The sequence below is a fragment of the Pristiophorus japonicus genome, chromosome 7 (genome assembly GCF_044704955.1).
Source record: "Pristiophorus japonicus isolate sPriJap1 chromosome 7, sPriJap1.hap1, whole genome shotgun sequence".
Classification (NCBI taxonomy): domain Eukaryota; kingdom Metazoa; phylum Chordata; class Chondrichthyes; family Pristiophoridae; genus Pristiophorus; species Pristiophorus japonicus.
Window position 1 is genome coordinate 113,549,050 of NC_091983.1, and position 556,371 is coordinate 114,105,420.

Genomic DNA, 556,371 nt, shown 5'->3' on the forward strand with positions numbered 1-556,371 from the left:
AAGTCCTGCTCACCCATCACCCCTGTATTTGCTGATTTACATTGGCTTCCGGTTAAGCCTTGATATCATAATTCTCATCCTTATTTTCACCCCGATGGGCTCGATGGCCTCACCCCTCCCAATCTCTGTCCTCTCCTCCAGCCCCACAACCCCCCGAGATGTCTTTGCTCCTCTAATTCTGCCCTCCAGAGCATCCCTGATTTTAATCGCTCATAGTGGCCGTGCGTTCTATTGTCTAGGCCCCAAGCTCTGGAACTCCCTGCCGAAACCTCTCTGCCTCTCTACCTCTCTTTTCTCCTTCAAGAGGCGCCTTAAAATATAGCTCTTTGACCAAGCTTTTGGTCACTTGTGCTAATTTCTACTTATGCGGCTCATTCTGTGTAGTGCCTTGGGATGTTTCATTACGTTAAAAGTGCTCTATAAATAAAAGTTGTTGTTGCTTGCAGCAGCTCAATGCTGTAGAACACTGACAGCACAAATGTCAAAATTAATTTGCACATGGTCCCTTTAAGGAAACCACTCAAGTGGGGTCATCAGACCTGCTTCCTTTTAATTGGCTGGTACTGTTCTGGGCAGGATTAACAAGCCCAATCAGGGGAAAGTCATATGGAAAGCAAACAGGGCCACTGTACAGCAAAATTCTAAAGGGTCAAAGTGTAATAAAAAGGCAAGCATGGAAGCTCGGTGCCTCAATGCAAGGAGTATTCGGAACCCAGGAGAGGGCTCTGAGCCAGTTAGAGTGGGTGAGAGCTCAGATGAACAGGACCCCAAGGAAGAATGCAAAAGGCAGGAGGCAACAGAGCAGAGTAGCACTGGGGTAAGTGTAAACCACAAGATGATAGGAAGGGACAATATGTATGAATATAAAGGGGCTGCAGGAGGAGTCAAAACTAAAAATCATGCTTTAAAAACTAGTATTAAAACACTCTACCTAAACGCACGCAGCATTCGAAATAAAGTAAATGAGTTGACGGCACAAATCATTACAAATGGGTATGATTTGGTGGCCAATAGAGAAACGTGGTTGCAGAGTGGCCAAGACTGGGAATTAAACATACAGGGGTATCTGACAATTCGGAAAGATAGACAAGAAGGGAAAGGAGGTGGTGTAGCTCTGTTAATAAAGGATTATATCAGGGCAGTTGTGAGAGACGATATTGGCTCTAATGAACAAAATGTTGAATCATTGTGGGTGGAGATTAGAGATAGTAAGGGGAAAAAGTCACTGGTGGGCATAGTTTATAGGCCCCCAAATAATAACTTCACGGTGGGCGGGCAATAATCAAGGGAATAATGGAGGCATGTGAAAAAGGAACAGCAGTAATCATGGGGAATTTTAACCTACATATTGATTGGTCAAACCAAATCGCACGGGGTAGCCTTGAGGAGGAATTCATCAAATGCATACGGGATTGTTTCTTAGAACAGTATGTTACAGAACCTACAAGGGAGCAAGCTATCTTAGATCTGGTCCTGTGTAATGAGACAGGAATAATAAACGATCTCCTAGTAAAAGATCCTCTCGGAATGAGTGATCACAGTATAGTTGAATTTATGATACAGATTGAGGGTGAGGAAGTAGTGTCTCAAACGAGCGTACTATGCTTAAACAAAGGGGACTACAGTGGGATGAGGGCAAAGTTGGCTGAAGTAGACTGGAAACGCAGACTAAACGGTGGCACAATTGAGGAACAGTGGAACACTTTTAAGGAGCTCTTTCATAGTGCTCAACAAAAATATATTCCAGTGAAAAAGAAGGGCGGTAAGAGAAGGGATAACCAGCCGTGGATAACCAAGGAAATAAAGGAGAGTACCAAATTAAAAACCAATGCGTATAAGGTGGCCAAGGTTAGTGGGAAACTAGCAGATTGGGAACATTTTAGACGACAGCAAAGAATGACTAAGAAAGCAATAAAGAAAGGAAAGATAGATTACGAAAGTAAACTTGCGCAAAACATAAAAACGGATAGTAAAAGCTTTTACTGATATATAAAACGGAAAAGAGTGACTAAATTAAATGTTGGTCCCTTAGAAGATGAGAAGGGGGATTTAATAATAGGAAATGTGGAAACAGCTGAGACCTTAAACAATTATTTTGCTTCGGTCTTCACAGTGGAAGACACAAAAACCATACCAAAAATTGCTGGTCACGGGAATGTGGGAAGGGAGGACCTTGAGATAATTACTATCACTAGGGGGGTAGTGCTGGACAGGCTAATGGGACTCAAGGTAGACAAGTCCCGTGGTCCTGATGAAATGCATCCCAGGGTATTAAAAGAGATGGCGGAAGTTATAGCAGATGCATTCGTTATAATCTCTCAAAATTCTCTGGACTCTGGGGCGGTACCAGTGGATTGGAAAGCAGCTAATGTAACGCTTCTGTTTAAAAAAGGGGGCAGACAAAAGGCAGGTAACTATAGGCCGGTTAGTTTAACATCTGTAGTGGGGAAAATGCTTGAAGCTATCATTAAGGAAGAAATAGCGGTACATCTAGATAGGAATAGTGCAATCAAAGCAGACGCAACAAGGATTCATGAAGGGGAAATCATGTTTAACTAATTTACTGGAATTCTTTGAGGACATAACGAGCATGAGATGAGATGAGATGAGCATGGATAGAGGTGTACCGATGGATGTGGTGTATTTAGATTTCCAAAAGACATTCAATAAGGTGCTACACAAAAGGTTACTGCAGAAGATAAAGGTACGCAGAGTCAGAGGAAATGTATTAGCATGGATAGAGAATTGGCTGGCGAGCAGAAAGCAGAGAGTCGGGATAAATGGGTCCTTTTCGGGTTGGAAATCGGTGGTTAGTGGTGTGCCACAGGGATCGGTTCTGGGACCACAACTGTTTACAATATACATAGATGACCTGGAAGAGGGGACAGAGTGTAGTGTAACAAAATTGCAGATGACACAAAGATTAGTGGGAAAATGGGTTGTGTAGAGGACACAGAGAGGCTGCAAAGAGATTTAGATAGGTTAAGCAAATGGGCTAAGGTTTGGCAGATGGAATACAATGTCGGAAAATGTGAGGTCATCCACCTTGGAAAAAAAAACAGTAAAAGGGAATATTATTTGAATGGGGAGAAATTACAACATGCTGCGGTGCAGAGGGACCTGGGGGTCCTTGTGCATGAAACTATTTTGAGTCCTTGTGCATGAATCCCAAAAAGTTAGCTTGCAGGTGCAGCAGGTAATCAGGGAGGCGAATGGAATGTTGGCCTTCATTGCGAGAGGGATGGAGTACAAAAGCAGGGAGGTGCTGCTGCAACTGAATAGGGTATTGGTGGGGCCACACCTGGAGTACTGAGTGCAGTTTTGGTCACCTTTCTTAAGGAAGGACATACTAGCTTTGGAGGGGGTACAGAGACGATTCACTAGGCTGATTCCGGAGATGAGGGGGGTTACCTTATGATGATAGATTGAGTAGACTGTGTCTTTACTCGTTGGAGTTCAGAAGGATGAGGGGTGATCTTACAGAAACATTTAAAATAATGAAAGGGATAGACAAGATAGAGGCAGAGAGGTTGTTTCCACTGGTAGGGGAGACTAGAACAAGGGGCACAGCCTCAAAATACGGGGGAGCCAATTTAAAACCGAGTTGAGAAGGAATTTTTTCTCCCAGAGGGTTGTGAATCTGTGGAATTCTCTGCCCAAGGAAGCAGTTGAGGCTAGCTCATTGAATGTATTCAAATCACAGATAGATAGATTTTTAACCAATAAGGGAATTAAGGGTTATGGGGAGCGGGCGGGTAAGTGGAGCTGAGTCCATGGCCAGATCAGCCATGATCTTGTTGAATGGCAGAGCAGGCTCGAGGGGCTAGATGGCCTACTCCTGTTCCTAATTCTTATGTTCTTATTAGGTTCTTATGTGAGGCTGGGATGGGGACAGCAGTGAGGTTGAGACCCGCCACCGACGTCACCCGTCTCGGTCTCGCTTCAGAAGGCGATATCGCAGCCTTGGTCTTTCTTTCTGCCTTGCCATCAGGAGGAGAATGGGAAGTGGGACAAGCATGAGCTGGCAGTGGCCCACAGGAGTGCTGTGAAGCTGGAACACTCCTGCTTCCCCCCTTCCCCAGCACCAAATAAAGGTAAGTTTAAAAAGATTGTCTTTCCTGTTTGGTGGCAGTCTTCAACAGCCCTTTAAGGCCCGCTGGTTAGACCCCATTACAATCCACAAAACTGAGCAGAATAGGCACGGCATTAGCTCTGCTCAGAACCAATAAGTTTAATGGAAAAGTCTTAGGCCCCTCATTAACATATTCAAGAACCTGACAACTGTTTTAGGCGACCACCAGGCATATCTCAATATTGACTGATCCAATCTTGGGCCAGACGTATTTCAAGCACTCTTGGGACATGGCACGTTTTGCCCCAAAATTGGGCCCTTTTGCCATCCGCCTGGAAAACAGGCGCAATAACGACCAATTTACTCCATAATTTTTCTTTAACTCTTCACTTGCCGAATGGGCATGCAAATGGCAAATTCATTTCAATATAGATAGGATGTAAGGTGGTGCATTTTGGTAGGAAGAATAAGGAAGCCACATCCTCTTTGGATAAGAGTCTTAATGGGGTAGATGAGCAATAGGATCTAGGGGTACAAATCACTAAAAATAGCGACGCATGTTAATAATGCCATAAAAAAGCAAACATTGCACTGGGTTTCATTTCTAAAGGGATAGAGTTGTAAAGCAGAGAAGTTATGTTTTATAGAACCTTGGTTAGCCCACATGTGGGAGTACTGTGAACAGTTCTGGTCTCAATATTAGAAAAGGATACAGAGGCCCTAGATAAGGTGCAAAAATGATTTACTAGAATGATATCAGAACTGAGAGGTTACACACATCAGGAAAGATTGAACAGGCTGGGGCTCTTTCCTCTGCATAAAAGACCGAGGGGTGATCTGATAGAGGTCTTCAAAATAATGAAATGGTTTGCTAGGGTAGACATAGAGATGTTTCAACTTGTGGGGGAGACCAAAACTAGGAGTCTTAAATATAAGGTCATCACTAAAAAATCCAATAGGAAATTCAGGAGAAACTCCTTAACTAGACAGTGGTTAGAATGTGGAACTCGCTACCATCAGGAGTAGTTGAGGCGAATAGCATAGATGCATTAAAGATGAAACTAGATATAATGACAAATTGTATTTATATAGCGCCTTTAAAGTAGTAAAATGCCCCAAGGTGCTTCTAAGGAGTGTTACCAAACAAAATTTGACATCAAGCCACATAAGGAGATATTAGGGCAGATGACCAAAAGCTTAGTCAAATAGGTAGGTTGTAGGTAGCATCTTAAAGGAGGAAAGACAGGCGGAAAGATTTAGGGAGGGAGTTCCAGAACTCAGGGCCTCAGCAGCTGAAGGCAACTCCACCAGTGGTGGAGCGATTAAAATTATAGATGTGCAAGATGCCAGAATTTTTCTTTTTTATTTGTTCATGGGATGTGGGCGTCACTGGCAAGACCAGTATTTATTTCCCAATGCTAATTGCCCTTGAGAAGGTAGTGGTGAACCAACTTATTGAACCTCTGCAGTCCATGCGAAGATACTCCCACAGTGCTTTTAGAAAGACTTGCATTTATATAGCGCCTTTCATGACCACCGAATGTCTCAAAGCATTTTACCGCCAATGAAGTACTTTTGGTGCAATCACTGTTGCAATGTGGGAAACATGGCAGCCAATGTGTGCACAGCAAGCTCCCACAAAAAGCAATGTGACAATGACCAGATAATCTGTTTTCATGATCGAGGGATAAATATTGGCCACGAAACTAGGGATAACTCCCCTGCTCTTCTTCGAAAGAGTGCCACGGGATCTTTTACATCCACCTGAGAGAGAAGTTTAACATCTCATCCAAATGACGGCAACACTGACTGTGCAGCATTCCCTCAGCACTCCACTGGAGTGTCAGCTGAGAAAAAGCAGCAAACCTGAGGACTGGGAGAAATTTAGAATTCAGCAGAGGAGGACAAAGGGTTTAATTAGAAGGGGGGAAATAGAGTATGAGTGGAAGCTTGCTGGGAACATAAAAACTGACTGCAAAAGCTTCTATAGATATGTGAAGAAAAAAAGATTGGTGAAGACAAACGTAGATCCCTTGCAGTCAGAATCAGGTGAATTTATAATGGGGAACAAAGAAATGGCAGACCAATTGAACAAATACTTTGGTTCTGTCTTCACGAAGGAAAACACATATAACCTTCTGGAAATACTAGAGGGCCGAGGGTCTAGCGAGAAGGAGGAACTGAAGGAAATCCTTATTAGTCAGGAAATTGTGTTAGGGAAATTGATGGGATTGAATGCCAATAAATCCCCAGGGCCTGATAGTCTGCATCCCAGAGTACTTAAGGAAGTGGCCCTAGAAATAGTGGATGCATTGATGATCATTTTCCAACAGTCTGTCGACTCTAGATCAGTTCCTATGGACTGGAGAGTAGCTAATGTAACACTGCTTTTTAAAAAAGGAGGGAGAGAAAACGGGTAATTATAGACCGGTTAGCCTGACATCAGTAGTGGGGAAAATGTTGGAATCAATTATTAAAGATGAAATAGCAGCGCATTTGGAAAATAGTGACAGGATCGGTCCAAGTCAGCATGGATATATGAAAGGGAAATCATGCTTGACAAATCTTCTAGAATTTTTTTGAATTTGTAACGAGTAGAGTGGACAAGGGAGAACCAGTGGATGTGTATTTGGACTTTCAAAAGGCTTTTGACAAGGTCGCACCCAAGAGATTAGTGTGAAAAATTGAAGCACATTGTATTGGGGGTAATGTATTGACATGGATAGAGAACTGGTTGGCAGACAGGAAGCAGAGAGTCGGAATAAATGGGTCCTTTTCAGAATGGCAGGCAGTGACTAGTGGGGTGCCGCGGGGCTCAGTGCTGGGACCCTAGCTATTTACAATATACATCAATTATTTAGATGAAGGGATTGAGCGTAATATCTCCAAGTTTTCAGACGACACTAAGCTGGATGGCGGTGTGAGCTGTGAGGAGGATGCTAAGAGGTTGCAGGGTGACTTGGACAGATTAGGTGAGTGGGCAAATGCATGGCTGATGCGGTATAATGTGGATAAATGTGAGGTTATCCATTTTGGTGGCAAAAACATGAAGGCAGAATATTATCTGAACGAGACCTGGATATCATGGTACATCAGTCATTGAAAGTTGGCATGTAGGTACAGCAGGCTGTGAAGAAGGCAAATGGCATGTTGGCCTTCATAGCTAGGGGATTTGAGTATAGGAGCAGGGAGGTCTTAAGGCAGTTGTACAGGGCCTTGGTGAGGCCTCACCTGGAATATTGTGTTCAGTTGTTGTCTCCAAATCTGAGGAAGGACATTCTTGCTATTGAGGGAGTGCAACGAAGATTTACCAGACTGATTCCCAGGATGGCGGTACTGACACATGAGGAGAGACTGGATCGACTGGGCCTGTATTCACTGGAGTTTAGAAGAATGAGAGGGGATCTCTTAGAAACATATAAAATTCTGACAGGACTGGACAGGTTAGATGTAGGAAGAATGTACCCGATGTTGGGGAAGTCCAGAACCAGGGGTCACAGTCTGAGGACAAGGGGTAGGCCATTTAGGACTGAGATGAGGAGAAACTTCTTCACTCAGAGAGTTGTTAACCTGTGGAATTCCCTACCACAGAGAGTTGTTGATGCCAGTTCATTGGATATATTCAAGAGGGAGTTAGATATGGCCCTTATGGCTAAAGGGATCAAGGGGTATGGAGAGAAAGCAGGAAAGGGGTACTGAGGGAATGTTTAGCCATGATCTTATTGAATGGTGGTGCAGGCTCAAAGGGCCGAATGGCCTGCTCCTGCACCTATTTTCTATGTTTCTATGTTTCTATGAGATTCCCTAAGCAAGTGTTCTACTCAAAACTCCAACACGCCAAGTAAGCCCCAGGTGGACAGAGGAAACGTTTCAAGGACACCCTCAAAGCCTCCTTGATAAAGTGCAACATCGTCTGGGAATTTGGGAATCCAAAGACCACCCTAAGTGGAGGAAGAGCATCCGGGAGGGCGCTGAGCACCTCGAGTCTCGTCGCCAAGAGCATGCAGAAACCAAATGCAGACAGCAGAAGGAGCATGCGGCAAACCAGACTCCCCACCCACCCTTTCCTTCAACCACTGTCTGTTCCACCTGTGACAGAAACTGAAATTCCCATATGGGACTGTACAGTCAACTGAGAACTCACTTTTGGAGGGTTCGATTTCGAGGGACTGCCTATGATGATGATGATGATGTTGATGGGCGAACGGGATTTTTTGCGAGTTAGGATATGGGCAGCAGAGTTTTAGATGAGCTTAAGTTTATGGAGGGAGGAAAATGTGAGGCTAGCCAGCACTGCACTGGATTACTCAAGTCTAGAGGTAACAAACGCACGGATAAGGGTTTCAGTAGCAAATGAGCTGAGGCAGGGGTGGAGTCAAGCGATGTTAAGCAGATGAAATTAGGCGGTCTTAGTTATGGCGCGGATGTGTGGTCAGAAGCTCATCTCGGGATCAAATACAACACCAAAGTTGTGAACAGTCTGGTTCGGCCTCAGTCAGTTGCCAGGGAGAAGGATGGAGTTGGTGGCTAGGGAATGGAGCTTTGCTGGGGACCGATGCCAATGAACATAGGAAGAACATAAGAAAATACGAAATAGGAGCTGGAGTAGGCCATATGGCCCCTCGAGCCTGCTCCGCCATTTAATACGATCATGGCTGATCTGATCATGGACTCAGCTCCACCTCCCTGCCCGCTCCCCATAACCCCTTATTCCCTTATCGTTTAAGAAACTGTCTATTTCTGTCTTAAATTTATTCAATGTCCCAGCTTCCACAGCTCTCTGAGGCAGCGAATTCCACAGATTTACAAACCTCTGAGAGAAGAAATGTCTCCTCATCTCAGTTTTAAATGGGCGGCCCCTTATTCTAAGATCATGCCCTCTAGTTCTAGTCTCCCCCATCAGTGGAAACATCCTCTCTACATCCACCTTGTCAAGCCCTCTCATAATCTTATACGTTTCGATAAAATCATCTCTCATTCTTCTGAATTCCAATGAGTAGAGGCCCAACCTACTCAACCTTTCCTCATAAGTCAACTCCTTCATCTCCGGAATCAACCTTGTGAACCTTCTACCACAGAAAGTTGTTGAGGCCAGTTCATTAGATATATTCAAAAGGGAGTTAGTTGTGGCCCTTACGGCTAAAGAGATCAAGGGGTATGGAGAGTAAGCAGGAATGGGGTACTAAATTTGCAAAAATGATCAGCCATGATCATATTGAATGGTGATGCAGGCTCGAAGGGCCGAATGGCCTACTCTTGCACCTATTTTCTCTGTTTCTCTGAACTGCCTCCAAAGCAAGTATATCTTATCGTAAATATGGAAACCAAAACTGCACGCAGTATTCCAGGTGTGGCCTCACAAATACCCTGTATAGCTGTAGCAAGACTTGCTTGCTTTCATACTCCATCCCCTTTGCAATAAAGGCCAAGATTCCATTGGCCTTCCTGTCAATGGCTTCAGTCTTCCCAATATTTAATTGGAGGAAATTTCTGCTCATCCAGTACTGGATGACAGACAAGCAGTGTGACAATTTAGAGACATGGCGGGGTCGAGGGAGGTAGTGGTGAGGCAGAGTTGGGTGTCGTCAGCGTACATGTGGAACCTAACATTGTGCATTCGGCTGATATCGGCGAGAGGTAGCATGTAGATAAGCACATGAGGGAGAAAGGAATAGAAGGTTATGTTGATAGGATTAGATGAAGAGAGGTGGGAGGATAAACACCGGCATAAACTTGTTGGGCCGAATAGCATGTCTCTTTGCTGTAAATTCTATGTAATTATATATAACGTACCAAAGTTTCTAGTTTCCCAAATTGGCTGCTGACTGAAATAAAAACAGAAAATGTAGGAAATACTCAGCAGGTCAGACAGCATCTGTGGAGAGAGAAACAGAGTAAATGTTTCAGTTTTATGATCTTTCATCAGAACTGGAAAAGATTAGAGGTGTAATATGTTTTAAGCAAGTACAGAGGCAGAGAAAGCGGAGAGGGGAGGAAAGATAAAAAGGAAATGTCTGTGATAGGGCAGAAGGCAGGAGAGATTAAATGACAAAAGGGATGTTGGTGCAAGGAGAAAGGAGATGGTAATGGGACAAGTAAGGAAACAACGCATGATCTAGAGGAGGTACAATTGGGAATATCAGAATTATCAGCAACAGCTGCTGTCCAAAAAAATGGGGGCAGAGGTTATGGTCAGAAGTTGTTGAACTCAATGTTGAGTCCAGAAGGCAGTAAGGTGCCTAGTAGAAAGATGAGGTGCTGTTCCTCGAGCTTACGTTGAACTTCATTGGAACAGTGGAGGCCGAGGACAGAGGTCAGAGTGGGAGTGCTCTGGAGAATTAAAATGACAGGCAACCAGAAGCTTGCGGACTGAATGGAGGTGTTCTGCAAAGTGGTCACCCAATCTGCGTTTGGTCTCCCCAATGTAGAGGAGGCCACATCGTGAGCAGCGAATACAGTATATTAAATTGAAAGAAGTACAAGTAAATCGCTGTTTCACCTGGAAGCAGAGTTTGGGGCCCTGGACGGTGGGAAGGGAGGAGGTAAAAAGGCAGGTGTTGCATTTCCTTTGAAATGCTGAAAGAGATGGGGAGGGGAAGGTATTTTTGGTGGTGGGATCATGCTGGAGGTGGCAGAAATGTTGAATGTGGAGGCTGGTAGGTGAACGGTGAGGACAAGGGGAATCCTATTATTGTCCTAGGAGGGAGCAGAAGAGATGAGGGCAGAAGTGCGGGAATGGAACGGATGTGGTCAGGGGCCCTATCAACCATGGTAGAGGGGAATCCTCAGTTGAGGAAAAGGGAAGATATATTGGAAGTGCTGGTATGAAAAGTGGCATCATCAGAACAGATGCGACGGAGACTGAGAAACTGAAAGAATGGAATAGTGTCCTTACAGGAAGTGGTGCAGGAGGAAGTTTAATCCAGGTAGCTGTGGGAATCAGTGGGCTTATAGTGAATGTTTGTCAATAGTCTATCCCCAGAAATGGAGACAGAGAAGTCAATGAAGGGAAAGGAAGAATCGGAGGTGGACCATGTGAAAATGAGGGAATGGTGAAATTTTGGGAGCAAAGTTGAAATTTTCCAGATCAGGGCGAGAGCAGGAAACAGCACCGATATAGTCATCAATGTACAGGAAAGATACGTGAGGGAGGGGACCCGAGTAGGACTGGAACAAAGAATGTTCCACATATCCCACAAATAGACAGCCATAGCAACAGCTTTTATTTGGAGGAAATGTATTGAGTCAATGGTGAAGTTGTTCAATGTGAAAACAAGTTCAGCAAGGCGGAAGAGGGAGGTGGTAGATAGTGACTAGTTGGGCCTCCATTCAAGTAAGAAGCAGAGAGCCCTCAGACTGTTCTGGTGGGGGATGGAGGTGTAGAGGGATTGGATATCCATGATGAAAAGGAGACGGTTCAGGCCAGGAAACTGGAAAATGTTAAAATGACTGAGGGTGTCAGAAGAGTCTTGGATGTAGGTAGGATGAGACTGGACAAGAGGAGAAAAAAGTAGAATCAAGATAGGAAGAAATCAGATTCCATGGGTCAAGAACAGGCTGAAATGATGGGTCTATCAGTACAGTCCTGTTTGTGGATCTTGGGAAGGAGGTAGAAATGGGCTGTGTGGGGTTGGGGGACCATGAGGTTGGAAACATAGAAACATAGAAATTAGGTGCAGGAGCAGGCCATTCGGCCCTTCAAGCCTGCACCGCCATTCAATAAGATCATGGCTGATCATTCAACCTCAGTACCCCTTTCCTGCTTTCTCTCCATACCCCTTGATCCCTTTGGCTACAAGGGCCATATCTAACTCCCTTTTGAATATATCTAATAAACTGGCCTCAACAACTTTCTGCAGTAGAGAATTCCACAGGTTAACCACTCTCTGAGTGAAGAAGTTTCTCCTTATCTTGGAGGCTGTGGCAGGAAGATCTCCAGATGAGAGAGGTCAGTGACGGTTTGGGAAATGATGGCTTGATGTTCAGTAGTGGGGTCATGGTCCAGGGGGAGGTAGGAGGAGGTGTCAGAGAGTTGGCGATCAGCCTCTGCAAGGTAAAGGTTGGTTCGCCAAACAACAGCAGTGCCACCCTTGTCAGCTGGTTTAATGACAAAGTTGGGGTTGGATCTGAGAGAATGGAGTACTGCAAGTTAAAGGGGGAGGTAGGTTAGAGTGAGTGAGGTGAGCAGAGAAATTCAGATGGCCGAGATCACGCTGGCAGTTCCCAATGGAAAGATCTAAATAGAGTAAGAGGCCAGGGGAGGTGTCCAGGTGGAACGAGAATCATGAAGACGGGAGAAAGAGTGTGGGAGGAAGACTCCTGGCCAAAGAAGTGGGCGCGGAGGTGAAAGCGTCGGAAGAAGAACTCAGCATCATGCCAAGCTTGAAATTCATTGACGTGAGGGCATAAAGAGATGAAGCTGAGGCCTTTGCTGAGGACTGATTGTTCGGGGTCAGAGAGGGGATGATCCGAGCGGATAGTGAAAACATGACGAGAGATGAGTTTGGAAGAAGGGATGGAGTCAGAGGAAAGTGAAGGGGAAGGAGGAGCATTGGTATCCAAGAGTTGTTGAAGCTTGTGATCCTTGACACTTGAAAGGAAGAAAAAAATGTTTTTGTTAAAGCGCCGGATGAGGCAAAGGATGAAATGGAACTGCGGACCAGCTGTTGACTGAATTCTTATCTGACAACTTAACAGCTGAAAAAAAACTTCTGCAACCTTTTAACATCATTTTAGGAGTGGCCCTGAGCAAGTCAACATTTCACAACACCCTTTGTCACTCTCAGCAATGGTTGCATGCACTGGCACAGCTATATACACCTCGAAGAATGCAGCTACACATAGTGAGTTTGAGGAGGCAGTGTGGGTGAGCCACAGTGCACGGGTGAGCAGGAGTAAGTAGTGGTCCCAGAGGGGAAGCATTAATCTGTTATCGAAGTGACCTTGTTGTTTCAATCAGTAAACCTCTGTTCTTTGGGAAATCTGGCAGTGTGGTGAGATTGGGCCGTGCCATTGTGTTCCTTTTGCTATTCTGTGGGAAAGGAAATGCAAGTGATGGCTCTGCTTAATAGTGCAACAATCGCTTGGTTGCTACATCTGTTGGCAGCGAATTGGCTGATGATGCAAATGTTCCCTATGCTAGCCTGGAATGATGCAGTGGGCAAAGTTGACCCTGATTGCCACTGACAGTGCTATGAGCATGATGGGGGTTGACACAGCAGTGTCAGCAGGTGACACAGCTCTGCAACTGTTTCCCTGATCAACTTAAACTTGTAAAAGCGAGTCTTCTCTATCATTGCCAGGTAGCTATACCTGGGCCTGTAGATAGGATTGAGGGTTGAAGGCATAGTGAGAAGTGCAGGCAGTCTGGCACTGGTGACATCTTCCTTGGTATCGCACCTTTTGTTCTTCTTGTGATGGAAGATCATTAAAGGCAGATATTTCCAATGGAACTGCAGAAAAAATATAGCAGTGTATATTGCTGACCTGTAATGCCCATTTTAAATGGCCATTTTAAAAAGGTGAGCTTAGTATCGGACAGGAAAACAGGGAAGCCATGTGCTGCCTTATTATACCCGGAATTTAATAAAATTGCACTGCCCAATAAAAGTTCTCATACGTTCTGTGTAAGTGAGAGCACAACTGGTAGGGATCCAGGTCGTGAATCTTGTGTGCCATGTGAAACAGAAGGAGCTGGCCCAGTTCCTGCTGGCTAAAGCATTTCACCAGCAGAGTTTTCTACTATCACATGTCCAAACGATTGCTGATGATTAATAAGATAGAAACATGTAGAACAAAATTCATCTGATACGCACATTTTATTTTGTTCCAAAAATAGCAAAATGTATATTAAGGACATTAATATGGAGTTAATAGCAAAATATCTGGCGAATTGCCGTCCAATATACAGACAAACTTTTTACTGGAAGTACAACCATCTACGTCCCAATTTATAGTTCAATCAATTTTCATTTACATTAAAATTTGAATAACACTTCCTTATTGTAGGTTTAATACCACTTGCACTTTAAACTTAGAAATTCTATCTATCCATCAGGGATTGAGGGATAAATTAAAGGTAAATGCTATTCTGGTGTTGTTATTGTCTGTCTGGACTGAGATTTGAACTCAGTCAATACCTGAGCAGCTGGTTAATGCAGAACTGACAAACACAGCATGAAATATATCTGCAACACTCCAAACCAGCATGAAAAAATCCCATTGATGCAAAGATGCCAGTTAAGATCACAATCTACAAATATTCAATCTGTAATTTGTACTGAAAATAACATCTCTTTAAAATAGACATGCACTTCTCACATAAATACATTTCTTGAAAGTGCCTTAAAATTTACACACATGGTAGGAAAGCAATGCTCCTTCAAAACCTTGTTTCCGAAGCTCCACGCCTTAACTTGTTATCTAAAAACTCATTGTTTTCAAAACTTAGATTATTGTGAGATCTTGAGATCATAAGTAATTTCTCTTTATTTGTATAACTGCCTTTTACAGTAGCCTGTGGTACAGGTAGTGTGTCCATTGGATCTTCTTTATTTTCCAGTTTCACATAACCTTTGCTGTTACTACGGTCAAGCCTTGGCCAGCTTGGGTGCTTTATTTGCTCTGCTTGAACCGTGAGTGTTGAGGGACCTCTCTCCAAGTCCAAAGACTTTGAATGACAGGATAACATGTGAAGGGAAGTGTTTGATCCAAACTCTTTCTTGGGGAAACCTGGTGATAGAAATATTCCCATGGATGCACCAGAAAATGCACTGGGTGAGTTTCCATCTGTTACAGTGGTGTTGCTTCTTAACAAATGTGGATTAGGTGGCTTATAGGAGTCATTAATATCAGTTGACGGCACTGTTAAAGAAGTCATAGATGTGTGTCTAGTCCTACTTTTACTGAGGTCAGAATCCTCTGTGATATTATCAAGTTCAGGCTCATCAATCACACAATTGTTAAGTTTAATAACAGGGAGTGTGAAAGCACTGATAGATGATGAAACAATAGACTTTGTCTCACACTTTTTAGAATAGCTACCTTTCTCGCTTTGAGATTCTGTCTGTAGCCTATAGATGGAGCCAGATAGTGTTGGGGATTTAGGGTTTAAGAGTGTATTAACTTCCTTAGGTAGTCCATCCTCTTCCTCATAAGAGTTCCATTTCTGTGGAGTGATTCTATCATTAGATGACCCAGAAAATGACATTAATACATTAGCAGCCAGCTTAGCAGCACATTGGTTGTCATAACATTTGACATCAGAATCCCCAGAATGGCCAATCCAAGCTCCATTCATATGTCTTTGCTCTTTAATTCTTTGGCTATGGATATCAATGACAGTGGAATAAATATCTTGCATATGTATCACTTTTGTTTCTTTGTCCCTATTTTCATGTAGTATTGCATTAGCACAAATAAATATAAATATCCCAATCCCCATGGTGAAAGGGCCAATCATTTTCATTTTATCAGAATGTAAGTGCTGTTCAAAAAACTCCACTAATACTCCAGCATGGTCTGTTATTACATGAGACCCATTATCTGGGATTCTGGATTTGAAAGCTACAGGATGTTTCTTATCTGCCTCCTGTGGCCAATAACCAAGAACTGCCATTGCGATCCCAACCATCAAAATTAAAATTCCGAGAAAAAGGAAAAATCCTGAAGGAGAATAGAGTTTGATTTTGCCTCTTACTACAACGACATCGGCTTTGGGTTTACGCTTGGGTCTCCTTTTCTCTGGAGCAGAGGATGGAGGAGGAGGATGAAGGTGCTGCGATCTAGCGGAGTCCTGTCTCTTCAGGGCTGCCAGCCCTGTTATTACACCCCCTGTTGCTATCATAGTGCTGTCTTCTTCCTTGAATATAAAGAATAGGATAATACAATTTCAGAATGATACAGCTAAATTTTTATTAATGTACACAAGAGCCATTCTCTGAATAACCACATACAATAACTCAGAGAAATATTATTAATAGGAGGGCTATTGAGCAAGTGTTAAAATAACAAGCATCAATTAATTACACGAGAGATTCACATTGCTTCAAATTTACTATTAACAATGATATTACTAAATCCTTACATCTCCTTTTACACCAAGTTGTTTTAACCATATCAATAATATAATAGTTAAAATTAAAGCTTATTATGGGAAGCACAGGGCCAAAAGAAAACTGGGCCATAAATTTGGCATGATGAAGATTTGTGCCTGTGAATCCCATACAGGTTTAAGCATTTCTCTGGTCGCTATGTGTATTGACATCATATGTCTGTTTGTGAAGATTTCTTCTGTTAGGCATTTCTAATGAAATCAGAAAAATGTTCATGTACAATGTATATATTATTTCATTAAAATATATCAAACAGAAGAAATCTGCATCAATGTAATAACAATTATGCTACACATAGCAACCAGAGGAATTCTTACCTCTTGCTGAGTTCCCATCGCAGGCAAGCCATCATGTAGGTAAAGTACTTTCCCACAGAAAGGAATGGAAAATTGCAGCACAATCATGCTGAGGCACTATCAAATACCTCCTAGGGTCTGGTTGTTAAGCAGAGTTTTCAGGGGCTCAGTGGTCGACTATCTCGCTGCCTTCTTGGCCATGAATGTGGATGGCACAGAGAAGCAGCAACAGGATTGGAAGAGGAAAAAAATAATTAAAAATGTGAAGTTCTTTGGATGTTAAATAGTTAGGACTGGATCGACTGGGTCTGTACTCACTGGAGTTTAGGGGATCTCATAGAAACATAGAAAATTCTGATGGGACTGGACAGGATAGATGTAGGAAGAATATTCCCAATGGGGAAGTCCAGAACCAGGGGACACAGTCTAAGGATAAGGGGTAAGCCATTTAGGACTGAGATGAGGAGAAACTTCTTCACTCAGAGTGTTGTTAACCTGTGGAATTCCCTACTGCAGAGAGTTGTTGATGCCAGTTCACTGGATGTATTCAAGAGGGAGTTAGATATGGCCCTTACGGCTAAAGGGATCAAGGGATATGGAGAGTAAGCAGGAAAGGGGTACTGAGGTAAATGATCAGCCATGGTCTTATTGAATGGTGGTGCAGGCTCGAAGGGCCGAATGGCCTACTCCTGCACCTATTTTCTATGTTTCTATGTTTCTAAAATCGATCATTAACTATGGAGACACTTAAACACAAAAATCTAGGTTGACACTCCAGTGCAGTGCTGAGGGAGCGCTGCACTGTCAAAGGTGCCGTCTTTCGGATGAGACATTAAACTAAGGCCCCGTCTGCTCTTTCAGGTGGACGTAAAAGATCCTTTGGCACTATTTCGAAGAAGAGTAGGAGAGTTCTCCCCAGTGTCCTAGTCAATATTTATCCTTCAATCAACATCACTAAAACAGATTATCTAGTCATTATCACATTGCTATTTATAGGAGCTTGCTGTGTGCAAATTGACTGCCACATTTTCTACATTACAACAGTGACTACACTTCATTGACTGTAAAGCACTTTGCGACATCCAGTGTTTGTGAAAGGTACTATATAAATGCAAGTCTTTCTTTCTTTTCCAGATCCACTCTAGAGATATGAGCTAGGAATTTCATCTTTCCAACAACTTTTAGGAATGAGAAATGATTTACAAATTGTTGAATACAGATCACAGTGAAAAATTGTGCAGTATACAACTGGTATCAAATGTAACTTGTGGAATTTGTAACTTAAGCGATGTGTAAACAGTTATATATTGGTAATAATTTAGCAATCTCACTTTTTAAATTTAGAGAACACTGGAAACGGTCATGATAATGCAGCAGTAAATGAGGCTGGGATTTGGGCATACTGTCACAGTAACATGGGCAGACAATGCATTTGTCTGGTGCTATACTCGAGTTCTTCATACTGTTAGTGGCTGAAAAGTGGAAAAGCATTCCACTTTCATTGAAATATCAAGAAGTTACACCATAGAAACAGACCATTCGGTCTAACCAGTCCATGCCGGTTTTACTCTCCATACCCCCATGAGAGCAAACAGTTCTAATCACATTTATCCACTCTATTCCCATTTCCCTTCTACCCTATTTCCTTCATCCACCTAGTCAATCTAATCTTGAATGTTGACATAGGGCCCGAACTTGGTGGCCTTACCGCCCACTGCCGCTGGCTGCCGGCGAGTTTTTTGGGTGTTCTCCCCTTAATGACAGTTTCCTCTAGGCCTCCCGCTGGCGGGAGGGGAGGACCACAGGAAACCGCCCGCTGACAGCCACCAGAGTGCAAGGCGTATAAGTGACCTCCCGCTTGCTGAGCTGCCATTTTGGTGCGTGCGGGAGTCAGCGGCAACAGGGGGAAGGACCGCTATGTGAAGGCAGATCTAACCCCAACGGTAAGTAAGAAGACCTGCAAAAAAAGGTTAGTGAACTTCTTTTATTTTTTTTTAGCGATTTATGTGGATGGGGTCCCCTGAAGGTGTTCCAGTGGGGGTTTTTTGTGTGTAAACTTTTATTTTTAGCTGTTCCCCCTTCCTGGGCCCGACTCCATCCTCAGCAGCACTTTGGCGAGGATCGCATTTGCCACTGAGATTGGGAGCTCCTGCCCGCTGCCGCCCAGATTCACAGCGTAAGTCGTTTTTTTGCCGCCGGGCGGTACTGGCATATCTTTTAGAGGAATCTTTCTGGCAAAGTACTGCCAGGTCTCTCGGTGGTCCTTTGGGTGGCACTTGGGCAGGCCTTAGCTTTCACCAAGTTTGGGCCCATAGAGTCTGCCTCAATCACTGTCTTTGAAAATAAATTCCACAGAACTCACAACTCTGTGTAAAGACGTTTCTTCTGCCTTCAGTTCTAAATCTCTTACATTTGATCATGTATCTATGGCTCCTCAATTTTGACCCCTCAACGACTGGAAAGAATCTGCTTCTATCTCCCGTAATATCATCCTTTCCTTGAGTACTACATATTCTATATAGGAGTATGAGTGGAAATAAAATGTTAGACATGCCAGCATTGCACTGCTTTCTTTACCTTACACTTCAGTAGAGTAAATGTTATCGATTGTTCTGCTCCAAAATCACATGCTGTTATAAACTGCTTAAATAAGTACAAATTGTGAACCCAGCACATAATAATGATCGCAATAACATAAATATAAGTTATGTGCTGTGGGGAAGGTTTTCATAAGCCTTTTCATGGCAATCTATTTTGTTAGACACTGATTATAGACCATTAGAATAATTATAATGACTGGCCAAAAGTACAAAATACGTTTCAACCGCTAGTCCACTAAGAGCAGAACACTGGAAAAAGAGAAAGAGCAACACAATTGCAATAAACTTAATTGACTGACATATCTGATAACAGATCACATTGTGTAGATATATTAGTGTGATTTTTACTTTGTGTAGAAGGAATAAACAGATGTCCTGGAGCTGAGAATGTTAGACCACTTTTCAAAAAGAAACAAAGCCTAAATGTAACCTAGAAGGTCCAATCTCACAATTCCAAGCTTGTATGGATTACTGTTCATATTAAGAATGCTATAGTCTATTTGGGCAAATGTTAAAAACTGCATTAACTATTGTAATGACTCAGTAACTACAATGCTACAGCATATGATTCTTAATAATAACTTGCATTAATATTGTGCCTTTAACATAGGTGAAAGTCCAAAGGTGCTTCAAAGGAGCATAATTAAATGAAAATGTACACTGACAAGCCAATGAAGGATAAGAGGGTGACTAAAAGCTTGACTAAAAGAGATAGGTTTTAAAGAGGATTTTAAAAGGAGGAGAGGCAGAGAAGTTTAGGGAGGGCAAGGCCATGGAGGGATTTAAACATGATAAGAATTTTAAATTTGAGACATTAATGGACTGGCAGCCAACAATCTGGTTGAGCCTGAGACAGTGGCAGTGGAGGGAGACAGAATTGATGGCAAGGGTATGGGGTTTGTAGCTTGGCCCAAAGATGGCTTTGGTCTTCACAATTGGTGGAAATTGGGGCTCATCCAGGGTTGGATGTTGAACAAGCAGGCTGACAATACAGAAGCAGTGGAAGGGTTGAGAGAGTTAGTGGTGAGATAGAGCTTTGTGTCATCAGCTTACATGTAGAACTTCAAATTATGTCTCTGAGGTGGCAGCATGTATAGGAAGGGGTCAAAGATAGATCCTTGGGGGATTCCAGAGGTAGCTGTGCAAGGGTGGAAAGACAAGCCATTGCAGGAGATTCTCTGGCTAAGACTGGGTAGGAAGGAGGACAACCAGGGAAGGGCAGTCCTACTCAGTTGGATAACGGAGGGGATGCGTTAAAGGAGGATGGCATGTTTGATAAGTAGCCCTGCATCAAACACAAGCACCACTGACTTTACTGTATGCTTTGCCTAGAGTGAGAATGTTGCCAATTGCATTGCGGTCACTGTGGGAGGGAAGTCTTCTCTTGCACCACCATGTGTATTGATAACGGAGTGATGTTAACAGTAAATGCTGGAAATCTCAGCGGGTAAGGCAGCATCTGTGGAGAAAAACAGAGTTAACGTTTCAGGTCTGTGAATCGTCGTCAGATGAGTTCTGACGAGTCATCTACCCGAAACGTTAACTCTGTCTCTCTCCACAGATGCTGCCTGACCCGCTGAGATTTCCAGCATTTTATGTTTTTATTTCAGATTCCAGCATCCGCAATATTTTGCTTTTGTGTTGTGTGATGTTAACAGTGCCCATAGAGATAGCCATTAACTGCACGTTTCTCCCCAGCAGTGGGTGTAGGTGATACTTCAGGGTAGTATTAAATAGGGTGAGAGAAATTCCACATGGACATGGAATTGATTGAAATGGAATAAACTGGAAGAGACTGTATTAGCTATTTGCGTACTTATTATTAGTTTCCAGCAATGGTTCTTAGTTTAAAAAATAACCTCGAGATTACAGTTGTTGGAGTTATTGTTGAAACTTAATGTGTTGTTAGAAGATTGTACTAAGGTAATAATAAACTATCACTCTCTGCTAATGTCACCATAATTTCTAAGCCTAGTCTTAGTCCATTTATTTCATTTCAAATGATATGCTCTTTTTATAGCTGCACTACCGATCATTCTGAATCTTTACATGGTTAAATTGCATATGGATCGAGTTAATTAGTAATAAATAAGAATTGAGCCATGGTTTACTTTCTATCATTATTGCCCAATGTTTCCTTTTCTCCGATTGCATTCCAGTAACATTGTTTCTATAATCACAGAGTATTCATTGATTTTTAATCTGCAAAACTGACCTGAAATTAAAGGTCAATTCTGGAAAAAATATCGATGATTTCAACGCTAAACAAAATATAGTCGATAACAAATACATCTTTATAGCACCAACAGTATCAGAATTGAGACATCCCTCAATTGTGCTCCGCACTTCCATGTTTATTGACTACCGGGCGCTTCATGTCTCTTTTTAAAAAACGAGCCAATTTGATGAAAGGCTATCGATCCTGTCAGTGTAATTCCGTCCAGTTCCAATTGTAACAGAATCAGGGAGAACCGGTGCTGGCTCACATAAGGTAGGCTGGCTCACACAAGGTGCAACCTCAATCACAAAGGGCTCCAAATCGCTAGATTTTTTTGTGTGCCACTATTTAGGTCAGAGCACCTCGCAAACTACATGGAGATCCTCTCATTTCTTCTGATCACCAGTTTGTTATAGTTTGTTATTTACCTTTGCAACAAGTACCAAATCGGAATGGTATTTTACAGTCTGATATCCTTCCCATTCAAACGCTTTGGGGAGCCACCTCATACTTAGCAGCAGCGATCTCAGCAATTTATAAAAAAACAAGAAATTGACAGAGAACTAAAGTGATACATTCACATTTGTATCTCATTTACACTTCACAATACATCCAATAGTCTGGTTTCGCAGTTAGTTTATTACATGGTACACGCTAACTAGTCCGTCTCTCTGGCTGGAGAGACGTTTTGGATTTGTTTACTGACTTCATTTTAAATGTGAAACTCTCACCTGGATGAAAGAGCGAGCTCCTCGAGTATATAATCCTGCCTGTGTGCGTCTCCTTGGTTTCAACAGATCGAAGCTGGAGGAAGGAATCGGTTCACTGGAACGCAATCCTATTTTAGTATTAAATAGACTCTTTTCAGCAGGATGAAAGATCGAGTTCCTCACAGTACCACCTTCATCATTTTATAAACTTTCTCTCTCTCACATTCGGGCTTGTTACATTTCTGCCTTTCTCGGAAGGGCTGGAGACGCGGTTGGGTTTAACTGGACGGACATCGCGTTTTGAAACAGTTCTGACTCCCTTCATTTGGCTTCATCTCGGTCATTTCGGGCAGGACTCGGCTTGTGCCTGCAGCGGTCCCAGGATGGAAGAAGCGGCCAACGCGTTGGAGCCGCTTTCACAAAGGAGCGACCAGATCCGTGTTTGCCCAGACACAGCCTGCAGGGGGGAGGTAGAATGAAATGTCACATACAGCCTGTGCTCACAGTACAGTTCTCAGCCCACATTTCAGCCTAACAGACGATAAAAAGTTAACTTTATCTCATTTCGGATCTGCAAAGCGAGAAAAAATTTAAAACTCTGACAATTACTAAATTACCTCGCACTTAGAACTGCAAGTTATTTTCAGATGGTGAACTCTTAAACAAAGGGGAAGGATTTCTTGTAAATTTGCTTTCTATGGTGATTATCATTTGCCACTTACTTGACCAGATTAAGTTTCCCCTCCCACCCACCGCGGAATGTTATCTCCTTTGGGTTCCTGGATATGATCTTGCTAAGACTAAAGACTGAGGTTGGAGGTATCAGAGCAAAGAACTGGGACTTTTTGTCACCACGTGATATTTCCCTTACAAGGAATGTGACGCACATTGAAGCTGGGAGCCTCTTTCTGTCTTCGGATCACTCTTCATTTCCCGATACCTGCAGCTCTCTTCCATCTCGGATAGGCGTTCATTGGTCAGTTAGATTTCCTGCATCTCATTTGCGTTATTTGAGTATCTTCCTTTTTCCACCTCAATGCTTGAACCCTCCCTCTGTGAGAGTTGGAGAAGGTGTGGATTCCATGCCCTGAATGTGAATTCACTGGATAGCGTTCAGTCCATGTAGTCCAGTGCTCCAAGGACACAGACTGGCTGTTATCATTCTCACTGACACAGGAGATCTCGCCCTAGTAAAGTAACAATATAGTTAGTTTTACCTCTCAAGTATCTGATACAAGCACTTTCTAGTCTTTAATATCCCCTTACCAAATAACAATTAAACTCGGATTGACCTGTTTGTGTTTACAACAATTAGGCTTTGTTGCCTTAAATGGATCTTAGCAGCAGAATAACACAGTGCACACTATATGATATAATGCTCCTGTCCTATAACTTCTGATTTACCACAAACAATACCATGAGAGAGCCATTATTATTTGGACCAGATAAAACATCCAGGCATTCTATGTCTGCAAGTATGTGTCATTAAGATAGATGGGCTCATTCTAACAGATCCTGGACCTGAGGTTAATGAATGGTTTCCCTCTTCCTCTCTACTTACTGTACAATTTGAAATACAGGTCATTAACGAACAACATCACACAAAGGACACAATACTCTGGAATCAAAGTTAAATCTTGAACGATAGATCATCAACATCTTTTAGTTGGTTATGGTTTATTGAATGTATTAAACATTCTTCTCTCCCCCAGCTGCTGTTTCCTGGCAACTCTTTTGGATTTTGAAATGACTTTTATAACAGACTTCCTGTTGTTCAGATCTATTGGATATGTTGATTATTTTTCCATCTACATACATTATTTCAACCAGGGACGCTCATCCCTATAACTGTCATAAAATTATCCAAAACTACAAATGAAACAGTAAATAAGGATTTCTTTGTATCTAGGCAAGGATGGCTATTTTAAAATTTATTTTTTTGCATGTGACTTGACTTGTGATTTATTATCAATTAAAGATAAAACATTGCCTGGAAACCGAAGCAATCCCCTGTCTAGCAACATTTCCCTGTGGATCAATGAGTCATCCAGAATCAGTCACAGTAGCTTATAGTGTAAATGTAAAAAAAAACTAAGCCACATCCTAGCTCGACACCTTGTAACAGCTTAGCCTCATTGCAGCTGAAAGTCAATGCTCATTACTGGGCCATCAGTTATTTCTGGTTATGAATGCTGCAGCTCTGAATTTCCTCGAGAATCGGTGTAAACACGGGTTATTTTCAGGGCAGGACCTAGTTACGCCCTGTTTGTGCAGTGCTGGGGAATCCTGGGGCAGAATATTTACAGAGAGATGGGCTGAGAAGAGGGGGGGGCGGTTCCGGTAGCACACGGGAAACCCAGAAGTTGATGCAGCGCATCTGTCAGTGGCTTTTTAACCCAGCCACTGCAGTTGTATCTGACATCCAAGCTTTCTGACCGATTAATGCGAACTGGCATGACAGCGACATACATGCATCTATTTCAGCTAAGGAACATTGCAAAGATGACAGTTGAAAGATTGTGAAGCAAGATTGGTTGGTGATAAAAATGGATTGTCAACATTCAAAAGCTGCCCCTCACTTTAGTGATGCCTCCCTGGGCCTCATGCTGCAAGGACCCACAGGGAGCTTTTATTCCCTTCTGATGGGAGGAAGAACCCAGCCTCAATGATGAAGAAGCATGATAGCAGAGCAGAACAACAGTTCGAGTGTGGTGGCACACTCCTGGATACAGCACTGGAAGAGATTTAATGACCTCTTGAGGTCAGGAAAAGCGAGTACAATGCCACAGTCTACATCCTGATGTGTGTGTCATCATCAATGACATGCATGAATGAAGAGATAATGGAGGAATCCATCTCAAGCATGACTGGCCATGATGTTGCAGGCTTTAGCTATGATGTGTTCATCAATGGAAAGGGTGGCCACCTGCATGGAGCATATAACCTGGCAGTCAAACTAGTGCATGCCTACCCGCACCAGCAGCTTGCACACTCTGAATGCCACTTTAACTACGATGGATCAAAACCTAGCCTTGGCTGTTCATCACCCCACTGATGTACAGCAACGTACTCTCCATTGCTAGCAGGGAAATGCTGGTGGGCCATGAGAGGGATGATGGTGAAAGTGGTCATAGAAATGGGAACTCTGCTCAAAGCGCTTCCAATTCACACCCATTGCAGCCCCCCCTCCCCCCCACCGCCCCCTCCCACCCCCCAGTCAGTGTCCCACATTCTGCCAATGGCGGAGGCGGAGTCTGCCCCTGCACAGGTGCAGGTGGAGCATTCTTTGGTGGGGGCCCCCACAAGCTCCAAAACCCAGAGGACCTTGGCCAAGAGTATCTGAGCAGTCAAAACAGGGAAGTGAGCAGCCTGCCTCTACCTCCGCTGAAGCTACAGGGGTTGCACCACATAGGGGTTACAGGAATAGAAAGATGAAAGATTATTAGCTGCATAAGGCTATGCACATGGATGCGTTAGACGTGTCACAACAATAAGTTAAGAACATAAGAAATAGGAGCAGGAGTAGGGCATACGGCCCCTCGAGCCTGCTCCATCATTTAATATGATCATGGCTGATCCAATCATGGACTCAGGTCCACTTCCCTGCCCGCTCGCCATAACCCCTTATTCTCTTATCGGTTAAGAAACTGTCTATCTCTGTCTTAAATTTATTCAATGATCCAGCTTCCACAGCTCTCCGAGGCACTGAATTCCATAGATTTACAACCCTCTGAGAGAAGAAATTCTTTTCATCTCAGTTTTAAATGGGCGGCCCCTTATTCTAAGATTATGGACCCTAGTTCTAGTCTCCCTCATCAGTGGAAACATCAGTGTCAAGCCCCCTCATAATCTTATACGTTTCGATAAGATCACCTCTCATTCTTCTGAATTCCAATGAGTAGAGGCCCAACCTTTTCAACCTTTCCTCATAAGTCAACCCCCTCATCTCTGGAATCAACCTAGTGAACCTTCTCTGAACTGCCTCCAAAGCAAGTATATCCTTCCTTAAATATGGAAACCAAAACCGTACGCAGTACTTCAGGTGTGGCCTCACCAATACCCTGTATAACTGTAGCAAGACTTCCTTGCTTTTATACTCCATCTCCTTTGCAATAAAGGCCAAGATTCCATTGGCCTTCCTGATCACTTGCTGTACCTGCATACTGACCTTTTGTGTTTCATGCACAAGTGCCCCAGGTCCCACTGTGCTGCAGCACTTTGCAATCTTTCTCCATTTAAATAATAACTTGCTCTTTGATTTTTTTCTGCCAAAGTGCATAACCTCACACTTCCCAACATTATAATCCATCTGCAAAATTTTTGCCCATTCACTTAGCCTGTCTATGGGCTAGATTTTCCATTATTTTTGCATGCATACCGCTCAATAACGTCCATTTTAACGCTGAAATGAGGTGTAATGTCCATATATCGCCCATTTAGGCACAAAATGGAAACTGATGCCCATTACTCGGTCACTTATTAAGGAGCTTTACTTTCGGTATGTACGTAACGCCTATAAATATAATACCGCCCGCCCACTTTCTTTTGGGTGGAATCATCGGAATGGGCAAACCCAACGCCTACAATATCGCCCAGTGTTACTTTCAGCACGTACTTAATGGCGAGATTCAATAATACCGACCGCCCACTTTTTTTGTCGTAAAGGTCACACTTGCCGAAATTAATGCCCAGTATATCGGCCAGCGTCACTTTCAGCATCTCACACACATATCACCCACAATCTCGCTCGCCGAAAATACCGCTGTGAAAAAGTTGAATTGATCTGAACTAATCACAGCGGTGCGGACGCCATTTTGTAAATCGCAGGTGTTAGCGTTAGTGTTTTCTTAGAAGAATCACTCAACACTCAGGGTCGGTTCCAATGCTGAAGCAGCTTTTATTACGCTCAGCGGGAAGGGAAAACTCAGGACCGTATCCAGGTTTCTCTTCACAGAACAAAGAGTTACATGTACCTTTATATGTTTTACAACAGTTACAAAACAGCTTACTGCAGTTACACAGCTCATCACGGCTGGACACAAGCCAATCATAACGATTATAGATTACATATAGGTTTTTTAATCCAATAGAATTCTCCTAGTAACCAGGGAACCATTGTCAATTTGGGTTGATCGATGACTTTATATGTTCTCTCCCTAGTTCTTTCATCTGGGAGAAATAATTGGTTTGTAGCCTTGTTTACAGCAAATGGTTTCCCTCTTATCTTTCTTCCTGGGGAATTAATTGGTTTATGGCCTTGTTCACAGGAGATGGCTTCCTTCTTATCTCTGCCTTCCCAGGCATTCCTACAGTGGGCCTCACAGGGTTATTGCTCGGTCAGTGAACGTTCAACAGTTCACAGTTTGACTACCTGATTTCCCATAATGCCTGGGCAGCCATTTTATGTGTGTGTCCATTTAAGCTTATGTGAGTTCTAAATATCCAGCAGGTGCCTAATGCCTAAGTCTATATATATCTTTCGACTCTCTACAACAATTCCCCCTTTCGGTAAAGGGACTAGCCCTAGTCCCCTTTTAACCGAAATACTGCCTTTATCTGATATTTGTGCACGGCCCGGTATTCCTTGCCTCAACGTGCTGGCCAGTCACGCGGTTTCAGGAGTTCCGGTTGCTCAAATCAAATTAACAAAGGCTAGCTCCTCCCGTCCCCTTATCAAACAGACTTGTTTAATATCCAGGGAACGGTGATTGGTCCGTTTCTGCCGTTTGTGGCGCCTGCATACCTGGCAGGCCATCACGCCCCATGTTATTGCTAAGATTAATTGTATTCCGACCAGTGTGTGTGAAATAATTCGAATCCATGGGTGGATGTTCACATTTATTCCCCAGTCCCAGACCTTTCTCCACCAACTCTGACTTTGTAAGTCTACCTCGGTATCTTCTTTGATTTTAGTTTGTAGCTGGTGATAGAGTTTTACAGATTGACCCACTCTGAGCCTCAACTCCCGTAATACTTCGGTTAGATGTGGGATAGGGACCTGCTCTGGCTCGTCATAATCCTGCAAATGATCATGGAGCTGATCAGTTACTTCAATAACTTCGGACTTCCGGCGCCTAACCTGGGTGATATGCGCTTGCCCGATCGCGACAGGTCGTAGTGGTGTAAAGCAAAAGTTTGGCTGCGGTATAGGGCACTGCAGGCCATTATACTGGTATGAACGCTCAGTAGTAGAGACGCAGTATCTTCCCCTCCCTCCGTAGCCTGCCCTCGCGAAGTGCATGTGTGCGGGCACTATTTCTAGTACACACCCATTGGTTCGGTTAAACCCGCACTCGTCTAGTTCGCCTCGGCCCACCGGGTGAGGGCATACTGTGATTTCCCCCCTTTGCTTGCAATCTGCTAGGGAAATCCCGGTAAGTATGTTGTTTCGACGAACGGCAGAGGTGGTGGTTAGGTAGTAGCGTATGGAGACATTTTCCCGTATTACTCCGATATTCTCTAGTTGGTATAAGGGGAACGGCCCTGAGTCCGGCGTTGCTATGGGGATCAACAGGACTATCCCTATCCCGGTAGTCCTACCCATCTGGCAATCTGGAATTGCGGGGTATACTCGGGTCAGTCCCTTCAGAGTACAATTATCCAGTGTCCCCCTTTGGTTCGCCAACTGAGCTAAATGTGAACTGTCTATCCAATCGGGTACCTCCCCGCGTTGGATCTGGTTGAGGTTGTGGCGGATCTGTCCCACCATCCACAGACCATAAGCATGACAGAGTTGCCCCTGTCTTTGCTTTATTGTATCTTCTTGTTCTCTATCAATGAGGTGATTGATGGTTTTAGCGTGAGCTTCCAGGACTGAGATGCCATCCAACTGGATTTCGGCCCCCTCCTTTCCTAGGTTGGCCTGGTCTTCCTGGTTTTGCTCCACCCTCTCCAATAACCCCTTCATCACCCCTTTAAGCTGTTCTACCCTCTCATTTAGCCCTTGTATGTCTATCGAGTTCACTACGGAGGTTCCTGTATTGAAAACGGTAGCAACATCATTTACTATTTCCCTCTTCACCCTGGGTGCTAACCCCTGTCCCCGGAACTTACTGGCACCCATGGCATCGGCAGCCTGCTGCATTACGACTTTACTTAATACATTGTACATCTTCCTTGACTGTTCGGTACAATATTCCGGCATCTGGATGCCTGAAATATTGATCAGAACAGGCACAATTTCATGTTTAACATTATCATACAATAATTCCCCTTCGTTGTACATTGCAATCCCATTTTCTGGTCCCTTAGTAGTTATGGGACAAGGCAGTTCTTCGGGCAATGTAGTGATTCTTATGGGGCGCGGTGTCGGAGGGGGTGAGAAACATACATACAATTATATTGCAGCCGCCCCCGCCTCCTCGTAATACCCACACAGCCCCATTCCCTTCTTGCGGATGACTGATTGCTGGGATTGTCCCGGAGGCGCGCAAATTATGCCGAAAGTACATTCATCAGGCCCTTTGACATCCCTCCGTTTAATGCATCTGCTCCTTATACCCGTGGAGCACTGTACACATACTCTTATTCTTATTAGGATTCTTATTAGGATTCACTTGTAACCATGCATTATAATAAGTCCTGTCCTTGCTCCAGTCCTTGGTTGCTGGGATGCACATTCCGTCCGTTAAATTAAACAAGACTCCATAGTTCATATAGTTGTTTATTTCCAGCGTGCTCTGCTGTCCGTCGGTGTTGCCCAGGGTACGTGCATGTCGCAGGGCTATCCATATTACGAGTAGCGCCTTTCGTATTCCCATTCCGGTAAGTATTATCTGTAATTTTAAACAGACGGCCTGGTCGTCACCAGGGGTTAAGTTTTTTTGCTCTACGAGTGTCCCTGTCACCCTGCAAAATCAGAAGGACAAGGTTATAATCGAACCATTTTGAGCTGAATCTGTAGGGCGTGCGCCCGTGTCTTTACCCACTTAAATATTACCCAAACTCCTATTATGACCAAGGCCAAAGCTATTCCTCCAAACATCGCTGTCTGCTTTACCGTTAGGTTGGGTTTGTGGACTACACCTACCCACCGTGGGGTACATTGGCTCTATTGCCAGAGGTGATGGTGCTATGGCTGCGCACTGCACTATCCGTCTAGTCCCGTTATCTCTTCCAGCCTGTTTATCTTAGCTTTTAACTCTTCAATTTGTTTTATTGAATATCTATTTCTTTATTGTATCAGGCAAGTATTATTACATAAGCTAGTTCTGTTTTTATTTTTGTTTCCTCTGTTAGGTGAGTCTTTTTTTTTCCTATTAAGAAATCCAAATTAATAATGTTCAGTATAAAACGGCTGTCAATGGAAAGGGTTAACTCCTTTCCAGGTTTGTAAGAAGACCTGATGTCATTACGTGACTTCACGTAATCATCTGAAAAAAAAGTCTTTGTGCCTTCAAAACTGGCTTCGAAATTAGGAATCCGTTAAACAGCATAAATCATTAGAGTAAACTCCAATGTTTTCTTAACTTCTAATTCAAGTACTTGCCAAAGAATTTTTTTTTTTTAAATTGTTTTAAAACAAGACCACTCATACAATAGCAATTTTGTTTACTGAAATTCAATTCTGTTTTTTTTTATTTCTCTCTTTCTCCTCGTTATCTTCAAAACCCTCCTGCTTGTTTAGACTGTTCGGGACATTTTGGAAATCTTTTCAAACTGCATTGAAACTTTTTCATAATTGAAAATTCGAATCCATGTAGAGTGTTTTTTACTTATTCCAATTTTTTTTTTTTCCTCTTCTAATTAAACCAATATCTTTTTCACAGCAAACATCAACTAGTATTTAGTAAGTTATGTCTTTTTCCATTTAGTCCGTTACATCTTTTTTTTTTCTTTCTTCAAATTAGGTTTTGTATTTTACACGGAGGGTTCGTAACTCCATAAAGTTGTTAATTTGTTTACTTTCAAAGTGGCGTCTTTATCTTTTTCTTTTTCTCCATAACTGGAATGGAGACCAGCTTTGAGAGTTTGAGTGCTGCCTTTCGTTATCTCAAAATGCTCCAGTTTCAAAGCCGTTACTAAAGCTTGCTGTTTTTTAACATTTTCCAAAAGTTCCTTTTACACCTTCGCAGATAGCTCGCCACTTGCCCAGGAGTTTGACCTGATCAGATTTAATTTAATCTTTTTTTTTTTAAATCCACCTCAGTATTTCCTGTGCCTTCTCTGAATATCTCAAAATCCCAATTCAAACTTTGTAATTTCAATCTTTATTTGAAACTTTTTTTTTTAGAAGCTCTTTTTTTTTAAAGCATTCTTTATCTCATTCCGAGACTAAATTTATGTCTTTCAACCCAATCAATCATTGCATGTTTTCTTTCGGCAAGTAAGTGAGCATGTCAAATAAATATTTTGCTCAACAAACCTATTCTTTATTTGTTTATTCTCCTAGCTCCGTAACTTATCATCCGAATAAATCCACACCTGCGTTTCTAACTTAAATGTCTTAAAACTTCCCACATACAGGACAACATTACAAAGGGTTTAAAAAAAAAGACTTTCACTCTGTTTCTAAAATAAACAGACACTTGCATTCCTCTTCCAACCAGGCTTTCGGAACATGAAAACATAAAACAAAAATTCATTCTGCAGTCAAAAATCACACAGACACTTCTCACTCAACGATCAGACATTTACAACAGTCTCTCTTCTTGTTTTGGCCGGCTCTATTTTTGGATCCATGACCTTTCAGGGAATTCGTAGTTTTATCTAAATAATTCCTCACATAACTAATTCCTGAGGATTCCACCCTGCTTTAATCATTTTTTCAATTAGCTTCTTTTGTTTTTCCGCCAGGTGGCGGGTAAGCGACCCTTCTGGTCCCCACTCGAGTTTACTTGTTTTCATGGCCATTCCTGGGTAGGACTGGTATCGTTAGGAATCTACTCTCAGCGGTCCGCTTTCTTTCTAGCGCGACTTGTAGTAAACTGTCTCTTGGCTACTGTCAGGTCACAAGTTCTGCTGTTACACAAACTTATACAATTCTTAAAAACGCGTTTAAGCAATTCCCGCAGTGCTCTACGTATCCTTAACGACTACCTACCACCGCTCAGCCCGTTGGTCCGACCCTGTTCACAGGTTTGGATTCCGGTAGCCGCTGTACACCGCTTGGTTCTATCCCGGGGTATTTCAAATTACACTACTGGGTCCGGAAGATGTCTCTCGGTATCACGATCCCACGGTCTAAGTGTGTTCCCTACGCCTACTTGGTTCCTGGCCGTCACGTGGGACAAAAGTCCTCTTAATTCAGGCTCAGGCTAGGCGTTTGAGATATTAGACCGTCTCCTCATGTCGATCAACCAGCTTCCACCTTCCGCACCCTTTATACTTAAAAATTGTTTTTTATACTCACCCGGGTTTTTTCCAAGGGCGTCCAGCGACTCCGGGAAATCTTGCCGACTACGCCATTGTTAGCGTTAGTGTTTTCTTAGAAGAATCACTCAACACTCAGGGTCGGTTCCAATGCTGAAGCAGCTTTTATTACGCTCAGCGGGAAGGAAAAACTCAGGACCGTATCCAGGTTTCTCTTCACAGAACAAAGAGTTACATGTACCTTTATATGTTTTACAACAGTTACAAAACAGCTTACTGCAGTTACACAGCTCATCACGGCTGGACACAAGCCAATCATAACGATTATAGATTACATATAGGTTTTTTAATCCAATAGAATTCTCCTAGTAACCAGGGAACCATTGTCAATTTGGGTTGATCGATGACTTTATATGTTCTCTCCCTAGTTCTTTCATCTGGGAGAAATAATTGGTTTGTAGCCTTGTTTACAGCAAATGGTTTCCCTCTTATCTTTCTTCCTGGGGAATTAATTGGTTTATGGCCTTGTTCACAGGAGATGGCTTCCTTCTTATCTCTGCCTTCCCAGGCATTCCTACAGTGGGCCTCACAGGGTTATTGCTCGGTCAGTGAACGTTCAACAGTTCACAGTTTGACTACCTGATTTCCCATAATGCCTGGGCAGCCATTTTATGTGTGTGTCCATTTAAGCTTATGTGAGTTCTAAATATCCAGCAGGTGCCTAATGCCTAAGTCTATATATATCTTTCGACTCTCTACAACACAGGTCGCTTCATTAAAAAGTCTGCTTCAACTTCAGGGGTGTTTGGATGTACTCTAGATTTATTTTCAGGTGATGTGACCATCTGAACAGACATCTTAGCATACTGTGGATGATTGGATTTTACTTTAGGTGTCTTAGTGGGGAAATTTATTGCTTGTGAACAATTGGCATTATACTTATAGTTATTTGAAAGGGGCCAACCATTTCTCAGCCGACATTGATTATAATGCAGATGCTGCAGAGTGCAACTGGCACAACATCTAACCCACAGCATTATGTGCCCAATCTAAGACGTGCCAGACTGATGAGGAGGACGAGACCATACACCCCCGCACTTACAGAGAGAAGCTGTCATGTATCCTACACCAGTTCTATACCCACCGATGGCCCGAAGGCCAGGAAATCACGAAGTACGTCGCAGACCTCAGGAGGCTGGCGGCACCGTGCGAGTTCGGAAACCACCTCAACGAAGCGCTGCGGGACATTTTTGTCATTGGAATTGGCCACGAGGGCCTTCTTCATAAGCTACTGTCGGCAGATATCACAGTCACACTGCAGAAGGCCATCTCTGTGAGTCAGTCATTCATGACCTCGATCTGTGGCTCTAGGCAGATGTCTCACCCTCATGACTCAAACCAGGCAGGTACTGTGCACAGAATGGCGCCACTTAGAGACTGGACTGTAGAGCGTGAAACCTCTCAGGGAAGAGAGAACAGGCCCACGAGTCCCTTAACTCAGAGTCCGCCGAGGGAGGTTAATCAAGTAGCACCATGTTGGCGTTGCAGAGGGTATCACAGGGCTCACCAGTGCCGCTTTAAAGACTATGTATGCAAAGGCTGCAGCACAAAGGGCCACCTCCAGCGAACGTGTAAGAGAAATATGACTCACTATGTCGATGAAGAGTCTGCAGATGGCCAGGAATCCAGCGTGGATTATGAATCGATAGGCAGAGAGGCAGCCCAGCCCCACGGGGAGGTACATAGCATGCTTACCTGCACCACCGAGTGATCCCCGCTGAAGATGTAAGTCGATAGAGATGGCATTCCAGTCTTCATGGAAGTGGACACGGGGGCGAGCCAGTCAGTGATGAATCAAGATGCCTTTGAGAGGCTATGGGACAAGCAAGCTGAACGACCCAAATTGGTCTCGGTTCAGACAAAGCTGCGCACCTATACCGATGAAATCATCTCAATCGTTGGTAGCGCGAATGTAAAGGTACTCCATGATGGCGCGGTGCACAAGTTACCTCTGTCGATTGTTGCAGGTGATGGACCAATGCTGCTCGGCAGAAGCTGGATGGAGAAGATCCATTGGAAGTGGGAAGACTTCACCCCTCCAGCGATTGATGTCCTCCGTGCTCAGAGATAAAGCCAGCCCTCACCTGAGGGTGGACCCGGCACCGGAGAGCAGACCAGCACAGCACCCGAGGCACAGACCACTCAGCGTGACTGCGTGGAGATGATCCAGCTGAGATGATCCGAACACACCTTCCTGGCTCCAGTGGCAGGACCCCGGAGGAAGAAAATCGGATCCAGAGGCGACTTCCCAGCTTCGGAGGCAGAACCCAGGGAGAAGAGGATCACTGCAGTCACTGTGGATGGAGGAAAGATGGCGCCCAAACCACGAGGTGAGGCGCTGAAGAAAAAGATGGCCTCGGCCAGACCACAAGGTGCAGCGCTGATGGAGCAACACGTGGCACCAAACCGAGAAGCGGATTGAGGTAAAGAAAGCAAGGCTCTCTTAAAGGAGGCCTGCTACCCACTACAATTAAAGGGACAGTTCCACACACTTAAGCAATGGAATAGTAACTGTAAGTCAGAGACAAAATATGTAATTGATCATGTAAAATGTGTAACTGATAACCTGAATTGTGTACATGCAACCAGCGAAGAAAAGTCACACGATTATGTAAAATGTGTAGTTGATGATCTGAATTGTGCACATGCAACCAGCGAGGAAAAGTTGCGCGATTGCAATCGGACCCACAGAGTGTCCATCATAAATAAGGAAAAGCTGTGCGATGCAGGATTCCCATTGCATGCAGCCAATGCAGTGGGCAGACACCCATCGGGAGCACACAGGTCCAGCGAGCTACCCAATGCTGTAGCCTGCATCTCGGGGACCAGAGTCATGCACCACGAAGTGTGGCCACAAGCAGCCAACATACACGAGCTGCAGAGCAAGTGACCTCAGCAGGGTAATGGCACCGGTATCGATACCATGATGCCCCTGATCGGCTCCATCTCTCAGGCACCCGATGGCACCAACTGCTACGAGCCTGAAGGAGTAGACTGTGCAAAGGTGCAGTCCCTAGATCCCATCGCCACCAAGGCCATACCCGTAAATGAAGGGTCATCTGCCACAGTTCCCCCAAAGGGGACCAGGACCAGCCAGGATCCCAAACCACACAACGCCCAGGCCAGCGAGTCACAGTCCCCTGTGCACTGCTAGGCGACAGCTCCTCAGGAAGCAGCAGCGACCCAGGGCGCAAAGAAAGGACAGGGAGGTCACCGGCATCTATGAATCGGCCCGATGCTAGGCACCATGGCAACAGCCCCAAGAGCAGACAACTCGAGCCAATTGGGTTCCCACTGCCAGCACCGGGCACTGAGCTGCCACCAGACTGCAGGGATAAAACCCAGCAGCTCTGGAACTAGTTTGTCCTCACGCACCGGTCACTGCATCGATAAGGCATCTCACCAGTCTAACGTACTTGTCTCACAACAGAACCACAAATGTAATGCAAACTTGTTTTCCTGAACTTGAATGTACGTGAGTGCTATGAGCCCCTGTAATAATCGATGTGGGGGGAGGGGAGAATGGAGTGGTCAGAGACACACACAAACAGCAACCACCAGCAATCTACTGCACCAACCACTCACCCAAGATTAAAAGGACTGCCAAGGGTCAACCAAACAGAGCCCACATAGAGCTAAGCCCAGAGCACAGTCAATGCAGAGGCAATTTGCACTAAAGGCTCAGGGGAGAGTGATGTCATGTATCCTACATGGCTACTGTTGGTACTATCACAAGGTGTGCCACCAGAGGGCACAGCAGTGGGAGACTTGTAGGTTACCTGTACAGGTGTGCCTGGCCTAGTATAAAAGGCAGGCCACCAGATGTGATATTCGCTCTGAAGTTAACAAATAAAGGTCGAAGGTCACTACAGTTCAAGTACAATGCATTGCCTCGTGGAATCATTACTAGAGCATCTAAGGACACAACAGAAGCAGTCTTACCTCTACTTATCCAAGATCACCTGCCTTCGGAGACTGCGCTTCCATAAAGTGGTTATCAGTGAGATATGCCAGCTCATCAGGTCAGATCTGCAGCCTGCCAGCACCTTCAGGACCTCACTGTCCGTCAAGGTCAAGATCACCGCAGCATTGTTGTTCTACGCGTCCGGTTTCTTTCAGGCCTCCGTGGTCGACATTTGCGCTATATCTCAGCATGCCACACATTGTTGCATTGACAAGTCACTGAAGCCCTGTATGCATGTAGGATGGACTTTATTAGCTTCTTTATGGCCACCGAGGCTCAGGCTGACAGGGCTCTAGGATTCTACTGAATTGCTAACCTCCCCAAGGTGCAGGGAGCAATACACAGTACGCACATGCCATGTGGGCAACTTCTCAGAATGCAGAGGTTTTTCGCAACCAAAAAGGATTTCACTCCCTGAAGATCCAACTCATTGTTAACCATAACCAGATAATTATGGCAGTGATTGCCAAATTTCCAGCCAGCTTCGATGAGGCTCACATCCTGCGTGAGAGCGCTGTATCTGACGTGTTAACCAGTTAGCTACAAGGTCAATGCAGGATGCTTGGTGACAAATGTTATGGCCTAGCCACCTGGCTGATGACCCCTCTGCGTGACACCCACACCGAGGCTGAGAAGCGATACAACCAGAGCCACAGAGCCACATTCAATGTGGTCTAGAAAACCATTGCTGTGCTTAAGCAGCACTTTAGATGCCTGGAGCACTCAGGAGAGGAGCTACAATACAACCCTGATCAGGTAGCTCACTTCATGGTCATGTGCTCCATGCTGCACAACATGGCTATCAGGAGGGGGCAAGAATTGCCAGAAGGGATTGATGGTCAAACCTAAGGAGAGAGAGGAAGAGGAGGACTGAAGGAATGCAAAATTCACAAGAAACACCCCCCCCCTCCCACCTGTGTTTGGGTTCATTCGAAAGGAAATTTAATTTGGACTATCTACTGAAAAGTTTGGAACTCTAAAGTGCTTATGGAAGTAACTACGAACTTTAATAGAATTTTGGATTTTAAATGACAAACTCAAGGCTGTGGGCGGACCTACGGAACTAGCAGAGCCAGTCTAACTAAGTGAAGCTACCTGGGTGTGAGAACTGAGTTAACCTGTCTGGAAGAATGAGTATTTGAAAATCCTTTCCCCACAAGAGACATTAACATCATAAAATCACCCAGAGGTAGCTACCCATCAACATTGGTCTGGACAACCATTTCAGTATATACATCACAAAGAGGCCCAATCCAGCCTGTATGCGAAAGACTAAGCACAAAAGGACATTGCAATTACCAAAGTAATATTTCCATCAGGAAACAGTTTTCGAACATCAACCCACCCAAGACATATCAACTTTTAACGAGCCCGACAAAATATTACAAAGAAGAACTAAGTCCGCCATAATTATACAAAGGATTTTGAACAGATTTGGTGGAAAGGTTAGAACACTGAAATCGTATAACTGACACCTGTTTTCAACAGAGGTTGGGTGGCTGCTAGGTAGCTACAAGGCTGCTACCAACTCAGATGACACTTTGACTGACAGACTAGTACCACACTACGCTGTGTCAGCAAGACAAGGAGAGAAACCAACACGACAGTTGTAAACTAACTTCTCCAGCCTCGAAGTCCTGAAGTCCTGAAGGAAGGAAGAACATCACCATCGCAGCAGCAACCGACCACAGTCAACATGGTATCAAGGGAAAAACAACCGCGATTTACTGTTAGCTATCAAAAGGTTTGGTAAGCATAGTCCCTGCCTGCCCTGGAGTCTAACCTAGCTAGAATTAGGTATTGGGAGGTGGGAGGTATAATTTTACTGTGACCCCCCCTTTGAATGTGTAGTGCATGGTTCTTTATTAGAGTGATTTGTGATTTTAAGTTTGACCTTGTACCTTTCCGTGTATTGTTCTTTATTAGAGTGATTCTAAGTTTGACTTTGTACCTTTCCTTGTATTGTTCTTTATTAGAGTGATTGTAAGTTTGGCCTTGTATTTTCTTACTAAAGTAATAAGCCTGTATTACCTTGACTGTAATGAAAACAAAGTTCTTTGCATCAAACAAGTTTCCTTTGCACTTTTGTCACACCCCCCAAATAAATCCAGAGTAAAGAACCCAAGGGAGTGGGAGCGATTCAAACTACTCAAGTTAATCAGGAGGGAACCTGACCCCCTCATAGAGAACACCCCCTTACAGGACGAGGAGCTGGACACTGACCTCGGGCCAGACAATCAGGCTGACTATGCAACCTTGCCCACGCCCCCCTCCAGACCACAGGAAAGGGCCTGTGGTGGCTGCATTGCTGCAAGACTCTTACGTCAGCAGCTCATAAATGAGCGCTTTGCCTGAAAGAATATTGCTGTTATTGACAAAGCTGACACACTACTGTGTGTGCAGCTCAGACATCAATGGTGGGCATCACCTTGGTGCCAGTTAAAGTTTTTGATTCAAGTTAAGTTTACTTATACCCTTTCATGTTAAGGAATCACCAGTGTGTAACGGTCCAGCTATCTGAGACAATGCGCAACAAGGTTATGTTAAATAAAAAACATTTAATCCGACCATTGGTCTGAAATCATAAGTATAACGGTCAAAAACACCCCACTCCTACCCGACCCCACAACACATTTTAGAACATTGACATCAATCAAATGGTCAACATGTCCAGCAACACAGAACACAAATGCAAACCAACAAATTGCATACACCCAGATTAGGTTTATAACAAAGCCATCACCTGCGCACATGCACCTCACTTTCCTTCCCCCCCCAACCTTCTTCTCCCCATCTCTACTCCTTCCCGATCTCATTCCACACCACCTGGCCAAGGCGCTCCTCAGGCGGTGCCTCATTGGGGGGGATGGAGGCATAGCCGGTGGTTGCATGGATACGGGAGCGCAGGTTGCTGAGGTGGAAACATTCTCGGATCCAGAAGCAGGAACTTGCTCCTGCCTCTCATGTGTCATTGGCAATGTCGGAAAGTGTGAGCTCATCCACCTTGGGGGAAAAAAAACAGTAAAAGGGAATATTATTTGAATGGGGAGAAATTACAACATGCTGAGGTGCAGAGGGACCTGGGGATCCTTGTGCATGAATCCCAAAAAGTTAGTTTGCAGGTGCAGCAGGTAATCAGGAAGGCGAATGGAATGTTGGCCTTCATTGCGAGAGGGATGGAATACAAAAGCAGGGAGGTCCTGCTGCAACTGTATAGGGTATTGGTGAGGCCGCACCTGGAGTACTGCGTGTAGTTTTGGTCACCTTACTTAAGGAAGGATATACTAGCTTTGGAGTGGGTACAGAGACGATTCACTAGGCTGATTCCGGAGATGAGGGGGTTACCTTATGATGATAGATTGAGTAGACTGTGTCTTTACTCGTTGGAGTTCAGAAGGATGAGGGGGGATCTTATAGAAACATTTAAAATAATGAAAGGGATAGACAAGATAGAGGCAGAGAGGTTGTTTCCACTGGTTGGGGAGACTAGAACTAGGGGGCACAGCCTCAAAATACGGGGGAGCCAATTTAAAACCGAGTTGAGAAGGAATTTCTTCTCCCAGAGGGTTGTGAATCTGTGGAATTCTCTGCCCAAGGAAGCAGTTGAGGCTAGCTCATTGAATGTATTCAAGTCACAGATAGATAGATTTTTAACCAATAAGGGAATTAAGGGTTATGGGGAGAGGGCGGGTAAGTGGAGCTGAGTCCACGGCCAGATCAGCCATGATCTTGTTGAATGGCGGAGCAGGCTCGAGGGGCTAGATGGCCTACTCCTGTTCCTAATTCTTATATTCTTATGTTCAAAGTCCACGCTGTCATCTGTTGAGAATGGACCCAGTGGATTGATGGGCAAGAATCGGATCTCCTCAGCACCAGATGTAGGATCGTCCGGAGAGTCGGGCCCCGCGCCCCCACCTTCTGGTCTCTGTGGTCCTGCCTTGGGACGGACTGCTGGCTGAGCAGCAAAACACTAATAAGATTATTAGAGGAGAAGAGGGTGCTAGAGTCACAAGGTGAGTCCAGCGCTACACACAGCATATGCACGACCAAAGCACCACTGCTATCAAAATCATTACAGACATCACATTTAATGACCATCAACACATTCTGCATTGCAATGATTCTCATGAGGCCAGCATTATTTAGAGGACACTTTTAGCAATCATCTATCATATAATATTGTTCGGATATGAGTGGGTATGGCATCTATTGACTTTACATCGCGCAATGGTGTATACTTTACACACGTGGCATCATTTCAGGTTCTGCCGCTGCTTGTGTGGTCGACCCGGGGTGGGTCCCCACGAGTGAGAGAACCCACTCTTCGGTGTCAGTGAGGTCGATGATGACTGGTGGCCGACTCAACCATTCACCTCTGCTTGACCCTATCCCTAGAAAGCTTCGTCTGTAAAAGGTAACAACAGGACGACATGGCATGAGATCATTGCGTGATATCATTGCTAGGTAGTGTCACAGAGACTGATGCAGCATATAATCGACAGATGTAATCATGATTATTATGACAATTATCATTCTTTTCCTAAAGACATACACCGTGACTGCAGACTTTGAGTACAACATCCCCGGTAAAAGTGAAAGACCTCACATTTGATCATGTTCACTCATGACTCTGACAAATCAAATTATTTAAATATATAAGTACATGTAAATAAATGTAATACTTACTCTGGCAGATCTGACAAGGTTATTCCATCGCTTGCGGCATTGGTTGCCCTCACGCACCTCGTTGGTCGCCGATGAGACCACCTCGGCTATCTCGGCCCATATCTTCTGACAGGCCTTTGGGATGGGCTTCCCACGCCCTCCCTGTGTCAATTCACCCCAGTCTGACTCGACCTCCTGCATGAGGGAGGCATTTGCCTCGTCCGAAAACTTCCTCGCTCTCTTTCATCCTCCCATTTGTTCCTCTCCCAGCTCACTGCTCTCACCAGCGTCAGTCTCTGCAGAATGCTGTGTCGCCTCCTCCACTCCCTCCATTATAGGCAGCAAATTGAACAAAATATCTGGCAATTTTGTTATAAAGCTCGAAACTCTTCCTCCTACCTCCCAAAGCAGCCAAACAAGCACCCACACCACACCCACACACGCCTTCACTCCCTCTCTGCTCCCTCTCTCTGTCGCCTCTTATGCACATGTAATGATGACCCCTGACGTCCTGAATCGTGGGAAACGAGCGTTGCCATGCCATTGCTATGGACGGCGACACTTTACGGCAGAAGTTCAGAGATTTAACGCTAATGCCCAATTGAGATCGCTCGTGGTAACGCCTATTTTTTAAAATGGAAACTAAGTGCTTTGAAAATGGGCGGCAATCCAGCGATCTGAAAATCCATATTTACCGCCCGTGCCGGAAATAACGCCCATTTTTGGGCGATCTGCAGAAAAGTGGAAAATCTAGCCCTATGTCCTTTTTCAGGTCTTTTGTGTCCTCCTCACACATTGCTTTTCCTCCCATCTTTGTGACGTCAGCAAACTTGGCTACATTACTCTCGGTCCCTTCATCCAAGTCATTAATATAGATTGTAAATAGTTGGGGTCCCAGTACTGATCCCTGCGGCACCCCACTAGTTACTGATTGCCAACTCGAGAATGAACCATTTATCCCGACTCTCTGTTTTCTGTTAGTTAGCCAATCCTCTATCCAAGCTAATATATTACCCCCAACCCTGTGAACTTTTATCTTGTGCAGTAACTTTTTCTGTGGAACCTTGTCAAATGCCTTCTGAAAGTCCAAATATACCAAAACCACTGGTTCCCCTTTATCCACCCTGCTCGTTACATCCTCAAAGAATTCCAGCAAATTTGTCAAACATGACTTCCCCTTCATAAATCCATGCTGACTCTGCCTGACTGAATTATGCTTTTCCAAATGACCTGCTACTGCTTCTTTAATAATGGACTCCAACATTTTCCCAACCACAGATGTTAGGCTAACTGGTCGATAGTTTCCTGTTTTTTGTCTACCTCCTTTTTTAAATAGGAGTGTTACATTTGCAGTTTTCCAATCTACTAGGATCTACCAGAATCCAGGGAATTTTGGTAAATTACAACCAATGCATCCACTATCCCTGCTGCTACTTCTCTTAAGACCCGAGGATGCAAACCATCAGGTCCAGGGGATGTATCCGCCTTTAGTCCCATTATTCTACTGAGTACCACCTCCTTAGTGATTGTGATTGTGGTAAGTTCCTCCCTCCCTATAGCCCCTTGACTATCCACTGTTGGGGTATTTTTAGTGTCCTCTACCATAAAGACTGATGGTTTTTTAGACTAATATGTTGAGGAACCAATTAGAGGGCTGGCCATCCTACACTGGGGTGATGTGTAATGAGAAAGGACTAATTAGCAATCTTGTTGTGCGAGGCCCCTTGGGGAAGAGTGACCATAGTATGGTAGAATTCGTTATTAAGATGGAGATTGACACAGTTAATTCAGAGCCTAGGGTCCTGAACTTAAGGAAAGGTAACTTCAATGGTATGAGACGTGAATTGGCTAGAATGGACTGTCAAATGATATTTAAAGGGTTGACGGTGGATATGCAATGGCAAACATTTAAAGAATTTACGGATGAACTTCAACAATTGTACATCTCTGTCTGGAGTAAAAATAAAATGGGGAAGATGGCTAAACCGTGGCTAACAAGGGAATTAAGGATAGTGTTAAATCCAAGGAAGAGGCATATAAATTGGCCAGAAAAAGCAGCAAACCTGAGGACTGGGAGAAATTTAGAATTCAGCAGAGAAGGACAAAGGGTTTAATTAGGAGGGGGAAAATAGAGAATGAGAGGAAGCTTGCTGGGAATATAAAAACTGACTGCAAAAGCTTCGATAGATATGTGAAGAGAAAAAGATTAGTGAAGACAAACGTAGGTCCCTTGCAGTCAGATTCAGGTGAATTTGTAATGGGGAACAAAGAAATGGCAGACCAATTGAACAAATACTTTGGTTCTGTCTTCACGAAGGAAGACACATATAACCTTCCGGAAATACTAGGGGACCGAGAGTCTAGTGAGAAGGAGGAACTGAAACAATCCTTATTAGGTGGGAAATTATGTTAGGGAAATTGATGGGATTGAAAGCCGATAAATCCCCAGGGCCTGATAGTCTGCATCCCAGAATACTTAAGGAAGTGGCCCCAGAAATAGTGGATGCATTGGTGATCATTTTCCAACAGTCTATCGACTCTGGATCAGTTCCTATGGACTGGAGGGTAGCTAATGTAACACCACTTTTTTAAAAAGGAGGGAGAGAGAAAACGGGTAATTATAGACCGGGTAGCCTGACATCAGTAGTGGGGAAAATGTTGGAATCAATTATTAAAGATTAAATAGCAGCGCATTTGGAAAGCAGTGACAGGATCGATCCAAGTCAGCATGGATAAATGAAAGGGAAATGATGCTTGACAAATCTTCTAGAATTTTTTGAGGATGTAACTAGTAGAGTGGACAAGGGAGAACCAGTGGATGTGGTGTATTTGGACTTTAAAAAGAAATTTGACAAGGTCCCACATAAGAGATTGTTGTACAAAATGAAAGCAGATGGTATTGGGGGTAATGTACTGACGTGGATAGAGAACTGATTAGTAGACAGGAAGCAGAGAGTCGGGATAAACGGGTCCTTTTCGGAATGGCAGGCAGCGACTAGTGGAGTGCCACAGGGCTCAGTGCTGGGAACCCAGCTATTTACAATATACATTAGTGATTTAGATGAAGGAATTGAGTGTAATATTTCCAAGTTTGCAGATGACTGTCAGTGTGAGCTGTGAGGAGGACGCTAAGAGGCTGCAGGGGGACTTGGACAGGTTAGATAATAGGGAAAATGCATAGCTGATGCAGTATAATGTGGATAAATGTGAGGTTATCCATTTGGGGGCAAAAACACAAAGGCAGAATATTACCTGAATGGCGGCAGATTAGGAAAAGGGGAGGTGCAATGAGACGTGGGTGTCATGGTACATCAGTCATTGAAAGCTGACATGCAGGTACAGCAGGTGGTGAAGAAGGGAAATGGTATGTTGACCTTCATAGCTAGAGGATTTGAGTATAGGAGCAGAGAGGTCTTACTGCAGTTGTACAGGGCCTTGGTGAAGCCTCACCTGGAACATTGTATTCAGTTTTGGTCTCCTAATCTGAGAAAGGTCGTTCTTGCTATTGAGGAAGTGCAGCGAAGATGCACCAGCCTGATTCCCGGGATGGCAGGACTGACATATGAGGAGAGACTGGATCGACTGGGCCTTTATTCACTGGAGTTTAGAAGGATGAGAGGAGATCTCATAGAAACATATAAAGTTCTGACAGGACTGGACAGGTTAGATGCAGGAAGAATGTACCCGATGTTGGTGAAGTCTAGAACCAGAGGCCACAGTCTAAGTATAAGATGTAAGCCACTTAGGACTGAGATGAGGAGAAACTTCTTCACTCTGAGTTGTTAACCTGTGGAATTCCCTACAGCAGAAAGTCGTTGATGCCAGTTCATTGGATATATTCAAGGGGGAGTTAGATATGGCCCTTACGGCTAAGGGGATCAAGGGGTATGGAGAGAAAGCAGCAAAGGGGTACTGGGATGAATGATCAGCCATGATCTTATTGAATGGTTGTGCAGGCTCGAAAGGCCGAATGGCCGACTCCTGCACCTATTTTCTATGTTTCTATGTTTCTAAAATATTTGTTCTGAGTTTCTGCCATCTCAATGTTCCCCATCACTAATTCCCTGATTTCGTCCTCTAAGGGACCAACATTTACTTTAGCCACGCTTTTCTTTTTTATATGCCTGTAGTTTTGATGCACATATAAAATTATTTATTTGAATCATCTCCCAGTTTTGCCCATTTTTGCCCGCATCCTGCCAATTGGATTCTCAGTTCTGATGAATGGTGAGACAAATCTTAAATGTGAGCAATGTGTGACTGTCAAAGGGATGCTTTGTTGATTTCAGGACTGCTTTGTACTGGTGTGGGGTGGGGGCAAGTGTGTTCAGTATGTGGCTGCCAAATGGGTACCAGAAATGCAACCTAACTAAATGTTGCCATGAAGAGTCCATCCCGGGCAGCAATGTGTGATGCTGCTGGTGCTGTTGGTGCTGGTGCTCGTCTGGTCCTCATCTTGGTCCAAGGTGAAGCAACATAAACGGCACCCACCCTGATCTGATACATGATAGATTTAAAGTGGAGATCAGAAGCACAAACCTCCAAAGCAGTGACAGTGACCTCCAATGTAATGAAAGTCTCTCCAAAGTAGTAGAAACCACCTCCAAAGTTGTAGAAATCACTTGCAAAGTAGTGAAAGCAAACTCTCAGAACAAGTGCCCTGAGCAAAAGCCTTTCACTGAGGCAAGGAAGCAGATGTGAGGTCTCTCTTTGCCTGTAATTTGCTCAGGCCCCTCAGTCGCCGTTGTGCTCTCGCCCCTCAGTCGCCGTTGTGCTCTCGCCCCTCAGTCGCCGTTGTGCTCTCGCCCCTCAGTCGCCGTTGTGCTCTCGCCTTGCTTTCACTGGCGAGGTCGAGGAAACTCGGGAAACCTGTGGACCCACAGTGAAAGTTGAAAACCCAGTTAAAAAACCTGTTCCCTACCTCTTAACCAGCTATTAATTGCTTTCAATTGGTAACCCGCCTCTCCCGAGGGGGCTTCTCACATGCTGCTCAATGCGCTCCAGTGAAATGTGGAAGTCGGTGGGTTGGAGCCAGCTTCCCAAAGGGTTGTCAATTTCAACACTTTTTACTACCCACCCATTCCCAAACCCACTCACTGCTGCTAGTAAAAATTCCCCCCTTGGGGAGAGGTTTCTGCGTCTGACCCTTTCAATCTGACGTGACTGAAGGAGGTGGAACTGGTGATGTAAACAAGTGGAAACTCTACCCCCAGGTGCCTTCCCACTAATCCGGCACACTCCCCTCTGGGTCATCGGTGGAGGATACTGACGGAGGCAACTCAGGCATAAGTGCCGGGATTATAATGAAAGGAATTTGGGGCCAAGGATCTACTAATGCAGGAAAGTAGAATTGAAGTAGAAGATCAGTCATGACCTCATTGAATGGCACAGCAGGCTCGAGGGGCTGCATGGCCTACTCTTGCTCCTAATTCCTTTGTTCTTATGTTCTACCTGAAGCCTTTTAATCCAGGGAGACTTATTTTATCTGAGAAATGCTCTGATGTGTAGTGAAGGAAACAGCCTGAACTTATGTTTCTAATGACAATCCGGGGAGATTCTTCTGAGTATATTCTGCACAACCTTTCACTAACATTGCACTGCTCCAGATGCTCCAAATGCAACAACCTGGAGACTGATATTCCAGAGACTCCCTACATTCTGATGCGGAAAACAACCAGCAATTAACAAACTTCCAGATGTGATGACACAGCACTGTCTTTGTAATGAACATACATTGATTCCTACTAACTGAGCCCTTTATCGTGCAGCACAGCTTTTGCCAATGCATCGCCATCAGTAGACATATTGATGCTGCTAATTATCTTTATGTCTTGGATTATTTTTGCCAGGACAGCAATGTAGTTTAAATCCAGGATGTTACCATGTTTCACAAATCAGGTCGGCATTACGGAAATTTGGAAAGTTTCTGTCGCCCAGTTCAGTGGGAATTGCCAATCTGTCACCTTGGGACATTGATTATTGGAGATTGTTTCCACATGAAGACAAATCGCTCTGTGAACATTCGGCCTCTTCTGATTCGTGCAATGACTCTGATCTGCTGAACCCGGCCATACTCCACAAAGTGAGTGTAAGATCTGTATAATGCGAAAACAAATAGAATTGGGCTCACACCTTCCAAAATGCAATTGACAATGTATATCCTCATGAAGTCTTCCCAATCTATATCTATCTCTGTAAAAGTCTTACATGTAGCATTCATGTGCCAAACTACAGATGTAGAACATCTGGGGGCTGAAATTCAGGGTCCCCATAAGATCCGTTTCCACCGTTTTGCGGCTGCCATGTGGCAGAATTGAGTAACGGCTGCGTTGCAGTCTATTGGCCACCCCGACCCAAGTTCAGCTCGTGGATTTTTTGGCCTGTCGCCACTTCTGCCTCGCTGCTGCCAACCGCTGCAAGCGTGTCATCAAAGCATGCACCACCGCTATCCCGCACCTACATTTTAATCTGCCCCAAATTTAGGTAAAAAAATTCATGAACCGCTGGATGGTACCCCCGACAGCATTTTCTGTCAGTGCACCTTCTCCTGCTTGTGTGCAGCCCGGCAGTGCGGCGGCTCTTCAAGCAGAGGGCCCACTGCCGCGGCTGCCATGTTGTTATTTTTGCCGGCTGACTTCCCGATCGGCCGGCAAATTATTGCCCCCGGTCCAGCCAGGCCGCCAACAGGCAGCCTGGCACCCCCTCTTGGGTGCCAGACCGCTGGTCCGGCTGAAACCCTCCCTGATGGCCCAGCGGCCGAAGCTAAAAAATCCCCGATTCTCTCCCCTTTAACGGAAAGGAGAGAGCGTGGTGACGCACACACGCTGTGACGTCACCAATGCTCTGCCACTGAGTGACAATGGCGGAGGCTCAGTCCCACCCCAATGTCCGCCCCTCAGCATGGCTTACCGCCACATTTCCGCCTCCATTATGATCGACTTCGGGTCCGACATCAAAAACATTTCAAAGTGCCTAAAATCGGTCCAAAGTCCACCTCATTGCTCCCAGCGGAAAAACCAGGTAAGAAATCGTTAGTGTGCCAGCTTTCTGGTGTGCCCCTGAATTTCGGCCACCTGATGTCACAATTCAAAGTCTCACATTTACAAAATGAGAAGGAAAGCCAATCATTTCCTGCTTTTTCTCCAGCCTAAATAACCTGACTTCTTCCCAAGAGCAAGAGCAGGGGATTTACAAGCTGCTGTCAATCTACAGAAATGCCCCTCAGCAACGAGGCACAACTTGGCCTCAGGATGTGCCTTTTCAGGCCACTTTCCAACAGCGAGTAGGAGGCCATGTGAAGTACTACTGCAAGCATTACAACCGATGAAGTAGCGTGGCGGCCCCGACCTGCGAGAGACCATCTGCGGCAGGTCGGGCCATAAAAGGAGCGGTGAGCGGTGGCCTGGAGCAGCGTGGCGGCGTATCACTGCAAGGTACAGCACGAACTGGTGCAGGAGGGTGAAGGCAGCGAAGAGGGCGACTGGATTGGACGTCATCAAGGTCCAGGTCCCTGATTGGAACATGGGCAGGTACAGCAAGAGCGGCGAGGTTGGGGCGCAGGAGCGACGAGTGATTGTGGAGCGATGCGATCGGGGCCCAGGAGAGGCGTGAGTTTGGGACCAGAAGAGGCGAGGACCCAGGGGCAGCACGGGCCAGCCCACACTGCGATTGTGTGCGCACTAGATCTGTGCAGCAGAGCTGGTCTCCAGTCGTCTTGGGTAATCCTTGCCACTTGACCAAGACCTAGCTCTGTGAAGCCCGTGTGGTGGCTGGTGAGCAACGGTCACCACACATTAAAAAAATCCACGCACAGGCATCTTCCACCCTTCAGGATGTAGTTCAGGACCTAGAATATCAGGTCCTTCATTGAAACACCTGTGAACTCAGCACTTTTTGGCGTGGAAGCAAATCATCCTCGATACTGTAAGAATAAAAGTGTTTATTATTGATTAAAATTGATTATGTGTATGTATAAATGTTAAAAGTGTAGATTAATGGAAAGGCCCGTTTATGTTGAGATAAAATGGAAGCCCACAGATTGCCAACACGGGCTAAGTTTTGTGAGAAACAAAATGAAAGCCCCCACAGGTTGCCGTGTGGGTTTTGTGTATTGGAAAGACATTTAATCTAATCAAGAGATGGCTGAACCAGGCCAGACAGCCACATGTGTGAGGAGAGCCAATGGGGATCTGCCCTAGAGCCAGGGTCCAATCGTGGGGCTTTTCTGAGGACAATGGCCTTGAGGAATATAAAAAATGCAAGCCACTGAACTTTTCTCTCTTCTCTCCCTGCTGGACACATCACAAAATACCTCCTGTTGAAGACCAGCCAAATCAGCATGCCGTGTGTTCAAAGCAGCCAGCAAAAGGGGCAAAACGTATATCGCTTTTTATTATAACCTCATTGTATCCCTGTTGTATCTAAGGTAGATCTATAGGATATTTGACAACTGCTGTTAAATGCATGTGTGTTTTTAATAAACTGTTAAAATTGTTCTGAAAGTATCGTCTCTATCAAATGTAAGCCCAGAGAGATTCAGAAATCCTACAATACGAGGGACTGCCTATGATGATGAGATGAAATAGCAAAATTGTAATATAGTAAGTCTCAGATACAGCATATGTTATATATGTAAACATTACTAATGTGTAAGACTTGCCACCAGGGGGCACACCTGTGGGAGACCCAAGGGTCACCTGCACACCCTGGGCAAGCAGGTTTAAAAGGCAATCAATCTACCATGCTGCTTCCTGACTCTAGAGTTACATTAAAGAGACCAAGGTCACAACAGTTGGAGCTTACAATATACAGTCTTGTGGAGTTATTTTGAACATAACAATTGGCGACGAGTAACAGATCACGAACTTTCACGCAGTTATGGCTGCCATTGGTATTCTTGAGAGATGTGTTGAGGGTGATGATTGGGAAGCCTTCATTGAGTGTCTTGACTAGTACTTCGTGGCCAATGAGCTGGAAAAGGAAGAAACCGCGGTCAAGCGCAGGGCGATTCTCCTCACCGTTTGCGGGTCCACAACATATAGCCTCGTCAAAAATCTGCTAGCACCAATGAAACCAATGGAGGTGACATATGAAGAGTTGTGCACGCTGGTTTGGGAACACCTCAAGCTGAAGGAGAGCATCTTGATGGCCAGGTATTGCTTTTATACGCACCATCGCTCCGAGGGCCAGGACGTGGTGAGCTATGTTGCCGACCTAAGATGCCTTGTGGGACCATGCGTATTTGCTGCATTTTTGGGGGAAGTGTTGCGGGAATTTTTCCTGCTTGGAATTGGCCACGAGGTCATTCTTCGCAAACTGCTGTCTGCTGAATCCCTAGATCTGAGCAAGGCCAACACGATAGCCCAGGTTTTCAAGTCAACGAACAATAACAGTAAACAGATAACAGAAGCTCACCGGCAAGTACTGTGCATAAAATAATGCCTTCAGCAGGCAGAACTGTACATGGCAGAATCTACACACCTACAAAGGCCAGACCTAGGATGACACCGTGGGGCGTGAATGCGAATCCATTAACACAATGTTGGCGCTGCAGAGGTAATCATCGAGCCCATCAATGTCAATTCAAGCACTACGTGTGCAAGGGCTGTGGAACAATGGGGCACCTCCAGCGAATGTGCAGACATACTGCGACTCACCACACGGCAGAAAATGACTGATCCGGCGCTGATCACGATGAACGAGTAAGAGAGGCGATTCAACCCAAGGCTGAAGAGGAAGTGTATGGGGTACACACCTTCACTACCAAAAGCCCTCCGATAGTGATAAAAGTCAAATTAAATGGCATTCCAGTTTCCATGGAATTGGACACAGGGACGAGTCAGTCAATTATGAGCCAGAAGGCTTTTGAGAAACTGTGGGGCAGTAAGGCACAAAGGCCAAAACTAAGCTCGATCCACACCAAGCTGCACACTTACACCAAAGAGTTCATACCAGTCATTGGCAGTGCGGCAGTGAAGGTATTGTACGATGGAGCTGTGCATGATTTACCACTATGGATTGTACCAGGCGATCCCCCAAAGCTGGCTAGGAAAGATCTGATGGAACTGGGACGACATAAAAGTACTGTCTTCGGTGGATGACACCTCGTGCACCCAAGTGCTAAACAAATTCCTGTCGTTATTCAAGCCAGGCATCGGCAAATTCATAGGCGCCAGAATGCAGATCCATCTAGTCCCTGATGCAGATTCCATTCATCACAAGGCCCGAGCGGTTCCATACATGATGAGAGAGAAAGTCGAGATCGAGCTGGACAGACTTCAACGAGAGGGGATCATATCGCCAGTCAAGTTCAACGAGTGGGCCAGTCCAATCGTTCTAGTGTTGAAAAGCGATGGGACGGTCAGAATCTGCGGGGTCTACAAGGTAACGATCAACCGAGTCTCGTTACAGGATCAGTACCCACTACCCAAAGCAGATGACCTGTTCACAACGCTAGCATGGGGGCAGTTGTTCACCAAGCTGGATCTAACCTTTGCTTACATGACACAGGAGCTGGCTGAACCTTCGAAAAAATTGAAGTGCATCAACACGCACAGAGGACTGTTCATATACCGCAGATGCCCCTTTGGGATTCGTTCGGCTGCGGCCGTCTTCCAGAGGAACATGGAGAGTCTGTTGAAATCGGTTCCGCGCACCGTGATGTTTCAAGACGACATCTTGATCACTGGCCGCAACACCACTGAACACTTGCACAACCTGGAAGAGGTTCTCAAATGACTGGACAGAGTGGGACTCAGGCTGAAATGCTCCAAGTGTGTTTTTCTGGCGCCAGAGGTCAAATTTCTGGGGAAAAAGATTGCGGCGAACAGCATCAGACCCACGGACTCCAAGACGGAGACCATCAAGAATGCACCCAGACTACAGAATGTAATGGAGCTGCGTTCGTTCCTGGGATCCTCAACTATTTTGGTAACTTTCTACCAGGGTTGAGCACTTTGCTAGAACCATTGCATTTATTGCTACGCAAGGGTGACGACTGGGATTGGGGTAAATCTCAAGAGACAGCCTTTAATAAGGCCAGAAACCTGCTATGTTCTAACAAGTTACTTGTATTGTATGACCCGTGTAAACATTTAGTACTAGCTTGTGATGCATCTTCGTACAGGGTCGGTTGTGTGTTACAGAAAGCTAATGTGTCAGGCAAACTGCAACCAGTTGCATATGCATCCAGAAGCTTATCTAAGGCTGAAAGAGCCTACAGTATAGTTGAGAAAGAAGCATTAGCATGCATATACAGGGTTAAGAAAATGCACCAATACCTATTTGGACTTCGGTTTGAGCTCGAAACCGACCACAAGCCGTTCATTTCGCTGTTCTCAGAAAGCAAAGGTATTAACACCAATGCTTCGTCCCGCATCCAAAGATGGGCACTAACATTATCTGCGTATGACTATGTAATCTGCCACAGACCAGGCACTGAGAACTGTGCGGATGTCCTCAGTCGGCTACCATTGCCAACCACCGGGGTGGAAATGGCGCAACCCGCAGACTTGCTTCTTGTAATGGATGCTTTTGAGAGTGAGGGATCGCACGTTTGGTGGCCCTGCATTGACTCGGAATTGCAGTCACGCATACACCAATGTAACACTTGCTCACAGTTGAGCAATGCACCAAGGGAGGCCCCACTGAGTCTGTGGTTATGGCCCTCCAAACCGTGGTCCAGGGTCCACGTAGATTTCGCTGGCCCCTTTCTCGGAAAGATGTTTTTAGTTGAAGTGGACGCTTACTCTAAATGGATTGAATGTATAATCATGTCATCCAACACATCCACTGCCATCATTGAAAGCCTCTGGGCCATGTTCGCCACCCATGGTTTGCCTGACGTCCTTGTTAGTGACAATGGACCATGTTTCACCAGGAATTAAACGAGTTCATGATCCGCAATGGCATCAAGCATGTCAGATCTGCGCCGTTTAAGCCCGCATCCAATGGTCAAGCGGAACGGGCAGTGCAAACCATCAAGCAGAGCTTGAAAAGCTTGACGGACGGTTCCCTGCAGACCCCGTTATCTCGGATTCTGCTCAGCTACCGCACGTGACCCCATCGCTTACCGGGGTTCCCCTGCAGAATTGCTAATGAAGAGAGCACACATAACCAGGCTCTCCTTAGTCTACCCGGATCTCAATGATCATGTAGAAACCCGGCGTCACCGGCATAACATGTACCACGATCGCGCAGCTGTATCACGTGACATTGAGGTTAATGACCCTGTGTTTGTTCTTAATTATGGTCATGGTCCCAAATGGGTTGCTGGCACTGTGTTAGCCAAGGAGGGGAATAGCGTGTTTGTTGTCAAACTTTTGAATGGATAAACATGCAGAAAGCACTTGGATCAGACTAAACTACGGTTCACTGACAACCAAAAACAGTTTGAAGAGGACATTACCATCAATGATCCACCCACACACACCCAACCAGCAATCGACCTCGCAGTCAGCCATGAGGATGAACCCACCATGCCCGACAGTCCAATCAGACCAGTCACACCACAGTGCAGCAATGATCCGACCGACTCACCCATGCCAGGACTTCAACTCAGGCAATCAACCTGGGAATGCAGAGCCCCGGATCACCTCAACTTGTAAATAACTTGTATCTAAGACTTTGAGGGGGAATGATGTTTTGTATGTAAACATTACCAATGTGTAAGACTTGCCACCAGGGGGCGCATCTGTGGGAGACCCAAGGGTCACCTGCACACCCTGGACAAGAAGGTATAAAAGGCAGGCTACCATGCTGCTTCCTGACTCTGGAGTTACATTAAAGAGACCAAGGTCACAACAGTTTGAGCTTACAATATACAGTCTTGTGGAGTTATTCTGAACATAACAGCATGGGTCACATTTTAAATGTAACTTGAACATAAAAAATCTGCCAAATGTTTCTCATATCCTAAGGACCCAAATTTCCCAGGAACCAATCAAAAAACGTCACTGTCTCTGAACATATACATCGCAAAATTATTTCCCAATTTCAGGACTGTTTTCCACTTCTGATTTCTCTTTATTTCAATATATAACAAATCCTGAACTTGTAATGTATTCTGTAAGTTACCATAAGCAATGCCACAGGAAATCCATTAGTCTTTTTTAATGTCCTGAAGGAGTTGAATAACCACAGGCAAAAAGATTAAGCAGCTGGAAAAGTCTCCTTCCTTGGAAGGTAATTCAGTGAAAGCATCAGGGTATCAATCCAATCTTACAATTTACTTTATTCTATTCTAAAAGAATTCATAAATATATATTCTACGATGTACGTTTGTATAATTCTGGCAGGATTAGAACTCTATCTTGATTGAAGTCTATTCTACATATATATTGCTGTATGGAAAATAACCTTTTAAGCTTCAGATATATTGGCACTTCTACATCACGAAGAAATGACTTTGGGTGCACATTAATGCGAAACTGGCAGGTCCTGATCTGCCCCTGAGCAGATTAAAGCAAAGTGTTGTGAGGAACTATCGATCTCATACAGTTTGTACAGGAGAGAATATAACTCCAGTGAGGTGCAGTGCCACATTTGAAAAAAAATGCCGAGGTGCTGCATTGGATCTTGTGGGCATTTAGTCTTCGTAATATTATGGAAATGTGGTCATGGCTACCCTTATTCTCTTAACATTAAAAAATAGCAGCCAGAGTGCAGAGCTCTGTCCCGATGAGCAGGAAGTGAATTGCCGCCGCAGTAGATGTCCCGTCTCACTTCACAGTCTACAGATGTTGGTTTCAGACCATGGTGTAGCATAACTGCAGCCTTATTCTCTTCTCTTATTGAAGACTTCTCAATGTTCTAGTTATATGGCATCTATTTGTATGCTCTGAGTTCAGATTAAATAACTTGCTTATATCTACATAATCCTGGCACTCCGATACCTGCCTTAGATCAGTACCTCTTAACAGCAAGGTGGGACTGACAGACCTGGATTATATTGCCAGTTCTGTGTTGTCTGCCTAGAGGCAATAAATTGTCAAATTGATTCCTTATTAACATTAAAAAAGAAAGTTAAAGAAGTTCCAGGCAGTCCAGGTTCACCTCACATTTATGTGTGTATGAAGCTGAAATCATGTGGGATGATCTGCCCGAGGTGGTAACATACTATTTACCACTGGCCAACAAGGTGAGTACATGTTTCCACAACTTCATAGCTGGCATTGATGCAAAGATAAATTGCATTGAACAAATGCAAACATTACAGTATATCTGCCTATTCTCTGAAAATTAGTTGAGGTCTGTGAATCTTTATTCATAACTTAAAAACCTAAGTACTGGAATCTCTTTGTCACTTTTGTCTGAACCCTTTCCAACACATCAATGTTTTTTTAAAGGTAGTGGTGAAAATGCACATAATATCTTACATATGGCCGAACCAGTAAATTACATAGGATTAAACTAACCTATTTTGGCTTTTAATTAATGTCCCTTAAGACGGATCCTCCAGTATTTGATTAGCATTGTTAACACAACTCACACTGACTGGATACTTTCAGTAAATTGTGAATATTCATACTTTTCCTTCCCATCTTTGCCAGTGGAATTCCAAGCACTGTACATTGGTTCAGGTTACCTGTATCATTGTGCCTTGTCTCACACTGAACGTCTACCTATGTGGTCTGTGTCTTGCAGACTTCTGCATGTGTTATAGATTCAACCACTTGGTTGGATCTGGAATTTTTCCACAGTCATCATTCTTTGTCTAAGTTTGTCTTTGATTAATTGCTGAAGGTGCCTATTAGTGACAGTCGCTTCTCCAGACATCCCACGAGAATGTTGGTGACTAAGGGGGTGAAATTCGGTCGTGCTGTGTTTGGGGCGCTAAGTTTTATATGTTTTAACATTTAGCGCCCGGCGAGATGGGCTGCACAATTGTGGGAAATTAGGCACTTTTCCCTCAGAAATGCAGTGAGACGGTATCTGAGGCGCTGATGGCCTAAGTGGGGCGCTGCAGGGGCGCTATTACTGGGGCTGCACTCAATTTCAGCTGACTTTCATTCACTGATAATCAGCTTGCTGTTCCAGTTCTTAAAAGCAATGTCGTTTCAGGCAGCATCTGGTCATTCTCATCATTTCTGGAGTTGACAGTGAGCTACAAGGAAGGTCTGTGATGGCTGCTCCAAGACCTCATGCAAGGGTCACTCAGTTCAATGACCTGGCACTTGTGGGGGCAGTGGAGAGAAGGAGGGAGGCACTGTTCCCTCCATCTGGGAGAAGGCCAACTGCACAGGTCTTTAGGGCCATGTGGGCAAAGGTGGCTGTAGAGATGTCGGCCAGAACCGCGGTGGATAGAAGCCCTACACAGTGCCGCAAGAAATTTAACAACCTCAGTCGGGTGCTCAAGGTGAGTTCATGTTCCCACAACTCTTACATACCAGTTTCTGTCTGTGCACACTCTGCAAACCTGCACTTAACCCAACAGGCAACCACAAATTATCTATACCTACTAACAGTTACAGCCTCATTTCTCGCCTTGCCTACATTCACAGCTATTTAATCACAGCAAGTAGATCTTCCGCATACATAACTGGAATGAGAGGGGACCTCATAGAAACGTTTAAAATTCTGACGGGTTTAGACAGGCTAGATGCAGGAAGAATGTTCCCAATGTTGGGGAAGTCCAGAACCAGGGGTCACAGTCTAAGGATAAGGGGTAAGCCATTTAGGACTGAGATGAGGAGAAACTCCTTCACCCAGAGAGTAGTGAACCTGTGGAATTCTCTACCACAGAAAGTAGTTGAGGCCAATTCACTAAATATATTCAAAAGGGAGTTAGATGAAGTCCTTACTACTCGGGGGATCAAGGGGTATGGCGAGAAAGCAGGAAGGGGGTACTGAAGTTTCATGTTCAGCCATGAACTCATTGAATGGCGGTGCAGGCTAGAAGGGCTGAATGGCCTGCTCCTGCAACTATTTTCTATGTTTCTATGTTTCTATGAATCTTACTAATATAGATAGGTTCCTTATTTTTGCAGGCCAAGATGGCACACAGCAGGATGCAGCAGAGTGGACTGGAGGGGGCCAGCTTTCTGATCTGCGGCTCATTGGCCCACAGGTGGTGGGCGCCGTGGCCGGCGGAGACATAGAGCCCGCTGGGGGCAACAATGGTACCTTTATCCCCTCTTCTCATCCCACTTCCCCATTAAAGCAGAAGGCCTTATCACTTTCCAGCTCCTCGTACTGTCTGCCTTCTTTGCTCCATTCCTGACCCCCTTGCCTCACCTTAACACATCTCGTGTGCCATTTATGCTTTTAGATAATTAGCCAGCAGATGAGCAGCCTGTGCCTGAGTCCCCCAACCCAGTCACGAGGGAGAAGAAGAGGGGGATGAGGATGAGGATGGGGAGGAGGAGGGGGAGCCAAGCACTTTGGCACTGCTTCTCTCACCCGCAGGCACCAGCTCAGGTACTGACACTACGCGGTCCTTAGAAGTTAGCTTAGGGCAGGGGTCTGCACTGGGTGATGCACTGGGGCTTAGCGGGCTGCAGCACGGTCAAAGGGAAAGGGAAGCTTGGGAGCCATCTCTCCAGCTGGCGAGTTCGCATGTGAGTTCTGCTGCACAGGACACAGATGAGGACCTCAATGGGGAGGCGTTCACATAAAGGGTAATTTCCATGCATTCTGACATGATAGCTGCAGTAACAAGGGTGCCTGAGAGCCTGTCGGAAATGGTAAGTAGCGTGGAGGAGTCCGCCTCCCGCATTGTGCACAGCTCTGCGCACACCATGGAGCCCATCATTGCCAGTGTGCAGACGATTGTGGACTCCCAGACATACCGTGCAGATTCAGACTTCATCATGGCCATGTGGCAGCTTCCATTGTGGCACAGGTGGAAGCAACACAATGTCCTGCTGCTCAAATAAAATCAATGGTTGCTCACATGGATGCTCAGATTGCTCTCATGCAGTCTCAGCATGATGCAACATAATGTCTTGGTGCTGTCATGCAGTCTCAGCTGCATGCCACACATGCTCTGACTGCTGCCATTGCTGCTGGGTCCACCACAGCCGACCGGGGATCACACGGTGTCACAGCAGCCCAGCAATCTGTGCTCCAGCAGATTGATGAGGATGCTGAGGTGCAGCCTTGGAGGAGTGGCAGTGGGTCAGTGGAACAGGAACCTGCTGTCCTCTCTCAGGATGACAGCATTCCTGACCCTACCACTGCCACTCTGCCATTGCACTTGTCGCTGCCTGTCACCCAGCCAGCCCAGACTGCCACCGCCCAGCTTGAGGTGGTGCAGTCTGCAGCTGGGCCTTCCAGGCCCAGAGCTGGTCGAGGGAATCCTGCAAGGCCATCTGTAGTCTCTGGCCATGACACAGCCAGCCTTGCTGCAGCCACAGGGGAGACACTGCAGAGGAGTAGTAGAATAAGTGAACGAAAAAGGGGCTGTAAGGAAATGCACAAGGGTGATGAATAAATACACAGTTCTAAATTTTATTGTTGGTTGTTAAATGGTGATTGTAATGTTCAATGTTTGCTGTTGTCTCTCAGTTCAGTTTTGGGGCTTTGGTATGGAAGGGCAAATTGATGTGGTGATAGAGATGTCCAGAGGACGTGGGATGGGCCTCCTTTGCAGGAGCGCGATGGAGTCGCTGCCTACTCCATTGTGGCAGTTTCTGCTCCTGCTTCTCTTCATCCTCTTATTGTGTTCCTAACACAGATGAGGCTGCACACAGGGAGGTTAAAGTAACAATAACCTCAGTCTTTATTAAGACACCAGAGTGAGGAACAGGCCTTAGGGACCGGCTTATATACAGTGCTCCCAAGGGATGCTGGGATCCCTTGGGACTCCATCCAGGGAATGCACTCCCTGGTGGCGGAACATGGGAGTGCATGCTTTACAGATACACAACATCACTACCCCCCAAAGTCAAAGTGAAAACTATTTACAAGGTGAGGCGGTCGGGAGCCTTTCTTTCCCTGGTGGACCGCCTCGGTACAAATGTCTGTTCTGGTGTGTTGGCTGTGCCCTCGCTGGGCTGGCGTGTTGTTGGCTCTGTAAGGCTGCTGGGTGAGCCTGGCCTTGCTGGGTTGTTGGGCATGATCGGTTCAATTTCCTGGTCCGGGGTGGTGTCGTTGATCCTTTGGGTGTGTGTTGTGGGCTCGAGAAAGGTGGTGTCTGCTGTGGGTTGTTCAGGGCAGTCTGTGAACCGCAGCCTCGTTTGGTCCAGGTGCTTTCTGCAAATTTGTCCATTGTCTAGTTTGACTACAAACACCGTACTCCCTTCTTTAGCGATCACCATGCCCGCGATCCACTTGGGACCATGTACATAGTTTAGCACATACACAGGATCAATTTCCTGTGACACAGTGGCGCGGCCATTGTTTACATTTTGTTGCTGCCGCCTGCTCTCTACCTGATCATGAAGGTTGGGGTGAACCAGCGGAAGTCTGGTTTTAAGTGTCCTTTTCATGAGTAGCTCAGCCGGGGGCACCCCTGTGAGCGAGTGGGGTCTCGTGCGGTAGCTGAGCAGTACTCAGGATAGGCGGGTTTGCAGTGAGCCTTCTGTGACTCGTTTAAGGCTCTGTTTGATTGTTAGTACTGCCCTCTCTGCCTGCCCATTGCAGGCTGGTTTAAACGGGGCCGAGGTGACATGTTTGATCCCATTGCGGGTCATGAATTCTTTAAATTCGGCACTGGTGAAACATGGCCCGTTATCACTGACTAATATGTCAGGCAGGCCGTGGGTGGCAAACATGGCCCTCAGGCTTTCAATGATGGTGGTGGCGGTGCTTCCCGACATTATTTTACATTCAATCCATTTTGAAAAAGCATCCACCACCACCAGGAACATTTTACCGAGAAACGGGCCCGCATAGTCGACATGGATCCTCGACCATGGTCTGGAGGGCCAGGACCACAAACTTAGTGGTGCCTCTCTGGGCGCGTTGCTCAACTGAGCACACACGTGGCATTGCTGTACACAGGACTCTAAGTCAGAGTCGATACCGGGCCACCACACGTGGGATCTGGCTATCACTTTCATCATTACTATACCCGGGTGTGTGCTGTGGAGATCCGAGATGAATGTCTCCCTGACCTTTTTGGGTAGCACTACGCGGTTACCCCACAACAGGCAGTCAGCCTGAATGGACAGCTCATCCTTTCGCCGCTGGAACGGCTTGATTAGCTCTTGCATTTCAACGGGGAGGCTGGCCCAGCTCCCATGCAGTACACAGTTTTTTTACTTGGGTCCAAGTCCTAATCTGGCTGGCCGTGACAGGTGATTTATCATTTTCAAATGCTTCCATGGCCATCAACAAGTCTACGGGCTGCGCCACCATCGACAAGTTTGCAGGCTGCGCCATTTCCACCCACATGGTGGGCAATGGTAGCTGACTGAGAGCATCCGCACAGTTCTCGGTGCCTGGCCTGTGGCGGATGGTGTAGTTATACACTGATAGCGCGACTGCCCACCTTTGTATGCAGGCTGAGGCATGAGTATTTATCCCCTTGTTTTCAGCGAACAGGGATATGAGGGGCTTATGTTCGGTTTCCAGCTCAAATTTGAGGCCAAACAGTTACTGATGCACTTTCTTTACCCCAAACACACACGCTAATGCCTCTTTCTCAATCATGCTGTTGGCCCTCTTGGCCTTAGACAAGCTCCTGGAGGCATAGGCGACAGGTTGCAACTTCCCCGCAACGTTAGCTTGTTGTAATACACACCCGACTCCGTATGACGACGCATCACATGCTAGCACAAGTCTTTTACATGGGTTATACAATACATTAGTTTGTTGGAGCATAAAATGTTTCTGGCTTTCTCAAAAGCAATTACTTGTTTTTTTTCCCATACCCAGTTCTCACCTTTACGTAATAACACATGTAGGGGCTCCAAGAGGGTGCTTAACCCCGGTAGGAAGTTACCAAAATAGTTGAGGAGTCCCAGGAACGACCGCAGCTCCGTGACGTTCTGTGGCCTGGGCACATTCCTGATAACCTCTGTCTTGGCGTCTGTGGGCCGAATGACGTCCGCCGCGATCTTTCTCCCCAAAAACTACACTTATGTTGCCATGAAGACGCATTTCGACCTCTTCAGCCGCAGCCCTACGCGATTCAGTCGCTGGAGGACCTCCCCCAGGTTGTGTAGGTGCTTGAAGGTGTCCCGTCCCGTGACCAATATGTCATCCTGAAAGACCACCGTGTGTGGTACCGACTTGAGTAGGCTCTCCATGTTTCCCTGGAAGATCGCTGCAGCCGACTGAATTCCAAATGGGCATCTGTTGTAGATGAACAGCCCCTTGTGCGTGTTGATGCAGGTGAGGCCCTTCGAAGACTCCTCCAGCTCTTGCGTCATGTAGGCCGAAGTCAGGTCAAGCTTGGTGAATGTCTTGCCTCCTGCCAGCGTCACAAATAGGTTGTCTGCCTTAGGTAGTGGGTATTGGTCCTGTAGCGAGAAACGATTAATAGTTACTTTATAATCGCCACAAATCCTGACCGTGCCATCACTTTTGAGGACTGGAACAATTGGGCTGGCCCACTCGCTGAATTCCACTGGGGAGATGATGTCCTCGCATTGCAGCCTGTCCAGCTCGATTTCCACTCTCTCCCTCATCATGTGAGATGCTGCTCGCGCCTTGTGGTGAATGGGTCATGCCTCTGGGACCAAGTAGATTTGCACCTTCACCCGGAAAAGTTTCCAATGCCTGGCTCAAAAAGGGAAGGAAATTTGTTAAGAACCTGGGTACATGAAGCCTCATCGACATGTGATAGTGCTCGGATGTCATCCCAGTTCCAGCAGATTTTGCCTAGCCAGCTCCTTCCAAGCAGTGTGGGGCCATTGCCCAGGACAATCCAGAGTGGCAGTTCGTGCACCGTGCCCTCGTAGGTGACCTTGACCATGGCACTGCCTAGGACAGTGATGAGCTCTTTGGTGTACGTTCTCAGTTTCGTGTGGGTGGGGCTCAGGGCTGGTCTGAATGCCTTGTTGCACCCCAGTCTCGCAAACATCTTTTTACTCATGATGGATTGGCTAGCGCCAGTGTCCAATTCCATGGCTATGGGTAAGCCATTCAATTTTACATTTAGCAATATAGGTGGACATTTCATTGAAAATGTGTGCACCCCGTGTACTTCAGCATCTGCCTCCTCTCTCTGAGGCTCGAAATTGCTCTGATCCACCATGGACCGATCTTCCTCTGCCACGTGGTGGTTAGCAGGTTTTGCAGAGCTTGCAGCTCGTCTGCAAGCTCATTAGAGGTGCCCCATTGTTCCACAGCTCTTGAAAACACAACGCCAACAAGGTGTGAATTGCTTTGCATTCATCCTTTGTTGCTGACTCAGTCATCTGGGTCACCTGAGGCCTGCTGGCCGTTGCAGACTCATGGTTTCTACCCTGTACATTTCTGCTCACAAACACAGTTCCAGTTAATTTGCGAACATTGCTAGCACTTGTGTGCTGAGAGATTTCTTTGGTGTTATTACTGGTGGACATAAACGCCTGTGCTATCACAATGGCCTTACTGAGGGCCGGTGTCTCTACAGCCAAAAGTTTTCGTGGGATGGTCTCGTGGTCAATGCCCAGTACAAAAAAATCTCTGAGCATCTGCTCCAGGTAGCCGTCAAACTCACATTGTCCTGCAAGTCACCTTAGCTCGGCGACGTAGCTCGCCACTTCCTGACCTTCAGATCGTTGGCACGTGTAGAACTGATACCTCGCCATCAGCACGCTCTCCCTCGGGTTAAGATGCTCCCAGTGTACACAGCTCCTCATATGACTTATCTGTGGGTTTCACCAGAGCCAGAAGATTCTTCATGAGGCTGTAGATTGGTGCCCCGCAGACTGTGAGGAGGACCGCTCTCCTTTTTGCAGTGCTTCCTTCTCCGTCCAGCTCGTTGGCTACAAAGTACTGGTCTAGCCGTTCGACATAGGCTTCCCAGTCCTCACCCTCCGAGAACTTCTCCAGGATGCCCACAGTTTGCTGCATCTTTGCATTGAATTCGTATACTCGTCGCCAGTTATTATGTTCCTAACACAGATGAGATGCAGACAGGGATTAAAATAACAGTGACCTCAGTCTTTATTAAGACACTCCAGAGTGAGGAACAGGCCTTAGGGGCCGGCTTATATACAGTGCTCCCAAGGGATGCTGGGATCAGGGGATGCGCTCCCTGGTGGCAAATTTTATTGTTGTTTGTTAAATAGTGATTGTAATATTCAATGTTTGCTGTTGTCTCTCAGTTCAGTTTTGGGGCTTTGGTATGGAAGGGCAAATTGATGTGGTGAATGGGTTGTCCAGAGAACGTGGGATGGACCTCCTTTGCAGGATCACGATGGAGTTGCTGCCTACTCCATTGTGGCTCCTACTCCTCTTCATCCTCCATTTGGTCCTCCTCCTCCTGAGATAGTGCGGCTATGCCTGGTGGCAATGACTGTGCCCTCATGATGGCCAGGTTGTGCAACATGCAGCAGACGATGACGAATAGGGACAGCCGCTCAGGCAAGTACTGGAGGACTCCTCCTGAGTCGTCAAGGCAGCGGAACCATTGCTTCAGCACTCCGATGGTCTTCTCAATGATGTCCCTGGTGCTGGGCAGGAGTGGTGGGGTTGCTGAGGGGAGTCATGAGCCAATACCCATTGTCTCCGAGCAGCCAGCCGCAAGCTTCATTTGGGGGCTGGAACAGAGAGGCACACCGGTCTGGCACAGGATGAAGGTATCGTCACTGCTGCCAGGACAGCGGGTATTCACGGTCATTATTCTGCGTGTGTGGTCGAACACTAACTGGACATTCAGTGAGTGGTAGCCTTTGTGGTTACGGAAGATCTCTAGATTGTGATGCGGTGCCCTCAAAGCGATGTGGGTGCACCATGGGGAAGCCCACTTTCCTGGCAAAGCCACATGCACGCTTTGCTCAGGGGAAAGAGATGCAGTCCCTCCTTCTTCTGTACAGAGCATCTGTGACCTGGCGGATGGAGCAATATACGGCAAAGTGGGAGATGTTGGAGATGTCCCCTGTTGCTCCCTGGAAAGATCCATTGACGTAGAAATTGAGAGCGATGGTGACGATCACTGCCATTGAGAGAGCCATCCTAACCCTGGCCTGAGGCCCGAGGTCTGGTTGCAACAAATGGCAGAGCACTGTGGCCACATCCTTGGTGAAATGCAGTCTTCGCCCACACTGCTCCTCAGTGAAATTGATGTCATAGAACTGCTGCCGGAATACCCCGGGTGAGTAAGGCCTCCTGTTGCCAGCCCTGTGGTGCTTTTTTCCTCTGGCAATATGTTGATGTGCTTCTCCCTGTGCTGCTGCCTGTGCTTGTCCCTATGCTGCTGCATGTGGTTGTCTGTGCCTGTCCCTTTCTTTCTACCTTTCCCTCTCCCTTTCCCTCTAAATTTTGCCTCTTGGGGCTAATTTAGCCAAATCTGGACACTCGACTCCCCTCCCCCACCCCAAATCTTTTGTTCTTACCTCCGCCCGTGATTGGCCCTAATATGTTTTTATTCGAGTAGCATCAAAGCACAATCAGATTCAAAGAAAGCTCAATCATAAGCAAAGTGCTGACAGCACAGAGAATTACAAAGCATGTACAATTGCAAAGAGTGTTTGGTAATGGTAGCAATACAATTTTGTTCAGTTAGAGCTGTTACAAGTCCTAAAGGTGCCACTAGCAATTCATGGAATATAATATTCATAATCATCTGTAATTGTCTATACGTATTAGTAACATAATGCTGAATTTATAATTATGCTTTTATAATAGGTCAGTTAGACTCCGAAAGTGGAGTTTATAACGTTCAGAAGAAAAGCGCCCTCAATTGCCTATAATAAAGATTGACTGTTGAAATAAAGCTTATGTTTTTTATTGATATCGAATGTTAATAATGTTCTATCTATATCTGTCAAAATCATTGACTGCTACACAAGAAAAGATGATGGTTTTTCACATTTTGAATCCATTTGCATTTTCCTATTATTATTAAAAACTTCATTTTGTCATGGTGCTTTGAGTTATTACCTCTCGTAAGATGCTTCTAATTTTCAATTTTCCTCCCCAAGGCTGCTGCCATGATTGGTTATCATTTTGAGCCCATGAATCTCCCCATCAGATGGAGCATTGTTCCATTTGCAGCAGTATGCATAAACAGTTGATAGATTGGCTCTGCCAAATTTGCAAAATTTTTGGCCATTTCCCCTCATAAAAGATTTGGACAAAAATAATGACTTCTAATGTGTTTTTTTTTAAGTACAGTGTATTCAGACCAGTTAAAAAAAAACAATGTTGGGACTATAGATAGATAAGATGCTAATGAGTTAGCTTTGGTGTTGTTTCCTCATATAAATAATAAGCAATTAGTTATCCTGTCTCCATAATTGAAAATCACCTCGCATCCATTGTATTGGAAAAACAGAGATTATTTTTTGGCTCTAAATAGAGAGATATAAGATAGAGGCTGGAACACAAGTAGGAAGAGAGGCTTTATTAAAGGAAAAATTGTGAAGTTTTTAAAGGAGGAAAAGAGGTTAGAAATTCTCGAGAATAATTAGAAACCATCTTGTTTAAGTCAAGTAAGACAATCCACTGATGTGAGTGGCATTATTTTAATTTTCTACTTTTATCCAAAGGCAGATTGAATGAAGTGAGTCCTATCTTAAATGTTGTTGTATATATTGGGCCAGATATTGCTGAAAAAATAATGGTGTCTGAACAATGCATGCCATTATTAATGCATAAATCGACCAGCAAATAGTAGCGAGGAAGAGATACCTTGCGAATTATAAATCGTCACAAGTTGCTGGTCGATTTGCGCCACTAGCTTCGTGAAAGCAGCTTCTCGCCCTTGATCTCTCCGTAATTTTCATGAAGTTGCTGCATTTGCACATTCATTCCATTAAAGGCACCACAGAAAGTTAAGTCTAGTAATTATTACTTAATTACTCTTTTAACTATGTGATAATTGACTCCCAGAAAATAAACAATTATTAGTATGGAGGCTCATTCCTTCACATTGTGAATTATTTTAGGAGATTTGATAAATACCAAATTTTGAAATTAATTTTTTTTCTTACTTTTCTGTCTTTTTTTTGTTCTCTCTTAATCCAATATTTCTTTCCCTCTCTTTGGGCTCAATTTTCCCCAGTGATTTGTGCTGTTTTTTTTTGCGTGCACTGCTTTTTTTGTCCTAAATTTAAAAATCCAAATTTCTGCAAAGAATGTGCGCCAGCGTAACTCAGTTAGTTACCATTTTTTGAGGTTTGTTTTTTTTGCATCATAGGGGATGTCTGTGCCAGTTTTACTAACAGATTTATGCAAGTATGGCCAACTTACAATTCTCCTTGGACGATGTATGTGACCACTCCCAAAAAACTTTCTGGGCACATCAAAAAATCAACGCAGAAAGTCGCCATTGTTTTTAGGTGAAGTTTTGGAGGGAGTCAAGAACACAATAATATGCAGCATCAAGCTTACATTTTTCCAACAGAAAACGCAGAAAATTGAAGTTTCATGTCATTCTTTAAGTTTTGATTTTTTTTATAAAGTGCCACGCCACCACCGAATGTCTTCAAACCGGACTCGATGGTCGGAGCAGCGGCCGGCATAATCGGTCCCTTGCCCAGACTCAAGAGCTCGAGGCTCGGCATCAAAAAATGCCTGGGGGGGTGGTGGGGCGAGGGGGGGTGGGTGCGGTGGTGGTGTGGAAGCCAAACTGAAGGCATGAGAAGCCTTACACTATTCCACTCTGCAGCAAGCAGCATCAAATGAAGCCCAGGGGGGTGGTGGTGGGGGTGAGGGGGAGGTGTTCCCTGATCTAAGCAAGCCCATTGTGCATGCTCAGACCTGGGTATGGTCCATACTAGGGGGTCAACCTTGGTGACAGAGATAACAAAGAAGCTTGTCCTGCCCTGCCATTTTGAACTTCTTACAAAGGTACAATTTAATCATGGGGGCAATACCGACAATACCATACCTTGTGCAAGCCTTCTGTATGGTGGTGCTGCGGAGGAGACGATTGATTCGACGGCATCGCATGAGGAACCTCAGAGCATCTAAAATGATGGACAGGAGGCCTTACCCATGTCGGGTATATCGAGACATACGTTCATACCTGCACCCGAGTGATGCACACTGTCTCAGAAGGCTACGTTTCTGCAAAGAAGTTGTAACTGAGATCTGTGAGTTAGTAAAAGCAGACTTGCAACCTAGAAGCATCAGGAGCACTGCTTTGAAACATAGAAACATAGAAAGATAGAAAATAGGTGCAGGAGTAGGCCATTCGGCCCTTCTAGCCTGCACCACCATTCAATGAGTTCATGGCTGAACATGCAACTTCAGTAACCAATTCCTGCTTTCTCGCCATACCCCCCGATCCCCCTAGTAGTAAGAACTACATCTAACTCCTTTTTGAATATATTTAGTAAATTGGCCTCAACAACTTTCTTTGGTAGAGAATTCCACAGGTTCACCACTCTCTGGGTGAAGAAGTTTCTCCTCATCTCGGTCCTAAACGGCTTACCCCTTATCCTTAGACTGTGACCCCTGGTTTTGGACTTCCCCAACATTGGGAACATTCTTCCTGCATCTAACCTGTCTAAACCCATCAGAATTTTAAACGTTTCTATTGACAGCCCCTCTCATTCTTCTGAACTCCAGTGAATACAAGCCCAGTTGATCCAGTCTGTCTTGATATGTCAATCCCGCCATCTTGGGAATAAGTCTGGTGAACCTTCGCTGCACTCCCTCAATAGCAAGAATGTCCTTCCTCAAGTTAGGAGACCAAAACTGTACACAATACTCCAGGTGTGACCTCACCAAGGTCCTGTACAACTGTAGTAACACCTCCCTGCCTCTGTACTCAAATCCCCTCGCTATGAAGGCCAAGATGCCACTTGCTTTCTTAACCGCCTGCTGTACCTGCATGCCAACCTTCAATGACTGATGTACCATGACACCCAGGTCTCGTTGCACCTCCTTTTTTCCTAATCTGTCACCATTCAGATAATAGTCTGCCTCTCTGTTTTTACCACCAAAGTGGATAACCTCACATTTATCCACATTATACTTCATCTGCCATGCATTTACCCACTCACCTAACATTTCCAAGATACTCTGCAGCCTCATAGCATCCTCCTCGCAGCTCACACTGCCACCCAACTTAGTGTCATCCGCAAATTTGGAGATACTACATTTAATACCCTCGTCTAAATCATTAATGTACAATGTAAACAGCTGGGGCCCCAGCACAGAACCTTGTGGTACCCCACTAGTCACTGCCTGCCATTCTGAAAAGTACCCATTTACTCCTACTCTTTGCTTCCTGTTTGCCAACTAGTTCTCAATCCATGTCAGCACACTACCCCCAATCCCATGTGCTTTAACTTTGCACACTAATCTCTTGTGTGGGACCTTGTCGAAAGCCTTCTGAAAGTCCAAATATACCACATCAACTGGTTCTCCCTTGTCCACTCGACTGGAAACATCCTCAAAAAATTCCAGAAGATTTGTCAAGCATGATTTCCCTTTCACAAATCCATGCTGACTTGGACTTATCATGTCACCTCTTTCCAAATGCACTGCTATGACATCCTTAATAATTGATTCCATCATTTTACCCACTACCGATGTCAGGCTGACCAGTCTATAATTCCCTGTTTTCTCTCTCCCTCCTTTTTTAAAAAAAGTGGTGTTACATTGGCTACCCTCCACTCCATAGGAACTGATCCAGAGTTTATGGAATGTTGGAAAATGACTGTCAATGCATCCGCTATTTCCAAAGCCACCTCCTTAAGTACTCTGGGATGGAGACCATCAGGCCCTGGGGATTTATCGGCCTTCAATCCCATCAATTTCCCCAACACAATTTCCCGACTAATAAGGATTATGCTCAGTTCCTCCTTCTTACGAGACACTCTGACCCCTTTTATATCCGAAAGGTTGTTTGTGTCCTCCTTAGTGAATACCGAACCAAAGTACTTGTTCAATTGGTCTGCCATTTCCTTGTTCCCAGTTATGACTTCCCCTGATTCTGACTGCAGGGGACCTACATTTGTCTTTCCTAACCTTTTTCTCTTTACATACCTATAGAAGCTTTTGCAGTCCATTTTAATGTTCCCTACAAGCTTCCTCTCGTACTCAGTTGAAGTGAAGGCTACAGCTGCACTTTCATTCTATGCATCTGAATCATTCCATGGCACAACTGGGAATGTGTGCGCCATTTCTCAACATGCAACACATATCTGCATTTGGCAGGTAACTGCTGCACTATATGCCCAGAGGAATGACTACATAAAATTCCCCATGACCGCCCAGGCAATGCGTGAAAGGGCTGTGGGCTTCTCCAGGATTGTTGGCTTCCCAAAGGTACAGGACTGCATTGATTGTATCCACATCGTCTTGCGCGTACCTTTGGAGGATTCCGAGATATACAGGAACAGAAAAGGCTTCCACTCGGTTAATGTGCAACTCCTGTGTGACGACATGCATTGCATCATGTCAGTTGATGTAAGATACCCTGGGAGCACCCATGATGCGTTCATCCTATGCAAAAGCGCTATATCTGCCATGTTTCAGCAGCAGCCAGAAGGGCAGAGCTCGCTACTGGGAAACAAAGGGTATGGCCTAGCCATCTGGCTCATGACGCCCCTACGGGTAACCCGTACGGAAGCTGACTGGGACTATAACATGTCGCACATTGCGATGCGCAGCTTAATAGAGAGGACCACTAGCATCTTGAAACAGCATTTCCGATGCCTGGACCAATCCAGAGGCTACTTGCAATACTCCCCTGAGATTGTCAGTCAGTTCACTGTTGTGTGCTGCATAACTTAGCCATCATGAGGCAGCAGCAGCTGGTAGTAGAAGACCCACCTATGTTGAGAGTGGCTGATGATGAGGAGGAAGATGTAGATGATGATGATGAGGAGGAGGAAGCCATGTAACTACTTGAACCCGGAGCATGTCGGCGGAGGAGGGCGGACCGTCGTGCCCCTTTAACAAATGCTTGAGCCTTACGCTAGTAGCTCATCTGTGCTTTGCTACCCGAAGGCTCAGTGGCAAATATTCCAAATGGACCATGTTTACTGTTTGGACCTGTTCCGTAATGTTGTGTTGTGTTAATGGAACAAATAATGGAAATGATTCTTCTTTACTTCAAAAAGTTGTGTTAATAATGGAGCAAATAATGGAAATGATTCCATTATAATTTAAAATATATTTTATTCAAAAGTTTAACAAACATTTGTTTGTACTTAACTTAACTTTAATACAAATATTCTTGTATCAAACTTTTAAATTTTCAGTTAAGATCACTTACAAACTTTTAACATCACTTACAAACTCTAAGATCACTTAAAAACTTTAAGATCACTTACAAAATTTTAGGGCTAGATTTTCCACTTTTGTGCTTATCGCCCAAAAATGGGTGTTATTTCTGGGGTGGGCTGTAAAAAAGGGTTTTCACATCGCCGGCTTCTCGCCCATTCTCAAAGCACCGAGTCTCCATTTTTGAAATTGGCCGTTACCGCGAGCGATATGAAATGGGCGGTAGCGTTAAATCTCTCTGACCTTCTTTAGCAAAGTGTCGCCATCCTTAGCAACGGTATGGCAACGCTCGATTCCCACAATTCAGGAGGTCAAGGGTCGTCATGACATGTGCAGAAGAGGAGACAGAGTGCAAAGGAGCTGAGAGGGACTGAAAGCGTGTGTGGGTGTGGTATGTGCTTGTTTGGCTGTTGTGGGAGGCATGAGGGAGATTCACCAGCAGCAAAAAGCCTACTAAGCACCAAGAACATAGTTGGCACCGAATATTTGTCCAACAAATAAGATATAACATGGAAGGGATGGTGGAGGGCCTGGAGCCGGTAGCCAAGAACACTGATGCAGAGGGCTCCCAGTGGTACCAGAGCACGGCACTGCACCCCGAGGTACCCCCATTGCCAACCACACATGAGAGCCAGCAGCAACATCTAGCTTCTGGCATGTTCCCACCTTGGGACTGATCTCTCCCATATCCGTCCAAGCAGCGTTTCGGCGTTCATCACTCCCCTCCCCCGCCCCACACAATGAAGCATCACCTGAGGACCTCCTCAGCCAGGCGGCTTGGAGTCAAAAGGGGAAGGGGAAGGGGTAGAGGTGGGAGGAGAAGCGGGGCGGGAGGGGAGAAAGGGTTGGTTTTTACAGCAATATCAGACAAATGTTCGGTTTAAATGTTTTTTATTTAACAAAACCTTGTTGCGCATTGGCTCAGATAGCTGCACCGTTACACGCTGGTGATTCCTTAACATCAAAGGGTATAATGACACTTAGCTTCAATCAATTTAAACTTTAACTGTCACCAAGGTGATGCCCACCATTGATGTATGACCTGCACGCCCACCAGTGTGTCAGCCTTGTAAATAACACCAACGTTCTTTCAGGCAAAGCGATTATTGATGAGCTTCTGACTTAAGGTTCTTGCAGCTATCATGCCACCACAGGCCTTTTCATGTGGTCTACAGGGGCATGCCTTTACCCGGCGTTAAGCACATGGGGAAAGTAACGCTCAGCAATAAGTTTCTGAAAAACGCCCGTCAGTTTCCATTATGCTATTCTACAAGTAGATATAGGGCAGTGCAGCTGAACTTCCATTAATTTAAGATGGCCAGCTCACTTATGACAGATTTGATACACTAAAGCCAAAAAGATATCTACAGCAGATCTAAATTTGCTGCCGGTCTCATTACACAGGGGACTGCAAGTAGGGGTGGGCAGGGTAATGCTTGTGGTCTCTGGTCACTCCATGTTGGCTCGGTGCCAGAGATGCACACATAGTTGCAGAGGCTCCCACCAGCACTGTGCAAATAAGGGGCATTTTTGGAATTATTAGATTTACACACTCTACCTTTATAATAATGGGTTGATACCATGGGAAAAATAGGTCTTTATGTGCATTCTATTCTATTTTGGTCAATTTAGCATAATACAGAACTACAAATTGGCTCTCTCGAACAACAGCCAATTTGAAATTCTCATCCTTGTGTTCAAAAACCCTTCATGGCCTTCGCCCTCCCTGTCTCTATAGCCTTCATGAGCCCGACAATGTTCCGATAGCTCTTCCAATTCTGTTATCACAGGCAGGACAATCCACCCCTAAATTAAAACATTCATTAAATCATTGGTTCTATTGGAAACTGGAGCCAGTATTCCATTTGATTATGGGGCCACGTTTGGGAGCATCATCTTTGTAAAAAGAGAAAGGAAGGAAAGCATCTAGACAATTGCTTTGACAGTAGGTTAGGACTATGGTCACAGTTATTGTAAATGGGATTATCTGATGTCAATTTCTTTCCACGTAGCTTTCTTGTCAGAAATCATTCAAATATATGTTAGGGCATCCCTGTCAAATGCAATTGCTTTTATTTACTTACTGGTTTTAAAATGTAAAAATGATATTGAAAAGTATTGTTTGCTATTCAGTTCATGGTTGCAATAGCACTGCAATGTCTTCACTGTTATCATAAGCATTTAATGAAAGAACACATCTTGAAGCTGGTTGTGTATTTTTGAGCAGCTGCTGCTGATTCAACACTTAAATGGGCACTGCTTTCAAATAGAGAACAGAACAACAGAAATCAGTTTGAAACGTGTTTGAGTCCCTTTCATTTGACATCAATATGCTAAAAATGACGGCTCTTCTTTCTCTTCTCCCTCTTTAAACAAAAAAAAGAGTTTGCTGATCATTAATTAGGAAAACAATATCCTTGAGCAGCAGCGGTTGGTTCCTTTGGCATTCAAATCTCATTTAATAAGACAGAACTGCAATTCATTTTGAAATGAAGCACCAGGGATTTAAGTTTATATTGGAATATCACAAAATAACAGAAAGTAATCATTAATTGAACTAGAGCCAGGCAGTCCCAATACAAGTTTAAAAGATAATTTCTTGAATAAAATACAATTCAAGTACCTAAAAGAGGTCACTTTCTAAGTTTGCCTTCCTGGTGAGGAGTCTCACCCATCTGGAATGCACATTAAAATTTGGGTTCATGCTGCACATAACCTACTACCCTTTTAAATCAGCCATCAGAAATCATCATCATAGGTGGTCCCTCGAACGAGAATGGCTTGCTTCCACATGAGTTCACAGATGTTTCAATGAAGGACCCGATGTTCCAGTCCTGAACTCCAATTGAGGGGGTGGAAGATGCCTGTGCGTGGATTTTTTTTTAACGTGTGGTGACTGTTGCACATCAGCCACCACACGGGCTTGACAAAGCTAGGCCTTTATCCAGTGGCAAGGGTTAACCAGGACAACTGGAGACCTGCTCTGCTGTACGGACCCAGTGCGCACACATATCGCAGTGTGGGCTGGCCCGCGCTGCCCTAGGCCCTTGGCTCTTCTGGGCCCCGTACCCGCATTCACCGCACTTCCGCCATGATCTCTCGCTGCTCCTCCACCACAAACATTCACCGCACCTCTGCCACAAAAACACTCGCCGCTCCTCCACCACAATTCTTTCATGGCACTCCTTAAAAACCTACCTCTTTGACCAAACTGTCCCAATAGAAGCATGACTGTCCCATCAGAAATTCATGTGCAGTGCACACCAACATTTTTAATATGAGCTCCTGGACATAAGGCTCTACTTTTGAAGCATGGAAAATGACTTTACTGGCCCTACTCTTCTGTCGTCACTGCCCTACTTTGTCTCCAATACAATAAAATTCTCTTTTTCATCTTCAGATCCCTCCATGACTTTGTTCCACCCTATGTTCTCAATTTTTCCTACCGGGTCGAGAGAGAGGCTGGTGACGTCCGGGGAGGGCTGAGACCCCGCTCCTGGTTCCGTGTCAGATTCCCCCATGACTTTCCCCTGCTGGGGCTTGCCTTCCCCTACCCTACTCCTGCGCATCCTTACTCACACCAACTTTCCTTGCACCTCCAAGCATTCCTTTCTATCTACATTATCACATCCCCATTTCACTAGCCACTCTCACACACATCCTCATCCTTGTCCAGTCATATCAACTAACAAAACACAAGGGTAGGCACTTGGGTGTTTTCACCAATGTTCGTTTAAAATTTCTGTTAATGTGTTGTCAAACATTGAAATCTTTATTTTCAACACTTTGTCTTCTTGGACAGATCTCTGTGCACCTTTGGAAGTGGCTTAGTGAGTTATATTGAATGGTGAGACATAATGGTAACAGCCTCCCCCCCCCGACCCCCCGCAAATGGTGGTGAGTGTAAATGGAATGGTTTGGGCATTGTAGAGATACGTTATGATGTTGGTGTGGCGTGCTGCCAACCTGGTGCATCCTGTGTCAGCCAGAGTGTACAGCATCAAGTGAAGTGTCCTGTGCAGCATCAGGTGATTGCAGAGAAGGTTGGTGTTGTTGGTGTGCCTGGTGATGTTCGTGTTGGGGCTGATCGTGGTGGGAATCTGAGGACCAAGGTGAGGTTTTTTCAAGGGCACTGATGCTGAGGGAATAGATGACAGGTGAAGTTGAGATGACAAAAGCGATCTGTCAATGATGAGAGAGATTGCTCCAAAGAGGTGACACTGGAGAGATAGTTCACTCCAAACACTTCAAACCTCCATAAAGTTGAAAAGTATATTCCAAATCCTGAAGGCTCCTGCTTCTAAGATTGGAAATTGAACAGCTGTGAAATTAAAGCTTTTCATGTGCAGCAGTCAACTATTCATAGCAATGGAGAGTCATTAAGAATCCAACACCTGTCTCGATCTCCAAGTGTGGGGAATCTTGTAAAAATGCTGGAAAAATGGTAAGTGTTATACATGTATACTTGTATTTACTCTGTACAGCCACCAGAGGGCTCATCCCCTGGAGTCCCAAGGAATCCAATAATCGCTTGGGAGCACAGGTATTTAAGGAGGCTTCCCAGGTTGGAGAGGCATACTGGAGACCTGCAATAAAAGACTAAGGTCACACTTTACTTTGAGCTCACAGTGTTCAGTCTGACTCTTTCTCCATATACAACGATGAGGTACAGATAGTGAACCCAAAGATGCAGAGAACAGTGGGCATCCTGGAGAAATTCTCGGAGGGAGATGATTGGGAAAATTTTGTGGAGCGACTCGACCAATACTTCGTGGCCAACGAGCTAGATGTGGAAGAGAGCGCTGTCAAATGAAGGGCAATCCTCCTCACCGTCTGTGGGGCACCAACGTATGGCCTCATGAAGAATCTTCTCACTCCAGCGAAACCCACAGAGAAATCGTACGACGATTTGTGCACACTGGTCCGAGAGCATGTGAACCCAAAGGAAAGCGTTCTGATGGCGAGGTACTGGTTCTACACATACAAAAGGTCTGAAGGCCAGGAAGTGGCGAGTTATGTCGCTGAGCTAAGAAACCTTGCAGGACATTGCGAATTTGAAGGACATTTGGAGCACATGCTCAGAGACTTTTTCGTACTTGACATTGGCCACAAAACCATACTTCGCAAACTTTTGACTGTAGAGACCCCAACATTAAGTAAGGCCATAGCGATAGCCCAGGCGTTCATTGCCACCAGTGACAATACAAAGCAAATCTCTCAGCACACAAGTGCTGCTACAAGTACTGTGAAGAAAGTGATGTTGTTTTTGAATCGTAATGTACAGGGCAGGTCACATATGCCTGCAGCTGCACGTCCGCAGATGTCTCAGAGTCCACCATCAAGGGTGATGAATGCAAGGCCATTAACACCTTGTTGGCGCTGCGGGAGTGATCTTCATTTCCATTCATGCCAATTCAAGGAGTATGTTTGCAACAGCTGTGGAACAATGGGACACCTCCAACAAGTGTGCAGGCGAGCTGCAAAGCCTGTTAAACCTGCAAACCACCATGTTTGCAGAGGAGGACAGATCCATGGAGGATCACAATGAACCAGAGCCTCAGATCGAGGAGGCAGAGGTACATGGGGTGCACATATTCACCATGAATTGTCCCCCGATAATGCTGAATTTTGAACTAAATGGACTCCCGGTGTCAATGGAGCTGGACACGGGCATGAGCCAGTTCATCATGGGCAAAAAGACTTTCCAAAGGTTGTGGTGCAACAAGGCCTCAAGGCCATTCTTAACTCCAGTTCGCACAAGACTAAGAAATTACACGAAATAACTGATTCCTGTAATCGGCAGTGCTACCGTAAAGGTCTCATCCTTGAGCGGTGCACAAGCTACCACTCTGGGTGGTACCGACCGACAGGAGCTAGCTGGAAAAGATATGCTGGAACTGGGACGACGTCCGAGCGCCATCGCCCGCTGACGACACTTCATGTGGCCAGGTCTTAAACAAATTTCCTTCGCTGTTCAAACCAGGCATTGGGAAATTCCAAGGAGCAAAAGTGCAGATCCACCTAATTCCGGGGGCGTGACCCATCCATCACAAGGTGAGAGCAGTATCGTACATAATGAGAGAAAGGGTAGAGATCGAGCTAGACTGGCTGCAAAGAAAGCGCATCATTTCCCCGATCGAGTTCAACGAGTGGGCCAGTCCTATCATCCCAGTCCTCAAGGGAGATGGCACCGTCAGAATCTGTAGCAATTACAAAGCAACTATTAATTGTTTCTCTCTGCAGGACCAATACCCACTACCAAAGGCTGACGACCGCTTTGCAACGCTGGCGGGAGGAAAGACGTTAATGAAGCTGGATCTGACTCCAGCCTACAAGACGCAGGAACTGGAGGAATCATCGAAGGTCCTCACCTGCATCAACACGTACAAAGGTCTTTTTGTTTATAACAGATGCCCGTTTGGAATTCGATCGCCGGTGGCGATATTCCAGAGAAACATGGAAAGCTTACTGAAGTCAGTCCCGTACACCGTGGTCTTCCAGGATGACATCTTGGTCACAGGTCGGAACACAGTCGAGCATCTGCAGAACCTGGAGGAGGTTCTTATTCGAACCAACCGAATGCGGCTCAGGTTAAAATGCTCAAAGTGCATTTTCCTGGCAACTGAAGTGGAGTTCCTGGGAAGGAGGATTGCGGCGGATGGCATCAGGCCCACCAACGCGAAGAAAGAGGCAATCGAGAATGCACCGAGGCCACAGAACGTGATGGAGCTGCAGTCGTTTCTGGGACTCCTGAACTACTTTGGTAACTTCTTACCAGGTCTCAGCAGCTTGCTAGAACCACTGCATGTGTTACTACGAAAAGGGGACGAATGGGTTTGGGGCAAAAGCCAAGAAAATGCCTTTGTAAAAGCGAGAAAATTGTTCTGCTCAAACAAATTGCTTGTGTTGTATGATCCATGTAAGAGTTTGGTACTAGCATGTGATGCGTTGTCATATGGTATCGGGTGTGTATTTCGGGAAATTGCTACTGGTTGCTTATGCATCCAGGAGTCTGTCTAAGGCTGAGAGAGCCTACAGCATGATTGAGAAAGAAGCGTTAGCGTGTGTCTATGGGGTAAAGAAAATGCATCAATACCTGTTTGGGCTAAAATTCAAATTGGAAACTGACCATTAGCCACTTATATCCCTGTTCTCCGAGAGTAAAGGGATAAATACCAATGCATCCAGAGATGGGTGCTCACGTTGTCCGTATAAAACTACGCCATCCGCCACAGGCCAGGCACAGAAAACTGCGCCGATGCTCTCAGTAGGCAGCCATTTCCCACCACGGCGGTGGAAATCGCACAGCCCGCTGATCTAGCCATGATTATGGAAGCATTTGAGAGTGAGGAAACACCCGTCACTGCCCGGCAGATCAAAACCTGGAGAAGCCAGGACCCCTTATTATCTCTAGTCAAAAGCTGTGTGCTTCACGGGAGCTGGTCCAGCGTCCCAGTGGAAATGCAGGAAGAGATAAAGCCGTTCCAGTGGCACAAAGATGAAATGTCTATACCGGCAAACTGCCTTCTGTGGGGCAATCCAGTAGTGGTCTCCAAGAAGGGCAGAGACACCTTCATCAATGATCTCCACAGTACCCACCCACGCATCGTAATGATGAAAGCGATAGCCAGATCCCACGTGTGGTGGCCCGGTATCGATGCGGACTTAGAGTCCTACGTTCACAAATATAATACATCCTCGCAGTTAAGCAATGTACCCAGGAAGGCGCCACTAAGTTTATGGTCTTGGCCCTCCAAACTGTGGTCTAGGGTAAACGTCGACTATGCAGGCCCATTCTTGGGTAAAATGTTCCTTGTGGTTGTAAATGCGTACGCCAAGTGGATTGAATGTGAGATAATGTTGGCTAGCATGTCCACTGCCTCAACTAAAAACCTGCGGGCCATGTTTGCCACACACGGCCTACCCGATGTCCTGGTGAGCGACAACGGGCCATGTTTTACCAGTGCTGAGTTCAAAGAATTCATGACCCATAACGGGATCAAGCATGTCACATCTGCCCCATTTAAACCAGCGTCCAATGGTCAAGCAGAGAGAGCAGTGCAAACCATCAAGCAAAGCTTGAAAAGGATAACTGAAGGCTCACTGCAGACTCGCCTATCCCGAGTCCTGCTTAGCTACCGCACGAGACCCCACTCACTCACTGGGATCCCACCTGCTGAACTGCTCATGAAAAGAGCACTTAAGACAAGACTCTCGTTAGTTCACCCTGATCTACATGAACAGGTAGAGAGCAGGCGTCTTCAACAAAGTGCATACCATGATAGCGCAAATGTGTCACGCGAGATTGAAATCAATGATCCTGTGTTTGTATTAAATTATGGACAAGGTCCCAAGGGGCTTCCCGGCACTGTCATGGCCAAAGAGGGGAGCAGCGTGTTTCGGGTCAAACTTTCAAATGGACTCATTCACCGGAAACACTTGGACCAAATCAAACTCAGATTCACGGACTATCCTGAACAACCCACCTTGGACCCTACCTTTTTTGATCCCCCAACATACACACCAGTGGCAACCGGCACCCCGGTTGACCATGAAGCAGAACCCATCATCCACAGCAGCCCAGCAGGGCCCAACACACCAGGCAACCCAGCAAGGCCAGCTGCACAGAAGCCCAGTGAGGGCCCAACAAATGATTCAACAACACTAGCTTTTACACCGAGATGATCAACCAGGGCAAGACGGGCCCCAGATCGACTCACATTGTAAATAGTTACACTATTGACTTTTCAGAGGAGTGTTGTTATATATGTATACTTGTATTTACTCTGTACAGCCACCAGAGGGCTCATCCCCTGGAGTCCCAAGGGATCCCATAATCCCTTGGGAGCAAAAGTATTTAAGGAGGCTTTACAGGTTGGAGAGGCACTCTGGAGACCTGCAATAAAAGACTAAGGTCACACTTTACTTTGAGCTCACAGTGTTCAGTCTGACTCTTGCTCCAGACAAAACAGTAAGTACCTGGTAAAATGCTTTTTAAATACCTTTAAACAAGCTGTTAACAATTTGAATTGGCTCCCGCGCCGCTTGGTGTCGGGTTTGTGAAGCGCAGGCAGACCTGGCAATTGGGAAACTGAGATGGAGGCGGGCTGAAAGTGGACTTCCACCCTGCTGTCAATCACTGGCAGTTTGACAGCTGACCCGCCTCCAAATTTGCACTTGCAGTACCGGTAAAATTCCAGCCTATCTTTGCAGCTTCCTTCAACCTTCTGCACTCTATGGTCCTCCAGCTCTGATATTTTGTGCATCCTGCCCATCTATCACCGACGACAGAATCTTTATCCACCTTATCTCTACTCTCCGGAACTCCCTCCCCAAACTGTCTGTCCCGTCTTTTAAAAGCTTTCTGAAAGCCTTTCTTTTTGAACCGTGTTTGCTCATCCTTCCTATTCGCTCCTTCTGTGCCTCTGGATCCTTTCCCTTATTCTCTGTAAAGCTCCGTCAGACATTTTCATGTCAAAGGCATTACATGAGTGCTTGTTGTTTTATTAAGCTTTTGATGTTAAGATTACTATACATACGTATCTTTAGTCTAGCTGTAAAAACACTTGGGGACATTCCTATCTTCGCTCAGTTTAACAGAAAAGTACATGAATGCAAGTGTTGGAATGTTAGATAAAAGATTCAACATACCATTTGTATGAGGCTTAAATTGATTGGCCCATCTTACATATTGCCATGGTAACTTCAATGATGGTGCATCAGAAGAGTTAGGCTTAGAGTGAGTTTGGTCAGCTCTTGTCCTTACCGCTGTAATTCTGAGATGGCTTATTGAGGGCAGAATGTTCACCCATCGCCCAATGAGGCCACCATCATAAGGAGGGGCTGAGACTCACTGAATCAGGAGTTGCTACTTTTCCAACCCTCAGTGGGACCTGGCATAGCATCACAGAGGCACACCTAGTGAAACCAGCTCTACATATTCACTAAACACTGGAAATAGATTCCACCTGGCTCTTCTTCTGGTGGTGATTATATCCTGGATCTCTCAAGAAAATGGTATGTTTTTAATTTTTTTTAAAGTAGTCTACTTACTACTGGGGCCACATTGAAGTTCCCTCTAGGTGTCAGGAGTGGGTGGGAGTCTGACAAGAACCCTTCCCCTCCAACACTATCAACCTCTACTGCCATTTGTGTCTTGTGGCACAGTGGGAAGGACCCTAGCCGCACTCCTAGTGACACTGGTGGCAGCCATTTTCATCCCCCTGAACTTTGGCTGGGGTTGGGAGTGGGAGACCCAGGCAGGTGAATGCCAGCCTTTATGTTAGGCTGCATGCATCCCCTAAGGATATTTGGCTCCTATATGTTTAGTGCTGCTCTGAGAATCCTATCCCTCATTAAGAGTTATAAAAGGTTGGGAAAAGAGAGGGGAAAAGAGCAATTTAAACTCACAAATATTTGTACTGTATAGGCTTAATAAAGAAATGTCTACATTTAATTGATAGACTTAATTAATATAATTCTACTAAAGTAAAGCTGTCTCCCTCCCTAAACCTCTAAGAAATGCTTTGTTGTGACAGCATAAAGAGCCAACTAACCAATAAATAGTAGCCTAGAGATTTTTATGACAATTAATAACAAACATATATCCCATAATATAGTGTACTAATGAGTGTATTATAACAATCAGTGAACAAGAAAAAATTAAATGAAAATGTGTCCAGTTTATATATTGTGCTATTTATCATGCTTCAGTTGTTCTCTCCAGGAGAGAGAATCTGACGAACAGTTTTTAATAATTAATTATCTAATACAGAAGACTACAGACCTCCAATCCTCAAGCTGTATCAGTTAACAAAAATGTAAACTCACAAATCATATTTGTTATACATAAGGATGTCTTCAAAAGAAGAAGAATGTGTCCTGGATGGACCTTGCATCAAATCTTTTCTACAATTTCTATTTGAAATCACAGAGTACAAATCTTCTCGATCCCCTCCTGGAATTTTACTGCTCTGAATGGAAAATGATAAAATGATAAGCTCACATTTGTTCCTTTGCATTTGCAGTGAGGGGTCAGAGGTTACCATGTCTAATGATGTGCTCCAGAGAAAAGCTGACACAGCTTTTCAATTAAAAGCCTCATGTAATGCACAAAACAGAGCAAGCAGAATTTCAAAGAAGGGGATTATTTTGTTTGAAATTTGTGCAGGTTTTGTGCAGTTTGGGAACTATGGCAATACCCTGTATTTTTTATATTCTTGTCTCACTGCGGGAGTGAGGATGAGAGGAAGCAATAATAACAAATATTTCAAACTAATATTAGGCAGTGGTGGAGAGAAGAAAGTTAATCTGGGGTTGTGTGGGAGAGATGGGGTGAGGGGGTCAGAGATGGAAGAAAAGAGGAAGTTCAAAGTCATGGAGACATGGATGATTGGGCAGATTACAGATGCATGGAGAATGAAGGAATCTCAAAGAGATGAAAAACAAAGAGCAGGGGAATATCACAGAGCACAGAGATTGTGGGGAAATCCTGAAATCGTGGAGATAGCAGATGATTTTGCATAGAATTACACAGCAACTACAAAACAGTTGTTGTTTATCCTCCACGTGAGCAGTAGTCCTAATTCCATTTATCCGCCCTGTTTTCATATGCCTGTACCTTCAATCACCTATCTAACCTATTCTAAAATGTTGGCATGGTCTCTGCTTCAATCACTAACTCTCATCATACATTCTACAGCCTCCCAAACCTCTGTGTAAAAAAGTTTCATCTTTTCTATGTCCTAAAATCCTGTCCTATGCCTTTAAATCCCTTCATAACCTTTCACCAAGCTTTGTGGCTTCCTAATCTCCCCTTCTTTGGCACAGCATTGATTCTCATCACATCTTTGTGAAGTTCTTTGGGACATTTTTCTACATCAATGGCACTATATAAATGTAAGTTTCTGTTGTTCCAGGCTGTTTTACTGCTTGTGCTAAGGGCTGCCAGTGTAACATTATAAATATTTAGGAATCCCAATTGCTTTCAACTCTCACCTGGGGGCAATATAAAAATAGTAAAACAACAGCAAAATACTGCAGATGCTGGAAATCTGTATTAGTAATTAGGTCGATGAAAGGTCATCGACCTGAACCGTTAACTCTGTTTCTCTCTCCACAGATGCTGCCTGCCCTGCTGAGTATTTCCAGCATTTTCTGTTTAATTTAATATAAATATCGTGCTTTATTACTGTTTTGTTCAAAAAAATAATTAAGATGTTTTTATCAGTTCAGTTTTATTTTTTCCTAAAAATTCTCCCATAACAAGAGGAATATTATTTAACTGCTATTACCAGTCAAATTATTTTAAGTTTTATGTTATTTTCACAATAATGTCATATTAGAGAGAGATTTGTCGTGTCAAACCATAACAAGAGGCGATGCTGATCTTCATTTCTCACACTAACAGCCAAGAGTATTCCAGGATGCCAAGGCAAGCACTGTAATGTTCTTCTCTCCCTCCATATTCCAAGATATTATTTTTATTCATCTCAAAAGGAATAAAGGCTAAATGAGATTTGAACCTGAGGCTCTGTCCCTGCCATTCAATTATGCAATATGTGAGAAATAATACAAATATTTTCTGAAACTGTATTTGTTCTTTGAGTTCTGATCATACTCCACTCATTGAATAATAGCCACTCATCTCTGCAGACAGATTCAGATTATTCTATGTCGTGATTAGACTTTTCAGGTATACCACAATTTTTTTCCACTGTACTTTACCCAACACATCACTAGATGATGAGCTTAAAAAGAATATCAATACAGCTGGCATAGAAAAAGAGAAAATAATTGACAAACTAGCAAAATTAAAAGAGGATAAAATTGCATCTAAGCATACCATCCCAAACTAGGGAGTATATATATATATATGTCTATATATAATAGAAGACTGGATAGGACTGGCAGACAGCTAATGTTCCTCCATACAAAAAGGGAGATGGAACAATACCTGGGAAATATCAGTGCAAACTAGGGAGTATATACATATATGTCTATATATAATAGAAGACTGGATAGGACTGGCGGACAGCTAATGTTCCTCCATACAAAAAGGGAGATGGAACAATACCTGGGAAATATCAGTGCAATGAAAAATATTGGAATCTATAGTAAAATAAGTGATAGAAGATAGAAGAGCATTTAGAGACATAAAATACAATTAAAAATAATGAGTATGGATGCTTAACTAATCCGATAGAATTATTTTAGAGGTAATTGAAAGAGTACATAAGGGTGTGCAGTAGATGTCATATACTTGAATTTTCAAAAGGTCATTGCTAAGGTACCACACAGTAGGATCATGACAAAGGTTAGGGCATGTGGAGTCAGGAGACAAATAGCTGAATGGATAGCAAATTGACTAAAAAATAGAAAGATTACGCTGCGTGTGCGAACAGCCACGCAGTAACCTGCAAAGTACTGCGCAGGCTGCTCACAAGCTTTTCCATTTGAAATATTTTGCATGCTGTGCACAACAAAGACAATTTAGAGAGAACATTGGTAAAGGGTAGTTATTCATATTGGAGGAAGGTAGAAAGTGGTGTTTGTTATGTTCAGAATAACTCCACAAGACTGTATGTTATAAGCTCAAACTGATGTGACCCTTAGTCTCATTAATCAAACTGTAGAGTGAAGAAGCAGCATGGCAGACAACCTTTTATTGGTTCCTTGCTTGCACGAGGTTTGCAGGTGACCCTTGGGTCTCCAACAGGTACGCCCCCTGGTGGCAAGTCTTACATTATTACAAAGTTTACATACATAACAGTGTTCAACAAGGATCAGTGCTGGGACCACTGTTATTCATAATTTACATTAATGATTTGGACCTAGGAACAAGTAACTATATATAAAACTTTGCAGATGGTGCCAAACTGGCTTGCACTGAGGAAGAATGCAACATAATACAAGTGGACATTAGGAAACTTGCAGACTAGACAGTTAAATGGCAAATTAACTTTAACATAGATAAATGTGAGGTGATACACCTTGGTAGGAAAAATAGAAATGTCACATACACCTTAGAAAATAAGAAACTGAATGGCGAAGAATACCAAAGAGTTTTAGGGATACAGGCGATTAAATCATGAAAAGCAGCATCGCTTGTCAGCAAAGCATGACAAATGCTAACAAAGCACTGGGATTTACTGCACAGGACACAGTTCTGGTCTCCTTTCTATAAAATGGACATTGAAGCACTGGACAAAGTGCAAAAAAGATTTACAAAGATGGTACCGGAACTGAGAGATTATAGCTATTGGGAAAGATTGAACAGGTTGCAGCTTTATTCTTTAGAAAATAAAATACTTTGAGGTTACTGATAGAGATCTTTAAACTTATGAATAGGTTGGATAGAGTAGATGTGGAAAGAATGTTTCCACTTATGGGAGAATCCAAAACTAGGGGCCATAAATGCAAGATTGTTACTGATAAATTCTATAGGGAAATGAGGAGAAATTCTTTACTTTGAATGTGGAACTTGCTACCACAGGAAGTGGTTGAGGAAATAGCTTAGATGCTTTCAAGAGGAAACTAGACACGTACATAGTGAAAAGGAAATAGAAAGATATGCTGAAAGGCTGAGATGAGGTAGATGGAATGTAAGAAACCTCGTGTGGAGTATAAACAGCAGCACAGACTAATTGGGCCTAATGGCATGTTTCTGTGCTGTATATTTTATGTAATCCTCTGGTTTTCCTGGACATTGACTCCAGATGAGGTAAACAGCAAACCAGGCCTTTGCTGAATCAAAAACCCTCATAGAAACAAAAGATGCTGCAATCCGATATACAGAAACACCAGACAGATGAGAAGCAGTTTTCGTAACATAATAGGAGCATTAATTACCTTATGCTCTTTATAGCTATAATTTGTTTTAAATGAGTTAAAATAAATATAAATAAGTGTGTTAAGCATCTGCAATCCAATCTTCTCACTTTGTAATTTAAAGGTAATTGTAACTAACAAAAGAATTGAACAAAATATTAAATTGAGCAAAAATTTAAAAATGAAACACATGAACCAAACTGGATATTTTGTGGCCAGCTAAGAAATATGGGGACTGATAATGAGATCCTGTACAGTGGCAGTAACACTGCCTATCTCTGGGTGTTGTGTTCCTTGTAATGCTGAGGACTGACTTGGCATTTGTATGAAATTGCAGCACAACTGGCCACAGCACTGAGAGCACTGCAGAGTCAAAGAGTTGAGTTATCTGGCGGCAGCAGCCCTTAAAGTGCGACTGGACTTCCTTAAAATTGTTTGTTCCTAAAAAGGGGAGAAAAGGCTATAGCAAAAAGAGAACGACTCAATTTAAATGAAGTAACTTTGAGGATGCTGCTGAAGAATATCCTCTAAAGATGGGGTAGTCTATTTTGCTGCTGGTGAAGAGCAGAACCATAACAGCTTGAATGGAAGTTATTGAAAGGGTGGAGACTGTCATATCTATGTACTAAAACTGAGGGCAATTGAAGAATAAGTATGGTTGTCGTGGGAAGGTTGCAAAGGTAATTTGGGTTCACATATTACTTAATTTTATAATGTTGGTTTACAAATCATCTTAACAATCAGGTTAAGTTTGGGGCAACATCACAAAAGGAAAATACAAAGCATGCTGGTGGCCAATCATGTATAGGTGTTCCCATTTATTCCCAGGGTGCTCTTTACCTCCACATGTCAATGCACTTTTCCTGTGATCCATTAAATGCAGCAAGCAATAAGCATACAGTCAATACAAGGTACCTGTATGTTACTTGTTCTCAGACTCATGTAAGGTAGATGCTGGACTGGGCATTTGGGTGCATACATCTTTTCTCACATTTCTCTTCTTAACCTATGTTTATTTTCTATCTGATTGCAGAAAAAAGTAGCAAATAATAGATGGCAGACATTCAAACCGATGGATGGATGGATCAACAAATGATTCCTGGCTCCTTATCAGGTGATCTGGAAATACTCAGCATGGAGAAAGGAAAATCAAAGGCTTTCCCCAAGCTCATTGTTAATATTGGGGCCGAAATTACCCCTCCCGATAGCGCCTCTGGCCACCTGAAAGCGGCTGTCACAGGGTGCATGGAATGGCGGCCAACTCTCCACGGAGGGGCCGCCATTTTGTAAATTGCCCTTCGTGAGTTTTGGAGCTGTGCCCAGGTCCGCTTTGCCCAGTTTCCCACCATGGCATGCATGCGCCGACCCCTTACCGACCGGCGGGGACCACCTCGAGAAATGGCCCCTTTCCTGGCATTGCCCCGCGGGAGCAGCCCCGCCGCTGGCCGGTGCCCTCGACAGCTTTCTGTGTTGGTGCACTCTCCTTGGCATGGTGGCCCAGCCACCCTTAAAAGGGAGGGCGCACTGCTAGGGCCGCCATGTTATTTTTTTTTTATCTGCCGACTGCATGATCGGGCCGACAATTATGCCCCCGGGTTCGCCTGGGCCACCAACACGCAGCCTGGCACCCCCCTTGGGTGCCAGGCCTCTGGCCCAGCCAATACCTGGCCCAGTGGACCTAACTTAAAAGTATGCAGAGCTCGCAGCGGCTCTCCCCTTTAACTGAAGCACGACGCCGATGACTGGTCGGGGTGGCGGGCCCACTGCAAGGGCACTTCCGTTCCTCAGCTGCCACGGCTTCTGCCCCGAGCCAAAAAAAACTCAAAGTGCTGAATATCGACAACATCTCAGCTGCATGAGTTGCGGCGGAGAAAAACTTTTAAAAATGGAGGGTACGCCCCGTTACGGGTGGAGAGCAATTCCTACCCCATCATCTTTTGTTTTTAATTTATATTTCTTTCTCATTCACTTTCTCACACACTGACACACACTGCAACAGTGCAGCATAGCATAATGGAATGGAGGGAGTAGAGTCCAATTGCAGCCTCAACCAATCACCTCACAGCACCCTATAAAATCCTCTCTTACAGTGACAACCACCATCACAGATATATCCACTCCAGGCCGGGTTAGTAAGTTGCAGGAGGGAACACTCTGTGAAGCATAGAGTATGGGTAAGGAAGTGAAACTACTGGTATAATTAGATGTCGCAGCTTGCCAGTTGAGGAGTCAGTTACTGAGCCCTGGGATTTGGACTCTTAGAACCTGTCTTCAAATGCAGTTTAGTAACTGGCATCTACAGTCTGTGCAATAACTTTGGGAATACCTATGGAGGAGTCCACAACCCACATCAACACAGTGCTGTATAAGCACTTGACTGAGCTGGATAGCATCATGGAGAATATGGCCTGACCTTAAAGAATGCTATGACGGGAACTGTAGAGATCTTAGATGCAGTCTACAGCAGCCTGTCTTCACTGCATTCGACTTATCAGGGAACCAGCTAAGTCAGGGCTTCAACAACTGGGCATTATCAATCCCATGATTTTATACTTCCATTCATCAGGCAGCCCATGCTCAGTCATCATTTTATTGCAGATCAGTTGTTTGGTCACCTTCATATCTAAAAATACAAATCATGTTCAAATAAGTCATATTCTCACAGGCCTTCTATTATTCTATTATCCTAATCACTTTAATTTTACATTATTTTCTATTGTAACATTAATCAACACTGCGATACTTACCAGAAATTGTAACCTTTGTTCAAACTTCTGTAACTATTTCTTCCACATTCAGTTAAAACATAGTAATCTATTGGTCCTATTTTTTAAAGTACAGACCTGACACAGACCAGCCTAATTGTTGCATTGAGAATAGGTTTCTGGAACTGCCAAGTGTATGTATACAGCTGAAATGTGTCTCTGAACTGCAACACTTAATAGAAATGCAGCAAATCTAAATCCTCCTCAGCTGTCAGTCGAATATCCCATTCAATTTTATGAGACAAGGAAAATGTTGGAGATTGGCACTGTCAAAGTATCCCAGGAGTAATCAAGCTGTTTCTGTTCCAGCCTTGGTTGGGCCTTTTTATTCCATCTGCCCTCTAATCTCTTAGACTGTTCAGAAACTGTAAAAAATCATGCTTCCATATTAATAACACCCGAGATTATTCTGTTTTCTCCAGCAATACAATTCTAGTTCTTTTTATTTGGGATTTTGTTTGAGATATTGTTGCCAAAGAAAAAAGGTAAACATTTCAAAGTAGGATTAAACTTTGTGCACTTAAGTATGTATGTCTGCTCATCATCATATCATCATAGGCCCTCGTAAAGGAGGAAGACTTGCTTCCACCCTTAACACGAGTTCTTAGGTGGCTGTACAGTCCAATACGAGAACCACAGTCTCTGTCACAGGTGGGGCAGATAGTCATTGAGGGAAGTGGTGGGTGAGACTGGTTTGCCACACGCTCTTTCCACTGCATGAGCTTGATTTCTGCACTCTCTTGGCGACGAGACTCGAGGTGCTCAGTGCCCTCCCGGATGTGCTTCCTCCACTTAGGCCGGTCTTTGGTCAGGGACTCCCAGGTGTCAGTGGGGATGTTGCACTTTATCAGGGAGGCTTTGAGGGTGTCCTTGTAACGTTTCCTCTGCCTACCTTTGGCTGGTTTGCCATGAAGGAGTTCCGAGTAGAGCGCTTGCTTTGGGAGTCTCGCGTCTAGCATGCAAACTATGTGGCCTGCCCAGCAGAGCTGATCAAGCGTGGTCAGTGCTTCAATGCTGGGGATGTTGGCCTGGTCGAGGACGCTAATGTTAGTGCGTCTGTCCTCCCAAGGGATTTGTAGGATCTTGCAGAGACATCGTTGGTGGTATTTCTCCAGCAACTTGAGGTGTCTACTGTACATGGTCCATGTTTCTGAGCCATACAGGAGGGCGGGTATTACTACAGCCCTGTAGACCATGAGCTTGGTGGCAGTTTTAAGGGCCTGGTCTTCAACCACTCTTTTCCTCAGACGGCCGAAGGCTGCACTGGCACACTGGAGGTAGTGTTGGATCTCATTGTCAATGCCTGCTCTTGTTGATAGGAGGCTCCCGAGATATGAGAAGTGGTCCACATTGTCCAGGGCCACCCCGTGGATCTTGATGACTGGGGAACAGTGCTGTGCGGTGAGGACAGGCTGGTGGAGGACCTTTGTCTTACGGATGTTTAGCGTAAGGCCCATGCTTTCATATGCCTCAATAAATACGTTGACTATGTCCTGGAGTTCAGCCTCTGTATGTGCGCAGATGCAGAGGTTGGGGTAGTTTTGGACTGGCCTGGAGACGGTGTAGGTTGAACAGCTAACCCACTGGTTCTATAGTTTAGTTCCACTCTAGCGGGGAGCTTGTTGACTGTGAGGTGGATCATGACAGTGAGGAAGATTGAGAAGAGGGTTGCGGCGATGACACAGCCCTGTTTGATCCCGGTCCAGACGTAGATTGTGTCTGTAATGGATCGTTGGTAACGATTACGGCCTGCATGTCGTCATGGAGCAGGCGGAGGATGGTGACGAACTTTTGGGGGCATCCGAAATGGACCCTTGCGGTTGACAGTGTCAAAGGCCTTTGTAAGGTCGAAGAAGGCCATGTATAAGGGCTGGTGCTGTTCCCTGTATTTTTCCTGCAGCTGTCGCGCTGCAAAAATCATGTCCGTTGTGCCCCATAGGGGACTAAATCCGCACTGTGACTCCGGGAGGAGTTCCTTAGCCACAGGGAGAAGACGGTTGAGGAGGACTCTCGCGACGACCTTCCCAGTGGCTGATAACAGGGAGATTCCTCTGTAGTTGCAGTAGTTGGACTTGTCCCCTTTTTTAAAGATGGTCATGATCACTGCATCTCTGAGATCTCCCAGCATGCTCTCCTCCCTCCAGATGAGAGAGATAAGGTCATGTATTCGCAGCAGTAGTGACTCTCCGCCATACTTCAGTGCCTCAGCAGGGATTCCATTCGCTCCCGAAGACTTGTTGTTCTTAAGCTGCCTTAAGGCTTTTTCTACCTCGTGCAGTGTTGGGGTTTTACTGAGGTGGTGGTGAGTAGCATGCTGTGGGATGGTCAAGAACACTCGAGTCAAATGCAGAGTCTTGGTTGAGGAGATGTTCAAAGTGCTCCTTCCGGCGGGCCCTGACTGCCTCGATGTCTTTGATGAGTGTTGGCCAGCAGTGTGGTTTAGCCTTGGGTGTTTGAACCATAGGTGGCCTTGACTGTGATGAAGAATCCTCGCACATCATGGCTGTCGGCCAGCTGCTGTATCTCCTGTGCTTTCTCCATCCACCACCTGAGTCTTAAGCAACAACCCAACTCCGGAACAGCAAAGCAGCATTACAGATGGCTCAAGGCTGAGGTCCAACAAAAAACCCGGGACCCAAAGAACAGGGGTCTGCTCATAGGAATATAGGAATAGGTCAATTAGCCCCTCAAGCCTGTTCCGCCATTCAATGAGACCATGGTTGATCTGCGACCTAACTCCTATGCCCGCCTTTGCCCCATATCCCTTAATAACCTTGGTTAATAAAAATCTATCAATCTCATATTTAAATTTAACAATTGATCTAGCATCAATTGTCATTTGCGGAAGAGAGTTCCAACCTCTACCATCCCTTTTGTGTATAGAAGTGTTTCTTAACTTCACTCCTGAAAGGCCTGGCTCTAGATTTTAGACTATGCCCCCTAGTCCTAGACTCCCCCACCAGCAGAAATAGATTATCTGTATATACACTATCAGTTTCCCTTAATAACTTGAAAACTTTGACCAAATCACCTCTTAACCTTCTAGATTCCATTGAATACAACCCTAATTTGTGTAATCTCTCCTTAACAGTCCAGGTATCATTCTGGTAAATCTACACTGCACTCCCTCCAAGGCCAATATATCCTTCCTAAGGTGTGCTGCCCAGAACTGCTCACAGTACTCCAGGTGTGGTCTAACCAAGGCTTTGTATAGCTGTTGCATAACTTCTACCTCCTTGTATACTAGTCCTCTAAATATAAAGGCCATCATTCCATTAAGCCTTTTTGATTATTTTCTGTACCTGTCCATGATATTTTAATGATCTATGTACATGGACCCCTAAGTCTCTTTGGACTTCTACTGTTTCTAGCTTTTCACCATTTAGAAAGTTCTATCTTTTTTAGGTCCAAAGAAGATGACCTCACATTTGCCTACATTGAAATCCATTTGCCACAGTTTTGCCCATTTGCTTAATCTATTAATATCTCTTTGTAATTTTATGCTTCCATCTACACTGCTTACATTGCTGCCTATCTTTGTGTCATCAGCAAATGTGGATATGTGGCTTTCTATCCTATCATCTAAGTTGCTAATAAATAGGGTGATTCGTTGAGGCCCCAAAACAGATCCTTGTGGAACACCACTAGTCACAGCCGGCCAATTAGAATAACTCTCCATTATCCCTAATCACTGTCTCCTGCTGTTCAGCTTATATCCTGAGCAGGTCAATAATTTGCCTTTAATTCCATGAGCTTCATCTTGAAATAATAATCTCTTATGAGGGACTTTATTAAATGCCTCAGGATGTTCATATAAATAAGTGCAGGCTCGAAAGGCCGAATGGCCTACTCCTGCACCTATAGACAGTCTCCTGTTCACTACTTTAGTCACCTCTTCAAACAATTCAATCAGTTCATCAGGAATGACCTATGCTTTACAAATCCATGCTGGCTCTCCTTGATCAGCTGAAAATTTTCCAGATGTTCAGTTACTCTATCCTTAATTATAGACTCTAGCAATTTCCCGACAACAGACATTAGGCTAACTGGTCTATAATTCCCTAGTTTCCCTCTTTCACCATTCTTAAATAGCGGAGTGACATATGCAATTTTCCAATCTAAAGGAACAGTTCCCGAATCGAGAGAACTTTGGAGGATTACAGTTAGAGCATCTATAATGTTCTCACTTACTTCCTTCGTACCCTGGGATGGAAACCATCTTGTCCTGTGGATTTGTCACTCTTTGGTGCCAATATTTTCTTCATTACTGTTATCTTGCTTACGTTAATTTTGGTGAGTACCCGTTCCTGATTCAATATTAGTTCCTTGGGATGTCCGGAATGCTATTCTCTTCCTCTACTTTAATACTGTTGCAAAGTAATTATTCACATGTCCACCTTTTCCTTATTTTCATTTACAATATTACCATTATCAGTTTTCAAGGGGCTCACTTCTGACCACCCTCTTTTCCCTAATATAATTGTAAAAAATGTTTGTGTTGATTTTGATATCGATTGTGAGTTTCTTTTCATACTCCCTTTTTGTAACACTTACTTTCTGTTTGGTCACTTTTTGTTATTCTTTGTATCTCTCCCAGTTACCAGGATCTGTGCTTTGTTGCATTTTTGTATGCCGTTTCTTTTAGTTTTACGTTGTCCCATAACTCTTTAGTCATCCATGGTTTTGTTTTTGGCCACTTAGGGATATAACCTGGTTCTGTAGCACCTTAAATTATTTTTTGAATATCTCCCATTGATCTTCTGACATTTTACCCATTAACAGATTTGGCCAGTTTACTGTGGACAGTCTCTGTCCCATCACATTGAAATCAGCCTTACCTAAATTTAGAATCTTAGTAGCTGATTCGCGTTTCTCCTTTCAAACACTACGTTGAACTCAATCATATTATAATCGCTATTAGATAAATGTTTACAGTCTGACAATAAGTGTGAGGAGCTCATGGACTTCTTTATCTCGAAGGTTGAGACCATCTGTTCAGCCACCTCTGCCTCTTCCCTTCCTTCCCCTAGCCCACTGGGCCAAATTTCCTTTAAGGATCCCCCCCTGCCCTAGCTGTGACCTTACATCTTTCTCCAGTTTCTTTCTGATCTCCCCTCATGACCTTTCAGAGCTCCTCCTGTCCATGAGACCCACTTCCTGCTCCCTTGACCCTATTCCCACCAAACTGCTGACTACCCAACTTCTTTTTCTGGCTCCCATGTTAGCTGACATTGTTAACGGTTCTCTCTCTCCTCAGATACTGTCCCCTTTCCCTTAAATCTGCCGTCATCACCCCTCTCCTCAAAAATACCTTCATTCCTTCCATCCTTGCAAACTATCTTCAACCTCTCTTTCCTCTCCAAAGTTCGTGAACATCTTGTCTTCGAATAGTACTATGGGATCTTTTATAACCCCCTGAAATGGAAGATGGGATCACGGTTTAATGTCTCAACCAAAAAGTGCCACCTGCAACATTGCCGTACTGTACTGAAATGGCAACTTAGATACGGTGATCAAGTAATGGAGTGGGATATGTTACAGGCCTCCAAATTGTGGAAAGGAAATGGAGGGGGAAATCTGGAGTCAAATTAGAGAAATGAGTAGGAATAACAAAATTATTGTTCTGGGAGATTTTAGTTGGTCACTTATCGATGGGGACAAAGAGGGAATAAATGGAGAAATGGGAATGGAGTTCAGAAAATATAGACATGAATCTTTCCACAAGTATTGTGTTAATAGGCCAATAAGGGTTGAAGTAGATCTGGTAATGAGTAATGAGATCGATCAGATAGATGAACTAAATGTGGATGAGGACCGTGGGAGGAGTGACCACAATATTGGAAGGTTTAAGAACCAACTGAAAAGTAAAAAAACTCAGTAAAAAAACTAGAGTGGCAGATTGGATTAGGGCAGATTTTAGAAATGTGAGGGATGAGCTAACTTATGTGAGTTGGAGGAGAAAATGGCACATACAACTGTACAGCAGCAAGGGATGTTTTTTTTTAAAGATTCCAAAGGTACAGAATTAATATTCCATTAGAAAAGAAGGAAACTACTAGTAGTTTCAGGATTGCCATGGATAAATATCTTGGGGGTGATTTTCCCTGGATACTTCAGGTGCTCAATAGCCTCCAAGGTGGCCAAGATGGGGTCTTGAGCTGGAACGCTGGTTTAGCCCACCTTTAGCACATGCCGCCTTATTAGTAAAGGAGTTGAAGTGTGCGCTAGGAATAGCTGCTCCGAGGAGAGTTAAAGCTCTGGTTGACAATTAAATTGCTGACTAGGACTTATTAAAGAGGCTCTGCGGCATTTTGGTGGCTCGCGCTTCAATTAACAATCTTCTCTAACAGCGACCAGGAGTAAATCAGGCATTGCTGAGGATTTTTGAGCGCTACTTAAAGCTATATTCAGCTTTCACTGTTCACATGCTGCTGGAGGTTTGAAGAGGACTTTTGAGACACACTGGGAGACTTTCTGGGATACTTTGTTAAGACTTCACCAACACGCTATTTCTCTGAGGACTTCACCTAAAGAGAGTGAGTGCTGTGGTACTCTACCTTAGTGACACCTTACAAGAGTCACTCGGAGCAAGGAAGCGTTTGGTCCTGGGCATCTTACTTGGGATCCCCCTTGATCAGGAGGAGGAATGGGAGGACAATGTAAGGCCAGACAGAGCAGCACTAGCTGTTGCAGGAGAGAGGGACAGGAGAGATAGGAGGGTGAGATGGACCCCTTCCCCCCTGTGGGTATAGGACATCCCTCCTCCTCTGGACCTCCTCCACCAGGACCTCCAGTGCTGTGTCCGAGAACCTGTGTGCTCTCTCCCTTGATCCCTGAGCCATTCTGAAATTTGTTCTGTCGTGTGTCAGCCAGTGCACTCCACACCTTCAATGGAAGTGGGGGTGAGGAGCCCAAATATACTGCTCCACGGAAGTTGCTTCTAAACAGCAGTGCTAAACCTGCAGGTGTCTGTTTTAGTGCCTCCATGCATGCTTAAATCAAGGTAATCATCAGTTAGCCCCAAATTGCGTGCTAAACCTAGACAGGTGTGTCTTATTAGCACAGCACCCATTTAGTGCCAGTTTTCATCCTTTCACCAAAATAAACCCCTCTTAGAAACATCCAAAGACACTTCACATATAAAGGGTATTTTATAAGTCTGCACTACTGGCTGAGAACCTTATTCACAAGTAGTTTATATTAAATCCAGTGTGTGAAACATTATGTGCTGCGAAAGAGTGAAGGGTTTTAGATGTCCATGCACACAAATCACTAAAAGCTAGTGCACAGCTACAAAAAGTAATCAAAGAGGCTAATATTGGGTTGGCCTTTATCTCAAAGTGGCCTGGAATACAACAGTGAGGAAGAAATGCCTCCGTTGTACAGAACCTTGGTAGACATCATCTGGAGTACTGCATTCCTTTTTGGGCACCGCACCTCAGGAAGGATATATTGGTCTTGGAGGGGTACAGTACAGATTCACAAGAAGGACACCAGGGCTTAAAGGGTTAAACTATGAGGACAGGTTGCATGAATTTAGTTTGTATTCCCTTGAGTTTAGAAGGTTGAGGATTGATTTAATCAAGAGGCTAGACTTTCCATTATTTTTGCATGTCCATTAATGTCCATTTTAACGCTGAAATTGGGTTTAATGCCCAGATATCGCTCATTTAGTCACAAAATGGAAACTAACGCCCATTTCTGGATCACCTATCGGTCAGCGTTACTTTCGGCATGTACTTTACGCCGATAAAAAATTATACCGCCCGCCTACTTTTTTTGGGCGGAAAGATCAGGATGGGCGAACACAATGCCCATAACATCGCCCAGCGTTACTTTCGGCATGTAATTAACACGGAGATTCAATAATACCGACCGCCCACTTTTTTTTGTCGTAAAGATCACATTTGCCGAAACTAATGTCCAAAATATCGCCCATCGTGATTTTCAGCACCTCGCACATATATCGCCCACAATCTCGTTATCAGTGAGATAAGCTAGCTCATCAGGGCATATCTGCAGCCTGCCAGCACCATCAGGATCGCACTGTCCGTCGAGGTCAAGGTGACCGCGGCACTTTCATTCTACGCGTCGGGTTCCTTTCAGGCCTCCGCTGGCGACATTTGCGGTATGTCTCAGCATGCCACACATTGCTGCATTAGACACGTCACTGAAGCCCCATATGCATGTAGGATGGACTTTATCAGCTTCCCTATGGCCACAGAAGCGCAGACTGCGAGGCCTCTAGGATTCTACCGAATTGCTAACTTCCCCTAGGTGTAGGGAGCAGTAGACTGTACGCACATTGCCATGCGGGCACCTTTTCAGGATGCAGAGGTTTTTCGGAACCAAAAAGGATTTCATTCCCTGAAGGTGCAACTCATTGTCGACCACAACCAGATAATTATGGCAGTGAATGCCAAATTTCCGGGCAGCATCCATGATGCTCACATCCTGCGTGAGAGCACTGTATCTGACATGTTTACCAGTCAGCCACAAGGTCAATGCCGGATGATTGGTGACAAAGGGTATGGCCTCACCACCTGGCTGATGAACCCCCTGCATGACACCCACACCGAATCCAAGCAGCAATTAAATGAGAGCCACAGAGCCACACGCAATGTAGTCCAGAAAACCATTGGTGTGCTTAAGCAGCACTTTAGATGCCTGGACCACTCAGGAGGGGAGTTACAATACCACCCTGATCAGGTAGCTCAATTCGTGGTCGTATGCTTTATGCTGCACAACTTGGCTATCAGGAGGGGGCAAGAATTGCCAGAAGGGACTGACGGTCCACCTCAGGAGAAAGAGAGGAAGAGGAGGACTAGGAGGTTGACGCTGACCTCGGCCCAGACAATCAGGCTGACTATGCAACTATGCCCACGCCTCCCTCCAGACCGCAGGAAACGGCCCGTGGTGGCTACATAGCTGCAAGACTCTTACGTCAGCAGCTCATAAATGTGCGCTTTGCCTGAAAGAACGTTGCTGTTATTGACAAAGCTGATACACTGCTGTGTGTACAGCTCAGTCACCAATGGTGGGCATCACCTTGGTGCCAGTTAAAGTTTATGTTGATTCAAGTTAAGTTTAATTATACCCTTTCATATTAAGGAATCACCAGTGTGTAACAGTGCAGCTATCTGAGACAAGGTTATGTTAAATAAAAAACATTTAAGCCGACCATTTGTGTGAAATCATAAGTATAACAGTCAAAAACACCCCATTCCCACCCACAACACATTTCTAACATTGACGTCAATCAAATGGTCAACATGTCCAGCAACACAGAACACAAATACAAACCAACAGGGTGGCCCCCTCCACCCCGTACCCCAGACCTTACAACAAATTTGATATACCAAGATGGAAATATTACAAAGCCATCACCTGCGGACATGCATCTCATTTTCCATCCCCCTCCGCCCCCCGCCTCCTTCTTCTCCCCACCTCTACCCCTTCCCCTCCTGACTACATGCCGCCTGGCCGAGGAGCTCCTCAGGCACTGCGTCATTGGAGGGGATGAAGGCAGGCCCGGTGGTTGCATGGATACAGGAGAGGAGGGTCCCAAGGTGGGAACCCTCTTCGAGCCAGAAGCAAGATGTTCCTCCTGGTTCGCATGTGTCATTGGCAATGGGGGTGTGGCACCTTGGGGTGCAGTGCCGCGCTCCGGGACCACTAGGAGGCCTCTGCCACCAATGTTCCTGGCTATTGCCTCCAGGGCCTCCACCATCCGTCATGGTGCCGGACATGCTGGCCAGCTGTTGGGATATGCCCCCCATTGTCTGGAGAATCTGCTGACCTATGTCAACATTCCTCCTGGACAAGTCTACAATGTCGCCGCTCAGATCTGCCGCTCATGGAGCAGATCTGCCACGTCTAGAAAACCTCCGCGGGGTCGGCGCCGTCCTGGGAACACCTGTGGTGCCCTGTGGTGCGGTGCTTGGGCCCGGTACCTCCACAGTGGAGTTGTGAATGGCCGCAGGAGCACTAGATGGTGTTGGGGTCGCATGTGTTATGGAGCCTGGCGATGATGGCTCCTCAAAGTCTGCACTGTCATCCGTAGAGAAATAACCCAACAGATCCACGGGTTCCTCAGCACCAGCTGGAGGATCGTCCGGCGAGTCCGGTCCCGCACCTTCAGCTTCTGGGCTCAGTGGTCTTGCCTGGGGATGCGCTGCTGGCTGAGCTGCAAAACCCAAATGAGGTTATTAGAGGAGAAGCGGGTGCTAGGATCACAAGGTGATTACAGTGCTACACACAGTATACGCACGACAAAAGCTCCACTGCTATCAAAATCATCACAGACATCACATTTAATGACCATCAACACATTCTGCATTGCAATGATTCTCATGAGGCCAGCATTATTTAGAGAACACTTTTAGCAATCATCTATCATATATTGTTCAGATATGAGTGGGTGTGACATCTATTGACTTTACGTCACGCAATGGTGTATACTTTACTCAGGTGGCATCACTTCAGGTTCTGCAGCTGCGCGCATGGCCGACCGGGGGTGGGCCCCACTAGTGCCAGCACCCGCTCCTCGATATCGGTGATGTCGATGATGGCTGGTGGCCCCCCACCCGTTCGCCTCTGTTCGGCTCTATTCTTTGTAACAGGACGACATGGCATGAGATCATTGCGTGATACCATTTTTCTAGGTACTGCCACAGAGACTGATACAACACATAAGCGACAGATGTAATTTTATTAAGATAATTATCATTCTTTACCTAAAGACGTACACCGTGAATGCAGGCTTGGAGTACAACATTCCCGGTAAAAGTGAAAGACCTCACATTTGATTTTAATCACTCATTATACTTACAAAGCAAATTATTTAAATATATAAGTACATGTAAATAAATGTAATACCCTGTCCTTACTCGTGGATCCGACAAGATCGTTCCATCGCTTTCGGCATTGGTTGAGCTCACGCACTTCGTTGGTCACCGACGAGACCGCCTCGGCTATCTCATCCCATATGTTCTGGTAGGCCTTAGGGGTGGGCTTCCCATGGCCACCCTGTGTCAATTGACCCCAGCGTGACTCGACCTCCTGCATGAGGGAGGCATTTGCCTCATCCGAGAATCTCTTCGCTCTCTTTCGTCCTCCCAATTGTTCCTCTCCCAGCTCACTGCTCTTGCCAGCGTCAGTTTCCACAGCGTGCTGTGTCGCCTCCTCCATTCCCTCCACTGTAGGCAGCAAATTAGTGAAAATATCTCACTGGTAACAGCTACATTTTTGCTCACAATTCTGTATTAAGGTCAAAGTTCTCCCTCCTACCTCCAAAAGCAGCAAAACAAGCACCCACCACATACACCTTCACTCCCTTTCTGCTTCGTCTCTCTCTCTCTCTGTCTCCTCTTATGCGCATGTAATGATGACCCCTGACCTCCTGAACTGCGGGAAACTAGCATTGCCATGCCATTGCTAAGGACGGCGACACTTTACGGCAGCAGGTTGAGAAATTTAACGCTGACGTCCATTTCAGATCAATCATGGTAACGCCCATTTAAAAAAATGCAAAGTAAGGGTTTTGCCAATGGGCGGTAAACCCATATTTACCGCCCACGCTGGAAATAACGCCCATTTTTGAGTGATCTGTGCAAAAGTGAAAAGTCTAGCCCAAAGTGTTTAAAATATTACAGGGATTCAATAGGGTGGATACAGAGAAACTATTTCCTTGGCGTGTCCGACCCTTCCCAAACCATCTCCAAAAAGGAACTAAGAGACTCCTCAAAACATTCCTGCTCCTTTACCAACCCCAGTTTCAATTAATGTCTGCATCTTCATGCAATTTGGAAGGGGCAGTCAATATGCAAGAGGTGGCCCACCTTGAGCCCCTTTCACTGGCACCCGACCATCATATCATCTGTGCTCTGTGTTCCACCGTGATTTCTCTTCATCATCACTACATACAGCGTGTGCACCCGTGCTGTTTGTTGTGATTGTGCATGTGGGTAGTTGCTGTTGTGGCAACTGTGGGTTTTCTCCTTCTATTGGAGGGTGACTATTATCTTCTTAAAGCAAATGGTACATTATAAGTAGATAAGCACACTGATATTTATGGGTCCTGCATTATTATTACATGTCCTCATGCATTATCACTATGTATGGACATGTTGATGTGACACAGGGGTACAAATTGTAGAATATCTGAAGAATATAGTACATGCCATGCATGTCATATGTGCCAGCTTGACTCAGTTGGTAACACTTTTACCTACGACTCAGAAGGTTATTGATTTAAATCAAAAAATTTTAAGATTTAAGCATATAATCTGTCTTAACATTTCAATGCTTTACTAAGGGAATGCTGTATTGTTAAAACACGCTATCCTACAGATAAGATAAAATGTTAAACTGAGGCCTTGTGTCCTGTAGATATTAATGAATCCATGCCAATATTCACAGACCAATAAAGTGTCATAGTCTACATTTCTCCCTCGACCAACATCATTAAAATAAAGATCAATTGGCCATTTATTCTTTTTCTAACTGCAGAACTTTGCAATGTGCAAAATAGCTTCTACATTTCAAGGTCATTCATTGTATGTGAAATGCTTAGAAATGTGATAAGGCATTGACGTTGCAAAATTTTCTTTTCCTCAAATCTTGAGGTACTCCAATCCATCCAAATTCTCTGTTCCATGCAAAGAAGATCAATTGTATTCTCCTTCAATGCTGTTTGGGATTTGTTCAGTGGTGCTCTGCCCTATTGTACTTTGCATACCCTATTGTTTCCCACTTTTGCCATTAAACATTATAGCAGTGCAGATTGAAACAGGCGGGTAATTTGGTGCATAGAAATCAATTCCTACCTTCTACATAAGAACATAAGAAATCGGAACAGGAGTAGGCCATACGGTCCCTCGAGCCTGCTGCGCCATTCAATAAGAACCTGGCTGACCTGATCATGGTCTCAGCTCCACTTCCCTGCCCGCTCCCCATAACCTCTTATCCCTTATCGTTTAAGAAACTGTCTATTTCTGGCTTAAATTTATTCAATGTCCCAGCTTCCACAGCTCTCTGAGGCAGCGAATTCCACAGATTTACAACCCTCTGAGAGAAGAAATTCCTCCTTATCTCAGTTTTAGTTTTTATTCTAAGATCATGCCTTCTAGTTCTAGTCTCCCCCATCAGTGGAAACATCCTCTCTGCATTCACCTTGTCAAGCCCCCACATAATCTTATACGTTTCGATAAGATCACCTCTCATTCTTCTGAATTCCAATGAGTAGAGGCCCAACTACTCAACCTTTCCTCATAAGTCAAGCCCCTCATCCCCAGAATCAACCGAGTGAACCTTCTCTGAACTGCTTTCAAAGTAAGTATATCCTTTCCAAAATATGGAAACCAAAACTGCACGCAGTATTCCAGGTGTGGCCTCACCAATACCTAGCTCTAGCAAGATTTTCCTGCTTTTATACTCCCTCCCCTTTGCAATAAAGGCCAAGATACCATTGGCCTTCCTGATCACTTGCTGTACCTGCATACTATCCTTTCGCGTTTCATGCACAAGTACCCCCAGGTACCGCTGTACTGTGGCACTTTGCAATCTTTCTCCATTTAAATAATAACTTGCTCTTTGATTTTTTTCTGCCAAAGTGCATGACCTCATACTTTCCAACATTATACTCCATCTGCCAAATTTTTGCCTACTCACTTAGCCTGTCTATGTCTTCTTGCAGATTTTTTGTTTCCTCCTCACGCATTGCTTTTCCTCCCATCTTTGTATTGTCAGCAAATTTGGCTACGTTACACTCAGTCCCTTCTTCCAAGTCGTTAATGTAGATTGTAAATAGTTGGGGTCTCAGCATGGATCCCTGTGGCACCCAACTAGTTACTAATTGCCAACCAGAGAATGAACCATTTATCCCAACTCTCTGTTTTCTGTTAGTTAGCCAATCCTCTAGCCATGCTGATATATTACCCCCAACCCCGTGAACTTTTATCTTGTGCAGTAACCTTTTATGTGGCACCTAGTCAAATGCCTTCTGGAAGTCCAAATACACCACATCCACTGGTTTCCCTGGTCATTACATCCTCAAAGAACTCCAGCAAATTTGTCAAACATCACTTCCCCTTAATAAATCCATGCTGACTCTGCCTGACCGAATTTTGCTTTTCCAAATGTCCTGCTACTGCTTCTTTAATAATGGACTCCAACATTTCCCCAACCACAGATGTTAGGCTAACTGATCTATAGTTTCCTGCTTTTTGTCTGCCTTCTTTTTAAATAGAGGCGTTACATTTGCAGTTTTGCAATCTGGTGGGACCTCCCCAGAATCCAGGGAATTTTTGGTAAATTACCATCAATGCATCAACTATCCCTGTCACTACTTCTCTTAAGATCCTAGGATGCAAACCATCAGTTCCAGGGGATTTATCTGCCTTACTGAACACCGCCTCCTGAGTGATTGTGATTGTGTTAAATTCCTCCCCCGCTATAGCCCTTTGGCTATCCACTGTTCCGGAAGGAGCAGCATGGCGGCCTAGCCCAGCAGGCAGAGCAGACCCCGGCCTGCGAGCACCATCGGAGCAGGCCGGGAAGTGGAAAGAGCAGCATGGCGGCATACCATTCCAGGGAGCAGCACGTGTTGAAGCAGGAGAGCAATGGCAGTGAAGAGAGACGTCACCAAGATCCAGGTCACTGACTGGAGTGCGGGCAGATACAGCAGGAGCGGCGAGGTCAGGGCGAAGAAGCAGCGAGAGATTGTAGAGGGATGTGATCGGGACCCAGGAGTGGCATGAGTTTGGGGCCCAGAAGAGGCGAGGGCCCAGGGGCAGCATGGTCCAACTCACACTGCGATATGTGTGTGCACTAGGTCCGTGCAACAGAGCTGGTCTCCAGTCGTCTTGGTCAATCCTTGCTACTGGATCAAGACCTAGGTCTGGCAAGCCAATGTGGTGGCTGGTGTGCAATGCTCACCACATGTTAAAAAAATCCACACACAGGCATCTTTCACCCTTCAACATTTAGTTCAGGACCTGGAATTCTAGGTCCTTCATTGAAACATCTGTGAACTTTTTGACATGAAAGCAAGACATCCTCAATTCAAGGGACTGCCTATGATGATGATGATCCACTGTTGGAATATTGTTAGTGCCCTCTACCGTAAAGACTGATACATAATATTTGTTCAGAGTTTCTGCCATCTCCATGTTCCCCATTATTAATTCCCCATTCTCGTCCTCTAAGGGGCCAACATTTACTTTAGCCACTCTTTTCCTTTTTATATACCTACATTCTGTCTCCCATTATGGTATATTTACATAATTTGGATAACCCTGATGTTCAGACCCTGAAAATCTGTGGGGTGTAGGGCATATTGGTGTAAGTGCTGGGAACTGCGTACTTATGGCCTTTGCTGATGACCCCATTGAAGTTCATGAGTTCAAGGGTAGTATCTGAGAGTAGCAGGCCTTTGGCTGTTTGGAGGCACATCTGGAGTACTCACATGCTGAAAAAGCAAGAAATGGCAGCTGAATCTCGTGAGGCTAGGGAATACTATAGGAGTGGAGAGGTTCCTCCAGCAGTGCTTGTGTCAGGGGCACTTGTAATATATTTTTAAAATTCTGCCCCACATCTTTGACAGTCACGGCCCCAATCCCAGCATGGAATCCAAGGTGCGTCCCACATATGCTTCTACCATTGAGGTATGCCTCCTCTTACCAGACATACCTGTTCTGTCCCGACACCAGGCCTGACTGAGAATGATGGTATGGGAAGTCCTAAATTGGAGAGTTCCCACACCTCTTTACATGATGACCTTGTAGGGTCAGGTTGATGCTCCACCACCACTAACCAATCACAGGAACTTTATCTCATGGCTGGAACCTAGCGTATCCAGGTCCTGGCCAAGTTTGTAGCCGGAGTCCACAGAAATGGCCTTAAAATTTCAGGGCTGTAGTATCATCACTAGCAAACCTAGAACACCAACAAATGCTGTGTATTAGCTTCAAAAAAACTGACAACTCAGTAACAGCCCTGAAAAGCAAAAATAGTTTGTTACATTATTATTTACACCTTAACCGAGAGGTATATACAACAATACATCACTTGAACAGCAGAGAAAAAAACAAGTATATGAAAGCTTGAAAGGGAAATTCAAATCTTGATGGTATAAAATTTGTGGTGCATTTCTAGAGGGTCCAGGGCCAAGCACCCCTGAGGTTAGCCAAAGCTCGGCTGCCCGTGTCCTAACTCGCACCAAGTCCCGTTCACCCATCACCCCAGTGCTTGCTGACCTACATTGGCTCCCGGTTAAATAACGCCTCAATTTCAAATTCTCATCCTTCTTTTTAAATCCCTCCATGGCCTTGCCCCTCCATACCTCTGTAATCTCCTCCAGCCCAACAACCCCCCACCCCACCCCAGAGATATCTGCGCTCCTCTAATTTTAATCGCTCAACCATTGGTGGCCGTGCCTTCAGCTGCCTAGGCCCTAAGTTCTGGAATTCCCTCCCTAAACCTCTTCGCCTCTTTTTCCTCCTTTAAGACGCTCCTTAAAACCTACCTCTTTGACTAAGCTTTTAGTCATCTGCCATAATTTCTCCTTATGTGGTTCGGTGTCAATTTTTTTCCATCTTATAATACTCCTGTGAGGCGCCTTGGGTCATTTTACTACGTTAAAGGCGCTATATAAATACAAGTTGTTGTTTAAATTTTTACATGAAAAATAATGCTTTTGTTCATTTTATGCACTTTTACACTTCACAATTTGTAGAAATTTAATCTAAAAATGGAAAAACAAGGCAACATTTAGATTTCCAACAGACCAACCAGACCATCACTTCTTCAAAGGTTACTCCAACAATCACTGGCTCAATCCAATCCCCATGACCCTAGTTCACAAAAGCACTCTACCCTCGCCAGAACCAGTCCACAGAAACATTAAACCTCATCTAACTCTGCACACCTTAGGGCCGGAATCTTCCCATCCCTGTGTATGCAGATTTGGAGGCAGGCTCGCTGTCAAAATGGCTCTGATTGACAGCGGGTTGAGATCTCGCTCTGAACTCACTTCCGTGTTAGTTTCTCAGCTGTCAGGTCTGCTTGCAGATTGCAGACCCGACACCAAGCGGCAGACCACTTCAGTAAGGTACTAAGCAGGTTGTTTAGTGCTAGTTAAGAGGATTAAAAGCAGGCACTTACAATTTTACCAACTTTTTGATGGATTTTCCATCCCGCGGGTTTCACGCCAGGTAAGTGGAGTCGGCTTCTCGGTGACGCTCCATTGCTTTGGCTAGTTGACAGCTGCAGAAGTGGTACAAAAGCTACCCTATCACAGTTGTTCACTTTCCAATGTCAGAAGCTGAAGCCTTCAGGATTTGGAAGATACTCGAGCTGTATGCAGGTTGGAAGTGTTTGCAGTGAACCCTCTATTCATTGTCACCTCCTTGGAGCAACCTCTCTCACCATTGAGAGATTGCTTCTGCCATTTCAACCTTACTTGCCATCTATTCCAGCAGCATTGGTGTCCTTGAGAAAATTTCACCTTGGTCCTCAGAATCTCATCACCAACACCAACATCACTAAACACACCAGCATCACCAACAACAACACCAACCTTCTCCACAATCACCTGATGCTGCACAGAACAAAGGGCATCAGCACCCGATCACATAGCTGCTCAGGAGGCCAGGGATGGCCTCACCGAGGCCAGATTTACTTCACTTGATGCTGTGCACCCTGGCTGCCACATAATGTGCTAGGTTGGCACCACCCCACACCAGCACCATAAAGCATCCCTGCAATGCCCAAGCCATTCCTTTCATGTTCATCACCATTGTGGAGGGTACCCTTATGCCTGACCAATGACTACAACTCATTAAGCCACTTCCAAAGATGCACACAAATCTGTCCAAGAAAAGAAAGTGTTCAAAATAAAGATTTCAATGTTTGACAACACATTAGCAGAAAGTCTACATGAACATTAGCAAAAACAACCAAACACCTTGAGTTTTGTTAGTTGGTATGATTGGACAAGGATAATAGTGACTGTGAGGGGCGGCTAGTGAGATGGGGAAGGGATAATGTAGATAGAGAGAGAGAGAGAGAGGGATGGAGGTACGAGGTGAATTGATGTGAGTAGGGATGTGCAGGAGTAGGTTAGAGAAGGCAAAGTGATGGGGAAGTACTGAGTGCACAGCAGGATGAGGTTGAGTGTGGCTTTGCAGTACGGTATCATGATCTACTGAGATAATTGAAAGGTTTGTACCACTGCAGCCAGTTCCTTCAGACCACATCTCTGCTTGTGCCCTCCTGTGCAATGTTCAACCAGGCTGTATTAGTGTCCTGGGGAAGTCTCTTCCGTCCATTGGAAGGGAAGAGAACCTCCCTGCGTGCTGTGACTCCCTCCATAAGTCGTGGGAGAGTCTGGGTGCAGCCGTGGACCTCTGTGCAGTATTTGTCAGTGTTTGCAGCAACTCAATGTCAGAAAAAAGTTGGCCATGGTCCCTTTAAGAAAACCGGCTAATGATGCTTCATCAGACCGGCTTCCTGTTAATTGATCGGGAACCCTGCAGAGCGTGTTTAACAATCCCCATCAATGGAAGATTGCTGTTAGAGGGCAAGCTGCAGCCAGGAACACGTTTCCCGCACGCCACCGATGCCACCTGCACCCAACTCGCACCCGTTGGCGAAATCACGACCCTTCAGAGAGAAACTCTCTTCCCATTCAACCATCCTAGTTCATACTGGCACCTGTCTGCCTGACCCTTTCAATTCAACTGGGCACTCTTTTAGCTCGAGAGGTAATGTTGGCCCTCTCCCTCCACACTCCCTCTCAGTTAATGCTGGAACTCTCCTTTCTCCTCTATATTCTATGCATTGCTCTCAGTTTCTGTCTGTTCCCCAACAATTTGGTTACTATCTACTTTCCTCTTTCCTCGACTGCCATCCATTTCTCCTTCTGTTTTTCTGTTGTTTTCTCCTCCCCCTCCGCTTCATTGCCATCCTATCCCCCCTTTGATTTCCATCCATTTCTCCCATTTCATAGCCATCTCCTTCTCTCACTTCTTCCCCTTCTCATTGCCATCCAGTAGTTTTCAGGACTACCTCGCTGCTGCCCCTTAAGTTACATAATTTGTTTCCTCACGTTCTCGCAGGTCATTTTAATTCTTTAGGAGGAGAAATTGACGTAAGTTACAGATCAGCCATGATCTATTTGAATGGTGGCACAGGCTTGATAGGCTGAATGACCTACTCCTATCCCTGGAGACTCCATATACTGCCACACATGCTTAGCTGTGGCCCCATCTCACATTAAATGTGTAATTGCAACACTCCATTACAGCTTTTGTTAGTACTTGGAACACATTGCTGCTGAAATGTGCTTTTTTCATTATTATTCAGCGATCCTTTCCTACAATTGCACGCTGTGCAGCCAAATTAACAGGGTTTGGGAGATTTATACTGGTTAAGTGGCTGTTTGACAAATGTTAAAGGATCACTATCTGAGGTGCAATGTAATGTCCTCATATGTCTTTGTTTTAGTAATAAATCCCCCTCCCCCGCCTGCTAACGAGCTCGGACAGCAACCAAATCATAATTTTATAATTCCTCCGGTAGACAATCAGTGAACTGCAGCAGGATGCGCAGTTGGCTGTCCATCTCGTGGAGACCATGCTAATGAGGTCGGCTTCTCTGCAGACCCAATGGTCCAAATCTACCAATTAATTTTGACTGTATTTAAAGAATAGACTGGCAAATGATACTTAAAGGGTTGATGGTGGATAGGCAATGGCAAACATTTAAAGATCACATGGATGAACTTCAACAATTCTGCATCCCTGTCTGGAATAAAAATAAAACGGGGAAGGTGGCTCAACCGTGGCTAACAAGGGAAATTAAGGATAGTGTTAAATCCAAGGAAGAGGCATATAAATTGGCCAGAAAAAGTAGAAAGCCTGAGGACTGGGAGAAATTTAGAATTCAGCAGAGGAGGACAAAGGGTTTAATTAGGAGGGGAAAATAGAGTACGAGAAGAAGCTTGCCGGGAACATAAAAACTGACTGCAAAAGCCTCTATAGATATGTGAAGAGAAAAAGATTAGTGAAGACAGTCGGATTCAGGTGAATTTATAATGGAAAACAAAGAAATGGCAGACCAATTGAACAAATACTTTGGTCTGTCTTCATGAAGAAAGACACAAATAACCTTCTGGAAGTACTAGGGGACCGAGGTTCTAGTGAGAAGGAGGAACTGAAGGATATCTTTATTAGGCGGGAAATTGCGTTAGGGAAATTGATGGGATTGAAGGCTGATAAATCCCCGGGGCCTGATAGTCTGTATCCCAGAGTACTTAAGGAAGTGGCCCTAGAAATAGTGGATGCATTGGTGATCATTTTCCAACAGTCTATAGACTCTGGATCAGTTACTATGGACTGGAGGGTAGCTAATGTAACACCACTTTTTAAAAAGGGAGGGAGAGAGAAAATGGATAATTATAGACCGGTTAGCCTGACATCGGTAGTGGGGAAAATGTTAGAATCAATTATTAAGGATGAAATAACAGTGCATTTGGAAAGCAGTGACAGGATCAGTCCAAGTTAGCATGGATTTATGAAGGGGAAATCATGCTTGACAAATCTTCTGGAATTCTTTGACGATGTAACTAGTAGAGTGGACAAGGGAGAACCAGTGGATGTGGTGTATTTGGACTTTCAAAAGGCTTTTGACAAGGTCCCACACAAGAGATTGGTGTGCAAAATCAAAGCACATGGTATTGGGAGTAATATACTGATGTGGATAGAGAACTCGTTGACAGACAGGAAGCAGAGAGTTGGGATAAACGGGTCCTTTTCAGAATGGCAGGCAGTGACTAGTGGAGTGCTGCAGGGCTCAGTGCTGGGACCCCAGCTCTTTACAATATACATCAATGATTTGGACGAAAGAATTGAGTGTACTATCTCCAAGTTTGCAGATGACACTAAACTAGGTGGCGGTGTGAGCTGTGAGGGGGACGCTAAGAGGCTGCAGGGTGACTTAGACAGGTTAGATGAGTGGGCAAATGCATGGCAGATGCAGTATGTGTGGATAAATGTGAGGTTATCCACTTTGGGAGCAAAAGCGCGAAGACAGAATATTATCTGAATGGCTGCAGATTAGGAAAAGGGGAGGTGTAACGAGACCTGGGTGTCATGGTTCATCAGTCATTGAAAGTTGGCATACAGGTACAGCAGACGGTGAAGAAGGCAAATGGTATGTTGGCCTTCATAGCTAGGGGATTTGAGTATAGGAGCAGGGAGGTCTTACTGCAGTTGTACAGGGCCTTGGTGTGGCCTCACCTGGAATATTGTGTTCAGTTTTGGTCTCCTAATCTGAGGAAGGACGTTCTTGTTATTGAGGGAGTGCAGCGAAGGTTCACCAGACTGATTCCCGGGATGGTTGGACTGACATATGAGGAGAGACTGGATTAACTGGATCTTTATACATTGGAGTTTAGAAGGATGAGAGGAGATCTCATAGAAACATATAAGATTCTCATGGGACGGGACCGATGAGAAGTGGATAGAATGTTTCCGATGTTGGGGATGTTCAGAACCAGGGGACACAGTCTTAGGATAAGGGATAGGCCATTTAGGACTGAGATGAGGAGAAACTTCTTCACTCAGAGAGTTGTAAACCTGTGGAATTCCCTGCCGCAGAGAGTTGTTGATGCCAGTTCATTGGATATATTCAAGAGGGAGTTAGATATGGCCCTTACGGCTCAGGGGATCAAGGGGTATGGAGTGAAAGCAGGAAAGGGGTACTGAGGGAATGATCAGCCATGATCTTATTGAATGATGGTGCAGGCTTGAAGGGACCTATTTTCTATGTTTCTGTGTTTCTATGTAACCATAGGTCCCACAGATCAAAAGAAATGCTTTAATTCACTGCACAACTAAACTCTCTTTAACAGAATATTTGCGAAATATCATAAGTGCTTTTAACAAACTTGTTGCATAGTTTAGTACATTGCAACATTTTTTGTCAGGTATAATTTTACCCTACTATTTAGGAAAATTATTGCTCTATCCAGTTTAGTACAATTTACGACACTTTACATTGAAATGTAATCTTGTAGTTACTTCTTGTGAACATTTCAGTGGTTGCTAATGTAACCTAAGGGAAGTGACCACCTGTCAGACAAATGTACTAGATTTAGAATGAAAACAGAAAATGCTGGAAATCTCAGTGGGTCAGGCAGCATCTGTGGAGAGAAACAGAATTACTGTTTCAGGTCGATGACCCTTCGTCAGAACTGGCGAATGTTCGAAATGAATAGATTCTTAAGGAGCACTGAAAGGGGAAGGGGAGGAAAGAACAAAAGGGAAGTTCTGTCATAGGGTGGAAGACAGGAGAGATTTGAGAGATAAAAGGAGTGATGGACCAACTTGAGATGGTAATGGCAGAAGTTAGAAAAGATTAGTTTAGATAGGATGTGAATGGCAGAATAATTACCAGCTGCCATGGGAAATGGAGAATTACATTCATAAAATCAATCAAAAATACTGAAATATAAGCCTGAAAGTTCTGGCAGTGAAAATTCTTACATAAGTGGGAATTGTGTATGCCAGGGCTGACAGGGGAAGTAACGATCTGGGGTGGGGGGAGGGAAGGGGGGCGCGGTCTGCAAATCCGCGACCGGAGGTCGGGGAAGTAGGATCACCTCTGTGCCTTCTGGCTCTTAAGGAACCTTTCAAAATGAAAAAAAAACACTTACCCGATTCCTACTCGTACCAGCTTTCTCCGGCACGTTGGAGACTGTGCAGGCCTGCGGTTAAAATGTGTGCATGTCCTGATGACATCATCGCATGCGGCACTGCCATTTAAATTAGGCTCGTGCTCATCTGAGGTAGTTGTCCTTCCATGGTGGATGAGGGTACAGCAGCCAAAGATGTCCATCACCAGCGGGGCTGGATTAAGAGCTTACTGGGATGGATACCTGGCATTAGGCCTGATCGTCCAACTTCCTTCCATTGGTCACTACGTTATGCCTGACAACAAGCGGCTATTTGAATTGACTAGAAAACCATCGCAGCCAAGGCATTATGTGATCGTGCTCCATCAAGGGCTTGAAATTCATTATACTTTTATAAAATTGACAGTAATGCAACAAAAATCTCATCATATACATCAGTTTAAATGCCCTTCTCAAATGTAATGGGGGAAAAAGAAATCTTACACGCAACATAAATAAAATAATATGTGCACAACAGAACACAGATTAATGAACCAATACAAAAATGTGTGCAGGGAAAATTAAATTTATATAAATTGACACTGGATATGTAATAGCCATGGCAATGGCCCTTAAGCAGTGTATTAATTGATCAAATTCTTTCAACATTGAAATTATGATTGCCCAAGAGCTTTCTGAGATCCACTTCTCAAGTTATACTGATAGATTTGAATAAAGAATGGCTGCAGTAGACATTTCATTATATTGCATCGACATTTCATTAATCCATTTCATTTTGAAAGGAATTGGATTGATCTGGAAGACAAGTTAAGGAAAATAGCTGGGAATCTTTCCCATAAGAGTTTTAGATCAAATTTCCAGAGAAACAAGCCAATACCATATGAGGTAAATTGTCAAACTATACATAGAAAATCAGATATCACTAACACCAGTACACCTGTACACAACAGTATGTATGTCTATGTAGAAACATTTCATTATAGACTGCATGCATTGTGATATATTCATTTTATTTAAAGAGGTGAAACCTTTCACATAAATCTACGATTTGTGAAAAGAAAATCCTGAAAGTAATTCACAGGAAGGCAATGAATGATATTGTTTTGCAATGAAATTTTTCCAGATTTGGTAACACACCTATAGCATATTTTTCCACAAATAAATAAAATATTAGTAGCCTTCAGTAACTAATAATTAATCACTGTCCCCTATCCCCTCTAAAAATCTGCAATAATAGGTACTTCCTACAAATATATGTTGCAGTCTTTTTGTGAACTTTGAACTATTGTGAAATGACCTCCATAATAGAACCACATGGAGCAGTGACACAGGGTAACTGTAGAGTACACCCTATGGGCCCAAGTTTCCACACGCGCCTAGAACGGCGCAGTCCCGACCTGGACGCCCATTTTTCGCGCCGCAAAGTGCACCTAAAAAATCCTCCGTATTCTCCACCTCCCTACAGGTCCTCTGGCCCTCGGCGCAGCCAGCACGAGCTGTGGGGGGGCGGAGCCAGGTCCCTGCGCTGAAAACAGTGCCGGGACCTCTGCACATGCGCGCTACAGTGGGCACGCAAGTGCAGTAGCTCCAGGCGCCGAACTGTGTGGGAGGGGCCCGAAGCACGCAGCCCCTAGCCCTGGCCGAATGGCCTCACCGGGGCTGCGTGAATAAGGCTCCTCCCACGGCCAGCTCCTGCTTCCCCCGACCAGACCCGACACTCGCTCCCCGCCACCCCCTGCCTCCGGAACAGACCCGACACCCGCTCCCCGCCCCCCCCTGCCTTCGGACCAGACCCGACATCTGCCCCCCCCCCCCCCCGACTGGACCCGACCCAACCCGCGCTCCTGTTCCCGTTCCCCGCCCCCCCCGACTGGACCCGAACCGACCCGCGCTCCTGTTCCCGCTCCCCGCCTCCCCGACTGGACCCGACCCGACCCGCGCTCCTGTTCCCGCTCCCCGCCTCCCCGACTGGACCCGACCCGACCCGCGCTCCTGTTCCCGCTCCCCGCCCCCCCGACTGGACCCGACCCGACCCGCGCTCCTGTTCCCGCTCCCCGCCTCCCCGACTGGACCCGACCCGACCCGCGCTCCTGTTCCCGCTCCCCGCTCCCTGACTGGACTCGACCCGACCCATGCTCCCGCCCCCCGACCCGACCCGACCCCCCTCCCACTGAACCCGACCCGACCCGACCCGACTCCCGCTCCCTGACATCCCTCTCTCTCCCTGACCTCCCTCTCTCTCCCTCCCCCCTCTCTCTCTCCCTCCCCCGCTCTCTCTCTCCCTCCCCCCTCTCTCTCTCTCTCCCTCCCCTCCCTGTCTCTCTCTCTCCCTCCCCCCCTCTCTCTCTCTCTCTTCCTCCCCCCCTCTCTCTCTCTCTCTCTCCCTCCCCCCCCTCTCTCTCTCTCTCTCCCTCCCTCTCTCTCTCTCTCTCTCCCCCCCTCTCTCTCTCTTCTCTCTCTCCTTCCCCCCCGAACCGAACCTCCCCGACCCGATCCGACCCGACGCCACCTACCTGTAAATCTGGTGCTGGGGACGGGCCCTGCCCGAAGTCTCGGGCCAGCCCGTTCAGCCTTCGGTCCCGAAAGGCCTGCCTGAAGCACTTTCACACAGGTAGGAAGATGGTTTATTTAATCTTTTCTTTGCTTATAGATGTTTATTCAGGTTGGATTTATTTGTATAATATTTGTATAAGTATAAATAAGGATTTATTATAGAATTTAATGACTTCCCTTCCCCCCACCCCCCGCCCCCCCACCTCGTTCTGGACGCCTAATTTGTAACCTGCGCCTGATTTTTTAATGTGTAGAACAGGTTTTTTCAGTTCTACAAAAATCTTCACTTGCTCCATTCTACTTTAGTTTGGAGTACGTTTTCACTGTGGAAACTTTCAAATCAGGCGTCAGTGGCCTGACACGCCCCCTTTTGAAGAAAAAATTCTGTTCCAAAGTAGAACTGTTCTACCTGACTAGAACTGCAGAAAAAAAAATGTGGAGAATTGCGATTTCTAAGATAGTCCGTTCTCCACCAGTTGCTCCTAAAAATCAGGCGCAAATCATGTGGAAACTTGGGCCCTATGAGTCCATAAATCATTTTAGAAAATGTCCTATTCACAGAATTACACAATCACTGGATATGGTTCTGGACAAAAACAAAGATTTGAATCACTACAGGCATCAGAAAGTGGGAACCCAGTCTCAATAACTTGTTTATGAGAAGCCTTTTTAGCCCTAAGCCAGTATGTTGCTGTTAAATCTCTCTCTGTGAGTCATCACAATTCTCACCAACGAGTAATATGGAAAACAATCAATCCAGACTGTTTGACTTTCTTCTGACATTTTCACTTCATCAAGCCTTGAATATGAAGATTTGTGCCTGTTTTCTGCAATTATATAAATACTCTAACTGCACGTAGATGAAATTGGCTACCAGCCTAAAATATCTTGACTGGTCCAATCCCTAAAGCCAGTTAGCTTAACACACTTAATATAAAGCGCAGCTGGACACACCAGGATAAATGCTGGAGTTACCAGCACTTCCAGTTCAAGTAGTACTCTGAAGCAATCCAATAATGACTGGATGCAAGCCAATGGAAAATTCTTACTCCTTTGAGGATTTGGAGAGATTTTTGACAAGAATACAATTATTAGCAAAATAGCACAGTCTCTTGACAATATTAAGCCTTGTAATGTTACAAAATATTGGGCTAGACTTTAGCGGTTATATGTATTTAAGAGTGGGATAACTTTTTGCAAGTGGAGTAGCAAATTATCTACCATATGTTTAGAGATTTCCCTTATCTCTCATTCTGAACTAATGTTCTTCAATATAGTGATTAAAAGACAATGAGGTCTTAGTTAGGAGGACTCTAACTCCCACCAAGTCCCTTTCACCCATCACCCCTGTGCCCGCTGAACTACATTGGCTCATGGTTGAACAACGCCTCAATTTAAAAATTTTCATTGTTGTTTTTAAATCCCTCCATGTGCTTGGCCCATTCCTATCTATGTAACCTCCTCCAGAGGCTTGAGCACAAAAATCTAGGCTGACACTCCAGTGCAGTGCTGAGGGAGCGCTGTACTGTCGGAGGTGGCATCTTTCAGTTGAGACAATAAACCAAGGCGCCATCTGCTCCCTCAGGTGGAAGTAAAATATTCCATGGCACTATTTAGAGGAAGAACAGGGGAGTTATCCCTGGTGTCCTGTCCAATATTGACCCCTCAATCAACATCATTAAAAAGCAGATTATATGGTCATTGTCGCATTGCTGTTTGTGGGAGCTTGCTGCCATATTTCCTACGTTACAACAGTGACTACCCTTCAAAAGTACTTCATTGATTATCGAGTGTTTTGGGACATTCTGCGATAATTAAAGGCGCTACATAAATGCATGTCTTTTTTTTCTTCTAGCTCTACAACCTTCCTAGATATTTCTGCTCCTCCAATTCTGCTTGTGCACCCCGATTTTAATTGCTCCACTGTACCTTCAGCTGCCAAAGCCCTAAGCTCTAGAATTCCCTTCCTAAACCTCTCCATCTCACCTCCTTTAAGATGCTCCTTAAAGCCTATCTCTTTGATCAAGCTTTTGGTTATCTGACCTAATATCTCCTATGTGGCTCGGTGTCACATTTTGGTTGATAATGATCCTGTGACGCGACTTGGACCGTTTTGTTATGTTGAAGGTGCTATATAAATGCAAGTTGTTGTTGTTGGTTAGCAGAAAATTTGCCGGAATTTTTACTTGGAGACCCTGCTGATCGTGGGAAACCTGGACTGTGGAGTTTTAACTCCACAGCGTGTATATGATGTCACGGGCAGGTTCCCTGCCCAGAAGTCAGCCTGATTGACAGGCTGGTTTCCAGTTGGCCGGAAAACACTGGACAAGAGCCTGCAACCCAAGGTAGGTGCGTGCTGGAGGACACAGACAGATTGGTAAAATGAGCAGACACGTGTGGATGAAATTTAACGCAGAGAAGTGTGAAGTGATACATTTTTGTCCGAAGAATGACAAGAGGCAATATGAACAATTTTAAAGGGGTGCAGGAACAGAGAGACCTGGGGATGTATGTACACAAATCTTTGAATGTAGAAGGACCAGTTGAGAAGGCTGTTAAAAAGACATATGGGATCCTTGGCTTTATTAATACAAAAGTAAGGAAGATGTGCTAAAATTTTATAAAACACTGGATAGGCCTCAGCTGGAATTTTAATAGAAGTATTCAAAATCATGAATAGTTTTACCAGAGTAAGGAGAAACTGTTTCCAGTGGCAGAAGGGCTGGTAACCAGAGGACACAGATTTAGGGTGCTTGGCAAAAGAAACATGCAACATTTTTTTATACAGTGAGTTGTTGTAATCCGGAATGCACTGTCTGAAAGGATGGTTGTAGAAGATTCAATCATAACGTTCCAAAGAAAATTGGATAAATACTTGAAGGAACAAAAATTACAGGGCTATGGGGAAAGAACAGGGACCTGGGCTACTCGGATAACTCTTTCAAAGAGCCGGCTTAGGTACTATTGTGTTCCTAACACAGATGAGGCTGCACACAGGGAGGTTAAAGTAACAGTGACCTCAGTCTTTAATAAGACACCCCAGAGTGAGGAACAGGCCTTAGGGGCCGCCTTATATACAGTGCTCCCAAGGGATGCTGGAATCATTTGGGACTTCAGGGGATGAGCTCCCTGGTGGCGGAACATGGGAGTGCATGCTTTACAGATATACAACATCACTCCCCCCACCAAAGTCAAAGTGAAAACTATTTACAAGGTGAGGCGGTCGGGAGCCTTTCTTTCCCTGGTGGACCGCCTCGGTACAAATGTCTGTTCTGGTGTGTTGGCTGTGCCCTCGCTGGGCTGGCTTGTTGTTGGCCCTGCAGGGCTGCTAGGTGAGACTGGCCTTGCTGGGCTGTTGGGCGGGATGGGTTCGATTTCCTGGTCCGGCGTGGTGTCGTTGACCCTATGGGTATGTGTTGTGGGCTCAAAAAAGGTGGCATCTGCTGTGGGTTGTTCAAAACAGTCTGTGAACCGCAGCCTCGTTTGGTCCAGGTGCTTTCTGCAAATTTATCCATTGTCTAGTTTGACGACAAACAACCTATTCCCTTCTTTAGCTATCACCGTGCCCGCGATCCACTTGGGGCCATGTCCATAGTTTAGCACATACACAGGGTCATTCAGATCAATTTCCCGTGACACAGTGGCGCGACCATCGTTTACATTTTGTTGCTGCCGCCTGCTCTCTACCTGATCATGCAGGTTGGGGTGAACCAGCGAGAGTCTGGTTTTAAGTGTCCTTTTCATGAACAGCTCAGCTGGGGGCACCCCTGTGACTGCTCGTGCGGTAGCTGAGCAGTACTCAGGACAGGTGGGTTTGGAGTGAGCCTTCTGTGACTCGTTTAAGGCTCTATTTGATGGTTTGTACTGCCCGTTCTGTCTGCCCATTGGAGGCTGGTTTAAATGGGGCCGAGGTGACATGTTTGATCCCATTGCAGGTCATGAATTCTTTAAATTCGGCACTGGTGAAACATGGCCTGTTGTCACTGACCAGTTTGTCAGGCAGGCCATGGGTGGCAAACAGGGCCCTCAGGCTTTCAATGGTGGTGGTGGCAGAGCTTCCCGACATTATTTCACGTTCAATCCATTTTGAAAAAGCATCCACCACCACCAGGAACATTTTACTGAGAAACGGGTCCACATAGTCGACATGGATCCTCGACCATGGTCTGGAGGGCCAGGACCACAAACTTAGTGGTGCCTCTCTGGGCGCGTTGCTCAACTGAGCACATACGCTGCATTGCTGTACACAGGACTCTACGTCAGAGTTGATACCGGGCCACCACACGTGGGATCTGGCTATTACTTTCATCATTACTATACCCGGGTGTGTGCTGTGGAGATCCGAGATGAACGTCTCCCTGACCTTTTTTGGTAGCACTACGCGGTTACCCCACAACAGGCAGTCAGCCTGAATGGGCAGCTCATTCTTTCGCCGCTGGAATGGCTTGATTAGCTCTTGCATTTCAACAGGGATGCTGGCCCAGCTCCCATGCAGTGCACAGTTTTTTACTAGGGACAGCAGAGGATCTTGGCTGGTCCAAGTCCTAATCTGGCTGGCCGTGACAGGTCATTTATCATTCTCAAAAGCTTCCATGACCATCAACAAGTCTGTGGGCTGCACCTCCATCAACAAATTTGCAGGCTGCGCCATTTCCACCCACATGGTGGGCAATGGTAGCCGACTGAGAGCATCCACACAGTTCTCAGTGCCTGGCCTGTGGCGGATGGTATAGTTATATGCTGATAGCGCAAGTGCCCACCTTTGTATGCGGGCTGAGGCATTAGTATTTATCCCCTTGTTTTTAGCGAACAGGGATGTGAGGGGCTTGTGATCGGTTTCCAGTTCAAATTTGAGGCCAAACAGGTACTGATGCATTTTCTTTACCCCGAACACACACGCTAATGCCTCTTTCTCAATCATGCTGTAGGCCCCCTCGGCCTTAGACAAGCTCCTGGAAGCATAGGCGCCAGGTTGCAACTTCCCTGCAATGTTAGCTTGTTGTAATACACACCCGACTCCATACGACGACGCGTCACATGCTAGCACAAGTCTTTTACACGGGTTATACAATACAAGCAGCTTGTTGGAGCATAAAATGTATCTGGCTTTCTCAAAAGCAATTACTTGGTTTTTTCCCCTTCTCACCTTTGCGCAATAACACATGCAGGGGCTCTAAGAGGGTGCTTAACCCCGGTAGGAAGTTACCAAAATAGTGTGCGTTCTCAGTTTCGTGTGGATTGGGCTCAGGGCCGGTCTGAATGCCTTGTTGCACCACAGTTTCTCAAACATCTTTTCACTCATGATGGATTGGCTAGCGCCAGTGTCCAGTTCCATGGCTACGGGTAAGCCATTCAATTTTACATTTAGCATTATAGGTGGACATTTCATCAAAAACATATGCACCCCGTGTACTTCAGCATCTGCCTCCTCTCTCTGAGGCTCGAAATTGCTTTGATCCACCATGGACCGATCTTCCTCTGCCATGTGGTGTTAGCAGGTTTTGCAGAGCTTGCAGCTCGTTTGCAAGCTCATTGGAGGTGCCCCATTGTTCCACAGCTCTTGCAAATATACCCTTTGTAGCGGCATGAATAGGCTGAATGGAAGCCTCCACAATGCCATCCTTTGTTGGGGACTCTGAGTCATCTGGGTCACCTGAGGCCTGCTGGCAATTGCAGACTCATGGGTTCTGCCCTGTACATTTCTGCTCGCAAAACACAGTTCCAGTTAATTTATGAGCATTGCTACACTTGTGTGCTGAGAGATTTGTTTGGTGTTATCACTGGTGGACATAAATGCCTGTGCTATCGCAATGGCCTTACTGAGGGTCGGTGTCTCTACAGTCAAAGGTTTTCGTAGGATGGTCTCGTGGCCAATGCCCAGTACAAAAAAGTCTCTGAGCATTTGCTCCAGGTAGCCATCAAACTCACATTGTCCTGCAAGTCGCCTTAGCTCGGCAACGTAGCTCGCCACTTCCTGACCTTCAGATCGCTGGCACGTGTAGAACTGATACCTCGCCATCAGCACACTCTCCCTCGTGTTAAGATGCTCCCGAACCAGTGTACACAGCTCCTCATACGACTTATCTGTGGGTTTCACTGGACCTTCATGAGGCTGTAGGTCGGTGCCCCGCAGACCGTGAGGAGGTCCGCTCTCCTTTTTGCAGCACTTCCTTCTCCGTCCAGCTCATTGGCTACAAAGTACTGGTCTAGCCGTTCGCCGTAGGCTTCCCAATCCTCACCCTCCAAGAACTTCTCCAGGATGCCCACAGTTTGCTGCATCTTTGCGTTGGATTCATATTCTCGTAGCCAGTTATTGTGTTCCTAACACAGATGAGACTGCACACATGGAGGTTAAAGTAACAGTGACCTCAGTCTTTAATAAGACACTCCAGAGTGAGGAACAGGCCTTAGGGGCCGGCTTATATACAGTGCTCCCAAGGGATGATGGGATCCCTTGGGACTTCAGGGGATGAGCTCCCTGGTGGCAGAACATGGGAGTGCATGCTTTACAGATACACAACAGATACAATCGGCAAAATGGCTTCCTTCTGTGCTATATAATTCTATAAAGCATAGTATTGGTATTCCCTGTTAATGCCATCCAATTGTACAGGTGAAATCCTTTTAAATGATCCTGAATCATTTCATGAGCGGCTAGTCACGATGTCAGCATTGGCAGGAGAGATGCCAATTTTTGTCAAACTGACTTTTGGACATTTAAGAAAAACTTTTTTTTTGCTGTTTCTTCTGTACGCTTATTTATTTGAGAAAGATTTCTTCGACTGTTTGTGCCAATTTCAATTGGAGCAATTTATATTGGCATAAGGGTTTCCCAATGCGAGCCCTGTTATTTGGAGTCAGCAGAGAAGAAGCAAAGGTAAAGTTGCAGCAGCTGGAGACAGCTTGTACCCACTGTTGAACTCAGATCCCCATGCATGTATCTGGACTTGTTTGAGTGATTCAGTCATCATTGACTCGGACTCAGAGAAGTTATGACACAGTTATGCAATGTGCAGGAACCTCCAGCCGAGTTTCTCCAGGCACAGCAGTGTCATTGGCTGGCAAAGTAATTGCACTATTTAACTTTTGTGCAACAAGAGACAACAGTAACAGCAGTCAATTTACTGTTCACAGAGATTTCAAGCAGGCGACTGATGCTTTGTTTGTAATTACATCACTTCCCCCACTGTCAGCTGAAAACAGCATGAGAAAACATTATTTTCAAAATGGCGGGATTCCCCAAAGCACAGTGCATCTCTTTGCACTTGCTATTCCTATCCTGCTAACGTGTCAGTCACTTCAAGTCACTTCAGTCACATTATACTGGCCACTCACAATTGCACTCCTATGCTTCTTCTGAAATTCAGAACTTTGTTGTGGATGTGCTTTACTTAACTACTAGCACAATGGGTCTGAAAATGCTTGCCGATTCTGTTGTGCAAGCTGTGCGCAGGTGGTCCAATGGAAGCAGAAATTCTGACAAGACTTGGAGAGTTTTACTACAATAAAGGCGCAATATAACTGCAAATTGTTGTTGTTGTTGTCTCCACATAGAAGACTACCAGCTACCAATTTGTGCAGAGGCTTTGAGCGGATTGAACTTCTGTCCACTCCAAACATGACCACTGATGTCAGAGGGTGCGGCCATGGGCAGAGAATTTGCACCTGGTTGTTTCCTTAGCCCCACGCAATCTACCATCCAGCACGAGGATGCCAGGAAGAGCCTGGAGTATAGGTGTCTTCAGTGTTAGAAGTGGGATCCACCTAGGGGTTCTGCCGTGCACCACCACACAACAATGCAGCATGAGTAATGAGGAAAAGGCCCCAAAATGGTGGGGCTGAAATTCAGGGTCATGGGAGGGACCACAGGTTTTTGGTGGCCAATCGGTAAAATCGATTGGCCGACACGTTCTGGTCCATTGGCACCCCCCCCCCACCCCCCCCCCCCCAGCGCATATTCAACGCGGAGGGGTTTTCAGCGGTGAGCACTTCAGGTGAAATCGGCCGACTGAAACCGCAGTAAGGGGCTTGCATCCGTGATGACGTCATCAGGGTGCACACCGCTGCTACGCGGCCACACCACCCATATTGAGGTAGAAAAAGAGAGGGTTTTTTGAACAGTGCCCCCGCCAGCTTTTTGGGTTGGTACACTTAGCCGTGATACTGACACCACTGGAGGAGGACAACGGTGGATTCCTGCGATTGAGGGTATTTTTGCTGCAAACTTTTGTTCTTGGGTTTTTGTATTTGTTTAACCTGTTGGGGAGTGCTCTTTATAATTTTTTGGAGTGTTCTCAGGACTTTGAGCTCTGAGCAGTAGGCCTCATTCTGTGCTCCAGAGGTCTGCTTGTCAGGGTGCAACCTAACCACACAACGGGATCAGGGTTGAAAGGGGAACACCTTGTACACCTTGTCAGATGCAGGGCGGCACGCAGGAGAAGGTGGCGCCATCAGCAACACTGCAAGGAAGGTGCAGCTACGTCTGATAGCTGCTCGATTCACATAATCTCATCAACACATGACCCTTCAGCTCCCACTTTCTATGGCCATCCCAATGAATGCCTTCACACAGAATTTCCCACTCCAAAATAAAAAATCTGGCCAGATATATGTGCAAAAAATAAAGATTTATCAAATGATGCAAGTCAGTGCAAAAACACAACAGAACAAAAATACAACCATAATCTAACACAAATCATCATTTTGTACCCCTGTGCATGTCCTTATAACACCTGTTATGCGTGTCTATCCTAACACTATGCCTATGTGTCTCCCCTGTGGCTGCATCATGGGTCTGGAAGGCTGCTGTGGTTGTTGTGTGGGAGCTATAGATGTCCTTGTCGGACGCCCTTGAACACCTTTGAGCCTGGAAGGGCTGGGTGCAGACTGGCCAGCACCCTCCTGGCTTGGCTCGGGTGAGGCCATGTGTGGAGGCACTAGCGGAGTGCCAGATCTGGGGTCAGGAATGTTGTGATCCTGAGAGAGCACATCATCAAGATCCTGGTCTGAGGCGCCTGAGTCACTCACTGGGGGCAGCAAATTACCACCACCACAAAGCTTAGGAAAGTCAGGTCGGTGGTTTGGCGTGACACCGGAAGGTCCCTGTGATATCTTCAGATACTCACAGAAACACACACAGCCTTAAGATGGCAGAACCTTCCAGAAGTCACCAGTCAGGTGACCTGTTCCCTTTATTATAAACAGCACTGGTTGCAGTGACACAGACGTCCACAGGTGGAGCTATATATATTCCACTTCTCCCTCCTTAATGAAGAAATACTTATAACAATCATCATACATAACTTGCATGGATATACATAACAAAAAATATAGACTTATTTTGCCATATTTACAAATCAATCTTAACCACTTGTTTTCTGTTTCGAAGAGGATACCTTCGCTCTCGAACAGAACCTTCCAAACATGATGTTGAATTTAAACTCATTCGATGCTGATCCTGAGGAAAGTTTTCCTCCAAGAGATGCCCTTGATTTCCATTTGAACTCTCTCTAACTTCAGACTGTTTGTCTGTCTGACTCGGACTCAGACTTAAACTTTGACTTTCTCTTGGATTTGTTTCCAGTACATTGGATGTAGGATATGCTACTGGTGTATCAAAACCATCTGATGAGTCAGAAATAATTGAATCATTCTCACCTTCATCTACTTCCACATCTGTATGTAAAATATGATCAATGTGAACAAACCTAACCTGTCCATGATCAAACATCTTGACCAAATATGTGCAAGGACCACATATCTTCACCACTCTTCCTAGTAACCACTTTAACCATTTATGGTGATGGTTCTTCACTCTCACCTTCTGGTTTAATTTCACATTTCTCTCTTTTACTCTACCTCTATCATGATTCTCTTTCTGTCTTAATTGTGTCTCTTCTACAGACTGTACCAAGTTTGGTTTTAACAACGAGAATCTGGTTTGTGGCTGTCGTTTGAGAAACAACTCTGCTGGTGTTCTACCAGCAGTTGTGTGAGGAGTATTACAATACGTAATTAGGAAATTATGAGTCAGAAATAATTGAATTATTCCAACTTTTAACTCCTTCCACACCTGTAGGTAAAATGTGATCAATGTGAACAAACCTAACCAACTATTTACAGTCTATATTAACGACTTGGAAGAAAGGACCGAGTATAACGTAGCCAAGTTTGCTGACAATACAAAGGTGAGAGGAAAAGCAATATGTCAGAAGGACATAAAAAATCTGCAAAAGGACATAGACAGGCTAAGTGAATGGGCAAAAATTTGGCAGATGGAGTATAATGTTGGAAAGTGTGAGGTCTTGCACTTTGGCAGAAAAAATCAAAGAGCAAGTTATTATTTAAATGGAGAAAGATTGCAAAGCGCAGCGGGACCTGGGGGTACTTGTTCATGAAACACAAAAGGTTAGTATGCAGGTACAGCAAGTGATCAGGAAGGCCAATGGAATCTTGGCCTTTATTGCAAAGGGGATGGAGTATAAAAGCAGGGAAGTCTTGCTACAGTTATACAGGGTATTGGTGAGGCCACACCTAGAATACTGCGTGCAGTTTGGGTTTCCATATTTACAAAAGGATAAACTTGCTTTGGAGGCAGTTCAGAGGAAGTTCACTCGGTTGATTCCAGAGGTGAGGGGGTTGACTTATGAGGAAAAGTTGAGTAGGGTGGGCCTCTACTCATTGGAATTTAGAAGAATGAGAGGTGATCATATCGAACCGTATAAGACTATGAGGGGGCTTGACAAGGTGGATGCAGAGAGGATGTTTCCACTGATGGGGGAGACTAGAACTAGGGGGCATAATCTTCTAATGGACCACCCATTTAAAACTGAGATGAGGAATTTCTTCTCTCAGACGGTTGTAACTCTGTGGAATTCTCTGCCTCAGAGAGTTGTGGAAGCCGGGACATTGAATAAAGTCATGTAAGACAGAGATAGACAGCTTCTTAACTGATAAGCGATGAAGGGGTTATGGGTAGCGGGCAGGGAAGTGGACCTGAGTCCATGATCGGATCAGCCATGATCGTATTAAATAGCGGAGCAGGCTCGAGGGGCCGTATGGCCTACACCTGCTCCTATTTCTTATGTTCTTACGTTGCACAGCATTTCTGCTCATGAACTGTACAAATTCTTCGAGCCTGCACCACCATTCAATATGATCATGGCTGATCATGCAACTTCAGTAGCCCATTCCTGCTTTCTCTCCATACCCCTTGATCCCTTTAGCTATAAGGGCCATATCTAACTCCCTTTTGAATATATCTAATGAACTGGCCTCAACAACTTTCTGTGCTAGAGAATTCCACAGGTTCACAATTCTCTGAGTGAAGAAGTTTCTCCTCATCTCGGTCCTAAATGACTTATCCCTTATCCTTGGACTGTGACCCCTGGTTCTGGACTGCCCCAACATCTGGAACATTCTTCCTGCATCTAACCTGTCCAATCCCATCAGAATGTTATATGTTTCTATGAGATCCCCTCTCATTCTTCTAAATTCCAGTGAACATAAGCCTAGTCAATCCAATCTTTCTTCATATGTCAGTCCTGCCATTCCGGGAATCAGTCTGGTGAACATTCGCTGCACACCCTCAATAGAAAGAATGTCCTTCCTCAGATTAGGAGACCAATACTGTCCAAGGCCCTGTACAACTGCAGTAAGACCTCCCTGCTCCTATACTCAAATCCTCTCGCTATGAAGGCCAACATGCTGGTGCCGTTGGGGAGGAGTTAAACTAATATGGCAGGGGGATGGAAACTTATGCAGGGAGACAGAGGGAAGTAGAATGGGGGTAGAAGCAAAAGATGGAAAGAAGAAAAGTAAAAGTGGAGAGCAGAGAAACCTAAGGCAAAAAGCAAAAAGGGCCACATTACAGCAAAATTCTAAAGGGGCAAAGTGTGTTAGAAAGACAAGCCTGAAGGCTCTGTGCCTCAATGCAAGGAATATTTGGAATAAGGCGGACAAATTAACTGCGCAGATAGCAGTTAACGGGTATGATGTAATTGGCATCACGGAGACATGGCTCCAGGGTGAGCAAGTCTGGGAACTCAACATCCAGGGGTATTCAACATTTAGGAAGGATAGACAGAAAGGAAAAGGAGGCGGGGTGGCATTGCTGGTTAAAGATGAAATGAATGCAATAGTAAGAAAGGACATTAGCTTGGATGATGTGGAATCAGTATGGGTGGAGCTACGGAATACCAAGGGGCAGAAAACACTAGTGGGAGTTGTGTACAGACCACCAAACAGTATTGGAAGGTTGGGACAGTATCAAACAAGAAATTAGGAATGCATGCAATAAAGGTACAGAAGTTATCATGGGTGACTTTAATCTACATATTGATTGGGCTAACCAAACTGGTAGCAATGCGGTCGAGGAGGATTTTCTGGAGTGTATGAGGGATGATTTTCTAGGCCAATATGTCGAGGAACCAACTAGGGAGCAGGCCATCCTAGACTGGGTGATGTGTAATGAGAAGGGACTAATTAGCAATCTTGTTGTGCGAGGCCACTTGGGGAAGATTGACCATAACATGGTAGAATTCTTTATCAAGATGGAGAGTGACACAGTTAATTCAGAAACTAGGGTCCTGAACTTAAGGAAAGGTAACTTCGATGGTTTGAGGCGTGAATTGGCTAGAATAGACTGGCAAATGATACTTAAAGGGTTGACGGTGGATAGGCAATGGCAAGCATTTAAAGATCACATGGATGAACTTCAACAATTGTACATCCCTGTCTGGAGTAAAAATAAAGCGGGAAAGGTGGCTCAACCATAGCTAACAAGGGAAATTAAGGATAGTGTTAAATCCAAGGAAGAGGCATATAACTTGGCCAGAAAAAGCAGAAATCCTGAGGACTGGGAGAAATTTAGAATTCAGCAGAGGAGGACAAAGGATTTAATTAAGAAGGGGAAAATAGAGTATGAGAAGATGATTGCCGGGAACATAAAAACTGACTGCAAAAGCTTCTATAGATATGTGAAGAGAAAAAGATTAGTAAAGACAAAAGTAGGTCCCTTGCAATCAGATTCAGGTGAATTTATAATGGGGAACAAAGAAATGGCAGACCAATTGAACAAATACTTTGGTTCTGTCTTCACAAATGAAGACACAAATAACCTTCCGGAAGTACTAGGGGACCGAGGGCCTAGTGAGAAGGAGGAATTGAAGGATATCCTTATTAGGTGGGAAATTGCGTTAGGGAAATTGATGGGATTGAAGGGCGATAAATCCCCGGGGCCTGATAGTCTGCATCCCAGAGCATTTAAGGAAGTGGCCCTAGAAATAGTGGATGCGTTGGTGATCATTTTCCAACAGTCTATCGACTCTGGATCAGTTCCTATGGACTGGAGAGTAGCTAATGTAACACCACTTTTTAAAAAAGGAGGGAGAGAGAAAGCGGGTAATTATAGATTGGTTAGCCTGACATCAGTAGTGGGAAAAATGTTGGAATCAATTATTAAGGATGAAACATCAGCACATTTGGAAAGCAGTGACAGGATCGGTCCAAGTCAGCATGGATTTATGAAGGGGAAATCATGCTTGACAAATCTTCTGGAATTTTTTGAGGATGTAACACGTAGAGTGGACAAGGGAGAACCAGTGAATGTGGTGTATTTAAACTTTCAAAAGGCTTTTGACAAGGTCCCACACAAGAGATTGGTGTGCATCAAAGCACATGATATTGGGGGTAATATACTGACGTGGATAAAGAACTGGTTGGCAGACAGGAAGCAGAGAGTTGGGATAAACGGGTCCTTTTCAGAATGGCAGACAGTGACTAGTGGTGTGCTGCGGGGCTCAGTGCTGGGACCCCAGCTCTTTACAATATACATCAATGATTTGGATGAAGGAATTGAGTGTAATATCTCCAAGTTTGCAGATGACACTAAACTGGGAGACGGTGTGAGCTGTGAGGGGTATGCTTGGAGGCTGCAGGGTGACTTGGATAGGTGAGGTGAGTAGGCAAATGCATGGCAGATGCAGTATAATGTGGATAAATGTGAGGTTATCCACTTTGGGGGCAAAAACGCGAAGACAGAATATTATCTGAATGGCGGCAGATTAGGAAAAGGGGAGGTGCAACGAGACCTAGGTGTCATGGTTCATCAGTCATTGAAAGTTGGCATACAGGTACAGCAGGCAGTGAAGAAGGCAAATGGTATGTTGACTTTTATAGTTAGGGGATTTGTATAGGAGCAGGGAGCTCTTACTGCAGTTGTACAGGGCATTGGTGAGGCCTCACCTGGAATATTGTGTTCAGTTTTGGTCTCCTAATCTGAGGAAGGACGTTCTTGCTATTGAGGGAGTGCAGCGAAGGTTCACCAGACTGATTCCCGGGATGGCAGGACTGACATATGAGGAGATACTGGATCAACTGGGCCTTTATACATTGGAGTTTAGAAGGATGAGAGGGGATCTCATAGAAACATATAATATTCTGACGAGACGGGACAGGTTAGATGCGGGTAGAATGTTCCCGATGGTGGGGAAGTCCAGAACCAGGGGACACAGTCTTAGAATAAGAGGTAGGCCATTTAGGACTGAGATGAGGAGAAACCTCTTCACTCAGAGAGTTGTTAACCTGTGGAATTCCCTGCCGCAGAGAGTTGTTGATGCCAGTTCATTGGATATATTCAAGAGGGAGTTAGATATGGCCCTTACGGCTAAGGGGATCAAGGGATATGGAGAGAAAGCAGGAAAGGGGTACTGAGGGAATGATCAGCCATGATCTTATTGAATGGTGGTGCAGGCTCGAAGGGCCGAATAGCCTACTCCTGCATCTATTTTCTATGTTTCTATGTTTCTATGTATTTGCCTTCTTCACCGCCTGGTGTACCTGCATGCCAACTTTCAATAACTGATGTACCATGACACCCAGGTCTCGTTGCACCTCCTCTTTTCCTAATCTGTCACCATTCAGATAATATTCTGTCTTCCTGTTTTTGCCACCAAAGTGGATAACCTCACATTTATCCACATTATACTGCATCTGCCATGCATTTGCCCACTCACCTAACCTGTCCAAGTCCCCCCTGCAGCCTCTTAGCATCCTCCTCACGGCTCACACTGCCACCCAGCTTAGTGTCATCTGCAAACTTAGAGATATTACATTCAATTGCTTCGTCTAAATCATTGATGTATATTGTAAATATCTGGGGTCACAGCACTGAACCAGTGGTACCCCACTAGTCACTGCCTGCCATTCTGAAAAGGACCAGTTTATTCCCACTCTTTGCTGTCTGCCAACCAGTTCTCTATCCACGTCAATACATTACCCCCAATACCATGTGCTTTAATTTTGCACACTAATCTCTTGTGTGGGACCTTGTCAAAAGCCTTTTGAAAATCTAAATACACCACATCCACTGGTTCTCCCTTGTCCACTCTAGTTACATTCTCAAAAAATTCTAGAAGATTTATCAAGCATGATTTCCCTTTCATAAATCCATGCTGACTTGGACCGATCCTGTCACTGCTTTCCAAATACGCTGCTATTACATCTTTAATAATTGATTCCAACATTTTCCTCACTACCGATGTCAGGCTAACCGGTCTATAATTCCTTGTTTTCTCTCCCTCCTTTTTAAAAAGTGGTGTTACATTAGCTACCCTCCAATCCATAGGATCAGATCCAGAGTCTATAGAATGTTGGAAAATGATCTCCAATGCATCCACTATTTCTAGGGCCACTTCCTTAAGTACTCTGGGATACATCGGCCTTCAATCCCATCAATTTCCCTAACACAATTCATCACTAATAAGGATTTCCTTCAGTTCCTCCTTCTAACTAGATTCTCTATCCCTCAGTATTCTGGAAGGTTATTTGTGTCTTCCTTAGTGACAAAATTAAAGCCCACCTTTGCATTTGGGCTGCAGCTAATGTTGGAACTGGGGACTTTAGATGGACGATTGCTGTCAGGGGCTTATGGTTCTTAACAATGGTAAACTTACAACCACACAAGTATTTGTGGAACTTCTTGAACCCAAAAATTAATGCCAAAGCTTCCCTTTCAATTTGTGTATAATTACGCTCACTGCACTGAGAGTGCATGAAGCAAAAGCAATTGGTTTCTCCTCCCCACTATGTAGTATATGAGAGATACTTTCCCAAATCCATATGGAGAGGCATCACATGCTAACTTGATCTCCTTAGATACGTCATAGTGCACTAACATGGTGCTCTCTACCAACTGGCTTTTACATTCCTTGAATGCTGCGTCGCATTCTTCTGACCACTTCCAATTGACTTGTTTTTTCAATAGTTCATTCAGTGGATGTAACACTGTAGCCAAATTTGGTTGGAACTTCCCATAATAGTTCAAAAGACCCAAAAATGATCGAAGTTCAGTGACATTCTTGGGAGTGGGTGCATTTCTTATAGCATCCAGCCTTCTCTTGGTTAGATGTAAACCATATTTGTCTACTTTGTGCCCTAAGTACTCCACTGAGTTTTGAAATAACTCACACTTGCTAGCAGTCACTCATACTAGAACATGAGAACATAAGAAATAGGAACAGGAGTAGACCATTTGGTTCCTCGAGCCTGCTCCGCCATTCAATAAGATCATGGCTGATCTGATCATGGACTCAGCTCCACTTCCCTGCCCGCTCCTTATAACCCTTTACTCCCTTATCACTCAAAAATCTGTCTATCTCTGCCTTAAATATATTCAATTGCTGTCAGGGGCTTATGGTTCTTAACAATGGTAAACTTACAACCACACAAGGAGGGCAGAAAATTCCATAGATTTACAATCCTCTGAGAGAAGAAATTCCTCCTCATCTCAGTTTTAAATGGGCAGCTCTTTATTCTGAGACTATGCCCCCTAGTTTTAGTTTCCCCTATGAGTGGATATATCCTCTCTGCATCCACCTTGTCGAGCCCCCTCATTTATCTTATATGTTTCGATAAGATCACCTCTCATTCTTCTGAACTCCAATGAGTATAGACCCAACCTACTCAACCTATCTTCATAAGTCAACCCCCTCATCTCCGGAATCAACCTAGTGAACCTTCTCTGAACAGCCTCCAATGCAAGTATATCCTTCCTTAAATACGGAGACCAAAACTACGCAGTATTCCAGGTGTGGTCTCACCAATACCTGTACAGTTGTAGCAGGACTTATCTGCTTTTATATTCTATCCCCCTGTGCTTCTCTAGCAGTTTGACCACTTCATTCAACATGCTGCCTGTTTGTTGCTGAAATTAGTATATCATCTAAATAACATACTCCCCTTTCAATGCTTTGCAAAATCTAGTTCATCACCCCTTGGAATATGGCAGGGATGGAAGAGACTCCAAATGATAGCCTATTAAATTGATATAGGCATAGATGAGTATTTATGGTCAAGCATGACTTGAACTCTTCATCTAGTTCAAGTTGTAAATAAGCATTTGTAAGATACAACTTTGAGAGGATTTGACCACCTGTCAATGTTGTGAACAAATCTTTTACATTTGTCAATGTATTGAGGAGATTACCCTCTCGAACCCGGTTTGCAGTTACTTTGTACCACACAACCTTATCTTACCATTGGTACATTAAGAGTGGGTGTAGCCCAATTATTTTCGAGATAATGTTCTCAGTCTCTAGTCTTTTGAGTTCTTGCTCAACTTTCTCCTTGAGTGCATATGGTATGGGACATAGCTTGCAGTAAACTGGTCTTGCGTCCTTCTGTACTCTAACACTCGCCTTGAAGCCTTGGATCGGACTACCTGTTTCACAGAACACCTTTGGATAGTTCTTGATGACATCATCCTTTGATGCAAATCTCGTTTCAACACAAAAAATTTCACTCCAATCCAGCGTCAGTGATCCCAACCAATTTCTACCTATGAAGGCAGGCTTGTCTCCTGCCACTACTAAGAGAGGCAAGCTCTGAAATTGATCCTTGTATTTCACCAGTACGGTGATATGACCTACCACAGGAATGTTCTCTCTTGAGTAGCCTTGCAGCTCTACCTTGGATTTCTCCAATGGGAAATCAGCCAATTTGTCGAGGTATAGCGATTCCGATAATATGCCCTCAGATGCACCTGTGCCGATTTCCATGGGTATCTTGGATTCCTGCAACATCTACTTGGATGATGATACTTTTCGAATCGCTGTTAGATACCCTTGTGCTCTTGATGATGTGTATCTCTTCATCCTGTTGCTTTTCTTCCATGCTACGTACTCTCTGGGATTTCTACTTACAGCTTTGAAAGTTGGTTTACTCTTTAGTCAGCATGCCTTCGTAAGATGCCCAGTTTTCCTGCAGAAGAAACACTCTACCTTCATATATGGACAACTTTGAGCAATGTGTTGCCCAAGGCACCGATAGCACGACTTTAATGCTCTGTTAGCATTGCCAGTTGCTGAGGCTTTGGGGCCCAACTGCCTTTTACTTTTAACCTGAAGGTGATTCACCTTGGTTGTCTGATGACTGGAAATGGTGCGAAATTATCGGGAATGTTGGTCGGCCATATCCATTGACATAGTTGTCTGACAAGCTAAATCAAAAGATAAATTAGGCGTTGTCAATAACTTTCTTCTGATCGCATCATTTTTCATCCCACAAAGCGGTCACACAATGCTCGGACCAGGAAGTTGCCAAATTGATGGTGAACAGATAGCTTCTTGAATGCTACAATGTACTCACTGATACACTCATCGGTTAATTGATTTCGTATTCCGAAATGATAACTTTCAGCAATTTCCAGGGGCTCAGGACTGAGTGCTGTTCTAACTATCTCCGTAAGTGATGTATCCTTTGGCTTGACAGGAACAAGTACATTTTTCAAGATTTCATTCACCTCGGTGCCTGCTTCAGTTAGGAACATTGCCCGTATTCTTTCCAACACCAACCAGTTACAGTTTTCATCATCGGGGACTTCAACGATACTATTTGTGGTAAAAAAAACATTTCTAGCCACCCCACGGTTGCGATGGAATTCACCCAAGCACCCTATTATTCCCATAGGCGCAGCCATCTGGACTCTGGCAGTTCAGCCAAGTGTGCTTGTAATTTACCTTGGAGTTTTAGCTGTTCTGCAAACAAAGGACCTCTCTAGTCTCTCTGTTGTTTGGCTGGAATCATTCACCAACAAAAATTTCAGCTAGGGAATCCCATTATCCCATCCTCATCACCAATGTTATATATTCTTTATGACCTCACAAACAAACAGGACTTCACAAGATGGCTCGACCCAGGAACTTGTCAGGTGACCCGTCACCTCATGCTTTTATTCTTGTAAACAGCAATGGCTGCATTACCACAGTAGCCCACTAGGTGGAGCAGTAGTCCATAAGGTAGAACTATATTAAAATGACCAGCTTTGATGTGCTTTACTAAAAGGCAGCAAACATCTGCTGAGCAAATGTGCTGTTAAAAGAAACTGTTGAATCTGCAAGTTGCTTTATGATGGAGGTATTTCAAGAGCTGTGTTTCTGATGACAGGCCTAACAGGTCAAATGGTCATAACTGCAGAGGGTAGTCACAGACATCAGGGATAAACAAACTAATTTTTTTTTCAAGAACGATTTTGCACACTTCGTGTCTACAACAAAAGGTTGCAAAACAACATTTGGTGGCTAAAGGGAGGAGTCAAATCATGGGAGTTCTGAAAAACAGGACGCAAGGTAACACGTGAAATGTGACTGAATGGTTTACTGCCACTTCTGTAAGCTTTTATGAGTGACTGAACAATTTAGCATTTAATAAAGGCAGCTAATGGGTAACCACACAGGATCAATGGGTGTGAAAGATTGCCAGCTCAGACAACTCAAATTAAACATTAAAGGAACAATCCTTGAATGATTGATTTACTGAGAAAAGCAAGAAAAACTGTATTAAAGATAGTGACTGAAAGGTATCAGCACTGCAGTCAGAAGGAGGGCCCTGGCCTGTCACTCACCTACGAGACCTTCTGCAGTTGGGAAGGAGGTGATCTGGCAAGTCATCGCATCTATGAGGACCTACAATCAATGCTGGACTGATCATCTGTGGATGGCTGTATGTATGATTTCTTGTAACAGTATTGGTGTTTTGCTCGAATAGTGGCTGGGGTTTTGAATCTGTCTTAAGAACAATAAAAGGTTAAAGGCAGAACCTGTGTGTCTTGTTTAATTTGTCATTAGTTTCAAGTCAGAACTCTATAACCTGCTGGATGGGGCGAAGGATATTCCACACATCCTACACCTCCTGGATGCAGCCCTGTTGCCCTGTTGTAATTGCCGGTTTTACAAGGTGTGTAAAATCCGACCAGCTACAGTTAAACACAAAATGTAGGTAAAAGAAGAGGCTTCCAGCCTCACTAATATTTAAATTGACGTCCCGCCTCCTGGCTGCCCACCCCTGTCCCGCCATCCGTCCTGCCTCCATTAAAACAGGAAGTGGGCGGATTAGAGGCAAGTTCAGGTCGGCATTCCGATTTCTAACACTTTAACACTTTCCCCCCAACCCCCATTCCCCCTGTCCTAACCCACCCAATGGTTCAAGCAGAGTGTATAATAGGCAGCCGATCTGCTATCGGCAGTTTTCTGCCACCACTGAAAATGAAAATGTGCCCCAAAGTATATTATATTCCATCTGTATTGGTTTCTAGTATGGGTGCATCCAGGACAATCCCAGTTTTCTTTGGCTGTTCTGTTTTTCTCTTTATGAAGAGGAAGATGATAAAAAGGGCGATATGAGGTATGTACCCGCACTAGAGGAGGACTGCCCGTATCCACTGATATCTATACAGCCATGTCTATAGGACCAGGACCAGGTACCTAGGGATGACCATGGCAGGTTCTATTCCCTTACAGCTCAAAAATCTGTCTATCTCCGCCTTAAATATATTCAATAACCCAATCTCCACAGCTCTCTGGGGCAGAGAATTCCACTCAAGTCTAGTTCGACTGGAAGCTGACCTACAGACAATGGAGGTGAAATTCATTATCGCCCCATTTGAGGCTGGTAACTTTTGATAGCCGGGAAACTCAGGGCAAGATGCTACTGCTTCCCAGCTTTCAAAACATTGGCTTTAGCGCTCCAGGAAGGAAGTGGAGCACTGTGCGGTGCTCCATTTATAAGAACACAAGAAATAGGAGCAGGAGTCGACCATTTGACCTCTCGAGCCTGCTCTGCCACATAATAAGATCATGGCTGATCTGATTTTGGGCTCAGCTCCACTTTTGGGGTACCGCAAGGTTCAGTGCTGGGAACCCAGCTATTTACAATATACATTAATGATTTAGACGAAGCAATTGAATGTAATATCTCCAAGTTTGCAGATGACACTAAGCTGGGTGGTAGTGTGAGCTATGAGGAGGATGCTAAGAGGCTGCAGGGTGACTTGGACAGGTTAGGTGAGTGGGCAAATGCATGGCAGATGCAGTATAATGTAGATAAATGTGAGGTTATCCAATTTGGTGGCAAAAACATGAAGGCAGAATATTATCTGAATGGTGACAGAGTAGGAAAAGGGGAGGTACAACGAGACCTGGGTGTCATGGTACATCAGTCATTGAAAGTTGGCATGCAGGTACAGCAGGCGGTGAAGAAGGCAAATGGCATGTTGGCCTTCATAACGAGAGGATTTGAGTATAGGAGCAGGGAGGTCTTACTGCAGTTGTACAGGGCCTTGGTGAGGCCACACCTTGAATAATCTGAGGAAGGACATTCTTGCTATTGAGGGTGTGCAGCAAAGGTTCACCAGACTGATTCCCGGGATGGTAGGACTGACATATAAAGAAAGACTGGATCGACTAGGCTTATATTCACTGGAATTTAGAAGAATGAGGGGGGATCTCATAGAAACATATAACATTCTGACAGAATTGGACAGGTTAGATGCAGGAAGAATGTTCCAGATGTTGGGGAATTCCAGAACCAGGGGTCACAGTCTAAGGATAAGGGGTAAGCCATTTAGGACCGAGATGAGGAGAAACTTCTTCACTCAGAGAATTGTGAACCTGTGGAATTCTCTACCACAGAAAGTTGTTGAGGCCAGTTTGTTAGATATATTCCCAAAGGAGTTAAATGTGGCCCTTATGGCTAAAGGGATCAAGGGGTATGGAGAGAAAGCAGGAATGGGGTACTGAAGTTACATGATCAGCCATGATCAAATTGAATGGTGGTGCAGGCTCGAAGGGCCGAATGGCCTACTCCTGAACCTATTTTCTATGTTTCTATGTTTTCCCTGCCCGCTCCCCATAACCCTTTACTCCCTTACTGCTCAAAAATCTGTCTATCTCCACCTTAATTGTATTCAATGACTCAACCTCTACAGCTCTCTGTGGCAGAGAAATCCACAGATTTACAACCCTACAAAAGAAGAAATTCCTCCTCATCTCAGTTTTAAATGGGTGGCGCCTTATTCTGAGACTATGTCCCATATGAGTGGAAATATCCTCTCTGCATCCACCTTGTCGAGCCCCCTCATTATTTTATATGTTTCGATAAGATCACCTCTCATTCTTCTGAACTCCAATGAGTATAGACCCAAATGACTCAACCTACATTCATAAGTCAACCCCCTCATCTCCAGAATCAACCTGGTGAATCTTCTTTGAACAGCCAACTGTACGCAGTACTCTAGGTGTGGTCCCACAAATACCCTGCACAGTTATAGCAGGACATCTCTGCTTTTATACTCCATCCCCCTCGTAATAGAGGCCAACATTCCATTTGCCTTCCTGAATATTTGCTTTATCTGCATACTAACTTCTGTCGTTGGGAAAATGCTGGAGTCCATTATTAAGGAAGCAATAGCAAGATATTTGGAAAAGCATAATACAGTCAAGCAGAGTCAATATGGTTTTATGAAACAGAACTCATGTTTCACAAATTTGCTGGAGTTCTTTGAGGATGTAACAAGCAGGATGGATAAGGGGAGCCTTTGGATGTGGTGTATTTGGATTTCCAGAAGGCATTCGATAAGGTGTCACATAAAAAGTTATTGCACAAGATAAGAGCTCATGGGATTGGGGGTAATATATTAGCATGGATAGCGGATTGGCTAACTAACAGAAAACAGAGAGTAGGGATAAATGGGTATTTTTCCAGTTGGCAAATGGTAACTAGTGGGGTGCCACAGGGATCGGTGCTGGGGCCTCAACTATTTACAATCTATATTAATGACTTGGATGAAGGGACCGAGTGTAATATAGCTAAGTTTGCTGCTGATACAAAGCTGGGTGAGAAAGTAAGTTGTGAGGACACAAAACATATGCAAAGGGATATAGACAGGCTAAGTGAGTAGGCAAACATTTGACAGATGGAGTATAATGTGGGAAATTGTGAGACTATCCAGGTTGGCAGGAAAAATAAAAAAGGCAAATTATTATCTAAATGGAGAGAAATTACTAAATGCTGCAATACAGAACGACCTGAGGGTCCTTGTGCATGAAACACAAAAAGTTAGTATGCAGGTGCAGCAAGTGATCAGGAAGGCAAATGGAATGTTGGCCTTTATTGCAAGGGGGAGAGAGTATAAAAGCAGAGAAGTCTTGCTACAACTGTACAGGGTATTGGTGAGGCCACACCTGGAGTACTGTGTACAGTTTTGGTCTCCTTATTTAAGGAAGGACTACTAGCATTGGAGACAGTTCAGAGAAGGTTCACTAGGTTGATTCCAGAGATAAAGGGGTTAACTTATGAAGAAAAGTTGAGCAGATTGGGCCGACATTTGTTGGAGTTTAAAGAATTAAAGGTGCTCTTATTGAAACATATAAGATACTGAGGGGGCTCGACCAGGTAGATGCAGAGAAGATGTTTCCCCTCGTGGAGGAATCTAGAACTTGGTGACATAGTTTCAGAATAAGTGGTCGCCCATTTAGAACGGAGATGAGGAGCACTTTCTTCTCTCAGAGTGTCATAAATCTGTGGAATTTTCTACCCCAGAGAGCTGTGGAGGTTGGATCATTGAATATATTTAAGGTGAAGATAGTCAGATTTCTGTGCGATAAGGGAGTGAATGATTATGGGGAGCAGGCAGGGAAGTAGAGCTGAGCCCAAGATCAGATCAGCCATGATCTTATTAAATGGCGGAACAGGCTTGAGGGGCCATATGGCCTACTCCTGCTCCTATTTCTTATGTTCTTATGTCCTGCAGCTGCTGATGTTTTTGCCCAGCGCTGCTGCAGGGGGGAAAAGTGAATTTTGGGTCCGGGGTGTTAACATGGCGATGTGCACGGTGATGATGTCACGATTAATAATGAGATAAGTGCATTTAAAATAGAAAGGGGATATATTAAATTTCCTAATCAAACTCAAAGAAGATAAAACCCCCGGTCCAGATGGATTGGATCCACGCATTTTAAAAGAATCTAGGGAAGAGATAGCAGAGGCATTACTACACATATTTAATAATTTGTTAGAAAAGGTGCAATGCCAGAGGACATAATTCCTATATTTAAGAAGCAGTATAGAACATGTCCAGGGAATTATAGATCAGTCAGCTTAATATCAGTGCTAGGAAAAATAATGGAATCCCTACTAAAGGAGAAAATAGAAGAACATCTCAAAGCCAAAAATATAATAATTAAAATACAGCATGGATTTCAAAAGGGAAAGACTTGCTTGACCAGCCTTATTGGATTCATTGAGGAGGAAAGAGAAAGAGTGGACAATGGTAATGCAGTAGGTATAACTTATCTAGATTTTAAAAAGCCTTTGATAAGGTACCCCATAATAGATTGATGAACAAGGTCAGATAATGCCGTCAAGGGACAAGTAACAGAATGGATGGCTAGCTGGCTTCAAGACAGAAAGCAGAGAGTAGGGGTAAAAGGTAGCTATTCACAGTGGTAGAAGGTGGGTAGTGGTGTTCAACAAGGATCAGTGCTGGTACCACTGCTGTTCACAACTTACATTAACGATTTAGGCTTTGGAATCAAAAACACAATTTCTAACTTTGATGACGCCAAATTGTCAATACTGAGGAGGATTGCAACAAATTACAAAAGGACATTAATAAACTTGCAGAATGGGCATATATTTGGCAAATGAAGTCCAACACAGATAAATGTGAGGTATTACATTTTTGTAGGAAGAATAAGGAAGTCACTTATTAGTTGGAGGGTACGAGGCTAGGTGGTGTAGAGGAACAAAGCGATCTCGGAGTACAAATACACAAATCACTAAAAGTTGCAACACAGATTAGCAAGAACATAAAAAAAGGAAACCAAATACTCGGGTTTATTTCTAGAGGTACGAATTGAAAAGCAGGGAAGTTATGTTAAACCTGTATCGAAACTTGGTTAGAGTACTGCGAACAGTTCTGATCGCCATATTATAAAAAGGATATAGAGGCACTGGAAAGGGTGCAGAGAAGATTTACAAGGATGATATCAGAAATGTGAGGGTACACCTACCAGGAAAGGATGAACAGGCTGGGTCTCTTGTTTCTTGAAAAAAGAAGCTTGAGGGGTGATCGAATAGACGCCTTTAAAATTATGAAAGGTTTTGATAGAATGGATACAGAGAGAATGTTTCCACTTAAGCAGATTTGAAAGTAGATAAGTCCCCAGGTCTGGATGAACTGCATCCAGGCTGTTGAGCGAAGCAAAAGAGGATCTAGCAGAGGTCTTGACAATCATTTTCTAGTCCTCTTTGGATCTGGGCATAGAAACATAGAAACATAGAAAATAGGTGCAGGAGTAGGCCATTCAGCCCTTTGAGCCTGCACCACCATTCAATATGATCATGGTTGATCATGCAACTTCAGTACCCCATTCCTGTTTTCTCTCCATACCCCTTGATCCCTTTAGCCATAAGGGCCACATCTAACTCCCTTTTGAATATGTCTAACGAACTGTCCTCAACAACTTTCTGTGATAGAGAATTCCACAGTTTCACAATTCTCTGAGTGAAGAAGTTTTTCCTCATCTCGGTCCTAAATGGCTTACCCCTTATCGTTAGACTGTGACCCCTGATTCTGGACTTCCCCAACATCGGGAACATTCTTCCTGAATTTCACCTGTCCATTCCCATCAGAATTTTATATGTTTCGATGAGATCCCCTCTCATTCTTCTCAATTCCAGTGAATATAAGCCTAGTCGATCCAGTCTTTCTTCATATGTCAGCCCTGCCATCCCGGGAATCAGTCTGGTGAACCTTCGCTGCACTCCCTCAATAGCAAGAATGTCCTTCCTCAGATTAGGAGACCAAAACTGCACACAATACTAAAGGTATGGCCTCACCAAGGCCCTGTACAATTGCAGTATACTCAAATCCCCTCGCTATGAAGTCCAGCATGCCATTTGCCTTCTTTACTGCCTGATGTACCTGCATGCCTACCTTCAATGACTGATGTACCATGACATCCAGGTCTCGTTGTACCTCTCCTTTTACTAATCTGTCACCATTCAGATGATAATCTGCCTTCCTGTTTTTGCAACCAAAGTGGATAACCTCACAGTTATCCACGTTATACTGCATCTGCCATGCATTTTCCCATTCACCTAACCTGTCCAAGTCCCCCTGCAGTCTCTTAGCATCCTCCTCACAGCTCACACTGCCACCCAGCTTAGTGTCATCTGCAAACTTGGAGATATTACATTCAATTCCTTCATCTAAATCATTAATGTATATTGGAAATAGCTGGGGTCCCAGCACTGAACCCTGCGGCACACCACTAGTCACTGCCTGCCATTCTGAAAAGGACCGTTTATTCCCACTCTTTGCTTCCTGTCTGCCAACCAGTTCTCTATCCACGTCAATACATTACCCCCAATACCATGTGCCTTCATTTTGCACACTAATCTCTTGTGTGGGACCTTGTCAAAAGCCTTTTGAAAATCCAAATACACCACATCCATTGGTTCTCCCTTATCCACTCTACTAGTTACATCCTCAAAAAAATCTAGAAGATTTGTGAAGCATGATTTCCCTTTCATAAATTCATGCTGACTTGGACCAATCCTGTCACTGCTTTCCAAATGTGCTGCTATTATATCTTTAATAATTGATTCCAACATTTTCCCCACTATCAATATCAGGCTAACCGGTCTGTAATTCTCTGTTTTCTCTCTCCCTCCTTTTTTAAAAAATGGGGTTACATTAGCTACCCTCCAATCCATAGGAACTGAACCAGATTCTATAGAATGTTGGAAAATGATCACCAATGCATCCACTATTTCTAGGGCCACTTCTTAAGTACTCTGGGATTCAGACTATCAGGCCCTGGGGATTTATCGGCCTTCAGTCCCTTCAATTACCCTAATACCATTTCCTGACTAATAAGGATTTCTCTCAGTTTTCCCTTCTCACTAGACCCTCGGTCCCCTAGTATTTTCGAGAGGTTATTCATGTCTTCCTTAGTGAAGACAGAACCAAAGAATTTGTTCAATTGATCTGCCATTTCCTTGTTCCCCATTATGAATTCCCCTGATTCTGACTGCAAGAGACCTACATTTGTCATCACTCATCATTTTCTCTTCACATATCTATAGAAGCTTTTGCAGTCAGTTTTTATGTTCCCTGCATGCTTACTCTCATACTCTATTTTTCCCCTCCTAATTAAACCTTTAGTCCTCCTCTGTTGAATTCTAAATTTCTCCCAGTCCTCAGGTTTTCTGCTTTTTCTGGCCAATTTATGTGCCTCTTCCTTCGATTTAACACTTTTCCTAATTTCCCTTCTTAGCCACAGTTGAGCCATCTTCCCTTTTTTATTCTTACGCCACACAAGGATGTACAATTGTTGTAGTTCATCCATGTGATATTTAAATGTCTACCATTGCCTATCCACCGTCAACCCTTTAAGTATCATTCTCCAATCTATCCTTGCCACTTCACGTCTCATACCGTCAACGTTTCCTTTCTTTAAGTTCAGGACCCTAGTCTCTGAATTAACTGTGTCACTCTCCATCTTAATGAAGAATTCTAACATATTATGGTCACTCTTCCCCAAGGGGCCCCGCACGACCAATTGCTAATTAATCATCTCTTGTTACACAAGACCCAGTCGAGGATGGCCTGCTCTCTAGTTGGCTCCTCCAAAGATTGGTCCAGAAAACCATCCCTTATACACGCCAGGAAATAGTGATAGGGGATTCAATTGTGAGGGGAATAGATAGGCGTTTCTGCGGCCGCAACCGAGACTCCAGGATGGCATGTTGCCTCCCTGGTGTAAGGGTCAAGGATGTCTCGGAGCGGGTGCAGGACATTCTAAAAAGGGAGGGAGAACAGCCAGTTGTCGTGGTGCACATTGGTACCAACGACATAGGTAAAAAAAGGGAGGAGGTCCTACGAAACAAATTTAAGGAGCTAGGAGCTAAATTAAAAAGTAGGACCTCAAAAGTAGTAATCTCAGGATTGCTACCAGTGCCACGTGCTAGTCAGAGTAGGAATCGCAGGACAGCGCAGATGAATACGTGATGCAGCAGGGAGGGATTCAAATTCCTGGGGCATTGGAACCGTTCTGGGGAAGGTGGGACCAGTACAAACCGGATGGTATGCACCTGGGCAGGACCGGAACCAATGTCCTAGGGGGAGTGTTTGCAAGTGCTGTTGGGGAGGAATTAAACTAATATGGCAGGGGGATGGGAACCAATGCAGGGAGACAGAGGGAAACAAAAAGGAGACAAAAGCAAAAGACAGAAAGGAGATGAGGAAAAGTGGAGGGCAGAGAAACCCAAGAAAAAGAACAAAAAGGGCCACTATACAGCAAAATTCTAAAAGGACAAAGGGTGTTAAAAAAACAAGCCTGAAGGCTTTGTGTTTTAATGCAAGGAGTATCCGTAATAAGGTGGATGAATTAACTGTGCAAATAGATGTTAACAAATATGATATGATTGGGATTACGGAGACGTGGCTCCAGGATGATCAGGGCTGGGAACTCAACATCCAGGGGTATTCAACATTCAGGAAGGATAGAATAAAAGGAAAAGGAGGTGGGGTAGCATTGCTGGTTAAAGAGGAGATTAATGCAATAGTTAGGAAAGACATTAGCTTGGATGACGTGGAATCTATATGGGTAGAGCTGCAGAACACCAAAGGGCAAAAAACGTTAGTGGGAGCTGCGTACAGACCTCCAAACAGTAGTAGTGATGTCGGGGAGGGCATCAAACAGGAAATTAGGGGTGCATGCAATAAAGGTGCAGCAGTTATAATGGGTGACTTTAATATGCACATAGATTGGGCTAGCCAAACTGGAAGCAACACGGTGGAGGAGGATTTCCTAGAATGCATAAGGGATGGTTTTCTAGACCAATATATCGAGGAAACAACTAGGGCGGAGGCCATCTTAGACTGGGTGTTGTGTAATGAGAGAGGATTAATTAGCAATCTCATTGTGCGAGGCCCCTTGGGGAAGAGTGACCATAATATGGTGGAATTCTGCATTAGGATGGAGAATGAAACAGTTAATTCAGAGACCATGGTCCAGAACTTAAAGAAGGCTAACTTTGAAGGTATGAGGCATGAATTGGCTAGGATAGATTGGCGAATGATACTTAAGGGGTTGACTGTGGATGGGCAATGGCAGACATTTAGAGACCGCATGGATGAACTACAACAATTGTACATTCCTGTCTGGCATAAAAATAAAAAAGGGAAGGTGGCTCAACCGTGGCTATCAAGGGAAATCAGGGATAATATTAAAGCCAAGGAAGTGGCATACAAATTGGCCAAAAATAGCAGCGAACCCGGGGACTGGGAGAAATTTGGAACTCAGCAGAGGAAGACAAAGGGTTTGATTAGGGCAGGGAAAATGGAGCACGAGAAGAAGCTTGCAGGGAACATTAAGACGGATTGCAAAAGTTTCTATAGATATGTAAAGAGAAAAAGGTTAGTAAAGACAAACATAGGTCCCCTGCAGTCAGAATCAGGGGAAGTCATAACTGGGAACAAAGAAATGGCAGACCAATTGAACAAGTACTTTGGTTCAGTATTCACTAAGGAGGACACAAACAACCTTCCGGATATAAAAGGGGTCAGAGGGTCTAGTAATGAGGAGGAACTGAAGGAAATCTTTATTAGTCGGGAAATTGTGTTGGGGAAATTGATGGGATTGAAGGCCGATAAATCTCCAGGGCCTGATGGACTGCATCCCAGAGTACTTAAGGAGGTGGCCTTGGAAATAGCGGATGCATTGACAGTCATTTTCCAACATTCCATTGACACTGGATCAGTTCCTATCGAGTGGAGGGTAGCCAATTTAACCCCACTTTTTAAAAAAGGAGGGAGAGAGAAAACAGGGAATTATAGACCGGTCAGCCTGACCTCAGTAGTGGGTAAAATTATGGAATCAATTATTAAGGATGTCATAGCAGCGCATTTGGAAAGAGGTGACATGATACGTCCAAGTCAGCATGGATTTGTGAAAGGGAAATCATGCTTGACAAATCTTCTCGAATTTTTTGAGGATGTTTCCAGTAGAGTGGACAAGGGAGAACCAGTTGATGTGGTACATTTGGACTTTCAGAAGGCTTTCGACAAGGTCTCACACAAGAGATTAATGTGCAAAGTTAAAGCACATGGGATTGGGGGTAGTGTGCTGACGTGGATTGAGAACTGGTTGGCAGACAGGAAGCAAAGAGTAGGAGTAAATGGATACTTTTCAGAATGGCAGGCAGTGACTAGTGGGGTACCGCAAGGTTCTGTGCTGGGGCCCCAGCTGTTTACACGGTACATTAATGATTTAGACGAGGGGATTAAATGTAGTATCTCCAAATTTGCGGATGACACTAAGTTGGGTGGCAGTGTGAGCTGCGAGGAGGATGCTATGAGGCTGCAGAGTGACTTGGATAGGTTAGGTGAGTGGGCAAATGCATGGCAGATGAAGTATAATGTGGATAAATGTGAGGTTATCCACTTTGGTGGTAAAAACAGAGAGACAGACTATTATCTGAATGGTGACAGATTAGGAAAAGGGGAGGTGCAACGAGACCTGGGTGTCATGGTACTTCAGTCATTGAAGGTTGGCATGCAGGTACAGCAGGCGGTTAAGAAGGCAAATGGCATGTTGGCCTTCATAGCGAGGGGATTTGAGTACAGGGGCAGGGAGGTGTTGCTACAGTTGTACAGGGCCTTGGTGAGGCCACACCTGGAGTATTGTGTACAGTTTTGGTCTCCTAACTTGAGGAAGGACATTCTTGCTATTGAGGGAGTGCAGCGAAGATTCACCAGACTGATTCCCGGGATGGTGGGACTGACCTATCAAGAAAGACTGGATCAACTGGGCTTGTATTCACTGGAGTTCAGAAGAATGAGAGGGGACCTCATAGAAATGTTTAAAATTCTGACGGGTTCAGACAGGTTAGATGCAGGAAGAATGTTCCCAATGTTGGGGAAGTCCAGAACCAGGGGTCACAGTCTAAGGATAAGTGGTAAGCCATTTCGGACCGAGATGAGGAGAAACCTCTTCACCCAGAGAGTGGTGAACCTGTGGAATTCTCTACCACAGAAAGTTGTTGAGGCCAATTCACTAAAAATATTCAAAAGGGAGTTAGATGAAGTCCTTACTGCTAGGGGGATCAAGGGGTAAGGCGAGAAAGCAGGAAGGGCGTACTAAAGTTGCATGTTCAGCCATGAACTCATTGAATAGTGGTGCAGGCTAGAAGGGCCGAATGGCTTACTCCTGCACCTATTTTCTATGTTTCTATGTTTCTATGAAATCCTCCTCCATAGTATTGCTACCAGTTTGATTAGCGCAATCAATATTCAGATTAAAGTCACCCATGATAACTGCTGTACCCTAATTGCATACATCCCTAATTTCCTGTTTGATGCCATCCCCAACCTCCCTACTACTGTTTGATGGTCCTTACACAACTCCCACTAATGTTTTCTGCCCTTTGGTGTTTCGCAGCTCTATCCATATAGATTCCACATCATCCACGCTAATATCCTGCCTTACTATTGCGTTAATCTCCTCTTTAACCAGTAACGCTACACCATCTCCTTTTCCTTCCTGTCTGTCCTTCCTGAATATTGAATACCCCTGGATGTTGAGTTCCCAGCCTTGGTTACCTTGGAGCCATGTCTCCTTAATCCCAATTACATCATATCCGTTAACAGCTATCTGCGCAATCAATTCATCCACCTTATTACGAATGCTCCTCGCATTGAGACTCAGAGCCTTCAGGTTTTTTTTAAAATTATGTCTTTGTCCTTTTAGAATTATGTTATAATGTGGCCCTTTTTGATTTTTGCCCTTGATTTCTCTGCCCTCCACTCTTGCTTTTCTCCTTCCTATCTTTTGCTTCTCCCCCCTTTTTACTTCCCTCTGCCTCCCTGCATAGATTCCCATCCACCTGCCTTTTTAGTTTAACCCTCCCCAACAGCACTAGCAAATACTCCGCCTCGGACATCGGTTCTGATCCTGCCCAGATGCAGACCGGTTTGTACTGGTCCCACCTCTCCCAGAACTGTTTCCAATGTCCCAGATATTTGAATCCCTCCCCCTTGCACCATTCCTCAAGCCACGTATTTAGCTGAGCTATCCTGTAATTCCTATTGCGGCACTGGAGATGTGCATAGATTCACTCTGGAGCATCCGTGATGCTGAGGATAGCAAATTTAGTGAGTTGGTCACACCGCAGGTAAAGGTTACACAGGCAGATAGGGAATGGATGTCCATCAGGAGGACCAGTGAAAGGAAGGTAGTGCAGGGATCCCCTGCGGGCATCTCCCTCCAAAACTGATACACCACCTTGGGTATTGTTGGGGGAGATGACTCATCAGGGGAAGGCAGCAGCAACCAAGTCCATGGCACCAGGGGTGGCTCTGCTACACGTGGCACTGGTAGCAATCCTGAGATGACTACCTTTGAGGTCCTACTTTTTAATTTAACTCCTAGCTCCCTAAATTCAGCTTGTAGGACCTCATCCCATTTTTTACCTATATCGTTGGTACCTATATGTACCATGACAGCTGGCTGTTCACCTAACCCCTCCAGAATGTGCTGCAGCTACTCCAAGACCCTTGCACCAGGGAGGCAACATACCATCCTGGAGTCTCGTTTGCAGCTGCAGAAATGCCTATGTATTCCCATCATAGAATCCCCATCACTATATTCTCCCATTATTTTTCCTGCCCTCCTGTGCAACAGAGCCACCCCTGGTGCCATGGACTTGGTTGCTGCTGCCTTCCCCTGATGAGTCATCTCCCCCAACAATACCCAAGGTGGTGTATCAGTTTTGGAGGAAGATGCCCGCAGGGGATCCCTGCACTACCTTCCTTCCACTGGTCCTCCTGATGGACATCCATTCCCTATCTGCCTGTGTAACCTTTACCTGCGGTGTGACCAACTCACTAAACGTGCTATTCATGACATCTTCAGCATCACGGATGCTCCAGAGTGAATCTATGCACAGCTCCAGTGCCGCAATGCGGTCTGTCAGGAGCTGCAGCTGGGTACACTGGAAGCATCCCTGACTTCCCACATAGCACAGGAGGAGCATGACACGGGTTTGAGCTTTCATGCCATGACTTAACCCTTAAATTACTTAATTTGGCAACAATGTCAAAGGTTTTACTGCTATGAACAAGAAAACAGATAAAGAAAAAGAAAACTACTCACCACTCAACCAGACAATCACTTACCCTCTTGGCTGTGACGTCACCCTTCGATTATTTTTTAATTCTTTCTTATTTTTCACCCTGTTCAGCTAGCTGCTCCCGGACTGCCGCTGGGCCTTTATAGGCCGCCACTGCTCCTCCTCCGGCTGCTGCTCCCGGACTGCTGCTGACCCCGGACTGCCGCTGGGCCTTTATAGGCCGCCGCTGCTCCTCCTCCAGCCGCTGCTCTCGAACTGCCATGGTGCCTTGACCATCATTTTCTAGTACTCTTTGGATCTGGGCATGGTGCCAGAAGATCGGAGGACTGCTGATGTCGTAACCTTGTTTAAGAAGGGAGAAAGGGATAGGCCGAGTAATTATAGGCCTGTTAGCCTAACCTCAGTGGTGGGAAAACTATTGGAAAAAATCCTCAAAGACAGAATAAATCTACATTTGGAAAGGCAACGATTAATTAGGGACAATCAGCACGGATTTGTTAAGGGAAGATTGTGTTTGACTAACCTGATTGAATTTTTTGAGGAGGTAACCAAGAGGGTCGATGAGGATAGTGCATACAATGTAGTATATATGGACTTTAGCAAAGCTTTTGATAAGGTCCCACATGATAAACTGGTCATGAAGGTTAAAGCTCATGGGATACAGGGCAAAGTGGCAAGTTGGATCCAAAATTGGCTTGGAGGTAGGAAGCAAAGGGTAATGGTTGATGGATGTTTTTGTGACTGGAAGGATGTTTCCAGTGGGGTTCCGCGGGGCTCAGTGCTGGGTCCCTTGCTTTTCATGATATATATCAATGATTTAGATTTGAATATAGGGAATATGATTAAGAAGTTTTCAGATGACACTAAAATTGGCTGCGTGGTTGATAATGAAGAGGAAAGTCATAGGCTGCAGGAGGATATCAATCTACTGGTCAGGTGGGCAGGGCAGTGGCAAATGGAATTTAATTCAGAGAAGTGTGAAGTGATGCACTTTGGGAGGGCTAATAAGGAAAGGATATACACATTAAGCGGTAGGCCACTTAATAGTGTAGATGAACAAAGAGACCTTGGAGTGCTTGTCCATAGATCCCTGAAAGTAGCAGACCATGTGGATAAGGTGGTTAAGAAGGCATACCGAATGCTTGCCTTTATTAGCAGAGGCATCGAATATAAGAGCAGGGATGTTATGCTTAAATTGTATAATACTTTGGTTAGGCCACAGCTGGAGTACTGCATGAAGTCCTGGTCACCGTATTATAGGAAGGACACGATTGCACTAGAGAGGGTGCAGAGGAGATTTACTAGGATGCTGCCTGGAATGGAGAATCTTAGTTATGAGGACAGGCTGGGTTTGTTCTCATTGGAACAGAGGAGGTTGAGAGGAGGCCTCATTGGAGTGTACAAAATATTGAGGGCCCTGGACATAGTGGATAGTAAGGGCCTATTTTCATTGGTGGAGTGGTCTATTGCAAGGGGGCATAGTTTTAAGATGGTTGGTGGAAGGCTTAGAGGGGATTTGAGGGCGGGCTTCTTTACGCAGAGGATTGTGGAGATTTGAAACTCGCTGCCTGGAAGAGTGGTGGATGCAGAAACCCTCACCACTTTTAAGAGATGGTTGGATGGACACTTAAAGTGCCATAACCCGCAGGGTTATGGACCTAGAGCTGGTAATTGGGATTAGACTGGATGACCTTATGTTAGACGGCGCAGATATAATGCTAAGTACTGCAGGGAATAGAATATGGCGAGGGTGATCTCCTGGACTAGTTTTGATCGCCTGGATGGGTCGGAGAGGAATTTTTCCAGATTTTTTCTCCCTAAATTGGCCTGGGTTTTTGTCTGGTTTTTGCCTCTCCCAGGAGATCACATAGCTCCGGTTGGGGTGGAGTGTAGAATGCTTCAGTATAAGGGGTGTCGCAGTTGTGTGAGGCGGACTGGTTGAGCTGGGTGCTCTTTGCCTTTCCGTCATTGTTCACAGGTTTATATGTAACCTTTAGGGCTGCTGATCAAGGGCCGTGCGGCTCTTTGACGGCCGGCGCGCACACGATGGGCCGAAATGGCCTCCTTCTGCGCTGTAAATTTCTATGTTTCTTTGTTTCTACTTGTGGGGAAGAGCATAACTAGATGCTATCAATATTGGATAGTCACCAAGAAATCTAATCGGAAATTCAGAAGAAACTTCTTCACCCAAAGAGTGATGAGAATGTGGAACTCGCTACCACAGAGAATGGTTGAAGCGAATAGTACAGATGCATTTAAGTGGCGTCCAGACAAGCCTATGAGGGAGAAGGGAATAGAGGTTTATGCTGATAGATTTAGATGAGGAGGGAGGAGGCTCAAGTGGAGCATAAACGCTGGCATGGACTGGTTGGGCCGAATGACCTGTTTCTGTGCCGTATATCCTATGTGATTCTACGTAATCCTATGCTTGCACAAGGATGAGGGTGAGTGTGAGGAATGACTAATGAGATGGAGCTGTAATAATGTGATAATGATCTCCAGGCGCAGGAGATTGGTGTGCAATGTCATAGCGGCATGTGTGGGGGCACTAACAGGAGGCGGAAATGCACTCAATTTCTTCCCCAAGCTCTATCACAGAGATGGCATTCAAGGTCACCACTTTTCTGAACTTCTTAGTTTGAGACTTGTTTCTAGCTACTGTAGGAAACACCAGAAAGATCAGTTGATGTGCAGTGCTCAGATGCATCAATCAGGCCTGTGAAATATGTTTGTTGGGGCAAACACTTCCATCCCTTTGCTCATGGAAAATCTGCAGCAGCATAAGACATCAGTGAAATGTTTCCACATTGCAAGATTCCCTAAAATCCAGGATATTGTTGATGGTACACAGGTAACTTGTATTCAATACCATGCTGTTCATTAACTGCAAGGTGTTCCATTCCAACAATGTGCAGATGGTCAGTGATCAGTGACACAGGATGATGTCAATGAATGCAGTCATGATTCATTCATTTTAAGCCAATCCTCTGTACTAGGCTACTTGAAGGAGAAAGCAGCTGGAAGGATGATTCCTAGGAGACAAATGCTGCCCTCTTTAGTCTGGCAAATGTGCTATTGTAATAGCCAAGAATACCAGCTGAGTAAAAATATAACAAGGCACTTGTCGCCACTAGAATCATTTTGAGCATACTGCATTTTGAAGCAACACTTTTGTCTGGACAGATGAGGGATATATTATGCACCTCCAAGGCCTCTAGATTATTGCAGTCTGCTGCATGATGTACAATTTTACAGTGCAGAGAGGCCTAATCGTGGAGTAGATGACAGAGGAGAAGGTGGTCTACCCACAACAAAGCAGAGGGAGGCTCTTATAATAACCTTACAACCAGGAATAGTCAGATAGCAGGTTCTCATAGACGAGACGATCACATAAGTGCCTGAACCATATAATACGCAAATAGTTCTATCCATAATGCAGTGGCTCAATAAATCTTAGCAATATGGTCTTCTCCATTAAATCAGTTACCATGAATGCCAATTCTTAAAACTGTTAAAATCTTATTCTACACCTTCAGAAGAAAACTTGTCGGACACAGTTGAAACAAAGAGCAATCACATTTACTAACCTAAAAATTATGTGTGTATGTGCCTAGTGTATTTCAAACTAATACTGCCCCTTGTGTGTGTATGAGATGTGTGCTCTAGAAATCAAACTAAGGTTTCTTCTATGGCAGGAATAAGTTTTGCCAGCCATTTCCTTTGCTCCATACTGTCTTTGGATAAGCTGAAAAATAATTTTGTCCCTACACGCAGTTACTTACCTTTAAGTGACCACATATTTTTAATTCTACCCTACAGCCGACAGACATTATTTTCAGGCCATGCCATTTGATCAGCTGCCATCTGCAGGTACAATCCACTGTAACTTTGGCGGAACATTTACACTGTTTTTCGAAGATTTCTACAGCTCTTCTGCTGAAGTTATGATGGACCTGTGGGAGAACGCCTGCAAAAATTCACACCCTTTTGGCCCAAGTTTCAACTGGATTTACTCCTATTTTTTTCGAGCAACTAGTTTTCTTTGGAGTATCCTAGAAATTGCAATTCTCCACATTTAGTTTGCTCCAGTTTCAGTGAGTTAGTTTAGTTTCATTTTAGTTCAGTTCTTTTTGTAAAAGGGGCCATGTCCAGCCACTTATGCCTGTTTTGCAAGTTTAAACTGCGAAAAGTTACTCCAAACTAACTTAGAACGGAGTAAGTGTCCACTTTTGTATGCCACGAAAAACCTTATGTAGAATTAAGAAATCAGCGCAGCTAGCCAGAGATGGAGGGGGTGGGGGTGGAGGAGGGAAGAGAGAGCACTTAACACCTTCACTTTTAAAAATGAAGAACTATCATCAATAATAAATGATAAATCAATCAATCAATCAATAACTCAATGAATAAAAAATAAAAAATAAAAAAAATTTAAAAATCAATAAATCAATAAATAAGAAATGAAAAGTTCCTACCTTACCTACCCGTTTGGGAGCACCGGGAGCCCTCTAGCAGTGCACACAGCAGCAAGCACACTAGGAATAGGGTCGTGAGTGCAGCCGGGAGGGGAGGAGGAGGAGGGGGGCGGGGGGAAAGAGAGGGGAGGGTGAGAGGGGGCAATGTTAAACAGACGAGCCTGCCCAGGTCCCATCCTACTCACATCTTGCCCCCAATCTCTTTGCTTTCCTGCTACCCCCGGCCCCTCCGAACATCTCCGAGACAGTCCCAAGGAACACTCGATGGCCTCAGTCAGTGAGAGCAATCGATATCTTCCTTCTCGGACAGCTCCTTCTCCCTTTCTTGTTTGCCGTCTCCAGATCCGAACTCAGGATCTCCTTCTCGGTCATCCACTCCAGGTGCCCATTCGGCCAAGGCTAGGGGCGGCGTGCTTCTGGCTCCTCCCACACAGCCTGCAGCACACGCACACAGAATCTAAGGGCCAGGAGCTGCTGCGCATGCGTGTAGACGCCATTGCGCACGCGCGCTGCTGCCAGCAGTCTTTTAGGCGCTAGGCTATAGCTCCACCCCCCGCTGTTGCTGATACATTGCACCAAGGCCACAGGAGGCCTCATGAAAGTTGAGAATAGCAAGGTAGGAAACAGGCGCGCTTTTTATTTCAGGAAATCTGCGGATCTCTCAGAGGTGCGCCATTCTAATCCTCAACTGAAACTTGGGCCCTATGTGAAATTAACACTCATATAGAAAATTATGGCTAGGAATTTCCTCGGAGCTGTTCCCACTCCATACGAAACTGTGGCAGAAACCCTGCTTACATGTGTAAACAAGGTTTCTGGTGGTTACACCGGCGGCAGAGCAGGATATATTATTAAGTTGTCTTGATCTTTCTATCTTTCTCTCTTTCTCCTCCATCATTTTTTAATCCCTCAGGCATTTTTCATCTCTTTCAAAATAGTTCCGAGGCTGACAAGCTGAAGTAATATTTTGTTCTGAGAAAAGTCTCACTGTTTCTTTAGGAATAGTTCCAAAGAGAATTCTCAATGGTCCATCATTTTTATATGACATTGTAGATTAACACATTAGAGCTGAAATAAGACAAGTGTGTCTATGAGGAAAAATATGATTTGTGGACAGAGTCCACATCAAATGACAAACTACAAGATAGAAATGCCATCACTAAGTAAGAAAAATGAGGAGAAAGGATATCAATAGGCCAACACAGCCAATGGTTAAATGTTGGATTGTGCAGAAATAACCTGAAAAATAGTAGCCCGTAAATTCTGACATGCCTGCTTTTGGGTGTGTGGGGGTCACAGAGTTCATTCCCTGTGCCAGACTGGTGAGGCCTGAAGGCTCCCCAGATATTGGGCCTCGGGCAGATTTCCACAAGTGCAATGGCATGGGCTGCCTCAGGGCAAACCTATCTTGGAGAGAGGACTTCAAACAGGTGTAAGACCAATTTGTTTATGTAAAGGGCCCAATGTCTGCTTCAGGCATGGGTAAAGCATGCTTCTTGTCTGTCCTACTGGCGCACCTCCGACCGGAAATGTGCGCATTCTTCCTGCCCACCATATTGGGCCTTAGTTGTCTGTGTAGTGCCATGGAAACTGGCACTGCTCAGAATAATTTCTAGGCCAGCATTTGCAAATGGTTCTAAATATTTTCTAATATGCTGCCTAGAAATTCCTGAACATCTGCCAATCAGGAGGAAACAACACTATGTGAGTGCTGATTTTTATTGCTGCTTACTACTAATACTGCGTTTGGAATGTATTATCTATTCTTTGCACACTCCCACCCACATAGTGAACTGCATAAGGCAGCATTTGCAGTGAATCACAGCTTACAAACTAGAAAAGGTCTGGTGTAGCCAATTAAATGGCTGCATTAGTGCCTGCAAGATAAGGGAAGTGACTTTGACTGCCATAGTCTTCCATAGAGCCTTTTTAACAGCATATGCCCAGATTCACAGATTCTATGCTTGAACATATGCTGAACAAAATGAGGCAAAGATTGTCCTTTTTGGCAATGAAGGGCATCCTCTCCCAAAAGAGTGATTTAACAAGTCTAGCATCATCATCATAGGCAGTCCCTCGTATCGAGGATGACTTGCTTCCACGTCAAAAAGGAATGAGTTCGCAGGTGATTCAATGAAGGACATAATATGAACTACATGTTGAAGGGTGGAAGATGCCTGTGCATGGATTTTTAATGGGTGATGGCCGTTGCACACCAGCCACTACAGGGGCTTGACAGAGCGAGGTCTTGGTCAAGTGGCAAGAATTAACCAAGACGACTGGAGACCAGTTCTGCTGCACGGACCTAGTGTGTACACATATCGCTGTGTGGACTGACCCGTGCTGCCCCTGGGCCCTCGCCTCTTCTGGGCCCCAAACTCACGCCTCTCCTGGGCCCTGATCACATTGCATCACAATCATTCGCCACTCCTGCACCCCAACTTCGCCGCTCCTGCTGTACCTGCCCACGTACAGCATCAGCCATCACATATCCTCTCTGAATCTCCTTGCAGAATGTCCGCTCACTTGCAAATAAGGCCCTTGCCATCCATGAGCTTATCATTGATGATTGCATTGATGGCCCTGACGGAAATTTGGCTGAGGGATGATGACATCTTACCTTTAAACGAAGCCTCCATATGCCGGCATTTGGCACGGCGGCCCCAACCTGCAAGGACCATCAGCAGGTCGGGGCCTTCAAAGGAGCATACCACTTCAAGGTACAGCGTGTGCTGGAGAGCGACGGCTGTGAAGAGGGCAACTGGATTGGACGTCACCAAGGTCCAAGTTGCTAATTGGAGCGTGGGCAGGTACAAGTCTAGTAGGGCATAACTGACAGCCTGAAAACGCCAGTAACACCCAGAAGATGTGGAAGAAGTTGGCAGGCCTGAAGAAAGCTGCCAAGGTCAAGCTACACAACAATTTCATATGTCAAGTAACTGCCCCAATAATGCATGCCACAAAGTATTTCCTCATAACCTGTTACTACTGACTAATCCAGACTACCACCTTACTGTTTATCATGTATAGCCACACAGCAACAGGGCACAAAAACAACTTGCATCTGAAACTAAAGCCGTCCTTAAAGGAGCTTTGCATAACAAATCTTTTGAATATAACTTAGCTGCATGTTGAACGTTCATTTACTGCACACAATGAGTTGCGTGATGGACCTTTGCATGTCATTTTAGAGGTATATGTGCCTGCGATTTTCTGATATGTGCTGCTGGCAGGCAGGATTCATCAGTACCTGCAGGAACTAAGAAAATATCCCCTGTATATGTCCTTCAAACTTGCAACATTTCAAGAATATTTCTCTGCATAAGAACAAGGTGTCACAAGACCCAAATTGGAGGACGGCCTAAAGTATTCAAACTCATGAATCCATTCGAAGAAGAGACACTAGACATCATCGGGTATAACAGCATAGAGGGAGTGGGAGAGGGTGAAACCAGTAGCACCCTCCCAAGCTTAGACTAATACCATCCTGCTCTTGTTGACTATGATCAGTAGAGTATAAGGACTGAGGCCATTTTGCAGAAGCTGTTTGGTGCTCTGGTCAGGCAGCAACTTGAATGCTAGTACAAAAGCAAAATACTGCGGAAATCTGAAATAAAAACAGAAAATGCTGAAAATAGAATGATAGAATAATAGAATCATAGAAATTTATAGCATGGAAGGAGGCCATTTCGGCCCATTGTGTCCAGTCTAATCCCACTTTCCAGCTCTTGGTCTGTAACCCTGTAGGTTAAGGCACTTCAAGTGTAAATCCAAGTACTTTTTAAATGTGGTGAGGGTTTTTGTCTCTACCATTCTTCCAGGCAGTGAGTTCCAGACCCCCATCACCCTCTGGGTGAAGACATTTCCCCTCAAATCTCATCTAAACCTCCTACTAATTACTTTAAATCTATTCCCACTGATTGTTGAACCCTCTTCTAAGCGAAATAGGTTGTTCCTATCCACTCTATCTAGGCCCCTCATAATTTTATACGCCTCAATAACGTCTCCTCTCAGCCTCCTCTGTTCCAAAGAAAACAAACCCCAGCTTATCCAATCTTTCCTCATAGCTAAAATTCTCCACTCCCAGCAACATCCTCGTAAATCTCCTCTGTACCCTCTCCAGTGTATCACGTCCTTCCTGTAATGTGGTGACCAGAACTGCACGCAGTACTCCAGCTAAAGCCTAACTCGTGTTTATACAGTTCAACCATAAGAACATAATAACATAAGAAATAGGAACAGGAGTAGGCCATGCGGCTCCTCGAGCCTGCTCCGCCATTCAATAAGATCATAGCTGATCATCTCCCTGCTCTTGTATTCACAGCCATGGCTAATAAAGGCAAGTATTCCATATGCCTTCTTAACCACCTTATCTACTTGGCTTGCTACCTTCAGGGATCTGTGTACATGCACACCAAGGTCCCTTTGTTCCTCTACACTTCTTAGTGTCCTACTATTTAATGTGTATTCCCTTGCCTAGTTAGCCCTCCCCAAATGAATTACCTCACACTTCGCTGGATTGAATTCCATTTGCCACTGTTTTGCCCATCTGACCAGTTCAATGATATCCTCCTACAGTCCGCAGATTTCTTTTTCATTATCAACCACACAGCTGATTTGAGTATCATCTGCAAACTTCTTGATCATACCTTCTACATTCATTGATATATATTTAACAAAGCAAAAGACTTAGTACTGAGCCCTGCGGAACCCACTGGAAACAGCCTTCCAGTCACAAACACACCCATCGACCATTGCCCTTTGTTTCCTGCTTCTGAGCCAATTTTGGATCTAACTAGTCACTTTGAAAATGGGCGTTACTACGAGCGATATCAAATGGGCGGTAATGTTAAATATTTCTGACCTTCTGCCGTAAAGTGTGGCCGTCCTTAGCAACAGCATGGCAACGCTCGATTCCCGCAATTCAGGAGGTCAAGGTCATCATGACATGTGCAGAAGAGGAGACAGAGAGAGAGGGAGCTCAGAGGCACTGAAAGCGTGTGTGGCTGTGGTGTGTGCTTGTTTGGCTGTTGTGGGAGGAACGACGGAGATTCACCAGCAGCAAAAAGCCCACTAAGCACCAAGAACATAGTTGGCGCCGAGTTTTTGTCCAACAAATAAAATATAAAATGGAAGGGATGGAGGAGGTCCTGGAGCTGGTAGCCAGGAACACTGGTGGCAGAGGGCCCCCAGTGGTCCCTGAGCACTGCACTGCACCCCAAGGTGCCGCACCCCCATTGCCAACCACACGAGAGCCAGCAGCAACATCTTGTTTCTGGCTCCGAGCACGTTCCCACCTCGGGACCGTCCTCTCCCGTATCCGTCCAAGCAGCACTTCGGCCATCACCCACTGCTCCCCCACGCCCGCCCCGCCCCCCCCCCCAATGAAGCATCGCCTGAGAGGGGGTGAGAGGGGATCTCATAGAAGTATATAAAATTCTGATGGGACTGGACAGGTTAGATGCAGAAAAAATGTTCCCGATGTTGGAGAAGTCCAGAACCAGGGGACACAATCTAAGGATAAGGGGTAAGTCATTTAGGACTGAGATGAGGAGAAACTTCTTCACTCAGAGAGTTGTTAACCTGTGGAATTCTCTACCGCAGAGAATTGTTGATGCCAGTTCATTGGTCAAGAGGGAGTTAGATATGGCCCTTATGGCTAAAGGGATCAAGGGGTATGGAGAGATAGCATAAAAGGGGTACTGAGGTGAATGATCAGTCATGATCTTATTGAATGGTGGTGCAGGCTCGAAGGGCCAAATGGTCTACTCCTGCACCTATTTTCAATGTTTCTATGTTTCTGAGGACTTCCTCGGCCAGGCGGCTTGGAGTCAGGAGGGGAAGGGGAGGGGTGAAGGTGGGGAGGAGAAGCGGGGGGAGAGGGGGGAGGGAGGGAAAGGTTGGTTTGTACAGAAATACTGATGATTTCAGGCTAATGTTCGGTTAAATGTTTTTTAGTTAACAAAACCTTGCAGCACATTGGCTCAGATAGCTGCACCATTACACGCTGGTGATTCCTTAATGTCAAAGGATATAATCACACTTAACTTCAATCAACTTAAACTTTAATTGTCACCAAGGTGATGCCCACCATTGATGCATGATCTGCAAACCCAGCAGTGTGTCAGCCTTGTAAATAACACCAACGTTCTTTCAGGCAAAGCGATCATTGATGAGCTCCTGACATAAGACTCTTGCAGATATCATGCCACCATGGGCCCTTTCATGCAGTCTACAGGGGGCAGGGGCATGACTTCAGCATCAGCCTGATTGTCTGGCCCGAGGTCAGCACCCACCTCCTCATCCTCCTCTTCCTCTCTCTCCTGAGGTGGACCGTCAGACCCTTCTGGCAATTCTTGTCCCCTCCTGATAGCCAAGTTGTGCAGCATGGAGCAGACCACCATGAATTGAGCTACCTGCTCAGGGTGGTATTGGAGCTCGCCTCCTGAGTGATCCAGGCATCTAAAGCGCTGCTTCAGCACTCCAATGGTTTGCTCCATGATATTACGAGTGGCCCTGTGGCTCTTGTTGTATCGTCTCTCAGCTTCGGTGTGGGTGTCACGCAGTGGGTGTCATCAGCCAGATGGCGAGGCCATATCCTTTGTCACCAAGCATCCTGCATTGACCTTGTGGCTGATTGTTAAACAAGTCAGATACAGTGCTCTCACGCAGGATGTGCGCATCATGGATGCTGCCCAGGAATTGAGCATTCACTGCCAGTATAATTTGCTGGTGGTCGACAACCAGCTGGACAGTCAGCGAGTGGAATTCCTTGTGGTTCCTGAAAACCTCAGCATCCTGAAAAGGTGCCCGCATCGCGATGTGCGTACAGTCTATTGCTCCCTGCACCTTGGGGAAGTTTGCAATTCTGGAGAATTCTAAAGCCCTCTCACCCTGCCTCCCTGGTCATAGGGAAGCTGATCAAGTCCCTCCTGCGTACGTACAGGGCTTCAGTGACCTGTCTAATGCAGCGATGTGTGGCATGCTGAGAAAGTCTGCAAATGTCGCCAGCTGTGGCCTGAAAAGAACCCGAGGCATAGAACGACAGTGCCGCGGTGACTTTGACTTTGATGCACAGTGCAGTACTGATGGTGCTGGCAGGCTGCAGATCTGCCCTTATCAGCTGGCACACCTCAGTGATAATCTCTTTGTGGAAGCGCAGTCTCCAAAGGCAGGTGGTGTCAGGCAAGTCGAGGTAAGAATGCCTCTCCTTGTACTTGCGGGGGTGTAACGTCTGGTCCTCCTCATTTGTCTGTCACTTCATACATTGGGCACATAATGCAGTGCAGTGTTCCTTCGGCAATGTTGAGTCTGTTGCATGTATTTGGTCACCAAGAGAGGGTGAGAAAGGACAGGCCCCATTGCAGTAGCTCTCTGTTTTCCACCGATTGCTCACAAACAAGGAACGTCCCGACGAACACACCGCTTCAATTCCAATTGAAAATTCTCATCCTTCTGTTCAAATACCTCAATGGCCTCACCCCTCCCCATCTCTGTAACCTTCTCAGCCCTAAGACCTCCGAGATCTCCGTGTTCCTCCAATTTGGGCGTCTTGTGCATCCCCAATTTCCATCGCACCACCATTGGTGGCCATGCCTTCAGCTGCCTAGGCCCTAAGCTCTAGAATGGTAGCATAGTATTTATGTTAATTGGCTAGTAATCCAGAGACTTGGACTAAGGATCTCAAAACATGAATTCAAATCCCACCACGGCTGTGGGAGAATTTAAAATCAATTAAATAAATCTGGAATAGAAAGCTAGTATCAGTAATGATGACCATGAAACTACTGAATTGTCGTAAAAACCCATCTGGTTCACTAATGTCCTTTGGGGAAGGAAATCTGTTGTCCTTACCCCATCTGGCCTATATGTGACTCCAGACCCACAGCAATGTAGTTGACTCTTAACTGCTCTCTGAAATGGCCTAGCAAGCAAGAAAGCAGCTCACCACCAACTTCCCAAGGGTAATTAGTGATGGGCGGTGAATGCTGGTGTTGCCGGCAATGTCCACATCCTATGAACAATTTTTTTTAATCCTTCCCTGAATTGCTCTGCCTCTCTCCTTCTCTCTCTTTAAGATGTTTCTTAAGAGCTAGCTCTTTTACCAAGCTTTTGGTCACCTGTCTAATATCTCCTTATATGGCTCGGTGTCGGTGAGAAAATATATGAATTATTACTGGCAATGTAAGAATGTTGCAACTGTGGTCTGCACAGAGTGGTCTTAAGCGCAGTGCTTCTTTATAAACAGGGTGTCATAGTTGGGAATTTGGAGAGAGTGGGTATTCGGAGCAGGGGGAGAAGGAGGTGCTGCTTTTCGCCTTCAATTCTTGTAGTGCTTTGTGTTACAGGTAAATATTTTATTTCATCTACCTATAACTTAAATTAGTAATGAGCTAAAAATGAAACTATAAGCTAAGGGCTGGAAATTCGGTTAACTAGCGCCTCTATTAGAGCCCCAGAGGGGCAGTAATGCAGGTCAAATTGCTTACCACCCGGCTCACAGCTTGCGGTGCCCTGCTGGGAAATTTGGTGCCTGTTTAGCGGCAGCGCCAGATACTAGCACCTCGCTCATGAAGTCAGTCGTCGTGCAACATCCGCTAACTTATTTAGCGTCGATCCCTAATCACGCCAGAAAAACCAAGCGGTTCCACACTCCGTTGGCACTATCTGCAGTGTATTTAATGTGAGGGAGGAGGATCCTAAATCAGAGGTCACATTGAGTGCAACGTTTCTGCACAGCATGCTGCATGAACCTCTGACTTTAAAGCGTCAGATTTATCTGCCATTACAGGGTCCTTACAACTTGAGTGAAATAAATTAATTGTTGCACTACTAGTTCGCCAGCGTCGCCTATTCCATGCTCTTGTTAGATGGCATCAAGATAGAAGGGTTGTTGGCCATGCCGGGCCACAAATGAGGAGAGGCCATAGACATCTGGACAGGAGGACTTACCCTCCTCATGGGTTTACAGGCAACGCTCATACCTCCAGCTCTCTGAGGAGCAGTGTGTGAGAAGGCTGTGCTTCGGAAAGGAAATGTTGACAGAGATATGCCACTGCCTACAGGCAAACCTGCAGCCTCACATTGGCACCAGGAGTGCGCTGCCTGTCACAGTGAAGGTCACTGTGGCGCTGGCCTTCTATGCCTCCGGCTCCTTCCAGGCTGCCGCAGGGGACATATGCAGCGTCTCTCAATATGCTGCACATCGCTGCATTCGCCACGTCACAAAATCTCTACACCCACAGAATAGACTTCAGAACGTTCCCAATGAGCCGGGAGAGCCAGAATGAGCTGGCATGTGGGTTTGGTAGAATTGCGGGCTTCCCAAGGGTTCAAGCAGCCATTGACTGGGCTTACGTGGCCTTGCGAGAACCATTCAACAACGCAGAGGTATTCAGAAACCGAAAGGGATACCACTCCCTAAACATGTAGCTGGTGTGCGACCATAAGTAGCACATCCTCGCATGAATACCCGCTATCCAGGGAGCGCACATGATGCTTTCATCCTGTGTGAGAGCACTGTGCCACGATTGTTTCGGCCACCACACGAGGGGTGCGGCTGACTGCTCGAGGACAAGGTATATGGCCTAGCCACCTGGCTAATGACCTGCCTCCGCATCCTCACCACACAAGCGAAGCATCGCTACAATGAAAGCCATGCGGCCATCCGCAACATCATCCAGCAGATAATGGGGGTGCTCAAGCACCGTTTCCAATGCTTAGAGGGCTCTGGAGGCAGCCTTCAATACTCCCCTGAACAGATGTCGCAATTCATCCTGGTGTGCTGCATGCTACACAACTTGGCCAAAATGAGGAGCCAGGCATTACCACTGAGGATTGCAGCCCCACCTGAGGAGGAGGATGAGGAACAGGAGCCTGTCGAGGCCCCGAATGGCCAGCCACAACAGGAGGAGCACCATCCACGGTGGAGGCAGCATGGCGATGCTGCCAGTACAAGAGCCGCATGTCTGCAGCTCATAATGCATCAGTTCTTTTGAATGGAGGAAGCTGAGGGATGCAGCTAATACTGACCGCGCTATGTGCCACGATAATGGCACATCTCCGCTAAAGTCCACAATCATACACAAGACGCCAATGCAAAACGGTCAATGTAACATTTTGCTTACGACACCAAAGTAGTTGCCTCAAACAACACAACCAACCCCTGCCCAGCAATTAACAAAACAAAACATACGGGCTGGATTTTCCAGTCCTTTGTGCTCCGTGTTTCGCCCTGGAGCAGCGTGAACGGCGACGGTGAGGTCTCCAGTGGCCCATCGCGATTCTCCAGTCGGGTTTTGTGGCAGCACTGAGCAGGACCGCTGGGAAGAGCTTTGCTGGGTGTGCAACTCACCTGGTTGCGACACCAGCACAAGTTTTGACTCTTGCCCGATCCGTCTGCCCAGAAGTGTGCCTGCAATGACCACCTGGAAAATTAGAGCGATTCAGCCATGCCGGTGGCACAGAAACATAAAAACATAGAAACATAGAAACATAGAAACACAGAGGAAGGTAATGTGCTATAAATGTAAGTGCGAGTGTTGTTTGTTTTTCAGTTTTGTGAGATTTGTGTTGCAGTGGTGTGGGCAATGTTTTAGGAATGTTTTGCTGTGTTTTTTTTCAGGATTTTTTTCCATCCCCTCCAGGCCTCTCTCAGAGCACTCATGGCCCAGGTCTTTAGCTCAGGAGTTTCCCATCCTTGCTCCATGAGAGGTGTACAAAGTCTCCCTCAACCCTGTGCCCCCTGACGCAGGGCCCAGATGCCCAAACTTACTTACTAAAGTGCGAACTATTCCCGGCCGCTGACTTTCCCGCCCCGTCTCCGTTTTCGCCCCGAAAACAGAAAAGTCTAATATCCAACCAGTAATCCTGTAGATAGTAGATAAGGGGGAACCAATGGGTGTAGTATATTTGGATTTCCAAAAGGCATTTGATAAGATGCCACATAATATGTTGCTATGCAAGATAAGGGCTTACGGGGTTGGGGTAGTTTATTCGCATATATTGAGGATTGGTTAAAACAGAGGGGGAGAAATTTGCATCGTTTTCTCCCCCCAGTAGAACCCTGGGCTGCTGCTTTGTCATCGCCATGTGCAGCAACCCCTTTTTGCCTCAGTTACCACCCTCAAGCTGGGCATTACTGAATTTTACCTCCAGAGTGTAGAAATAAATGTGTCCGGTTGGCAGGCTGTAATTAGTGGGGTGCTGCAAGGATCAGTGCTTGGGCCTCAGCTATTTACAATCTATATATTAATGACTTAGATGAAGGGCCCGAATGTGAGGTATCCAAGTTTGCTGACAATAAAAGCTAGGTGAGAAAGTAAGCTGTGAGGAGGACACAAAGTGCCTGCAAAGAGTTATAGACAGGTTAAGTGAGTCAGCAATAAGATGGCAGATACTGTCTGGGGTTTAGAAGAATGAGAGGTGATCTCATTGAAACATAAGATTCTGAGGGGGATTGACAGGGTTGATGCTGAGAGGTTGTTTCCCCTGGCTGGAGAGTTTAGAACTGGGGGACACAGTCTCAGAATAAGGGATCAGCCATTTAAAACTGAGATGAAGAGGAATTTCTTCATTCAGAGAGTTGTGAATCTTTGGAATTCTTTACCCCAAAGGGTTGTGGATGCTGAATGGTTGAATATATTCAAGTTCGGGTGATAGATAGAATTTTGGACTTTCGAAGAATCAAGGGATATGGGGATCGGGTGGAAAAGTGGGGTTGAAGTCGAAGATCAGCCACAATCTTATTGAATAGTGGAGCAGGCCTGAGGGACCATATGGCCTACTCCTGCTTCTAATTCTTATGTTCTTATGTTTGTCATGTATCTCACACTACTGTACATAACTGTATCTTACCATGCTATACATGACTGTAACCAGAGATGACCTGTAACCACAAGCTTACCTTACCACCAGGGGCGCACTTGCAGGAGACACTGGATAACTGTCCCAGACAGGTATATAAGCACAGGTCTCAGGCAAGTGTGGCATTCGAGAGCTGTGTAATAAAGGTGCAGGTCCTGAGTGACCTTGACTTCACTATGTGCCTCGTGTGAATCTGTACTGAGGGGACAGGACTTTACAATGTTATTAATTTATCATTATGAAAATAATCATATTTCACTTGTTGCTGAAATCTAGTCAACATAAGAACATAAGAAATAAGAGCTGGAGTAAGCCATTTGGCCCTTCGAGTCTGCTCTGCCATTCAACAAGATCATAGCTGATCTTCTACCTCAACTCTACCTTCCCACACTATCCCCAGATCCCTTATATAAAAGCGAAATACTGCGAATGGTGGAATCTGAAATAAAAATGAAAAATGCTGGAAATACTCAGCAGTCAGGCATCTGTGGAGAGAGAAACAGAGTTAACGTTTCAGGTCGATGAGCCTTTGTCAGAGCCTTGTGTTAACTCTGTTTCTCTCTCCACAGATGCTGCCTGAACTGCAGAGTATTTCCAGCATTTTCTGTTTTTACCCCATATTCCTTAATTACATGTATCGACCTCTGTCTTGAATATACTCAACAACTGAGCATCCATAGCTCTCTGAGGTAGAGAATTTCAAAGCTTCACAACCCTTTGATTGAAGTAATTTCTCCTCATCACAGTTCACAATGGCCAATGCCTCATTCTAAGACTATGGGCTCAATTTTCCCCAGTGATATGTGCCATTTTTTGGCACGCCACTTTTTTTAGCCTAAGTTAAAAAATACAAGTTTCCCCAATCAATGTGCACCAGGGTAACTCAGTTAGTTACGATTTTTTTAGGTTAGTGTTTTTTTGTGTCATAGGGGACAGAACTTGATACCCGTGCTAATTCTGATCAGTTAAGCAAGTTTGGCCAGCTCCAATTTACTCCAATTCTTCTTAGGATGACATATGTGGCCTCTGTGAAAAAACCCTCTGGTGAGTTAAGAAAATCGCGGAGGTAACTAAATAAGCGCAACAGATGCCCGGACAGCAGCAGCAGAGAGGAGAGAGAGAGTGGGAGAGAGGGAAGGAAGCCTTTTGGGCATAGTTAGGTACTGGGACCGAGAGGCCATTAGGCCAGGGATAGGCGCATGGGACCAGGAGGCCATTTGGCCAGGGATAGGAGCGGGGACCAGAGGGGGGGAGGGGCGGGAGGAGGCCATTTGGCCTGGGATAGGAGCAGGGACCCCCGAAGATAGATTTTTGTCTTTACCTTTTAATAATTTAATGGAAGTAAGTTGCTGCAATGTGTCCTTGATGAGTGTTTCCCAGTTCTTGGCCAGCAGTGGGGTGGGACCTTGGGAATTTGGACCGTAGGTAGCCTTGACTGCGATGAAGAATCCTCGCACATCATGGCTGTCAGCCAGTTGTTGTATCTCCTGTGCTTTCTCCATCCACCTCCTGTTCTTTAGGTCCCAGGTTTTTTGTTGGACCTCAGCCTTGAGCCGTCTGTAATGTTGCTTTGCTGCTCCCGAGTTGGGTTTTTGCTTGAGGCTCAGAAATGCTCTGCGCTTGCGATCTATTAGTTCTTGGATCTCCTGATCATTTTCATCAAGCCAGTCCTGATGTTTTCTGGTTGAGTGACCGAGTGTCCCTTTACAGGCACTGGTTATGGAGACCTGGAGGGCAGACCAAGCACTGTGGGCATGCTGCGTCTCGGGGTCATCAAGGCATGCCAGGTTAGCTGTGAGGTGCTGGCTGTATAGGTTCTCTTAGCTGGGTCTTTAAGTGCCCCGGCAATGACTTTTTTGCAGCACTGCTTCTGCTGTCCCTCTGCTTTGGGGCTATGTTAATGTCGATGATGGATCAGATTATGCGATGGTCCATCCAGCAGTCATCAGCTCCTGTCATGGCGCGGGTGATGCGCACATCCTTATGATCCCTGACTTGGATGATGACATAGTCGAGCAGGTGCCATAGTTTGGAGTGAGTGTGTTGCCACGATGCCTTGTACTTGTCCCTCTGGTGGAACAGGTTGTTGGTGATGAGGAGTTCATGTTCTAGACATTTGGTCAGGAGTAGGGTACCGTTGGAGTTGGCTTTCCCTAGCCCCTCTCTGCCAATCATGCCTCCCCAAAGGGCTGAGTCTTTGCTGATCCTGGCGTTGAAGTCACCTTGGAGGATCAATTTGTCGCCCACGGGGACTTGGGACCGGGATGTTTTGAGGTTAGAATAAAAACCCTCTTTGGTTTCATCCGTTGCATCGAGTGTTGGGGCGTGCGCTCTGATGATGTGGCGCATTGGTTCTGGGATAGGGTGAGTCGGAGAGTCATGAGGCGTTCGTTAACCCCTCAGGGGAAGTCTTTGAGGCAGACGACCAGCTCATTTTTGATGGTGAAGCCAACTCTGTGAAGGCGGCGTTCTTCCTCTGGTTTTCCTTCCCAGAAAAGATGTAACCTCCACCTTGTTCGTTGAGCTGGCCTTCCCCTGCTCGCCGGGTCTTGCTTAGTGCGGCGATGTCGATGTCAAAGCGTCTAAGTTCCCGGGCGACTATGGCAGTGCGGCATTCCAGCCTGTCACTGTTGGAGTTGTCCATGAGGGTCCTGACATTCCAGGTCCCGAACTTCATGTTAATGAAGTGAAAGATGCCTGTGTGTGAGTTCTTTTAATGTGGGGTGGCCGCTGCACACCGGCAACCACATGGGCTTGACAGAGCTAGGACTTGGTCCAGTGGCAAGCGAGTCCACGATGACTGGAGACCTGGCATTGCTATATGAGCCTAATTGCCTACGGTGAGATGTTGACCACAAACTTGGTGCCGAGTAGCGCCCTTGATGGTAGGTGGCCTGAGGCTTGGTTGGGGGCAGGCATTAGCAGGTGAGTTGGCCGCTGGAGTTCTGAGGGATGTTTTAAAAATTTCTTCCAAAGTTTTCCAAAGTTATTTAAAAGTTTCTCGGAGATTTCCCAAGAAAAATTCTCCAGTTGTTTAAAAGTTTAAAAATGTTCCCAAATTGATTAAAAAGTTTCTCAAGTTGATTAAAAGTTTAAAAGTAGATTAAAAGTTAATTAAAAGTTGATTAAAAGTCTAAAATGTAAGTCAGTAGTCTACAGCCCAGTCAGTGTTCATCACTAACGATCTAGGGCAGGTACAGCCCGTCGTTGGGCCGGGCCGGCTGGCTGGCTGGCTGAAGAGACCCGGAGTGCGAGGCTGGGCCGGGCCCTCTGGCCGAAGGGACCCGGAGTGCGTCGTTGTGTCAGGCCCTCTGGCCAAAGGCACCTGGTGTGCGTCGTTGGGTCAGGCCCTCCGGCCAGCCAGCCCAGCCCAACGACGCACTCCGGATAGGCTTGTGAGTGGCCTACGCAGTACCTTGCAGTGCAGAGAGGCAGCTGGTAACTGGTAGAAAAGCTCGTCGGCCAGCCGGCCCAGCCCAACGATGCACTCCGGGTCCCTCCGACCGGAGGGTTTGACCCAACGACGCACTCCAGGTTCCTTTGGTCAGAGGGCCCGGCCCAATGACGCACTCCAGATTCATTCGGCCAGAAGTCCCAGCCCAATGACGCACTCCAGGTTCCTTTGGCCAGAGGGCCTGACCTAACAACACACTCTGGGTCCCTTCAGCCAGCCGGTCTGACCCAGCCTCTCACTTCAGGTCCCTTCGGCCAGCCAGCCCGGCCCAATGACGCACTCCAGGTCCCTTCGGCCAGCCGGTCTGACCCAGCCTCGCACTCCGGGTCCCTTTGGCCAGAGGGCCTGACCCAACGATACACTCCCTCTAAGACAAATATGTCTTTCCTTCGGTAAGGAGACCACCACTGTACACAATATTCCAGGTGTGGTCTCACCAATGCCCTGTATAATTGTAGTAAGACTTATTTACTCTTATATTCTAATCCCTTTGTAACATGAGTGAGAGGTGTGTGACATGTGTGTGCATTATATTTGATTTTGTCCACAGGTAGCTGGGAGGCCAGGGATGCCAAGATACCACTGATCTCCAGCGCTTCCTCCTCTGCAGTGGTATCTGTGCAGGACCACCTTCGGTTCTCTCCCTCTCCATAGTGTTCTGTGCTCTTATCTTCTGCAATGGGGGAAAGAGCAGACCTTTAAGAACAAATTAACTAATTTATTAGTAATATTGCACAGGATGATTTCAACCCTTTAATTTTTAATAGTGTTAAATGCTGTGAATTGCATATTTCAGGAAGCAGAAGCTTCACAGAAAAGTACAACAAACAGTTTACCATCCTACACAATTCTATCATTTGATTAAAAAAATCAGTTAACTTTCCTAAAATTGAAGGTACCCTGTATTACAATAACGTCCCAAAGTTTTCTGACAAATCAGAAAAAAAACACATTGCTCGAGTCAATTTTATGAAATCACACTTCTAGCGGAGCCTTGCCCGATGGGAGTGGACATCAGGAATTAAATTGGATGGCAAATCATGGAGAGCATACGACGAACATACCAATATGTGGTCTCAGCAAGCAAGGGACCTTAGACGTGACTGGTCAAAACAGTCCTTAATATTGCAGGCATGATCATTGTTCGGAGCTTACATAAAATAGAGTGGCTCCTTGTCTGCCAAGGAAATTGTCTCATAACTGATTTGTCTCTGATTGTGTTTTTACTGTTGTTCTGGTGGATTTATGATATAGATGGATTTTTGTGGTATCATTGGCTTCTGCTGCAATCCCCACAACAATTTGTTCTGTCAAATTACATATGAGGATCAACTACCATAAATGCTTGCAGCAAGTAAATATTTACTCATTGCAGAATTTTACCGCATCAAAATAACATGAACTAACAGAATCGGTTTTCAAAAAAAACTGTTGCATCATATTAAAACTGAAATGCTGAAACCAATTATATTGGAGACCATAATTAGCATAGCTAGTCAACAGTAAAACTCTGAATTGCAACATATATACAAAAATATAATCTGAACTATTCTAGTGAGTCTCTTAATTTTTTCAATAATTGTGGCTTCATTTTATTCATTACTTTTAAAATTAAACCTGTCTGTTTTTCAGAAAGGGAGATATTAAACCAGCAGTCATCGAGACTCAGTCTTGGTTGGTGTCTTTGTTCAGCATTTACAAAGCTGTGCAATTATCTTGTTCTCCACATCACCTCTGTGCTTTGCTCCTCTGCCCAGATTTAATGAGACCAGCTGACTAATGCTGTATAAAACAAAGTGCACTCAACAGCATATCGAATTAAGATTTCCTTTACAAAATATATATTACCCCCCCACCATTTTTCTAAGTTTTTTTGCTCCACATGCCACAGATGCCACTCTGTAATGATTCAGTTATTTCCTGTTACTTGTAGGTAGCTTGTACCGGGTTGCTGCTGATGCTGCCACACGTCAGTTGCTAGGAGATGACTGAGACTGGTGGGGGTTGGTTCAACCTTTGACTTTCCCTTCCTCCAGGATTAGCTCAACACCTCCCCAGAAGGGCTCAGTAGAGCTTAAGGTCCCACTATACTGTTACAGGAATTACAGGAATGAATGTGTTTCATGGTGTATCACTTTGGTGCACTAATGCATTGTGCCATTAGAGATAACTGTTTCTCTTTCATATCAACGTGACATTAATCTGTCTCTTAAAATCAATTCTGAGAAGATGAAGTCCCATTTATCAAAAATAATTCTCAGGTATAAAACTGTTTTCATAGAATGCAATGTAAATTTACCATGGTTAAGTTCTGTTCTATAAAATCAAACCAATCTAATGGTAACATATTTGTTCCTCCTCCAAATTTTTGCTTCTTTATTTATGCCTTTACCTGCCCTCCTGAAGCTGGTGATTCCTGTTGCAGTACTGGTCCACGGGTAGTAACAGTTTTCCAGTACCTGCACAAGTGCAATTTGAAAGTCCAGATAACAAATTAACCATGGGGATCAGCACAGTGGACCCTGATCCTGTCTATATCTGACATTCATGCACGCACACTTCCTAGCATAAGTAACAGGAATCCTGGCTGATTTTCCCTTTTGAGTCTAAAAATCTTGGGCCAAAATGTAGCAGCCTCATCACCTATCTAACTGAGATCTGTTAACCCAGAAATGACCACAGCTCAGACGTTAGAATTTCCTCATGCCATTATTTTGGTATATGCTCTGTTAATGTGAAATTCTCTACAGTTTTTCTTATAGCACAGTAACTTACCAACCAAATTGCAGTATAATAATAGCACCTTCCAGGCTTCAAATCATGCCACCAGTTCACAGTGACTTTTATTTAATTTTATAATAAAGCCTGCATCTAGATGTTACAAGCACATTTTGAAACTATTGTGCAGCATTATGCTTAGTTAGTAAATCAGGAACAGCCAGTGGAAATAAATAGGCTCTGTACCAGTATTGTCTTTATTTTAATTATTGTATTGAAAAGTAAATTAGTTAAATTCAACTCACAATAAGGCCTGATTTTAACTCTGCCCTCCTTGGGAGGGTCAGGTGGATGGTTAAAGTGATGGTGGATGCTTCTACAGCATTTTTGACACATTTTAATCCTGGTTGCAGGAAAGTCGTCTGTCATAGGCAAGCGGGGGCCTCATTAATATTTTAACATTGGTGTCCTGTGATGTAATTCGGACTCTAATGTGTTTTATTTTTTCCGGATTGTGCTGCGATGCTTATTGCTGGAGCTACCAGGTTTCAGTGAATAAGAAATGGTTTTATGAGAGCTCCATTATATTAATACGCCAAAAATAATTCGTATATTAAAAAAAAGACCTCTATTCTATTCACCTTTGTGCCCTAATATATATTGCTTTTTATTATAAAATTACATCAATTCACAGTACGTTTCAGCAGTGGAATAAGTGATTCTAAACAAGAAATTCTTCTACTATCTATATCTATTTGTACACGTTTAATCATATTAATATTCACAGACTTTGCTAAGATAACTTCATTCAGCAAGTACATTCTAGGTGTTCTCCAAGATTAAGACAAAATACATGGCCACACACCTGCTCATTTGTTGAAATACAAATGTTAACATATTCTTGGGAAATGAAGAAATAACACATTTAACCATACAAAACCTCCCAGAACCATCAATCTGCTTCTAGCTTGCAACTAACTTTAGCTCTATGATTCTTCAGGGAAAAGCATCTATTAATCTTAATAGAAAATTTAAATAACATGTAACATCTAAAAAAAATGCTGAACTGGAATGCCTCAGGGATCAGCCCAGAAGGAAAATACAATTTCTCTAATAAAATTATATAAAAAAGGAAGAAAAAGAATCCCTGGATACAGAGGTAAACTGTAACAGCTTATTATCTTTTTCACTAGATCAATGTTGTTATAATTGTGCCACCTCATGATCCCTATCTAGTTTTCTGTCATATTCAGTTTGCTTCCTCATTGTTTCAAACCGCTATTCATCTATCAGACATTTAATTGTGTACTGATATGTTAAACCGCAAGAGCTATATGTGTCAAATGGTTGAACTGGGCTCGAACACAGCCTTTACACTGGAATGTACCGATACTCTTGAGATCTTTTTTTTTATTCATTCACGGGATGTGGGCACCGCTGGCAAGGCCAGCATTGACTGCCCATCCCCAGATCTGTCCAACCTGAAATCACAGCCTTAGGGCTGATTGTACTAGCTAATTCGACCGGTGATATGATCCCTTCACGCTGGAGTCTGTCCAGTTCAATTTCGACTTTCTCCCTCATCATATACGGCACTGCCTGAGCTTTATGATGGAAGGGTCTTGCATCTGAGTCCACGTGGATCTGCACCTTGGCTCCTGTGAAGTTGCCAATACCCGGTTCAAACAGCGAGGGGAACTTGCTCAATACTTGGGCACATGTATCTTCCTCTGACGACAATGCCTTTATGTCGTTCCAATCGCATCTGATTTTCTCCAACCAGCTCCTGCCGATTTGCATCGTCGCCCCCCCCTTCATTTTGTTGGCCACGAAGTACTGGTTCAAACTGCTCATAAAGTCTGCCCAATCTTCTCCCTCCAAGAATCGCTCTAAAAATCCAATCATGCTCATTTTGCAAACAAAGGTTCTTGAATTCTCGTCGCCAAATGTTATGTATGCAATAAAGGTTCAAACTGAGTACTGTTTAACTAAGCAAGGTATAACCTTGCTTCTGCTTTATTCAGGCCCAAAGTGCTTGACTCACCAAATGGCTGGCCTTTTATACCAGAGCAGCACCATGTGCGTGCTGCTCAGTGGCCTCCAACAATTACACCATCTGGTGGCTACAAACAGCATGTACATACATGACAGTTATAACTTTGGAAGGATGGATAGTCAAAAGCAGAGGGCTGCACCACGCGTCTCTGATGCATCGCTACATACTCTGATGGAGGCTGGCAGAGCACACAGGTAGGCCCTCTTCTTTGCTGATAGGCAAGGGAAGTGGGGGTGGCCCATGAGGGGGATGACAGTGGGAGGGGACATGGAAGTGGGGGCTTTTCTCAAAGCGTTCCCACTTCTCCATTGCCTCCCCCTCAGTCAAAGCCCCACATATTGCCTCGGATCCCGATAGCCGCGTCTGCCCCTGCGCAGTCGCAGGAGGAGCACACTTTAACGGGGCCTTCACGGGCCCCAAACTCCAGATGACGTCTGCCAAAAGTGTCTGACATAAAAGAAAAATGACACAAAAGTAGATATACATGGGTATGCACATGGATGTATCAAAAAATGTTAGTGCTAAGTTTCAGTTATTTTGATTACACCCATAAATATTTTTCTTTGCACCACTTTCGGGTCTTGTCCATTTTTGACTCAAACATTTGAATGAATGGTGACACATTATTTAACCTTGCGTATTGGGGCTTTGAATGAGTGGAATAGATTAGTCATTGTAGGAATGCTTTATGGTGTTGTTGGGGTGGGGGGGGAGCAGAAATTCGAACAGCATGTGGAAGGCATGTGGCTGTATTAGAGCAAGTTAAGTAAATCTGGCCATGATGAGGCCATCCCGGCCCTCCCGAGCAGTGGTGTGCGTTACTGTTGGTGCCATCCCTACCTCAGATTCCTCCTCCACCTCCTCCTTATCTGCCCCTGCACCTCTTTCTCCTTCTTCTCTGAAGAGTCTGTCCGCCATGCTCCTCATGCAGCTCCAAAATAATGGGACTAAAGTTGGACAAGTCCCCTGGACCTGATGGCCTGCATCCTTGGGTCTTAAAAGAAGTAGCTGCAGAGATAGTGGATGCATTGGTTGTAATCTACCAAAATTCCCTGGATTCTGGAGAGGTCCCAGCAGATTGGAAAACCACAAATGTTACGCTCCTATTTAAAAAAGGAGGCAGACAGATAACAGGAAACTACAGTTAACCTAATATCTGTCATTGTGAAAATGCTGGAGTCCATTATTAAGGATGCATTAGCGGGACATTTAGAAACGCATAATACAGTCAAGCAGAGTCAGCATGGTTTTATGAAAGGGAAATCATGTTTGACAAATTTGCTGGAGATCTTTGAGGATGTAACGAGCAGGGTGGATAAGGGGGATCCAGTGGATATGGTGCATTTGGATTTCCAGAAGGCATTCAATAAGGTGCCACATAAAAGGTTACTGCACAAGGTAAGAGCTCACAGGATTGGAGGTAATATACTAGCATGGATAGGGAATTGGCTATCTAACAGAAAACAGAGAGTCAGGATAACTGGGTCATTTTCTGGTTGGTAAACGGGAACTAGTGGAGTGCCACAGGGATCGGTGCTAGGGCCTCAACTATTTACAATCTATATTAATGACTTGGATGAAGGGACCAAGTATAATGTAACCAAGTTTGCTGATGATACAAAGATGGGTGGGAAAGCAAATTGTGAGGAGGACACAAAAAATCTGCAAAGGGGTATAGACAGGCTAAGTGAATGGTCAAACATTTGGCAGATGGAGTATAATGTGGGAAAGTGTGAGGTTATCCACTTTGGCAGGAAAAATAAAAAAGCAAATTATTATTTAAATGGAGAGAAATTGCAAAGTGCTGCAGTACAGAGGCACCTGGTGGTTCTTGTACATGAAACACAAAAAGTTAGTATGCAAGTACAGCAAGTAATCAGGAAGGCAAATGGAATATTGGCCTTTATTGCAAGGGGGATGGAGTATAAAAGCAGAGAAGTTCTGCTACAACTGTACAGGGTATTGGTGAGGCAACACATAGAGTACTGCATAGAGTTTTGGTCTCCTTATTTAAAGAAGGATACACTTGCATTGGAGGCTGTTCAGAGAAGGTTCACTAGGTTGATTCCTGAGATGAAGGGATTGACTTTTGAAGAAAGGTTGAGCAAATTGGGCCAATGCTCATTGGAGTTTAGAAGAATGAGAGGTGATCTTATCGAAGTATATAAGCTATTGAGGGGGCTCGATAAGGTAGATGCAGAGAGAATGTTTTCCCTCATGAGGTAATCTAGAACTAGGGGGGCGTAGTTTCAGAATAAGGGGTCGCCCATTTAGAACGGCGATGAGGAGGAATTTCTTCTCTCAGAGGGTCGTAACTCTGTGGAATTCTCTGCCCCCTAGAGAATTGGGCAATTGGGGTGGCGTTCACTGGTACCACAGTCAAATGAGCTGATCATGGACAGTCCGGAGAGAAAGGGGCCATATTGGTTGCCTCCTCCACCTCTTCCTCCTCCTCCTCTTCCGGTCGCTATATAGGTGGTGGCAAGGACTGTGCCCTCATGATGGCGAGGCTGTGGAGCATGCAACAGACCACGACGAATCTTGAGACACACTCTGGCGAGTACTGTAAGGCTCCTCCAGAGCGGTTCAGGCAGGAGAAGCATTTATTAAGGACTCCAATGGCTTGCACAATCATTTTTCATGTTATATGCATGCTGCCCACGTGTGGTTGAGTTGCACACTGGAGTCATGAGCCAGGTGGTCAGTGGATAGCCCTTGTTGCCCAGTAGCCACCTTCTGGTTTGTCGTGGTGGTTGGGTCGGTAGACTGCTGCAGAATGAAGGCATCATGGCTGCTGCCAGAATACCGAACATTGACTTGCATGATGCGCTGAGTATGGTCACATACCAGCTAGACATTGAGGAGGTGGAATCCCTTCTGGTTGCGATACATCTCCGAGTTCACATGCGGTGCCCGGAAAGCAATGTGTGTGCAATCAATAGCTCCCTGCACCATGGGGAAGCTCACTATCCTGGCGAAATCGTGTCTTCGCTCCACCTACTTCTCTTTGGCAAGAGAGAATGAAATGTTTTTACCTCCCTTTGCATACAGATTCTGAGTGACCTCCCTTATGCCACGGTGAATGCCGAACTGTGAAATGTTGCAAATGTCGCCTGCTGCAGCCTGAGAGGAACTCGACGCATGAAAATTCATTACCACGCTTACCTTCAGAATGAGAAGGGATCTCATAGAAACATATAAAAATTCTGACAGGATTGGACAGGTTTGATGCAGGAAGAATGTTCCCGATGTTGGGGATGTCCAGAACCAGGGGTCACAGTCTAAGAATAAGGGGTAAGCCATTTAGGACCGAGATGAGGAGAAACTTCTTCACTCAGAGAGTTGTGAACCTATGGAATTCTCTACCACGGAAAGTTGTTGGGGCCAGTTCGTTAGATATGTTCAAAAGGGAGTTAGATGTGGCCCTCACGACTAAAGGGATCAAGGGGTATGGTGAGAAAACAGGAATGGAGTACTGAAATGCATGAGCTGCCATGATCATATTGAATGGTGGTGCAGGCTCGAAGGGCCGAATGGCCTACTCCTGCATCTATTTTCTATGTTTTACAGCCACTGACAATGCTGTCCTCATCCTGCCCTGAGGCTGCAGAGCTACCTGCAACAGGTGGCAGATTTCAGGGAACACCTCCTTAGTGAAGCGGAGATGTTGCATGCCCTGTTCCTCACTGAGGTTGAGGTAGGGACTTGCTCGCACCAGCGAAGACAACGACCAAGACATACCAGGAGCTCGTAACCCTGATCCATGAGCAACTCAAGCCCAAGGAGAGCATCCTCACGGCCAGACACCAGTTCTATACGCACCGACGGCCCGAAGGCCAGGAAATTGCGAAATACGCCACAGACCTGAGGAGGCTGGCAGCACCGTGTGAGTTTGACAACCACCTCAACAAAGCGCTGCAGGACATTTTTGTCATTGGAATTGCCCATGAGGGCCTTCTTCACTACTGTTGGTGGATGCTACAGTCACACTGCAGAAGGCCATCTCCGTGAGCCAGGCATTCATGACCTCGACCTGCGGCTCCAGGCAGATGACTCACCCTCAGGACTCAAACCCGGCAGGTACTGTGCACAGAGTGGCACCGTTTAGAGGTTGGATTGTAGAACGCGAACCCTCTCAGGGGAGAAACAACAGACCCCCGAGTCCCTTAACTCAGAGTCCGCCGAGGGGGGCTAATCGAGTAGCTCCATGCTGGCGTTGTGGAGGGAATTACAGGGCTCACCAGTGCTCATTACAGTGGGCTCATGTGTGTAAAGGCTGCAGCACAAAGGGCCACCTCCAGCGAATGTTTAAGAGAAATATGACTCACTGTGTCGATGAAGAGTCTGCAGATAGTCATGAATCCAGCACGGACAATGAAATGATAGGCAGAGAGGCAGCTCAGCCCCACGATGAGGTATATAGCATGTTTACCTGCACCACTGAGTGTTCCCCATTGAGGATGGAAGTCGAGAGAGATGGCTTTCCAGTCTTATGGAAATGAACACGGGGGCGAGCCAGTCAGTAATGAATCAAGAAGCCTTTGAGAGGCTACGGGACAATCAAGCTGAATGACCCAAGTTGGTCCTGGTTCAGGCAAAACTGCGCACCTACTTATCCTAGTCATTGGTAGTGTGAATGCAAAGGTACTCAATGATGGCGCGGTACACAAGTTACCTCTGTGGATTGTTGCAGGTGATGGACCAACACTGCTCAGCAGAGGGTGGATGGAGAAGATCCATTGGAAGTGGGAAGACTTCAACCCTCCAGCGAGCGACGTCCTCCATGTTTGGAGGCACAGCAAGCCCTCACTTGAGGGTGAACCCGGCACCAGAGAGCAGACCAGCACAGCACCCGAGGCGCAGACCGCTCAGCACGACTGTGTGGAGATGATCCAGCTGAGACGACCCGAACGCACCTTCCAGGCTCCAGTGGCAGGACTCCGGAGGAAGAAAATTGGGTCCAAACGCGACTTCTCAGCTTTGGTGACAGAACCCGGAGAGAAGAGGATCACCGAAGTTGACATCGTGGATGGAGGAAAGATGGTGCCCAAACCATGAGGTGAGGCACTGAAGAAAAAGATGGCTGTAGCCAGACCACGAGGTGCAGCGCTGATAGAGCAACACATGGCACCAAACGGAGAAGAGGATTGGGGTAAAGCAAGCAAGGCTCTCTTAAAGGAGGCCTGCAACCCACTACAATTAAAGGGACAGTTCCACACATTCAAGCAATGTAATAGCAACTGTAAGTTAGAGATAAAATGTGTAACTGATGATCAGAGTTGTGTATATGCAATCAGCGAGGAAAAGTCGCGTGATCGCGATTGGAGCTACCGAGTATCCACAATAAGTAATGAAAAGTTGTGCGATGTAGGATTTCAACTGCACGCAGCCAATGCAGTGGGCACAGACCCATCGGGAGCACACAGGTCCAGCGAGCTACCCAATGCTGTAGCCTGCATCCTGGGGACCAGAGTTATGCATCATGGAGTGTGGCAACAAGCAGCCAATACACACGAGCTGCAGAGTAAGTGATTTCAGCAGGGCAATGGCACCGGTATCGATACCCCGCCCCTGATCGGCTCCACCTCTCAGGCACCCGATGACACCAACCGCCACGAGCCTGAAAGAGCAAACTGTGCTAAGGTGCAGCCCCCAGACCCCATCGCCACCAAGGCCATACCCAGAAACAAAGGTCACCCACTACAGTCCCCCCAAAGGGGACCGGGACCAGCCAGGATCCCAAATCAAACAACGCCCAGGCTAGCGAGTCAGTAGTCCCCTGTGCACTGCTAGACGACAGCTCCTCAGGGAGCAGCAGCGAACCAGGGTGCAAAGAAAGGACGGGGAGGTCACAGGCATCTGTGAACCTGCCCGACGCTAGGAACCACGGCAACAGACCCAGGAGCAGGCAACTTGAGCCAACCGGGTTCCCACTGCCAGCACTGGGCACCACGCCGCCACCAGACTGCAGGGACACCATCCAGCAGTTCTGGAACTAGTTTATCCTTATGCACCGGTCACCGCATCAATAATGTATCTCACCAGTCTAACGTACTTGTCTCACAACGGAACCACAAATGTAATGCAAACTTGTTTTTCTGAACTTGAATGTACGTGAATGCTATGAACCTCCGCCATAATTGATGTGAGGAGGTGGGGGGGGCGGGTGGAGGGAGGGGGAGGGAGAATGGAGTGATCAGGGACACACACACACACACAAACAGCAACCACCAGCACTCTACTGCACCAACCACTCACCCAAGATTGAAACGACCTGCCAAGGGTCAACCAGATAGAGCCCAGCTAGAGCTAAGCCCAGAGCACAGTCAATGTAGAGGCGATTTGCACTAAAGGCTTAGGGGAGAGTGATGGCATGTATCCTACATTGCTACTGTTGGTACTATTACAAGATGTGCCACCAGAGAGCACAGCAGTGGGAGACTTGTAGGTTACCTGTACAGGTGTGCCTGGCCTAGTATAAAAGGCAGGCCACCAGGTGTGATCCTCACTCTGGAGTTAACAAATAAAGGACTAAGGTCACTACAGTTCAAGTACAACACACTGCCTCGTGGAGTCATTATTAGAGCATCCAAGGACACAACATCAGCAACTTCAAATAAGACACCAAACCAAGACACACAATCAGCAACTAACCTGAAAGCAGGTGATGATCCTTGTAAATAGCGCTGGTGGGGGTTTCCTTCCTGCTGCTGAATGCATGTCCAGATGTGGGAGGGTAGGAGAGTGTGTTAGCTCCAGCATTGAGGTTGAAAATGACAGCGTTACTGTCAGATCAGCATTGAACGCTGATTAACGTCATGATCTGCATACTCTGCATACTTCCGGCGCACGCTCCCTGTATTGATGCAAACAACTTCACCAAAATGGTCTCCTTCCACACTAGAAGTGTGCACAAGCAGCGCGGGCACCATTTCGGACACAAAAGGACACATGTAGCACTGAAAAATCAGGTGCTTCACAGCCAAACTTCCAAGCCAATGTATACAAGCTTTAAAGACATGAAAATGAACTGCTTTTAGTGTGCAGTATCTGTTGCTAGTTGGTCTTATAGCAGCACAGACCAACATAGGTCCAAAGAACATAGGACTTCAGCAAAACCTCAGCTTCCAGAATGGTGCATTCTACCAATAAATATATTTGTATGTAATAAAGCAACAGTTTTACTATTTAAGAAATGGATAGATGGCTAAAATTAGAAACATCAGTTTTTAAATTGGGTTCGATCATTAACAAGAAATAACCCACCCACTTTACATTATTTGGTGGATTATTTTTAGGTAAACCATAAAGCATTGGCATACATTTTAATTTCTTTTCAGTTAAGTACACATTGTTCAGGGGATCTACCAAGGAAATTGCTGTCATAGCAACAAGAGAACAACAATCTGTTTGAAGCAGTAACATGTACATGTTCGGAGAGTGCTGTTGCAGAGACTTACATTGGGTGAATCCCACTGCTCTCCAGGCTGGAGAGTAAGATGGCAAGTGAGGATAATTCAGAGACTGATACTCAAAAGAAGGAGGATAGGACAAGTGAAGCAAATTAAGTTGTAGTGTCTGAAGGTGAAAGGGTATAGATGATGGAAGGACAGGATAATGTGGCTAGTGGCCTTGAACATCGAGGTGTTCAGAAATGTTAATTAGGCTGTATATTTCTTTCTGGAGCAGAAGTAAGGGTTAAATAAACAAGAATTGATGAATAAATGAGGGATTTAGGAGTTGAACTAATAGTGATATTATATGTGGGAACATAATGATAACATGAACAGAGCATCTGAGGAACTAGATAAAATATAGCTATAATGAGTAGGCTGAAAATGAATGTTGCCAAGGTCACAGTATCTGTGTTGCTGCTGGTGCTATCCACAGAGCCTGGTTACATTTTTCCTTATTATTCAATATATCTCCTATTTTGGTAACATCTGCAAACTTGGAGATTTCGCTTCTGACGTCTGTCCATCCATCCAGCCAGCCATATCTATGTAGGTATGGAATCCACAAATGAATAAGTGGCAAGTAGATAAGACAATGAAATATATTGAATTGATCACACAGCCCAACAAGTCGATGCCGGTGTTTACTCGCCATGCAAGTAAACAGTTCTAATTACATTTGCCCACCCACAACTCCTTTTCCTTCATCCATCTATCCAATCTAATCTTGAATGTTGATGTCGTTTGATTGATTTCATTGATCTCAATGACTGGAAGCAAATTCCACAGATTCACAACTTTCTGTGTGAAGATGATTCTCCTGCCTTCTGGTCTAAATCTTTTTTAGACCAGAACCAAGGGTCACAGTCTAAGAATAAGGGATAAGCCATTTAGGACAGAGGTGAGGAGAAACTTCTTCACTCAGAGAGTTATTAACCTGTGGAATTTTCTGCCGCAGAAAGTTGTTGAGGCCAGTTTGTTAGATATATTCAAAAGGGAGTTAGATATGGCCCTTGTGGCCAAAGGGATCAAGGGGTATGGAGAGAAAGCAGGAAAGGGGTACTGAGGTTGAATGATCAGCCATGATCTTATTGAATGGTACTGCAGGCTCGAAGGGCTGAATGGCCTACTCCTGCACCTAATTTCTATGTTTCTATGGGTTTTTTTTACATTTAATCCAGCATGGACTGGTTGGGCCGAATGGCCTGTTTCTGTGCCGTATTTTCAATGTAATCTTGTATCTATGGCTTCTCCTTCTTTTCTCATCAACTACTGGAAATAGTCTGCTTCAACCTACCCTGCCACATCCTTTCATATAAAATGATCAGTGAAGAAACAAGCACCAAAAACAACCAGCCAACAAGAGAAGCAAAACTTTTCTGACATAAACCAGCTTGACTTCAGTAACCCAGAAACAAAATACTAAAAATGAAGGGCCAAAAATCCATGGGGCTGACATCCTGGTGTAACTGATAGGATATACCCAGCCGTGACCTCCACTTCCGACCTTGCCACAGCATGTGGGGACAGGGGGAGGTCACCGAATTTAAATATTGTCAGTGACCACCCTCACCAGTATGGGTGCATCTTGGGTACCTGCCAGAGGCCGTAAAATGTGGAAATGGTTACCAGCCAGCTCCCAGACCAAATTTGAAGAAACTCCTAATCTGGGACTCCCCTTGGCTATTGTCCCTTTAATGCTGGGACAGACGGATGGAGGCTCCAGTCCAAACAAGGCCCCAGGGATCTTCACAGCTGAGGCTGCCATAGTTCGTAACTAGGTCCTGGCCTAAATCCCAGGCCTTCTACAGCACTTCCTCCAGACTTACAGCAGAAGTGCGCCAGAAGACCCATGTAAATTCAGGGACGAGGTTTGTAATGAGACAGATAAAAAAATACATAATTCACAACAAAATCATTAAAATAACCAATATTGTTTTCTTTTCTGTATTTGAAAACTCTCCAACAACATATCTATCCAGAAGCCTAAACATCTTTCAGGTGCATGGAACTTGAGATCATGCCGTTGCTAAGGATGGCCACACTTTACGGCAGAAGATCACAGTGTCAGTTATCAGTCATCCTGAATGAACAGGTTCAATGAAGCAGCAGACAACATCACCCAGAATGAACCAGCATCACTCTGTGCAAAAACCCTGTTGACCACAGATCCCAAAAGGCAGATTATAGATGCTTATGAGTCCAATTGACAAATCCACATTTTGAACCTAGGGTAGTTTTTTCATGACTGATAACAAGGAATCATGTATGTGCGAGGACTTGGGGCTAGAACCTCCACTTTTATGCTTATCGCCCAAAAGTGGGCGTTATTTCCAGTGTGGGCAGTAAAAAAGGGTTTTCACATCGCTGGCTTCTCGCCCATTCTCAAAGCACCTAGTCTCCATTCTTGAAAATGGGCGTTACCGCGAGCGATATCAAATGGGCGGTAGCGTAAATTTTTTTTGACCTTCTGCTGTAAAGTGTGGCCATCCTTAGAAACGGCATGGCAACGCTCGAATCCGGTGATTCTGGAGGTTAAGGGTCATCATGACATGCGCAGAAGAGAAGGTACATAGAGAGAGGGAGCTCAGAAGGACTGAAGGCATGTCTGGGTTTGGTGTGGCTGCTTTGGGAGGAAGGAGGGTGACTTTAGAGCTTCACAGCAAGTAGGCAAATAAAAAGTAGCTGTTACCAGCCACATATTTGACTGAATTTGGCCTATAATGGAGAGAGAGAAGGAGGCATCACAGCACGCTGTGGAGACTGACGCTGGAGAGAGCAGTGAGGTGGGAGAGAAGCACATTGGAGGGCACAAAAGAGCCAGGAGGTTCTCGGATGAGGCAAATGCCTCCCTCTTGCAGGAGGTTGAGTTACACTGAGGTGATTTGACCCAGGAGGGGCGAGGGAAGGCCACCCCAAAGGCATATCAGAAGATATGGACCGAGATAGCAGAGGTGGTCTCGTCAGTGAAGTGCGTGAGGGCAACCAATGCCGCAAACGATAGAACAACCTTGTAGGATCCGCAAGAGAAAGTATTACATTGATTTACATGTACTTTTGTATTTATACAATTTGATTTGTAACAGTCATGAGTGGCTATCATCAGATGCGAGGCCTTTCAATTTTACTGGGAATGTTTTACTCAAAGCCTGCGGTCACGGTGTACGTCTTTAGGTCAAGAATGATAATTTTCATAATAATCGTGATTAGATCTGTCGGCTATGTGTTGTATCAGTCTCTGTGACAGTAACTGGCAATGATATCACGCAATGATCTCATGCCATGTCGTCCTGTCACCTTTTAGCTATCGATGATGAGGTCCATGCAGAGGCGAATGGGTGGGGGGCCACCAGTCCCCAGGGACATCACTGACAAGGAGGAGCGTGTGCTCGCGCTCGTGGGGAAGCAACCCCGAACAGCTACGGATGCATCTGCAGACCCTGAAATGATGCCACGTGAGTAAAGCTTACACCATTGCATGATGTGAAGTCAATAGATGCCACAACTACTCATATCCGAATAATCATATATGATAGACGATTTCAAAAATTGTCATAGAAATAAAGCTGGCCTAATGAAAATCATTGGAATGCAAATGTGTTGATGGTCATGAAATGTGATGTCTGCGATGATTTTGAGAGCGGTGGTGCTTTTTTCGTGCATATGCTGTGTGTAGCGCTGAACTCACCTTGTGACCCGAGCACCACCTTCTCCTCTAATAACCTCATGTGTGTTTTTCAGCTCAGCCAGCAGCTTGGCCCAAGGCAAGACGACAGAGGTCAGAAGATGGGGCCGCGGGGCAGGAGTCAACGGACGATCCTATATCTGGTGCTGAGGAGCTCCGATTCTCGCCCATCAATCCGCTGGGTCTGTTCTCCATGGATGAGAGCGCAGATTTCAAGGAACCTGCATTGCCACGTTCCAGAAGCCATTCCACCCCAAGGCCATCTCGTGCTCCTCCGGTTATTCCCGCCTCCACTCTGGAGGTACCGGTCTCAAGCACAGGGCACCCCATTTGTCCCTAGGACGGCGCCGACCCCACAGAGGTCCTGTAGACATGGCAGATCTGTTCCATGAACGCCAGCGGAGAGATGGTACAGTTGTCCAGGAGGACTGTAGGCATTAGTGACCAGCTCATCGAAGCATTGGGGAGCATATCCCGACAGATGGCCACCATGACCGAGTACATTCCACGGACGGCGGAGGCCCTTCATGCGATAGCCAGGAACACTGCTGCCACAGGCCTCCCAGTGGTCCCCGAGTGCGGCACTCCACCCCTAAGTTCCACACCACCACTGCGAATGACAGATGAGAGGAAGGACCAAGATCCTGCTTCTGCATCAGAGAATGTTGCCCCCTTGGCATCCCCCGCTCCCATACCCATCCAACCACCACCTCTGCCTTCATCCCCCCAATGAGGCACCGCCTCAGGAGTTCCTCGGCCAGGCGCCGTGGAGCGAGGAGGGGAAGGGGTAGGTGGGGAGAAGAATGGAAGGGGGGAAGGAAAGTGAGGTGCATGTCCGCAGGTGTGGGCGGTGTCATATCTCCATCTGGGTCGATGCAATTTGTTGCACTGTATGGAGGCTGGGGACCACACTCCTGCTTTGCCTTTGTATTCTGTGTTGCTGGACATGTTGAACATGTGATCGATGTCAATGGTGGAAAAAGTGGGGTGTGGGTGGGGGTTGGGTGTTACTGCCTGTGATACTTATGATTTCAGACCAATGTTGGTAAAAAATGTTGTTATTGAACATAACCTTATTGTGCATTGTCTCAGATAGCTGCACTGTTACACACTGTTGATTCCTTAACATGAAAGGGTTAAATACAACTTAATATCAATCACAAAACTTTAACTGGCACCAAGATGATGGGCACCATTGATGTCTGAACTGCACACACACAGCAGTGTGTCAGCATTGTCACTCACATCAACGCTCTTTCAGGCAAATCGTTCAGATTTCAGCTCCTCACGTAAGAGTGGGATTTCAAAAATGCCAGCCATACCGCTGATGTTCGTTCAGAACAGTTCCATTTTTTGTGGGTATTTTTTTGGGCGAGCAATATTGTGGGCGATATGTGTGCGATGTGGGGAAAGTGACGGTGGGTGATCTCCTGGGTGTTAGTTTCATCAAATGTGCTCTTTACGACAAAAAAAAAGTGGGCAGGGTGGTATTATTGAATTTTGGCGTTAATTCCATGCAGAAAGTAACGCTGGGCAATATTATGGGCATTGATTTCGCCCATTCTGATGATTCTGGCCAAAAAAAGTGGTCGGGCGGTAATATTTTTTCCCGGCGTTAACCACATGGGGAAAGTTACGCTCGGCGATAAGTTTTCTAAAAATTCCCGTCAATTTCCATTTTGTGCCAAAATGGGTGATATATGGGCATTATATGTCATTTCAGCGATAAAATGGGTGTTAAGTGGGCGTTAAACATGCAAAAAAAGTGAAGGTTCTAGCCCTTGGTCTTTGTAAACATCTTTCCTCTGCTCTGATCAGCAACGTTAAAGGATAGACATCACAAAAACTCTGGGAAGTCATTACTAGGACCAGTGAATCCTCTTTCGAGATTACCATGGATTTTTTGTATGAAAATGCTACAAATCTGGAATTAAAATAGAAGATGCTGAAAATACACAGGTTAGTAATACATCTGCAAAGAGAAAAGATAAAGGAATGTTTTAGGTGTTGACCCTTCATCAGAACTTCTCTTTTCTGTGTTTAAAACTAATATACATAAATATTTGTAATATGTAATAATATATATAAAATAAACAATGAGTCACAACAAACATACTGTGGGGGGGAAATTGCGTAACGCCCTGTTTGGGGGCAGTAACAGCCGCGAGGTGGGAGTTCCTGTACTAGGTGCGGAAGTTCCGCCCCACTTGCGATATTGGGGGTTACCACAAAATAACACTCTCCACTTGCTCTGAGGGGCGCCAGTGGGGTGGAAGGACAGGGAGTGCGTTGGGATGTATAGTGCTGCCGTATAGAAGGGGCCGTCCCCTTCATTAAAGGGGAGGGGCAAGTTGCCGACTCTGCGGGTCGCTATCTGTTGTGCAGGGCTCAGCAGACCACGACAATTTTGGTGACCCTGGCTAGTGCATACTGAAGGGCTCCTCCAGAATTGTCAAGGCATCTGAAGTGAATTTTCAGCATGCCTATTGTCTGCTCTAGGACACATCTGGTGGAAATGTGGCTTTCATTATAATATTCCTTAGCCTCATTCCTTGGCTGCCTCAAAGGTGTCATGAGCCATGTTTTCAGTGGCTAGCCCTTGTAGCCAGCCGTGGAGGTGCAAAGAGCTGAGGGAGGGTGGACTGGTGCGGAAGCCCTTGCAATTGACAAGAGCTAATGATGGGATGCCAAAATGGCCACGTGTGTGCAGTCCAAGTAAAGCTTGTACCATTAGAACTTGACCATCTGATTCCTGTTATATAGTAAATTATTATTCAATTTAGATCCTCCTTCTCGATGTCCCCGGTAAGCCAATTCGATTGGATTTTAAAGCCTTATTAAAATTTTGAGTTCCACTTCCTCTCCCTCTCTTCTGAGCTCAGTTTTCTTCCCTTACACTTCATCTCCTGAACATGGCAACTCAACCTTGGATACAATTCAATCTGTGCTGGCATCTTTCCAGTACATCTCACCCAAGTGGCCATTCTTCATATATGAGTTCAGACAGTGTCTGTTGGCAGGTAATTCAACCAAATCAGGACAGATTAAATGTCAACAAATGGCAATGTGATTAAGTAGTGACATGAAAAGTAGTATTTCAAAAAATCTGGCAGGCAGGAGGATTGGATAAGTATGATTTAAAAAAATACAAAAAATTAAAAAATGCAAGAGAAACATTGAAACAATAAAGGATTTCTTCAAATATATGTGCAATAGAAAAGGGTGAAAGTATTGCTTCATTGAAAATTGAAGCTGGAATCCAGGGACAAGGGAAATGCAGATATTATTAAATGATTACTTACATCTGTCTTTATCCAACAAGAGGAGGGAAAGTTGTGTGTCAGATCTCAGATTCCAGGAACATCAGAAGAGCTAAGTAGTATGTAATAGTGATCGATGTGATATAAAAAATGTGTTGTGCTTATGGGAATTGAAATGAGTGACATTTTTATAAGTTGGTTATTTTGGGAGAAATTCCTGAGGCTTGGGAAGTGGCAAACATATCTGCATTGTTTGAAAAACAAACAAGAAACATAATTGGAAACTAGAGATTAATAAGATTAACATCAACTTAGGGAGCACCGTTGAAATAATTGTGAATTGGGTGAACACTTGGAAAAATTTTAGCTGTTAAAAGCTAAGAACTTTCTCAGGGTCAATGCAGGCGAGATCGGAGTGGGGCGGATGGGAAATGTTAAATATCTTGCAGTGGGTCAGGAACCCACTGTCATCCTGCCCCCACGCGCCTTTTCCTCAGGAGTGTTTGCCAGCGTGGCAGCGACCCGAATGGCAGATGCGGGCGAGCTAATTTAAATCAGTATTAGTTACTTGTCAGACATTTAAGAGTCTTTTTAACCCTAACTTTCATATTTCACTGGATGACCACAGGAATCATGCATCTCATGAACCAGATCTGTAAACCTGAAGTGGAAGTTGAGTGGACATTGATCCAACTGATTAGTGCACAGCTTGGAAAGTACAATAAAAACTTCTATCTCACAGCTGATCACTTTCCTCAGGTAGAAGCTATTGTTGACTGCATTGCCAGCACAGATTTAACTTTCTAGAAGTTGCAAGTGCTTTCAGCAAAGTCGGGATCCAGTGTCACCTCATTGGTAGAACCTATGACATCATTGACAGATTGCTTCTGTCATCTCTACTTGACCTGCCATCTATTCCATCAGCATGGGTGCCGTTTATACTGTGTCACCTTAGAAACATAGAAACATAGAAAATAGGTGCAGGAGTAGGCCATTCGGCCCTTCTAGCCTGCACCGCCATTCAATGAGTTCATGGCTGAACATGCAACTTCAGTACCCCCTTCCTGCTTTCTCGCCATACCCCTTGATCCCCCGAGTAGCAAGGACTTCATCTAACTCCCTTTTGAATATATTTAGTGAATTGGCCTCAACAACTTTCTGTGGTAGAGAATTCCACAGGTTCACCACTCTCTGGGTGAAGAAGTTTCTCCTCATCTCGGTCCTAAATGGCTTACCCCTTATCCTTAGACTGTGACCCCTGGTTCTGGACTTCCCCAACATTGGGAACATTCTTCCTGCATCTAACCTGTCTAAACCAGTCAGAATTTTAAACATTTCTATGAGGTCCCCTCTCATTCTTATGAACTCCAGTGAATACAAGCCCAGTTGATCCAGTCTTTCTTGATAGGTCAGTCCCACCATCCCGGGACTCAGTCTGGTGAACCTTCGCTGCACTCCCTCAATAGCAAGAATGTCCTTCCTCAAGTTAGGAGACCAAAACTGTACACAATACTCCAGGTGTGGACACACCAAGGCCCTGTACAACTGTAGCAACACCTGCCTGCCCCTGTACTCAAATCCCCTCGCTATGAAGGCCAAAGTGACATTTGCTTTCTTAACCGCCTGCTGTACCTGCATGCCAACCTTCAATGACTGAAGTACCATGACACCCAGGTCTCGTTGCACCTCCCCTTTTCCTAATTTGTCACCATTCAGATAATAGTCTGTCTCTCTGTTTTTACCACCAAAGTGGATAACCTCACATTTATCCACATTATACTTCATCTGCCATGCATTTGCCCACTCACCTAACCTATCCAAGTCACTCTGCAGCCTCATAGCATCCTCCTCGCAGCTCACACTGCCACCCAACTTAGTGTCATCCGCAAATTTGGAGATACTACATTTAATCCTCTCGTCTAAATCATTAATGTACAGTGTAAACAGCTGGGGCCCCAGCACAGAACCTTGCGGTACCCCACTAGTCACTGCCTGCCATTCTGAAAAGTACCCATTTACTCCTACTCTTTGCTTCCTGTCTGACAACCAGTTCTCAATCCACGTCAGCACACTACCCCCAATCCCATGTGCTTTAACTTTGCACATTAATCTCTTGTGTGGGACCTTGTCGAAAGCCTTCTGAAAGTTCAAATATACCACATCAACTGGTTCTCCCTTGTCCACTCTACTGGAAACATCCTCAAAAAATTCCAGAAGATTTGTCAAGCATGATTTCCCTTTCACAAATCCATGCTTACTTGGACCTATCATGTCACCTTTTTCCAAATGCGCTGCTATGACATCCTTAAAAATTGATTCCATCATTTTACCCACTACTGAGGTCAGGCTGACCGGTTTATAATTCCCTGTTTTCTCTCTCCCTCCTTTTTTAAAAAGTGAGGTTACATTGGCCACCCTCCACTCCATAGGAACTGATGCAGAGTCAATGGAATGTTGGAAAATGACTGTCAATGCATCCGCTATTTCCAAGGCCACCTCCTTAAGTACTCTGGGATGCAGTCCATCAGGCCCTGGAGATTTATTGGCCTTCAATCCCATCAATTTCCCCAACACAATTTCCTGACTAATAAGGATTTCCCTCAGTTCCTCCTCCTTACTAGACCCTCCGACCCCTTTTATATCCGGAAGGTTGTTTGTGTCCTCCTTAGTGAATACCGAACCAAAGTACTTGTTCAATTGGTCTACCATTTCTTTGTTCCCCGTTGTGACTTCCCCTGATTCTGACTGCAGGGGACCTACGTTTGTCTTTACTAACCTTTTTCTCTTTAGATATCTATAGAAACTTTTGCAATCCGTCTTAATGTTCCCTGCAAGTTTCTTCTCGTACTCCATTTTCCCTGCCCTAATCAAACCCTTTGTCCTCCTCTGCTGAGTTCTAAATTTCTCCCAGTCCCCGGGTTCGCTGCTATTTCTGGCCAATTTGTATGCCACTTCCTTGGCTTTAATAGTATCCCTGATTTCCCTTGATAGCCACGGTTGAGCAACCTTCCCTTTTTTATTTTTACGCCAGACAGGAATGTACAATTGTTGTAATTCATCCATGCGGTCTCTAAATGTCTGCCATTGCCCATCCACAGTCAACCCCTTAAGTATCATTCGCCAATCTATCCTAGCCAATTCACGCCTCATACCTTCAAAGTTTCCCTTCTTTAAGTTCTGGACCATGGTCTCTGAATTAACTGTTTCATTCTCCATCCTAATGCAGAATTCCACCATATTATGGTCACTCTTCCCCAAGGGGCCTTGCACAACGAGATTGCTAATTAATCCTCTCTCATTACACAACACCCAGTCTAAGATGGCCTCCCCCCTAGTTGTTTCCTCGACATATTGGTCTAGAAAACCATCCTTTATGCACTCCAGGAAATCCTCCTCCACCGTATTGCTTCCAGTTTGGCTAGCCCAATCTATGTGCATATTAAAGTCACCCATTATAACTGCTGCACCTTTATTGCATGCACCCCTAATTTCCTGTTTGATGCCCTCCCCAACATCACTACTACTGTTTGGAGGTCTGTACACAACTCCCACTAACATTTTTCGCCCTTTGGTGTTCTGCAACTCTACCCATATAGATTCCACATCATCCAAGCTAATGTCTTTCCTAACTATTGCATTAATCTCCTCTTTAACCAGCAATGCTACCCCACCTCCTTTTCCTTTTATTCTATCCTTCCTGACCGTTGAATACCCCTGGATGTTGAGTTCCCAGCCCTGATCATCCTGGAGCCACGTCTCCGTAATCCCAATCACATCATATTTGTTAACATCTATTTGCACAGTTAATTCATCCACCTTATTACGGATACTCCTTGCATTAAGACACAAAGCCTTCAGGCTTGTTTTTTTAACACCCTTTGTCCTTTTAGAATTTTGCTGTACAGTGGCCCTTTTTGTTCTTTTTCTTGGGTTTCTCTGCCCTCCACTTTTCCTCATCTCCTTTCTGTCTTTTGCTTTTGTCTCCTTTTTGTTTCCCTCTGTCTCCCTGCATTGGTCCTCAGAATCGGACCATGATGAGCCCCAAGACCAGCAGCAGCAGGGACAGTAGCAGTACCAATGACAACACCACCAACTTTCTCCTCAACCAACTGATGCTGCACAGGACAGGGGGAACATTATAATGAATGCTACATCTCCAACAGGTGTGTCATAGAGCAGACAATGGGCTTGCACAAAATGCGATCCAAATGCCTTGACAGATCTGGAGGAGCCCTTCAGTACGCACCAGTCATGGTCTCCAGAATCATTGTGGTCTGTTGCACCCTACACAGCATAGCACAGCAGTGAGGATTAGCGCTGCATGAGGAACAAGGCACAGAGCGCACAGCCTCATCAGAGGAGGAGGAGGAGCATCAGGTGGAAGATGAGGAGGTCGACGGCCTGGAGGAGCCGATTGACCAGATGCCACCAGTACGCGAGCACATTGCTGCCTGTGAGGCCAGAGATGGCCTCGTCATGGCCAGATTTACTTAGCTTTACTCAACACAACCATGTGGCTGCCACATGCATTGCCAGGTTGGCTACACCCCACAGCAACACCATAAAGCATCCCCACAATGATCAGTCTATTCTTTTCACAGTCACCACCATTGCTGGAGCTTAAGGTAGCCCTGACTCTTAACTCTGCCACTTACAATTGCACACACAAATTTGTCACGGACCGCAAAGTTTTAAAAACAAATGATTTTATACAAAACATTATTTCAACAGAAACTTAACAATAACATTTAAGAAACACCCAAGTGACTACCCTTGTGACTTTACTTGCGTGGCTTCTTTTGCTTATGTAACTTCAGCAGAGCAGCCTGCTCACTTCCCTGCTGCACCTGCTTAGATGCCTTTGGCGGATGTCCTCTGGGTTTTGGAGGCTGTGAGGGCCCAGCTAAAGTCTGCTCCTTCTGCAACTGTGCAGGGGCAGACTCGGCCATCGCTGCATCTGTGGCTCTGACTGAGGGGTTGGCAAGAGGGGAATGTTAGAAATAGCCAAGCTACAACTATCTCTGGTCACTTTAAATAATCAGATTTGAGTGCATATCAATATGGTGGATATATTGTGTTTAATCAGAGTTTAAGACGGAATTATAACACATAATTTTCCAGCAAAAAAATATGACCGTGACAAGTATTTGATATTGATCCGATCGGACAGACGGTTGACACACGTGAGAAATTCTCTGGCTTGCATCCTCTTTGTCTTCATCTTGAGCTTTCTCCCTTTTCTCTCTCTCTTCCATTTGTGAGTACAAGCTTTCAGGAGGTCACTTTTATTCCATTTTTAGGAGTGCACCTGAACTGGGATATTGACAAGACCTTTTGACCTACAGAAGTTCCCCATAAACCATAATATCCAATGACTTATCATGTTCTTTGTCTTGATTCTTGTGTCCAAGCCCGCCCTAAATATGTCGTATGATTTTGGCCACATGTCCTTTTGTTTATACTTTCTCGAAGATGCTTTCCTTTGGAATTCGTGACTTATCTCTTTCGTCCGTATTCTTCTTTGATCACATGAGGCTCAAGCCAGAAACCTGTTCGCTTCAGAGTGTTAACTCCTTTATGGCATAAAAAACGTTTACGTTAGCTTCCCCAAACTTCCTTCCATTATCTTCGCAACCAGCTTTGTTAAGCTAAATTCAAATTCTACCTTAGCATTATACATAAAATACATAAATATGGTTCAAGTCTTAACTTAAAAAGAACAAATAATTGCTTAGCAACAGGGAGATTTTATATAACCCCCATAGGAAGAAAAAAATGAGGGGGCCGAAATTGCTCATCCCAATAATGGCCTCTGGCTGCATGAAAGCGGTGGCCATGGGGCGGCGCAGAATGGCCGCCGACTCTCCGTGGAGGGGCCGGCATTTTGTAAATTGCCCTGGTTGAGTTTTAGAGTGGTGCTCGGTCTGCTCCGCCAATTTTCCCGCCACAGCGTGCACGCAGCGACCCCCTTGTGAAATTTCCCCTCGGGAAATGGCCATTTCCAAGTTTTGCCCCGCGAGAGCGGCCCAGCTGCCGATCAGTGCCCCCGACAGTCGAGGAACGAACTAGGAGCGAGGCCATCTTAGACTGGGTGTTGTGTAATGAGAGAGGATTAATTAGCAATCTCGTTGTGTGAGGCCCCTTGGGGAAGAGTGACCATAATATAGTGGAATTCTGCATTAGGATGGAGAATGAAACAGTTAATTCAGAGACCATGGTCCAGTACTTAAAGAAGGGTAACTTTGAAGGTATGAGGCGTGAATTGACTAGGATAGATTGGCGAATGATACTTAAGGGGTTGACAGTGGATGGGCAATGGCAGACATTTAGAGACCGCATGGATGAACTACAACAATTGTACATCCCTGTCTGGCGTAAAAATAAAAAAGGGAAGGTGGCTCATCCGTGACTATCAACGGAAATCAGGGATAGTATTAAAGCCAAGGAAGTGGCATACAAATTGAACAGAAATAGCAGCGAACCCGGGGACTGAGAGAAATTTAGAACTCAGCAGAGGAGGACAAAGGGTTTGATTAGGGCAGGGAAAATAGAGTACGAGAGGAAGCTTGCAGGGAACATTAAAATGGACTGCAAAAGCTTCTATAGCTATGTAAAGAAAAAAAGGTTAGTAAAGACAAACATATGTCCCCTGCAGTCAGAATCAGGGGAAGTCATAACGGGGAACAAAGAAATGGCAGACCAATTGAACAAGTACTTTGGTTCGGTATTCACTAAGGAGGACACAAACAACCTTCCGGATATAAAAGGAGTCAGAGGGTCTAGTAAGAAGGAGGAACTGAGGGAAATCCTTATTAGTAGGAAATTGTGTTGGGGAAATTGATGGGATTGAAGGCCGATAAATCCACAGGGCCTGATGGACTGCATCCCAGAGTACTTAAGGAGGTGGCCTTGGAAATAGCGGATGCATTGACAGTCATTTTCCAACATTCCATAGACTCTGGATCAGTTCCTATCGAGTGGAGGGTAGCCAATGTAACCCCACTTTTTAAAAAAGGAGGGAGAGAGAAAACAGGGAATTATAGACCGGTCAGCCTGATATTGGTAGTGGGTAAAATGATGGAATCAATTATTAAGGATGTCATAGCAGCGCATTTGGAAAGAGGTGACATGATAGGTCCAAGTCAACATGGACTTGTGAAAGGGAAATCATGCTTGACAAATCTTCTGGAATTTTTTGAGGATGTTTCCAGTAGAGTGGACAAGGGAGAACCAGTTGATGTGGTATATTTGGACTTTCAGAAGGCTTTCGACAAGGTCCCATACAAGAGATTAATGTGCAAAGTTAAAGCACATGGGATTGGGGGTAGTGTGCTGACGTGGATTGAGAACTGGTTGTCAGACAGGAAGCAAAGAGTAGGAGTAAATGGGTACTTTTCAGAATGGCAGGCAGTGACTAGTGGGGTACCGCAAGGTTCTGTGCTGGGGCCCCAGCTGTTTACATTGTACATTAATGATTTAGACGAGAGGATTAAATGTAGTATCTCCAAATTTGCGGATGACACTAAGTTGGGTGGCAGTGTGAGCTGCGAGGAGGATGCTATGAGGCTGCAGAGTGACTTGGATAGGTTAGGTGAGTGGGCAAATGCATGGCAGATGAAGTATAATGTGGATAAATGTGAGGTTATCCACTTTGGTGGTAAAAACAGAGAGACAGACTATTATCTGAATGGTGACAGATTAGGAAAAGGGGAGGTGCAACGAGATCTGGGTGTCATGGTACATCAGTCATTGAAGGTTGGCATGCAGATACAGCAGGCAGTTAAGAAAGCAAATGGCATGTTGACCTTCATAGCGAGGGGATTTGAGTACAGGGGCAGGGAGGTGTTGCTACAGTTGTACAGGGCCTTGGTGAGGCCACACCTGGAATATTGTGTACAGTTTTGGTCTCCTAACTTGAGGAAGGACATTTTTGCTATTGAGGGAGTGCGGCGAAGGTTCACCAGACTGATTCCTGGGATGGCGGGACTGACATATCAAGAAAGATTGGATCAATTGGGCTTGTATATGGAGTTCAGAAGAATGAGGGGATCTCATAGAAACGTTTAAAATTCTGACGGGTTTAGACAGATTAGATGCAGGAAGAATGTTCCCAATGTTGGGGAAGTCCAGAACCAGGGGACACAGTCTAAGGATAAGGGGTAAGCCATTTGGGACCGAGATGAGGAGAAACTTCTTCACCCAGAGAGTGGTGAACCTGTGGAATTCTCTACCACAGAAAGTTGTTGAGGCCAATTCATTAAATATATTCAAAAATGAGTTAGATGTAGTCCTTACTACTAGGGGGACGCAGGGGTATGGCGAGAAAGCAGGAATGGGGTACTGAAGCTGTATGTTCAGCCATGAACTCATTGAATGGCGGTGCAGGCTCGAAGGGCTGAATGGCCTACTCCTGCACCTAATTTCTATGTTTCTATGTTTCTATGAAACATATAAGATACTGAGGGGACTTGACAATGTAGATGTAGTGAGGATGTTTCCCCTCGTCAGGGAATCTAGAACGAGGGGGCATAGTTTTAAAATAAGGGGTCGCCCATTTAGAATGGCGATGAGGAGGAATTTCTTCTTTCAGAGAGTGGTAAATTCTCTACTCCAGAGAGCTGTGGAGGCTAGGTCATTGAATATATTTAAGGTGGAAATAGACAGATTTTTGAGCGATAAGGGAGTGAAGGGTTATGGGGAGTGGGCAGGGACGTGAAGCTGAGCTCAAGATCAGATCAGCCATGATCTTATTGAATGGCGGAACAGGCTCGAGGTGCCAAATGGCCTATTCCTGCTCTGATTTCTTATGTTCTTATGTTCTTATGATAGATTTTAAGAAGACATAGATAGGCTGGTGGAATGGGCAGACGTGTGGCAGATGAAATGTAACATAGAAAAGTGTAAAGTGATACATGTTTATAGAAAGAATGAGAGGAAATATAAACTACAGGGTACAATCCTAAAGAGGTTGTATGAACATAGAGACCTCGCGGTATATGTGCACAAATCATTGAAGGTGGCAGGGTAGGTTGAGAAAGCAGTTCACCAACTTGATTCAGTTTTTTGATGAGAGAAAATGAATAAACTGCCCATTTGGGAATATCTGCTCACATTTTCATCTGGAGTCACAGCTGAGTCTCCCCACACAGAGAATTCCAAATGTTGTCCAGGTCTTTGGGTTCTCACAGGAAGGAAAGAATAATCAGCAGTCAAGGTATTTACCTCCTCGCCCATGGAGAGTGTTGCTTAGTCAAAATGTGTTACCAGCGGCTTCTTTCCCGAACTCAAGGATCATATATCTTCACAGAGAAGCTCCACAGATTTGCTTCTGTTAATCTAACCTTCAAGGTCCAAATATTCAACTTGCTCCTCATCTTCTCCTGCTTTCTCTTTGATTTATATGACCCGAAAGCTACATTTGCATAAATTTATTCCAAAAGTGGAGATCATGTCCCTAATTAGACAATTACAGAGCACATCCATCAAGCCGACATTTTTAATTTTTGCAAACTGTCACATTTTGAAACATATTTCTTGTACTCTTGTACTGATAATCTATGTAGGCCATCATGACCTATAAGAACTAGGTTAATTTTTTTCAGGTATCTGCTTTCCAATTTCAGATCAATTCCACTGGTTGTTTTCAACAGATGACCTCGTATACAAAGAGTGGTTTAAACATGGGTTTTCTAAACAATGACTTATACTGGAGTTCTATGAAATGACAACATGATTTTGAGTTACATGTAAAATGGATATGCATTCAAAGATGCACTTTTTATTAAATTAGACTGCAGATTAATAGCTTGCTTGCAACGTGTCAATCTACATCTTTCAAATTGTGTAGGCATAAGAGTTTCTCAAGAGAACAGGAAGAGCTGTCAATTACTGGCATTGCATGGTATCACAGTGCATTAAATTCTCTTTCTGTCAGAGTCACTCATCTGTAATTTCGAACTTTTACTGGTAAGTTCTGGATTGCCACTTTTAAAGGTTTTTCAGAAATGCTCCATCATTTCAAAAAATTGCAGGGGCTAAATTAAAACTATAATTCTTGCACAAAATTAAAATAATTTGTGCACGTTTATTTATGAGTTATAAATAATCTGCTTATGAAATAAAATTGAAAGCAACTTTATGACACTAGAATTGCTTGTACTGGACCTTGTATATAGTGAAACTCCATATACAGTGAAAAGTTTCTGATGCCCCAGTTTACTTATTCATGTTATTAAAAAAATGCAATTTTCATTCTATGAAATTACCATGGCTTGAAAATCTAAGCACTACATTTCCATGATTTAGCACGTGAATAGCATTGAACCTGATGGCTCAAGTTATAAGGCGCTTAATTTCTGCCTGAATGACTCTTCAAGTATAAATTTTAAAAGCATTTGTTCTCAGTTACAGGAATAGGCTTGAGGATTCTAATCCCCCTTCCCATGAATTATACATCCAATTTTAGATCAAGCTTTAACCAACCGAAAAAGAAAACGCAGATTCAGGAATGAAAGCTAACTGAAAAGTTCGAGAGAGATTTTCAGAGTTGCAATTTGATAAGATCGCACCATTTCACTGGAATAGAGAGTTTTGAGTTATTGTTAAGAATGCAGCAAGTTCCAGTTAAGATGACTTGTAACTAAACACAAGTTTGCTGCTTTCTGTTTATGTTTCATTGCACAGCCAGATACATAAATCCTAACATGGTAAAATTATGCTAAGGTCAATCATATGATATTAGAACAGGGTTTTATTGTTCATCCAGAAATAATATTCACTGACAGTGAATTGGCAGCGTTCACCATCATTTCGCCTTTGAAACTGATGGCAACTTCAGGTTTTAGCACAGGTGCAGTCTAATGTGGAAATTATAAAGTTGTGGTCTGTCATTCACTGCTCCATCACAGGCTGCACTGTGTCCCTACTGTGCTCACTGCTCAAAAAAAAGATTGAAGTCCTAATTCAAGTCTTAGGGGGAGAAATTGATCTGCTTTGCGCCTCCCATTAGTGTCTCCGGGGGGCACGGCAAGAGTACCGATGCCCGCAAACTTTCCTTGCAAGTTACCGGTGGTGGTAAACCTAAACACCACGATCTCCTGCGTCTATGAAATCGTGACGTCATCCGGTGCGCAGCGCCCCGGCACCGCCCCGGATGCTAACTTCGCTTCTATCCCCTGCAGCAGCGCTGGGCGTCACCGGCTGCTGCAGGAGACGTTGTGAGGTCGGCCGGCTGCTTGTGGAGCAGTAGTTAAAGGGATTGCCGGTGAGGTAGGTGAACATTTTTTTAAATCAACTTTCTGTGCACTATTCTCAATTTTTCTACGACCGTGATTGATCAGTCATACACTCTGTTAGAGGGCTTGGGGCTGATTGTCGCAGGTCACAGGTGCCATCGCCGAGCAATGGATTCATTTTCTCAGCATTGGCCCTTCCCTTTAACGGAGGAAATACGCCCGTGATCCCAGCAGCGTTGCACTGGACATTGTTCCTTGCTCTGCTGTTACCGCCCCTCTTGCATGGTTTCGTGCTCCAGGAACGAAGCGTGTAGCGCTTGATTTAGCACTCCACTTCCCTTCTGGAGCACTAAACAGGAAGTTCGCATCTGGTGGAATTGGGTAGCACGGGTGATGCCTTTGTGCTTCCACAAAAGTGATCGCCCCAAATGGGACGCTATGCAATTTCTAGCCCTTAAAGCCCAAACTCATTGGCGTTAAACTCAAAGAGTGGACCAATATCAGGTGCAGTCTAATCGCAAGTCATGATTGGCACACACTTTTTTTCACTACTTAAAGGAGAGGTTCATTGATGCTGTAGAACCTTATTCTTAGTGTTGTTGGCTGTGCAGCTGCCTCAGCAAGCAGAAGCAGGAAAAGGAGAACAAGCCAGAGGACTGAACCAGGAAGGGTGAGTACAAAGCCACACTCACCTTCGTCCTGCTCTGCCACTCATCACATCTCCATCACTCTGCCTTCCCAGGTCTACTCCTGCACATCATTACTCACACCAACTTACCTTGCATGTCCACCCAGCCACCTTTCTCTACCTACATTAACACATCACCATCTTACTAACCATCCCTCACACTCACGTCATCCTAGTGCAATCATACCAACTAACAACACACAAGGAGGGCTTTTGGTATTGCCACCCCATTCCATCATAGTCATTCTTTCCACATGTAGCCCATTCATTCCTTATACTCATTCCATCACTCTCATAGAAACATAGAAATATAGAAAATAGGTGCAGGAGTAGGCCATTCGGTCCTTTGAACCTGCACCACCATTCGATAAGATCATGGTTGATCATTCCCTCAGTACCCTTTTCTTGCTTTCTTACCATACCCCTTGATCCCCTTAGCCGTAAGGGCCATATCTAACTCCCTCTTAAATATATCCAATGAACCGGCATCAACAACTCCCTGCGGCAAGGAATTCCACAGGTTAACAATTCTCTGAGTGAAGAAGTTTCTCTTCATCTCAGTCCTAAATGGCCTACCCCTTATCCGAAGACTGTGTCCCCTGGTTCTGGACTTCCCCAACATCGGGAACAATCTACCCGCGGCTAACCTGTCCCATCCAATCAGAATCTTATATGTTTCCATGAGATCCCCTCTCATCCTTCTAAACTCCAATGTATAAAGGACCAGTTGATCCAGTCTCTCCTCATATGTCAGTCCAGCCATCCGGGAATCAGTCTGGTGAACCTTCGCTGTCCTCCCTCAATAGCAAGAACATCCTTCCACAGATTAGGAGACCAAAACTGAACACAATATTCCAAGTGAGGCCTCACCAAGGCCCTGTACAACTGCAGTAAGACCTCCCTGCTCCTATATTCAAATCCCCTAGCTATGAAGGACAACATACCATTTGCCTTCTTTACTGCCTGCTGTACCTGTATGTCAACTTTCAATGACTGATGAACCATGACACCCAGGTCCCATTGCACCTCCCCTTTTCCTAATCTGCCACCATTCAGATAGTATTCTGTCTTCGCGTTTTTGCCCCCAAAGTGGATAACCTCACATTTATCCACATTATACTGCATCTGCCATACATTTGCCCACTAACCTAACCTGTCTAAGTCATGCTGCAGCCTCTTAGCGTCCCCCTCACAATTCACACCGCCACCCAGTTTAGTGTCATCTGCAAACCTGGAGATATTACACTCAATTCCTTCATCCAAATCATTGATGTATATTGTAAATAGCTAGGGTCTCAGCACTGAGCCCTGCGGCACTCCACTAGTCACTGCTCGTCATTCTGAAAAGGATCCGTTTATCCCGACTCTCTGCTTCCTGTCTGCCAACCAGTTCTCTATCTGTGTCAGCATATTACCTCCAATATCATGTGATTTGATTTTGTACACCAATCTCTTGTGTGGGACCTTGTCAAAAGCCTTTTGAAAGTCCAAATGCACCACATCCACTGGTTCTCCCTTGTCCACTCTACTAGGTACATCCTCAAAAAATTACAGAAGATTTGTCAAGCATGATTACCCCTTCATAAATCCATGCTGACTTGGACCGATCCTGTCACTGCTTTCCAAATGCGCTGCTATTTCATCCTTAATAATTGATTCCAACATTTTCCCCACCACTGATGTCAGGCTAACCGGTCTATAATTACCCGCTTTCTCTCTCCCTCCTTTTTTAAAAAGTAGTGTTACATGAGCTACCCTCCAGTCCATAGGAACTGATCCCGAGTCGATAGACTGTTGGAAAATGAACACCAATGCATCCACTATTTCTAGGGCCACCTCCTTAAGTACTCTGGGATGCAGATCATCAGGCCCTGAGGATTTATCGGCCTTCAATTCCATCAATTTCCCCAAAACAATTTCCCGACTAATAAGTTTCTTCTTCTTACTAGACGCTCTGACTCTTTTATATCCAGAAGGTTGTTTGTGTCCTCCTTAGTGAATACCGAACCAAAGTACTTGTTCAATTGGTCTGCCATTTCTTTGTTTCCCGTTATGACTTCCCCTGATTCTGACTGCAGGGGACCTACGTTTGTCTTTACTAACCTTTTTCTCTTTACATATCTATAGAAGCTTTTGCAGTCCATCTTAATGTTCCCTGCAAGCTTCCTCTCGTACTCTATTTTCCTTGCCCTAATCAAATTCTTTGTCTTCCTCTGCTGAGTTCTAAATTTCTCCCAGTCCCCGGATTCGCTGCTATTTCTGGTCAATTTGTATGCCACTTCCTTGGCTTTAATACTATCCCTGATTTCCCTTGATAGCCACGGTTGAGCCACCTACCCTTTTTTATTTTTACGCCAGACAGGGATGTACAATTATTGTAGTTCATCCATGCGGTCTCCAAATGTCTGCCATTGCCCATCCACTGTCAACCCCTTAAGTATCATTCGCCAATCTATCCTAGCCAATTCACGCCTCATACCTTCAAAGTTACCCTTCTTTAAGTTCTGGCCCATGGTCTCTTAATTAACTGTTGCATTCTCCATCCTAATGTAGAATTCCACCATATTATGGTCACTCTTCCCGAAGGGGCCTCGCACAATGAGATTGCTAATTAATCCTCTCTCATTACACAACACCCAGTCTAAGATGGCCTCCCCCCTATTTGGTTCCTCGAATTATTGGTCTCAAAAACCATCCCTTATGCACTCCAGGAAATCCTCCTCTACCGTATTGCTTCCAGTTTGGTTAGCCCTATCTATATGCATATTAAAGTCACCCATGATAACTGCTGCACCTTTATTGCATGCACCCCTAATTTCCTGTTTGATGCCCTCCCCAACTTCACTACTACTGTTTGGAGGTCTGTACACAACTCCCACTAACGTTTTTTGGCTTTGGTGTTCTGCAGCTCTACCCATATAGGGCCCAAGTTTCGGCCTCAGTTGCTCCTGATTTTTTGGAGCAACTGCTGTAGAACGGAGTACCATTTCTACTTCTACCGGATCATTTGCACTGTTTCTCCGGACATGTGACCTTTCCTAGATCCATTTCTTTATGGCAAGTACCCCTCATACTGCAAATATTGGGGCCCAAGTTTCGGCCTGAGTTGTTCCTATTTTTTTGGAGCAACTGGTTTAGAATGGAGTATCTTAGAAATTGCAATTCTCAGCATTTAGTTTGCTCCAGTTCTAGTCAGTTAGAACAATTTCATTTTGGAACAGATTTTTTTTTCAAAAGGGGGCGTGTCCGGCCACTTACGCCTGTTTTCAAAGTTTCGGCAGTGAAAATTTACTCCAAACTAACTTAGAATGGAGTAAGTGAAGATTTTTGTAAGCTCGAAAAAACCTTGTCTACACTTTAGAAAATCAGGCGTAGGTTACAAATTAGGCGTTGGGAACGAGGTGGGGGGAGGGGGGGAGGGAAGGGAAGTCATTAAATTCTACAAGCAATCCTTAGTTATACTTATACAAATATTATACAAATAAATCCAACCTGAATAAACATTTATAAGTAAAGAAAAGATTAAATAAACCATGTTTCTACCTGTGTGAAACAGCAGCAGCCTTCGAGCTGCTGTGCTTCAGGCAGGCCTTTCATGTTGGAGACAGGCAGGGGTGTGGCATCAGTGTCTCGATGGCAGTCCCAACAGTGGCAGCAAGCAGCCTTCGAGCTGATGTGCTGCAGGCAGGCCTTCACTCTGTTAGTGGCTGGCCGGCAGCCGAAGGATCAACACCGGAGGCACGCAGCTTTTCAAGGGGGCTGAGGCCATTCGGCCATGGGATAGGAGCGGCGTCAGTGGCTGGCCTGCAGCCGAAGGATCAACACCAGATGCACGCAGCTTTTCAAGGGGGCTGAGGCCATTCGGCCACGCTTAATGGGCGGCGTCAGTGGCTCGATGGCAGCCGAGTCCTTTTAAAAATGGCCGAGTGCCAATGTTTGTTTGACACTGCGCATGCGCGCACGCTCCAACGCACACGCGCAGGATTGCCAGCACCATGTTGGCTCATTTAAATTGGACCCACCCCCCACTACTTACAGAATCGGCGCGAGTGTTTGGCTCCGCCCCCCGCTGTGAAGAGCGCGCCGCGCCAAGCTGAGATCGAGCTCCGAGGAGCCGGAGAATATCGAAAATTTTTTCTAGCGCACTTTTAGGTGCGAAGAACTGACGTCCAGCTCGGAGGTACGCCGTTTTCGGCGCGGGCCAAAACTTGGGGCCATAGATTCCACATCATCCAAGCTAATGTCCTTTCTAACTATTGCATTAATCTCCTCTTTAACCAGCAAAGCTACCCCACCTCATTTTCCTTTTATTCTATCCTTCCTGAATGTTGAATACCCATGGATGTTGAGTTCCCAGCACTGATCATCCTGGAGCCACGTCTCTGTAATCCCAATCACATCATATCTGTTAACATCTATTTGCACAGTTAATTCATCCACCTTATTACGGATACTCCTTGCATTAAGACACAAAGCCTTCAGCCTTGTTTTTTTTAACATCCTTTGTCCTTTTACAATTATGATGTAGTGTGGCCCTTTTTGTTTCTTGCCTTTGTTTACTCGGCCTTCCACTATTGCTTTTTGCCTTTCTACCATCTGTTTCTGACTCCATATTACTTCGCCCTGTCTCGCTGCATAGGTTCCCATCCCCCTGCCATATTAGTTTAAACACTCCCGAACTGCGTTAGCAAATGTTACCCCCAGGACATCAGTTCCAGTCCTGCCCAAGTGCAGACCGTCCCTTTTGTACAGGTCCCACTTCCCCCAGAACTGGTTCCAATGTCCCAGGAATTTGAAGCCCTCCCTCTTGCACCACTGCTCAAGCCACGTATTTATACTAACTATCCTGCTCCCTCTACTCTGAATAGCACGTGGCACTGGTAGCAATCCAGAGATTACTATCTTTGAGGTCCTACTTTTTAATTTAACTCGTAGCTCCCTAAATTCAGCTTGTAGGACCTCTTCCCGCTTCTTACCTGTATCGTTGGTACCTACATGTACCACGACAACTGGCTGTTCACCCTCCCTCTCCAGAATGCTCTGCAGCCGCTCGGAGACATCCTTGACCCTTGCACCAGGGAGGCAATATACCAACCTGGAGTCTCGGTTGCGGCCGCAGAAACTCCTATCTATTCCCCTTACAATAGAGTCCCCTATCACTATTTTTCCCACTCTTTTTCCCACCCTTCTGTGCAGCAGAGCCACACATGGTGCCATGAACCTGGCTGCTGGTGCCTTCCCCTGGTAAGTCATCTCCCCCAACATTATCCAAAACGGTATATCAATACGATCACCTCTCATTCTTCTAAACTCCAATGAGTTTAGACCCAATCTACTGAACCTTTCTTATAAGTCAACCTCTTCATCTCAGGAATCAATCTAGTGAGCCTTCTCTGAACTGCCTCCAATGCAAGTACATCCCTCCTTAAATAAGAAGACCAAAACTGTTCACAGTACTCCAGGTGTGGCCTCACCAATACCTGTACAGTTGTACCAGGACTCCCCTGCTTTTTATATTCCATCCTCTTTGCAATAAAGGCCAACATTCCATTTGCCTTCCAGATTTTCACTTGCTGAACCTGCATATTAACTTTTTCTGTTTCATGCACAAGGACCCCCAAGTCCCTCTGTACTGCAGCATTTTGTAATTTCTCTACTTTTAAATAATAATTTGCTTTTTTATTTTCCCTGCCAAAGTGGATAACCTCACACTTTCCCACATTGTACTCCATCTGCCAAATGTTTGGCCACTCACTTAGTCTGTCGATATTGTTATGTTCAGAATAACTCCACAAGACTGTATGCTGTAAGCTCAAACTGTTGTGACCTTGGTCTCTTTAATGTAACTCCAGAGTGAGGAAGTGGCATGGTGGACTGCCTATTATACCTGCTTGCCCGGGGTGTGCAGGTGACCCTTGGGTCTTCCAAAGGTGCGCCTCCTGGTGGCAAGTCTTACACACTAATAAAGTTTACATACATAACAGATATCCCTTTGCAGATTTTTTGTGTCCTTCTCACAACTTGCTTTCCCACCCATCTTTGTATCAGCAGCAAACTTGGCTACATTACACTCGGTCCCTTCATCCAAGTCATTAATATAGATTGTAAATAGTTGAGGCCCCAGCACTGATCTAGTGGCACCCCACTAGTTACCATTTGCCAACCGCAAAATGATCCATTTATCCCGACTTTCTGTTTTCTGTAGTTAGCCAATCCGCTAGCCATGCTAATATATTATCCCCAATCCCATGAGCTTTTATCTTGTACCTTTTATGTGGCACCTTATTGAATGCCTTCTGGAAATCCAAATACACCACATCCACTGGTTCCTCCTTATCTACCTACATCCTTAAAGAACTCCAGCCAATTTGTCAAACATGATTTCCTTTCATAAAACCATGCTGAATCTGCTTGACTGTATTATGCTTTTCCACATGTCCTGCTACTGCTTCCTTAATAATGGACTCCAGCATTTTCCCAACGACAGATGTTAAGCTAATTGGTCTATTGTTTCCTGCTTTTTGCCTGCCTCCTTTTTTTAATATGGGGCATTCCATTTGCGGTTTTCCAATCCGCTGGAACCTCTCCAGAATCCAGGGAATTTGGTAGATTACAACCAATGCATCCTCTATCTCTGCAGCCACTTCTTTTAAGGCCCTAGGGTGCAAGCCATCAGGTTCAGGGAGTTGTCCATCTTTCGCCTCATTATTTTACCGAGTACTTTTTGTTATGTATGCAACACTATTTAATCAGCATTCTACCACCACCAGAGGGCGTATCTGTTGGAGTCCCAAGGGATCTCAGCATCCCTTGGGAGCACTGTATATAAGCAGGTCTCCCATGCTGTACCAGCACTCTGGAGTTAGAATAAAAAGACTAAGGTCACACTTACTCACGTCTACAGTACTCAGTCACATTGTTTTATTTAAGACATAACAACTGGCGACGTGATAACGAACCATGCAGAGAACTGTTGGTATCCTGGAGAAATTCTCAGAAGGGGATGATTGGGAGGCCTTCGTGGAGCCGACTCAACCAATACTTTGTGGCCAACGAGCTGGAAGAGAGTGTGAACACTGCCAAACGAAGGGCGATCCTTCTCACCGTCTGCGGGGCAACAAATTATGGCCTCATGAAGAATCTTCTTGCGCCAGTGAAACCAACAACCAAATCGTATGAAGAACTGTGTGTGCTGGTCTGGGAGCACCTAAATCCGAAGGAGAACGTTCTGATGGCAAGGTATCGATTTTATACATGCCAACAGTCTGAAGGCCAGGAAGTGACGAGCTACGTCGCTGAACTAAGGCGCCTTACAGGACATTGCGAATTCGATGGATTCCTGGAGCAAATGCTAAGAGACTTTTTTGAGCTTGGCATTGGCCATGAGGTTATCCTTCGCAAACTATTGACTGATGAAACATCAAACCTGAGCAAAGCCATAACGATAGCCCAGGCATTTATGTCCACCAGCGATAACACCAAACAAATTTCGCAGCATAAAGATATTTCAGCAAGTACTGTACACAAAGTAATGTTGTTTGCAGGCAGGAATGCATATGGCAGAACATACACTCCTGCAACTGTACGACCTCAGATGACTCAGAGTCCGCCATCAAGTGTGAATGCGATGCAATTAACAACTTGTTGGCGCTGCGTAGGTGATCATCGGGCCCATCAATGCTGCTTCAAACACTATGCGTGCAAAGGCTGTGGAACAATGGGACACCTCCAGCGTATGTGCAGACGAGCAGCAAACCCTGCAAACCATCACGTTGCAGAGGAAGACCGATCCATGGTGGATCAAACTGAACTAGAGACTCGAACCGAGGTGGCAGAAATGTACGGGGTACACACCTTCACCACGAAATGTCCACCGATCATGTTAAAAGTTGAACTGAACGGAATTCCAGTATCCATGGAATTGAACACGGGTGCGAGTCCGTCTATCATGAGCAAAAAGGCCTTCGACAGGCTGTGGAGCAACAAGGCACACAGGCCCAAGCTGAGCCTATTCATACCAAGCTAAGAATCTACACTAAAGAGCTGATCCCTGTAATTGGCAGCGCTGCAGTAAAAGTCTCCAATGATGGAGCAGTGCAAAAATTACCATTATGGATTGTACCAGGAGATGGCCCCACACTGTTCAGCAGAAGCTGGCTGGGGGAAATCCACTGGAACTGGGACGACATCCGAGCGCTTTCATCCATCGATGAACTGAGGTTCTGAGCAAGTTTCCTTCGTTGTTTGAGCCAGGTATTGGAAGTTTCACGGGGGTGAAGGTGCAGATCCACTTGATTCTCGGTACACGACCCATCCATCACAAGGCACGGGCGGTGCTATATATGATGCGGGTGAAAGTGGAGATCGAGCTAGAAAGGCTGCAACGAGAAGGCATCATCGCGCCGGTGGAGTTCAACAAGTGGGCCAGTCCGATTGTTCCGGTTCTCAAGGGCGGTGGCACGGTCAGAATTTGTGGGGACTATAAAGTAACGATTAACTGTTTTTCGCTGCAGGACCAGTACCTGCAACTCAAGGCAGATGACCTATTTGCGACCCTGGCTAGAGGAAAGACAGTCACCATGTTGGACCTAACCTCAGCCTACAAGACGCAGGAGCTGGCGGAATCTTCGAAAGGCCTCACCTGCATCAACATGCACAAAGGTCTGTTCATCTACAATAGATGCCCATTTGAGATTCGATCGGCTGTGGCTATTTTTCAAAGGAACATGGAGAGTCTGCTAAAGTCGGTTCCGCACACCATGGTTTTCCATATTGATCACAGGTCGGGACACCATCAAACACTTGAAGAACCTGGAAGAGGTTCTAAGTCGGCTAGCTCGTGTGGGACTCAGGTTGAAATGCTCAAAGTGTGTTTTCCTGGTGCCAGAGGTCGAGTGCTTAGGGAGAAGAATCGCGGCAGACGGCATCAGACCCACCGACATCAAGACGGAGGCCATCAAGAACACAACAAGACCACAGAATGTGACGGAGCTGCGGTCATTCCTGGGACTCCAACTATTTTGGTAATTTCCTACCTGGGTTAAGCACCTTGCAAGAACCTCTACACATGTTGCTACGCAAGGGAGATGACTGGGTCTGGGGGAAATCACAAGAGACAGCTTTTGAGAAAGCCCGAAATCTGTTATGTTCCAACAAACTGCATTTCTTGTATGATCCATGTAAACGATTAGTGCTAGCTTGCGATGCATCTTCGTACGGAGTTGGGTGTGTGTTACAACAAGTTAACGAATCGGGAACATTGCAACTGGTCGCTTATGCTTCCAGGAGCTTGTCCAAGGCTGAAAGGGCCTACAGCATGATTGAAAAAGAGGCTCTGGCATGCATATACGGGGTCAAAAAAATGCACCAGTATCTGTTTGGGCTTAAGTTCGAGTTAGAAACTGACCATAAGCTGCTCATATCACTATTCTCAGAGAGCAAAGGTATCAATACCAATGCCTCTGCTTGCATCCAAAGATGGGCGCTCACGCTGTCTGCATATAACTATGTAATTCGCCACAGGCCAGGCACAAAGAACTGCGCTGATGCTCTCAGTCGGCTACCATTGCCCACCACCGGGATGGAAATGGCACAGCCTGCAGACTTGCTCTTGATGATGGATGCATTTGAAAACGAAAAGTCACCTGTTACGGCCCGCCAGATCAGGACCTGGACCAGCCAGGATCCTTTACTGTCCCTTGTAAAAAAACTGTGTCCTCCATGAGAGCTGGTCCAATGTCCCAGCGGAGATGCATAAAGAGATCAAGCCGTTCCAGCGGCATAAAGACGAAATGTCCATACAGGCGGACTGTCTTTTGTGAGGTAATCGTGTGGATTTGCCCAAGAAAGGCAGGGAAACGTTCATACGTGACCTACAAAGCACCCACCCAGGCATAGTAATGATGAAAGCTATAGCCAGATCCCATGTGTGGTGGCCCGGCATCGACTCAGATTTGGAGTCTTGCGTGCGCCAATGCAACACTTGTTCTCAATTGAGCAATGCAACCAGGGAGGCACCGCTAAGTTTGTGGTCATGGCCCTCCAACCCATGGTCTAGGATCCACGTTGACTTCGCTGGGCCATTCCTAGGCAAAATGTTTGATACGTCCTTACCATACAGTATAAATGCACACGAGGCCCATGCTTGAGAGTAGGTCAGTCACCTTTTATATCTGAAGGTCTAGGTGAGGAGTGTCTCCCACAAGTTCACCACCTAGTGGTCAGTGTTCTCACAGTGTACAACTTCGGTCAGATTATACATGGGTTACAATGCTGGTTGAATACATGACATCACCTCCACCCCCAAAGTCTTATTGGGATCACAGGTTGAGTCTCTCTGGTGGTTTACGCTTCCTTGTAGAGCGCCTAAGTTGGGGCTCCGGTTGTTGGGCGCTGGCCTGAGTGTCTGCTGTTTGCGGTGCCTCAGGCCTGTCCGGGCTGCCCACAGTGACTGGGCTCTCCTCCCTTTGGTTCCTGTGTTCGGTCACCTGTGGTGGAGTGAACTCTACATCGTGTTCTTCCTCTGCTTCTTCTATGGGGTTGCTGAACCTCCTTTTTGTTTGATCCACATGTTTGCGGCAGATTTGTCCATTGGTAAGTTTAACTACCAGAATCCTATTTCCCTCTTTGGCAACCACAGTGCCTGTGAGCCATTTGGGCCCTGCAGCGTAGTTGAGGACAAAAACAGGGTCATTTACATCAATACATCGCGCCCTCGCATTCCTGTCATGGTAGTCATATTGTGACTGGCGCCTGCTCTCGACAATTTCTTTCATGGTGGGGTGTATAAGGGATAACCGGGTTTTGAGCGTCCTTTTCATTAGCAGCTCTGCGGGTGGAACCCCTGTGAGCGAGTGTAGTCGGGATCTGTAGGCCAACAGGAGGCGTGATAAGCGGCATTGTAGGGAACCCCCTTGGATTCCGAGCATCCCCTGTTTGATTATCTGCACTGCTCGTTCTGCCTGGCCGTTTGAGGCCGGCTTGAAGGATGCCGTTCTAACATGGTTAATTCCATTGCCTGCCATGAAGTCCTGGAATTCAGTGCTTGTGAAGCACGGGCCATTGTCGCTGACCAAGATGTCCAGTAGACCGTGGGCGGCGAACATTGCCCGTAGACTTTCTACCGTGGCAGAGGATGTGCTTGAATTTAAAATGTCACACTCGATCCATTTGGAGTAGGCGTCTACTACAACCAAAAACATTTTTCCCATGAGAGGACCTGGCAATTGCCTTCATCGTGACAATGCCCAGGTGCCCATTGTGGAGTTCTCTGATGAACACCTCTCTGCCCATCTGGGGCATGACTACACGGTTTCCCCACAGTAGGCAATCGGCCTGAATCGAGAGTTCATCCTTGCGCAGGGTTTAAATTTCTCAGGGCATGCCCTGTACGTGTCTGCCCAGTCCCCATTCAGGACACATTTCTTGACTAGAGACAATAACGGGTCTCTATTTGTCCAGACTTTAATCTGACGGGCTGTCACGGGTAAGCCTTCGCTTCCGAAAGCTTCAACAGCCATGACCATCTCAGCAGCATGCTCGGTAGCCCCCTCAGTGGCGGCTAGTGGGAGCCTGCTGAGTGCATCAGCGCAATTTTCAGTGCCCGGTCTGTGCCGAATTGTGTAGTCATAAGTGGCTAACGTGAGTGCCCACCTCTGTACGCGGGCCGATGCGTTTGCATTTATGGCCTTGTTGTTGGCCAAAAGGGATGTTAGAGGTTTGTGATCTGTCTCCAGCTCAAATTTCCTGCCAAACAGGTACTGGTGCATTTTCTTTACTGCATATACACATGCGAGTGCCTCCTTTTCTACCATCCCAGAGCCCCTTTCTGCCTGGGACAGACTTCTGGAGGCATAAGCTACAGGCTGTAACTGACCCTTGGCATTGACATGCTGCAACACACACCCGACACCATAGGACGACGCATCGCACGTTAACACAAGTTTCTTACATGGGTCAGAAAGCGTTAACAGATTGTTGGAACATAACAAATTGCGTGTTCTATTAAAAGCCCTTTCCTGGCTGTCCCCCCAGACCCATTCGCGACCTTTGCGTAGGAGCACGTGTAGCAGCTCTAGCAGCGTGCTCAATTTGGGAAGAAAGTTACCAAAATAGTTCAGGAGCCCCAGGAATGAACGCAGCTCCGTCGTGTTACGGGGTCTGGGTGCTCTCTGGATCGCTTCCGTCTTGGACGCAGTAGGGCTGATCCCGTCTGCTGCTACCCTCATCCCCAGGAATTCTACCTCTGGAGCTAGGAAGATGCACTTCGTCTTTTTCAGTCGCAGCCGTACCCGGTCCAGTCTGCGTAGCATCTCCTCCAGGTTGTGGAGGTGTTCTTCAGTATCGTAACCCGTAATGAGGATGTCATCCCGAAAAACCACCATCCCTGGAATCGACTTGAGGAGGCTTTCCATATTTCATTGGAAGATCACGGCGGCCGAGCGAATCCCGAACGGACATCTGTTGTACTCAAACAACCCCTTGTGGGTCGTGATGGTGGTCAGCTTCTTCGACTCACTCGCCAGCTCCTGGGTCATGTAAGCTGAGGTCAGGTCCAATTTTGAAAAAGGTTTGCCACCGGACTGCGTCGCAAAGAGGTCCTCCGCTCTCGGTGGCGGGTACTGGTCTTGGAGTGACACCCGATTGATGGTGACCTTGTAATCGCCACATATCCTGACCGACCCATCAGATAAAGAGCTTTTAATTTTGTTTTTTTAGCATTTTTTCCTGCTTTGACCCCATTTTCTGATGTTTATACATTCTGTCCCTTCCTGTCACACTCTGGTTATCATTTCCCCGAATGCTACCATGCTCTATCGCCTTCTCCTTGCTCTTTGACTTTTTAAGTTTCAGCTCACCTGAACCCTCCCCCCCACTACTTAGTTTAAAGCCCTCTCTACAGCTCTAGTTATTCGATTTGCCAGGACCCTAGTCCCAGCACGGTCTAAGTGGAATCTGTCCGAACGGAACAGTTCCCTCTTACCCCAGTACTGGTGCCAGTGTTCCACAAACCAAAACCCATTTCTCCCACACCAGTCTTTGAGCCATGTGTTTAACTCTCTGATCTTATTTATCCGATGCAAATTTGCTCGTGGCTCAGGTAGTAATCCAGAGATTATTACCTTTGCGGTTCTGCTTTTTAATTTAGCCCCTAGCTCTCACACTTCCTCAGCAGAACCTCTCTCTTTGTCCTACCTATGTCGTTGGTACCTATGTGGACGACGACAACTGGATCTTGCCCCTCCCACTCCAAATTCCTCTCCAGCCCAGAGGAGATGTCCTTAATCCTGGCACCGGGCAGACAACACAGCCTTCAGGACTCACGCTCTCAGCTGCAGAGAAGAGTATCTATTCCCCTAACTATACTAGAAACATAGAAACATAGAAAATAGGTGCTTGAGTAGGCCATTCGGCCCTTCGAGCCTGCACCAACATTCAATAAGATCATGGCTGATCATTCCTTCAGTACCCCTTTCCTGCTTTCTCTCCATACCCCTTGATCCCTTTAGCCGTAAGGGCCATATCTAACGCCCTCTTGAATATATCCAATGAACTGGCATCAACAACTCTCTGCGGCAGAGAATTCCACAGGTTAATAACTCTCTGAGTGAAGAAGTTTCTCCTCATCTCAGTCCTATACGGCCTGCCCCTTATCCTAAGACTCTTTCCCCTGGTTCTGGACTTCTTCCTGCATCTAGCCTGTCCAGTCCAGTCAGAATCTTATATGTTTCTATGAAAACCCTCTCATCCTTCTAAACTCCAGTGAATAAAGGCCCAGTTGATCCAGTCTCTCCTCATATGTCAGTCCAGCCATCCCTGAAATCAGTCTGGTGAACCTTCGCTGCACTCCCTCAATAGCCAGAACATCCTTCCTCAGATTAGGAGACCAAAACTGAACACAATATTCCAGGTGGGGCCTCACCAAGGCCCTATACAACTGCAGCAAGACTTCCCTGCTCCTATACTCAAATCCCCTTGCTATGAAGGCCAACATACCATTAGCCTTTTTCACCGCCTGCTGTACCTGCATGCCAACTTTCAATGACTGATGAGCCATGACACCCAGGTCTCGCTGCACCTCCCCTTTTCCTAATCTGCTGCCATTCAATAATATTCTGCCTTCCTGTTTTTGCCCCCAAAGTGGATAACCTCACATTTATCCACATTATACTGCATCTGCTATGTATTTGCCCACTCGCTTAACCAATCCAAGTCACCCTGCAGCCTCTTAGTGTCCTCCTCACAGCTTACACCGCCACCCAGTTTAGTGTCATCTGTAAACTTGGAGATATTACACTCAATTCCTTCATCTAAATCATTAATATATACCGTCTCCTACCATTACAACATTTGTTTTTACTCCCCCCAATTGAATGGCCCCCAATACCACGGTGCTGTGGTCAGTTTGCTCATCCTCCCTGCAGTCCCTGCCCTTGTCCAACTGGGAGGAAGAATCTCGTACCTGTTGGACAAGAGCAAGGGCTGAGGCTCCTCCATCACTACCTCCTGGGCCCCCATACCTACCGCGCTTGTAGTCACACCCTCCTCTTCCTGACCACGGACCAAATTTGAATTAATTAACCTAAGGGGTGTGACTGCCTCCTAGTACACAGCGTCTAGGTAATTCTCCCCCTCCCTGATGTGTCGTAGTGTCTGCAGCTCGGATTCCAGCTCATCAATACGGAGCCGAAGTTCCTCCAGCTGCAGACACTTACTGCAGATGTGGTCACCGTGGACCCCAATGGGGTCAACCAGCTCCCACATGCAACACATCACCTCCCCTGCCATCTCTAATGCATTTAATTAATTAAGTTTTGAAGTTTTGAACATTTAGTTTATAATCCCAGCTCTTAATTTAAATCAATGCCCAAGAAAAGAGAGAAAAACTGACCAACCGATCACTTCCCTGCTCTCCTGTGATGTCACACTTTGAATCTTTTTATTTCTTATCCTCCCAGGTCAGTTGGTGCTGTTTGAGCTGGCTGTTTGTTGTTGTGCCGCACGGGTCGAGTCTCCTGCTGTTCACTATACTTCCAAGTTTTGTGACACCTGCAAATTTTGAAATTGTGCCCTGTGCAACAAGTCATTAATATATATCAAGAAAAACAATGTTCCTGGAACCGACCCTTGGGGAACACCATTGTATACCGTCCTCCAATCCAAAAAACAACCGTTCACCACCACTCTCTGTTCCCTGTCACTTAGCCAATTTCGTATCCATGCTGCCACTGACCCTTTCATTTCATGGGCTTCAACTTTGCTGGCAAGCCTATTATGTGACACTTTGTCGAATGCCTTTTGAAAATCCATTTACACCACGTCAACCACATTGCCCTCATCAACCCTTTCTATTACCTCATCAAAAAATTCGATCAAGTTGGTTAAACACGATTTGCCTTTAACAGATCCATGCTAGCTTTCCTTAATTAATCTACACTTGTCCAAGTGACTGTTAATTTTGTCCCTGATTATTGTTTCTAAAATGCTCACCCACCACTGAGATTAAACTGACTGGCCTTTAGTTGCTGGGTTTATCTTTACTCCTTCTTTAAACAGGGGTGTAACATTTGCAATTCTCCAGTATTCTGGTACCACCCCCATTCCTAAGGAGGTTTGGAAGATTATGACCAGTACCTCCGTGATTTCTTCCTTCACTTCCTTCAGTGTCCATCCCATCTGGTCCTAGTGACTTATCTACTTTAAATACAGCCAGCCTTTCTAGTACCTCCTCTTTATCAATTTTTATCCCATCCAGTATCTCCTCTACCTCCTCTTTCACTATATCGATGGCAGCATCTTCTTCCTTGTTGAAGACAGATGCAAAGTACTCATTTAGCACTTTGCCTCCAAGCATACGTCTCCTTTTTAAGAATGTGAGAACAGGAGCAGGAGTAGGACATACGGCCCCTCGAGCCTGCTCCGCCATTTAATACGATCATGGTTGATCCAATCATGGACTCAGGTCCACTTCCCCGCCCACTCCCCATAACCCCTTAATCCCTTATCGGGTAAGAAACTGTCTCTCTCTGTCTTAAATTTATTCAATGTTCCCAACTTCCACAGCTCTCTGAGGCAGCGAATTCCACAGATTTACAACCCTCTGAGAGAAGAAATTTCTCCTCATCTCAGTTTTAAATAGGCGGCCCCTTATTCTAAGTTTATGCTCCCTAGTTCTAGTCTCCCCTATCAGTGGAAACATCCTCTCTGCATCCACCTTATCAAGCCCCCTCATAATCTTATACGTTTCAAAAAGATCGCCTCTCATTTTTCTGAATTCCAATGGGTTGAGGCCCAACCTACTCAACCTTTCCTCATAAGTCAACCTCCTTATAGAAACATATAGAACATAGAAACATAGAAAATAGGTGCAGGAGTAGGCCACTCAGCCCTTCTAGCCTGCACCGCCATTCAATGAGTTCATGGCTGAACATGCAACTTCAGTACCCCTCCGGAATCAACCTAGTGAACCTTCTCTGAACTGCCTCCAAAGCAAATATATCCTTTCGTAAATATGGAAACCAAAACTGTATGCAGTATTCCAGGTGTGGCCTCACCAGTACCCTGTATAACTGCAGCAAGACTTCCCTGCTTTTATACTCCATCTCCTTTGCAATAAAGTCCAAGATTCCATTGGCCTTCCTGATCACTTACTGTATCTGCATACTAACCTTTTGTGTTACTGCAGCACTTTGCAATCTTTCTCCATTTAAATAATAACTTGCCCTTTGATGTTTTTCTGCCAAAGTGCATGACCTCACACTTTCCAACATTCTACTCCATCTGCCAAATTGTTGCCCACTCACTTATCCTGTCGATGTCCTTTTGCAGATTTTTTATGTCCTCCTCACATATTGCTTTTCTTCCCATCTTTGTATCATCAGCAAACTTGGTTACGTTACACTCGGTCCTTTCTTCCAAGTCGTTAATATAGATTGTAAATAGTTGGGGTCCCAGCACTGATCCCTGCAGCACCCCACTAGTTACTGATTGTCAACCCGAGAATGAACCATTTATCCCTACTCTCTGTTTTTTGTTCGTTAGCCAATTCTCTATCCATGCTAATATATTACCCCCAATCCCGTGAACTGTTATCTTGTGCAGTAATCTTTTATGTGGCACCTTGTCAAATGCCTTCTGGAAGTCCAAATACATCACATCCACTGGTTCCCATTTATCCACCCAGTTGGTTACATCCTCAAAAAATTCCAGAACATTTGTCAAACATGACTTCCCCTTCATAAATCCATGCTGACTCTGCCTGACCGAATTCTGTTTTTCCAAATGTCCTGTTACTGCTTCTTCAATAATGGCCTCCAACATTTTCCCAACCACAGATGTTAGGATAACTGGTTTATAGTTTCCTGATTTTTGTCTGCCTCCTTTTTTAAATAGGGGAACTACATTTGCAGTTTTCCAATCTGCTGGGACCTCACCAGAATCCAGGGAATTTTGGTAAATTACAGCCAATGCATCCACTATCCCTGCCGCTACTTCTCTTAAGACCCTAGGATGCAAGCCATCAGGTCCATTGGATTTATCCAACTTTAGTCCCATTATCTTACTGAGTACCACCTCCTTAGTGATTGTGATTGTGTTAAACATAGAAACATAGAAACATAGAAAATAGGTGCAGGAGTAGGCCATTCGGCCCTTCAATCTTGCACCACATTCAATAAAATCATGGCTGATCATTCCCTCAGTACCCCTTTCCTGCTTTCTCTCCATACCCCTTGATCCCTTTAGCCGTAAGGGCCATATCTAACTCCCTCTTGAATATGTCCAATGAACTGGCATTAACAACTATCTGTGGCAGGGAATTCCACAGGTTAACAACTCTCTGAGTGAAGAAGTTTCTCCACATCTCAGTCCTAAAGGGCCTACCCTTATCCTAAGACTGTGTCCCCTGATTCTGGACTTTCCCAACATTGGGAACATTCTTCCCGCATCTAACCTGTCCAGTCCCGTCAGAATTTTATATGTTTCTCCTCTCATCCTTTTAAACTCCAGTGTATAAAGGCCCAATTGATCTAGTCTCTCCTCATAGGTCAGTCCAGCCATCCCGGGAATCAGTCTGGTGAACCTTCGCTGTACTCCCTCAATAGCAAGAACATCCTTTCTCAGATTAGGAGACCAAAACTGAACTCAATATTCCAGGAGAGGCCTCACCAAGGCCCTGTACAACTGCAGTAAGACCTCCCTGCTCCTATACTCGAATCTCCTATCTATGAAGGCCAACATACCATTTACCTTCTTCACCACCTGCTGTACCTGCATGCCAACTTTCAATGACTGATAAACCATGACACCCAGGTCTCATTGCACCTCCCCTTTTTCTACTCTGCCTCCATTCAGATAATATTCTGCCTTCGTGTTTTTGCCCCCAAAGTGGATAACCTCACATTTATCTACATTATACTGTGTCTGCCATACATTTACCCACTCACCTAACCTGTCTAAGTCACCCTGCAGCCTCTTAGAGTCCTCCTCACAGTTCACACCGCCACCCAGTTTAGTGTCATCTGCAAACTTGGAGATATTACACTCAATTCCTTCATCTAAATCATTAATGTATATTGTAAAGAGCTAGGGTCCCAGCACTGAGCCCTGCGGCACCCCACTAGTCACTGCCTGCCATTCTGAAAAGGACTCGTTTATCCCTACTCTCTGCTTCCTGTCTGCCAACCAGTTCTCTATCGACGTCAGTACATTACCCCCAATACTATGTGCTTTGATTTTGCACACGAATCTCTTGTGTGTGACCTTGTCAAAAGCTTTTTGAAAGTCCAAATACATCACATTCACTGGTTCTCCCTTGTCCACTCTACTAGTTACATCCTCAAAGAATTCCAGAAGATTTGTCAAGCATGATTTCCCTTTCATAAATCCATGCTGACTTGGATCGATCCTATCACTGCTTTCCAAATGCGCCGCTATTTCATCTTTAATAACTGATTCCCCACTACTGATGTCAGGCTAACCGATCTATAATTACCCGCTTTCTCTCTCCCTCCTTTTTTAAAAAGTGGTGTTACATTAGCTACCCTCCAGTCCATAGGAACTGATCCAGAGTCGATAGGCTGTTGGAAAATGATCACCAATGCATCCACTATTTCTATGGCTACTTCCTTAAGTACTCTGGGATGCAGACTATCAGGCCCCAGGGATTTATCGACCTTCAATCCCATCAATTTCCCTAACACAATTTCCCGCCTAATAAGGATATCCTTCAGTTCCTCCTTCTCACGAGACCCTCGGTCCTCTAGTACTTCGGAAGGTTATTTGTGTCTTCGTTTGTGAAGACAGAACCAAAGTATTTGTTCAACTGGTCTGCCATTTCTTTGTTCCCCATTATAAATTCACCTGAATCTGACTGCAAGGGACCTACCTTTGTCTTCACTAATCATTTTCTCTTCACATATCTATAGAAGCTTTTGCAGTCAGTTTTTATTTTCATGGCAAGCTTCCACTCATACTCTATTTTCCCCCTCCTAATTCAACCCTTTGTCCTCCTCTGCTGAATTCTAAATTTCTCCCAGTCCTCAGGTTTGCTGCTTTTTATGACCAATTTATATGCCTCTTCCTTGGATTTAACACTATCCTTAATTTCCCTTGTTAGCCACGGTTGAGCCACCTTCCCCTTTTTATTTTTACTCCAGACAGGGATGTACAATTGTTGAAGTTCATCCATGTGATCTTTAAATGTTTGCCATTGCCTATCCACCGTCACCCCTTTAAGTAACATTTGCCAGTCTATTCTAGCCAGTTCATGCCTCATACCATCGAAGTTACCTTTCATTAAGTTCAGGACCCTAGTCCCTGAATTAACTGTGCCACTGTCCATCTTAATGAAGAATTCTACCATATTATGGTCACTCTTCCCCAAGGGGCTTCGCACAACAAGATTGCTAATTAGTCCTTTCTCATTACACATCACCCAGTCTAGGATGGCCAGCTGTCGAGTTGGTTCCTCGACATATTGGTCTAGAAAACCATCCCTAATACACTCCAGGAAATCCTCCTCCATCGTATTGCTACCTGTTTGGTTAGCCCAATCTATATGTAGATTAAAGTCGCCCATGATAACTGCTGTACCTTTATTGCACGCGTCCCTATTTTCTTGTTTGATGCTGTCCCCAACCTCTCTACCACTGTTTGGTGGTCTCTACACAACTCCCACTAGCTTTTTCTGCCCTTTGGTACTCCACAGCTCCACCCATACAGATTCCACATCATCCAAGCTAATGTCCTTCCTTACTATTGCGTTCATTTCCTCTTTAACCCGCAACACTATCCCACCTCCTTTTCCTTTCTGTTTATCCTTCCTGAATGTTGAATACCCCTGTACATTGAGTTTCCAGCCTTGGTCACCCTGGAGCCATGTCTCCGTGATGCCATTTATATCATATTCATTCATTGCTGCCTGTGCAGTTAATTCCTCCCCCCATAGCTCCTTGACTATCCACTGTTGGGATATTGTTAGTGTCCTCAACCGTAAAGACTGATACAAAATATTTGTTCAGAGTTTCTGCCATCTCCATGTTCCCCATCACTAATTCCCCGGTCTTGTCCTCTAAGGGACCAACATTTACTTTAGCCACTCTTTTCTTTTTTATATACCTATAGAAACTCTTGCTATCTATTTTTATATTTCGTGCGGGTTTACTTTCATAGTCTATCTTTTCTTTCTTAATCATTTTTTTAGTCATTCTTTGCAGACTTTTAAAAGCTTCCCAATCTTCTGTCCTCCCACTAGTTTTGGCCACTTTGTATGCCCTTGTTTTTAATTGGATACTGTCCTTTATTTCTTTAGTTAGCCATGGATGGCTATCTTTTCTTTTACACCCTTTCCTCCTCACTGGAATATATTTTTCTTGAGAGCTGTTGGGGGGCACCGCTCAGTGGCAATAAGATTTTGCTCGCTAAATTTCATGGGAAGTGGGGCTCCTGGCGGTATGCACACTGATGACGCACGCACAGCTGGTCGGCAGTGGCGGGGCGGAAGTGGGGTCTACCAGAAACCCCCCCGAGCTGAATTTAGCTTGCGGCGGCCAGTCATAGAAACATAGAAATATAGCGCAGAAGGAGACCATTTTGGCCCATCGTGTGTGCACCGGTCAACAAAGAACCGCACGGCCCTGGGTTAGCAGCCCTAAAGGTTACACATAAACTGATGAATAATGACGGAAAGGTAAAGAGCACCCAGCCCAACCAGTCCGCCTCACACAACTGCGACACCCCTTATACTGAAACATCTACACTCCACCCCAACTGGAGCCATGTGATCTCCTGGGAGAGACAAAACCAGATAAAAACCCAGGGAGAAAAAATCTGGGAAAATTCCTCTCCGACCCATCCAGGCGATCAACATTAGTCCAGGAGATCACCCTGGCCGTATTCTATTCCCTGCAGTACTTACCATTATATCTGCGCCGTCCAACGAAAGGTCATCCAGTCTAATCCCAATTACCAGCTCTAGGTCTATAACCCTGCAGGTTACTGCACTTTAAGTGCCTATCCAACCATCTCTTAAAAGTGATGAGGGTTTCTGCATCCACCACTCTTCCAGGCAACGAGTTCCAAATCCCCACAACCCTCTGTGTAAAGAAGCCCCCCCTCAAATCCCCTCTAAACCTTTCACTAACCATCTTAAAGCTATGCCCCCTCATAATAAACCCCTCCACCAATGGAAATAGACATTACTATCCACGATGTGCAGGCCCCTCAATATTTTGTAGACCTCGATGAAGTCTCCTCTTCACCTTCTCTGTTCCAATGAGAACAAACTCAGCCTATCCAATCTGTCCTCACAACTAAGATTCTCCATTTCAGGCAGTATCCGAATAAATCTCCTCTGCACCCTCTCTAGTGCAATCACGTCCTTCCTATAATACGCCGACCAGAACTGCACGCAGTACTCCAGCTGTGGCCTAACCAAAGTTTTATAAAATTTAAGCATAACCTCGTTGCTCTTATATTCTATGCCTTGGCCAATAAAGGCAAGCATTCCGTATGCCTTCTTAACCACCTTATCCACCTAGGGATCTGTGGACAAGCACTCCAAGGTCCCTTTGTTCATCTACACTATTAAGTGGCCTACCGCTTCATGTGTATACCCTTTCCTTATTAGCCCTCCCAAAGTGCATCACCTCACGCTTCTCTGAATTAAATTCCATTTGCCACTGCTCTGCCCACCTGACCAGTAGATTGATATCTTCCTGCAGCCCATGACTTTCCTCTTCATTATCAACCACATAGCTAATTTTAGTTTCGTCTGCAAACTTCTTAATCATACTCCCTATTTTCAAATCTAAATTGTTGATATATACCACAAAAAGCAAGGGACCCAGTACTGAGCCCTGAGGAACCCCACTGGAAACATCCTTCCAGTCACAAAAACATCCATCAATCATTATCCTTTGCTTCCGACCTCCAAGCCAGTTTTGGATCCAACTTGCCACTTTGCCCTGGATCCCATGGGCTTTAACCTTCATGACCAGTCTACCATGTGGGACCTTATCAAAAGCCTTGCTAAAGTCCATATATACCACATCGTACGCACTACCATCATTGACCCTCTTAGTTACACCTCCTCAAAAAATTCAATCAGGTTAGTCAGACACGAACTTCCCTTAACAAATCCATGCTGACCAGAAATCGGCAGGCGCTCAACTCCATCGCATGGCCGCCGCAAACTGGCGGTAACGGGCCTTATTGGGGAGCTGAATTTTGGCCTCATGGTCTCTACCTATTTTCGGTCTAAACAAATTTACTTCTCATTAAGTACTATTTGTATATATATTTCAATAGTTTGAAGGGTATGGGAAGTGGGAATTGGATGAACACTGTCCCATAGTGTCTTTATGAGGATCTGTCAGCATAACATAATTGTTATTTCCATCTACAAACCCTAGCTCAATTTGTACAGAATAGCTGAATTCTATTCTGTATGACCAAGTGAGTATCATTTAATATAAATCTCGTCTTCCCCAAAGATTGCGTAAATCAGTAGCCTGGACATCAGATCAAACTGTGCTTGATGCTGAATGTCACCTGACGCAGCCCATCACTAACAAACAGAATCTAGCCATTTAAAATCAATCATTCTGACAGCACTGTGCAAGCAAGAACCCAAGTCCACTACAAAGAAATTTTAGGAAGAGGCCACTGAGGTATATGGCATCCATTCTATTTACTCTGTCCGCTGTCCTCAAAATTATTCCATGAATGTATAAGAAGGAATATAAAAAGGGATGGGGAAAGGCAGGGACATGGGATTAGAATTGATAGCTCCAGTTGAAGAGTTAGCACTAGTACAACCACGATGGGTCAAATGGTCTCTTTCGGTTGTATAATTTCCACGGGGGGGATTTGTAACATAGGTGAGCGCATGGGATTGGGTACAGGTGGGGATCAAATCACGGCTCCAACCCACAGACTTCCGCATTTCACTGCAGCACGTTAGGCTGCGTGCATGCAACCTCCTCGGGAGAGGCAACTTGTCAATTGAGAAATGTTAATCGCTGAATTAGGGTGATATTGACATCAGTTTTGCAGGTTGACTTTGTCTCCACGGGTTTCCCAGGGTTCCTGGAACTTGCCAGTGAAATCAAGGCGCGAACATAGCGGCAACTGAGGGGGCTGAAGCCATGACAGGGAAACATGCCAATAAGTACTCAGTACTCATAGCTGCTTTCTTACTTGTGTGAAAGGGTTTGCTCACAGTACTTGTGCTCAGAGGTTGCTTTACACAATTTGGAGGTTAGTTTACACACTTAAGAGGTGTGTCATCTACACTTGAGGTTTGGAGGTCTGATCTACACTTTGGAGCTATCAGATCAGCATGTGTTACTTTGTACCTCAGATGAGGACCAAGATGACCAGCACCAGATGCAGCACTCTGCTGCTCACAGAGCTGCAGCTCCACAGGAGAGAGGGGATCAGCAGTGAGGTGCAGCTCACAGGAGCCCATAGCCAGCACCCAGGGTTTCAAGGCAGAAGATAAGTTTCCTCGACATGTCGGAACACCAGTGTCTCAGGAGGCTCAGCGTGTCGCGTTAAGTGGTGGCAGACATTTGTAGGCTGCTGGAACAAGATCTGATGCCAGCTGCGCCGGGTGGCCACGCTTTCAAAGGTCAAAGGTCAAAGTCACCACCGCCCTCAACTCTGGATCCTTCCAGGGCTCTGCCAAAGACATTTGCAGAATCTCGCAGTCGGCAGCTCACAAATGCATAACACAGGTGACTGATGTCTTCTTTGCCAGGGCCGGCAATTATGTCAACTTTCCTGCGATGACCCCAGTCAGAATGAGCAGGTGCCGGGTTTGCGGCTCTGGCTGGCTTCCCACAGGTGCAGGGCATCATTGACTGCACACATGTAGCAATTAAGGCACTCATCGATCACCTAGGAGTGTTCATGAACCACAAAGACTTCTGGTGTGTAACCACAAAAAGGTGTTTATACAGGTGTGTGCAAGATTCCCGGGCAGCTGCCATGATGCTTTCGTCCTGTGGCAGTCCACCCTCCCTGATCTCTTCACACCTCGAGGCAGTTATCAGCTGGCTGCTCAGAGATAAGAGATACACACTTAAAATGTGGCTGATGACACTTCTCAGAAACCTGAGGAATGAGACCCAGGAGCTATACAATGAATGGCATATGACCACCAGATGTGCCATCAAACAAGCCGTCAGCATGCTGAAGATGCACTTCAGGTGCTTGGACAGATCTGGAGGCTCCCTTCAGTTTGCAACAGTCAGGGACTTCAGAATGGGCGTGGTGTGCAGGAGGAACAAGGCGCAGAGCCTCTTTGGACAATTCCGAGGAGCAGGAGGCAGAAGGTGCACCACCAGTGACACACATTGCTGTCTGGGATGCCCTCCTTATTGCAAGGTGCACTTGGGTTCCAACAGTGCACCCATCTAACAACTACATGTAAAAGCCACTTTTGCCAACCCCCACAATGCGACTAACCAGTCCTACAAACAACTAAGCTTCCCTTTAAAAGTCTCCATTTTGCTCGGTGGCAATTCATGTCTTGCCATTCATCAACGCACAACTGAAAAGGCAACTTACCAGTCATCAACCAAGAATGGGCAAGTCGGTAAGTGGTGCAAAAGAATAATATTTATCTGGCTCAAATAGAAATCAGAAGCTTACCAGTCTAACAATGTGTAACATAACCAAGTGTATACCCCTGTGCAACTACAAATCTTTACTCTACATTTTCCTAGCACTTTTACATGGTGCAACCTCTGTGTCTTCAGCAGAGGTAGCGGCAGGCTGCTCAGATCTGACTGCTGAGATGCTCTTGACCAGCGTTCTCTGGGTTTTGGAGCTCATGAGGTCTCCACCAACGACTGCTCCGCCTGCACCTAGGCAGAAAGGGATGGGTGCACCTGCAAAGTAAGTTGGAGTGAGGAGTGATGTACTGGAGTAGGCTTGAGAAGGCAGAGTAACGAGGTTATAGTGATATGCACATCAGTATGTAGGTGAATGTGCCACTATACTCACCTTTCCTGACCTGCGTAGGTCATTATACCTCTTTCCATTGAATCCAGGAGAGTGGCGCTTCGTTCCTGCTGCTGACCTCCTGGCAACCTCCAACCACACCTTCTTTGTGTCACCTGCAGGCTTCTTCCTCTCATTAGTAGGGAAGAGTATCTCCCTCCGGGCCCTTACAGCCCTCAATAGCACATCCAAGGAGGCATTGTTGAAGCGGGCCGCAGCCTTTGCCCATCTTGACTCTATACCAGCAGGTCTGTGGCTCTCCATCCCAACTCCAAACACCTTCAACTTGGATGCTTGGAATGTCCCTTTAAATACTGGAGTTGAAATTGTATTATGCGCATTGTTATCACGCCCACTGATGCTAATTGGATAGGAAACCCGGAAGTAAAATTATAATGAGTTAGCACAGTTAAAAAGACGCTGACAGATGCGCTATACTTACTTTCGGGTTTCCCGCCTCCTCCCCCGTTCCTCGTGCATCTGCGTCTTAAAATTCAGCCCTATGACTCTATAAGGAAAATATTCCAATAACATGGGAGGATGGATGTGGAGAAAGCATAGGAAGTAGAAAGTGTGAGCAAGAGATTACTCCTTTTCTCCGGATACGTGCCGAGCCTCCACTCACCTTTTCTTGACAACAGAATTTGCAACTTAATGGAAATGAAAATCGGATGGATTTTATTACAACGCACTGTGTCAGTTTATTGTCCAAGCGTGAAGGCAAAAATGATTTCCAATTATAAATATGTTTACTATATTTCCATGGCCCTGGATCTTGAAATATTAGCATCAAAGGAGAGTGGTGTAGAGGAAACAACTGCCAGCCCAATAGGAATAAAAGCCAGGAGATTCCTTCTCCTGAACAGCAGATTCAAATAAGAATAAGCCAACACTCTGGAGAAATATAGGCCCTCCATCAATTGTCTTCCTACAAAACACTACAGGCGTTTCTGAATCTCTTGGGGCTTTCTCTGATTGAATTCTTGAATCATTAAATTGGTAGGATGGGTTAATGCTCATGGATTATAAAGATAACTTGTCAAACTATAGTAACAGCTCTCAGAAGATTAAACATCGCACTGGTGATGATAATAAATGATTTTAAAGTTACTCTGTAAGTAATGTCTGTCAGAAATGTTTTTAAAGTTCAGCTCCACACTCTGCTTTTGAAAGTCTGAGATTTGAAGTCAGCCATTTATGTGCTGCTGTAAAACCAATTGAGCAGCATCACTCCTGCATGTGGTGACACATGTAGCAGAACAATAAAACTCTGAGCATAAATGGCAGGAAATGGACCAAGATTGAGCAATAAGATGTTACTGATTTTCTAAGAAACTGTGGTAGTAAAACAGAGTAAAAAAATAATACAGGTTTTGATTTTAACAACAGCTAAAGCGTAAGAAAGCATCAAATATTCAAACAAGCAACGTGATCATTCAAAGTAAAAAGAAAATTGTACTGCCAGAATATTGAAGGGAGTGCCAGCTAGATTTGGGGCAGGAGAGAACCTGAATATCTTAATGTTGTCCTTAAATTTTCATTAAGTAGGTGATTTAAGCAGATGGAACTAGAACAGATTTTGGTAAAAGAAAAATAGATTTTTGAAACCAATTTCTGCTCCCAAAGGAAAACGGGGTTTACAAGGTCTCCTGTTGCTCCGTGTCCTCCCCCAAGAAAATAAATTGAAGATTGGAGAGGAGAAATGGAACATTGGCTACCAGTTGCTGCTGGTTGCCAATTCCTCCACAATATCACTTTCATAAAAGTAGATAAATCATATTGACGTACTTCTTACATTATGTTGGAAACTGTAATAAAATTGTTTATTGCTGACAGGATGCATGTCAGTTACCATTCGGCCTGACTGCCCTTTCCTTTATCCTTTATCTCATCATTGCAATAGTTTTCCACTTTCTTCCTAAAAGAAACTGGAGCAAAATTCCCACAGCCATTTCGCTGGACTCCCACTGCTCGGGAAAAGGTCGTAACCCAAATAACCACGGGTATCCTGGGCATTTTCAGGACCTGATAATGTATAACATGTATTTAGAAAACGTGGAAATTTAAAAGAGACTTGTGTTATCAGGAGTGTGATGGAATACCCTCCACTTGCCTGGATGGGTGCAGCTTCATTGTCATCGCTTTTAAAAACATTCATTCGTGGACAAATCCAGAATGGATAGTTTTCAGATGTCGCCAACAAATTGCCCAACATTGCTGATTATACACCTGCTAAATCATAAATGGTGCCATTAAATAATAAAATTGTTATCTTCTTGTTTAAATAGTAAACCTAGTCATCAGTTAATTTGTCAAGATACAGTGACATCATTAAACACTGGTAAACCCTATGTAAACTAGAGGTGATCCAAAACTTGGCTGCTTGTGTCCTAACTCTCACAAAGTCCTGCTTACCCCTGTGCTCGTGACCTACATTGGTTTCCGGTTACGCAATGCCTCGATTTCAAAATTCTTATTTTCAAATCTCTCCATGGCTTCACCCCCTCCCTATCTCTATAATCTCCTCCAGCCCCACAAACCCCCGAAATGTCTGCGTTCCTCTAATTCTGCCCTCTTGAGCATCCTGATAATAATCACTCAGCCATTGGTAGCCGTGCCTTCTGTTGCCTAAGCTGCAAGCTCTGTAACTCCCTGCCTAAACCTCTCTACCTCTCTTTCCTCCTTCAAGATACTCCTTAAAACATACTTCTTTGTCGAAGCTTTTGGTAACCTGCGCTAATTTCTAATTATGCGGCTCAGTGTCAAATTTCTTATCTCATAACACTCCTGTGAAGCGCCTTGGGACGTTTCACTACATTAAAGGCACTATATAAATGCAAGCTGTTGTTGTTGGTACCGCATGTTTGTCAAAAATGGCTAGCAAACTATTTTCATTTGCCAAAATATGGTACTATGTGGAGAAGAATTCATCACATCATTTACCAATCACTGTTGTAGTTCGATCCTCACCAATCTACCTGCCACAGATGCATCTGTCCATGACAATATAGGTAGAAGTGACCACCGTACATCTTCACATGGAGGACACCCTCTATTGTGTTGTATGGCACTACCACTGTGATAAATGGGATAGATTAACAGATCTAGCAGCTCAAAAATGGCTATCCATGTGGTGCTATGGTCCATCAACAGCAGCAGAATTGTTTCCACGGCATATTCCTCACTGTACCATTACCATCAAGTCAAGCACCAACTCGATTCAATGAGGAGTGCAGAAGAGCATAGCAAGAGCAGCACCACGTGTAACTAAAAATGAAGTGCCAACCTGGTGAAACTACAACACAGGACTACATGCAAGCTCAACAGCAGAAACAGCATGTTAAGCTTAGCAGAGCTAAGCGATCCCACAATCAATGGATCAGATCAAAGCTCTGCAGTCCTGCCACATCCAGTTGTGAATGGTGGTGGACCAATAGACAACTAACAGGAGGAGGAGGCTCCATGAATATCCCATCCTCAATGTTGGCGGAGCCCAGCACGTGCAAAAGACAAGGCCGCAACGTTTGCAACCATTTTCAGCCAGAAGTGCCGAGTGGATGATCCATATCGGCCTCCTCCTGAGGCCCCCAGCATCACAGAAGCCAGTCTTCAGCCAATTCGATTCACCCCACATGATATCAAAGAATGACTGAGCACACTGGATACAACAAAGGCTATGGGCCCCGAAAACATCCTGTTGTGCTGAAGACCTGTGCTCCTGAACGAGCCGCACCTCTAGCCAAGCTGTTCCAGTATAGCTGCAACACTGGCATCTACCCGACATTTGGAAAATTATCCAGGTATGTCCTGTCCACAAAAAGCAGGACAAATCTCATCCGACCAATTACCACCCCATCAGCCTACTCACAATCGTCAGCAAAGTGATGGAAGGTATCGTCGACAGTGCTATCAAGTGGCACTTACTCATCAATAACTTGCTCACTGATGCTCAGTTTGGGTTCTGCCAGGACCACTCGGCTCCAGACCGTATTACAGCCTTGGTCCAAACATTGACATAAGAGCTGAATTCCAGAGGTGAGGTGAGAGTGACTGCCCTTGACATCAAGGCAGCATTTGACCAATTGCAGTACCAAGTAACCGGAGTAAAACGGAAGTAAATGTGGATCAGGGGGAAAACTCTCCATTGGCTGGAGTTATCCTAGTACAAAGGAAGATGACTGTGGCTGCTGGAGGCCAATGATCTGAGCCCCAGGACATTACTTTAGGAGTTCCTCAGGGGAGTATCCTGGGCCCAACCACTTTCTGCTCCCTCCATCATAAGGCCAGAAGTGGAGATGTTCACTGATGATTGTACAGTGTTCAGTGCCATTCACAACTCCTCAGATAATGAAGCAGACTGTGCCCGCATACAGCAAGGCCTGGACAACATTCAAGCTTGGGCTAATAATTGGCAAGTAACATTCGTGCCACACAAGTGCCAGACAATGACCATCTCCAACAAGAGAGAGTCTAACCACCACCCCATGAAATTCAACGGCATTGCCATCGCCGAATGGCCCACCATCAACATCCTGGGGGTCACCATTGACAATAAATTTAACTGGACCAGCCACATAACTACCGTGGCTACAAAAGGCTGGGTATTCTATGGCGAGTGACTCACCTCCTAACTCCCCAAAGCCTTTCCACCATCTACAAAGCACAAGTCAGGAGTGTAATGGAATACTGCCCACTTGTTTGGATTAGTGCAACTCCAACAACTCTCATGAACTTCGGCACCATCCACGACAATGCAATCTACGTGATCGGCACTCCATCCACCACCTTAAACATTCACTCCCTCTCCCACCGCTCACTGTGGCTACAGTGTGTACCATTTACAAGATGCATTGTAGCAACTCGCCAAGGCTTCTTCGACAGCACCTCCCCAACTCCTGACCTCTACCACGTAGAAAGACAAGGGCAGCAGGTCGTATGGAAACATCATCACCTCCACATTCCCCTCCAAGTCACGCACTATCCTGACTTGGAAATATATCGCTGTTGCTTCACCGTCGTAGGATCAAAATCCTGGAACTCCCTAACAGCACTGTGGGAGCACTTTCACCAGACGGACTGCAGTGGTTCAAGAAAGCGGCTCACCACCACCTTCTCATGGGCAAATAGGAATGGGCAATAAATGCCAGCCTTGTCAACAGCACACATTGTGTGAATAAATAAAAACATTTTTAAAATGTTTTAAAAGCTACCGTATGGGAAAATCTTGTTAAACCATCTTCTAAAACTGAACCTAATTATATCTCAATTCGAAAAGTCCAGTTTGTTCCTGCAGTGTACCAGTATAGAGTGCTTTAGGACTATATTTTGAAAGTACTTAGCTCATTAAAAGTATGTATGAAATTAGCAAGAGGCAGCACCTCGTTCAGCTCAGCACTTCGCCATTCTTGTACATTGCTTTGGTGATTGTTACGGATATTTTCATTGAAGGTTTTGTGGCAAAAATTCACATAATTGCTTTAAATTGTCTGCACATCATTCCCTTTCAAACTGCAGAACTGTCACCACTGTTTTCATCCATAATATATCAGCAGTACCACTCAGCTTTTTAGTTACTGATTCAATGATTATGAAGCTTGCTTGATTACTAATTCTGTAGCATTGAGGCTATTTACATAATTAAGAGACAAAGAAAATTTCAAACACAGGAACCTTGAAAAATAAACAAATGCTGTGATCACACAGCAAGTCTGTCAGCAGAGGAAATACAGATTAATGTTCTGGGTATGGTAGATTAAGATTTGGACCTGTCTTTTCTCTTTTAAGCTGTTGACTGACTTACTGTACATTTCTATTACATTTTTGTTTTTATTTTGAATAATTAAATCCTGTAATTTCACAAGGGTTTGCTCCAGTCAGTCACAGAACACATTTATTTGATCTGTGTTTAATGAGTGTCATTTATATTTTATTAGAGTTCACAGAGCCAATCTTTGTATCAGTGATACCCATGTACACCAGGTGACAGGGTGTTACCTACTAGGTGGAAGCTTCATAGTGATTTCAGGTGGTTTATTTTGGTAAGAGGAGTAAGAAGGCTATTCATTCCTTGGAAGGTAAGAATCTAAATAGGATAGGCGAACAAAAAGGCCTACTGCTTCATTTTTAGTGTGAAAGGGACAGTAGGGATAGGCGGCATGTTTACCACTATCTTGGCCCTTCACTGTGACCTGTGACTACACTTTGTGCCTATAACTTTTTACTTGTTATCCTAACTTTCTACTCCTATGTGGTGCTACCTCAGTATCAGGAGGTTGTGAAGTCTGTCGTTAGAACAGTAACGATGGAGCCCTCAAAGACTGAGATGGCACTTGGTCAGTGAAGTCAATATACTTGAAGGATCTGCTTCTGGTTTTATGTTGCATGCGCATACTATTCATTCTGGGCCCAGCCTGCTCCTGTTTTGGCTTTGAAGGAGGCTGCATTGATGCTGGCACATGGTTATTGCCATGAGAAGCAACGATGTGAAAATGAGTCAAATAGTCTCAATTAATACCTGAGGACATCTGTGGAAGCAAACACTGCTGTTACTCCAGAAGTAATAATTGCCATTAAGAGTCTCTTTTTGATGGCTGGATGCCACATTGATTTTCTGGACTGCCACATGCACCAGGTTGTTCCTCATGTTATGCTATACCTCCTGCATTGTGTTACAGATGTAGGTTGTGAACTCTTCCAATTTTTCCACCTGCACCACAAGAGGAGACTGTCTCCACTACCTGGACATGAGATCTAAGCTCTTGAATCAGAGATCTATTAAAGCCTGTGCTCTTGTAATCTTGATTCTTGGCCTCCTCAGCTAAGGGAATTCTCATTCCCTTCCAGCTCCTCCTGCTCACTGGTGCTCTATGATTCACCCAGTGATATGTCTCAGTAATGCCCTTGTCCTGAGTAGATGTATCTGGCGGGTACTTAAATCAGTAAGGTGACATCATAGAATGGGTAAATCAGATGAAGGAAAAGCCCTTCTGAAGGTGTCAGGTTGCTCATCAGATGTTTTTTCTGTAAGTGTAGAGGACCTCTGAGGGACACAAAGAACCTGACAGCAGTCATGCAAATTCTCCATCGCCCGCAGGCTGTCCAGGAATAGCAGAATGTCCTACTCACCGCAGGTCATTTGTCTTTGCTTGCGCACATGTGGCTAAAAAATGGAGTGGAGCCAAAAACGGGCACAGGGGTCACAATGCGCAATGAGCCTGCGTCCGTTGAAAGTAGTGCAGGCAGCATGCAACATTCGTGCTGCTTACTAATTAATATTATTGATGCATTCAGCCCAGCAATGAGAGCGCTGCTAAGGGGCAGCACAGGGTCCTAAGTTCGAAGGAGGCTAGCTCTATTTAAAGCTAGCCTCCAGTTTTAAATGCACTCTGCACTTCTAAAAGGGGAGGTGCACTCTGCATTCAGTACCTCATTGTACTTGTCGTCAAGGCAATTGTCAGGCAGTTATGAGTCAACAGGGCAGAGAAAGGGCACCTAGGTCCTCAGATGCAGCACTGGAGGCCTTAGTGGAGGGGGTTGAACAGAGGAGACAGGCCCTCTACCTGCACGGGGCCAGGAGGCCCTCCAGACTCACAGTAGGTAGGCAGTGGGAGCAGATTGCTGATGTGGTCAGTGCCAGCAGTCTTGCCCCGAGGAATTGGATCCAGTGCCAAAAGAAGTTTAATGACCTCACACGAATGGTTAAGGTCAATGTATGCATCCATTAAATGCCATATCCCACCAACTGACCACTAGCTTCACACACTGCTCAATGCGCTACACCCCAATCACTACTTCCCACTACCAACAATCTCTATCAATCAATCACATTCATAGCTTCACCTCATCCTCACACTTATCACTGCTGCAAGCCTCACATCCACATCTCATTCCTTCCCACCAGTGCCACGCTGCCAATGCCCTTGCTGTTACCTATCAGCCAGCCAGCCCAGACTGCTGCTGCCCATATGAGGTGGTGCAGTCTACAGCCAGGTCTTCTGGGCCCAGGGCTGCTCTAGGTCATTCTGCAAGGCCATCTGCCATCTGCCCCACTGAAAGTTAGCAGCCTTCCACCAGCCTTGCTGCAGCTACTGGAGGAGCACTGTGTAGGAACACTTGGACAGGCAAAGGCACACAGAAGACAGGCACTAAGGTAATGCACAAGGGTGATTAGTTTACTTTGTTATGTAATATTGCATTGAATTATTTATAAATTTGGCTTAGAAGGTTTCTTTGGTGGTGGCTTTCATTTCAGCATTGTGGCCAAGAGGACGCTGTGATGTTCCATGACAGAGGGATAGTAAGGTGGGGTAAGTATTGAGCTATAGGGATCTTGGGTTTCATTCAGGAGATCTGGAGTCTGAAGATGCGCTCACGGACAGCCAGATCAGGCTCGCTAGCTCTTTTTCAGCTGGCACTGACATAATGGGTCAAATGGCCTCTTTCTATAAATTGCTATGATTCTATGATTCCTCCTCCGGAAGTAGTCGCAGAATCCGTGGTGGCAAGGGAAGCCAATTTGTGGAGGATGCAGCAGACCACCACGAAGTGGGACACACGCTCCGACAAGTACTGGAAGGCTCCTACCGAGTGGTCAATGCAGGGAAATCATTGCTTCAGCAGTCCGATGGTCTGCTCGATGAGGTTCTGCGTGACAGCATGGCTCTCATTATATAAATGCTAGCCACGAGTGGTGGGGTTGCGGAGAGGTCATCAGTGAGGTGTAACGTGGATAGCCCCTATCGCCCAGCAACCACCCTCGTGTTTGACGTGGTACCTGGACAATTGCTGGCACAGAGAACTGGTACATGACTGCTGCCAGAATACAGGGCATTCACCATCATGATCTGCTGGGCATGGTCACACACCAACTGCACATTAAGTGAGTGGTAGCCTTTGCGGTTACAGAACATCTCACCATTGAGATACGCGCCCACAAAGCCATACGTGTAGTCGATGGCATCCTGCACCATGGGAATGCCCAATACCCTGGCAAAGCCACTTGCCTGCTCCTCCTGCTTCTCTGTTTCGAGAGAAGACAATAAAGCCCCCACTGAGCATACGGAGTCTCTGGTGACCTCCCGGTTGCAGTGATGGAAGTTGAACTGTGAGATGTTTACTATTTCTCCTGTTCCAGCCTAGAAAGATCTGCTGGCTAATTAATTGAGGGCCATGGTGACTTTGAGGGCAACTGGCAGAGCCATCGTTGCCCTGCTCTGAGGCTGCAGGTCTGGTTCCAAGAGGTGGCAAAGTTCTGTGACCACCTCCTTGGTGAGGCAGAGCCAATGAGCACACTGCTCCTGGCTTAAGTGCAGGCAGGAGAAGTGCTCTCTGAAGACCCTAAGGTGGTTGGGGGGGGGGGCAAGGCCTCCTGCTAAGAGCCCTCCTCCCCCTGCAAGCAGCTTCTTATAAGAACGTAAGAAATAGGAGTAGGCCATACGAGCTTGCTCCACCATTCAATAAGACCATGGCTGATCTGATCATGGACTCAGCTCCACTTCCCTGCCTGCTCCTCATAACCCCTTATCGTTGAAGAAACTGTCTACTTCTGGCTTAAATTTATTCAATGTCCCAGCTTCCACAGCTCTCTGAGGCAGCAAATTCCACAGATTTACAACCCTCTGAGAGGAGAAACTTCTCCTCATCTCAGTTTTAAATGGGTTGCCCCTTATTCTAAGATCGTGCCCTCTAGTTCTGGTCTCCCCCATCAGTGGAAACATCCTCTCTGCATCCATCTTGTCAAGCCCCCTCATAATCTTATATGTTTCGATAAGATCACCTCTCATTCTTCTGAATTCCAATGAGTAGAGGCCCAACCTACTCAACCTTTCCTCATAAGTCAACCCCCTCATCCCCGGAATCAACCGAGTGAACCTTCTCTGAACTGCCTCCAAAGCAAGTATATACTTTCATAAATATGGAAACCAAAACTGCACGCAGTATTCCTGGTGTGGCCTCACCAATACCTTATATAGCTGTAGCAAGAATTCCCTGCTTTTATACTCCATCCCCTTTGCAATAAAGGCCAAGATTCCATTGGCCTTCCTGATCACTAGCTGTACCTGCATACTATCCTTTTGTGTTTCATGCACAAGTACGCCCAGGTCCCACTGAACTGCAGCACTTTGCAATCTTTCTCCATTTAAATAATAACTTGCTCTTTGATTTCTTTTCTGCCAAATTGCATGACCTCACACTTTCCAACATTATGCTGCCTTTGCTCCATCTCTCTGTCAAACTACAGCGCAAGGGGGTCTGCAACCAGAGCCCCCATGACTGGGAGCAAGTGGTGTAGTCAAGAGGACTTCTGGTAACAGTCAATGCCTTCCCAAAATCCAGCAGCACTCCCTACACACTTTAACATCGTTTTAAATGTCTTCCAGTCCTCCTACAAACTCTGCAAGAGCCAATAAAAAAGCAATAATCAACTTACCTGCAAGTTGGATGTATCCCTTTAAATAGTGCTGGGGGGGGGGGGATGCGGGGGCCCTCGTGCAGCTGAGCTCATGTTCAGCAGTGCGTGTTTAGGAGGGGGGCGTTAAATAAAGTGGCGACGTCGAAAACAGCAGGTCATGTATCAAATCAGCGTTACATGCTGACTGACATCACAATCTGTACTCTGCATACTGCTGTGGCACGCATGTACCGTCCGCGCCATCACAGAATCAGAGAAATTTACAGCACAGAACGAGGCCATTTTGGCCCATCGTGTCCGTGCTGGCCAACAAGAGACTATCCAGCCTAATCCCACTTTCCAGCTCTAGGTCCGTAACCCTGCAGGTTACAGCACTTCAAATGTACATCCAAGTACTTTTTAAATATGGTGATGTTTTCTGCCTCTAACACCCCTTCAGGCAATGAGGTCCAGACCCCCACAACACTCTGCGTGAAGAAATTTCGCCTCAAATCCCTTCTAAACCTTCTACCAATTACTTTAAATTTATGCCCCTTGGTTGTTGACCCATCTACTAAGGGAAAAGGCCCTTTCTATCCACTATATCTAGGCCCCTCAACATTTTATACACCTCAATGAGTTCGCCCCTCAGCCTCCTCTGTTCCAAGGAAAACAAATCCAGCCTATCCAATTTGTCCTCATAGCTTAGATTCTCCACTCCCAGCAACATCCTCGTAAATCTCCTCTGTACCCTTTCCAGTGCAATCACGTCCTTCCTGTAATGCGGTAACCAGAATGGTACGCAGTACTCCAGCTGTGGCCTAACCAGTGTTTTATACAGTTCAAGCATAACCCCCTGCTCTTATAGTCTATGCTTCGGCTAATAAAGGCAAGCATTCGGTTTGCCTTTTTAACCACCTTATCTACCTGGCCTGCTACCTTCAGGGATCTGTGGACATGCACTCCAAGGTCCCTTTGCTCCTCTACACTTCTCAGTGTTCTACCATTTAATGTTTATTCCGTTTCCTTGTTAGCCCTCCCCAAATGCATTACCTCACACTACTCCGGATTAAATTCCATTTGCCACTGTTAACATAAGAACATAAGAATTAGGAACAGCAGTAGCCCCTCGAGCCTGCTCCGCCATTCAATAAGATCATGGCAGATCTGGCCGTGGACTCAGCTCCACTTACCCGCCCTCTCCCCGTAACCCTTAATTTCCTTATTGGTTAAAAATCTATCTATCTGTGACTTGAATACATTCAATGAGCTAGTCTCAACTGCTTCCTTGGGCAGAGAATTCCACAGATTCACAACCCTCTGGGAGAAGAAATTCCTTCTCAACTCGGTTTTAAATTGGCTCCCCTGTATTTTGAGGCTGTGCCCCCTAGTTCTAGTCTCCCCGACCAGTGGAAACAACCTCTCCGCCTCTATCTTGTCTATCCCTTTCATTATTTTAAATGTTTCCATAAGATCACCCCTCATCCTTCTGAACTCCAACGAGTAAAGACCCAGTCTACTCAATCTATCATTATAAGGTAACCCCCTCATCTCCGGAATCAGTCTAGTGAATCGTCTCTGTACCCCCTCCAAAGCCAGTATATCCTTCCTTAAGTAAGGTGACCAAAACTGCATGCAGTACTCCAGGTGCGGCCTTACCAATACCCTATACAGTTGCAGCAGGACCTCCCTGCTTTTGTACTCCATCCCTCTCGCAATGAAGGCCAACATTCCATTCGCCTTCCTGATTACCTGCTGCACCTGCAAACTAACTTTTTGGGATTCATGCACAAGGAACCCCAGGTCCCTCTGCACCTCAGCATGTTGTAATTTCTCCCCATTCAAATAATATTCCCTTTTACTGTTTTTTTTCCCCAAGGTGGATGACCTCACACTTTGCGACATTGTATTCCATCTGCCAAACCTTAGCCCATTCGCTTAACCTATCTAAATCTCTTTGCAGCCTCTCTGTGTCCTCTACACAACCCGCTTTCCCACTAATCTTTGTGTCATCTGCAAATTTTGTTACACTATACTCTGTCCCCTCTTCCAGGTCATCGATGTATATTGTAAACAGTTGTGGTCCCAGCACCGATCCCTGTGGCACACCACTAACCACCGATTTCCAACCCGAAAAGGACCCATTTATCCCGACTCTCTGCTTTCTGTTCGCCAGCCAATTCTCTATCCATGCTAATACATTTCCTCTGACTCCACATACCTCTATCTTCTGCAGTAACCTTTTGTGTGGCACCTTATCGAATGCCTTTTGGAAATCTAAATACACCACATCCATCGGTACACCTCTATCCACCATGCTCGTTATATCCTCAAAGAATTCCAGTAAATTAGTTAAACATGATTTCCCCTTCATGAATCCATGCTGCGTCTGCTTGATTGCACTATTCCTATCTAGATGTCCCGCTAGTTCTTACTTAATGATAGTTTCAAGCATTTTCCCCACTACAGATGTTAAACTAACCGGCCTATAGTTACCTGCCTTTTGTCTGCCCCCTTTTTTTAAACAGAGGCGTTACATTAGCTGCTTTCCAATCCGCTGGTACCTCCCCAGAGTCTAGAGAATTTTGGTAGATTATAACGAATGCATCTGCTATAACTTCCGCCATCTCTTTTAATACCCTGGAATGCATTTCATCAGGACCAGGGGACTTGTCTACCTTGAGTCCCATTAGCCTGTCCAGCACTACCCCCCTAGTGATAGTGATTATCTCAAGGTCCTCCCTTCCCACATTTCTATAACCAGCATTTTTTGGTATGGTTTTTGTGTCTTCCACTGTGAAGACCGAAGCAAAATAATTGTTTTAAGTCTCAGCCATTTCCACATTTCCCATTATTAAATCCCCCTTCTCATCTTCTAAGGGACCAACATTTACTTTAGTCACTCTTTTCCGTTTTATATATCTGTAAAAGTTTTTGCTATCTGTTTTTATGTTTTTGCGCAAGTTTACCTTCGTAATCTATCTTTCCTTTCTTTATTGCTTTTTTAGTCATTCTTTGCTGATCTGCCCATCTGACCAGTTGATTGATATCTTTCTGCAGTCCACAGCTTTCTTCTTCATTATCATCCATACAGCCGATTTTAGTATCATCTGCAAACTTCTTAATCATATCTCCTATATTCAAGTCTAGATCATTGATGTATACCACAAAAAGCAAGGGTCCCAGTACTGAGCCCTGCAGAACCCCACTGGAAACATACTTCCAGTCACAAAAACACCCATCAACAATTATCTTTTATTTCCTGCCTCTAAGCCAATTTTGGATCCAACTTGCTACTTTTCCCTGGATCCCATAGGCTTTTACTTTTACTATTGCCCTCACCAAGATGGCGAATAGTGCGGGCCGCACTGAATGATTCACCATTGCAAAGAACACAGAGATAGACATGGTATAGACTAATTCACATTGCCATTTCACCTAGATATCTATTGACATGCTTCTGCATATGCTATCAGCTGCAGATAATGCAGTAGTGTCTTCACTTCTCACTGAAGTATTGCAGGAAACATGATATGGGATAGTCGAATGACAAGAGTGGAAATGTACCTATGAGAGGGGAGGTGGGGTCTCCGCCAACATGACCACCACTGCAGCTCCTGAGAATCTTGGAGCCTTGGTAATTCCCCATGATGGTGCTCCTCTTTCTGCCATCGCTTTCCAATGTTCAACTGCAGCTCTAGCTCTCTCTCTCTTCCCCCATTTGAATCACTTGCTGTGATTCTGGCCATTTCAGCTGAAGCAGCCTTTTATTTGCTGCAGCTAGACGGGCGTTCCCTCCCTCCCCTTGAATGAGACCTCGTCAGGATTGGGATTCTGATTGAAATTCCACCTTCTTCATATTAAATGAGCACACACCAAGAAAATACCGTGAGGTGCCAGTGGTGAGTGAAAGTCTTGTCCTGTCCCAGATTTTTCTGACAATCTCAGGAAAATCCAGGCCATAGTGCATGTTTTATAACATCTGACATAGAGATTTGTAAAATCAGGCACACATTTAATTATTTTAACATTCATCTGTTCTTTTATTTGTTTGTTTAAAATTATAGCACAGAGTTTTCTCACAAAAGGTATGGATGAAATCTGCTATGAGGTAATTTATTCAGCATCAAAACCAACTGCTGTAGTACAAAGGCCTTAAGCTGTATCATTTGAATTATCTAATGTGATCAAATCTTATTTGCTTTGAATACTACCTCACAGCAAACCTCCAGGCTTCAAAGAATAATGGAGCATCTTTTCAAGGATGAGTGAACTGTTCAGTCTTAATGTTCTCCCTTAGCAGTGGTGATTCTTGAAATGGAAGTGCCTTTATGTTTGCTTAAAAAGTGCTACTTTCCATTGTTCAGACTTTTTGCCCTTTTTCACCGAAAAGAACAAATTAAAAAATAAGATGTTACTGAAATAGTACTCTTTCTGCTTTGATGAACACATTAAAGAAAAAAATCAATGCTTCAAAGCAACCAGTCCTTTATAAACACCACTAAATATTTGAAATCCTGCTACTGCAAAGTTTTGCTGCAAACTTCCCATTACTAACCTACAACGAGTCTGGTCCCAGTGGAAATTCCATTATTGCACTGTAGGATCAACCTGTGACAAGAATTTAAACTAAAGCAATTAAATTAGAACGAAGTTAGTTACATTTGATCTACGTAGGTACATTAGGACTAAGCTGGTTAAAAGCAAGTCCAGGAAAAATGCCTTCACAAAGGTTTATGAGGATATGGAATGCAGTGTGCCTGTTGGCCACAGATATAGAATCAACTGTGTTGGTTAAAAGAGAGATGAACTTACTTGGAGGATAAGGGTACTAAGACTTATGGAAAGATGGTAGGAGATTGGAATTGAAAAGATAGAGCTGTCATAGCAAACAAAATCACAGAGGAGTCTTGGTGGCGGAATGGCCTACTTCTATTGTTAAGTGAAGAACTTTTTTTCGTCTCTGTTGGGTCAGAGTATCAAGTGTGGAGGTCAGTATACCCGATTTGCAGCCCTCCTAATTTTTTAGTCATTAAAATGACCAAAATTATTGGCATCGTGATTTGGGCCGCTTCCCATCTGATTCTCCAATCCATGCTCCCAATAAGTGACATTGTGCGCAAAGGAACAAGGTCTCAGAAAATATATTGATGTGAGTTTGTAACAAGGTTTGACTGTACCTGCAGTTCATTCATCCTTTATGCAAAACCACTCACCAAATAATTATTGTATCAAGCAGTAATAAACATTTAATAAACCAGAGAACATTTTAATTAAAGCTGGGAATGGCCAATTGTGTTTGTCTTAATTAACTATTTAAGATCTGCCTGAATATTTTGAATATTAAATTATTAAGATGTATACAATCAAATATTAAATTAAGTCCAGCAAGGCTAACTTTTGAAAATATATATCCTTATGTATATTTCATTATTTTGGAAAATGAAATGTTACATTACCAGATATTATTGTAATCTGTCAAACAATTCTATACACAAACACAAAACAAATCATTCCACTGCAAACAAAAGGAGGAAAAAAATGAACACAAATAATTCATTTTAGTGTCCGTTAGATTAAGTGTCCAGTTCTTGGAAGAAACCCTTCAGCACATTTAAATATACAATTCAAGGGTCAATCACAGAGAGACCACACCAGCTATCACTGGGCAGTTATTTGCATAATTAAGTCCTGAGGAAATGGATGGGAGATGAGCTCATGGTTTAGAACTGCTGAAATTGTAAGCACTCTCAATGAGTCTGCCAAGTCAACAGCAAATATTCCAGTAGTTTTCTTTTGGAAATCCATTTTTAGTATATAGAGTTCTTGTGCTTTGAATTAAAGATGCGTTTTAATTGAGAAAGAGGTAACCTACAGCTGCAGCGCTGTACATCAGGCTTTTCAAAGCTCATTCTGCCCATTTTCCTCTGCAGTTTTAAACATGAGGATGGAATTGTAGATTTTCAGAGCCGGTCCTAGTTTAATGCTCATTATTTTCACAATATCTGTCTGTGTCAGTAGTAGAAATGCTTCTCCATCAATTTGCTAAAGAAAAATAAAAGTTATAAAAAGTATTAATATATATTCAACTCAGTATGTAACATTGGCAGTGGTTATTCATGTTATGAACTATATATATATATTTTTTTTAAAGAGGACAATGCTGTAACATTCGGACCTCTGAGTAACAAATCTGAGAATCATAAATTTAATACAACATTTTATAATGTAGTTTCTTTATCTTAAGAAATCAACTTGAATGTTCTTAAAATTATAGCCTGTAATCTGCACATGCACATGTTAGAATTTGCAAAGTATGATTCTGTAATTTTGCTCTCATCATGTCAGAAGTACACTGTAATGCTGCATGTCTGACATTATCATGGATATTTATTAGATTGCAGCTCCTCTCATATGCAGTTTACTTACTATGATAACCATGATAAAAAGCTAATCACGTCTCATAAAAGTAGGAAAGAAAAAGGAACATTATTGCATTTTAAAATATATCTTCTGCATTTTTATATATTTTCCTTCTCTCTTTAGGCCCCCTGCACCAATAACTATATATGAGCCTGCTGTTTGATTTCCCTGTGCTGCCAAAGCTACAGTTCAGAAAATAAAAATATTCTCCAGCTTTTCCTCCCTCCCTCTGAAAACCACCAAGCCTTTGCACTTCTCCCCAGTGGCTCAGCTGAGAACAGAAACTCAGCACATCAAAAAATGCTGCCACAAACCCATAATCTATCACTCTGTAGCCAACCAGACTTACAGCCTGTAACATCCCACCCATGTCCCTGCTGGCTTCACCTCACTCAGGCTTTTACAATCCTTCATAACTGAATGTAAATTATATCTAACAAATTACATATTGGAAACCAATTAACAATTTATTTTGAAGACCTAGGTGAATATAGGAACTCTAGGTCACTAGGGTCCCAATTCGGCTGAACTAATGTGATTATTCTAAGGTTCAATGTAGCAATTAAAATTCATTTTGACAGTTAATTAGTGAAGAAAACGCATCACTTTTAGTTGAGTAAGCAATTCCTTACTCATGACTGCATACAGCCATCAGTGAAATTGATGTTAATATACAATTAAAAAGTAAACAAGTGGTCTGGTTTGGTTCTATTGAAGAACCTCCAGATGACAACCATTTTTTAATTGAGACAAAAAAAATGGGCTGCCGATTTGCCATCACCCATCTTACACTATCACACAAAGTCAAAATTACCCCGCCCCCCCATTGTCTATAAAGACCACCAGGTTACATACATGCAACCCTTTAATTTTCTATTTCACTTTTAGCATTACTTTGCTTTTGGCAGTCTATTCAAATGTGACACTTCCATTATGATTTATTTATCACTGTTACCCAATAATCCTTGTACTCTTCTGTTTTGCGGATTTCGATCTTGGAGAACCCAAATGCCTTCTCCTAATTATTATTATTCTGTGTTTCATTAAAAGCTAAAGTCCCATAAAGGTTATAAGAACATAAGAAATAGGAGCAGGAGTAGGCCATTTGGCCTTACAGCAACTTCACTTTCCTGCCATATCCTCATATCCCTTAATATCCAAAAATCTCGCGATCTCGGTCTTGAATATAATCAACGACTGAGCAGCCACAGCCCTCTGGAGCAGATCATTTTAAAGATTCACAACTCTTTGAGTGAAGAAATTTCTCCTCATCTCAGTCCTAAATGCACAAACCCTTATTGGAGACTGTGACCCCCTAGTTCTAGATTCTGCAGCCTGGGGAAACATCCTCCCAGCATCTAAAGTGTCAAGCTCCTTAAGAATTTTGTGTTTCAATGAGATCACTTCTCATTTTTCTAACTCTAGGGAATGTAGGCCTAGCCTAAACAATCTCTCCTCATAGGGCAATCCTCTCATCTCAGGAATCAGTCTAGTGAACCTTTGTTGCACTCCCTTTAGGGCAAGTATATCCTTCCTTAGGTAATGAGATCAAAACTGTACACAATACTCCAGGTGTGGTCTCACCAAAGCCCTATATAATTGCAGTAAGACTTCTTTTCTCTTGTACTCCAATCCCTTTGTAATAAAGATTAACCTGCAGATCAACGGGTATTTTCCCAAAATAGAAAGACCATTAGATTCATTCTTAAAGATAAACTGTATGTGTTTCATAATGCTTTATAGGGAGTCATACCTTCACTTTGAATAGACTTTTTCACAATTTATTTTTGCGTCTGTGATTTATTTGGGCGTTTCTCTCAAGACTGTTCTTTGTTTAGGGAATTTTCCTCAAACATTATGCCAAGGCTGCAATATGGGTTTCCCAGTGTGGCTAACCAATTTATGATATATATGTTAGAAGAAGAGGAAGAGGCACAACAGAAAATCTGGCAAATCAGGCTCACAAGGCAGCACCACAGACAATTCAGATTCTCCGGTACATAACCAGCCATCAGGAGGTATAGACCCAGAAGATATTTTTTGAAAATATTATTAAGAGTTATGCGTTAGGAGGCTAAGGTTCACCCTAAAAGCACTTGAAGAGCTCTGTTCCATTCTGTAGGGAGATTTGCAAACTCCAAGAACCCGGTGCTTACTGTGGCTCAGAAAGTAATTACTGTTCTTGATCTCCTTGCCACTGGGCAATAGGTGACTGCTGCCGAGTTGGTCAATTTGCTGTCCATTTTTGCATAAGGCAAGTTATAAATGCCCTGTTCGCTAGGGCAGCTGAGATTTGACAACTGACACAGGAGCAAGACAAATGAGTGAACGGGTTATTAATTTTTAAGCAGCTCACTGGGTTTCCACGGGTTCTTGGAACAACAGATTGCACTCATGTGGCTTTGCAAGCCCCTGTTAACACACACCATTCAGTCAACCAAAAGAGATTTCACTCCCTTAATGTCCAATTAGTGTGCAACTATAGGCATGGATTTCTGCACATCACTGCCAAATATGCAGGGAGCTTCCATGATTTATTCATCCTTTGACAGTCAGTAATTCTGCATCCATCTACAATTAAGAGCAAGGCACTGGAATGGTTTCTAAGCAACAAGGCATTTTCAGTATTACCATGGCTGCTAACACCGTTGAGAAGGTCCACCAGTAAAGTGGAGGAACACTGCTAAGACATTCATTCACACTTGAATTCAAATGGAACAGACCACTGCCATGCTGAAGAAAAGATTCACATGTCTAGATAGGTCCAAGGACTCCCATAAGCACACTCCCAATACTGCTTCACAAATTGTGGTTGCATGCTAGCCCCTTCATAATTTTAGTTTTCCGAAAAGACTGATAACTGAGAATCCTGAGGAGAAAGTAGTCAGCAGCAGGGAGAGTTATGAGACAGACTTATCTGAACCAATTTCAGGAATGTATAATCCCATTATTGCCATTCCACCTGTAATAACTACATTGCTCCATTGAATTTCACCATCATTTCAAGACACAGCTGACTTCATTAGAAGCAGGAGTCTTATGAAAGTCCAGATTTAAACATCTTTTCCTGTTCCAGGACCAGGTTATATTTCCTTCAGAACAACCATGAACATCATCAACATCTTTAAAACTCCAACAATTTCGTAGTTTTGGGCTTCAGAACAAAACAATCACCAAGATTCACCACCGTGGACTCCCTTTGTGACTTTTCAATTTTTCTTCTGTCCTTTCTAACAGTTCTAAATGCACCCGAGGGCCTGGGGTTTGAGATTTAGGCCCCAAGTTTCCACATGCGGCAAAACAGGCGCCCCTCTGAGCTGGGCACCCGTTTTTCGCGCCGAAAACAGCGCCTGAAAAAAAACGCGCTATTCTCGAGCGCTTTGCAGCTTGATGTCAGCTTGGCGCGGCGCTCAGGGGGCGGAGCCTACCACTCACGCCGATTTTGTAAGTAGGAGGGGGTGGGTACCATTTAAATGAGTTTTTTTCGTGCCAGCAACCCTGCGCGTGCGTGTTGGAGCGTTCGCGCACGCGCAGTGTGAAGGAAACATTGGCACTCGGCCATTTTTGAAGTTCTTTGTAGCTGTTCATTTTTTAACATTTTTTAATAAAAGCACATTGCCCTTCCATGATCAGCACTGAGGCTTCTTGCAGCACTGAGAAGGCTGCAGGAAGCCTCAGAAGTTGAGGCAGCCGTTTCCCGACGGGCCCGACCGATGGCAGGGGGGCCTCCCCCGCCTGCCGTCGGGAATGGCTGCCTCAACTTCTGAGGCTTCCTGCAGCCTCCTCCCTGCCTCCCCCCCCCCCCCCCCCCCGCTGCGGTCGGTCGGGCCCTCACTGCCTCCCCCCCCCCTGCCGTCGGGAACGGCTGCTGCCATCGGGAACGGCTGCTACCGTCGGTCGGGCCCTTACTGCCTCCCTCCCACTGCCGTTGGGAATGGCTGCATCAACTTGTGAAGCTTCCTGCAGCCTTCTTCCTGTCTGAAGCACTTTCACACAGGTAGGAACATGGTTTATTTAATCTTTTCTTTGCTTATAAATTTTTATTCAGGTTGGAATTATTTGTATAATATTTGTATAAGTATAACTAAGGATTTATTGTAGAATGTAATGACTTCCCTTCCCCCCTCCCCACCCCCACCTCGTTCCGGACGCCTAATTTGTAACCTGCGCCTGATTTTTTAATGTGTAGACAAGTTTTTTTCAAGCCTACAAAAATCTTCACTTGCTCCATTCTAAGTTAGTTTGGAGTATGTTTTCACTGTGGAAACTTTCAAATCAGGCGTCAGTGGACGGACACGCCCCCTTTTGAAAAAAAATTCTGTTGAAAAGTGAAACTGTTCTAACTGACTAGAACTGCAGAAAACTTAAATGTGGAGAATTGCGATTTCTAAGATACTCCGTTCTCCACCAGTTGCTCCTAAAAATCAGGAGCAAATCATGTGGAAACTTGGGGCCATGAACAGGTGCTCCACTAAAGCCTCTTGTAACGTAGATGGCCCTCCTCTTGGGACTGCTAAGTCTGCTACAGACCACTTCTCTGAATTTAGCTTCTCTGCAAGCCTTGTTCTGTTAACTTTCTTCCACCTGTGAAGGCATCTGAGAGGACAAAACAGAGAGAATTCCTGTCCTGTTGTCCTCTGAAAAAGAAGTCTCATTGGAGCGCTCTCCTGCTTTCCCAATATACATGGAGACGTACGGGTGGTAACAGCTGCGAGGTGAGATTTCCTGCACCGGGGCGTTACTGGCAGGAGCGGGGCGCTATCGTTTAGTGGGAGTTGGTAGCGCCCCCGCGCTAGAAGTTGTTTGTGCCTCCTGTTAGTGCCCGGGGCTATTTTCTCCCCCAGGATATTGGTAGCCACTGATCACGAGTATTCCTTTGGCCTGAAGAGAGATATTCTCCAATATCTCTGAGATGCTTCCCTGGACATAACAGAATCCAGCAGAAATCATTCCTGTTTGGTTTGCAAGGCCTGAACTCAACAGTCAATGTATTCATATCGGAACAACTGACCTGTTTGTGGATCTGGGATGTTTGCAGATGTTGCTGCATTCGCCACTCACTCCAATCTGCACTGCATTATTGAAAAGCCCCCTCTGATATTACCACAAAGCATGGTAGTGGAATCTGACCAAAGCCATCTGCTGCACATTTTTGAAGGGTTGGTTCTAATGCTATCATTTTTTATTTATTTATTCATTTAGGGGATGTGGGCGTCGCTAGCAAGGACGGCATTTATTGCCCATCCCTAATTGCCCTTGGAAGGTGGCTGCCTTCTTGGATCGTTACAGTCCGTGTGTTGAAGGTACTCCCACAGACTTTGTTGCAGTGGTTTGTTACAACCTAGTTGCTTTCTCGGCCATTTCAGAGGTCAGTTAAGAGTCAACCACATTGCTATAGGTAAAGGCTGCAGATTTCTTTCCCTGAAGGACATTAGTGAACCAGATGGGTTTTTCCAATAATCCGGTAGTTTCATAGGGCGTAAATTTCCCCAACCCCTTTTTCTGGCGCGCTCACCCAAGGTGCGCCGCTTTTGTCCGCGTCCAAGCGCGCCGAAAATCTTCCTCCCGATTCTGGCCGCTCCCCAGCCTCTCCTCGATGGTGGCGTAGCGTGGCTCAGTGGACTGGGGGCGGAACCAGATCCCAGCACTGAAAACAGTGCCGGGACCTCTGCACATGCGCACTAGAGTCTGCGCGCATGTGCAGTAGCTCCTGGCGGGCCGAATCTGTGAGCGCACGCTGCAGGCTGTGTGGGAGGAGCCCGAAGCACGCCGTCCCTAGCCCTGGCCAAATCGGTGGCCCGCTGCTTTCCCTAAGGTAGGACTTCTATATTTTATTTGTTATTTATTAATTGATTGCTTATTACTTTGGTCTTGGTGCTTTAGGTGCAGGGTTCCTTCTATTTTTTTATTTGTTAATTAATTGCTTATTACTTTTAGTGCTTGGTACAAATGTATCGCTTTGTTTAGTGCTTGGTGCTTTAAATGTATTTATGCTTCTTTAATGTTGTTGTGAATGTGTTTAGTGTTTTGCAAGGTCCCCTTCACCCCCATCTCTGGCTGCCCGCGCTGATTTCGTACGTCACCGCAAGGTTTTTCTGAACGTACAAGAGTGTCCACTTATGCTGGCCTAAGTTAGTTTGGAGTAGCTTTTAGCTGGCTAAACTTGATTAAATGGCCAAAACAGGTGTAAATGGCTGGTAACGCCCCCTTTTGAAAAAAAAACTAAACTTAAAAAAAAATCTAACTAACTCACTTACACTGGCGCAAATTAAATGGCCAGAATTGCAACTAAAAAGATACTCCAGAAAAATCAAGTTGTTCAAAAAAAAACAGAGCAACTCCTGGGGAAATTTGGGCCCATGGTCACCATTAACATAGAAATTTAGAAATTTACAGCATGGAAGGAGGCCATTTCGGCCCATCGTGTCCACGCCGGCCGACAAAGAGCCGCACAGCACTCGGTCAGCAGCCCTGAAGGTTACCTATAAACAATGGCGGAAAGGTAAAGAGCATCTGGCCCTGCCAGTCTGCCTCACTGCTACTAGCTTTTTAATTCTAGATTTATTTAATTAACTGAATTTAAATTCCCCAGCTGCTGTGGTGGGATTTGAACTCATGTCTCAAGATTATTAGTCCAGTAACATAACCACTATGCTATACTCTTCGCATTACAGAGATTATCATCCAAATACTCAACAGCCAGAGGATAATGTCTCCCAAGCCTCCACTCAGGAACCTTATTTGCCACTTCCAATTTCTAATTCTCTAGCTTCTTAGGAGTTGTGCACACTGTGTCAATTACTCTTTTACACCATCTGTATCACCTCAAGAGAATCTACCTGGGCCGGTGAGTGTAAGCAATAGGGTTCATGACAGAGTTGGTGAATTCCTGCAGGCAGTGCCAGATGTTGAAGAACCTGCATTGGTTCCTTCTCTCTCCTTTTGCAAGTTCTCTAAGGTGAAGCAGCTTACTGATACATATCAGGCCTTGCCTCACTAAAATGGCTCTCCATACCCCTACTGAAAGATTGGAGAAGTGCAGAAAGGCATGTGTGAAAGTCGTAATATTCAGTTATGATCACTACGGGGGTACTATTGTTAACCGCTGGGTTATACTATTGTATAATTAATTATTGGGAGTATAGGCACACTCCTGAATGCATTATACATGCATTGTTTATGGAATTGACCAGCACCACAGTGCACAAGAGGCTATCTAAAGAAGATCTGAAACTTGTAACAGGGATCCGCCACAGAAAAGATTGGCAACAGTTGGCTGACAAGGTGAACGCTCTTAACACCCAAAGGAGCTGGCTACGCAAGAAGATATTAGACCTGAAGAAAGTTGCTCAGGTATGGCCACACAACAGCATTCTACATCAAGTGATGTGGTTGCCCCAAAATGTTTCCTCATAATCCATTACTTTTACTGCTACTGCATCCTATGCATTCATATGACCTTAAAGCACTTTGAATGCTTACCATGTATGGCTGCAGTGCATGCCTTTGGATTACTAATCTAGTAACAATCACCAAACTACCATACCCCCTACACAGAAGAACCACAGGCAATCATATTGCTTGCAAGTATTTGGCAGCAAAGAAATGAAGATTGCAGGTTTAAAGAATGTGTTTCTGACATGTGAGGACTTGGCTAGCTTTTAACACTCATTTCAAATAAGCTGGATCAGGGGATTGCATGTGCACTACATGATGCCAAGAAGGTCAATGACTCCCCCATTATGTAGTCAAATGAAGTTCTCGCATATTCAGCGACTTGAAGAACCACTTTTCCCACCAGCGAAGGCAGGATTATTAACTCCATATTTCTTCACCTCCACAACAATATAGGTCCATAGCCTGCTGTCATAACAACAGTGAGGCTAATAGCACTTCCTGTTATTAATGCGCACATGCTACAGCAACTTCAGGCGAGGGGCAAATGCAAGGTTAAAAGAGGATGTCCAAAAGTTGCTGTCCAAGTTTTACCGCTCCGCCATTAGCAAAAACGGCATTGAAATGCTCTTACCAAGGTCATAAACAACATCCTAATTGACTGCGACAAAGGTAAACTAAACCCTCACATCCTTCTGAATCTGCCTTTGACAAAGTTGACCACAAAATTTTGCTCCAACGCCTCTCTACCATTGTCCAGCTGGATGGGACTGCACTCGCCTGGTTTCATTCCCATCTTTCCAGGCATAACCACAGAATCATCTGCAATGACTTCTCTTCCTGATCCTGCATGGTCATCTCTGGAATCCCCCAAGGATCTATCCTTGCCACCGTCCTATTTACCATCTACATGCTGCCCCTCGGTGATATCATCCGGCATCATAACGTGAGCTTTCACGTGTACACTGATGATACTCAGCTCTACCATCCACCCCTCTCATGAACCCTCCACCATCTCTATACTATCAGATTGTTTGTCCAACATCCAGCATTTGATAAGTAGAAATTTCCTCCAATTGAATATTGGAAAGAATGAAGCCATTGTCTTCGGTTCACGCCACAAACTCCGTTCCCTTTCCACTGATTCGATCTCTCTCCCCATCATCTGTTTAAGGCTGATCAAGTGTGTTTTCAAATTTGGTGTCATACTTGATCATTGTTATGTATGTAAACCTGTAAATACCATGTCTAACCACCAGAGGACTTATCCCCTGAAGTTCCAAGGGAACCCACAATCTCTTGGGAGCACCTGTATATAAGGAGGCCTCACAGGCTGAAGAGGCACTCTGAGATCTGTAAGATAAAGGACTACGGTCACACCTTACTTTGAGCTTGCAGTATCTGGTCTGATTATTTATTCAAGACATAACAACTGGCGATGAGATACAAATAACGAACCCAACCGCAACAATGCAGAGAACTGTGGGCATCCTGGGGAAATTTTTGGAGGGAGATGATTGGGAAAGCTTCGTGGAGCGACTCAACCAATATTCTTGGCCAATGAACTGGAAGGAGAAGCGAACACTGCCAAACGAAGGGCGATCCTCCTCACCGTTTGCGGGGCACCAACGTATGGCCTCATGAAAAATCTGCTCATTCCAGCGAGACCACAGACAAGTCATACAATGAGTTGTACACCCTGGTCCGGGAGCATCTAAACCCTAAGGAAAGCGTTCTGATGGCGAGGTATCGGTTCAACATGTACAAGAGGTCTGAAGGCCAGGAAATGGCAAGCTACGTCGCCGAGCTAAGGCGCCTTGCAGGACATTGCGAATTTGAAGGACACTTGGAGCACATGCTCAGGGACTTCTTTATACTTGGCATTGGCCATGAAGTAATATTTCACAAACTTTTGACTGCAGAGACCCCAACCTTGAGTAAAGCCATAGCGATAGCCCAGGCATTTATCGCCACCAGTGATAATACCAAATAAATTTCTCAGCACACGAGTGCTGCTGCAAGTACTGTGAACAAAGTAACGTTGTTTTCGAATCGAAATGTACAGGGTAGGATTTACACGCCTGCAGCTGCACATCCGCAGATGACTCAGAGTTCACCATCAAGGGTGGTGAATACAAGGCCATTAACACCTTGTTGGCGCTGCGGGGGGTGAACATCATTTCGATTCATGCCGCTTCAAAGGATATGTTTGCAAGGGCTGTGGAACAATTGGACACCTCCAACATATGTGCAGGCGAGCTGCAAACCCTGCTAATCCTGCAAACCACCAGGTTGCAGAGGAGGACAGATCCATGGTGGATCATGAAGAACCAGAGCCTCAGACCGAGGAGGCAGAGGTATATGGGGTGCACACATTTACCACAACGTGTCCCCCGATAATGCTGAAGGTTGAATGGAGCTGCACACCGGCGCAAGCCAGTCCATAACGAGCAAAAAGTCTTCGATAAATTGTGGTGCAGCAAGGCCTCAAGGCCAGTCCTGACTCCCATTCGTACTAAACTGAGAATGTACACAAAGGAACTGATTCCCGTAATTGGCAGTACGACCGTAAAGGTCTCCTACGATGAAGCGGTGCACGAGTTACCACTCTGGGTGGTACCGGGCGATGATTCCACGCTGTTCGGCAGGAGCAGGCTGGGAAAGATATGCTGGAACCGGGACGACGTCCGAGCGCTTTCGTTCGTTGACAACACCTCATGTGCGCAGGTCCTAAACAAGTTCCCCTCGCTGTTCGAACCAGGCATCGGGAAGTTCTAAGGAGCAAAAGTGCAGATCCATTTAATTCCTGGGGCGCGATCCATCCATCACCAGGCGAGAGTGGTACCTTCCATGATGAGAGATAGGGTGGAGATCAAACTGGACAGGCTGCAACGAGAAGGCATCATTTCGCCGATTGAATTCAATGAGTGGGCCAGTCCGATTGTTCCAGTCCTCAAGGGAGACGGCACCATCAGAATCTGTGGTGATTATAAAGTAACTATCAATCGTTTCTCACTGCAGGATCAATACCCACTACCCAACGACCGATTTGCGACGCTGGTGGGAGGGAAAACGTTCATGAAGCTGGACTTGACCTCGGCCTACATGACACAGGAGTTGGAGGAATCATCGAAAGGCCTCAGCTGCATCAACATGTACAAAGGTCTCTTCATTTACAATAGATGCCCGTTTGGGATTCGATCGGCCGCGGCGATATTCCAGAGGAACGCTTTCTGAAGTCGGTCCCGCGCACAGTGATCTTCCAGGACGTGGTTACAGATCAGGACATAGAACATAAGAACATAAGAATTAGGAACAGGAGTAGGCCATCTAGCCCCTCGAGCCTGCTCCGCCATTCAACAAGATCATGGCTGATCTAGCTGTGGACTCAGCTCCACTTACCCGCCTGCTCCCCATAACCCTTAATTCCCTTATTGGTTAAAAATCTATCTATCTGTGATTTGAATACATTCAATGAGCTAGCCTCAACTGCTTCCTTGGGCAGAGAATTCCACAGATTCACAACCCTCTGGGAGAAGAAATTCCTTCTCAACTCGGTTTTAAATTGGCTCCCCCGTATTTTGAGGCTGTGCCCCCTAATTCTAGTCTCCCCGACCAGTGGAAACAACCTCTCTGCCTCTATCTTGTCTATCCCTTTCATTATTTTAAATGTTTCTATAAGATCACCCCTCATCCTTCTGAACTCCAACGAGTAAAGACTCAGTCTACTCAATCTATCATCATAAGGTAATCCTCTCATCTCCGGAATCAGCCTAGTGAATCGTCTCTGTACCCCTTCCAAAGCTAGTATATCCCTTCCTTAAGTAAGGTGACAAAAACTGCACGCAGTACTTCAGATGCGGCCTCACCAATACCCTGTACAGTTGCAGCAGGACCTCCCTGCTTCTGTACTCCAACCCTCTCGCAATGAAGGCCAACATTCCATTCGCCTTCCTGATTACCTGCTGCACCTGCAAACTAACTTTTTGGGATTCATGCACAAGGACCCCCAGGTCCCTCTGCACCGCAGCATGTTGTAATTTCTCCCCATTCAAATAATATTCCCTTTTACTGTTTTTTTTCCCCAAGGTGGATGACCTCACATTTTCCGACATTGTATTTCATCTGCCAAACCTTAGCCCATTCGCTTAACCTATCTAAATCTCTTTGCAGCCTCTCTGTGTCCTCTACAAAACCCGTTTTCCCACTAATCTTTGTGTCATCTGCAAATTTTGTTACACTACACTCTGTCCCCTCTTCCAGGTCATCTATGTATATTGTAAACAGTTGTGGTCCCAGCACCGATCCCTGTGGCACACCACTAACCACCGATTTCCAACCCGCAAAGGACCCATTTATCCCGGCTCTCTGCTTTCTGTTAGCCAGCCAATTCTCTATCCATGCTAATACATTTCCTCTGACTCCACGTACCTTTATCTTCTGCAGTAACCTTTTGTGTGGCACCTTATCGAATGCCTTTTGGAAATCTAAATACATCATATCCATCGGTACACCTCTATCCACCATGCTCGTTATATCCTCAAAGAATTCCAGTAAATTAGTTCAATATGATTTCCCCTTCATGAATCCATGTTGCGTCTGCTTGATTGCACTATTCCTATCTAGATGTCCCGCTATTTCTTCCTTAATGATAGCTTCAAGCATTTTCCCCACAACAGATGTTAAACTAACCGGCCTATAGTTACCTGCCTTTTGTCTGCCCCCTTTTTTAAACAGAGGCATTACATTAGCTGCTTTTCATTCCGCTGGTACCTCCCCAGAGTCCAGAGAATTTTGATAGATTATAACGAATGCATCTGCTATAACTTCCGCCATCTCTTTTAATACCCTGGGATGCATTTCATCCGGACCTGGGGACTTGTCTACCTTGAGTCCCATTAGCCTATCCAGCACTACCCCCCTAGTGATAGTGATTATCTCAAGGTCCTCCCTACCCACATTCCCGTGACCAGCAATTTTTGGCATGGTTTTTGTGTCTTCCACTGTGAAGACTGAAGCAAAATAATTGTTTAAGGTCTCAGCCATTTCCACATTTCCCATTATTAAATCCCCTTTCTCATCTTCTAAGGGACTAACATTTACTTTAGTCACTCTTTTCCATTTTATATATCGGTAAAAGCTTTTACTCTGTTTTTATGTTTTCCGCAAGTTTACGTTCGGAATCTATCTTTCCTTTCTTTATTGCTTTCTTCGTCATTCTTTGCTGTCGTTTAAAATTTTCCCAATCTTCTAGTTTCCCACTAACCTTGGCCACCTTATACGCATTGGTTTTTAATTTGATACTCTCCTTTATTTCCTTGGTTATCCACGGCTGGTTATCCTTCTCTTATCGACCTTCTTTTTCACTGGAATATATTTTTGTTGAGCACTATGAAAGAGCTCCTTAAACGTCCTCCACTGTTCCTCAATTGTGCCACCGTTTAGTCTGTGTTTCCAGTCTACTTTAGCCAACTCTGCCCTCATCCCACTTTAGTCCCCTTTGTTAAAGCATAGTACGCTCATTTGAGACACTACTTCCTCACCCTCAATCTGTATTACAAATTCAACCATACTGTGATCACTCATTCCGAGAGGATCTTTTACTTGGAGATCGTTTATTATTCCTGTCTCATTACACAGGACCAGATCTAAGATAACTTGCTCCCTTGTAGGTTCTGTAACATACTATTCTAAGAAACAATCCTGTATGCATTCTATGAATTCCTCCTCCAGGCTACCCCGTGCGATTTGATTTGACCAATCGATATGTAGGTTAAAATCCCCCATGATTACTGCTGTTCCTTTTTCACATGCCTCCATTATTCCCTTGGTTATTGCCCGCCCCACCATGAAGTTATTATTTGGGGGCCTATAAACTACGCCCACCAGTGACTTTTTCCCCTTACTATCTCTAATCTCCACCCACAATGATTCAACATTTTGTTCATTAGAGCCAATATCGTCTCTCACAACTGCCCTGATATCACCTTTATTAACAGAGCTACCCCGCCTCCTTTCCCTTCTGTCTATCTTTCCGAATTGTCAGATACCCCTGTATGTTTAATTCCCAGTCTTGAGAACCACGTTTCTGTAATGGCCACCAAATCATACCCATTTGTAATGATTTTTGCCGTCAACTCATTTACTTTATTTTGAATGCTGCATGCGTTTAGGTAGAGTGTTTTAATACTAGTTTTTAAACCATGATTTTTAGTTTTGACCCCTCCTGCAGCCCCTTTATATTCATACATATTGTCCCTTCCTATCACCTTGTGGTTTACACTTACCCCAGTGCTACTCTGCTCTGTTGCCTCCTGCCTTTTGCATTCTTTCTTGGGGTCCTGTTCATCTGAGTTCTCACCCATTCTAACTAGCTCAGAGCCCTCTCCTGGGTTCCGAATGCTCCTTGCATTGAGGTACCGAGCTTTCATGCTTGCCTTTTTATTACACTTTGACCCTTTAGAATTTTGCTGTACAGTGGCCCTTTTTGTTTTTTGCCTTGGGTTTCTCTGCCCTCCACTTTTACTCATCTCCTTTCTGTCTTTTGCTTTTGTCTCCATTTTGTTTCCCTCTGTCTCCCTGCATTGGTTCCCATCCCCATGCCATATTAGTTTAACTACTCCCCAACAGCACTAGCAAACACTCCGCCGAGGACATTGGTTCCGGTCCTGCCCAGGTGCAGACCGTCCGGTTTGTACTGGTCCCACCTCACCCAGAACCGGTTCCAATGCCCCAGGAATTTGAATCCCTCCCTGCTGCACCACTGCTCAAGCCACGTATTCATCTGAGCTATCCTACGATTCCTACTCTGACTAGCACCGTCGAGCACCTGCAGAACCTAGAGGAGGTTCTTAGTTGGCTTAATCATGTGGGGCTCAGGCTAAAATGCTTGAAATGCATTTTCCTGGTGCCTGAAGTGGAGTTCTTGGGGAGAAGAATCGCGGCGGACAGCATCAGGCCCACCGATTCGAAGACGGAGGCAATCAAAAACACACCAAGACCACAGAACGTGACGGAGCTGTGGTCGTTTCTTGGACTCCAGAACTATTTTGGTAACTTCTTACCGGGTCTTAGCACATTGTTAGAACCCCTGCACTCTTTACTGCATAAAGGAGATGAATGGGTATGGGGTAGAAGCCAAGAAAATACCTTTGAGAAAGCTAGGAAGCTGTTATGTTCAAACAAGTTGTAAACGTTTGGTACTAGCATGTGATGCGTCATCGTACGGGGTCAGGTGTGTATTGCAACAAGCTAATGAATTTGGGAAATTACAACCGGTTACTTATGCATCCAGAAGTCTGTCTAAGGCTGAGAGGGCCTACAGTATAATCGAAAAAGAAGCGCTAGCGTGTGTTTATAGGGTAAAGAAAATGCATCACTATCTGTTCGGGCTCAAATTTGAATTGGAAACCGACCATAAGCCGCTTATATCCTTCTTTTCTGAAAGTAAGGGGATAAATACGAATGCATCGGCCAGCATCCAGAGATGGGCGCTCACGTTGTCCGCATACAACTACGCCATCCGCAACAGGCCAGGCACAGAAAACTGTGCCGATGCTCTCAGTAGGCTGCCATTGCCCACCACAGGGGTGGAGGTGGCACAGCCCGCAGATTTAGTCATGGCAATGGAAGCATTCGAGAGTGAGCAATCACCTGTTACCGCCCGACACATTAGAACCTGGACGAGCCAGGACCCCTTACTGTCCTTAGTAAAAAAACTGTTTGCTCCATGGAAGTTGGTCTAGTATCCTGTTAGAGATGCAGGAGGAAATAAAGCCGTACTAGCGGCGCCAAGATGAAATGTCTATACAGGCAGACTGCCTCCTATGGAGTAATCGGGCAGTGGTGTCAAAAAAGGGCAGGGACACTTTCATCAGTGATCCCCACAGCACCCACCCAGGCATTGTAATGATGAAAGCGATAGCCAGATCCCACGTGTGGTGGCCTGGTATCAATGCAGACTTCGAGTCCTGCGTGCACAAATGTAATACATGTTCACAGTTGAGCAATGCACCCAGGGAGGCACCACTAAGTTTATGGTCCTGGCCCTCCAAACCGTGGTCCAGGGTCCATGTCGACTATGCAGGCCCATTCTTGGGAAAAATGTTCTTAGTGGTTGTAGACGCGTACTCCAAATGGATTGAATGTGTGATAATGTCGGCAAGCACGTCCACTGCCACCATTGAAAGCCTACGGGCCATGTTTGCCATGCTTTACCAGTGCCGAGTTCAAGGAGTTCATGACCCGCAATGGGATTAAACATGTCACATCTGCCCTGTTTAAACCAGCGTCCAACGGTCAGGCAGAACGAGCAGTTCAAACAATCAAGCAGAGCTTGAAAAGGGTAACTGAAGGCTCACTGCAGACTTGCTTATCCCGAGTCCTGCTTAGTTACCACATAAGACCCCACTCGCTCACTGGGGTCCCTCCCGTTGAACTGCTCATGAAAAGGGCACTTAAGACAAGGCACTCGTTAGTACACCATGATCTACACGACAGGTAGCGAGCAGGCGGCTTCAACAGAATACATATCATGATCGCGCAAATGTGTCACACGAAATTGAGATAAATGATCCTGTATTTGTGTTGAACTATGGACAAGGTCCCAAGTGGCTTTCTGGCACTGTTTTGGCCAAAGAGGGGAGTATGGTGTTTGTGGTCAAACTCACAAATGGACTCACCTGCAGGAAACACTTGGACCAAACCAAACTCAGATTTATGGACTATGCAAAACAACCCACAATAGACGCCACCTTTTTCGACCCTCCAATACACACACAAGTGGCAACCGACCCAGCGACTGACCACAAAGCAGAACCCATCACCCGCAGCAGCCCAGCAGGACTCACCACCCCCAACAGCCCAGCGAGGGCCCAACAAATGACTCACCAAAACCAGCATTTGCACCGAGACAATCAACCAGGAAAAGGAAGACCCCAGATCGACTCAAATTATAAATAGTTACACTATTGACTTTGGCTGGGGGGGGGCGGGGGAAGTGTTGTTGTATGTAAACCTGTAAATACCATGTCTAACCACCAGAGGGCTTATCCCCTGGAGTTCCAAGGGATCCCACAATCCCTTGGGAGCACCTGTGTATAAGGAGGCCTCACAGGCTGGAGAGGCACTCTGAGATCTGTAATAAAGGACTACGGTCACACCTTACTTTGAGCTTGCAGTACCTAGTCTGACTCTTTATTCAAGACATAACAATCATGAATTGAACTTCCTAGCTTATATCTGTTCTATTACTAAGGCCACCATTTCCACCTTTGTAATGTTGCCCATCTCCATCCTTACCACAAATTATCTGCTGTCGAAACCCCATAGCTTTATCACCTCCAGACTTTACTATTCCAACTCACTCCTAGCTGGCCTCTCACATTCTACCCTCCATAAAGGTCATCCAAAACTCTGCTGCCCCTGTGCTAGCTCACACCAAGTCCCGTTTATCCATCTCCGCTGTGCTGTCAACTTACATTGGGTCACAATTAAGCAATGCTTCAATTTTTAAAATTCTCATCCTAGCCCCTCCTTATCTCTGTAATCTTCTCCAGCCCTATCTTCCTCCTAGACCTCTGCGCTCAGTCGATTCTGGCCTTTTGATTTTAAATGCTCCACCATTGGTGGTCATGCCTTCAGCTGCCTAGGCCCTAAGCTCTCGAATTCCCTTCCTGAATCTCTCCGCCTCTCCACTTCTCTTTCCTCCTTTTTTAAAAAACTTTTGCCTTATGCCTGTTTTTTTTTCTCTGCCAATCCAATCTTTCTTTCCCGCTCTATAGGATCCAAATCTGGACAGGAGTTGCTCCGTTTTTTTTTGGAGCAACTTGATTTTTCTGGAGCATCTTAAAAATCCCCATTCTGCATATTTAATATGCGCCAGTGTAAGTGAGTTAGTTAGGGTTTTTTTTAAGTTTAGTTTAGTTTTGTTCAAAAGGGGGTGTTACCAGCCACCTATGCCTGTTTCGGCCATTTAAGCCAGTTTGGACAGCTAATAGTTGCTCTAAACTAACTTAGACCAGCGTATGTGGCCACTTGTGGCCGCACAGAAAACCCTTGCGGAGAGTTAAGAAATCAGCGCAGGTAGCCAGAGATGGGCGGGGGGGGAAGAAGGGATGCTCCTGCTCTTACTATTTTCCCATATTTTGATACTTTGATTTCTATCTTTGAAACAACTCTTCATTAGTTCACAGAGGACCTTGAAAGCACTAAACACCTTCACAACAACATTAAAGAAGCATAAGTACATTTAAAGCACCAAGCACTAAACAAAGCTGAGAGGACCAGCACCTAACACCAAGACTTACAAAGCACTAGATTAAAATGGATTGGTAAACTAGCAAATAGATTATAGCAAGTCCTGTAAATAAGAGTTTCAGCGAAATTATTTTACAGAATTCCTTTTGAAAGCAGATGAAGAGTAAACTTGAATGTAAATCAAACAAGAATTTAGGACCACATAATCAATCAATCAATAAATAAATAAATAAACAAATAAAAAATAGAAGTCCTACCTTCAGCAAAGCTTTACTACAGAAAACACTAGCAGCTGGCCGTCGATGAGGGAGCCCATTCGGCCAGGGCTATGGGCGGTAAGATGCACACCGGGAGGCTAGGCTGAATGCGGCATCGGTTAAGGGGGGAAGGGGTGGGGGTGGGGGGGGGGGGAGGCTGAACGCGGCATTGGTAAAGGGGGGGAGGGGGTGGGGGACGCTGTATGCGGCATTGGTAAAGGGGGGGGAGGCTGAAAGCGGCAGGGAAAGCCGACGGGGCCGAGGAGCTACTGCACATGCGCGCACACTCTAGCGCGCATGTGCAGAGGTCCCGGCACTGTTTTCAGCGGCAGGACCTGGCTCCGCCCCCCCACTGCTTGTGCTGTGCGACGCCAAGGTCTGCGACGTTCCAAGGAGCGAGGAGAATACCTAGGTAAGTTTTCGGCGCCATTTTTAGTGTAGAAATCAGCGCACCTCATGGAGGTGCACCGTTTCAACCGGGGCCCGGGGGCGCGGAAACTTGGGCCCATAAAAACTGTCAATAAAAAAAAATAAGAAATAAAACTTAAGTCCTACCCCGAAGGACTGGACTTCATTCCGAGGGACAAATTAGTTGTAACCTAGTACCAGGAAGAGCATCAGTCCTCTAAATCCCTGACATCAGTCACAGATGGTGGGTGTGTATCTTTTGTAATAAAGTCTGTGATCTCCTTTGACCTTGAGACAACACACTGCCAGGGGTGTTTTCACTGAGCATTAGCTTTGGTGCCCCTGTATCGACTTGGGTGCACTTTCTAGTGAGGCTCTGAAACGACTGCAGAAAGTTCCATTGGTTTTCTCTGGTGCATACAATTTTTTAAATTCCAAGCCAAACAGAACGAACAAAGCCTTGAGGCATTGATATTCTCTTACAGCCCTGGTCAAGTTTCAGGCATAAATGCCCACTTCATTAAAATGAGACTGAAGTCACTTTAGCGGAAGCACCTCAGCAGTAGTATCAGTACTAAAGATTATCGGATCGTCCCTTCGGCCAGGAATAGGGGCGGCGAGCATCGGGTCTCGCTCACAGCCTGCAGGATGCGCTGGTAGGGCGAGGAGCTACTGCACATGCGCGCAGCTGCCAGCACTGTATTTGCCGCAGGGCTGTAGCTTCACACCCCCATTCCACGAGAAACACTGCGCCAGGACCCGGGACACACAGAGGAGCGGCCAGAATCGTTATTAAGTTTTTTGGTGCCGTTTTGAGCACACGAAGTCGGCGCATCTCGGGAGAGTGCGCCGAAAAAAGAGGTTGGGGAAATTTGGGCCCTTTATTTCTCTTTCTGTACCTGATTTGACATTGAATTCATCCATTCTAACTTACACTACCGTCTCAATCCTTTTGCTGTTAATTTAAGAATCCTTTAATCTGGTTGGTTAAGGACCCTGTTCACTCAGGTCCCAGATGTCCTGTTTCCCTCAATGCAACGTTATCAGCTCACACATTCAGCAACTTGACACACAAAAATGTTTAAAACTTAAATGTGTAAGGGAAAGTTAGATACCCTGCAACAGCAAATGATGGTCTATTATCTTTAATACCTTTACAGCTAAGTCATACTATTTTATCATGGAATTAAAAAAATCCCCAAATTAATATCTGAAAATGAACCTTAGATGTTAAAATATAAAGAATAGCAAATGTCTGGCAGTGAAATTAAGAGACTAAAGCTTGGGTTTCTGCTGACATTCATTAATCACTCGAACTTTGATCTTGTATTTCATAATCTATTCACAACCTCTAAATACTGCCTTAAATTTCAGAACCAATTGTGATAGTTCTACATTTCAACATTTCTACATTTAACATTTCACTACTCTAACACAAAATATACCATGTATGTGGGCATGCAATGGTTAATGGTGATGGGCTGCCGAATTTGTGTAATTAGCTAACTGTCCCCATTCCTTCGGGAGATAGATTATGTACGCTGTAAAATGAAACTGATTACATAGATGAGAAGTTCACTGTCAAAATATTTGACAAGACAGTAGTACATATTATCTGGAATATATCACTTAGAACAGATAAGAGCAATGTTAATTATTAACTATCTCATCTTCATGTTGATAATTCCCATATTTATATGCAAATTACACTCAAAGATCATTTGCACTTTAAATTTTTCATCTTTAATTATCTTCCATGCCATAGTTCACAGGTAGACTTGGACATGGTTTCTGATGTTTATCATAGCCATTACAGCCTAAATATGACAGTGATCTGCTGTCACTGCAACACATTAAAATATCAAATACCTTACACAAGGTTAAAGTATTTAAGGTTATTGATAATGAAAGTTATGGGGCCTCACAAATATATTATTTATCACTTTACAAAATACAAATAAATTGCTTTTCCCCTCTCTGAAATTTCTGATTCTCATTTATATTATAAACTTTTTGTTGCTATACCATCAGCAGTGAATTTACCATATTTGTTTAAAATACAGGGACTGGAAAGGTCAAATTGTCAGTGTTGACAGGGGCTTTCAGAACATCACATCCCTCCTGCACTCTGTTGTCACACATTGCTGTAGGAGTGGGGAGTTGCAGCCCTAGGACAGTGGCTTTGCCCCCACAGAAGCACTCGCTGTCCTCTCTAGGGAACAACGGGCCTGCTCCCTTGCCACCCACTTTAGAAGTGCCCATGTCAGTGTCACACAAGAACATAAAAAATAGGAGCAGGAGTAGGCTATACGGCTCCCTTGAGCCTGCTCGGCTATTCAATATCATGGCTGATCATCGACCTAACTCCACTTTCCTGCCCAATTGCCATATCCCCTTTAAAAGTGGATAACTCCCCAGCCCCAGATGAAATGTATCTCAGGCTGTTAAGAGAAGCAAGAGAGAAAATAGCAGAGGCTCTGACCATCATTTCCCAATACTTTCTGGCTTCAGGTGTGGTGCCAGAGGACTAGAGGACCACTAACTTTGTACTGTTGTTTAAAAAGGGAGAAAGGGATAGACCGAGTAATTACAGGCCAATCAACATAGCCTCTGGTCAGGTGGGCAGAACAGTGGCAAATAGAATTCAATCTGGAGATGTGTAAGGTAATGCATTTGGGGAGGGCTAATAAGGCAAGGGAATACACAACAAATGGTAGGACACTGAGAAGAGTAGGAACAGAGGGACTTTGGAGTACATGTCCACACATCCCTGAAGGTAGCAGGGCAGGGAGATGAGGTGGTTAGGAAAGCATACAGATTGTTGCCTTGATCAGCCGACGTATAGAATAAAGGAGCAGGGAAGTTATGCTTGAACTGTATAAAACACTAGTTAGGCCATTTTGGTCACCACATTAGAGGAAAGATGTGATTGCATTAGAGAGGATACAGAGGAAATTTACGAGGATGTTGCCTGGACTGGAGAATTATAGCTGTGAGGAAAGATTGGATAGGCTGGGGTTGTTTTCTTTGGAACAGAGGAGGCGGAGAGACCGAATTGAGGTGTATAAAATTATGAGGGGTCTAGATAGAGTGGATAGGAAGGGCCTATTCCCCTTATCAGAGGGGTCAATAACCAGGAGGCATAGATTTAAAGTAAGTAGTAGGAGACTGAGAGAGGATTTGAGCAAAACTTTTTCACCCAGAGGGTGGTGGGGATCTGGAACTCACTGCCTGAAAAGGTGGTAGAGGCAGAAACCCTCATAGCATTTTAAAAAGTACTTGGATATGCACTTGAAGTGCCGTAACCTACAAAGCTACCGACCAAGAGCTGGAAAGTGGGATTAGGCTGGATAGCTCTTTGTCGGCCTCCTTCTGTGCTGTAAATTTCTATGATTCTATGACATAATTGATGAACCATTGATGGTTGTGACTAGGACACTGTCCTGGGGAACTCCTGCAGTCCTTGGGCTATGATTAAATTCCAACCACCACAACCATCTTCCTTTGTGCTAGGTTTGACTCCAGCTAGTGGAAAGTTTCCCCCCATTCCCACTGATTTCAGTTTTACTAGGCCTCCTTGATGCCACATTCGGTCAAATGAAGCCTCGATGTCAACGACAGTCACTCTCACTTCATCTCTGGAATTCAGCTCTTTTGTCCACGTTTGGACCAAGACTGCAATGAGGTCTAGAGCCAAGTGGTCCTGGTCCAGGGAGGAATCAGAAAACCTCGGCCCAGCCTTCTGGCGTTGAGCCTGCATCCTTGGCTATAAATGTTTCAACCTTCACAGTCAAAGTATTGGAACTATATAACAGCAACAGCTACCTCTCACAAACACCTCAGACCCTCCTAAAACAAACTTCAGCCTCCTCTGTTCCAAAGAAAACAACCCCAAACTGTGTTTGCAAGGCTCATTTAAATAGGTGAGCTGAAGGAGAGTCATCCGTGATGTCATCAGACTTGCTAGAGCTAATTGGCCGGGAAACCGCATGACTAATTCAATTGATGTAGTTAAGTTAAACACACGCTGCAGAGATGGAGTTCGGGATATTGAACCCGCTACGTGACCCCCACACACCAACCTGACTCAACAGTAAAAATTCAGCCCTTGGAGCTGGAAATTCTGTACAAATCATTTTGAGGGTTGTTTTTGGCAGGGCGGTAAGTATAGCTCACTCTAAAGATTTGCGTCTCCTACCGAGAAATTTGGTTGAATCGCACCAAAGGGGGAAGGAGGCGCTAAATTAGACATTGCACAACTCTCATTGAGCGCTTCAACCGAAAATCTCAGCACTAAAATGGAAAGTGAAATGCGCATGGTCTGAAGGCTGCTACAGATCCCTGACCCAGCTGATTCTTAAAGGCGGGCATGATAAGTATGCGCATGCGTAGTTCCAACTGTGCATGCTGAGCAGAGCAAGAAAATAGAGGAGTAGGAAGGTCACCAGCATGCAAACCGCCTCTGAGCCACGGCCGCTGAGGCCTTGATAGAGGCAATTGAAAGAAGGTGGCAGATGCTGCAGCTTCGAGAAGGAGGCGTTACGCACCTTTTTGTTCCCTATTTATCTCTCCTCACACTACCCTTTCACTCTTGATATGCGTTTGCAAAACGTCAGCCTGATCCGTAATCCGAGGTGGCTTTTGTTGTGTATCTGTAAAGCATGCACTCCCATGTTCCGCCACCAGGGAGCTCATCCCTTGAAGTCCCAAGGGATCCCAGCATGCCTTGGAAGCACTGTATATAAGCCGGCCCCCAAGTCCTGTTCCTCACTCTGGAGTGTCTTAATAAAGACTGAGGTCACTGTTACTTTAACCTCCCTGTGTGCAGTCTCATCTGTGTTAGGAACACAACAACTGGCAACGAATATACGAATCCAACGCAAAAATGCAGCAAACTGTGGGCATCCTGGAGAAGTTCTCGGAGGGTGAGGACTGGGAAGCCTATGTCGAACGGCTAGACCAGTACTTTGTAGGCAAAGAGCTGGACGGAGAAGGAAGCGCTGCAAAAAGGAGAGCGGTCCTCCTCATGGTATGCGGGGCACCGACCTACAGCCTCATGAAGAATCTTCTGGCTTCGGTGAAACTCACAGCTAAGTCATATGAGGAGCTGTGTACACTGGTTCGGGAGCATCTTAACCCGAGGGAGAACGTGCTGATGGCGAGGTATCGGTTCTACACGTGCCAGCGATCTGAAAGTCAGGAAGTGGCGAGCTACGTCACCGAGCTAAGGCGACTTGCAGGACAATGTGAGTTTGATGGCTACCTGGAGCAGATGCTCAGAGACTTTTTTGTACTGGGCATTGGCCACGAGACCATCCCACAAAAACTTTTGACTGTAGAGACACTGACCCTCAGTAAGATCATTGCGATAGCACAGGCGTTTATGTCCACCAGTGATAACACCAAACAAATCTCTCAGCACACAAGTGCGAGCAATGTTCATAAATGAACTGGAACTGCGTTTGCCAGCAGAAATGTACAGGGCAGAAACCACGAGCCTGCAACTGCCAGCAGGCCTCAGGTGACCCAGATGACTCAGATGCACGGCAATTCACACCTTGTTGGTGTTGTGGGGGCTTCCATTCAGCCTATTCATGCCGCTTCAAAGGGTATGTTTGCAAGAGCTGTAGAACAATTGGGCAGTTCCAACGAGCTTGCAGATTAGCTGATCGGTCCATGGTGGATCAAAGTAATTTCGAGCCTCAGAGAGAGGAAGTAGATGCTGAAGTACATGGGGTGCTCACATTTTCGATGAAATGTCCACCTAAAATGCTAAATGTAAAATTGAATGGCTTACCCGTAGCCATGGAACTGGACACTGGCGCTAGCCAATCTATCATGAGTAAAAAGATGTTTGAGAGACTGTGGTGCAACAAGGCATTCAGATCAGCCCTGAGCCCCATCCACACGAAACTGAGAACGTACAGCAAAGAGCTCATCATTGTTCTGGGCAGCGCCATGGTCAAGGTCACCTATGAGGGCACGGTGCACGAACTGCCATTCTGGATTGTCCCCGGCGATGGCCCCACACTGCTTGGAAGGGGCTGGCTGGGCAAAATCCGCTGGAACTGGGATGACATCCGAGTGCTATCACATGTCAATGAGGCCTCATGTACCCAGGTTCTTAACAAATTTCCTTCCCTTTTTGAGCCAGGCATTGGAAACTTTTCTGGGGCAAAGGTGCGGATCCACTTGGTCCCAGAGGCACGACCCATTCACCACAAGGTGCGAGCGGTATCGCACATGATGAGGAAGAGAGTGGAAATCGAGCTGGACAGGCTGCAACGCGAGGGCATCATCTCCCCAGTGGAATTCAGCGAGTGGGCCAGCCCGATTATTCCAGTACTCAAAAGTGATGGCACGGTCAGGATTTGCGGCGATTATAAAGTAACTATTAATCGTTTTTTGCTACAGGACCAATACCCGCTACCTAAGGCAGACGACCTATTTGCGACGCTGGCAGGAGGCAAGGCGTTCACCAAGCTCGACCTGACTTCGGCCTACATGACGCAGGAGCTGGAGGAGTCTTCGAAGGGCCTCACCTGCATCAACACGCACAAGGGACTGTTCATCTACAACAGATGCCCGTTTGGAACTTGGTCGGCGGCAGCGATCTTCCAGAGAAACAGGGAGAGCCTACTCAAGTCGGTACGGTGGTTTTTCAAGACGACATATTGGTCATAGGTCAGGACACCGTCGAGCATCTACAAAACCTGGAGGAGGTCCTCCAGCGACTGGATCGCGTAGGGCTGCGGCTGAAGAGGTCGAAATGCATCTTCATGGCAACAGAAGTGGAGTTTTTGGGGAGAAAGATCGCGGCAGACAGAATTCGGCCCACAGACGCCAAGACAGAGGCTATCAGGAATGCTCCTAGGCCACAGAACGTCACGGAGCTGCGGTCATTCCTGGGACTCCTCAACTATATTGGTAACTTCCTACCGGGGTTAAGCACCCTCTTATAGCCCCTATATGTGTTATTGCGTAAAGATGAGAACTGGGTATGGGAAAAAAAAAACAAGTAATTGCTTTTGAGAAAGCCAGAAACATTTTATGCTCCAACAAGCTGCCTGTATTGTATAACCCGTGTAAATGACTTGTGCTAGCATGTGACGCGTCGTCGTACGGAGTCGGGTGTGTATTACAACAAGCTAACATTGCGGGGAAGTTGTAACCTGTCGCCTATGCCTCCAGGAGCTTGTCTAAGGCCGAGAAGGCCAACAGCATGATTGAGAAAGAGGCATTAGCATGTGTGTTTGAGGTAAAGAAAATGCATCGGTACCTGTTTGGCCTCAAATTTGAGCTGGAAACCGATCACAAGCCCCTCATATCCCTGTTCGCTGAAAACAAGGGGATAAATACTACTGCCTTAGCCCGCATACAAAGGTGGGCATTCGCACTATCAGTGTATAACTATACCATCTGCCACAGGCCAGGCATCGAGAACTGTGCGAATGCTCTCAGTCGGCTACCATTGCCCACCACAGGGGTGGAAATGGCGCAGCCTGCAAACTTGTTGATGGTGGTGCAGCCCGCAGACTTGTTGATGGTGGTGCAGCCCGCAGACTTGTTGATGGTTATGGAAGCGTTTGAAAATGATAAATCACCTGTCACGGCCCGCCAGATTAGGACTTGGACCAGCCAAGATCCTCTGCTGTCCTTAGTAAAAAAAACTGTGTGCTGCATGGGAGCTGGGCCAGCATTCCCGTTGAAATGCAAGACCTAATCAAGCTATTCCAGCGGCGAAAGGACGAGCTGTCCATTCAGGCAGACTGTCAGTTGTAGGGTAAACGCGTAGTGCTACCCAAAAAGGGCAGGGAGACGTTCATTTTGGATCTCCACAGCACACACCCGGGTATAGTAATGATGAAAGTGATAGCCAGATCCCACGTGTGGTGGCCCGGTATCGACTCTGGCTTCGAGTCCTGTGTACGGCAATGCAGCGTGTGTGCTCAGTTGAGCAACGCGCCCAGAGAGGCACCACGAGGTTTGTGGTCCTGGCCCTCCAGACCATGGTCGACTATGCGGGCCTGTTTCTTGGTAAAATGTTCCTGGTGGTGGTGGATGCTTTTTCAAAATGGATTGAATGTGAAATAATGTCGGGAAGCACCGCCACCACCACCATTGAAAGCCTGAGGGCCATGTTTGCCACCCACGGCCTGCCTGACATACTGGTCAGTGACAACGGGCCATGTTTCACCAGTGCCAAATTTAAAGAATTCATGACCCGCAATAGGATCAAACATGTCACCTCGGGCCCGTTTAAACCAGCCTCCAATGGGCAGGCAGGGCGGGCAGTACAAACAATCAAACAGAACCTTAAACGAGTCACAGAAGGCTCACTCCAAACCCGCCTGTCCCGAGTACTGCTCAGCTACCGCACGAGACCCCACTCGCTCACAGGGGTGCCACTGGCTGAGCTACTCATGAAAAGGACACTTAAAACCAGGCTCTCGCTGGTTCACCCCAACCTGCATGATCAGGTAAAGAGCAGGCGGCAGCAACAAAATGTAAACAATGGTCGCGCCACTGTGTCACGGGAAATTGATTTGAATGACCCTGTGTATTTGCTAAACTATGGACATGGTCCCAAGTGGACTGCGGTCACGGTGATAGCTAAAGAAGGGAGTAGGGTGTTTGTAGTCAAACTAGACAATGGACAAATTTGCAGAAAGCACCTGGACCAAACGAGGCTGTGGTTCACAGACTGCCCTGAACAATCCACAGCAGACACCACCTTTTTCGAGCCCACAACACACGCCCAAAGGATCAATGACACCACCCTGGACCAGGAAATTGAACCCATCACGCCCTGCAGCCCAGCAAGGCCAGGCTCACCCAGCTGCCCTGCAGGGCCAACAACATGCCAGCCCAGTGAGGGCACAGCCAACACACCAGAACACTTTGACTTTGCGGGGGGGGGGGGGGGGGGGAGCGGGGGCGAGTGATGTTGTGTATCTGTAAAGCATGCACTCCCATGTTCCGCCACCAGGGAGCTCATCCCCTGAAGTCCCAAGGGATCCCAGCATCCCTTGGGAGCACTGTATATAAGCCGGCCCCTAAGGCCTGTTCCTCACTCTGGAGTGTCTTAGTAAAGACTGAGGTCACTGTGTGCAGTCTCATCTGTGTTAGGAACACAATAGCTTTGACCTCATCCCACCATTTCCCCCATGCTCTGTGCATGGCTGCGCACATTCTAATTGACATCTGCACACTTGCAGACAGTCGCAGCTACTCCACTATGGACATCGTGGGCCACCCCGACCTGTGTGAGAACACCACCCCACGTCGAGGCTAGAAATAGAGCTGGAGTATGCCACTGCAGCTTCCAGCACGAGTCGTTGCCAGTGTGCGACGGCTTCGAGGTGGACAACTGGGTGACATCATCAGCATCCAGGTCGCTGTTTGGAGTGTGGGCAGGAGCATCGGTTGGGCCCTGGTAAAGCAGAAGAGCATGGAAAGTCATGGCGGACCTGCGACGAGTGATCAGGGCAGAGGAGTGATGAGGGATTGTGGCTGAGATGTGGTGGGTGATCGTGACGGAGGTTCGGCGAATGTTTGGTGCGGAGGGAGATCGTTTTTGTGGTGGAAGAGCGGTGAGGGATCGTGGCGGAGGTGCGGCGAATATTTGTGGTGGAGGAGCGGCGAGAGATCGTGGCGGAGGTGCGGAGAATGAGGGTACGGGGCCCAGAAGAGCCCAGGGCCTGCCCACACTGCAATATGTGTGCGCACTAGGTCCGCACAGCAGAGCAGGTCTCCAGTCGTCCTGGTTTACCCTTGCCATTGGATAAAGGCCTAGCTCTGTCGAGCCCGTGTGTTGGCTGTTTTGCAACGGTCACCACACGTTAAAAATATCCATGCACAGGCATCTTCCACCCACTCAATTGGAGTTCAGGACTGGAACATTGAGTCCTTCACTGAAACATCTGTGAACTCTTGTGGAAACAAGTCATCCTCGTTCGAGGGACCGTCTATGATGATGATGATGATGATGATTTCCCTAGAGTCCAAAAATCTATCTATCTCAGCCTTGAATATACTCAGACTCAGCATCCACAGACCGCTGGGGCAGAGAATTCCCAAGATTCACAACTCTCTGAGTGAAAATATTCTTCCTCATCTCAATTTTACATGGCCGACCCCTTATCCTGAGACTGTGCCCCCTAGTTCTAGACACTCCAGCCAGGGGAAACAACCTCTCAGCATCTACTCTGTCAATCCCCTTCAGAATCTTGTATGTTTCAATGAGATCACCTCTCATTCTTCTAAACTCCAGAGTGTATAGACCCATTCTACACAATCTCTCATCATAGGACAGCCCTCTCATCCCAGGAATCAATCTAGTGAACCTCCGTTGCACCGCCTCCAAGGCAAGTATATCCTTCCTTAGATAAGGAGACCACAACTGTACACAGTACTCCAGGTGTGGTCTCACCAAGGCCCTGTACAATTGTAGCAAGACTTCCTTACTCTTATACTCCAACCTCCTTGCAATAAAGGCCAACATGCCATTTGTCTTCCTTATTGCTTGCTGTACCTGCATGCTAGCTTTGTGTTTCTTGCACGAGGACACCCAAATCTCTCTGAACACCAACTTTTAGAAGTTTCTCACCATTTAAAATATATTCTGCTTTTCTATTCCTCCTACCAAAATGAATAACCTCACATTTCCCTACATTATACTCCTACCCACTTAGTCTACCTATATCCCTTTGCAGACTCTGTGTTCTGCTCCCAGCTCACTGTCCCACCTAACTTTGTATCATCAGCAAACTTGGATACATTACACTTGGTCCCATCATCTAGGTCATTAATATAGATTGTAAATAGCTGAGGACCCAGCACTGATCCCTGCAGCACCCCACCAGTTACAGCCTGCCAATCTGAAAAAGACCCGTTTATCCCTATTCTCTGTTTTCTGTCTGTTAACCAATCCTCTATCCATGCTACTATATTACCCCCAACCCCATGAGCCCTTAACTTCTGTAATAACTTTTTATGTGGCATCTTATCGATTGCCTTTTGGAAATCCAAATATACTACATCCACTGGTTCCCCTTTATTTACCCTGCTAGTTATATCTTGAAAAAACGTGAATAAATTTGTCAAACACTATTTCCCTTTCATAAAACCATATTCACTCTGCCTAATTATGTTATCATTTTCTAAGTGTCCTGATACCACTTTCTTAATAATGGATTCCAGTATTTTCTCGATAACTGATGTCAGGCTAACTAGCCTGTAGTTACCCACTTTCTCTTTCCCCCCTTTCTTGAATAGCGGTGTTTCATTTGCTACCTTCCAATCCGCTGGGACAGTTCTAGAATGTAGGAAATTTTGAAAGATCAAAACCAATGCATCTACTATCTCTGCAGTCACCTCTTTTAGAACCCTAGGATGTAGGCAGTCAGGTCTAGGGGATTTGTTGGCTTTTAGTCCCATTAGTTTCTCCAGTACTTTTTCTCTACTTATATTAATTATGTCACCTACATTAGACCCTTGGTTTCCCACCATTTTAGGTATGCTTTTTGTAACTTCTACTGTGAAGACAGATACAAAATATTTATTTAACGTTTCTGCCATTTCCTTAATCCCCATAATAATTTCTCCTGTCTCAGCCTCTAAGGGACCAACATTTACTTTTGCTACTCTCTTCCTTTTTACTTACTTGTAGAAGCTCTTTACAATCTGTTTTTATATCTCTTGCTAGTTTTCTCTCATATTCTACGTTTTTTTCCTTTTTATCAATTTTTTGGTCATCCTTTGCTGGTTTCTGAAACTCTCCCAATCCTCAGGCTTACTACTATTTTTCGCAACATTATAAGCTTCTTCTTTCAATCTAATGTTATCCTTAACTTCTTTAGTTAGCCATGGATGGATCACTTTTTCCATGTAGTTTTTTAATCTTCAATTGAATTCATTTTTGTAATTAATTAATGTAATTGGCTTTATTTAAGTTCAAGGTTCGTTTCGGAATTAGGCAAGTCACTCTCAAACTTAACGTGAAATTCTATCATATTATGATCACTCTGCCCTGAGGGTCCTTTATTATGAGATTGCTAATTAACCCTGTCTCATTACACAATACAAGATCTAAAATAGTCTGTTCCGTGGTTGGTTCCATGACATATTTCCATACTGCGCACATCGGCTCACGTTGAGACGATGCTCGAGATCACCCACCATGGGCATCTGATGTGTCCTCAACAGAAGCTCAGTAGTCTTCCACCTCTCAAGCTGTACCCACTGGGGAAACACCTCTTAGGAGCACTAGGATAGGTAGATAAACACACATCACAGGACAGGGGGGGGGTCAATGCTGCTACTGGTCTTTCTCCTCCTCCACTTGTTTCTGCCCAGGTAGTGGTAACAACTGGTCCCTCTGGATGGCAAAATTATGCAGACATCACGACAAATTTGGAGACATTGTCAGGGGTGTCCAGCAGTGCTTGTCCAGAATGGTTCAGACAGATCTGTTGTTTGAGCACTGGTCTGCGCAATCAGATTACTGGTGGCAGCATGGCTCTCATTGGAGGCCAGTGCTGTGTCTCTGCCTGGGTTCATATCTGGAGGGAATAGAGGTAGGACAAAGGACTGGTGCAGGATGAATGAATCATGACTTCTCCCGGGAAATCGGACACAGACCCGAATGATGCACTGCCTGTGGTCTCAAATGAGCTGCTCGTTGAGGAAGTTGTATCCATTTCTGTTGAGGAAGATGACAGGCTGGTGATGGGGAGCACATAGGGCAATGTAAGTACCATCAAGGAGATGTAGATATTCTTCCTGTTGCAGCAGTGCACAGCGAACTGGGAAATGTTGCTGATGTCACCTGCTGCATCCTGGAATTACTCCATGGCGTAAAAGTTAAGGGTCAGTTTACATTTGTAGTTGATAAAGGAACAGGAAAACAAAGCAGAAGAGCTGGGAACATTTAATTGATTGCATCTATTGCAAGCGCAGGCATTTCACATCATCTCTTCGAGGAAATCCCAGAACTCTTGGAGTATAAAGGTAGTGAGAGGCCCAGTGTCATAGGTCGCATATTTCCTGTACTTATCAGAAATAAGCATTCTCTGGATTGTTGATTATTTTCATTCCAATCCTTTGTTTCTTTGTCACATTCAATGATTAGCACTGCTACCCAAGTGGGGAAATCATATGCTGCCATCCTGGGGAGTTCCCTGCTCTTCCACCTGAATTAACATATGAGCCTCAATATTTACGGGGACTAGGTGAGGGAGGTCATAGCGGCTGGGAAACACGGAAATCCGGGTAACTCAGAGGTCCTGCCGAATTTAAAGTGGAGACCTCATTTGAACTTTTTTTCTCTGCATCCTTGTCAGCAGCTAGATTGAGAGGTTGGACGGCTGTTGGGCGGGCTGACCGGCACTGGAAGACCACAGTCGGGGAATGAAGAGGCTGCAAAATTCTATGGAAATATCTAAAAAGGGCATACTAATTAACTCTTTTTTGCTTCCTTTCTTTTAACAAATAATTTTCTTTTGCAGTCACTCCAACGAAAATAAACTAGATAAAGATGATCTATGCTTTTTATTTTAAATTGAGCAGTGTAAATCTAGATGTTTTGATTTGCATTTCCTCCCCTCCACCCCAAAATTTAATAACTTTGAAAAATCTTCTTTTCCAACAACTTAACAAATGTCCTGACAAAAAACTAAATTTTTCATAACAATGAATTACTCTGATGTGCCATCACTATTGTTATGTAGCACTAGGCTCACAATACATAACAACAGAAAGCAGTGGCTTTGAGTATTGTACTATTGTTCACACAAATAATGTCAGCTAAGCAACCATTTGATAGAAAATCAAGACAAAATGGTGAGTGTTTGGAAAATAAAGGTATGTCGCCTAATCAAGGGGAAGATTGTTTTAAACATAGAACATAGAAATTTTGAAATGCTTTTCCTTCTACTCAGATGGGGTGGGAGAGATTACATAGAAACATAGAAAATAAGTGCAGGGGCACTTCGAGCCTGCACCACCATTTAATATGATCATGGCTGATTATTCAACTTTAGTACCCCATTCCTGCATATCCCTTTAGCCGTAAGGGCCACATCTAATTCCCTTTTGAATATATCTAACGAACTGGCCTCAACAACTTTCTGTGGCAGAGAATTCCACAGGTTCACAATTCTCTGAGTGAAGAAGTTTCTCCTCATCTCGGTCCTAAATGGCTTACTCCTTATCCTTAGACTGTGATCCCTGGTTCTGGACTTCCCCAACATCGGGAACATTCATCCTGCATCTAACCTGTCCAATCCCGTCAGAATTTTACATGATTCTATGAGTTCCTCTCTCATTCTTCTAAATTCCAGTGAATATAAGCCTAGTCGATCCTGTCTTTCTTCGTATGTCAGTCCTGCCATCCCGGGAATCAGTCTGGTGAACCTTCGCTGCACTCCCTCAATAGCAAGAACGTCCTTCCTCAGATTAGGAAACCAAAACTGCATACAATACTCAAGGTGTGGTCTCACCAAGGCCCTGTACAACTGCAGTAAGACCTCCCTGCTCTTATACTCAAATCTTCTCACTATGAAGGCCAACATGCCATTTGCCTTCTTCACCGCCTACTGGACCTGCATGCCAACTTTCAATGACTGATGTACCATGACACCCAGGTCTCGTTGCACCTCCCTTTTCCTAATCTGTCACCATTCAGATAATATTACATCCCTTTTCATTATATATCCTTCCTTCTTTAAGGAATTTAAGCAATATTGCTCCTCGGTGTCCTGGCCAATGTTTATCTCTCAATCAACATAACAAAAAAAAAGATTATCTGATCATTATCAATTTGCTGTGCGCAAATTGGCTGCCACATTTCCTACATAACAACAGTGACTGCACTCCAAAAAAGTACTTCATTGGCTGTAAAGCGTGTTGAGACGCCTGGTGGTCGTGAAAGGCGCTATAAAAATCCAAGTTTTTCTTTTTTTCTTTTCTATTATCATCTTCTGCTTACCTCATGCCTAAATGCTTTGGCTTGTTCTTCACAACCCGGCAAACTCAGTATAAATTCAGATACCTACAAATAATACCAGACACATTACTTTCACAATAAATAGTAACCAGAGATTACTGAACTTTAACAATTAGGGCATAAATATTCAACTAACTACACAATATTTAGTATTTACCATTCTGACTATTATTATTTACTAGCAGATCTCCCATGTCTCTGGTGGCGAGTCAGAGGATACATGGCTTCATGACACTAGGCTTGTTCTCAGCAAAATATAATGAAGAAAGAGTGATGGCGAAAGTGCAATTGAAAGTAAATCTCACCACCAATAGGAAGCGTACATTATAGACTTAGGGGAAGAAATTCGATTGTTTAGTGCCATCATTAGCACCAGAGATGGGCGCTAAGGGGTCACTAAATGCCAAACTGCCCGAGTGTCGTGCTGTCAGCGCGGCAAACTTCAATGAAGGTTTAGCGACGGTGCTGAAAGTTTGCGCAGTACTTGCTAGCGCCGCCCACTCGGTGATGTCACCGTGTGTACAACATCCCCGTAGTGCCATGTTTACTCTTTCGCCTGCGGTAGTGCCTAGCGCTGACCCTGGCAGGGGAAAGCAGTCGGTACAGCGACGATCCCGGGGCAAGGTAAGTGCTGAAATTTCAGTTTTTAAGCTTGTGTAAGTAGAGGGGAAGTGTGGATGAAGCTTATTGAAATTTTCACCAGAATGTTTTTTTCATTTTCAGGCGCTAGGATGCTGGAAGTGGCCCAGAAATGGAGTTCGTAACAATCCTGCTGAACTCTGAGAAAGAGTTAATGTTAAGCTAGCACTGTGAGGGCTACCAGCTCCCGGGAAATTACCCGGGGGTTAGTGGAGGCACTCCACAGGTAGAGCCCTGAGCCGCCATGCAACCAGCAATGATGTCATCACTGTGCGCGGCGACCCTTTAGCACCACTTGCCGACTCCTTTCCGCCCTGTGGCAGATATTGCTCCGTGCCCCACGAGACTGGCCCGAGCGTATATGGGTGCCAGCCTCACGGGTCATGAACCAGGCCAACAACCGTTCACGAGGCGGATGTTAAAGGGGAGATCGCGAGCGTCCTGCGCCGCCATCTTGGCAGTTTGCCCACTCACCGGTCAGCTGCAATTCTTGTTGCCTAGCATGGTCCGGGTCGCCATTTTAGGTGCCAGGCTGCAGCCCCGGTACCACGCTGCCCTGATAGCAAAGGGAGAGGTGTTGAAATGCTTCAGCGATACAAGGAGCATTCGCGTAGCGCAGCCAATCGCGTCCCATTAGCGCTGCTGGAACCGCCCCAAGAGGAAGTGGAGCACATGAGATTGCGCTCTACTTCCTCTGAGGGGCGGTAAGTCCAATTCAGCGTCCGGGGCGGGACTTACGTCTCCAATCGATCGCAAGGCAATTTCACCCCCTTAATATAGATAGATGGTGTGCAATTTTGTAAAAAAGATTAATTGCTTTCTTTCATACCTCATCAATAGTCCATTTTGCTACTTTTCTGGCAGTGATTCCAGCAACTCCGGGTAATAGCTTGCTGTGTTGTTCCCAACAGAGAGGCAGACTAGGCACTGGAGATGCTGAAGACATAAACACTGACTGGTGCAATGCCTGCTGAAGGTTGAAATCATCATTTTCTGTGGAGAGAGTACATTGTGTGAGAAGGTTAACAGATTCACATTAAAAATCACAGTCAACAAAACATTACAGATGTATGTACAACTCTCCAAATAGTGCTCTTCTAAAAGGGGTATTAATAGTCTATAATCCCACAAAACTGATTTGAGTTTTATTAAATAAATCTAGAATTGAAGACTACTTAAATAGTTCTGATTAGTAATGCTTTATTCTTTCATTGTCCCTCTAAATCTCTCCCTTTCTCTCTCAATGGTGCTGGTTTATATTGGGGTCTGGTGCATTTCACGGCTAATTACCTTTGGTTCATTGCTCAATAAGCCACTCCTCACGTATGAGGCTGTACTGTTAGTGTCAACAGGCTACTTAGCTGTGAAAGACACCACAACCTGTCTTGTTTCCACCGAACATCCACATGTAGGTTAGGTCTGACAAACCTGATTGCATTTTTTGAAAAGATGACTGAAGTAGCGGACAGGGGAATGTCGATGGGTATTATTTATATGGATTACCAGAAGGCATTCGATAAAGAGATTGTTAGCTAAAGTTGAATCTCATGGAATTGAAGGCAAATTATTGACCTGGTTAGGAAATTGGCAGAGCGGTAGGAGACAGAGAGCAGGGATAATGGGCAGCTACTCTCATTGGCAGCATGTGACAAGTGGTGTCCCACAGGGATGTATGTTGGGGCTTCAACTATTCACAGTATTTCAATATAGGCAAGTGATGGAGGTCACCCGCTTTGGACATAAAAAGGCTAGATCAGAGTACTTTCTAAAATGGTGAAAAGCTAGGAACAGTGGAGGTCCAAAGAGACTTGGGGCTAAAAGTTCAGGTGCACCCTGTTTGGGGGTGGTAACACTAGCGATGTGCTAGAATTTGTGCTAGGCACAGAAGTCTCGCCTCTCGCGAGAAACTGGGGTTACCGCCCCAGAAAGGAAATGGAGCACTAAATTAAATGTTCCACTTCCTTTCTGGGGCGGTAGCGGGGCGGATAACTCGGGAGCAGGGCGCACGGCTCTGCAGCGCCAAGCACTGGACCGCATAGCGCTGCCGTGTAGAAGGAGCTCTTCGCTGAATTAAAGGGACGGGCCCAAGCTACATACTCTGAGGAGAAAATGGGTCCCACCTGGACCACCGGGGTGCCATGCCAACAGCCCGGTACTCAAGCAGAGCCCCGGGCTGAGTGATCGCGGCACGGACCCCGCGTCCAAAGTGGCAACTGAGCGCAAAAAAAAAAAAAAATCGGAATTTTTTTTAGGAACAGCTGGCCACCTTCCCTTTAACTTTCGCCCTACTAGCGCTCGGCCACCCAGTACGCGTCCCCTGAAGTTGTCGCTGTCATTGCTTGGCACAGCTTCAGGGGGCGATATCCAATTTAGGATCTGGGGTGTTGTGCACAGTGATGACATCAGCATCGGTGGCGCAGTAGAGCAGAGTGCTATGTATTACCGCCGCCGCTAAACTCCCCCAGAATTTAGCAGGAGTAGTTAGTGGCGCCGTGACTGGTCTCAAAGGCGCTAACGGGAGGCCCTTAGGGTCCATTTACAAAGATCATTACAATGTCATGGACAGGTACAGAAAATCATCAAAAAGGCTAATGGAATGCTGGCCTTTATACCTGGAGAACTAGAATACAAGGGGATAGAAGTTATACTACATCTATACAAAGCCCTAGTTAGACCACACCTGGTGCACTGTGAGCAGTTCTGGGTACCACACATTCGGAAAGATATATTGGCCTTGGAGGGAATAAAAAAGATTTACCAGAACGATACTTGGACTCCAGGGTTAAAATATGACTCGAGATTACACAAACTAGGGTTGTATTCCCTGGAATTTAGAAGATGAAGGGATGATTTGATTGAAGTTTTCAAGATATTAAGGGGAACAGATAGAGAGAAACTATTTCCGTTGGTTGGGGAGTCTTGGATGAGGGGAACATATCCTAAAAGTTAGAGCCAGACATGCAAAGGGTGGTAGAAGTTTGGAACTCTCTTTTGCAAATGACAGTTTGATGCTAGCTGAATTGTTAATTTTAAATCGGAGGTTGATAGATTTTTGTGAACCAAAGGTATTAAGGGATACGGGGCAAAGCCGGGTATATGAGTTAGGTCACAAATCAGCCATAATCTCATTGAACGGCAGATCAGGCTTGAGGGGCTAAGTGGCCTACTCCTGTTCCAATGTTCCTACATACACGTTCAAGCACCTGAGGAACGACAAACGTATATCGAGATGTCCAGGCGAAGGGAGGTGCTCTTCTGCTGTCAAGAGCTTTCTCGGTGAGGTCAGCAGCTATGAAGGCAGAGAATAAATCTATTCACCTAATAGCCACTCACTCCAATAATGAAAGGATTGTTGATTGCTGCACAATGCGAGTACGGTAGTGTAGTGGTTATGGCCCCAAGTTTCCACACGCGGCAAAACAGGCGCCCCTCCGAGCTGGGCGCCCGTTTTTCGCGCCGAAAACGCGCCTGAAAAAAAACGCGCTATTCTCGAGCGCTTTGCAGCTCGATGTCAGCTTGGCGCGGCGCTCAGGGGGCAGAGCCTACCACTCGCGCCAATTTTGTAAGTAGAAGGGGGCGGGTACCATTTAAATGAGTTTTTTTCGTGCCGGCAACCCTGCACGTGCGCGTTGGAGCGTTCACGCACGCGCAGTGTGAAGGAAACATTGGCACTCGGCCATTTTTGTAGTTCTTTGTAGCTGTTCAATTTTTAACATTTTTTAATAAAACCACATTACCCTTCCATGATCAGCACTGAGGCTTCTTGCAGCAGTGAGAAGGCTGCAGGAAGCCTCAGAAGTTGAGGCAGCCGGGAATGGCTGCCTCAACTTCTGAGGCTTCCTGCAGCCTTCTCACTGCCTCCCCCCCCCGCTGCCTCCCCCCCCCCTGCCGTCGGGAACGGCTGCTGCCGTCGGTCGGGCCCTTACTGCCTCCCCCACCGCCGTCGGGAACGGCTGCTGCCGTCGGTCGGGCCCTTACTGCCTCCCCCACCGCCGTCGGGAACGGCTGCTGCCGTCGGTCAGGCCCTTACTGCCTCCCCCACCGCCGTCGGGAATGGCTGCTGCCGTCGGTCGGGCCCTTACTGCCTCCCCCACCGCCGTCGGGAACGGCTGCTGCCGTCGGTCGGGCCCTTACTGCCTCCCCCACCGCCGTCGGGAACGGCTGCTGCCGTCGGTCGGGCCCTTACTGCCTCCCCCCCTGCCGTCGGGAACGGCTGCTGCCGTCGGTCGGGCCCTTACTGCCTCCCCCCCCTGCCGTCGGGAACGGCTGCTGCCGTCGGTCGGGCCCTTACTGCCTCCCCCCCTGCCGTCGGGAACGGCTGCTGCCTTCGGTCGGGCCCTTACTGCCTCCCCCCCTGCCGTCGGGAACGGCTGCTGCCTTCGGTCGGGCCCAGCCTGGCCTATATACAGATTTAAAGTAATTGTCAAAAGATCTAGAGGTGACATGAGGAAAAGAAAATGGTGTTGGTGAGTTGTTATGATCTGGAAATCAATGCCCGAATGTGTGTGGGATGCAACTTCAATAGCAAACTTCAACAGAGAATTGGATAAATCGTTGAAGGGGAAAAATATGTAGGGATCAGGGAAAGAGCAGGGTGTGGGACGAATTGGATAACTCTTCCAAAGAGCACAATGGGCCGAATGGCCTTTTTCTGTGCTATATGGTTCTATGATACACTTAACATTCCAGTGAGAATGGAGTGTATGTAGTGTGACACTGACATCTACTGGTTTGCTAGCATATGACACATAACGATCACATGATAATCTCAGAATTGATAGGTTCGGAGCAAGTCATCTGACATTGTCCAGCCAGGTGTATAACTAAGCTCACTTTCAGTAATTCTTTGGTATTCTATGATGAGAACTTGCCTGGATTAGTATTAGAGTTAATGGCAGACCCCAGGGAATATTCTACTAGTAAGCATATAGATGTATAACGTGCTTGTACTTTATGTCGCTCTGAACAATTGATCTCATATCTGGTGCTCGAATTTATATAATTTGGATTACTGTACTTGGTTATTCTAACAGCTCGAGTCTGCGTAGATAACACGTGTGACTCTGCCCTCAACAATGAAAACTTCAGAGCTGCTTTTGCTGTTGCTGCTGATCATCCAATATTGACAAATGTGTTTAAAACTTTCACATGGAGAAGTGTTAGCGCAACCATTTCAACTTTACAAAAAATTCATTTTGGTTTGTTCAATATGATGTCCCATAATCAGATTCCTTACCCTTGTTTTCATTTTGCCAGTTAACCTTATTTGCAATTTCCTCCTCCTCTTTTATCCTTGGATGCTTCAATGGCCTTCCAGCTCTAGAAGAGAGGAGATAAAGTCAAAATAGCATCATATAAATCTCATCAAAACATTTATAATCATAATAGGATTGAAAAAACAAGCTAAAAGTAAAATCTACCCACCATGTCACAACAGTAGATGCAAAAAATTACAATATTTATTCAGCTGTGGGAACTGGGTTACGTTCTCACTCGGTTCAAAGTCACCACTATTTTTAGAAAAATCATGAACCCATGCTTTTGGAATGCATTTGCAATTTTGCTTGAAATAATGAATATTGGAACTCTCCCAGCTGTGTTTACATTGTAGTTAACACAAGGCAATGCTAGGAAATTCCACCCACCTCCCATCTTGTGACTGATTTTCTTCTAAGTTGCATACAGTAATTTATCAGTTTTTGAAGTAGGAAAAGTGTGGGCTCACAAGGAAAGTGGCAAAGAGAAGAACTGGTTTTTACCCCACTGAGGGAACCCAGTCTTGTTAGGCTGTACATTGGCCTTAAAGACAGAAGCACACAGATACAAATGGTAAAGGTTACCGCGAATAGAGTAATTTTGGAAACATTAATTATTGGGGCAGAATTTTGCGGTGGATATGATGGCATACTCAGAGTACGCCGTCATACCGCCTTTCAAATTGACCACAAGTTTGGGATTTCTATAGCGCTGCGCATGCGTTAACTCATGAACTTGCGATCTGTCGAGGTACGCCTTGACAGGTGATTTGCACTGATGGGGAAATCCTCTGGCATCTGGTATCACTTCACAATAAAATACATCTATCTAGTGGCAACATTTAGAAACATTAAAAATATAAAATATGACAATTAATATTTAAAATTATCAATGTTTTCTGCACTCCAATTGTATGATCAAGAACTGGGCATTCGGCACAAATCATTTCTACTTCCTCCAAATGTATGAAATAAATCTATTTTGTTTTTTTAATTATTTTATATAATGGCCTGGAAATTGCGGTCGGAGGCTTGCCACCCACATACGCCTCCGAATTGAAAGAAAATGATGTACTTACCTTGTGTCTCCGGAGTTTCGGACTCTTGCTGTCCTGGGCCTGAAGGCGTACGCCTGCGTAAAGGCCCACAGATCCCAGGGGTGCATGCGGTTCGTAAGCATTTCTGGGATCATGTGGGCCAGGCCAACCAATGACAAAGGGGGATTCCTATTATGCTATGGGAATTCCATTTACGTACGGAATCTCCATATGCATAATAGAAATCAACTAATTTCACACCACTTAAATAAAAATAAATGATCACAGGTTTAAAATTAATTAAAATACCCTTAATGAATTAAAATACATTCAAAATAAAAATAGATTTTTTAAAAATTCTGGGTAGTAGTTTGCAACAGCGAAAGTGAAGTGACAGCGGATGCAGTGGATCTGTCCAAGCGAAACTTATCAGATTGCAACTTGCGGGTTTTTGCGCATGCGCAGTGCAACGCATACAGAAACCCAGAACTTGTGGGGCCATTCTGAAGGCTTCTGACAGCGTACACTGTGCGTATGCTGTCGGGAGCACCGTAAAATCCAATACATTTGGTGTGCTTTGTGGATGGCATATAGTAAATCAAAGGGATCATTGCCAATGCCTTTTAGTGCTGTTGAATCGCAATGTGTCATAATAACCTTTGACAGGATATTAAATGCTTTAAAAGAATAAAAAACTTATCTGATTTACATAAAATAAATCTGAACACAACCTTAATTTAAAAAGCCAGGATGTATGAAGTACAGCACAGATAATTCTTTGGGCTAGCAAAACACTCCACAACGCTTTACAATGCTCCTTAGTGCAAATAACAAAAAGAACATGTAGTGTGAAATATAAATAATGAGCTTTCGACCACACATCCGCAACATAACTAAGACCGCCTATTTACACCTCTCTAACATCGCCCATCTCCACCCTTGCCTCAGTTCATTCGCTGCTGAAGCCCTCATCCATGCCTTTGTTATCTCTAGACTTCACTATTCCAACACACTCCTGGCTGATCTCCCTCATTCTACCCTACGTAAACTAGAGATGATCCAAAATTCAGCTGCCTGTGACCTAACTCGCACCAAGTGCTACTCACCCATCACCCCTGTGCTCGCTGACCTATACTGATTTCCGGTTAAGCAACGCCTCGATTTCAAAATTCTCAACCTTATTTTTAAATCCTTCCATGGCCTTGCCCCTCCCTATCTCTCTAATCTCCTTCAACCCCCCCACCCCCGCAAGATATCTGTGCTCCTCTAATTCTGCTTTCTTGAGCATCCCTGATTATAATCGCTCAACCATTAGTGGCCAAGCTCTGGAACTCCCTGCCTAACCCCTTCGCCTCTCTACCTCTCTTTCGTCCTTTAAGACGCTCCTTAAAACCTACCTATTTGACTAAGCTTTTGGTCACCTGCGCTAATTTCTACTTATGCGGCTCTGTGTCAAATTTTTTATCTCATAATAATCCTGTGAAGCACCTTGGGACGTTTCACTACATTAAAGACGCTATATAAATCTAAGTTGTTGTTGTTCCAAACACTTCGCAAGTGATAGGTTAAACAGCTAAACAATTTATTTCACTAAAGTAAACGGTCAAAGGATGAGAATCTTTCCATTGACCTCAAATTATCTTTTTTAACCTTCAAGTGGAAAACAGATGCCAAATTATTGTTACTTAATTTTAACAAAGTGCTGATATAAGTCCAAGTACCAGTTTAATTAAAAGTTTAAAACAAAATTTAAAATGTAATTTCAATTTAAGAGACTGAAAGAAGTTTCTGCAGACGTGGCTTAGTTTTGACAGATTTTGTGGGCGTGTCTTCCCTTCATCATCTTAGGCAGTCCCTTGGAGTCGAGGAGCACTTACTTCCACTCTGAAAGTGGGTTCTCAGCTGACGAAGGAGTCCAATGTGGGACCTACAGTCTCTGTTACAGGTGGGACAGACAGTGGTTGAAGGAAAGGGTGGGTGAGGAGCTTGGGTTGACGCATGTTCCTTCCGCCGTCTACGCTTGGTTTCTGCTTGTTCTCGGCGATGGGACTTGAGGTGCTCAGCGTCCTCCCGGATGCCTTTCCTCCACTTTGGGTAGTCACGGGCCAGGGATTCCCAGGTGCTGGTGGGGATGTTGCACTTTATCAAGAAAGCTTTGAGGGTGTCCTTGAAGCGTTTCTTCTGCCCATCTGGGCCTCGCTTGCTGTGTCGAAGCTCCATGTAGAGCACTTGCTTTGGGAGTCTCATGTCGGGCATGTGGACGATGTGGGCCGCCCAACAGAGCTGATCGAGCATGGTCAATGCTTCGATGCTGGGGATGTTAGCCTGAGCGAGAACACTGACATCGGTGTGTCTATCCTGGGCGTGTCTTCCCTTACGCATAGATTATGCACTGTGCTCCTGGCCTTTGTGATGTAATACGCTGCACACAACTCTGCAGCACCAAACAACAAGTCTACATTCTGGGCCTAGCACAAGGTAAGTCCTTGTTGGTCAGCCGACTCTTGGAACGGCCTGACCATGGTGGCCCTAGCTTGGAGCGGGCTGCCATTGTGCAGCTCGGCACTCTGTTTTGGGTGCTGGGCTGCTGGCCTGGTCTCACGCTGCCTTGATGGTCCAGTGGCGGCCAACAATGGGCCATGCAGAGTACGCAGTGGCCATCCCCTTTAATGGAAAGGGAGGGGCGTTATAGCATGTCAGCGCTACATGGAGCATCCGTATAGTGCTGGTGTGCTCCGTTTAGCACTGGACTCTGCGACGGCTGCCGCCACGGGAGCATCTCTCAAAAGTGGAACGCCAGAGTCAGCGCTCTGCTCCCTTTGAGGGGCACACGGCCCAATTTCACGTCGTGGGCGAGTCTTGCGGGTCGGGCGATAAAAGTCCCGTTTGGAAAGTTACCGCCCCCAATCGGGCCGATGGGCAATTTCCTCCCCTCAGTCTTTAAACCTTGTAACATCAATTTCCAGCTTTAAAAGATTTGTGAAAAACAATAATTCTTTAGAAAAAGATCTTTAATTGAAAAATATTGTAGGTACAATTGACCTGCACTGTTCAATAGCCTGTAATAAGATTTTAGACAAGGCAATTTTTGCCTGTCATTAAAAAATAATTGATCATTAATGAGCCAGTTTCTCACAGTAAATTTGTCATAGCTCGTAAGTTAAACAATTTAGCGGAATGTAGTAGTAATGAAAATTTAAATAAAGTTAACAACTGTAAATTAGCCTCCTGACCTCTTAACAAGTGTGACTTATTTTTTGGTGGGAGGAACTGAATCAAATGTAGTTTACCAAATTATACTAACATATAGGGGCATTTCATGGGTTGAGAGTTTCCTGCAGTCAGTAAAGAATTCATTACAAATTATAAGCTCAAAAAAACAGATACCTATACCATATGGGTTCCTAAATGCCTGGATTTAATTAACAGTGGAAGAGAAGTATTACAATTTCGAAATCAGACTGATTCAGACAATTACAGATAATACTTAATGACCTTAGAAGTATTAAGGAAATTATTATTAGTAAGAAAATAGTAATGGAGAAACTAATGGGACTGAAGGCTGATAAATCCCCAGGGCCTGATGATCTGCATCCCAGAGTACTAAAAGAGGTAGTCATGGAAATAGTAGATGCATTGGTTGTCATCTTCCAAAATTCTATAGATTATGGAACAGTTCCTGGAGGGTGGCAAATGTAACCCCACAATTTAAAAAAGGAGGGAGAGAGAAAACAGGGAACTAACATCAGTAGGGAAAATGCTAGAGTCTATTATAAAGGATGTGCATACTTAGATAATAGCAACAGGATTAAACAAAGTCAACATGGATTTATGAAAGGAAAATCATGTTTGACAAACCGACTGGAGTTTTTTGAGGATGTAAGTGATAAGAGTAGATAAGGGAAAACCAGTGGATGTTGTGTATTTGCATTTTAAGAAGGCCTTTGATAAAGTCCCACATAAGAGGTTAGTGTGCAAATTTAAAGCACATAGGATTGGGGGTAATGTATTGGCATGGATTGAAAATTGGTTAACTGATAGAAAACAGAGAGTAGGAATAAATGGGTCTTTTTCGGGGTGGCGGGCAGTGACTAGTGGGGTGTCACAGGGATCAATGCTTGGGCCCCAGCTTTCACAATATATATAAATGATTTGGATGAGGGAACCCAATGTAATATTTCCAAGTTTGCTGATGACACAAAACTAGGTGGGATTGTGAGTTGCGAGGAGGATGCAAAGACACTGCAAGGCGACTTAAGATAGGTTGAGTGAGTGGGCAAACATATGGCAGATGCAGTAAAACGTGGATAAATGTGAAGTTATCCACTTTGGTAGGAAAAGCATAAGGACAAAGTATTATTTAAATGGTGATGGCTTGGGAAGTGTCGATGTACAGAGGGACCTGGGTATCCTTACACACCAGTCATTGAAAGCAAACATGCAGGTGCAGCAAGCAGTTAGGAAAGCAAATGGCATATTGGCCTTCATTGCAAGAGGATTTGAGTACAGGAGCAAGGATGTCTTACTACAGTTATACAGGACCTTGGTGAGACCGCACCTGGAGTATTGTGTGCAGTTTTGGCCTCTTCACCTAAGAACGGATATACTTGCCGTAGACGGAGTGCAGCGAAGGTTCACCAGACCGATTCCTGGGATGGCAGGACTGTCATATGAGGAGAGATTGGGTCGACTAGGCCTGTATTCACTAGACTTTAGAAGAATGAGAGGGGATCTCATTGAAACGCATAATATTCTGACTGGGCTGGATTGACTGGATGCGGGAAGGATGTTTCCCCTGGCTGGGAAGTCTAGAACAAGGGGTCACAGTCTCAGGATACGGGGTAGGAAATTAGGACCGAGATGAGGAGAATTTTTTTCACTCAGAGGGTGGTGAGCCTGTGGAATTCTCTACCACAGACGGCTGTGGAGGCCAAGTCACTGAATATATTTAAGAAGGAGATAGATAGATTTCTAGAAACAAAAGACATCAAGGGGTATGGGGAAAAAGCAGGAATATGGGGCCCAAGTTTCCACATGATAAAAAACGGGCGCCCCTTCGAGCTGGGCGCCCGTTTTTCGCGCCTAAAACGGCGCCGGAAAAAAAACGAGCAATTCTGGAGCGTTCTGCAGCTCCTTGTCTGCTTGGCGCGGCGCCCGGGGGGCGGAGCCTACATTCGCGCCGATTTTGTAAGTGGGAGGGGGCGGGTACTATTTAAATTAGTTTTTTTCCTGCCGGCAACGCTGCACGTGCGCATTGGAGCGTTCGCGCATGCTCAGTATGAAAAAAACATTGGCACTCGGCCATTTTTGTAGTTCTTTGTAGCTGTTTAGTTTTTGAACATTTTTTAACAAAAGTACATTGCCATCAGCACAGAGGCTTCTTGTAGCAGTGAGAAGGGTGCAGGAAGCCTCAGAAAGTTGAGGCAGCCGTTTCCCGACGAGCTCCCCCTTATTGCCATCGGGAAATGGCTCCTCAATTTCTGAGGCTTCCTGCAGCCTTCTCTCTTTCCCGCCAGCCGTCTGGAACGGCTCCATTCCCTCCCCCCCCCCCCCCCCCCCCCGCCTTCGGTCGGCTCCCTTCCTCCCGCCTGCGTTCGGTCAGCTTCCTTCCCTCCCCCACCCCCCCCCTGCGTTCGGTCGGCTCCCTTCCCTCCCCGCCCCCCCCGCCGCGTTCAGTCGGCTCCCTTCCCTCCCCCCGCCCCACCCGCGTTCGGTAGGCTCCCTCCCTCCCGCCCTCCCGCGTTCAGTCGGCTCTCTCCCCCCCGCGTTCGTCGGCTCACTTCCCTTCCCTCCCCACCCCCCCGCGTTCGTCGGCTCCCTTCCCTCCGCCCCCCCTCCCCCGCGTTCGGTAGGCTCCCTCCCTCCCGCCCTCCCGCGTTCGGTCGGCTCCCTCCCCCGCGTTCGGTCGGCTCCCTCCCTCCCCCGCGTTCAGTCGGCTCTCTCCCTCCCGCTTTCATCGGCTCCCTTCCCTTCCCTCCTGCCCCCCCCCCCCCCCCCGTGTTCGTCGGCTCCCTTCCCTCCCCCCGTTCATCGGCTTCCTTCCCTTCCCTCCCCCCCCCGCTCGCGTTCGGTCGGCTCCCTCCTCCTTTCTCCCCCCTCCCGGCCCGCGTTCGGTCGGCTCCCTCCTCCCCCCCGGCTCGCGTTCGGTCGGCTCCCTCCTCCCCCCCACCCCGGCCCACGTTCGGTCGGCTCCCTCCTCCCTCCCCCCCACCCCGGCCCACGTTCGGTCGGCTCCCTCCTCCCCCCCACCCCGGCCCACGTTCGGTCGGCTCCCTCCTCCCTCCCCCCCACCCCGGCCCACGTACGGTCGGCTCCCTCCTCCCTCCCCCCCACCCCGGCCCACGTTCGGTCGGCTCCCTCCTCCCTCCCCCCCACCCCGGCCCACGGTCGGTCGGCTCCCTCCTCCCTCCCCCCCCCCACCGGCCCGCGTTCGGTCGGCTCCCTCCTCCCTCCCCCCCCCCCACCCCGGCCCATGTTCGGTCAGCTCCCTCCCCCCCCCCCGGCCCGCGTTCGGTCAGCTCCCTCCTCCCCCCCCCCGGCCCGCGTTCGGTCGGCTCCCTCCTCCCCCCCGGCCCGCGTTCGGTCGGCTCCCTCGTTTTGTGAGGCTTGCTGCACCATTCTCCCTGGCTGAAGCACTTTCACACAGGTAGGAAGATGGTTTATTTAATCTTTTCTTTGCTTATAAATGTTTATTCAGGTTGGATTTATTTGTATAATATTTGTATAAGTATAAATAAGGATTTATTGTAGAATTTAATGCGTTCCCTTCCCCCCCCACCTCGTTCTGGACGCCTGATTTGTAACCTGCGCCTGATTTTTTAATATGTAGAACAGGTTTTTTCAGTTCTACAAAAATCTTCACTTGCTCCATTCTACTTTAGTTTGGAGTACATTTTCACTGTGGAAACTTTCAAATCATGTGTCAGTGGCCGGACACGCCCCCTTTTGAAGAAAAAATTCTGTTCCAAAGTAGAACTGTTCTACCTGACTAGAACTGCAGAAAAAAAAATGTGGAGAATTGCAAATTCTAAGATAGTCCGTTCTCCACCAGTTGCTCCTAAAAATCAGGCGCAAATCATGTGGAAACTTGGGCCCATGGTGTTGAGATAGAGGACCAGCTATGATCATATTGAATGGCGGTGCAGACTCAAAGGGCCGAATGGCCTACTACTGCTCCTATTTTCTATTTTTCTATGGCAATCCAAAACCGTCTCCAAGCAAAGGGCAAGGATGAAACATAGAAACATCGAAAATAGGTGCAGGAGTAGACCATTCGGCCCTTCGAGCCTGCACCGCCATGCAATGAGTTCATGGCTGAACATGCAACTTCAGTACCCCATTCCTGCTTTCTCGCCATACCCCTTGATCCCCCTAGTAGTAAGGACTACATCTAACTCCTTTTTGAATATATTTAGTGAATTGGCCTCAACAACTTTCTGTGGTAGAGAATTCCACAGGTTCACCACTCTCTGGGTGAAGAAGTTTCTCCTCATCTCGGTCCTAAATGGCTTACCCCTTATCCTTAGACTGTGACCCCTGGTTCTGGACTTCCCCAACATTGGGAACATTCTTCCTGCGTCTAACCTGTCCAAACCCGTCAGAATTTTAAACGTTTCTATGAGATCCCCTCTCATTTTTCTGAACTCCAGTGAATATAAACCCAATTGATCCAGTCTTTCTTGATATGTCAGTCCCGCCATCCCGGGAATCAGTCTGGTGAATCTTCGCTGCACTCCCTCAATAGCAAGAATGTCCTTCCTCAAGTTAGGAGACCAAAACTGTACACAATACTCCAGGTGTGGCCTCACCAAAGCCCTGTACAACTGTAGTAACACCTGCCTGCCCCTGTACTCAAATCCCCTCGCTATGAAGGCCAACATGCCATTTGCTTTCTTAACCGCCTGCTGTACCTGCATGCCAACCTTCAATGACTGATGTACCATGACACCCAGGTCTCATTGCACCTCCCCTTTTCCTAATCTGTCACCATTCAGATAATAGTCTGTCTCTCTGTTTTTACCACCAAAGTGGATAACCTCACATTTATCCACATTATACTTCATCTGCCATGCATTTGCCCACTCGCCTAACCTATCCCAAGTCACTCTGCCCTCATAGCATGTTCCTCGCAGCTCACACTGCCACCCAACTTAGTGTTATCCGCAAATTTGGAGATACTACATTTAATCCCCTCGTCTAAATCACTAATGTACAATGTAAACAGCTGGGGCCCCAGCACAGAACCTTGCGGTACCCCACTAGTCACTGCCTGCCATTCTGAAAAGTCCCCATTTACTCCTACTCTTTGCTTCCTGTCTGACAACCAGTTCTCAATCCATGTCAGCACACTAGCCCCAATCCCATGTGCTTTAACTTTGCACATTAATCTCTTGTGTGGGACCTTGTCGAAAGCCTTCTGAAAGTCCAAATACATCACATCAACTGGTTCTCCCTCGTCCACTCTACTGGAAACATCCTCAAAAATTTTCAGAAGATTTGTCAAGCATGATTTCCCTTTCACAAATCCATGCTGACTTGGACCTATTAGGTCACCTCTTTCCAAATGCGCTGCTATGACATCCTTAATAATTGATTCCATCATTTTACCCACTACCGATGTCAGGCTGACCGGTCGATAATTCCCTGTTTTCTCTCTCCCTCCTTTCTTAAAAAGTGGGATTACATTGGCTACCTTCCACTCGATAGGAATCCAGAGTCAATGGAATGTTGGAAAATGACTGTCAATGCATCCGCTATTTCGAAGGCCACCTCCTTAAGTACTCTGGGATGCAGTTCATCAGGCCCTGGGGATTTATCGGCCTTCAATCCCATCAATTTCCCCAACACAATTTTGCAACTAATAAGGATTTCCCTCAGTTCCTCCTTCTTACTAGACCCTCTGACCCCTTTTATATTCGGAAGGTTGTTTGTGTCCTCCTTACTGAATACTGAACTAAAGTACTTGTTCAATTGGTCTGCCATTTCTTTGTTCCCCGTTATGACGTCCCCTGATTCTGACTGCAGAGGACCTACGTTTGTCTTTACTAACCTTTTTCTCTTTACATATCTATAGAAACTTTTGCAGTCCGTCTTAATGTTCCCTGCAAGCTTCCTCTCGTACTCTATTTTCCCTGCTCTAATCAAACCCTTTGTCCTCCTCTGCTGAGTTCTAAATTTCTCCCAGTCCCCAGGTTCGCTGCTATTTCTGGCCAATTTGTATGCCACTTCCTTGGCTTTAATACTATCCCTTATTTCCCTTGACAGCCACGGTTGAGCCACCTTCCATTTTTTATTTTTACGCCAGACAGGGATGAACAATTGTTGTAGTTCATCCATGCGGTCTCTAAATGTCTGCCATTGCCCATCCACTGTCAACCCCTTAAGTATCATTCGCCAATCTATCCTAGCCAATTCACGCTTCATACCTTCAAAGTTACTCTTCTTTAAGTTCTGGACCATGGTCTCTGAATTAACTGTTTCATCCTCCATCCTAATGTAGAATTCCACCATATTATGGTCACTCTTTCCCAAGGGGCCTCGCACAACGAGATTGCTAATTAATCCTCTCTCATTACACAACACCCAGTATAAGATGGCCTCCCCCCAAGTTGGTTCCTCGACATATTGGTCTAGAAAACCATCCCTTATGCACTCCAGGAAATCCTCCTCCACCGTATCGTTTGGTTAGCCCAATCTATATGCATATTAAAGTCACCCATGATAACTGCTGCACCTTTATTGCATGCACGCCTAATTTCCTGTTTCATGCCCTCCCCAACATCACTACTACTGTTTGGAGGTCTGTACACAACTCCCACTAATGTTTTTTGCCCTTTGGTGTTCTGCAGCTCTACCCATATAGATTCCACGTCATCCAAGCTAATGTTCTTCCTAATTATTGCATTAATCTCCTCTTTAACCAGCAATGCTACCCCACCTCCTTTTCCTTTTATTCTATCCTTCCTGAATGTTGAATAACATTGGATGTTGAGTTCCCAGCCCTGATCATCCTGGAGCCACGTCTCTGTAATCCCAATCACATCATATCTGTTAACATCTATTTGCAGTTAATTCATCCACCTGTGCCATTGAAAGAAAATACCAAATGCTGCAGAAATAAAAATTGCCAAGCTTATCAGACTAGATGACTGTAGCCACCGAGTTGCTGTATGTCACTTTGTTTAAAAAAATGTATATTATACTCCATATAAAAAGGTCAGCTGTGGCTCAGTGGGTAACACCCTTGCCTCGGAGTCAGGAGATTGTAGGTTCAAATCCCACTCCAGCGATTTGAGCACAAAAATCTAAGCTGATACTCCAGTGCTGAGGGAGCGCTGCACAGTCGGAGGTGGCGTCTTTCAGATGAGATGATAAAGTGAGGCCCTGTCTGCCCTCTCAGGTGGACATAAAAGATCCTATGGCACTATTTCAAAGAAGAGCAGGGGAGTGATCCCTGGTGTCCTGGCCAATATTTATCCCTCAATCAACATCACTTAAACAGATTATCTGGTCAATATCGCATTGCTGTGTTTAGGAGTTGCTGTGTGCAAATTGGCTGCCGTGTTTCCTACATTATAACAGCAACTACACTTCATAAAGTATTTCATTGGCTGCAAAGCAGTTTGGGACATCTGGTGGTCATGAAAGGCGCTAAATAGATGCAAGTCTTTCTTTTTTTATATTATGCAGACTAACAAGAATCCTAAAAGCTTGCTATTGAACAGAGTTCCAGATTTAAAAAAATATAATTTTAGGCTCTACAGTTCTTAATTATGTAAAAGCTATTGCCAAATAATGCTGTAAGTTCTAAAACCCCCTGTATCACAAGCAAAAGGCAGAATACAGTCAGGTGGAACCACGACACAGCACTCAAACACAGATACACCCCCACATATTGGGATAGATTTTGAACTTTCACTGCTAGGTGGCTAACGGGTGGTAGAGAATTGGCCACCCCTTATAGATCCCACTGAAGTCAATGGAAAACAAAATCCAGTGCAGTAACGGGTGGCCATTTCATTATTACCAGTTTAACAACTAGTAGTGAAAATTAAAACCTACTCCATAAGATTCAAGCACCAAATGCTAAGAGTGATGAGAAGGAGAGACTTTATGACAAAAAAATTTACATCACTGGCAATGAAAATAATTAAGACATATTTATATAAATCTTGTACAAATATTACTTCAGATCACAAATATATCTTACAGTATTCACTAACATATTCCTTTTAAGTATTTAAAAATATGTATTTCAGCAAAATAAAGTTTAGAAAAGTGATGAGAGCTGTTTGAGTTGGGTTATATACAATTCCATGTACAAATACACCAGTGGATAAAACTAGCTAATACCAGTGTATTTTGATAGGCTCTCAGGTGGTCATATATACTATCTAGTGAACAGAATAATTGTTCCTAAGTTGTCTCCATTAGTCACTTAATGAGAAATTCTGGCAGCAGTGTGCTGAGAAACCACTGTTGTTGCTGATAATATAAGGTGTACAGTTTTAGTTGACTTATCCTGTGATTAATGAAGTCAGAAACAAGGTGAAGCACTATAACCCATACTGTCTTTTTTACCTGTCATTCAGCTTCTTAGTCCAATGTCCTCTTATTTTTTTCTTGCCAATTTTCTTCCCTCTCCTCCCCACAGACTGTTTACTGTGATGCAGTTCGACTGGGATCCTCAAGTACATATAAACATATGGAAAATGACGGACAGGTAAAGACCATCTGGTCCATCGAGCCTGTCCCACACACTTGCGATACCTTGTGTATCACAACATATACACTCCACCCCACCAAACCTGTGATCTCCGAGGAGAGGCAAAAAAAGATAAAAAACCCAGGCCAATTTAGGGAAAAAAAAATCTGGGAAATTTCTCTCCGACCCATCTAGCTGATCGAAACTAGTCCAGGAGATCATGCTGGCCATTAAATTCCCTGCAGGACCTACCTTCTGTAAGAATTCATCTCCGCCGCAGCCAGAAACAAATCCAGCTTTTGTTTGAAAGAATTCAGTGAGTCTGCATCCACCACATGAGAGGGCAGCTTATTCCAGAGATCGCTATTCTTTGTGAAAAGAACCACCTCCTGACATCTAACCTATATCTAGCCTTATACAACTTAAATTTGTGCCCCCTGGTCCTGCCTAACCTGCTTAATTGAAATAAACGGTGAGCTGGAACACTGTCTATTACCTTCATTATCTTATAAATCTCAATCATATACCCCCTAAGTCTACGCTGCTCTAAGGTAAAGAGTCCCAACTCTTTTAACCTATCTTGATAACTAATATGCCTGAGACTTGGAATTAGTCTAGTGGCCCTCTTCTGCACCATTTCCAGAGCCTCAATATCACCCACCATGCGAGGAGACCAAAACTGGACACAGTATTTCAAGTGCGGCCTGACTAAGGTCTTGTACAAGGACAAAACATTGCGCCTCGTCTTATACTCAATTGACCTATGGATACACCCCAACACCCTATTTGCATGGCATTGCTCATGTACCTTTAAGGATATATATATTAGAATGCCCAAATCTCTTTCTATCTCCACCATCTTTATTGCCTTTCCCTGGAGGTTGTATGAATGTTGAGCATTTGCCCTGCCCACATGCATAACACTGCTCAAGTGCCTATTTTTCACATGTGAGCCTAAATAGTGAGTGCTGATAGGCTATTCAAGCAGAGAATGCATCACAACCAAGCCCAATACTGTTTACCCATACATATTTCCAGCAGGGGTATCTGGATGGTTACTAAGAGTAAGAAGCTTGGCTGATTTTCCTCTCCCTAACCCAGGGAGCTAATATAGTGGTTGTATTGCTGTCCAAGTTGAGGTCAGTAAATCACTTCCATACCATATGGCCTAAATTTTCATGATGGTTTTATCCCATTCACTTTAAACATTAATTGGAAAATCTAGCTAATGGCTCTTCGGAAAGACACACTGAATAAATTTGCTGAGCCACTGTGGGAACTCCATCTCCGTGATTCCAGATCCCATCATTAATGTCATTTATTTAAGACAACAGCAGATGGTTGTTTCATCTGCAATGTTCCAGAACAATTAACACTGACAGCTTCAGGAATGTGTCAGCAAATAAAGCAGAAACAAAATGACCAACTTACATTTTATAAGTTTTCTCTGAGTACTGGAAAATTTATTTTTCTAAAATGTATTTATGGTATCATTTGTAGTAGCTATCCAGTCTAGCACAAAATGGTCATGTTATTTTAAAATCAAATACTGTAATACAGTCTCCTACTGACAGACTGAATATGCAGATGATTCTTCTCTGAAAATTCACAAGCCACATTGCAGCAAAGTTGGGTTTAATTTCCATCAAATGCATTGCTATATCCTTATGGACTTCTATATTAAAATAAATAAAATCTGAAATTATTTACTCCTATGCTTTCATGTCCAAGTTTGACTTTTCAGTTAAGGTCAGACAATCAATGTAAATGCCAAGAGCATCAGTGTTACACTGTTAACTGGTTTTCTTCCTCTCATTTTTGCCTACATATTCACATCAGGTGATTTTTACCCCTCGAGTATTTGCTGATCCTTGACATTACAGCTGTATTAGCCCTATGGTAATATTTTCATCGATGAGCAGGCCGGAAATTAAATTTTAAATCTGAGGTTTCTTAAGAGAGTTGCTGTCTGGAAGAATTAGGAGAATATTTCACCTCCAAAGCAAAGTAATTTGTTCCTGACACTGCCATGCTAACAACTAGATGCTTTCTTTCAAGCTTTTACACCTCGCGATAGCCAAAGAAAGAGAGAAAAACTGGATAAACCTTTCAGCTTTGTTGGTTTCTAAAGATGTTATCAAAATTAATGATACATGTTCAAACAGTCCAAACACATTTGTACATAAATCATTTTCTACAGATTGTAAACAATTACTTTTACAAAAATAAATCCTAATCCACCTGTCTAATTAACAGGTGAAGCTGCATCCTCACTTAGAACATTCTTTTTGATTAAAAGAAAATAAAAAGAAATACTGTAGACATGCACCAAAGATGCAGGTTTGGTGATTTAAAACCAAATTCCAATTTGAATGTTTTGTATTTATAGAATCATACAGCACAGAAGTAGACCATTCTGTCCATCGTGCCTGTGCTAGTTCTTTGAAAGAGCTATCCAATTAATCCCACAAATCCCTCTCTTTCCCTGTAGCTTTGCAAATTTTTCCTTTTCAAGTACAGGTACAACATCCGAAATACGGAATTATCAGAATCGAGTCCGTTTCAGTTTTTGGGTATTTCCGGATTTCAGACAAGAAAATCAATAGTCTAAAATCCGGAATCCTCGACTGAATCCATGCCGGATTTTGAGCGGTGAGGTCCGAAATTCGGCAAAACCCGAAATCCGGCACAGATTTGGTTGTGGATTCTGGATTTCAGACGATTTTCTTGTCGGATATCCGGAATCCTCGACCGAATCTGTGCCGGATTTCAGGTTTTGCCTCAAAAATGTTTGTTTTCCAGACAATAATTCCAGGTTCCGGACGACTCCATCACCAAGTAAAATGTCCATTTTTTGGACAATTATGGTTTTTGGAGTTCCGGATTCGGGACGTTGCACCTGTATATTTCCAATTCCCTTTGAAAGTGATTATTGAATCTTCTTTCACCATCCTACAGGCAAGTGCATTTCAGATCATAACTACTCACTGCATAAAAATATTTCTCCCCCATCTCCCCTTTATTGCCAATTATCTTAAATCTGTGTCCTCTGGTTATCAACCCTCCTGCTACTGGAAACAGTCTATCCTTATTTACTCTATCAAAACCCCTCAATTTTGAATACATCCACTAAATCTCCCCTTAACCTTCTTTGCTCAAAGAGCAATCCCAGCTTCTCTAGTCTCTCCACATAACTGAAGTTCCACACCCCGGTATCATTCCAGATGAATTTATTGAATATATTTCTTTAGCTTCTACTAATTTCCGTTCAGTGATTTTCAAAAATATTTGAAGAGAATAACTTTCAAAAACTTTACTCAGGTAAAAGTTTGTTTGAGTGCTTTTCCCTCCATATAAAACAAGAGGCTGTGTGTGTCTGTGAGAGTGAGTGAGTGAGAAAAAAACAAGTGTACTGATTGCACACCTGGTAGCTTCTGTTTTGTATTCTATGAATTTTAGAAGCTCTATTAAAATGAGAGAGGGAGAGACAGCGAAGTGGCTCATGACGAGAAAGAGACTAAGATCAGAACGAGAGAGAGTAGGGCCGATTTGAATTACCTGGGAAGTGTGTCCACTACTTGCCCATTCTTACTGGCATGAGGCCCAAGGCATTTGGAGGTTGGGCCTCATTTACATTCTTGGGTGGGGGGGGGGGGGGGGGGGGAGAGGTTTTGGTCCGTGGCAGGCAGCGGACCAGGAGTTTTTTTTGTGGACCTCCTGTTCCTCATCAAAAAAATTATAGACAATTTCTGCGCCATTTCATGCACATCTTCGACTGGTACTTTTAAGGATGGCTGGTTAGGCCATTCACCGCCTGGTACAAATGAGTAGAGTTTGTACAGTGCATGCTCTGCCCGTTTGTAGCTCAAAATTGTAATCATGGTCCAGTGGAGAATCTCTATTTGCACATTACAAGTAGCTTCCAGCTGAAACAGGCGGGCGCTCCAGCTGCCCATCTCAGGGTCTTACCCAAGATGGCAGTAGCCAGAGTGACAGTGACCCAAAGCCATGTTTGAGCCATTACCACTCCATTTACATGGGAAGGAAGGAGATAAAATTGATCTTTTCTCATGCTAATAGTTCAATTTTCAATAAAAATGACGAGTTGAATTTTGAAGCTAATTATTTATTTCATCTGTTTTGTTGACAATCAGAAAAGGTAAATGACATTTGCTATACACCTAAGCCAGAGATTCAAATTGCTATTAACTATGAGACAGAGAGCATGAGAGAGGAATGCCAAGTGTCTTCCTTCAATTTAATTTAAAAAAAAACAAGTTGAATTTTAAAAGCAAACAAAGTCTCTTTAGGAGAAACAGATATGAGGCAGAAGTGAGGGGGTAGAGTGTGTGTGTCGGGGGGGGGGGGGGCAGGGTGAGGGGAAGGGATAGGGTAGACTGGGGGAAAAAGTTTGAGGGGAAGGGAACATTTGGCCTCTCACCACCTGCCCATGAATGGAGTGATTGGAAGTGGAGAGATTGGCTAAGAGAGAACTAAATGATACTGGAACAAGGGGGAGGGGGGAGAATACAGGCAATATGCAGGTAGTTCTAAGGAAAAGAGGCAGAGGTTGTAAAGAAGGAGAGGGGTAGTGGGAATGTAAAGGAGATGCAAAGAGAGCAAAAAGGTGAGGGCAAGTATGATATATAGGGCAAGGCAAGGAAAGGGAGCTGTTAAGGAACACACTTTCCCCACAACTCCCACCACTAACGCAACCTGTTGCTGCTGGTGACTCCTGCCCTCCATAACACACACCACCTCTCACCCAAAAGGAAATGAAAAAGAAAGAAAAAGGCAGAGAAGAAACAGATGGGGACTGTTGTGTATCTGTAAAGCATGCACTCCCATGTTCCGCCACCAGGGAGCTCATCCCCTGAAGTCCCAAGGGATCCCAGCATCCCTTGGGAGCACTGTATATAAGCTGGCCCCTAAGGCCTGTTCCTCACTCTGGAGTGTCTTATTAAAGACTGAGGTCACTGTTACTTTAACCTCCCTGTGTGCAGCCTCATCTGTGTTAGGAACACAATAACTGGCAACGAGAATACGAATCCAACTCAAAGATGCAGCAAACTGTGGGCATCCTGGAGAAGTTCTCGGAGGGTGCGGACTGGGAAGCCGATATCGAGCGGCTAGACCAGTACTTTGTAGCCAACGAGCTGGACGGAGAAGGAAGCGCTGCAAAAAGGAGAGCGGTCCTCCTCACGGTCTGCGGGGCACCGACCTACAGCCTCATGAAGAATCTTCGGCCTCCGGTGAAACCCACAGATAAGTCGTATGAGGAGCTGTGTACACTGGTTTGGGAGCATCTTAACCCGAGGAAGAGCGTGCTGATGGCAAGGTATCGGTTCTACACGTGCCAGTGATCTGAAGGTCAGGAAGTGGCGAGCTACGTCGCCAAGCTAAGGCGACTTGCAGGACAATGTGAGTTTGATGGCTACCTGGAGCAAATGCTCAGAGCCTCATCTGTGTTAGGAACACAATAACTGGCCACGAGACCATCCTACGAAAACTTGACTGTAGAGACACTGACCCTCAGTAAGACCATTGCGATAGCACAGGCATTTATGTCCACCAGTGATAACACCAAACAAATCTCTCAGCACACAAGTGCTAGCAATGTTCATAAATTAACTGGAACTGTATTTGCGAACAGAAATGTACAGGGCAGAAACATAGAAACATAGAAAATAGGTGCAGAAGTAGGCCATTCGGCCCTTCTAGCCTGCACCGCCATTCAATGAGTTCATGGCTGAACATGCAACTTCAGTACCCCATTCCTGCTTTCTCACCATACCCCTTGATTCCCCCCAGTAGTAAGGACTTCATCTAACTCCTTTTTGAATATATTTAGTGAATTGGCCTCAACAACTTTCTGTGGTAGAGAATTCCACAGGTTCACCACTCTCTGGGTGAAGAAATTCCTCCTCATCTCGGTCCTAAATGGCTTCCCCCTTATCCTTAGACTGTGTCCCCTGGTTCTGGACTTCCCCAACATTGGGAACATTCTTCCTGCATCTAACCTGTCTAACCCCGTCAGAATTTTAAACGTTTCTATGAGGTCCCCTCTCATTCTTCTGAACTCCAGTGAATACAAGCCCAGTTGATCCAGTCTTTCTTGATATGTCAGTCCCGCCATCCCGGGAATCAGTCTGGTGAACCTTCGCTGCACTCCCTCAATAGCAAGAATGTCCTTCCTCAGGTTGGGAGACCAAAACTGCATACAATACTCCAGGTGTGGCCTCACCAAGGCCCTGTACAACTGTAGCAACACCTCCCTGCCACTGTACTCAAAACCCCTCGCTATGAAGGCCAACATGCCATCTGCTTTCTTAACCGCCTGCTGTACCTGCATGCCAACCTTCAATGACTGATGTACCATGACACCCAGGTCTCGTTGCACCTCCCCTTTTCCTAATCTGTCACCATTCAGATAATAGTCTGTCTCTCTGTTTTTACCACCAAAGTGGATAACCTCACATTTATCCACATTATACTTCATCTGCCATGCATTTGCCCACTCACCTAACCTATCCAAGTCGCTCTGCAGCCACATAGCATCCTCCTCGCAGCTCACACTGCCACCCAACTTAGTGTCATCCGCAAATTTGGAGATACTACATTTAATCCCCTCGTCTAAATCATTAATGTACAGTGTAAACAGCTGGGGCCCCAGCACAGAACCTTGTGGTACCCCACTAATCACTGCCTGCCATTCTGAAAAGTCCCCATTTACTCCTACTCTTTGCTTCCTGTCTGACAACCAGTTCTCAATCCATGTCAGCACACTACCCCCAATCCCATGTGCTTTAACTTTGCACATTAATCTCTTGTGTGGGACCTTGTCGAAAGCCTTCTGAAAGTCCAAATATACCACATCAACTGGTTCTCCCTCGTCCACTCTACTGGAAACATCCTCAAAAAATTCCAGAAGATTTGTCAAGCATGATTTCCCTTTCACAAATCCATGCTGACTTGGACCTATCATGTCACCTCTTTCCAAATGCACTGCTATGACATCCTTAATAATTGATTCCATCATTTTACTCACTGCCGATGTCAGGCTGACCGGTCTATAATTCCCTGTTTTCTCTCTCCCTCCTTTTTTAAAAAGTGAGGTTACATTGGCTATCCTCCACTCCATAGCAACTGATCCAGAGTCAATGGAATGTTGGAAAATGACTGTCAATGCATCCGCTATTTCCAAGGCCACCTCCTTAAGTACTCTGGGATGCAGTCCATCAGGTCCTGGGGATTTATCGGCCTTCAATCCCATCAATTTCCCCAACACAATTTCCCGACTAATATGGATTTCCCTCAGTTCCTTCTCATTACTAGACCCTCTGACGCCTTTTAGATTCGGAAGTTTGTTTGTGTCCTCCTTAGTGAATACCGAACCAAAGTTGGTCCGCCATTTCTTTGTTCCCCGTTATGACTTCCCCTGATTCTGACTGCAGGGGACCTACGTTTGTCTTTACTAACCTTTTTCTCTTTACATATCTGTAGAAACTTTTGCAATCCCTCTTAATGTTCCCTGCAAGCTTCTTCTCGTACTCCATTTTCCCTGCCCTAATCAAACCCTTTGTCCTTCTCTGCTGAGTTCTAAATTTCTCCCAGTCCCCGGGTTCGCTGCTATTTCTGGTCAATTTGTATGCCACTTCCTTGGCTTTAATACTATCCCTGATTTCCCTTGATAGCCACGGTTGAGCCACCTTCCCTTTTTTATTTTTACGCCAGACAGGAATGTACAATTTTTGCAGTTCATCCATGCGGTCTCTAAATGTCTGCCATTGTCCATCCACAGTCAACCCCTTAAGTATCATTCGCCAATCTATCCTAGCCAATTCACGCCTCATACCTTCAAAGTTAACCTTCTTTAAGTTCTGGACCATGGTCTCTGAATTAACTGTTTCATTCTCCATCCTAATGCAAAATTCCACCATATTATGGTCACTCTTTCCCAAGGGGCCTCGCACAACGAGATTGCTAATTAATCCTCTCTCATTACACAACACCCAGTCCAAGATGACCTCCCCCCTAGTTGGTTCCTCGACATATTGGTCTAGAAAACCATCCCTTATGCACTCCAGGAAATCCTCCTCCACCGTATTGCTTCCAGTTTGGTTAGCACAATCTATGTGCATATTAAAGTCACCCATTATAACTGCTGAACCTTTATTGCATGCACGCCTAATTTCCTGTTTCATGCCCTCCCCAACATCAGTACTACTGTTTGGAGGTCTGTACACAACTCCCACTAATGTTTTTTGCCCTTTGGTGTTCTGCAGCTCTACCCATATAGATTCCACATCATCCAAGCTAATGTTCTTCCTAACTATTGCATTAATCTCCTCCTTAACCAGCAATGCTAACCCACCTCCTTTTCCTTTTATTCTATCCTTCCTGAATGTTGAATACCCCTGGATGTTGAGTTCCCAGCCCTGATCATCCTGGAGACACGTCTCTGTAATCCCAATCACATCATATTTGTTAACATCTATTTGCAGTTAATTCATCCACCTTATTACGGATACTCCTTGCATTAAGACACAACGCCTTCAGGCTTGTTTTTTTAACACCCTTTGTCCCTTTAGAATTTTGCTGTATAGTGGCCCTTTTTGTTCTTTGCCTTGGTTTTCTCTGCCCTCCACTTTTCCTCATCTCCTTGTTGTCTTTTGCTTTTGTCTCCTTTTTGTTTCCCTCTGTCTCCCTGCATTGGTTCCCATCCCCCTGCCATATTAGTTTAACTCCTCCCCAACAGCACTAGCAAACACTCCCCCTAGGACATTGGTTCCGGTCCTGCCCAGGTGCAGACCGTCCGGTTTGTACTGGTCCCACCTCCCCCAGAACCGGTTCCAATGCCCCAGGAATTTGAATCCCTCCCTGCTGCACCACTGCTCAAGCCACGTATTCATCTGCGCTATCCTGCGATTCCTACTCTGACTAGCACGTGGCACTGGTAGCAATCCCGAGATTACTACTTTTGAGGTCCTACTTTTTAATTTAGCTCCTAGCTCCTTAAATTCATTTCGTAGGACCTCATCCCTTTTTTTTACCTATGTCGTTGGTACCAATGTGATCCACGACAACTGGCTGATCTCCCTCCCTTTTTAGAATGTCCTGCACCCGCTCCGAGACATCCTTGACCCTTGTACCAGGGAGGCAACATACCATCCTGGAGTCTCGGTTGCGGCCGCAGAAACGCCTATCTATTCCCCTTACAATTGAATCCCCTATCACTATCGCTCTCCCACTCTATTTCCTGCCCTCCTGTGCAACAGAGCCAGCCATGGTGCCATGAACTTGGCTGCTGCTGCCCTCCGCTGATGAGTCATCCCCCGCAACAGTACCCAAAGCAGTGTACCTGTTTTTCAGGGGGATAACCACAGGGGACCCCTGCACTACCTTCCTTGCAGTGCTCTTCCTGCTGGTCTTCCATTCCCTATCTGGCTGTGGACCCTTTCCATGTGCTACTCACGTCATTCTCAGCATCGTGGATACTCCAGAGTGAATCCACCCTCAGCTCCAACTCTGCAACGCGGTCCGTCAGGAGCTGGAGGCGGATACACTTCCCGCACACGTAGTCTCTACTTACCGACTGCAGCACCGGGAGCCCTCCAACAGCGTGCTGGGATGCCCCCCCGCCCCAGTGTGTCTCTGTCAGTGTCTCTATCTCTCTGTCTGTCTGTCTTTGTGTGTGTCTCTCACTCTGTGTCTGTAAGTGTCTGTGTTTCTGACAGCAAGGGGAGGGGGAGGAGGGGGGTAGAGGGAGAGAGGGGGGGAGCAGAGGGAGGGAAGGGGGTGGCTTGGGGGAGAAGGGGGAGAGAAGGGGGAGGGGTGGAGAAGGGGAGGGGGGAGTGGTGGAGAAGGGGAGGGGGGAGGTGGGGAACGGGGGAGAAGGGGAAGGGGGAGAAGGGGAAGGGGGGAGGGGGGGAGAAGGGGGAGGGGGGAGAAGGGGGAGGGGGGAGAAGGGGGAGGAGGGGAGAAGGGGGAGGAGGGGGAGGGGGGAGAAGGGAGAAGGGGGAGGGGAGAGAAGGGGGAGGGGGGAGGGGGGAGAAGGGGGAGGGGGGGAGAAGGGGGAGGGGGAGAAGGGGGAGGGGGGGAGAAGGGGGAGGGGGAGAAGGGGGAGGGGAGGAAAAGGGGGGTGGAAGGGGGGAGGAAAAGGGGGGGAAAGGGGGGTGAAAGGAAAAGGGGGGGAAGGAGATGGGGGGAAAGGAGATGGGGGGGAAACGAGATGGGGGGAAAGGAGATGGGGGGAAAGGAGATGGGGGGGAAAGGAGATGGGGGAGAAAGGAGATGGGGGAGAAAGGAGAAGGGGGAGAAATTAGACGGGGGGGGAAAGGAGATGGGGGGGGAAAGGAGATGGGGGGGGCGGGGTGGAAAGGAGAAGGGGGAGGGAGGCTGAATGGGCCGGACCCACCCGGGCCAGAGACTTCGGGCAGGGCCCGTCCCCAGCACCAGATTTACAGGTAGGTGGCATTGGGTCGCGTCGGGATTGCGGGTCGGGTTGGGGGGAGCGCGGGTTGGGGGGGGTGGGGGGAGGGAGGTCGGTTTGGTTCGGGTCGGGGGGTGGGAGGGAGAGGGAGGTCAGGTCGGGGGGGGAGGGAGGTCAGGTCGGGTCCAGTCCGGGGGTGGGGGTGAAGCGGGAGTCGGGTTGGTGTCGGGTCCGGGGGGAAGCAGGAGTCGGGTCGGTTCCAGACTGGGGGGGTCGAGTCGGGTCCAGTCCGGGGGGTCGGATCGGGTCAGGTCTGGGGCGGGGTGGGGGTGGGGGTGGGGAATGTGGGAGTCGGGTTGGTGTCAGGGTCGGGTCCGGTAGAAGTGGGAGTCGGGTCGGTGTTGGGTTCGGTCCGGAGGCGAGAAGTGGGAGTCGAGTCGGGTCGGGAGGAAGCAGGAGCTGGGCGTGGGAGGAGCCTTATTCACGCAGCCCCAGTGAGGCCATTTGGCCAGGGCTAAGGGCTGCGTGCTTCGGCCCCTCCCACACAGTTTTGGGTGCGTGGAGCTACTGCATATGCGCGCCCACTGTAGCGCGCATGTGCAGAGGTCCCGGCACTGTTTTCAGCGCACGGACCTGGCTCCGCCCCCTACAGCTCGTGCTGCGCTGCGCCGAGCTGCAAACGACCTGCAGGGAGCTGGAGAATCTGGAAGTTTTTTTTAGGCGCACTTTGTGGCGCGAAAAACAGACGTCCAGGCCGGGACTGCGCCGTTCTAGGCGCGGCTCGAAACTTGGGCCCTTTATGTGTGGGTTTCAAACCTTCACTGAGAAGAAGAAGGATTAAGTTTACTGGTAACCTAACTCATTAGTTGACAGAACTAAATATTAGAGAGGTTCAAAATTGTTATATATGCTAACTTGTATTTACTCTGTACAGCCACCAGAGGGCTCATTCCCCTGAGTCTCAAGGGATCCCGTAATCCCTTGGGAGTACAGGTATTTAAGAAGACTTCACAGGCTGGAGAGGCACTCTGGAGACCTGCAATAAAAGGCTAAGGTCACAATTTACTTTGAGCTCACAGTGTTCAGTCTGACTCTTTCTCCATACACAACTGGGGATGAGATACAGATAGCGAACCCAAAGATGCAGAGAACAGTGGACATCCTGGAGAAATTCTCAGAGGGAGATGATTGTGAAACTTTTGTGGAACGACACGACCAACACTTCGTGGCCAACGAGCTAGATGGGGAAGAGAGCGCTGCTAAACATAGAGCAATCCTCCTCACCGTCTGTGGGGCACCAACGTATGGCCTCATGAAGAATCTGCTCACTCCAGCGAAACCCACGGAGAAATCGTACGACGATTTGTGCACACTGGTCCGAGAGCATTTGAACCCGAAGGAAAGCGTTCTGATGGCGAGGTACCGGTTCTACATCTACAAAAGGTCTGAAGACCAGGAAGTGGCGAGTTATGTTGCCGAGCTAAGACGCCTTGAAGGACATTGTGAATTTGAAGGACATTTGGAGCACATGCTCAGAGACTTTTTCGTACTTGGCATTGGCCACGCAAGCTTTTGACTGTAGAGACCCCAACCTTGAGTAAGGCCATAGCGATAGCCCAGATGTTCATTGCCACCAGTGACAATACTAAGCAAATCTCTCAGCACACAAGTGCTGCTACAAGTACTGTGAACAAAGTGATGTTGTTTTCGAACTGTAAGGTACAGGGCAGGTTACACATAACTGCAGCTACACGTCCGTCAATGTCTCAAGAGTCCACCATCAAGGGTGATGAATGCAAGGCCATTAACACCTTGTTGATGCTGCAGGGGTGATCATCATTTCCATTCATGCCGATTCAAAGGATACGTTTGCAAGGTCTGTGGAACAATGGGACACCTCCAACGAGCGTGCAGGCGAGCTGCTAAGCCTGTTAAACCTGCAAACCACCACGTTGCAGAGAAGGACAGATCCACGGAGGATCACTACGAACCAGAGCCTCAGATAGAGGAGGCAGAGGTACATGGGGTGCACACATTCACCATGAATTGTACACCGATAATGCTGAATGTTGAACTAAATGGACTCCCTGTGCCAATGGAGCGGGACACGGGCACGAGCCAGTCAATCATGGGCAAAAAGACTTTCGAAAGGTTGTGGTGCAACAAGGCCTCAAGGCCAGTCTTAACTCCAGTTTGCACGAGACTAAGAACTTACACTAAAGAACTGATTCCTGTAATCGGCAGTGCTGCTGTAAAAGTCTCCTACAATGGAGCGGTGCACAAGCTACAACTCTGGGTGGTACTGGGCGATGGTCCCATGCTGCTTGGCAGAAGCTGGCTGGGAAAAATACACTGGAACTGGGACGACGTCCGTGTGCTGACGACACTTCATGTGACCAGGTCTTAAACAAATTTCCTTCGCTGTTCGAACCAGGCATCGGGAAATTCCAAGGAGCAAAAGTGCAGATCCCATCCACCTAATTCCGGGGGCGCGACCCATCCATCACAAGGTGAGAGCAGTACCGTACATGATGAGAGAAAGGGTAGAGATCGAGCTAGACTGGCTGCAACAAGATGGCATTATTTCACCGATCGAGTTCAACGAGTGGGCCAGTCCTATTGTCCCAGTCCTCAAGGGAGACAGCACCGTCAGAATCTGTGGCGATTACAAAGTAACTATCAATCGTTTCTCCCAGCAGGACTAATACCCACTACCAAAGGCCGACTACCTCTTTGCAACGCTGGTGGGAGGAAAGACGTTCACGAAGCTGGATCTGACTTCAGCCTACATGACGCAGGAACTGGAGGAATCATCGAAGGCCCTCACCTGCATCAACACGCACAAAGGTCTTTTTGTTTATAACAGATGCCCGTTTGGAATCCGATCAGCGATGGCGATATTCCAGAGAAACATGGAAAGTTTACTGAAGTCGGTCCCGCACACTGTGGTCTTCCAGGACGACATCTTGGTCACAGGTCGGAACACAGTCGAGCATCTGCAGAACCTGGAGGAGGTTCTTAGTCGACTCAACCGTGTGGGGCTCAGGTTAAAATGCTTGAAGTGCGTTTTCCTGGCACCTGAAGTGGAGTTCCTGGGAAGGAGGATTGTGGCGGACGGCATCAGGCCCACCAACTCGAAGACGGAGGCAATCGAGAATGCACCGAGGTCACAGAACGTGACGGAGCTGCGGTTGTTTCTGGGACTCTTGAATTACTTTGGTAACTCTTGCCTTGTCTCAGCACCCTGCTAGAACCACTACGTATCTTACTACGAAAAGGGGGCGAATGGGTTTGGGGCAAAAGCCAAGATAATGCCTTTGTAATAGCGAGAAAATTGTTATGCTCAAACAAATTGCTTGTGTTGTATGATCCATTTAAGTGTTTGGTACTAGCATGTGATGCGTCGTCATATGGTGTCGGGAGTGTATTACAACAAGCTAATGAATCTGGGAAATTGCAACCAGTTGCTTATGCATCCAGAAGTCTGTCTAAGGCTGAGAGCCTACAGCATGATTGAAAAAAAAGCGTTAGCGTGTGTCTATGGGGTAAAGAAAATGCATCAATATCTATTTGGGCTCAAATTTGAATTGGAAACTGACCATTAGCCACTGATATCCCTCTTTTTGGAAAGCAAGGGGATTAATATGAATGCATCGGTCCGCATCCAGAGATGGGCGCTCACGTTGTCCACATACAACTATACCATCCGTCACAGGCCAGGCACAGAAAACTGCGCCGATGCTCTCAGTAGGCTGCCATTGCCCACCAAGGGGGTGGAAATGGCGCAGCCCACAGATCTAGCCATGGTTATGGAAGCATTTGAGACTGAGCAATCACCCGTCACTGCCCAGCAGATCAAAACCTGGACAAGCCAGGACCACTTATTATCTCGAGTCAAACGCCGTGTGCTTCACGGGAGCTGGTCCAGTGTCCCAGTGGAAATGCAGGAAGAGATAAAGCCGTTCCAGTGGCGCAAATGAAATGTCTATACAGGCAGACTGCCTTCAGTGGGGCAATCGAGTAGTGATCCTCAAGAAGGGCAGAGATATCTTCATCAATGACCTTCACAGTACCCACTCAGGCATTGTAATGATGAAAGCGATAGCCAGATCCCACGTGTGGTGGTCCGGTATCGATGCTGACTTCGGAGTCCTAGGTTCACAGATGTAATACATGCTCGCAGTTAAGCAATGTACCCAGGGAGGCGCCGCTAAGTTTATGGTCTTGGCCCTGCAAACCGTGGTCTAGGGTACACGTCAACTATGCAGGCCCGTTCTTGGGTAAAATGTTCCTTGTGGTTGTAGACGCGTACTCCAAGTGGATTGAATGTGAGATAATATCGGTTAGCATGTCTGCTGCCACCACTGAAAGCCTGTGGGCCGTGTTTGCCACACACGGCTTACCCGATGTCCTGGTGAGCGATAACGGGCCATATTTTACCAGTGCTGAGTTCAAAGAATTCATGACCCGTAACGGGATCAAACTTGTCACATCTGCCCCGTTTAAACCAGCGTCCAATGGTCAGGCAGAGAGAGCAGTGCAAACTATCAAGCAAGGCTTGAAGAGGGTAACTGAAGGGTCACTGCAGACTCGCCTATCCCGAGTCCTGCTTAGCTACTGCACGAGACCCCACTCATTCACTGGGATTCCACCTGCTGAACTGCTCATGAAAAGAGCACTTAAGACAAGGCTCGTGTTAGTTCACCCTGATCGACATGAACAGGTAGAGAGCAGGCGGCTTCAACAAAGTGCGTACCATGATAGCGCAAATGTGCCATGTGAGATTGAAGTCAATGATCCTGTATTTGTATTAAATTATGGACAAGGTCCCAAGTGGCTTCCCGGCCCTGTCATGGCCAAAGAGGGGAGATGGGTGTTTCAGGTCAAACTTTCAAACGGACTCATTCACCGGAAACACTTGGACCAAATCAAACTCTGATTCACAGACTACCCTGAGCAACCCACCTTGGACCCTACCTTTTTTGATCCCCGAACACATACACCAGTGGAAACCGACACTACGGTTGACCACGAAGCAGAACCCATCATCCACAGCAGCCCTGCAGGGCCCAACACACCAGGCAGCCCAGCAAGGCGAGCTGCACAGCAGCCCAGCAAGGGCCCAACAAATGATTCAACAACACCAGCTTTCACACCGAGATGATCAACCAGGACAAGAAGGGCCCCAGATCGACTCACATTGTAAATAGTTACACTATTGACTTTGGGGGGGGAATGTTTTTATATATGTGGACTTGTATTTACTCTGTACATCCACCAGAGGGCTCATTCTTCAGAGTCCCATGGGATCCCATAATCCCATGGGAGCACAGGTATTTAAGAAGGCTTCATAGGTTGGAGAGGCACTCTGGAGACCTGCAATAAATGGCTCAGGTCACACTTTACTTTGAGCTCACAGTGTTCAGTCAGACCCTTTCTCCATTCACAACAAAAATGATGTCTGTGAAAGTGATAGAGGTACAGCATCATCCGGAATCTGGAAAATGTTCCGGAAATCGGACCCGCTGCAATCCCCCCACCCCCTTCACTCCTCCGCCTTGGGCTGCTGCTGACCTCACCTCTGCCTCGGACCACTGCCGACATCGCTCCTGCCTTGGGCTGACCCCCCCTCCCCTCCCCTCCTCGCCTACCTTGGCCCAGGTGTTTCCATCTCGGGACGTCGGAAAGACATCCCAAAGTCCTGAAATACCCGAACCTGGGCTTGGATGTTTCTGGATTCGGGATGTCAGAAAGACGTTCCAAAGTCTGGAAATACACAATGCGGAATGGCTTCGGTCCCGAGGCTTCCGGATTTTCGACGCTGTACATGTACAAGTCAAATCAGGACTAATTGGAACGATTTTATGAACTAACTCAACACAGCATCAAGTACTTTTAACTTTTTATCCATTTCTGCAATCATACAGTTAAGATAATTTGAGGAGCACTGCAGGTGAATCAGAGATGTCTTATATTTTAAGCACTTTTAAAATTTTTGTTTGAGCAGCAAACTTATTCATTAAACTTCATGGAGCAAATAATGGAGAATCATGTGAGTGCCATCCCAGCATCATCAAAACATCTTAAAAGTCCTTTGTTCCTCAATGAAAGGCAGAGGATGCTGGAATGGATGTACATTCATTTATCTGTATACAAAGTCCAGCATATTATGATATTCGTTCACATAATGAAATGTTAATTCTGCCTTTTATCAATGGATTAACTACTTATATGTTTAATACTAGGCTATGGGCACAGAGTACAGTTCACAGTTTCTATATGAATACCACCCCTCTTCCCACCCCGCCTCCCAGTAAGTTTTCCAACCCCATAATTTCAAATGACTTTCAGTTGTTGATACTATGGAACCTATGATAGTGGCACAGTGATGCGTTTTACTTAGAATGTGGAATTGCCACAGAAGTTAATTAATTAAAACAAAATCGAAAACCGCTAATAGGCACGTATCATCACATTTCATCTTTACGATTTTGTTTACAAAGCACTCCATCATAGGCAGTCCCTCGGAATCGAGGAAGACTTGCCTCCATTCTTAGCATGAGTTCTTAGATGGCTGAACAGTCCAATACGAGAACCACAGTCTCGGTCACAGGTGGGACAGATAGTCGTTGAGGGAAAGGGTGGGCAGGGAGCCTGGTTTACTGCACGCTCCTTCTGCTGCCTGCGCTTGATTTCTGCATGCTCTCTGCGATGAGACTCGACGTGCTCAGTGCCCTCCCGAATGCACTTCCTCCACTTAGGGCGATCTATGGCCAGGGACTCCTAGGTGTCAGTGGGGATGTCGCACTTTATCAGGGAGGCTTTGAGGGTGTCCTTGTAATGTTTCCTTTGCCCGCCTTTGGCTCGTTTGCCGTGATGAGTTCAGAGTAGAGCGCTTGCTTTGGGAGTCTCATATCTGACATGCGAACTATGTGACCGGCCCAGCGGAGCTGACCAAGTGTGGTCAGTGCTTCAATGCTAGGGATGTTGGCCTGGACGAGGACTCTAATGCTTGTGCATCTGTCCTCCCAGGGGATTTGCAGGATCTTGCGGAGATATCGCTGGTGGTATTTCTCCAGCGACTTGAGGTGTCTACTGTACATGGTCCACGTCTCAGAGCCATGCAGGAGGGCGGGTATTACTACAGTTCTGTAGACCATGAGCTTGATGACAGTTTTGAGGGACTGGTCTTCAAACACTCTTTTCCTCAGGCGGCCGAAGACTGCACTGGCGCACTGGAGGCAGTGTTGGATCTCATCGTCAATGCCTGCTCTTGTTGATAGGAGGCTCCCGAGATAGGGGAATAGTCGACGTTGTCCAGGGCCATGCTGTGGATCTTGATGTCTGGGGGGCAGTGCTGTGCAGCGAGGTCAGGTTGGTGGAGGACCTTTGTCTTACTAATGTTTAGCATGGCCTATGCTTTCATACGCCTCGGTAAATACGTCGACTATGTCCTGGAGTTCAGCCTCTGTATGTGCACAGACGCAGGCGTCGTCCGCGTACTGTAGCTTGACGACAGAGGTTGGAGTGGTCTTGGACCTGGCCTGGAGACGGCGAAAGTTGAACAGCTTCCCACTGGTTCTGTAGTTTAGCTCCACTCCAGCGGGGAGCTTATCAACTGAGGTGGAGCATGGCAGCGAGGAAGATTGAGAAGAGGGTTGGAGCGATGACGCAGCCCTGCTTGACCCCGGTCCAGACCTGAATTGGGTCTGTGATGGATCCGTTGGTAAGGATCACGGCCTGCATGTCACCGTGGAGCAGGCGGAGTATGGTGACGTACTTTTGGGGGCATCCGAAACAGAGGACGATGCTCCATAGACCTGCGTGGTTGACAATGTTAAAGGCCTTTGTAAAGTTGAAGGCGGCCATGTATAAGGGTTGGCGCTGTTCCCTGCATTTTTCCTGCAGCTGTCGCGCTACAAAAATCATGTCCGTTATGCTCCGGAGGGGACGAAATCCGCACTGCGACTCCGGGAGAAGCTCCTCGGCCACGGGGAGAAGACAGTTGACAGGAGCTGATGACTGCTGGACGGACCACTGCCTAATCCGATCTATCATCGACATCAACATAGCCCCAAAGCGAAGGGGGCAGCAGAAGCAGTGTTGCAAAAAAGTCAATGCCAGGGCACTTAAGGACCCAGCTAAGAGAGCCCTATACAGCCAGCACCTCACAGCTAACCTGGCGTACTTTGATGACCCCGAGATGCAGAATGTCCACAGCACTTGGTCTGCCCTCCAGGCCTCCATAACCAGTGTCTGCAAAGAGACGCTCGGTAACTCAACCAGGAAACACCAGGAATGGTTTGATGAGAATGATCAGGAGATTCAAGAACTAAACAGATTGCAAGCGCAGAACATTTCTGAGCCTTAAACAGCAACCCAACTCGGGAGCAGCAAAGCAGCATTACAGACGGCTAAAGGCTAAGGTCCAACAATAAACCCGGGACCTAAAGAACAGGTGGTGGATGGAGAAAGCACAGGAGATACAGCAGCTGGCCGACAGCCATGATGTGCGAGGATTCTTCACCGCAGTCAAGGCCACATACAGGCCAAACTCCCAAGGCACCACCCCACTCCTGGCCAAGAACAGGGAGACACTCATCAAGGACACCGAGGCAGTCAGGGCCCACTGGAAGGAACACTTCGAAGATCCCCTCAATCGAGACTCTGCCTTTGACTCGACTCTTCTCGACTCCATTCCGCAGCATGCTACCTGCCATCTCAGTGAGACCCCAACACTGCACGAGGTAGAAAAGGCTGTAAGACAGCTAAAAAAACAAGGCTACGGGAGTGGATGGAATCCCTGCTGAGGCACTGAAGTATGGTGGAGAGGCACCACTGGCACGAATAAACAATCTCATCTCTCTCATCTGGAGGGAGGAGAGCATGCCGGGAAATCTTACAGATGCAGGGATCGCGACCATCTTTAAAAAAAGGGACAAGTCCGACTGCGGCAACTACAAAGGAATTTCCCTGCTATCAACCACTAGGAAAGTTGTCGCTACAGTCCTCCTCAACCGTCTTCTCCCCGTGGCCGAGGAGCTCCTCCCGAAGTCGCAGTGCGGAAAGCACTAGGGAGTAAAGGGTTATGGGGAGAGAGCAGGGAAGTGGAGTTGAGTCCATGATCAGATCAGCCATGATCTCATTGAATGACGGAGCAGGCTCGAGAGGCAAATGGCCTACTCCTGCTCCTATTTCTTATGTTCTTATAGACATTAAAATCCAACAAAATCAGCATACAGTCAGCAAAAATCACAGCAGATGCTGTTGTATGCTGCAGGCATGTGTGCTGGAGCGTATTTTAAAGTAGGATAAAGGTCATCCTATATTAAGATTAAATAATAATTAGGTACCATTCAATGCGTACATATTTGAAGGATATATCTAAAAATGTAAGATTACACAGGTGCGTACCCTGTCATGGTCAAAATTTTCACAGGTTACACCAACTCTTGTACTGGAATTAACAACAATCTTGTATTGGCATTTTATACACAAGATATTCATATCACAATTACTATGTGTACAGGATACTAACCTGGGGTATTTTCTTCCTTTTCTGGCACACACAAGAGATTTTTTGCATGCTAGTTCTTCATCAGAGACAGAGTCCTCAGCATTCCTCTTTCCTTGAACAGCAGCTTCTGAGGGCCAATGGTCATGTGAGCATTTCCTGTAGATCAAACAACGCTACATTTAAATTTGAATCAATAAACATTTTTTATTGAATTTTATGCTCATCAAATTGAAGCATGCTAGCGCTGCAGAGTAAAACATTTTCTACTTTAGGCATCTAGCATACCAAATCAGATGTCCATGGTTAGATGAGGAGTAAAGTTCCCGCTGCCCTAATAAATCATAGAATCATAGTAAGGTTACAACGCAGAAGGAGGCCATCCGGCCTGTCCAGCTCATGTCGGCTCTCTGCAGTCAGTCTTGTCCGCCCTTTTCCCGTAGCCCTGCAATTTCTTTTTGTTCAAGTATTTATCCAATTCCCTTTTGAAAGCCATGATTGAATCTGCTTCCACCACCCTATCAGGCAGTGCATTCCACAGCCTAACCATTCACTACAGAAAAATGTTTTCCTTCTCACCTTTGGTTCTTTTGTCAATCACCTTAAATCTATGTCCTCTGGTTCTTGACCCTTACACCAATTGGAACAATTTCTCTCTATCTACTCTGTCTAGACCCTTCATGATTGCCTTAGTCAACATATACACAAGAACACACCCTACTGCACCAGTTAGGCATTTTTCGATTGTCCACATCAAGGACTGGAGTTTGCCGGTGCTCAGAGGGTGGGTTTGGAAGTGGGTCCGCTGTCTAAAATCTAAAAGATTGATAGCAGGGCGGTATTCCGATCCGACCCCGCCTCCACATAAGTTTCCCAAGTGCTGGGTCTGCCTTGATTGCAAGGGGGTTGCAATATAGGAGTAAGGAAGTCCAATTGCAATTATACAGGGCTTTGGTGAAACCACATCTGGAGTACTGTATACAGTTTTGGTCTCCTTACCCAAGGATATACTTGTCTTAGAGGGGGTGCAACATAGGTTCACTAGATTAATCCCTGGGATAAGAGGGCTGTCCTATGAGGAGAGATTGAACAGAATAGGCCTATAGGCTCTGGAGTTTAGAAGAATGAGAGATGATCTCATTGAAACATAAAAGATTCTGAGGAGGCTTGACAGGGTATATGCTGAGAGTCTGTTTGCCATGGCTGGAGAGTCTAGATTAGGGTTCATAGTCTTAGGATAAAAGGTCGGCCATTTAGGACTGAGATGAGGAGAAATCTCTTCACTCAGAGGGTTGTGAATCTTTGGAATTCTCTACCCCAGAGAATTGTGGATGCTCAGTCGTTGTGTATATTCAAGACTGAGATTGATAGATTTTTGTAGTCGAGAGGAACCTTTTATTATTTATATGCCTATAGAAGACTTTTGGATTATCTTTCATGTTGGTTGCCATTTCTCATACACTCTTTTTGCCCCTCTTATTTTTTTTCACTTCTCCTCTGACCTTTCTATACAAGGCATAATTCTCAGATGTATTTGCAACCTGACATTTGTCATAAGCGCTCTTTTTCTGCTTCATCATATTCTCATCCAGGGAGCCCTGACTTTAGTTGCCTTGCCTTTCCCCTTAGTGGGAATGTACCTCAACTGTACCTGAACTAATTCCTCTTTAAAGGCAGCCCATTGTTCATTACAATTTTGCCTGTCAATCTTTGATTCCAGTTTACCCGGGCCAGATCAGTTTTCATCCCACTGAAATTGGCCTTCCCACAGTTGAACATTTTTACTCTAGCTTGCTCTCTGTCCTTTTCCATAGCTAATGTAAACCTTATGATACTATGATCACTGTTCCTTAAATGTTCAACTACTGACACTTGACCTACCTCATTCCCCAGATCCAGCAATGCCTCCTCCCTCATCGGGCCAGAAACATACTGATCAAGAAAGTTCTCCTGAACACACTTCAGAAATTCTTCCCCTCTCTGCCCTTTACACTATTACAATCTCAGTCTATATTAGGATAGTTGAAGTCCCCCATTATTATTACTCTATGGTAATAATGGGGGACTTCAACTATTCCTGGGATGAGAGGGTTGTCCTAAGAGGAGAGATTGAGTAGATTGGGCTTATACTCTCTGGAGCTTAGAAAAATGAGAGGTGAGGTCATTAAAACATACAAGATTCTGAGGGGGATTGACAGGGTAGATGCTGAGAGGATGTTTCCACTGGCTGGAGTGTCTAGAACTAGGGGGCATAGTCTCTGGATAAGGGATCGGTCATTTAAGAGATGAGGAGGTATATCTTTACTGAGAGGGTTGCTTTTCTTTGAAATTCTCTATCTCCAAAGGGCTGTGGATGCTGAGTTGTTGAGTATATTCAAGGCTGAGTTAGATAGATTTTGGGACTCTAGGGGAACCAAGGGATATGGAGATCGGGCAGGAAAGTGGAGTTGAGATCTAAGATCAGCCATGATCTTGTTGATTGGTGGAGTAAGCTCGAGGGGCTGCATGGCCGACTCCTGCTCATAATTCTTATGTTCTTATGTCTACACTGTACTGGAATCAGATCCTCTTTGAAGGTATTCGTTTGTTTTGCCTAGCAACATTTGTTCCAATCCACCTGGGCCAGATCCCTTTTCAACTCACTGAAATCAGCTCTCCTCCAGTTAAGTATTTTTACACTTGATTGTATCATGGTCTTTTCCGTAACTATTGATGTTCTGAACTCAGGGAATTTAGCTATTAAATTGACACAACAGAATTTACTGAACTCCCAAAAAGACAGAATGCCTTTCTCAATCATTATCAAACAGTTTAAACATGGTAAGGGTGTCAATACATTCAATAATAGCATGCCAAATGTCTGCCGCCAGACCACAAGATAAATAATTGCTGATTTATCCTAGGGTTTGATTTGTAGTGAAATCACTAAAAGCCTAAAACTATTTTAAAATGTGCACTAATCAGATCATGGAGCTTATTACTTCCAGATTTCTGCCACAGAGTCCATACCCAGCTCTCTGTAGTCTGTCAGCAGAACAGATTTCCCACATTTCAAACAGGGACTCCATCCTGGCACCAACCACCTCTGCGCAAGTGTAGGCATTTATTACGACATGAGCTTGAACCTACGCCGACCATGACTAATACCTGCCCTGCTTCTGTACTGCTCTTAGGTATATTTGTTCATTCTGGCTCGAATTCTGCAAGGTGTTCTTTTTGGATAAGCTTCTAATAAAATTTTGTAAATCCACTGGCATTTCCCGGGCCTAAATTGAAACTAGTTTTAGAGTAGCAAGTTTTTGCTCCCAAATATTGTTGGCCATGAACATCCAAAACAACATTAGACACTCTGTCAGGCAGGGATTGGCAAATAGCAGAGATTAGGAAATCTGAACTCCATATTTTGGCTATCAACAGGCATTTTTTTCCACATATACCATGTTTTCTTGGGGGTACCAGGATTTGAAGAATCCATCCATTTCTTCCTTGATCCAAGTCTGGAGACGATTACATTTCTCTGACTTCTAACCTATGTCAGCTATGACCACTGCGCTGACTCCACTACAATTCACACAGACTCATACCTCGCCGCCTGTCTACTCTCAGCCCTCCGACACTATGGGCTTGACTACTAGTTGTTTGGTCCAAGATCCTTGTGTTTCTGGGGTATTCTGGGACATTACTTAGGATCCTTCCCAACCAAAAAAGAAAACTTTACCTGCCCAGAGTGAGTCACTGGGCATAACTGGGCACTGCGCACTATCAAACAACGATTTCAATAAGCGGTTTATTCTCGCAACCATCTAAATGAGTCTTTCATCCCATATTTGTTGTATTATTCACTCCCACTAAGTGGAAGCAGAACACCCAGGCACAGAGAACAGAGAGATTATGAAGAATTAGTTTAGAAAAATTCAGTATGGGTTGGATTTTCCTCTGAATTACCACCCATTTTAAGGTAGCAAACCGGATAAAATGGGTTCTTGGCGATACCGCCGCTAAAAACTGCATTTAAAGTTTCATCCCAAAAAAAATCGATGCCCGATTTGCCACATGTAAATAGAATCAAAGGGCCGCTTCAAATCCATTTCCTTCAAATTCCACCTCAAAACATTATTGCCACTATATAAGTGGAGGTAGGTGCTGTAGAAAGTATCCCTGAAATGGATACCACATTGAAGCCATTTTGTTTGTGGCTACTGAAGGTTGGTGTTATGTTGCCTGAATATTGATCCGGTTAGTACTTTGGAAGTTCAATCAGGATGTTTACAATTCATTTTAGTCAGTTCAGCTCAAAGTACTGCTTTGCATTGGTAATGTGGATTTCCCAATGGGAATACCATTATTCTTATGAAGAGGAGGATGAGGATATGGAAAAATCTAGGGTTAGACTTTCCACTAGATGGCTAAGGCCCCAAAAAATGGGCCTTATTCCAGCGATGTGAGATGTATCGCCTGTGCTGATCGCTGCATGAGGCCCATTTTTTTTTGCGATTTTCCACTCGGCCTTACCCCAGCGATGTCAAATGGGCGATCTGATTTCTTAGCGATCTCACGATTGCCCAAAAAAAGAGGAAGTCAAACGGAAGTCCAAAAAAAAAGCTTCCCCAGCAATGCTATTGTGCGCATATGTGGGATTTTTTTGGGGGTCGATTTTTTTTGTCGCATTTGGAGAGTTCATGGGTCATCGCACATGCTCAGAAGGACAGGGAGGGTCGGAGAGAGAGAAGGAGAGAGGCATCGAGGAAGCAGAGAGGAAGTAGTTGCTATTTTGCTAATTTGCTTTAACAATCAACAATGGAAACACCAAAAACAAGGGAGATGGAGAGGCAAAGGGCAAAAGCCTTTAGTGAGGAGGCCAACGAGGCCCTTGTAAACGTCGTTTCTACAAGGTGGGAGGACTTGACATGGGGTGGCAATGGGAAACTCCACCCCGTGCCTATAGACGGATGTGGCTAGAGATTGCCGATGTCGTCACATCGGCATCAAATGAGGTGAGGACGGCTGACCAGTGCCGCAAGAGATGGAACAGCCTGCTGGCAGCTGCCAGAGTAAGCGGTCTTTAAAACATATTTAAAAGTCATATTTAAAAATCACACATATGTATTATTTACTTGATGTTTATAAATTGCAAACAAAATGCTTAATGTTATTTATTTATAATGTGAAGTAATAACATTAATTTAAAAACTACATTAAATTAAAAATAAAATGACATTAACAACTACATTTATTCACCCTAATACTAAGTTGCATATTATAGTATTAAAAATTATTCATATGCGGCTACCAGAGTAAGTTGCATTTTTATATTTAAAAGATATTTAAAAGTCATATTTAAAAGCATACATATGTATTACTTACTTGCTGTTTATAATTAGAATATTAAAAATTATTCATATGCACTACGATGTTATGTAATAATTGAACATTTAAATCAGTCTTCAATGTTTATTGTCAAGTACAGTAGCTTATGCCGTGCAATGCTAAATTATCATTGACAGAAAAAGATCAGTATGAACCGCGCAGAGCAAAGGAGGACGGGTGGCGGCTCTGCGACGGTGCACACACTTAATTCGTACGAGAAGCTTGTGGTGGCCTTGGTGGGGGCCTGAAAGCCGATCGGTCACGACTTGTGGCGTGGCCGAGCCCATCCTTGAGTCTGGTGAGTAATGGGAAATGTGCAATGTATCAAACATTACTAAATACATATGAAAAATATCGTAGTTACGCATTTCATGTTATGCAATTATAATTCAATAATTTAGATGTAGTCTGACCTTCGAATGAGGCCATGTTAATCCTGATGAACCCTTGTGCATATGTGGTTTTGCAAAGTATTGCAACGTTTTGGGTTATTGAAATATTGAAATTGATATTGAAATATATTGATATGTATTGTTATGAGTTGTTTAGAAATTTCATTCAGCTTTCTAAGGTCAAGTATCCGTTGAGCAGTGCTCGGTAGCAGGGACATCTCAAAATGTGATAGACCCCTCCACAATCCCTGCTGCTACTTCTCTTAAGACCCTAGGATGCAAGTTATCAGGTCCGGGGGATTTATCTGCCTTTAGTCCTCTAGGAGAGGCAAATCTCCGAGGTGAAGCAAAAAACAGAAAAATTCCAGGGACGAGAGACAGATAACTCCTAGTTAAGGTAAAGTTTGCGAAATGTTTCCATTTTTGCAAAAATTCTTTTAACTAGTTATGATAAGAATAGTTACTATTAGTTAAAAAAACTAGGTATACTAATGGATACAGTTGAGATACCTGTAAAGTACGCAGAATTGGTGTAAAAGAACAGTATAATTAATGCAAGGAAAATGAAATTTTACAATAAAATAATGCAGTGAAATGATTTTGAGCAAATGCAACAATTTAAGCAAAAAAAAGGAAAATTTAATTAAGAAAACAATTAGCGAGAAGCAAGGAAACAAAATGTTACAAGTATGAAACGGTCAACTGCAAAACAACACTGAAAAAAATCTCAGACCCATGAGATGTGATGTTAGACGAACTAGGGGTTGTATCTATTCCATCTGCTTCCACTTTCTTGCTCTTCAGTATACCAGGAGTAGAGACTGGCATCTCTCCACTCACACGATCATGCAGCACATTTTCTTGGTTTAGGTTGATCTCAGAGTATGGGCAACCTAATGCACTGTAAAGAAAAAAGTATTTCTTACAGCTGGATGAATGAACAGCAAATTCCTTTCTTTGTTATGATCATCTCAAAGAAAGTTGCCTGACTTTTATAATCCTAAAATTATATTCTGCATGTAACTTAATCTCTATAAAGATCCATTCGGTGGCACAGTGAGTGAGAACATTGCTTTTTCACCTTTGAGACTTGGCTTCAAATCCAGCCCAAACTGCTAAGACAAATGATTTTTACTCCCATTGTCTAAAAGGTATTACATAAAATCAGTCTGGGCACTTTTAACTTAGTCCATATGGGCATCAGCATAAAAATGCCCATATTGCTTGAATTCCCTATTTACTCCCATAGGCCCAAGGTTGTCCCTCCGGTTAAAACGGCGCACCTACCGGAGGTGCGCCGACTTTGTAGACAAAAAAAATTGCCGAAAACTTACCTCGGTATTCTCCCCGCTCCTTGGAATGTCGTAGGGCTTGGCGTGGTGCAACATAAGCAGTGGGGGCTGTAAGAGAACGGCCCAAGGTGATCACGAGGGTCTTGGTCTGTCAATCCAAAGTAGCACTGATAAGGTAGTCCAATTAGAGATCTAGGGAGGGCTTACCAGGGAACGGAGGGGTTTTTGAAATGTATAAAAGTTGTATGATTGTGCTGTTTGGGTAGCATCTCCACTCACAGGCGGTTGTGATGAGAGGTGTTCGCAGACGTTCGTAATAAAAATCGTTATACCTTGCCATTCGTCTTTTATAATCCGGGACCTCTGCACATGCGCGCTAGAGTGCGCGCGCATGTGCAGTAGCTCCTCGCCCCCAGAATCTGTGTGCGTGTGCTGCACGCCGCCCCTAGCCCTGGCTGAATGGGCTCCCTCATCGGCGGCCAGAGTGTGCAAAGCTTGCTATAGACTCTGTGCAACAGTACCCAGCTGCTAGTGTTTTTCTGCAGTAAAGCTGTGCTGAAGGTAGGACTTCTATTTTTTATTTGTTTAGTATTTATTTATTGATTGATTATGTGGTCCTAAATTCTTGTTTGATTTACATTCAAGTTTACTCTTCATCTGCTTTCAAAAGGAACTCTGTAAAATAGTTTGGCTGAAACTCTTATTTGCAGGACTTGCTATAATGCATTTGCTAGTTTACCAATCCATTTTTAATCTAGTTGTTTAGTGCTTTGTAAGTCTTGGTGCTAGGTGCAGGTCCTCTCAGCTTCCTTGAATTTTTTATTTGTCATTGAATGCTTATTTTTGTGCTTTGTTTAGTGCTTGGTGCTTTAAATGTACTGCTTTGTTTAGTGTTCCGTAGTTTAAAAGTACTTATGCTTCTTTAATGTTGTTGTGAAGGTGTTTAGTGCTTTCAAGGTCCTCTCACTTCCCTTCCCACCCCCCCCCCCCCCCCCCCCCGCTATCTCTGGCTACCTGCGCTGATTTCTTAACTCACCGCAAGGTTTTTCTGTGCGGCCACATATGCTGACCTAAGTTAGTTTGGAGTAACTTTTCGCTGTCTAACCTTGCTTAAATGGCCAAAACAGGTGTAAATGGCTGGTAACGTCCCCTTTTGAAAAAAAAACTAAACTTAAAAAAAAATCTAACTAACTCATTTACACTGGAGCAAATTGTGATTTTTAAGATACTCCAAAAAAATTTAGTTGCTCCAAAAAAAAAACGGAGCAACTCCTGGGCAAACTTGGGCCAATAATCTCCATTTAAAACAATTACGTCCTCTAGTTTTTGAATTTTTCCTTAGTGAACAATACGGCTGGATCAGCTTTATCTCAACTTTGAAGATCTCTTTTTCTTGCTAAAAAAGTCTTTAACAGAAAATAATCTGAATATACAAAAATATGTTGACAACATTGTAAAAACACTTTCATAACACCTCTGATTTTTTTTGTAACCTAGTTTTTTTTCCCCTCAAGAACTTAAAAGAGTGTTAATTGGTTCATAAAATTCAAATTCACACTGCAGAGTCAATATAATCAGGAGGTTCTGACGAAGGGTCATCGACCTGAAACGTTAACTCTATTTCTCTCTCCACAGATGCTGCCTGATCTAATGAATAGTTCCAGCATTTTCTGTTTTAATCAGGAGCATGTCATTTAGATATGAACTTCTCAAACTCACGTTTAATCAAAGCCTCGCACCAAGCAGAATCGCAGGATCTATAAGAGTGCCTTCTGTACCACAGTTTGTTGGTACGGATCGGAAATATCCAAGTTCAATTTCCATGCATAACTTGAAACGGGCGGCTGATTCGCACAACTGCCAGTTTTTCGCCCGCGCCCAGTGAAAATAACAGCCCTTCCAGTTGGAGATTGTACTGTTCAACTTCACTCACCCAAAGAGCATATCAGATGCACAGTAATAGATGTCAATACCATGAGATGTTAATATACTGATACAGATGTCTGAATGACTGAAGGAAACCAGTAATGACAGTCATTAATATTTTTTCCCAACTAATTAAATCTGTGTTCAAAACATGGCCTTTTGTTACAGTGTAATCTAAGGGCTATTATGTATATACACAGTTAACGCAGTGTAAATCAAATCTGAACTCTAGGGATCCATTTATTGGGAAAAGTAATAAAAAAATATATTCCATTAAAATTTTACTCCTACTAGAAACATTCTGGTGTTCTGTTTCTTCTTAAATATGCTCGATATTATTACCCTGTTGTTCTTGCCAATTGCTCTCAACTGTCTACAGATCTCGACATCATCTCCAATGTTTAGTGGCTTGTAATGTTCACTTCCAAATTCTTAGGTCTATCCATATAGATTCTGTCTTAACACAACCTACTAGCTCATTCTTACTAGCACTGTAATAGAATTCTTCGCTAACAATACAATCCTATCCCTCCCTAGATTATCTAATCATTTATCTCATTGCTATTTATGGAGCTTTTCACAGAATAATAGAATCAGAGAAATTTACAGCGTGGAAGGAGGCCATTTTGATCCATCGCGTCCGCACCAGCTGATCCAGCCTAATCCCACTTTCCAATTCCTGGACTGTAGCCCTGTAGGTTACGGCACTTTAAGTGCACATTCAAATATTTTTAAAATGTGCCAGGGTTAAGGACATCTCCTCTGGGCTGGAGAGGAACATGGAATGGGAGGGGGAAGTTGCCGTGGTCCACGTAGGTACCAACGACATAGATAGGACAAAGAAGGAGGTTCTGCTGAAGGAGCATGAGCAGCTAGAGGCCAAATTAAAAAGCAGAACCACAAAGGTAATAATTTCTGGATTACTACCTGAGTCACGAGCAAATTTGCATAGGGTAAAAAAGATCAGAGACTTAAACATGTGGCGCAAAGACTGGTGTGGGAGAAATGGGTTTTGGTTCATGGGACACTGGCACCAGTACTGGGGTAAGAGGGAGCTGTTCCATTGTGATGGACTCTAACTAGACCATGTTGGGACTAGGGTCCTGGCAAATCAAATAACTAGGGCTGAAAAGAGGGCTTTAAACTAGTTAGGTTGGGGGGAGGGGAGGGGAAGGATTCAGGTGAGCAAAAATGTAAAAAGTCAAAGAATAAGGAGAAGGCAATAGAGCAGGGTAGCACTGAGGGAAATGAAAACCAGAGCGTGCCAGGAAGGGACAGAATGTATAAACATAAAGGTGAATCAGAAAAATGGGTCAACGCAGAAAAAAATGGTAAAAACAAATTTAAAAGCTCTATCTGAATGCACGTAGCATTCGTAACAAAATAGATGCGTTGATGGCACAAATAGATACATGGGTATGATCTGATAGCCATTAGAGAGACGTGGTTGCAAGGTGACCTGGACTGGGAACTAAATATTCAGGGGTATTTGACAATTCAGAAGGACAGACAGAAAGGAAAAGGAGGTGGGGTAGCACTGTTAATAAAGGATGAGATCGTGCATTAATGAGAAACGATATTGGCTCAGAAAATCAAGATGTCGAATCAGTTTGGGTGGAGATAAGGAATATTAAGGGGGAAAAAGTCGCTGGTGGGCATAGTCTATAGGCCCCCTAATAGTAGCTACACTATTGGACGGGGTATAAATCAAGAAATAATGGAGACTTGTAAAAAAGGAAAGGCAATAATCATGGGCGATTTTAACCTTCATATTTGATTGGACGAAGCAAATTGGCCAGGGTAGCCTTGAGGAAGAGTTCATCGAGTGTATCCGGGATAGTTTCCTTGAACGGTATGTTGCAACCAACCAGGGAGCAGGCTATGTTAGATCTTGTACTGTGTAATGAGACAGGATTAATAAATGATCTCCTAGTAAAGGATCCTCTAGAAATGAGTGACCACAACATGTTTGAATTTCAAATTCAGTTGGAGGGTGAGAAAGTTGGATCTCAAACTAGTGTCCTAAGCTTAAATAAAGGAGACTACAAAGGTATGAGGGCAGAGTTAGCTAAAGTGGACTGGGAAAATAGATTAAAGTATGGGACGGTTGATGAACAGTTGCAAACATTAAAGGAGATATTTCATAACTCACGACAAAAATATATCCCAATGAGAAGGAAAGACTGTAAGAGAAGGGATAACAATTCATGGCCAGCTAAGGAAATAAGGGATGGTATCAAATTGCAAACAAGGGCATACAATTGGCCAAGACTAGTGGGAGGCTAGAGGATTGGGAAACTTTCAAAAACCAGCAAAGAACGGCTAAAAAAAATGATAAAGGGGGAAGATAGATTATGAAAGCAAACAAGCACGGAATATAAAAACAGATCGTGAGTTTCTAGAGGTGTATATAAAAAGGAAAAGAATGGCTAAAGTAAATGTTGGTCCCATAGAGGATGAGACTGAGGAATTAATAATGGAGAACAGGGAAATGGCAGAGATGTTGGAACAAATATTTTGTATCGGTCTTCATGGTAAAAGACACTAAAAAAATCCCATTTAATGTGTATTCCCTTGGCTTGTTAGAACTCCCCGGCATGGAGGTCCTGACCTGCGCGAGAACACCAGCGGCAGGTCGGGGCCATAAAAGGAGCGAAGATGCGGCAGTCCGGGAGCAGTGTGGAGGCATACCACTTCAGGGAGCAGCGCGAGCTGGTGCAGCGAAGAGTGGCGTCATCAAGGTCCAGGTTGGTGATTGGTGCGAGGGCAGATACAGCAGGAGCGTTGAGAGACTGTGGAGGGGTGTGATGGGGCCCAGGAGAGGCATGAGTTCAGGGCCAGGGGCAGCACGGGCCTGCAATATGTGTGCGCACTAGGTCCGTGCAGCAGAGCAAGTCTCCAGTCGTCTTGGATAACCCTTGCCACTAGACCAAGACCTAGCTCTGTCAAGTCCGTGTGAAGGCTGGTGTGCAACAGCCACCACACGTTAAAATAATTCATGCACAGGCATCTTCCACCCTTCAGGATGTAGTTCAGAACCTGGAATATTAGTCCTGCATTGAAACAACTGTGAACTCATCCTTTTTTGGCATGGAAGCAAGTCATCCTCATTTCGAGGGACTGCCTATGATGATGATAGACCTCCTCGGATGCATTACCTCACACTTATCCGGATTGACCAGTACATTGATATCTTCCTGTAATCTGCAGCTTTCTTCTTCATTATCAATCACACAGCCTATTTTAGTGTCAGCTGCAAACTTCTTAATCATACCCCCAACATTCAAGTCCAAGTCATTGATATATACCATGAAAAGCAAGGAACCCAACACTGAGTCCTGCGGAACCCCACTGGATACAGCCTTCCAATCACAAAAACACCCATCAACCATTACCCTTTGCTTCCTGTTTCTGAGCAAATTTTGAATCCAACTTGCCACTTTGCCCTGGATCCCGTGGGCTATTACTTTCATGATCAGTCTGCCATGTGGGACCTTATCAAAAGCTAAAATCCATATACTCTATATCATATGCACTGCCCTCATCAACCCTCCTGGTTACCTCCTCGAAAAATTCTATCAAGTTAGTCAGACACGACCTTCCCTTAACAAATCCACGCTGACTGTCCTTGATTAATCCATGTCTTTCCAAATTAAGATTTATCCTGTCCCTCGGGAGTTTTCCAATAATTTTCTCACCACTGAGATTCGGCTGACCGGCCTGTAATTAATTGGTCTATCCATTTGTCCCTTTTTAAACAATGGTACAACATTAGCAGTCCTCCAGTCCTCTGGTACCACAGTGAGAGGACTGGAAAATGTATTTCCTCTTTTGCTTCTCTTAACAGCCTGGGATACATTTCATCTGGGCCTGGGGATTTATCACTTTCAAAGCTGCTAAGCCTCTTAATACTTCCTCTCTCACTATGTTTATCTCGTCTAATATTTCACACTCCTCCTCCCTCATCGCAAAGTTTGCATCGCCCCTATCTTTTGTGAAAACAGATGCAAACTATTCATTAAGAATCATAACTACGTCTTCTGCCTCAACACACAGATTTCCTTTGTGGTCTCTAATAGGCCCCACTCTTTCTCTAGTTATCCTCATGCTCTTAATGTATTTATAAAACATTTGGGTTTTCCCTGATTTTACTTGCCAACATTCTTTCATGCTCTCTCTTTGCTTTCCTGATAATTGTTTTTAATTGCACCCCTGCACGTCTTGTACTCCTCCAGAGTTTCTGCAGTATTGAATTCTCAGTATCTGTCATAAGCTTCCCTTTTTTTCTTTATCTTACCCTGTATATCCCTTGACATCCAGGGGGTCTAGGTTTGTTAGCCCCACCCTTTTTTTTAAAAAAGGGAACATACATGCTCTGTACCCTCAGGATCTCCTCCTTGAATGCCACCCACTGCTCTACCATCAAGTCCACTTTGGCCAAATCCCATCTCAGCTCAGCAAAATTGGCTTTACCCCAATTGAGAACTTTTAATCCTAGTCCATCTTTGTCCCTTTGCATAATTACATTAAACCTTACTGAATTATGATCACTAGCACCAAAATGCTCTCCCACTGATACCCTTTCCACCTGCCCCTCTTCATTCCCCAAAACCAAGTACAGAACCACCCCCTCCCTTTTGGGCTTGTTACATACTGGCTAAATCCCCCACTATTACAACTCTATAGTTTCTGTACTTTGCAGCAATTTGCCTACATATTTGTTCTTCTATCTCCCTCTGACTGCTAGGGGGTCTATAGCACACTCCCAATAGTGAGATCGCCCCTTTTTTGTTCTTCAATTCAGCCCATATGGCCTAGTTTGATGACCCCTCTAAAATATCATCCCTTCTCACAGCTGTAATTGTTTCTTTAATTAATACTGCGACCGCCCCTCCTTTTTTACCCCCTCTCTATACCCTCTGAAAACCCTGTAATTTGGAACATTGAGCTGCCATACCTGCCCTTCTTTCAGGCATGTCTCAGTAATAACTATAATATCGTACTCCCAAGTGTCAAGCTGTGCTCTCAGCTCATCTGCCTTATTTCCTATACTCTTTGCATTGATGTATATACCATTTAGTGGTGCCAAACTCCCCCGTTGTCAATTTTCCAGCCCTTGTTTCTTGTTTTCCAAATTCACTTTCTGCTTTTCAGTTGCCCAATTCCAGCTTTGCTTCTCTCCCCACTGAATCTATTCTCCGGTTCCCATACCCCTGCCAATCTAGTTTAAACCCTCCCCAACAGCACTCGCAAATCCGAGTGCGAGGATACTGGTCCCGGCTCTGTTGAGGTGCAACCTGTCCGGCTTGTACAGGTCCTACCTCCCCCAGAAACGGTCCCAATAACTCAGGAATCTAAAGCCCTCCCACCTGCACCATCTCTCCCGCCACGCATTCATCTTCTCTGTCCTTCTATTTCTGTACTCACTAGCACATGGCACCGGCAGTAATCTGGAGATTACTACCTTTGAGGTGCTAATTTTAAATCTTTCTCCTAGCTCCCTACATTCTGCCTGCAGGACCTCATCCCTCTTTCTACCTATGTCATTGGTACCAATATAGACCACGATCTCTGGCTGTTCACTCTCTCTCACTAGAATGAATTGCAGCCGCTCGGTGACATCCTTGACTCTGGCACCCTATATCTTGCGGCACAGCAAGGACCGGCAGCGGGGTCGTGGCCCAGGAGCGACGCAGCAAGGACCAGCAGCGGGGTCGTGGCCCAGGAGCGATGCAACAAGGACCAGCCGCGGGGTCGTGGCCCAGCAAGGACCAGCCGCCGGGTTGTGGCCCAGCAAGGACCAGCCGCGGGGTCGTGGCCCAGCAAGGACCAGCCGCGGGGTCGTGGCCCAGCAAGGACCAGCCGCGGGATCGTGGCCCAGCAAGGACCAGCAACAAGGTCGTGAGTCCTCCACTGCACTCCATGAAACCCAGGGAGAGAGGTCCTGCGGGAAGGAGAAAGGAGGAGAGTAGGAGTGTCAGTGTTCATATGTGATAGGCCCATACAGCAGAGCTTGGTCTCCAGTTGTCTTGGACTGCCTTGCCACTGGACCAAGACCTCTGCTAAGCTTGTGTGGTAGCCGGTGTGCATCCTGCCTCCACTTGCTCCAGGATGACATGCAAGCCGTGATCCTGACCAACAGATCCTCCACAGACCTAATCCACGTCCGGAATGGGGTCAAACAGGGCTGCGTCATCGCACCAATGTTCTTCTCAATCTTCCTTGCTGCAATGCTCCATCTCACACTTAACAAGCTCCTCGCTGAAGTGAACTAAACTATAGATCCAATGGGAAACTGTTCCAACTTCGTCGCCTCCAGGCTAGATCCAAGGTCGGCCCATCTTCGGTCATCAAACTACAGTACGCGGACGCCGCTTGCGTCTGCGCACACTCAGAGGCTGAACTCCAAGCCATCATCAACAACTTCATAGAGGTCTATGAAAGCATGGGCCTTACACTAAACATCCGCAAGACAAAGGTCCTCTACCAACCTGACCCTGCCACACAGCACTCCCCCGCCGCCCCCACCCCGGTCATCAAAATCCACGGTGCGGCCCTGGACAACATGGACCATTTTCCATACCTTAGGAGCCTACTATCAGCAAGGGCAGACATCGATGACAAGGTCCAACACCGCCTCCAGTGTGCCAGCGCAGCCTTCGGCCGCCTGAGGAGGAGAGTGTTCGAAGATCAGGCCCTCAAATCTGGTACCAAGCTTATGGCCTACAGGGGAGTAGTGATACCCACCTTCCTATATGGCTCAGAGACATGGACGATATACAGCAGACATCCCAAATCGCTGGAGAAGTACCACCAGCGATGCCTGCGCAAGATCCTGCAAATCCACTGGGAGGACAGATGCACCAACGTCAGTGTTCTCGCCCAGACCAACATCCCCAGCATCAAAGCACTGACCACACTCAAAAAGCTCCATTGGGCAGGTCACATTGTCCACATGCCCGACATGAAACTCCCAAAGCAAGTGCTCTACTCGGAACTCCTACACGGCAAGCGAGCCCCAGAGGTGGGCAGAGGAAACGTTTCAAGAATACCCTCAAAACCTCCTTGATAAAGTGCAACATCCCCACCGACACCTGGGAATCCCTGGCCCAAGACCGCCCAAAGTGGGGGAAGAGCAACCGGGAGGGCGCTGAGCACCTCGAGTTTCATCGCCGAGAGCATGCAGAAAACAAGCACAGGCAGTGGAAGAAGCGTGCGGTAAACCAGACTCCCCACCCACCCTCTCCTTCAACCACTGTCTGTCCCACCTGTGACAGAGACTGTAATTCCCATATTGGACCGTTCAGTCACCTGAGAACACTTTAAGAGTGGAAGCAAGTCTCCCTCGATTTTGAGGGACTGCCTATGATGATGACGATATATCTTTTAATAGTTTGTCAGAGCTGTAAATTCACTTTTCGTTTTGCGAATACATCTGATGTTTATTTTTAGTAGTTTTTGTTTGGTTTCATAATTCTACGTTTTTTTCTTTTCATTATGTTCTGTCTTAAAAATCTATCTGGTTCACTAATGTCCTTTAGGGAAGGAAATCTGCTGTCCTGACCTGGTCTGTCCTGCATGTGACTCCAGACCCACAGCAATGTGGTTGACTCTTAACTGTCCTCTGAGATGCCCTTGCAAGCCACCACCCTCTCAAGGGCAATTAGGGATGGGCAGTAAATGCTGGCCTTGCTAGCAACGCCCCCATCCCATGAACAACATTTTTTTTTCAAACTTTAAAAATCATACACAAAATAATAAGAGTTTATTTTGTAACTGTTACATTTGGGACAGGAATATTTACAGTGCAAAGCAATATAATCAATTATTTACAACATTTTATTAGCATTCCAATACCTTTTTGCACAGATATTAGGAAGGAAAAAGAGGTAGATACTTCTAAGGATTTTGTGAAGAATTATGTTAAGGATTCAATGTAACTTGTAGTTTTTGTTGTACTTTCCTATTTAGTCTGTTGTCCTTTCGCAGTATAACAGCAGAAAACGATTGAATAAATGTTGCTAATTTTTTTTGACAGTGAAGCTGAAAAGCTTGTGTCTAGTTGTATATCAATGGTTCTTTTTTCTGCCAAAAAGAATTCCCCAGGTTCTTTCATTTTGCTTCAATGGTTTTAGAAACAGGCACAGACTTGCACAAATAAACAAACTGTGTGCCTTGGTAACCATAAACAATTATGCTTCGTTAAACAATATTCAGCGTCTGCTGCAATTAATTTAATCAAGTATTTACAGAATGCATCAAGAATTAAAATGCTGTTTTAAACGTATGAGATAATGAATCAGGCATTCTGTTTCATATTATACAAGTCTTTCAACCAGTAAGAATATATTTTCCACTTAGTGAATATGAATAGTAATTTTGCAATGCTTCAGAGACTAAACAGAACTAAATACAATTAAGCACATTTGACAATGAGCAGGAGATGTACTTTTCAAATAAAAGCTATGAACTTACATTTAGAAATGCTATAATTGTCAATGAACATAAATGAAATTTAAAAAAATTATATATTTTTTAAACTAAAGAATAAGGACATCATTACCTGAATAATTAGTACTAGCACTCATTGAGCCAGCAAAAAGCCACATAGCTACATTTGCAAAAGCCGTTGACAAGGGATGAGAAATTGCAGCTAGGGGAGACCGAGATCACAGTTGGGGAGCTCAAAAGCAGACCAGGAGCAATCTCTTTGCAGATGGGTGAAAAACTGGCGGTTGCAGATCATCATAACCAGGCAAAATCAGCACCAACAGGTCGGTAACGGTTTCAAAATTGTGTCAGTAGACTTATCATCCCGTTAACGCCGTCAACTGCCTCTTTACTATACGAATTAGAGTTATTTGGATGCCAGTGACCATAATTCAGTCAGATTCAAGTTATTTATGGATAAGGACAAGAATAGGCCTGGAATAAAAGTTCCGAATTGGGGAAAAGTTAATTTTTCTAAGTTAAGGAGTGATTTGGCCATCGTGGACTGGAAACAGCTACTTGTGGGAAAATCGGTGTCGGAACAGTGGGAGGCATTCAAGGAAGAGATCCGAAAGGTTCAGGCCAAACATGTGCCCTTAAAGAAAAAAAGCTGGGAAAAATAATTCTGGAGCCCCCTGGATGTCTAGGGGCTTACAGGGGAGGATTAAGAAAAAAAGGGACGCTTATGTCACATATCAACGGCTGAATACTTTAGAAACATAGAAAATAGGTGCAGGAGTAGGCCATTCGGCCCTTCGAGCCTGCACCACCATTCAATAAGATCATGGCTGATCATTCACCTCAGTACCCCTTTCCTGCTTTCTCTCCATGCCCCTTGATCCATTTAGCTGTAAGGGCCATATCGAACTCCCTATTGAATATATTCAATGAACTGGCATCAACAACTCTCTGCGGTAGAGAATTCCACAGGTTAACAACTCTCTGAGTGAAGAAGTTTCTCCTCATCTCAGTCCTAAATGGCTTACCCCTTATCCTTAGACTGTGTCCCCTGGTTCTGGACTTCCTCAACATCGGGAGCATTCTTCCTGCATCGAACCTGTCCAGTCCCGTCAGAATTTTGTATGTTTCTATGAGATCCCCTCTCATCCTTCTAAACTCCAGTGAATACAGGACCAGTCGATCCAGTCTCTCCTCATATGTCAGTCCAGCCATCCCGGGAATCAGTCTGGTGAACCTTCGCTGCACTCCCTCAACAGCAAGAACGTCATTCCTCAGCTTAAGAGACCAAAACTGAACACAATATTCCAGGTGAGGCCTCACAAAGGCCCTGTACAACGACAGTAAGACCTCCCTGCTCCTATATTCAAATTCCCTAGCTATTGCACCTCCCCTTTTCCTAATCTGCCGCCATTCAGATAATATTCTGCCTTTGTGTTTTTGCCATCAAAGTGGATAACCTCACATTTATCCACATTATACTGCATCTGCCATGCATTTGCCCACTCACCTAATCTGTCCAAGTCACCTTGCAGCCTCTTAGCATCCTCCTCACAGCTCACACCGCCACCCAGCTTAGTGTCATCTGCAAACTTGGAGATATTACATTCAATTCATTCATCTAAATCACTGATGTATATTGTAAATAGCTGGGGTCCCAGTACAGAGCCCTGTGGCACCCCACTAGTCACTGCCTGCCATTCTGAAAAGGACCCATTAATCTCAAGTCTCTCCTTCCTGTCTGCCAACCAGATCTCAATCCACAACAGTACATTACCCCCAATACCATGTGCTTTAATTTTGCACACCAATCTCTTGTGTGGGACCTCGTCAAAAGCCTTTTGAAAGTCCAAATACACCACATCCACTGGTTCTCCCATGTCCATTCTACTAGTTACATCCTCAAAAAATTCTAGAAGATTTGTCAAGCATGATTTCCCTTTCATAAATCCATGCTGACTTGGACTGATCCTGTCACTGCTTTCCAAATGCACTGCTATTTCATCTTTAATAATTGATTTCAACATTTTCTCCACTACTGATGTCAGGCTAACCGGTCTATAATTACCCGTTTTCTTTCTCCCTCCTTTTTTAAAAAGTGGTGTTACATTAGCTATTCTCCAGTCCATAGGAACTGATCCAGAGTCGATAAGACTGTTGGAAAATGATCACCAATGCATCCACTATTCCTTAAGTATTCTGGGATGTAGATTATCAGGCCCTGGGGATTTATCGGCCTTCAATCCCATCAATTTCCCCAACACAATTTCCTGCCTAAAAAGGATTTCCTTCAGTTCCTCCTTCTAACTAGATCCTCGGTCCCCTAGTATTTTCGGAAGGTTATTTGTGTCTTCCTTTGTGAAGACAGAACCAAAGCATTTGTTCAATTGGTCTTCCATTTATTTGTTCCCCATTATAAATTCACCTGAATCTGACTGCAAGGGACCTACGTTTGTCTTCACTAACCTTTTTCGCTTCACATATCTATAGAAGCTTTTGCAGTCAGTTTTTATGTTCCCAGCAAGCTTCCTCTCATACTCTATTTTCCCCCTCCTAATTAAACACTTTGTCCTCCTCTGCTGGATTCTAAATTTCTCCCAGTCCTCAGGTTTGCTGCTTTTTCTGGCCAATTTCATTACCTCTTCCTTGGATTTAACACTATCCTTAACTTCCCTTGTTAGCCACGGTTGAGCCACCTTTCCCGTTTTATTTTTACTCCAGACAGGGATGTACAATTTAGAATCATTGGAGGAATATAGAAAGATAAGAGGTAAAATTAAAAAGGAAATTAGGAATGCTAAGAGGGAGCACAAGAAATTCTTGGCCAGTAAAATTAAGGAAAACCCTAAGATGTTCTATAAATATATTGGCCCCAAGTTTCCACACGATAAAAAACAGGCGCCCCTCCGAGCTGGGCGCCCGTTTTTCGTGCCGAAACGGCGCCGGAAAAAAACGCGCGATTCTGAAGCGCCCTGCAGCTCCATGTCTGCTTGGCGTGGCGCCCAGGGGGCGGAGCCTACCACTCGCGCCGATTTTGTAAGTGGGAGGGGGGCGGGTACCATTTAAATTAGTTTTTTTCCTGCCGGCAACCCTGCGCGTGCGCGTTGGAGCGTTCGCGCACGCGCAGTGTGAAGGAAACATTGGCACTCGACCATTTTTGTAGTTCTTTGTAGCTGTTTAATTTTTGAACATTTTTTAATAAAAGCACATTGCCATCAGCACATCAGCACTGAGGCTTCTTGCAGCAGTGAGAAGGCTGCAGGAAGCCTCAGAAAGTTGAGGCAGTCGTTTCCCGACGGCCTCCCCCCCTGCCGTCGGGGAATGGCTGCTGAACTTGTGAGGCTTCCTGCAGCCTTCTCACTGTCTCCTTCCCTCCCCGCCCGCCGTCTGGAACGGCTTCCTCCCCCCCCGCTGCGTTCGTTCGGTCGGTCGGGCCCACACTCCCACCCTCCCCCCGCCCGCAGTCGGGAACGGCTTCCTCCTCCCCTCACCCCCCGCGGGAACGGCTGCCTCAACTTGTGAGGCTTCCTGCAGCATTGTCCCTGGCTGAAGCACTTTCACACAGGTAGGAAGATGGTTTATTTAATCTTTTCTTTGCTTATAAATTTTTATTCAGGTTGGATTTATTTGTATAATATTTGTATAATATAAATAAGAATTTATTATAGAATTTAATGACTTCCCTTCCCCCCCCCTCCCCCCACCTCGTTCTGGACGCCTAATTTGTAACCTGTGCCTGATTTTTTAATGTGTAGACAAGGTTTTTTCAGTTCTACAAAAATCTTCACTTGCTCCATTCTAAGTTAGTTTGGAGTACGTTTTCACTGTGGAAACTTTCAAATCAGGCGTCAGTGGCCGGACACGCCCCCTTTTGAAGAAAAAATTCTGTTCCAAAGTGAAACTGTTCTAACTGACTAGAACTGCAGAAAAAAAAATGTGGAGAATTGCGATTTCTAAGATAGTCCGTTCTCCACCAGTTGCTCCTAAAAATCAGGCGCAAATCATGTGGAAACTTGGGGCCATTAAGAGTAAGAGGGTAACTAAAGAAAGGGTAGGGCCTATTAGAGATCATGAGGGTAATCTTCGTGAGGAGGTGGAAGATGTTGGTAGGGTTCTTAATGAAAACTTTGCATCTGTTTTCACAAAGGAAAGGGGCAATGCAGATACTGCTATAGAGGAGGAGTGTGATAGTCTGGATGAAATAAATATAGTGAGAGAGGAAGTATTAAGGCGTTTAGCAGCTTTGAAAGTAGATAAGTCCCCAGGCCCGGATGAAATGCATCCCAGGTTGTTGAGCGAAGTAAAAGAGGAAATAGCAGAGACCTTGACCATCATTTTCCAGTCCTCTTTGGATCTGGGCATGCTGCCGGAGGATTGGAGAACTGCTAATGTAGTGTCCTTGTTTAAGAAGAGAAAAAGGGATTGGTCGTGTAATTACAGGCCTGTCAGTCTAAAGTCAGTGGTGGGAAAATTATTGGAAAAAATTCTGAAAGACAGGATAAATTTGCATTTGGATAGGCAAGGATTAATTCGGGACAGTCAGCATGGATTTGTTAAGGGAAGATCATGTTTGACTAACCTGATTGAATTTTTTGAGGAGGTAACCAAGAGGGTCGATGAGGGTAGTGCGTGTGATGTAGTATATATGGACTTTAGCAAGGCTTTTGATAAGGTCCCATGGTAGACTGGTCATGAAGATTAAAGCCCATGGGATCCAAGGCAAAGTGGAAAGTTGGATCCAAAATTGGCTTGGAGGTAGGAAGCAAAAGGTAATGATTGATGGATGTTTTTGTGACTGGAAGGATGTTTCCAGTGGGGTTCTGCAGGGCTCAGTACTGGGACCCTTGTTTTTTGGTATATATCAACGATTTAGATTTGAATATAGGGAGTATGATTAAGAAGTTTGCAGACAACACTAAAATTGGCCCTGTGGTTGATAATGAAGAGGAAAGTCATGGGCTGCAGGAGGATATCAATCTACTGGTCAGGTGGGCAGAGCAGTGGCAAATGGAATTTAATTCAGAGAAGTGTGAGGTGATGCACTTTGGGAGGACTAATAAGGACAGGGTATACACATTAAGTGATAGGCCACTTAATAGTGTAGATGAACAAAGGGACCTTGGAGTGCTTGTCCACAGGTCCCTGAAAGTAGCAGGCCAGGTGGATAAGGTGGTTAAGAAGGCATTTGGAATGCTTGCCTTTATTGGCCAAGGCATAGAATATAAGAGCAGGGAGGTTATGCTTAAATTGTATAATACTTTGGTTAGGCCACAGCTGGAGTACTGCGTGCAGTTCTGGTTGCCGTATTATAGGAAGGACATGATTGCACTAGAGAGGGTGCAGAGGAGATTTACTAGGATGCTGCCTGGAATGGAGAATCTTAGTTATGAGGACAGATTGGATAGGTTGGGTTTGTTCTCATTGGAACAGAGGAGGTTGAGAGGAGACCTCATTGGAGTGTACAAAATATTGAGGGGCCTGGACATAGTGGATAGTAAGGGTCTATTTCCATTGGTGGAGGGGACAATTACGAGGGAGCATAGTTTTAAGGTGGTTGGTGGAAGGTTTAGAGGGGATTTGAGGTGGGGGGGGGGGCTTCTTTACGCAGAGGGTTGTGGGGATCTGGAACTCACTGCCTGGAAGAGTGGTGGATGCAAAAACCCTCACCACTTTTAAGAGATGGTTGGATGGGCACTTAAAGTGCCGTAACCTGCAGGGTTATGGACCTAGAGCTGGTAATTGGGATTAGACTGGATGACCTTTTGTTGGTCAGTGCAGATATAATGGTAAGTACTGCAGGGAATAGAATACGGCCAGGGTGATCTCCTGGACTAGTTTCGATCGCCTGGATGGGTCGGAGAGGAATTTTCCCAGATTTTTTCTCCCTAAATTGGCCTGGGTTTTTAATCTGTTTTTTGCCTCTCCCAGGAGATCACATGGCTCCGGTTGGGGTGAAGTGTATTTGTTTTTAGTAAAAGGGGTGTTGCAGTAGTGTGTGGCGGACTGGTTGGCCTTTCCATCATTGTTCATGGGTTTTTATGTAATCTTTAGGGCTAGTGCAGACACGATGGGCCGAAATGGCCTCCTTCTGCGCTGTAAATTTCTATGTTTCTATATGATGTAAAGACACCATTTGCAATTTTAAGGGACATTTGGGTGAAGCGAGATTCTGTACCCGGATGCTCCAAAACGGTAACAGGAAAGCTTCTGGGCTATATTTTTGTGAAGCCAGGATGACTACACAAGTACCGTGGGTTGTTACCAGCCCAGGTATGCCCCTCACCGTTTCACCTTCTCCTCCACATAGGACCTAGCCGCAGGCCAGCGGGGCCTCCAGGCTGCAGGATATTATGCCGGCCTAAAGTCGGCAAGCTGCAATGAGGTGGCAACTCGGAAATGAGACCTGGGCCTAACAATGCTTCAGTCCTCCTGTCGGCAGAAACAGATGAGTGATGTGCTCTACCCATCGGCCGCTCGCAAGGTAAAACCTACCCCCTTCTGTCTTCTTGATTGGGGAGGATTACATTATTTTTTGTTGCACTCATCAATACATCATAACTTGTGGTCCAGTTTTAATTTAAGAGAGATGTAAAAGATATATAGAATAGTGCTCACTTGCATTAGATGGACCTTAAAAAAGTAAAGATGCAAGATTATTCAATCTTTGAAAAGTGAACATGATAGGAACTGGGGCCTGAAACTCAGACGTTTAGCAAGAATCAGCATTACCATTTAGCCTATCTTCCTACGCAGTAATCTTTGGTAATAATAGTCAGTAACTGAATTTCTGAAGACCAACATTCAGCTGTAACTAAGGAAATTATAATCCTATAAAGATACCTGATGTTCCATGCTTCTTTTATAAACTACCACAATACACCTTTAATGGTTTAGCATTGGACAAAAGAAAGGAAAGCTGACACAGTCTGACCGGACCGGGCTTCCGGTTCGATTCAATGTGTACAGACCAAGTATGTATTTCAAAACAACAGGGATCTTTCATCATCAAAGGTCAATTTTTTTCATTTCTTGTGTCAAATGCAGTTTTCTAAATCATAATAATGTACTAGGCTTTTAACCTATCAAGTCACTGAGGGCAATCCATCATTCGCTAGAGTAATTGCGGTGCTAAATGCACCTACTCAACTGCTATTGAGAGATTTTTTTTTATTGGGAAAGGAAATTACTCTGGTAATGATAGCAGGTGTGAATACTAAGGCTGCCATGACTACCTGAGTATTATGAGCACTGATCATAGAAACATAGAAAATAGGTGCAGGAGTAGGCCATTCGGCCCTTCGAGCCTGCACCACCATTCAATAAGATCATGGTTGATCATTCACCTCAGTACCCCTTTCCCCTTTCCTGCTTTCTCTCCATACCCCTTGATTCCTTTAGTTGTAAGGGCCACATCTAACTCCCTTTTGAATAGATCCAATGAACTGGCATCAACAACTCTCTGCGGTAGGGAATTCCACAGGTTAACAACTCCCTGAGTGAAGAAGTTTCTCCTCATCTCAGTCCTAAATGGCTTACCCCTTATCCTTAGACTGTGTCCCCTGGTTCTGGACTTCCCCAACATCGGGAATATTCTTTCTGCATCTAACCTGTCCAGTCCTGTCAGAACTTTATATGTTTCTATGAGATCCCCTCTCATCCTTTTAAACTCCAGTGAATAAAGGCCCAGTCAATCCAGTCTCTCCTCATATGTCAGTCCAGCCATCCCGGGAATCAGTCTGGTGAACCTTCGCTGCACGCCCTCAATAGCAAGAATGTCCTTCTCAGATTAGGAGACCAAACCTGAACACAATATTCCAGGTGAGGCCTCACCAAGGCCCTGTACAACTGCAGTAAGACCTCTCTGCACCTATACTCAAATCCCCTAGCTATGAAGGCCAACATACCATTTACCTTCTTCATCGCCTGCTGTACCTGCATGCCAACTTTCAATGACTGATGTACCATGACATCCAGGTCTCGTCCTCCCCTTTTCCTAATCTGCCGCCATTCAGATAATATTCTGCCTTTGTGTTTTTGCCCCCAAAGTGGATAACCTCACATTTATCCACATTATACTGCATCTGCCATGCATATGCCCACTTACCTAACTGTCAAGTCACCCTGCAGCCTCTTAGCATCCTCCTCACAGCTCACACCGTCACCCACTTTAGTGTCATCTGCAAACTTGGAGATATTACACTCAATTCCTTCATCTAAATCATTAATGTTTATTGTAAATAGCTGGGGTCCCAGCACTGAGCCCTGCGGCACCCCACTAGTCAATGCCCGCCATTCTGAAAAGGACCCGTTTATCCTGACTCTCTGCTTACTGTCTGCCAACCAGTTCTCTATCGACGTCAGTACATTACCCCCAATGCCATGTGCTTTAATTCTGCACACTAATCTCGTGTGTGGGACCTTGTCAAAAGCTCTCCCTTTATTCTGAATCTTTTGCAGTGTTCATGGAATTAATGCAAAGAATGGGAAACTATCCATTGCAGGCTTTTTCCAGTTGACTGTCAATCCAAGGCTAGGGCTCCAGAACACAAGATGTCTGAGCTATGTATTCCTCTCAGATGTAATACTAGCAATGCATCCCTTGCTGAATGATCCTGCTTTAATACACGAACAGTGGTGTGGATTTTTCCAGTATGCCGTCCTGATTCCGGCCAAATTTCCAACAATGGGGGGAGAACTCTAGTTGTGTAAAATTATGACAACTGGATGTTGCAAGAAATAAATTTAGTCACTGCTGGCTTGATCCTCTCTTTGCTCTGTACATCAGTAGCACTGAAAGTGTTAGGATTTTTGTTTTTCATTCGTGTGTATAACTGATCAAATAACCCATAAATGTATGTAAAGTCTGATCATAATACAGGAACACTTATAAGCCATAAACTATCCCTATTGTTATAAAATATACGTATAATATAACTGCTATATTTTAAAGGATAACACTGAAAAATAAACAAAATTATAGCAAGCAATTCTCCTTGGAAGCTTGCCTCAAAAAATTACCCTTGTATTATGGCAAATGGCTACAACAATAACCCGTATTTATATAGCGCCTTTAATGTAGTGAAATGTCCCTAGGCGCTTCACAGGAGTATTACGAGACGAAAAATTTGCTCTAAAAATACATTTTAATTACCACTGATGCCTCACTGGCTTGTAAATAATGTATATTACCATTAAGACTGGCTAAATCACTCTACAACTATGTTGAATCCCACTTCAAATAGCTTCTACTCCATGACCAAATTAAACTTTGGCACATCATCACTACATAAAATATGCACATCATTGATAAAACACTTTTTCTAGATAATCTCAACAAGGCATATAGATAGCAGATTATAAAGAAAGAACAGAAAGACTTGCATTTATATAGTGCCATTCACAACCTCAGGACATCCCAAAGCGTTTTACAGTCAATTAATAACTTTTTAAATGCAGTCACTGTGTAATGTAGGAAACGCGGCAGCCAATTTACACACAGTAAGCTCCCACAAACAGCAATGTGATCATGACCAGAAAATCTGCTGTAGTGCTGTTGGTTGAAGGATAAATGTTGGCCAGGACACTCAGATAACTCCCCTGCTCGTCATCAAAAAAGTGACATGGGATCTTTTACATCCAGACGAGAGGGCAGATAATGTCTCATCTGAAAGACGCCAATTTCAAAAGTTTCATGCTCCCTCAGTACTACACTAGTGACCGCCTGGATTTTGTGCTCAAGTATTGAGTGCCATACAAAAAGTAAAAAGAACATATCAAAGCATATGCTAAATTTAAAAGTACAATTGTTTTTTTTAAGTACTTAGGTCTTTTACCTGTGGTGGCCCGAATGTTTCACTCCTTTTATGTGACCGATCCCTTTACAACCTGGAGTAGGACATCCTCCTTGTTCTGAAGCTTCCACCAGGTCTAATGGGCCTATTTGCATCAAAAAGCCAACTGTTAAATCTGCAATATGTCAATCAACATTTTTATCGGTGCAATACATGCAACTATCACAAAGGTTTATCACAAACCTTGACTAAGTTAGAAATGAGAAGTATATTAGATAAGTATTTTCTCCTTGTTTGAATGTAATGCAAGCTCTACATATAAAAGAAAATCAAGAACCCCTCTCCTTAGATGACAGTCCATTCTATATTTTCTGTTTCTAGTTTTCACTCTGATCTTCCTCTCTGTAAATCAGAGGCACTGGGCCACAGCTTTCCCACTGCCTGTGAGGCTGGAGGTTAAACCCAAAACCTTCCTGTTCTTTATGGATCAGTTGCTCACTTCATTCATTTGTTGAGCCATTTGGGAAACTGGATGATGGCACATTCAAGTTTTGGACCCCCGGTAGAACGGCGCACCTCGGAGAGGCCCGCCTAATTTGTAGAACTGAAAAAGTGCCAAATACTTAATCTCACGATTCTCCGATATCTGTAGGGCCGTTTGCAGCTCGGCACGGCGCAGCAGGAGCAGCTGGGGGTGGAGCTACATCCCTGCACCAAAAAGAGTGTCGGCAGCTACGCGCATGCGCAGTGGAGGCTGCGCTCATGCGCAGTAGCTCCTGACCTTCCCAGCGCATCCCGTCTCCGGGCGACGACCCTATCCCTGGCCGAAGGGACGTCACCCCTATCCCGGGCTGAGTGGCCTGCCTGCCTGCCCTTACCTCCTCGGCAGCGGGGCCCGCCCGACCAGCAGCTCTTCGGTGGCAGGCCCCGCCCAAACTCCTCCTCGGTGGCAGGCCATGTGAGCAGTTGGCCACAACACTCTGAGACATCAAGCAGGCTTACACACAGTTCGGAGGGAAGCGTCCTTTTGGTGCCTCGCTGCTCTACATGGGATGGTATAAGCACTATGGCTACCAGTTGTATCAGAGTGACCCCAGTGGAAACTACGGAGGGTGAAAGGCCACTTGCATCGGGAATAACAGCGCCGCTGCAGTATCTATGCTGAAAGAAGACTTCAAAGAAGGAGATGTGACTTTGCAGTCAGCACTTGCATTGGCAGTTAAAGTATAAGACCATGGACGTCAGCAAATTATCGGCCGAAAAGGTGGAAATTGCAACGCTAACCAGAGAAAACTGGAAAACGCGCATAAAGGTACTGAAGCAGAAGGAAGTGAAACATAGAAAATAGGTGCAGGAGTAGGCCATTTGGCCCTTCGAGCCTGCACCACCATTCAATAAGATCATGGCTGATCATTCCCTCAGTACCCCTTTCCTGCTTTCTCTCCAAACCCCTTGATCCCCTTAGCCATAAGGGCCATATCTAACTCCCTCTTGAATATATCCAAAGAACTGGCATCAACAACTCTCTGCTTCAAGGAATTCCACAGGTTAACAACTCTTTGAGTGAAGACGTTTCTCCTCATCTCAGTCCTAAATGGACTACCCCTTATCCTAAGACTGTGTCCCCTGGTTCTGGACTTCCTCAACATTGGGAACATTCTTCCTGCATCTAATCTGTTTCGTCCCGTCAGAATCTTATATGTTTCTATGAGATTCCCTCTCATCCTTCTAAACTCCAATATATAAAGGCCCAGTTGATCCCGTCTCTCCTCATATGTCAGTCCTGCCATCTCAGAAATCAGTCTGGTGAACCTTTGCTACACTCCCTCAATAGCAAGAACGTCCTTCCTCAGATTAGGAGACCAAAACTGAACACAATATACAGGGCCTCACCAAGGTCCTGTATAACTGCAGTAAGACCTCCCTGCTCCTATACTCAAATCCCCTCGCTATGAAGGCCAACATACCATTTGCCTTCTTCACCGCCAGTTGTACCTGTATGCCAACTTTCAATGACTGATGAACTGACACCCAGGTTTCGTTGCACCTCTCCTTTTCCTAATCTGCCGCCATTCAGATAATATTCTGTCTTTGCATTTTTGCCCCCAAAGTGGATAACCTCACATTTATCCACATTATACTGCATCTGCCATGCATTTGCCCACTCACCTAACCTGTCCAAGTCACCCTGCAGCCTCCTAGCGTCCCCCTCACAGCTCACACCGCCACCCAGTTTAGTGTCATCTGCAAACTTGAAGATATTACACTCAATTCTTTCATCCAAATCATTGATGTATATTGTTTTGATTAAGCGACATGAGGCAGAAGAAGCAAAATCTGAACATGAGAAAAAGGAGGAGCAAAAAGAGAAGGACAATTAAGCTGCAAATGAATTACTGAAAATCTAGTTGACTGTAGGTTCTCAATTTATAGAATTGGCCGTACCAGATCCAGCCTTCCTTTTCGGCAGGCTGTAGGAGGGCTCCCGGTGCTGCAATAGGTGAGTAGACACTTTTAATTTTTTATTTATTAATTTATTTTTAAATTATTAAAAAAAAATGTTTTTGATTGATTGATTTATTGATTTATTTATAATTTATCTCTCGCTACCTGCGCCTAATTTATTAAGTGTAGGCAAGGTTTTTCTGAGCATACAAAAATCGACACTTACTCCGTTCTAAATTAGTTTGGAGTTAGTTTTCGCTGACGAAACTTGCAAAACAGGCATAAGTGGCTGGTAACGTCCCCTTTTGAAAAAAAAAACTGTACTAAAACAAAACTATTCTAACTAACTTAGAACTGGATGCCGAGAATTGCGATTTCTAAGATACTCCATACTAGTTGCTCCAAAAAACTAGGAGCAACTTGAGCCAAAACTTGGGGCCAAGATTAGGGCACTGTCCTTTTAGGAGCCTCGCACCATACACTAGGCGTTTGGGCACATGGTCTTTCATCCATCCCCATTGTAAAAACTTTGCATTTTGGAAGTATTCGTCAGTTCTTTTGAAAGGAGGCAGCAAGAAAAGAACTGATTTGATTTGATCCACCATGCAAGAAAAAGTAAGCTATGTGTTTGAGTCAGGTAAAATAGAGAATCGTAGGACAGAAAGAACAAAGCTTCGTCACTGCAGGTTGAACTACTTTTAAAGAATGACTAATCTTGATGACCGAATGTTATTCCCCATGCATTCAAACTCCAGGTACAAATGAATGCCAAAGACTTGTAAAATGCAAAGAAATGGGAAGCTCCATAACTTCACATTGATATCAGCTTGTGCTAGAGAACATGTTAGGTTAAGTTGTTAAATTAAGTAAATGATGCTTCATGAAATTATTCCGTGCAGCTGTCTTGTAGATGGTATCAAGAGAAATTATTTCTATTTCTGGCCTAAGAAGCCATGGTTTTAATAGAATATGATTAGATTTTTCCCAGTGAATCATACCAGCTAAAGAATGATTTAAAGGAATGTTTTTGTAGACTGTGATGTCATCAGCCATAGTCAGTGTCTGGGTCATGTTGTTCCTGACTGAACATCAGCCAATGATCCTGAAGAAGAAGCTTACACTGCTACTGCTGGTTCAGTCACCCAGTAACATTTTGCTCCATGCCAGTCAGTACTCTGAAATACTTTGGCGCCACAGTTCTATGGCTTATGAAAGTTATGAAGGAGATGCATAAATTCCAGATGCCCCTGAAGACTTCTTCCAGCTCAAACCATGCAGCCCATCAGCATCATACTGCTAAGCCTCCCACTGTTTGCCTAGTCAATACCACTATGTTCGGTCACTGCCATGCATTGTTATCTGGGGCTGAGTGGGAAGAACCCCACCCAGGCTTCAATGATTGCTATACCCCTACAGAGTCTATTAGTAAGCCATGCTGGCTGGTCTGTCATCAACAGTGCCCTGGAGTACTGCAGACCTGCCTGGTTCAGATGTCTTATTACTAGTGTTTGACAAAGGGTTGATTTAGTTTTGAATTGCCATCACTAAGCATGTCATCTTGGAGCACACCTTGACCTCAAAGAGACTCCGGTTATCTTCTCCCCCAGAAGGATAGTCATTAGCTCATCACAGGTGTATGTTTGAAACCTTGCTTGGCAGGCAACAGGTTCCAAAAGCACAACTCATCATGAAATATGCAAATATATTGCCACCACCTTCTGAACATAATATGGGTACACATTCCAACCATTAAATAATGGTTCCACTAGTGCAGGTGTAGAACTTCTTCAGAACTTGCTAGCTTCACTGCAACCTTCATATATCCAAGCTCTGGAATATGAGGGTTTGTCCTCATTCCTAATTTCCTGGTATGTGCGTTGCAGCAAGTAGTCATCTTCTAAAATCTCAGAACTGCCTCATCAGCTGTACAATGAACATCTGCCTTCAGCGTGGCTGAAGGACACTTGTGCCATGATGCTCCACACTGTTCCAGTCCGGTACCATGTACCAGGCTAACTTGTTATCAATTGTTTATCAATTAGATGTGGCCTTTATGGCTAAGGGGTTCAAGAGGTATGGAGAGAAAGCAGGAATGGGGGACTGAAGATGCATGATCATATTGAATGGTGGTGCAGGCTTGAAGGGCCAAATGGCCGACTTCTGCACCTATTTTCTATGGTTCTATGTTTAATCCAGGTCCTCAAGTAAAAAATTGGCAAAGACGCACTCTTGCCACAAAGCCAAGTCCTCCTGCAATATATTCAGTCACAAGTCAGTACAGGTCTGACCTCTACTTGCCGTCAACCATTTCCCCTTTTTGTCATGGATCTACCTCGCAGGTTGCTCTTTGATCTTGCACGTATGTTGCCTTAACACCATAAAATTGAATTGCTGTTACGTAAACACTGGGACATTCAGAAATCTATAAAAGACTTTTATAGGTAAACACTGGGTGAGTTCTGACATGTATCAATTAAGTGACTTCCTGGCTTAGGTATTCTGTGAGCTGTGGAGATCCTCTACTTGCCAATACATTTCTTCTTTGAAGTGGGACAGAGTTCAGCCATAACAAAAAGCATGATGGAGAAATGTAACTGACAGGAAATGTACATTAGGTACATTATTTTTATAAGCATACCTCAGTTCTTTTGAAAGGAGGCAGCAAGAACTGATTTGATTTGATCCACCATGCAACAAAAATAAGCTATGCGTTTGAGTCAGGTAAAACAGAGAATCGAAGGACAGAAAGAACAAAACGTTGTTACTGCAGGTTGAACTACTTTTAAAGAATGATTAAGCTTGATGACCAAATGTCATCATACAGTGGCTCAGAATCTACTTCAAAGAAATAAATTTATGTTTGATAACAGAGTTGGTGGTTTACTTGTGTGTGGCAAGATTTAAAATATAAAGAGTAACTTGCAAGGTTTGCTATCTATATACTAGCAGCTCCAGACCTCATTACAACCTTAGTCCAAACATGAACAAAAGAGCTGAATTTCAGAGGCGACATGAGAGTGACTGCCCTTGACATCAAGGCAACAGTTGACCAAGTGTGGCATCAAGGAACTCTAGTAAAACTGAAATCAATAGGAATCAGGGAGAAAACTCTCCACTGGCTGGATTCATACCGAGCACAATGGAAGATGGTTGTGATTGTTGGAGACCAATTATCACAGCCCCAGAACATCGCAGCAGGAGTTCCTCAGGGCAGTGTCCTTGGCCCAACTTTCTTTAGCTGCTTCATCAATGATCTTCCCTCTATCATAAGGTCAGAAATGGAGATGTTCACTGATGATTGCACAGTGTTCAGTATCATTCGCAACTCTTCAGATAATGAAGCAGTTCATGCCCGCATGCAGCAAGACCTGCATGACATTCAGGCTTGGGCTGATAAGTGGCAAATAACATTCATGTCACACAAGTGCCAGGGCAATGATCATCTCCAACAAACGAGAGTCTAACCACCGCCACTTGACATTCAACGGCATTACCATCGCTGAATCCCCCACCATCAACATCCTGGGGGTGTTGATGGTGGGGGATTCAGCAGGTGTTGATGGTGGGTGACCAGAAACCTAACTGGACCAGCTACATAAATACTGTGACTGCAAGAGCAGGTCAGAGGCTGGGTATTCTGCGGCGAGTGTCTCACCTCTTGACTCCACAAAGCCTTTCCACCATTTACAAGGCTCAAGTCAGGAGTGTGATGGAATACTCTCCACTTGCCAACAACACTCAAGAAACTTGACACCATCCTGGACAAAGCAACCAATTTGATTGGCACCCTATTCACCACCATAACCATTCACTCACTACACCGTGGCTGCAGTGTTTGCCATCTACAAGATGCACTGCAGCAACTCACCAAGGCTCCTTCAACAGCACCTCCCAAACCCGTGACCTGTATAACCTAGAAGGAAAAGGGCAGCAGGTGCATGGGAACACCATCACCTGCAAGTTCCCCTGCAAGTCACACACCATCCTGATTGCAAATAAAACAACACATATTTATATAGCACCTTTAACGTAGTAAAACAACCCAAGGCACTTCACAAGAGTGTTATAAAACAATATTTGACACCAAGCCACATAAGCAGAAATTAGGAGAGATGACCAAAAGCTTGGTTAAAAATCCTAAAGGAGGAAAAAGAGGTAGAGAGGCAGAGAGGTTTAGGGAGGAGTTCCAGAGCTCAGGGCCTAGGCAGCCGAAGGCACAACCAGCAATGGTTGAGCGATTAAAATCAGGGATGCTCAAGAAGCCAGAATTAGAGGAACGGAACTATCTCAGGGGGTTCTGGGGCTGTAGGAAATTAGAGATAGGAAGGGACGAGGTCATGGAGGGATTTAAAAACAAGGATGTGAATTTTAAAATCGAGGCGCTGTTCAATCGGGAGCACTGGGCAATGGTGAATGGGACTTGGTGCGAGTCAAGACCCGGGCAGCCAAGTTTTGGATGACCCCAAGTTTATGTAGGGTAGAACGTAGGAGGCCAGCCAGGAGTGCATTGGAATAATCAAGTCTAGAGGTAACAAGGCATGGATGAGAGCTTCAACAGTAGCTGAGGCAGGGCAGAGACGGGCGATGTTACAGAGGTGGAAATAGGTGATCTTAGTTAATACGCGGATATGTGCTCGGAAGCTCATTTCAGGGTCAGGTATGACACCAAGGTTGCAAACAGTCTGGTTCAGCCTCAGACAGATGCTAGGGTCAGTGGCTAGGGAAGGGTCATCCCAATATTCAATTGGAAGAAATTTCTGTTCATGCAGTAGTGGATGTTGGACAAGCAGTCTGACAATTTAGAGACAGTGGAGGGGTCGAGAGAAGTGGTGATGTAGAGCTGGGTGTCATCAGCGTACATGTGGAAACTGAGACTGCATTTTTGGGTGATGTCGTCGAGGGGCAGCGGGTAGATGAGAAGTAGGAGGGCGGCAAGGATCATCATCATAGGCAGTCCCTTGAGATTGAGGAAGACTTGCTTCCGCTCTTAGCATGAGTTCTTAGGTGGCTGTACAGTCCAATACAAGAACCACAGTCTCTGTCACAGGTGGGACAGACAGTGGTTGAGGGAAAAGATGGGAAGGGAGCCTGGTTTGCCACACGCTCCTTCCGCTGCCTGCGCTTATTTCTGCATGCTCGCGACAACGATACTCGAGGAGCTCAGCGCCCTCCCAGATGCACTTCCTCCACTTGGCCAGGGACTCCCAGGTGTCAGTGGGGATGTCGCACTTTATCAGGGAGGCTTTGAGGGTGTCCTTGTAATGTTTCCTCTGCCCACCTTTGGCTCGTTTGCCATGGACGAGTTCCGAGTAGAGCGCTTGCTTTGGGAGTCTCGTGTCTGGCATGCGAACTATGTGGCCTGCCCAGCGGAGCTGATCAAATGTGGTCAGTGCTTCAATGCTGGGGATGTTGGCCTGGACGAGGACGCTAATGTATGTGCGCTGTCCTCCCAGGGGATTTGTAGGATCTTGCGGAGACATCGCTGGTGGTATTTCTCCAGCGACTTGAGGTGTCTACTGTACATGGTTCACGTCTCTGAGCCATACAGGAATGCGGGTATTACTATGGCCCTGTAGACCATGAGCTTGGTGACAGTTTTGAAAGACTGGTCTTCAAACACTCTTTTCCTCAGGCGGCTGAAGGCTGCACTGGCGCACTGGAGGCAGTGTTGGATCTCGTTGTCAATACCTGCTCTTGTTGATAGGAGACTCCACATTTTCCAGGGCCGTGCCATGGATCTTGATGTCTGGGGGGGGCAGTGCTGTGCGGCGAGGACAGGCTGGTGGAGGATCTTTGTCTTACTGATGTTTAGCGTAAGGCCCATGCTTTCATACGCCTTGGTAAATACGTCGACTATGTCCTGGAGTTCAGCCTCCGTATGTGCACAGACGCAGGCGTCGTCCGCGTACTGTAGCTCGACGACAGAGTTGGAGTGGTCTTGGACCTGGCCTGGAGACGGCGAAGGTTGAACAGCTTCCCACTGGTTCAGTAGTTTAGTTCCACTCCAGCGGGGAGCTTGTCAACTGTGAGGTGGAGCATGGCAGCGAGGAAGATTGAGAAGAGGGTTAGGGCGATGACACAGCCCTGCTTGACCCCGGTCCGGACGTGAATTGGGTCCATGATGGATTCGTTGGTAAGGATCACGGCCTGCATGTCATCGTGGAGCAGGCGGAGGATGGTGACCTACTTTTGGGGGCATCCGAAACCCAGGAGGAGGCTCCATAGACTCTCGAGGTTGACAGTGTCAAAGGCCTTTGTAAGGTCGAAGAAGGCCATGTATAAGGGCTGGCGCTGTTCCCTGCATTTTTCCTGCAGCTATCGCGCTGCAAAAATCATGTCCGTTGTGTCCCGGAGGGGACGAAATCCGCACTGTGACTCCGGGAAGAGTTCAGAACCTTGGGAAACACCAGAGGTAATGATGCGTAGTGGTTAGGGAAGCAATTGCAGGTGATTCTCTGGCTCCGATTAGATGGATAATAATGGAACCAGGCGAGTGCAGTTGCACCCAGCTAGAAGTCGGTGGAGAGGCATTTGGAGGAGGATGGAGTGGTCAACTGTGTCAAAGGCTACAGACAGGTCGGGAAGGATGAGGAGGGATAGCTTATCTTTGTCACAGTCACATAGGATGTCATTTGTGATTTTGATAAGAGCCATTTCAAAACTGTGACAGGGGTAGAAACCTGATTGAAGGGATTCAAACCTGGACTTTCAGAAAAGATGGGCACAGCAACAACACTTTCAAGGACTTTGGGGAGGTAAGGGAGGTTACAGATGGGGCAATAGTTTACAAGGACGGAAGGGGTCAAGGTTTTTTTTAAAATGAGGAGCGGGGTGATGACGGCAGATTTGAGGGAGAGACAGTGCCTGAAGAGAGAACCACTAACAAGAACATGGGAGCCAGAAAAGGAAGTTGGGTGGTCAGCAGTTTAGTGGGAATAGGTTCGAGGGAGCAGGAAGTGGGTCTCATGGATAAGATGAGCGCAGAGAGGTCATGAGCGGAGATCGAAGAGAAACTGGAGAAAGATGCGAGTTAGTGATTAAGGCAGGGGAAACCTTAGAGGATGTTTGGCCCGGTGGGCTAGGGAAAGAAAGGGAAGTGGTAGAGGCTGCTAATCGGATGGTCTTAATCTTAAAGACAAAGAAGTTCATGAACTTCTCGCACTTGTTGTTGGAGGTGAGGGTGGAGGAGACGGGAAAGGGTTTAAGAAGACGGTTTGCAGTAGAGAAAAGAAGCGAGGGGTTATCTGTGCATTCCAGAATGATCGTGGAATAGTGAGCAATTTTGGCAGATGAGAGCAGGACCCGAGAATGCTTTATATGGTTTAGCCAGATCTGGCAGTGAATAGCTAAACCGGTTGTCCATCCTATCCATTCAAGTCTGCGTCCCTTGGACTTGAGGGAGCGAAAATGAAGTCTGTTTCAGGAGGAACGGCCAGGTTGAGAGGGGGTGAGTTATCGCCGCTCCTTCATATTCGCTGGGTCAAAATCCTGGAACTCCCTCCCTAACAGCACTGTGGGAGTTCCTTCAACACGCGGACTGCAGCAGTAGAAGGCGGTGGCTCACCACTACCTTCTCAAGGGCAATAAATGGTGGCTTTCCCAGCGACGCCCACATCCCAGGAACGAATAAAAAAAACATTGCTAACTCGGAATCAAAGATTATGCTGCAATAACCCACATATATTCTGTATGTGAGAAGACACAACTTAATGGGCCCAAGTTTCCACACGCGCCTAGAACGGCGCAGTCCCGACCTGGACGCCCATTTTTCGCGCCACAAAGTGCGCCTAAAAAAATCCTCCGTATTCTCCACCTCCCTGCAGGTCCTCTGGCCCTCGGCGCAGTGCAGCACGAGCTGTGGGGGGGCGGAGCCAGGTCCCTGCGCTGAAAACAGTGCCGGGACCTCTGCACATGCGCGCTACAGTGGGCACGCAAGTGCAGTAGCTCCAGGCGCCGAACTGTGTGGGAGGGGCCCGAAGCACGCAGCCCCTAGCCCTGGCCGAATGGCCTCACTGGGGCTGCGTGAATAAGGCTCCTCCCACAGCCAGCTCCTGCTTCCCCCCCCCCCCAACAAGACCAGACACCCGCTCCCCACCCCCTGCCTCCGGACCGGACCCGACACCCGCTCCCCCCGCCGCCCCCCAGACTGGACCCGACCCGATTCCCGCTCCCCCACCTGACCCCGCCCCCCCCGACTGGACCCGACCCGATCCGCGCTCCTGCTCCCGCTCCCCCCCCCACCACCCCCCCGACTGGACCCGACCCGACCCGCGCTCCCGCCCCCCGACCCGACCCCCCCCACTGGACCGGACCCGACCCGACTCCTGCTCCGCCCCCCCCCCCCCCCCCGACTCGACCCGACCCGACCCGCGCTCCTGGTCCCGCTCCCGGACTGGATCCGACCTGACCTCCCCCTCCCCCCCTCTCTCCCTCCCTTCCCCCCTCTCCCCCTCTCTCTCCCTCCCTCCCCCTGACCCGAACCGAACCGAGCCTCCCCGACCCGATCCAACGCCACCTACCTGTAAATCTGGTGCTGGGGAAGGGCCCTGCCCGAAGTCTCGGGCCAGCCCGTTCAGCCTTCGGTCCCGAAAGGCCTGCCTGAAGCACTTTCACACAGGTAGGAAGATGGTTTATTTAATCTTTTCTTTGCTTATAAATTTTTATTCAGGTTGGATTTATTTGGATAATATTTGTATAAGTATAAATAAGGATTTATTATAGAATTTAATGATTTCCCTTCCCCTCCCCTCCCCCCTCCACCTCGTTCTGGACGCCTAATTTGTAACCTGCGCCTGATTTTTTAATGTGTAGAACAGGTTTTTTCAGTTCTACAAAAATCTTCACTTGCTCCATTCTAAGTTAGTTTGGAGTACGTTTTCACTGTGGAAACTTTCAAATCAGGCGTCATTGGCCGGACACGCCCCCTTTTGAAGAAAAAATTCTGTTCCAAAGTAGAACTGTTCTACCTGATTAGAACTGCAGAAAAAAAAATGTGGAGAATTGCGATTTCTAAGATAGTCCGTTCTCCACCAGTTGCTCCTAAAAATCAGGCGCAAATCATGTGGAAACTTGGGACCTTGGGGCCCAAGTTTCGGCCTTAGTTGCTCCTGATTTTTTGGAGCAACTGGTGTAGAACGGAGTATCTTAGAAATTCAAATTCTCAGTTTGCTCCAGTTCTAGTCAGTTAGAACAAGTTTCACTTTGGAACCGAATTTTTTTTTCAAAAGGGGGCGCATCCGGCCACTTACGCCTGTTTTCAAAGTTTCGGCAGTGAAAACTTACTCCAAACTAACTTAGAATGGAGTAAGTGATGATTTTTGTACGCTCGAAAAAACCTTGTCTACACTTTAGAAAATCAGGCGTAGGTTACAAATTAGGTGTAGGGAACGAGGTGGGAGGGAGGAGGGGGGGAGAAAGGGGGGGAAGGGAAGTCATTAAATTCGACAATCAATCCTTAGTTATACTTATACAAACATTATACAAATAAATCCAACCTGAATAAAAATTTATAAGCAAAGAAAAGATTAAATAAACCATGTTCCTACCTGTGTGAAACAGCAGCAGCCTTCGAGCTGCTGTGCTTCAGGCAGGCCTTTCATGTTGGAGACAGGCAGGGGTGTGGCGTCAGTGTCTCGATGGCAGTCCCAACAGCGCCAGCAAGCTTCGAGCTGAGCTGCTGTGCTGCAGGCAGGCCTTCATTCTGTTAGTGGCTGGCCGTCAGCCGAAGGATCAACACCGGAGGCACGCAGCTTTTCAAGGGGGCTGAGGCCATTCGGCCATGGGATAGGAGCGGCGTCAGTGGCTGGCCGTCAGCCGAAGGATCAACACTGGACGCACGCAGCTTTTCAAGGGGGCTGAGGCCATTCGGCCACGCTTAAAGGGCGGCGTCAGTGGCTCAACGGCAGCCGAGTCCTTTTAAAAATGGCCGAGTGCCAATGTTTGTTTGACACTGCGCGTGCGCGCACGCTCCAACGCGCACATGCAGGGTTGCCGGCATCACGTTGGCTCATTTAAATTGGACCCGCCCCCCGCTGTGAAGAGCGCGCCGCGCCAAGCTGAGATCGAGCTCCGAGGAGCCGGAGAATATCGAAGTTTTTTTCTAGCGCACTTTTAGGTGCGAAGAACAGGCGTCCAGCTCGGAGGTGCGCCGTTTTCGGCACGGGCCCAAACTTGGGGCCTTGATCTTTAGATAGTAGCATACAAATATTTCCAAAGATCTTGCAGTTTCACAAAATCTGGGAGATTTGCAACTTCAAAAATGTTGCTGGAACTGCTTCACAGTGGTGTCCAGGAGATAGAAAGAAACTGCCAAAAGCCAATACTGTACTATGTTTACAATCCCACAAGTGCACTTAGAATCAGATTTCAAAACTACTAAAATGGGAATGTACATAACTGCTTTATTGATCTATATGTTGCACATACTGAAAGGTGATAAGTGTGTTCACAAACACAGCAGGATTTTGGTAATTTTGTTTGTCCCAAATGCATCAACAAACCTACACAAAATGTACTAGATTGATGGCAAAGGATTACCTGGCAGTATTCCAACTGAGCAGTTCAAATGATGTGAGCACAACCCCAAAACTGGATTACTGCCAACTATCACCTCCCAGACATCCAGACTTGTTTTACATATCAAATACATATGCTCCGATATTAATGGGAAGGCGGGGAGGGTGCGAGCGAGCATGGTAGTGGGGGAAATCCCAGCAAGGCCGGGGATACGGATGTCCTGCCGATCTTAATAGCCTCATTTTAATAATCTGCTGCACACTCTCGCCCGACAGCCAACCAAATTAACAACTCAGCCGGCGGGCAGGCGGGAGTGCAAACAAGAGGCAGGAGGTCGCCACCGAGGACACGTAGGGATAGTTCCCAGCAGTCAGTACAGGATGGAAGCTTTGGGCCATTATTGGCCCATCAGGAGGGGGGAAGAGAATGTAGAGACCGCGATCGGGGCTGGGGGTGGCTGAAAGCATGTGAGGCCTGGGGTGCACTCCCGCTTCTCCTGGTCTACAAGGAGTGCTAAAACGAGCTGATCTGCAGCACTTAGCTTGGCCAGCCGACACTTCCCATCTCGGAACTGCTGTCAGGAATCCCACAGCATAGGTCTCCCCCTCATTCAAGGTTAAATTTAAGTCACGCGCCAATTATGTAATTGGGCCAAATTTAATTAGATCCTCGCCTGCCTTTTGTGGGAGCTTTGTCGATGCACACTGTATTCTGCAGTCCTCTTATTTCCATAATGTTGAGATTCTATTGAAGTTTTAAAGTTATGTCTTAAAAGACAGTACAGGATAAAAGGGACTTTTTGAATACTCTGTTTCCATCCATCCATTTCATGTAGAACTGACAGAATGGCCACTAACGTTGGTTTCATGTGCTTCTCACAAACTATTATAAACAACTGCAATGCGCACAAATAGCAATTGTGCAAATAGCAGTGGAGTAGATTAATAATTATTTATATTTAAAGGAAAGTCACGGCCTGATTGTTTCTCTAAGGTCCTGCCACATATCTTTTAAGAAGAATATGAACTTTACTAGAAGAATGATTTCATAGGTGGAGCTTACTGATAGGTGGTTGAAGAGGGTGTGCAGTTTTAGCACACCAGCCTGCAGGATGGATATCGGCATTATCAGCATCAATCCAGTAATCATAATCATAGTTCCAGCCATCAAAATGTATCTAGATAAACAATATAAGTTTACAGTCAAACCCAAACACAGCAAGTTATTATGGTCACTGAATTTTTTGCTTAACACAGTAAGATAATTATGTTTTTAAAGATCAGTGCTCACGTAAATTCAGCTAATTTATGTAGCAAGGACAAAAAAATCAAATTTACCCATGAAACAATAAGCAACCTTTCAATATTTCTGTATTTTCTAGAGGGTCCCCTGTGTCTTTGGATATGTCAAGTCAGAGAATCTGGTCACTCTTATCCGTCTTTGATGTTTTCATGCTGCTGATTCTCTCTTTCATACACTAACCTTTTTTTTCTCTCTCTTCTCACCTAACTCTTAACCCTCCACCCACTTGCTCTCACATACTTGTTCTTACCGGGCAGGTGGCAAGAAGCCATAGAAACTCTCATTGTCAATCTGTTTTACTCCTCCCCTTCCCATCTGTCTATTTTCCTCTGAAAGGCTTTTAAAAAAAAAGAAATCAAATTTCTCTCCCTCTCCTTTAGTTTCTGTCTCGGGTATCGGTAATTAGAATGTCTTCATTTTTAAAATTGTCACAAAACACAGATGAGATTAATAAAAGCTTTTTGGTTCCTTCAAAATTCAACTTTTTTTTGAAAAATAAAGTAAAATTAGGATAAGGAGAGACCCTCTATAGTAAAATTTTAACTTTCATCACCCCACCCCACCCCCGTGTCCCATTCTTGTGGGAGGTCTTCAGCTAACAGTGCTGCTTTGGGAAAAAGTCTTAAATTCAACCCCAGATTTTTTTTTGAGACCTTCAAAATGTTGATAATAACTTTAAAAAACACAAAAGACAACTCAGTGGATAAATTTAATCATGTTATAGATCATTTCTTATTTTTAACACACTTATTTTGGACATTAGAAATTTTAGCTACTAAGAAAATACGATGAACAATTTTCAGAAAGCATTTTGAACAACTTGAGGGAAAAGATTATATAGCATCACCTAGTGGCAACTACCTGTAATTACATACTGCAAGAGCCGAGTAACACAGGACTTTTCCATTTTAAACAGGAATATGAATTTATAATGAAAAAAAGTTGACACAGAAGTGTGACAAAATTGACAAGTAGTAAAGTCTTGTAGGCAGGAAATGTACTCAACATATGATTTTTAATAAATTATAGATATGCAAGTCAGTGAATTATGAGGGGGTTTAGGATCCTGAGAAATCTTTTTGATCCCCACAATCTGGGATTGCATCAGCTCACCTTGAAGGGTAAAAAAGGACTCCCTGTCTGTCTGATCTGTAGTGCTCGATGTGAAATGAATTGGAACACTCTCAATTCAATTTCTAGTGGGCTTGGCCTCCAACTCACAACTGTGCTTAATTAGACACTAATTGGCAATGTCACTCAAATGGCCCGTTTCAAAATCTGTGTTGAACAGATTTCGCACATGGCATAGAAAGAAAGACTTGTATTTATATAACCCCTTTCATGACCTCAGGATGTCCCATAGTGCTTTATACCCAATGAAGTACTTTTGAAACATAGTCACTGTTTTAATGTAAGGAAAAGCAGCAGACAGTTTGCGCACTGCAATGTCCCACAAACAGCAATGAGATAAAGGACCAGATAATCTGTTTTTCATGATGTTAGTAGAGGGATAATATGTTGACCAGGAAATTGGGAAAACTCTCCTGCTTTTCAAATTTACTGTGGGATCTGTTATGCCAACTTAAGAAGGAAGATAAGGCCCTGGTTTAATGACTGACCTGAAAGATGGCATCTCTGACAGTGCAGCAATCCCACAGTACTGCTTTGAAGTGTCAACCTGACTGGTAATGTGGGTCTCTGTTGCTATTGAGGAACCATGGCATTCTATACAGATTTTGAAGCTGGGCACTCCCATCAACCAGTAGCCCTGGGGTTGGGATGGATCAATATTATTTTAATCAAGGTTGACCTTATTAGGCTAAAATCAAAAATAGCACTGTTTGAAAGGACTGCTTTCAGCTACAATCCAAAACCAAATCAGGCCTAATCTTGCCTTCATTTATTATGCTCTGGGCACTGATCAAAATTAGGATCAGAAACCGTGGCCAATTTTGTTATACCTCAAATGGACACCATCCATCTCTGTCCAGCGTACAACTGGGCTGGAACCTAGATCTTCATGATCTGTATGATTGCACGCCACACCACTCATTTCATTTATCCATTGGAGCAACTGAATCACAATTTTTAAATCACATCCACTTAATAAACCACAAATAAAAAGATCTAAACAACTATATTTCAACCGCAACTACATCAAGGCAGTTTAAATTCCATATGCATCAACCCACCTTTACTCGATGATCATCTGTATCTACAATTGTTGCTACTCTGATAAGCATTGGATTCCGTTTATCAACGACCTCAAATTTCATGTTTGGCAGAAATCCGTGTGCAGGCCGCTGAAACAATACAGGGAAATGTTAACTGGTTTGAGATTTACCTCTCACAGATAGTCTCCACAAAATCTAATGTATAGTAAACTTGTAATTTTAGCTTTGAACTGTAAATATCAAGCAGACATAAAATACAAAATTGGAATTTAACACCAGTGTTTGAAATACACCAGATTTTTATTGTAGGAACAAAACATTCTCTCTGAACTTGCATTGTATGAGACTAGCTTTTGTTCATGCGAGCAATGTCTTTCATTTTTAAATCAGCCACTGACTACACTGAGTCTCAGTTGTTGGGCAGAATATAATCAGAACTTGCTTCGGGAAAAAAAATATTAAAAAATGATTTCATTTGTAATATTTCAATGTGTTTAGATAAATTGTTTCGTTGATACGTTAAAATCTGTCTAAGCAAAATGTATTCTTAGTTACTTACAGATTTAAATGCCCGTGCAGGAGCAGGTAGAGAGTTTGTTTCTTCCAAGTATTTCTCCCATGAAAACCGTTTAGGATCATGATAATCTATATAGATGAAATAAACATTTCACGAATGATCAAAAAACATTTCTCTACATTTTCCAGTTCTACAATTAACCCACACAACACTGGCAGACCCAGGTAATTCCAGTTTTTGGCTGGCTCAATGGCACTGTGACAAACCCTTGCATTATTGTAGTGAAGGTACTCATGTGTCATGATTGATATCAACTGCATTCACCCAATTAAAATTTTTAAAAAATTATCTTAAATTATAAAAATATTTAACACTCACTTCTGCTTGTCTTTTTCTTTTTTTCCCATTTCTTTTCTCAATATTTTCCTTCTGCTACATTGTATTATTTTAACTTTAAGTTGACTTTATTTCCACCTGACATACCTATTCCATCTATTCTATTTCTTTATTTTTTTCTTAAAATAAGTCTTTTCACTTTTATTCACCTTCTCTCTACTTCACATATCCAAATGCCCATTGTGAATGTGTGACCTGAACTGAAACATTTAATTAAAGTGAGGATGAAAACCAGTGTCTAAAACCAATTTTTCAGCATTTTAAGGCCCAGTTATTTAACTAGACACAACATTTAGATGTGTTTTAATATGTTTAAGGCTTACCACAAGATAAGTTATCTTACCTACACCACAAATATCCCAATCACACCCACATGAGATGACTCGCTTACACTGCTGAGGGTTAAGGCAGCAAATTACAAGAGTTATGTTACATAAACTGGTCATTTACAAGATACTGATGGTTAGATAATCCAGTATTGCAGAATTAACTACATTTTCTTCTTTTAACATGCAGTGAAATTTTAAATCAAAATATATGTTAGAATGTGTTAACTTTTTCAGATGTGTTGCTAATTTCCAACATAAAGGTATTTGCTGGAGGGATTGCAAATATACTGATGTGTGTGGCTTATCTACAGCTGAATCAACCACTGGTGCTGACATCAATAGCAATACTTCAACATCACTATCACATAAGCAAAACATGTGGAAGTAACAGCAAGACTATCTACATATAACAGATTTTCCACTCTGTCCCAGAAATGTCATACATTGACATTTTTTCAGTACACTTCGCTTACTGTGCAGTCTGTATTTCAACAGGTAAGCATCATTGTACAATGACGCAATAGAAGCAGTCCAATTTTGGTGCTCCCTTCTTTGCTGATAAGCCAACAGATATATATTCGAAACAAGACTGCATTAGATTTGATGCATTTGTACTCTGCGCACAGATCGTTGTGTGCTGGGATCGCAGACTCGGGCACACAAGTCAGCAAGTCCTGCAAGAATTTCTGCTCATTAAAATTGACGGATGGAAATTCCTGCAAGGCCTGCTGATTTCCACACATGATCCTTGCACGCAAAGCTCCATACCAGGAGGACAAGTTCATAAAACCTACTCTATGTAACGTAACACAACAATCAGGATCTTGAGGGCATTCACCTGGAGGGGTTGTCAGGATTTTCCCATGCTGCAGGCACCATCCAACTGGGTGAATGTAAGGACTAGTGGCATCACACCTGAAAAACAAACAATTCATAGTACACCATAACGTGTATATTGGTATCAATGTAAATACTGCTCCGTCGCCATAATCTTGCTGGAAGTGCTGCAGAAACCTAGTTTACAAATGTAAACAAGACTACCACCACACTTCCAGTGAAGTTACAGTGGCATTGCAGGAGCAGCTGAAGAAATTCCAGACCATTTTGTCAGAATTGCAACTGATAATATTGTTCTGGCTTTATACCATGATTCACAGTTGAAATCTTTTGAAAAAAAGACTTGCCTTTATGTAGCGTCTTTCACGACCAGCAGATGACGCAAAGTGCTTACAGCCAATAAAGTACTTTTGGAGTGTAGTCACTGTTGTAATGTAGGAAACGCGGCAGCCAATATAGGGAATTAATCAGGGGAACAGGGAAATGGCGGAGACTTTGAACAATTATTTTGGATCAGTCTTCATGATAGAAGACACTAAAAACATCCCAATAGTGGATAATCAAGGGACTATAGGGAGGGAGGAACTTAAAACAATTACTATCACTAAAGAAAAAGTACTCGGTAAAATAATGAAACTAAGGGTGGATACGTCCCCTGGCCTGAATGGCCTGCATCCTTGGGTCTTAAAAGAAGTGGCTACAGAAATAGTGGATGCATTGGTTGTAATCTACCAAAATTCCCAGGATTCTGGAGAAGTCCTAGTAGATTGGAAAACTGCACATGTAACACCCCTATTTAAAAATGGAGGCAGACAGAAAGCAGGAAACTATAGACCAGTTAGCCTAACATCTGTCGGAGGAAGCAGTAGCAGGACATTTGGAAAAGCATAATACAGGCAAGCAGAGTCAGCATGGTTTTATGAAAGGGAAATCATGTTTCACAAATTTGCTGGAGCTCTTTGAGGATGTAATGAGCAGGGTGGCTAAGGGAGAACCAGTGGATGTGGTGTATTTGGATTTCCAAAAGGCATTCAATCTGGTGCCACATAAAAGGTTACTGCACAAGATAAAAGCTCACGGGGTTGGGGGAAATATATTAGAGGATTGGCTAACTAACAGAAAACAGAGAGTGGGGATAGAAACATAGAAACAAGAAAATAGGCCATTCGGCCCTTCGATCCTGCACCGCCATTCAATAAGATTATGGCTGATCATACAACTTTAGTACCCCATTCCTGCTTTCTCTCCATACCCCTTTATCCCTTTAGCCATAAGAGCCACATCTAACTCCCTTTTGAATATATCTAATGAACTGGCCTCAACAACATTCTGTGGCAGAGAATTCCATAGGTTCACAACTCTCTGGGTGAAAAAGTTTCTCCTAATCTCGGTCCTATATGGCTTATCCCTTATCTTTAGACTGTGACCCCTGGTTCTGGACTTCCCCAACATTGGGAACATTCTACCTGCATCTAACCTGTCCAGTCCCGTCAGAATGTTGTAAGTTTCTATGAGATCCCCTCTCATTCTTCTAAAATGGGTCATTTTCAGGTTGGCAAATGGTAACTAGTGGGGTGCCATAGGAATCGGTGCTGGGGCCGCAACTATTTACAATCTATATTAATGACTTGGATGAAAGGACCGAGTGTAATGTAGCCAAGTTTGCTGATGATACAAAGATGGGTGGGAAAGCAAGTTGTGAGGAGCACACAAAAAATCTGCAAAGGGATATAGACAGGCTAAGTGAGTGGGCAAACATTTGGCAGATGGAGTATAATGTGGGAAACTGTGAGGTTATCCATTTCGGCAGGAAAAATAAAAAAGCAAATTATTATTTAAATGGAGAGAAACTACAAAGTGCTGCAGTACAAAGGGACCTGGGGGTCCTTGTGCATGAAACACAAAAAGTTAGTATGCAGGTACAGCAAGTAATCAGGAAGGCAAATGGAATGTTGGCCTTTATTGCAAGGGGTATGGAGTATAAAAACAGGGAAGTTCTGCTACAACTGTACTGGGTATTGGTGAGGCCACACCTAGAGTACTGCGTACAGCTCTAGTCTCCTTATTTAAGGAAGGATCATCATCATCATGGGCAATCCCTCGAAATCGAGGAAGACTTGCTTCCACTCTAAAAATGAGTTTTTAGCTGACTGAACAGTCCAATACGGGAACCACAGTCTCTGTCACAGGCGGGACAGATTGTCGTTGAGGGAAAGGGTGGGTGGGGAGTCTGGTTTGCCGCTCACTCCTTCCGCTGCCTGCACCTGTTTTCTTTATGCACTCGGCGACGAGACTAGAGATGTTCAGCGCCCTCCCGGATGCACCTCCTCCATCTAGGGCGGTCTTTGGCCAGGGACTCCCAGGTGTCAGTAGGGATGTTGCATTTTATCAAGGAGGCTTTAAGGGTGTCCTTGAAACGTTTCCTCTGCCCACCTTGGGCTCGCTTGCCATGTAGAAGTTCCGAGTAGAGTGCTTGCTTTGGGAATCTTGTGTCAGGCATGTGAACAATGTGGCCCGCCCAACGAAGCTGGTCGAGTGTGGTCAGTGCTTCAATGTTGGGGATGTACTTGCATTGGAGGCAGTTCAGAGAAGGTTCACTCGGTTGATTCCAGAGATGAGGGGGTTGACTTATGAAGAACGGATGAGTAGGTTAGGCCTATACTCTTTGGAGTTTAGAAGAATGAGAGGTGATCTTATTGAAACATATAAGATACTGAGGGTGCTCGACAAGAGGGGGTGTTTCCACTCGTGGGGGAATCCAGAACTAGGGAGTATAGTTTAAGAATACGGGGTCGCTCATTTAGAACGGAGATGAAGAGGAATTTCTTCTCTCAAAGAGTCGTAAATCTGTGGAATTCTCTGCCCCAGAGAGCAGTGAAGGCTGGGTCATTGAATATATTTAAGGTGGAGATAGACAGATTTCTGATCGATAAGGGAGTGAAGGATTATGGAGAGCGGGCAAGAAAGTGGAACTGAGCCCAAGATCAGATCAGCCATGATCTTATTAAATGGCAGAGCAGACTCGAGGGGCCTAATGGCCTACTCCTGCTCCAAATTCTTATGTTCTTATGCATGCGCCCAGCAAGCTCCCACAAACAGCAATGTGATAATAACCAGATAAACTGTTTTAGTGATTTTGATTGAGGGATACAAATTTGCCAGGACACCGGGGATAACTCCCCTGCTCTTCTTCGAAATACTGTAATGGGATCTTTTACATTCACCTGAGAGAACAGATGGGGCCTCGGTTTAACGTCGCATCCAAAAGATGGCACCTCTGACAGTGCAGCACTCCCTCAGCACTGCACTGGAATGCCAGCCTAGATGTGTTCAAGTCTCTTGTGTGGGACTTGAACCCACAACCATCTTACTCAGTGGTAATGGTCTTACTAACTGAGCCACAGCTGTTGGTCAGTTGTGCAACTTTACTACATTTTCATGATATTATCTTTTAGACGTGCGTATTTGATACGGTGGGCCCGAAAATCCACAGGCCTTTCATTTGGGCATTAATGGGGGAATGTGCCTGCTGGTGTTGATCCTAACTTATAGTAACCGGGAGGGTGCTATCAGTTCAAGGGACACATCGCGGGCAGCTGCCATAGAGGAGAGGCCGCGGAATACTGCAGAGGGTACCCGGTCTCGGAGAACTCCCCCCACAACCACCCCACCCTCAGAAATATTTAAATACAGCGCCCATTGGCCCCTTTTAAAGGTGAGTGAGAAAAGATATACAATTCCAAACTCTTCAGGGGTGTAGACCGTGTCCCAGACTTGGATGGGCCACAAATTTGATGTTCAGAAGGCCCGTACACCTCTGTACCGGTCTGCCAATGTCCTGCTTGGTTGGGTACGAGGAAACTCTTGGTCTGGAGTCCCCGACATTAGCCATGTTACCTCTTACTTTGTGGTTCCACCTGTAACATGCAAGGAGTGATCAACAGTTGGAATGTCTTCAAGATGGCGGCAAAAACCTTAGACTCATTCACGATATAGATAGCGTGATTGGAGGAATCTAAGATTTTTAAAACTCTGATTGGACATGTAAATGCCTTCCCTTGTCTATCCCTTTCTTGTGATCTGGTAAATAATTAAATAAATCATATAAATACATACAAACTGGCATATTAGCGCCCTCTAGTGGTTGGAACATTTTAAATGGAATTTTTGCACTGAGCATATATAAAACATGTATTTAAAAAAGCTGATTTCCTCACCAGTAGTCATAGCTTTCATCCCAGTTGTCAAAATGCACCAAGAAACGATTATCTACCATGTCGGACACTGTTGCCACACAAATAAATTCTGGATTCTTTTTATCAACAGCTTCTAGCTTCATACCCAGTCGGAAGCCTAATGGAGTAATCGTCTAAAACAAAGAGATTTATAAAAATATTTATTGTGTGATACATTGTTGTAGTTATATTTATTTATAAATTATAACAAAGATTGGTTCTAGATCTGCTACTACCATCCAGGAGTCTACCACAAAGCCCCAGAAAACAGCTTGACTTAGGTCGCTGCTCACAACACACTGCTCAGCTTCCTGTCTGCAGTTTCTCTGCAATTGTTCATCAATGGAATGTTTGCCCTAGAATTACATTTAAAATTGCCAAGCTGCATTAACTAAATACAAATTATTAAATGGACACTGGTGTTCCTTAAAAATGTTCATCTTATTTTTAACTAAATAAAATGTGGGGGTGGGGGAATAATAATGAAAAACAAAGTTACTTGCATCAGAAGTGTCACAACACATTCTCAGCTGTAAACAGGGCAACTAATTTGCTGTCAGTCGGATATGCTCAAAAATCACCACTTTCACTGCCTCCAGGATTCCTTTTAAAAAAATTGTGGAATTCAGGCAGCAAATTGTGCCATACATGGCGACTGTAGACGTTGATGGGGTTTGTCAGGGTTCGTCAAGTCACTTGCCCTATAGTTACAAATGGGAGCAGCAATATGCAGCACCACTGAGTAGGGAGGTGCAGAATCAATGACCCCACTGAATTCCCAATCCCAGCTGTATTGCATGGGCAGGTTAGAAGTGGAGGCCAGAGCAAGTAATTTGCTGTCTACAGAGGAAGGAACGTCAATGGTGAGTCATTGCCATGGCATTACTGCATATCTCATAACAAGTCAGCTACAGTGGCTGTGGTTACCGCACTGTCTGATAACAAGGAAGCAGGCGGAGGGACAAAGTCAGCTCTAAAAATTAGAATGTAAGCGGTCATCAAAACAGATGGGGGCTAAAATTCCACACCTCTTCCTGCATACTCCTGCTGTAACTTCACAAGGAGTGCACCATACGGGACAGAATTTAGACACGGACCCAGGTCCTGGCCGTGCGAGGAAACTCCTGTTCACCCTAGTAAGGGGTGGAACCTCTACTTTCCTAACGTCAGCCACATAAGAGGGGATTAGGCCTCCCAGCACTGGAATTTTCCACATCATGGTCCTCACTGGGACCACCCTAGAATAGACAGTGGTGAAGACCAGGGTGAACTGGCTCACTGAAAGACCGAAGTGGGCCCCAGTTGGGTTCTGGGCTAGGATCATAGCTTGGCTGTGAAGAAAAAAGGGCAATTCTTTTAAAGATCACTTAACTGCAGCCCCCTTACAAAAGGGGTTGGGATACTGTAAATCACTTTTGGTGGAGCAGGGCAACATGGCACCCCATGATGCACTGGGATTCCTGTCTTAAGGCAGGCACCCTAGATGCATCCCTAGTGGCATGGCCACCCACTATTACCATGCAAAATATCACCCCCAACTCCATGAACTCTGGCAGTGTCAGTGGCAGAGGTCGGGCTGGTGCAGGAATTGTTCAGGGTTAACCTGAAGCAAAGACTTAAGGAATGCAACATTCATCCAGAAACATGGGAATATTAAACCAGTAATCCCTCTCTAGAAATCTGCTATAAAAGCATGGCGTGTGTAGAGAAAAAAAATTAATCTGAGGGAACCAAATTAATCAATGGGGACCTAATTAAGTGAAGTTAAAAACCATAAGCAAAGCTGAAAGAAAAAAAAGAAAGATGCGGGGGAAAATGGTAAACTAGAACTCTCAGGAAGATACATTACCTTATCACAGAAAAAAAACAGACAGTTGGGAAAAATACACTCCAATGCTAAGTGACATGGGGTGGTAACAGATTACAGAAATAATGGATGATTACAGAAATAATGGATGATTGAGAGCCCGCAGCTGGCTGAGGGCAGATCAACCAAGAGGGGAATAGTTCACAGACCTGAGAATGATGTAGCACGTAACTTATTAGATAAAAGATGCACAGGGGAGATAGCGAAGCTTGCTGTCAATATAATTGCATTAACCAATTAATATTTGTAATCATAGTAGTTAGGCGAAACTTTGTGATGCGGCAGGGAAACAACAAATGGAAAGCTTCCGCGCAGAACTTATGACTTTGTATGTATTTTGACTGTATAAAAACAGTAACCCGACGATTGTTCGAAGAGAACGGCTGGTTTGGATCACCGAGATACTGAACTCGTGTAGAAGCCGGGTCTCTCGATCGATCGAGCAAAATAAACAACTCTTTTCTCCACCTACAGACTTGTGTCGAGTGTTATTTAAATACTCCACAACAATTGGCGCTGCGAGCAGAGTACCTACGGGTGAAAGACAGACGGGCGTATTACAGGGCATCACGAGTGAGTATATTTAAACTACCACTCATAATCCGATGCAAGCTGTTACGAAACGTGTCTGTTGCCCAGGGTACTTGAATCTGTGAAAAGTCTGTTATGGTGCAAAAGACTTGGGGGTAATTTAAATGTGTTGGATATCCGTCACTATATAAGTCAAAGTGAGAAACCGGTAGTGCTTTCAAATTCTAGGTTTAAGGAACCAGATCAGGGAGGCAATCAGTAGTATTAGTCCAGCCGGATGTTAGAGGTGTCCAAGGGCTTGGAGACAGTTCACAGAATCCGGTGAAGGGGTAGACATGCCCAAAAGTTTCGATGGGATTGTAGACTCTAGGGAGGGACAATCAGTATCTAAGAATACAGTTTAAATCGATAGGAAAATATCAGTGGAGCCGTAGACTCTGGGTTTAAGGGAAACCAAGCAGAGGGACGGGTGATATCTGATTCAGTGAAACCGATTAATAATAATTATGTTAAGTGATGGGTGGGATGCTAAAATAGAGCCAGCCAAACAGAAATTATGGTGGGAGAAACAGAAAAATAAGAAAACAGCCAAAGCAGGATTAATGGTCATAAGTCATAGCCTACAATTCTGGAGGTTAACAGTAGAAGTGAGTAATTTGAGAATGATGCCCACCAGACGGTTGGGACAGACACTGACGAAGAAAAACAAGGGAACCAGAAAAAAAAAAGAAAATAAGCTTTGTTGAATGAAAAATCAGTGTGAATATCTGTCTTCAAATGAAAGTGCTTGTGTGGAAGTTTTCTTGACTGCGGATTAGCTCCACCCACTTTTTCAGAAAGAGAGTTGAATGTTTTTAACCCTTTGTAGTGTTGTCCGAGACGTGGGAAGTTTTAAGAAAGTGTGAACCTATGATTGAATTACATTTTAAGTTAGAAACGCAGGTGCGAATTTATTTTGATGATGATTTATGGAGCGATGAAATGCACAAAGGATGGGTTTGTTTAACAAAAGGTAAAACCGTCAGCCTTGCTAAAAAAAATTTTTATAAAGAGAGAAAACAGAACCGACACAGAAGCTTCAGCTCTTGTGCCGAGAAATGTGGATGTTCTAATTGGATTACAGTAAAAAAAATGTGTGGTCCCGACACGCTCACTTACTTGTCAAAAGAAATCACATAATCATTGATTACATTGGGTTGAAAGACAATACATTTAGTCTAGGAATAAGATAAAGAAAGAAGGGAGAGTGTAAAGCCTTTAAAAAAAGCCTGCATAGGTTTCTCGAGGCTACAGGCTGGGAGAAGCTATGTCCCCATTTTCCTTTGTGTAAAATCTTATGTTAAATGATGTTAAAGAGTTTTAAATAAAAGATTGGCAGTACAGTATTTGAATTGGGATCTTGAGATATTTCAGTTGATTCTCCTTGATAAACATTTTGGTTGTATTAGAAAATCTTGGGTTTGGAAACCTTTTTAATAGAAATAATAATTTTCACATTTGTGTAACTTTAGCTCAACTACTACGTCCGAACCTGAAGCTTAAAAAGATATAATTTATGAGGTACTGTATCACAAAATATATCTTGAAGTTACAGAGCAAAAGATTTTCGACATGCTATTCCTACTTGGGTTGGAGTTTATTTTTTAATATTCAGCTTCTAAAACAGAAGTTATGCACATAATTATGAGAATTCCAATATTGAAAAAACAGTATTACTATAATTGACATTTTTAATTCAAAAATAAATACAAATACTACAAAAGGGGAGCAGCAATTAATTTGGGAACAGTAAAGAGTTAATTTTGTTGTAAAGGTTTCAAGTACCACTGGTTAAGAAAAGGCACAACAAAATTGAGCCTCTTTGGAACTATTTTGGTGTTTGAGATTTTTTTTTGTGTTGATCGCTAAATAAAATGTTAAATGTGGGTACTAACCAATGCCAATTTACAGTTCAAGTGTATGCAAATTTGTAAAATCTGATCTCTTTAAAAAAAAAAATAAAACTAAAAAGTTTGGAAACAATCTAAAAATGCCATTTTCTCTGATGAAAGACAGAAATGCTGTTTGGGGGAGATGAGATAAGATATGGAAGTAGCCTTGGAAATGATTTGCGAGAACTTGAATTGCGAGCACTTGTATGTTAAGATAGTTCATAAACTATCAGTTGTTTTTTTAATCCTGGCGAAAATGAGGTTTTGCGCCACACCAAATCGGACGACAGGATTAACCCCCTAAGACTGGATATGTAATGAAGTTACCCGAGGGGATAGTTGCAGGAGGGGCAGAATTAGGACCATTACGAGATAGAATCAGGAAGTACGTGATGGAATTGAGTGGGCATTTGAAAGGTATGCGACAGGAGGTCCGAGAAAGACAGAGAGAGGAGGACGAAGACGATGGGACAAATACCTCAGCTATAATCCCCCGAGGTGGGGGCTAAGGTAATGGTTAAGGAAATAGCAGATAAATCAGGATTCGCACCTAGGTGGAGCGGACCATATGAGGTGGTAATTAGTGGAGATACGTGTGCTTGCGTGAATATGAAAGGTAGGGGCCACTGATCCTAGCTGAGAGAATATAAGAGTACGGGGGATGGTGGAACCGAGGGTACTCCCGGTAATCCACTCCTTAAAATATGCCTTAGAACATAAGGAGTGGAGGTATACATTGATGGATGGACTTTTCAGGGGACTAGGATTAATGGGGTCAAGTTTCGGGCCGTGCCTAGAATGGCACAGCCACGACCTGGACGCCCGTTTGTCGCACCTAAAATTCTCCGGCTCCTTGCTGGTCCCTGGGAGCTCGGCGCAGCGCGCACACAGCAGCGGGGTGTGGAACCACAGAGTCACGCCGATTCTGCAAGTGGAGGGCGGGGGGGGGGGGGGGGGGGGCTAAGTTAAATGAGGCAACGTCGTGCCGGTAGCCCTGCGCGTGTGCGTTGGAGCGAGCGCGCATACGCAGTAGCCCAGAAACATTGGCACTCAGCTATTTTTAAAGGGACTTAAAGAAAAGTGTTGATTTGTCTCGTGGACCCCTGGAAAGGCTTGGGATTGAATTTTGGTGATTTTTTTGTGTCTGAAGGAGTGCTTTTAGCAGCACTGTTGAATAAATCACCTGCTGAAATCAGTGAGTGCTGCTTTTCACCGCTAAACTTCCAGAACAAGTGCTTCATAGGTGCATGCAAATTAAGGACTGTATGTTTTGAAAAATAAGAGTGTCAATTCAATATAGCAATGGAACAAGTCCACCAAGAACAAAGAATTTCTTGCATGAGAAAATGGAGATATTCGTAAGCGTCATTGAGCAGAGATGGCAGGAGCTAGATACCAGCAACAGAGGTTGCATAAAAGTGCCACCTAAAGAAAAGAAACGCTGGAACCAAGTTGCAGAAGATTACTGCACAATGGTGCATACCATGAGATCTGGAAGCCAATGTAAAAAGAAATGGCACGACCTTGGTCAAGTAGTTAGTGTAAGTAATATTTTCCATTTTTAATGTAATCGTAATTGTAATGTGACTATCTGTATGTCCCACCCTGCAGAAAGGCGCAGTCTGTAAAAGGTTATATTTTACTCTTTGCAGAAGAAATTGGCCCACAACAAAAGGGAAGCAACTCGGACAGGAGGAGGCACGCCCAATCTGCATCCACCGACACCCTGGGAACAAAGGGTAGCTGCTATGATGAGTCGTACATGGAGAAAAGCAATCAGTACAGCACAAGCTGGGCCCACACGCGAGGAAGAAGGTAAGTCCTGAAAATGCATCGTGGCCCTTCAAATCAACCTGCTGCCTGGCCTGCTATGTGTGAGAGTACTCATGCCACCCATCCTACCCCTTCCCTTGCTGTTACACATTTGATTGTTCTGATGTATTTTGCAGAACATGATGATGATCATGATGATGCTGCTGCTGCTGCCAACCCTGAGGATCCTGAAGTTACAGAACAAGAACCAGTACAACCAGATGCGGACGATCCAGACTGGATGATGGCGGCGATGACTGAAATGTCTACAGGGGAGAGCTTCCAAAATAATGTTTATGAACCTCCATTAAGGGGCATCAGAGTTTCAACCCCTTGCATAGGTTCTGGTTCCAACTTCCATGGTTTGATTCCGATGTTGCGGGTCCCAGTGGTGCTGCTGGTGTACTCCAGCAGTTTACAGCCAGTGCACCAGCGTCCGAGCCTGCGCCTCCCACTCACATAGGTTCCGGTTCCTCCTTCCATGGTTTTGATTCCGACATTGCGGGTCCCAGTGGTGCTGGTGATATCATGGAGCAGTTTACACCCATTCACCCACCATCCCAGCCCACGGCTCACACTTAAGTGCTGTCATCTGGAACACCGAGCGCCCCACCGTCTCAGCCTGCGCCTCTCTCTCTAGTTCTGTCGTCTGGAACACAGAGCGTCCCACAGTCCCAGCCCGCGCCTCCCAGTGTAGTGGTGCCGCGAGGCAGACCCAGGCAGAGGATAAGGAGATTGGAGACACGCTCTCCTGAGATGCAACGTGCAACAGATGCGGCTCAGGTTGTGGCATTGGGTATGGAGACCAATGAGCTTACCCGATCACTCATTGGTAGCGTCAGTGCAGTGGGTGAAGAGGTGACGGTCCTGACAGGAGAAATAGCAGTAATGACATGGGAACTTAAGGAGGGAATGTCCGAGGGAGTGCAATCGACGACACAGGCCGTCAGGGAGGGCATGCAATCGATGACACGGGCCATCAGGGAGGGTATGCAATCGACGACACAGGCCGTCAGGGAGGGCATGCAAGTGGCAGCACAGGCCATCATGGAGCTAGCTGCTGCAATAAGGGCACACAGCCCCGCCAATCAAATGACACCCCCATGAAGAAGTGAACATTCACTGAGGTGTGGGTGAGAGACGGTTGCAGCCTTTCTTTGCTGCTTTTGTTCTTGTTCTTGATGTAGCTGTAGTAACATTTTTCAATTGAAATTGTTTTGTAGCTTTACAACTGAAGTGACCTTAGGGTTTTTAAGTGATCTTATAGTGTAAATGCTCTCACATTTTGTAACTTATTTAATTTTACATCTAAAAAGTGATCTTGAAGTTTGTGATCTTAAGAGTGTAAAATTTTTCACATTGAAATTGTTTTGTAACTTTACAAGTTTATAAGAAATCTTAAAATTTTTATGTGATCTTCAAGAGTCATATTAAAAAGTTAAGTTTGATACAACAAATATTTTATTACAGTGACGTTAACTTTTCAATAAAATATTTTTTCATTAAAACTGAATCATCTTCCATTAACACAACACAACGTAGGAACAACTCCAAAGAATAAACATGTCCATGCGCAACAGTGGTCGCAGAGCCCTCAGGCATCAGTAATTGAAGCGTTCATGGATGAGCTGCTGGCGCAGGGCTCGAGCAATCGTTAAAGGAGCACGATAGACCGCCCTCCTCGGACCTCGTGCTCCGGCATCAGGCACCTGCATGCTTTTCTGATCATCATCATCATCCACATCCTGCTCTTCCGTCATACTATCATCAGGCACTGGACCCTCACGTGGGTCTTCTGGTTCCACTACCAGGTCCTGCTACCTCATGATGGCTAAGTTATGGAGCATGCAGCACACAACAGTGAAGTGACCGACAATCTGAGGAGAGTATTGGAAGTGGCCTCCAGAATGGTCCAGGCATCGGAAACGCTGTTTCAATATGCCAATGGTCCTCTCAATGATGCTGCACGTCGCAATGCGCGCCATGTTGTATTGATGGTCAGCTTCTGTCCGTGTCACGCGTAGGGGCTTCATGAGCCAGGTGGTCAGGCCGTACCCTTTGTCTCCCAGTAGCCAGCTCTGCCCTTCCAGTTGCTGCTCAAACATGTCAGATGTAACGCTGTCGCGTAGGATGAACGCATCATGAGTGCTGCCAGGGTATCTCGCATCGACTGACATGATGCGCTGTTTGTCGTCACACACGAGCTGCACATAGATGGAGTGGAAACCTTTTCTATTCCTGTACTGCTCGGAATCCTCCACAGGTGCTCGCAAGGCCATGTGGGTACAATCAATGCAGCCCTGTACCTTTGGGAAGCCGGCAATCCTGAAGAAGCCCACAGCCCTGTCATGGATCGCTTGTGCGGTCGTTGGGAAATTGATGAAGTCATTCCTCCGCGCATACAGTGCAGCCGTGACCTGGTGAACGCAGGTATGTATTGCACGTTGAGAGATGGCGCACACATCTCCAGTTGTAGCCCGAAACGATCCCGAGGCATAGAAGGCAAGTGCAGCTGTTACCTTCACTTCAACAGACAAGGCAGTTGGCTTTCTGCTTCTGGGTTGCAAATCTGCTCTCAGCATATTACAGATTTCAGCGACAACTTCTCTGCAGAAACGCAGCCTTTTGACACAATCAGCCTCGCTCACGTCCAGGTCCGAGCGCCTGGCTCGATATTGCCGATGTGGGTAAGGTCTCTTGCCCATCAGCCTACGGGCTATGATGTTCCTGGTGCAATGAGCTCTAATTAATTCTCTCCTATGCAGTGAACTGCTGGCGAACCATTGCATAATCCGTGGTGTTGACAATGCAGCACCCATTCTGCAAATTTAAGTTTCAACCTGGCTATCTGGCTGCCTCTCCCTGTCCCTGGCCGAATGGCCTCAGTCTCCCTCGCAGCTCGAAGGCTGCTTGCTATGTCTTCGGCCGCCGTCAGCCACTGCCGCCGCCCCTATCCCGTGGCCGAATGGCCTCAGCTTCCCTTTCAGCTCGAAGGCTGCTTGCTGTGTCTTCGGCTGCCGTCGAGCCACTGACGCCGCCCCTGTCTCGAACATGGAAGGAAGGCCTGCCTGAAGCACCGCAGCTCGAAGGCTGCTGCTGCTTCACACAGGTAGGAATATTCAATATTTTGTCTTTGCTTTGTTCATAATTTTTTATTCAGGATGGCTCTTTATTTGTATAAGTAAGACTGTTGAATGCTTGTAGGATTTAATTACTTCCCTTTCCGCTCCCACCCCCCTCGTTCCCTACACCTGATTTGTAACCTACACCTGATTTGTAAAGTGCAGGCAAGGTTTTTCTGAGCATAAAAAAATCTACACTTACTCCATTCTAAGTTAGTTTGGAGTAAGTTTTCACTGCCTAAACTTTCAAAACAGGCGTAAGTGGCCAGACACGCCCCCTTTTGAAAAAAAAATCTGTTCCAAAATGAAACTTTCTAACTGACTAGAACTGGAGCAAACTAAATGCTGAGAATTGCAATTTCTAAGATACTCCATTCTAAATCAGTTGCTCCAAAAAAATAGGAACAACTCAGGCCGAAACTTGACCCCAATATTTGCAGTACGAGGGGTACTTGCATAAAGAAATGGATCTGGGAAAGGTCACATGTCCGGAGAAACAGTGCAAATGATCCGGTAGAAGTAGAAATGGTAAGAATCAAACTAAAAACCTGGAATATCCAGGATGTGTTTTATCAACAGAATGTATATAAACGTGATCACCATCGCCCTTATGATTCTACAAGGACAAGCTACAAGGCTGCGTATTAATGTATTAACTGGAATAAGTACAGGGACCTCTCTAGTAGATGCACTAGATATACAGGCGATCCAAGCAGGAGTAGATAGTTTGAGGGGAACGATGGAGGTACTAATGAGGAAACAGGTCGGGATAGGGATAGAATCTTCAGAGTTAGGATCTAAAATATCCAAAATACTACTAGAGGGTATATCTGTATTGGAAGGCCATGCACAAACAATTAACAAGCTAAATAAGCAGGAATGAGAGGACAATGCCGAGGACAGGAAAAGAGACATGTCATGCCTATGATCGGTCAGGTGAGACACAATATGGATCAGATACAAACCGGGCGAGTTCCAGATTGGATAAATAGCACCCAGTTGAAAGAAATAGTACAACATACTGAACCATTACACGCCTGCACCCGGAAAGGAATGACTAGAGTGTATGCGGTTACAGGAGGATGCAAGGGGAAACAAACCCCTATGGTAGGGACAATACTAGTGATCCCCATAATAAACCAAGGCTCATACCTGTATCTTCAATATGAAGTTGAAAACATACAGATGATATGAAAGGAAGAGTACATCCGCCATTACCCGATGGACCAGTATGCGATCAAAAAGAATGGAAAGATAAGGGGAATATCTTTATCCGGGTGCTGGAGAGAAGGAAGCCTAACTGTATGCCCTCACCCAGTGGGAGACAGGGGCAAGGATAGCTGCGGGTTTGACAATACTATGGAAGGATGTGTCATTGGAATAAGCCCTGCCCGAACCGAACCCATACATTACGCCTATCAAGGACGAGGAGAATATTGTGTGGTAACTAGCCTGGGAACTTACGATTACGGAGGCTTGACTTGTAACATTACAATGCCTAACCTTTGCTTTACTCCCAGAGTGTCAGTGGCAGTGGGAAGAGCACGCATGACGTATATACACGCCAGGAAGACAATGACATTAAATATAAGCGATGAGATTAAGCAAAATATTGATGATTATATGGAAGAGCAAGCACCACCAATTCCTCTGTTACTTGAAGATTTAACTGAGCTCAAAGGACCATTAAGAAATAACATTAAAAGATATTGTGAGCTAAAGGTTAAAGGCAAAGAACTGGACAGTGAAATAAAGGATAACCTGAAAAACCCGCCTTGGTGCTTGAGATCATGGAATTGGGGAATGAACGTTGAAATACATCCATGGATAAGGATCCTTTCACATACCCTAGTGGCAGTCCAGATAGTAATATCCTTGAGTTGGTTGGTGATGTTATGTAACAAGTGTAAAATACAGAAGAGGGATACCCAAGCAAAGCTACAAGCTAGGGAACAGGTAAAATTGTCGCAGAATGAATACCTGATATGATTTGCGGGTGCTTCCAACCTATCGCCTGATCACTGAGACCGGGGCGGAGTACACGAGAATCAAACAAAGTGAATTATTGGTCATGGTGGGTATTTGGGGTAACCATGTGACTAAATGGGGGATTGTAGAGAAAAAAAAAATTAATCTGAGGGAACCTAATTAATCAAAGGCGACCTAATTAAGTGAAGTTAAAAACCATAAGCAAGGCTGAAAGAAAAAAAAAAGATGTGTGCTATGAACACAGGGAAAATGCGAAACTAGGACTCTCAGGAAGTTAAATTACCTTATCACAAAAAAAAACAGACAGTTGGGAAAAATACACTCCAATGCTAGGTCACATGGGGTGGTAACAGATTACAGAAACAATAGATGATTGAGAGCCCACAGTTGGCTGAGGGCAGATCAACCAAGAGGGGAATAGTTCACAGACCCGAGGATGATGTAGCACATAACTTATCAGATAAAAGGCGCACAGGGGAGGTAACAAAGCTTGTTATCAATATAATTGTATTAACCAATTAATATTTGTAATCATAGTAGTTAGGCAGAACTTTGTGACGCGGCAGGGAAACAACAAATGGAAAGCTTCTGCACAGAACTTTATGACTTTGTATGTATTTTGACTGTATAAAAATAGTGACCCGATGATTGTTCAAAGAGAACGGCTGGTTTTGGGTCACCGAGTTACTAAACTCGTGTAGAAGCTGGGTCTCCTTTGATCGATCGAGCAAAATAAACTCTTTTCTCCACATACAGACTTGTGTCAAGTGTTATTTAAATACTCCACAACAGCGTGCACACTGTGAAACCAACAAAGGTTTAACAGAAGAAGTGTTGTTGCAGAAAAATCAACCAGCAACAGTTAATAAATGATGTGCGATACATGTGGCCATTAATGTCCATCACACATTGGGCTATGAAGCTGACTAGGTTGTATGTCTAAATAATCTTAGTTTCAAAGTAATTTGTGTTACATTATTGTATTGTACATACAAATGTACTATACATTTTATTATTTAATTTTTTTTTTTAAATGGATCTCAGTACTGACTTTTTTCCACATTTAGAAACAGCTTCTACCATCAGAATAAATGCATTATTTACAGAAAACATCTATACGTTCACATATTGGAACCATCTTATTGACCAGATAAAAATATTATGTATTACCCCAATATATTCCGAGTACAATGCTGGTCCAGTTACAAAAGCCTTCTACAGCTGATAGGATCAGGCAAAATATTGATGATTACATGGAAGAGCAAGCACCACCAATTCCCCTGTTACTTGAAGATTTAACTGAGCTCAAAGGATCATTAAGAAATAACATTAAAAGATATTATGAGCTAAAGGTTAAAGGCAAACCATGGTTGTCGTTGCATAAAATCATTAGCTCTACGAGTGATTCTGTCTCAATAGCTTGTTTAATTCCTAAAAATCAGGTGCAACACATTCCAGTTTCTATCCCAGGAAGTTTTACCAAGCCTGACTGAAGAATACCAAACCCGCAGGTCCCCGGCTGCGATCTCCAGCCTGCGATCTTCTGCTCCCGCCTACCGGCTAGGTAATACGCGGGTCTCATTCACGGTGGGACTCCAATGAGGCACAGTCATTAAGATTGGCCGGGCCTCCATGTCTCCGGATTCAGAGTGTGCTGTGCGCTTTGCAGCTCACACGCACCATACCCGCACCCCCTCCCTACAAAATCTAGGCTCGGGTGCCTCATATTGAAAGTATTCCATTCACGAGCTCTTTCATTCCTCACCATGATAGTCACATAATACACAAACAAAAGCTGAAACTATAGCATGACAGTTGTGGAAATCTCCCCAGTTTCCAAACCAATTTATGTTGAATAAGATTTTGTGCTTACAGTGTTTTGGTTTTCAAATAGAGATTTGGGCACAGCTTGAGCCTTGCACATCTTCAGATATGACGGCCAGTTAAACTCATCTTCTTTGTATCCTAGAACAGATAAAATTAACAGTCAACTTCACATGTCCCTATTCGTTAACAAAAAATGGCATCAATTCTACTGAAAACAGCATTTCATCATCATCATAGGCGCTCCCTCGAACGAGGATGACTTGCTTCCACGAGAGTTCACAGATGTTTCAATGAAGGACCCGATGTTCCAGTCCTGAACTCTATTTGACGGGGTGGAAGATGCCTCTACGTGGATTTTTTTAACGTAGTGATCGTTACGCATCAGCCACCACACGGGCTTGACAGAGCTAGGCTTTTATCCAGTGGCAAGGGTTAACCAGGTCAACTGGAGACCTGCTCTGCTCTAGCTCAACTCCCCTCTAATCCTTCTACTAATTACTTTAAAGCTATGCCCCCTGGTTATTGACCTCTCTGCTAAGGGAAATAGGCACTACCATCCATTCTATCTAGGCCCCTCATAATTCTATACACCTCGATTAAGTCAACCCTCAACTTACACTGTCCCAAAGAAAACAACCCCAGCCTATGCAATCTTTCCTCACAGCTAAAATTCTCCAGGTCTGGCAACATCCTTGTAAATCTCCTCTGTACCCTCTCGAGTGCAATCACATATTTTCTGTAATGTGGTGACCAGAACTGTACACAGTGCTCTAGCTGTGGCCTAACTAGTGTTTTATACAGTTCTAGCATAACCTCTCCATTCTTATATTTGATGCCTCAGCTAATAAAGAAAAGTATACCTTATCTACCTAGCCTGCTATCTTCAGGGATCTGTGGACATGCACTCCAAGGTCCCTCTGTTCCTCTACACGTCTCAGTATTCTACGATTTATTGTGTATTCCCTTGCCTTGTTATCCCTCCCCAAATGCATTACCTCACACTCCTCTGGAGTGAATTTGATTTGTCACTTTACTGCCCACCTGACCAGTCCAATGATATATTTCTGCAGTTTACAGCTTTCTTCCGCACTGTCAACCACACAGCCAATTTTAGTATCATCTGCAAGATTCTTAATCATGTTCTCTACATTCAAGTCTAAATCATTGATATAAACCATAAAAAGCAAGGGACCTAGTACACCCGATCATTACCCTTTGCTTCCTGCCACAGACAATTTTTGATCCAACTTGCCACTTTCCCTTGTTCATTGGTTCTCTATTAGTCCATGGGCCGGATTTTTGGCTTTCGGAGTTTTTTGGTGAAAACAGTAGTGATACATGAAACTTACCCTTTTCGCTGCGCTACCGTTTTTTGGCCGAACTTTCGGTCTTTACATCTGGTAAGGGAGGCGTTGCACAAGCATTTGCGATGCAAACTCTGAGATTCGGCAACTTTAATCCAGGGTTGTTTGCACTGCGGGAGTCCTTGGGGGGGGCAGGGGGGGGAATTCCCAAAACATTTACAAAACCCTAAACTATCTAATTGCTGCAAAATAATTTAAAAAATGATTTTCATACATACCGCTGCTGGCAGGGCTGCAGCGACAGGTTTGACCTGTTGCTACTCTGGGCGCGGCACACAAGTCGGGAGAGTGCCGAAAGTCGATCACAAACGCAATCGTCATCATTGCACGTCGGCGCATCTCTCCCCGGCAGTTCTTGGAAGCGCCGCCGCAAACAGGTACCCGAGATCCTGCCCGGGCTTTGCAACCGGGTTTTTGCCACAGAGGGTCAAATCACGGCGAAAACCTGGTCGCAAACCTCTCGAAAATCCAGCCCCATGAGTTTAGTTTGTCCATATCATTCTGAATGTTAGCAATTTCACTTATAGCAATCACCTAGCTGTAATAATGTCTGGTGAATAGGAATGGTTAGATATAAAGGAACATTTTATTTACCATCTTAGTGTTCCTACTCAAAAGTTTAATTTCACCTATACCAGGATTCCCATCTCATCGGGAATGGTAGCATGGTGGTCATGTTACTGGACCAGTAATCCAGAGGCCTGGACTAATAATCCAGAGACGCAAGTTCAAATCCCACCATGGCAGCTGGAGAATTTAAATTCAATTAAATAAATCTGGAATAAAAAAAGCTAATAGTAACCATGTAAAAAGCCATCTGGTTCACTAATGTCCTTTAGGAAATCTGCCGGTCCTGTACGTGACTACAGAAATATGGTTGATTCTTAACTGCCCTCTGAAATGGCCGAGCAAATGGGTATGACAAGTTCAAGGTGGTGGCTCACCATCATCTTCTTATGGGCAATAAATGCTGGTCTTGCCAGTGATGCCACATCCCGTGAATGAATAAAACTTTCATCTTGCAGATATATTTCTGAAATAGCACTGAACTTGATGTTATAGGTGTGAGGTTACAAGCTGGAATAAGGAGGGTCTCTGATATCCACATTCAATCCAAATTGGCTCTACAATATGTATGTGCTCTCCATCCTGCTTTATGGCTCCAAGGCCTGGATCCTTGTGAGAGCTGACAAAAATGCTCACCAAACTTTCCACATATGGTGTTATTGATATTCAGCAGTCTGAATGCAGATGTCACCTCAAAAACAAGCTGGGCTGAAAATTGTAGCCTTGCCGGGTCCATACGAAGTGTGCAAGGCCTCGCAAAAGCCTGTTTTCAGCTTTTATGATCTGTCAAGATTTCATTACATTCCGCATCCCCGGGAGAAGGACATCCGCACAGGAGAGATTGGGATACTTGCCCAACTTATGCCCAGAAAATGTCCTTCAGACTTTTACGCCTGGTAAAAGCAGACGCATTGCATATTTTTACCAGCATAACACTTTTAAAACATAGAAAAATTAAATTTAAACACTCAATTTTTACATTAAAAACCCTGTCCATTAAGGTAAGTTGATTTTTAACCCTATGAAAACACATTAAAAAAATTCCCCCCAATATTTTTTTCTTCTAAAACATTTAATTTCAATTAATTTTAAATATGTGACGTGTTTTTTTTATTTATTATGCTGTGTTTTGATGTTTTAGGGAGTTATTCTCATTGATAGTAATGGGAGCCCGTACAAACAGAGCTCCCATTTTTATCAATGAGAATACGACATAGCGATTGGTGGTCCAGGTCCACATGACTCCAGCATGTACAGACGTACGTACGTGAAAGACATCTCCCCATGTGCTGCGCAGCGAATCTTGGCCTCCGACTGGAATCCTACGTTCCTCCGGGGCCAAGTACTTCCATAGATTTTTTTTCGGGTCGAAGGTGTTTGTATGAAGGAAGCCTCCGACCGCAATTCTTCCCCCACTACCTTACCATGAGATCATGATTCAGTCCCGTGTGTGCATGCTAGTGGCATTGTCTTTGTAATTTTTAAATATGCATCTGTATATCCTAAACAGCATTATTTGACCGACTGTACTTGCTATGGTGATAACTCTAAAATCAATCCTCTATATTCTTGCCATTTGGAAATGGCTGAGACCTTAAACAATTATTTTGCTTCGGTCTTCACAGTAGAAGACACAAAAACCATGCCAAAAATTGCTGGTCACAGGAATGTGGGAAGGGAGGACCTTGAGACAATCACTATCACTAGGGGGTAGTGGGACTCAAGGTGGACAAGTCCCCTGGTCCTGATGAAATGCATCCCAGGGTATTAAAAGAGATGGCGGAAGTTATAGCAGATGCATTCGTTATAATCTACCAAAATTCTCTGGACTCTGGGGAGGTACCAGCGGATTGGAAAGCAGCTAATGTAAAGCCTCTGTTTAAAAAAGGGGGCAGACAAAAGGCAGGTAACTATAGGCCGGTTAGTTTAACATCTGTAGTGGGGAAAATGCTTGAAGCTATCATTAAGGAAAAAATAGCGGGACATCTAGATAGGAATAGTGCAATCAAGCAGACACAACATGGATTCATGAAGGGGAAATCATGTTTAACTAATTTACTGGAATTCTTTGAGGATATAACGAGCATGGTGGATAGAGGTGTACCGATGAATGTGGTGTATTTAGATTTCCAAAAGGCATTTGATAAGGTGCCACACAAAAGGTTACTGCAGAAGATAAAGGTACGTGGAGTCAGAGGAAATGTATTAGCATGGATAGAGAATTGGCTGGTTAACAGAAAGTAGAGAGTCGGGATAAATGGGTCCTTTTCGGGTTGGAAATCGGTGGTTAGTGGTGTGCCACAGGGATCGGTGCTGGGACCACAACTGTCTACAATATACATAGATGACCTGGAAAAGGGGACAGAGTGTAGTGTAACAAAATTTGTAGATGACACAAAGATTAGTGGGAAAGCGGGTTGTGTAGAGGACACAGAGAGGATGCAAAGAGATTTAGATAGGTTAAGCGAATGGGCTAAGGTTTGGCAGATGGAATACAATGTCGCAAAGTGTGAGGTCATCCATCTTGGAAAAAAAAACAGTAAAAGGGAATATTATTTGGATGGGTTAAATTACAACATGCTGCGGTGCAGAGGGACCTGGGGGTCCTTGTGCATGAAACTCTTTTTGGTCCTTGTGCATGAATCCCAAAAAGTTTGTTTGCAGGTGCAGCAGGTAATCAGGAAGGCGAATGGAATGTTGGCCTTCATTGCGAGAGGGATGGAGTACAAAAGCAGGGAGGACCTGCTGCAACTGTACAGGGTATTGGTGAGGCCGCACCTGGAGTACTGCGTGCAGTTTTGGTCACCTTACTTAAGGAAGGATATACTAAGCTTTGGAGGGGGTACAGAGACGATTCACTAGGCTGATTCTGGAGATTAGAGGGTTACCTTATGATGATAGATTGAGTAGAATGGGTCTTTACTCGTTGGAGTTCAGAAGGATGAGGCGTGATCTTATAGAAACATTTAAAATAATGAAAGGGATAGACAAGATAGAGGCAGAGAGGTTGTTTCCACTGGTTGGGGAGAATAGAACTAGGGGGCACAGCCTCAAAATACGGGGGAGCCAATTTAAAACCGAGTTGAGAAGGAATTTCTTCTCCCAGAGGGTTGTGAATCTTGGAATTCTCTGCCCAAGGAAGCAGTTGAGGCTAGCTCATTGAATGTATTCAAATCACAGATAGATAGATTTTTAACCAATAAGGGAATTAAGGGTTACAGGGAGCGGGTGGGTAAGTGGAGCTGAGTCCACGGCCAGATCAGCCATGATCTTGTTGAATGGCGGAGCAGGCTCGAGGGGCTAGATGGCCTACTCCTGTTCCTAATTCTTATGTTCTTATGTTCTTATTTTGTTCCTTATACAAATAAAAATGTTAAAGCATCCAGCTGATTTTACCATCAGATTTGTTGAAACTATTTTGTTGTTTCAATCAAGCTAGAAGTTGAGATATGAACAACCAAATTAAATTCTCTAATTATTTGCTATGTTGTCTCCTTTTCATGGTGTTCATGGTGTTCCTATGTATGATTTGCTTCATCTGAATTTTATCTGCTTGCTTCCTTCTGTTCCTTGGTGCTGGGAGTTTATATTGAACTATTTATTTGTAATATTTCCATCGAGAACCATTCATTTATCCCTGACTAGAAATCTAACAATTTTAATTTCTTATAATTTAAACAATTTTCACAAGTAATTTCTTTCACTTGACAATGGACTCTTTCTAAAACAAGTATCGGATGAACTGCTATCATTCACACCTCAAACATCAACAAGTTTAAAAAATGGAAATCCATTATAATTGGAATTTCTTCCACCCACACTCCAATTTTCAAAATAGTTACAGCAAAAACTCTTATTCATCTATATTCTTGTCCAAAAAAATCTTCTCAATAATTTTCATTTTTTTCTCCAGAAGCCCAACAAAGTACTGTAAAAGAAATCAAAATTGGAATCTTTAGCGATGGCCCTTAAAGCCGATTGGCAAAAAAAATGGCGGCTGCCTTGCTTTTGCCCATTTCTGGCTGCCATTTTGGGCAGGTCAGGAGTGCTGTTGTTCTTTGCGCTCGTCACACATATATAAATGAAATAGATTGCGATGTCAATCGGCATGCAACGCCTGAACTGACACGCGATCTGTAATTTTCGATGTCGCCACTCTTGATACTTCGCTCACCAAACCCCTTTCTGGCCGGGATATTTGGGATAGAATCACCTGCCTGCAGTACTAGTGACCACAACCCCAATTCCCCTTTCAACATTAGTCCCACACCTTACCTTCCCGCTGTTACTGACCATCACAGCATCCTCTTGGTCACAATGCTGAAATAAAAGCCATCACAAAGAAAACTTTCCAATCCAACTTTATCCATACATGCATCCAATATTAAAACAAAAATCAACTAATCACCCTTGTGAATTCCCTTAGTGACTATCTTGCGTGTGCCTTTGCCTCTCCTAGTGATGTTACGCAGTGTTGCTGCAGCATGGCTGATGACTTTCAGTGGGGAACACGGCAGATGGCCTTGCAGAACAAGCTTGAGGTGGCTGGGAGTGTGAAATTGAGTGATGGTGTTTCTTCTTCTTCTCTCCACTCCCTCTCCTTGGTCACCCACTGGCTGGGCAGGCTGCATTTCTTGGGTATTTGAAATGCGGAAGGCACAAGGGTGGGGTTGTGGTGAGGGGAGGGGAGTAAAGCAAGAGCTGCATGCTTACACTACGTGCAGCTTGTAAATCAGAAGTGGGATGTGAGGAGGAGGATAATGTATGAGGATATCGGCATCTTGCTTTCTTTCAGCCCTGCTGCAGGCCAAGGGCTCAGCCATGCCCCTGCCAAGTATGGCCTGCACCGTCTCCTCCAAGGGAGTGAGGTAAAGCTAGGAATGGAAGGGTGTGCCTCGTGTTTGGTACAGATTGTTGGTAGGTGAGTGATTGAGGAGGGGAGGAGTCATGCTTTGAGAAGCGCGAGAGGCTAGTGGTGCAGTTGGTAGGAGGCGACTTTTGAAGATGCATTCACTGACCTTAACCACTCGTCTGAGATCATGAAGCTTCTTTGGGCACTGGAGCCAGGTCCTGGCAGTGGCCGCCTCGGTGATCTAGTGCCACATTCTTCTTTCTAGAGGGCCTCCTGGCTCCCTGTGGGTAGAGGACCTCACTTCCTCTGCACAAAGCTGGAGTGCTGCGTCTGAGACTCTGGGTGCCCTTTCCCTGGTCTGCTGAACCATTTGTGTTAGTGCTGAGGCACTTTTAGCATTTTTTTATCTGCAGAAGGTAGCTCAGCTTTAAGAGCTGCAGACTGCCTAGTGCTGAAGAATTTTTAATTTATTTTATATGCAAAAGACAGCTCAGCTTTAAGAGCTAGACATTGCCTTGTTTCAGTGACTCGAACTTCGGCTCCCTGCTGAGCGCACAGCCAGTCAGCAGCGCGTTCCGTGCTCAGGTTTGTGCTCCTATCATGTTAATTAGCAGGCAGCAACAAACGGACGCGCTGCCTGTGCTTTCTGAACGGTCGCAAGCAAATCTTGCATCGTGGAGCCGGCGCCCGTTTTTAAGCACTATTGAATTTCACCCCTGCAGTGTGTTAAAATCTATACATGTGCCTGCTTAATGTTTAGCCCTCCAAAAATGGATTAACAAACATTAGCAAAAAAGTGAGATCATTAATAATGATCTTGTGAAGCATTCGACAGGTGCACTCAAAATCGAAAATGGAGTACGGGTTTAATGAGTAGATTTCAGATTTTTCTAAGTGTTCTGTTCCTGTCATTGATATGTTCCTAACTGAAACTCAGCAGTGAGGAAAATCACAAACCCATAACGCATCACACTTTCCTGCTGTTCTTTAGTGTTCCATGCTACCCATTAAAGACTTTTCACTGCACACTCGGGCTTGTTGGGCATTAAACAGTCAGGTTAAACTTCTCTTTGAAAGAGAACTTGATGAAAATATGTGCTTAGGGTTATCTTTGTAACATACTTAAAGTGGTCAATAACAAACTTTTTCCCCATGTTTAATAATAATTTTAATGATACTTAAAAAAAATACTTGCAAATGGTCCACAAAAACATGTCTGAATTGGTTTGGAACCTACCTTTGGGAGGGTTAAGCTTGTGTCCAGTTTTCTCACACCACCCCACAGGGTGAATATCTGAAGAGTCTGCATTTACCCAGAAGTCATAGCAATCAGAGTATTTGTCAAAGTGGAGCCTTATTCTGTAGCCACACACCTGCAAAGTTAGCTTATTTGTAAATCACACATTAAGCATACCAGAAACTTACCATTTAAACTAAACTTTAAACTGAAATTACACCAAATTCTGAGCAAGAAAATTGTGCAATCAAGGGAGCGGGGGAAGGATTGGGAAAGGAATTTTAGTTAGAGTTCTAGATTTCCACTACCCTTTCTGTGAAGATTTACTTCCTGATATCACCATTGAACTGGCTAGCTCTAATGTCCCCTTGTCTGGATTTCCTTAATAACTTTATTATTTTAATATGCTTTCTTACATATATGGACATACAAATTACAATAAAAATGCAGCCCTTTGCCACTGCATCAAGAGATGATTTAAGAACATATAGCTCCAAGTTTGATTAAGTTATATGACAAACAGATTGCTAATTTGGGATGGGACTTTTATCTAAGATGTCACAAACATGCAATTTTCAGTACAGAAATCAGAAACTGCAGCAAAATGAACACTAAAGTTCACTTAATATTCATGCAAATGTTGGAATAAGGTCTGCATATGCACAACTACAACATAGTCCTCTGCAGTCGCAAACAGTGCGAGTTGTGGCAGGTCACAGGTCATGAACCTCTGAAATAATAATTTTGGAAAAAAGATCCCAGAAATGTTAGAGACCAGTAAAATCTCCAGAAAATATGGTGCTCCCGTCTAGCTAGATTTAAAAATAATGTTTCCTATTTCCATGGCAAATAAAAATTGTAAAGGGATTATTGCACCGTAACTGTATCAAGTGCAGCAGTTATAATGGGTGACTTTAATATGCACATAGATTGGGCTAACCAAACTGGAAGCAATACGGTGGAGGAGGATTTCCTGGAGTGCATAAGGGATGGTTTTTTAGACCAATATGTCGAGGAACCAACTAGGGGGGAGGCCATCTTAGACTGGGTGTTATGTAATGAGAGAGGATTAATTAGCAATCTCGTTGTGCGAGGCCCCTTGGGGAAGAGTGACCATAATATGGTGGAATTCTGCATTGGGATGGAGAATGAAACAGTTAATTCAGAGACCATGGTCCAGAACTTAAAGGCGGCTAACTTTGAAGGTATGAGGCATGAATTGGCTGGGATGGATTGGCGAATGATACTTAAGGGGTTGACTGTGGATGGGCAATGGCAGACATTTAGAGACCGCATGGATGAACTACAACAATTGTACATTCCTGTCTGGCATAAAAATAAAAAAGGGAAGGTGGCTCAACCGTGGCTATCAAGGGAAATCAGGGATAGTATTAAAGCCAAGGAAGTGGCATACAAATTGGCCAGAAATAGCAGCGAACCTGGGGACTGGGAGAAATTTCGAACTCAGCAGAGGAGGACAAAGGGTTTGATTAGGGCAGGGAAAATGGAGTATGAGAAGAAGCTTGCAGGGAACATTAAGATGGATTGCAAAAGTTTCTATAGATATGTAAAGAGAAAAAGGTTAGTAAAGACAAACGTAGGTCCCCTGCAGTCAGAATCAGGGGAAGTCATAACGGGGAACAAAGAAATGGCGGACCAATTGAACAAGTACTTTGGTTCGGTATTCACTAAGGAGGACACGAACTACCTTCCGTTTATAAAAGGGGTCGGGGGGTCTAGTAAGGAGGAGGAACTGAGGGAAATACTTATTAGCCGGGAAATCGTGTTGGGGAAATTGATGGGATTGAAGGCCGATAAATCCCCAGGGCCTGATGGACTGCATCCCAGAGTACTTAAGGAGGTGGCCTTGGAAATAGTGGATGCATTGACAGTCATTTTCCAACATTCCATTGACTCTGGATCAGTTCCTATAGAGTGGAGGGTAGCCAATGTAACCCCACTTTTTAAAAAAGGAGGGAGAGAGAAAACAGGGAATTATAGACCAGTCAGCCTGACATCGGTAGTGGATAAAATGATGGAATCAATTATTAAGGATGTCATAGCAGTGCATTTGGAAAGAGGTGACATGATAGGTCCAAGTCAGCATGGATTTGTGAAAGGGAAATCATGCTTGACAAATCTTCTGGAATTTTTTGAGGATGTTTCCAGTAGAGTGGACAAGGGAGAACCAGTTGATGTGGTATATTTGGACTTTCAGAAGGCGTTCGACAAGGTCCCACACAAGAGATTGATGTGCAAAGTTAGAGCACATGGGATTGGGGGTAGTGTGCTGACATGGATTGAGAACTGGTTGTCAGACAGGAAGCAAAGAGTAGGAGTAAATGGGTACTTTTCAGAATGGCAGGCAGTGACTAGTGGGGTACCGCAAGGTTCTGTGCTGCTGCTGTTTACACTGTACATTAATGATTTAGGTGAGGGGATTAAATGTAGTATCTCCAAATTTGCGGATGACACTAAGTTGGGTGGCAGTGTGAGCTGCGAGGAGGATGCTGTGAGGCTGCAGAGCAACTTGGATAGGTTAGGTGAGTGGGCAAATGCATGGCAGATGAAGTATAATGTGGATAAATGTGAGGTTATCCACTTTGGTGGTAAAAACAGAGAGACAGACTATTATCTGAATGGTGACAGATTAGGAAAAGGGGAGGTGCAAAGAGACCTGGGTGTCATGGTACATCAGTCATTGAAGGTTGGCATGCAGGTGCAGCAGGCGGTTAAGAAAGCAAATGGCATGTTGGCCTTCATAGCAAGGGGATTTGAGTACAGGGGCAGGGAGGTGTTGCTACAGTTGTACAGGGCATTGGTGAGGCCACACCTGAAGTATTGTGTACAGTTTTGGTCTCCTAACCTGAGGAAGGACATTCTTGCTATTGAGGGAGTGCAGCGAAGGTTCACCAGACTGATTCCCGGGATGGCGGGATTGACCTATCAAGAAAGACTGGATCAACTGGGCTTGTATTCACTGGAGTTCAGAAGAATGAGAGGGGACCTCATAGAAACGTTTAAAATTCTGACGGGGTTAGACAGGTTAGATGCAGGAAGAATGTTCCCAATGTTGGGGAAGTCCAGAACCAGAGGTCACAGTCTAAGGATAAGGGGTAAGCCATTTAGGACCGAGATGCGGAGGAACTTCTTCACCCAGAGAGTGGTGAACCTGTGGAATTCTCTACCACAGAAAGTTGTTGAGGCCAATTCACTAAATATATTCAAAAAGGAGTTAGATGAGGTCCTTACTACTAGGGGGATCAAGGGGTATGGTGAGAAAGCAGGAATGGGGTACTGAAGTTGCATGTTCAGCCATGAACTCATTGAATGGCGGTGCAGGCTAGAAGGGCCGAATGGCCTACTCCTGCACCTATTTTCTATGTTTCTAAGTAGCACATCGGTTGAAATAGAGCAATTTATTGAATCCTCACTTCCCACCTGTAATATGTCACAAATCGCTAGCAACCCTCCATCAACACGGTTTAAAAATAAAATAACCTGCAGGCAGCGAAATGTGACAAGACCTAATTGGAACTGAAATGCAACATCACAAATGTTTTGAAAATGGGCCTTGCGGTTACTCCCAGCTATCTCCTCTATGCTTGGCAATATACTTTTCTATTTGTAGCTACGTTATCAATAGATGATCTTTGAAGACAAACCTCAGCCACAGTAAGAACGCAGTACATGGATGGATGTTCCGGGTCAACCCCTTCAAGTTTCATTCCAACTTTAAATCCATTTTTGCTCTGTGGAAATGACTGGCACTGGAAGAAAATAAAATACAAGATTAAGAAAAAGTTTTCATTATCTGCGCAAAAAAGAGTAATTTTGTTTCTGGACTACAGAAGCAAAAAAAGCCATGCCCTTAAGCAGAGAACAGGCTATTACTGTACACAATTACTGTAAACAAAAATAGTAAAACATCTTAAAGGAGGAGAGAGAAATGGAGGGACAGAGAGGTTTAGGAAGAGATCAGTCTCACAGTTCTTCTTTTCACCACTTGAATGACTCAATGGACACATTACTCAAGGTGAAGTCTGACTAAAACACCAGTTTGAGTATGACTTTCACCAACTCTTACTGTACCTTTTCTCTATAGTTCCGCAATCTGCTTGTATGACTGCTGTTCCTCAATGATTGGGCTCGTTGAGCATGGAGTCTACCAATAGCCTGCATCACTTTCAACTTCACCCAAAGCTATTTCAGCACCATGGACTGCTTACATCACTCACTTTTTTTCTTTCCATGTGGTAAGACTTCCATCTTCAGCATTCCCAATTTGTGAAGCTCTGCATTGGATCTGCTGAACCTACCCCATATGTAATTCTTTAAGCTTATCCATATTGAATTTCATCTGCCCCAGTTCTGCTTAATTAGATATTTTAATGTCAGTTATTATCTATTGACTCCAGAATTACTAAAATATTTGGGAGGGTTTTTTTATTGTAAGAAAGGGGAGCTTTACACTTTGAGATGCCAGTAGTGAGAATGCCCAATGAAATTGGTCCGCTGCAGGCAGAGGAGAGCTGCTCGTGAACAATGTGGTTATGCATTCACAGATGCAGTTTATTTTACAGGATGCACTCAGACGTCAAGCCTACAAAATCTTACATAGAAACATAGAAAATAGGTGCAGGAGTAGGTCATTCAGCCCTTCAAGCCTGCACCGCCATTCAATAAGATCATGGCTGATCATGCAACTTCAATATCCCATTCCTGCTTTCTCTCCATACCCCTTGATCCCTTTAGCCGTAAGGGTCACAGCTAACTCCCTTTTGAATATATCTAATGAACTGCCCTCAACAACTTTCTGTGGTAGAAAATTCCACAGGTTCACAATTCTCTGGGGTGAAGAAGTTTCTCCTCATCTCGGTCCTAAATGGCTTATCCTTTATCCTTTGACAGTGACCCCAGGTTCTGCATTCCCAAACAACGGGAATATTCTTCCTGCATCTAACCTGTCCAATCCCATCAGAATTTTATATGTTTCTATGAGATCCCCTCTCATTCTTCTAAATTCCAGTGAATACAGGCCCAGTTGATCCAGTCTTTCTTGATATGTCAGTCCCGCCATCCCAGGAATCAGTCTGGTGCACCTTCGCTGCACTCTCTCAATAGCAAGAATGTCCTTCCTCCGATCAGGAGACCAAAACTGTACACAATATTCAAGGTGTGGTCTCATCAAGGGCCCTGTACAACTGTAGTAAGACCTCTCTGCTCCTCTTCTCAAATCCTCTCACTATGAAGGTCAACATGCCATTGGCCTTCTTCACCACCTGCTGTACCTGCATGCCAACTTTCAACGACTGATGTACCATGACACCCAGGTCTCGTTGCATCTCCTCTTTTCCTAATCTGTCACCATTCAGATAATATTCTGCCTTCCGGTTTTTGCCACCAAAGTGGATAACCTCACATTTATCTACATTATACTGCATCTGCCATGCATTTTCCCACACACCGAACCTGTCCAAGTCACCCTGTAGCCTCTTTGCATCCTCCTCACAGCTCACACTGCCACCACTGCAAACTTGGAGATATTACATTCAATTCCTTCGTCCAAATCATTAATGTATATTGCAAATAGCTGGGCTCCCAGTACTGAGCCCTGCGGTACTCCACTAGTCACTGCCTGCCAATCTGAAAAGGACCTGTTTATTCCTACTCTCTGCTTGCTGTCTGCCAACCAGTTCTCTATCCACGTCAATACATTCCTCCCAATACCATGTGCCTTAATTTTGCACACCAATCTCTTGTGTGGGACCTTGTCAAAAGCCTTTTGAAAGTCGAAATACACCACATCCACTGCTTCTCCCTTGTCTACTCTACTAATTACATCCTCAAAAAATTCTAGAAGATTTGTCAAGCATGATTTCCCTTTCATAAATCCATGCTGACTTGGACCGTTCCTGTCACTGCTTTCCAAATGCGCTGCTATTGCATCTTTAATAATTGATTCCAACATTTACCCCACTACCGATGTCAGGCTAACCGGTCTATAATTCCCTGTTTTCTCTCGCATTCCTTTTTTAAAAAGTGGGGTTACATTAGCTACCCTCCAGTCCATCGGAACTGATCCAGAGTCTATAGAATGTTGAGAAATGATCACCAATGCATCCACTATTTCTAGGGCCACTTTTTTTTTTTAAGTACTCTGGGATGCAGACTATCAGGCCTTTGCGATTTCTCGGCCTTCAATCCCATCAATTTTCCGAACACAATTTCCCGACTAATAAGGATTTCCTTCAGTTCCTCCTTCTCGCTAGACCCTCAGTCCCCTAGTATTTCCGGAAGGTTGTGTCTTCCTTAGTGAAGACAGAACCAAAGTATTTGTTCAATTGGTCTGTCATTTCTTTGTTCCCCATTATAAATTCACCTGATTCTGACTGCAAGGGACCAATATTTGTCTTCACTAATCTTTTTCTCTTCACATATCTATGGAAGCTTTTGCAGTCAGTTTTTATGTTCCCTGCAAGCTTCCTCTCATACTCTATTTTCCCCCTCCTAGTTGAACCCTTTGTCCTCCTCTGCTGAATTCTAAATTTCTCCCAGTCCTCAGGTTTGCTGCTTTTTCTGGCCAATTTATATGCCTCTTCCTTGGTTTTAACACTATCCCTAATTTCCCTTGTTAACCATGGTTGAGCCACCTTCCCGGTTTTATTTTTACGTCAGACAAGAATGTACAATCGTTGAAGTTCATCCATGTGATCTTTAAATGTCTGCCATTGCCTAACCACCGTCAACCCTTTAAGTATCATTCGCCAGTCTATCCTAGCCAATTCACGTCTCATACCATTGAAGTTACCTTTCTTTAAGTTCAGGACTCCAGTCTCTGAGTTAACTGTGTCACTCTCCATCTTAATGAAGAATTCTACCATATTATGGTCACTCTTCCTCACAGGGCCTCATACAACAAGATTGCTAATTAATCCCCTCTCATTACACAACATCCAGTCTAGGACGGCCAGCTCTCCAGTTGGTTCCGCGACATATTGGTCTAGAAAACTGTTGTGTATCTGTAAAGCATGCACTCCCATGTTCTGCCACCAGGGAGCTCATCCCCTGAAGTTCCAAGGGAGCCCAGCATCCCTTGGGAGCACTGTATATAAGCCAGCCCCTAAGGCCTGTTCTTCACTGTGGAGTGTCTTATTGAAGACAGAGGTCACTGATACTTTAACCTCCCTGTATGCAGCCTCATCTGTGTTAGGAACACAATAACTGCCGATGAGTATACGAATCCAACGCAAAGATGCAGCAAAATGTGGGCATCCTGGAGAAGTTCTCGGAGGGTGAGGACTGGGAAGCCTATGTCAAACGGCTAGACCTGCACTTTGTAGCCAACGAGCTGCACGGAGGAGGAAGCGCTGCAAAAAGGAGAGCGGTCCTCCTCACAGTCTGCAGTGCACCGACCTACTGCCTCATGAAGAATCTTCTGGCTCCGGTGAAACAGATAAGTTGTATAAGGAGCTGTGTACACTGGTTTGGGAGCATCTTAACTCGAGGGAGAGCGTGCTGATGGCAAGGTATCGGTTCTACACGTGCCAGCGATCTGAAGGTCAGGAAGTGGTGAGCTACGTCGCCGAGCTCTGGCGATTTGCAGGACAATGTGAGTTTGATGGCTACCTGGAGCAAATGCCCAGAGACTTTTTTGTACTGGGCATTGGCCACGAGACCATCCTACGAAAACTTTTGACTGTAGAGACACCGACCCTCAGTAAGGCCATTGCGATAGCACAGGCGTTTATGTCCACCAGTGACAACACCAAACAAATCTCTCAGCATACAAGTGCAAGCAATGTTCATAAATTAACTGGAACTGTGTTTGCGAGCAGAAAGGTACAGGGCAGAACCCACGAGTCTGCAACTGCCAGCAGGTCTCAGGTGACCCAGATGACTCAGAGTCCCCAACAAAGGATGAATGCAAGGCAAATCACACCTTGTTGGTGTTGTGGAGGCATCCATTCAGCCTATTTATGCCACTTCAAAGGATATGTTTGCAAGAGCTGTGGAACAACGGGGCACCTCCAACGAGCTTGCAAACGAGCTGCAAGCTCTGCAAAACCTGCTAACCATCACGTGGCAGAGGAAGATCGGTCCATGGTGGATCAAAGCAATTTCGAGCCTCAGAGAGAGGAGGCAGATGCTGAAGTACACGGGGTGCACACATTTTCAATGAAATGTTCACCTATAATGCTAAACGTAAAATTGAATGGCTTACCCGTAGCCATGGAACTGGACACTGGCGCTAGCCAATCCATCATGAGTAAAAAGATGTTTGAGAGACTGTGGTGCAACAAGGCATTCAGATCAGCCCTGAGCCCCATCCACACGAAACTGAGAACGTACACCAAAGAGCTTATCACTGTCCTGGGCAGCGCCATGGTCAAGGTCACCTATGAGGGCACGGTGCACGAACTGCCACTCTGGATTGTCCCGGGCGATGGCCCCACACTGCTTGGAAGGAGCTGGCTGGGCAAAATTGGCTGGAACTGGGATGACATCTGAGCACTATCGCATGTCGATGATGCCTCATGTACCCAGGTTCTTAACAAATTTCCTTCCCTTTTTGAGCCAGGCATTGGAAACTTTTCGGGGCGAAGGTGCGGATCCACTTGGTCCCAGAGGCATGACCCATTCACCACAAGGCGCAAGCGGTACCCGACATGATGAGGGAGAGAGTGGAAATCGAGCTGGACAGGCTGCAACGCGATGGTATCATCTCCCCAGTGCAATTCAGCGAGAGGGCCAGCCCAATTGTTACAGTACTCAAAAGTGATGGCACGGTCAGGATTTGCGGCGATTATAAAGTAACTATTAATCGTTTCTCGCTACAGGACCAATACCCGGTACCTAAGACAGACGACCTATTTGCGACACTAGCAGGAGGCAAGACGTTCACCAAGCTTGACCTGACTTCGGCCTACATAGCGCAGGAGCTGGAGGAGTCTTTGAAGGGCCTCACCTGCATCAACACGCACAAGGGACTGTTCATCTACAACAGATGCCCGTTTGGAATTCGGTCGGCTGCAGCGATCTTTCAGTGAAACATGGAGAGCCTACTCAAATCGGTACCACACACGGTGGTCTTTCAGGACGATATATTGGTCACGGGTCGGGACACCGGCGAGCACGTACAAAATCTGGAGGAGGTCCTCCAGTGACTGGATCGCGTAGGGCTGAAGAGGTCGAAATGCGTCTTCATGGCAACAGAAGTGGAGTTTTTGGGGAGAAAGATCGCGGCAGACAGCATTCGACCCACAGACGCCAAGACATCAGGAACACGCCCAGGCCACAGAATGTCACGGAGCTGCGGTCATTCCTGGGACTCCTCAACTATTTTGGTAACTTCCTACCGGGGTTAAACACCCTCTTATAGCCCCTATATGTGTTATTGCGTAAAGGTGAGAACTGGGTATGGGAAAAAAAAACAAGTAATTGCTTTTGAGAAAGCCAGAAACATTTTATGCTCCAACAAGCTGCCTGTACTGTATAACCCGTGTAAATGACTTGTGCTAGCATGTGACGCGTCGTCGTACGGAGTCGGGTGTGTATTACAACAAGCTAACGTTGCGGGGAAGTTGCAACCTGTCGCCTATGCTTCCAGGAGCTTGTCTAAGGCCGAGAGGGCCTACAGCATGATTGAGAAAGAGGCATTAGCGTGTGTGTTCGGGGTAAAGAAAATGCATCAGTACCTGTTTGGCATCAAATTTGAGCTGGAAACCGATCACAAGCCCCTCACATCCCTGTTCGCTGAAAACACGAGGATAAATACTAATGCCTCAGCCCGCATACAAAGGTGGGTACTCGCACTATCAGCATAAAACTATACCATCCGCCACAGGCCAGGCACCGAGAACTGTGCGGATGCTCTCAGTTGACTACCACTGCACACCACGATGGTGGAAATGGCGCAGCCCGCAGACTTGTTGATGGTCATGGAAGCGTTTGAAAATGATAAATCACCTGTCATGGTCCGCCAGATTAGCCAGCCCACCAGCCAAGATCCTCTACTGTCCCGAGTAAAAAAATGTGTACTGCATGGGAGCTGGACCAGCATCCCCGTTGAAATGCAAGAGCCAATCAAGCCATTCCAGCGACGAAAGGACGAGCTGTCCATTCAGGCAGACTGCCTGTTGTGGGGTAATCGTGTACTGCTACCAAAAAAGGGCAGGGAGACGTTAATCTCAGATCTCCACAGCACACACTCGGATATAGTAATGATGAAAGCGATAGCCAGATCCCACGTGTGCTCAGTTGAGCAACACGCCCAGAGAGGCACCACTAAGTTTGTGGTCCTGGCCCTCCAGACCATAGTCGAGGATCCATGTTGACTATGCGGGCCCGTTTCTCGGTAAAATGTTCCTGGTGGTGGTGGATGCTTTTTCAAAATGGATCGAATGTGAAATAATGTCAGGAAGCACCGTCACCACCACCATTGAAAGCCTGAGGGTCATGTTTGCCACCAACGGCCTGCCTGACATACTGGTCAGTGACAACGGGCCATGTTTCACCAGTGCCGAGTTTAAAGAATTCATGACCCGCAATGGGATCAAACATGTCACCTTGGCCCCGCTTAAACCAGCATCCAATGGGCAGGCAGACCAGGCAGTACAAACCATCAAATCGAGCCTTAAACGAGTCACAGAAGGCTCACTCCAAACCCGCCTGTCCCAAGTACTGCTCAGCTATCGCATGAGACCCCACTTGCTCACATGGATGCCCCCGGCTGAGCTACTCATGAAAAGGACACTTAGAACTCTCTATCTGATCATGCAGGCTGGTTCACCCCAACCTGCATGATCAGATAGAGAGCCTGCAGCAGCAACATAATGTAAACGATGGTCGCACCATTGTGTCACGGGAAATTGATCTGAATGATCCTAAGTATGTGCTAAACTATGGACATGGTCCCAAGTGGATCGCGGGCACGGTGATAGCTAAAGAAGGGAATAGGGTGTTTGTACTCAAACTAGACAATGGACAAATTTGCAGAAAGCACCTGGACCAAACGAGGCTGCGGTTCACAGAATACTCTGAACAACCCACAGCAGACCCCACCTTTTCCGTGTCCACAACACACACCCAAAGGATCAACGACACCACGCCGGACCAGGAAATCAAACCCATCACGCTCAACAGCCCAGCAAGGCCAGGCTCACCTAGCAACCCTGCAGGGCCAACAACACGCCAGCCCAGCGAGGGCACAGCCAACACACCAGAACAGACATTTGTATTGTCACCCATGATAAAGTCACCCATGATAACTGTTGTACCTTTATTGCACGCATCCGTAATTTCCTATGGTCACCTTTTGGGGACGGAGAATGTGTAAGCATAGCATACAATTTTACCACAACACAGACGCTCACATTCTACTGCATGACACTGATGTATAACTTATCATCTATCTAGAAACTAACCTCTTTAAAAAGTTTAGTAGGTGCCACAATAGCTTTTTCCTCTTCCAAATAAGATGCCCAACACCAAGCTTTTCTCTTTCCACCAAAAGTTAAAGCTGAGGAAAAATGGTATAGAACATAAGTTTTACAAATATGGGTTTGATATCCATAACATACTTTGTCAAGATTGTTCAAAAGAGAAATAAATTACACAAAATTGAACTACATGCCAACTATTTTTAAATAGTTAATAAAGATTCGATATTCACGCCCTAGAGTGGCTGCCACAAGAACCACTCCACTGTCTAATGACAGAAGGCACATGTTTGTGAGTTCAGCCTGGCCCGGGGTGTTTTTTTTCCCTTTGCTCCTCCTTTTCTTCTATCCACTCCACAACAGAGTGCCTCACAACAATACCAGCAAACCTGGGTGACTAGCTGGGGCAATTTTAACCTAACTGGTTGTTCAGAAAACTGACAGGATCAGGTGCAATGCTGGTTTTACACCCCACCTGATTTTATTCTCTGATCATGCGGGGTGTAAAACCGGCATTCAACCCATACCCGTGAGTTTGTTGCCCACTGAGATAGGTTACAATTACCCCCGAGTATCAATCAAGGCTCAGAAGTGAACTCGGGTTACCTTGCTGACAGTCTAACTTTTTTTTGCTACCAAGTTGTTCTAAAAAAAAATCACAAAGTGCCAAAAACACAGCACTGTTCTATTACTAGATATTATTAAATCTATGACATTAACTTTGCATAGTTTCCCTGTACCAGAGGCAAGGCTCCACTTCAATTTGGAGGGTTTAAAAAAAATTAAAACTTAAAAAGTAGGTTTTGCTGTATATCCATAGTAAGAACCAGTACAATATAGATTATAAACTGCATTTATACAACAGATGTAAATTTGTGTTTGTTAGTAACTTAGGGCCCAAGTTTCGGCCTCAGTTGCTCCTGATTTTTTGGAGCAACTGGTGTAGAACGGAGTATCTTAGAAATTCAAATTCTCGGCATTTAGTTTGCTCCAGTTCTAGTCAGTTAGAACAGTTTCACTTTGGAGCAGAATATTTTTTTCAAAAGGGGGCGTGTCCAGCCACTTACGCCTGTTTTCAAAGTTTCGGCAGTGAAAACTTACTCCAAACTAACTTAGAATGAAGTGAAGATTTTTGTACGCTCGAAAAAACCTTGTCTACACTTTAGAAAATCAGGCGTAGGTTACAAATCAGGCGTAGGGAATGGGGGGGGGGGGGGGCATTTAAAGGGAAGTTTACAAACATTAAACACTTCAGTTTTACAAATAAAGAGCCATCATCAATAATAAATGATTAAAAACATCAATAAATCAACCAACAAATCAATCAAAAAAAATTAATAAGAAATAATTTTTTTTTTATATCAATAAATAAAACATTTTCTACTAACCGACTGCAGCACCGGGAGCCCTCCAACAGCGTGCTATGATGCCCCCCCCTCCCCCACAGTGTGTCTCTGTCTCTATCTCTGTCTGTCTGTCTGTGTGTGTCTCTCACTCTCTGTCTGTGAGTGTCTGTGTTTCTGACAGCGAGGGGAGGGGGAGGAGGGGGGTAGAGGGAGAGAGGGAGGGTGCAGGGGGAGGGAAGGGGAAGAAAAGGGGAGAAGGGGGATGGGGGGAGAGAAGGGGGAGGGGGAGAGAGAAGGGGAGGGGGAGAGAGAAGGGGGAGGGGAGAGAGAAGGGGGAGGAGGAGAAGGGGAAGGAGGAGAAGGGGGGAGGGAGAGGAGAAGGGGAAAGGGGGGGAAGAGGAGAAGGGGAAAGGGGGGGGGGAAAGGAGAAGGGGGGAGAGGAGAAGGAGGGGGAAGGAGAAGGGGGGGGAAGGAGAAGGGGGGGAAGGAGAAGGGGGGGGAGAGGAGAAGGGGGGAAAGGAGAAGGGGGGGAGAGGAGAAGGGGGGAAGAAGGGGGGAAGAGGAGAAGGGGGGGAAGAAGGGGGGGAAGAGGAGAAGGGGGGAAGAAGGGGGGGAGGAGAAGGGGGGGAGGAGAAGGGGGGGAGGAGAAGGGGGGGAGGAGAAGGGGGGGAGGAGAAGGGGGGGAGGAGAAGGGGGGAGGAGAAGGGGGGAGGAGAAGGGGGGGAGGAGAAGGGGGGGAGGAGAAGGGGGGGAGGAGAAGGGGGGGAGGAGAAGGGGGGGAGGAGAAGGGGGGGGAGGAGAAGGGGGGGAGGAGAAAGGGGGGAAGGAGAAGTGGGGAAGGAGAAGGGGGGGAAAGGAGAAGGGGGGGTAGGAAAGGAGAAGGGGGGAGGAAAGGAGAAGGGGGGAGGAAAGGAGAAGGGGGGAGGAAAGGAGAAGGGGGGAGGAAAGGAGAAGGGGGGGAGGAAAGGAGAAGGGGGGGAGGAAAGGAGAAGGGGGGGAGGAAAGGAGAAGGGGGGGAGGAAAGGAGAAGGGGGGGAAGGAGAGAGGGGGGAAAGGAGAAGGGGGGAAAGGAGAAGGGGGGAAAGGAGAAGGGGGGGAAAGGAGAAGGGGGGAAAGGAGAAGGGGGGGAAAGGAGAAGGGGGGGAAAGGAGAAGGGGGGGAAAGGAGAAGGGGGGGAGGAAAGGAGAAGGGGGGAGGAAAGGAGAAGGGGGGGAGGAAAGGAGAAGGGGGGGAGGAAAGGAGAAGGGGGGAGGAAAGGAGAAGGGGGAGGGAGGCTGAACGGGCCAGGCCCGGTCGGGCCCAAGACTTCGGGCAGGGCCCGTCCCCAGCACCAGATTTACAGGTAGGTGGCGTTGGATCGGGTCCGCGGGGAGGGGGGGGGCGGTCGGGAGCACGGGTAGGGTCGGGGGGGGGGGGGGGGAGGAGGGAGGTCGGGTTGGTTTGGGTAGGGGGGGAGGGAGGGAGCGCGGGTCGGGTCGGGTCGGTTCGGTTCGGTTTGGGTCGGGGGAGGGGGTGGGGGCAGGGGGAGGTCGGGTCGGGGTGGGGCGGTTCGTGTCGGGGGAGGGAGGTCAGGTTGGGTCGGGTTTGGTCCGGGTGGAGGGGGGGGGGTTCGGGAGCGCGGGTCGGGTTTGGGGGGCAGAGGGAGGTCGGTTCGGGTCGGGGGGCGGGGAGGGAGGGAAAGGGAGGTCAGGTCGGGTGGGGGGGGAGCGCGGGTCGGGTCCAGTCCGGGGAGTCGGGTCGGGTCCGGGGGCGGAGCGGGGAAGCGGGAGCCGAGTCGGGGCGGGAGGAAGCAGGAACTGGGCGTGGGAGGCAGCCTTATGCACGCAGCTCCAGTGAGGCCATTCGGCCAGGGCGAGGGGCTGCGTGCTTCGGGCCCCTCCCACACAGTTTTGCGCGCCTGGAGCTACTGCACATGCGCGCCCACTGTAGCGCGCATGTGCAGAGGTCCCGGCACTGTTTTTAGCGCAGGGACCTAGCTCCGCCCCCTACAGCTCGTGCTGCGCCACGCCCGACTCCAGAGGACCAGCAGGGAGCCGGAGAATCTGCAAGTTTTTTTTAGGCGCACTTTGTGGCGCGAGAAACGGGCGTCCAGGTCCGGGCTGCGCTGTTCTAGGCGCGGCCCCAAACTTGGGCCCTACATAAATAGCAAGGAATAAAAGATCTCTTTGCTCCTGTCCCTCCCTGCCCCAGGTTTGACCTGTCGGTATTCTGGGTGTGTTGTATGGATCGGGAGCCAAAAGTCTGACTGTAATGCAATCAGCGGCGTTGCATGTTGGTACTCCTCTCCGCGCCGATACGTCCCATCGCCACACAAACAACGAGTCGAGGTCCCTGCCCGTTCTTTCACCGCGGAGGGTTAAATCGTGGCGAAAACACGGTCGCAAACTTCTCAAAAATCTGACCCATAGTTTAAAGCCAGTTATGCACCAGGGAACTGCATTAAACTGATCAAAACAAATCAATACAAAACAGTTTTCTTCCATACAGCAAACATACCTACCAGTCTGCTTTTTCCATAATGTCCAGCACATCAACTAATTCACAGCAAGCAATAAATATTGTGAGCACACATGAGAAATGGTGCACGAGGGAGGAGGGCTTTAGATTGCTGAGGCATTGGGACCATTTCTGAGGCAGATAGGACCTGTACAAGCCGGATGGGTTGCACCTCAATAGAGCCGGGACTAATATTCTCGTTAGGGTGTTTGCTAGTGCTGTTGGGGAGGGTTTAAATTAGCTTGGCAGGGGGATGGAAACCTGAGAATAAATTCAGTAGAAAAGCAAAGCTGAAATTGGAAAGCAGAAAAGTAGAAAGTAAATTTCAAAGACAAAGGAAACAAGGGCTAGAAAATAGACAAGAAGGAACTTTGGCAGTGCTAAATGGTATATACTTCAATGCATGGAGAAAAGGGAATAAGACAGATGAGCTGAGAGCACAGATAGACACTTGGGAGTATGATATTATAGCTATTACAGAGACATGGTTGAAAGAGGGGCAGGTATGGCAGCTCCACATTCCTGGTTGCAGGGTTTTAGAGAGGCGGGTAAAAAAGGAGGGCGGGGGTCGCAGTGTTGATTAAAGAAACAATTACAGCTGTGAGGACATATTGGAAGGATCATCAAATGAGGCCATATGGGTCAAATTTGAAAACAGAAAAGAGGCGATCACACTGCTGGGAGTGTACTATATACCTCCAAACAGCCAGAGGGAGGTAAAAGAGCAACTATGTAGACAAATTTCAGAGATGTGCAAAAATTACAGGGCAGTAATAGTGGGGAATTTCAACTACCCTAATATTAACTGGGAAAATGCGAGTGTGAAAGGTATAGAGGGTGCGGAATTTATAAAATCCATTCAGGAGATCTTTTTTAGCCAGTATGTAGCATGCGCAACAAGGGAGGGGGCAGTTCTAGACTTAGTTTTAGGGAATGAAGCTGGGCAGGTGGAAGGAATAGCAGTGGGGGAGCATTTTGGTGCTAGTGATCACAATTCAGTTAGCTTTCGGGTAGTTATGGAAAAGGACAAAGATAAACCAGGAATAAAAGTTCTCAATTGGGGGAAAGCCAATTTTGCTAAACTGAGAGGTGATTTAGCCATAGTGGACTGGAAACAGCTACTTCAAGGTAAATCAGTGTCAGAGCAGTGGGAGGCAATCAAGGAGGAGAGCCTGAGGGTACAGAGCAAGTATGTTCCCTTAAAGAAAAAGGGTGGTGATATATATAGCTCCACCTGTGGACTACCAGTGCTGTGTACAAATAAAGAGGGAACAGGTCAACTGACTAGAGTTCCGGAGTGTTCTGTCATCTTAAGGTTGTGTGTGTTTGTGAGTTGCACTAAAGATATAACAATGGCTATGAGAATGGGATAATCGGGGGAAAAAAAGCTGCAATTTTTGTTGGTGGAGGATTCAGCCAACCGACAGAGACTTTGAGAGCTTCTCTGTTTTGATTAACAGCTACAAATCCAAGATAAATTACAAGCACACTTGTCTGAACTGCCAGAATCCAGATGGCTGCACTTATGGGAATAATAGGGCATTTGGGGGAGTTTCAACGTGACCGTGAAAGTTTCAGAGCGTATGTGGAGTGGCTAGAAATGTTTTTCACCGCAAATATCATCAAAGTCCCGAATGATGAAAACCATAACCAGGTGGTGTTGGAAAGACAACGGGCGATTTTCTTACCTGAAGCAGGGCCCAAGGTGCATGACACCCTGAAAAATTTGCTTGTGCCTGTCAAGCCAAAGGACACAATTCTTAAGCAGATTCAGCACTACAATCCTGAGCCAAGGAAATTGCTGAAAGTTATCGTTTTGGAATAAGAGATCAGTTAACCGAAGAAAATATCAGTGAGTACATTGTTGCATTAAAAAAGCTATCTATTCACTAATTTTGGAAACTTTCAGGACCAAGCATTGTGTGACCGCTTTGTTTATGGGATGTAAAATGATGCGATTAGAAGAAAGTTATTAACAACTCCTAACTTGACTTTTGATTTAACTTATCAGACAGCTATGTCAATGGACGACCAATATTTCTGAGAATTTCATACTACTTCCAGTCGTCAGACAACCGAGGTGATTCACCTACAGGTTAAAAGTAAAAGACAACTGGCCCCAAGGTCTCAGAAACTGGCAATGGTAACAGAGCATTGAAGTCCTGCTATCGGTGCCTGGGACAACACATTGCTCAAAGTTGTCCATATGTGAAGGCAGAGAGTTTCATTTGCAGGAAAACTGAGCATCTTGCGAAGGCATGCCGACTGAAGGGTAAACCAGCTTTCAAAGCTATAAGTAGAAATCCCTAAAGACTACATAGCATGGAAGAAAAACAACAGGATGAGGAGGTTTTAGAGCTACACATCATCAGGAGCAGGAGATTAACTAACAGAGATTCGAAAAGTATCATAATCCACATAGATGTTGCAGGAACCAAGATACCCATGGAAATCGACACTGGTGCATCAGTGAGTGTAGTACCGGAGTTGCTACACCTCGACAAATTGCGTGATTTCCCACTGGAGAAATCCAAGATAGAGCTGCGTGGCTACGTGGGAGAGAACATTCCTGTGGTAGGTCGTATCACCGTATCGGTGAAATACAACAATCAATTTCAGAGTTTGCCTCTATTAGTAGTGGCAGGAGACAAGCCTGCCTTACTCGGAAGAAATTGTTTGGGATCACTGAAGCTGGATTGGAGTGAGGTTTTGAGAGTTGAAACGAGATTTGCATCAAAGGATGATGTCATCAAGAATTATCCGAAGGTGTTCTGCCAAACAGGCAGTCCGATCCAAGGCTTCAAGGTGAATGTCAGGGTACAGAAGGACGCTAGATTGGTTTACTGCAAGCCACGTCCCGTACCATATGCACTCAAGGAGAAAGTTGAGCAAGAACTCAAAAGACTAGAGACTGAGAACATTATTTCTTAGATCGATGTAATTGGGCTATATCCATTGTTGTTGCACCTAAGTCCGATAGTAAGGTAAGATTGTGTGGTGATTATAAAGTAACTGTACACCAGGTTCTAGAGAGTAATGTCCCCAATACACTGCCAAATGTAGAAGAATTGTTCACAACACTGACAGGTGGTCAGATGTTCTCAAAGTTGCATCTTACGAATGCCTACTTACAGCTTGAACTAGTTGAGTCCAAATCATGCTTGACTATAAATACTCATCTAGGCTTATATCAATTTAATAGGCTACCATTTGGAGTGTCTTCCGCCCCTGCCATATTCCAAGGGGTGATGAACCAGATTTTAAGGTATTGAAGGGGTAGTATGTTATTTAGATAACATATTAATTTCAGCACCAAATAGATAAATTCATAACATATTGAATGAAGTCCTCAAACGGCTAGAGAAGCACAGGGTACGAGGGTCTGCTCGCAGGTGTGAGTTATTTCAAAACTCTGTAGAGTACTTGGGGTACATAGTAGTCAAAGATGGTTTACATCCAACCAAGGGATAGCTGGATGCAATCAGAAATGCACTCACTCCCAAGAATGTCACTGAACTTCGATCATTTTTTGGGTCTTTTGAACTATTATGGGAAGTGCCTATCAAATTTGGCTACAGTATTATATCCACTGAATGAGCTATTGAAAAAACAGGTCCATTGGAAGTGGTCAGAAGAATGCGATACTACAGTCAAGGAGTGTAAAAGCAAATTGGTTCACTATGACATATCTAAGGAGATCATATCTCCGTATGCAGTTGGGGCAGTGATCTCTCATGTACTACATAGTGGGGAGGAGAAACCAATTGCTTTTGCTTCATACACTCTCAGTGCCAGTGAGCGTAATTATGCGCAAATCAAAAGGGAAGCTTTGGCATTAATTTTTGGGTTCAAGAAGTTCCACAAATACTTGTATAGTTGTAAGTTTACCATCGTTACGAACCATAAGCCCCTGACTGCAATCCTCCATCCAAAGTCTCCAGTTCCAACATTAGCTGCAGCCCGAATGCAGAGATGGGCTTTGATTTTGTCAGCATATACATATGATATTGAATACAGACTGATTAGCTGATCACAGTAGTGCTGATGATATGTTTAGATTGCCTTCCCCATCACAAGTTACACCTGATAGGGAACAAGTGTTCTATTTTTCATACACTGATGAACTGCCAGTCACAGCTGAAGAGATTGGTAGAGCAACCAAACGTGACCCAGTTATGTCAAAGGTGTATGATTATATTGCAAATGGACAGGTAACAGACAAAAATATTTATCCATTCTTTATTCGTAGGACTGAATTATCAGTCGATAAAGATTGTACCATGTAGGGTGCAAGAGCAGTTATACCAAATAAATTCAGGTCCAAATTATTAGGAGACCTCCATGACCAGCACCCGGGAATGTGCTTGACTAAAAATTTTGCACAGTTACTTACGGTGGCCAGGTCTAGATAAAGATATAGAGCACATCATCAGTCGATGTAAGACATGTCAATCGGTAAGCAAGAAAACACCATCAGTACTATTACAGCCATGGAAATGACCTCCCAGGGTGTGGCAAAGGCTACATATCGATTTTGCTGAGCTAGAAGAACAACAATTGTTCATTATGATTGATAGACATTCGAAGTGGGTCGAGGTGTTACCAATGTGGAAAATAACAACAAAAAACACCGAACATTTTACGAAGATTATTTTCTTCATTTGGCCTCCCTGAAGAAATTGTTTCTGATAATGGACCACAATTTGTTCAGAAGAATTTGCACAGTTCATGAGCAAAAATGGTGTGAAACATACCAACGTTCTACCGTTCCACCCTGCTTCAAATGGTGCAGCAGAGCGCACAGTACAAATTGTAAAACGTACCCTCTACAAACAGATGTTGGATCCAAACCCAAAGAAACGACAGTTGTCATTGGACCACAAATTGGCTAATTTTCTAATTAGGTATCATAATACTCCTCGTACAACTACTGGTAGAACACCAGCAGGGTTATTTCTCAAATGACAGCCACAACCCAGATTCTTGTTGTTAAAACCAAACTTGGCAGTCCGTAGAAGAGAAACAATTAAGACATAGAGAATCATGATAGAGGTAGAGTAAAAGAGAGAAATGTGAAATTAAATCAGAAGATGAGAGTGAAGAACCATCACCATAAATGGTTAAAGTCATTACCAGGAAGAATGTGAAGAAAAGTGGTCCTGGCACATATTTGGTCAAGATGTTTGATCATGGACAGGTTAGGTTTGTTCACATTGATCATATTTCACCTACAGACCTGAAAGTAGTTGAAGGTGAGAATGATTCAATTATTTCTGACTCATCAGATAGTTTTGATACACCAGTAGCATATCCTATATCCAAAGTACTAGAAACAACTCCAAGAGAAAGTCAGAATTTAAGTCCGAGTCCGAGTCAGGCAGACAAACAGTCTGAAGTTAGAGAGAGTTCAAATGGAAATCAAGGGCATCCCTTGGAGGAAAACTTTCCTCCGGTTCAGTCTCGAATGACTTTAAATTGAACACCATGTTTGGAAGATTCTGTTCGAGAGCGAAGGGATCCTCTTCAAAATAGAAAACAAGTGGATAATCTTGATTTGTAAACATAGCAAAATAAGTCCATATCTTTTGTTATGTATAACCATTCAACTTATGTATGATTATTTTATTATAATTACTTCTTCATTAAGGAGGGAGAAGTGTAATATATATAGCTCCACCGATTGTGGCACTGCAGCCAGTGCTGTGTACAAATAAAGAGGGAACAGGTCACCTGACTAGAGTTCTGGAGTGTTCTGCCATCTTAAGGTTGTGTGTGTTTGTGAGTTGTACTAAAGATATAACAGGTGGGACAAACAAATCTACAGCCCCCTAGATCTCAAGGGACATACAGGGCAGAATGGAGAAAAAAAAGGGAGGCTTATGACAGATACAGAGGATTCAATGCGGCAGTAAATCTAGAGGAGTATAGAAAGTACAGGGGTGCAATTAAAAAGGACATTAGGAATGCAAAGAGAAAGCATGAAAAAATGTAAAAAAAGTAAAACTCAAAGATGTTTTATAAATACATTAAGAGCAAGAGGATAATTAGAGAAAAAGTGGGGCCTATTAGAGACCAAAAAGGTAATGGGTGTGTGGAGGCAGAAGACGTGGGTATGGTTCTGAATGAATACCTTGCATCAGTTTTCACAAAAGAGAGGGGCGATGCAGACATTGCAATCAGGGAGCAGGAGTGTTACATATTAGATGAAATAAACATAGTGAGAGAGGAAGTATTAAGGGGCTTAGCAGCTTTGAAAGTATATAAAAAAAGCAGACAAAAAGCAGGAAACTATAGTCCAGTTAGCCTAACATCTGTGGTTGGGAAAATGTTGGAGTCCATTATTAAAGAAGCAGTAGCAGGACATTTAGAAAAGCAAAATTCGGTCAGGCAGAGTCAGTATGGATTTATGAAGGGGAAGTCATGTTTGACAAATCTGCTGGAGTTCTTTGAGGATGTAACGAACAGGGAGGATAAAGGGGAACCAGCGGATGTGGTGTATTTGGATTTCCAGAAGGCATTTGACAAGGTGCCACATAAAAGGTTACTGCACAAGATAAAAGTTCACGGGGTTGGGGGTAATATTTTAGCATGGATAGAGGATTGGCTAACTAACAGAGAACAGAGAGTCGGATAAATGGCTCATTCTCTGGTTGGCAACCAGTAACTAGTGGGGTGCCGCAGGGATCAGAGTTGGGACCCCAACTATTTGCAATTTATATTAACGACTTGGAAGAAGGGACTGAGTGTAACGTAGCCAAGTTTGCTGATGATACAATGATGGGATAAAGCAATGAGTGAGGAGGACAGAAAAAATCTGCAAAAGGACATAGACAGGCTAAGGGAGTGGGCAAAAATTTGGCAGATGGAGTATAATGTTGGAAAGTGTGAGGTCATGCACTTTGGCAGAAAAAAAATCAAAGAGCAAGTTATTATTTAAATGGAGAAAGATTGCAAAGTGCTGCAGTACAGCGGGACCTGGAGGTACTTGTGCATGAAACACAAAAGGATAGTAGGCAGGTACAGCAAGTGATCAGGAAGGCCAATGGTACCTTGGCCTTTATTACAAAAGGGATGGAGTATAAAAGCAGGGAAGTCTTGCCACAGTTATATAAGGTATTGGTGAGGCCACTGCATGCAGTTTTGGCTTCCATATTTACGAAAGGATATACTTGCTTTGGAGGCAGTTCAGAGAAGGTTCACTAGGTTGATTCTTGGGATGAGGGGCTTGACTTATGAGGAAAGGTTGAATAGGTTGGACCTCTACTCATTGGAATTCAGAAGAATAAGAGGTGATCTTATCGAAACATATAAGATTATGAGGGAGCTTGACAAGCTGGATGCAGAGAGGATGTTTCCACTGATGGGGGAGACTAGAACTAGAAGGCATGATCTTAGAATAAGGGGCCGACCATTTAAAACAGAGATGAGGAGAAATTTCTTCTCTCAAAGGGTTGTAAATCTGTGGAATTCATTGCCTCAGAGAAATGTGGCAGTTGGGACATTGAATAAATTTAAGACAGAAATAGACAGTTTCTTAAACGATAAGAGGATAAGGGGTTATGGGGAGTGGGCGGGGAAGTGGAGCTGTGTCCATGATCAGATCAGCCATGATCTTATTGAATGGCAGAGCAGGCTCGAGAGGCTGTATGGCCTACTCCTGTTCCTATTTCTTATGTTCTTATGTGCTTATAAATCCCCAGGCTCGCATGAAATGTATTCCAGGCTGTTAGGAGAAGCAAAGGAGGAAATAGCAGAGGCTCTGACATCATTTTCCAATCCTCTCTGGCTACAGGTGTGGTGCCAGAGGACTGGAGGACTGCTAATGTTGTATCGTTGTTTAAAAAGAGAAAGGGATAGACTGAGTAATTACAGGCCAGTCAGCCTAACCTCGGTGGTGGGAAAATTATTGGAAATAATTTTGAGGGACAGGATAAACCTTTATTTAGAAAGACACAGATCAATCATTTACAGCCAGCATGGATTTGTTAAGGGAAGATAATGTCTGATTAACTTAATAAAATTTTTCGAAGCAGTAACATGGAAGTTCGATGAGGGTAGTGTGTTTGATGCGTTGTAGATGGATTTTAGCAAGGCTTTTGATAAGGTCCCACATGGCAGACTGGTTACGAAAGTAAAAGCCCATGGGATCCAGGGCAAAGCAGCAAGTTGGATCCAGGAGGCAGGAAGCAAAGGGTAATGGTTGATGGGTTTGTGTGTGACTGGAAGGATGTTTCCAGTGGGGTTCCGCAGGGCTCAGTACTAGGTCCTTTGCTTTTTGTGGTATATATCATTGGTCTAGACTTGAATATAGGGGACATGATTAAGAAGTTTGCAGATGATACAAAAATAGGCTGTGTGGTTGATAATGAAGAAAGCTGCAGACTGCTGGAGGATATCAATGAACTGGTCAGGTGGGCAGAACAGTGGCAAATGGCATTCAATCCGGAGAAGGATGAGGTAATGCATTTGGGGAGGGCAAACAAGGCAAGGTGTTATGTATGTAACAACTCGATAGACTGAATACTATAAACTAATACAGGTACAAACCTGGCTCTGCTTCATTAGGGCCCAAAATGATTACATTACATGATGGCTTGCCTTTTATACATGGACCGCACATATGTGCGTACAGCCCAAAGACCTCTGATAGTGGCGCCACCTGGTGGCTAGTAACCCCAAGCAAACATACATGACAATATAACCCTTTAAGTTATGAGTAACAGTCTTTTTACAAATTGAGACGGTCCGGGGCTTTCCGCTCCACAGTTGATCGTCTCAGTTCAACTCCAGCGTTGGGCGAACGTTCTGAGTCTGTTATGACTGGGGGCTGGATAGCCGCTCTGATGGGAGTGGCAATGACCATGTCAGGGATTGAAAGTCCACATTCATTGATGACAGCGGAGTCCTCTGATGACTGAGGGTAGGTTGGTTGGTCACTGATTGTGTCTTCTTCAGACTGTTTCAGTTCATCCGTGTGCCGCAGCTTTATCTGATCAACATGTTTCCTGCATGTTTGCCCATTCTTGAACTTGACGATAAACACTCTGTTACCCTCCTTGGCTGTAACATTACTGGTGTTACCCTCCTTGGCCGTAACAATACCGGTGATGCACTTGGGACTTTGACCATAATTTAGTACATACACAGGATCGTTAACACAAATGTCGTGTGACACAGCAGTGCGATCATGATACCACTGCTGACTTTGACGTCTGTATTCAACATGATCATTCAAGTCAGGGTGGACAAGAGAGAGCTTGGTCTTGAGACCTCTCTTCATCAATAGTTCAGCAGGGGAGACCCCAGTAAGCATGTGGGGTCTTGTCCTGAAACTAAGCAATGTGATTGACAAGCGAGCCTGCAGTGAACCTTGAGTTATAAGTTTCATACTCTGCTTGATGGTTTGGACAGCACGCTCTGCTTGACCATTAGATGCAGGTTTGAATGGTACTGACCTCACGTTTGATACCATTGAGTTTCATGAACTCTTGAAACCCCAGACTAGTAAAGCAAAGTCTGTTGTCGCTTACAACAATGTTGGGCAGACCATGAGTAGGAAACAGGACACGAAGGCTCTCAATGGATGTACCGGATGACATGATTATACACTTTTGGTTATAGATGTAGATTTGCATTTACTCTGTACAGCCACCAGAGGGCTCATTCCCTGGAGTCCCAAGGGATCGCAGAATCCCTTGGGAGCACAGATATTTAAGGAGGCTTCACAGGTTGGAGAGGCACTCTGGAGACCTGCAATAAAAGATTAAGGTCACGCTTTACTTTGAGCTCACAGTGTTCAGTCTGACTCTTTCTCCATACACAACAACTGACGACAAGATACAGATAGCGAACCCAAAGATGCAGAGAACAGTGGGCATCCTGGAAAAATTATCGGAGGGAGATGATTGGGAAACTTTTGTGAAGTGCCTCGACCAGTACTTCGTGGCCAACGAGCTAGATGGGGAAGAGAGTGCTGTCAAACGAAGGGTGATTCTCCTCACCGTCTGTGGGGCACCAACGTATGGCCTCATGAAGAATCTGCTCACTCCAGCGAAACCCACGGAGAAATCATACGACGATTTGTGCACACTGGTCCGAGAGCATTTGAACCCGAAGGAAAGCATTCTGATGGCGAGGTACCGGTTCGACACCTACAAAAGGTCTGAAGGCCAGGAAGTGGCGAGTTATGTCGCCGAACTAAGACACCTTGCAGGACATTGTGAATTTGAAGGACATTTGGAGCACATGCTCAGAGACTTTTTCGTACTCGGCACTGACCACGAAACCATACTTCGAAAACTTTTCACTGTAGAGACCCCAACCTTGAGTAAGGCCACAGCGATAGCCCAGGCGTTCATTGCCACCAGTGACAATACTAAGCAAATCTCTAGCACACAAATGCTGCTACAAATACTGTGAACAAAGTGATGTTGTTTTCGAATCGTAACGTACAGAGCAGGTCACACATACCTGCAGCTGCACATCAGCAGATGTCTCAGAGCCCACCATCAATGGTGATGAATGCAAGGCCATTAACACCTTCTTGGCGCTGCGGGGGTGATCATTGTTTCCATTCATGCCGATTCAAAGAGTACGTTTGCAAGGGCTGTGGAACAATGGGACACTTCCAATGAGCGTGCAGGCGAGTTGCAAAGCCTATTAAACCTGCAAACCACCATGTTGCAGAGGAGGACAGATCCACAGAGGATCACGATGAACCAAAGCCTCAGATCGAGGAAACATAGAAACATAGAAAATAGGTGCAGGAGTAGGCCATTCGGCCCTTCTAGCCTGCACCGCCATTTAATGAGTTCATGGCTGAACATTCAACTTCAGTACCCCATTCCTGCTTTCTCGCCATACCCCTTGATCCCCCTAGTAGTAAGGACCTCATCTAACTCCTTTTTGAATATATTTAGTGAATTGGCCTCAACAACGTTCTGTGGTAGAGAATTCCACAGGTTCACCACTCTCTGGGTGAAGAAGTTCCTCCGCATCTCGGTCCTAAATGGCTTACCCCTCATCCTTAGACTGTGACCTCTGGTTCTGGACTTCCCAACATTGGGAACATTCTTCCTGCATCTAACCTGTCTAACCCTGTCAGAATTTTAAATGTTTCTATGAGGTCCCCTCTCATTCTTCTGAACTCCAGTGAATACAAGCCCAGTTGATCCAGTCTTTCTTGATAGGTCAGTCCCGCCATCCCGGGAATCAGTCTGGTGAACCTTCGCTGCACTCCCTCAATAGCAAGAATGTCCTTCCTCAGGTTAGGAGACCAAAACTGTACACAATACTCCAGGTGTGGCCTCACCAATGCCCTGTACAACTGTAGCAACACCTCCCTGCCCCTGTACTCAAATCCCCTTGCTATGAAGGCCAACATGCCATTTGCTTTCTTAACCGCCTGCTGCACCTGCATGCCAACCTTCAATGACTGATGTACCATGACACCCAGGTCTCTTTGCACCTCCCCTTTTCCTAATCTGTCACCATTCAGATAATAGTCTGTCTCTCTGTTTTTACCACCAAAGTGGCTAACCTCACATTTATCCACATTATACTTCATCTGCCATGCATTTGCCCACTCACCTAACCTATCCAAGTCGCTCTGCAGCCTCACAGCATCCTCCTCGCAGCTCACACTGCCACCCAACTTAGTGTCATCCGCAAATTTGGAGATACTACATTTAATCCCCTCATCTAAATCATTAATGTACAGTGTAAACAGCTGGGGCCCCAGCACAGAACCTTGCGGTACCCCACTAGTCACTGCCTGCCATTCTGAAAAGTACCCATTTACTCCTACTCTTTGCTTCCTGTCTGACAGCCAGTTCTCAATCCATGTCAGTACACTACCCCCAATCCCATGTGCTCTAACTTTGCACATCAATCTCTTGTGTGGGACCTTGTCGAACGCCTTCTGAAAGTCCTTCAATCGGCCTTCAATCCCATCAATTTCCCCAACACAATTTCCCGGCTAATAAGGATTTCCCTCAGTTCCTCCTCCTTACTAGACCCCCCGACCCCTTTTATAACCGGAAGGTTGTTCGTGTCCTCCTTCGTGAATACCGAACCAAAGTACTTGTTCAATTGGTCCGCCATTTCTTTGTTCCCCGTTATGACTTCCCCTGATTCTGACTGCAGGGGACCTACGTTTGTCTTTACTAACCTTTTTCTCTTTACATATCTATAGAAACTTTTGCAATCCGTCTTAATGTTCCCTGCAAGCTTCTTCTCATACTCCATTTTCCCTGCCCTAATCAAACCCTTTGTCCTCCTCTGCTGAGTTCTAAATTTCTCCCAGTCCCCAGGTTCGCTGCTATTTCTGGCCAATTTGTATGCCACTTCCTTGGCTTTAATACTATCCCTGATTTCCCTTGATAGCCACGGTTGAGCCACCTTCCCTTTTTTATTTTTATGCCAGACAGGAATGTACAATTGTTGTAGTTCATCCATGCGGTCTCTAAATGTCTGCCATTGCCCATCCACAGTCAACCCCTTAAGTATCATTCGCCAATCCATCCCAGCCAATTCACGCCTCATACCTTCAAAGTTAGCCTTCTTTAAGTTCTGGACCATGGTCTCTGAATTAACGGTTTCATTCTCCATCCCAATGCAGAATTCCACCATATTATGGTCACTCTTCCCCAAGGGGCCTCGCACAACGAGATTGCTAATTAATCCTCTCTCATTACATAACACCCAGTCTAAGATGGCCTCCCCCCTAGTTGGTTCCTCGACATATTGGTCTAAAAAACCATCCCTTATGCACTCCAGAAAATCCTCCTCCACCGTATTGCTTCCAGTTTGGTTAGCCCAATCTATGTGCATATTAAAGTCACCCATTATAACTGCTGCACCTTTATTGCACGCACCCCTAATTTCATGTTTGATGCCCTCCCCAACATCACTACTACTGTTTGGAGGTCTGTACACAACTCCCACTAACGTTTTTTGCCCTTTGGTGTTCTGCAGCTCTACCCATATAGATTCCACATCATCCAAGCTAATGTCCTTCCTAACTATTGCCTTAATCTCCTCCTTAACCAGCAATGCTACCCCACCTCCTTTTCCTTTTATTCTATCCTTCCTGAATGTTGAATACCCCTGGATGTTGAGTTCCCAGCCCTGATCATCCTGGAGCCACGTCTCCGTAATCCCAATCACATCATATTTGTTAACATCTATTTGCACAGTTAATTCATCCACCTTATTGCGGATACTCCTTGCATTAAGACACAAAGCCTTTAGGCTTGTTTTTTTAACACCCTCTGTCCTTTTAGAATTTTGCTGTACAATGGCCCTTTTTGTTCTTTGCCTTGGGTTTCTCTGCCCTCCACTTTTCCTCATCTCCTTTCTGTCTTTTGTTTTTGCCTCCTTTTTGTTTCCCTCTATCTCCCTGCATTGGTTCCCATCCCCCTGCCATATTAGTTTAACTCCTCCCCAACAGCACTAGCAAACACTCCCCCGAGGACATTGGTTCCGATTCTGCCCAGGAGGCAGAGGTACATGGGGTGCACACATTCATCACAATTTGTCCCCTGATAATGTTGAACTAAATGGACTCCCATTGTCAGTGGAGCTGGACACATGCGCGAGCCAGTCCACCATGGGCAAAATGACTTTCGAAAGGTTGTGGTGCAACAAGACCTCAAGGCCAGTCTTAACTCCAGTTCGCACGAAACTGAGAACTTACATGAAAGAACTGATTCCTGTAATCAGTAGTGCTACCGTAAAGGTCTCCAATGAAGGAGCGGTGCACAAGCTACCACCCTGGGTGGGACTGGGCGATGGTCCCACGCTGCTCGGCAGGAGCTGGCTGGAAATGATACGCTGGAACTGGGACGACGTCCGAGCGCGATCGCCCACTGACGACACTTCATGAACCCAGGTCTTCAACAAATTTCCTTCGCTGTTCGAACCAGGCATCAGAAAATTCCAAGGAGCAAAAGTGCAGATCCACCTAATTCTGGGAGCGTGGCCCAATCATCACAAGGCAAGAGCAGTGTCATGATGAGAGAAAGGGTAGAGATTGAGCTAGACCAGCTGCAAAGAGAGGGCATAATTTCCCCAATCGAGTTCAAAGAATGGACCAGTCCTATCGTCCCAGTCCTCAAAGGAGACGGCACCGTCAGAATCTGTGGCGATTACAAGGTAACTATCAATCGTTTCTCCCTGCAGGACCAATATCCACTACCAAAGGTCACAACCGCTTTGCAACTCTGGCAGGAGGAAAGACGTTCACGAAGCTGCATCTGACTTTAGCCTACATGACGCAGGAACTGGAGGAATCATCGAAGGCCCTCACCTGCATCAACACGCACAAATGTCTTTTTGTTTATAACAGATGCTCGTTTGGAATCCGATCAGCGGCGGCGATATTCCAGAGAAACATGGCAAGCTTACTGACGTCAGTCCCGCACACCGTGGTCTTCCAGGACGACATCTTTATCACAGGTCGGAACACAGTCGAGCACCTGCAGAACCTGGAGGAGGTTCTTAATCGACTCAACCGCGTGGGGCTCAGGTTAAAACGCTCGAAGTGCGTTTTCCTGGCGCCTGAAGTGGAGTTCTTGGGAAGGAGGATTGTGGCGGACAGCATCAGGCCCACCAACTCGAAGACAGAGGCAATCGAGAACGCACCGAGGCCACAGAACGTGACGGAGCTGCGGTCGTTTCTGGGACTCTTGAACTACTTTGGTAACTTCTTACCGGGTCTCAGCACCCTGCTCGAACCACTGCATGTCTTACTACGAAAAGGAGACAAATGGGTTTGGGGCAAAAGCCAAGAAAATGCCTTTGTAAAAGCGAGAAAATTGTTATGCTCAAACAAATTACTTGTGTTGTATGATCCATGTATGCATTTGGTACTAGCATGTGATGCATCGTCATATGGCGTCGGGTGTGTATTGCAACAAGCCAATGATTTCAGGAAACTGCAACCAGTTGCTTATGCATCTAGGAGTCTGTCTAATGCTGAGAGAGCCTACAGCATGATTGAGAAAAAAGCATTAGCGTGTGTCTATGGGGTAAAGAAAATGCATCAATACCTGTTTGGGCTAAAATTCGAATTGGAAACTGACCATAAGCCACTTATATCCCTGTTCTCAGAGAGTAAAGGGATAAACACCAACGCATCGGCCCACATCCAGAGATGGGCGCTCATGTTGTCCGCATACAACTACGGCATCTGCCACAGGCCAGGCACAGAATACGGCACCGATGCTCTGAGTAGGCGGCCATTGCCCACCACGGGGGTGGAAATGGCACAGCCCACAGATCTAGCCATAGCTATGGAAGCATTTGAGAGAGAACAATCACGCGTCACTGCCCGGCAGATCAAAACCTGGACAAGCCAGGACCCTTTATTATCTCAGGTCAAAAGCTGTGTGCTTCACGGGAGCTGGTCCAGTGTCCCAGTGGAAATGCAGGAAGAGATAAAGCCGTTCCAGCGGCACAAAGATGAAATGTCTATACAGTCAGACTGCCTTCTGTGGGGCAATCGAGTAGTGGTTCCCAAGAAGGGCAGAGACACCTTCATCAATGACCTCCACAGTACCCACCCAGGCATTATAATAATGAAAGCGATAGCCATATCCCACATGTGATGGCCCGGTATCGATGCGGACTTAGAGTCCTGCATTCACAGATGTAATACATGCTCGCAGTTAAGCGATGTACCCAGGGAGGCGCCGCTAAGTTTATGGTCTTGGCCCTCCAAATCGTGGTCTAGGGTACACGTCGACTATGCAGGCCCGTTCTTGGGTAAAATGTTCCTTGTGGTTGTAGACGCGTACTCCAAGTGGATTGAATGTGAGATAATGTCGGCTAGCACGTCCACTGCCTCTACTGAAAGCCTGCGGGCCATGTTTGCCACACACAGCCTACCTGATGTCCTGGTGAGCGACAACGGGCCATGTTTTACCAGTGCTGAGTTCAAAGAATTCATGACCCGTAACGGGATCAAACATGTCACATCTGTCCCATTTAAACCAGCGTCCAATGGTCAGGCAGAGAGAGCAGTGCAAACCATCAAGCAAGGCTTGAAGAGGGTAACTGAAGGTTCACTGCAGACTCGCCTATCCCGATTCCTGCTCACCTACCGCATGAGACCCCACTCACTCACTGGGATCCCACCTGTTGAACTGCTCATGAAAAGAGCACTCAAGACAAGGCTCTCGTTAGTTCACCATGATCTACATGAACAGGTAGAGAGCAGGCGGCTTCAACAAAGTACATACCATGATAGCGCAAATGTATCATGCGAGATTGAAATCAATGATCCTGTATTTGTATTAAATTATGGACAAGGTCCCAAGTGGCTTCCTGGCACTGTCGTGGCCAAAGAGGGGAGCATGGTGTTTAGGGTCAAACTTTCAAATGGACTCATTCACCGGAAACACTTGGACCAAATCAAACTCAGATTCACGGACTATCCTGAGCAACCCACCCTGGACCCTACCTTTTTTGATCCCCCAACATACACACCAGTGGCAACCGGCAGCACAGTTAACCACAAAGCAGAATCCATCAACCACAGCAGGGCCCAACACACCAGGCAGCCCAGCAAGCCCAGCTGCACAGCAGCCCAGCGAGGGCCCAACAAGTGATTCAACAACACCAACTTTCACACCGAGGCAATCAACCAGGGCAAGAAGGGCCCCAGATCGACTCACATTGTAAATAGTTATATTATTGATTTGGGGGCGGGGGGGTGGGGCCGGGGGGGCGTGTTGGTATTTATGTAAACCTGCATTAACTCTGTACAGCCACCAGAAGGCTCATCCCCTGGAGTCCCAAGGGATCCCAGAATCTCTTGGGAGCACAGATATTTAAGGAGGCTTCATAGGTTGGAGAGGTACTCTGGAGACCTGCAATAAAAAACACTTTACTTTGAGCTCACAGTGTTCAGTCTGACTCTTTCTCCATACACAACACTATCCACTTGGAATATGCATCCACCACAACTAAAAACATCTTTCCTTGGAAGGGACCTGCAAAGTCAATGTGGATCCTGGACCATGGTTTAGATGGCCATGACCATAGACTCAGTGGAGATTCCGCTGGTGTTTTACTTAGCTGCATGCAAGTGTTGCACTGATGCACACATGATTCCAGATCAGAGTCAATTCCAGGCCACCATACATGAGACCTGGCAATGGCTTTCATCATGACAATACCAGGATGAGCGCTTTGTAGATCATGTACAAATTTCTCTCTTCCTTTCTTATGAATAACAGCATGATTATCCCACAATAAACAATCTGACTGAATGGATAGTTCATCTTTGCGACCGTTGAAAGGTTTGGTCTCATCACCCATTTGCTTGGATATAGCAGACCAATCACTAAGGACAGAACGTTTCACAATCGATAAAATTGGGTCCTGGTTGTTCCAGGTCTTAACTTGTTGAGCCGTGACAGGGGTTCCTTCACTTTCAAAAGCATCCATAACTAACAGTAGGTCTGCAGGTTGTGGCGTCTCCACCTCCGGTGTGGGCAACGGCAGACGGCTCAGTGCATCGGCACAATTCTCGGTGCCAGGTCTGTGGCAAATGACATAATCATAGGCAGATAATGTTAGCACCCACCTCTGGATGTGGGACGATGCATTGGTATTGATTTCATTGTTTTCAGAAAACAAAGTTATGAGTGCTTGTGATCTGTTTCCAGTTCAAACCGAAGACCAAACAGATACTGATGCATCTTTTTAACCCCATACACACAGACTAATACTTCTTTTTCTACCATGCTGTAGGCTCTTTCCACCTTTGACAAACTTTTAGAAGCATATGCAACAGGTTGTAGCTTACCCGACTCATTAGCTTGTTGGAACACGCCACCAACCCCATATGACAAAGTATCACAGGCCAATACTAGACACTTACATGGATCATAATGTACCAGCAGCTTGTTAGAGCAAACCTCTTCCAGGTTGTTCAGATATTCGGCGGTGTCACGACCTGTGACCAGAATATCATCTTGGAACATGACGGCTCTCGGGACGGACTTCAGTAGACTCTCCATGTTCCTCTGAAATATGGCTGCAGCCGAGCGAATTCTGAAAGGACACTTGTTAGTAGCATTCTCAAAAGCTCTATCTTGAGACGCACCCCAAACTCAGTTGTCGCCTTTTCTTGGCAGCATGTGCAGTGGCTCTAATGAAGTGCTCAATCTAGGTAGGAAATTACCGAAGTAGTTGAGTAGACCAAGGAACGAACGCAGCTCCGTCACATTCGGAGGCTTGGGTGCATTTTTGATGGCCTTGGTTTTTGAGCCCGTCGGCCTGATGCAGTCAGCAGCAATTTTCCTCTCCAGGAATTCAACTTCCGGTGCCATGAAGATGCACTTCGAATGTTTCAGTGCGAGTCCCACTTTGTCCAGACGATGTAGAACCTCTTCCAGGTTGTTCAGATATTCGGCGGTGTCACGACCTGTGACCAGGATATCATCTTGGAACACGACGGTTCTAGGGACGGACTTCAGTAGACTCTCCATGTTCCTCTGAAATATGGCTGCAGCCGAGCGAATTCTGAATGGACACTTGTTGTAGATAAACAGTTCTTTGTGATTGTTAATACACGCAAGTTTCTTCGACATCTCGACCAGCTCCTGTGTCATGTAGGCCAACGTCAGATCCAGTTTTGTGAATGACTTCCCCCCGGCTAGCATTGCAAACAGGTCATCAGCCTTCGGTAACGAGTACTGATCCTGTTTCGAAATTTGGGTGATCGTAACCATGTAGTCTCCACAAATCCTGACAGTGACATCACTCTTCAACATAGGAACAATGGGGCTGGCCCATTCATTAAATTCAACCAGTGTTATGACCCCTTCACGCTGGAGTCTGGCAAGTTCGATTTCGACCTTCCCCCTCATCATATCCGGAACCGCCCGAGCTTTATGATGGATGGGTCTTGCATCCAAGTCCATGTGAATCTGCGCTTTGGCTCCCGTGAAATTGCCGATGCCTAGTTCAAACAGCAAGGGGAACTTGCTCAGCACTTGAGCACATGGAGTATCATCCTCCGATGACAACGCTTTGATATCGTTCCAATTCCATTTGATTTTTTGTAGCCAATTCCTGCTGAACAGCGTTGGACCATTGCCTGGAACAATCCATAACGGTAAATCATGAACCGCACCATCATACGATACCTTGACTACTGCACTGCCAATCACTGTTATGAGTTCTTTAGTGTACGTACGCAACTTAGCATTGACTGGATTCAGCTTAGGCCTCACAGCCTTAGTATCCCACAGCTTGGCAAATGTCCTCTGGCTCATTATTGATTGACGCGTACCTATGTCCAATTCCATCAGTATCGGCACACCATTAAGTTTCACATTAATCATTATTGGCTGGCTCTTTGTTAGGAACGAATACAGTCCATACACTTCTTCCTCTGGCATCTCGAATTGCATATTCGGATCCACGCTATACTGGTCATCATCCTCCATGTGGTGTGTCGCAGCACGCTTGCTCAGTTGCGGACACATGCGCTGGAGATGCCCCAGTCTCAAACAGCCTTTACAAATATAGTGTTTAAACCGACACTGATGAGGCCGATGAGTGCCCCCACAATGCCAACACGGTGAAATCGGATTCATTCCCGTTGGCGGACTTTGGGTAAGCCACAGGTTTCGCATATGCAATCGAGTAGGCCCCGTCATATGCAGCTCTGCCAAACAACGATACAATCTTATTTACAGTACTTGCCGAGTTCCGTTTTTCGATGATATCTGCTTTAAGTTTTTGTCCATCGTAATGCATGCCTGGGCAATCGTGATGGCCTTGCTCAAATCCAACGTCTCCACCACCAGTAGCTTACACAGGATCACCTCATGGTTGATGCTGATTACAAAGAAGTCCCACAGCATGTCTCCCAATGCGTTTTTGAACTTACACGGTCCAGCTAGACGTCTTAGGTTGGCAACGAATTCCAACACATCCTGGCCCTCAGAGCGAACGTGCGTGTAGAATCGATATCATGAGATGATGATGCCTTCTTCTGGTTTGAGATTGTTACGTACCAGAGCACACAATTCCTCATAGTCCTTGTCCGTTGGACTTGCAGGCGAGAGAAGATTATTTATGAGTCCATAGATTTTCGGACTGCAAACCGTGAGGAAGACCGCCCTGCGCCTAACTGCGTCAGTGGGTTCCTCCATTTTGTTAGCCATGAAGTACTGGTCCAGGCGATCTACAAAATCTGCCCAGTCCTCTCCCTCCACGAATCTCTTCAGGATTCCAATTGTGCTCATTTTTGCATGCGAAGGTTCTTAAGTTACCTCATCGCCAAATGTTATGTATGTAACAACTCGATAGATTTGAATACTGTAAACTAACACAGATACAAACCTGGCTCTGCTTTATTAGGGCCCAAAGTGATTACATTACATGATGGCTTGCCTTTTATACCTGGGCCGCACACACGTGCGTACAGACCAATGACCTCAGACAGTGGCGCCCACCTGGTGGCTAGTAACCCCAAGCATACATACATGACACAAGGGAATACACATTAAAAGGTAGGACACTGAGAAATGTAGTAGAACAAAGGGACCTTGGAGTGCAGGTCCACAGATCCCTGAAGGTAGCAGGTCAGGTAGATAAGGTGGTGAAGAAGGCATACGAATACTTGCTTTTATTAGTCGAGGCACAGAATACAAGAGTAGGAAGGTTATGCTTCAATTCTCTAAAACACTAGTAAGGCCACAGCTAGAGTACTATGTGCAGTTCTGGTCACCTCATTACAGGAAAGATGTGATTGCATTGGAGATTTATGAGGATGTTGCCTGGTCTGGAAAATTTTAGCTATGAGAAAAGATTGAATAGGCTGGGTTTGTTTTCCTTGGAACAGAGGAGTCAGAGGGGTGACCTTATTGAGGTGTATAAAATGATGAGGGGCCTAGATAGAGTGGATAGGAAGGACCTATTTCCCTTGGCAGAGGAGTCAACAACCAGGAGATATTGATTTAAAGTAATTGGTAAGAGGTTTAGAGGAGATATTAGGGGAAATTTCTTCACCCAGACAGTGGTGGGGGTCTGGAACTCATAGCCTGAAAGGCTGGTAGAGGCAGAAACTCTCACCACTTATAAAGGGTGCTTGGATGTGCATTTGAAGTGCTGTAACCTGCACGGCTATGGACTAAGAACTGGAAAGTGGGATGAGGCTGGATAGCTGTTTGTCGGCCGGCATGGACACGACAGGCCGAAATGGCCTCCTTCCATGCCGTAAATTTCTATGATTCTATGAATTCTGATTATCCCGACCTAAATTGAATGTGACCTTGCTTGGAACCTTATTTTTCTCAGCAAACAGATGGATGTACAAATGATTGCAAAATAAAAATCATTTTAAACAGGGCAAATATAAATAGAGTTTTGATTTTCCTCAACATCTGTACAGTCTTAGCTCTGTTTTCAGCTTTATCTCCAAATCAATTTCAAGTTGACTACGAAATAGAAATGCCAAGTAGCGGCAGTTACCTTGCATGTTAATAATTAATAATAAGATCTGGAACATTTTTTGTGCATTTTTTTTTTTATATACAGTGTATCAACTTACTTTGTTTTAATAATCCAATGTCGCCTTTTCTTTTTCTCCGAGCTCGAACGTGGTTGTTCTGAGTTACTTTCAGCATCTTCAGCTCTCCTTGTTTCTCTTCCTAAATTGCATAAATGACATTCTGTTGAACCGGTCACTGAGTTACACTGTACCACTTTCTTTTGGTTTTGAAGGTTCCACTCACCATGCAAGTTAGCAACCGTAACCCATGACCATTAGTAAGCAGAACCTGCCCCGCCCTCATCCACAATCCTAACTAATCCTCAGAAACCAGAACAAACAAGCTGACTAATCCCTGGCCAAATTGCTGCTAGCCAAGCTCAGTCGTGCCAAATCAGCTGGATGCATCAATGTGCATCTCCTACAAGCACCATGTAATCCAAATATACAATGGTCCCAATTTTTAGTCGACTTCCAGTGGAAACGGGGCAGTAGCAGAACTTACTGCCCTGTTCCCGCTCAACCCACTATTTTCCTGAGGGCCTTCACCAGGTCGGCCCAGCACCGGCCTGCTTCAGGCAGAAGCCTATTTATAGAAACATAGAAATTAAGTGCAGGAGCAGGCCATTCGGCCCTTCGAGCCTGCACCGCCATTCAATAAGATCATGGCTGATCATTCAACCTCAGTACCACTTTCCTGTTTTCTCTCCATACCCCTTGATCCCTTTGAATGGCCTCAACAACTTTCTACGGTAGAGAATTCTACAGGTTAACCACTCTGAGTGAAGAAGTTTCTCCTCATCTCGGTCCCAAATGGCTTACCCCTTATTCTTAGACTGTGACTCCTGGTTCTGGAAATCCCCAACAACAGGAACATTCTTCCTGCCTCTAACCTGTCCAATCCCGTCAGAATGTAATATGTTTCGATGAGATCCCCTCTCATTCTTCTAATATCCAGTGGATACAAGCCCAGTTGATCCAGTCTCTCCTCATATGTCAGTCCTGCCATCCCGGGAATCAGTCTGGTGAACCTTTGCTGCACTCCCTCAATAGAAAGAACATCCTTCCTCAGATTAGGAGACCAAAACTGAACACAATATTCTAGGTGTGACCTCACCAAGGCTCTGTACAACTGCAGTAAGACCACCCTGCTCCTGTACTCAAATCCTCTAGCTATGAAGGTCAACATGCCATTTGCCTTCTTCACCGCCTGCTGTACCTGCATGCCAACCTTCAATGCCTGATGTACCATGACACCCAGGTCTCATTGCACCTCCCCTTTTCCTAATCTGTCACCATTCAGATAATATTCTGTCTTCCTGTTTTTGCCACCAAAGTGGATAATCTCACATTTATCCACATTACACTGCATCTGCCATGCATTTGTCCACACACCTAACCTGTCAAAGTCACCCTGCAGCATCTTAGCATTCTCCTCACAGCTCACACCGCCACCCAGCTTAGTGTCATCTGCAAACTTGGAGATATTACATTTAATTCCTTCATCTAAATCATTGATGTATATTGTAAATAGCTGGGCTCCCAGCACTGAGCCCTGCGGCACCCCACTAGTCACTGCCTGCCATTCTGAAAAGGACCCGTTTATTCCAACTCTCTGCTTCCTGTCTGCCAACCAGTTTTCTATCCATGTCAATACATTCCTCCCAATACCATGTGCTTTAATTTTGCACCCTAATCTCTTGTGTGGGACCTTGTCAAAAGCCTTTTAAAAATACACCACATCCACTGGTTCTCCCTTGTCCACTCTACCAGTTACATCCTCAAAAAAGTCTAGAAGATTTGTCAAGCATGATTTCCCTTTCATAAATCCATGCTGACTTGGACCAATCCTGTCACTGCTTCCCAAATGCGCTGCTATTACATCTTTAATAATTGATTCCAACATTTTCCCCACTACCGATGTCAGGCTAACCAGTCTATAATTCCCTGTTTTCTCTCTCCCTCCTTTTTTAAAAAGTGGGTTTACATTAGCTACCCTCCAGTCCATAGGAACTGATCCAGAGTCTATAGAATGTTGGAAAATGATCACCAATGCATCCACTATTTCTAGGGCCACTTCCTTAAGTACTCTGGAATGCAGAATATCAGGCCCCGGGGATTTATCGGCCTTTAATCCCATCAATTTTCTAAACACAATTTCCTGACTAATAAGGATTTCCTTCAGTTCCTCCTTCTCACTAGACCCTCAGTTCCCGTGTATTTCCGGAAGGTTGTGCCTTCCTTAGTGAAGACAGAACCAAAGTATTTGTTCAATTGGTCTGCCATTTCATTGTTCCTCATTATAAATTCACCTGATTCTGACCACAAGGGACCAACGTTGGTCTTCACTAATCTTTTTCTCTTCACATATCTATAAACGCTTTTATAGTCAGTTTTCATGTTCCCTGCAAGCTTCTTCTCATATTCTATTTTCCCCCTCCTAATTAGACTCTTTGTCCTCCTCTGCTGAATTCTAAATTTTTCCCAGTCCTCAGGTTTGCTGCTTTTTCTGGCCAATTTATATGCCTCTTCCTTGGATTTAACACTATCCCTAATTCTCCTTGTTAGCCACGGTTGAGCTACCTTCCCCGTTTTATTTTTACTCCAGACAGGGATGTATAATTGTTGAAGTTCATCCATGTGGTCTATAAATGTCTGCCATTGCCTATCCACTGTCAACCCTTTAAGTATCATCTGCTAGTCTATCCTAGCCAATTAACGTCTCATACCATCGTGGTTACCTTTCCTTAAGTTCAGGACCCTAGTCTCTGAATTAACATGGTCACTCTCCATCTTCATAAAGAATTCTACCATATTATGTCACTCTTTCCCCAAGGGGCCTCGCACAACAAGACTGGTAATTAGTCCTCTCTCATTACACATCACCCTGTCTAGGATGGTCAGCTCTCTAGTTGGTTCCTCGACATATTGGTCCAGAAAGCCATCCGTAATACATTCCAGGAAATCCTCCTCCACCGCACTGCTACCAGCTTGGTTAGCCCAATCTATATGTAGATTAAAGTCGCCCATGATAACTGCTGTACCTTTATTGCACGCATCCCTAATTTCTTGTTTGATGCCATCCCCAACCTCACTGCTACTGTTTAGTAGTCTGTACCCAACTCCCACTAGCGTTTTCTGCCCTTTGGTATTCCGCAGCTTTACCCATACAGATTCCACATCATTCACGTTAATGTCCTTAGTATAGTCAACCAAGGACCTTTGGCAGTAAGTAGGATCCTAATACAATTTTGAGATAACAATATGTGGAGCATTCACTATGTAGAGCAGCCTTACCAGCGGCCCTTAAAGGAACCACTGCAGCCACTAAGAAAACAGGTTGTACAAAACTCTTCAAGCCTGCTGTCACCACCCTCCATCCATGCTCGCTAATCCCCACAATTGCTTTTCGCCCTTTAACAGTAGATTGATGGCTTGACTCCATGGCGGAGCTGCCGGATTTCCCGCCACTCTGACCGGCAAGCTGCCTGTGAGCGGTAGTTCAGTGCTTGCAAATCGCTGGCATTAAACAAATGAGATCCGGTCCTCAAAATGAACTTCGGCAGGCTACACAATCGCTCCACCCACCACCCTCTCTAAGTCTGCCTGGACTGAAAATCACCCCCAATAACTTCATAACATATGTTGATGTACTTTTTAAGAATACAATCAAAACATCTATTGATAAGTAAAACATGCACTTTTCAACTTTGTTTATATTTTAATTTCTTTGCTTGCCAAGGAATGTGTTAGCCTTGATTCAGTGCAAATAAGTTGTAAGTGACAGAAATAGAAATTTAAAAAGTAACCTAAATGTTTTCAAAACTGAAATGTATTTTCTTTAAAAAAAATGACTGTAAACTAGATTTTCATATTGGAGAATGATTTTGAAAACACATTCAGCTCTAGCTTTGATATTTACTATGCAACTTTAGTCTAGACCACTAAGAGTAGCTGAAATTCTGCCTAATCCCATGTATAGGATTACATATTCATGATTTGCAGTGCTAATAAATAACTTAAATGTTAACCAAAATACAAGGATGTTTGCACCACAAACAATGTTATTTTTCTTTTGATCTTCAATACGGATAAAAGTTAAAATACTTTTCCTCCCTCCCTTACTCCAACCGGCCTTTAACAAACAATTTTTCCACTATTCTTATTCACATGTCTTCGGACAGCAGCAGGAATAAACGAAAAGTCCATCATGACTTTCAACTTGTTCATATGTTTAATCACATTGCACCAGAAATTCTAGTCGGCTGCTTCCCGCGGGCGATCGGGTAAAAAAGTTTAAAAAGCGCACCTACCTGTTACTGCTGCGCCCACGCGAGTTCCCGGTCCTGAGGCCTCCACTGGAGTGCTTGCACATCAGGATGTTAGATGTAGTCCTTACTACTAGGGGGATCAAGGGGTATGGCGAGAAAGCAGGAATGGGGTATTGAAGTTGCATGTTCAGCCATGAACTCATTGAATGGCGGTGCAGGCTCGAAGGGCCGAATGGCCTACTCCTGCACCTATTTTCTATGTTTCTATGTTTCTAGGACGTGCGCAGGGCTGGTGCTGCTGTCACATGGCGCTGGTAGCCAATAAGTTGGAGTTCCCATTATTATGAATGAGAACCCCCCCAACACACAAAACTCTAATAAAAAATAGAAAAAATACACCATATATTTTTATTAATTTAAATTAAAGTTATTTATGTATTATAAAAAATATATTTTTACAATTTAAAAAAAATAATTTTTAAATTATGGTTTAAAATAAACTTACCGTAATGGGGAGGGATTGTAACAACAAAATGTGTTTTTAAAATTTTATTTTATAATGTTTGTGTGTATTTTAAAACCCTTGCGCCTGTAAAAGTAGGCTAGGCGCCTGCTTTTATCAGGCGCAACAGTTTTGAGGACATTTGGTGGGCAAGATATGGGTAAATACCGCAATCTTGCCCTTGCAAATATTCTTGCTCCCGATATACAGATGATCTGTCAAGCTGGAGCTTGACAGATCGTGAAAGCCATGTGCATTGTGTGCTGAAAATCGGCTTTTGCGATGCCTTCCCAGGACCGTACACATTCCGTACGGACCCGGGAGGCCGGAATTTCCGGGCCATTTTTTGATACAATTAATACCAGAGAAAACATATCCCATGCTGAAGTTTTGATGGAAATCAAATGTACGTAGTAGCAGAAAGCCTCAAAGATAGTGTCATGTAACATAACACATATTTTAAGGAAGTAAGCAGAACATTTTGAATTAGCTTACATAATTTCTGGTAATAAAGGTGTGTCCAGCTTTGTTAACAAACATCTCAAATGTTCTACTATCTTCAGGAAACTCCAACAGTAAGTTGCTAATATAAAAAGATTGCTCAAGGTTGACCGATTAAGAGATTAAGAGGAAAATTCAACTTTGATGACTCACAGTCCATATTAACTTGGTTATGATGCAATAATTGGCCAACAGTATCTGGGAGTTCATAAAAGGTGCCAAGATTCTGAAACTTCATTAAGAATTACTTTGAAATCCTAACTGCAGAGTTACAAAGGCATAGATTTAACATGACCTAGATAGAGGACATTAAGAAGATTGCCTGAATTATTTGCAACACTTATCCTGACATACATGCATGAGAGATTCTACCCAAATTGCTAACTAAATATTTCATCAATACAATTAGGATTACATCACACCCAAGCACTTCAGTAATTTGACTGAATTACCAAAATCATTTTACTCTTGACAACACTGCACTCATTTAATTTTGATTCTATGAGATAGCATTCAAAAAATATATAATTACTGGCATACAGTAGTGTGTGAACATTCTCGTGCCTGCAAATTAAGCCTAAAATCTGCACTATGAATTCTGGCAGTGCCCTTCCTATCTTTCTCGCATACAGTCAATTTGTGTTTGGCAAAGTTGGTTCTGTCTGGTGCAACAATGCAAGTGTCTGTTAGGGCATTTAACCTGGTTATTGGTGGCATAATTAATATTTAAATAGAAAGTGCACCATAAAAAAAAAATTCAATGCTGACTCATCACTCATGTGGTGCATTGTTAGCCCCATATTTGACCACTTTTGCTCCTGAGACTAGTCTGTTAACTGAAAGATGAGTTTGCTGCATATTGAACTATATCCTACTTTTTTTGGATACTATGGGGATTAGATTCGATGCTCAAATATTATTGAAATTGGCAGGAAGACCAGCAAGAGCAGGAAAGATCTGTGATGTCAGGTGACAAGCAAGGCACACCATCAGGTTTTACCAGCATGCAATACAGCAGGTCGATAGTACCAATGACTACTAATTGGGAATGATGGAAGAGGTGTTCCTAAGGATGTTGAGAATTAGCAGGGAGGACATGACAAAGCTGGGCGATCTTCTTCAGGAAGACCTACAAACAAGATCTAATGGCCATAGCCATTGCTAATAGCCACCAAACTCACCACACCCCTTTGTTTTTATATGCCTGAATCTTCCAGGCTAGCAGTATGGACATCTGCAGTGTCAGCCAGTTTGCTGTCCATAATGTATAAAGATCACAGATACATTATTTAGCAGGGTCAGCAACTTCATCAGTTTTGCCACTGACCAACAGCAGCATTGCGATTGGCGACACAATTCCCAGACTTCAGGAGGCCGTCAATTGCACTCACTCATTCAGACCACTCTGCATAATGATGTCTTCCAATGACTTTTACAACTGTACCAATTCTTATAGATATAATCTGCATCTTAAAAGTAGCTGACCCAAACCACCTTCTCCTACATATTCATGTACTGTTCCTCAAATACCACTGGGTTGACTTAGATATTCACTCAGGTACAGCTGTACCTCTCTTCCAGGAGTATATTCTCCACAGACACCTGAGGCAATATGTAATGTCCCTAATCATCCTGGTTAATAGGCCTTATATGAGACAACAGATCCTCACTATATCAGTTTGAAGTAGATCCAAGTCATGACATGTCCCAAACTGGCTCGGCTGGTTTTACACATGTTCTTCTGCAGCCTTTCTTTTTATGCCAATGTGAATTCACTTTATTTAAAAATACAACCCTTAAATATAATTCAATCTCGTGAAGATAAAAATCATCAAAAATCTTGAAACCTACCCACCATGTATTCCCATTTGGGTAGTCTCCTGCTTTATTTTAACATAAATCCGAAACACAACGTTTGAAATCATGTTTGACAAATTTGCTAGTGTTCTTTGAGGATGTAACGAGCAGGGTGGATAAGGAGGACCAGCAGATGTTGTGTATTTGGATTTCCAGAAAGCATTCAATAAGGTGTCACATAAACGGTTACTGCACAAGATAAGAGCTCACGGTGTCGGGGGTAATATATTAGCATGGATAGAGGATTGACTAACTAACAGAAAACAGAGAGTTGGTATAAATGGGTCATTTTCAGGTTGGCAAACTGTAACTAGTGGGGTGCCACTGGGATCAGTGCTGGGGCCTCAACTATTTACAATTTATATTAATGACTTGGATGAAGGGACTGAGTGTAATATAACCAAATTTGCTGATGATACAAAGATAGGTGGGAAAGCAAGCGATGAGGACACAAAGAATCTACAACGGAATATAGACAGGCTAAGTGAGTGGGCAAAAATTTGGTAGATGGAGTATAATGTGGGAAAATGTGAGGTTATCCACTTTGGTAGGAAAATTAAAAAGCAAATTATTATTTAAATGACCAGAGATTACAAAATGCTGCAGTACAAAGGGATCTGGGGGTCATGCACATGAAACATAAAAAGTTAGCATGCAGGTACAGCAAGTAATTAGGAAGGCAAATTGAATGTTGGCCTTTATTGCAAGGGGGATGGAGTATAAAAGTAGGGAAGTCCTGCTACAACTGTACAGAACGTTGGTGAGACAATACCTGGAGTACTGCATATAGCTTTGGTCTCCTTATTTAAGGAAGGATATACTTGCACTGGAGGCAGTTCAGAGAAGGTTCATAAGGTTGATTCCTGAGATGAAGGGGTTGTCATATAAAGAAAGATTGAGCAGGTTGGGCCTATACTCATTGGAGTTTAGAAGACGGAGAGATGATCTTATTGAAACGTGTAAGATTCTGAGGGGGCTCGACAGGGTAGTTGCAGAGAGGATGTTTCCCCTCGTGGGGGAATCGAGAACTAGGGGGTATAGTTTCAGAATAAGGGGTCGCCCATTTAAGACAGAAATGAGGAGGAATTTCTTCTCTCAGAGGGTCATGAATCTTTGGAATTCTCTACCCCGGAGAGCTGTGGAGGCTGGGTCATTGAATATATTTAAGGTGGAGATAGGCAGACTTTTGAATGATAAGGGTTATGGGGAGTGGGTGGGGAAATGGAGTTGAGGCCAGGATCAGATAAGCTATGATCTTAGTGAAGCAGGCTCAAGGGGCCAAATGGTCTAGTCTTGCTCCTAATTTCAAAAACAAATTATTCAAAATCAAGAGCTATGCATTTATTTCATCTCTTGTGTGGTGTATGCATTTTGTTAATGTAATTTGATATGGTACTCATCATTTGTGCTTGCGATTCCCTTGTTGAATAAGTGAACGTGTTGACTGGCTGCAGGGTTTCAATGATTGCCTGCTGGGATGCATGCTCTAGATCTCCTGGGTTATACTTCATAAGGATCCTGCATCTGAGTCAGTCATGTCTAGTACTCTGGTTGCTGCGGGTCCTGTCTGCTTTCTGGCACTTCTATTGTCACTTAAACAGAGATGCCTGATGGCCTGGATGTGATGTCAGTCAACAGCTAGCCACCTGATACCTTCCTATTCTAAGTATTCAATTGTTGTTGGGCACAGCCTCACATGTCTACTGAACTGTCTGAAGGTAGAACATTGGGTAACTGTTCAGTATGTGAATCCTGCCTCAAGGTTGTCTCATGTGATCTCCTTGCACGCTGAAGGTAGCCAAGAGAGCATCGCCCATTGTGATAAATCCGAATCAGACACCTTATGGATGGTGACGAGATTCTTTATTGAGGTAATCAAACCAAGCACAAATTAAGTCAATGACAATACTCAAGCTATAATTAACAAAACAATATTACCCCATGTGCGTCTGCGCACACAGAGGCTGAACTCCAGGACATAGTCGACGTATTTACTGAGGCGCACGAAAGCATGGGGCTTACGCTAAATATCAGTAAGACAAAGGTTCTCCACCAGCCTGTCCTCGCTGCACAGCACTGTCCCCCAGTCATCAAGATCCATGGCGCAGCCCCGGACAACGTGGACAACTTCCCATAACTCGGGAGCTTCCTATTAATAAGAGCAGGCATTGACGACAAGATCCAACACCGCCTCCAGTGCGCCAGTACAGCCTTCGACCTCCTGAGGAAGAGAGTGTTTGAAGACCAGGCCCTCAAAACTGCCACCAAGCTCATAGTTTACAGGGCTGTAGTAATACCCGCCCTCCTGTACAGCTCAGAAACAAGGACCATGTACAGTAGACACCTCAAGTCGCTGGAGAAATACCACCAACGATGTCTCCGCAATCCTACAAAGCCCCTGGGAGGACAGACGCACCAACATTAGTGTCCTCGACCAGGCCAACATCCCCAGCATTGAAACACTGACCACACTTGATCAGCTCCGTTGGGCAGGCCACATAGTTCGCATGCCAGACACGAGACTCCCAAAGCAAGCGCTCTACTCGGAACTCTTTCACGGCAAACGAGCCAAAGGTGTGCAGCGGAAACGTTACAAGGACACCCTCAAAGCTTCCCTGATAAAGTGCAACATCCCCAGTGACACCTGGGAATCTCTGGCCAAAGACCGTCCTAAGTGGAGGAAGTGCACCTGGGAGGGCACTGAGCACTTCGAGTCTTGTCGCTGAGAGTATGCAGAAATCAAGCGCAGGCAGCAGAAAGAGCGTGCGGCAAACCAATCCCACCCGTCCCTTCCCCCAACGATTATCTGTCCCACCTGTGACAGAGACTGTGGTTCTCATATTGGACTGTTCAGCCACCTAATAACTAAGAGTGGAAGCAAGTCTTCCTCGATTCTGATGGACTGCCTATGATGCAGATGATTACCCCATTCCCTTAAGCAGAGACGTAACACGATCAGTATTCACTTCTCCTCTGTAGCTTTACCTCTACTACTGACCTCTAACACTCATCAGTACTTATAGTGTTCTTGTAATTGATAGAAATGTGAAGTTTGTTTCCAACTTAACAAAGTCAGGAAAGATAAATGTTAATTTATTACCATCAGCTGGATGAGTTTAGACTGGAGGAAAACAAGGCCGATCAGCCATGATTGGCTCAGTTCAACAGGCTAAATTCTTTCAGAGTCAGGACATTGTCCAAAGCTACAGGGGTTAATTAACAGTCTTGTTGTGCGGGGTCCTTTAGGGAAGAGTGACCATAACATGATTGAATTCTTTATTAACATGGAAAGTGAAGTAGTCCAATCCGAAACTAGGGTCCTAAATCTAAACAAAGGAAACGAAGGTATGAGGAATGAATTGGCTATGATAGATTTGGAAGATTCATTAAAAGGCATGATGGTGGATAGGCAATGACTAATATTTAAGGAACTAATGCATGAATTGCAATAGTTATACATTCCTTACTGGCGTAAAAACACAAAAGGAAAAGTGGCTGAACCATGGCTAACAAATGAAATTAAGGATACTATTAGATCCAAAGAGGAATTATACAAAGTTGCCAAAAAAAGTAGCAAACTTGAGGATTGGGAGCAGTTTAGATTTCAGCAAAAAACGACGAAGAGATTGATTAAGAGGGGAAAAATAGAGTATGAGAATAAACTTGCAAGGAACATAAAAAACGACTGCAAAGATTTCTACAAGTACGTAAGATGAAAAAGATTAGTGAAGACAAATGTAGGTCCTTTACTGTCAGAAACAGAAGAATTTGTAATGGGGAACAAGGAAATGGCAGAACAATTAAATAAATACTTTGGTTCTATCCCTATGGAAGAGGACACAAATAACGTCCCAGAAATGCTAGGGAACCAAGGCTCTAGTGAGCAAGAGGAATTAAAGGAAATTATTATTAGTAAGAAAATAGTGCTGGAGAAGCTAATGGAACTGAAGGCATATAAATCCCCAGGGCCTGATGATCTGCATCCCAGAGTACTAAAAGAGGTAGCCATGGAAATAGTGGATGCATTGGTTGTCATCTTACAAAATTCTATAGATTATGGAACAGTTCCTGCAGATTGGAGGGTGGCAAATGTAATCCCACTATTTAAAAAAGGAGGGAAAAAGAAAACAGGGAACTACAGATCGGTTAGCCTGACATCAGTAGTCGGGAAAATGCTGGAGTCTATTATAAAGGATGTGATAACGGCACACTTCGATAATATCAAACGGATTAAACAAAGTTAACATGGATTTATGAAAGGAAAATCACGTTTGACAAACCTACTGGAGTTTTTTGAGGATGTAACTGATAGAATAGATCAGGGAGAACCAGTGGATGTAGTGTATTTGGATTTTCAGAAGGCATTTGATAAAGTCCCACATAAGAGGTGAGTGTGCAAAATTAAAGCACATAGGATTGGGGGTAATATATTGGCATGGAGTGAAAGCTGGTTAACTGACAGGAAACAGAGAGTAGGAATAAACGGGTCTTTTTCGGCGGTGACAGGCAGTGACTAGTGGGGTACCACAGACATCAGTGCTTGGGCCCCAGCTAGCTATTCACAATATATATATATAAATGATTTGGATGAAGGAATGATCAGCCATGATCTTATTGAATGGTGGTGCAGGCTCGAAGGGCCAAATGGCCTATTTCTGCACCTATTTTCTATGTTTCTATGTAATAATTCCAAGTTTGCTGACGACACAAAACTAGGTGGGATTGTGAGTGATGAGGAGGATGCAGAGATGCTACAAGGTGAGTGAGTGGGCAAGCACATGGCAGATGCAGTAAAATGTGGATAAATGTGAAGTTATCCATTTTGGTAGGAAAAACATAAAGACAAAGTATTATTTAAATGGTGATGGCTTGGAAAGTGTGGATGTACAGAGGGACCTGGGTGTCCTTGTACACCAGTCATTGAAAGCAAACATGCAGGTGCAGCAAGCAGTTAGGAAGGCAAATGGTATGTTGGCCTTCATTGCAAGAGGATTTGAGTACAGGAGCAAGGATGTCTTGCTACAGTTATACAGGGCATTGTGAGACCACACCTAGAGTCTTGTGTGCAGTTTTGGTCTCCTTACCTCAGAAAGGATATACTTGCCATCGAGGGAGTGCAGTGAAGGTTCACCAGACTGATTCCTGGGATGGCAGGACTGTCGTATGAGGAGAGATTGGGTTGACTAGGCCTGTATTCACTAGAGTTTAGAAGAATGAGAAAGGATCTCATTGAAACGTATAAAATTCTGACTGGGTTGGATAGACTGGATGCGGGGAGGATGTTTCCCCTGGCTGGGAAGTCTAGAACAAGGGGTCTCAGTCTCAGAATATGGGGTAGGAAATTTAGGACTGAAATGAGGAGACATTTTTTTCACTCAGAGGGTGGTGAACCTGTGGAATTCTCTACCACAGAAGGCTGTGGAAGCATGAAAGGGAAATCATGCTTGACAAATCTTCTAGAGTTTGTTGAGGATGTAATTAGTAGAGTGGATAAGGGAGAACCAGTGGATGTGGTGTATTTGGATTTTCAAAAAGCTTTTGACAAGGTCCCACACAGGAGATTAGTGTGCAAAATTAAGGCACATGGTATTGGGGATAATGTATTGACGTGGATAGAGAACTGGTTGGCAGACAGGAAGCAAAGAGTGGGAATAAACGGGTACTTTTCAGAATGGCAGGCAGTGACTAGTGGGGTGCCGTAGGGTTCAGTGCTGGGACCCCAGCTATTTACAATATACATTAATGATTTAGACGAAGGAATTGAATGTAACATCTCTAAGTTTGCAGATGACACTAAGCTGGGTGGCAGTGCGAGCTGCATGGAGGATGCTAGGAGGCTTCAGGGGGACTTGGACTAGTTAGGTGAATGGGCAAATGCATGGCAGATGCAGTATAATGTGGATAAATGTGAAGTTATCCACTTTAGTGGCAAGATCAGGAAGGCAGATTATTATCTGAATGGTGACAGATTAGTAAAAGGGGAGGTGTAACGAGACCTGGGTGTCATGGTACATCAGTCACTGAAGGTAGGCATGCAGGTACAGCAGGTAGTAAAGAAAGCAAATGGCATGCTGGCTTTCATAGCGAGGGGATTGGAGTATAGGAGCAGGGAGGTCTTACTGCAGTTGTACAGGGCCTTTGTGAAACCACACCTTGAGTTTTATGTGCAGTTTTGGTCTCCTAATCTGAGGAAGGACATTCTTGCTATTGAGGGAGTGCAGCGAAGGTTCACCAGATTGATACCCAGGATAGCAGGACTGACATATGAAGAAAGATTGGATCGACTAGGCTTATATTCACTGCAATTTAGAAGAATGAGAGGGGATCTCATAGAAACATATAAAATTCTTGACGGGATTGGACAGGTTAGATGCAGGAAGAATGTTCCCAATGTTGGGGAAGTCCAGAACCAGGGTTCACAGTCTAAGGATAAAGGGTAAGCCATTTAGGACCAAGATGAGGAGAAACTTCTTCACTCAGAGAATTGTGAACCTGTGGAATTCTCTACCGCAGAAGTTGTTGAGCCCAGTTCGCTAGATATATTTAAAAGGGAGTTAGAGGTGGCTCTTACGGCTAAAGGGATCAAGGGGTATGGAGAGAAAGCAGGAATGGGGTACTGAAGTTGTATGATCAGCCATGATCATATTGAATGGCGGTGCAGACTCGAAGGGCCAAATGGCCTACTCCTGCACCTATTTTCTATGTTTCTATGTTTACAGTGACCAAGATAACCACAAGCAGCTTATCTCAACAAAGCATTTTAAAGACATTACCTAGGACTACAGTAGCTACGTTAAGCATAGGTTATTTCAGCATTTTTGTTTTAACTGTTTCATTCCCATGTAGTATAATTAAAATTATATGTACACCATATTTTCATGGATTCTGTTCAAAGTCATTCTTACACCATGGGCTGGATTTTCGACTTTTTGCGTTTTCACCCGCTTCTGGGCGCAATTCGCGGCAGATTCAAAAATTTAGCGTCGAGTTAACGTTAGTGCAAGAGCGAGCAACTTTCGCCAAATGAAAGTTCACAGGGAGCGTTAGCGCTAACTCCGGTGTTGCACCAGGTTCCGGCGCTAGAAAAAAAGGGCCGTTTTGCACATGCGCAATTTTTTTTTTTCTTCCCATGTTTCTGGTCTGCTCTCCGGTCACAAATCCTAATGCAGGGCATGGCCGAGCGCATGCGCAATACACCCTGGCTGAATCAGCCATTTTAAATTTGGATTTTGATGATGGAGGATGATGATTCAAGACAGCGTGCCAGGCGATTCAACCACGAGGCTCATGAAGCTCCAGTAGGGGCTGCGGAAAGAAGATGGCAGGAGTTGCATCGTAGGGGTGGATCTAGATCACTGCCATCCATTTTTAAAAGGATTTGGAGGGAAATCCATGCCTACCGCCATACCCTCTGCGTTCCCCACTGTCACACCCAAACCCAAACCAGCTGTGACGCCAATGAAGAGGATAGCCAGTCAGAAGCTGGGCTTTCCATGTCATGAGCTGGTGCAGTGTGTCCCCAGGTGGTGTCTCCATTGTCTCTTCCCCCAACATAGCAGCGCTCTGGCAACCTTGCTGCACGCCATCTTGGTGCCACTTTGAGTAGGAGCAGCAAGCAAGGGAAGGTGATAAGGGGAAGGGGGGCAAAAGCCAGTGGGAAAAAATAGTGGGGCAGCATATTATGTTGCTGCATTATGTTGTTGATGCTGGATGCATCATATGTTTAATGTCACGGTATTATGATATTCTGGATTATGTTGTTGATAATGTTGTTGAATGATCACACTGTTGGATGCAGCTAATTATTTTATTTTATTAAAGTTTCACAATGAATTACAAATGACCGAAATTCCAGCCTCCCCAGGTCTGTACGGCATTTCTACGGACCCGGGTAAGCATTGGAAAAACCGGTTTTCAGCGCACAATGCGCATGCGCTGAAAACCGGCTTTTCTGATCTGTCAAGCTCCAGCTTGACAGATCTCAAGCATATCGCGAGCGAGAACATTTGTGAGGGCAAGATTGCAGTATTTACCCATATCTTGCCCAGCAAATGTCCTCAAAATTCTTACACCTGATAAAAATGTATAGCCTACTTTTACAGGCATAAGAGTTTAAAAACATACAAAAATATAATTTAATTAAATTTAAAAAGCACATATTTTTAAAAACCCTGCCTACTACGTTAAATTTATTTTTAACCATAATTTAAAAACATTTTTTAAAACTCGGAAAAAACTACTTCTCAGATATTTGTTAACTTTAATTTCAATTAATTTTAATTATGAGGTGTGTTTTTTAATTTTTATTACATGTGTTTAGTGTATTTGTTTTTTTTTCTCATTAATAGCAATGAGAACTCGTAGATACGGAATACAGTACCTGATTGGCTGAGCAGCCACTCATGACTGCACCTTGTGTGGGAACCTGGAGGACGGGAGCGCGCTTTGCAGCGCGGGAAGAGAAGGCCTCCTTAATGGAATCGCAGGCTCCTCCCAGACCACCAGGTAAATTCGTAGAAATGTTTCAGGTCGGAGGCAATTGAAGCCTCCGACCGGAATTTCAGGGCCAGTTATAATGTTTAATAAATTCTTTTGTTTACCTTAACCATTCTGTGTAGCGTCCCATTTGCAGAATAAGAGGGGGAACAGTCAACATGGTGGGGTAGAGTGGACAGGCAACGCTCAAATATGTCCTTCACTCTTCAAGCAAAGCGTTCAATTATGAGCTGCCACCGTAAGGTTTTTGCAGCGGCGAAATATCCACGATGCCTCCCCTGCGGTTGTGCTGGGGGTGGGGGTGGTGCTGGTGGCGGGGGTGGTGCTGGTGGCATGGGTTCCTCACCAGGCTCCTCGTCTTCCTTCTCCGCCTCCCCCTCTCTTCTGAAGTGGTCCTGCAATCCCCTTTGGCAATTCCTGGCCCTTCATGATGGCTAATTTGTGTAGCATGCAGCATGCCACAATGAACTCAGAAACATGCTGAGGGGAGTATTGCAGGCAGCCTCGAGAGTGGTCCAGGCATCGGAAGCACTGCTTGAGCATCCTAATTGTCTGCATGGTTTTCATTATAGCGATGCTCAGCTTCTATCTGAGGGTTCCGGAGTGGGGTCATGAGCCAGGTGGCGAGGCCATAACCTTTGTCCTCGAGCATCCAGCTCTGGCTTTGTGGTTGACGCTGGAACATGCGTGAAACACTGCTCTCATACATCATGGATGCACCCTGAATATTGGGCATCAATTGCCATGATGCGCTGAGTATGGTCGCAGACGATCTGTACGTTCATGGAGTGGAATCCCTTTCAATTTCGGAAAACCTCTGCATTCTGTAAATCTGCTCGCAGAGTGATGTGCATACAGTCAAGGGCATCTTGAACCTTGGGGAAGACAGCAAATCATCCAAAACCTACAGCCCTCTCATTTTGGGTCTCCTTGGTCATTGGGAAGTTTATGAAGTCCATTCTGCGTGCGTACAGTGCATTAATCACCTGGCGAATGCAGCAATGTGCAGCGTGATGCGAGATAAAGCATAGGTTCCCCGCTGATGCCCGAAAGGAGCCAGAGGCATAGAAGGCAAGTGCCACAGTCACCTTCACCTCGATGGGCAGTGCAGTCCTGTTGCCGCTGATAGGCTGTCAGTCTGCCTGTAGGAGCTGGCATATCCCTGTGACCACTTTTTTTTGGAAGCGCAGCATTCTAACGCACTGTGCCTCAGAAAGCTGGAGGTATGAGTGTTGTTCCCTGTAAGTTCGTGGGGGATAAGGCCTCCTCCCCATACGCCTGCGACCTCTTCCAGCTCAAAGCCGTATGAATATAGCAGCCAGGATTACTGGCTCCCAAACAAGCATGGCCCCCATCTTTTAAAATGTCCTTTATAAAACAAACTAGAAACTCACAAACTTCACAATCAAAAGTATGCAGTAACGTAGCGTTCTTCTCCCAATCCTTTTAATCACTCACAGCTGCAACTTTCTCCTCAGTTTTCAACATGGCGCCGTTAGCACCTGGTACGTCCTGGGTCAGTCCGGTTTTTCTGGGCGGGTTCTCGGGCGGATACTAAATCGGGTGAAATGTTCATAAGTTCTGACTGGGGTGCTAGCGCAGCGATGCACGACAATTTACGTCATCCAAACGATCAAAACAGCAACGGGATGCGAAGTTTTAGCACCACTGCAAAACCATTAGCAAAAATTCCGCCCGGATGCAAAATCTTGTGCGCCTCGTTTCAGGCCCAAAAAAATCATTTTTGCGCCCTGCCGAGGAGCTTAATGGGGCGTAATTCAGCCGAAAATCCAGCCCCATGACTTTTATAGCAACAGTGCAAGCATTTATGAGATGCTCCCACTGTGCCTATGACCTCTACCGCTGAGTTTCTGCTATAGATGCCAGACAAATTGCCGTGCACGACATGATTGGCTGCCTGCACTGCAGTCTTTCAACCAGCACTGCACAGATCTGAGTATTTGAGTTATTTTTTCAACCACGTGGCCAATTGCTCTGGATCCTATGGTACTGGACTAGTAATCCAGAGGCCTGGACTTATAATCCAGAGCATGAGCTCACATCCCACTTGTTTGAGAATTTGAATTCAGTTTTAAAAAACTGGAAATAAAGAGCTGGTGTCAGTAAAAGTGAGCATAAAGCTGTTGGATTGTAAACCCAACTGGTTCACTAATGTTCTTTAGGGAAGGAAATCTGCTGTCTGGCCTGTTGCAAGTGGGATTTCAGTCCCACACCAACGTGATTGACATTTTAACTCTTCTGAAAACTAGCCTAGTAAGTCAATCAGTTGCATCAAACCACAACCAGCGATTCAAGATGAAGGCACACCACCACCTTCTCAGGGCAACTAGCGATAGTCAATAAATGCCATCCTTGCCAGCGATGCCCACATCTCGAGGATTAAACAAAAACAAAGTGAGTACTGACACCACTGTGTCAACCATTGAGTAGGAGGAGGGACATGACTTACAGCAAGACATACAGCAAACAGAGTCCATTTACTCAGCAAACAGCAGAGTCTATTTAAACAGAGACTCTTCAATTTACAGCAAACAGAACCTCATCACCAATACTACAGCAGTCTCCTGATCAAAGCGGGATTATTTCTCCTGCAAAATGCAGTGAGTAGAGGATAGTTCAACAATACAAATTCAATGCTTAAAATCAATCCCACTCACTTACAACAGTGTGGTCTCCAGGCATGATTGATGAGGGAATTATTCAATTATCCTCATTCTAGCCAGGACTCGTGGTGTCACTATATGCAGCTTAAAATAAATGCTAAACAGTGGAAGCAAAATGTTATAGACAGAGGTAAGCAATCCCCCTACCAACGGATCAGGTCAAAGTTCTCCAATCTTGTTACACCCTGTCGGGAATGGTGGTAGACAATTAACCAATAACGGGAAGAGGAGGCTCCATAAATATACCCATCCTCAATGATGGCGGAGCCCAGAACGTGAGTGCAAATGACAAGGCTGTAGCATTCGCAACCACCTTCAGCCAGAAGTGCCAAGTGGAAGATGCTTCTTGGCCTCCTCCTGTGTTCCCAACCATCACGGAAGCTAGTCTTCAGCAATTTGATTCACTCCACGTGGCATCTAGAAATGGCTGAATGCACTGGCCACAGCAAAGGTTATGGGTCCCAACAAAGGTTACGGGTCCAACATTCGGTTGTTCCTTATGTTTTTTACTATTAACACAATATTTGATGTTTTTAATGTGACTGCCATGTGATCAGTAACCAGCTTGCTACAATTTGTACTTTGCACATCTGTGAATTGTATGTGGCCATCATTCATATCGAGCAACTTCCATTCCAGGGTTTCAACTCACACAATCACTTCAGATCACAACAGCGGTAGAATTTATCCACCTGCGATCAATTGTGATCATTGCAGTAATACAAGTTAAAAATCATTTGGATTGACATTATTTTTATGCACTGTTCCAATGAAGATTTGACTGGATTCCAGGGAACTATAAATGGTTTAATATTTTGAGGAAAATTAATGATAGATTTGGTAGATGACAGCATCCCCCAACAACTCAGAGTTTCTCCAAGAAAATCTCACTTTGCATCCCTGGTCTATGATGAGAGACAGCGATATTTTAAAGAGTCAACATGCTGAGAAAAATGTATAAATCTAGCAGATGTGGCATGAATACTAAGTTTTGATTGGTCTCTGTGATAAATAGGAAAGAAACTAATACATACAATATCTTCCTCCGCTTCCTTCAGCATCACTCCATTTTCTTTAATGTCTCCTTTTGTAGTCGAGGCTAGCTTTTGTCTCTTTTTTCGATTGCATTTAGAAATTTCTTCATTATTGCATGTTGCTGGTTCCTTTCTCAGCATCGATACCCTACAGCAAAATCAGAGCAAATAAAATCATCAAACTTTAATAAAATTATTTTCTCTCGAATTTTTGATCCTGTTTCAAGAGAGCAACCCCCATGGACTGTAAAACTAGAACCATTCCCTGTAGCGCTGCTGGGCTCCACTGTTAATACAGAGACATGGTGGGAATTTCCTAGAATGCCAGAATCTCTGCCGATGTGGGTTGGGGCAGGACTTGCATCTGCCATTCCAACTCTGTGGTGACCCTGACCCAATTTTTCTTGGGTCAGAGTGAAGTAGATATGCAGGGTGGACTCACAGCACTATCTCCGCTCTTCAGTGTGAGTGTACAAGTGCTAGGGAGGAAAAATCATGGCACGACGACAGGATACTTACTGCAGCACCTGAACTGGATGAGAAAAATATTAAAGGGGCCAGAAGTCCCTATATATACCGGACTGAAAATCTGTAATTGGCTCAGAATGAGCCCAGTCCAAGAAAACAGGCACTTGGTGGGACAGGGTGGGGCAGAAGAGATGGCTAATCTCCTATCTTGCAGCAGAGAAACTGCCGCTGCCATTGTTCCCCTACTGATTCCTTTCTTCTGGCCTTTCGCATTGAAAGTGTAGAGGAAAGAACAAAGCGAACATGCAGAGTCCAAAATTCCACTGATCTTGCTGTCACGTAGAGGCAGTGGGGTGGACAATGGGCCAGCAGTTAATATTAAAGCTTTTGTCACCAAATTCTAGTGGCGGGGCTTTTCCACCACTTTTTCCTCCAAACCAGAATGCACGCCAAAAAATGGATGGATTTCTGAAGGAAAATCCACTCCCAGAGTCTAAATGTGTGAAACTAGCTCTCCACATTTACTTTACTTAAACCAACACTGTAACCTACATGCTCATGGGTCTCATCATCATCATAAGCAGTCCCTCAGAATCGAGGAAGACTTGCTTCCACTCCTGAAGTGAGTTCTTTGGTGGCTGAAAGGTTCAATACGAGAGCCACAGTCTCTGTCACAGGTGGGACAGATAGTCGTTGAGGGAAAGGGTGGGTGGGACTGGTTTGCTACACGCTCTTTCCACTGCTTGATTTCTGCATGCTCTTGACATTTAAACTTGAAGTGCTCACCGTCCTCCCGGATGCACTTTCTCCACTTAGGGCGGTCTATGGCCAGGAATTCCCAGGTGTCAGCGGTTATGTCGCACTTTGTCAGGGAGGCTTTGAGAGTGTCCTTGTAACATTTCCTCTGCCCACCTTTGGCTCGTTTGCCGTGAAGGAGCTCCACATAGAGCACTTGCTTTGGGAGTCGAGTGTCTGACATGCAAACAATGTGGCCTGCCCAGCGAAGCTGACAAGTGTGGTCAACTCCTAGACCAGGCAACTCCTAGACCAGGCGTTCCATATCTCCAACTCGGATACCCAGCATATCAAATGAGGCTGGTATGCCTGGTGGGACCAGGGAAAGCATGCTACCAAATGGTGGAAGTAAGCCCAAGTGATTGTCAATTTCACACAAAAACCACAATGATGGCTGGCGTAGGAATTGGCAATGTCACAGGAGTAGTACAATTCTGAAGTTGAGCTCACAATACAATAGGCAAAATGTGAATTTGACATTAGTCAGGTAGAACATTAATAGTGTGCTGACCTTGTCTGACTTTTCATCAAGTGCTTGCATTTACATAGCATTTTTAACAAAAAATGTTGTGAGGTGATACAAATAGGCATATAGGAAATGCATGTCAGGCCAGGAGAGGAAAGTCATCAAACATTTTTGAGGAGGTTTTTAATGGTAGAGGAGGTAGAGAGGTTTTGGAAGGCAATTACAGAGAGGAACCAGATAACGGATAACTAATTTTAGGATAAACAGAGAAGGATAATGCACAAGAGGTCAGAGTCAGAAGAATGGTGTTTGGCAGAGGATTATAAGGGGACTATAGGGCTGGAGGAGGTTGCGGAGGCCAGGGAGGATTTAAGTAAAAAGACGAGGATTTTAAATTTAAGACACCATGAGACGGGGATGAGTACAAGTCAGTAAGGACTGGGGTGATGGGTGAACAGGACTTGTTGCGGAACAGGATACGTTCAGTGGTGTTTTGGATAAGTTGGAGTTAACGGAGAGTGTAGATTTAGGCTACGATGGAAAGCGTTAGCGTAGTTGAATCTCGAGGCAATTAAAACATGAACAAGGATTTTGTTGGCCAAGAGACTAAGCTAAAGATGGAGGCGGATAATATTTGCTGGCACAGAAGCAGGCAGTCTTTGCAATAGAGAGGATATGGGGTATGAAATTTCAGGGTTGAAAAGACTACTGAAGTTGTGAACAATGTAGTTCGGAGACAGTTGGGAACGGTCCTCAAAAGGAATAGAAGGTGCTGGGAAGAGTAGGTGGAGAAGCCAAGGTGTGACTTGACGATAAAGGCAATGTCACTGCCATACCTCTTTGGACAGGCAGATGGTGAAAAGTATAGTCAGGCAGAGAGATTTCCATAAGAGGTCACCACCTGAGAGTCATGTTTTGATCCACTATCAGGTCATGGACGGCAAGGGCCTTATATGTAAGTAAGCAGACATTCTAGAGAGAAATGTAAGTCAGTTAAATTTACATAATGTGGGAGACTTCTCAGTCTATTTTGTGCATAGCATTAGGAGTGCACAGTCCGTAAAATAGCTGCTTACTAGGGGTGACGGGCAAATTTACAGGAATGGTGATAAAAATATTGGTAGCGGTTACAAAAGCTGCTGATATTTAAATGCAGGGGTCATCCTCTGCAAAGATTGTTTGGACAACAACAGTGCCTGGCAAAAGCCGGTAAATCTGGCGACAGGAAACAAAGTCTGTGACTAAATGATGGTACAGCGCAACCCTCCAATCCCATTTGTTATCTGGTGAAGAGAAATGGTGCAGAGTGAGGTGGTAGTATGGAGGGTGACCCTCCTTCCCATTCCAAGGCCTTTTCCCATTGGACAGCATTATGGCAAGCCTGGAAGGTGACACAGAAAGGGCAGTTGAAGGTGCAGCCGATCACTAATGGCAAGTGTTAGCTATAGCTATCCTTGCAGAACATAGCACAACTCCTCATCTGACCAAGAGTCTGTGCAAGCAGTTCTACATGGTCATTGCCAGGTAATATATCTTTGTCGGTAAGTGTAGGTGTAGGTGTAGGCCATCAGCAAGTGAGCACAATCTGCCTCTAGTGTAGTTGATTTGCCTGGTCTCATTGCTCCTCCTCCTCTTCCTTTAAAAAGTATAAGTAAAGGGGATGTCCATTGGGAAATTCATTGTCTCACTATCATTGACATACCAAAAGAATGGCAGGGCCAGAACATTTGCACAAAGACCCCCAACCAACGAAATGCAAACAGGAAAAAATAAAGTTCCGAAATAGTCTAAAAATGTTGTTACAAATCTTACTGTACAGCTCTTTAAATGCACTTCTATATATAGCACATCTTGCAGCTCTCGGTGCGTATTTTATCTGGTCGGGTAGATGACTCAGCGACGTGCCTGGGAAATTACATGGATGTCTAAATGGCATAACTGAGGCTAATTCTAATATCATTAGCTGCAAACTGAAAGGCATTCCTGGCACCAGTACAAAACCTGACAAGAACATTGGAAGGGGGAACTAAATGGACATCAATCTGGCACAACAATCACCATCCATTTCCTCAATCAGTTATGCCACTTTACTCCTGTTAGTCAGGTGTAACCAATTGGACAATCGACCCTATTGGAGCTATTTATACAAATTCATTGTTGCATTCTTTCTTATCATTTGAATTTGGTGATAAATTAGAATAATTTCAAAAGTAGCTCATTACATACAAGAGTCAAAATGACCTAGTCCTCGCCCTCTGCCAGTATGTATTGGAAAATCACAGCAGCGCACTTGCAGACAAGAACTCAAAATAGCTACCCTATAGTCAATATTTTGTCAGCAAGTTCATAGATTTCAAACAAGTTTGTTCACAAACTTCTTTTCAGTTAATTCAAAGCTGGAAATGCTATTACCAAATATCTCCTGTAAAACAAAGATTAAATAGTTTTGAACACTTAAATGCAGCTCGTGTCAGGCAGGCCAAGGAGTGGTATTGATTGCATGCATGAACAGGTTAATGGAGAGGGTCATTCTGTCCTGCCAACCAAGGTGCATGGAGAAGGCAGGAAGAAATTACAGTAACATCCTTATATTCTGCCATGATTTTAGGATTTGCCTTCGGTATAGGAGGAAGCCACTTGGTCCATTGTGTCTGCCGGATCTTTGGTAGCAATCCAAAACTAATCCCACTGCCCAGGTCTCTACCCATTGCCCAACATCTTCCTTTGCTTCAAATAATTTTCCTTAAAATATGAAATGATCCCTGCCTCACCCATTCCCTGAATTTCTCTTAACCCTACCTGTGAAATTGATGCCCCCTTGCTATTGATTCTCCAAACACATGAAATTGACTTTCCCTATTCACTCTATTCATAATTTCATTATTTGAAAAAATCCATTAAATCTCTTCTGCTCCACTGGAAATAGTCTCAGTATCTGAAGTCTTTCCTTACACTTGTACCTTCCCATCTTGGCAAATTAACATTGCACATGCTCTATAACATCTTGCATTTATATAGCACCTTTAACATAGTAAAACATCCCAAGGCGCTTCACAGGAGCATTATCAAACAAAATTTGACACCAAGCCACATAAGGAGATATTAGCCCAGAAATTGTGGTTGGAGGCTCTGACCTGAAAAATGTCAATGAGTTTATCCAGTGGTCAGGGAGGTTCAGAGACTTGTGGTCCTGGACCTCTACGCAAAGGTCTGCATTGAGGCCCACATATTCCAGGGATGCAGGCGCTTCACACGCGTCCCTGGGATCACGTGGGCCAGCCCAAACAATCAAAGTAGGGGTATTCCCATTCATACTTGTGGTGAGTTCCAAATGTACGGAATCATCCTAAGTATGACTGTGAATACCCCCAAAAACAGAAACATTTAAAATATATATTTTTAAATTATATATTTAAAATCAATCAAGATGGAATTTAATTAATTATTTAAAACAAAAATTTAATTTTTTGAAAAATAAATTTACATATTCTAAAAGCATATAAAAATAAACTTACCTTATTTAATAGGATTTTAAACATTTAAATGATAGAAAAATACATTGTTTTCAGTCCTTTAAAAGTCTTTTGCTGATTAAAGCAGGCCGTACTCCTGCTTTTATCAGTCTCATGAATTTCACAGGCATTCGCTGGGCAGAAGTTGGATAAATAGCCCAATTCTCCGCTCGCGGAGGATTCTTGACAGATCGCGGGTTCCGGGTTTAGGTGCATGTACTTTGCATATCTAAACCCGGAACTTGTGGGGTCCCTATGGGCACGTGCGCACCTCGTTCACGCCCATAGGAGCCGCGAATTCAGGGTCATTAGGGCAGAAAGAGGTAGGTTTTAAAGAGTACCTTAAAGCAGGAAAGGGACGTAGAGAGGCGGATGATACTTAAAGGGTTGACAGTGGATAGGCAATGACAGATATTTATAGATTACATGGATGGACTTCAACAATTGTACATTCCTGTCTGGAGTAAAAATCAAAAGGAGAAGGTGGCTCAACTGTGGCTAACATGGGGAATTAGGGATAGTTTTAAATCCAAGGAAGAGGCATATAAATTGGCGAGAAAAAGCAGCAAACCTGAGGACTGGGAGAAATTTAGAATTCAGCAGAGGAGGATAAAAGGTCTAATTAGGAGGGGGAAATAGAGTATGAGAGTAAGCTTGCAGGGAACATAAAAACTGACTGCAAAAGCTTCTATAGATAAGTGAAGAGAAAAACATTAGCGAAGACCAATATAGGTCCTTTGCAGTCAGAATCAGGTGAATTTAGAATGAGGAACAAAGAAATGGCAGACCAATTGAACAAATACTTTGGATCTGTCTTCACTAAGGAAGACACAAATAACCTTCTGGAAATACTAGGAGTTCGAGGGTCTAGCAAAAAGAAGGAACTGAAGGAAATCCTTATTAGTCAGGAAATTGTGTTAGGAAAATTAATGGGATTGAAGGCCAATAAATCCCCAGGCTGCATCCCAGAGTACTTAAGGAAGTGGCCCTAGAAATAGTGGAAGCATTGGTGATCATTTTCCAACATTCTATTGACTCTGGATCAGTTCCTATGGACTGGAGGGTAGCTAATGTAACACCACTTTTTAAAAAAGGAGGGAGAGAGAAAACAGGGAATTAAAGACCGGTTAGCTTGACATTGGTGGTGGGGAAAATGTTGGAATCAATTATTAAAGATGAAATAGCAGCGCATTTAGAAAGCAGTGACAGGATCGGTCCAAGTCAGCATGGATTTCTGAAAGGGAAATCATGTTTGACAAATCTTCTGGAATTTTTTGAGGATGTAACTAGTAGATTGGACATGGAAGAATCAGTGGATGTGGTGTATTTGGACTTTCAAAAGGCTTTTGACAAGGTCCCACACAAGAGATTAGTGTGCAAAATTAAAGCACATGGTATTGGGGTAATGAATTGATGTGGATAGAGAACTGGTTGGCAGACAGAAAGCAGAGAGTCAGAATAAATGGGTTCTTTTCAGAATGGCAGGCAGTGACCAGTCGGGTGCTGCAGGGTTCAGTGCTGGGACCCCAGCTATTTATAATATACATCAATGATTTAGATGAAGGAATTGAATGTAATTATCTCCAAGTTTGCAGATGACACTAAGCTGGGTGGTGGTGTGAGCTGTGAGGAGGATGCTAAGAGGCTGCAGGGTGACTCAGATAGGTTAGGTGAGTGGGCAAATGCATGGCAGATGCGGTATAATGTGGATAAATGTGAGGTTATCCACTTTGGGGGCAAAAACTGGAAGACAGGATATTATCTGAATGGTGACAGATTAGGAAAAGGGAAGGTGCAATGAGACCTGGGTGTCATGGTACATCAGTGATTGAAGTTTGGCATGCAGGTACAGCAGGTGGTGACGGCGGCAAATGGCATTTTGGCCTTCATAGATAGAGGATTTGTGTATAGGAGCAGGGAGGTCTTACTGGAGTTGTACAGAGCCTTGGTGAGGCCACACCTGGAATATTGTGTTCAGTTTTGGTCTCCTAATCTGAGGAAGGACATTCTTGCTATTGAGGGAGTGCAGCGAAGGTTCACCAGACTGATAACATGTCTATGTCTTCCTGAAGTCTTTAACAGTTTCTCAAAACTCCTACTTTTGTGTAACTAGTTCACTAAAATAAATCCTCATTATTGCACAAGTAAACTGTATCAAAAAATGTTGAGCACTTACTTTTCCTTTGCCTGCTGCATACACTTTTCACTGCAAAATTTACTCCCGTGACTAAACTCCTCAGTCGTCCCATAATGACCGCACTTCTCACAGCAAAGTATACCATCCATACTGGGTGGTTCCTCAGTGTTTGATGGGATGGGATTTCTAGATAGAACTAAATAGCAAAATAGTGTTTATTAATTTTGGGAACACAAAATATTGTCACAAGAGTACACTTAAATTTTATAAAACTACACATTTACAGGATTTAATTACAGACATATTTTTCATTTTAAGTGAAGTTTCACTGCCTTATTTACATTAAATCAATAAGTTGGTTTCTTTGTCAGCTACAGTAGTCGATATATTTTAATTTTAAGACAATGAAATGTGGATAAATGCACTGTGTAGGTGTTATCCAACCATACATAGAGGGAAAGTGTCAGGTTTAATTCCAGAAATGTGCTGAGTTAGCTATGGCACTGAAGAAAGCCTACAATTGGCCTCATTGTCCCTTGATAGGGAAATCAGTATTCCTGATCATAACGATCTACCCTGTGGACACAGGAAGAGAACAGAATCAGACTTGACTGTCAGTAGCTGGTCAGTATCTAGATCACTCAGATAAGGTACCAGAGCGCTGCTAATGCCTATGGTATTGTATCCCAACATGCAAGAGAGACTGGCAAGAAAGGTGAAAGAATGAGGGGAAAATTCATATACCATCATCATCATAGGCGGTCCCTCGTATCGAGGATGACTTGCTTCCATGCCAAAAAGGGATGAGTTCACACGTGTTTCAATGAAGGACCTAATATTCCAGATCCCGAACTACATCCTGAAGGTGGAAGATGCCTGTGCGTGGATTTTTTTAACGTGTGGTGGCCGTTGCACACCAGCCACAACACGTGCTTGACAGAGCTAGGTCTTGGTCCAGTGGCAAGGATTAACCAAGACGACTGGAGACCAGCTCTGCTGCACGGACCTAGTGTGCACATACTGCAGCGTGGGCTGGCCCGTGCTGCCCCTGGGCCTTCGCCTCTTCTGGGCCCCCGCCTCTTCTGGGCCCCGAACTGACGCTTCTCCTGCCTCGATCACATCGCTCCAGTGTATACCAGTGTATTTAGATCTAATCAATATTGTGTTGATTAGTATTGTGTGGTCATGAAACTTAGGAATATCAACTTATTCTGTAATATTATGGTATCTACCTTGTGCATGAAGCCAAGAAACCCATAGGCAAACAATCTCTTAGATTAACAATTGCCACAATTTGTTGAAGAAGAAATGTAAACACAAGTGGCAGATTTTAGTGGCAAATGTTTGCTAACTAATATTCAGTATTTTCCAAAAAGCTCGACAAGTTCCCCAATCTTCTTGATGAAACAAGGTAAAACGTCCCAAGAAGCGTCACAGAAGTGTAATCTAGCAAAAATGGATGCCAAGCCAAAGAAGATATTTAGGGGTGACCAAAAACTTAATCAAAGAGGTACATTTTAAAGAGGCTCTTAAGAAGGAGGAGGGGATTGGAAGGGAATTCCAGAAAGTAGGGCCTAGACAGCTGACGATGCTGGGGTTAAGGGAGTTGGGGATGAACAAGAGGCCAGAGTTGGGAGAATACAGAGTTTTCGGAGAGTTGCAGCGCTGGAGGCGGTTGCAGAGATAGGGAGAAGAGAAGCCATGAAGGGATTTAAACGCCAGGATGAGAATTTAAAACTTGAGGCATGGTGGGGTCCTTTACCAACGCAGCTCAGTGAGCATAGGGGTGATGGATGAACAGGAGTTGGTGTAGGATAGGATACAGCAGCAGAAGTTTGGATGAATTGATTTTTATGGAGGGTGGAGAAAGGGAAGCCACCCAGAACAGCATTGGAATAGACAAGGCTAGAGGGGAGAAAGGCATGAACAAGGATTTTGGCAACAGATGAGCTGAGACAGGGACAGAAACAGGCAATGTTTGTACATTTCAACAGCAAATACACTTCAAAAGTTCTTCATTGGCTGCAAAGTGCTTTGTGATCATGAAAGATGCTATAGAAATGCAAGTTCTTTCTGTCTTACAAAGGTGGAAACAGGCGATCTTTATGATGGAAAGAACATGGAGTTGGAAGCTTTGCTCAGAGTCAAATAGGGAGCCACGGTTGAGAAAAGTCTGGTTCAGCCGAGAAAGTGGCCAGGGAGGGTATAGAATCGGTGACAAGGGTACTGAGTTCATGGTGGGGGTTGAAGACAATGGATTTGTCCTTCTCAATGTTCAACTGGAGGAAATTGTGGCTCATCGACTACACAGAGGCAGTGATGGGTCGAGAGAAGTGGTAGAGAGGTAGAGCAGGGTGTCATCTGCGTGCATATAGAACCTGGCCTTATGTCTGCAGATGATGTTGCCAAGGAAAGGCATGTAGATAAGAGGATGGGGCTAAGGGTAGATCCTTGGAGGAATCCAAAGGAAGAGAAGCCACTGCTGAGATACTCTGGCTAGGATTGGATGGGTAAGAGTAGAACCAGGTGAGGGCAGTCTCACTTAGATGGACAACAGAGGAGAAGCGTTGAAGGAGAATGATGTAGTTGATTGTATTCTCTTTGCTCTGCAGGATGTTGCTGGATTAGTGGACAGTTTTGGCAGAGAAGAATGAGATCCAATGTGAAGATGGATGGCGGAAAAAGCCATTCAAATTATCTAGTACCTCCAAAAAATCAAGAGAATTTGTTCTTAAAATCACCATGTATACCTTAACATTACCACCAAATTTGCTCACTGGTATTCCTAAACATTCATATGGTCAATGAGCTACACAGTCAAACAAGACCACAAAAAAAAATCGAAAACTACGATAAAATTGTAAAACTTAAACTACACAATGAATAAGGCATCTGTGGTAAGATTTTCATAATCATCATCATCATCATAGGCAGTCCCTCGGAATCGAGGAAGACTTGCTTCCACTCTTAAAATGAGTCCTTAGGTGGCTGAACAGTCCAATACGAGAGCCACAGTCCCTGTCACAGGTGGGCATATAGTCGTTGAGGGTAAGAGAGGGTGGGACAGATTTGCCGCATGCTCTTTCTGCTGCCTGCGCTTGATTTCTGCATGCTCTCGGCAATGAGACTCGAGGTGCTCAGCGCCCTCCCGGATGCACTTCCTCCACTTAGGGCAGTCTTTGGCCAAGGACTCCCAGGTGTCGGTGGAGATGTTGCACTTTATCAGGGCGGCTTTGAGGGTGTCCTTGTAACGTTTTCTCTGCCCACCTTTGGCTCGTTTGCCATGAAGGAGTTCCGAGTAGAGCGCTTGCTTTGGGAGTCTCGTGTGTGGCATGCGGACAATGTGGCCTGCCCAGCGGAGCTGATCAAGTGTGGTCAATGCTTCAATGTTGAGGATGTTGGCCTGGTCGAGCACGCTAACGTTGGTGCGTCTGTCCTCCCAGAGGATTTGTAGGATCTTGCGGAGACATCGTTGGTGGTATTTCTCCAGCGACTTGAGGTGTCTACTGTACATGTTCCATGTCTCTGAGCCATATAGGAGGGCAGGTATTACTACAGCCCTGTAGACCATGAGCTTGGTGGCAGATTTGAGGGCCTGGTCTTCGAACACTCTTTTCCTCAGGCGGCCGAAGGCTGCACTGGCGCACTGGAGGCGATGTTGAATCTCGTCATTAATGTCTGCTCTTGTTGATAAGAGACTCCTAAGGTATGGGAAATGGTCCACGTTGTCCAGGGCCGTGCCATGGATCTTGATGACTGGGGGGCAGTGCTGTGCGGAGAGAGCAGGCTGGTAGAGGACCTTTGTCTTACGGATATTTAGCGTAAGGCTCATGCTTTCATACGCCTCAGTAAATATGTCGACTATGTCCTGGAGTTCAGACTCTATGTGCATAGACGCAGGCATCGTCCGCATACTGTAGCTCGACGACAGAGGTTGGGGTGGTCTTGGACCTGGCCCGGAGACGTCGAAGGTTGAACAGGTTCCCACTGGTTCTGTAATTTAGTTCCACTCAGTCATATATAGGAATAAATTTTCTTGTTTAGTATTAAAGATGACAACTTATTCAACAAAAGCAGGAAGTATATTCAACTCCAGAGAGTTCAGTTGGTCCAGGAATTTGAATTACAGATCAATATTTTGAAAACGAGCAGTTAGGAACAACGGCCCGGAATTTGCAGTCTGGATGATGGCGAACCAGCAGTGTTCAGCACCATTCTGCCTTTGAAACTGACCATGTCATTCACAGCTCCGACACAGGCTGCACTGTGCATCCCCCCCCCCAGCCCGCCCCCCCGCCCCTCCGGCTCCCCCCCGGCCCCCCAACCCCCCTCCCACAGAGCCGGAAATCATTATAATCACTCAAACCAGGGAAACTGACAAAAACCTCAGCTCTTCCGCAGTAATTACCCTGCTAAATTTCCCACTAAAAGTTAGACCCAAAAGGATTAGTTATAACAGGATTTAACAGCATATTAACTGCTAAATAAAGGTTATGGGCCTTAATTAATTTTGCACAATGTGAAATGAACCCATTTTAATAACAATTTACATTTTGAAGAAACGTTTACAAGCTTATTCGTCTTTATTTCAGGTTTGCCTTGTCCCCATGCGAGAGCCCAATCTTTGATTTGTTCTCTCTAACATTTTTTAAAAGCTTACTCATTTCCTTGTTCGCTGTCTGTGAGAATTCTGCGTTTTGATTGGCTGCTTAGACAACTGTTAACCTAACAGCAGCTCACACTACAGAATTCTCAATACACGCCGTTGATTTGAATTGAATGTCGGAAAACCCAAACTTCTCGACACACAGATCGAGATATCTTTGTGCGAAGCTTACTTCAGGGCCAGCGACGAACGCCTTTGCTGCACTGCTGACCGCAAATTCCAGGCCAATATTATTAGTTTAGAAACACAATTCAAGAAATCTTGTAAAATGTTGATACATGCACACCACACCCAAAAAATACCATGAATAACTTCCTAAAATGCTCTGCTACCTTCTTGTGCAGTGGGCACACTCCATGTTGTTGTTGCCGTCGCTTTCTTTATCCTTTCTACCTCTGTTTCATCGGTGATGATCTCCAAAGCACCAAATTCATTTATTCTGAACTGAAGCCCAAGAAAACATAATAATTTGAGGTCAATCAGTATTATTATCATTCCCTAACTACACGGTTATTATGAATCCAGACAAATACTTTGATCAGCATGACAAATCATAGCTGTTCATGACAGCGAATCGCCAATATACATCAGCAGTGGACATGATGAAATAAGAGAACAACTAGTCATAAGCTTGTACAATCCATCTGCCAAAATGTAATTCTTATTGGAGAATATATCCACACGCTTTGTAGCAAATGCATAATTTCCTAACTTGCTTCTAAAATACATTTCAGTTCACTAATTTTAATATTAATTTTGGACTAAAATTAGATGTTAATTGTTCAAATTTTACCTTTAAATCGCTTCCTGGAAGTGTAGCTATTCCATCCTTCCAGTCCATCGCACTGAAAACATCAAAGTCCTGGCTACCAGTAGCAGGGGCACAGTCACTCACAATGCTTTTCTCCATTGCTCAACTTACTGTTGTGAATTGAGCAAAAAGTCTATTGAAGGGAAAAAAACAGCTTTGAATGATATCTGATTATGACCTATAGCAGAAATACTGTACCCAAATAATGCATTTTATCAAATGTTTATTTTAACCATTGTGATTATTTCTCTTCACACCCTTTAGCCCCAATTCTATCTCCATGGCAGGAGTTATGCGGCTGGTAAACCGCCTGGCCCTCCGCAGTGTGATTTAAACTCCTGGGCCTCATCAGTGTCCTGCCCGAACCCAGTGGGTGATGGGCGAGAGCAGGATTTCGGGTGGAAAAGGATGCCAAGGAATGGTTCCCGGCACTCAAGCAAGTGGCTGGGAGAGGGTTTACAAGGGGGAGGGAAGCTGAAAGGCAGGGCAAGCCCAAAATGTCCTTGTGGACCCACAAGTGAACAAACAAAAATAAAATTAACTCACCGATTTGAGCCTCTGCTGGCCCAGGCTCCTCGCTGCCAGGTTAGCATGGCAAGGAAACCACAATGTCGGAGGGAATGTAGTAAACGGACCCAAAGCTTTCAATCCAGGAGTTCAGGACTAAAGAGCGAGGAAGCAGGGGGTACACTTGGGGTGAAATTCTTAGGACTGTATTACATTGTTTTAGAAGCCCTAGGGATACTTGTGATCCCGTTGGAGCGGTATGTATAGTTGTGCAGATGGTATCTTAACATGCATCATGGCTGGAAAGGATATTTTGGTCCCTCGCTGTCAACGTTGCAATGTTCTTTGTGACTCAAATAAAATAGGCATCCTTGAATTGCCAGATAATGAAGGCAGAGTGGAGGGCATTGGCATATATAATTCTGTGCTCATGGTCACATACATTGAGGGAATTATATCCTTTATGGTTCATAAAGACATAGTAATGTGGATGACGCCCATAGTCCCATCTATGACTCCCTAGACTAGAAGGAATCCTGCAGCATGATAGAAATTTACTGTACAGTCACCCTGTTGCTGACTGTACAAGTACAGCAGGCGGTGAAGAAGGCAAATGGTATGTTGGCCTTCATAGTTGGGGGATTTGAGTACAGGAGCAGGGAGGTCTTACTGCAGTTGTACAGGGCCTTGGTGAGGCTCACCTTGAATATTGTGTTCAGTTTTGGTCTCCTAATCTGAGGAAGGACATTCTTCCTATTGAGGGAGCGCAGCGAAGGTTCACTAGACTGATTCCCGGGATGGTCGGACTGACATATGGGGAGAGACTGGATCGACTGGGTCATTATTCACTGGAGTTTAGAAGGATGAGAGGGGATCTCATAGAAACATATAAAATTCTGACGGGACTGGACAGGTTCGATGCAGAAAGAATCCGATGTTGGGGAAGTCCAGAACCAGGGGACACAGTCTAAGGGGTAAGCCATTTAGGACTGAGATAAGGAGAAACTTCTTCACTCAGAGAATTGTTAACCTGTGGAATTCCCTACCGCAGAGAGTTGTTGATGCCAGTTCATTGGATATATTCAAGAGGGAGTTAGATATGGCCCTTACGGCTAAAGGGATCAAGGGATATGGAGAGAAAGCAGGAAAGGGGTACTGAGGTGAATGATCAGCCATGATCTTATTGAACGGTGGTGCAGGCTCAAAGGGCCGAATGGCCTATTCCTGCACCTATTTTCTATATTTCTATGACTCTTCATGAGGAGAGGAACAGTTGACTAATTCTAGTAGTGAAGAGTGTTACAGTAATCTGGTGTATACACCTGTGGACACTGACATGCAGATGCGGGCAATATTCCTGAGGGCTCTTGGAAGGATCCTGACACATAGACATTAAAGGCAGTGGTGACCTTCACTGCCACAAACAATACTATGCATTGATCTGTTTGAGGCATGCAGCATAACTCTGTTGCAGCCTCTTTATTGAAGTGCAGTTTCCTGAGACACTGTTCTACAGATATATTGAGGTACAATCACTTCCTCCTCCTCCTCCTCCAGGAAACATAAATACAGTGGCAGTGCCATGGGGAACCCCCATGCCTGATAAATAAATACAAATTAAATAATAACTTCTGAGAACTCTGCTAGGGGCAACCAAGTGAAAAAAGTTTCCAAAATCTCGTTCAGAATTAGGTTATCCAGAGTGTAGTTCTAAAAGAAGACTGCAGTTTCTTAATCATTTCCATAATCTTGGCCCCAATTTCAAACAAGCAACACTTTTAGTTGGCTTCCTTTTAATGCAAAACCCAGAAGTGCACATGCTTCCCTTAGCAATTCTTTATAATAAGATCAGCATCTCGCTGGATTTTGGCAAGAATGCCGACTGCTAACTTCTCCCCAAACTAGGATCTAGTCTTTTCAGTTAAGTTACTCTACTTAAATAGTGGTCAAAAACAGAGAATGCTGCAAACATGCAGCATGTCAGTCAGAATATGTGGAAAGAACACAAGATAACTTATCAGGTACGGACCCTTCCTGACTTAGGAAAAGATTTCAAATGGCCAAGAGGCAAGTGCTTTATGTGAAGTTAATGGGAGTACTTAAAGTGAAATGCTTTCGCAACCAGGAATCTGAAATCTTTCTTAAAAAATCTCACTCTTCATGCTCCACCAATGGCTTAGTGGGGTAGATCCTTGGATAGTTGAACTTCATGTATGAACACTTAACGCACTCATAGTACATTTAAGTGTGCGTTACTTTATTTTGTGGGTATTTGTGTCTTTTACTTTAAATGGGTTAACATCTGTGCAAAAATCTACATAAAACAATGTAGTACAAGTGTGTTAAATGTTCATACATGAACTGCTGATGGGAAGATCTACTCTACTACATAAAAGCTGTCCAACAATCAGAAATGAGATGAATGATTAATTATCTAATTGTGATGTTGTTTGAGCGACTAATGTTGCTCAAGGAACAAGACGAACTCATTGCCCTTTTTTCAAATAGTGCCATGGAATATTTTACATTCACCTAAACAGGTAGATAAGGCTTTGATTTAATGTTTCATCCAAAAGATGGCACCTCCAAAAATTCATCAATCTTTCAATACTGCCCTGAAATGTCAGGCATGCCTAGATTATGTGGTCAAGTCCTGAAGTGGATCTTGGTTACACATATTCTCTAACTCAAAGGCTACCACTAAGTCAAGCTGAATCTTCATAGAATCATATAAATTTACAGCACAGAAGGAGGTCATTTTGGCCCATCGTGTTCACGCTGGCCAACCAAGAGCTATCCAGCCTAATCCCACTTTCCAGCTCTAAGTTAAGGCACCTAAAGGGCACATCCAAGTATTTTTTTAATGTGGTGAGAGTTTCTGCCTCTACCACCCTTTCAGGCAGTGAATTCTAGACCCCCACCACCCTCTGGGTGAAGAAATTTCCCCTCATATCTCCTCTAAACCTCCCCCCAATTAATTTAAATCTATGCCCCCTGGTTGTTGACCCCTCTGCCAAAGGAAACAGGTCCTTTCTATCCACTCTATCCAGGTCCCTCATAATTTTATACACCTCAATCAGGTGTCCCCTCAGCCTCCTCTGTTCCAAAGAAAACAGACCCAGCATCTCCAATCTTTCCTCATAGCCAAAATTCTCCAGTCCAGGAAACATTCTTGTAAATCTCCTCTGCACCCTTTCCAGTGCAATCACATCTTTCCTGTAATGTGATGACTGGAACTGCACACAGTACTCCAGCTGCAGCCTAACCAGTGTTTTATACAGTTCAAGCATAACTCCCTTGCTCTTGTATTCCATGCCTCGACTAATAAAGGCAAGTATTCCATATGCCTTCTCAACCATCTTATCTAACTGGCCTGCTACCTTCAGGGATCTGAGGACCTGCACTCCAAGGTCCTTTTGTTCCTCTACATTTTTTAGTGTCGTACCATTTAATGTGTATTCCCTTGTCTTGTTAGACCTCCCCAAATGCATTACCTCACATTTATCCGGATTGAATTCCATTTGCCACTGTTCTGCCCATCTGACCAGTAAATTGATATCTTCCTGCAGTCCACAGCTTTCTTCTTCATTATCAACCACACAGACTACATTAGTGTCATCTGCAAACTTCTTAATCATACCCCCAACATTCAAGTTCAAGTAATTGATATATACCACAAAAAGCAAGGGACCCAGCACTGAATCCTTTGAACCCCACTGGATACAGCCGTCCAGTCACAAAAATACCCATCAACCATTACCCTTTGTTTCCTGCCTCTCAGCCAATTTTGGATCCAACTTTCCACTTTGCCCTGGTTCCCATTGACACTTGGAAACGCATGAAGGGAGAATGTCCTGGGTCTATGCTCAGATGCACTAGAATGCCTGGACACAACAAAAATCTAAGAATCAGGAGAGTGTGCAACACATTTTGAGAAGTGTCCCATGACCTGCAGAACACCCTGGAGACCCTGACAGCTCGGAGATTTTTGCAGCATCAAGACAACAGAGGCAGCTTCTAGGGATATTGGAAGTTTTCTGAGTGATTGCTGACGGTGCATTTACTGATGCTTTAAAGAAGATACTTTCACAGGGCTTGCATGACCTGGTTAGGACTGACACTGTCTCTAAGCCTATGCCACGCACCAGTGGGCTGCAAGGACTGGGTGCACTTGTCACTGTCTCTCTGAAGAGCGCGTTAACATCCCCTCCAATGCCTACACACAAAGGAGATTCAGCAAAGGCCTGGCATCCCTTGCTAGTGTAACAGAAAGGCTGACTGAAACTGAACGCTCCGGAACAACTGCTTCCCTAAGGTGAGAGTCACCACAGGCTTTTATGGTTCCAAGATGATCATACCAGCCACCCACCTACCAACCTCATCTAATGCAGAGAGCACCTCATAGGATTAGAAAATAAGGAGCATAAACAAGTGAGTTATTTAACACAGAGAGTAGACATGGTGTTAAGTAGATGTAGAAAGGTTTTGTATGATTTTTACATATGATGGTAGAAGGGATAACAGGAGGATATGGAACAATTGATAGAGCTAACTGCAGAAAACAAATTATTTCTGGAAAGAATTAACAGACTTCAAGATAGATTAAGTCACTGGCCCCCATGATGGTATGCATTGTAGGCTATTCAAAGAAGTTAGAGAGGAGACAGCAGAGGCTCTGACCACAATTCTTTCAATCCTCCATAACTATGCACATTATGCTGTGGGTCTGTAGACCAACTGTTGCAACACCATTGTCCAAGAAGAGATAAACTGAGTAACTACAAACCAGTTAATCGAATTGTTGTAATCCATAATGCAAAATAAAATTAGTTATTCAAGAAAATCCATCACAATGTTTTTTTTTTAAAAAGACACAGAGGGCCATTTTGACGATAGCGTAAAACACTCGTAAACACGTTCCTGATATTAGTTTCCATTGAGCGAGTCAAATTTAACAGGATGTTTACCTTCCATCCCTCGTTGCATAGAGAGGGTGCTGATGGACTGCATTCGTGAACCACTACAGTACTTGTAATGAGGGTCCTCGCATGATGCTGTTAGGTAGGGAACCAAGGATATTAGCAACAATAAAGTAAAGGTGAAATATAACAAGATAGTGCGCAGTGTGTGACTGGGAGGAAAGTTTGCAGACAGTAATGTTCCAACAGCATTGAAGCTCTTGTTCTACTTGTTGGCTGAGGTCATGGAGCAGGGAGCTGGTCTTGAAGTAGAAACATAGAAATTTACAGCACGGAAGGAGGCCATTTCGGCCCATCATGTCCACGCCGGCCAACAAAGAGCTGCACGGCCCTCAGTCGGCAGCCCTGAAGGTTACATGTAAACCTACGAACAATGAACAATGGTAAGCTTGGTCCATTGCTACAGTCATCCTGAGATTGTACATACTGCAGCCGGTATGCCAGTGATGGGAGGGGTGGATATCAAGTCCAGCATCTGGACTATATCCAAACATTGATACAAGGGGGAAATATTATATAGATCAGTACTGCGATCTACTGGTGGAATTCAGATAACACAAAAATTGCTACAGTAACATTGGTATAACCAATTAAATAAAAGAGAAGTTTGTAATCTAACTATGATGTTATCACAGCCCCAATTTCTAATGATCCTATAAATGTTGTATGTTTCGTTCAAAACTAGCAAAAATACTTGGAAGATGTTTATACTTGTACTGCGACAGATATAGGTGCCTGCATCTCTGGAGCTTGTTCCTGGACATCCTAATGTAGGCTCAAGAATCTGCTCAACTGTAACAACAATAGAAGTACTGAGGGGAAGCACTTCCCCTGCCACAAAGTTGTGTCCCAGACCGTGGCCGAGTTCCATGATTGGATTAATTTAAATAATTACGGCAGGTTCCCTGGTCTCTACCCTGCCTCTGCCACATTATAGAATGAGCTTCAACCTCTGAGGTGCAGAAGAGGGTCCAAATTATATTTAATAATTACATTTTCAGATTGGAAGTTCAGTCAATTCAACTCAACTCCCTTCAAGAGAATTAAAATTTAAACTCGCCTACAACCCCATAGCAAAACCAGACATCAGGTCGATGGCATGTTGCTGGCACCAGATTAACGACTGAACACCTATCCTGTTGCTCTGGAGTCCATGTAAAGCTCCAAAGAGACACAAGTTTCATGCCCCTTCTTTATCATCTTGTTCCCATGAAGATAAAAATCCTTTACTTCTGCAGATCCACCATAGCAATAGGGAGCACAGGACAAGAAAGACGATACTGATGAGGATCAGCCGAAAGTGATTTCTTCCCGGCTGATTATAATGAGGAAGACAATGAGGCCACCCAGGATTCCCTGCAACATGATCGGACTCCATATTCCTCTGCCTTAAATGTCACCAATTCACCACTTGTTTCCATTCTTCAAGGCACCTGCTCAGATACATTAACCCAGAGGTAGTTACACAGCAGTAGTAAGGATGTGGCACCAGTGATTGATGAAGTGTGAGCAAATCTGAGAAGTGGGGAGTGGATAAGAAAATGCCACCTTCTCAGTGGAGGTTAAAGTGCAGGCTGCCTTTGAATCGCGTGAATAGAAAGATATTCTAGGAACATCATACCTATGTTCCCAATGTTGGGGAAGTCCAGAACCAGAGGTCACAGTCTAAGGATAAGGGGTAAGCCATTTAGGACCGAGATGCGGAGGAACTTCTTCACCCAGAGAGTGGTGAACCTGTGGAATTCTCTACCACAGAAAGTTGTTGAGGCCAATTCACTAAATATATTCAAAAAGGAGTTAGATGAGGTCCTTACTACTAGGGGGATCAAGGGGTATGGCGAGAAAGCAGGAATGGGGTACTGAAGTTGAATGTTCAGCCATGAACTCATTGAATGGCGGTGCAGGCTAGAAGGGCCGAATGGCCTACTCCTGCACCTATTTTATATGTTTCTATGTTTCTATGTGCAGGCTCTGGGGTCTGTCACTCAAGATATGTAGCAACTGACATTAAGACGTCCAGGAACAAGCTCCAGAGATGCAGCCAGCAATGGGTCCCTATAAGGAACAAGCCACCATGAAACAAGGTCCATCTCAGTCCCATGATCCTTTTACAGAGCATGAGCAGCCAACCACCTCAGCCTGCCACTAGGAGGAGCACTGGAATTGGTGCGAGAAAGGCACATATAGCCATACAGGAGCATGGTATTATGATATAGTAAGTTGGCTTGTGTTTACTTTGAACTTTGTTGTAATAGGATAGAATGTGCACTTATATTGTGCTTTATTTTTTATAGAGTTTCGAGTCAAACAGAAATGGTGCATTTATTTGGTGCTGAAATATTTAATCAGTTGATGCTTATTGACATGCTCATGTCGGGCAGAGATAGTTGATGTGTTGTCATGTTCTAGGATGGGTACTGGATTGAAGAAATCTTCCTTTATTTGAAAGGAGCGGAAGGGATAAAGGGTCTTGCATCAAACATAGATTTTAGTGATAAGATGTGCTCTGATGCCACCTGCAGCAATAATTTCTGAGTACAGGACACTGTGATCTGCTCCTCCATGTCGTACTGGCTCCAGTGTCCCTTTAACAGACCCAACTGATATTCTTGATGACCAATCTTACAGGCATGCATCTTGTAGCACTCTTCTGCTACTGTACTGACCACTCATAGTAGGCTTATTAAGCATGGAAACCAGGAGTAGGCTGTCATCCACAAGCTCTCCGTTGACCTGATTTTTTATAAAGTGGTGATGGAGGGCCAAACTTCAATGGATAAATGATTCATGACAACTTCCAGTATAGTTTGCATTGACATGTAGAATCCTTTAAAAATATTGTTACCCATAATCCGTACATTGTGGATGTGAAACCCATTCCTGTTGAGGTAGTTGAGGGTTTTATCTATATGATCTTGCAAATCAACACGGGTGCCATCGATTGCACCCTGGCCCTATTTTTATGGTGTCTTGCTGTGGTGGTAAACGTGATTGAATTAATCAGCTCTCCTATATGCCTATAGGGAATGCCAAACAGTGACGAATGGGGTGCCGCAGGGATTGGTGCTGGGTCCTCAATCTATATAAATGACTTGGATGAAGGGACCGAGTATAATGAAGCCAAGTTTGCTGATGATACAAAGATGGGTGGGAAAGCAAAGTGTGAGGAGGACACAAAAATATCTGCAAAGAGATATAGACAGACTAAGTGAATGGGCAAAAAATTGGCAGATGGAGTATTATGTGGGAAAATGTGAGGTTATCCACTTTGACTGAAAAAATAGAAAAGCTAATTATAATTTAAATGCAGAAAGATTAAAAAGTGCTGCAGTCCAGAGGGACCTGGGGGTCCTTGTGCATGAAACACAAAAAGTTAGTATGCAGGTACAGCCAGTAATCAGGAAGGCAAATGAAATGTTGGCCTTTATTGCAAGGGGGATGGAATATAAAAACAGAGAAGTCCTGCTACAACTGTACAGGGTGTTGGTGAGGCCACACCTGGAGTACTGCATGCAATTTTGGTCTCCATATTTAAAGGAAGGATATATTTGCATTGGAGGCTGTTCAGAGAAGGTTCACTAGGTTGATTCTGGAGATGAGGGGGTTGACTTAGGAAGATAGGTTGAGTAGGTTTGGCCTATACACATTGGAGTTCAGAATTATGAGAGGTGATCTTATCAAAACATATAAGATAATGAGGGGGCTCGACAAGGTGGACGCAGAGAGGATATTTCTACTCATAAGGGAAACCAAAACTAGGAGACATAGGGCTAGAACCTCCACTTTTGTGGTTATCTCCCAAAAATGGACGTTATTTCCGGCGTGGGCGTTAAAAAAGGGTTTTCAGATTGTCGGCTTCTCACCCATTCTCAAAGCACCTAGTCTCCATTTATGAAATCGGCGGTAGCTTTAAATTTTTTTGACCTTCTGCCGTAAAGTGTGGCCGTCCTTAGCGGCATGGCAACGCTCGATTCCTGCGATTCAGGAGGTCAAGGGTCATCATGACATGCGCAGAAGGAGAGACAGAGGGGGAGGGAGCTCAGAGGGACTGAAGGCGTGTCTGGGTGTGGTGTGGCTGCTTTGGGAGCAAGGAGGGAGACTTTAGAGCTTCACAGCAAGTAGGCAAACAAAACTGTTACCAGCCACATATTTGCCCGAATTTGGCCTATAATGGAGAGGAGGAGGCGTCACAGCACGCTGTGGAGACTGACGCTGGAGAGAGCAGTGAGGTGGGAGAGGAGCACATTGGAGGGCGCAAAAGAGTCAGGAGGTTCTTGGACCAGGCAAATGCAGGAGGTCGAGTTACGCTGTGGTGATTTGACCCAGGGAGGGTGTGAGAAGCCCATCCCAAAGGCATACCAGAGGATATGGACTGAGATAACAGAGGTGGTCTCGTCAGCGACCGAGGTTCGTGAAGGCAACCAATGCCGCAAACAATTGAACAATCTTGTGGGATCCGCAAGAATATTACATTGATTTATATGTACTTATGTATTTATATAATTTGATTTGTAACAGTCATGAGTGACTATCATCAAATGTGAGGTCTTTCACTTTTACCGGGAATGTTTTATTCAAAGCCTGCAGTCATGGCGTACGTCTTTAGGTAAAGAATGATAATTTTCATAATAATCATGATTACATCTATCAGTTATGTGCTGTATCGGTCTCTGTGACACTACCTAGCAATGATATCACACAATGATCTCATGCCATGTCGTCGTGTCACCTTTTACTGAAGAAGCTATCGACGATGAGGTCCGTGCAGAAGCGAACGGGTGGGGGGCTACCAGTCCCCAGCGACATCACTGAGATGGAGGAGCGGGTGCTCACATTCGTGGGGAAGCACCCTCGGACAGCCGCGGACGCATCTGCAGACCCTGAAGTGATGCCACGTGAGTAAAGCTGTAAAGCTTACACCATTGCGTGACGTTAAGTCAATAGATGCCACGCCCACTCATATCCGAACAATCATATATGATAGATCAGTGGTTCTCAACCGGTGTTCCGCAGCACATTGGGGTGCCGTGAATCCTTCACAGGTGTGCCGCCAAATTGTGTAAAAGTATGGTGGACTTTAGCTGATTTCACAATGAAACACAAACCATTTAACTCTGAAACAGAAAGGGAAGGGGAGAGAGAGACAGACGGACACATATGTCATCTACCTATATGTATGACGCCACTGCTGTAGTAAACATTGCCAATATTGACAAATAACTATCTATTTATCTCTACTATTATCAAAAAAACTATGTTCCAGAGTTGTACAAGTAATAATGACAAGAGACAACACACACAAACAATTCAAATGTCCATACTCAGAACAAAATCCTTTGGCTAAATTTGTTTCTTTTGAGTTATTTTGGATTGGGGGTGGCCATGGCCCAAGTGCCCCCACCCCCCGCCCCCTCCCTTACTCCCATTACTGATAGAGAAGTACGAGTGCCTAGCATCGAATGAGATGGTGTTTGTGTGTGTGAGTGTATAAGTGTGTGTATGTATATTTACGTTTGTGTGTGTATGTGCATCTGTACCAAGGATGTAGCCTGGGGGGGGGGGGGGGGGGGGGCACTTGGGCCATGGCCACCCCCAATCCAAAATAATAGTATTAAATTGTTCATGTGAAAAGTTTAAAATTTGATTATTAATTTGGATGAAAGAAATGAAAGACGAGTCTCTAACACATATGCAGTAAAAAGTGTAGTTTTTATAATAAATGTCAAAAACGATTTCATTACATTTAACCGCATTCTTATTTATATTTTGTTATTTTTGTTTATTGATCTGCAGCTTGATGTGTGGCCGGGATAGCGGCATCTTTGATGCTTTGACCTGATATAGCGGCTCCTTTGATGTATGCGGCATCCAATTTGACCTGGCCTAGCCGCCCTAGCGGTTCCTTTGATTTTTGAGAGTTGGCTTTTAGCATATTTTGACCACAGTCAAAAACAAAACTTCCTGTTCAACTCTAGGTTCGTTTGTGTCATAAGAAAACGTAAAAATGAGCAAGGAGATACCAATGACAGTGGCACTACAAGTGGCGCTAGTAGGCCTACAACCAACGGCAGTACAAGCGGTGCCGAACCAAATCCTAAAAAATCCAAAATTCATCCCCAATATATGGAGGATTATTTGAGGTTCTGTTTTTCATGGACAGGAGAAGAAGAATGCCCCATTCCACTGTGTGTTGTGTGCGGCGAAAAACTGTCGAATAGTGCAATGGTTCCCAGTAAATTGAAACGTCATTTTACTACGAAACATGCACATCTTGCAACAAAAGATCAGTTATTTTAGGAGATTGATGGCAACGCAATCAAAACAAGTGAAATATTTGAAAAAGATGTTACGCTGTCAGATAAGGTTCAAATTGCTTCTTATGAAGTTGCTGAGTTAATAGCGCAGAAAATGAAGCCTCATTCTATAGCTGAGTCACTTATTTTGCCTGCATGTCATAAAATTGTAAAAAAAATGTTTGGTGATGAAGCGGAACAAGAAATTGCAACATTTCTCTGCTGTCTGACGATACAATTCGAGAAGGATAAATGATATGTCATCTAACATTGAAGAAAATGTAGCCGAGAAACTTACAAACTCGAATTTTGCTTTGCAAATCAATGAGTCCACCGACATTAGTGGTAAAGCACAATTATTAGCATTTGTTCGCTTCATTCATGAAAACAAGATGTTGAACCAATTTCTGTGCTGTAGAGAACTTCCAGAAAATACGAGAGGTCAAGACATATTTGATTCTGTGAATTCATATTTAGAAGACTTGAAAATTTCATGGGACTCATGTGTTGGAATCTGCTCCATCTATGGTGGGATGTGTCAAAGGATTCATTACGCTCACAAAAAAAACATAATCCAAATATATTATTCACCCATTGCTTTTTGCATAGAGAAGCACTTGTTGCAAAGACATTACCGCTAGAATTAAAATCTGTGTTAGATCAAATTGTTAATATTGTAAATTATATAAAATCAAGACCTTTAAAAACTCGCTTGTTTAAACAGCTCTGCAAAGCTACGGATGCACAGCACGAATGTTTACTTTTGCATACAGAGGTAAGATGGCTTTCCAAGGGGAAAAGTCTTATGTCGTGTATTTGAACTTAAAGAAGTGTCAGTATTTTTTGAAAGAGAAGGAAACGATACCTTTTGCAAATACTTTAAGAGTGAAATGTGGTGCGCTAAGTTAGCATATTTGGCAGGTATATTTAATTGTCTTAACAGCGTTAATGCCAGTATGCAAGGGCGAAATGAAAACACTCTCACCTCTACAGACAAGCTATTGGCTTTTCAGAAAAAATTTATATCTGGAAAAAGAGAGCAATCGAAAAAAATCTAGAAATGTTCCCTTTGATACCAAATCACAGTCTTAAAAATGTTGCTCCTATCGTGATAGAGCATTTGGCATCACTGGAAGACAACATAAAAAAATATTTTCCATCTTTGGATATAGAGAAGTATGATTGGGTAAGAAATCCATTTTCTCCAATTAGTACGTCAGATTTTGATTTTACATTGCAGAAGAAGAATTGACTTCTATTTCTACAGACCGCGGTCTTAAAATGAAACATTCAGATATGTCTCTTGATGAGTTCTGGATTTCTATTAAAGAAGAATATCCTGCAATATCAAGAAAAGCCTTGATAATTCTGATGCAGTTTTCAACATCATATCTCTGTAAATTAAGATTCTCAACTCTTACAAACATCAAATGCAAAAAACAGGAAAAACTGAGCGAACTTGAACACGAAATGAGAGTCGCCTTGTTGGTTATACGCCCTATATTAGTGACATAACTAAAAAACGTCAGGCTCAAGTATCACATTAAAATACTAATTAATCTATAATTAATGTGAGGAATTATTATTATAGTTTATTATTTTATTGTTACTTTCAGAATAAAAAATAATAACATACGTGTACAATGTTGTATATCTTCATATACTGTCATTAATAAAAATGTTTTTAAAATTTTCTGAAACTTGCTTTTTTTTTATAAACCTGTGTTCACCTTTTAATCCCTTCCAAGTGTGCTACCAAAAATTCTAGTATTCAAAAGTGTGTCGCAACACAGAAAGGTTGAGAACCACTGTGATAGATGATTTCTAAAATTGTCCTAGAAATAATGATAGCCTAATGAAAATCATTGCAATGCAAATGTGTTGATGGTCATGAATGTCTGCGATGATTTTGAGAGCTGTGATGCTTTTGTCGTGCATATGCTGAGTGTAGCGCTGGACTCCACCTTGTGACCCGAGCACCACCTTCTCCTCTAATAACCTCATTTGTGTTTTGCAGCTCAGTCAGCAGCGCATCCCCAAGGCAAGACCACAGAGGCCAGAAGGTGGGGGCACGGGACCCGACTCTCCGGACGATCCAACATCTGGTGCCAAGGAGCTCCGATTCTCACCCGTCAATCCGCTGGGTCTGTTCTCCACGGATGAGAGCGCGGAGTTCGAGGAACCTGCATCGCCACACTCCAGAAACCATTCCACCCTAAGGCCATCTAGTGGTCCTCCGGTCATTCCCACCTCTACTCTGGAGGTACCAACCCCAAACACCTCACCACAGGGTAACCCATTTGTCCCCAGGACGCCGCTGACCCCGCGGAGGTCTCGTGGATGCAGCAGGTCTGTTCCACGAGCACCACATGAGAGTGGATAGCCAGGAACACTGCTGCCACAGGCCTCCCAATGGTCCCCGAGCGCGGCACTCCACCCTTAGTTCCGCACCACCACTGCGAACGACAGATGAGAGCAAGGACCAAGATCCTGCTTCTGCATCAGAGAATGTTGCCCCCTCAGCACCCCCCCGCTCCCGTACCCATGCAACGACTGCATCTGCCTTCATCCCCCCCAATGAGGCACCGCCCAAGGAGCTCCTCGGCCAGACGCCATGGAGTGAGGAGGGGAAGGGGTAGAGGTAGGGAGAAGAAGGGGAGGAGGGAAGGAAAGTGAGGTGCATGTCCGCAGGTGATGGCTGTGTTATATCTACATCTGGGTGTATTCAATTTGTTGTAATGTATGGGGGCTGGGTGCTGGACATGTTGAATATTTGATTGATGTCACTAGTGTAAAAAGTGGGGTGTGGGCAAGGGTTGGGTGTTATTGCCTATGATACTTATGATTTCAGACCAATGTTGGAATAACATTTTTGTTATTGAACATAACCTTGTTGCACGTTGCCTCAGATAGCTGCACCATTACACACTGGTGATTCCTTAACGTGAAAGGGTTAAATACAACATCATCAATCAACGTAAACTTTAACTGGCACCAAGGTGATGGCCACCATTGATGTCTGAGCTGCACACACAAAGCAGTATGTCAGCCTTGTCACTCACATCAACGCTCTTTCAGGCAAATCATTCAATATCAGCTCCTCACGTAAGAGTCTTGCAGCTACTGGAGGGGGTCGTGGGCATGGTTGCATAGCCAGCTTGATTGTCTGGCCTTAGGTCAGCGTCCAGCTCCTCGTCATCCTCTTCCTCTCTCTCATGAGGTGGAGCATCAGTGCCCTCTGGCAATTCTTGGCCCCTCCTGATAGCCAGGTTGTGCAGCATCGAGTGCACGACCATGAATTTAGCTACTTGCTCAGGGTTGTATTGTAGCTACGCTCCTGAGTGGTCCAGGCACCTGAAGCGCTGCTTAAGTAGTTATTGTTTTGTGGCCCCATTGCATTGAAAGTATAATAGCAATTGATCAGAAGCAATAATGTCCTCACTAAAATACACCTGGAATAAAGCCCTATAGTCCAGAGTCTGAAAATATGTCTGTTGAGATGTTCACTTCACCTGAGAAGAACTCCAGAGTCAATGCAAACTCTCCCGAAGTTGAGGCAGCCTTTTGAATGAAGCGACCTGCGATTTTAAAAATGCCAGCCACACCGCTGGCGTTCGTTCAGAACAGTTCCACTTTTTCTGGGCGTTATTTTGGGTGAGCGATATTGCGGGTGATGTGTGCGAGGTGATGAAAGTGACGGTGGGCGATCTCCTGGGCGTTAGTTTTGCCAAATGTGCTATATACGACAAAAAAAAATGGGCTGGCAATATTATTGAATCTCGGCGTTAATTTCGTGTGGAACGTAACACTGGGCGATATTATGGCCGTTGATTTCGCCCATTCTGATGATTCCGCCCAATAAAAGTGGGCAGGCAGTAATATTTTTTCCCGGCATTAAGCACATGGGGAAAGTAACACTCGCCAATAAGTTTCTTAAAAATGCCCGTCAATTTCCATTTTGTGCCAAAATGGGCGATATATGTCACTTCAGCGGTAAAATGGCCGTTAAATGGTGTTAATTGTGCGTTAAGCATGCAAAAAAAGTGACGGTTCTAGCCCATAGTCTCAGAATAAGGGGCCGCCCATTTAAAACTGAGATGAGGAGGAATTTCTTCTCTCAGAGGGTTGTAAATATATGGAATTTTCTGCCCCAGAGCTGTGGAGGCTGGGTCATTGAATATATTTAAGGTGGAGATGGCCAGATTTTTGAGCAATAAGGGAATAAGGGATTATGGGGAGCGGGCAGTGAAGTGGAGCTGAGTCCATGATCAGATCAGCCATGATCTTATTGAATGATGGGACAGGCTCGAGGGGCCAAATAGCCTACACCTGCTCCTATTTCTTATGTTCTTATGTATACCTACTCCTCAGAAGCTCTCACTGTCTGTCAGTGGGGGGTGGTGGGAGGGTGCATGAAAATCTCCTGATGGTCTCACATGGTCAGAAACAATGAAAAGCAAGTGCAGGTCTGTGTCGGCAAAATACTCCCAAAAAACTGCAAAAAATAATTCCATGCTGCAGAAATGACCACTGAAACACTCCACATTCTTCAGACTCAGATCTTCCTCTTCCTCCTCTTATTTATCACCTGGTCTTGACACCTGCAATGTCATTAGGGCGGGTGAATGGCCAGCTACAAGACCATAGACAAGCGCAGCCAAGCTAGATTCTACTCTCCAGGTTTCCCTTCCCTTTGCAGAGACATGCTGCAGCTTCCACATTAGCAACAAGGATTTAATCAATGGCACAGAAACTGTTGGAAAAATAATGAAAAGTTCACGGCGCCCACTATTATTAATGCGTAAAAAACCCTGCCATTCGTGGCAAGGAAGAGCTATGCAATAAGTTACGAATTGCCACAAATTGCTGGAAGATTTGTGCCGTTCCGTTATTTGCTTTGGAAAAATGGGATCTCACTATCAACTTTCCAATGAGTGTCAAGGAATCGCTGGATTTGCGCCTTAAATACGAATTAATCTCGCCGCAGGTATTTAGGTTAGTATTTAATGTCGCAAGGACGCTGTTAATGATGTGATTTATGGTCCTGCCATGAGGCACTTGCCATGAGGTGCACCACTCTAGAAATTTCTGGGCCAATGTTTCACCACTATGCCTTTGATTGTTATCATCTTCTTGTAGCCTAATGTTCAGTGTTATTCTGCCACCCGTAGGATCTTGCAATTCCAATTTTCTTTTGTTGAAAAATTAATCTAGATATGCTTCAAATGACAACAGATCTTCTACATGAATATATTAATTATAAACAGTACCAAGAAGATAACGGGGGTGGGATGGAAAAATTCAAAAACTCAAAAGTTGCATACAAAAGTGTGAACTGGCAACATGCTAACAATTTTTCACGTGAACATGAAGTAATCAAAGAACAATGTTTACTCAAATCATCCTATAAAATTTCAAAAAGGTACAAAATAAATTTGAAGTCAAGTACAATGGCCCAGAATTTGTGGTCAGCAGCAAAGCAAAGGCGCTCACTGCTGACCCCAAAGATTGCAAGGATCTTGCAATTCCTGTGTCGAGCACTTTGGGTTTTCCGACCTACAATTCAATGCAATGGACCTTAAGGGGGATTCCCTTGTTCGAACTGCTGCGACATCAACAGGCTGTCTAGGCAGCCAATCAAAAGGCAGAATTCTTACAGGCAGCGAACAAGGAAGTGAGTAAGCCCTTAAAATTCTAACTTTTTTAAATAGTTAGAGAGCAAAGTAAAGATTGGAGTTCTCACATGGAGAAAAGGCAGAGCTGAAATAAAGATGAACAAGCTTAAAAGTTTCTTTAAAATTTTGATTTGTATTAAAATAGGCAAATTTCAAAACGCACAAAATTAAAATTAGTTTTCCAGGCCCTTAACATTTGTTTAGCAGTCAATGCTCTGTTAAAACCCCAGTTACATCTAATCATTTTGGGTCTAACTTTTAGTGGGGAATTTAACAGCGTAATTACTGCAGAAGAGCCGAAGTTTTCGTCAGTTTCATTGATTTACGAGATCTCCCCAATTGCTAGCTCTGTGGGCTCAGTGTTGGAGCTGATATTGACAGCTAACTCAGTTAACTTGACCACATTACCGTTACATTTTTTTTAAACTCTGTTTTAATTTAAAAACAACCCTGTATGCCCTGTTAAATTAGAAAACTAGTTATATTCATTACCATCTAAATATATATAAAAATGAAATAAAAAGTGACACTCTAGTACCTGTAGTTCTAAAACTGTTTCTACATAAAAATATCTGTCCAGAATTTGTGGTGGGCAATAACGGCGAACTAACAGCATTCGCCATTATTATCCATGGAATAAAAGGGACAGTGGCAGCATGGATACAAAATTGGCTAAGTGACAGAAAACAGAGTAGTGGTGAACGTTTGTTTTTTGGATTAGAGGAAGGTACACAGTGGTGTTTCCCAGGGGTCAGTACTAGGACCACATCTTTTCTTGATATATATTGATGATTTGGATTTCAGTGTATAGGGCACTATTTCAAAATTTGCAGAAAAGACAAAACTTGGAAGTATAGTTATAGACTTCAAGAAGACACAGGTGGAATAGGCAGACACGTAGTAGATGAAGTTTAATGCAGAAAGTGCGAAGTGATGCATTTAAGAAGGAGGAGAGGCAATAGAAGCTAAAGGGTACAATTCTAAAGGGGGGTGCAGGAATAGAGAGACCTGGGGGTATGTGCACACAAATCATTGAAGGTGGCAGGGCAGATTGAGAAAGCAGTTAAAACGCATATGGGTTCCTGGGCTTTATAAATAGAGGCATAGTGTACAAAAGCAAGGAAGTTATGATGAACCTTTTTAAAACACTGGTTCGACAACAACTGGAGAATTGTGTTCAATTCTGGGCACCACAATTTAGGATGGATGTGAAGGCTTTAGAATGGTTCCAGGGATGTGGGACTTCAGTTACATGGATAGACTGGAGAGGCTGGGGTTGTTCTCCTTAGAGCAGAGAAAATCAAGAGGAGATTTGATAGAGCTGTTCAAAATCATGAGGCATCTCGACAGAGTAGATAGAAACTGTTCCCATTGGCAGAAGGGTCGCGAACCAGAGGACTCAGATTTAAGGTGATTGTCAAAAGAACCAAAGGCGACATGAGGGAAAACCTTTTTTAGGCAGTGAGTGGTTATGATTTGGAATGCACTGCCTGAAAGGGTGGTGGAGGCTGATTCAGTCATAGCTTTCAAAAGGGGATTAGATAAGTACCTGTTGGGGAAACAAAAAATTGCAGGGCTAAGGAGAAAGGGCGGGGATTGGCTGAAGTGTTCTTGCAGAGAACCGGCACAGGCTCGATGGGCTGAATGGCTTCCTAATGTTCTGTAACGAATGCTATGATTCTAAATCTACCCTTTTGAAACTGACCGCAAGTTCAGGATATAGCGCATGCGCATATCAACATGGGCTTTTCCGCAGTAATATCGCTGTTAAATTAAATACTCCATTAGGCCTTATTGGATTAGGTGTAACTGTGGTTTTAACAGAGCTTTGACTGGTAAACAAACATTATGGCCCTGAAAAACTAATTTTATTTTGGAAAGTGTCATTTTTCCATTGTTAAAATTACATTTTTTAAGAAACTTAAAAAAAACAATTTTTATATATTTTTTTAAAGTTTGTTCATGATTATTTTAGATTCTAATTTATCCCAATGCGAGAGCCCTGATCTTTGTTTTGCTCTCTGTAACATTTTTTTAAAAGTTGGGATAAAAGCAAGTTCTCATTTCCTGCTTAACCTGTCTGTGAGAATTCTTCATTGTGATTGGCTGCTAAGACAGCTTGTTGACAAAACAGATCGTATTATGGAATCCCCATTATAGAGCACTGCAATCTCAAACATTAGAAAAGGCAAACTTCTCGCCACAGAGATCTCAGTGGGCAACTTTTGTTGGGACCAGCATTGAACGCCTTTGCTTCACCGCTGATCGTAAATTCCGGGCCCTAGTTTCTAAAAATATTTTCAAAAATCATTTAAACACTTTAAAAGACAAAAGTTTATAAAGAAGTGGCTGCTGAGGATTTTTGGATGACTCCTCGAAGATTCTTCCACAGGGTCACAATCTGGATATAATTGAACAGGACAGTGGAATGAGGTGCTGCCCCAACAATCCCCACAGGCAGGCCTCAAGGGGGCTCTGAACTACATCTCAAGAGTTGTGAAGGGAAGGCTTGTTGACTGCTGATCAAAGTAGTGAGCAGCTTTAACTATTGATCTAAACCTGCCCTGCCTACTGCAGCAAGTCAAAATGTACTGTACAATATAGTCATGTTCCTGTGCTCTTGGGTGAAAACCATATTGCACAGGCTCCATGATTTTGAATACGCTGTGTGGCGAGTGTAATAAAGGATCAGCAACTATATGTGGCACGATGCAAGAGATAACTCTCTCGTATCCCACTGGAGATGTGAAATCCTCCCATCACTGAACAACACCGCCAATAGAATTAACCCGGAAATCCTTTTAGTCAAGGACCTGAGTTTGTCATTGAATATCTCATCACTGTGCTGAACATCCACACTCCTCGAAAATGACAATGGTACATTCTGCTAGAGAGTCTAAGGGCATGAAATAATTATCTGTGATGTTAAGGAATAGTTCAAGAACACAAGACTGATCTTCGATCCCAACTCCACTTCCCCAACCAATTCCCATAGCCCTTGATTCCCTTAAAGTCCAATTTTGTTAATTGACTTTGGATTGTCCAAAAATTGAAGATGTTTCACAATAAAAACTATTCCAGACAACATAGAAGCAATAATTAAATGTATTCACTTCAAACACAATAATTAAGATTTTGCTGATATTATTTACACAAATAGCCTGGAAGTTATGAAAATTGCTATGTTTGATATCATCACAAACCAAAAGCTGAAGTGTCTGAGGTTAGAATTGGTTCCCTCACCAAATGATTGTAGAGTGGCATCCTTTACTCAATCTATACCAGCATTTGGGGAGGGAGAAGGTCATTGTATTTAACAATTGGCCAACTTTCCTTTACAGGTGTTTTTTTTCTCCAATCATGCAATACGTTTAAAGTCATTAATCTATTTTTTGCAATGTTCTGCCCATCATACAATGTCTGAAACTTTATTTTACGATTTCAAGGGCACAATTCTTTCAACAGTCCTCTGTAACAGGCATTTTGTGCAACAAGAAAACGCAGAGTTAATATTTTTGGCTAGACTATGCAATTAAGTCGTAAAATCTGAATTTATTTTTTCTTTCAATTTTCTACCTTTTATCAATTGGCATATATAAATGATGCACATTTGCACAGGTTTAGAGGTTTATCTCTATGTTAAAGCATGAAATTAAATTAATTTTGACTGACTTGCTATTGAATAGCTTAACTTACTTATCAGACCAGAAAATATCAACTTATTGGTTCGGCAGTAACAACTTGGCAAACATTATCCTTGTAAGTCTGCAAAGTGTCTATATTAATCTTACTGGCTCATTTTACCCAATCAGAGTACCATTTCGGCTAACATTCTGTATCACACATTATGGTCCCTCCTAATCATGTCATATCCGACTGATGGACAGGGGTGCTGGATTTAAAGGTATCTCTTAATATCAGCATATGTTGGATTTTCAAATGCATTATATTCCTGAAGTACAGAGATTGTGATGAACGGCAGCCCAGTACACCTGGTCTATCAAAAACATAGCTAATTACTATATTTCACAAATAGAAGTTCAGCAGGCTAACCAGTTTCAGCATGTGAAGATTTTCACTATAATAGAAAATATCCCATTTCCTCAACATTAAACTGCAGTATATTATAAAGTATTGAAACCACAACCACTTGATAACAATCTCTTCACAAGTCATTGTATTCCAATGTAAATCTTACATTTGAATCACTAGGTACATGACATAATGGCCTAGAAATTGCAGTCAGAGGCATAACTCAGCATATGTTGGATTTTCAAATACATTATATTTCTGAAGGACAAAGAAACATTTACGAATTTATCTCCAGGCGCCCAGGCTGCAAAGAGTTGTGGTATCAGGCTTCCAGGCGGATGGTAGCGTAAAGGCCCACGGATCCCAGGGACGCAGGTGGTTCAGAAGCATAGCTGGGACCACGCAGGCCTGGGCCTCCAATGATAAAGGAAGATTCCATTGCAATCATTTATAAAGGGAATCCCCTGATGATATGCAATGGAATCCCTAAATATTTATATATTTGTACAGAATTCTAATAAATAGAAATGTATTGAATTGCAAATTTATTCACCAGTCTCTTCATTGCACCAACCTCAATAAAAAATAAATATTTTGATAAAATAATTTTAAACATCTTAATCTGGGCCAATATTTGCATAAACTCATTTAAAGTATATGTGCATAATTTTTTATTTTAAAATGTTTTATTTAAGCCTTATATACACACACACATCATTTTGCTGATGAAAGCATGCCTGGGCAATTTTTGGGCAAATAGACCAACTCTGCACAAGTGATACTCATTTTTCAGTCGCTTCGGATGATCTGTCAAGGCATATGTTGACAGATCGCAAATTCCAACTGCAGAAAGCTGGAACCTCCGGGGCCTTTCAGAGGGAATACGACAGCGTACTCAGAGTATGCCATCGAAGACACTGCAATTTCAGGGCCAATGAAATTTTGTAGTTCAGTTTATCTTTCAAAAAAGAAAACTATTACTTAGAATCCACCACGACAAATCTGTTTTCAATAACAAATCTAATGAAACATGTAGGCCCACATTTGATGTAACCGTAAAAATGCATCGCACTGTTTCAAGTCAATGATGTACACTTTTCCCCACCTGCTTGCAGCATATTTAATTTATGATGCAACATCAATGTGAGGTAGTGTTAGTCCAAGACAGTCATGGTGATTTTGGTGCACTTTAGCTATCACACTGGTTATTGACACCATTGTGGTTTAATACACCTTGATGATGTATAGCAAAACAATAAATATTTCACTTTGTCTTGTTTCTTTTATTCTGAATGGATATTACAAAATTCCAATAAGACAACTTGAAAGGACAGCTGAAACAGTTTACTAATACCCTCACGAATAAATGATTGTGGTGGTGAAAACAGCATTTTGCACCACCAATTTCAGGCTCTGCTGTGATGCTCCCTATAATCAAATAGCCTGCCAACTTTCTCAAGGTCAACATATTAACAAAAAATGGCCATTGGGCAGATGTACTAAACGGTGACGAGAAACTGAAACTGTAGTCCAGCAAGGAGTCAACACCTTTAGAAAATGAGGGAGAGAAAAAATTGGCTTCTCAAATTGTCATAAAAGATAAATCAGTGAAAGGGCACTGAAAGGGTTATGTATTGGCAAAATAACTTTATACATAAAACACACAAGGCATTAGTCCTCTGAGAAACCAGTTTGCCGATCGCAACTTTCTTTCTCTACGAACTCCATTACTCATTTGGGCAACTGTTGCCAAACATGGTGTGGCATCTAGGACATACAGCTAATCCAAAATGCACAAGAACAACACTGGATTGCCAGTTAAATCTAGTAAAAGGGTGTATTGTGCAGTTGTTAAGTAGCTTACAGAGCAGTGACACCATCTACTATTAATGGTATAAATCTTGTGAGCTGCGACAGATTTGGCAATAACAAATTTGGATGGTTCAATGCCTTATGGTTACAATGTACTGTTGATTTGATCCAATTCAAGATGATACTTATATAAATCCTTTGTTCGGCATGGTCTCAGAAGAAGCGAGAATCCACATTTTGGAATGCCAACTTAATGCAACATCCTTCTAAGCAATATAAAGATGGACTGAAGGTACTCAACTCTCAGAGAATATCATGTTTTACTCTGATCTATTTTCTTCTTGGGTAATACAACACAACACAACGCCAGTTTTAAAAACAGTAGTGATCCCACTCACTACTACTTAGCTGTGTTGAAAAACATCAGCATAAAGTTAGCATAGTAGGTTTAAACTTTGGAATCAAAAGCACAACTTCTAAATTTGAGGACAACACCAAATTGAGGGGGATAATCAAAACTGAGGAGGACTGTAACAAATTATAAGACATTAATAAATTTACAGAAAGGGCATATAATTTGCAAATGAATTTCAACATAGATAAGTGAGTTACTACATTTTGGCAAGAAAAAGAGGGAGGTAACATATTATTTGGAGATAAGAATCTAAATGGCGTAGAGGAGCAAAGGGATCTGGGAGTACAAATACACAAATCACTGACAGTTATGATTCATGTCAAAAAGGCCTTAACAAAAGCAAACCAAGCCCTATTTCTAGAGGGATAGAACTGAAAAGTAGAGAAGTTATGCTAAACTTGTAATCAAACCTTGGTTAGACCACACTTGGGGATACTGTGTATAGTTCTGTTTGCCATATTATAAAAAGGATATAGAGGCACTGGAAAGGCTGCAAAATAGATTTACAAGGATGATTCCATAACTGCAAGGTTATACCCATCAGGAAAGGATGAACTGGCTGGGTCTCTTTTCTCTTGAAAAGAGATGTCTGAGGGGTGACCTAATACAGGTCTTTAAAATTATGAACGGTTTTGACAGAGTGGACACAGTGCATTTCCACTTGTGGTAAAGAGCAAAACTAGAGGTCATCAATATAAAAGACAGTCAGCAAGAAATTAAAATAGGGAATTCAGAAGAAACTTCTTTACCCAGAGAATGGTGAGAGTGCGTAATTCACTACCACTGGGAGTAAGTTGAGGCTAATAGTTTAGATGCATTTAAGGGGAAGCTAGATAAGCATATGAGGGAGAAGGGAATCAAGGGTTATTGCTGATAGTTAGATTAGGAAGGTTGGGTGAGGCGCAAGTGGAGCGTAAACACTGGCATGAACTGGTTGGGCCGAATGGCCTGTTTCTGTGCTGTATTTTCAATGTAATTTGCTCTATCACCCAATGAGAATGGTAATATTGGTGGAAGAATATTCTGCTTGAAAATTAAATTATTTATTTAGTATACAAATAGCAAAATAAATGCTTCAGCAGTATTTCTTCAACCCTGAAAGGTTGCCAGAAACTATTTCCCAAGCAGCATGTGGATGCATTAGACTCACTCACTCTTGTATCAATCAGACCACTTTAACTGTGAAATAAGTAATGGTGGGCAGGACTGCCTTGATTAAAGAATTAATTTCCGAACTATCCAACAATAAATAAAAACTAAAAATATATTAATGAGGACAAAAACAAGTGTACACAAAAAAATCGCACAGCCCCTTTAAATTTGAACAATTACATTCCTATATGTACCTCCAAACTCAATCACCTCGCCCTGACAGCCAAGTGCAGTATCCTGTCCTGCACCTCTAGACAAAAACCATTTGAGGTCGCTCTGCATCACCTTTTAAAAAACATGTTTTGCACTTGAAAGTTTCCAGAATTTACTCAACTATGTACAGTAGTTCCAAATAATGAATACGAAAGAAAATACATTGATTTACATGACTACTGCAGTTATTATCAGCGTTCGCACCAATTTACTGCAACGCACGAGTAACAACTAACGTTACTTTGACCGTTTGAGCAAATAAATAAATGAAACTGGAATTTTAAATATACCGTCGTCGGACTTTCCTCTTGTGTCAGGTCCCATGCCTTCAACATCATCTTATAGAAATTTAAGTTCGTGGATTTCAAACCCGTTTTAGATCATAATTCTATAACTAAATCCTTACACTGTCAATAAGGTCCCCCAGCTAACAATTACCAAAAAAAACTTAACCTACTGGAGAACTGAATTATTTAAACGTGCATCACAATGGCGTGGACTTCCTGAAATAAGCTCATCAATTTCTTAAAGCCTTGACTCTTTAAATGTTTTTCCTTTTCCTCTGTCTCTGTTGCAGAATCCACCCTGAGATTTCTCTTCCTCAAACACTTCTTGTATTTTATTTGGGCAGTTTCTCAAAATGGCGGAGTCTATATTCACGAAAAGGCCTAAAAGGAGACACGTTGCATTTAAACGTGAATTTATTGCATCCTTTTTTAAAAGAGAAACAGAAGGGAAAATGAAAGAGCCGGGCAGGAGCGGCTCAGAAACATTGTATCGAGCGGCGGCTCGCTCCCATTCCAATGGAACCCTCACACTTTGCTCGGGTTCCACAAAATGGTCTGTGTCACTGAAGAGTTCAATGTTTCAAAGAATTAGAATAATATTCATCTGCAACTATCACCACTCATCATTTATCAGCAATGTTAAAATACTGTTTCCTCCTCTACTTGCATTGTCTTTTTTCCCTCTCCATCCTATCTCTCCCCCCCATTATTAATCATTTATTTCTGATTGCTGAGAGGACTGTGCTCCTCTCGCAGGCAGACACACACAGTCCCGGCCACTCGTTTCTCTGCAACTACTTTATTTAAGTTACAGCAAATGCAATTAGGATAAACGCCAGGAAAGAAGAGGAGGGAGGGCAAAGTTAAATACCAGCCCAGGAGGAGGGAACCCCCAGAAACACCATTCGTTGTCTGAGAGTTTTGGTCCTAATTTATTTTTTTTAATTAAAAAATTGCACCGTTTCTTACCCAAATTCTGTCACGAGTAGCAGACAAATTTCCAGGTCGGCAATGCGCACGCGCGCAGGACAGCTGCTAGCAAGGAACTGCAGAGAAAAACTAGACACTCAGCCACCTTCTGTGGGCTTTCTTGTAAACGTCTGCCTTTCAATCTCGTTTATTTCTAATTTGCATATTATTGCTCTATCATTTTGACATCAAACTTTATCGGCCTATTAAGTAGTTGTAATTAAAATATACATACTAAATCAAAACGTGGCTATGTTTATCCTAAGGAATGTATTTTTGAAGAAAGGAACTTATATTAATATGTTTAGTTATTTGAAGACAGTGATGCCTCTGACTCATACTTCTTTTGTCTGTACTAATCTAAATTGCTATCACTGTAGAAAGTCAAATTTGTGTTTCTGGTAGCTGAGTGTATTTTATTCAAAGTACAGTATTCTGTTTCCTCCAGCTGAAGTGCTTTCATGAGTTTTTTTGCAAACATTCTTACCTCCTTTAAGGTATAATGAACAAGGAAAATGAAGACAAAACTCATTCAGCTGCAATGATTGGTATCGATGAAAATCTAAACAATTGTGGCAAATAAAGCTGAGATTTTTGATGAAATCACTGTAAATCTACAGAAATAAAGTGGAATCTGTAGGGCAATTTCTCACACCAAGTTGTGTTTTCTTAATAAAAATATATACTTTATCAATTATAAAGTGCAAATAGAACTTTTAAAATTACCCTTTAATAAATAAAACATATTTCACCATGGCTCCTTCTTACATGATAGATGGGTTGATGACATTAATGGAACTGATCAATTAATTCAAGCAGTCCGTCCCTTGTGTTCTTCCCTCGATTAGGTCCTAACTCAAGTATTACATGTGAGATTCTTGAGCCACTTACCAGGGAATAGTGGCTAAGGTGGTTTCCCATTGCCTTCCTCATGGGTTTTATCTTCAGAATGCCTTCTACAAGGTGGGCTGCAATCAAAGCAAGAGAGGCTTACCCACCCACATCTATCAGATGCAAGTATCCCCGCTGGATATCCATCCAGTATTCAGAGTAGGCCTCCAGTTATCAAGCTGTCTAGACTTGGCCCTGAACCCAACCCTTCTGACTCCGAGGCGAGAAGACTACCACTGAGCCAGTGGCTACTCCATCTGGACACGAGTACCTTGCTGAATGTCAACCTAGTATTTACAGATATTGCGGTTGACTTTCCGCTCATTTACACTATCAGCACAATCTGGGCAAAATCATCGGAACCAGTGCAAAAGGTCAGGGAATTTTAAATGCAAGACAGTTATGCCCAAAACCACTTGTGTTCGTGTTTTCCACAAGCTTTTATGCTGATTTAAGATTCAATTTACCCGGATCAAGCCCCGGCCACAAAACCGGCCATGCCTCCAGGTCAACATTGCGCTGCTTAAGGAATACACTTCAAATTGCATTCATTTTCTTAGTTGCACAGCCACTAGTAGGCATGTTTTAAACGTTTATTCATATCAAAAACATATTTCTAAGAAACTGACTAGTGTACACCAATGAAACTAGTAAATGGTTCATTATAATTTTTAAAGCACTTTTCAATGATTTTAAATCAGGTTACTCATGGTAGAGGACTGGACACTCTTATTAAAAATGCTTATTTTTGATGATAAACCCATTTCCAGCTGTATTAATAAAACTGCACCAGGTTACCACTCTTACGTACATCAAGGAATATTTTTTAGTGGAAAGGAGAAAAAACAATTACGTTCTATTATGCTGTCCAATTGCATTGGTTCATTGAAGATTTTATGGTTGTAAAATTATGCAAATTAATTTTATAGGATACTTGAGCTGTAACCCAACCAGTGTAATTTTGAGCACAATTTCTGATTGCCCCCAAAACGGAAATTCTACCCCCATATTGTCATCTCCACTCGCCGAGGCTGTCTGTAGTGGGGCTCAAACCTCTCACCTTCTGACTCAGAGGAGGGAATGCTGCACTAAGCCAAATGCTCACTCCCAATTCTGGGAGTTTCATTGCACAATTTGGTGAAAGGTTAACAATTTTTTGATATTTATAATACCTGTCTTGATATTTAGGTTACGACAATTAGAATCCCATTGTTACAAAATGTTGCCATTACATCTTTGTTAAGTGACTATGAAATGCATATTAAAGTTGCCTCTCAGTATATTGATTTGTCCCATTCTGTCCCTGTAAATAAATCTCAGTTTTATCTGTCAAAATTTGGATTTCCGCATTCATTACTTGTTTCATGACAAATAAAAGTTGATGTTAGTAGAGCAACTGTTGCTTTTATAATATAAACGGCAAATACAGTGACAAACCAGAAGATCTATTTGTGCACAATAATACAATACAAGTTTTCCAGAAAGCCTCAATCTGATATTGCTTATAGATGAGAAACAGCAGGAGAAGGCAAGTCAAGAACTAAGAGGAATAATAGAAGGAGATACAGGACCTCTCCGTACCTTTGGGCCATGCATATCAACCTGCTGCAGCTACTTGTGTCTCTCTCTAAGAAACACTGCTATAAAAGACCCAGTCTAAGCAGGGGATCAATGGCCAAACTATGCTTTCTCCTGCATCCAGAATTAGAGAGACAGTCAAGCAATATGACTGCTTAACAGGACAATTACATTGAACAATAATGTTCTGGCTCTTTCCAAGCACTTAAAGAGGATATAGTGGATAGGAGCTAGTATGCTGCTCTCACAATATCATAGAGGTCAAAAATGCCCTCTTCCAACACTACCTTTATCAAATTCAGCAGGATCATCAGAAGCAGCAGAAGAGGCATAGTAAAGATGATAATCCTAGCAGCTTTTGCAGAGTACAAGGCTTAATAGACTACACACATGAAGAGAATAGAGCATAAGCTCAGAACGCACTACCATATGGACACCCGAGCCCCACCACAGATAATGTGGGAAGGTGGAGTTAAAAGAAAAGAAAGACTTGCATTTAAAAAGCACCTTTCACAACCACCGGACATCCCAAAGTGCTTTACAGCCAATTAAGTACTTTTGAAGTGTAGTTATTGTTGTAATATAGGAAATTGAGTTGAGTTAGAAGATCAACCATGATCTTATTGAATGGCAGAGCAGGCTCGAAGATCGAATGGCCTACTCCTGCTCTTATTTCATCTATAAATTTAATCCATATTCAATTAATCATTAAGACTACCTACTTCACTTCCAAAACATTACCACCTCCATCCCCACCTTATCTCCAATGCCACAGAATCCTTCCTCCAGTCTTGACTTCTCCAGTGCTCTTCTCAATGGCATTCCACTCTGCACCCTTCATAAACTCCAACTGCTCAAGAACATTGCCACCTGTGTCCTATCCAACATTAAGTTTCTCCCACTTATCATCTTGGTCTTTATCAACCTTCACTGTCCCTTCATCCCTAATCACATTAATTTCAATATCCTTGGGTGACTTTAATATGCACATAGATTGGGCTAACAAAACTGGAAGCAATACGGTGGAGGAGGATTTCCTGGAGTGCATAAGGGATGGTTTTCTAGACCAATATGTCGAGGAACCAACTAGGGGGGAGGCCATCTTAGACTGGGTGTTGTGTAATGAGAGAGGATTAATTAGCAATCTCATTGTGAGAGGCCCCTTGGGGAAGAGTGACCATAATATGGTGGAATTCTGCATTAGGATGGAGAATGAAACAGTTAATTCAGAGACCATGGTCCAGAACTTAAAGAAGGGTAACTTTGAAGGTATGAGGCATGAATTGGCTAGGATAGATTGGCGAATGATACTTAAGGGGTTGACTGTGGATGGGCAATGGCAGACATTTAGAGACCGCATGGATGAACTACAACAATTGTATATTCCTGTCTGGCGTAAAAATAAAAAAGGGAAGGTGGCTCAACCGTGGCTATCAAGGGAAATCAGGGATAGTATTAAAGCCAAGGAAGTGGCATACAAATTGGCCAGAAATAACAGCGAACCCGGGGACTGGGAGAAATTTAGAACTCAGCAGAGGAGGACAAAGGGTTTGATTAGGGCAAAGGGCAGGGAAAATGGAGTACGAGAAGAAGGTTGCAGGGAACATTAAGGCGGATTGCAAAAGTTTCTATAGGTATGTAAAGAGAAAAAGTTTAGTAAAGACAAACGTAAGTCCCCTGCAGTCAGAATCAGAGGAAGTCATAACGGGGAACAAAGAAATGGCAGACCAATTGAACAAGTACTTTGGTTCGGTATTCACTAAGGAGGACACCAACAACCTTCCGGATATAAAAGGGGTCAGATGGTCTAGTAAGGAGGAGGAACTGAGGGAAATCTTTATTAGTCGGGAAATTGTGTTGGGGAAATTGATGGGATTGAAGGCCGATAAATCTCCAGGGCCTGATGGACTGCATCCCAGAGTACTTAAGGAGGTAGCCTTGAAAATAGCGGATGCATTGACAGTCATTTTCCAACATTCCATTGACTCTGGATCAGTTCCTATCGAGTGGAGGGTAGCCAATGTAACCCCACTTTTTAAAAAAGGAGGGAGAGAGAAAACAGGGAATTATAGATCGGTCAGCCTGACCTCAGTAGTGGGTAAAATGATGGAATCAATTATTAAGGATGTCATAGCAGTGCATTTGGAAAATGGTGACATGATAGGTCCAAGTCAGCATGGATTTGTGAAAGGGAAATCATGCTTGACAAACCTTCTGGAATTCTTTGAGGATGTTTCCAGTAAAGTGGACAAGGGAGAACCAGTTGATGTGGTATATTTGGACTTTCAGAAGGCTTTCGATAAGATCCCACACAAGAGATTAATGTGCAAAGTTAAAGCACATGGGGATTGGGGGTAGTGTGCTCACGTGGATTGAGAACTGGTTGTCAGATAGGAAGCAAAGAGTAGGAGTAAATGGGTACTTTTCAGAATGGCAGGCAGTGACTAGTGGGGTACCGCAAGGTTCTGTGCTGGGGCCCCAGCTGTTTACATTGTACATTAATAATTTAGACGAGGGGATTAAATGTAGTATCTCCAAATTTGCGGATGACATTAAGTTGGGTGGCAGTGTGAGCTGCGAGGAGGATGCTATGAGGCTGTAGAGTGACTTGGATAGGTTAGGTGAGTGGGCAAATGCATGGCAGATGAAGTATAATGTGGATAAATGTGAGGTTATCCACTTTGGTGGTAAAAACAGAGAGACAGACTATTATCTGAATGGTGACAGATTAGGAAAAGGGGAGGTGCAATGAGACCTGGGTGTCATGGTACATCAGTCATTGAAGGTTGGCATGCAGGTACAGTAGGCGGTTAAGAAAGCAAATGGCATGTTGGCCTTCATAGCGAGGGGATTTGAGTACAGGGGCAGGGAGGTGTTACTACAGTTGTACAGGGCCTTGGTGAGGCCACACCTGGAGTATTGTGTACAGTTTTGGTCTCCTAACTTGAGGAAGGACATTCTTGCTATTGAGGGAGTGCAGCGAAGATTCACCAGACTGATTCCCGGGATGGTGGGACTGACCTATCAAGAAAGACTGGATCAACTGGGCTTGTATTCACTGGAGTTCAGAAGAATGAGAGGGGACCTCATAGAAACGTTTAAAATTCTGACACGTTTAGACAGGTTAGATGCAGGAAGAATGTTCCCAATGTTGGGGAAGTCCAGAACCTGGGGTCACAGTCTAAGGATAGGGGGTAAGCCATTTAGGACCGAGATGAGGAGAAACTTCTTCACCCAGAGAGTGGTGAACCTGTGGAATTCTCTACCACAGAAAGTAGTTGAGGCCAATTCACTAAATATATTCAAAAGGGAGTTAGATGAAGTCCTTACTACTCGGGGGATCAAGGGGTATGGCGAGAAAGCAGGAAGGGGGTACTGAAGTTGCATGTTCAGCCATGAACTCATTGAATGGCGGTGCAGGCTAGAAGGGCTGAATGGCCTACTCCTGCACCTATTTTCTATGTTTCTATGTTTCTATGTTTCTTATCCCCACTTAAAATCCTCCAGGGCCATGAAATCTCTTCATCCATAAATCCCCCTCATACAATTCACTTTTCCAATTATGACTATTGTATGTCCTGCCCTTCCACTGCTTCAATATTAGCAACAGACAATTCAGCCATTCTATTCCCTCACTCTGAAATTCTACTCGTGGAGTTCTTCTCATCCATCTTTCAGATGAAATGTTAAACCGAAGCCCCTTCTGCCTCTCAGGTAGATGTAAAAGATCCCATGGCACTATTTTGAAGAAGACCAGAGGAGTTATCCCCAGTGTCCTGGCCAATATTTATCCCTCAATCAATATCACTAAAAAAAACAGGTTACCTGGTCATTATCACATTGCTGTTTGTGGGAGCTTACTGTGCACAAATTGGCTGCTGCGTTTCCTACATTACGACAGTGACTATACTTCAAAAAGTACTTAATTCGCTGTGAAGCGCTTTGAAGAAGTATTCCCTATCTACCCTGTCAACTCCCTTCGTTTTTAAATCACCCTCTTACCTGTTCATCTCAAAGGCAATATAATCCAAAGTTAACAAGTCTCTCAACTTAACTTCATCCTATGCACCATCCTGGTGAATTATTGCTGGACTTTCTCAGATATCAATACATCCTTGTGAGATAAGGGGGCTAACGCTAAATGAATTTGGGTGGATGATGCAGTAGATGCAGTCATAGCACTGGTGCCAAATGAGGAAGTGGGGAAGGAAAATTAGGCAAGCATTCCTTAGATCTGTTTCTCACCCAATGTGCATAGAGTGTAATTCTGCACTGAAAATAATTGTAAAATGCTTCATGTGATATGATCATTAAGGCTTCAAATATTATGATTATCTGGTGGTTCCATGTCCCATGTTGAGCACTGGAAATGCACTGAAGTTATTGAGCACCTATTTAAAACCGTTATAGCTCTTCCACTGTCAGCCTAGGCTCAGTGATAGCACTTTTACCTCTGAGTCAGAAGATTATTGGCTGGATGTTCGGCACATGTTCGCCCATTTAGCGCCCATTCCACGCCCATATAAGTGCCGAGATGTGGTTTATTGGCCATATTTGATGATAAATGGAAACTAGCGCCCGATTATCGCCCATTTATCGCCGGCGCAACTTAACTTTCGGCATACAGGAATGAGCTGAATCGCCCGGCCTATTTTTTAAAATAAAATCTGACGTCATCACTCGTGCAAAGTCCAGAATATTGTTTATAATGGAAACTAGAGCCCAAATATTGCCCAGATTATTGCCGAGCGTTACTTTTGGCAACTCACCCATATTGCGCCTAAATGATCGCTCGCCCAAAAAGACGTTCAAGAAAATCTGCACTCACCTGACCTTAACCCGGCAGAATGAATGCCATTTTGTAAATTGGAGGAAGTTTAATAAAAGGCTGCTTGAAGTGGATAGGAGCATTGAAGTAATTCTTGAGTGATTTTAAGGGCGTTTTAGAATTTTTCCAATCATCTAATCATATTGTGGTCAATTTTGAGTTTATATTGTATTTGTTGAGGACAATTTAAGAATATTTGAAGACAGATTAGGGCATTTATAGTAATTTTTTAACCAGTATTGATGACTACTCACATGCTGCAGAATAGAGATGGGAGAAGGTTCATTGAAGAGCATTCCCAATCAAAGAGGTGGCAGACTGCTGAGGAGGAGGAGACTTTGCACTCAACACATTTACAGGGATAAGCGATCATACCTCTACTTGTCTGATAACACGTGCATTAGAAGGCTGTGCTTCAGAAAGGAGGTCATCAGTGAGATATGCCAGCTAATTAAGAGAGATCTGCAGCCAACCAGCACCATCAGGACCACACTGCCCCTTGAGGTTAAGGTTACTGTGGCACTTTCCTTCTATGCATCGGGCTCCTTTCAGGCTTCAGCTGGCGACATTTGCTGCAGCTCTCAGCATGCCACACATTGCTGCCTTTGACAGGTGACTGAAGCCCTTTACACACACAGGATGGACTTTATAAACTTCCCTATGACCAGGGAGGCACAGAGTGAGGGATTTGGGGTTCTTGAGAACAGTAAACTTCCCCAAGGTGCAAGGAGCAATAGACTGTACACACATCGTCCTGTGAGCACCTTTACAGGTTGCAGAGGTGTATTGGAACTGAAGGGGATTCCACTCCCTAAATGTGCAGCTTGTTGTAGACCACAAGCAAATTATCATGGCAGTAAAAGCAAATTTTCCAGGGCATCCATGATGCGCACCTCTTGCATGAGAGCACAGTTTCTAATCTGTTTAAGAGTCAGCCACAAGGTCACGGTTGGATGCTGGGGGATAAAGGATATGGCTTTGCCAGTGGGCCCATGACCCCCCCCTGCATAAATCCCAGACAGAAGCCAAGAAGCGCTACAATGGAAGCCATGTAGCCACATGCAATATCGAAAAAAAAGACATATAGCCACACGCAATATCGTTGAAAAGACAATTGGAGTTCTGAAGCAATGCTTCAGATGCCTGGACCTCTTAGGAGGCAACCTACAATACCACCCTGAGCAGGTTGCTGAGTTCATTGTGATGTGCTGCATGTTGCATAACCTAGCTATCAGGAGAGGACAACAATTGCCAGATGGGACTGCCGGTCCACCTCAGGAGAGACGGGAGGTGGAAGAGGAAGGAGGAAGAGGACCTCGGGGAGGACAATTAGCCTGGCGATGAACCCATGCCCACACCTTCCCCCACCGACCCCTCCCCCACCCACCACTGGAAAAGCCCCATGGTAGTTATGCAGCTGCAAGACTGTTGCGTCAGCAGCTCATAAATGAACGCTTTGCATGAAGTTACATTGGTGACAGTTACAGTTGCATTACATTTCATCCTTGCCCGGCCTGGCCATTGTTTGCAACCCCTGTATTGATGTTAAACCTTACGAAACTCCCAAAGTAAGTGCACAACTCGGAGCTCCTTCACGGCAAATGAGTCAAAGGTGGGTGGCGTAAATGTTACAAGGACACCCTCAAAGCCTCCTTGATAAAGTGCGACATCCCCACTGACACCTGGGAGTCCCTAGCTCAAGACTGCCCTAAGTGGAGGAAGTGCATCCGAGAGGGTACTGAGCACCTAGAGTCTCAACGCCGAGAGCATGCAGAAATCAAGTGCAGGCAGCGGAAAGAGCGTGCGGCAAACCAGTCCCACCCACTCCTCTCCTCAACGACCTGTGACAGAGTCTGTGGCTCTTGTATTGGATTGTTCAGCCACCAAAGAACTCACTTCAGGAGTGGAAGCAAGTCTTCCTCGATTCCTAGGGACTGCCTATGATGATGCTGATGTTTAGAAGACACCGCATAACAATTGTAAAGTTCAATAAAACATTTTAATAATTTAACAATTGATGTAAAAACATTTATAAACAAATTTTAACAGCCATCTCCCCCCCCAACCCGAACAGTCAGCAACATTTTTCACCCAACAATAAATTTTAAATAACAATAACACAACAAAAACACCCTCCCACCACTCGCAACATTCAACAAATTTTTAATAACAATAAGAACGGGCAACAATTTTAATTAAATAGATTAGGCCCCCCCTCCTGTGGCCACGTTTCCCTCCACTACCTTTACTCCACCTCATCATAAGCCCCCCCCCACCTTCCCACTTATACCCCCAGTAACGGGGCCAAGTCGTCTTGCAGTAGAGCACCTCAAGGGTGCTACTGTGGAGGGCAGGGGGCGGGGGTGACGTTGGCAGATTCAATTCAGGGAGCCGAGGAGAAGACATTTCTAAAGAAACATCTTCCGAGTCAGAAGCAACTGCTTCCTTCTCACTCGCATCTGTCGACGTTGTTGGTGGTACGGCACCTTGGGGTGCAGTGCCGTATCCCGAAACCATCGCCTGCTGCATGGCATTGACAGAGTCGGCCATTCGCTGCATTGCCGCAAACATCTGCCCCATGTTCTTCAAGATTCTAGCAGAGTGTGGCAATGTTGCCGATCAACCCACCAAGCACTTGGAGGAGCTCTCAACCAATGTCGATGCTCACCCTCGACAGTGACACTATGTCCTCGTTCACATCTGCCCGTCGCAGCATGTGCCTACCTCACTGATTCAACCTCCGCAGGGTTGGCATGGGCACTGGGCAGCTCGGAGTGCCCTGCTGCAAGCAGCTTGACCCCACTACTTCATTCGTTGAGAATGACGTGGCCGCAGGTACTGCAAACAACCCTTGAGGCTCATCATCCTCCTCAGTTGTATCTTCTTCTTCCCCTGTGGTCAGCACGACCTGCAGCAATTGTGGTGATGCTCTAGGGGCCTCCCGTTGCACCTGGGGAGCCTGGGGAGCTGGAAAACATTATTGAGGTTAGTAGAAGAGAAGGAGAGACATGAGAATGCTTGTGCTGCGCAGGCATATATACCAGGAGCAACACTACTGCAATAAATGTGAATGAGAGACGTTACATATAATTAACATGAGAGTACAGAAACTGTCATGCATAACATTACATCATTCATGTATTATAATCAAATGGCATTAAATTACTTTAAATTACCACTGATTTACACATTACTCATGTGGCAGAACAACGGGATCTGCACCACCGGGGTGGCAGAACAATTATGCGCCCCTACAAGTGCTGTGGCATGGTCCTCCAAGTCAGCTAACTGAAAAAGATCCACAGGCCCTCTTCTGGTCTGCCTGCGCTCCGCCCGATTCTTAGATATTTTCTTCTGCAAACGTGGCAAGAGCCTGGCATAAGCTAATTGCCTAGGTACTATTAAGGAAATATAGATATTGTAATCCACAATTAGTCATCGCACATGCCATTCATCATTAACATTGTATGCAATTGATGCATGGTTGCAACATCTACGTTCAGAGAAGAAATTTAATAAGATTGTGGTTAGGAACTAATGCGTGACACCAACCTTCTTGTGAACAATCCCAAGGAAAGGCCCTATCCACGGGCTGTGCCATTTGGGGCCTGAGGGGAGAGAGTCAGGTTATTGCAATCAATGGAGGTCCCCGAGGGGGGAATCAGGGCCGCTGGTGAGCTCGGCAATGATCAGACCATGAGGGGAGGGGACACACCATGTCCCTGGACTGTGCTCGGAGACCTCCATGTGGCCAGAGCTAATGTTCCAAGTGTCCCAGGGCAGACAGTGAGCCAGGACAGCTCTCCCCCAGTCCAGGCTGGGCCACTGTTTGACAGACAGCAGCTGGAGAGACTCAGTCTGGGCAAAGTTGAGCGGCCCCCTCAGCACTCAGTCATGCCCCATCCACCAACCTAACCAAAAAGGAGATGGTGCCCAAGTTAAACAGTTGCTCACAGCACACAAGCAGTGATATAATTTAATAATTCTCCTTCTAAACTAAAGTCATAGAAATGCCGAGTGTTTGCAGTCTGTCTGTTTCCAGTCATTCCTTTGGCTGCAATTTTCGATCAAAGCGTTTCAATAATAATACTGTCAATTCAGTTTAAGGCATCTCAGCAAGCTTACAAATGCACATTTGCATGGAATGGTTTCTGAGACACCTGCCCTCCCAGGATTAGAGTCCTGGGGGCACAGGTTCCGACCCCAGTCCAAATCTTAACAGGGATGCTACCAAAGATTACCCAGCTTAATTACAATCTGGCAGATTTACATTGTAATTAATGAGTCAGTATATCATTACAATTATAAATGTAATACTTTAATACTTACTCTTGCAGATGCCACCAGACTGTTCCAGCACTTGTGGCATTGGTTTGCCTCTCTCACGTTGTGGGCTGCCGAAGTTACCACTTCGCTGGTATATCTGGGGGGGGGAGGTTTCTCACGCCTATGCTGGGTTAATTGGCCCCACCGAGTCTCCATCCTGTGGACCAGAGCTTCGTTGGTTTCATCAGAAAAGGCTTTCATCCTCCTTCTCCCTGCAACCTCCGCAACATCAATCTATCCCAACTCTTCGCGTTCTATCTCTATTGCCTCGACACAACCTTCCTTCTTTCTTTCTCTCTCTCTCTCTCTCTCTCTCTCTCTCTGATGACCCCTGAACTCCCTACGCGCGGGAAAAGTTAATTGACTGATAAAAAAAAACGTGCATGCGCAGAACGGCCGTTGCTATGGATGCCGGCCTTGCATGACTGAATACATCGCTATCACCCATTTCACATCGCTAAGGCTATCGGCTGAATTAAAAAGGCAAAACTAGCATTTTTTAAAATGGGTGATATTCCGGCGATCCTGAAAAATAAAACAACCACTAACGCCAGAAATATCGCCCATTTTTGGGCAATAGCGATTGTCATGTATGTACATGCTGTTTGTAGCCACCAGATGGTGTCATTGTTGGAGGCCACTGAGCAGCACGCACATGGTGCTGGCCTGGTATAAAAGACCAGCCATTTTGTGAGTCAGGCACTTTGGGCCGTAATAAAGCAGAAACAAGGTTGTACCTTGTTCAGTTAAACAGTGCTCAGTTTGCACCTTTATTGCATACATAACATTTGGCATCGAGAATACAAGAACCTTTGTTTGCAAAATGAGCACGATTGGATTTTTAGAGCGATTCATGGAGGGAGAAGATTGGGCAGACTTTGTGAGCCGTTTGAACCAGTACTTTGTGGCCAACAAAATGAAGGGGGTCGACGATGTAGATCAGCGCTGGGCCATGTTCCTCACTGTGTGCGGTTCAAAGATCTACGGTCTGATAAAGAATCTACTCATGCCGAGTGAACCAACAGAGAAAACGTACGAGGAGTTGTGTACATTGGTATGGGAGCACCTCAAGCCAGACGACGCCATCATCATCTCGACATACAGGTTTTATATACGCGTTCGATCGGAGGGCCAGAGCGCAGGGGAATTAATTGCCGACCTGAAACATCTAGCGGGACCGTGCAAGTTCGGGACGGTGTTGACAGATATGCTGCGGGACTTCTTTGTAATTGGCATCAACCACGAGGTGATCCTGCGCAAACTTCTGTCGGTGGAGGAGTTGGATTTAAAAAGGGCCATCCAGATCACTCAATCATGTATGACGATGGACAGGAGTTTAAAGCAAATAGCGGTGAAGAACCGAACCTTGGCAAATACTGTAAATGCGATTGATTCGGCGTTCGGCAGAACGGCACATGGCAGGGCCTATCCGGCTGCGTTCGCGAAACCTGTGGCTGCCCAAAGTCCGCCAGCAGGAATGTATCCGACTTATCCGTGTTGGCGTTGTGGGGGAAATCATCGGCACCAGCAGTGCCGATTTAAGCAATATAGTTGCAAAGGCTGTCTGAGAGTGGGGCATCTCCAGTGCAAGTGTCCGCAGATAAGCAAGTGAGCTGCGACACACCACGTGGAGGATGAGAGTCAGACGAGCACGAATCTGGATAAGCAATCCGAGATGCCAGAGGAGGAAGTGTATGGACTGTACTCTTTCATAACCAAGAGTAAACCAATTTTGATTAATGTGAAGTTTAACGGGATACTGGTATCAATGGAACTGGACACAGGAGCGAGTCAATCGATCATGAATGAGAGGGCATTTAATAAGCTGTTGGATACTAAGACTGTGAGGCCCAAGCTGAGCCCTGTTAACGCCAAGCTGCGCACGAATACCAATGAACTGATAAAGGTGATTGACAGTGCACAAATTAATGTGTCGTATAACTATGCAGTTTGTAGTGTCCCTGCACCTTACTACAAACTCACACGAGGCATGGATATATCAGACACGGTCTCTCTGTGACCTTCACCTTTATTGCCAGGACCAAGGAGTGTGGACCCAGGGTGGGACCTCCCCTTTTATACCTGGAAACCCAGGTGAGGAGTGTCTCCTGCAAGTTCACCCTCTGTGGTCAGGGTGTGCATTTCTAGGGTACAGGTACAGTGTACATGAGTTACAGTCACATGACTATGTCATGGCAAGATGGTTAAATACATGACATCACCTCCCCCCTTAAGTCTTTTTGTTTCAGAGGTTAAGTCTGTCAGGTGGTCGACGCTCTCTCTTGGAGCGCCGCAGTTGTGGCTCTGGTGGCTGAGCCTTGGCACGCGTCTCTGTCACTTGAGGTGATTCCGGCCTGTCCGGGCTGGCCGCAGGGACTGTGCATGCTGAGGACTGTCTTTGTTGCTCGTCCACTGGCAGTGGTGTGGGTGTCTTCTCATACTCTTCTTCAGGTTCTTCCATGTCTATGCTGAACCTTTTCTTTACTTGGTCCAAGTATTTGCGGCATATCTGCTCATTGTTTAGTCGGATCACCATGACTCTATTTCCTTCTTTGCCAATTACGGTGTCCTCAAGCCACCTGGGTTCCAAAGCATGGTTAAGAACAAATACCATGTCATCTATTTCTATACACCTCCCCTTGAGTTTCAATCATGGAGCTCAGTCTGGGACTGGCGCTTGCCCTCAACAATGTCTGCCAGGGCTGGGTGAATGAGGGACAGCCGCATCTTGAGCGTGCGTTTCATGAGGAGTTCCGCTGGCGGGACTCCCGTGAGCGAGTGCAGGCTGGACCAGTAGGCCAGCAGGAAGCGCAATAGGCGGTACTGAAGGGAGGATCCTTGGATGCGTAGCAGGCCCTGTTTTATGACTTGGACCACCCGCTCCGCCTGGCCATTGGAAGCCGGCTTGAACGGCGCTGTCCAGACGTGCTTGATACCATTGCCCGACATAAACTCCTGGAATTCATGGCTGGTGAAACATGGGCCATTGTCGCTGACCAGGATGTCCGGCAAGCCATGGGTCGCGAAAACCATACGCAGACTCTCCACGGTGATGGATGTCGTGCATGAGTTCAATATGATGCACTCGATCCACTTCGAGTATGCATTGACAACGATCAGGAACATTTTCCCCATGAGTGGGCCCGCTTAGTCTATGTGAATACGTGACCATAGCCTGGTGGGCCATGGCCATGGGCTGAGTGGGGCCTCCCTGAGGGCATTGACCAGCTGGACACACGTCGTGCACCTGCGAACCCAGTGTTCCAGGTGTGAGTCAATCCCTGGCCACCACATGTGTAACCGGACAATGGCCTTCATTAACACAATGCCAGAGTGCTCACTGTGGAGTTCCCTAATGAACGCTTCCCTTCCTTTCTGGGGCATGATGACCAGGCTGCCCCATAGCAGGCAGTCAGCTTGGATGGAGAGCTCATCCATCTGTCTCTGAAACGGTATGACATCCTCAGGGCACGCCCTGTGTGCGGGCGCCCAATCCCCAGTCAGGACGCATTTCTTTATCATGGATAGGAGGGGGCCCCTGCTGGTCCAGAGTTTGATCTGGCGGGCTGTGATGGGGGAGCCCGCAGTGTCAAAAGCCTCAACGGCCATGATCATCTCGGCGCTCTGCTCCGACGCCCCCTCGGTGGTGGCCAGTGGGAGCCTGCTGAGCGCGCCAGCGCAATTTTCGCTGCCTGGCCCGTGCCGTATGGTGTAGTCATATGCCACCAGTGCGAGGGCCCAGCACTGTATGCGAGCTGACGCATTGGCATTGACAGCCTTGCTGTCGGACAACAAGGATGTTAACGGCTTGTGGTCCGTCTCTAGCTCGAACTGTCTACCAAAAAGGTACTTGTGCATCTTTTTCACACAGTAAACACACACGAGTGCTTCCTTCTCGACCATGCCGTATCCATGCTCTGCCTGGGAGAGCGACCTGGAGGCATAAGCCACCGGTTGGAGTCGGCCGTCATCGGTACCCTGCTGCAACACACACCCAACCCCATAGGATGACGCATCGCATGTTAAGACCAGTTTTTTACAGGGATCATACAAAGTCAACAGTTTGTTGGAACACAGCAAGTTCCTCAACTTATTGAAAGCCCGTTCTTGACAGTCCCTCCAAAATCATTCACAACTTTACGCAGGAGCATGTGTAACGGTTCCAACAATGTGCTTAAGTTCGGCAGAAAGTTCCCAAAATAGTTCAAAAGTTCCAGGAATGATCGCAACTCTGACGTGTTGCCGGGCCTGGGCGCCCAGCGGATCGCCTCCGTTTTTGATTCAGTGGGCCGGATCCCGTCTGCAGCAACCCTCCTGCCCAAAAATTTGACCTCTGGGGCCAAAAACACACACTTGGCCTTTTTCAGCCGCAAGCCTACCAGATCCAATCGGCGTAGCACCTCCTCCAGGTTGTGGCGGTGTTCTTCGGTGTCTTGACCCATTATGAGAATGTCTTCTTGGAATACGATCATTCCAGGAATGGATTTGAGCAAGCTTTCCATGTTTCTCTGAAAGATGGCTGCTGCCGAACGAATGCCAAACGGACACCTGTTGTAGACAAATAATCCCTTGTGCATCGTGATGGTGGTCACAAGCTTGGATTCTTCAGCAAGTTCCTGAGTCATGTAGGCCGAAGTGAGGTCCAACTTCGTGAACAGCTTGCCACCTGCCAGCGTGGCAAAAATATCCTCCGCTCTCGAAAGCGGGTATTGGTCTTGCAGCGATACTCAGTTGATGGTGTCGCCACAAATCCTAACCGAGCCATCTGCTTTGAGGACGAGAATGATGGGACTTGCCCAGTTGCTGAATTCAACGGCCGAAATGATGCCCTCTCTGAGCATCACATACGGCACCGCTCTGGCTTTGTGGTGCACTGGTCTGGCGTCCGGAGTGATGCGTATCACTACTTTAGTGCCCTTGAATGTTCCGACACTAGGTTGAAACAGTGACCCGAATTTTTGCAGGACCTGTGAGCATGAACTTCGCTCCACGGATGAAATGGCATGCACATCCCCCCATTTCCAATTCATCTCAGCTAGCCAACTCCTCCCCAAAAGCGCGGGGCCATTTCCTGGAACAATCCAGAGTGGCAGCCAGTTCTGTAATCCATTATGTGTTACCACCAAGTTTGCACTGCCCAGCACTGGGATGATCTCTTTGGTGTATGTCCGTAGTTGCGTCTCAATGCGTTCCAGTTTGGGCCTGCTAGCTCTGTGTGGCCATAGTCTCTCAAATTGTTGGGCGCTCATGAGTGACTGGCTAGCTCCCGTATCCAGCTCCATGTGCAGCGGGATGCCATTCAGTAAGACTTTCATCATCATGGGTGGCGTTTTAGTGTATGAGCTGTGGACGTCAGCCACATGAACCCGCTGAACTTCAGCCTCTATGGCTTTACCCCAGGCCTCATCCTGCATTGCAGACCCCTCGTCTGGTTCCTCTATCTCGCAGATTAGCCTCGCTGCTGTCTTTTTGCACATCCTGGCCAAGTGTCCACTGACATTACAAATCCTACAGGTATGTTGCTGCAACCTGCAGCTTCTCGCAGTGTGTCTACCCCCACACCTCCAGCATGAGCTGAGATTGAGATTGCTGTTAACAAAAGGACTATTACCAGGCATTCCTCTCTGATTGCCCATTTGGCTGTTTCTAAGCACTCTGATGGTGGATGTTAATGGTCTCATCGCGGGACGCAATGTTGCTCGAGCTGGCGTGTTTTGCCAATCTCCTTTCCATTGTCCTTGTTGCTGGCCCACCCTAGAGCCTGCTGCTGCCTGGGAGGTTTCGAAATACCCTTGCCTGCCTGCGGGGTCCAGCGCTGCGTTCACCATGTTAACTCCCTGGTCCGTCGCCACGTTTGGACCAGGCTGCACGCGTAAATTAGCTTGGTCACCTTTTCCCCTGCCATTAAGGTCTGAGCTATCAACGCCGCCCCTTCTAAAGTCAGGTCCTTGGTCTTTATGAGCTTTCTGAAAATGCCGGCATGATTAATGCCCTCGATGAAAAAGTCCCTTAACATCTCCCCCTTGCAGGCATCAGAGAACTTACAGAGACTGGCCAAGCGCCGCAGTTCCGCCACGAAGTCCGAGACGTTTTGTCCGTCCCAACGCCGGTGAGTGTAGAACCGGTGCCGGGCCATGTGTACGCTTCTCGCCAGCTTGAGATGCTCACTGATCAGCTGGCTGAGCTCTTCAAAAGACTTGTCCGCCGGCTTTTGGGGTGCAAGCAGGTCTTTCATCAGCGCATATGTCTGTGGTCCGCAGCTGGTCAGTAGATGCGCTCTCCGCTTGTCAGCCACTGTCTCTTCCAGCCAGTCCTTTGTGACAAAACTCTGCTGGAGTCTTTCCACAAAGTCATCCCAGTCCTCACCCACACAGTAATGTTCCTCTGTGCCACCGGTGGCCATCCTCGTGGTTCGGTGATTCCTGTTTCTCGTCGCCAAATGTAGTGTCCCTGCACCTTACTACAAACTCATACGAGGCATGGATATATCAGATACGTTCACTCTGTGACCTTCACCTTTTATTGGCAGGACCAAGGAGTGTGGACCCTGGGTGGGACCTCCCCTTTTATACCTGCAAACCCAGGTGAGGAATGTCTCCCGCAAATTCACCCCCTGTGGTCAGGGTGTGCATTTCTGGGGTACAGGTACAGTGTACATGAGTTACAGTTTCATGACTATGTCATTGCAAGATGGTTAAATACATGACACAGTTCACGAGTTACCGCTGTGGATTGTTCCAGGCAATGGGCCAACGCTGCTCGGCAGGAGCTGGTTAGAGAAAATCAGATGCAACTGGAACGACATAAAGGCGTTGTCGTCGTCGGAAGATACATGTGCCCAAGTATTGAACAAGTTTCCCTCGCTGTTCGAACCGGGTATCGGCAATTTCATGGGACCCAAGGCGCAGATCTACGTGGACTCAGATGCAAGACCCGTCCATCATAAAGCTCGGGCAGTGCCGTATATGATGAGGGAGAAGGTCGAAATTGAACTGGACGGACTCCAGTGTGAAGGGATCATATCACAGGTCGAATTTAATGAATGGGCCAGCCCCATTGTTCCTGTGCTGAAAAGTGATGGCACAGTCAGAATCTGTGGAGACTACAAGGCTATGATCAACAGGGTTTCGAAACAAGTTCTGTACCCGTTACCGACGGCTGATGACTTGTTTGCGACACTAGCCGGAGGGAAGTCATTCACAAAACTGGACTTGACATCGGCCTATATGACGCAGTGGTTGGTTGAGACGTCGAAGAGACTTACGTGCATTAACACGCACAAAGGACTGTTTATTTACCACAGATGGCCGTTTGGAATTCGCTCGGCTGCAGCAATATTCCAGAGGAATATTGAAAGTCTACTGAAGTCCGTTCCCAGAATCGTCGTGTTCCAAGATGACATCCTGATCACCGGCCGTGACTCCAAGGAACATCTGAACAACCTGGAAGAGGTTCTACTGCGTTTGGACAGAGTGGGACTCAGACTTAAACGCTCAAAGTGTAAGTTGAATTCCTCGGGAGGAAAATCGCCGCTGATGGCATCAGACCTACTGACGTGAAAACAAAAGCCATCAAGAATGCACCCAAGCCGCAGAACATGACGGAGCTGCATTCATTCCTGGGTCGACTCAACTACTTTCGTAACTTCCTACCTAAATTGAGCATCTTACTTGAACCACTACACATGCTATTGAGAAAAGGCAACAACTGGGTGTGGGGCGCATTGCAAGACAGAGCTTTCGAGAAAGCCACCAACCTGCTTTGCTGAAACAAGCAGCTGGTACATTATGACCCATGCAAATATTTAGTTTTGGCCTGTGACGCATCGTCATATGGAATTGGTTGAGTGTTACAACAAGCCAATGAGTCGGGGAAACTTCAAGCTGTCGCGTATGCATCCAAAAGTTTGTCTAAAGCAGAAAGAGCCTACAGTATGCAATAAAAAGAAGCTTTCGCATGTAGGTTTGAAACGATGCATCAATACCTGTTCAGTCTGAGGTTTGAATTAGAGATCGATCACAAGCCGCTCATTTTGTTGCTTTCCGAGAGCAAAGGTATCAATACCAACGCTTCATCCCGCATCCAAAGGTGGGCGCTGACATTATCAGCCTATGATTATGTCATTCGCCACAGACCTAGCACAAAGAATTGTGCCGATGCTTTGAGCCGTCTGCCGTTGCCCACACCAGAGGTGGAAACGCCACAACTGGCAGATTTAATGTTAATCATGGATGCTTTTGAGAGTGAAGGTACCCCTGTCACGGCTCAACAGGTTAAGACCAGGACCAGCCAGGACCTGATATTATCAGTGGTAAAGGGTTGCTTCCTCAAAGGGGATTGTCTGCCATACCAAAGCAAATGTGCGAGGAGGCCAAACCGTACATTCGTCGCAAGGACGAACTGTCTATTCAAGCAGATTGCATATTGTGGGGCAATCGAGTTGTAATGCCAAAGAAAGAGAGAGAGAAGTTTGTGCATGAGTTACACAGCACACATCCTGGTATAGTGATGATAAAGGCCATCACCAGGTCCCATGTATGGTGGCCAGGAATTGATTCTGAGCTGGAAGTATGCGTGCATCAGTGCAATACTTGCATGTAGCTCAGCAAAGCACCAGCGGAATCGCTGCTGAGTCTGTGGTCGTGGCCATCCAAATCTTGGTCCAGGATCCATGTAGATTTTGCAGGTCCCTTCTTGGGCAAGATGTTTTTAGTGGTGGTGGATGCTTATTCGAAGTGGGTAGAATGCATAATCATGTCATCCAGCATGTCCACGGCAACCATAGAGAATCTCAATGTCATGTTCGCGACACATGGTCTGCCTGACATAGTGGTGAGCGACAATGTGTCGTGCTTCACCAGTTAGGAGTTTCAGGAGTTTGTAAAACTTAACGGCATAAAACATGTAAGGTCAGCACCGTTCAAGCCTGCGTCCAACGGGCAAGCAAAACGCGCAGTACAAATTATCAAGCAAAGCATGATGAGAGTAACCCAAGGGTCACTGCAGACCCGCTTGACTTGCATACTGCTGAGTTACAGAACAAGACCCCACGCACTCACAGGGGTCTCGCCTGCTGACCTCATGATGAAAAGAGGTCTTAAGACCAAGTTATCTCTTGTATACCCGGATTTAAGTAATCATGTTGATTACAGAAGACAGAGTCAACAAGGGTTCCACGATCGCGCAACTGTGTCACGCGAGATTTCTGTTAATGATCCTGTATATGTGCTGAATTATGGTCAGGGTCCCAAATGGATCGCTGGCACGGTCATGGCCAAGGAGGGCGACATAGTATATGTTATTAAGCTCAAGAATGGGCAAACTTGCAAGAAACACATGGATCAAACAAAGCTGAGGCACACAGATGAGCCAGAGCAGTCAGACGAAGAAACCGTCGATGACCAACCAACCTACCAGCAGCCTTCAATGGACTCAAGGGTCATCAGTGAACCTGGAATTTCCATCACAGACTTGTTCAATAAAAATGGACTTGCAATTCCTGACATGGCCACCGTCACCCCCAATAAGTCAGTCATCCAGCCACCAGCCACAATAGACTCTGCACATTTACCCAAGGCCTGAATCGAACTGAGACGGTCAACCTGGGAGCGTAAAGCACTGGACCATCTCAACCTGTGAAAGACTGTGATAAGATCTCGGAGGAGGGTATTGTCATGTATGCACATGCTGTTTATAGCCACCAGATGGTGTCATTGTTGGCCACTGAGCAGCATGCACATGGTGCTGCTCTGGTATAAAAGGCCAGCCATTTTGTGAGTCAGGTACTTTGGGCTGCAATAAAGTAGAAACAAGATTGTACCTTGTTCAGTTAACAGTACTCAGTTTGTACCTTCATTGCATACATAACAGCGATAATAATGAAAAGTCTAGCCCTATAGGTTCAAGTTCCACTTGAAGAGAATTGAGCACAAAAACCTCGGCTGTCACTTCAGTGCAGTACTAAGGGAGTGCTGCACTGTTGGAGGCGCCATCTTTTGGATGAGGAGTTAAACTGAGGTCCTATCTGGCCTCTCAGGTGGACATAAAATATGGACATAAATTTAGGGATGAATATTGGCCAAGACGTTGGAAGAACTCCCTGCTTTCTTCAAATAGTACCCTGGGATCTTTCACACTCATCCGAACAAACTGACAAGCCTCATTTTAATGTCTTATCCAAAAGACAGCAGCTCCAATGATGCAGCACTCCCGCTATACTAATCTATAGGTCAGGGATTTTAACCCACCCCGCCTGACAGGAAGTGGGGGGCAGGTGCACAGTTAAAATAGATTGGCAATCCTTACTGTCCTGTTCCCAGTCGATTTGTGCCTGGTGCCATTTTAACTACACACTTCTCTGAGGTGGCCAAGGCACCTGCCAGAAGCAGGTGAGCACCTCATGTATACATGCAAATTGGGGTCCTATGATGTCATTGTAGAATCATAGAAATTTACAGCATGGAAGGAGACCATTTCGGTCCATCGTGTCCGTGCTGGTCGACAAAGAACTATCTAGCCGAATCCCACTTTCCAGCACTTGGTCCGTAGCCTTAAAGGTATGAGGAGAGACTGGATCGACTGGGCCTGTATTCACTGGACAGGTTAGATGCAGGAAGAATGTTCCCAATGTTGGGGAAGTCCAGAACCAGGGGACACAGTCTAAGGATAAGGGGTAAGCCATTTAGGACTGAGATAAGGAGAAACTTCTTCACTCAGAGAGTTGTTAACCTGTGGAATTCCCAACTGCAGAGAGTTGTTGATGCCAGTTCATTGGATATATTCAAGAGGGAGTTTGATGTGGTCCTTATGGCCAAAGGGATCAAGGAGTATGGAGAGAAAGCAGGAAAGGGGTACTGAGGTGATGATCAGCCATGATCTTATTGAATGGTGGTGCAGGCTCGAAGGCCGAATGGCCTACTCCTGCATCCATTTTCTATGTTTCTATGTTTCTATGTTATGGCACTTCAAGTGTACATCCAAATACTTTTTAAATGTTGTGAGGATTTCTGCCTCTACCACCCTTTCAGGCAGTGAGTTCCAGACCCCCACCACCCGCTGGGTGAAAAAGATTCCCCTCAAATCCACTCTAAGCCTCCTACCAATTACTTTAAATCTATGCACCCTGGTTGTTTACCCCTCTACTAAGGGAAACAGGTCCTTCCCATCCACTCTATCTAGGCCCCTTATAATTTTATACATCTCAATAAGGTCTCCCCTTAACCTCCTTTGTTCCAAAGAAAACAAACCCAGCCTATCCAATCTTTGCGCATAGCTAAAATTCTCCAATCCAGGTAACATCCTCATAAATCTTCTCTGTACCCTCCCTAGTGCAATCACATATTTCCTGTAATGTGGTGACTAGAACTGGATGCATTACTCTAGCTGTAGCCGAACTAGTGTTTTATAGAGTTCAAGCGTAACTTCTCTGCTCTCGTATTCTATGCCTCAGCTAATAAAGGCAAATATTCCGTATGCCTTCTTAACCACCTCTGGATCAGTTCCTATGGAGTGGAGGGTAGCCAATGTAACCCAAATTTTTAAAAAAGGAGGGAGAGAGAAAACAGGGAATTATAGACTGGTCAGCCTGACATCGGTAGTGGGTAAAATGATGGAATCAATTATTAAGGATGTCATAGCAGCGTATTTGGAAAGAAGTGACATGATAGGTCCAAGTCAGCATGGATTTGTGAAAGGGAAATCATGCTTGACAAATCTTCTGGAATTTTTTGAGGATGTTTCCAGTAGAATGTTTCCAGTGGAGTGGACAAGGGAGAACCAGTTCATGTAGTGTATTTGGACTTTCAGAAGGCTTTCGACAAGGTCTCACACTAGAGATTAATGTGCAAAGTTAAAGCACATGGGATTGGGGGTAGTGTGCTGACATGGATTGAGAACTGGTTGGCAGACAGGAAGCAAAGAGTAGGAGTAAATGGGTACTTTTCAGAATGGCAGGCAGTGACTGGTGGGGTACCACAAGGTTCTGTGCTGGGGCCCCAGCTGTTTACATTGTACATTAATGATTTAGATGAGGGGATTAAATGTAGTATCTCTAAATTTGCGGATGACATTAAGTTGGGTGGCAGTGTGAGCTGTGAGGAGGATGCTATGAGGCTGCAGAGTGACTTGGATAGGTTAGGTGAGTGGGCAAATGCATGGCAGATGAAGTATAATGTGGATAAATGTGAGGTGGTAAAAACAGAGAGACAGACTATTATCTGAATAGTGACAGATTAGGAAAAGGGGAGGTGCAACGAGACCTGGGTGTCATGGTACATCAGTCATTGAAGGTTGGCATGCAAGTACAGCAGGCGGTTACGAAATCAAATGGCATGTTGGCCTTCATAGCGAGGGGATTTGAGTACAGAGGCAGGGAGGTGTTACTACAGTTGTACAGGGCCTTGGTGAGGCCACACCTGGAGTATTGTGTACAGTTTTGGTCTCCTAACATGAGGAAGGACGTTCTTGCTATTGAGGGAGTGCAGCGAAGGTTCACCAGACTGATTCCCGGGATGGCGGGACTGACATATCAAGAAAGACTGGATCAATTGGGCTTGTATTCACTGGAATTCAGAAGAATGAGAGGGCATCTCATAGAAACGTTTAAAATTTTGATGGGTTTAGACAGGTTAGATGCAGGAAGAATGTTCCCAATGTTGGGGAAGTCCAGAACCAGGGGTCACAGTCTAAGGATAAGGGGTAAGCTATTTAGGACTGAGATGAGGAGAAACTTCTTCTCCCAGAGAGTGGTGAACCTGTGGAATTCTCTACCACTGGAAGTTGTTGAGGCCAATTCACTAAATATATTCAAAAAGGAGTTAGATGTAGTCCTTACTACTAGGGGGATCAAGGGGTATGGCGAGAAAGCAGGAATGGGGTACTGAAGATGCATGTTCAGCCATGAACTCATTGAATGGTGGTGCAGGCTAGAAGGGCCGAATGGCCTACTCCTGCACCTATTTTCTATGTTTCTATGTTTCTATCTACCTGGAAGGTTAGAGGCAGAAACCCTCATCGCATTTAAAAAATACTTGGATATGCATTTGAAGTGCCGTAGCCTACAAGGCCACAGACCAAGAGTGGAAAGTGGAACTAGGCAGATAGTTCTTAGGGAAATCCTGCTTGACAAATCTTCTATAATTTTTTGAGGATGTAACTAGTAGAGTGAACAAGGGAGAACCAGTGGATGTGGTGTATTTGGACTTTCAAAAGGCTTTTGACAAGGTCCCACATAAGAGATTGGTGTGCAAAATTAAAGCACATGGTATTGGGGATAATGTACTGACGTGGATAGAGAATTGGTTGGCAGACAGGAAGCAGAGAGTCGGAATAAACGGGTCCTTTTCAGAATGGCAGGCAGTGACTAGTGGGGTGCTGCAGGGCTCAGTGCTGGGACCCCAGCTATTTACAATATAAATTAATGATTTGGATGAGAGAATTGAGTGTAATATCACCAGGTTTGCAAATGACACTAAGCTGGGTGGCGGTGTGATCTACGAGGAGGATGCTAAAAGGCTGCAGGGTGACTTGGACAGGTTAGGTGAGTGGGCAAACGTGTGGCAGATGCAGTATAATGTGGATAAATGTGAGGTTATCCACTTTTGTGGCAAAAACACGAAAGCAGAATATTATCTGAATGGTGGAAGATTCGGAAAAGGGGAGATGCAACGAGACCTGGGTGTCATGGTACATCAGTCATTGAAAGTTGGCATGCAGGTTCGGCAGGCGGTGAAGAAGCCAAATGGTATGTTGGTCTTCATAGCTAGGGGATTTGAGTATAGGAGCGGGGAGGTCTCACTGCAGTTGTACAGGGCCTTGGTGAGGCCTCACCTTGAATATTGTGTTCAGTTTTGGTCTCCTAATCTGAGAAAGGACGATCTTGCTATTGAGGGAGTGCAGCGAAGGTTAACCAGACTGATTCCCGGGACGGCAGGACTGACATATGAGGAGAGATTGGATCGACTGGGTCTGTATTCACTGGAGTTTAGAATGATGAGGGGGGATCTCATAGAAACATATACAATTCTGATGGGACTGGACAGGTTAGATGCAGGAATAATGTTCCCGATGTTGGGGAAGTCCAGAACCAAGGGACATAGTCTAAGGGTAAGGGTTAAGCCATTTAGGACTGAGATGAGGAGAAACGTCTTCACTCAGAGAGTTGTTAACCTGTGGAATTCCCTGCCGCAGAGAGTTGTTGATGCCAGTTCATTGGATATATTCAAGAGGGAGTTAGATATGGCCCTTACGGCTAAAGGGATCAAGGGGTATGGAGAGAATGCAGGAAAGGGGTACTGAGGTGAATGATCAGCCATGATCTTATTGAATGGTGGTGCAGGCCCGAAGTGCCAAATGGCCTACTCCTGCACCTATTTTCTATGTTTCTACGTTTCTGGCGGCACAGAGACGATGGGCTGAATGGCCACCTTCTATGTCGTAAATTTCTATGATTCTAAGATTCTGTTGTGCTTTTTGGTTTTCCAAGGGATATTTGAGGTTGGAGATAACTTGTTTCTATCTTTTTTGCCTTACTCACCCTGAATAAGCATTCACAGCTTATTATGGATTCCATTCATGGATCATTGTTTTGGATGAAGATGGATGAGGGGTAGTCTGAACAACCACTAAGAGCAGCAGGCGAAAGGGACTGTTTGAAGATGACTTGCGCAACCCACAAAGTCCATCGGGCAAGAGTGAGTTTCTTGGATACAGAGGTGCAGTGCATGAGCAGGCTGCATTATTTCAGGCAGGCTGTTGCTGATTTTTGAAGCCTCATGTAATTAGACCTGCTGCCTGTTGCTGTGCCAGTGGCTGTGAAAGTCACCACCTTAACGGTTTTGTCTCAGGCTCATTCCAGTGTGCTTCAGGGGACATTTCCCACATCTCCCAGTCTGCAGTGCACAAGTGCATCAAGCAGGTCACCAATGTCCTATTTGCTGGGGCAAATCAATACATCATCTTTCCCGTGTAATGCCAACAGTCAAAATGCTAGCTCTCGTATTACCAGCAGTGACTGCGTTCCCGCGGCGTGGGGTCATAGTCTGCACTCATGTAGCCATCAAGGCACCAGCAGCTTTGGTCAATAAGCAAGGCTTTCACTCCATTAATGTCCAGCTGGTCTGTGATCACCACAAACAAATTGAAGTCTGTGCTAGTTTTGCAGGCAGCTGTCATAACTCCTTTATCCTGCAACAGTCAACCATTCTCCACTATTTGACTCTTTCATGATTATTCGAGATGGGTACTTGGGGTCATCTCGAATAATCATGAAAGAGTCAAATGCACTCCTCCATAACTCCACCACACCTGAACAGCTCAGGTACAACCAGTGCCATGGGACCACTAGAAATATCATTAAGGACACTATTGGGTTCTTGAAGCAAAGATACAGTTGTCTGGATATGTCAGAGAGCTCCTTACAATATGCGCCAGAGAAAGTCTCCTGCCCGGAACGTAGGTGGGCTGTCTGTTTGAAATGTCGGCGGATAATCTGATGCAAATAACCTGCGCCTCAAATGGCTGATGTCGGCAGAGTTTGATACTTGCCTGCCCACAACCAGCTCCCAGTTAAAATCCCCCCTCAGCCTAGATTAAGTGTTGATGATAGAGAATTCAACAGGCTGCATTTAGACAGGTTGAGAAAACACAGACTCCCATGGCTACGTGTGACTGAGCACATTGCATTAAGTCATCAATCAATTTGACATTTTAGGACCTTTGGGTAGCGAGCCAATTAAAGGTTAAAAGACTGTCAAATGAGCCAATAAGATCAAAGAAGGCGAGTTCTTTTCTGTAAATTGAACCAGGTATAAGTACAGCCATTTTGACCATGTGGTCTCAGAAGGACAAAGGCCTGGCTTAAAGCCAGAAGCTTGTTGCTGCTGCCAAAATAAAGTTACATTAAAACTACAACCGGAGTTCGTATTTCATTGGAAATTAAGAGATCTAACAGTTGAAGTCCAGAAGGGGATCTTGAACCTACAACTGTCTGACTCAGAGATAAGAATGCGACTAACTAAGTTTAGCCTAGTTTGCATGCCAGACACGAGACTCCCAAAGCAAGCGCTCTACTCGGAACTCCTTCACCGTAAACGAGCCAAAGGCGGGCAACGGAAAAGTTACAAGGCCTCAAAGCCTCCCTGGTAAAGTGCAACATCCCCACTGATACCTGGGAGACCCTGGCCAAAGATCGCCCTAAGTGGAGGAAGTGCATTTGGGAGGTCGCCGAGAGCATACAGAAATCAAGCGCAGGCAGCAGAAGGAGCGTGCGGCAAACCAGTCCCACCCACCACTTCCCTCAACGACTATCTGTCCCACCTGTGACAGAGACTGTGGTTCTCGTATTGGACTTTACAGCTACCTAAGAACTCATGTTAAGAGTGGAAGCAAGTCTTCCTCGATACCGAGGGACTGCCTATGATGATGATGATGATAAGCCAGCACAGCACAATTAGAATAACATTATAAATTATTTCTTTTATACAATACTAAAATGTAACTCAAATATCTTTCAGTCTCAGACAATACTGGGCAGTTTTTACAAATACATGCACACTCAAAGAAATATAGGAACAAGAGTAGACCATTCAGTCCCTCGAGCCTGTTCCGCCACTCACTTAGATGATGGCTGATCTGAATCTTAACTCCATCTGGTTGCTTAGGTTTTATAACCCTTAATAACGTTGCCTAACAAAAGCAAAATATTGCGGATGCTGGGATCTGGAATAAAACAGAAAATGCTGGAAATCTCAGCAGGTCAGCCAGAAGCAGAGTTAATGTTTTGGGTCGATGACCCTTTGTCAGAACTGGAGAATCTTCGGAAAGAACAGATTCTTAACAAGCACTGAAAGGGGGAGGTCTGTGATAGGGTGGAAGATAGGAGAGATTAGAGAGAGAAAAGGGATGATGGCCCAAATTCAAATGGTAATGCCAGGAGTTAGAAAATTAGTCAAGATAGGGTGTGAATGGTGGGATAATGACCAGCTGCTATTAGAGACGAGGAGGGAGAAAGAAAGAAAGAAAGAGGCTCTGAGCGGGGAGGGGGAAGGGGAAGGGAGCCAAAGATTGGCAGCGGTTACGCTCTGACATTTTTTAACTCTATGTTGAATCCAGAAGGCTGTAAAGTGCCTATATGAAAGATGAGGTGCTGTTCCTCAAGCTTGCGTTGAGCTTTGATGGAACAATGTAGGAGACCGAGGCAGAGAGGTCAGAGTGGGAATGGAGTGGAGAATTAAAGTGACAGACGACCGGAAACTCAGGGTCACACTTGTGGACTGAACGGAAGTGCTCCCCAATGTAGAGGAAACCACATCGTGAGCAGCGAATACAGTATACTAAATTGAAAGAAGTACAAGTAAATCGCTGTTTCACCTGGAAGGAATATTTGGGGCCCTGGATAGTGGGGAGGGAGGAGGTAAAAGGGCAGGTGATGCATCTCCTGCGCTTGCACAGGAAGGTGCCATGGGAAGGGGAGGGGGGTGGTGGGGGTGACTGTCGAATGGACCAGGGTGTCGCGGAGGGAGCGGTCCCTTCAGAATGCTGAGAGAGGAGGGGAGGGGAAAATGTGATGGTGGTGGGATCACGCTAGATTCCATCAATATCAATTTTGAAATTTTCAATTGACCTAGCTTCCTGATAATTTTCCATCCAAATGTTGGACAATATGTGCTCCTGATGGGCAGGGCTTCATAGTGGAAGTGTGTGTTTGTAAAGTAGGCCCTGGCTAATTACATTATTAATTTCTAGTCTCATGGATACCTGTCATGTTAGATCATTTGTTATCTTTAAAGCTGGTCCACAGAGAGTGCTGCAATCAGCATCTGGGCAAATCCTATATCCCACTCCATCTGGAAAAGTCAGTATCAGCAGGTATTCTTTTGCCTTTCAATTAACATGTAACAAAATACAAACAGGTGGCATTCCTTACCAGGTACGTACTGAAGCACCTGTTACATTAGAGAAGCAATGCCACAATGTAAAGAGATCACTGCAGGCCTGAAGTATAATCAAATCCAGAGGGAAGAGAAGTATTTCAGAAGTATATGTTTCCAATATGTTTTCTTCCTAAAATCAGTCAGTCTCCACTCACATGTGCCCAATAAAGTGGACTGGCATGTTATCTCCACCATTGCCCTCTACCCTACTTCCACACTGCTGTGGATACTAATCCATTTTTCTGCTGTGATCTTATTTTGCACCATTCAAGTGAACTCTCATGATACAGTGGAAATAAAATAATTTAGTTTTATTTAATCAGTTTACTCACGCTACTAAATGAGGTGCATGTGTGCTTAATAGCTTAGTGTCCCAGTAGCACCATAAATGGGGTAGGTGGGGCAGGAAAAGGGACGGGAATGAGCTTAACACATGCCGCTTATACTGAAATGAAGTGGTATTGATCTGGTGGTCCCACATATCACTTTGTCTGTTATTACTACTTCATTTACACCCATTATAATTAATTAATGTATAAAACAAATATTCAGTCTTGCCAGGCACTGGTAAAGATGAGGAGCTCCTCCCGCAGTCACAGTGCAGATTTCGTCCCCTACGGGGCACAACGGACATGATTTTTACAGCGCGACAGCTGCAGGAAAAATGCAGGGAACAGCACCAGTCCTTATACATGGCCTTCTTCGACCTTACAAAGGCCTTTGACACTGTCAATCGTGAGGGTCTATGGAGCATCCTCCTCCTTTTTGGAGCCCCAAAAAGTTCGACACCATCCTCCGCCTACTCCACGATAACATGCAGGCCGTGATCCTTACCAACGGAACCATTACAGACCCAATCCACGTCCGGACCGGGGTCAAACGGGGCTGTGTCATTGCCCCAAACCGCTTCTCAATCTTCCTCACTGCTGTTATATATGTGGACTTGTATTTACTCTGTACAGCCACCGGAGTCCCAAGGGATCCCATAATCCCTTGGGAGCACAGGTATTTAAGAAGGCTTCACAGGTTGGAGAGGCACTCTGAAGACCTGCAATAAAAGACTAAGGTCACACTTTACTTTGAGCTCACAGTGTTCAGTCTGACTCTTTCTCCATACACAACAACTGGCGACAAGATATAGATAGCGAACCCAAAGATGCAGAGAACAGTGGGCATCCTGGAGAAGTTTTCGGAGGGAGATGATTGGGAAACTTTTATGGAGCGACTCGAACAATACTTCAAGGCCAACGAGCTAGATGGGGAAGAGAGCGCTCCCAAACGTAGAGCGATCCTCCTCACAGTCTGTGGGGCACCAACGTATGGCCTCATGAAGAATCTGCTTACTCCAGCGAACCCCACAGAGAAATCGTACGACAATTTGTGCACACTGGTCCGAGAGCATTTGAACCCGAAGGAAAGTGTTCTGATGGCGAGGTACCGGTTCTACACCTACAAAAGGTCTGAAGGCCAGGAAGTGGTGAGTTATGCCGCCAAACTGAGACGCCTTGCAGGACATTGCGAATTTGAAGGACATTTGGAGTACATGCTCAGAGACTTTTTCGTAATTGGCATTGGCCATGAAACCATACTTCGCAAGATTTTGACTGTAGAGACCCCAACCTTGAGTAAGGCCACAGGGATAGCCCAGGCGTTCATTGCCACCAGTGACAATACTAAGCAAATCTCTCAGCACACAAGTGCTGCTACATGTACTGTGAACAAAGTGATGTTGTTTTCGAATCGTAATGTACAGGGCAGGTCGCACATACCTGCAGCTACACATCCGCAGATGTCTCAGAGTCCACCATCAAGGGTGATGAATGCAAGGCCATTAACACCTTGTTGGCTCTGCGGGGGTGATCATCGTTTCCATTCATGCTGATTCAAAGGATACTTTTGCAAGGGCTGTGGAACAATGGGACACCTCCAACGAGTGTGTAGGCGAGCTGCAAAGCCTGTTAAACCTGCAAACCACCACGTTGCAGATTCACAGAGGATCACTATGAAACAGAACCTCAGATAGAGGAGGCAGAGGTACATGGGGTGCACAGAGTCACCACGAAGTGTCCCCCGATAAAGCTGAATGTTGAACAAAATAAACTTCCGGGGTCAATGGAGCTGGACATGTCCATCATGGGCAAAAAGACTTTCGAAAGGTTGTGGTGCAACAAGGCCTCAAGGCCAGTCTTAACTCCAGTTCGCACGAGACTAAGAACTTACACTAAAGATTTCTGTAATTGGCAGTACTACTGTAAAGGTCTCCTACGATGGAGGGGTGCACAAGCTACCACTCTAGGTGCTACCGGGCGATGGTCCCACGCTGTTCGGCAGGAGCTGGCTGGGAAAGATACGCTGGAACTGGGACGACGTCCGAGCACTATCACCTGCTGATGACACTTCGTGTGTCCAGGTCTTAAACAAATTTCCTTTGCTGTTCAAACCAGGCATGGGGAAATTCCAAGGAGCAAAAGTGCAGATCCACTTAATTTCAGGGGCGCGACCCATCCATCACAAGGCAAGAGCAGTACCGCACATGGTGAGAGAAAGGGTAGAGATTGAGCTAGACCGGCTGCAATAAGAGGGCATCATTTCACCGATCAAGTTCAGCAAGTGGGCCAGTCCTATTGTCCCAGTCCTCAGGGGAGACGGCACCGTCAGAATCTGTGGCGATTACAAAGTAACTATCAATTGTTTCTCCCTGCAGGACCAATACCCACTACCAAAAGCCGACGATCTCTTTGCAACGCTGGCAGGAGGAAAGACATTCACGAAGCTGGATCTGACTTCAGACTACATGACGCAGGAACTGGAGGAAGCATCAAAGGGGTCGGGTGCATTTTGCAACATGTCAATAGTGCGGGCAAATTACAACCCATAGCTTATGCCTCCAGGTCACTTTCGCGGGCGGAGCGCGGGTACGGAATGGTAGAGAAGGAGGCGCTCGCATGCGTGTATGGTGTCAAAAAGATGCACCAATATATTTCGGGGCCAAGTTCGCATTAGAAACTGACCACAAGCCCCTCACATCCCTCCTATCCGAGAGCAAGGCAATAAACGGCAACGCCTTGGCGCGAATTCAATGGTGGGCACTCATGCTGGCGTCCTACGACTATACCATAAGGCACAGACCAGGCACAGACAACTGTGCCGACGCGCTCAGCAGGCTACCCCTGGCGACCACGGAAGGGTCTGACGAACAGGACTGTGAGATAGTCATGGCAATCAATGCCTTTGAGTCCACAGGTTCGCCCATGACGGCTCGCCAAATCAGAGCCTGGACGGCCAGCAATCTCACGTTATCCTTAGTAAAAAGATGTGTCCTAACTGGTGACTGGGCAGAGACTCGCGATGCCTGCCCCGAGGAATTAAAACCCTTTCACAGGCGCATGCATGAGCTATCACTTCAAGCAGACTGCCTGATGTGGGGCAGCTGAGTAGTCATGCCTCTGTCCGAGAGAGGCATTTGTCCGGGAGCTCCACTGCGAGCACCTGGGGATCGTTCTCATGAAGGCCATAGCCAGATCCCACGTCTGGTGGTCTGGTATTGACGCGGACTTGGAGCTCTGCATCCGAAGGTGCACCATTTGTGCCCAACTCAGCAATGCCCCCAGGGAGGCTCCACTGAGCCCCTGGCCTACCAAACCGTGGTCGCGTGTGCACGTAGACTATGTGGGCCCATTCATGGGCAAAATGTTCCTCGTAGTTGTAGATGCATTTTCAAAGTGGATCGAATGTACCATTTTAAACTCGAGCACAACCTCCACCACTGTGGAGAGCCTCGCAACCATGTTTGCAACGCACGGAATCCCTGACATATTGGTCAGTGACAATAGTCCGTGCTTCACCAGCACAGAATTCCAAGACTTTATAATTGACCACGGCATAAATCACGTCAAGACGGCACCATTCAAGCCGGCCTCCAACGGCCAGGTGGAGAGAGCAGTGCAAATCATTAAACAAGGCATGCTTAAAATCCAAGGTCCCACGCTGCAGGATCGCCTGTCGCGACTGCTGCTGGCATACAGATCTCGTCCGCATTCACTGACTGGGATCCCCCCCGTACAACTGTTGATGAAAAGGACTTTAAAAACAAGGCTCTCATTAATCCTCCCAGACATGCACAAAATCGTTGAGGCAAAACGCCGTAAGCTGACTGAGTGCCATGACAGAAATTCGAGGGGGAGATGGAATGAGATAGGGGATAAAGTGTTTGTACTAAACTATGGCAGGGGTCCCAAATAGCTTGCAGGGACAGTAACGGGCAAGGAAGGAAACAGGCTACTGGTAGTACAAATGGACAATGGCAAAACCTGCCAGAGGCATGTAGACCAAGTCAAAAGCAGATTTACCAACAACACTGCGGAATCAGAGGCAGACTACAATGTGAAACTCGCACCACACCTGGTGGACAGACAGAGGGAACAACCTGAGGAAAGGGCAATCCTAACAGACAGCCCAGGCGAGTCAACAACAATCGAAACAGACAGTCCAGGCGAGATACCAGCAACCACACCCAAAGAAAAACAGACACCAAGGCAAACAACTGAACCACAACTCAGATGCTCCACGTGAGAGCGTAGACCACCTGAGAGACTGAATCTATAAAGACAATAAGACCTTGGGGGAGGGTGATGTCATGTATCTTACATTATTATATATAACTATATCCTAACATGCTATACATGACTGTAATAAGATATGACCTGTAACCACCAGCATACCTTACCACCAGGGGTGCACTTGCAAGAGACAGGTATATAAGGACAGGTCTCAGGCAAGTGCAGCATTCCAGAGCTGTGAAATAAAGGTGCAGGTCCAGAGTGACTTTGACTTCACTACATGCCTCGTGTGAATCTGTACTGAGGGGACAGGACTTTACACCCAATTTGTCGATTGCTCCAGGCCCAAAATCTACAGTGCCCCCTCCTCATAGGGAGTCAGGAGCCTTGTGCTTGCTGTCTTCCTCCCAGCTGTATTTGAAGGTTTCTTTTGTGTGTGGCCTTCTCCTGCAACCAGAAAGAAAAGGGATACATGTTGTACTGAGGAGGATGAGAGATTGTACCACTCAAGTGTGCAGCCCATCTCTTCCCTTATGTGAGGCCAGTAACTTGCAACATATGGAGTAACTTATGCAACACAGGGCAAAGGTGTTCCTCCTATCTTCTACTCTCCATAAACTTAAGCTCATCCAAAACTCTGCTGCCCGAATTTTAACTTGCACCAATTCCTGTTCAGCCATCACCCTTACGCTCGTTGACTTACATGGGGCTCCCGGTTAAGCAACACCTTGATTTCAAAATTTTTATTCTTGGTTTCAAATCCCTCCATGGCCTCGCCCCACCCTATCTAGGTAATCTGCTCCAGCCCTACTACCCTCAGAGATATCTGCGCTCCTTCAATTCCGACCTCTTGAGCATTCCTGATTTTAATCACTCAACCATTGGTGGCTGTAACTTCAGCTACCAAGGCCCGAAGCTCTGGAATTCCCTCCTTAAACCTCTCCGCCTCACTACCTCTCTTTCCTCCTTTAAGACGCTCTTTAAAACCTACCTCTTTGACCAAGCTTTTGGTCATCTGTCCCAATATCTCGTTGTGTGGCATGATATCAAATTTTGTTTGATAACGCTCCTGTGAAGTGCCTTGGGATGTTTTACTATGTTAAAGGTGCTATATAAATGCAAGTTGCTGTTGTTGTTGTATCAGCATGGCAGCAATGCAAAGTGAATGCATTTTTGAAGTAGGTGAATAGTTGTCAATATTATATTTTAGGTTTCTTACTCTTTCTTTATTCTGAATTTTCTTTGTGGCTTCTGTGCCACAGAGTAATACTTAAAAGTATTACATACCGTTCTTGGGTTGCTCCTGAAGAATCGTTCAGCATTACTGTTGTGCAGGTCATCACATTTTGTTTTTATGCCGTCGGGTCTGCAGTCACAGCCTTCCCTGCGAATTGGATCCTCAATGTGAACTGATCTTCTACCAAAGCAAGGTATGTCCATTTCTTGTCTGTAGATGCTGATGTGTAGGTACAGTGCTTGGGCTCAAAACACCTCGAGTGCAGTCTGATTTGGAGAGCATCGCTCTGTCAGTCCTCTTCTCCTTTCCTGAAAAAGCACAGATGTTGAGGAGCTCCCATTGATGGCACTACTGGTGCTGGTGGGAAGAAAGTGACAGAATAATTAGCACAAAGGCTCTTAAAATATGAATTGGCAGCAGAAAAAATAATGAAGGAGATTGTTGGAGATGCCGTAAATCTATGGATTGAATTTTCTCAGTCTACACTTTCAGTAAACTATACCCATGAACATCAGGAGATTGCATTTAGATATTTTAATATAGTGACCTGTCTGTTCAGGCAGTTGCTTCCAGTTCCTTTTTCTTTACTCTGGGAAATTTGCACAATCTGGAGACCTACATAACAGATCTTTGCGCATTTCAGAGAATCTGAGGACAAAAATCGAGTGGTGCCATTGTGACACTGGAGATGAAACAGGGTGGAGTTCACCAACCCCCACCCCTCCTCACCCCAACCCCCTGACCCCCACTTTGAGGTTGTGGGGCTCACCCTGCATAAATTACAGGTCAGCTAATTTAAATATGCAGAGGCATGTTTCAATAGAGGCTTCAACAGTTCCAATGTTCCAAGGGGAGGGATAACTGTGGGAAGACCTCTGCAGAGGTGGGAGTTAGGTCGCAAATTGGCTCAAAATGGTTAGCAGAGTGGGAAAAAGAAGGGAAAGAAAAAAATACTTTGGGAGGAGATGGAAGTTCGAAACTATCTGGAGAGGCCCATAAAATGCCTGAAGAGAGGCAGAGACTTGAAGGGGAGGCTGCGTCCTGTTTCAACTGCACGTTCTCTTAATGGAGCAGGAGAAGCTTTCTGCTTGGGGTCAGCAGTCACTGTTTGGGATTTTTTTTAAACCATTTTTATGCAGAAAGGATTTGGAAAAAAACAGTTACTTTTAAATGTTGGGGTTTTCAATCAGTGAATTTATATGTGTTTAAAAAGGCACTGAGGTGACAGGGTAGCTATGATACCAATGAGCTAAGCTTTGAAGTTGTTTCTCCCGTGGATTGTAAATAATAAGCAACTCATTAGCCATTCTCAGCAATCAATAACACCTCACATCTACTGTATTGGGAAGCCGCTGTTTCTTTCTGACTGTGAACTACAGACAGAGATGTAGGTAGTCAGTTAAACAGAAAGCTTTGAGAGCAATCTGTCCATTTTTTATGTTCAAGAGGATGTTTGTAAATCTGTTTGCAATGGGAGACAGAGTTCCTTCTGTGCTTCCTTACTGAACTGTTACCTCCAGAAGCAGATCTCTTCTAAGACATCATCGAGGAAGTGACGTGTCTAGATGCTGATGAAAGTGTACCGTCTAGACTCGAGATGGTCCTGTTCTTCTTTACTGTACCCTTACCCTACATGCCTCTGTCATTTCCTTCCCTTTCTGCTTCTGTTCTGCCTCCATTAATGGACATACATGGGAATGCCTGCAGTGAACTCGATGGTACAGGCTGCATGACAAAAGGATGGGAAGCTGGAAATGGCTGAGAGCCCGTTTGCAGAATCCTTTCTTAGTTGCACAGCTGATAGATTTCTAAGCGCTTCAGTCAAAGCTGATATTTCAGACATAGTTTGTGCACTGTCAAACCCTGTGAACTCAACCACTTCCTGGTTTGAACAGTCGTGCAGTTAACATACCCCTTTTTCCCACAAGTTTAATTTAAGCCAGGTGCAATTCTGTTGTAATTGGCAGGATTCCTGGGACAGCAGCTTTTGCCATTATTACCCTATCATTTGCAAGCATGCACCGCTCTGTGGGCTCCCACGTCTACAGAAAATTAGCATCAGCTGGAAGTTCCGCATGGGCTTTTCTGATCTCCCGCCATAACCTCAGCAGAAGATCAGTGCAAGTCTCAGAAAAATGGCATAATCAGCCATTTATCTGTCGAAGTTATGTTGAGAGATCGGGAACTTCCATGGAAAATCTGCCCGCCCTGTATTTTAGAATTGGTGTAACTCTGGCAATCTGACTTACACGCCAAAATCTAATCCCCTACGCCAACATTACGCCACCATAAAATCTTTGAATTTCAGGCCCCTACACTTGTGCTATGCGAATGGAGGCAATACAGATTGATATAACAATAGAGATAATCTTACATAGGATTGCATAGAATATGCAGCATAGAAACAGGTCATTCAGCACAACCAGACCATGCCGGTGCTTATGCTCCATTCGAGCCTTCACCTAACCTTCTGCATCTAACTCTATCAGCATAACCCTCTATTCCCTTCTCCCTCATATGCTAATCTAGCTTCCCCTTAAATACATCTATTTTATTCACTTCAACTACTCTCTGCTGTGTATGGAGAAAGAGTCAGACTGAACACTGTGAGCTCAAAGTAAAATGTGAACATAGTCTTTTAAAGCAGGTCTCCAGAGTGTCTCTCCAAGCTATGAAGCCTCCTTAAATACCTGTGCTCCCAAGGGATTATGGGATCCGTTGGGACTCCAGGGGATGAGTCCTCTGGTGGCTGTACAGAGTAAATACAAGTTTACATATATAAAAACACTCCCCCCGCCAAAGTCAATAGTGTAACTATTTACAATGTGAGTCGATCTGAGGCCCTTCTTGACCTGGTTGATCGTCTCGGTGTGAAAGCTGGTGTTGTTGAATCATTTGTTGGGCCCTCGCTGGGCTGCTGTGCAGCTGGCCTTGCTGGGATGCTTGGTGTGTTGGGCCCTGCAGGGCTGCTGTGGATGATGGGTTCTGCTTCGTGGTCAACCGTGGTGCTGGTTGCCACTGGTGTGTGTGTTGGGGGAACAAAAAAGGTAGGGTCCAAGGTGGTTTGCTCAGGATAGTCCATGAATCTGAGTTTGATTTGGTCCAAGTGTTTCCGGTGAATGAGTCCATTTGAAAGTTTGATCCAAAACACCCTGCTCCCCTCTTTGGCCACGACAGTGCCGGGAAGCCACTTAGGACCTTGTCCATAATTTAGTACAAATACAGGATCATTGGCTTCAATCTGGCGTGACACATTTGCTCTATCATGGTAACCACTTTGTTGAAGTCGCCTGCTCTCTAGCTGTTCATGTAGATCAGGGTGAACTAACGAGAGCCTTGTCTTGTGCTCTTTTCATGAGCAGTTCAGCTGGTGGGATCCCAGTGAGTGAGTGGGGTCTCGTGCAGTAGCTAAGCAGGACTCGGGATAGGCAAGTCTGCAGTGAGCCTTCAGTTACCCTCTTCAAGCCTTGCTTGATGGTTTGCACTGCTCTCTCTGCCTGACCATTAGATGCTGGTTTAAATGGGACAGATGTGACATGTTTGATCCCGTTACGGGTCATGAATTCTTTGAACTCAGCACTGGTAAAACATGGCCCGTTGTCACTCACTAGGACATCGGGTAGGCCATGTGTGGCAAACATGGCCCGCAGGCTTTCAGTAGTGGCAGCGGACGTGCTAGCCGACATTATCTCACATTCAATCCACTTGGAGTATGCATCTGCAACCACAAGGAACATTTTACCCAAGAACGGGCCTGTATGGTCGACGTATACCCGAGACCACGGTTTGGAGGGCCAAAACCATAAACTTAGTGCGCCTCCCTAGATACATTGCTTAACTGCGAGCATGTAATACATCTGTGAATGCAGGACTCTAAGTCCACAACGATACCGGGCCACCACTCGTGGGAACTGGCTATCGCTTTCATCATTACGATGCCTGGGTGGGTACTGTGGAGGTCATTGATGAAGATGTCTCTGCCCTTCTTGGGGACCACTACTCAATTGTTCCACAGAAGGCAGTCTGCCTGTATAAACATTTCATCTTTGCGCCGTTGGAATGGCTTTATCTTTTCCTGCATTTCTACTGGGACACTGGACCAGCTCCCGTGAAGCACACAGCTTTTGACTAGAGATAATAAGGGGTTCTGGCTCGTCCAGGTTTTGATCGGCTGGGCAGTGATGGATGATTGCTCACTCTCAAATGCTTCCATTACCATTGTTAGATCTGCAGGCTGTGCCATTTCCACCCCCGTGGTGGGCAATGGCAGCCTACTGAGAGCATCGGCGCCGTTTTCTGTGCCTGGCCTGTGGCGGATGGCGTAGTTGTGTGCAGACAACGTGAGCGCTCATCTCTGGATGCGGGCTGATGCGTTGGTATTTATCCCTTTACTCTCGGAGAACAGGGATATAAGTGGCTTATGGTCAGTTTCCAATTCCAATTTTAGTCTAAACAGGTATTGATGCATTTTCTTTACTCCATAGACACACGCTAACGCTTCTTTCTCAATCATGCTGTAGGCTCTCTCAGCCTTAGACAGACTCCTGATGCATAAGCAACCGGTTGCAGTTTCCCGAAATCATTAGCTTGTTGCAATACACATCCGATGCCATATGACGACGCATCACATGCTAGTACCAAACGCTTACATGGATCATACAACACAAGAAACTTGTTTGAGCATAACAATTTTCCCGCTTTTACAAAGTCATTTTCTTGGCTTTTGTCCCAAACCTCTTTTTGTAGTAAGACATGCAGTGGTTCTAACAGTATGCTGAGACCTGGTAATAAGTTACCAAAGTAGTTCAGGAGTCCCAGAAACGACTGCAGATATGTCATGTTCTGTGGCCTCGGTGCGTTCTCTATTGCTCCCGTCTTCACGTTGATGGGCCTGATGCCGTCCGCCGCAATCCTCCTTCTCAGGAACTCCACTCAGGCACCAGGAAAATGCACTTCGAGTGTTTTAACCTGAGCCCCACGCAGTGGAGTCAACTAACAACCTCCACCAGGTTCTGCAGATGCTCGACTGTGTTCCGACCTGTGACCAAGATGTCGTCCTGGAAGACTACGGTGTGCGGGACTGACTTCAGTAAATTTTCCATGTTTCTCTGGAATATCGCCGCCACCGATCGGATTCCAAACGGGCATCTGTTATAAACAACAAGACCTTTGTGAATGTTGATGCAGGTGAGGGCCTTTGATGATTCCTCCAGTTCCTGCGTCATGTAGGCTGAAGTCAGATCCAGCTTCGTGAACGTCTTTCCTCCTGCCAGCATTGCAAAGAGGTCGTCGGCCTTTGGTAGTGGGTATTGGTCCTGCTGGGAGAAACGATTGATCGTTACTTTGTAATCGCCACAGATTCTGACGGTGCCGTCTTCCTTGAGGACTGGGACGATAGGTCTGGCCCACTCATAGAACTCAATCGGGGAAATTATGCCCTCTTTTTGCAGCCGGTCTAGCTCGATCTCTACCCTTTCTCTCATCATGTTCAGTACTGCTCTCGCCTTGTGATGGATGGGTCACGCCCCCGGAATTAGGTGGATCTGCACTTTTGCTCCTTGGAATTTCCCGATGCCTGGTTCGAACAGCGAAGGAAATTTGTTTAAGACCTGGGCACACGAAGTGTCATCAGCGGGCGATAGCGCTCGGATGTCGTCCCAGTTCCAGCGTATCTTTCCCAGCCAGTTCCTGCCGAGCAGCATGGGACCATCGCCCGATACCACCCAGAGTGGTAGCTTGTGCACCGCTCCATCGTAGGAGAGCTTTACGGTAGCACTGCCGATTACAGGAATCAGCTCTTTCATGTAAGTGCTTAGTTTCGTGTGAACTGGAGTTAAGTCTGGTCTTGAGGCCGTGTTGCACCACATCCTTTCGAAAATCTTTTTGCCCATGGTAGACTGGATCGCGCCTGTGTCCAGCTCCATTGACACCGGGAGTCAATTTAGTTCAACATTCAGCATTATCAGGGGACAATTTGTGGTGAATGTGTGCACCCCATGTACCTCTGTCTCCTCAATCTGAGGCTCTGGTTTTTCGTGATACTCCGTGGATCTGTCCTCCTCTGCAACATGGTGGTTTGCAGGTTTAACAGGCTTTGCAGCTCGTCTGCACACTTGTTGGAGGTGTCCCATTGTTCCACAGCCCTTGCAAACGTATTCTTTGAATCGGCATGAATAGAAACGATAATCACCCCCGCAGCGCCAACAAGGTGTTAATGGCTTTGCTTCATCACACTTGATGGTGGACTCTGAGTCATCTGTGAACGTGCAGCTGCAGGTATGTGTGACCTGCCCTGTACATTACGATTTGAAAACAACATCACTTTGTTCACAGTACTTGTAGCAGCACTTGTGTGCTGAGAGATTTGCTTAGTATTGTCACTGGTGGCAATGAACGCCTGGGCTATTGCTATGGCCTTACTCAAAGTTGGGGTCTCTACAGTCAAAAGTTCATGAAGTATGGTTTCTTGGCCAATGCCAAGTATGAAAAAGTCTCTGAGCATGTGCTCCAAATGTCCTTCAAATTCGCAATGTCCTGCAAGGTGTCTTAGTTCGGCGACATAACTCACCACTTCCTGGCCTTCAGACCTTTTGTAGGTGTAGAACCGGTACCTCGCCATCAGAATGCTTTCCTTCAGGTTCAAATGCTCTCGGACCAGTGTGCACAAATTGGCATGTGATTTCTCCATGGGTTTCGCTGGAGTGAGCAGATTCTTCATGAGGCCATACGTTGGTGCCCCACAGATGGCAAGGAAGATCGCCCTTCATTTGGCAGCACTCTCTTCCCATCTAGATCGTTGGCCACGAAGTATTGATCAAGTTGCTCCACAAAAGTTTCCCAATCATCTCCCTCTGAGAATTTCTCCAGGATGCCCACTGTTCTCTGCATCTTTGTGTTCGCTATTTGTATCTCATCGCCAGTTGTGTATGGAGAAAGAGTCAGACTGAACACTGAGCTCAAAGTAAAGTGTGAGCTTAGTCTTTTATTGCAGGTTTTCAGAGTGCCTCTCCAACCTCTGAAGCCTCTTTAAATACCTGTGCTCCCAAGGGATTATGGGATCCCTTGGGACTCCAGGGGATGAACCCTCTGGTGGCTGTACAGAGTAAATACAAGTTTATATATATAACATTCCCTGTATTAGTGAATTCCACATTCTCGCCACTCTCTGGCTAAAGAAGTTTCTTCTGAATTCCCTATTGGATTTCTTGGTGACTATCTTATATTGATGGCCTCTAGTTTTGCTCTTCCCTACAAGTGGAAATATTCTCTATATATCTACTCTATCAAAACCTTTCATATTTTTAAAGACCTCTATCAGGTCACCACTCAGCCTTCTCTTTTCAAGAGAAAAGAGTCCAGCTTGTTCATTCTTTCCTGATAAGTATAACCTCACAGTCTGGTATCATCCTTGTAAATCTTTTTTGCGCCCTCTCCAGTGCCTCTGTATCCTTTTTATAACATGGCGACCAGAACTGCATACAGTATTCTCTGGGCCCAAAATTCATCGACATACTGCCCACTACTGCCCGCTTACCACCTGCATACCGCCCAACAATACAAGTTTCATGAAAAAACAGGTACATACCGCCGACATACTGCTTGGCGAAAGATTCATCATTGACATACTGCCGAGCGGTATGCACATTGTCCGCCATGCAGAACCGCCCACATACCAGCCAAAAATACAAGTTTCATGACATACCGCCGACATACCACCAGAGCTGCATACTGTCCTGGAGAAGGTGGTTTTACTCGATCTTAAGTGGACGGCAATGGGCGGTAGTGCTCGGTGCCGCCAATTTGAAATTGGGAACAGTCAGCAAAAGCAGCAACTCAATCGTTCAGAGGTGAACTTTACAATGCGATTTACAGTGGGAAAGGTATTTTTATTGGTACTGAGTACATTCTTAAGATAGATGGCATTTGAGTTAATATTTTTTTCATTGAAAAATCGTTTGAGTTCATCTCAGGATCTTTGAGGAGATTCTGGAAATTTAAAAAGAATGGGGCCTGTACTATCTCAGCCTGTATTGCTGACTACTTGTCTAATGCAGGATTCAGATGGGAGAAGGTGTATTGAGCAGAATTATCAGGGTAATGGAGGAGGTCACAGACTGATGAGGAGGAGGAGGCCTTAACCGCAAAGGATTTTCAGGGAGAAGTGATCATACTTGACTGCGGCACTTTCCTTTTATACATGCGGCTCTTTTCAGGCATCAGCTGGGGACATATGCTGCATTTCTCAGCACGCTACTCAGAAATCGGCGAGGACCCAGCCTGCAAGACCATCAGCAGGCCGGGGCCATTGGAGGGAGCAGCGTGCAGCGGCATACCACTGCATGGAGCAGCGCATGCTGCTGCAGCAGAGCGACGGCTATGAAGCCAAGTCGCTGATTGTAGTGCGGGCAGACACAGCAGGAGGGGCGAAGGAGCGGTAAGAGTCCGTAGAGGGAAGTGACCGGGACCTAAGAGAGGCGTGAATCTGGGGCCCCGAAGAGGCGAAGGACCAGGGGCAGCACGGGCCAGCCCACACTGTGATATGTGTGCATGCTCGGTCTGTGCAGCAGAGCTGGTCTCTAATTACTCTTGGGTAATCCTTGCCACTGGACCAAGACCTAACTCTGTAAAGCCCGTGTGGTGGCTGGTGTGCAACACCCACCACACGTTAAAGAAATCCAAGCACAGGCATCTTCCATCCTTCACGATGTAGTTCTGGATCTGGAATATTAGGTCCTTCATTGAAACATCTGTGAACTCAACATCCAGGGGTATTCAACATTCAGGAAGGATAGAATAAAAGGAAAAGGAGGTGGGGTAGCATTGCTGGTTAAGGAGGAGATTAAGGCAATAGTTAGGAAGGACATTAGCTTGGATGATGTGGAATCTATATGGGTAGAGCTGCAGAACACCAAAGGGCAAAAAACGTTAGTGGGAGTTGTGTACAGACCTCCAAACAGTAGTAGTGATGTTGGGGAGGGCATCAAACATGAAATTAGGGGTGCGTGCAATAAAGGTGCAGCAGTTATAATGGGTGACTTTAATATGCACATAGATTGGGCTAACCAAACTGGAAGCAATACGGTGGAGGAGGATTTTCTGGAGTGCATAAGGGATGGTTTTTTAGACCAATATGTCGAGGAACCAACTAGGGGGGAGGCCATCTTAGACTGGGTGTTATGTAATGAGAGAGGATTAATTAGCAATCTCGTTGTGCGAGGCCCCTTGGGGAAGAGTGACCATAATATGGTGGAATTCTGCATTAGGATGGAGAATGAAACAGTTAATTCAGAGACCATAGTCCAGAACTTAAAGAAGGCTAACTTTGAAGGTATGAGGCGTGAATTGGCTGGGATGGATTGGCGAATGATACTTAAGGGGTTGACTGTGGATGGGCAATGGCAGACATTTAGAGACCGCATGGATGAACTACAACAATTGTACATTCCTGTCTGGCATAAAAATAAAAAAGGGAAGGTGGCTCAACCGTGGCTATCAAGGGAAATCAGGGATAGTATTAAAGCCAAGGAAGTGGCATACAAATTGGCCAGAAATAGCAGCGAACCTGGGGACTGGGAGAAATTTAGAACTCAGCAGAGGAGGACAAAGGGTTTGATTAGGGCAGGGAAAATGGAGTATGAGAAGAAGCTTGCAGGGAACATTAAGACGGATTGCAAAAGTTTCTATAGATATGTAAAGAGAAAAAGGTTAGTAAAGACAAACGTAGGTCCGCTGCAGTCAGAATCAGGGGAAGTCATAACGGGGAACAAAGAAATGGCGGACCAATTGAACAAGTACTTTGGTTCGGTATTCACTAAGGAGGACACGAACAACCTTCCGGTTATAAAAGGGGTCGGGGGGTCTAGTAAGGAGGAGGAACTGAGGGAAATCCTTATTAGCCGGAAAATTGTGTTGGGGAAATTGATGGGATTGAAGGCCGATAAATCCCCAGGGCCTGATGGACTGCATCCCAGAGTACTTAAGGAGGTGGCCTTGGAAATAGTGGATGCGTTGACAGTCATTTTCCAACATTCCATTGACTCTGGATCAGTTCCTATGGAGTGGAGGGTAGCCAATGTAACCCCACTTTTTAAAAAAGGAGGGAGAGAGAAAACAGGGAATTATAGACCGGTCAGCCTGACATCGGTAGTGGGTAAAATGATGGAATCAATTATTAAGGATGTCATAGCAGTGCATTTGGAAAGAGGTGACATGATAGGTCCAAGTCAGCATGGATTTGTGAAAGGGAAATCATGCTTGACAAATCTTCTGGAATTTTTTGAGGATGTTTCCAGTAGAGTGGATAAGGGAGAACCAGTTGATGTGGTATATTTGGACTTTCAGAAGGCGTTCGACAAGGTCCCACACAAGAGATTGATGTGCAAAGTTAGAGCACATGGGATTGGGGGTAGTGTACTGACATGGATTGAGAACTGGTTGTCAGACAGGAAGCAAAGAGTAGGAGTAAATGGGTACTTTTCAGAATGGCAGGCAGTGACTAGTGGGGTACCGCAAGGTTCTGTGCTGGGGCCCCAGCTGTTTACACTGTACATTAATGATTTAGATGAGGGGATTAAATGTAGTATCTCCAAATTTGCGGATGACACTAAGTTGGGTGGCAGTGTGAGCTGCGAGGAGGATGCTGTGAGGCTGCAGAGCGACTTGGATAGGTTAGGTGAGTGGGCAAATGCATGGCAGATGAAGTATAATGTGGATAAATGTGAGGTTATCCACTTTGGTGGTAAAAACAGAGAGACAGACTATTATCTGAATGGTGACAGATTAGGAAAAGGGGAGGTGCAAAGAGACCTGGGTGTCATGGTACATCAGTCATTGAAGGTTGGCATGCAGGTGCAGCAGGCGGTTAAGAAAGCAAATGGCATGTTGGCCTTCATAGCAAGGGGATTTGAGTACAGGGGCAGGGAGGTGTTGCTACAGTTGTACAGGGCATTGGTGAGGCCACACCTGGAGTATTGTGTACAGTTTTGGTCTCCTAACCTGAGGAAGGACATTCTTGCTATTGAGGGAGTGCAGCGAAGGTTCACCAGACTGATTCCCGGGATGGCGGGACTGACCTATCAAGAAAGACTGGATCAACTGGGCTTGTATTCACTGGAGTTCAGAAGAATGAGAGGGGACCTCATAGAAACATTTAAAATTCTGACGGGGTTAGACAGGTTAGATGCAGGAAGAATGTTCCCAATGTTGGGGAAGTCCAGAACCAGAGGTCACAGTCTAAGGATAAGGGGTAAGCCATTTAGGACTGAGATGCGGAGGAACTTCTTCACCCAGAGAGTGGTGAACCTGTGGAATTCTCTACCACAGAAAGTTGTTGAGGCCAATTCACTAAATATATTCAAAAAGGAGTTAGATGAGGTCCTTACTACTAGGGGGATCAAGGGGTATGGCGAGAAAGCAGGAATGGGGTACTGAAGTTGAATGTTCAGCCATGAACTCATTGAATGGCGGTGCAGGCTAGAAGGGCCGAATGGCCTACTCCTGCACCTATTTTCTATGTTTCTATGTTTCTATGAACTCATCCCTTTTTGGCATGGAAGCAAGTCATCCTCGCTTCGAGGGACTGTCTATGATGATGATGATGATGATGATGACGATGATAACTCATCGCTGCATTCGACAGGTAACTGAAGCACTGTATGCATGTCGGATGGAATTTATAAACTTTCCAATGACCATGGAGGCACAGTGAGAGGGCTTTGGGTTTTGCACGCATTGCCGGCTTCCCCAAGGTGCAGGGTGAACATAACATAAAAACATAAGAAATAGGAGCAGAAGTAGGCTTTTAGGCCCCTTGAGCCTGCTCCGCCATTTAATAAGATCATGGCTGATCTGATCATGGACTCAGCTCCACTTCCCTGCCCGCTCCCCATAACCCCATAACCCCTTATCGTTTAAGAAATTGTCTATTTCTGCCTTAAATTTATTCAATGTCCCAGTTTCCACAGCTCTCTGAGGCAGCGAATTCCACAGATTCACAACCCTCTGAGAGAAGAAATTTCTCCTCATCTCAGTTCTAAATGGGCAGCCCCTTATTCTAAGATCATGCCCTCTAGTTCTAGTCTCCCCCACCAGTGGAAACATCCTCTCTGCATCCACCTTGTCAAGCCCCCTCATAATCTTATACGTTTCTATAAGATCACCTCTCTTTCTTCTGAATTCCAATGGGTAGAGGCCCAACCTACTCAACCTTTCCTCATAAGTCAACCCACTCATCCCCGGAATCAACCTACTGAACCTTCTATGAACTGCCTCCACAGCAAATATATCCTTTTGTAAATATGGAAACCAAAACTACACGCAGTATTTCAGATGTAGCCTCATCAATACCCTGTACAGTTGGAACAAGACTTCCCTACTTTTATACTCCATCCCCTTTGCAATAAAAGCCAAGATTCCATTGGTTTTCCTGATCACTTGCTGTACGTGCATACTATCCTTTTGTGTTTCATGCACACGTACCCCCAGGTCCTGCTGTACTGCAGCACTTTGCAATTTTTCTCCATTTAAATAATAACTTGCTCTTTGATTTTTTTCTGCCAAAGTGCATGACCTCACATTTTCCAACTTTATACTCCATCTGTCAAATTCTTGCCCACTCACTTAGCCTTTCTATGTCCTCCTGCAGCCTCTTTATGTACTCCTCACACATTACCTTCCTCCCATCTTTGTATCGTCAGCATACTTGGCTATGTTACACTCAGTCCCCTCTTCCAAGTACCCATATTGCCATGCGAGTACCATAACAGGAGGTGGAGTTGTACCAAAACCGTAAGAGATTCCACTCCCTCAATGTGCAGCTCATCTGCGACCATCCATGATGTGCACATCTTGCGTGAGAGCAGTGTCTAACCTGTTAAAGTCTGAGCCACAAGGCAAATGCTGGATGTTGGGGAACAAAGGGTACGGCCTTGTCACTTGGCTCTTGACCCCCGCTGCGGAACCTGTTATGTCTGTAATGCACTCATGAATGATTCCATGAGGCAATGCGTTGTACTCAGACTGTAGTGACCTTTGGGGGTTAACAGGGAAAGAGCTTTGGCTTGGCTCTCTCACTGTTAACCCCCAAGTCCTTTTGCCACAACGTTGGGTAATGGTTACCAGTTTGGATGGTTCAATGATGCAGTGGAGGTTCCAATGGGTTCTGGGTGTGATCCATGTGTGTGTTCATGGCTACATACATCCATTTCCATCGCCCCGTCCCCCCCCCTCCGCCACACAGCGAGATCATGCAACAGGCCCGTTACATTAGCATACAGGATCAGACACAATGCAAGTACAATGAAAGGAAGTTACAGTTTGTATCGTGACACCTTGGTTCAGTGACTTACATTCGTTACGTTTTGCGGTCGTGCGCCAGGATTGGGTAGATTGCATTCATGGTTCAGTCATGGTAAATACTGAGGTAGCAGTGCAGGTATGCAAGGACGCAGGTTCCAGAGCAATCGGATGGGGTCCTAGTCATTTGATAGCGGCCTGCGCCCCCTGCTAGCGGGGTGGGCTTGGTTCGCTCACCTAGCCAGGACTCAGGGCCGTTGCCATTGCCTAGTGGTGGGCAGAGCCACAGATGTGTGTGGCCTCCCTATCCTCCTTTGAGGGCTGCAGAATCTTCTGCCTACCCTCTAAAGGTGTTGGGAACCTGGGTGTTCCAGGTCCCGTTTGGGGAACTCTTTAGTTCTGACCTTTTGCTCCCCGAAATGGTTGAGGTAGGGACTGGGTCTGGGGACTGCATCGTCTCCACCCGGGTGGTGGGCAACAGCAGACAACTGCGCGTATTGGCGGCGTTTTCGTTTCCAGGTCCTTGGCGAATAGTGCCATCGGGTGCCTGCATCGTGGGATAGACCTGGGGCACGGTATCAGGATCAGTGCCTTCACCCTCCTGAGGTTGCTGGCCTATAATCTGTGGGGATACCTAGGGCAGTGCATCAGGATCAGTGCCTTTACCCTCCCGAATTCTCTCGCTTGCTACTTTATGGGACACTCTATTCCCGACATCTTGCAACAACATTTTGTTCTTTACATTAGGAATAGTACTGACATCTCGCAACAACATTTTGTTCACAATCTTAATTGGTTCGATACATTGATTGCCATGCATACAATGTCTCTAAGTTCAGGTGGTTGCAGGTCTCCTTTAAGAGAACCCTGCTGACTTTACCCCAATCAAATCCTTTGTTAGACACCACGTGTTGGTCCCTCAACATTGCACCTCATGATAAGTCCGTGGCCATCTTTTTTTTCAGCCACACTGCATCTCGCTCACCTTGTCTCTGTCCTCAAGGTCGACTGCCTTGATCCTTCTCTCCTGCGATTCTGCCACAAAAGCTGGAAGAGCGCCTGTGAATTCGATCTTCCTCCCCAAGAGTCCTGCCATTGGAGCCGGGAAGGTACTTTTAGGTCGTTCTAGTTGGATCATTGCCATGCAGTCTTGATGGATGGTCTGTGCCTCAGGTGCTGTGCTGGTCTGTTCTCTGGTGCCTGACCCAAGCGAAGGTGAGGTTTTGCTCTGCCTCTGAGCACGAGAGACATCGATTGCTGGAGTGAAGAGATCTTCCCATTTCCACTGGATCTTCCCCATCTACCTTCTTCTGAGGAGCGTTGGACCATCACCTGCAACTATCCACAGAGATAACTTGTGCACCACGCCATTATGGATTACACTTATAACCGCATTATCAAGGACTGGGATCAGTTCCTTGGTCGAGGTGCGCAACTTTTCCTGTACTGGAAGCAGCTCGGGTTGTTTTTCATTCCATAGCCTCCCAAAGGCAACCTGGCTCATTACTGACTGGCTTGCTCCCATGTCCACTTCCATGAAGACTGGAACACCATTTATCTCGACTTCTATCTTCATTGGTGGACAATCGGTGGTGCAGGTATACACTCCATACACTTCTTCTTGGGGCTGAGCTGCCTCTCTGGCCAAATTATCATACTCCCCGCTGGATTCAAAGTCATCCACCGACTCCTCTGCTAGACGGTGAGTCATATTTCTTTTACACAAACTCTGGAGATGGCCCTTCATGTTACAGGCTTTGAATACGTACTCAGCAAACCGACACTGGTGAGCCCTATGGGTTCCTCCGCAACGCCAGCATGGTGCTACTCGATTAGCATCCCTCGGTGGACTCTGAGTTCTGGAACCCTGAGGTCTGTATTCTCTGCCCTGGGTAGAGCCATGTTCTACAGTCTTGCCTGTAAAAGGCACCATTCTGTGTACAGTACTTGCCAGGTTTGAGTCCATAGGATGACTAATTTGCTTGGTGCTGCAGGCCGAGGTCATGAACGCCTGACTGATGCTGATGGCCTTCTGCAGGTTGACTGTGGTGTCGGCAGATAATAGCTTGTGAAGGAGGCCCTCGTGGCCAATTCCCATAACGAAGACAACTTGCAATGCTTCATTGATGTGCGTGCCGAAATCACATGGTGCCACAAGTCTCCTGAGGTCGGCAGCATATTTTGCAATCTCCTGGCCCTCAGTTCTGCGGTGAGTGTAGAAGCTGTGCCTGGCCGTGAGGATGCTCTGTTTTGGTTTTAGTTGGTCGTGAATTAGTTCAGTCAGCTCATCGTATGTCTTATCGTTGGCCTTCGTGGGTGCCAGCAAGTCCCTGACGAGGCGGTAGACCTCGGGCCCACAACTGGTCAGCAGTATAGCCATGCGCTTCTCCGCCAATGTGTCCGTCTCCCCTGCCGGGCCATTTGCCACGAAATATTGCTCGAGCCTTTCCGTGAAGGCATCCCAATCATCACCCTCTGCGAAGTCTTTTAGTGTGCCAAAGGTAGCCATAATCGCGTAAAATCCGTATTCTCGTCGCCAGTTGTTATGTCTTTAATGTACTTATGGATGACTGCACGAGGCAATGTAGTGACCTTGGTCCTTTATTCATAACTCCAGAGTGAGGCATAAGCATGGTGGGCAGCCTTTTATACTGGGCCCTGCATAACTATGCAGGGTGACCCTCAGGTCTCCCACCGCAGTGCCCTCTGGTGGACAGCCTCTGTTACAAGGGCAGGAAACCCTTGTCTCCACCAGTTGCACTCTCTACTGGTGCCAGCATAGTATAGACACAGTGTAAACCTTATTGATAGTACAACAGGTAACAAATCGCCATCTTATGCAACTATACAGTGACTACACAGAGAGTAGAGTTCCTACAGTGTGCACAGGACTATTTTCTAACCCAATATGTAAGAAGCCCAACAAGGGAGGATTCACTACTGGATCTGGTAATGCGGAATGAATCAGAGTAGATACAATAAGTAAAAGTAGGTAACATTTAGGCAATAGTAACTGTAATATAATATGGTTTGGGATAATAATTGAGAAGGATCTAAGCATGACAAAGACTAGGGTAATAGATTAGAGAAAAGCTGATTTTGAGGGGCTGAGAATAGAACTCGGGAAAATAAAATGGACACCAATATTGTAAAACAATGATTGAAAACAGCGATGGTAAACATTTAAAACAATGTTCAACAGAGCACAGGAAAAATATATTCTGCTAAAAACAAGAACAAACTAAATGCTAATGAGACACCATGGATGAATAAAGACATAAGGGAAACATTACTCTAAGTACATGGAATGCAGGGGACAGCATGACAAGGGAGAATGCAAAGAGACTAGGAGAGAAGTAATTAAAAACAATTAGGTAGGAAAAGAGGAACTATGAAGTTAAATTATCAAGGAACATATAACAAAATAGTAAAATAATCTACAGGCACATATATAAAAAAGTAAGTTGGGATGGAATGGATCGACAGCATAAAATGACAGGCAGTGACAGCGAAATGGCAGAAATATTAAATATTTATCTTACTTCTGTATTTACCAGGGAAACAGATCAGGTGGCCATGACATCGGAAGATGAGATTAGAAATGAATAATGCCATTTAAAATAGAGGAGAAATATTAAATAAACTAATCAAACTCAAAGAGGATAAAACCCCTGGCCGGATGGATTCCATTCACACATTTTAAAAGAATCTAGAGAAGAGATAGCAGAAGCACAATTACACATATTTAATAATTTGTTAGAAAAAGGCGTAGTTGAAGAAGACTGGCAGGATAGGTCTTTGATAATGGAGCACGTAATAGACTAATGAATAAGGTCAGAGCATGCAGAGTCAGGGGATAATTAACTAACATTATAGGCTAGATTTTACACTTTTGTGCAGATTGCCCAAGAATGTGCGTTATTTCTGGCGTGGGCGGTAAAAAAGGGTTTTCACATCGCCGGCTTGTCGCCCATTCTCAAAGCCCCTAGTCTTCATTTTTCAAATTCGGCGTTACCGCGAGCGATATGAAATGGGCAGTAGCGTTAAATCTCTCTGTCCTTCTGCCCTAAAGTGTCGCCGTCCTTAGCAAAGACATGGCAATGCTCGATTCCAGCGATTCAGAAGGTCAAGAGTCATCATGACATGCGCAGAAGAGGAGACATGGAAACATAGAAACAGAGAAAATAGGTGCAGGAGTAGGCCATTCGGCCCTTCGAGGCTGCACCACCAATCAATAAGATCATGGCTGATCATTCACCTCAGTACCCCTTTCCTGCTTTCTCTCCATACCCCTTTATCCCTTTAGCCATAAGGGCCATATCTAACTCCCTCTTGACTATATGCAATGAACTGGCATCAACAACTCTCTGCGGTAGAGGATTCCACAGGTTAATAACTCTTTGAGTGAAGAAGTTTCTCCTCAGCTCAGTCCTAAATGGCTTACCCCTTATCCTTAGACTGTGTCCCCTGGTTCTGGACTTCCCCAACATCGGGAACATTCTTCCTGCATCTAACCTGTCCAGTCCCGTCAGAATATTATATGTTTCTATGAGATCCCCTCTCATTCTTCTAAACTCCAGTGAACACAGGCCCAGTAGATCCAGTCTCTCTTCATATATCAGTCCAGCCATCCCGGGAATCAGTCTGGTGAATCTTTGCCGCACTCACTCAACAGCAACAACGTCCTTCCTCTGATTAGGAGACCAAAACTGAAAACAGTATTCCAAGTGAGGCCTCACCAAGGCCCTATACAACTGCAGTAAAACCTCCCTGCTCCTATACGCAAATCCCCTAGTTATGAAGGCCTTCTTCACCGCCTGCTGCACCTGCATGCCAACTTTCAATGACTGATGTACCATGACACCAGGTCTCGTTGCACCTCCCTTTTTCCTAATCTGTCGCCATTCAGATAATATACTGCCTTCATGTTTTTGCCACCAAAGTGGATAACCTCACATTTATCCACATTATACTGCATCTGCCATGCAGTTGCCCACTCACCTACCCTGTCTAAGTCATCCTGTAGCTTCTTAACATCCTCCGCACAGCTCACACCAGCCCCCAGCTTAGTGTCATCTGCAAACTTGGAGATATTACCCTCAATTCCTTCATCTAAATCATTGATGTATATTGTAAATAGTTGGGGTCCCAGCACTGAGCCCTGCAGCACCCCACTAGTCACTGCCTGCCATTCTGAAAAGGACCCGTTTATTCCAACTCTTTGCTTCCTGTCTGCCAACCAGTTCTCTATCCACGTCAGTACATTACCCCCAATACCATGTTCTTTAATTTTGCACACCAATCTCTTATGTGGGACCTTATCAAAAGCCTTTTGAAAGTCCAAATACACCACATCCACTGGTTCTCCCTTGTCCACTCTACTTGTTACATCCTCAAAAAATTATAGAAGATTTGTCAAGCATGATTTCCCTTTCATAACTCCATGCTGACTTGGACTGATCCTGTCATTGCTTTCCAAATGCGCTGCTATTACATCTTTAATAATTGATTCCAACATTTCCCCCACTACTGATGTCAGGCTAACTGGTCTATAATTACCCGTTTTCTCTCTCCCTCCTTTTTAAAAAAGTGGTGTTACATTAGCTACCCTCCAGTCCATAGGAACTGATCCAGAGTCGATAGACTGCTGGAAAATGATCACCAACGCATCCACTATTTCTAGGCACAGACAGAGAGGGAGCTGAGAGGGACTGAAGGTATGTGTGGGTGTTATTATGTATGTTAACTTGTATATACCTTGTACAGCCACCAGAGGGCTCATCTCCTGGAGTCTCAAGGGATTCCATAATCCCTTGGGGGCACAGATACTTAAGGAGGCCTCACAGGCTGGAGAGGCACTCTGGAGACCTGCAATAAATGACTAAGGCCACACTCTACTTTGAACTCACAGTATCCAGTCAGACTCTTTATTCATATATAACAACTGGCGACGAGATACAGATGACGAACCCAATGATGCAGAGAACAGTGGGCATCCTGGAGAAATTTCCAGAGGGAGATGATTGGGAAATCTTCGTGGAGCGACTCAACCAATACTTCGTGGCCTATGAGCAGGAAGGAGAAGCGAACGCTGCCAAACGAAGGGCGATTCTCCTCTCCGCCTGCGGGACACCAATTTATGGCCTCATGAAAAATCTGCTCGCTCCAGTGAAACCCACAGAGAAATCGTATGATGATTTGTGCACACTGGTCCGGGAGCATCTGAACCCGAAGAAAAGCGTTCTGATGGCGAGTTACCGGTTCTACACCTACAAAAAGTCTGAAGGCCAGGAAGTGGCGAGTTATGTCACTGAGCTAAGACACCTTGCAGGACATTGCGAATTTGAAGGACATATGGAGCACATGCTCAGAGACTTTTTCGTACTTGGCATTGGCCATGAAATGATACTTCACAAACGTTTGACTGTAGAGACCTCACCCTTCAGTAAGGCCATAGCGATAGCCCAGGCATTCATTGCCACCAGTGACAATACATGAGTGCTGCTACAATACCGTGAACAAAGTGATGTTGTTTTCAAATTGCAATGAACAGGGCAGGCCCCACTTGCCTGCAGCTGCACGTCCGCAGATGTCTCAGAGTCCACCATCAAGGGTGATGAATGCAAGGCCATTAACACCTTGTTGGTGCTGCGGGGGTGATCATCGTTTCCATTCATGCCGGTTCAAAGGGTACATTTGCAAGGGCTGTGGAACAATGGGACACCTCCAACGAGTGTGCAGGTGAGCTGCAAAGCCTGTTAATCCTAAAAACCACCATGTTGCAGAGGAGGACAGATCCACGGTGGATCACAACGAACAAGAGCCTCAGGCGGAGGAGGCAGAGATGCATGAGGTGCACACATTTACCACAGAGTGTCCAGCGATAATGCTGAAGGTTGAATTAAATGGACTCATGGTATCAATGGAGCTGGACACAGGCGCGAGACAGTCCATTATGTGCAAAAAGACTTTTGAAAAATTGTGGTGCAGCAAGGCTTCAAGGCCAGTCTTGACTCCCATTCGCACGAAACTGAGAACTTACAAAAAGGAACTGATTCCCGTAATCGGCAATGCTATTGTAAAGGTCTCCTACGATGGAGCGGTGCACAAGCTACCACTCTGGGTGGTACCGGGCGATGGTCCCACGCTGCTCTGTAGGAGCTGGCTGGGAAAGATACGCTGGAACTGGGACGACGTCCGAGCGCTCTCGTCCGCGGATGACACTTCGTGTGCCCAGGTCTTAAACAAGTTCCCATCGCTGGTCCAACCGGGTATCAGGAAGTTCCAAGGAGCAAAAGTGCAGACCCGCCTTATTCCGGGGGCCCGACCCATCCATCACAAGGCGAGAGCAGTACCGTACATGATGAGAGAAAGGATAGAGATCGAGCTGGACTGGCTGCAACGAGAGGGCATCATTTCGGCAATCGAATACAACGAATGGGCCAGTCCGATTGTTCCCGTTCTCAAGGGAGACGGCACTGTCAGAATCTGTGGTGATTACAAAGTAACTGTCAATCTTTTCTCCCAGCAGGATCAATACCCACTACCTAAGGTTGTCGACCATTTTGCTACACTGGCTGGAGGAAAGACGTTCACGAAGCTGGACTTGACCTCGGCCTACATGAAGCAGGAGCTGGAGGAATCATCGAAGGGCCTCACCTGCATCAACTCGCACAAAGGTCTCTTCATTTATAACAGATGCCCGTTTGGAATTCGATCAGCCGCGGCGATATTCCAGAGAAACATGGAAAGCTTACTGAAGTCGGTCCCGCGCACGGTGGTCTTCCAGGACGACATCTTGGTTACAGGTTGGGACACAGTCGAGCATCTGCAGAACCTGGAGGAGGTTCTAAGTCGACTCAACCGCATGGGGCTCAGGTTGAAACACTCAAAGTGCGTGTTCCTGGAGTCTGAAGTGGAGTTCCTGGGGAGAAGAATTGCGGCGGACGGCATCAGGTCCACCGATTCGAAGACGGAGGCAATCGAGAACGCACCGAGGCCACAGAACGTGATGGAGCTGCGGTCATTTCTCGGACTCCTGAACTACTTTGGTAACTTTTTACCGGGTCTCAGCACACTGTTAGAACGACTGCATGCCTTACTGTGTAAAGGAGATGAATGGGTATCGGGCAAAAGCCAAGAAAATGCCTTTGTAAAAGCGGGAAAATTGTTATGCTCAAACAAATCGCTTGTGTTGTATGATCCATGTAAACGTTTGGTACTAGCATGTGATGCATCGTCGTATGGCGTCGGATGTGTATTGCGACAAGCTAATGAATCTGGGAAATTGCAACTGGTTGCCTATGCATCCAGGAGTCTGTCTAAGGCTGAGAGAGCCTACAGCATGATTGAAAAAGAAGCATTAGTGTGTGTCAATGGGGTAAAGAAAATGCATCAATATTTTGGGTTAAAATTTGAATTGGAAACGGATCATAAGCCACTAATATCCCTGTTTTCCGACAGTAAGGGGATAAATACCAATGCAACGGCCCGCATCCAGAGATGGGCATTCACGTTGTCCGCATACAACAACGCCATCCGCCACAAGCCAGACACAGAAAACTGTGCCGATGCTCTCAGTAGGCTGCCATTACCTACCATGGGGGTGGAAATGGCACAGCCCGAAGATTTAGTCATGATCATAGAAGCATTCGAGAGTGAGCAATCACCCGTCACAGCACGACAGATTAGAACTTGGATGAGCCAGGACCCCTTACTGTCCCGAGTAAAAAATTGTGTGCTTCACGGGAGCTGGTCCAGTGTCCCAGTGGAAATGCAGGAAGAGATAAAGCCATACCAGCGGCGCAAAGATGAAATGTCTATATAGGCAGACTGCCTTCTGTGGGGAAATTGGGTAGTGGTCACTAATGATGGAAGCGATAGCCAGATCCCACGTGTGGTGGCCCGGTATCGATGTGGACTTAGTGTCCTGTGTGCACAGATGTAACACATGCTCGCAGTTAAGCAATGCAGCCAGGGAGGTGCCACTAAGTTTATGGTCATGGCCCTCCCAACCATGGTCCAGGGTCCATGTCGACTATGCAGGCCCGTTTATGGGTAAAATGTTACTTGTGGTTATAGATGCGTTCTCCAAATGGATTGAATGTAAGATAATGTCGGCAAGCATGTCCGCTGCCACTACTGAAAGCCTGCAGGCCATGTTTGCCACTCACGGACTACCTGATGTCCTTGTGAGCGATAACAGGCCATGTTTTACCAGTGCTGAGTTCAAAGAATTCATGACCCATAACGGGATCAAACATATTACATCTGCCCCATTCAAACCAGCATCCAATGGTCAGGCAGAGAGAGCAGTGCAAACCATCAAGCAAGGCTTGAAGAGAGTAACTGAAGGCTCATTGCAGATTTTCCTATCCCGAGTTATGCTCAGCTACCGCACGAGACCCCACTCATTCACTGGGATTCCACCTGCTGAACTGCTCATGAAAAGGACACTTAAGACAAGGCTCTCGTTAGTTCACCCTGATCTACATGAACAGGTAGAGAGCAGGCGGCTTCAACAAAGTACATATCATGATAGTGTCATGCGAAATTGAAATCAATGATCTTGTAATTGTTTTAAATTATGGACACGTTCCCAAGTGCCTTCCCGCACCATTGTGGCCAAAGAGAAGAGCAAGGTGTTTCGGGTCAAACTTTCAAATGGACTCATTCACCGGAAACACTTGGACCAAATCAAACTCAGATTCACGGACTATCCTGAGCAACCAACTTTGGACCCTACCTTCTTTGACCCCCCCAATATACACACCAGTGACAACCGACACCGTGGTTGGCCACGAAGCAGAACCCATCACCCGCAGCAGCAGCCCAGCGAGGGCCCAACAAACGATTCACCAAAACCAACATTTGCACCTAGACGATCAACCAGGGAAAGAAAGGCCCCAGATTGACTCATCGTGTAACTAGTTATACTGTTGAATTCGGGGGGGGGGGTGGCAGGGGGAGTGTTGTTGTGCAGCAGCAAAGAGTGGCATTTGTGAGTTTGGTAAGTGGGTGAATTCGGGCAAGTGGGGGTGGGAGGTGCTGTTTCGTCCTGTTTTTCCTACCAGTGCTGACACTAGAACAGCTGATAAGGAGAGCGAGAGTAGGAGATGGAGGCCCAGAGACCAGCCCAACCAGCTGCAGACAAAGATAGAGGGGTGAAAAATCGAGAGGTGACGTCACAACCAAGCTGGTAAGTGGTTGGCTGTTCGACTGGTAAGTATAACTCTCTTTTAGACTGACTTTTAGATTGGTTTAATTGGCAGCAAACTACTAAGTAGCTGTTTGGTGTTTAAGTAAATTTTAGTAAGTAAATTAATTTAAGGGTGGTTAAGTCATGGCAGGAGAGCTCGGACCTGTGTCATGCTCCTCCTGTGCTATGTGGGAAGTAAGGGACAATTCCAGTGTCCCTGACTACTATGTTTGCGGGAGGTATGTCCAGCTGCAGCTCCTGACAGACCGCATGATGGCACTGGAGCTACGGATGGACTCATTCTGGAGCATGCGCGATGCTGAGAATGTTGTGGATAGCACATTTAGTGAGTTGGTCACACCGCAGGTAAAGGTTAGGACAGATAGTGAATGGGTGACCAAGAGACAAGGCAAGAGCAGGAAGGTTCATGGCACCATGGGTGGCTCTGCTGCACAGAAGGGCAGGAAAAAGAGTGGGAGAGCTATAGTGATAGGGGACTCTATTGTAAGGGGAATAGATAGGAGTTTCTGTGGCCGCAACCGAGACTCCCGGATGGTTCGTTGCCTCCCTGGTGCAAGGGTCAAGGATGTCTCGGAGCGGCTGTAGAGTATTCTGGAGAGGAAGGGTGAACAGTCAGTTGTCGTGGTATATGTAGGTACCAAAGATATAGGTAAGAAGCGGGAAGAGGTCCTACAAGCTGAATTTAGGGAGCCAGGAGTTAAATTAAAAAGCAGGACCTCAAAGGTAGTAATCTCTGGATTGCTACCAGTGCCACTTGCTAATCAGAGTAGAGGGAGTAGGATAGTTAGAATAAATACGTGGCTTGAGCAGTGGTGCAAGAGGGAGGGATTCAAATTCCTGGGACATTGGAACCAGTTCTGGGGGAAGTGGGACCTGTACAAAAGGGACGGTCTGCACTTGGGCAGGACTGGAACTGATGTCCTGGGGGTAACATTTGCTAATGCAGTTCGGGAGTGTTTAACCTAATATGGCAGGGGGATGGGAATCTATGCAGCGAGACAGGGCGAAGTAATATGGAGTCAGAAACAGATGGTAGAAAGGTAAAAAAACAATAGTGGAAGGCCGAGTAAACAAAGGCAAGAAACAAAAAGGGCCACACTACATCATAATTCTAAAAGGAGAAAGGGTGTTAAAAAAACAAGCCTGAAGGCTTTGTGTCTTAATGCAAGGAGTATCCGTAATAAAGTGGATGAATTAACTGTGCAAATAGATGTTAACAGATATGATGTGATTGGGATTACAGAGACGTGGCTCCAGGATGATCAGGGCTGGGAACTCAACATCCAAGGGTATTCAACATTCAGGAAGGATAGAATAAAAGGAAAAGGAGGTGGGGTAGCATTGCTGGTTAAAGAGGAAATTAATGCAATAGTTAGGAAGGACATTAGCTTGGATGATGTGGAATCTATATGGGTAGAGCTGCAGAACACCAAACGGCAAAAAACGTTAGTGGGAGTTGTGTACAGAACTCCAAACAGTAGTAGTGATGTTGGGGAGGGCATCAAACAGGAAATTAGGGGCGCATGCAATAAAGGTGCAGCAGTTATCATGGGTGACTTTAATATGCACATAGATTGGGCTAACCAAACTGGAAGCAATACGGTGGAGGAAGATTTCCTGGAGTGCATAAGGGATGGTTTTCTAGACCAATATGTCGAGGAACCAACTAGGGGGGAGGCCATCTTAGACTGGGTGTTGTGTAATGAGAGAGGATTAATTAGCAATCTCGTGCGAGGCCCTTTGGGGAAGAGTGACCATAATATGGTGAAATTCTACATTAGGATGGAGAATGAAACAGTAGAGCTGCAGAACTTAAAGAAGGGTAACTTTGAAGATATGAGGCGTGAATTGTCTAAGATAGATTGGTGAATGATACTTAAGGGGTTGACTGTGGATGGGCAATGGCAGACATTTAGAGACCGCATGGATGAACTACAACAATTGTACATTCCTGTCTGGCGTAAAAATAAAAAAGGGAAGGTGGCTCAACAGTGGCTTTCAAGGGAAATCAGGGATAGTATTAAAGCCAAGGAAGTGGCATACAAATTGGCCAGAAGTAGCAGCGAACCCGGGGACTGGGAGACATTTAGAACTCAGCAGAGGAGGACAAAGGGTTTGATTAGGGCAGGGAAAATAGTGTACAAGAGGAAGCTTGCAGGGAACATTAAAACAGACTGCAAAAGCTTCTACAGATAAGAAGGAGGAACTGAGGGAAATTCTTATTAGTCAGGAAATTGTGTTGGGGAAATTAATGGGATTGAAGGCCGATAAATCCCCAGGGCCTGATGGTCTGCATCCCAGAGTAGTCCCTTCTTACTAGTCCCTCTGACCCCTTTTATATCTGGAAGGTTGTTTGTGTCCTCCTTTGTGAATACCGAATCAAGGTACTTGTTCAATTGGTCTGCCATTTCTTTGTTCCCCATTATGACTTTCCCTGATTCTGACTGCAGGGGGCCTACGTTTGTCTTTACTAACCTTTTTCTCTTTACATATCTGTAGAAGCTTTTGCAGTCCGTCTTAATGTTCCCTGCAAGCTTCCTCTCGTACACTATTTTCCCTGCCCTAATCAAACCCTTTGTCCTCCTTAAGGAGGTGGCCTTGGAAATAGCGGATGCATTGACAATCATTTTCCAACATTCCATAAACTCTGGATCAGTTCCTATCGAGTGGAGGGTAGCTAATGTAACCCCACTTTTTAAAAAAGGAGGGAGAGAGAAAACAGGGAATTATAGACGGGTCAGCCTGACATCGGTAGTGGGTAAAATGATGGAATCAATTATTAAGGATGTCATAGCAGCGCATTGGAAAGAGGTGACATGATAGGTCCAAGTTAGCATGGATTTGTGAAAGGGAAACCATGCTTGACAAATCTTCTGGAATTTTTTGAGGATGTTTCCAGTAGAGTGGACAACGGAGAACCAGTTGATGTGGTGTATTTGGACTTTCAGAAGGCTTTCGACAAGGTCCCACACAAGAGATTAATGTGCAAAATTAAAGCACGTGGGATTGGAGGTAGTGTGCTGACGTGGATTGAGAACTGGTTGGCAGACAGGAAGCAAAGAATAGGAGTAAATGGGTACTTTTCAGAATGGCAGGCAGTGACTAGTGGGGTACCGCAAGGTTCTGTGCTGGGGCCCCAGCTGTTTACATTGTACATTAATGATTTAGACAAGGGGATTAAATGTAGTATCTCCAAATTTGCGGATGACACTAAGTTGGGTGGCAGTGTGAGCTGCGAGGAGGATGCTATGAGGCTGCAAAGTGACTTGGATAGGTTAGGTGAGTGGGCAAATGCATGGCAGATGAAGTATAATGTGGATAAATGTGAGGTTATCCACTTTGGTGGTAAAAACAGAGAGACAGACTATTATCTGAATGGTGACAGATCAGGAAAAGGGGAGGTGCAACGAGACCTGGGTGTCATGGTACATCAGTCATTGAAGGTTGACATGCAGGTACAGCAGGCGGTTAAGAAAGCAAATGGCATGTGTTCATAGCGAGGGGATTTGAGTACAGGGCCAGGGAGGTGTTTCTACAGTTGTACAGGGCCATGGTGAGGCCACACATGGAGTATTGTGTACAGTTTTGGCCTCCTAACTTGAGGAAGGACATTCTTGCTATTGAGGGAGTCCAGCAAAGGTTAACCAGACTGATTCCTGGAATGGTGGGACTGACATATCAATAAAGACTGGATCAACTGGGCTTGTATTCACTGGAGTTCAGAAGAATGAGAGGGCATCTCATAGAAACGCTTAAAATTCTGACGGGTTTAGACAGGTTAGATTAAGGAAGAATGTTCTCAATGTAAGGGATGTCCAGAATCAGGGGTCACAGTCTCAGGATAAGTGGTAAGCCATTTAGGACCGAGATGAGGAGAAACTTCTTCTCCCGGAGAGTGGTGAATCTGTGGAATTCTCTACCACAGAAAGTTGTTGAGGCTAATTCACTAAATATATTCAAAAAGGAGTTAGATGTAGTCCTTACTACTAGGGGGATCAAGACGTATGGCGAGAAAGCAGGAATGGGGTCCTGAAGTTGCATGTTCAGCCATGAACTCATTGAATGGCGGTGCAGGCTCGAAGGACCGAATGGCCTACTCCTGCACCTATTTTCTATGTTTCTATGTTTCTATGTAAACTTGTATATATCTTGTACAGCCACCAGAGGGCTCATCTCCTGGAGTCCCAAGAGATCCCAAAATCCCTTGGGAGCACAGGTACTTAACGAGGCCTCACAGGCTGGAGAGGCACTCTGGAGAACTGCAATAAAAGACTAAGGTCACACTTTACTTTGAATTCACAGTATCCAGTCAGACTCTTTATTCATATATAACAGATGTGATGTGGCTTCTTTGGGAGGCAGGAGGGTTGAGAGCTTTCGAGCAAATAGGGAAACAAAAATTAGCTGTTACCAGCCAGATATTTACCCAAATTTGGCCTATAATGGAGGGAGAGGAGGAGGGACAAAGCACGCTGTGGAGACTGATGCTGGAGAGAGCAGTGAGCTGGGAGAGGAGCACATCGAAGGGCATAAAAGAACAAGGAGGTTCTCGGACGAGTCAAATGCCTCCCTCCTGCAGGTGGTCGAGTCATACTGGGGTGATTTGACCCAGGGAAGTGTGGGAAGCCCATCCCAAAGGCCTACCAGAAGATATGGGCCGAGATAGCAGAAGTAGTCTCGTTGGTGACCAATGCCGCAAACGATGGAACGACCTTGTGGGATCCGCAATAGTAAGTATTACATTTATTTACATGTACTTATGTATTTATATACTTTGATTTGTAACAGTCATGAGTGACTATCAGCAGATGTGAGGTCTTTCACTTTTATTGGGAATGTTGTAGTCAAAGCCTGCAGTCACGGTGCATGTCTTTAGGTAAAGAATGATAATTATCATAATAATCATGATTATATCTGTCGGTTATGTGTTGTATCCATCTCTGTGACAGTACCTAGCAATGATATCTTGCAATGATCTCATGCTATGTCATCCTGTCACCTTTTACAGAAGAAGCTATCAACAATGAGGTCCGTGCAGAGGCAAACGGGTGGGGGGCCACCAGTCCCCAGCGACATCACTGAGATGGAGGAGCGGGTGCTTGCACTTGTGGGGAAGCACACCCGGATGGCCACGGACACATCTGCAGACCCTGAAGTGATGCCATGTGAATAAAGCTTATACCATTGCGTGATGTAAGGTCAATACCTGGACAATCATATACGATAAATGATTTCTAAAATTGTCCTATAAATAATGCTGGCCTAATGAAAATCATTGCAATGCACAATGTGTTGATGGTAATGAAATGTGATACCTGTGATGATCTTGATAGCGGTGGTGCTTTTGTCATGCATATGCTGTGCGTAGCGCTGGAATCACCTTGTGATCCTAGCACCCCCTTCTCCTCTGACCTCATTTGTATTTTGCAGCTCAGCCAGCAGCGCGGCCCCAAGCAAGACCACAGAGACCAGAAGTTGGGGGCGCGGGGCCAGACTCTCCAGATGATCCTTCATTTGCTGAGGAGCTCCGATTCTCGCCCATCAATCCGCTGGGTCTGTTCTCTATGGATGAGAGCGCGGACTTCGAGGAACCTGCATCGCCATGCTCTAGAAGCCATTCCACCCCATGGCCATCTAGTAGTCCTCTGGTCATTCCCGCCTCCACTCTTGAGGTACCAGCTCCAAGCACCTCACCACAGGGCACCCCATTTGTCCCCAGGATGACGCCGACCCCACGGAGGTTTCATGGACGCGGCAGGTCTGGTCCACGAGTGCGACATGAGAGCGGAGAGATGGTACAGTTGTCCAGGAGCACTGTAGACATTGGTGACCAGATCCTCGGTGCACTGGGCGGTATATCCCGACAGCAGGCCACCATGACTGAGTACATTCCACGGATGGCGGAGACCCTGGAGGCGATAGCCAGGAACACTGCTGGCACAGGCCTCTCAGTGGTCCCCGAGAATAGCACGCCACTCCTAGGTTCCGCACCACCACTGCGAACGACAGATGAGAGGCAGGACCAAGATCCTACTTCTGGATCAGAGAATGTTCCCCCCTCGACACCCCCCCACTCCGGTACCCGTGCAACCACCGCCTTCATCTGCCTTCATCCCCCCCCAATGAGGCAACGCCTGAGTAGCTCTTCGGCTAGGCGGCGTGGAGCGAGGAGGGGAAGGGGTAGAGATGGGGAGAAGAAGGAGAGGGGGGAAGGAAAGTGAGGTGCATGTCCGCAGGTGATGACTGTGTTATATCTCCATCTGGGTGTATGCAATTTGTTGTAATGTATTGGGGAGGGGGCTACCCTCCTGCTTTGCATTTGTATTCTGTGTTGCTGGACATGTTGACCATTTGATTGATGTCAATGGTGGAAAAAGTGGGGTGTTGGCGGGGGTGGGGTGTTTTTGTCCATAATACTTATGATTTCAGACCAATGTTGGTATAATAAAACTTTTATTGAACATAACCTTGTTGCGCATTGTCTCAGATAGCTGGACCGTTGCACACTGGTGATTCCTTAACATGAAAGGGTTAAATAAAACTTAATTTCAATCAACGTAAACTTTAACTGGCACCAAGGTGATAGCAACCATTGATGTCTGAGCTGTACACACACAGCAGTGTGCCAGTGTTGTCACTCACATTAATGCCCTTTCAGGCAAATCGTTCAGATATCAGCTCCTCACGTAAGAGTCTTGCAGCTATGTAGCCACCACGGGCCCTTTCCTGCGGTCTAGAGGGGGGCGTGGGCATGGTTGCATAGCCAGCCTGGTTGTCTGGCGCTATGTCAGCATCCAGCCCCTCGTCGTCCTCTTCCTCTCTCTGTCCTGTGATGGAGCATCAGTCCCTTCTGGCAATTCTTGGCCCCTCCTGATAGCCAGGTTTGCAGCATGGAGCACACAACCACAAATTTAGCTACTTGCTCAGGGTTGTATTGTAGCTCCCCTCCTGAGTGGTCCAGGCATCTGAAGCACTGCTTAAGCACAGTTATTGTTTTCTGGACCACACTGCGTGTGTCTCTGTGGCTCCGGTTGTATCGCTTCTCAGCCTCAGTATGGGTGTCATGCAGGGGGCTCATCAGCCAGGTGGCTAGGCCATATCGGTTATCACCAAGCATCCGGCATTGTCCTTGTGGCTGACTCTTAAGCATGTCAGAGACATCGCTCACAATCAGGATGTGAGCCTCATCGCAGCTGCCTGGACATTTGGGATTCACTGGCATTACGATCTGGTTGTGGTCGACAACTAGTTGGACCTTCAGGGAGTGAAATCGTTTTCTGTTACGAAAAAGCTCTGGGTCCTGAGAAGGTGCCCGCATGGCGATGTGAGTGCACTGTTTTGCTCCCTACACCCTGGGGAACTTAGCAATGCAGTAGAATGCTCCAGCCCTGTCAGTCTAAGCCTCCGTGGTCATGGGGAAGCTGATAAAGTCCATCCTTCGCGCATACAGGGCCTCCGTGACCTGTCTAATGCAGCAATGGGTGGCATGGTGAGACAGAGGCGAAATCTCGACCACGGAGGCCCGAAAGGACCCGGACACGTAGAAAGATAGTGCCGCGGTGACCTTGACCTCGACTGACACTGATGTCCTGATGTCAGGCTGCATATGTGGCCCGATGAGCTCACGTATTTCATTGATCACCACCTTGTGGAAGCGCAGTCTCTGAAGGCAGGTGTGCTCGGACACGTCGAGGTAAGACCTCTTTTCCCTGTACGTGCGGGGTATGTATGGTCTGGACCTCCACCTCATTCTGGCACATCTTAAATTGGGCACATAATGATGTGCATCAGACATTGAGCCATTTGCACTCTGCAGCATCTGTGTATTAATCGATGCAGGCTGAGAAATGGCTGGCCCCATTGCAATGAAAGTATAATAGCGATAGATCAGAAACAATAATTTCCCCACTGTGGCGATTTTAAAAATGGCACCCACACCACTGTGATTCATTCAGAACTGTTCCACTTTTTCTGAGCGGTGTTTTGGGCAAGCGATATTGTGGGCGAGATGTGTGCAAGGTGGTGAAAGTGATGCTGGGCGATCTCCTGGTCATTAGTTTCGACAAATGTGATCTTTACGATAAAAAAAGTGGGCGGTCGGTATTATTCAATCTCGGCGTTAATTACATGCGGAAACTAACGCTGGGCGATATTATGGGCGTTGATTTCGCCCATTCTGATGATTCCGCTCAAAAAAAGTGGGCGGGCGGTATTATTTTTCCCCGCCGTTACGCACATGGAGAAAATAACGCTTGGTGATTAGTATCTGAAAAATGGGTGTCAGTTTCCATTTTGTGGCTAAATGGGCGATATCTGGGCATTATACGTCATTTCAGTGATAAAATGGATGTTAAGTGGGCGTTATGCATGCTGAAAAATAGGAAAATCTAGCCCATCTTTATTTAACAAGGGAGATAAAACATGTCTAGGGAATTATAGACCAGTCAGCTTAACATTGTTAGTAGGAAAAAATAGAATCCCTACTAAAGGAGAAAATAGTAAAAACATCTCGAAACCAAAAATATAATGATGAATAGTGAATATTTATTTCAAAAGGAAAAGTCTTGCTTGACCAACCTCACTGAATTATTTGAAGAGGTAACAGAGATTTGACAAGGGTAATGCAATTGATGTAATATTTCTAGATTTCGGATAGGCCTTTGATAAGGGAGCACATAATAGACTAATGAATAAGGTCAGCGTATGCAGAGTCAGGGGATAATTGGCAGAATAGATAGCCAGCTGGCTGAAAAACAGAAAGCAGAGAGTAGGGCTAAAGGGTAGCTATTCAGAGTGGTAGAAGGCGGGAAGTGGGGTCCCACAAGGATCAGTGCTGGGTCCAATGTTGTTAATAATTTATATTAATGATTTAGACTTTGGAATCAAACACAATTTCTAAATTTGCAGATGACATGAAATTGGAAGGGATAGTCAACACCGAGGAGGACTGCAATAATTTACAAGAATACATTAATAAACCTGTAGAATAGACATATAATTGGCAAATTAATTTGAACGTAGATAATTGTGAGGTATTACATTTTGGTAAGAAAAATAAGGAGGCTAGATATTCCCCAGGAGTTGCTCCGTTTTTTTTGGAGCAACTTGATTTTTCTGGAGTATCTTTTTAGTTGCAGTTCTGGCCATTTAATTTGCACCAGTTTAAGTGAGTTCGTTAGTTTTTTTTTCTAGTTTAGTTTTTTTTTCAAAAGGGGGCACTCCCAGCCATTTACTCCTGTTTCGGCCATTTAAGCGAGTTTGGCCAGCAAATAGTTGCTCCAAACTAACTTAGGCCAGCGTATGTTGCCACTTCTGTCCGCACAGAAAAACCTTAGCTAGAGTTAAGGAATTGGCGCAAGTAACTACATTTAAAGCACCACCAAGCACCAAACAAAGCACAAAAAGTAGTAAGGATTCAATAAAAAATAAAGAACTGAAGTAAATAATTAAATTAACAAATAAAGAACTGAAGTAAATCCTACCCTCAACTAAACTCAGCAGCGGCCGGCTGTGCGGGAGTCTCTTTGGCCTGGGATAGGTGCAGGAGAACGCTGCATCTGAATGGGGGGGAGGGAGGGAGAAGGCTCAACCTGGCAGGCTTGGGGGTGGGGGGGGGGCGGCTGGGGGTGGTGGGTGGTGAACGTGGCATCTTAACGGGGGAGGGGCAGGAGAGGGAGGAGGGGGGATTTTTTGAGATAGAGAGAGACACACACACACACGGAATGTATTCGATTTGGTCAACAAAATAACGCCACGAACCGATATTGGATTGGTGCCAGCAGCTGTTGGTTGTTTGCCTTGGTTCGTTCAAAGTTTGATTTTCTCGCCTCAGCCAGCTTGGTAATTCAGCTTGAGCCAGGTCCCTGTCTGCCTCACCCCCTCTTGGCCTGTTCCTTCGCTTTCACACACTGCATGAAGCCGCCCCCGCTCTCTGAATGCTTCATGAGCCCCACACGCACATTAACCCTGTTGCCAAGCATCTCCTGCCTTTGACTTGCTGGTTGACAATAATACCTTTGGCAAGTTATGCTGTAAAGATCCCAAGCATCATAAAATATTCAAGATATTTTAAATCAAAGTGTGCGCCCATACATAGGCACAGCCACTGAAATAATGCTGCTAGGGCCATTGGGGGCCTGCTCACATGAACGCGGCATCGTGGGAGCCCATTCGGCCAGGGCTAGGGACAGCGTGCTTCGGGCCTCTCCCACACAGCCTACAGAGATTCAAGCTGCGAGGAGCTACTGCGCATGCGCGCATACTCTAGCGCGCATGTGCAGAGGTCCCGGCACTGTTTTCAGCGCCAGGACCTGGCTCCGCCCTCCACATGTTCTGCTGTGCTGCGCCAAGGGCCTGGATTGACTGGACTGCAGGGAGAATACCAAGGTAAATAATAGGCACCGGTTCTGTTCTAAAAAGTCAGCGCACCACTCGGGGGCAAACTTGGGCCCTAAGGCCCCAAGTTTCGCCATGATTTGCTCCTGATTTTTAGGAGCAACTGGTGTAGAACGGAGTATCTTAGAAATCGGAATTCTCGCCATTTAGTTTGCTCCAGTTCTAGTCAGTTAGAACAGTTTCACTTTGGAACAGAATTTTTTTTTCAAAAGGGGGCGTGTCCGGCCACTTACGCCTGTTTTCAAAGTTTCGTCAGTGAAAACTTACTCCAAACTAACTTAGAATGGAGTAAGTGAAGATTTTTGTACGCTCGAAAAAACCTTGTCTACACTTTAGAAAATCAGGCGTAGGTTACAAATCAGGCGTAGGGAATGGTGGTGGGGCGGGGGGAGGGGGGGGGTTTAAAGGGAAGTTTACAAACATTAAACACTTCAGTTTTACAAATAAAGAGCCATCATCAATAATAAATGATAAATACATCAATAAATCAACCAATAAATCAATCAAAAAAAATTAATAAGAAATAATTTTTTTTTTAAATCAATAAATAAAACATTTTCTACTTACCGACTACAGCACCGGGAGCCCTCCAACAGCGTGCTGGGATGCCCCCCCCAGTGTGTCTCTGTCAGTGTCTCTATCTCTCTGTCTGTCTGTCTGTGTGTGTCTCTCATTCTCTGTCTTTCAGTGTCTGTGTTTCTGACAGCGAGGGGAGGGGGGAGGAGGGGGGTAGAGGGAGAGAGGGGGGGAAGCTGAGGGAGGGAAGTGGGAGGGATGGGGAGAAGGGGGAGAAGGGGGAGTGAGGAGAAGGGGGAGGGGGAGGGGGAGAGAAGGGGGGAGGGGGGAGAAGGGGGAGGGGGGGAGAAGGGGGAGGGGGGGAGGAGGAGAAGGGAGAGGGGGAGGGGGAGGGGGGAGGAGGAGAAGGGGAGGGGGAAGGGGAGAGGAGGAGAAGGGGGGAGGAGGAGAAGGGGAAGGGGAGGAGGAAAAGGGGGGGAAAGAAAAAGAGGGGGGAAAGAAAAGGGGGGGAAAGGAGAAGGGGAGGAAAGGAGAGGGGGAGAAGGAGTGGGGGGAAGGAGATGGGGGTGAAAGGAGATGGGGGGGAAAGGAGATGGTGGGGGGGGGAATGAGAAGGGGGAGGGAGGCTGAACGGGCCGGGCCCGAGACTTCGGGCAGGGCCCGTCCCCAGCACCAGATTTACAGGTAGGTAGCGTTGGGTCGGGTCGGGATCGCGGGTCGGGGTCGGGAGCACGGGTCGGGTTCGGGGGTGTGGTGGGAGGGAGGTCGGTTTGGTTCAGGTCAGGGGGAGGGAGGGAGAGGGAGGTCAGGTCAGGGGGAGGGAGGTCAGGTCGGGTCCAGTCCGGTGGCGGGAGGGGAGGGGAAGCGGGAGTCGGGTCGCTGTCGGTGTCGGGTCGGGTCCGGAGGCGGGGGGTGGGGGGGGAGGTGGGTGGGGGAAGCGGGAGTCGGGTTGGGTCCAGTCCGGGGGGTCGGGTCGGGTGCGGTCCGGGGGCGGAGGGGGGCGGGTGGAAGTGGGAGTCGAGTCGGGGTCGGGTCCGGTCCGGTCCCGGGGGGGTGGGGGGGGAGAAGCGGGAGTTGGGTCGGTGTCGGGTCCGGTCCGGAGGCGGGGGGGCGGGAAGCGGGAGTCGGGTCGGGTCGGGAGGAAGCAGGAGCTGGCCGTGGGAGGAGCCTTATTCACACAGCCCCAGTGAGGCCATTCAGCCAGGGCTAGGGGCTGCGTGCTTCGGGCCCTCCCACACAGTTTTGTGCGCCTGGAGCTACTGCACACTGGTGATTCTTTAACATGAAAGGGTCAAATAAAACTTAATTTCAATCAACATAAACTTTAACTGGCACCAAGGTGATGGCAACCATTGATGTCTGAGCTGTACACACACAGCAGTGTGTCAGTGTTGTCACTAACATTAATGCCCTTTCAGGCAAATCGAGGAGGATGCTGTGAGGCTGCAGAGCGACTTGGATAGGTTAGGTGAGTGGGCAAATGCATGGCAGATGAAGTATAATGTGGATAAATGTGAGGTTATCCACTTTGGTGGTAAAAACAGAGAGACAGACTATTATCTGAATGGTGACAGATTAGGAAAAGGGGAGGTGCAACGAGACCTGGGTGTCGTGGTACATCAGTCATTGAAGGTTGGCATGCAGGTGCAGCAGGCGGTTAAGAAAGCAAATGGCATGTTGGCCTTCATAGCGAGGGGATTTGAGTACAGGGGCAGGGAGGTGTTGCTACAGTTGTCCAGGGCATTGGTGAGGCCACACCTGGAGTATTGTGTACAGTTTTGGTCTCCTAACCTGAGGAAGGACATTCTTGCTATTGAGGGAGTGCAGCGAAGGTTCACCAGACTGATTCCCGGGATGGCGGGACTGACCTATCAAGAAAGACTGGATCAACTGGGCTTGTATTCACTGGAGTTCAGAAGAATGAGAGGGGACCTCATAGAAACATTTAAAATTCTGACGGGTTTAGACAGGTTAGATGCAGGAAGAATGTTCCCAATGTTGGGGAAGTCCAGAACCAGAGGTCACAGTCTAAGGATAAGGGGTAAGCCATTTAGGACTGAGATGCGGAGGATCTTCTTCACCCAGAGAGTGGTGAACCTGTGGAATTCTCTACCACAGAAAGTTGTTGAGGCCAATTCACTAAATATATTCAAAAAGGAGTTAGATGAGGTCCTTACTACTAGGGGGATCAAGGGGTATGGCGAGAAAGCAGGAATGGGGTACTGAAGTTGAATGTTCAGCCATGAACTCATTGAATGGCGGTGCAGGCTAGAAGGGCCGAATGGCCTACTCCTGCACCTATTTTCTATGTTTCTACGTTTCAGATATCAGCTCCTCACGTAAGAGTCTTGCAGCTATGTAGCCACCACGGGCCCTTTCCTGCGGTTTAGAGGGGGGTCCCAGCACTGAGCCCTGCGGCACTCCATTAGTCACTGCCTGCCATTCTGAAAAGGACCCATTTATCCCGACTCTCTGCTTCCTGTCTGCCAACCAGTTTTCTATCCATGCCAATACATTACCCCCAATACCATGCACTTTGATTTTGCACACCAATCTCTTGTGCGGGACCTTGTCAAAAGCCTTTTGAAAGTCCAAATATACCACATCCACTGGTTCTCCCTTGTCCACTCTGCTCGTTACATCCTCAAAATATTCCAGAAGATTCATCAAGCATGATTTCCCTTTCATAAATCCATGCTGACTTGGTCCGATCCTGTCACTGCTTTCCAAATGTGCTGCTATTTCATCCTTAATGATTGATTCTAACATTTTCCCCACAACTGATGTCAGGCTAACTGGTCGATAATTACCCGCTTTCTCTCTCCCTCCTTTTTTAAAAAGTGGTGTTACATTAGCTACCCTCCAGTCCATAGGGACTGATTCAGAGTCAATAGACTGTTGGAAAATGATCACCAATGCATCCACTATTTCGAGGGCCACTTCCTTAAGTACTCTGGGATGCAGACTATTAGGCCCCGGGTATTTATTGGCCTTCAATCCCATCAATTTCGTTAACACAATTTCCCGCCTAATAAGGATATCCTTCAGTTCCTCCTTCTCACTAGACCTATTGTCCCTTAGTACAATCGGAAGGTTATTTGTGTCTTCCTTCATGAAGACAGAACCGAAGTATTTGTTCAATTGATATGCCATTTCTTTGAACCCCATTATAACTTCACCTGAATCCGACTGCAAGGGTCCTATGTTTGTCTTCACTAACCTTTTTCTCTTCACATATTTATAGAAGCTTTTGCAGTCAGTTTTTATGTTCCCTGCAAGCTTTCTCTCGTACTCTATTTTCCCCCTCTTAATTAAACCCTTAGTCCTCCTCTGTTGAATTCTAAATTTCTCCCAGTCCTCAGGTTTGTTGCTTTTTCTAGCCAAATTATATGCCTCTTCCTTGGCTTTAACACTATCCTTAATTTCCCTTGTTAGCCATGGTTGAGCCACCTTCCCCGTTTTATTTTTACTCCAGACAGGGATGTACAATTGCTGAGGTTCATCCATGTGATCTTTAAATGTTTGCCATTGCTTATCCATCGTCAACCTTTTGCCAGTCTATTCTAGCTAATTCACGCCTCATATTGTCGAAGCTACCTTTCCTTAATTCAGGACTCTAGTTTCCGAATTAACTGTGTCACTCTCCATCTTAATAAAGAATTCTACCATATTATGGTCACTCTTCCCCAAGGGGCCTCGCACAACAAGATTGCTACTTAGTCCCTTCTCATTACACATCACCCAGTCTAGGATGGCCAGCTCTCTAGTTGGTTCCTCGACATATTGGTCTAGAAAACCATCCCTAATACACTCCAGGAAATTCTCCTCCACCATATTGCTACCAGTTTGGTTAGCCCAATCAATATGAAGATCAAAGTCGCCCATGATAACTGCTGTACCTTTATTGCACACATTCCTTATTTCTTGTTTGATGCTGTCCCCAACCTCACTACTACTGTTTGGTGTTCTGTACACAACTCCCACTAGCGCTTTCTGCCCTTTGGAATTCCGTAGCTCCACCCATACCGATTCCACATCATCCAGGCTTATGTCCCTCCTTACCATTGCTTTAATTTCCTCTTTAACCAGCAGCGCCACCCCGCCTCCTTTTCCTTTCTGTCTATCCTTCCTAAATGCTGAATACCCTTGGATGTTGAGTTCCCAGCCTTGGTCACCCTGGAGCCATATCTCCATGATACCAATTTCATCACATCCGTTAACTGCTATCTGCGCAGTAAATTCGTCCACCTTATTCTGAATACTCCTCGCATTGAGGCACAGAGCCTTCAGGCTTGTCTTTTTAACACACTTTGCCCCTTTAGAATAATGCTGTAATGTGGTACTTTTTGTTTTTTGCCTTGAGTTTCTCTGCCCTCCACTTTTACTATTCTCCTTTCTAACTTTTGCTTCTGACTCCATTTTATTTCCCTCTGTCTCCCTACATAGGTTCCCATCCCCCTGCCACATTAGTTTAACTCCTCCCAAACAGCACTAGCAAACACTTCCCCTAGGACATTGATTCCGCTCCTGCCCAGGTGCAGACCGTCCGGTTTGTACTGGTCTCACCTCCACCAGAACCGGTTCCAATGCCCCAGGAATTTAAATCCCTCCCTTCTGCATCACTGTTCAAGCCACGTATTCATCTGAGCTATCCTGCGATTCCGACTCTGACTAGCACGTGACACTGGTAGCAATCCTGAGATTACTACTTTTGAGGTCCTACTTTTTAATTTAACTCCTAGCTCCCTAAATTCATCTCACAGGACCTCATCCCATTTTTTACCTATATCGTTGGTACCTATATGCACCACAACAACTGGCTATTCACCCTCCCTTTTCAGAATGTCCTGCACCCGCTCCGAGACATCCTTGACCCTTGCACCAGGGAGGCAACATACCATCCTGAAGTCTCGGTTGCAGCTGCAGAAACATCTATCTATTCCCCTTACAATTGAATCCCCTATCATTATCGCTCTCCCACTCTTTTTCCTGCCCTCCTGTGCAGCAGAGCCAGCCATGGTCCCATGAACTTGGCTGCTGCTGCCCTCTCCTGGTGAGTCATCCCCCTCAACAGTACCCAAAGCGGTATATCTGTTTTGCAGGGGCATGACCGCAGAGGATCCCTACACTACCTTCCTTGCACTGCTCTTCCTGTTGGTCATCCATTCCCTATCTGGCTGCGTACCCTTTTCCTGCGGTAAGACCAACTCACTAAATGTGTTATTCACATCATTCTCAGCATCGTGGATGCTCCAGAGTGAATCCACCCGCAGCTCCAGTGCTGCAATGCGGTCTGTCAGGATCTCAAGGCGGATACACTTCCCACACACGTAGTCGTCAGGGACACCGGAAGCGTCCCTGACTTCCCATATATTACAGGAGGAGCATAACACGTGTCCGAGCTCTCCTGCCGTGACTTAACCCTTAGATTAGCTTAATTTGGCAACAGCAATGCTAAGGGTTACTTACTGATAAAGAAAAGAAAAAAGAAAAGCTACATACCAATCACCAGCCAATCACTTACCCCCTTGGCTGTGACGTCACCTTTCGATTTCATTCTACATCTTTTTGCCTTCTCCCTGCAGCTGCACAAGCTGACCTCCACGAAGTTGGGCCTTAAGTAGGCCGCCTCGATCTCCCTGCTCTGCCTCTCATTGACTCCTGAGCCTCCACGAAGTCGGGCCTTAAGTAGGCCGCCTCGATCTCTCTGCTCTGCCTCTCATTGACTCCTGAGCCTCCACGAAGTCGGGCCTTAAGTAGGCCGCCTTGATCTCCCTGCTCCGCCGGGAATCGGCGAGAGGGAAAGACTTAGAACAGGAGGAGGCCTGCCAAATCTGCACCAACTATCACCCCCGGAACAGAGGGTTGCTGCCTTGCTCAGTCACACCGGCAGAAGAAGAATCAGCTCTGCACAAGCTGGACCCACACGCGAGGGTGAGGGTGTTTCATTAAAATGCATAGTTGCCCTTCAAACCAACCTACTGACTGGCCTGCTACGCGTCAGACTACTCATGCCACCCATCTTGCCCCCTCCTGTGCTGCTAACCATTTGACTGTTCTATTGTATTTTGCAGAAGAAGACGACACACCTCAACATCCTAAAGATCCACCAGAGGATCCAGGTGCGTGCGCTCCAGACCAAGGCGGGTGGGGGGACGAGCGGTCCATGGAAATGTGTGCACAGGAGAATGCTGACCAGGATAAGAATCAGTCCATAGTACAGGGCATTACACTGCCAGAAGTGCACTGTAAAATATCCAATAAAAGATATTTTGCTTTAAAACTGAATCATGTTCCATTAGGACCATACAATATTTAGGGACAACTGTAAAAAGTTAAAATCTCTCACCCCTACAGTCATGCGTGCCTGCCGCCCCCTAGCCTGACGGGAGGGCTAGCCGGTGTGTTCTGCAGTCGGCAAGGTGGGACTGCTCTATTTTCAGTAGCTGATTTATCTTTCATTTATTTTTGATGATGTGCAGCTGTTGTGCTGAAGATGTTGTGATGTTGTGCTGATGTTGTGAAGGTCTTTAGTGCTTTGGAATCGTCTAACTCACCTTCCCCCCCGCCCACCCGTATCTCTGGCTACCTGCGCTGATTTCTTAAATGTCGGTAAGGTTTTTCTGTGCCTGCAAAAGTGGCCACATACACTGACCGAAGTTAGTTTGGAGAAACTTTCAGCTGGCCAAATTTGCTTCTACGGCCAGAAGAGGCGTAAGTGGCTTGTCACGTCCCCTTTTGGAGAGAACAAGCTAAACTAGAAAAAAACCTAACTAACTGACTTACACTGGAGCAAGGTAAATGGGGAAATTTGCAATTTTTAAGTTACTCCAAAAAAAGCTACTTACTCCAAAAAAAAACGGGGCAACTCTTGGGGATATTTGAGCCTTAGCTAAACTTTACTTTCTGCAGAAGAAGACATCTGCAATAGCAGCGGATCAGCGGCGTATGGGGGGGAGGACCCCCAACGCAAGAACCCTTGAAGGAGATTGAGATCCGTGCCCTGTCACTGGTCGGGGATAGCAACCATACCACCACCGGCGTTGGAGCTGACCCACCCACACAGGATGGTCAGTTCAATACAATCCCCAGTCTGTGTTGCGGTCCCATAATGTCATGTAATGTAACTGTAACTGTAATCTTGGCCTCATGTAATGTAATGTAAGTTTATTGCACTGTAATGTTGGGTTCATGTGATGTACTGCAATGTTGGGGGCATGTAACGCAATGTATATGTATATGTATATATGTATTGTCTGTTTGCGATATGTAATGCAGTAAAGCAGCAGTGATTGACATTTAAGTAAGATTGCGCTACGTCACTGTACTCATGTACTTGTACTCATGTAACCCTGACCTCTCCCCTGGTGCCAAGCATTTTTAAATGTTGTTTTATACTTCCAGACTCAGAGGATTCAGACCAGACCTTCGCAGAGAGACCAGATGATAGACCCACTACATCCACCTCTGGCATCAGCCAGCCCTCTCCCAACTTCACCCTTGCCAGAGATGAGGAAGAGGAAGAAGAAGAGGAAGAGAAAGAGGAAGAACAGCTCATCCTGGTGTCAGCGGAGGTGGAGATAGGGGTGCGGGTGGAGATGGAGGAAAATATAACAGTCCCATCTGGGCCAGCTGGAACATTCTCCACCACTGACTCTATATTCAGGGGTTTCTCCTCTGATTCTGTGAGATCAAGCGGTGTGCAGCAACGCACCCCCAGCGTAGCAGTGCCTTTGCATCAGCGACGGAGGTTGGTGCAGACAAGGTCCATTGCTGCAAGACAGATAGGCGCATACCAGAACATGGTGCGTCTGTCACAGGCCAGCGTCGACAGAGGTCGAGAGCTGCTCAAGGCCATGGCTACGATAGCTGGAAACATCGCGGCGCTATCAGAATGATAGGCGGCGGATATGTTGCGTCTGATTACTGCGATGGAGCGAACTGCCGACTCCATTGATGCTACGCAGCAATCGATGGGATCGGGACATGGCGCAGAATCCTCCTGTGCCATTGTAGTTGGGTCGACAGCACCTGACGGTGGGGAGTTGCCAGCAGCTTCCAGCCCTGAAGCCATGCCTTCCAGATCACGAGCTTCTCCTGAGGCCCCATTCATTGTGCCTGCAATGTCTCACCCCCAACGATAGCAACAGTACTCGGGGTGCACTGCTACACGCCAGCTTAGTACCACCACGGGGAGCTCCGGGCTCAGGGGCAGTGGGAAAGGAAAGGGCGGGAGTAAGAAAGAGGGGGTGGTGAGTCCGAAGGATGGGGGAGTACGTGATCGAGGTCGAGGACAGTAAACAGTGCTTTGTTGTAGTCAAGTGTTCATTGTTAATTTAAAATAGTTGAAGTTTGATTTTTAAAAGTTTACTTCAAGTTGCTAAAGTTGTTAAAGTTGTTACAGTTTTTCAAAGTTATAGTTATAAGTTTTACAAAGTTTTACAATTGTATATTTTTTACATTTTTACATAAATGTTTGAATTGAATTTAAGC

General features: G+C 45.1%; 2 protein-coding genes across 2 annotated transcripts; both read right to left on the reverse strand.

The window, feature by feature from the left end:
- Positions 1-13,881: 13,881 nt before the first annotated feature.
- tmem200a (transmembrane protein 200A) lies at positions 13,882-22,746 on the reverse strand. The gene is made up of 3 exons (XM_070884441.1): positions 22,732-22,746; positions 22,031-22,466; positions 13,882-15,932 (listed from the first exon to the last, which is right to left on the reverse strand). The coding sequence occupies exon 3, from the start codon at positions 15,915-15,917 to the stop codon at positions 14,454-14,456; it is 1,464 nt and encodes a 487-aa protein (XP_070740542.1). The 5' UTR covers positions 15,918-15,932; positions 22,031-22,466; positions 22,732-22,746; the 3' UTR covers positions 13,882-14,453.
- A 216,120-nt stretch (positions 22,747-238,866) lies between these two features.
- l3mbtl3 (L3MBTL histone methyl-lysine binding protein 3) lies at positions 238,867-477,205 on the reverse strand. The gene is made up of 22 exons (XM_070885259.1): positions 477,141-477,205; positions 451,755-451,905; positions 451,294-451,405; positions 446,335-446,491; positions 438,918-439,065; positions 419,633-419,732; positions 394,205-394,299; positions 386,444-386,548; positions 382,779-382,914; positions 374,805-374,896; positions 361,662-361,813; positions 357,446-357,522; positions 355,925-356,010; positions 355,384-355,494; positions 352,952-353,066; positions 338,972-339,074; positions 318,206-318,373; positions 311,738-311,872; positions 279,008-279,090; positions 274,601-274,764; positions 273,115-273,177; positions 238,867-239,430 (listed from the first exon to the last, which is right to left on the reverse strand). Exons 2-22 carry the CDS (start codon positions 451,869-451,871, stop codon positions 239,287-239,289), a joined length of 2,463 nt encoding a protein of 820 aa, XP_070741360.1. The 5' UTR covers positions 451,872-451,905; positions 477,141-477,205; the 3' UTR covers positions 238,867-239,286.
- Between the last annotated feature and the right edge of the window lie 79,166 nt (positions 477,206-556,371).

Bases quoted from the DNA above. Each gene is read 5' to 3' on its own strand.
- tmem200a (XM_070884441.1), bottom strand. From the start codon at position 15,917: ATGATAGCAACAGGGGGTGTAATAACAGGGCTGGCAGCCCTGAAGAGA.
- l3mbtl3 (XM_070885259.1), bottom strand. From the start codon at position 451,871: ATGGAGAAAAGCATTGTGAGTGACTGTGCCCCTGCTACTGGTAGCCAG. The intron at 382,915-386,443 runs GTTTGTCTTCAA...CTAACTTTGCAG, and splicing joins GCGTTCTTACTGTGGCTGAG to GTGTGTGGCTACAGAATAAG. The intron at 273,178-274,600 runs GTATGAAAGAAA...TATTATTTGTAG, and splicing joins CAAAATGGACTATTGATGAG to GTATCTGAATTTATACTGAG.